The following is a 468,579-nucleotide window of genomic DNA, read 5'->3' as shown; positions in this document are numbered from 1 at the left end:
CCTCAAGAAGCATCTTAAAGTAAGTTATTTTTTTTAATTAGCCAAGGGTAGTCGTCTGCTGTAGTTTTACTGGTCACCTTTTTACATTTTAACATTGACGTGCGACTTTACATTCTCCTATACGTATACGTGCTGATTTACTAGCTCCAGAGCCGTTTAAAGACTGACAGCCCCGTTTGACATGCTAACTAACGTTAGCTAAAATTAGCTTGTGGTAGCTTAGACCGCGGTAAGATTTTTGTAGTATGCAGTTCGGGACTACCAATACAATAATCTATCTGCTTGTTCAGGTACACATTCAGCTGGTTTGAATAAAAAGAACACACCATTATAGGCCTGTTTAATAAGCTGGATGTGATAGCCACATTCCTACACTTATAAAACGCAATTCAATGTGCAAGTAATCCTGAAGTAATCCAAGTATTCAGAATACGTTACTCAGATTGAGTAACGTAACGGAATACATTACAAATTACATTTGTGGGCATGTATTCTGTAACGAAATACGTTTTGAAAGTATCCTTCCAAACACTGTTAGTGACTGACTAGCTTTAGAAACATATCTATTGTATATTGCAGTTTGTACAAATTGTTCAGAGAAATGCACTTATTATTTTGCACATGTTAGGGATGATGTGAAAAACGCACCAAAGCGACTGAGAAAAACTGTGAAACTGTCACCTCTTCCACTTCCACTGGGACACTTGTCCACGGCACTTACTACACAGCCATGTAGTAGTTTGGAGGAAGAGTAGGCTACAGTACAGACTGCAAGGATGGTGTAGGCCTGCTGGTGGGTGGCTTCCGATCGATTGTGCTGGGCCCCTGCCTGGACCAAAAATGCCAGGGCCAATTTTTTGTCCCAGTCCAGCCCTGGTTAGACCTCAAACATGCACACACAATGTGTTTTGGTGAGTAACACTGAATGTAAACATAACTTTTATTTGTTTACAAGAAGCTTGATGCCTCTTGTCAGTTTCGGGGCTCCATACATAGTCACATATTCATCTATATGTATAGAGGAAAACACAGTTGATTTACACTGACACTATTTGATCTAGTATGGAGAATTCGGAGCGCTAAACATCACAGTGTATAAAAACATCATCAAATGTATGCCAAAGGTTGGGAAGACATTCACTGTAAGAGTGTAATTTAAAATAAATGCATGGAGCCTATTTATAATGGGTAGTAGAGAATATAGATTGGGTCTTACCTTGACATGCTGTGGTACATCTCTGCAGTACTGTTAAGTTTCACAACTTCCTGAAAGTTCTTCTTCTGTTAGCTAATCCCAAAATAAAACTGCAGGAGCTGCTACCAGGCTTCTACCTGCTACATGCATGGATCATGGATGTATTAAGCTACATGTTGAGAATTCTTCTTCTTCATTGACAATGTAGAGGTTGTTATTCTGAATACCGCCACCTACTGGAGTGGAGTGTGCAGCTGTAGATAAAAATAAAACTGAAACCTCTCTTAAAAAAAACAAAAAACCTCCTTTGCTGCTGTTTACCAGAGGCCTTCAGTGCACTCTGTTTTGTGTGTGTGTGTGTGTGTGTGTGTGTGTGTGTGTGTGTGTGTGTGTGTGTGTGTGTGTGTGTGTGTGTGTCTGTGTCTGTGTACAGGACAGGACTGCACATCATATGCAATATGGTCGGGCAGAATTCTACTTCTACAATTCTAGTTCTAAGAATTAGCATGTAAAAACCTACACCTGCTTATCTGTGTGGTCTGGCCAGCTCCTTCTGTTTTATAGATGTTGACTTGGCTTGAAAGTTAGATAATGTTCTGAAAGGTTACTTAAAAATGAATGAGAATGATTTAGCATCATCACTTCCCAGGCTTCCCATCACTCTTACGTCAGTGCCAAGGGTTACTTCAGTTAGTGCATGTGTATTCTAAACCAGGGATCTTCAACAGGGGTTCCGGGACCCCTGGGGGGTCCTCAAAGTCAATGCAGGGAAGCCTCAAAATTATTGTTAATTTTTGAAAGTTTTTTCAAAAATTAACATCAGTAAACACAAATCCAACATATTATTAGCAAATATAAATCCACAGCTAACTGGCATATAGGTAAGGTAGTCAGTAAGGTAGCATCCATAGATACAGTTCATCCTAAGGATTCACTGTGTCACATGTGCTGTATGTTTAATATTGAAACGTGATTTATAAAATCATGCCAACAATTATAAGGCTTTTTTAAAAGCTTAGTATTCTGTGCAAAAAAAGGTATGTATAAAGGCTTTAGGCCGCCCTACACTTCATTGTAGGCCCAGTTTAATATGCAACTTAATTTTATACATAATATGTAGTGTAATAAAATGCTCCGTCTCTCTTTCAGTTAAGGGGTCCTTGGCTTAAAAAACGTTGAAGACCCCTGTCCTACACTGTGTATTTTGTATGATAATGTGTCTGTTCAGTTGTGTTCCTGCCAGCCCTTCCAGGAACAATGCTTTATAAAAAAACAAAAAAGTGCTTTATAGAGCCAAGTAATACTAAAACTGTGAAAATGTGCTGAATTAGCTTTGGCCTCTGACTCACTATGTCTTCTCATACAGTATCACTATTAGGAACAGTGTAGTACCCTGAATCAGACAAAGTAACATTGACCCCTGCTGGTGACAAGCAGGAACTGAATCCATTCTGAAGTGCATAGTTTTGGGATCTCATCATTTAAAATTTGTATAAAAATATTTATTCTACTTCGTTTAAGAATGATTGATTCTGATTGGCTGGGAGGAGGCACGCTGACTGAGCACAGCGTCATCAAATAGTAGATGTATTTTTTTTTCTATCACAGAAATTTCAAACATGAGGTCCATTGTAAAAATAAACCTTGTTTAAAAAAGTTTCTAAAACGTGTCTGAAATCTATCGGAGGGTCAGTCGATACATAGTTTTGCAAGCGAGATACAATGTAGCAACTACCTTAATTAAACTAACGTTAGTGATCAGATGCAGCCTTGTGTGGTTGCTATAGAAACTATTAACGTTAGCTACAGTTGAGCTAACATTATTCGCTGTAGGCCAGTTCTAAATATTACATGGACAATGAATTTGTCCATTTTAATATATTTGGAGTAGGGAAGACATTTGAGGACTGGTTGAAGAGCGACAAGGATGACATGACAAGAGAAAAAGACAAGGCCCAGGGTACCCGTTTCCGAGATCTGACAGATGAGGACCTGCTTACAATTGAATCAAACACAAAAAAGACAACTGCCTTTGCTATGAAGGTTTTCACCGAGTGGAAGAGCCAGCAGAAGGATAGACTGACAGTGACAACTGACCCGGACACCTGCAGCGTAGTAGGCAAGCCATACAGTGTGGCAACGATGACCAGCATCAGAGCCTCACTGAACCGTCATTTCTCAAGGTTCAATTTATATGCGGACAGTGAGTTTACCACCAGCAACAGGGTGTTCAAATCCTTAATTAAAACCCATCGAAAGAATGGCCAAGACAAGGCGAATCACCATCCCCACGTCACCGAGGCTGACCTGAAATTGCTGCGTGAATCCACAGCTCTCTCCCCAGACACCCCGTTAGGTCTAGTTTCCAAAGTTTGGTTTGACCTCCAGCTTTGCTTGGCGAAGCGAGGCAGGGAGGGGCACTCGGGAAGCAAAATTACGAATCCCACTATGGCCACGCCAAGACCCGCCCTACGAAGTAGCTCGATTGGTTGGGATTAGGCATTTAACCTCGAGTGGTTAAGGTTAGGATAGCCGATTGGTCAGGGGATAGGACCTGTACAAATGGAGTTACGTTACCTTGCGTTCTAATGGACGCCTGGCCAATAAATGCTATTGAAGGGCGGGTCTTGGCGTGGCCATAGTGGGATTCGTAATATCGCACTCGGGAACTGTCTGCGTCCTCATTCGCCATAAGTGGATGACGCCGGGGATGAATACGTTAGTTTGTCGTTCAATCCGGAGATGAAGAACCACAAACATTCAAATGACCCAAACAAGGAAAACCTCCGAGGCGCAATGTATGCGGAGCCAGGCAACCCCAGGTGTCCGGTCCTGGGTCCGGGTGTCACCGCCTTCAACCTCAATCCACTGAAGGACCCCAAACCACATCTCTGGTACTCCACACAGCCGATGCGGAAGAACTACCTGGGGGAAACGCTTCAACGATTGTCCAAAGCAGCTGGTCTGACCACCAGATACACCAACCAGAGTCTTAGAAGCACGGCTGTCCGTCGTCTGTCTGAGGCCGGGCTGGAGTCCAGACAAATCACGTCTGTTACGGGACACAGGTGAGCCTAAGCCTAGGTTATAAATTAATTGTGGTAATAATAACCTGAAGCTTACTGCAAATGTAAATTTTTTATTATTTTTTTTGCAGGTGTGAATCCAGCCTCAAAAGCTACTGGGCCCCATCCAACACGGACAAAAAAGTTTGGAGTCGGGTGTTGTCCGCACCCGGCTTGTGGAAGGTTACCGGTAAGCCGTCCACAAGCCGGGCATATCAAACTGGTTATTGCCCTGCCTCTCTGTGATTACAGAGTTATCTTGAGTTTGGATCTTGATCATCTTGCAATTTTCTTCTTAATCCATTCTCCACCATCTTTTTGTCAAGCAGACATACTGACCGATACATATAAAATAAAAGTTCCGAGACTTGGCGTGTGTGTATCGATACAGTATTGGCACGGAAAATATTGCGATATAGCTGTATCAATTTTCCCCCCCACCTTTAATAATCAGCATCTAACTTCAATGACAACAGTCCTCTAGTCACCCACTACATAAAGCTGTTCAACATGCACTGACACCATGCTACAGATGTTCTGGAGCCGCATATTCTTTAACTGTCTGAATATTCCACTATTTATTTCAGGGTTAGTCTGAGGCTTATCCTACCAAACCTTATGGAAGGAATGGATATCAGCATGTAGAGTATATTTGAATTTGGGAGGTAAAGCCAAGATTTTCAAGTTTTCAAGATTTCTGTGGCCGGTATTATTTGCACAAAACCAGTGTTGGCCCTGAAAAAAGTCAAGTAATCGTATGCAACAAAATCTAACCAAACAGTTAGCATGTGTAGCCGACAATTTGCAACAGGCATTACAAGTGTAGCAGTTGTTATGAACATTACAATAAACATTTCTCAGCCTCGTTTGAACAATAATTTAAAACCAAGTTAAAAGTATTTATTTATAATCCTTTTCTGCTTGCATCAATTCTATTGACCACACCCAGCATCATCACTAAACCCACCCTGACACTTTTACACCACAGTAGGTGGGACCTTCAACCACTAGAGGTCGACAAACGCAAGAGTTTGAGCTGGTGTTACTGTTGGGTCTCTTTTGCCAGACCTTCCTCCACAGCGCTGCCAAGGAGGGTCTGGCTAGTCCACACAGCATTCTGGGATTGGAGAACAACTTGCTCTGGTGTATTGGCATTACTTTAAACCGATCACAATCGTCTTGGCCTGCTCTAAGCACCGGACAGAGCCATGGTGCCGCCGCAAAATAGCCTCGGGGAGGAATTTGTTTTGGTGGAGCATGTGTACGTTCAAAAGTTGTTTTAGTCGTGCAACAGAAAACTCAGATTGGACAGATAGTCTAGCTAGCTGTCTGGATTTACCCTGCAAAGATCTGAGGAGCAGTTAACCATAGTCCTCATAAAGCATTCAGAGTTTAAAATTTCTTCACAAAGAAAACGGAAGGTAACGGACATCCGGCCGAAAAGAGTGAAATCCGGCAGAATTTCCAGTGGCAACGTAGCAATCCCGGAGGTGGAGCGTCGTGGATATAGACTAGTTATACTTTACAATATATTGAAAAAATACAACAAGTACAAGTATGTAACATATCACATTAGTCATTACCACCCAGTCAAAGCCTCATGAGGGGCTTACACAGTTCAGTTACAGATAACTGTATCTGTTGGCTTATGATGATGTTAGCAGATGGAAATTGCAGAGATCATTCATGCATTTAAAGCAGTTTTGTCTGGTCAAGTTTGTCCTCATAATCATCATTTATATTTCATTTCATTTCATAAACCATCAACACCACACCACCAACAGAAACCAATCGCTCTCATCCCAACTTGTATTTTGAGCGATCACATTTTTCCCTTAAAATGTAATGAGACCCTTTCCCCACTGGGTGGTAGTACGTGCATTTGTACTGTACAATTACAGAGAGAACTGTATCTGCGTGAGCCTTTTTGTAGTTTGAACCATCTCATATTTAATCGCCTGACAGATGCAATGATGTGAAGCCCTTGATCCCAACTATAAGTACCCATGTAAAATTATCTAAAAACTCAGAGACAGCTAGAGAGAGCGCGAGAGAGAGAATCAGAGAGGGAGCGGGAGGCTTTAGTTCAATTACAAGGCAGATCAAAGAGTGAGAAAAAAGGTGGAAGAATATGTCTGATCAGCCAAAAGGCAAAAGAGCACAGCACACATTTGCAGCCTTGTAGGAAGAGTTGGATGGAGAACAGCCGCTGAGTATTTTTAGCTTAACTTCAAGACTTGACAGATAGTGATCTCTCTTTGAATTTTTGGCATTTTTATATCAAGACCTGCATGCATTCTTTGTTTAATTTAAATTTAAACATATGGGATAAAGTGGCTAAGAAAATAGGATAGCTACTTAAAATGCCATGTTTAATCTATCAAACATTCCCTTACGTTAGCGATAAAGTATTTGGTAGGTTTACCCTAGCACCTGCTGCCGAGGAGAGAATCAGACAGAAAGCCAATTTTTAACTAATCCAGCTAACCAATGTGTTGCTCTCATACTGAAATGGTATTGTTTTCAAAATGTTAAGGAGTACACCGTTACCCTGCATGCATGACTTAAACTGCCTGTCTCTTTTAGTTATGCTGTTATAGTTTTAGACTGCCAGGGGACTTCCGTCCTTCCTTCCTTCCTTTGACTGCTCTCTCCTCTCCTCTCTTTCCTTTGACTGCTCTCTCCTCTCACTTTCCATTTGTGTGCATCCCGTCCCACGGGATGCTTGTTACTAACCTGGCTCTGAGGAGTTTACTCCCCGGAGTCCTTGTGCTTTGATTTTCTTCTCACCCAGCATATTACCTTGGAGTACATTGGCACCAAGGTCCTGGTTGCAGCTGTCGCCGTGGTCCTGCTGCACTCCCTGCTGAGCTCTGCGGTGCCCTGCAGTGTCACGCTGCTTCCTGCTGAACCCTGCTGCTTCCTGCTACGTCCATCCATGCTCTGCTGGGCCGCGCTACATCCTGTAGCCCTGCAGCGCACTGATACGACATGAACTACTACGACTATCATTTGAAGTCACTATTCCATTATCTTTAAAGTGACTATTATCGCCACTGTTCATCACATCCCCAACCGGCACCGTCATACACCGCCTACCAAGAGCCTGGGTCTGTCCCAGGTTTCTTCCTAATAGGGAGTTTTTCCTCGCCACTGTCGCTCTGCTTGCTCTTGGGGGAATTATTAGAATTGTTGGAGCTTTGTAAATTATAGAGTGTGGTCTAGACCTACTCTATCTGTAAAGTGTCTCGAGATAACTCTTGTTATGATTTGATACTATAAATAAAATTGAATTGAATTACATCTCTGCGAATAATATATTTGAATGGGTTCCATGAGATCTTAAGTGCCCAATCCTGCGTGTTTACCGTAAGGCACGATGGAGCCCGGGGGGCAAAAGCAGTTCAAGCTGTATTGAGCTGAGGAAATTTTATTTACAAGTGTTTTGCCCCGTTGAGCGGATATTTCAAATACGGAGACCATGTAAGGTTGTAAAGCAATCACTCATAAAAGTGCTTTGAACCAAAGGCCAAGCTGAAAGCCAAAAGGCTGACAATAGGGCATTTTGTGCAGTGGGCGAGAGCTGTGAGCGAGAGAGAGAAGGTGAAAAGCTTCAGACACAATCAATAGCTGAGAATGTGAATGCGTCTCCCTGTACGTTTGTACGGAAGCAGCTGCCGAGGGAAGGGGACTGCAGAGAGATGACTAATAATTTCAGTGAAATTGAATAATACAATTGTCTCACTGTCGGGAGAGAAGTGCACCATACTCATGAGCAGAAATAGGCTATATTAAGTATGAGATTGATTTTAAAAACAATTTGAGAACTGGGATTGGTACATTTATTCAGACACAGTCTTTGAATCCCCATGTTGTGACATCAAACAGACGCTGGTGTGAAGAAGGTCGACCTACAAGGACAGACTGCGTATTTTAGGACCGTTCAGAGGCAGACAGGATGGCAGATTAGACTTATTGTGACATCATTTAATATTCATAATCTTGGTTAAATATTTGCTGCTCTGACCCAACTGCATGTTCAATTCTCTCCTGGCTTTCTTCGCTCCTATACTTTGCAACCTCATGACAGACATGGAAACATTTTAGCTCCGCACTATAGAACCACAAAGACCTTAGCTTCTGTTCACGTATTGGAAGCACTTTGTACAAAGCAGAGCTGTATGTGAAGCGTGGCGTTTCAGTCTCCCACAGGATCATGGTCAAGTAGCCTACACCTTGTTAAAACCATCCTGAGGAGGGGTGGTGGGGGGGGGTGTAATTTCATTGTCTACACACAGAAACAAGACAAAGCACTTAGTGTGCTCTGAGCATGTGGCAGTTTTTATTTCCTCCTGTGTGGCAACATCAGACAACAGCTGCCACCTCTGACATCATCACTGGAGTGCATTGGCCCTTTTTAGGTGGCAGTGTGCCCTGGTGCGCTCTGGGAAAAATGTTTGGGCGGATGGTATGGACAATTTCAAGAAGAGCAAACATTTCAAACCTAGATACAATGGATCTGAATGTTGTTTACGTGGTTTGTGAATAGAATTTGAAACCTTTTATAGTTAATCCATATGTTTGTATAAACACACACACACACACACACACACACACACACAATTAAAGAAACGACACTGGCATGTTGAAAATCTTACACGCACAGACACACAGAGACACACACAGACACACACACACACACACACACACACACACACACACACACACACACAAATTAAAGAAACAGGACACTGGCATGTTGAAAATCTTACAATGTATATAATTGACACAAGATTTCAGGTACAACAGCAAATGAGACATTTGTAATTTTCAACCTCTTTCTGGCATCTATCTTCAACATAAGCACAAACTCTCCATAGATTTCTGATAACAACAAAACCAAAGTACATAAAAACGAGAATTAAAAGTACTTTGTTCCTCATGAATTGGCACCTTTAAGAAATTCCTCGTATTTAACAAACGGTGTAGAATAAAGCCGTCTTTAAATGGTGGGATAACCGGCTTTGCATGTTTCCACCTAATGAATGAGTGCAGGATTAAGGTGCACACGCTGATTTAAGATCAGCACTCCGGACAAACCTTTCTTCCTGCCTCTTTGTTTTTACACTGTTTCACCATAGTTGAACAGGAGACGTCTTGCTGGGCCATATCTATCTGCATACGCACATCCCCAATCAATAGTCGTTTTTGGAAGGTGTTTACTCACGTATTGATCGACCATCTTGTGATGTCTATGTGCAGACAATGCCATTCATTGGCCTCATAAAAGTGCAGGTTTTATAAAAGGGAGGGGGACTTTGAGCAAGAAATTAATGAGATCAAAAGGTGGAGGAGGAGAGAAGGGGTGGGGTGGGGGGTTTGGGGGGGCGGGGAGGGGGTTGTGCAAATTTCAGCCGATGACATTGTGAGGCAGTCATTGAAACTGAAGTTGTGAGTCGCAAGTTGTCTTTGAATTGGAATGTCACCATCACAGTTGGAGTCATTTCTCATTCTTTACAGGGCTTAATGTGGACTTTCACATTCAAATTCAGATTTGTCTAGAGGGTCACAAAAAGAAGACTAATGTAGTACTCTTACTAATTGTTCTTTGTTCAATATGTGTATTTTTCCCCTATCTAATATCATTATATCTCTGTTTTTGAATCTAAAAATGGACCCCAACCCTAGACAAAGTGGCAAAGGCAGTCACAGGCAGATTTCTTTAACCAGGGACTAACAGAAAGACAGACACACGCCGCACATAGACACACATACGCACAGCAAACATTAATTAAGCAAGTCGAGAGGAAAAAAAAGAAAATATCATCAAAGTGACATGTCAGGTAACACTTATGACAACAGCCTCACCTATTTTCAGAGCAGTAATTAACCAAGTATCTAACAGATGTGGTTCTCAACATTTGACAGAGCCTCCAACAACTTAATTGGAGCTGCAGTATTGTCAACTATCAGATGCATATAGTTTTTTTCTCATTAAATGAATCATGGTGGATTGTCCCAACGTGCAACTAAAGCAGTGATGTATTTTAAAACTGTGTCAATTCCCATCCTCCAAATTAAATGTATCTGTCACATACAATACTGACAAGCAGAGATACCATCAATACGGATTAGGATTTATTCCAGTAGTAGGTTGAAAATCCAATTTTTTGGGGGGGGGGGGAAATGAGCTATATTCATCTCCCGTTGCTGTCAGTTGTATCGCACTAAGTCAGACAATGTTAGTCCGATCCTTTTTAATACATTTCATTTCCGTGCCCTCCAAACAAGATTTATAAAGGCTCTATCGTTTGTCCCTCTTTTGCTCTATCAATCAAAGACAAGTCCACACATTCACACACAAATATACACACATGCAAGCATCGTCCCATCATCCTGTCCACACGTGTGGCATGTTTCCTCCCCAACAAGCTTCATATCAGGAAAAGCCTTAAAACGGTGTTCCCGCAACATTCCCAATAAGGTTGACACATAATGAAACAGTGTCATTGTCATATTGCCTTGCCACCATAACAACTGAAGAAGCATGAGGGATACTTTAAAGTTATAACTGATGAGCGGGGAGGAGGGTAGCGGGAGTAGGGGGTGGGAATAAAGAGGCACTGATATAGAAAAGTTTGCAGAGAAAGGGAAGGCAGATATGGATACGCGATGACAGACGATGAATGAAATAAGAGTTATAGCATAAGCCGGCCGTTATAAAATTTTGATAGCTAACTGGCGATTTGTTTTTTCTTATGGAAAACAACAAAGAAGAAACCAAAAGCATGTACACTGTTGTGTCTGCCATACAAATAGGTAAGTACGATTCAAAGACGTGCATGGTGTGGCTGTTACTGTGATATGGATCATTGCTGCAATGAGACAAAAACGCAAGCTGCAATTTCGATGCTAATCACAGGAGCACTGGGCCTTTGCAGGGAACACACAAAATTATGCATATTATATTGTTGCTCTGCTGTGCACGAAAAAAGAATACTGAAAAGAAAAAAAAAAACGCTACATGACAGCAGTGTTTTTGCTTCCGTGTACATATCTGTTCTGCTACACGTTTCCAACATCATGAACTGTCAATCCTTTGCCGTGATGGCAATCTTAAACTGACACCCCCATTCCACATACAGCGCTCTATAGTGGGAAGATGCTGTCATCTGAGACCTGGCCCGGCCCAGCATGTGTTTTGCTTACACCAGACTCTCGAGTTGATCCCACACAGCCGGCAGAGTCTGGAGAGCGAGAGAGAGAGAGAGAGGGGGAGATCTGCCCCAGCAGAGGGAATGTAGGGATGAGCGGAGTGGCGGACGGGTCACGTTACTCCCACATTAGACGATCATGTCAGTGTGAATGTGATCACGGCTATTATTACAGCTTACATGATGAAATGGCTAAAAAGTGCTGACGGCGAGTGCTCGCATCCTTGCTGTGAGAGAGTGTGTGCGTGAGTGTGATCATATTGTGAGGCTTAATGCATTAAGAGGTCTGCTGGGTCGTGCTGTCCAGATTATCCTCCTTTAAAAAGTCATCAATATTGTATTTCATTTAAGTTTGTGGTTCATCTATATTTTCTATAAATATTGGGGAGTGATTAAACCACTCTGGGCTCTGTAATGGGTTATTAATCAATAAATAATTCTACTGAACACAAGTGCTGTTTTAAAAAAGGAGTGGAATAACAAATATATGTATCTAAGCGCCACTGCAAAGCCCCATTCTCCCTCTCCCTGTGGTGTCAACACCAACATACTGTGAGCAATATAGTCTTACACATGTCTTAGGTAGATATAATCTCAGAGAACCCAAAAACCAGAAACAAAACATTTGACGATGTGAAAAGACCAGCTCTAATGGTGTCATAATATAGCAAGAAATAAAAGAAAAGAGCAGAACCAAAACATTTATGAATACTCATAATTCCATTTTCTTCTAATCCAAAACCAAAAGGAAGTCCGTCCAAGCGATTTTTGTGGGTTTTTTTTCCTTACACTTAGTATTTAGTTTTGGCAAAGTAACTAACCCCCAACTTCTCCTCCCTCCCCTTTCAGACTCTCCCCAACCTCTGTGTCCCAAACTCAGTCCCAGTTGGTAGATTCCCCGTCAATTATCGCCGGAGCAGCAGAATAAGCAGTGGGAGCAGGTAAATGGTAATGCAGGGGAGGTTCTGCTTGGCGTGGTTTCCTTTCACCTCTTTGTTTACTGGAGGGGATTGAAATTTGGGTCGGTCAGTGATGGGGACAAGGCGTGGGCCACGGGGACACATGTCGTCGGCGCACATGCCGCTTCCTGAGCCGCTGACATCATCACCTACAAACAGAGGGTTGGGACATGAGTTTAATGGTACGACATACATGCAATTTAAGATAAGATAAGATAAGCCTTTATTGTCTCCTATAGGAGAAATGAATCTTGGGCAGTCAAGAGAACACAAAAAATGGCGACGCATCGCACATAAACATGGTACACATACAGTAAGCGTACATAAAACATAAGGATACATTATCTCATCTGAATGCGTTCAGTAAACATCCGATGAAAACCTCAGACAGGACCCCCCTACCTTACCCCACAGAAGAAAGAGAAAGAACCCACAGCACATCCTCTCCCTAATATTGCACTTAATTCTACCCAAATTGCACATTTCCCTTTAAATCATGCTATGCTCAAAACCTTATGTATTGCACAATACCCAAGTGCAAAACTGCTCAATACCGTATCCAACAAAAATAACAAAAATAGGTCCAAATGGTGTTGCTTATGTATTCATAGAATTACCATATTAAGACCACTGCCACATACTCCTACATATTAAACAAAGATACATAAAACATATTAAACATTTGCTTAACTACTAGTAAGAACTATGAGGTTTACTCTCCAGGTGCAGGACCCAGAAAAAGGATGAGAATTTTGCCTTGTGTTACATACATTATGCTGAAGGAAAAAATGACCTCAATTATTCAAAAAGGCACCTTTATTTAGGCCATGCATTTCTATACCTTCATTTTAACTACAAACTTTCTACCATTTTGCTAGAGCTCGTACAAGCTTAGATAGAAGTTTATTGCCTCCTCAGATAAACAGAAATATAGTTACTTCCCTTAATCTAGAACTTGTAAAAAAAAGCTTTTAATCATCGGCGAGCCATCTGGGATGAAGTTTCTTGTGAATGTTCTTTTGGAACTTGTGGGCTGGGATGGTAGAAGTACTCACTGGCGTCCTGAAAGTCCACATCCTGGCCGTTGAGAGCATTCTTCAAACGGTGCGTCATGATCTTCAGCTGCATTATCTGTTGGCGTATTGTCATGTCTGGTTTGGTGATGTCGGTTTCCACCTCAGGGTTGTTGATCTGGCTGGCGAGGCCATCACCGATCACTTCGGGAAGGTACCTGGCACACATTAACATTTGATTAACACAGAAGCACCTAGTCTAAAACATTTCATCCCCTCGTCACAGTTAATTGGAGACTATACAGTATATTACTATTGCTGAACAGGGGACACTGTGGCTAAAAGTAGCAATGGCAGAATAAAAGCACATTGGCTTCGCTTCATTTCCCAGGATTCTGTAGAATCTGCTGCTTTAAAGACATCATCATTAGGTGACTGACAGTGGCCAGTGTGTTTGGAATGGGACCACAAGCAGGAAACAACTAATATGTCTCTTGGTGAGATGCAGTGTGTTGTGATTGCAGATTTACATAGCATAGAAGACTGGACTATTGGCCTTGGTGGAGGTCTGCGCTCTCTGAGTGCCCTTCTAGTTGTTTATTAATTCAAGTTTCATTTGTAAGTGGAATATTGTAAAATATTTTCCATTCAAAACTTAGTCTAGCTTTACTATAAAATACAAATACAATAAAAATAATTTGGTGGCTGAGACATACAGTCGGATCCAGTTGACTGTTTTCCAAAAACGAAAAAAAAAAAAACAACATTACCTCAGTAGCACCATACAGTATCCGTTATATTGTGCATTAAACACCCATTATTTTGTAAAGTATCAAGTACATTTTGTACTTTCATATCTTATTTTGAAATACATTTCTTTATAAGGTTTGTATGCCTTACCTGGCACGGTTCATGCCGTTCCAACACTTATCCTCGGCCCCTGTTCCAGTGGCCACTCTGTCACTGCAGAGAATGTTTGGGAGAGAAACCCAGTACGGCTGCATGTCCCTCAGTCTTGCGGTTACATCAGACACCTGAGGCAGAGTTGACAAGAGCAAATTCATGAGCTTCTATACTTTGTTCAACATCACAGCATGATGGTAGACTCAACCAGGAGAGTAAGAAAGACTGCAGTGCTCAGTCATCTGAGTCACTGATCCATCCGAGCATTCATTCCCCTCTAAACACCCCATAGTTGTCTGTGTAAAGGTTGAAAACAACAGCAAGAAGGGTTTAATTGCCCATGATGAGCAATGGCTCCCGGGTCATAAACCATTACTATGAATGGGTCAGATTAAGCCATCAGAGAGCAATAATAAGGACGCAGATTCAGTCGGGTAAATACAAACCAGTTTGTCCATTTTGTTAGAGCTGGTTCCCAACTTGTCCTCCATTGTAACCTTCACTCTCTTCATGGTGTCGTCGGGTCCCGTGCTGCTGGCTCCTCCCTCTCTGATGTTGCCACACGCCTGGAACAACTGGGGCAGGAGACAGTGAAGGAAAGACAAGACAGAAATGTAGAGAGAGGACACATGAGAGGTTAATAAAAAGGGTGAAATGAGGAAATTAACTCAGTTCTGGTCAGAACTAGAATAATCGCCTTGCGGTTGTATGCCTCCGCCAACCAGTTAAGTTGCAGTTTACATCCATGTCTGTCTAGACTCATATATAATGCAGTGAAGACTTTGAAGAAATTTAATAAAAAGGTATTAAGTGAATTTTTCTGGCGAAACATAGATGCTTCACACACATAGTCAACCTGGCAGCACAGATCTGTGTGTGTGTGTGTGTGTGTGTGTGTGTGTGTGTGTGTGAGAGAGAGAGAAAGAGAAAGAGAAAGAGAAAGAGAAAGAGAAAGAGAGAGGGAGGCTGATGCTTTTCCTGGAAAACAGTTCTTCCAAGTCACAGTTAAAACCAGTTTTAACAAATATACAGTGAAAATATAGCCTAGAAATCTAGACGCATCCTAGCGGCAGCAAATGTAATTTGCAGCCAGGGTCAGTCTAGCAACTCTCTGTTGGCTTGCGAGCTGGAAAAACTGGAAAAATTCTGGTCAGGCCAATCACATCGTGTATAGAGTCGGTGGGCGGGTTTAACATACGGACGGCAGAGTTGCAACGGGTCAGCGTGAATTCCCTGCTATTTGAAAACAAAGAAGATGGCCGCTGCTGCTGCTCGCAAACAGCGGTCTTTCGAATCGGCTTCAGCCGCGACTCTGGAAGACTTGGAGTTAAGCACTGAAGTCATTCGTAAAAAAGGAAGATGTGTTCGGAGTTTTGCCGACCGGATAGGGCAAAAGTTTAATCTATCAACTAGCGTTGCTCTGGTTTGCTATAAGTGCAGAGGGAATTTGAAAGACAACCGTTTATCCCGCCCCTTGGATTAAGCCCTGCCAATGGTGAGTTCCCATACCCAACATCTTGATGTGGGTCTGGCTCGTCAGGCTAGTGAAACTAGGGATCAGGTGGGAAAATTCCCTCCACGGTGTACTGCTATATCGCGTTCACAAAAATGGGACGGACAACCTGAAAACATACTGCCTCCAGCCACGGAGGCATACAAATGTGTACAGTTTACTCAGCTTTCAAAACACGGCTAGAACCAAAGGAGATTAAAGTTCTATATCATTTAATTAATCTTCAACTAGTAACTTAAACTGTAAGGCTTCAGACTCTGGCAATAAACTTTATTTTCCTACTTTATATGGTTCATATTGGTATTGGTGTTAACAAGACTGAAATCTGATGCTGCTGAAACCAGCTCTCTGAATAGAATCCAATAAACCCATACTTGTACACAAAGAACCTTTGAGCACATTAGTACACACAAATCTCTACCTTTTGAAAGGCAACATAGACGAGTGGTAGTGGTTATTTGCATGACCCCAAGTGTCAATCACAGCGTCGCTGCAGCAGAATGATTCACAGCTCAGAAAGCACTACTTGTCCCTATGGGGCTTACATTTTATAAATGGAGACCAGGGAATAGAGTAAGACTGCAGTCAATCTGCCATCCAATCTGGCCTGCTCAGAGGAGCCTCAAGCCTTTGAACCTTCACACATAACTATAAAATAATCCTGTCTTAAGCTTCCAGTCATGTCTGTCAGCATAACTCGTTGGTGTTGTGCAGCAACAGCAGATTGAATAATGGACATAAAAAAACAGTGGCAGATAGACCTCAAGCACATTTACTTATGCGGCATGTTTTTATAGGGAAAGTACACATACATGCACAACATATGGTGGTGGTATTGGTGTCAACAGATTATATAAATAGGAGATACTACGCAGTGTCTACCATAATACTAGGCCGTAGACTTGAATCGACTTCTGTGGGATCAACACAGCACTTTCCCCTGGAGATGAAGATCAGAAGCTGAGGCTGTGTGTGATTACCATACCGAACCAGGTCAGAGGCAGTCCGCCAGACTCTGGCTCACCTTAAGCCAGCCAGGCTCTTTAACAGCAAACCAGCACAGGGGAAGCTTTGTCTTTCCTCTCACCATCGCCACTGTTTTCCATCCTCACCAAACAACTTCCATTGCTGCCAGCGCCTTTTAAGGATCATATAAAACTGTTGCTCAATCACCATTAAACAGTGAAGTAAACGCTTGGCCCGCAGGCACTGTCATTACTCACATCCTTTTATTTTAAATCAACAGCATTAATGTAGTGGTAGGATAGGTGTTAATTCTACAAACAAATAAATGTAAGGGCAATAGGGGACACAGCCTCTTGCTCTGAACTGATGGATCCAGGGTATGTGTATCAGTTTGCACCAAGATTTTTGACTTTCTTACTTCTACTGCTTTACCAAGTGGTATGAATATTTTACAGCCCCTGAAATCTAATTCTCTTTAACATTAAATATTCATAACTAAACAGGCAACAATCAGCTAATGTGCTTCAGCTGGACCATGTGGGAGTGCTTTTAACAGATTTGATTGACAGTTGCCTGGCTACATAAGCAAATAAGGACAACTGCTGTCTCAATTTGATTCCAACATTGCTAAATCCTGATTGGTACATGGTACATGGTACAGTGTCTGATGTCACCTTTTTTTTAAATTTCCAATGGTGAACAACTATGAAGAGCACAAGACACAAAACACAAATACAGAAATCGCTCTTGTGAGAAAAATAAAACTGTTTTAACTTTGGCAGAAAGTTGTGTGTGTTTGTGTGTGTGTATTAATGTAGGACCATCTGGCTCATAGAAAGAAGCAAGAAAGTAGGTTTTCAGGGCCTTTTAAAATATAGTGCCAACCATTTTATGGATATACGATTGCCAGTTTGACTTTGATTTACTTCCCTCAAGCAGGAAAAAAGATACACATATTTAAGATGCACATACGGTTGATTTGATTGGTCATGGCTGAAGCAAGACCAGCACGCCTACTAATACTGTATGTTCCAATGATGTTGAGGGGGTGTTGTATGTTACAGGCCTGCACAGCTCTCTACTGCTGTGTCTTTAACCAAATTAAAATCACAAGGGAGTACAGTGTACATTTTGTTTGTGATCAGCACTATTCAAATATTTTGATACCGGGGATATTCAGTGGCAATGGTGGTTTAACTCACAATATCATTTGATGTCTTTTTCATGAACTCTTCATTGTATTCTGTGTAGTTTGTATGATTTAGTTAGCTGTATCTGTGTACCAATGTGTGCTCTGACCTTGCTGTTGATGGTCTCTATATTCTCCATCATGTTAGACATGCCTTCTGATATGCGATTGGGGAGGGTAAGGACCACGCTCTCCACACCAGATGGACCATTGAAGCGACTGGCCGCCTGCATCATTGTTTCTACAAAGACAGGAGGTACAGTTGAAATTGTGAATTGTTTCATATGTAGTACGCTGGTAGAAGGATTCCGATGTATTCACTGCACAAAGTCGGGTTTGAGCAAACATATGGCTGAATGTGTGCTCCCCACCTGCCAGATGTCTCCACTCGGTGTTGAGGTCAGCCTGGTTGGCCAGACAGCCCTTCATGACGTTGCTGCAGTAGTTGGCACACGGTCTGGCAGAGGCCATGCCGCGGCAGTGGGGACAGTAAGTCATCCTCATCGTGGCCCGCGTGCACTCGGTGCTCAGCTGCACCTGGGGTAGGTCACAGACAGAAATAAACATACACCACCTGAATGAAAAATGTTTTTGTCAAGTATATATGATCTAATAGTCTACAAGATACAAATGACAGCAGCACTTGATCAAACTGTACATTTGACCATGTTCACTGTTCGAAGCCCTGCTGTCGCAAAACTGTGGGAGGTCACCTCCCATGATGACCTTTTTTTTCAGTTTGCACCAGTCTTTCATTCAACACAGTTTCCTTGGAAACCACTTTGGGAGAACTCGCTTTTTGTTTCACATGCGATGAAAAGCCCCTGACATTCATACAAGTATTCTCAGTCCCTCACTCCATCCTTCCAGCTTCCTCCATTTCTCTCTCGATCCCACAAGGCTGTTCCCCCAGGAAAGGGCCTTGTTGCGTGAAAAGTGAAACTGGGTTAATACCAGTAAGCTCTGTTCACAAGAGAGTACCGCTATGCATACAAAACCTCAAGAAGTGTGTGTGTGTGCATGAGAAAGAGAGAGCAAGAGAGAGCAAGAGAGAGAGAGAGAGAGAGAGAGAGAGAGAGGTGGAACGAGCCCAGCTACGCATACAAAGCTCCTCTAAGCTGACATCTGGGCCAGCCTGATGCTTTTCCTGGAAACAGTTCTTCCAACAGCAAAGTCACAGTTAAAACCAGCTTTTTAACAAATATACAGTGGAACTAGGACAATAGGGATCAGGTGGGAAAACAAACCATAGATGTGTTGAACACTCTGCAGACCTGTCAGTAGTAAAGATAGTCTGCTCGGCATAATTGGGCATACAAATGATCATTCTCAGGCCATGGACAATAGTGATAACTATAATCAGCACTAACAAAGGCAGATCCTCGGTAGCACTTGTGCTTCATGGTGTAATTAGTGTGTGCAACTTAGTATTGTATGTAGTTTATAGCTCTTTACAGATTTTCGTTAGTGATCCACACTTTCTCTCACGCTTTAAAAACGTTCTTTCACCAGTTCTAATGTTAAAAATGTGGTTGTAACGTTTCAAACAGCCATGAATGTGTCCTGTTGCTAGTCTTTTTTTTTCGGTATTCAATGTCTATTTATGACTGTATCAACCCAGTTTCCCCACAAGCATCATTCAAATTTAATCTAATCATATGTGATGCACATAGGGCAAACGTAATGTATTTGACAATGCTTCAACTCCAAATGAAATCATAAACCACATACAAAAAAATAGGCCTACATTAGTAAATGCATCTCTGATGTGTAAAAGAGGTCAATAGAATAACAATATAAGTATTGCCAGTTGCACAAGGAGGACAGTATAAAGTGAAATAAGTGACACAGAAAAGCAATAACCCCACCACATTCCCAGGCTTAATCTCAAGTCATATGAGACATGAGTCAGATCCTAACTCCTGCCCTCCTTTTTTCCCCTCCTCCCATCCTTACCCTACCTCTCATTAGCCAGGGATGAGTCAGACAAATGCTTCTTCTGTGAGAGAGAAGAGTGAGGGAAGGGAGTGTGCAGGGATAAGTGAAAAAAAAAAAAAACGAGAGAAAAAAAAAGGAGCGAGATAGGGGGATGTTAAAAAAGCTACAAGATTCACCAAGGGCGTTGGCAGGGGAGTACATAAAAAACTGGGTGATGTTAATGAAATACTTATTAAGGGGAGACAGTCATTAATTCTGTTTCTGTTACATCATCCAAACAGTATTAATGCTGGGAAATCCCAGGCCAGCCCCAACAGGCACGAAACAGTGTGTAACTCCTCTGTGGTGCTAATTGGAGGTTGATGTTGACAACTTCCTCTGTAACCTTGGAGCTGCGGTGCATCAGGCACCATGAGGGAGGGTCTGTCAAATTAGAATGTAATCAACGGGTTAAATTGGGTTGGGACTGTCCGGGAAAGAAGAAGACCTCAGCCCACTTGGCAGAGAGTGATAGGTAGAAGGCAAGGTAGGGAGAAAAATATAGAAACTGACTGTATGTAAATTGTTCTGATATTCTGCTTAAACGATAGCCTGGATGCCAGCCGAACTTAGCCCCGCCCACAACATTTGTGGTCGGGAAGTTCGGTCTGGACTTGATCCGTTGCGGAGCAACTATGCTTGAACCAAAGCTGTTTGGACCCAGAGCTGTTTGGACCAATCAAATTGTCAGGTCGGGCTTTATACAATGATGGACAGATGATCAACAGTAACGTGATCAACCACGTCACCAAAGAGCGCTTGGGTTGAATTCATTTACAACAAAGATGGGTGCCATCGCGTCTGTTATAGGAGATATCGACAGCGCATTCATTTTAAAAGAGGAACAGAGAACCGCGATCACGTATAGTATACACATCGCCACACCCGTCCGCACGATACGGAAACTGCCGCCTCTGCCTTTGCTCTGTCGAAGCCTGCCATTGAGGTGCAGCTTCTGTGACGTCTGTCTCCATTGCTCTGATTGGTTGTAGGTCTATCCAATTGACTGCAAAGGCATTTTCTTTCCTGGTTCGGTTGAAACACGCCCTATAATCACATCCCAATGGAGCAGTATCACCATGCATTCATGGACATCGGAAAAACATTTTTCCGAGTGAAAACGTCATCATTCACGTCACTCCCTGTGGGAATCAGAGGTGGGAAACTCGGGCTAGATTTTGCTAACCGAGTTTCCCAGTTGGTGACACGTTTGATGTAGGCGACTTTGGTTCACTGAACATATTTCAATGACAATAAACTGGTTATTGTGGACAAACGCCTCTGCCAAGAAACATATACAGACATAACATGTTTCAAATTATTCATAAATAGGCCCATGTATAAAAAAAAAAACGTATCCGTGTCCTTTCCCGTTCGTTGTCCTGCAGAAAACACAAACACCTGTCCGTGTGCTGTTTCTATGCTCGTATAAGAAAACAGCAGCAAATCTTTTGTTATTGTGGCCTCCATGTTTTCACACACCTGATGCTCTAGGCTACGGCCAACCGTTGGTGGCAGTCATGCAACAAATTGTTATGCCAAACGCCAATATAACAGAAGAAGAAGAACACGCATCCCGACCATGTGAACGCTGCCAGTCGGAAAAATAACGTAATCACGGTTATTGTTATTCCCAGGTGGCATGAACGCAGCATCAGACTCCTATTCTGACTAGAATCTGAGTATGACGACGTCAGGCTACTTAAACGATGTCTCGCTTTTACAAAAGGATACTACAACTCTGATTAGCCTTTTAGTGTTCAGAGTAGAGGGTTGTCTTACCTTGTTCTACTTTAGTTTACAGTTTGTTAAATGATATCAATCAGATTTTGTAATCAGGGTTGCAACTAAGAACTATTTTCATTGTCACTGATTCGATTGATTATTTGTCTAATAAACTGATACATTTGTTTTAATTAAAAAGCCCATCTCAATTACCCAGAGCACAAGGGGTTGACGGCCTCAAATTGTTCAACCAATTGATAGAGATATAAAGATATAAAACAGGGAAAAGAAGAGTCAATCCTCATATTTAACTGAAATGAAATGATTTATGGCAAAATTACCGCACACGCACACGCACACGCACACACACACACACACACACACACACACACACACACACACACACACACACAGCCCTCTAAACTAAAACGGATGCCATTGCCTATTAGAGAGATGGATTGACAGCAGTGCGGAATAAATCTTTGAAGCAGTGAGTCACTCACACTCTGACCTGATTCCAATCATCTCCACGCTGGCCCATCGAGAGATATCAAAAGAAAGTTTTCGGTGTGAAATGCTCTCTTTGATGTTTGCTCGTGTAGCTCTTTGACATGACTGTGTTACATTTTAAACACCCATACCCTTACTTGTCCCTGCTTCACCTTCACAGCACGCTCCCCACACCTGTCAGAACCTTCTACAGTATGTTGCTCGTGGCGATCGAGCCAGCGACTCTTCTGTGTGTGTGTCTCTCTCTCTCTCCCCCTCTCTCTGCTTGTCTTTCCTCTGTTATTAGTAAGGATATATGAGCGACCTCTCCCCCTCGTGTTATAGTGCGAGACAATCCAGACTCCTTGCCTCCAGAGTGAGCCATGGCGCGTGGCCTACTTCCTCCACTCCCCTACCCGAGGGAATAAAACAGGGGACACAGCAACGGGTGCAGCCCCGAGCGAAGCAAGGGAGGAATTAATGTCGTACCAAAAAGAAGGACTGCGTCTTGCTGTTGAGATCTCCTTTTCTGTTTCACAAAAACTTTCTCAGATGTTTTTTTTTTTCCACCACGCATCTTGGTCTCTTGCTGTATTCCTTTCATGACCTTTCGCTGTAGTTCCTATTTCAAGGCTAATCCAACTCAAACATATTATATGTTGGTAGAGAACACAAGCCCTTCCTTGAAAGACATTTGAAGCACACACATACACAAAGAGAATACTACTCTCTCCAGCTTTACACTCAAGAAGTGTGATACCTAACCTGAGCAGCGTGTGGTAAACATCTTCAGTCACTGGGCCCTTTAAGTGGCAACACATAGCTATATATAGGGGCGGTTGTCTCATTAGGGCCCAATCAATCGAAGATAGAATTACAGGGAAAAGGATGGGAAAGATAAGATCCAAATTTGTATACCACGCTGTTCACACTGAAAGGGCTGCGCAGGGCGCAGCTTGTGGAAATACAAAACAGACACGTTTAAGTACAATTTACTGGGTGAGGAAGGAGAAAAAAGGATTGAGTGAGCAGTAAGATAGTGAAAAAAAGAGGATGCTGGAGTTTGTCACAGTCTTTTCTTCCCTTTTTTTGCGTTTTTTCACTGTCTCATTTGTTCCCATCACAGCACAGTGCCGATATGTTAAAGTACAGCACTGTGCTGATTGTGTGCTGGGGAAGACAGGGACACAGACTGACACACAGATTATGAATTTGAAATTAAACAGCTGGTTGAAGTCTTTACTTATTTCAGTCAAATTGTACCAAACAGGCCCCGACTTGGACGACTCAAAGACAAATTAGACATTCTGTCTTCTTGCACAGTTCAAGGGACCTAGCTTGGGAATTCTTGTTAACAGAGCTTGACCAAGTGTGTCCATAGTGCCTGTTCTCACAATACGCTCTTGCCTTCTCTTTTAAGACTTTTGATAAGTGTGTTATAATAGAAGGCAGCCTATGACCTTACTCAGAGTGGCAGCCGCTCCAGTGCACTGGTATTAGCGCTGGTGATGACATTTTGTAATTTTGAAAAAGCTGTGCTAATTATTAACACATTTTCCCCAGCCAGCCTTGTTTAATGAACATATCGCTCACTGTCTTTCAGCACCAACAAAATGGCATCAGTCAGGAAATGTGCATTAGGAAGTAGCCACACGGGGGAAATGTGCTTCCCTGTTGAAGGGGAATGATGGAATGAGGAGGTGTGTGTGTATATTTACTTCCGTGTGTACTTGAACGTTTTTTTTCTAAGATAGATGCATATCAGTTTAGAGTCCTGCTGGCAGTGGGCGAGCTTGGCAGAGATCACAAGCTACTCTGGCTGGTCCAGGGGTGTACAGCCATGGGACGCACATCACGAACAGCAATTTCAACACAGCATGCAGGTCAGTGTAATGCTTATCATTTAAATGTTCTAAGCACAAACGGACATTTGGAAAAATGGGTTCCAATATCCAATTTTTCATTTTTTCCGCCTTGACAAATTACAAAATTGGATCTTTAAACAGTTTTTCCAATTTTCTGTTTTTATTCAGAGGATCAGAAATTTAGAAAATTACAAAATTGCGTCTGGGCTCCAATTAATCAATACCGCAATGACATTCTCTCCCTCGTTCTGCCTAGTTACGCCCCGCCCCCAAATCAAAACCATAAGTTGCAAGCACCTCACCAAAGGCTATCAGTTTTGGTTTTTTTTTGGTCCATATGCAGTTAATGACCTGCATATTCCGAAAAGTAGAGGAAGAGAATATCATTGCGGTGTTGAATAATTGGAGCTCAGATGCAATTTTGTAATTTTCTCAATTTCTGATCCTTTGAATAAAAAACCAGAAAATTGAAAAAACAGGTTAAAAAAAGAAAAATTTGATATTTGAACCCATTTTTCAGTTTTTCCAAATGTCCGTTTGTGCTTAGAAAATTTTACTGATAAGCGTTACACTGACCCATGCTGCCCATGCTAACTCTCATCCTTACTTCCCTGTTTGATTGCTTGAGTCAAAGCGTAGTAACTGTGTCTAGCTCCGTTGGACTAGTTGCATGATTCCCTTAGATTCAGGTCAGGCAGGTTTAGCTGTCGCTGTCACTGTCTTGTTTTTCACTAGCTACGCCAGAGTGGCTGTGTTCATGATTATGTCTGATTTTACTCCCCTGTGGCTGTGCAGTGCTAGGCTTTGCTGCGTGCAGGCACTTAATTGAGACATCAGGTCCCTACGAGTAGGTGTGAGACGTTGCGGTTACTTTCTGGGCCAAAGAGATGCAGAGAGAGATATGCTAGGCCAGGCTGTCTCACTCTGTATTCATACAGTACTGTATGTGCCACCCACAGTGTGAGCGAGAGCACATATATCAGAGTGAAACGCAGAAGGATCATATGGATTCTTTCTTTGACATGTATCCAAATGTGTGGCATTGCAGTCATGTAGTAGCACAACAACCTATTCTGTCCTCTGCCCAGTGTCTGACGGGAGATATCCCCCCCCGGTGCGTCAATACTGGCCACCTCCCTTTCAGGAGCTGAAATGATTTCTCAGTCTTGCTCTGATCTTAACCTTACTCTTGTCTTATACACAGAGAGGACCATTTCTCTTGGGAGATATTAACCCTCCCCGCGGCCTAGGGAGACATTTTTCAGCATGAGGCTGACATTAACTGTTGTTGCAGGGGCTGATTGTCTGAGCCGGGGGCCATACTTTATGGAGCCTCTCGTTTCCACCAACATTGATCTGCCACTGCTTTATACTATGCACACGGACTGATAAAAACGCGCCTGTGTGCCTGTGTGTGTTCGTGTGTGTGTGTGTGTGTGTGTGTGTGTGTGTGTGTGTGTGTGCGTGTCTGTGTGTGTGTGTGTGTGTGTGTGTGTGCGTGTTCACCAAGAAGAGATGAATACGGACCCCTTAACAGAAGAATACCAATGAACATGTACTGGGAGCAGAGGATATGAGCTTTGTGGCAGATTAGACACCAGTAAAAAAGGTATGCGAGGCAATTAGTTGCTTTCATCAAATACCATCCATCCATCCATCTTTGTCCGCTTATCCGTGTCGGGTCGCGGGGGGAGCAGCTCCAGCAGGGGACCCCAAACTTCCCTTTCCCGAGCAACATTAACCAGCTCCGACTGGGGGATCCCGAGGCGTTCCCAGGCCAGGTTGGAGATATAATCCCTCCACCTAGTCCTGGGTCTTCCCCGAGGCCTCCTCCCAGCTGGACGTGCCTGGAACACCTCCCTGGGGAGGCGCCCAGGGGGCATCCTTACCAGATGCCCGAACCACCTCAACTGGCTCCTTTCGACGCGAAGGAGCAGTGGCTCTACTCCGAGCTCTTCACGGATGACTGAGCTTCTCACCCTATCTCTAAGGCAGACGCCAGCCACCCTCCTGAGGAAACCCATTTCGGCCGCTTGTACCCTGGATCTCGTTCTTTCGGTCATGACCCAGCCTTCATGACCATAGGTGAGGGTAGGAATGAAAACTGACCGGTAGATCGAGAGCTTTGCCTTCTGGCTCAGCTCTCTTTTCGTCACAACGGTGCGATAGATTGAATGTAATACCGCACCTGCTGCGCCGATTCTCCGACCAATCTCCCGCTCCATTGTGCCCTCACTCGCGAACAAAACCCCAAGGTACTTGAACTCCTTCACTTGGGGTAAGGACTCATTCCCTACCTGGAGTAGGCTCTCCATCGGTTTCCTGCTGAGAACCATGGCCTCCGATTTAGAGGTGCTGATCCTCATCCCAACCGCTTCACACTCGGCTGCAAACCGATCCAGTGAGTGCTGATGGTCACAGGCCGATGATGCCATCAGGACCACATCATCTGCAAAAAGCAGCGATGAGATCCCCAGCCCACCGAACTGCAACCCCTCCCCACCCAGACTACGCCTCAATATCCTGTCCATAAATATTACAAACAGGATTGGTGACAAAGCGCAGCCCTGGTGGAGGCCAACCCTCACCTGAAATGAGTCCGACTTACTGCCGAGAACCCGGACACAACTCTCACTTTGGTCGTACAGAGATTGGATGGCCCTGAGTAGAGACCCCCTCACCCCATACTCCCGCAGCACCTCCCACAGTATCTCCCGGGGGACCCGGTCATACGCCTTCTCCAAATCCACAAAACACATGTAGACCGGTTGGGCATACTCCCAGGCTCCCTCCAGGATCCTTGCGAGAGTGAAGAGCTGGTCCGTTGTTCCACGACCAGGACGGAATCCGCATTGTTCCTCCTCAACCCGAGGTTCGACTATCGGCCGAACCCTCCTTTCCAGCACCTTGGAGTAGACTTTACCAGGGAGGCTGAGAAGTGTGATACCCCTGTAATTGGCACACACCCTCTGGTCCCCCTTTTTAAAAAGGGGAACCACCACCCCAGTCTGCCACTACTTTGGCACTGTTCCAGACTTCCACGCAATGTTGAAGAGTTGTGTCAACCAGGACAGCCCCTCCACACCCAGAGCCTTGAGCATTTCTGGACGGATCTCATCAATCCCCGGGGCTTTGCCACTGTGGAGTTGTTTGACTACATCAGTGACTTCCGCCTGGGAAATCGACGACAATCCCCCATTATCCTCCAGCTCTGCCTCTAACATAGAGGGCGTATTAGTCGGATTCAGGAGTTCCTCAAAGTGCTCCTTCCACCGCCCTATTACCTCCTCAGTTGAGGTCAACAGTGTCCCATCCTTACTGTACACAGCTTGGATGGTTCCCCGCTTCCCCCTCCTGAGGTGGCGAACAGTTTTCCAGAAGCACTTTGGTGCCGACCGAAAGTCCTTCTCCATGTCTTCTCCAAACTTTTCCCACACCCGCTGCTTTGCCTCTTTCACGGCAGAGGCTGCAGCCCTTCGGGCCCTTCGGTACCCTGCAACTGCCTCCTGAGTCCTCTGGGATAACATATCCCGGAAAGACTACTTTTTCAGTCGGACGGCTTCCCTGACCACCGGTGTCCACCACGGTGTTGATGGGTTACCGCCCCTTGAGGCACCTAAGACCCTAAGACCACAGCTCCTCGCCGCAGCTTCAGCAATGGAAACTTTGAACATTGTCCACTCGGGTTCAATGCCCCCAGCCTCCACAGGGATGCATGAAAAGCTCCACCGGAGGTGTGAGTTGAAAGTCTGTCGGACAGGGGCCTCCTCCAGACGTTCCCAATTTACCCGCACTACACGTTTGGGCTTACCAGGTCTGTCCAGAGTCTTCCCCCACCCCCTGACCCAACTCACCACCAGATGGTGATCGGTTGACAGCTCTGCCCCTCTCTTCACCCGAGTGTCCAAAACATACGGCCTCAGATCAGATGAAACGATTATAAAATCGATCATTGACCTTCGGCCTAGGGTGCTCTGGTACCAGGTACACTTATGAGCATCCCTATGTTCGAACATGGTGTTCGTTATAGACAATCCATGACTAGCACAGAAGTCCAACAACAAACAACCACTCTGGTTTAGATCAGGGAGGCTGTTCCTCCCAATCACGCCTCTCCAGGTGTCTCCATCATTGCTCATATGCGCGTTGAAGTCCCCCAGCAGAACAATGGAGTCCCCCACTGGAGCCCCATGCAGGACTCCAGTCAAGGTCTCCAAGAAGGCCGAATACTCCGAACTCCTGTTTGGTGCATATGCACAAACAACAGTCAGAGTTTTCCCCCCCACAACCCGCAGGCGTAGAGAGGCGACCCTCTCGTCCACCGGGGTAAACTCCAACGTAGCGGCGCTCAGCCGGGGGCTTGTGAGTATCCCCACACCTGCTCGGCGCCTCACACCCTGGGCAACTCCGGAGAAGAAAAGAGTCCAACCCCTATCCAGGAGTACGGTTCCAGACTGTGTGTAGAGGTAAGCCCCACCAGATCTAACCGGTAGCGCTCCACCTCCCGCACCAGTTCCAGCTCCTTCCCCCACAGAGAGGTGACGTTCCACGTCCCCAGAGCCAACGTCTGCTGCCCGGGTCTGGTCCGTCGAGGCCCCTGACCTTCACTGCCACCCATGTGGCAGCGCACCCGACCCCAGCGGTTCCTCCCACAGGTGGTGGGCCCATGGGCTTTCATCAAATACAATCAAAGTAAACCAGCATGCGAAGTATAAAAATGGGACTATCATTTTACGGGAAAGAGACCTATCACAGGTATTGGAAAATGAAAAGGTAAGAAAACGGGAGAGAAAACAGTTGCGGGGTGGGAAGAGAGTTTATTTTTTTACCTGGGACACTTTGCGCACCACCTCCCCACTGACCACCAGTCCCTGAACAAAAGAGCGTGCTGCCACAAATGTGCGTGTGACCATCATCTTCATCACACGGGGTGTGTCTCCAAAGGGCCGCAGTGTCTCTATCTGCTTGGACACACACTCCAGGTACTCCTCACCTGCAACCAGCATACACAGTCATTCAAATCTTTATCTAAGTAGAGAACACATCTAAAGAGTATGCGTAAATAAAGCAATATCTAAATCTTTACAAGATGAATAAATGGGACATAAAATTGACATTGTCAAAGCCTCTTCATATTTTCTGCTCTTTGTCTTACGTATACAGTCTATTGTATATCAGTAGTTGTCTCAGGCAATAAAGCCGTGTTCGAAATGCATCATTAACCCATGAATTAGCTCTTGGTTGTTATTTGGTGTTCTCAGAAAAAGCTGAATGTACCTATGACATATTGTTTGTTTGCCTGGTAGAAGAGCTTTTCCAGCAGCCTGGCCCAGAATTCGTTGAGCACCTCTTCCAGGTTGACATTGGAGCCTCTGTAATAGTGCCTCAAATCCGTATACAGGTCAGAGAAGAACTGGGAGTTCTGGGAGTATACGGAGCCCCAAGTTGGAGGGAAAGTCTCCTGTAGACTAATCGTTGAGCGGTTCAGCAACTCCAGGAAGGAACCTAAAAACAGTTATAGAAAATGAATGGTTTAAATCTCACATTAAATCATATTTACAGTGTCAGCAACAACACACTGCACATTATTACTTTGTCCTGTGCTATTTTTTTCCCCTTAACCTCACACTATCCCACCCACTTATGTACTGTGTGCTGCTCAGTATAAAGCCAGCCATTAACACAAGATATATCCACTTCTCAGAGCCATAAAGATGTCTCTAATATTTACAGATAACCACTACAGCAAACACACAGATTCTTTTTTTACAGAATTTCCTTCTTATTCTAACTGCTTTGTGCTGTGTACCAACGTTGCCTCATGCTGTCAGTATACTGAAAGCTGATGTATGTGAGAGTCCCTCGAGGGGATGTCAGAGAATTGACAGCGCTTCAGGGTGCAGTATATACTGCTCCGAGTGAGGATTTACAGATATATGATACAGACAGACAGACATACAGACAGACAGAGGCAGACTGTTGGTCTTGAAAGAGAAAAAAAAGTAGAAGAATGTTAAAGTCTGACTGAGACAAGAACAAACAAAAAAAAGCAAATGGAAACACAGAGCTGCACGCAGAGTGCAAATCCAAACCCTCCACTAATGTTCTCAATGTTTCATCCAAAGCATTTACAATCCCAAAGGGATACAACTCCACTAATCTCCACAGCCTCCGAAAATAACACAGAGTCTACAAAAAACTGAACGTTTTAAGCTTGTGAAACTGTTGTATTGGGTTGCAACAGACTGGACAGGTGTAGCTAAAACTGATGACTCACTGCACTGCATTTCACGGGTCATGGGTGAGTTTCCGTCTAGGTGCATATATTCACACGTTTGTTTTCATGAACCCCAGTCTTTCTGTGGCCAGTGCCATACACATTTTTTTCATATTTCTGGTGTGTAAACAATGTTTATAAATGAGGCCCCTGTTCTGACAAATGTATGGCAGCAGAATGTGCAGCACAACGACACTGTCCCCAAACCATCCATCCATTCAGGATTAACATTTGCTCTGCATCTCCACATACACATCCACAACCTGCTGCATGTGTGTGTCTGTGTTAATCTGTTTGTTTGTTTGTCTGCCTGTGTGTGTATACGAGCGAGTTTGTGCGGCAGGGAGATGGGAAGCTGTAGTCTGCGGCGGTGTTTACTTTGTAGGTGTCTTATCTCTGCCCGCCACCACCTCAGATCGGGAGGAGACGAGAAAGGAGCGGGTTGTGGCATCCACAGGGGACACCCCCGCCTGGAGTTAGCTTATTCCCCTAACGAAGCAGTTTTTAGAAACACAATAACACAAACTTCTACCACACACACACACCAGCATGTTTAAAACTATATAAAAACACACCCTGTCTTCTAACAGTTTCCATAACGACAGCATATGAAAAAGCCAAGGTATACAGTAGCAAGACCCACATGCCTAACGACAATCACAGCACTTGGAGTTACATAACATTTGAATAATGCTAAGCTCATCCTGACCCATCTGCGTGGCATTATCCAAGTACTGGCCTTGTTGAATGCTGTATCTCTGTTCTTCATTCCCACTCATCAATAAACACCAGCCGGCCTGCAGCACCACTGCTCTTATTTGCTGCTTTCATCTGGCATTTTCACAGACTCCGGGCTAAAAAGGTCTACTCTAGGGCTGCTTGATATTAGGAAAATATCTAATTGCGATTATTTTGACCGATATTGCGATTGCAATATGATTCACGATAATGGAGGGAATGATCATTTTTCTATCATTATTCTCATTTTCATTGAAAACTTTTTTTTTTTTAAATGACTGAAGTGTGATTTTTTTGCAAGGATCTGTACCAAACAAAGTTTGGATTTGCACATTTGGATATTGCACTAGTTCATATTGCGATTTCGATAAAATTGCGAATAATCGCGCAACCCTCGTCTACTCTCGTCGGATTAACGGTCATTCTTTGCGCTTAGTGAGTGTTTCCAAAGTCATCTTGGAAACATCAAGGGGCACCTCTCCAAGTATCCAAATTTGGTTTGGTTTAAAAAGCTCTACACTGACACATCAGGTCACGTTCCTTCTCATACAACCACAGGCTCGTTTGGTGACACGACCAATTGCCCTTTTCCCTCAGTTGGGTTCACGCCCAAAATGATGTATGTCAGTGTACATTATATCTGAGTTATAGTAATGTTGGAACAATGAGCTCTGGGCATAAATGTGTACTTCTGGGGGGTTCAAAAATGCAACGGAGTACTGATATCTCATAAAAAAATGCCTTTTTAAAAAAAAACAATACAGGCCTGCTCTTCCTTGGTGTGATATAAGCAAAAAACACTGGAAGAAACAAAGCAAACCAAGTAACTATTTGGTTTTAAGGCCTACTGTAAGGTGACAAGAATGATGGGGGACTGGGTTCAAATTGTGCAATATGTTCTTTATAAATAAATGAGTGTAAAGGCAAAGAAGTCTATTTTCTAAAGGCAGACAAGGCTGACGCAAATGTTTTCAACAAGATAAAGAAAACTAAACTCCTTATTATTAGCTACAGATCTCAGAGTGCAGAGCAAATGGCAATTTAATGAATGCTGTGTAGCCTGTGTCTTTGTGTGCGGCAGAAATCATTTCTTAGGATATAATGCTTGGTGAGATAAATGCTTCTGACATGCAGCGGCCGTATGTCCAGGGTTTGTTTAGTAGCGAGACTTCCTAGCTGGATGACACATCGTTCCCCTGTTTCCTGTCACTCAAACTATCTAGAAACACAGTTCTGGGCCAGCCTCAAAGCACCGGGAGAGCTGCGTCTGTGTCGCTCACACAAGCACACTGGGTTTATGCAAGCCAACACACAAAGACATACTTCCAGGAGTCAGCAGAAAAGCACATGCACACACATGTACGCAGAGAAACCAACTTCAAAGTGAAACAGTCCCGTGCACACACAGACGCAGAAGGATCCCAGACCCTCACTCAGACACACAGCGGCAGTCAGACGGACGGACGGACGGAGAGCTGCTGTGACAGGCGCAGCTTTGCTTTTTTAATCCCCATTAGAATTCATTCCTGCTGTGTACTGTCAGCCATACTGTAAAACTGCCTCAGGTCTGGCTAAATGAAATGAGTTTCAGCAGACATAGTTTCATTCAGGTGACGGAGTGAAGTTGTTTTCGCCATTAAATGAAGTTAAGGCTGCTTGATTATGAAAAAAAAAAAAAAAAAATCATAATCACGATTATTTTGGTCAATATTGAAATCACGATAATTGAACACGATTACTCATTGTCTTATGGAAAGATGTTGCAATTTCTTGAACTTCGAAAAACGTGAAACAGTAAAACAAATCAACAGTGAAAACACCTTGAACTGGGAAATTTCCCTTAATACATTTACCGTTTAAACTTTTTTTATTATAATTATTCAGAACACGAGTCATAATATGAGTTTACTTGCAAAACGTAATGTGCGTTTTTCTCAATCACTCTGTTTTTGTGATCGTTAGGAGCCAGAATCGTAATTGTGATTAGAATTTTGATTGATTGGATAGCCCTAAATGAATTATGCACATTTGTGTTTGCAGTCTTTATGTTGTTAGGGCATGTTTTGAAGTGCTCTGGGATCACCACATGTGGAGGGCAGATCTTGGTAAATGGTATCATGCTGTCCAGTTCTCCTCTGGCCTTCAGCTCTAGTGAATAATGAGCATCATTAGTATGACACAAAGCCCCCTGTGCATGTGTGTGGAGATGACCTTTCTCATTCTTCATCCGTTTGTGTTTCCATGATACAGGGAGATACAGGGAGCTACAAGCTCATTCCTTCCCTCACCCCTCCTCCGTTTTACACTCTCCCTCAATCTTCTATCATCCTATAAAGCATAACCTCCACCTTCTCTCCCCCAGCGTCTGCTCTCCTGGGGAAGGAATGATGGGAGAGGGCACCTGATTGCTTATATCCCAGGAGGGCTGCAACTAACGATTATTTTTTATTGTCGATTATTTTCTCCATTAATCGATTAGTTGCTTGGTCTATAAAATGTCAGAAAATGGTGAAGAAAATGGCAATCAGTGTTTTCCAAAGCCCAAGAGGACGTCCTCAAATGTCTTGTTTTGTCCACAACTCAAGAATATTCAGTTTACTGTCATAGAGGAGTGAAGAAACTAGAACACATTCACATTTACAGTTTTTCTCAATTGTTTACACACAATTACTGGTACTTGAGACACAATGAGCACAACATGTAACTCATGCACCAACCCCCTTAACCAATTCTGCTGAACTACAAGCACAATCCCTGCTTTACACTCAAATTGCAGTTCTAAAACTGCTAAGTTTTCAAAACACTACACACAATTTCTCAGGGAAAACATTGCTTGTGACGTGGATGAGGTGCTGTGGCCAGACCGAAACAGAAGAGAGGATGCAGCATAGTTTTTTTTATTTATCTTTTTTATTACAGTATTATTTTTTGTAACTGTATACAGTAAATTATTCTGTTGTATTGTATGAAGACCACTGTATGTGAAACTTTGTGTTGGTTTGGAATGGGATGTACACGTACATTGTTTTTGTGGGAAAAATAAAATATATTTGTTACCGTGTATTTGTGTTTTCGGAGTATAAGAACAAAATATACTCTTTTACAACACACTTATGTACTGTCTGTAGTAAGTGTAACACTGAACCAAAAAAAGGCCTACAGTAAGTCATTATGAATGGAGAAGTGTTTTCAGTGTTTTACATTGAGCACATCTGTGTTCATCTGGTTCTTATAAATGTCTATTCATATGATGGTTTGTGTGTGTCATTTGAAAACAAAATACCCTTTTGAGAAGAAATAACATTATTTTGAATGTAAAGTTTAATTTTGCAGGAGCATTGAGGAGTTTTGCCCATTGTGTGTGTGTTCTTTGGAATTGTGTGTAGAGTTCTGAGAATATGAGGCATGCTTTCAGAAAATGTGTGTAAACAATCGAGAAAAACTGTAAGAAACTGGAAGACGAGAATTTTTTTTACCTTTCACCTTAATTTTGAACTTTTTTTCCTAAGAAATGATTTAAACTGATTCATTGATTATCAAAATTGGCGATTAATTTAACAGTTGACAACTAATCGAGTAATCTTTGCAGCTCTATATCCCAGCACATTGGGCGTGGAGTGGATAGTTTTAGTCACGTTCACTGTAGTACACGGCAGGACACTATCACTCCTCAATGTCAGTTAGTTGTAAGGATCGATAATTACTATTTTTGTAGCTACTCTATCTTGCCCGCTAACTCTTAGTCATTTCGAATTGCATCAGGATACTTAATTGTCGTCTGATCCAAATATCTGATCAAATCATTCACAAATAACATAAACTGGTACATAACATTTTTTCAGTCAATTTCTTTAGTTATACCTGATGACGTTCGAGCTGACCGACACGGTAAATTCACAAATAAATATTAATAAGTATACCATCAGTAAAATAGACAGTGTGCAGGAGTTTATCTTTTATTTACATCCCAGAATTTATATATATATATATAAAAAAAAAAAACTATTGATAACCAGAATCACACATTTGCCTCCAAGGGCTTTACAATCTGTTGAGCATATTACACTCTCTCTGTCCATAACCATACCAGACTGATTATACTTGTTAACACAGTAGGTCTGGGCTATAATTCACTATTGTCATGTATCAAGTTTAAGTGGAATCATATTGTGACTCTATGATCTTATCATAACTGCTGCGCAAATGAATAACTTACCTGTTTAAAAAACGGGCAAAATGAGCTACTGAGTTTGGTCTGATGGGACGCATACTGTAATAGTGGGACATAGTTCATTATTTTAAAACATTAATAGTGTGTTGTATAAAAATATTGGAGAATATACTTTTTTAAAATCATGATAATCCAAAACTCTCAAAATGAACAGCAAACGTTTTTCTTTAATGTGACAGAGGAAAATCTCTCTCGCCACTCTCTACCTCCATCCCATTCTGCTTTTCTTTCTTTTCTTCTTCTCTCTAACACACACACACTTAGAATAAGCCAAGTCAAGCATGTGTGTCTTAATGACTTTCTTCCCGCGGTGAGAGGGGAGTTAATGATTTCATTTGTAATCACTCTGAGCTTCACATCCAGGCCACCTTGACATGTCAGAGGCTTATTTTAACTATATTCCTACGTCCACTTATCCCACTGCTTCTAAACCTGATTAAACAAACGCACACGCACACACTAAAGTGTACACACAAACCCTTAAATGCCATAAAATTACTCTAAAGAATTTCACTCTTCTAAACTCTTCATCTCAAACCAGACAAGTGGCCTCTACCTTCACGTGCCCTGTCTCTATCTCCCTGGGGTCTCTCACTCTGTCTCCTGTGTCCAGTTGGGTTATTGACAGTGACAAGAGATTCTGTGTAACCCAGAGGTACCATTGATGTTCCTCCAGCAGCCAATCACTCTCGCTGTTCCCTTCTCACACAGAGGTATTGACTGACCAAGGCTTGTGCTACTCATTCCAGGATAATCCAGATTCAAGGTTCTCATACAGAGGGTTTAGCGGGTCTGGCAACATTTTCTGCTGTCTAATAAAGTTGCAACTCACACCAGCTGCTTCACTAATCTGATCTAAAACAGGTTGGTGATTAAGTAATCACAGGCTGACAAGAAATCACTGAACCTTTAACGACTTGTTATTTTTTTCATCAAACTCTCAGGTCTCCCGTGAAAACTCATGTTGGTGTTTGTTTCCTCCAGTTGGCAGTTAACATTGTCTTGCATGTGCAGGAAATGTTTCAAAGCACTCGGGACTATGCCGAAGGACTAAAAAAATTTATAAAATATGTAATCCTGGGAAAAGCTTGATCTTTAAATCACATGGTTCTTTGCAAGAGAATGACACTACCCACGCATTGAAATGGAAGACAAATTAAAGTAAATACTCGTACACTGGTGTTGACATGAATGCTTAAGTGTGCTGTAGATGCATGCACTCACTCACAGATAGTTATTGGCCATAAATAGAAAACTAGCTAAGAAACATGACAGATTAACTGAGTTCTGGCAGTGCACCAGATACTGACAAGATCAGTAAAAAAAAACATGAGAGGGAGTAAGACAGGAAAACAGGGATGCAAAAGCAACAATTGAATATCTCTTTCATATCAGACAGCCTTAATTCTATTTGTCCATTTGGCAAGTGCTGGATGATCATATTAGCTAGATGGTTCTTTGGCAGGGAGGATAGAGACAGAGAGCAAAAGATGAGGCATATGCCAAGAGGAGAGGAGAGGAGGAGAGGAGGAGAAAATCAGGTGCCATTGGTGCATTAAAAAATAAAACTAGAAAGTACTCAGAGAGCACATAGAGTACCTCCGCCAAGCCTGTACACTGCTCTGAATTTGTTATTTTAATGATGGAACATTTTAAGCTGCATCTGGATCCGATCTGCATCAAAATACACAATCATGTTGATTGGGCGGCAGCTGCAGTGACTTTTGGGGAATATCCAAATCATGTCTGGGAATATTAGGCGTTTATACAAGAATGAATTGTGCAACATCCGTGTGACTCAGGACTACTGAGTTACGGCTGATTAACTTCATGTTGCCACCTGTAAGCTAACTGTCATAATTGCCAGGTTCGCTCAGACTGTCACCTGCACTTAAAGGTTAAAAGTACATCATGTATTCAAGAGGCATTTGGCCATGCATGAAATGTGTAACTGTAGTGAACGGTTTGGCAAAAAAAAAAATTTCAATGGCAGAAAATCATTTTTGGTATATACAGAGATAGACTTCCATCTTCTCCTGGTTAGAAAATTATCAAAGTGTTTAATCAATGGCAATATGGTGGTCCAATTTGCACGAAGGTACAGGCCTAACTACTTTCCTCCTTAATTTAACTGAAATATGTTAATAAGATTTTGAGATATCCGCTTAACAGCGCCCAAAACATATCCTCTATGTTTACTGAGAGGCACAGAGCTGCACGCATGCACACACACATGCACGCACACACGCACACATGCACACACACACACACACACACACACACACACACACACACACACACACACACACACACACACACACACACACACACACACACACACACACACACACACACACACACACACACAATGATCCTGAGCCCTTCCCTTTGTTAGTTCCCTACCTGTGCAAGGACAATATAAATAAACACAACAGGCACAAACAAACACTGCTGTCCTGGGTGCTCTGAATGCACAAATGATGATATGGGAGCCATTAGACTGTTTATGTGTCAGTCTGACTCTCCATCAATAACGACACTTATCACACACATACTGTGCACCAGGAGCGCTGCAAGCCCCTCAGCCAGCATTTAGATGCTATTAAAAAGTCCCTTATATTAAACAAGCCGACACATCACATGATGCATGTCATTTATCAACAGGCTCTCTGTGGAAGCTTGTATTCCACATCCTCTCTTCTGATTTTCCCTTACTAGCATTATGCACCATTTACCCATGCATGTTTCTTTTTCTATCCATCTGGTTCTCTTTTTTTTCAGCTGTTTTCCCATGCTTGTTACCTCCCAAGCTCCATACAGTTCCTTACCCTCACTTTCATTTGGTTCTGTTTCCCTCTATCTCATCTTACTTTCCACCGCTTGCACCAATGTCATCCTTTCTAACGCTGCATTCCTCTTTCTTTTTCTCTCTCTTTCAAGGCGCCATCGCTCCTAGTGAGTAATGTGTTTGGCATAATTAGGCCAGTGTACTCCAGGTCCCCACCGACGTGATTTGCATGCAGATAAAATGAGCCAATCAAGCACCACAATGGGAGCAGATGTCCTTGTCTCTGATGACATCATCAGAGGTGACCCTGAAAGCAGGAAATTAGAAGGTGGGCAGCGAGACGTGGGAGGTGGGAGTGAATCAAGTATGTAGCTTAACTGTAGGAATATCGCAACACAGATGTAGAACGGGCCACCAGTGTCCAATCTTAGTAAACATTGGTTTAGTGATTTGGAAGTGAAAAGAAAAAAAAAAACATAGGGCTAAATTTGGTTGAAAACAATCAGTGGCCAGTGTATAAGGTACACCGAGCTAAAACTAATAGGTTAGAAAGGTCTTGATTACACTTGATGTTATTTTGTAAAGCTGTAGTCAGTGGTGCTGTTGAATTGTATGGCGTTATACAATAATGAGAGGTGTTTCTAAAATGTTGTAGATGTCAATTTATTGCAGGTCAACTAAACATTGAAATATAGTCATCAACTCAAATGTGTTCCAGTTTTAACCTACAAATGCATGTTTTTTCACTTGCAAATTAGCAAAACCTCGTCTTATTAAGATTAGAGCACAGTGTTTTCTCTGTATCAGAACTACCAAGTGAGCTGCCAGACGAGTCGCGGACAAGAAATCCGCAGGCTGCCGCTTGCTATCGGCTGACGGTGATACAGACTTGTCCTTTGATCCAAGTTTAGGGCCTGTTTCCTCAATCTGATAGGATACAATTGAGAGTGCTTGATGTCATTCTCGTGGATTGCTACTCCTCAGTCTATCTCCATGGGAGGAGGTGGAATTACTTAACAGTCCAGCTGGGAGATGCTCAGAACTCTACTTAAATGAATAAATAAGCAAGTCCTGCTTGGCCTTTTAGAAATGAGTGTACCCATAAGCCAGCCAGCCAGCCAGTACTCTTCAAATCAGATTAAGCTCTATGACCGCTGATCTGCCTTGAACTGAAATGGGCTGGAACACACTGGCCAATAAGCATTTGGCTGCTCATAAATACTGTGTGCCAGTGCACAAATGTGTGTGTAGTCTGTGTGTGTGGATGATTCCTGAGTTAAGAGTTAAGTTTCTTTGACCCAAACTCTCTGTATCTACATATTCATCTATCTTGTCAAAAACAACAACAAAATACTAAATAAATCAAAATAAGTTTTATCTATGAAACGTCACCAACTTATTCACCAGAGAATGTCTGGCTTTTTTTATTATTAAAAATGTACTTTGATGATGAATTGATTATCAAAATAGTTTAAGTAAACTGGCTAATCATGCTGCCATAGTCATACACACTTAAAACAAGCGGTCAGGCACAGCTAAAATGTGTTTTTTTCATAACATCAAATGACTGACAAAATCAAATAGAAACATGGATGGGCTTCTATTCATATGTATTCATTTTTAGCTGGATATATAGCTCTGTCCCAATTTGACCTTTATAAAAAAAAAAAATCAAGACACAGACACAAGCCTGGTGTTAGAGGACCTCAAGTTATGTAAGATGTGGGACCAGGACAGGAGTTTGCAGTTGTATGCAGAATACTGCAGGGCCATGAAGTGCTTTACATACTGTAAATGTAAATGTACTGTTGGCTGTGGTTTCGCTAGATAGTAGGTAGGGACAGTGGGATTCTCATTCAGCCATTAATGTGAATCACTAATTAGATGACGAGACATTTGGCTACCTTAAAGAGAGTCATAGTTGCATATCTTAAATGTGACTCTCAAAAGTAAGAGGCATGCCTTTTGTTAATATTGCATGATGTATATGTGGCAGCAGTACGAGTGAACACACACACACACACACACACACACACACACACACACACACACACACACACACACACACACACACACACACACACACACACACACACACACACACACACACACACACACACACACACACACACACACACACACACACACACACACACACACACACACACAGAGAGTGAATCCAGATGCTAGTGATGGCACCAGTATGCCAAACACCACCTGCCAGGTATAAGGCTTCCGTCTGTCTAACACACCTGGTTGCCATCTAACACACAGCTCCCTTTGGTGCCATCACACTCTGTGTCCGCTCTGACCTTGTCCCTCTCACTCTCATATGTAACCCCATCTCTCTTTCTCTGTTAATTTCTCTCTCTCTCTCTCTCTCTCTCTCTAGCTACCACTCTTCATTTCCACCTGTTTATCTCTCACCCTCGTCCTTGCTCTAACGACATCCCTTTTCATTTTCACTCTGTCCTCTCCTTCGCCCCCCCCCCCTTTTGTTTTCCTCCTCTGCATTATACGCAGCATCTTTGTTTAACGTGACATATAATTTACTTTCTTACCTCTCTACACAGTATGGATGACAGTGAAGAGATTGGGACTACCAAGTGCAAACCACAAGCCCACATACTTTATACAAAGACCATTTTCACTCAGTCACACAGTGACACACACCAAATCACAAACTTACAAACACATGCATATAAACACACATCTGCATGCTCACATATATACAGTGTACACACTCGCAGACCCAGAGCCAGCTGTATGTGAGCACGCTGGTCCTCTAATCTGCGGATTCTTCCAAAGTCCCTGGACCTAAAAAGGCCTATTCTGCCTGTGCTGGAACAGTAACACCCTACACTTAGCTAGCTAGCCTACACCCTGCTAAACACAGCCAGATGTGCAGGGACTGTCAGCATGGTACAATGTCACTGTACTCTCCTTAAGCCATGAGGTGTCCTTGAGTGCTATGAAAGGCGCCCATAAATAAAATGTATTATTATTATTATTATATGAACAAAAAACTCACCTACTTTTAACCATAAACATCAACCTTACTGAATTTTTTTCCAAGATCCAAACACCAATGCACTTCTAAAATGGTCGTAAGTTGTTTATCAAAGCCTGAAACAGAAGTAACTCATCTTACTTTGCACTTCTCAACAGCAAAGGATAACAACAGGATGTCTTTAGTAAGATGGCTGGATCCTCCCAAATTATGCTGATCATGTGGCAGCAAATGTAAAGTATTATAGTCCAATTAACCCCAGTCTATCGCTCAGCTCTCGCCTTCAGAGGACCCAGTCAACAACAGATGGTTTTTAGACCTCAAGGTCTCAACACAGACATACTTCTCTCCTCCCTCTGTCAGCTCTGCCATCCCCATCTGATGCTCATTGGAGTGAGACAAGTGGACGGGAGAAACAGGGACAAAAATATATATAAAGTTGAACAGAGCTGGAGTGGGTCGCTTCGGAGAGGAGAGGGGAGGAATTTCAGAAATTTGTAAAAACACATCCGGCAAGCACACAGGAACAAAACAAGCTACAAATGACTTCATTCTGAAACAACACAAATTACCACGTTTGTACCGTGTGTCTGTGTATTTAACTACAGTTTTTGGATGCACATCATTAGAATGTTTAGAGGTCGGAGCTGAGTGCTGCATGAATGCGTGTGTCTGTAGTCTGTGTTTACTGGCATGCTGTGCTAAATGAGGTGCGTTCTTGAAGAATGTGAAAGCTCAAGAACTGTAGGATGACATAAACTTGGAGAATTTGTATGTTATGTGTGTGTGTGTGTGTGTGTGTGTGTGTGTGTGTGTGTGTGTGTGTGTGTGTGTGTGCGCACGCGCATGCTTGGCAGGGTGACTGTATCCCTTTGGCACAGTCAACAGCCCCCCTGAGTGAAAAGGAGGGACTATGAGAGAGACACAGAGGACACAGAGCGCTAGAAGAAGAGTAAGGAAATGTCACTCTGCCACTAATCACCGTGATCTGAAAAGGTCAGGCTAACTAACCAAACTCAGAGCTCCGACTGACAGATCCATTGTCACCGACTGGCCAAGGGGAACAAGTGGAGCACAGAGACACCCTTCTATTAACTGGAGCAGGTCATTAGACACAAATAATTGCCTTGGTGCGCCAATGTTCTAAGATTGAAAATCCCTCTCTTATTCTCCCTCTCTCTGTCTGTCTCACTCGGAGCACTGCAATTAAGTCCGGATTTTATTTCATAATTTTAAGAGCTTAAACAATATGTTGCTGTGGTGCAGACTCAAAGCAGATTTAGTGATTCAGACTCTTGCTCCAGTGCATGTCGCTACAACACAGCAATTACAATCATATATAGGTTAACATTTTACTGGAAAATGTTAACAGAATTTGTCTGCAATGTCTAATGGGACATGAGAGTTAGGAAGTAAGGAATTGAAATAGTTTTCTTTGTGTATGCAAAGCCTTATTTGAGTCAGTTGATAGAAATGAACATACTGTAGGCTCAACTCCTCCAATGAAATAGGCAAGTATTGATAAGTAGGATCCACTTCACTGACTTAGGAAACTTGGTACCAAAGTAAAAAAAAAAACAACTTGGCATTCTGACAACACCGCTGCAAGGCATTACCAACCTCCTCTGTCGAAGCATGACAGTAGATCAATGCTTTTCATCAATCTGCGGACTGTATAATAATCTCTTACACTTATTGTCTGTGTGTAAGTGTACGTCTGTGTGTAGGATGAGTATGTGAAAGGAAAAACACCACTATTGGCAATACAATGTAGGTTTGTGTAAGTCCTTGTACAGTATATGGGAATATTACAAATGGGATGAATTGATTATCTTTTTTCTTAAATCTAATCCCCTCATCCACACACTTATTGCGTATACACAAACTCACCATCGAAGGCCTTGTACTGTCCAGTGAGTGAGGTCTGTAAGGATCGGCCAACGTCTTTGAGGAGTCCCTCTATCTCCCTGTGGCTTAGCGAGGCCAAGTTATCCTCCATGTCACTGGTGCAGCAGGTGTAACCCTGGGGACAGATGCGCAGGTGCTCCCCTACAAGGAGGACAGGTGGAGACAGAGGGGGGGAAAGGATGGGGAAGTGGTGGAGGAAAAGGGCAGGGATAGTCGAGGAAAAGAGAACCAATAGGGAAGAAGGAGAATATGAGGGGATGAAGAAAAGCAGAGAACAACCATGGCATTAGCATTAACAGGTTCCATCAATTCAGGCAATTTAGTCCCTATGTTGCTGCTGAATAAAATACTCAACATGAACATGACAGGGTGAATTAGCTGCAGTGGCTGTTTTTTATGGCCTTAAACACCAGCTTGTTGGCAGTTGAGGTGTCAGGGCTGCATGCAATCGTCCCCCTGATTACCTGGCAAGATGTGGAAAACTCTGTGGAAATGGGAGCAGTGGAGCAGGAGTAGAGCATCAGCTCCCATGCAATTTTAATGAGCACTCCTGACACACACACACACACACACACACACACACACACACACACACACACACACACACACACACACACACTACAAAGTAGAAAGGATCTGTATGCAAAGGCTTTCTGTGTGAGTAAACGCACACACAACCAAATACCGTATGAGAAAATTTCAAAGGTGGTTAAAACGTCAGTCAAGCTGCTGCAGAAATGAGAAGAAATGATGTAAGACGGAAATACCATCATCCACATCAACGCAACAAAGCCTAAGGCGAACAAAATTCATGTGGGTGATGTTAATTTGCAGGTGAATAGAGCAGATACCGTGTGATGCAACACTTTTGAAGATTCCTCCCCACTATCACTATTTTCAGACACACGCACAAGCACACGCACACGCACACGCACACACACACACACACAATTAATCCACAGTGAAATACACCGCACACACTGATTTTAAAAACAAGGATGCACTATACTATGTAGAGTAGGGCACAACAAATCACATTGAGACATTTGTGGTGGGAAGAGGAAAGAATAAAGGTTTTAGATTATTATGTTGGACTTCTAAAGACAATAAAGATAGAACACTCCTTTCTTGTACACATGAACATATTTACTAAAGCTTCTGATGCGCCTATGTAGCTAAAAGTGCACAAACATCAAAAAGGCTGTAGCAAGTATGCAGATAGGATGCAACCCTTTTGAACTCAATGCTCTTCCTCAGGCAGCAAAAAGGTCACGTTTTGTTATCTACGTGCTGTTGCTTCTGTGGGGGCATAAGTTTTAATAAAGAAATTTTTTTTTTTGCAAACAAGAAGCATCCAATTGTTGTGTCACTGTGGGCCTGTTTAGGAACCCTTTTCCCCACAGCCATAAAACACACACATTTCTTCTGTAGATCCACCTCCGTTTCTGTAGTCCATTTAACAAACTGTCCGTCAAAATCTCTCAAAACATGGAGGGTTGATAACCTCTACTTTCTTTCATTAAAAGAAATTTCCAAATTAGAATATGTGAACTTTGGTTTCAAAAGATACATTCAAACCCCAAAGAATTTAACAAATGTTGGCGAAAGGATTCCTTTGTAATTTATGTGCAGGTTAAAATCAGGTGATAAAAATAACAAGTGTTATTATCATAGTGTTAGTCCATAGTCTGTATTACAGAAGCCAACATCTCCATTGTTATTTTATATCAGTGTGCCACTGGTTGCACTTTGTGTTAAGCAGTGTCTGTAGACAGAGTGAAGGTTGTAGCATTTCCATTTTGATTAAATTACTCCCTCTATGGAAGAGGCACCTGACTAAATCTCACTGAGTCTACCTTTCCACCCAAAGGCCCAATAAATTCCACCTCACCAGAAATGAATTGTATAGCCTGAAAAGGTACTGAAAAAATCACACATTGCATTACTCAGGTATAGCAAAGTATCATCTGCATACAGCAAAATATAATTGCATATATTCACCACCATTATGAGGCTTACATTCTGTGACAGCCGTATTTCCTGTATTAAGGGTTCTAGTGATAAGACAAATAACAGCGGGGAGAGAGGGCATCCTTGATGAGATCCTCTACAAACCGGAAACTGGGATGAGAAATGGTTTCCAGGCAATACTTGAGCAGAAGGCCATTGCCATGTCTTTTAATTATTTTAACAGCACAATAACAACTAAAAGGGCACTCGGAAAGCACAGACAAACAAACTGAACCAAAAACATTACATCAACGAGAGACTAATAGGTGATGACTAAACTTATTGTACTATAATATCACATCACTGAGCTTTACATAGCCTGCACAAAGGCATATAGTGAACAGTACGGGATTAATGATTTAATGTCCCTCAGGCTGTGATTTGCATGCAGCTGGTGATGTTTCAGCTCAGGGCAAGTCTATAGGCACAGTGCTGCCATCAATAAGATTGATCCTGCCATCCTTTTCATTGTTAAAGCTAATGATTTCTGTGTGCATTGGATCAACGATTACAAGCAAGCATGTCAACTTCATTTACTTTAGTTGTAGGCTGAGTTAATCACTGCGTACGCCCCCATCCAGTCCGTGATCTCAGCTCTATTTTACAGTCAATGTGTGTATGACATGAATCCACGCCCTTTACTGATTATATGTTAAACACAGTTTCTGTAACTGTCCTTTAAGTGCCTCATCCAGGCCAACTCTAAAGTGGAGGACAGTCTGCCCAGATCGGAGAAGAAGGTGACATTGAGTATCACTCAATACCATCTCACTAGTCATGGTGTGACTCACATCTACACACCAAGAGAGAGAGAGAGAGAGAGAGAGAGAGAGAGAGAAAGAGAGAGAGAGAGAGAAAGTTTGGACCAGGAGAAAGGCACTTGTATGTAAAGTCTGTGCGATTTGTGCGTGCCAGTGGGATGAAAAATAAATTGAATGAGAGCATGAGAACGTGGAGACGAGAGTGCAAAAAAATACAGAAGAAAAAGGGAGGGGGATAGGATAGGAAGAGTGAGAGAGAAGCTTGATGGAGGAATAGCATACAGCGCTATCAGGGGTCAGCTGCAATCTGTCAGCCCCTGGGACGGCTGTTTAAATGCCTGGACTGGTTTTAGTGTGTCTGTGTGTTACGGGCCTGTGGCCATTTCTTCCAGTGCAATCTGCTTGCTGCCTGCCATTTGAAGGGCATCTGTGCAAAGAACAATATGCACACACACACACACACACACACACACACACACACACACACACACACACACACACACACACACACACACACACACACACACAGTAGGAGGCATGAGGCTTTTTTTATATATATAAAAAACAATGGGATGACTTTCCATATACACTCACAACATTTGCAGAGTTGACACTCACACACACACACGCATGCAGTTTTTAAAACACATGTGCGACACAGCAGGAAAGGTCACCTGTAACAGAGCATTACGTTTCCAGTTGGCTAACCTAACAGTCAGCTAATGTTACAACCAAGGCAGTCTCTTCCATTTGACTCAGTAAACTGAACTAAGCGTTTATGTGTATGTGGGATTGTGTAAATCTCTGTGTGTGTCTATTTGGGTGTGAGTGACAGTCAGCCACGCTCGATAAAGAGGAAATGTATCCTAAACAAGCAGACCATTGGCCTCGCTTTTACACCTACACGCTTTCTCTCTCTCACGCACACACACACACACACACACAAACTTCAGTCTCATAGCCAGAGGATACTAGAGTAATCAGCAGAGGAGGACAGCTCAATCTGGTGAAGAGCTGTTTTAGTGGGAGGCTCCAACAGTATCATCTAAGGGGCCACAACAGAGAGGGCAGCTAATGCTTGAGACATCCAATTTTCTGTGCTTCCACTACCAGACTACCAGACACATCTCCCATTTTCTGTACTTAGAGATGGCTAAAAAAAAACATCTTTTCATTACATACCACATGACCAGTCCTTGTACATTTGAGATTTGGTCTTGCATTAACCAATTTCCAGCCTGCCCTCGCCATTTCCTCTCCCTATTGTTCCCGAAGAGTTCCGGCAGTCTGGATAAACTTAATGGAACGCAAGATAAACTTGAAAAATAAGGTCATAATAATAATACAATTCATGTCCGGCAAGGGAAGATGAATAGCTTTAGTTTAAACTGATTGTGCAGTTGGCGCACAGACATGAAACAAAACCACACATAAATAAGATCTGCTAAAATGAAATGATCAATTAAAATATATTCAAATTGACAGAGTAGGTGTTCTGCATTAATCAACCCCCTTCTGCGAGGAAAATCAGAACAGAGCAAGCCAATTATCTGGCCTCTCCTAGAATTACACACATGCATAAACCACCCACCCACCCACCCAGAAATTAATGTATGCGTGGGGGCAAAATTAGGGAAACTATTCACCCCATAAAAGTCTGCCATCACTTATTTCCTTTTTCTTTTGACACACACGGCTGCTAAATGGTGAGCAATTCACTGACCATTAGCTTATCACTGTTCACCAGGGAGGAAGGCTCCTATTAAACAGCAATCTGGGAGTGCAGAATAATGTTGTGCACACTGTGATAAAGCATGGGAGAGACTGACACTCAGCTGCTTTTAGAGATGGTGGGAAACACAGAGAGAGGAGTGGGCAACAGGAAATGAAGAATGACTCAAAGCCAAAGTGTCTCCGTCATATGTCTGGGAGTCTGTGAACAAAACAGGACAAGTCAAAATGCTGGCCTTATGCTTCACTTATGTCACCATCACTGCGTCACTATTTAGTGTAAGTTTGTTTCTTTCTGGTCCACAGGGACTAAAAAACATAACACATAAACACTCTTACAACGTAATGCACAGCCATTGTAGCAGTTTATTTCATCCTTTCAGACAATTTCACGCCTGTGGCAAGTTTTGATACAACATTAGTTCCATTAATTCAGCATAATGTTAACCTTTGCAGGTGTTAAGATGATTGAGATATCCCTTTTTGAGCTGCACCCCCCGTGGTGCAAAGTTTATTCAAAACCTCGGTTTCTTTGTCCTTCAACGATAATAAGGTGAAAAATTGGGCTGTAATTTTCTTTTCTTTTTTCACTGCCTTTCTTGGCTTTAAGCACCGTGTATATTGAATTCATTTTTCAACTATTACCATAGTTACCATCACAGAAAAAAAGGCTTTCTGAATCTGTCCATTTTTGTGTGAACGCTGCGTCAACAACATATGCTTTACGCACATATGTACTGGAGAGACTGAGAAAATGCCCATACTGTAGGTGTAACTGTCTAGACATAAACATTGTCTAGACTGTTAGACCTATGTCAATGACTTTTCTTTGACTTCTTCTCTTGTGCATTCTATACCCTGACCATTATGTGGAAACTGTTCTTGGGTTAGACATTGGGGGACAAAAAAAAGTAGTTTGCGTGTTACCTGGAGATAACCAGGGTATTGCATTTTGCTTGATCTTGCTTTGCAAATTCACAAAAGAGCTCATTAATCAAGCCCCAATTTAGCCTGAGCACAGTGGGCATCTTTTGAACTGAGCATTTAAATATTTTCTTAACCATTTTTCATGATTTTTTGACTAAGCACATAAATAGCACAACATAACGTCATCAAGTGCAGTGGTGTCATATCTCACTAAGGTAATCTTAAGATTTTTTTTGTCATTTGCACATCCTATTTGTTATTGGCATCTATTAATATTGTTATTTTTTGTTTCGACCTATGTCAATATCAGAATTATTTTATAACGTGAAGGTGACCATGCCCAGGTTTACCAAGCCAGATTAGAGAGTATATACTACAGAATGTAGTTTTAAATCAAGGTCTGAATAAGACCAATGATATTTCCACACATTTGTATCAATAAAAAAAGATGGGAATGCATGCTAGTCTTCCCCATGAACCTAATTAAACTAAAGTTCTGGTTTCATTTTTTCTGTCTGACACTGCTGGCACTGCTTGGAGAAGTATGCATATTGGAATTTAGGACACATTAGATGCGAACAGTTGGTAAATATCCCTACTTCTGAAGCACATTTGGCAAAATAGCATGACTGCGACCACACTGATATGCTGACACACATTACTGATGGCTCCTGGTAATGACTGACATTGCATAACTGACACCGTTTCAAATGTGTTTGGGTTTGCACGCATGCATGCATGCATGCATGAATGTGCACACATGTTGTGGAATCTGGGAGATTAGCAGCCTAATCCAGTCATTGGTGAGAGTGTGTTCGTGTGTGTCCGCACAGCTAGGTGGATTATTACCAATGCCAAGAAAAATGCCCATGGACACCAGGAATCACACACATGCACACACACACCCACACCCACACTTGAGCAGTGGCTAAGGGTTAAACAGATGAAAAATAACAGGGCTAAATAGCAGGGCCATTTGGCATTTGAGCTTTACATGTCTCATCCACTAACTGTACACATTACATTTTCACATACCGAACAAACAAATGCTTGTTAGAGGCAACACTATGGTCTGTGTCGAACAGCTACCACCCCGCATTCCTGTTAGCTGTTAGCCTGTCTACTTGTCCGTCTTTTTTGGTGCTCCTGACTTTCACCCACACAGAACGACCTACGGCCGACCCAGGCTTTAACCTAGACCCTAGACGCTCACCAGTCTGGTAATGTGATCCAAGCAGAAAGTCACATAAATAGCTTCCTCGAGCCAGACGAGGTGGCGGCCACACAACACATTGATAACACCAAACTACTGAGGCTGACTGATCTCCATGCTGCTTTCTTCAAGCCCACATTTACTATCTGAATATACTCACTGGAGAGAGGAATGGCTAAAGGAATAATGTGAAAGCGTAATGATGTGGGCCACTGGGAGAAGATTACTTAGTTAGAGTGAAATATCTCTGGCGGTGATTAACTCAGTGGTCAGTCTATGTTAACAAATGGGCCGGAGAGAAATGGAGTGGAGTAAGGAAGCAGAGCAAAGCACAGGATGGGAAGAGACATGATACTTTGTTTTTACCATAACTGTGTGCTCATGCACCATTCACAGTTTTCTGTCGCCCTATCCCAAAGGAAAATGAAACACGCATATTACTATTTTCAAAAAAATGCTTAAAGGAACACGCCGACTTATTGGGAATTTAGCTTATTCACCGTAACCCCCAGAGTAAGACAAGTCGATACATACCCTTCTCATCTCCGTGCGTGCTGTAACGCTGCCTGACGGTTCCAGCATTAGCTTAGCCTAGCACAGATCCTGCAGGTAACTGGTTCCAACTAGCCTACTGCTCCCAATTGTGACAAAAGTGACAAAATAACACCAACATGTTCCTATTTACATGTTGTGATTTGTAGAGTCTGGCGTGTACAAAAAACAACGTAACATGAGACACAGCCATCTTCTAACAGTAAACAAACCGGGAACTATATTCTCAGACAGGCTTGCTGCGAGCATATCACTCCGCCCAAGTACTATATTCTTCCGCCTGAGAATATAGTTCCCGGTTTGTTTACGGTTAGAAGACGGCTGTGTCTCATGTTACGTTGTTTTTTGTACACGCCAGACTTATAAATCACAACATGTAAATAGGAACATGTTGGTGTTATTTTGTCACTTATTCGGAGCAGTAGTATTACTGGAACCATTCACCTGCAGGTTCTGTGCTGGCCTGATGCCGCTGGAGCCGTCAGACAGCCTTACAGCACGCACGGAGATGAGAAGGGTATGTATCGACTTGTCTAACTCTGGGGGTTACGGTGAATAAGCTAAATTCCCAATAAGTCGGCGTGTTCCTTTAAACAATTACTTAGCTCTCGTTTCAAAGGTGTGACCTTTTAAAGTAAAAACAAATGGCTTCAGTATAAGGCAGTGGGATCTAAAAGTGAACAAAATCATTATGGATTGTGTCCCTGTTTATATCATCTCCCATAGCAACAGATGTGAACCAGATGCTGGAACATCAGACTGGAGAACAAGTGATCGTGTCAATGTTTACATATTAAAATAGATTAGTTATGGCAATTTCGAAACGTTACAAGAGAGAGAGAAAGAGGGAGAATGTGAGTGGGCGAGCAAGAGAGACAACCCAAACTGAAACTATGTTTTTATTTGGAGGGCCACAGTTAAGTGGAAGAAAATGCATGACATTACATGATCGTTAAGCTGGAACACTTACGCTGGGTCGGACAGAACTGCGAGTTGGGATTTATAAGGAACATGATGGATTACAACAGGTTTTGTAGATAAATTGGCGTAGCCCTGAGAAACATGCTTAAATGTACACTTTGATTAGACACAAATGCAAACAACGGCATTTGCTCTTTGTCCTGTCTCCCTCTGGCTCTCTCCTTTTCACACACACACACACACACACACACACACACACACACACACACACACATCCCAGTGGTGAATGAATAACCACAGCGTGTGAGAGCCAGCTGCTTTAAATGGTGGCAGCAGCCTGTCCCATTCATTTAGCAGGTACAGTCACAGCGCTGTCAAAGAGGCTGATGTGGTGTTGGTAGCTTTCCAACCAGCCTGCCAACTTGCTCAACCATGTCCTGCCTTATTCAGTGTCATCCCCACTCTTTATCCATTCCCACCATTTTTTCCCTGCTTTGTGTGTTGACTGAGATTAAATCGGACTGACCTGGAATGCAAGAGAATGTAATTTACTTAGACTTAACAAGAATACCACGTCCAACAATATACTGTACAGACAGTACAGACACACGCTGTCCCAGTTACACCCTATAACCCACCCTTTTCCCGTCTGTTAGAGACATGCCTCAACTTGAGCTGATTTACTTGCTGAATCTCAATGTGTGTGAGCAAAAAATATATATATATAAGGGAGACAGGGAGTGGATAAAGTCTGTGAAAAAGTTACACTGAAGAAAGTTATCCTGTTGATGTGTATCTGAACCATATCTTAGACACACTGTATCGTAGGCCATCTCAAAATAAAAAGGAGTAACTACTGTACAGGCTTCAGAGAGCTGACCTCATTTCTGTGCCCGTAGGAATGTGATGTGTTGATTTGGAGTGCGTGTGTTTGGGTGAGTTTTCCACAGATGATCTAGGTCTTTGACAGGAAGTGTCAACAGTTGACACACACCAGGCAGAACATCCTGTCACATTGCGGACTGACGCTTCTGCCTCCTGTACAACTGTACGCAATGACGTCTAGGAGCTTGACAAAACATCTTTGAGATGATGGAGGATGAGGAAGGAATAACAGAAGCCCCTTTCACACAAGAAACCTGTAACATTGAGGGCTTCCAACTATCCTTGAGACAGTGTCAGACTTCTTGGCATTTACAGTTTCCCAGAAAGGCACAGTTCCGTCTTTCTAACAGAGCAAAAGACACTTGAGGATAGATATGGCTGCAACACCGCAGAAGGAAGAATTTGGAAAATAATAACAGCGAAGAAGAAGAGCATTGCAGTTTGCCTTATTGTTGAATTAATTTTGCTGGTGAATGTTTAAAGATCCCATGGCATAAAAAATTCACTTTATGAGGTTTTTTACCATTAATATGCATTCCCCCAGCCTGCCTATGGTCTCCCAGTGGATAGAAATGGCGATAGGTGTAAAGCGAACCCTGGGTATCCTGCTCTGTCTTTGAGAAAATGAAAGCTCAGATGGGCCGATCTGGAATCTTGCTCCTTATGAGGTCATAAGGAGCAAGGTTACCTCCCCTTTCTCTGCTTTGACCACCCAGAGAATTTGGCCCACCCATGACAGAGACATCATGGCTTTCAAACGAGCAAAGTGGCAGTTGGTCAAGGCCACACCCCCAGCCTCCACCTTGCCCCCCTCTCTCCTCCTCAATAGCTACAGACACAGAAATGGCACATACTAAGGAAAGCTCATTGTGGGACTGGCTCTAGTGGCTATAATTCTGCAGCAAGGCTGAATTTTTGGAAAGAGACTTTATATAGACCTTAGTGGTCCCCTAATACTGTATCTGATCAGATATGGTATTAGGGGACCACTAAGGTCTATATAAAAGCATCCAAAGAGCACCATGTTATGGGACCTTTAAATCTCCAGATTGATTGCTGACCATTGGTGGTGGTGGTGGGGAAAAGAGACCCCCTTCAGCTCTCAAACATTCTGTCAAAGATTCCATATTGAGCCCCTAATGCATTTTACCATCATTGACTTATGTTGCCTATTTTACATAATCGGACAAGACCCAAGCCGCTAATTGAGAATTTTACCTATATGATGAACAGAGTGGTGCTTTTAGCAGCTAAAGTGTCCAATAGTCAAGAGCTCAGATATGTTACAAGGTCCCGAGTCTGCAAATTACCAGAGCAACATTTTTGTGGAAAAACGCTCTGGGTTTCCTTTCAAGAACGACGTTGACATGTAAAATTGCCACAATTGCATGTGTGAAAGTGTCTACACAGACAAAGAAATGGACGGGGCGCATAGCTGCCGTCACTGTAGCGATGCACTACCTAGTTTAGCTCACAAAGACGGAGTGCGAATGTTGCCGGTGTATGTTTTGTTAGCATGTTGATGTGCTCCGTTTTAAATCATCTGTTAAACTTGCCATTTATCTAATTCCACACAGTAATCCCGTAGCGTTCTTGTGCACAAATTTACAGCTAATACTGCGGTGATTTAAAGGCTATAGCTATATCCATCAATACATCATAGTCTGTTTAAAACCATACTGTTTGTCACAAACATCATTTATAATAATCACACTTACAACACTTACATCTTTGTTAACTTACTGTTTATTTAGTTTAAAAGGTAACAGTATAACAGGTAGTCTTTGTGGCTTACCGGCGTCTGCTCTTTTGTTGATGAAGGAAAGTTTGCCGCGATCGGCGAGTTTAAATGACGTTGCTACATCCGGGGTAACAGGAAGTGACTGTAATTTTGAGTAATTATTTATTTTGTCTGTTAAAGTATTTTGTGGCTTAATGAAATGTTTTGGTAAGTCATGTATAAATCTTCAGTAAATTTCTAGTCTACTAGATCTATTATTGTTGGCTGTTTGTAGTTTTTTTTTTTGTCTGTTCGCCTTAGCCACCCCTGTATTTTATTTGTTGTTGGTATGTTCCAATTTCAGGGGTGTGCTACAGGCCTATATAGGCTGTCAGTTTCAGTTGCTCGGGGAGCTAGAAGAGGGTGGACGTAAGTCTGTGTAAGGCTCTAGTGACTAGTTTCACAAGTCAACTTATATACGGCTGTATCTGTATTTTTGGTACAATTTCATAAGTTTTGACTCTCTTTTATTTTTCGTGAAAGTATTTTTTTTTCTTTTTTTTTTTCTTGTTCCTTTAATTTTGGTTTTATTAATTGTTTGTTTTGCCTGTGGGCCTTAATTTGGACATCACTCCAAACTTCATCTTTGACTACCCTGAGTGTCACTATCTGCTCACGACGACTCTCCTACATCTACCTTCAACAGAGTACAATGCGCCTGTGCCCGTGTACAGGTATTTGTGCATGTGTGTGAGGGAGAGAGCTCATAGCCTGACTCCTAGACGTGTAAGTTTCCCTTCGTGGCAGGTCTCCTGATGGTGAAAGAAAAAACAAAGCGGCCACTTCCCCTCTGCTCTGTGCTGCTAATAGATGCAGAGGCTGACAGATAGGCGCTGACCTGTCAGGGCCTGTCAAAGCAACAAGAGCTAGAAAACACATTCAACCAGGACTGAGTCAGACACATGGACACAGTAGGTGGTGGGGGATGCAGCTGAGAGAGATGTACTGTATGTACTGTAGGAGAAAAACTGAAAGGTGAGGACATGAAAGAGCTGCCGCGATGTGAAAGAAAAGACAGAAAGGATAAAAAAGTTTTCAAAGGAACCAGTGACGCACTTAGAAAGATAGAGAGCTGACTTTAGGTGTAGCTTTTTTTCTTCTTTGCATTTTTTTTGGATAAGGTGTACTGTATAATGTTTGTCTTTAAAATTATTTTATATTTTATTTCCTTTTTTTGTAACCACAAGAGGATGTTAGAGAGAGTTGGTTGTGGGTTGGGTGGGGATCTGTTTTTGCTGTGTAACGTCTGTTAAATACCAATAAAAAGAACCCAAAAAAGAAAGATAGAGAGCTGGGAAATGTAAGGAAGGGAAAAGGGCGATGAATCAAATGATTTAGTGATCTAAAACTAACAATTGTCTTCATTATAAAATATAGCAGCTATAATCCATTTTTATCTACAAAGCGTTACAGCATATTTCTGACTGTTTTGGTTTTATGGCCTGCTACTTTACTATTTTGGCTCAATCTTTTTGCTCTCATCAACGTCGACAGGCAGCTGTTTTTAGCAGAAAAAGTTTAAAAACCCATCGTACTCGACCTGCCCAGCACCAATCGGCAGACACACAAAGTTAGTGACTAGCTGGTGAACTAGACAGACAATTACAGTTTTGGTCGATTGCTAAACGACAGCGGGCACAACTGGAGTCACATGTGCAAAACTCTAACTCCAGTCTGCACAGCAGCAGTTCATGTGACCAAACTCTATTTCGTTTTTTCATTGCTTAAACACAGTTTTTAAAACTCTACAAACTTATCCCATGACTTTAACCACAACGTGCACAACACTGTAGATTTACAGCACTTTGTTCAAATGCTAACACACTGCTGTCAAAACTGTTCAAAACAGAACAGATTTCACTCTGGTGGAATTTTAGCTGAAAGCCTAAGCAGGTGTCTGGTTTTAGACTAGTTAGTGAACATATATGGTATTTATATAGAGAAAGCTCAGAGAGACTTTTTTGTACACAAACCCCAAATAAGAATGAAACAATTATACCCTGTACCATTTGAGAGAAACAGGTAAAAGAGCAGAGATACCAATATGTCCAGGTAAGATGTCTGAGGTTATGTACACAGCTATAAAAAAAAGTGAAAAACACTATATCTTTACAACACTAAAACTGCATTCTTACTGTTTTTCAGAAAGTAATGGAGGTGAAAGCAATGAATTTGTATTTAGAGATGATATAGCGCTTTATCATAGACACTCAAAGCGCATTTGGAGGGAGGGGGGGTGGGGACTGCTCTCTAACACCACTAATGTGTAGCACCCACCTGGGTGATGCACGGCAGCCATACAACGCCTTACGACGCCAGAACGCTCACCACACATCAGCTATGTGATGAAGAAAACTTGCCATATGATGCTGGAGAGAGGCAGGATTAGTCACACTATTCTTTGTTACTGTTACGTATGTACCTTTAGTTTTTTTCCCCAATAATTCCATAAATTACTAGAGATAAAATTCTATATTGAAGAAAACTGCTGATTTTCATTCCTTCTTGTTTACCTCACGTACAAATTGGTATATTATACAATCTATATATTTTCCTTAAATAAACTATTGAGTAGTGTCAAGTCACTCAAATTGTTCAAACTGTAAAGATGAGAAAGTTTGTAATTTCTGTATTGGTGTTTGATGCTAGTGTTTTTACCCTCAGTGTGTTCTGAGTGACAACGTGTGTTATCTCAGTGAGGATTGTGCATAGTGTTTGGCTGCACTGAGTCTGTTTTGAGACGTGTGTTAAGAGTTGTGTTGCTTTGACTGAGTTTTGCAGGTGATGTGAACTGTTTATCTCAGGTGACTGTTGGTAGTGCAGACTGAAGTTTGAGTTTTACTCCAGTTGTGCCCACTGTCGTTTAGCGATCGAAAGAAACTGTAAAACTCTCAGGCTTTGGAAACAGAACTAGACTGAATTTTAGATTTACATTTGTCAAGTGGACACCAAATACATGTTAATGTCCCTCCACGTATGCTAGATGTGTATATAGGCAACATGCTTGTGAACAAATTCACATTATCATCTCCATTAAGTTATGACAAATCCCCATCACTACACACCAAGGCCTGATGTAATGTTTAGAGATTGCTAACTTTGCCTGACTAGCAGCCAAAAACAGCCACAAAAGTGTTCAATATTATACTGAAACAAAAGCATGCAAGTCTCTTTGAAGCCTTAAACATTAAAGATCCATCATTCAGTCAGATGACTTAACAATTGGATATAAAATTGCAATCTAATAATGCCCTGCCAGTTGATAAATGATTACACAGTTCATCTTCTCAGCAGTATTGTAAGGGAGTTGCAGCCACAGCTGTTACCAGTCAGGACCTTTGACTCTCGTGAGCTCCCCGCTTTGATCTCACCCTCTTTCTCACAGAAATTGCACAATGCACAATATACAGAACAGTGCAGTTTGTGCATTGTGCAAAATCACATTCTTATCTCCAAATCTCACAGAGTGCATCCAACAAAATACAGAGTGAGAGATATACCGTTCTTCATAGAGAGGTGAATAACAATAATAATGATAATAATTAAACCACTTAGACCTCCTGCATTTACATAATGTCAGCTAAGATTGATGCCTCCAGCTTCCACTCCACAGAAAAAATTAACTCTCATTCGTTGGATAGAAATGAACAGAAATCCATTTTTAATAGAATACAAATGGCACACGTGATGGGAGTCTTGAATGTAATTCTACTATTTAATCCGGCTCTTTTCTCTCTGCTGCCATAGCACAAAGGCCCTCGCAAAAAAGCCATCAATCATCGGCACTTAACAGACGGGCACACACCCCTGCCACTCCCATCCAACCGTTGTCAAAGCCAGATTGAAAGGTTGTCGAATGCTCAATCAGATCTTCTTTAATCCTCGATAATGAGTCAGATAAGTATTAAATGTTGGGTGATCTGATTATAGATCAGTACATATCTCTGCATCAGATCAGATCAAAGCACAGACAAGTCTCTCAGTCCATCCCTTAGTTCACTCATCTCTCCCTCCCTCCCTCCCTCCCTCCCTCCCTCCACCCACCCCCGTTCCTTCCTTCGCCTCTGGCTTGGAATCTGGGCTTCCAAAGAGCAGATCCACACTTGCCCAGATCCTCAAACACTGGCATGTTTTATTTATGGCTGGGGCTAGAAACCTTGGGGGGTTTCTCTTATCTGTATTATTTGCCATTTGTCTACATTTTAAATCAAGACAAAAAAGTATAATCATCTGTCATTTTGTGGCATTATTGGTTTGATGGGAATTAAATTGCACAACTTACTGGTTATGTAGTGAGGTTTCTTCTTTGTAGACTGCGTTTAAGCATTAAAATAAACAATCTAGCTTTGATCTGATCAATTAACAAAGAACCAGCAGGAGCACTTTTATCAGTGAACCATAAGACAGAGACGTGTATTTCAGCGTGTGTTCCCGTTAACTGACAATCAGACGCATTATGGCTGTGGGCTTCAATGATTGTTCTCAAACAATCATAAGTCTCATAACCACTGAGTCATATTAAAAGCCAGATCTGAAACAGGGGCTGACATGGGAACTAGCGCTGTACAAGGAAAGCCCTGTCTTGGCGATGTTTGTGTGTGTGTGTGTGTGTGTGTGTGTGTGTGTGTGTGTGTGTGTGTGTGTGTGTGTGTGTGTCTGTGTGTGTGTGCGCGCATGGTGGGCATGCCAAGCTGTCTATTTTGAAGTCAGGTCAGAACAAGCTAGCACTTCAGGCCTCACTCAGTCACTGTGAGTCAGTGAAATGTCTCGACAACAGACACGGATAACTGGCAAACAAACAGAAACATGAAAGTCACATGGCAAATGGGTTGCAAGTAAACAGAATGGAAGACATTTTCTAGATAGGCAGGCAGGTAGGCAGAGAGACAACAAGCAAAGACTGATGGAGACGATAGTCAACACATACACAAACAGACCAAGATGAAGACGCTTAGAGAATGTCAGAACTATTAAGTCTGTGGTTGCTGTTGTCCTTCACGCCTCCAACCAGCCTGTTCTCTCAGCAAACCACAATGACAATATCACAGCGCACCACATCCGCGACAGTAGCTCATTTCAAAAACCAGGCCACCGAATCTTTGTTCTATGTAGGCCACCGTCGCTGATGTCACAAACTTCTCCTGTCTGATGCAAAACAGTGTGGGCCTTGACCATTTACCAATAATGACTAAAGAACCACAGGCCCCAGCTGTGCCTGTTGGAGAAAAAAAGGGCTTTATGGGAAGCTTAGTCACTTTCAGGATCTTAGTGGTGCACCAAAAATAATATAATAATAAAGTATTTAGATACAAAGCGAAGCATCATATATTTCTTGGCATTTGATTTTGCCTACATTGAAAACAACTTGTTAACAAGGAACACATATTGGAATCAAACAACAAATTACAGTACAAATCCTGTTCGCTCATTTTTGACTTACTGGTACCACACATTACATAGTAGCATTACAGTACAGTACGCAGTACATACGGACATACAATACAGTACATTGTCATCACTCCAAAACCTTGTCTGATAACCATCCCTTGAGTTTTAGCATAATGGTAAATTGGCTAAATGCCTATTTAACGGAGATAGTTAAATCCATACTTGGTTATTTTAGGCAATTAGCTTTCCGCTACATTATATATATTTTATGCATTATTTATGCATCTAGCATTGCACTTCAAATTGAATGTACGAGTGCAAAACCTTTGACTGCCACTTGCTTGCTGTATGACTGTTTGGAAGATGCATAATTACTGCCAACTAAAAATGACCCACTGTTATCGCTGTGGGGAAGGAGCTAACCCTGTACTGTGCATTTTAAATTATTTACGTGTTAAATTAAACATTAAATTCAAGGGGAACTATGCCGTTTTTTTTTAGCTTAATTTACCTTAACTGAACAGCTTTGGAGTCATTGGAATGGTTATCTGACTTTTTTTGGGTTGAATGGTGGCCGTCTCGCTTTCCCCTAGTGCCTGTGAGCGGAAAAACCACCCTTGCAACTTTGGGCCGTTGTTGCTGCCGGCCTCAGAGTCAGGAAGTATTGTGTGATATCAGGTCTCGCGATGTAACAAATTGCTTCACGGCACTGCACACATACACGCCGCTACACGCCCCCATCTAGGAACCGGCTATCTATACCGGCGAGCTATAAGAACAAGGTAGCGATGGAGTTTCTCACACTATCGTCACGGCTGAGCCGGCAAAAAAGAAGCAGAAAGCTAGGAAAGCATTGTCGGAGGAACAGAGAAAGAGGAAACGGCAGACTGACCGAGCGAGGAGTCAGATATGAGTAAACATCGGACCTGCGTTTTCAGAATGGCGAGAACTGAAATAAACAGAGGCCTGCAAATCCGATGCTGACCTGGCGTTCTTGCTGTTGCACTTGTAAGTATCTTTGATCAGAAACTTTATCTGCCACAGAGTTTTCTTGTCAGCTTGATGTTGGCAAACGCAAGTTTCTTCTGCTCCGACAGCGTTCTAAGGCCATTGTAGGAAAAAAGAATAATGTTACGGACCCGGGAGAGAAGGGTAATATTTCGAGAAAAACCTCAGTGGACATTGCTCCGTGCGTTCGCCGGCTTCTTTGAAAACAAATGCACATGACTAGAGGGAGAAGATGGGAGGGGGGAGAGTCGCCAATGAGTTTTTACGACAATGTTGCCAAATATCTATTCCGAAGCCGAAAACTAAGCTATACTGTATGTGAAATGTTGACTCTACTATAGCTGCAGTGTTTGCACTGAAGTATAGTGTCCAGTAGCTATGCTGGTTGGCCTTGATGACCTTACAAAAGCTTTCACGGTGGTGTAATAGTCTTTGACTGGAAACAACAATAACGTCCTTTCCTGGAAGAGGGTCCCCTTGATCTCTATCAAACTAGGAGATAAAAAAAAAAAAAATTGACTTTCACACATTTCACTGCTGATAGCCAAAATTCCAAATACTGCTGAATTTATCATGGGTTAGTACTTGTTAGCGTGACAGGGCAAGGCTGACTGGTCACACAATGACCCTTCAAGTGCTGGAACAAGCTTAATGATGTAAAAAAAAAAAAAAAATCATTAGTTCTCTCTCTGCTGACATTTATGTGCAGATTATGTGCAGTTTGAGAATTTATGTTTCACACAGCACAGTCCAAGCATTCTTCGCAGATAGATCAGCGACAACCACAGCAAATTACTCTTCACCATAGCTGCAAGGGAAATTACATCCAGAAGGGCTTGGAACTGATGTACAACTCTGATGCTAAAAGGTCAGACTAGAATGTCAGAGGAAGAGGAGAAGATATGTGTTCTACGCCAAAGACTGCATGATTTTACTCTACTTGTGATTTACATTTAAATAGCGTAGGTAGGGAATATTGCTGGAAACTGAAGATCAGATGTGTGTGCACATTATAGAAATATTAGTGCTATTTGGCTATAATCTACAATTATTTCCCTTAACAAAGACACACAGCCACTCTGGTGTTAAGAATTTTCACAGACAGGCTTTTAAGACTTTAGAATTCAAAATGTTGGCATATTGCCCATGTGGGAGCAGCTTTATTGCAGCGCTCTGACAGGTAAATGCACAAGATGTGTAAAGGAATGTTTGTGTCTTTCACTCGCTACGCCTCTGTCTAATCCCCCTTTCAGTCCAGGCCTGAAAGAGGGCTTTTCATGGGTTCTTCTTTGAAAAAAAAAAAAAAAGAAAACCTAAATGCTTGTCAAATCGGTACTCCTGAACTTGGAAGTGCAGCAGTTCTTTGCTTCTCGCCTTCCTCTTGTCCTGCTTTCTGTCTGCCTCTGTCGTGCTCTCATTCCTTCACTCACTCGCTCTGTCATACACTCGTGTGTTTCCTCTCAGAGCTCACGTGCCTGTTGATTTCAAAAGTTTCAGATGTTTACAAGTCACTTGTCACAATTTCTTGGTTTTCTGCCTAGCGATGCTTTAAAGGAACACGCCAACTTATTGGGACTTTAACTTATCCACCGTAACCCCCAGAGTTAGACAACTCGACACATACCCTTCTCATCTCCGTGCGTGTTGTGACTCTGTCTGACGCCCCCAGCGCTAGCTTAGCCTAGCACAGATCCTGGAGGTAACCGGCTCCAACTAGCCTACTGCTCCGAATAAGTGACAAAATAACGCCAACATGTTCCTATTTACGTGTTGTGATTTGTATAGTCACAGGGTGTACAAAGAACAAGGTCATATGAGACACAGCCGTCTTCTAACCGTATATAAACTGGGAACTATATTCTCAGAAAGGCGAAGCACTGCTACTTCTGCTACTTGGGCGGAGTGATTTGCCATCAGCACCTGAAGCCCTGTGGTGAGGAGCAGAGAGTTCGCCTGGAATTCGCTCAGAGTTGGAGTAGAGTCAACAATTACTACACAGTAAAAGCATAGTGACCTTGTTTTTTGTACACGCTGTGACTATACAAATCACAACATGTAAACAGGAACATGTTGGCGTTATTTTGTCACTTATTGGGAGCAGTAGGCTAGTTGGAACCGGTTACCTCCAGGATCCGTGCTAGGCTTAGCGAGCAGTGGAGCCGTCAGACAGAGTTACAACACGCACAGAGATGAGAAGGGTATGGACTTGTCTTACTCTGGGGGTTACGGTGAATAAGCTAAAGTCCCAATAAGTCGGCGTCTTCCTTTAAACATGGAGTTTGAAACTCTGTTGTTAGTCTTTTATCACTTTAACAAACATCAGATTTTCTCAAACATCCCTTTTTTTAGTTTGTTCTTTGTCAAGACGTCTGACTTTCTCTTCTTTTCAACTTTGACTCCTCGTTCTTGTTATCATCAAAACCTTCCCACCTGCGGTGTTACATCTGAGAGACTGTGTTCAGTCTGCAGATTAGATGCTGGGTCTGATGAGAAACACGGCATTTCATCATTTGGTGCAAAAAAAAAAAAGAAGAGATGATATTGTGCTGATGGCTCCGATGCACTGGCAGTTGTGTTTGCTCATTTTCCTTTTTGATAGGACCATTGACATCTGTTTTCAGCGTGAAGTCAAACTTTAAATTCTGTTTAATTGAAGTGGATGATGATTGTTAAACCTTTGACCTGCTGGCCCTTGAAAAAAAGGTTCACATAACTATCAAATTAGAAAACATAGCAAGCCATGTAAGCACTGGTGTCAGATCAGCTGACATATCATTTCAACAAGGGTCAGATTTAAAGAGGCAGCAATCTTATCTCATCTCATCTTGCCAACACATTAAATTAAATGTCCTTCTCTGTGGTGCTGTCCAAATATAAAAAAAAAAATGGTATGACTTCCCCTTTCCCCCGCGCTGCTGAAATGCACCAGAGTAAGTGAGACAAAGCTTCTCCACTGTCCCCCCTCACTGGAAATGGTCATTAGGAAGAGCTGGGCTGTGCTGAAAGGCTAGATGGTTATCCTGCTAGAGAGAGATGAAGGCAAATGAGGAGGGGGAGAGAGCTGAGAGCAAGGCCACAGGGAGAAGGATAGGGCACTGGCTTTTGCTGAAAGGCTAGATGGTTATCCCTCCAGCCTGGGAGGGAGGGGGAGAAGTTGAGAGTAGAAAAAGAAATTGAGAATTTACAGAGTATAGGGGCAGGTAGAGAGAGAGAGAGAGAGAGAGAGAGAGAGAGAGAGAGAGAGAGAGAGAGAGAGAGAGAATAAAACAGAGAAAAGGACTGGAGGGCTCGCCGTGGTTATCTATGCCACTCCTCTGCGACTCGGGTCTTATCTGTGGTCCAGACGCCAGCCAAAAACAGACACAGGATGGCTTTGAGTCAGCAGCATCACTGCACAACCTCCAGGCTAATGGTACACGGAGACATGAGCTACGGAATTTGCAGAGGTGGCATCTTTATTGGAATGTGAGCCTATTATTCATTTTATCAGTCCTTAAAAGGTCTTAAGAGGAAAATCTGTTCATTATACGCATGCATTCTTCTTCATTATTGTCCCCATAATCAGAATAATTAGTTTTAATGGCCAAGCTATTGCACAGATTTGGTGGATAATAAGAAAATATTAGCTCTTCGTATGACATATGACATGACTTCAACTGTTTCATTTATAGGAATAGTTCAAAACTTTGGGATTTACGCTTTCTTGCAGAGCGTTAGATGATGCAGATTGATATCACTCTCATGTCTGTAGGACAAATATAAATCTGCTGCTAGCAGCCAGTTAGCTTAGCGTATTGCAAAGACAGGACACAGTCAGGACAGGAACTACGCTTTCCCAGAGTTTCCAGTCTTGGAAGCTTGAAAAGCTAACTGGCTTCTGGTGGTAGCTACATATTTAGCATCGTGCACGCATGGCATCGTCTCATCTGATCTCTCAGGAAAAACATCCTTTGATGATGTAGGAATATTAAACCAAGTATGGAGGTGCTAAACTATTCAGTGTTACTAGAATAACACTTTTAAATCTGCTCTTGATGAGAAAGTGGGGAAGTGCAAAGATGCTAACATGGTAATGTGCTCTCTTTTACTTGTTTTGGTTCAAACTCTGGCAGCTGCATTGTGTACAAGCTGAAGTCTTCCTACTGAGTTCTTAGTCCAGTTGAATGACTGGATCTTTGTTGCAGCTGCAAAGTGGATGCGTACCTCTGACATATAACCCTCTTCGAACTACTTATTAAAATACATATTATTCACACAGAAGGCAGTCCAATGTACAGCAGCTCCTCCTGCAGGATAGATTTCCACCACCTGCTCTTCCCACTCCTCCTCATCCAGCTGTGTGAAGGTGTTATAAATGCTCTGAGGAGAACCATTGGACTGAAGCCAGCACTTCCCTGACATCATGTAGCCTTTCCCTACATCCCAGCCACCTACAAAGCCCAGCATTGTGTGGGCCAGCCCGTGGCCTCCACCCACACCCGTCACACCTCCCAGATCCCGCTGCACTGGCATCAGTCAACGGACAAAAGGGCACTTTTAATTAACTTCAAATCTGTCAGCTACCACTGAGCCATGCCAAAGCAGACATGTCAGATCCTGCCCCATTTGATCTTTATGGGGATTTTCCTCCCAAAATGTAAAGCGCAAAAAGCCAACATAGAAAACTAGCAGATATTTACACAAGTAGCAAACAGACGTCATGAGATACAAGTCCCCTTTCATCTTTTACATGCACACACCCTTGTGCAGTTATACAACAGGTTTGTGTGTGTGTGTGTGTGTGTGTGTGTGTGTGTGTGTGTGTGTGTGTGTGTGTGTGTGTGTGTGTGCGTGCATGCGTGTGTGCATGTCTGTGTCTGAGGTATTGTGTACAGTAAGCTTCTAAGCTACATGCCCTGACTAGAGAGGAATGGGTCTAACAGATCTTATCGCTGAAACTGAAACTCAAAAGGACGAACAGGCCAAGCTGTTAACCCCGTATTTACAACTGCTAATCTAAAACATGGTTTTTAAAATCTGTCTAGATGTTAGATTTTATTTTGATCTAAACACTTTTTTTTTTTTTTTTTTTTAAATGAAGACCAACTATGGTAAATGTTGTTTATGGACAAATCGTACAAATTGTTATAGAAAACAAAGGAAGTCTGGGATGCTATGATGATACAAGCTTCAGTTCATATAATATGCCAGATTTGGGGGTGGAAAAAAGCTTTGACAGTATAATAATAATATCTCTTTTGTGCTTTAAAATAGGAAAGAAAGTAAAGGTACAGGTCTACGGTAACTTGTTTTAGTGTTTGGTCCTGTGCTACCACTGTATTAACCTTAATGTATGGAGTTATTTTTATTACCCCCTGTCACTGGAGGTGAAAATTTAATAAAGTGAGCTTGGAAACAACCTTTTCTACTAATTACATGTCTCCTTGGCTTTGCAAGTGTGAATCGCAAGCCAGGTCGAGATTTCAAGCCTCAAGCAGAAAATTAGGACGAAAAGGAGAACTTCACCTTAACTCAGAGAGAAACATCGGCTATCTAACAGCTGGCTGAACACGAAAAAAATATTCCATGGTATGAAGAGCAGGTTTCTTTTCACCTGCAGTGTTTTAAAAAAAAAAAGGGAAAAAAAAAAGAGAGAGAGAGAGAGAGAGAGAGAGAGAGAGAGAGAGAGAGAGAGAGAGAGAGAGAGGGAAGATATGGGGTGTTTCTTTTGTAGCAGACCAAGCTTATTTCAGAGAGTAAAGACACTGAACATCAAAGCCTGCTTTGGGCTAGATATAATGGAAGAGAAAAGAGGGTGGAGAGGCAGGGAGAACTGACAGCCAATGGTCACTCACTACCAAGAAAGACAGAGAACGAGTGAAAGACAAAAGGAAAAAAGAAGGACCAAAGAAAGTGATGGTCCTTTTATTTCAGAGAAAGGAACATGAACTTGACAAAGTCCTGTTAAGGAGGCTGTCTCCAGACAGCACGCTAGGTTTCCTTTACAGACTACAATAATAACTACAGGGGTAGTCGCCAGTTAACTGCCAGGGCAGATGTCTGTATCACCAAATACTGCTGCAGTACATGACCAAGTGCTACAGGCTGGTTTAACTACAAGGACAGACCTGCTCATAAAAGCAGGTATCTCCTCCATGTTGTTTCACACACACACACACACACACACACACACACACACACAGTAACTGCATACAGACTGCAGAAACACCTTGAGGTACAATAAAAATCTTAAACCGCGACAGATTCTGTTTGCTAAACAAGACAGAGACAATATAATTCTGACAAGAAGACAGACGAGCCTCTGAAGCCTCTACACGAGGACACACAGAGGCACAACGCACGGCCTTGTATTTCATTCATACATTTCATCTATCCCGACCGAAAAAAAAGAAAAATCATTAAATACTAACGGGTTTATGCGGACGCTGGGAGAGCAGAGTTGTGTTTGTAGACAGGCTACGACTGTGCCAATCCCAGGGAACTCAATTAGAGGAGATGGGGATCTAATCCGCGAGTAAACATTCGCTGGCCAGAGTAGAGCCGCAGTTTCCTTGGCTTTCTTTCATTTTCTTGCTTTGTTTATCTGTGATTTGCCACCTCTGCTACAGAGGAGGGGAGATCTCGACGAGGATACTCTACTTCCTGACTAGAATGAACCACAGTTAAACACCAGCATTTTAACCCTGTGCTGGGTTTGCAATTGATGATGCCTTAAAGTCGCTAACTAATTGTGCAAATCCTTTTACTGATACAGAAATGATAGAGAGAACAAAAAACAGATGAAAAGATGATTTCCTCAACACAAAAAACATCATGGTTTCATTATTAAACGTAAATTAATCTCGCCGGGATAAAAATCTTTAAAAACAAATCTGACTGCAAGAGTGATAGAAGGCACAATACATCGGCACAAGACGCAGGTATAATATGCAGAATTTTACTAAAAACTATGTATAGACTAATACAAAAGTAGTTCCTCTCAATCATCACTCATGGCCCACTAGAAGTGCGGTGGTGTCTGTATCTAAGACCCTGCCCTCCGCCTGTATTTTTTTCTTTTATTATTTTGCTGTGTGCGGGACGTTTATGGGCATCAGCAAAGAGCCTTTTGGCCACACGTGGCCACGTGGGCGTGTTGCCCCCAACCAATAACAGCGTCAGGGTGTGCAGCTTAAACTAGAATTTCAATTTGATTGACTTGCTTTACCAAGTCCAAAATGTACATGTGGAATATGAGGGAAATTACTCCTTGTGCCATGACAAAAAAAAGGTATCGCTTCCATTATTTTGGGAAAAAAAACCTCATCATTTTGGTATAACAAAGAGAGTAACATGTTAATAGAAATCTCTATTTGAGTATACACCATCTCCAGAGATGCCAGTGTTGGCTTCTTTATTGCTTCTAGCATAAAACATGGCAGTGCTTTCTGTTTTAATCTAACTACACAAATGCATAAAGAAGACTGTTGTATACATTTCAGTAAAGCATTGATCAAATTGATCAACTTCTGCTCTGGGGGCAATAAGTGAAAGCAAAAAACACTTACTGTTTAGGGAAGCCATATCTTAATGCTAAACTAACACAGTATCCATTTGTATTTCACTGTGGTAATAAATCAGACGCATGGGACATAATTAGTTAACTTAACTGCCTGTGTACAATTTGAACAGCAAGACTCCACTTTCACTCTCATGGCTCCCATGACAGTAGGTGGAAAAAAAAAATAATCAAATAACAATGGAAGTGTGAGCATGGTCTATGGAGAAGAGTATTTATAGCAGTGTAATAGTGCATTAGGCACTGTGTTCCCAAGAGAGAAGGGGCCTGGCTACAATTTGCAAAATGGGTAATGTGTGTGGGAACAGTTAAAGCAGCCTCTTCTAACAACTGCTGCGTATCATTTAGCTACAGAAGAGCCGGTAGGCCGTCACATAGAATAACTTTATATGCCTGTTAGAGGGAAGAAAACTGAGAGTAAGCGAGCAAAGTGCTTTTAGAAAAGGTAACAATATGATAAAAGGGTGGGGGGGCGGATATTGCAGCTTGACAGTTAACGCATCTCAGATCTTAGAAGAACCTCAGGAGGGGCTGAAGTGCTTTCCTATCACAATGGAGCGATTGTCAGAGATACATTTAGCATCCGTTCAAGTTATACTGGTACTTTAGAAAAAGCGTGAAGTCAACAGTCAGGAAAACCTGTGTTTCCACAGTATGCTATGGAAAAAGTGTTTTTTTGGTCTGCCCATGTACCCTCACTAACATAGGCAGATAACAAAATGGCCATAGGATGCACACAGTATAGGGCTGGAACAACTATAATTTGCGGATTGTCAGAAAATGATTCATCAACAATTTTGAAAGTCAAGTAATCTTTTAAAACATTATCAAAGAATCTCATACGTTTGCTGGTTCTTACTTTATCAATCAAGAAATTAATCAACAGATCAATCGATATTGAAAATAATTGGTTATTAATTCGATGCAGCCATACAAATTTGTGAATTGGACTTTCACAAGCAAATCGTCAAGTTTGTTATCAACATCAACATGTGATCAGCAAATGTTTGATAGGTTTGCTTACTCAAAGATTTTATCCGATAATTTATCTGATTATCTGATAAATTTCTCTTTGTGAACTAATTATTCTTTGACTCATCATTTTAGCCCTTAACAAAATGCTTCAAAACATATACACCGTATCCTGCATACTACACCAGAAAAAGTATTTCATGCAATCCATATCAACTGCATAATGTCACCACATAACTGTCTTAGAAAGCGGCAAAAACATACAACTAACCACTCCTTTTCATCTTAGTAACATGCTTTCTTGAAACCAATGTTTAGTTGTTTTATCAGGCCTAGATGGGGTTGAAGCATATTTGGTATGCTCAGTGAGTACAGAAAATGGAAAACTGAGGGCCAGCAAGTGCAATTGTGTGTGTGTGTGTGTGTGTGTGTGTGTGTGTGTGTGTGTGTGTGTGTGTGTGTGTGTGTGTGTGTGTCACAGCATACTGTCCCGTTCCAGAGGTCCTCTCACCCTTCAGCTCTACCCCTGCCCAGCTAGCAGTGGAAAAACAGACAATGGCGAATGATTTAAGTTCCCGTCACCTCAATGTCACAGCCCAGTCTGCCACGGCCCGACTGCCTCGGTACCCTGCAGGTACACATCTCTGCCTCACACAGTGATTCAGAGGACCTGAGCAGTGCTCCATTGCCAATCAGATGTATTGCTCTCCTACTCATCCACCCAGCAGACACTACCATTAATAACAATTTGATCTCATTCCATCGGCTGCTAAAGATAGAAAGATAATAATTGAGTCAGTTATAAGAAATTGAGGGGAGGGATATTTGGAGAAGCAATTTGTGATTGATTTTAATTTAACGAGTATGCCGTGTTGAAACTTGAATAAACATGCGCACGCACACACACACACACACACACACAAACACACACACACACACATCTATTTAAGTATTGGTTGAATGACCTGAGTCAAAGCAGTCAGAGGAGACAGCAGAATCGGCACTGTGTCCAAGGCATAAACAACAGTTATTGACGTCACCCAAAATCAACAGTGCAAGGGCCTGAGAAAGACAGACAGCCAATTTATATAACAATGTGAAAAAAGAGGGGCTTTGCGATGAGCGCGACAGCTGTGCTTAATCACAGGAACTAAGCCAAGAGAGATGTGAAGGGACACAGAAGGCCTGAAAGAAGGTGAAGAAAGCTGGAGGGAGGAAGAGAGCGCTCCAGGGAAAAGAGGAAGATGGGATATAAGACTGTTGAAAGGGAACAAAGTCGCAACTCTCAAACCCATATATTTCAAACACTGAGAGCCTGAAAAAGGGATGGAAGATTTAAGAAGAGAAGGGCTGTTGCACGGAGAGTTCAACCCTGTGAGCGCAAAACTCTCTTGACAAAACACCCCACATATGAAGCATGAAAGCTTCGATGCTTCTCTTTTTGCATCCCCACCACCCTGCAAAGAGGGGTACATCTTCCAGAACCGAGACAGGGAAAGGAAGTTGTTGTTCCCCTCAATCGACCCACTGTAGTTTCAATGCAGCAGTGTGCTTTTCTTTTCTTACCTCTATTCCATGGGAAAGATCATCAATTCTAAAAAAAAAAAAAAAAAAAAAAAATGCTACAGGATGAGAGACCTAAAATGTGTGTTTCAAAGTTTTTTTAAAGATCATTACTTTTTGATATGGTAATATCAAGTTTGAAAATGAAATCAAGACATTTCTGTTACGTATTCTACACTACAAATCCTCCCGTGAAGAGACCTACACCAGATCTACTTTCCTTGGTTCAGTCCATCCTGTCCTCTAGACCCTGGCCATTCATCAGCAGGCATCACAAGACCCGAGCCATTCATCCTGAGCCTCACAGTCTGCCCAACAGGATTTGTGATTCAATTTGACTGAGTGATGTCCTGCCCCCGACCCACCCCCAGGGCCAGAACTAAGGCTACTGGGGTTTGCTGGGAAAGTAGGGTGCAGGGAACAGTGACACACAGGAGACAAGATTTTGAAAATACTGCACTGACTGTGATATAAGTACTGTACTGTACACTGAAAAAAAATGAAGAGCAAGCTTAGACTTAATGTTGTTTGGTGGGAGGAGGAGTAGCAACAGTAAAAGTAATTATGCTGAGGTGAAACGCAGATAAAGCAAGACCCAGGAAAACAAAGTGTTGAGGTAAGTTACTATTGCTTTATAAGCCCTACGCATCATCTCTGTCCCTCACTTTATCTCAGCAGGGAGGTAGCAAGAGCATGAAAGATTTAAAGAGAAGGCTTTTAGTTTAAACCAGAGCCTGGCCCGAAGACTCACACTCAGACACAGGATAGAGAAGACAGATACTGGGCTATCTCTGAAAAAGCTTACTCTTACTATATATATATATATATATATATATATATATATATATATATATACATATACTGTATAATATCGATAGAGTTCCTGGGTAAAAACTATAACATCCAAACACATAGACAGTTGCTAACACCTAGTATGCCTCAGGCCCAAAAAACTCCATCTAATATAACACTGTTGAGTCTAGGGTTGCACGATATGAGGAAAATATGCGATAACGTTGTTGAACATAGCAATAACGACACTTACTTGCGATAAATAAACAGATATTAAAGTGTACTCGGTTCTGCTTTTCTGCTGCTTTCAGTATTCTGCTAAAATACAACAAATTGCTTGTTGAATTTAAAACAAATGAAAAGAAATCATTACCAACATTACGTATTACAACAAATTGAAGATTGAATTGAATGGCACCACTAAAAAAAGAATGACAGTTACATTTTTAAAGTACAGTTTTCTACTGATATTTTGCGATATGTCACAGCCTATCGCGATGTGGTTTTTGCATGAGTTGATACGGTGATGATGATAATAATAATAATAATAATAATAGAAAAAGTATATATTATGCAGCCCTAGTTGAGTTCACAGTTGAAATACAGTGTTGCTAGATGCTGCACGTACTATATCACCTTGTGCAAGTGCAGCTAAAACACATTTAAACATGTATAAGGAGTTAAAACATGCACTGCCAACAATAATGTTGGCCATCCTGCAGATCTGCACTGTTGTGTTCAGTGAGCGGATCAACATTTGGTCTCAGGTAGGTTGACGTGGAGAGCGTTCACGGTAAAAGCTTTCGTATTTCCCCACCAGCTATTATCGAGTTGAGCTTGAATGAAGCAGCATCCAACAATTTCATTGAATTGCCTATAATTATACTGTAGCTCTCGTTGATTGGCATACTCCCAGTATATGTATCCAGCATGCGCAACTATGTACTACATGTACTCCTGCACAAGACAGCAGCTCGTTGCTGTAAATAACATGTTCTTAGTCACCTTGTCTGGTGGAATAACAGTTGAATAATCAAATGATAAACATTATGTAAAACACGTCTCATGTGCATACAGGCATGCAGAAACAGCACAGTAGAGCAATGCAACAAGACACTCACACAGATGAACAACATTTTTACATAGTATATGTTCAAATACACACACTAAATATAAACACATTATATGCATTAGAAACACACAAGGCAGTCAGCCATGCGCTAAGCTTGAGTTGACGGAGTTCATTCGGAAGATGTAAAATATTTATGAGGGAAGACTGCAGGGTAGGAAGAAGAGATGAAAATAGTGAGGGAGTAACGGAGGGATAGCAAATAACGAGACAAATGAAATGATGACAAGCGAGCCCTCTGTTACGGCTGAGAGGAAGAAATGCAAGCTAAATAAGTCATTGTCATTTCAAGTTCATTAGCTCACTGCATGCCATCCCCTCCTGGGAGGACGGAGAGACGGGGGAAAGGTATATTTGTACAGTAGCAAAAAAAAACTGAGCTTATGTACAATGGAATATAAACTCATATTGAAGATTGCTTTATGAGTTTTAAGCTTGTATTTTTAATATTCCCTTTTCTACACAAGAAAACTCAGCGATTACACTTTTTTAATGGCAAATCCTTCATTGTAGCCTTTCCAGTTCCATAAACACGGCTATCTATAATTCAGTCAATTGCTGCAATAAATGTGTAGCCAAAAACAGTCACAAATGTATCAAGAAATGTTAAGTTACAAACCAAATTGTACATGTTAAAACAACATTTCCTTACTTTTCGATTATTCTTCCATATTTTTAGGTAGACAAAAGAGCTCACAAAAGTGAGTACACCTCTCACATTTTAGTAAATATTTCATTCTATCTTTTAATGGGACAACACTGAAGAAATTACACTTTGCTACAATGTAAAGTATTAAGTGTACAGCTTGTATAACAGTGTAAATGTGATGTCCCCTCAAAATAACTCAACATACAGCCATTAATGTCTAAACCGCTGGCAACAAAAGTCAGTACACCCCTCTGTTAAATTCCCATAGAGGCAGGCAGATTTTTATTTTTTAAAGGCCAGTTATTTCATTGATCCAGGATACTATTCATCCTGATAAAGTTCCCTTGGCCTTTGGAATTAAAATAGCCCCACATCATCACATACCCTTCACCATACCTACAGATTGGCATGGGGTACTTTTCATAAAATCATCTCATTAATGACATTAATGGCTGTGTTTTGAGTTATTTTGAGGGGACAGCACATTTACACTGGTATACAAGCTGTACACTTAATACTTTACATTGTAGCAAAGTGTAATTTCTTCAGTGTTGCCCCATTAAAAGATATAATGAAATATTTACAAAAATGTGAGGGGTGTACTCACTGTTGTGAGATACTGTATATACAGAAATTGTACCAGCACCTTGCTATTAATTGGTTTAAATGTATGTGGAGGACATACATTTAGGATGTAAAGAAGTGTTATCTATAGATGGTTTCCAGAAATGGACACATTAAAAAACAGACTAGATTTAGTGAAAGGGGCTGCTAAAGAGAAAGTGGAAAAAGTAAAACATAATAAGGATTTAGGTAATAAAAAGCTAATCCTGTACCAGCAAACAGGATGACAATTGACAGTAATTACATATTGCCCCTGTAATTATGAGCTTTCTTTGTGCGCCCCTCTTTTCATAAGGCCTTATTCCTCTGGTCATTCCCGCTCCTCCATCTTCAGTCAGTCACTCTACCTCCCGATCTAAATAGCCAAGCGTGGTCAAGCCGAATAAGCAAACCACCATTAAGTACATGGGGCTTTCCTCAGCCACAAATAACTATGAGAAATGATGTCACATAAAACCAGATCTCACTATCTAATTACAGAAAAATGTGCTTAGAAAGCACCAAATCCAACAGGAGATGAGAGTTGGAGTGGACTCAGAGAGAACGGACGAAAACTGCTTCGCCACAAACTGGGAGAGAGAGATATAAAGAGGCTGCAGTGCACAGCTCGAACAACCAATTTGGGTATTCTGGTTGCTAAAAGAACTAATGTTATGGGGGACCAAGGATCTCTGCCATTTAAGCCAATTATACAGTGGAGATCCTGAAAATGTACCGGATGGAGAGGAAGAGATGCAGTAGGATCACAGAGCACTAAAGCCTGGAAAACTGTGCTTGCTAGGCCTCCAGGAAACCAATAAAACAACACACAGATTTCACTGTAATTACATTTAAACTGAGAAAAAAAGGAAGTTGGGGGGACGGTTAAAGTGAGTGTGAGAAAATGGATTTCCACAGGAAGATTTGAAAAGAAAACTGGACAACAGGATGCTCCATAATTTTACAGTATTATTTTAAATCACACAGAGGCAACATTTTAAGAACTTATTTATCTTATTACCACACTTCTCTCCCAAGGCCCAGAAGACAGAGGAGTCCCTGGGTGCCATCATGTGTAGCTCTATAAACAATGAAGATTTCATAGATTTCAAACATATGTTTTTGTTGTTCAGGCTATAAAATGGGTGGCTAACTAAAATATGGAGTCATAAAAATTACAGACAAGTACCAGAAACAAACTAACAATGTCTTTGGAGAGCATCTGTGAGCATGCAGTAAATTTCACATGAAGAATTAATGAATTCCCAACTTACTTTGTAGGAGTAGATAGGGGAAGAATGACATATAAAGCCTCAAAGGCAGGAACGACTTAGGGAGAGAAAACGAGGGGAGAAAATAATTACGATAATGGAAACTAGTGTGAAACAGTTTATCTCGATGAGAGAAAACCTTCAGGAAATTATGAACGCCAAGTAACAATAAAGCAAAATAACTATTGTGTGGAGCCACACGCCTGGAGCGACTAAAAAACGAAATCCTCCAAAATGACCAATTTAAAAAGAGGGATCTGTCAGAGAGCGGCAGATTGGATGAAGATGAAGCGAAAGTGGCAACCGTTCTGTAACCCAAGTGTGGAAACATGTTTGTAGTTTGGAAGAGATTGTGGAGAATAATGTTAACTCCTCTGGGGAGATAGGAGGGGAAACTGGAGACAAAGAAGATATTCACAAGTCTTGAAACACCTGTGATATCTGCCTCACACCCACATGCAGAAACACATACGCCAACGGGCTTGATAACTTGTAGTCCAGTTTTTGCACAGCTAATCCTGCAACGTTTTATTCTGCAGATGTGAGCTGTAGTGTTTTTTTTAATAAAAAAACAATGTGTGGAAGAAAGGGCCACTGTTGAACAGAGCCGAACAGAAATGATTGCTTATCAAAGGGAAGTGTGTAGTTGAAGGATGTGTGTACTACTGCGCCTGTGTGTCCTATCTTTATTAAATCTGTTTTGTGTGCGCCAGGCATTTGAGCAGCTAGCTGCTGGACACGTTTTAGGCATTCAACATTTAGACGACACCTTACTGATTTTATAATCTATTCCAATCTTTTTATATACAGGCCCAATCTCCAATCTCTCCCATATGTGAGAGATAGGAGCCTGAAGGTAGTCTCCATCAGAGAATATCCATCTATTTTGGCAATTATATCCGAGAGCTGGATAAGAAGATGGGGAAACGTTAAAAAAGAAAGAAAAAAAGACATTGGTGAGCAAATGTAGTCGCTGCACACAAACTGCTTCAATCATTGAAGACATGACATTTTCCAGTCGTAATGCCCCAGAATCAGCTGAAAACAAAGTAAAAACAAAATAAAAACTTGTCCATTATTTGATTAGATTATTGACGGGAATTTAATCTACAACTAGTTTGACAATCAATTAATAATCAGAATGATTTGTCAAGCATAATGCATAATATTTGCTGATTCTTTTGAATAACGGTATTTTTGAGTATATAGGTGTTGCTTTTCTCTGCTTTATTTCATTTTTAATCAAATATATTCAAGTTTTGGTCTATTGGCCAGACAATTCACATCTTATTTACCTACATATTTTTATTATCAGAATCAATGACATTTAAGGAATACCCAACCCCATATCCGGAATTTGTTGCCATAGTGCCAGAGCCACAGGATTTCCCAACAAATACTCCAGTCCACAGCTGCACACAGTGCGTATGTGTTGATGTTGGGCGTGTCACCATGTAAAAGTCATACTGCGTGCCCTCACATAATATGGTAGTAGGCGTCTTGGTTTGGGTCTGTACCATCTGTCAAGCAGCGGGAGGGCAAGAGGAGAGGTAGCTGGAGCAGAAGCGAAGCCCCACTGAGAGCTAAAGCCAGTTCCTTGTCACTTCAAATACTCCCCTAGTGTACAGAAAGCACTGCTAGAGGGAACATGAGCAACAACAGCTTGCCATCATGGCACACGTATATGCATTTACATAACTGACGAAAGGGCAAAACAAAAAACACTGGCAATCATGCACACACAAACTTTGCACACAATCCAATCCAAATGTATGACAATGACAGCAAATGGAAAGGAAGTGGTTCAATAACATTCAAACTATGGCTTTAGAAGTCATGCACACACATCTGTGCCACACACACAAATGTGTGGTGCAGAGAGACAGTGAAGGGGCTTGCTGTGACGAGGGAATAATTCTCCTTTGACACAACCAATTCCTCTGAAGACAAAAGAGGAGTCATACACCAACACACTGCAGCTCTCAGAGGAACAACAACACATGTCCCCCCCACTACCACACACACACACACACACACACACACACACACACACACACACACACACACACGCCTGTTGCAGTGACACTGCATACCCCTGTGGTGACATAAAAAGACTGGCCTATGCTGTCATCTGTGTGTGTGTGTGTGTGTGTGTGTGTGTGTGTGTGTGTGTGTGTGTGTGTGTGTGTGTGTGTGTGTGTGTGTGTGTGCGTGTGTGTGTGTGCCAAAGGAGGGGTGTACGTGTGAGCTCCTACTCTCACATTAGACAAGTGACAGGGAACAAAAGACACGAGGAGTGCGAGAAGAGAGAAAAGAGAAAAAATAGAGGGGTGGCAGCAGCTGAAGTGCATGCTGGTCAGAGAAAAGGCAGCTGATACTGTAGTCGCTAAGGTACTGTATTCCATTGTATTCTAAAAGGCAATGTCTCTTGGGCCTCAATTTCCTGCCTTTTACACTGAGGTAAATTGCTGTAGTGTTTTAAATTAAACATAGGAAATAGAAAGGAAAATAGTGACGTGTTTGTCAGCTCTTACGTCTTTCTGTCAAAAAATGAGCGACTATTTCCTTGACTTGTGCTTTTTAAAGGAAATAGGATTTTGAAATTGTAGAGTGGCCTTAAATTGTCTGCTCAAAATTGATTTAAATTAAGACAACGACTACTATCGTCCTCACTCAAAAAACAACTAAGAGTGGAGTATGTGAAAAGGTTTCTCCGTCCTTGTTCACACACTAAGAAGAGTTCAGAGCGACTAAACCTGTTTGGACAGACTGTCCTCCAGATTTCCATGTAGGTTTCTAACAGGCCTGCGACTGAAAACGATTACATAAAGAAATGCAGAACAGAGCACGTTTTTAAATGGGGCCTTTTAAGCTCCATCTTTGTGTTGTTTTTTCCTACAGTACATTCAGCCCATCATAGGGCGGAGCAGGGACTAGAAAAAAACCAAGCAGACCAGGGCAGCCCAAGTTAACAGTGAGCAGTCCATCGGCCTGCTCTATCCCCCCCTCTCTCTCTCTCTCTCTCTCTCTCTTTGGTGAACATCAAACACACTGTGGTCTGTTTCATGCTCCCTGCAGACCATTATGGCTTAATGCTTCAAGAGGCTTCTTACTGACTTCAGCGTTTTAACAACTCTAGCATATTCAGTTGGTAGGCAAACACACGTACGCAGAGAGACATGCACGCTCACAGAAAGGCATAAACAGGCACAGACAGGAGCCCAGATGCAGGGATTCACACACTTTAACTGCAGGAGTGTTATGGGCCTGCACACTGTGATACAGAAACAACTGTTGCTTTTGCTTTAATCTGTAGAGGAAGACCAACAGATGCATGGGACTTTATGCTGACATTAACCTTCAAATAAGCGCTGGCACTCTTATCTCCAAGACGGTTTTAATTAGTTCCATTCACAAAGGCAGCAAAGTGTAATTCAGTGCGATCAATTAGCTATCCACCACATGGAAAATAAGAACACCACATCAGCAGGGTTATTAATGGGATGGAGATAAGGCTTCTGTCCAGAATGCCCACAATGACAACACTGCAAGCTTATCTCAACACACACACAGTATTTACTATTTATGGTTAGGTTTGGTCTGTCCCTTTATCTGTCAAGAGTCCTTTTCAAAAATGGAATACGTAACGTTGCTGGCTTTATGCTTTTAAGTAATGTGCTTTTGTCAGTCGGACATACAGTAGATGTGCAATTTGCAAATGTTGTTATGGCTTTAGAGTTTTGTTAAATAAGCATTAAATCATCCATGCGGCTGGCCTGAATGAAAATGTCTGACGGTTTGTGGAGGTAGACCATTTTTATTTTCTTTGTGCATAACAGATGATAATTAAGTGACTCATTTATTACAGTGCTTTTCTTTTTGCTCCTATTCTTCCTCTTTCTGATTTAGCCTGACAGTAATGACATTCAGACTTTTGCCATATTGGAAGTGTTAGGAAAATCCTATGACGTCTGAGCTTGTGATATTGCTTTTTACATAAACATGACCTGGGCAGGGGTGTCCTGGTGCCCTAGGTTCACATCCAGTTGGGGACTTTTTTAACATGCCTCCCTGAACTGAGACACAGATTAAGTCTCATGCTCGCTATTATGAAGTGTCCAACAATTTAGCTCAGAGACACTGTTAACAATGCTATGCCAGTACTAGAATGTTACTAAATAATTGATAACACTGTGAATATATTTTTTATAATCCTAACTGGCATTGGAGTACATTGCTGAGGGGAAAAGAACGAGGTGCCACCGCAGGTCAAGCAGCCTCACAGGGGAGCCGGAGGGTTAAGCTTACAGCAACTGGTGGTAGATATAGAGATAGTGTAAAACTATGTCCGCAGAGATTAAGAGCTTTAATACATACAACATTGTACATGGTTTGCATTTTACTCTGGACCATGAAGACTCAAGTAGCCATTTGGATTGCAGATTATGCAGATTCTGAGACCACTGGCGGTGAAATAAAAAGTCAAATGAGTAAGACTCCTTCATATCTTTGCTGTTTTGTTGTTGGTTTTGCAGCCTCTGCCTGACTGGCCAGCTATGTTTTATTCTGGCAGTGGACTCCTAGCTCCATTTAACCTCCTGCCGGAAAGTATTGAAGGGGGCAGCAAACCCACTAGCAGCCATTATCTTATCATTACCCACAGTCAAAGAGGTGAGAGAGTTGCCCGGGGAGATTTCCTACCCAGTGTGCGAAAACCCATGCTCTGTTTTAGCTACAATGCTGCTATTACTGTATACTGTACATTCCAAGACTCGTACCCAAATTCACAGTCAAGCTGCTGAGTTCAAAACATTCCCATACTTTTTTGTGCTGTGGGCTACCATACTGATCAGCCCATGTTTCCAGCCACAAGCCCGTCTTTAGTCAACAACAGTTCCTAGCAAGCCTGGTGAGCAGCAATCCCACTGTATCATTAGCCAAACACTGGTTAGAGATGACACTTCAGAGCATGGGGCGACTCACACAGTCAGCCTGTAGCAACCAGCAATCAACAACACAAATACAGCATGGGAAAAGCCAGTGCCGTAGCAAAATGTTACCAGCCTTCGTGCAGATGTCTCATGCAGCTTGTCTCTTTGTATAGACTTATATGTCATTGAGCATCTCGCACTCATTGGCTGCCAGCTGCTTTCAAAGAGCGTCTGGCGCCTCTCCCTTTAAGAGCCGACGAGAGAGAAAGAGAGAGAGAGAGAGAAACAGAGAGATGAAGAATGTCATCCCCTGAAAGACAAAAAGATTTGTCATCAAGACTGTAATGATGGGGTGGGAGAGGGAGGGGGCAGTGCGGGGAGGAGACAGATGAGCCTCATAAAAATCAATCATCCATGTTTTAGTAAATACCAACAAAAAAAGTTGTTTCCAAAACTGATTACACTGGACGGAGTTAAACTAGCATCATCACACTTGATGACTTGCGAACCATCGCTTTTCGTTTCTGCTCAACTGATGCTGTTCCCATGGTCCAGTAAACACAGCTTTAACACAATAACAAACAGCATACCCTTAACTCAATAGCTTTCTCCCACGTGTCTTTTTCTCTAGGGCAAATTACTTAAGGACGGGGGACTATCCAGTCTGTTATATGAGGCGTATCCATGTGAAAACAATATATAGGAATCTTATTCTGCTGCTGACTGAGCATAATCAGACAGGAACTATGATATGGGATGGGGGTGTTAAGCTGTGTAAAACTAAAAACTAAAAACACACGTACCTAATTCAAATGTAAAGAGCAGATGTATAAAAGTCTTTAAAACTCAAACACTTTGAATTTAATGAGAACAAAACATCAAATGAGTTCAGGAGCATATTACTTGCAGACCTTGTTGAGACTTCAATTGCATATGCTGTCATGTTTGATTATACACGTTTGTGCGTCTGGAAATTAACTTTAATATTAAGTTCAGAAGTATATTTGCAACCTTATGTGTCAAAGGATTTAATCTCGTACAGTATATTGTGCAGCAGCATTGAAAAACATTTGAAAAGTGCTGCGACTGGACATCATTTTTAGACTTGGGGATGCAGTCATCTCTCATTGTCCTCCCATACTGAATCGGGCTGATGTTCTCAGCATGTCACCTTGAGTCAGGGCCAGCCAATATATTAAGTTGATCAAGCTCTGGTGTCACAGCAGGAAATATCCTTCTGTAAATGTCAGGGATCATGCACAACATTCAGGTGGCTGATAATTTGGAGGCATAAATTAAAGCTTTCATATTTTACTAAGGTGTTTAATATTCCAGACTGGATGAGCGGTTATTTATGCTTGAGAGCCAAGAGACAGGGACATGAGGAGAAATATTGTCAAAGCAAAATCTCCCCTTTCCTCTCTCTCTTATTCTGTCTCACATCCATCCACTGCTGCATCTCTCTTTTTCTCTCTCAGCTCTCTTTCTATCTATCCCTTCCTGGCACTCAGTGTCTGTCCCACTCCCTTATTATTTCTCTTACCCGAGACTTAAGTAAGCTCCACACCATTGATTGAAACAAGAGGAATAGGTGGTGTCATGACAAGACAGATTTTTATCTGTAAAGTATTATGGATTACAGACATTTGGAAGAAAAGAAGAGTTTTAAGGGGCCGGGGCTGGCGTTAATTCTGTCAAATGATTTATTCAGTATGGTCCATCAATTAAATTAGAAGTGTCCAGTTACTAGTTGGCCCTCACAACCTTATGATGTATGGCGTGATGACATGAGCTAACAGTTTCATCACATTACCGCCCCACCCTCAAATCTTATAATCTCTCCTATCCTATCAGCGTAATCACTAGGAAAGATCTACTGTATGCCTTTGCATCGGATATCATGTTCCTCATAAGCCCACTCTCACAGTAAAGCTCCTTTAAGGCATCTTAGTAGCAGCTTTAGATAATCACGAGGAGAACACCTCAAATCTGTAGGGCAAAACCCACTTCACGTTATAAACATGCCATTTCTGTCACGACACAATGTTCTTTCTGCAACCGTGCCATGCTGTGTGAGAGCCCGAATGTGTTCAGAAAATAGAGCAGTTTCTAATATAGGATCATTATGAGAGTGTGTGACCTTTAGGTACCTACTGCTGAGAGTCACCCTTGTATTTCTCAGAGCCATTCGGCCTGTGCTAATGGACATCGCTGTCTTCGCATGGGAGAAGAGTTTATCTACTGTCACAGTAGTGTGGCACGCTGTGGAAAATGAATTGGACAACATAGAGAAGGTAACTGACGAAGAGTCTAGAGGGGCTTTTTCGAGGGAAAGGGTTATGCTATCAGGTTGGGAGGGACTGTGGCAATGTTACAGTCAGAATCATTGAGCACGTCCACGCTTTATTGTTAAGAAAAGACTGTAGATTACTTCAAATGTGTACTGTTGTATAGTGTTGTACTTTGGAAAACAGTTCTATACATTCACTAATTTGACAGTTTTGGGACAATGTCAAAAAAATATGTGAGTTTAAAACTATTTAAAAAAAATGGATTTTATATTGTTTTAATCTGTGCACAGAAAAGTGGTTGTGTAAGCATCTCAGTCTCCTGTCTTGTCCATGCATGTATGATGCTGTAACTGTAGAACCTAAAATTGCAGTAACTGTGTGTGTGTGTGTGTGTGTGTGTGTGTGTGTGTGTGTGTGTGTGTGTGTGTGTGTGTGTGTGTGTGTGTGTGTGTGTGTGTAGGATCATGTGTGTGTGTTCATGTGAGTGAAAACGTTGCACTGAATTCCAGAGGAGGCACACGTGTAATCATCTGAACTGCAGAGGGGCTTGTGACTGTCTGACATCAGACCATGAATGACACAGTGAACAACGTTATATCACATCTGGGTGGGTACAGCACATGGTCAAGTGACTATAAGGAAGAATCCCATACACAAAGACCAGACAGCTTAAAGAAGGGGAAAGATTAGGGAGTGTCTTCAGGCTTAGCAGCTTAGTTTAGAGTTCTGGTTCTAGGGAAACTGAGAAATGAGAACAGAAACAGAGTTGCTGTTCCTGCATCTGTGTTTCTGAAAATGTCACGTCAGAGAACTTGCAGGGACTTTCTCATATTTCTGATCAGGGATCAAACAGCCAGACTGTCGGTGACATGTCTGTACTGTCCTAATATCTTTTCAAAGCAGTGTTTCATCTTGAGAAATAGCCGAGAGCTTGAGCTCCTCTGCTTCACTATGAAATGTGACATTGACGTGAAATTAGTGTACTGCAGGTTTAAAAAGGTAAAAAGATAGAAAACTGGGTTTGCTCACTCTCACAACATAACAAAATACAAAAATCCATCCTTTTAAGATTGTGGTGAACAAGTCAAATGTTTAAGTTAAGAGTTTTCTGCACTGATGTGTGCAGTTTGTGAACCAAATGCACACATACCCACAATCATTTATTTATACACTTACAAAAAATGGTGCTACTGCAGGTGCCACTTTGGCCCAAAAATAGACTAACATTCCGAGGGGGACTTGCAAAGGGATTAGGGTTCTCAGTGGCAATGAGTTTATAGCAACTGTATGGGGCTTCACAGTGTGCTGAACATGTTATGGCATCATTTGAACAAAATGGTGTATTTGGACAGGTAGATGTTCCTGAAAGTGTTTTCGGTTTCAGGGGAAAATATCACATTTTGTTCACAGAAAGAGTGCACATGACCGCAGCAGACTTTGGTCAGGCAGCCGACTTTGGTCAGGCAGTATTTTAAAGGAGCTTACCTGATATTTCAGACTGAGGGACACCATCCAGAGCGAATCCTTTCCCGCTATAAAACTGCCTGATATCCGAACAACTCCGGGCTTTGCTGGTCCCTTTGTCGCCATAGGCTGGTGCCGTTAGAGAGCACACTGCCAGAGCCGCGATGATGAAGGAATCCATCCCAGCCGACTGCTGCAGGCTATGTGGACTTAGTCAAGTGCAAATCCGACGAAGCGACTGTCTTGAGACCTAACGGAGCAGGAGACTCCCGGTAAGTGGCCGCGTGTGAAACAGGGCTACTGAGTGCTGCTGTGCGTAAAATATCCTCCACCTTCCTACTGTATATCCCTGCTGCCCTTTCTGGTGCGTCTGCTCTCCACGCACGGCAAAGAAGCGACTCTTCACAGCGCAGAGGTCCCGTGTCTTCCCACTCCTAGGGGCCGATGTGGACAGGACAGGACAGGACAGGACAGGAAAGGAGCTTTATTAATTTCCCCGCAAACAATTGAATCTTCTCACGCTGTGCCCAAGATGAGAGCAGACCCCCCTGTCTGATATATCCACTGTTGTGGGTTGAGGTTCACCTAGAGAGAGGGAGAAGCAAGAGATGAAAGAATTAGGTTACGCGTTTACAGCGGAAATAATTTAGGTTGTGTCAGAAAATAGCACTGTATTGCGCTGACGCTGTGCAGCCAGGTTCTTTCGCCGCACGCCTACCGGCTATATGGGGTGCGCACAGGCAGCTACCGCAGCTCGACCGTCCCCGGCTCAGGATATTCTGAACGATGCTATGCCAGCGCTGCCACTCTGGAAAAGAGGAGGAAGCGGGGGAGAGAGAGAGAGAGAGAGAGAGAGAGAGAGAGAGAGAGAGAGAGAGAGAGTATACGAGGTTTCACTTTCCTTTGACGTTTTATTCTGTCTCATCTAAATATTATTTTTAGACATTTTTTCAGAATGACATTAGCCTAAGTTTGAATCGTAGGTTTTTTGGAAACATCTGTCATCTTCATTTATCAGTCCTTTGTGTACTGTATGTGGTGTTTTGCTTTACCATAAGGTGGTCTGGTTCTCAGTGAAAAAATGTGCCCTACGCGTCCTGACAGCGCGATCTCCACCAGCCAGGTGTCACAGGTGAACCGTGGGCCTGCACCCGACCCCCACGCACCCACCCACCCACCAATACAGGTCGATGCTGAAAACCTCTCCTCCACTCCGCAGTGTGGCTGCACACATGCGCCATATCACTCCTCAAGGTGCAATTAAACAAGTCCCTACCTGTCCAGTGCTGCGAGTTTAACTGTCACCTGCTGAATGCCTTCATTATATGCGAGTTTCTGTACTTGTATGTTACTATGCTCACCTTCAGTAGGCCTATGAAATAGGCTAAGTTTGCACGTGCGGTCTTACGCAACCCCCGCTTGTTTTTGTCTTTTACTAACCTATAGTGTCTTACTGTAACTTTTCCTGTTTAAAGGATGTTTACCTATATGGCGTTTGGCAAATCGCCATTTCTATTTCTTCTCACATCTCTAAAGGAAATGCAATGTTAAGCAGGATATATTTACATAAATTGATAAAGGATCAGGCACTTCCGGTTCCCAGCTGCAGCAGTGATATGCACTAGGAAACTACAATTAATGGAAATATGTGATTTTGTTATTTCACTAACCCTAAAAAGGTAATCTGTTAACTAAATAGTCACAAAATAAATCTCATTTTACATTCTTCCCTTTCTTCAGATGAAATGTCCCCATTTCAATAAATCTCATTTCACAGTAGCAACACAACGAATGCATTTTTTTCTTTCTTTTTTTTTGTATGTGAGAGGGGAAAGTTCACTCAGTTCAGGATGGGACCCGCTTGCTTGAGGCAACATTTGAGGTCATATGCTGCAATGAGCGAGCTGATTACACTTTGGGTATTGCAGTGGTTTCATAAGTGCATGGCTCATGCATCCTGTAGAAGCCATGCATATGAACACGCATAATCATACATTTAGGTAAAAAGTGTTACATGTTTCATGATAAATTACAAACCCCAAACTGATTCTGTGGTCCAGTACATTTGTGTTATAGCAATAGACATTCAGGTCAGTTCTCTTACTGAAAATACTCTCTTTAGTCATATCAGTGTGTGAAATTGAATCAGACAGTGTTTGATGTTGTCACTCCTGTGGGAGATGCTTTTTAAGGATTGTTTGCGGAAGAAGATGCCACCGCACATTATCACAGTGACACATGGGAAAAACTCCAGCCTGAAATAACCAGCCGTGACACAACTGATAGACAAACAAAAGTAAGAAGCAAAGACGGAGAGAAGGAGGGAGCCACATGGCAAGAACAGTCATATACTGCCTCCCAATTACTCTTTTTATGAAGGCAGACATTGTTTATGAATACATTAGGAAATCTTACTCTATAATTAGTCTGTTCCTCATGACTGGATGAGTCCAAACAAAGAGGACAGCATCTCACACTGAATGACAAATGGCTACACTGGTTTCCTATTATTACTGCTCTGAAATGAGTAGTGAATTACACCTTCGTTCTGCAATGTCAAGTGTCATTTGCCTCCTGCGCATGTGTTTGGGCAGCTCTGGCACTACACCATCAGTTATTCTGCTAAAGTTGAGAATTGTGTAACTGTGCCACACAGCAGACAGAAACCACTTTCTAATTATGGATGCTATTATCGTTTCTTCACTTTTCTTGTTGCTGTGGGGGAACACAGGGCACATGTGGCCAGAGGTTAATAAGTCTAGTGGCCTCAAAGGGTGTGTGTGTGTAATGAAATGTGTCGGTATTTTATATGGGATTGTGTATGTATGACCTTTATATGTATGTGTGTCTGTGCACATTTCTTCAGAGGCAGTTAGTGTGTGTGTGTGTGTGTGTGTGTGTGTGTGTTTTTGTGTGTGTTTGTATGTGTACGAGAGTGTTTATTAGTCTGACTGTGTCCCACATGTGGCCACAGGTCGACAGTGCTGTTTGACTGATTGGCCCTTCACTGTCTGGCGCGAAGATCACGTAATTAACGCTCAGTAAAGCCACAGAGCAACCATGTTTTCATCAGGCTTCCTCCCATTGAAGTTTTATTAGCTCTGACCATGAAAGGCCTTCTAATGAGGAGCAGGATGCTGTTAGGGAGACCGAAGAGAGCAAAAGCCAAATGGTAGCAAAGAGAGAGGGGAATACGGGGTAAGAAACTGTCACTTTAGTGTACACATGCCGTAATTATGTGGTGTGCATTTTTAGGGCGTGATGAGGTTTTCTAGTGAAAATGACATTGCTTCTATACAGAAATACTACAGATGTTCATGTTCTACCACTCCTTTCAGGCAAAAACACTCACACTTAGTTTCAACGTAGATAGATGGAAGAACATGTAATATACAGTAACAGCCATTTCCCTCTAAATGCGCTATACACTTTACAACTTTGCACACAAAAAATCTGTAATCTGTATGTCTCAGTCTCAGTACTGCTCTTCCTGCAGACCTTCACATGCAGCGATTTGTGTTCCTCTGGTGCTGACTACAACAATGACAGCCTTTGCTGTTGGTTAAGTATTGTAAGCCTAGTTTCTATTAGCTGTTTTCCACTACGCACGGGTTAAATTGTGCCGGTGCTGTCCGGGGCTCAGCCCTGGCACATGGCCTATGCTCTTCTACATGTACAGTACAGGCCAAAAGTTTGGACACAACTTCTCATTCAATGCGTTTCCTTTTCATTTTCATGACTATTTACATTGTAGATTCTCACTGAAGGCATCAAAACTATGAATGAACACATATGGAATTATGTACTTAACAAAAAAGTGTGAAATAACTGAAAACATGTCTTATATTTTAGATTCTTCAAAGTAGCCACCCTTTGCATTTTTTCTCCCCAGATGAGGTGAAGTAAGAACTTAATATCAGAACTTTCACAGGGTTTCTCTTTTTTTCTGTCAATGGGGTACATTAAAAGCTACCTCGCAGATCAGCAGGTGCAGTCTAGGTGGCGGTAATGCACCTTAACGCTGATTGCCAACCGCCATAAAATGGAAAAAAGAAGAAGCAACCTTAGTGCACTTGACAGTAAGTCAGACAGCACAGATGGCAGAGAGTGGAAGGCAAGGAAGGGAGAAAAATATAGAATCTAACAGGTTTAATTGCAGAATGTAAATTGTTCTGATATTCTGCTTAAACAATGTTTTGCTTTTATAAAATGATACTATAACTTAGATTGGTCTTATAGTGTTCAGAGCAGAGGGTTGCCTCACGTTGTTATATTTTATTTAGTTTGCCAAATGACATCAGATGTTTTAGTCCATGCGCAAACACAAGCACCCATGGCAACCCTGAAACCAAAGAGCCTGTCCACATTACAGATCTTAATTTAACACTACAGGAAGGTAAGACCTGTAACATAACCATAACAGAACCTGAAATTATAAGAACCAGTAAGAGCTTGGTTCTAGGTGCTCCTTGCTTTTCCACTGTGTTTTACAAATGACTAACCAATCATTGTAGCACTGTATTACTGTCTGAACACATGGATGAAGAGAAGGGTAATCCAAGGAAAAAAACTGGGTCCAAAAGCATCTTAGAAATAAACATGTCTCCTTCACCTTTAAATGGACTGACTTACATTATTCCTTATTTAACACATTCTACATAACAATTAAGCACGTTAATTATTGTTTTTCTGTGCATTGAAGGCATCAGATATACATCAACTGTAATTTTAATCCTTATCAGTAGAATATTCTACAGGTGAAAATACACAAACTCAGCAGGATTGCCACCCAAATGTCGCACTGGCTGATTAATTGCACCAATTCACTGCTGTGACAGTAAATACTTCAGTATTTTCTCATTTTATCTATGTTTCTGTGCAATCAGAATAGTTTTGAAACCTACTGTATTAAACATAATAAAAAAATAAATCTACTGAACATTTCTTCCTAGCCACTGGAATGCCCTTATTGTGAAGCAGCTACAGGGAATGTCCAAGGACTGGAACCTTGTTGTTGATTAAAATGAATGCGTGTCTAGATTTGGACAACTTTTTTTCTCAGATCAGTTTGAGATATTTCTTGGGAGGAATGGCAAAAGCATATGCTAATACCTAGAGGTGATAGCAAAAGCTTTTATGATGTCATTCCTGTCATATACTGTAGGAATCGCTTGGACAGATACCCCATATGGAAATTTGACATTAGAGCATTCTGTCTTATGTTTATGTCATTTCTACAGTAATACAAACATATATAGAGAGATGACATCCCTCTATTTAAAGCTGGGGTAGGCAGTTTTTGTGTAAAAAGGCAAAACAAAACAACTGCCAGAATTTGAAAAGACAGCCCTCCTCTGCAGCTCTCCCCTCTCTCTTCTTAGCCCCTCCCACCAGACGAGCACAGACACATGCACGTGCTTCATACAGTAACCTGTATGTGTACGAGTCATACATTTTAAATCAACCCAATCGTGATTCTGATCCCAATACAGCTATTTAGTAACCTGACGCCATCTGAGAAGCCGGCATTGAAAACTGTTCGGAAAAGGTCAAGCACTTACAAAAAAACAATACTTGTCAGACGATTGGATGAACTGTCTGTCTGTCAAACTCTTGCCGAAGCCAGGAGAGCGAAAACATCTTTTCCATTGAGAAAAGCCTTCTGTGCCATTCTTTGCTCCTCTTTCACTGAAGAAATACTCTCCAGTTTTGATATGACGGATGCTATTGCAGCATCTACGCTAACCTCTTTAGGAGCCGCCATTGTTGTTTTACAGTCGCCTCTCCTGTTGTAGTCACACACACCTAAACCACAGCCATGGCTGCCAGTATCTCTTAACAGGACGCTGGTGGCGTGGACACAAAGGCATTTGAAGCCTACTTGATGCCTGACAAGATGGATTTCCGTAAGATCTCGTTGTGATGTCGGGAGAATCCAGCTGCCGTGTAAGGAAAGTTACACAGCGGCAATTCTATGACAATTACCGTCCTGTTTTCAAGGCTCTATCTATCTTCAATTTTCTAAAGCCTGACAATAATGCCAAAAGGAGGTGCAGAAGGATAGTTTTCTCTAAGACCACTTGAATTACAATATGCTAAAAGTTTAGTATGGAACGTTTTCCCAATGACGCTAAAACAAACTGCCTACCCCAGCTTTAAGCTCATGTAAGCATATGAGAATGGTTCAAAGAAGGATTTTGTCATTGTTATCATTTTCATGTGGCATTGAAATGCACAAGAACAGAGTGCTCCCACCCATCTGACCCACAAGTACAGTTTTATGAAGACATTAATGACAAAAATAGCAGGATATAGCCAGATCTGATAGAAGAGACACACACACACACACACACACACACACACACACACACACACACACACACACTCAGTGATGCATCAGGAGCAGCAAGCTTGGCCAGCGTGCAGGGCCCACTGCCGGGCCTCAGCAGGGTTTCTATGTAAATATCAGTGTGCTGTTTCAACAGATGTAATCAGCCTTTCAAGGGAGATCAGTGTGTCCTCTCCCTAAAACCAGCCTCATCCTGGGCTCTTACAGATAGCATCAATTCTGCCTCTTTTCTGGGTTTTATGTCAACTATTAGCCTGAGTTCAGCACATTCACCAGGGTGCTCGAGTGTGTACACATTGCTCAACGGGTCTTTCTCCTTTCTCCTTCATTGTGTCTTCTCTTCGGTCCATCTTGTAACTATTTTCTCCCTTGTACACACACTCTCTGGTTTTCTGTCTCTTGTTCCACTTCCTATCTTAGCCTCATGAAAACACATCATCAGGCCTTCATTGCCTGTTAAAACACAGTCATGCATAATGTGTGAGAGTCAGTTTAAAGCCTGCCTTTCTCTCCTTGCCTGTTTGCCATTTTGCGATGCTACATCTTCCCTTGATCACGTGTACCCAGTGTCTGTCTGTGCACACACAGCCCCCACAAACAGTCAATCTGCATGTCTCCACACAAAGAGCCCTCCCCTGTTGCCAGAGACAGATGATGACAGAAAAATGAGAAATGTTGATGGTAAGAGCAAAGGGTAGCAGACAGATCAGTATTGTTGAGAGAAATGAGAAAATAGCGAGGAAAACTGGGAGGAGGTGGGGTGAGCTTATGAGGCAAGATAAGAACAGAGAGAATATGATGATGGATGACATGAGAGAATGACAGAAAAGTGAGTTTGGGGGAGTTGGGGGGAGGATGTAGCAGCAGGGAGGTAGCGTACATTCAAAGTGGAAAGGATAAAGCACTGGAGATAAAAACACAGAGTTTTCAGAGGAGAGGAGTGAAAAGAACCGATGGCCAACGTGGTCTGATCCTTGAATTCTTGGGGTTGTTCTTGCAAGCAGGCGCTGTCGCGGATGAGAAATGCCCCCTGTGGTGTGCTGCGTTGTGCTTTTGTACATCTCTGTGGGCATCCTGGCACTTTTTTTTTTTTTTCTGTTGGGAAATCTGCGTACATTCCAGTCTTCTCCAAGCATGGACACAGGAGGAGAAGAAACCTTAGGTCCATCTTAAAAAAATGTGAAATCGAATACAAAAACACTACAAACTACTTCCTCAGACATTAGCACGGAATGGAGCGGGGTAATAAGACTGTGCTCTATCACTTTTTTCTCTTCATCTCTTTCCCTCATATACAATGGCAGACCGTACCCCTCTCACTGTGGCCTCCCCTTATTTCTGCACCAATTTTATCCAATTACTCCGTTCATTCGCCTGCATGCTGATCTCATATAAATATTTCACCTCCTCCATTTGTCATATGTCTTTTAGGATAAATTACCCACTTTCCTCAGGAAAAGCTCAGATGACCTATTATGACCATCTCTCATGCCAGTAATTGTTTGCTGAGCATTAATATGTATAGCCGTATAATCATTAAAATTGTGGCGGTAAGTTCCTTGTCCTGTGCTACATAAATAATAAAAAGTTTCGCTGGATAATATTTTCCTGAGAGCAACCTTGACAGTGACCTGGACATTAGAACAGAAATTAAAACACTGAAACTGGCCACAAGTCTTCTCTGAATTTCGATGCAAGCTAATGGTCCAGAGTCAACTAACCTCAACTCTGTTCAGGTTTTATGTGGTTCCAGGGCAGATCTTCAGACAGATTGGCAGCGTCTCCCTCCACGTGGACCTTGGAAACAGTGGGAGGCCACGTCTCTGTGTGGTTCTCAGCCCCCTATGAGGAGTCCTTCATTATTTTCCCACTGCCACTTTACAATATCCACACATTCCTTTCAACATTCCTCAGCCTTCCCCCGTACAGAAGCACTTTATCACATTACTCCTCCTCACACTCCTCCAATTTGTTTTTAATGAGAGAGACTGCATAAAAAGTGTAACACATGAGTGCTGACTCAGTTTGATCACCAGATACAAATACAGTAAATGGCTGTGTGAGAAATTATTCTTACCGCTGATATAAACTGCCAGTATTCACAAGCAGTTATTTTTCTATTTTAAACAACTCACTTTTGAAAGCTGCCCACTGGCACAGTTTAGTCTAAAGCTTTTCCCATCGCCCCTCTGTGATCAGAGTGAAGCTGTTAATGGGGAATTGCTATTTAGACGGATGGTTCTCTAAGCACTCCTTTCATATGGCATTGTAAACTGGATTGTAAAACAAACCTAGCCTGTAAATGTTAAGGAGGGTTGGTGAATGGCGGACCCAAAAGCAGAGATTGTAGGCAGTGGAGTAGATAATAATGAATTTTAATTCCAAACCCCAAAAAAATATACAAACAAAAGGAGACCTGGAAAAAGAAAAAACAAAACTAGAAAACTGCAACCAGGGGCCGGTTTCACAAAAGCAGAATATATAAATCCAGGATAACTGATAAAGCGAGGCTTGACCTAGTCTAATCTGTGCATCCTGGCTTGGTGCGTTTCACGAAGGCCAAGCCAGGCTGAGGAGGAGCGACTAGGTCGAGCCAGGGTGAACTAATTCAGATAGATGCGCGTCCTCGGCTTTCCTCAAAAGACCGCAAGGTCGATCACAGATTTACTGATTCCAAAATGGAGAATACACATTGTTCATACTTTATACAGAGTGAGCAGCAGCTTCTTGTGAAAGTATGATGACGTGAAACACATGATTTGTATAAAAAGAAAAGAAACACAGCCGCTGTAATAAAACAGCGAGAAAAAGCGCAGCAGACGATCACGGACCGACTGAATGCGTAAGCAGCCTAAACATATACATTAACTGACCACTGCTCTGAATGGAAACCGTCATAATCATACCATTCAAGGATTAGGCTACTAGTCATTTTCACAAATTAACAGTAGTACTCTTTGCCATGAAATTTACCATCAAGATTGATTTTCTACAACGCTTAAATATAATGCGTAAATATCTCTTTCACTCTGTTCCTCCCTCTTTCTCTCTCTCATGGGCTAAAATATAAATGTCCTAAGTCATATTAACTTCCACTGCTCGCTTTTAATGCAAAGTGTACAACTGTTCGTTTTTGCAAATGACAGTGACTCATTGAATGGTTTCGGTTAAGAGCTGTATTTCATAAATGTATATTTTTAGACTATCATTTAGTCTGTCCGCTATTTTCTGTCACGCTTTTTCTCGCGTTTTTTTAAAGTTTTTATAGAGGACGAGTTTCTTTCTTTACATATTATATGCCTTGCTCCCTAATATACTGTATGGACATAGAAAATAAAGACACTGAAGAAATTGGACTAAAATCTAGAAACTAAAAAGATAAGTGATAAATTCCATGCACACTGTAAACATGAATGGAACAGAATATATTCGTCAGTTATTTCTCCCCAGCAAAAAAGCTCAAAAACCATTAAAGGTGTCCTCTCCCTGTTGTTACATGAATGTACAGTAGCCTACATCACTAGATAGTTATTGGTCCAGTGAACTAAGACTATAATTTGGGAGGATTGTACAATAAGAAAATGTTCTTAAAATTGTTCAATCCTCCCAAATTATAGTCCCAGTTTACTGGACAACACAAATTGTGTGCTAAGAATTCCAAATACAATGCACATGGAAGAAGAATAAACATGATCCTTATTGTTAAAGAATAAAAAAAATTCTCAACTAAAATAATTCAAGATGCATTGGTCAACTATAGAAATGTAAAGCATTGCATGTATTGCCCTTAGTAACAGACTTAATTTAAAACACATTTGAAATGTTATCAGCCTTTTCTAATTATCTCAACAACTGCCATAATATATGCATCAAACTTATAACAACAATATGAACAGCAGTCTTCATACAGCAATATAACCGTAACAATGACGGTCACATGAATAATTATAAAAAAAATAATGCTAACAACTTTAACAAATAACAGTATTTAAATGAACAGCAATATGTACCTGTTGTATTTTAATCCAGGCTGATAACAATAAAGTGAAACCACTGCTGGGTGATCAGAAAAAGGCTCCACACTGTAAATAATTTTCCTGTAAAATAACAGTAAAGAGCTGGCAGCAGGGACGCCAGCAGTATGCCGTTATTTTTACGGTATTCATACGTAAAATGACTTTACAGTAGTAGTCTGTAAACCAAAAATGCAGTATATTTCTGTATTCACACTGTTAAATTATTTCACAGTCTAATACAGTAAAAAAAATAAATCCAGCATATTTCTGTGATTATTTGGAAATTACAATAATATTCAGTTTAGGTTGTTACTTTAACTTCTCAGTTTACTGTAGACAGGCACAGTAGATAATACAATAACTAAATTTAGCAGTTTCCTAAAACATCAGTCTTCACAATCAATATTGATTGCAATGAACTTCATTATTCTCAGACAATTGCTTACGATATGCATTATTGTGAATATTATGCAAAATACGCAATAAAAACTTAAAAATCAAATACTTTTATTTCAAAGAGCAATGTCAATGTCAACATGAATACTGCTACTTTCAAAAAATGGAAAAAAAGAAAATGAACCATGTTTGACGACGCTAAAAAGAGATTTCTATTAGCAAACAGAAACAGCCTAGTAGTGTCTGCTTTAGACTATGGCAATAAACTTAAATTCTTAAATTGCTCGTCAGAGAGTTAGATTAAAATTTCCTCAAAAGTCAACTTAAAAGATTTACATATGTAATCTGCAATGTATTCTCTGCTGTATGTAAAATATACTAACATTTTGAACATATGCAGAATCAGCAACATTTGGAAAACAAACTTGAAAATGTGCATTAAGGCCATTTTGAAACTATTATAGTACTGGAGAACATTTGGACAATATGCATCAATAAAAACATTTAGGGATGAAACTGTTAGGTAGGCACCTGTGCCACTGCGAGCTAGACTACGCAGGTTACCTCTTAAAATTGTCCTGTGAGGCAGGCTTGTGTTTTTACGCCTTAGTTCTTGTGGATCCAGGAGAGATGACCATCACTTTGGTAGCCGCTGTTCCTCTCTGCAGCGTTATTCCAGTGTTGCCACTGTCAAACAACAACGAACAATCATAATCATAACTATACAATCAGGAATGTACAGTATACACCCCAAGCTAATGCTTATAAAGTTAATAATACCAGTTCTCTAGTTGCTCCAGAGGCGTGCGACCTCTGATATACAGTATATAGCAATTGGAGCAAAAGTCGCTTTGGATAAAAGCATCAGCTAAATGACATGTAATGTAATGTGGCAATACCAGACTGTCAAAACAAAGAGAGCGAGATTAAAGAGCTCACCGATCTATATGAAGTTCCATTCAAAGTCAAGGAGATTCTTCAGTAGCATGGCGGCGTGTGTATTGACTGCAGAAGACTTCTTCTGGACGATCACACCTTTCTTCTTGGAGACAACCTTGCCCCTTTTGGCCTTTGTCCCTCTCTCTGGATTTATACCAATGAAGCGCCTGAAATCAAAATAGTCTTAGATCAGAGTGAGGTTGCAACAACATACTGTTTTGTCTACATTCAATTAAATGCAATGAATTGTTTTTTTTGTCTTTCATCATTGCACAAATAGAATAGACTTGAATGACATACAGAAGTGACATTAAATGGAATTATAATAAATCCTATAGTCCAACAAAATACCGTGTGTGTGTGTGTGTGTGTGTGTGTGTGTGTGTGTGTGTGTGTGTGTGTGTGTGTGTGTGTGTGTGTGTGTGTGTGTGTGTGTGTGTGTGTGTGTGTGTGTGTGTGCTGAAAAATGAAATATACAGTACTAACACCATTTTATGCAAAAAAAATACATTAATTTAATTGTATATATCCATATAATGATGACAAGGAATGAAAGGGTTTTACCTCTGAATGAATTCCAGAGTGCAGGCTGGCTCATCTTGATACTGAAGGTTGAATATGTAGTAGATTGCAAACACAGCAGCAAGTCCCATTGCAAATGTTGGTGTGATGCCCTCAGAGATTACACGGCCCTCAAAGGTGATCATCCAACCTCTAATTGTGACTTGCCCTGTTGCACCTGAAACTTCAAGTCATAGCAACATGGGAATGCATGTTAACTTGTGTAAACATTTGTAAACTCAAGATGAATGGCTGATATGATATATACTGTGTCTATCAATGAATCTAAATGAAATGTATACCAGGCAGTATCAGGCGAGGACTTGCAGGAAGACTGAGAGTTGTCTCAACGTCAGCTGCAGTGGCAGACACCTGTAGGGAACAAATGCATTATAAAAAATTATAAAAAGGTCAATAATTAGTAAACACTAGGTGAGAGTAACCTAGAGGCGAATAATGTAGGCTTCTACAGTCACCTAAAGTCAAACTGCTATAATAGATTTGGCATTCAAAATTAAAAGGGTAACAGTTTTATTTGTACAGGTCTCGGGGAGACCCTTTTGTGGCTCCCAAGGAAACTGCACATAATCTGATAAATTGCCTCCAGGGATGTCACTCAGTGGTCAAGTTGCATTGTGGATAATGTAAGCACCAGGTTTTGAAAAGGAGGAAGAATATGTCGAATAAAAAGGTAATATTTCTGTTTCTGCTGTGTTGATCTGATCATTTGCTTTTAAAACGCGTTCAACAGTGTCACAGTAGGGCAAAGAAGACAAGTGAAATACTTTTTAAAACCTTACACCTACTTTACCCATAATACAATTTAGCAACTGTGTGACAACATGGAGGTAATTTATCAGCTTACATGCAGCTTCCTCTGAGCCACAAAATAATTGACACTACTGTTTTCACATATGTAGTAGTACTCCCCAAAACTAGTACACACATTAGGTATCTGGACACTTAAGACTGGTGGAGACACCCTTTAAAACACAGGGTTAGAAAATAAAAATAAAACTTACATCTGTAAAAAGGATCAGCCCGGTTAGGTCCTCTCCAAAGTGTGCCATGAGCAGCTGAACAACACAAAGTGCCATCTCATTATCTTCACCATTAGAGAGGATATCCTTGACATCTTTGTTGGTAGGTTTTCCCCTGAAGTATTCTGTGATGGCTCTTCCACATTCTTCCATACTGAGTTCCAAGCTATGAAGCACATTGATGTCTGTGAGCAACTCAAAATGTGCGTATATATACCTTGGCGTGAAAAGAAAAGGCCATTTGGTTTTCAAATCTTCAATGTCAGGTGGTGGAAGTGTATTTATATGGCGACGTTGTAGAGAGAATGTGAGCTCCATTAGATTTTTACCTTCTGCTCTTTCTGCTCCACTTGCACCCTCCTGTCTGTAAATCTCTTCCAGTCTCTGGCTCTCCAGAAAGGCACTATTTTCACACCAATTTTCCGTTTAAACAGAAAAATACAAAGCCTTGATTCAAGTTTCTCTCTTTAACCGAACTAATTAGCTTAATTTTCTTGTTAACTCTTTGTAAAACACGCTTCATTAAAAGCCGACACAAAGAAAATAAAATTCACCAGACCATCTCGGTTAGCCGATGTTCCAATAATCCTATGGTTTGGTTGAAATAAATCCTTAATCACCGGGCAAGATGTAATTATTCCAGTAGCCTAATACTATTTTCCTGCTGCCTCCATCTGCCGATTGGCCTCATGTTGTTCCTGGGATACAGACGTTCGGCTAATGTTACCAAAATTAAACAAAAATACACCCAAAAGTTATATTGTTTTGGCTATTCAAATCTAAGCCTCATTGATAAATGACATGTTCAAATGTTAATAAGATTTTAATTACCGTTTATTTGTAGATGCAAGACCCGATGGATGTTGATGAAGAACACTCGATGTGTAGCACATGTCATCTAAATGTTGCGTCCTCTTCTGGAAAATCTCCTATCCAAATGATGGTTCCTGAAGTCCCTCCAGGAGTTGATGGCAAATTATTTTTGTATTTTATAAAGAAAATTGACCAAAAGCACTAGCCTCAATTTAAAAGACTAACGTTGTATCAAACTTCTGACCGTGCTCCAAATTCCCAAGTCAACACTCAGTTTCCAAAAAATACTGTAGTATCCTGTAATTTAAAACATCAGCATACTGTTTAGGACCTCTTTCGTGTTGCTCCAAGTTAAGCAGCCCACAATGCATTGCTAATTACAGTACTAAACTGTTTAACATGAAAACAGTATTTTAGTGTTGAAAATTGGCTGTAAATTTACAGCAATTGCTTACAGTGCAGGATTAAATAAATCCTGGCGGTTAGCCTGGTCAGGAGCAGGCTAGCTGTACAGAATAAATCTCCATGGTGATTTATGTGCCTCCGCTTTTGTGAAACAGAGTCAAGGCTAAATTGAGCCAGGATAACTGGGAAATCCCAGCTTAATCCCTTATCCTGGTTTTGTGAAACAGGCCCCAGGAACACCGAGACCAAACAGGGAAGACTAACAAACACGCAATCCAAACTGAAAACAGTACACACAACGATCTGACAAAGGACAAGGGGAAACACAAAGACTAAATACAGAGCGTAACAAGGTAACAAGAGGCAGGTGACACAAGGGCTGGGAAACAGGTGAAAAACATCAGGCAATCACAAGAGCGGGAAACAGGAAGTAAAACAAGACACGACAAGACTGAAAACTAGACTGTCAAAATAAAACAGGAAACCGAGCAAAATACAAATCAGAGCACCACAATAAGACAAAACACAGAACAAAATACCAAACCCATAACAGTAAATCTGACGGCTGAGTCTTTGGTTGGGTTTTAAATGAAGCTGTAATGCTGTGTGTACGTTTCCTGCAACCCGAAGTGGAAAAATGCTGTGTGCTCATTGATGTAAAAGATCCTCTTGACTGGTGCGTCATTTACAGCAGCAAATATATCAAGGGCGTGGGTAGCATTTAACTTTGACAGAATCATTAATGCATGTTTTACAAGGTGCCTATAGTGAGAGGCTTTTTTTCGAAGGACATAAGAAAGGAAAGGGCTGTAATCATTATATGCAAATCACTTGGAATATTTGAAATAGGCTACCATTAGACGAGACCACCTGGTCAAAGTCTTTAACATTTATTCAACTGAAATTCTGACTCCTAGATCTTTATCAGGTCAAACTTTTTTTCCATATTAGTATTTTGAATATGTTAGCAGGTTGAAGTCTTTCCAGACCTTCCCCCCCCCTAATTAGAACATCGAAAGCCAGGTGAAGTCAAATCCATTGTATTCAGAATTGACTTGCACATTATATCAGCCAGTATTAGTGCTATCGCCGTTGCAGTTTTGTGAAAATCTACACCATTCACATTCTGCTCCCTCAGGCAAGTTTTGAACAATACACATTTTGACTAAACTTGTAACAGAAGGCAAGCATAGGTGTAATTTGTCATAACAGGAAAACCACAGGCTGTGGTTTCCCTGTTTGTAAATAGGACATACATAGAACTTCAAAATCACATTGACACCTCTTTCCTTTGCAAATGTGAACCTCTGGCACTCGAGGGGCGGAGGCAGAGCACAACGCATATATATGTGAATATTCACTGATTTTATGCAAATATCACCAGTTAACATGATCACCAACTAAACTGGCACACCGGGTAATGCCACAGTTGTCATACCGGTAACATTATATTGTGTCTTCTTAGTAAGCATGTTTACATTAGTCACTAAGGCTACATTTAGGGCTGCTAATTTTAGCCCGAGTTGGACCCTCTTCTCTTAATACATCCGGTTGGACCCAGCACCTGACCTCAAGGATTCCGATCATCAGCAAGGCTCTCAAGGCTCAAGCATTGGGCGTGAGACACACGCATTTCAACCCGCTCACATGCTCACACACCTTGTATTTCTCACGCAGAGAAATTACCAGGATAAAGCCCACCAAGTTGCGCCGCTATTTTTTGTGGAATAGGTAGAGGAATCAAGTGAGTTCCCCATAGAGTTCAGAAGGCCCTGCCACGCACCAGCTAATCAAATAAAAAAATATAGCTACCGAACAGCCAATCAGAAAATAGCATTGCTGTATCCAGGTAAGATTTAGCTACACCTGTAACATGGACTGCTGTAAGGAAAAGATGCATTCACAGTTTAGATTGGCAGGTCTGCTGCTCCGTTTGCTTGCATTACTTGCCACTGATGTTTTGCAGTTGGAGGAAGGTGGTCTGGCTGACTCTGGGGTGGGACTCAGGGGCCAGCTTTGATGTTTGGCATCTGATTTTGAGTGTGTTCGAGTGGAGGGAGTTCCACTGCTGGCTTTTCTTCACCCTCATAGGAGTCTGTGTCAGAGGTTTTACCTTCCAACACTGTAGAGCAATTGAAAGAGCCAAGAGCCCTCCACTGAAAGTGCCCTTTTATACAACTGGACAAGTCAGCTCATTGTTTTGAGGGGTATTTGTAAGAAAATAACCAATTTGCTGGCATAGTTATAAACACATTGTAAAACACTCAAATGTGAGACACCAGCAAAATAAAGCACAGTCTTGTAATTGTTGTTGTATCACTGATTGAACTAATTTCTAAGAACAATGTATTAATCAGGCCTTTTATTAGAATATCAGAGTATTTTAATAGTGTGGTTACTGTGGTCAGATGCAGCTGTGTATTTCAATATAACAGTCATTGCTTTCTACTAAAAATAATACAAAGACAAATGAAGAGTGGGAATCAGAGCACATCTGGTTTAATCAGATTTAATAATTTTAGAGTCAAAAGTCGCTAAATCTAGCGACAGATTCGCTAAGTTGGCATCAGCGTGCAGAGACCAGAACTAATGTTAAGCTAGCTGTTCATGCAATACCTCCAAAAAAACGTAGCCTATACCTGCTTGTTAAAACCGCAATGTCTGGTTTTCTATTTCTAAACGTTACAGAATGTGTGTTTTTAGTGTCATTCATGTAATCCAAATCCCGTCTGGTATGAGGAAGGGAGGATATGTGTTATATGTATGAGTGTGAAGGCCTAGTGGCCCTGCAACACTGATTTCCTCTCTTTCATGATCTGCAGAATTAAACAGCAGCAGGCATCTCTGAATCTGTAATGAGACCCAATCAATGATGCTCCTGTCGACCAGCACGCTCATTCATACATGTAAATGCAACACACTGATATCAGGTATTCCGATGACAATTTAAAAATCCTGAAAGGACAAAAGGAAGTTAGGATGAAATAAAATCAACTAATATAATAGTCACACAGGAGAATGTGTAAATTCTGTTCCAGCCTGATAGAGATAGAAAGAGAAGCAGAGAGAGATGGAGAGGTGGAATGGCACCCAAGGGAATCATGGAACATTCACACCAGTGCTCATCCATCTCTGCGACATGATGAAGGAGGCTGCCTGTATAGCATGCCAAACAGAGCAAGCCTGACAGAGAATTCAGAGGCTGGCCAGCCTTGAACATGTGTGAAACACACGCACATACACACACTCCTTCTTAAACTCTTCGATCACGCCTCATACCACACACACACCGATGCAGACCCCACCGGTCTAATTGGAATGGGGGCTCATACTAGCGAGCAGCCACGTTTCACTCCGGCTGGCTGTTGTAATGGGTGACATAGTTAATCTGTTTTCCTAACAGGCAGATGTTCATGGTGACTAATGTTCAGGCCCCTCTGTATGGCCTTATTAAGACACAATACATTCTAATGACAACTCGTCCTCGCCCAGCACTTCTGTTTCTTTTAACTGCGGTCAAGCCAGCCGACACTCAGATCTCCGTGGTCAAATCAGCCAACGCTGAAATTGTAGTGCACTTATATACTAATACTTTTGGTAAATGTATTAAACAGCGCAGATCGACGGTCTTACCAAAGTTAGCGGTAAGGGCGGTTACACACCAACCAGACAGCCAACTGTCGGCAGAAAAGCCAGTCGGACTGATCAGTCTCCCCTAGTTGGTCCAAAAAGTGCCTCAAAACACACCGAAGAGACGAGACGTAATACGTCTCCATAACAGCAGGCGGCACTAATCTGTATTGTTGCCCCAAAAAAAAAAAAAAACTGGCAGCTGATTGGACGAACGCGTCACATGGGTTTGTTTTCTCCGGAAATTCAATGCCAGACTGTCATGGCGGCCGTTCAGAATACGATCTCATATTGTACTAAAATAGTTCACTGAAACATGTTTCTGAAAACATTTTAAGCGAGAAATAGGCCGTGCAGTTGCTGAATCTGTCTTCATTTCAGCTCAACAAAGGTCAGTTTAAAAGATTTTCATCAGATTTTGATAGACTCTAGTCACGCTCATTCCTCTCGCCATTTCCGGGTGAGTCCCGACTGCCCTGCCGTTGACTAAACACGTCAGGTCGGCCAAAATGAACGCCGACAGCCCCTTGGACGGATGACGGCACGGAACACACCGAACAGACTCGAGTCATCGACCTCGCCAGACTGTCTAACGGCCGATTATCGGGTTACATTACATTGTTATCAGAGCAAAAGTTCTTGTGTCCCTGTTTGAGATTTGATCTCTGTCAGTGTTGCTGAGGCTCCTTTTGATGGTCTGTCATGATGGTCTGAAAATATTTTTAATTGGACTAAATTAGTCAGCTCAAGAGCTCCTTGTGCATAATGCTAATTGGCCAGCGGAACAGGGTGACAGAGGTAGAATTGAAGTGACAGCTTGTGTATTTTGTGTACATTTTGAGATTTTACAAAGTAAAGTCCCACATTTCTACGGTAAAATGACTTGAAATCTGAAACTGAAGGAGCTTTAAAAAGACTTTGCTACATAGTTCCAGGCAATGGCTTACTACACCCGAAAATCAAACAGTTTTACTGTATAATATGGAGAAAAGTCCCATACTTCTGTGTTAAATGACTAAAAATATTTAACTGGAGGTGCAATAAAAAGACTTCGGTCCATAGTTCCAGGCAATGACTGATAAATTTGAGTACAGGGCGTCACTTAATACACTCAGACTGAAAATCAAAAAAGATTTACTGTTTCAATATGGGGATTTTTGGAAGCAAAGTCCCATACGTCTGCTTTTAAATTACTAAATATGAAACTGGAAGTGCAATAAAAAGACTTTGGTCCATAGTTTCAGGCATTGACTGATATATTTGAGTACAGGGCATCACTTAATACACTCATACTGAAAACTTAAAAAAATTACTGTTAAAATATGGAGATTTTTGGAAGCAAAGTCCCATACTTCTGCTTTTAAATCACTAAAAATATGAAACTGGAAGTGCAATAAAAAGACTTTGGTCAATAGTTCCAGGCAATGACTGATATATTTGTGTACAAGGCATCACTTACTCATACTGAAAATCAAACAATTTTATTGTATGAATATGGAGATTTTTGGAAGCAAAGTCCCATACTTTAGTCATTAGATATTTAAACAGTAAAATTGATTTTCAGTATGGGTATAGCAGGTGATGTCCTGTACTCAAATATATCAGTCATTGTCTGGAACTATGGACCTTGGTCTTTTTATAGCACCTTAAGTTTCAGATTTGACATCATTTTACCCTAGAAATGTTGGACTTTTACTTCATAAAATCTCTAAATTTATACCGTTGAATTGCTTGATTTTAAATATGGGTGTAGTCAGAGGTGTCCACTGAAATAAATTGTTGTCTAGAATTATTAATGTTGTATTCTTGTAAACTCCAACAATACATTTCTTTCACAATTTAGTGTAATTTTATTTGTAGTGTATAAGGGACAGCCACAGGTTACATATATTTTACTTGTGGTGAATATAATTCATTTAATCTTGTTTTTATATGTACTTTGTATAAACACCTTATTTTGAAAAACGGAAGTAGTCCCATGTGTAGCATCTCACTAACTTCGTTAGCGTTCGCTAGTCCGTCCATTGCTTACTCGATCTGGGCCGTTTGAATGCATTTACCACGCGTGACGGAATAAGAGCGCGCTACAATTTTAGTGTCGGCTGATTTGACGGCAGTTTCTCTTACGGGCCAGGAAATAACTTGACTTGTCTGTTGACTTTGTGTACGATAATTTGCATGGATTGGTCAACCATATAGACTTAATCTGCAAATTGATGTATGTGTTGCACTCTCTTGTAATGCCACTATTACTGCAGTGGCAAATGGTGCAGCAAAAGTCCTAATGTTTGGGACTGGTCACTGTCAGCAATCGTCCATCCAAATTCATGTTAATGTGGATGTTGTCTGAATTTAGTTGTAACAAAGTAATTGGGGAGAAAAACAACATTAGCATTAATACTTTTGTTATAATGCCTAAATTAATTAAGCCCTATCGCAAATTACTTTTCAGGATTGGTAGTTTATGATTGCAATTCCACAAATTTATATATATATGACATTACCTAGCTTGCCATGAAGATGCTTCACTCTCAAATACTTGAGACGTGTTAGATACATGTGTTAGCAGATCCCTATACCTGACCTCCACCTTCCCTTTTATGATTTTGACAGTAAGTGGTGGGCAGTGAAATCCAGAAAAGCTTTTCACCTTTGAGTCTCCTCAGTGGGGTTAGAAAAGGGTCCATGCCATATGCCCAGTCCTCCGGCTTGTGGTGTTGAGGTTCATGTCTGCCTCTATTTTTCTTTCATAACAGGCAGAATAATTTGGGATTCCTGTGGGAGCTGAGATTATTGCACAGCTGAATGGCTGTTCTGCGTTATTGCGTTTCTATTCGGCGCTGCTCATACACATCCAGAAGGACTTGCCCGGAGGGAGCTGTCTACTGAGTTCAGGATGACTTGTGCAATGTTAAACTTTTACAATTTTTGGTATGCATGGAAGTTCTGTACATATTTTTCTTTATATTACAGTTTTCAGTCAGCAACAAACTGTGCATTGCCCCAGAACAGTTTTCCAGACAGAAAATGACAACAACCGCCCAGTAGCTGACAGGAAGGTAACACCTCCTAAAACTGTTTACCTGCCCTCTGCCAGCATCACAGTGCATGACGGGAAACAGAACTGACAAGTGAGGCCGATCAATAAGTAGGAGGAATCAAGCAAAAGTGCTTGTATCCCTGTTTGAAATTTGATCTCTGTCAGGGTTTCTGAGGCTCCTTTTGATGGTCTGTCATGTCGAAAATATGTTTAATTGGACTAAATTAGTCAGCTCAAGACCTCCTTGTGCATAATGCTAATTGGCCAGCGGAACAGGGTGACAGAGGTAGAATTGAAGTGACAGCTTGTGTTTAGCCTGTTGTGAGGACACAGGGAGCTCTGCGTAGAGGGGAATGGATACAATTGACAACTTGAATCTCAAGAAGGAGAGCTGTGGTTAACAGGAGACCTAGGTCCTCCCTTCCTTTTACCCTATACCTTACCCAATTGTACATTTTTGAAAAGCTATTTCCAGTGCCTCCCTCCTCCTAGTTCAGTTTATCTGTGTTTTATTCCCCCAACGTCTGGAAGGCACTAGGACTAGGCAATGGTCATGGTTATGGTTATGGTTATGGTTATGGTTATGGTTATGGTTATGGTTATGGTTAGGGTTAGGGTTAGGTGCCTTGAAGTCAACGGTCGCAGCGCTGCCTGGAAGGAGACTTTGGGGGCTTAAAACACCATTGAGCCCATCGGGCCCTAGTTCAAGCTTGTCACTCTGATCCCACTGCTGAAAAGGTAAGACAATCTGTGGGGGGGGGGGTGCTCCAGTGCTGTCACCCAGCTACAGCACAGGTCGACTTCAGAGAAGATCTGTCAGAAAATGCAGTTATGCATCTTAAGGCTCTTATTACGCTGTGTGACGCAACTGTAGCTCATCTCTGAATGTGAGAATTAGTGTTAGATTTACTCTTTCCTGAGGCAAGAAATATTTCTGTGTGTGTGTGTGTGTGTGTGTGTGTGAGGACGCTTAGTTGTGGACTCGGCCAAGCCAGTGGGACAGAAGCGCTGATGTGTGCTACTGATTAAAATAGCCCAGACAGACAGCTGAGCAGCTGTGACCTGAGGTCCCCGGAACTCTCAGTTACACTCACTGACCACACTGCTCCTTGCAATGTGTGTATGTCTGTACCTACAGTAGGATACACTGAATCATCCATACCCATTTTCCCATTACACTGTCTTCATAAAGTTTAACTAAAGAGAGGAAGCGCAGTTAAAAGTCATTTTTAGACTACCTCTATTTCAGCGTCTGAGTGTGCTACCATTATTGTCTATATTTTAAAGTCATTCATGGCTTTCTGCGTCAGTCAGCGGAGGTTATTACAGGACGACAGGCGGCTTTGGTTTTGTCAGGCAGGGACAATGCAGTCCAATTACAGCTCAGGCAAAGAAAAGGCACGATATCCTTGGACTGAGCACTCTCTTTGCTCTCGTCTGCAGCCAGCCAGACACTCAGTTTCACAGCAACAAGCATGAAATAGACTCCAAGGATCAAATACAGACTGCGTGCAATTGGAAGTGTACAACTGTGCGAGAGGGTGTGCGAATGAGATCACTGGTGTGTGTTTGTGATGATTTTTGTGTTCATAAAAGTGCATGTGTGTGTGTGTGTGTGTGTGTGTGTGTGTGTGTGTGTGTGTAGAGAGACAAAGAGAGTGAGAATGAGCTCGTGGACATTGTGTGCTTTAGCCAGAAGAGTGCTATTAGTTATGTGCTCTCAGGCTGATGGCTAAAACAGTGGGAGGTGTGGTGAGACTTGGAGGGCCACTGTCGCCTGATACATTGCCATCAAATGCTTTTATAATCACTGTGGAAGAAAAAAAAAGACCTGTGTTGCCCTGAAGACCAATTATAAACATTACTTTGCTTCAGTCCCATTGCATGTCTTTAGGACGTACAGTAGGCCTATCTGGCATTGTCTGGTGATGCTAAAAATAATGCAATAAATATAACATACACCTGATTTAGGCCATAACCTCACTCTGTTTCAATCTCATTGTGGGCATTCTAGCTGTTTGTGTGTCACCCCACAGCCATGTGTCTGTTCTCACCAACAGTGGCTCCCTTCATGCTTGCTTTGTGTCCTACAGTAGCTAAGCTAGGCTTACACTGGTGCTAACATTGCAGCTGACAGCACAGACTAATTCAGGGCAATTATAGCCCACGAATAGGCAAAGTTTCCCCTGCAGGAGCAGCCAACGGGTCAGCCACACATCAGCTGAGGCAGCAAACTGTCACTGTCGACGCCGCTGTCATCACGACTGACTGTCCTTTCCAGCATCAAACTTTTTCACGTCTTCTGCACTCTCACACTCCCCTCTGCCTCTATTCCTGGTGCAAACACGGACTGATATGTTTAGCCGGAGCGCTTCCTGGATGCAAATAGAGAAGGTCAGACTGAGAAGGCTATCCCTGCCTATGCCCTCATAACTCACAGTCCAGTATGGTCAGGGAAACAGTGATGTGTTTTCAGGGACAGGAAGCAAGCCAGTGCAATGTAATCATCGTAACGAAGTCTTCTCGGTTTGAAGTAGTTCAACATTTTGGGAAAATATCACACTCCTTTTTTGCCAAGTGTTAGATGATAAGATCAATACCACTCTCATGTCTGTTAGCTAACCATGGATCTTAGGCTAGGAGGTGATTGGCTTAGCTTAGCACTAAAGCAGAGAGAAACAGATGGCTGGCTCTTTCTAGTTCAAAAATAAACTTTCTAGCACCTCTAATGCTCACTAACGTGCTGATATTGTTTCTTTAATCCATACACAAATATGCAACAATATGTAAAAAAATTAATACATTTTGTGATTTTATAGGATGTTTAATGCTGTAATTATCATTTCTTGGCTGGGCGCAAGTGACTTCCTGGAGTCTTACGTATCAAACGAGATACAATGTGTTATGCATTAGAGGTGCTACTAGGTAATTATTGGTAAGAAAGCAAATTAAGTGTACTTCTCAAATTGAGTGGAATTATTCTTTAAAAGGCTCAGAAAGTATCACTGGATGTGCATAACGTGGCCACCTCACTGTTTAATATTCCACTTTGAGGACAGGGGCTTTTTTGAGTGATGTCAGCATGAAATATTTAACAGCCTGCACACCTAGACCTGTCAATCAAGCGGTCTGTACAAGCCCACACAGTCATAAGAAGAGGACCATAGTGCATTAGGTGTGTAGGATATTTTCCAAGCAAAACTCTGATTTTTATCAATGTCTATTGTGACGGATACTCTTTAAGGAGAGGCTATTGAGACAAGCAAAGAAACAGAGCAGCTTTAATAGACCTCAGCCGCACTGTATCATACCGATACAAAAAGAGACCAAATGAGACACAAAACAAATGGCGAGTGACTTAAAATATGTACATTTATACACATGCGAGGGTAAAGGGCTGTAAGTGATCTGTGGGTGCAGTGAACGACAGTCATGAACAAAAACATACATGGTGGAAATCATATGAACTAAACAAATGTGGTTACAGAACACAAGATGTGACACATTAAAACTGCCAAAACCTTACGTAGCTGCAGTCATCTCCATTCTTCATTTACTGCCATGCTTTAATGTATAATTACCATATATTTATATGCAAGTAGTTAAGCATCCTTCTTCCACTTTTAGGCTGAGTCAACGGTGAGTTACTTTTCAGTCGGGAGAGGAAGAGTAGTTTACAACACAGGCTTGTTATTGGAAGAGGTATTTCACTGCACATAGACCCATGTAAGTGTATAGACCTATTTAGCTTAGATACTGTATCTGTGTAGCTTTTAGGCATTATCAGGTTTAATACTGTATCTGCATAGCATTGACCATGCATTCATTCTCTTTCACACAGGTACTTTACTGTACCAGTACATCAACCATTCACTTCTACACAAGAGAGAAAACAGGTATATAGAGGATAGCTTTTTCACATAGCTTTTTTTTAACTTCCCTTTTGCTCCATCCCCATGAGGAATCATTTAAAACACAGAAGGATGTATTTTGTTGGAATTCCAAGGAATGGTCTGCTTAACAGTGAGTGAAGAGACATTAGAGCTCTTTGGCAAAATGTATAATAAATCCACAAAGAGGGACTTGTGGGACACAGTGGCTACCACTATATTGGACAATAGATGCACCCAACTTTGTAAAAAATATTCTACGCATGTCTTTTTGTGTGTGTGCATGTGTTGGATCTGCAACCCAACCTTCCTCTTGTTTTCAAGTTCCAGAGAGAGATGAAGATAATACCTAACGTTACACCATCAGAGAGATGTAATGGAAAAGGCAATATAAGCGTTTTTGATGCTTTCCGAAGAAGGGCCTGATCCTACTATAGCATTTTTGATAACTCGTTAGGTTATTCATGCATTATTGTGCAATTCAATGTGCAAACACACAAAACTGGATGCACAATAAACATTAGTAAAATCAACAATGTACAGGCTACATCCAAAATTTATCCATTTATGTCAATGGCTTGAGCTGGAAAATGATGTGAATTCGTGCTTTATTTCTTACAGAAATTAAATCTCTATAGTTTTTTTTTGCATCGCTATATATGTAGCAGACAAGCACAGTCCATTCATAGCTAAGGAAAATATTCTTCAGCTCAATCAGTTAAGAGCTTTTTGTTGAATCAGAACCTCATACACTCCATCAAATCTTTCCACCTATATACAGTTACATACTATACACACCTAGTTTGTCTGCACAATGTGTTCAGCCGTGCAAGTGTGCCCGCCCGTGCTCTACCTGTGAACTCATTACATTTTAATCCCGCGCCAAGGTACACAGTCATTAGAGTATATCAAATCTGCTGTTCTGGGCCAGGCACCTGGGATTGATCTATCAATCTATCATGCATTCCTTAATCCTCGAAAAGAAAATGAGTTGAGTTTTCAAATGATCTGAATTCTTCTGCCTGGCTGGCGAAATGTGCAGTGGCCGTGAGGAGTTTTTTTTTTTTTTTTTTTTTTTTTTTTTAGCCAGAAAGGATAAGTAAAAACCAACAGCAGAAAGAGAAGATGGCTGCATTTTTACTGTAACGTTATATGTGAAACAAAATATGAGTCTGTATATGTGTAAGCGCTTTTAAGTAAAAACAGAATGATGCAGTCCCATTCTGAACCACAAAGGGTGTGATTGTGTGAGTGGTGGTGGGGCTGTATTAGCGTCTTTATACACAAACGTCTAGCCCCAACAGCCAAGAAGAAGCAGCTGGCTTAATCTTCGTAGATGAGCGTGCATGAGATTAGCTTGTGCGCACACCCACGTTGGTGCAGGACTACAAGTTGCTGCAAGAGGCTCCCGTCTACAGCCTCCTACAACGTTGTCCTCTTCTCTTCCACACCTTGCCTTGCTTTCCATTTTTCCATCATTACCATCCGTTCGAGTACGTTGAGGACAGGAGTAAGGATACTATGCGTGATATGTATATGATATGAGTGTCTCTGTGCGTGTATGTGGTTCCTAAAGGGGGCAGATGTCGGCAGTGGATTCACAGAGGGCGCTGGCATCAGAACAGGGTCCACTGCAAGCAAAGTGCAGCAAAGAGCAGCGCAAGGCTCCAGGGCCGTGCCCAGCTGGCAGGCGCCGAGCCCCCTATCACTTTTACTGGGGGGGGCTTGGAAGGGTTCTCATGTGGGCTGTCACCTCCAGGCTGTCTCCCAATGGACTTTCCTTCACTGGAAGCTTCTGGATGTGCTGTGAGAAACATAAACAGATAGAAAGAGAGAAACAGGAGGAGAGAAACAGACACATATAAATGGTTTGGCTCATTCCTGTAATCATGGTAATCTGCTTTAATGTCCTGAAGTCCATTAGGCTTGTAAAATTGTACATAAGGGGCTCATCATCATCCAATCACCATTCCCATCATCTCCTTTCAAGGGTTTTCAAAAACAGTCAGACATAGAAATTATGTCTGATTATGTCTGTTAACAGATTAAAAATGAGTTCATATGTACATCAGAAGAAGCACAGCTGTGGGTGTTTCTGTCGAAAGCACCAATTATTTATTTCAACGAGTGCTTTAAAATATTTGGAATTAATGCATTTAAATGCAGTGCTACTGTTTTTACTGTTCAGCTACCCACTCGCTTTTAAATCCTTTTGTCTAAGCTACACGCAACAAACCTGTGCCACTATACACCGCCGCATGGGACACAATCAAATAAAAACTGAACACCCACTTTGTCACCTTCCCACATATCATGATGGAGGACTGACTGGGTGTCTAATCTCCAGCAGCAGATGATGGACAGCCCTAACTGTGTCATTACAGCCAATGAGAGATAAATCAGGGCGATGAGGGTAGGGCAGACATTAAGCAACCATTTTGTCACAGTCACCCGCAAACACACATATAATGTTACACACACAAACGCTTTTCTGCTGACATCGGTGAAATCCCAGCTTCCCTTAAAGAGGACTTCACTCATGCCTCTACCCCTCGCTGTCTCTCTCAAACTTAATCATCACCCTGGCTCTGAACACATCTCTTTCCTCTCTTCATCTCACTTCCCTCTGGGATGCGAGCGTGTGCTCAAAAAATCAAAAGGAAATTATTCCTTCTGCTCATTACCCATCTGTCTTTCCATTCCTCTTCATGGATCCCAGAAGGACCCAACCCAGCCCAAGCTGTGTACATCAATTAAACAGATTACAACCCTCAGCACAGCAGAGTGCACCACACGCTCTCAGTCACCACTTAAGTTAACCTGCATCACTGAGACCTTACAGGTGTCATACATTTAGTATGGGCCCATGTGCAGGAGATAGGGGCTTTGCACACCTTGTGTGAGTTCCTAGAGAGGGACAGGGTGAAATCAATGAGGCCTGGTCCCAATGGATGCAGAAAGAAACCAATAGAGACAGGGGTGGAGGATAGAATGACTGTGTGTTGTGATAAGTACTGACAGCGCCAAAGCCCAGTGTCAAAATGTCTTTTTAAGCTGTCACTGTCACAAAAAAAATGGCCAAGTCTGCAATGATTCCCACCAGCGTGTGTAAAACTGATCTGTCTAGCATTCAGTTGACTTGACTGTCAAGCAACTTGACAACCAGGTGTGTGATACGTTTTAAGATATTTCATCCATATGAAATGTGAAAAATACATTAAACTCCAAGCAAGAGCTTTAATTTCTGAATCACTTCTTCGCCAATATAAAAGTAGACAATGTATTGCTCTTTTAAAGCTGTCATCCAATAAGATTGTTTTTTCTCCTTTCACACTTCCATAATCAAATGTTTTTAATTTTTAAGAATGTATTCTTTTGTAAAACTGAGAATGCATATCAACCCATCCCTACTTTACACTTGGGTTTGTATGTGTGCATGTGTATTCATGTGTGAATAGGGCTAGGCAGGGATCTAGAGAGAGTTGTGTTTTCCGTGCCAATGGTTTTTGTTGTTCCAGTAGACAATAGACAAAGACATCATTTATCCCAAATCAGATTGCTGTTATTGTTTCAATGGAAATGGGCTGCATCTCATCAGGGAGATGTCAGAAAACAGCATTTGAATGGGCCAACACAACACTAACAGTACTCACCGCAGGCTAAGCAACTGGCTAATCAATGGAGCAGGTCCTGCCAGAACAACCAATAACGACAGAGATAACGGCACTGCCAACTTGTTAAAGTGTTTTTGTATATATATATAAATAAAGGTAGGCATTTTGGAATGCATGAAGTTGGACTGCTTTGTGATCTTTGAAATAAAAATGGATGCAATAATATGAAGTTACATTAGTATACCCATTCAAGTAATCATCCAACTAGGTCCATTTTAAGGCAAAGCAAAACTAGGTGATTGCCTAGAATGCCACCAGCTGGGAGGGGCATAAAAGAGAAGAAATGAAAGAGATATTTGAGTCATTTACCTTATGTTTCATTTACTTTTAAATGCCTAGTCCTTTATTTATAAACAACAGCTCACAGAACACTATACACCGAGGCGTACAGATGTATTCTGAACTCAGTAGACCAGGATAAGACCTTGGAAAAGACCCAGACGATGTACAAGAGATAGTACATTTTCTAGTATCCCCCACAATGAGATGGAGGACATGCCTGGGAAAATTATGCTTGAACTGTCCTCATACGCTGCTGTTGTGATCTGGACCCAAGAAGTGTCCAGAATTCGATAGATGGATGAATGTTGCAGTGGTACTGTGATAGATCTGTTTGACATACGTCTTACACTGAGAATGAGGATAAGACTTATAAATAGATTTAAACCATTCTTAAAGGTCCAGTGTGTAACGTGTTTAGTTGTTCATTATCAAAATCGGTGTTGTCCTTTTTCATGAATATTTACCTCCACCATCAATTCCAAGTATTCCTATTTGCTTGAAATTTTACATTTGCATTCACATGAACTGGGGTAGACGCTCCATATTCATGCGCCATCTTGAAATATGATAGCTGGTAAGGGACATACAAGACATAGACCTACTGCTCCATCTTTCACGTTTTCGCTGTCCCATGATAAACTCACAGGTGCTGCTAATGCTGCTAATTTTTATTTGAGATCTAACAAAATATTATATATTGCGATAAGTGTGAAAGTTATGTGATTATAATATCTATCACACAATACGTATATGTTTATCATTATGACATTTTTAACCATATCAACCAGCAAAAGTTGAAAATAATTTAATTGTTAAAAAAAAAACTGCTGTAAAAAAAGCTGTAGAAACTTGAGAAAAATAACATTGCATTGTACTAAGTCCCTAAAAGCAAGCAACCACTTGAGGTACAAAGAAATGAAAAACCAGGAGGGCAGGAGGATAATGGAATGTGATGTTGTTGTCATAATGAGACAATGTAAGCACATAAGCCGTGCTTCATAAGCTGGCTCATGTGTAAATCCCCCAAATATGGTGAGGGAAAAAAAAGGGGAGAACAAGCAAGACAGAAAAACAGAGGGCGGGCAGGAGTGAAAAATGACGGAGAGGGTTAGAAGAGGAAGGAAACGGTTAGATTGGCTTTTCAGTATGAGGATGAAGATCCATCGTCACTCGAATCAAAACAGATGGAATCAATCACCACGGGCGACTTCAAGGCTACGCGATGGCACGCCGACATGCTTCTCCCATTACAACAACAGTCAATGACATATGTTCCCCACCAGTAAAAGACAAATGTGATTTGATTGGTAAAACGCTTTATAATAGGCGACAAACAGTGACAGAGAAAAACAGGGTGACAGAAGCCCGAGAGACAAATAGAACTGGAGTGCTAAGAGGTCTGAACAAGACCACAGACTTTTATGTCTGGGAAGAAGTGTGTAATGTGTATTTATGTGTGTGTGTGTGTGTGTGTGTGTGTGTGTGTGTGTGTGTGTGTGTGTGTGTGTGTGTGTGTGTGTGTGTGTGTGTGTGTGTGTGTGTGAATCAAATACTAGCATAAAGAATGGGTTGTGGAAGCTTTCATTTGTCATCAAAGCCTGCAGTGGACATGGTCACAGAGAGGAGGAGGATGGGGGATCATGTCACTTTGTACATCTGCACATCTAGCACTCTGATATATAGTAACACAGTCCAAGGAAGCAACACAGCTCCACCCCAGCCTGTAGCTTGTTTAAGAGGGATGTTCTGTCTTCTGCCACCTTGTTGAACTCTGTGTTGGCTAAGTGTGTGAGAAATGGTTCACAGTGTCCTTTGCCACTAATGCCTCTCCAGATGGGCAGATTTGTGTGTTTTGAGGAGCAACAACAGCTGCTTCTAACAAGCCTGGCCACAGCCCCGAAGAAGAGGTGGACCTCGGGCTCTAGCCAAGAGGAAGGAGGGATGGCCGGGGAGGGAGGGAGGGAGAGAGGAAGGGAGGAGTGAGGGTTAGAAGGTGAGTGGGAGGAATGATAAACATCTTGGCCATCATTCTTTGGAACAATTCTGAGGGACAGAAATTTGCAGGATGGTTCTTTGGGCAACCATGTACATTTTTGTTTTTTACTTCTACTTTCCTCCCTCTCTGTCTCTTTCCTTCTCTCTTCTCGGCTTCTTTCGGTTAGCCAGCACATATCCACTGCTGCCACACAGATTACATCAAACCTATGCAAAGGGAAGAAACAAACAATCCTCCCTCTGTCTTCAACTGATAAGATTTAATCTCTCTTTTCCTCAGCACGTCATACATACTGCACTGTAGACGAGAACACACACAGAGACAGCAAAAATGCACACAACATACATGTACGCACAAAAACATGCTTATACACTCTGAAGAAACAGTACTAGGGCAACGGGGACAAACCCAATGAGTTAACCTTGGAAACTAATGGTCCACATGTGTTGTGCATGGCTGTGTGTGTGTGTGTGTGTGTGTCTGTCTGGTGTGTTGTGCAAGCTTGCATGGAACTCTTGACTGAACACATAGCTGCAGAGCTGTAATCCAGTGAGGAATGGTGCTACTGTATACTGGGGCTTAGCAAGTTGCCACAATATATGCTATCAAGATGAAAAGGCAGCTTTTCAAGGCTCAACATGGACTTATATCCATTACAAACATCAATGTGTGTTCTATTCAATTCAATTGTGTTTATTTCTTTTTTTTATTTTACTGACATAAGATCAGCCCAGAATTGTGTTGTAGTGCCTTAGTTTAATTACAGTGTAAACTACTTCTGTCCAGTGTAACTTAACTCCACGCAGAAGTTACATGTGTACTGTAAATAGAAGACTTTAACCTGTTTATCATATGCTTCAAAGCACCTGTGGCAGCTTTCACTCATCTACATGCTCTGTACAATTATAAACATGGTCAGAAGGTGGAGGTTTTATTCATGGCACATCAAGGGAGTGTGGTGGAGGTGGGTGGAGGTCAGCAACTTCCTTCTCACTCTTATTCTCACCATCTTCCTCTCTCCCTGTCTTGGACCTTCAGGGTCTGCTCCTTGCTAAGCAGTTGATGGGAGACGGATGCAAGGGCGGGGGGTGGGGTTGTAAAGCAGCTCATGGGCCTGGGATTTGACAAGGCCACTTGATCTGCCTCACGGTGATGTTTCATTAAGTGAGGCAGACCTTTGACACCATTTTTTTTCATAAATGTAAGCATGGATTTGCGCATGCTCATGGTGCATGCACACACACTGACGAGCATGGTGTTTGAAATTAGCAGTGAGACAATACTGTGTGTGATTGGGAAGTCACCCCTCTCCACACTGTGTGCTCGCTTCCAGTTAAAGACTTGTGAGATTGGGCAACTGTTCCTCTACTGAGACAGCTCTGCCAAGGGGCTGAATAATGACACTGTTGATTTGCTGGATCAATCCTTATTTGCTGTAAAACAAGATCTTTATGCAATAGCCAATATGTCTGTGAAACGTGGGCGCCAGCTCACCATTTCTCAAATGCAGTGAAGTAAGAAAAAATTATTTGTATCATTCATCTCCGTCATTAACAGGGGACGGAGCATTTGCCTCTGATCCAACCTGATGTGAGACCTTTGCCAGATATTTGCTACCTGCCATCTATCCCTTCGAGAGCCACAGTGTCTCTGTTTCCCAAGTGAAGAGAGAGAAGAGACACAGATGTGGTCCACTACTCCCTTTTGGTATAAGCACATATTTCAAAGATGTTTTAAAGTTTCGGGGTAGATATATATATATATATATATATATATATATATATATATATATATATACGTATGCCACTTTGTGTAGATAGACTGAGTGCTGGCCCCTATTTGGTGTTCAAGAATTTTAAGTTATACAATACTGATACATAGAGGACTTAAACCACATATCCATTCAGTGACCATTCTTACTCTCTGGTTGCAATATTATCATAATTTTCACACAACACACGATTTGAATGCATGAGGAGGCTTGTGCATACCTCTTGGTGTGTATGGGAATATACACACCAAGAGGTATGCACAAGCCTCTTTGCATTCTTGGGTAAAGCCAGCATTACTAGGAGACAGAGCTATCAGTCTGTCTCCGATCAGACCTTTGGACACCAATAAAAGACTGATGCTGCTCTTGGTGGCTATGGATCACGGGTGTCCTGACATTGTTTGGTACAGCTGGAGAATGCTAAAACTCTCTCTGGGTCACTATGTTTTTCAAGGCTTCCCTTTCACTGTCTTACACACACACACACACACACACACACACACACACACACACACACACACACACACACACACACACACACACACATATACCGTCCCAAGCACTCACACGTTTCCTTATCTCTTTTCACACACAGCTTCTTACAAAGAGCGGTAAGGTTAGAGGGTGGAGAGAAGGGGAGGATGCATTCACACAGTTCATTACTAGCCATCCATCTCTGTGCTGTTTTTGTCCACGACTTACTCTTTATGTGGTGCCATGCCAGGCAGGGGCTCCTCGCCCCGTCAAACTAATCTCCCTATTCCGTATTCTAACACACACACACACACACACACACACACACACACACACACACACACACACACACACACACACACACACACACACACACACACACACAAACTCCCATCTCTGGGAACTGTCCCTCTGGTTCACAGGCAACCTATATAGGGAATCCAGGACTGGTCCAGGGTCTCTGGCACGCCACTCAAGGGGCAAAAATACAGGGGCACCAGTGGGGAACACATCTTAGCCTACAGCTAACCTAGCAACGGGCACAGCAGCATGGCAACTCCAGAGCAGGGATCAGTGGAATGGAATCTGCCCAGTGCGATTCTTGGCTGTACTAGACTATTAAGCTCCTTTGCAAGATTAAGATTTACTCCCCTATACACACACACAAACACATACACACCGAAACAAATAGGGAAAGGGGGCCCTGGGAGGACAGTGACCTCCACCAGTCAATGTGACACACTCTCGAGATGGAGGGGAATCCTGACGAGGAAGCAGCTTCTATGCAGTAGAGAAGTTAAAGGCCCAGTGCAACTCCTCAGTCTCACACACAGATTCACGTTGCACATCACATTCCCCACCAGAACACGGATTTTGGATATAAGTGCTCAGTCACACACACACACACACACACACACACACACACACACACCTAACACTACATCTGCGTGCACTTGCATTGGCAGGTGTCAGGTTGTCCTTGTGGACAGAGAAGCGTGAAGGGTGCAGACTGTCATATCTTTTTGCAATTTCCCTCTCTCACACACATGCTTGAACACACTTCACTGCCATCCATTGTAGTCGAGAAGAAGCAATAATCAGGTAGCAGCCAAGAGACGCTGTCAACGTGTGTCTCCTGATATAACATTTCACACGTGGATCCCTCCGCCCTGCCACTGGAATCAGCCAAGCACAGAAGTCTCAAGTTGCATGCTTCCACCTGTTCTCACACGGTTTCTCTCTGTGATATTGTGTGTGGTCTTACCTTGAGTATCGAGAATCGAAAAATGACACATTCAACCCTTCAGAGCTTGCTGTTGATGTTCAAGTGACACTAAGGGCTGTACGGCCTGGAGTACGGAAAAGATGCTTTAGTGTGTGCGAACTATGATTAGGGTGCTACTTGCTCAGTGACACCAAGGAGCAGCAGCAGTGCCCACACAGAAGTAAAATGCAGAAAATAGAATGAAGTCTTGTGTCGCTCCACGTGACTGGCCCCCTCTCAATTAAACTGATCTAAGTGATACTTGCCGTTTCAACTTCAAAGTCAGAATTCTGTGTGGGAATAAAAAAAAAGAAAGTTGTGATGTTATAAATGTTTGATTTTGTGGGGGTGAGTCAAATACTTTGATGTAAACTCTTGGTTGCATAACTGACTGCAACTTCAGAATCAAATTACTCAGAATGGTGCACTAAGTACGCTGTCAGTGACCCTTCCTAGTCTAGGGCGACCAGACGTCCCGAAAAATTTGGGACATTACCGAAATCCAAGCAGTTGTCCCGAATCCTGCACCTAATTGTCCCGAAAATTAGAGCAAAGTCTCAAGAGTAGTTATAGTCTGATAGAACATTAAAAACTGTTCATGGTGATTGACTCATCCTGCGGCCAACTCCCGTCGGCTGCTCATTGGCGGCAACAGTACGTAGGCCCCATGTAGGTGGCTAGGCACGAATTTTGATACCATGCATTGCTTTTTTTTATTCATGCATTCATTCATTGTTGAAATGGAGGCTCATGCTGTCCCGGGACCCGATGAACACATAGCAAAAACGTCTCTGCAGGTGCCTGGACTGATGTGAGAAACAGATGCTCATTTAACATGGTCCGCAGCGAAATTTAAGTAAAAATGGATTAACAAATGAGCTGTGCAGAATTCCAAAAACTCTTCATGGGAAAGCCGAGAGTGCCGGCAGTGGTGAAATATGCCAGCACCGGGCCTCCAGCGCAACCCAATCTTAGGAGGTATAGCTTTAGTGCATTTAAACTTTTGTTGTTTCTGTTATTTTATACGCACTAAGAAAATACAACATTTCATGTTATAGAGTAGATGAAGAGAGCGCAAGTTGCAGCTATGAGGCCAGGGAAAGTGCACGTGCAGTCATGAAAATAATAAATAATTTTGGTGCGGAGTTTTGAAATTCATGTTAAGTGCAGGCAGCAACGAGAAGGAGAGATTGGATTGGTTGTTGCTGACGTTAAAGCACAGTCATTGTGTTTGTTTTTATTTGTTTTCAGAATGACACTTAAGTTCATGATTTTAATGATTTGTTTTTTGGGGTTTTCATGCATTCAAAATAATAAATAATTTTGGTGCAGAGTTTTAAAATTCATGTCCCCCCCCCCGTCTCATCCTGAATTTTACCCATTCTCATCTGGTCACCCTATTCTAGTCTGATCTGTAATCAGCTGAAGCAGGGAGAGGTCAGTCCTCTTCCTGCCCTCAGGCCTGACAGCCTGTTCCAGGTTCAGCTCTAATTGCCACATCAATTATGGATAAGGGAGAAGGGCTTTGTTGCTCTCAGCGCTGGTCAATAGGATAGGCCTTTAATGTAGTGACTTGTCCTGCATGCACGTCCCTTTGATGTATACATGTATATAAAGCTGCACACAGACTTGGACTGCAGGTAGTCAATACAAAAACTGGCTCATTGCTACCAACCTTCATTATCTGCGCACTCATGCAATCCTTAAGCACCTCTGTTATTTGAAACAGATACTCTGATCGAGGTTTTGCCTTTAAAACAAAAGTTTGCATCTTTTGAGCTTGAGATAGAAGTGGCTGTCTGGGAAAATCCCAGCCCAAGTCCTCCCATGCTTTCTCTCCTTCTCCCCTCACCTAGTCTGTATTTCCCCTTGCATACCAGGCTGAGCTGAGACAAAGAGGATCAGACTCATCCCTGCTTATCCTTCTACTGTATTTTTCAATATCAGTGGAATGTCTGCTTTTATTTGCTCAGTGCAGTGTTACAGCAGGAATGCCAGTTTATGTGTTGGAAGCCAGGGTTGGGCTCCAGGCGAGTCAAGAAAGTCAACGGGGTCACTCACACAGCTCTCGCCCCCAAATCTCTTCCCCCCCACCATCCTCACACCAATCTCCATCCCAACCCCCAGCAGAGAAGCCCAGGTATGGGCATTAATAAAGCAGCCCAAACAAACTAGTGCCAACACTAAGTTGCCTCGTCTGTAGGTCTGTCTGTTAGTGTGTGTAGCCAGCAACTGATTATTTCCACTAATTCATTGAGTACTGATTCAATTTAAATCCAATGACAACCAAAAGGTTTGGTCATAGCCTGACGGGGGCAGGGGTGGAAGAGTGGTGTGCAAGAGTTTTTTGTACCCAATAAAATTAAAATCATATCCATTGAATTTGCAGCTTTCAATAAAGAAAACTTTATGAGTCTGGACATCGTCTTTAAAATGCCATTTACTGCTTGGAAACGTGCACATGTCGTAAGAATTTCTTGTTATATTAGTGAATAACAGCTCCTTCTGCGACACTGTAGTTAAAACTTTTATGCGGCTACGGTATGAGAGCACTGAGTCACTAGCAGTCCTTGTTTCTCTGCTGGTAAACTTCATTTATAACCTGTTTCCCCACCAGAGATTCTTGGTGTTTCTAAACGTCCCAAAGGTGTGCTAGAGAGGTTCAATCATAAAGGTCTCACTGATACTGCTTAGGAAATGATGATGATGATGGCTAATGAGAACCATTATCCTCTGATGACCGTGTACCTAGGGAGCCCTTCAAGCTAATATGCTCTCAAAGTGCCATAAAAACCACAGGGCAGAATATGCCAAGCTAGGAAGAAAAAGTATACCAATGAAAAGAAAGGTGGAAGATGGTATAACATGGAATGGATGGACAGGAAATGGAAGACAGTTGATCACAAATGCAGATATGTACAATAAAAAGTTGTGATACAGGGATTATAATTAGAATATCTGTCAGGTAGTTTATGTGCGAACAAATGGGATTGGGTACATATTAGTCTAAAGGATTATCCCTGTTTGTAGAGTGTCTTTCCCAGTACTTATTTTGTAGGGAATGATACTGAAATGTCTCAGAATCATTCACAGCAAGTCAAAGGTTGAGAAAATTACGCAATGTCACAACGTCAGATTGAACAAATAGATGACTCTGCATATCTGAGTGAAAATGTGACTCACTAATCTTACATCCATCCGCAAACCAGACCATGTTTCTGCCCAGCAAAGCCATCTCTGATCCTCTTGTTTCTTCTTTTCCAACCCTATTCTGCCCTGTGGAGCTCTCTCTCAGCCCCTTGAGCTCCAGATGAAAGGCTAAGGGAAATGGCAGTCCTACTGGTAATATCCGCACCGGGACACAGCCACTACATCTGCTGGCCAGCCGGCCTCTACGCACGCCAGTCCCAAAGGGCCCTGGCTCAGTCCAGGACCTAGGATGGGAAGATCAAGGGGTTGAGACTGGTCCTACCCAACCTGGCGGAATACACAAGCACCAAATCCCCCACCCGCCCTCCTAAACCCCGTCTCTCACGGTAGATTGAATCATTGGTTTCCATGTTGCAATTGTCTTCTCTGAATCTCAGCCCTCAATATTTTATTCTCATGTCAGCTGTACTTTCATGCCTCTGTTACATTTTATTCTCATGTCAGCTGTACTTTCATGCCTCTGTTACATTTTATTCTCATGTCAGCTGTACTTTCATGCCTCTGTTACTCTGTTACACCTTGTACTGTAGCATGACATCATATAGGTCTATGGTATTACCCCTCTATTGTTGTAACCATTTACTTTCACCTCTACCTCTGATCCTGTGTCCTGAACCGGACTGGCATCACTTCACTCTTAAGCTCCACTCTTCTCTCCATCATGCGAGCTTTCTTACATAAAAGGCAGGTGTGTGCCGTGTCCAGGGCAACAGAAGCTGTAGTGGTCTTGGGGCTGATCCAGTGTTATCCTGCTAACACTGGTGTAGGTAAGCCATATCCTGCCCAAGCATCCGTTCATTTCAGGAATGTGCTTCCCCTGCCAGGGTGAACAGCTGCCACACACCTTTATGGCCTTTTTGGCTTTGGAGAGAAGTTCTTTCCAGGCCTTTGACATTCAGGTACAAACACACCGTCAACCCAAGGACATTATGAGGCCGATATGTCAAAGTTGAATCAATGTATCACGGTCAGGTTCACGGTCATTATCTATACAATATAGAGTCTTTCGAAAAGTCAAGTGATAGAAAAGAGAACTCGACAGAAGTGTTTTATTCAACTGTGGATAGCAAACTATAAACTGCATATCACACCGGACGTTGATAGATGGCAAGCGCAGATTTTGCACCAGTGCCCTTTAGCCTTAAATTGATGCCATACAGACCCACCTTTCTCTTCTCAATCACCTTCTGAAGGTACTTGGAAGAATGAGGGCTAAAAAGTGTGTGTGTGTGTGTGTGTGTGTGTGTGTGTGTCTGTCTGTCTGTGTGTTTGTCTCTCTCTCTACGAGTAAAATTCACAACTTACATTACAGTCCATTTTCAAAGAAAAACATCTACACAAACCTAGCAGCTGTGGATTTAAAATACTGTTCAGAGTTTACCTCCCTTGCGGTCAGGTTTACACTCATACACATACACCCCCCCCACACACACACACACACACACACACACGCACACACACACAAACATTTATAGCCAGCTGTTTCCTTGGGGTATGCAAGGAGAGACAAGAAAAGTTAATAAATGTGTCCTTCGACTCAAGAATAACAGAAGCACACAGCTCCAGTCTTAAATCTTTCCATCTTGTCATATTTAGATAATTATGGTCCTTCATGCTAATAGAGAGGTTTAGCCACTGAAGTGCAGAGTGGGTGAGCAATGCCGGGGGTGTCTTCACTTTTTTGATGAGCTCACCAGTGTTCCTGACAGATGGTGTTTGTTACCAAAAGAGAATTGTACTTTCATGGCTGTGCGATTCACACTTCTTCGCAGCACATCCCTGCGGCTCAATCACAGGAAGTGTTTATCCATGCATTTACTTCTCCTCTTCCTCTGAGATGTATAACCTGCTTTCTGCTCCTTTTGTTTTTAGGACTTCTCACACCTTTGTCAGGCAGACTGCCTCAACAGCAGCGCAAAACAACACTATGCTCCACTTTTAAATAGTTTCTATTCTTATTATTTGTTTTTTGTTACTTTCTGTTCTTACCTGCATTTATGTCTTTTGTTGTACTGCTGCAACAACCAAATTTCCCTGCTGGCGATCAATAAAGGTCTATCTTAATTCAAAAGGTGAACTGTAGCAGTGGGAAAGCTTTTAAATCTCCAACGTACCCTCCTAAACATCTTATAGATTTCATAAAAACTAAAAGCAAAGTTTTGTACAGTGTATTCACTTTCAATATCAAAAACAACAACGCCTCTTTTCCTATGTCTGTTTTTGCAGATCTGCACAAAAGGTTAGAACAGAAAAGACTTTGCCCACTCTGCAAGAGAGTCAGACTCACGGGAGCAGACAGACTATAAAGACAATAAAGTACTGTTCTACCTTTTGATGCACAGACATTTGGAGTCTCCTCTCTCTTCCTAATGGAGAGATAGTGGTCTAATGTGCCACTGTGGGTCTTTTAGAGATTAATACGTGAATGAGCTAGCTGCAAATGAATAGCTTCTTTGGAAGGAGTAGCCATAAGTGTTCCAGGCTAATACAGTTAATAAGCCATAGTCACGCCACCGAATGCACCACAGAAGAGGCTCTCATGGCTGCAGGGGGAGAGAGATGATATGGTTCATTAAGAGTCACTGATTTATTCTCCTGTTCATGGCTGTGGTCATGGCAGTTCGTACATGACTAGGCCTTGTTTAGTTGGCACACAAAGTACACTAGCATGACTCCAGGCAAGGGGAGCAGGATCTGAACCAAGATTAAACAGGCCTGACATCATGCAATCAGACTGCACTTTCTTTTAGAAGTGGAGCGCTAATTGGAGTATGTGAAAATAGTGTGACTTTTCCAACTCTTGTTCTGTAGTTCTTTGCCCATTTGTAATCTGTTACTCAGCCTGACACTGTCAAATAGTAACAATGTGCCCAGTTTGTATATGATTGCATATATTCATTTGGTTTAAGCAATAACTGATCTTAGATATGTATGTAGAAGCATCTGTATATGCATTCTCAAAAATGCTTTCAGCATGCAGGAGGCTATACACATGCATCCTATCTCCTAAGTAGGACTTGCAGGAGTTCCATCACATCTGATTGCGTATAGAGACAGTGAGTCTGTTCTCTGGAGATTAGCGCTGTTCATTAGCTTGGTAATGACGTCTCTCTTAGCATAACAGTGGGTGGTCATGCCCCCTTTTAACATGGACCTTGGGAGCCATCACAGCTACACAGAGGCAAACTAGGGCAGACTACGGTGGAGACAGTTACCAAACCTGATGTTTGGATCATCAATAACAGTTTAACCAATATTTCTGAAGTCATAAGAGAATGAGGATGAACATTTATTTTTGTTTTAAACTGACTTCCCCTTTAATATAATGTAAATCCCAGTAAGTCAACAGTGCATTGGGATGCCAACTTCTAAAGTGTTTAAACATAATAACAGTTATATAAAAATAAAAATAAAATATATATATATATATATATATATATATATATATATATATATATATATATATATATATATATATATCTAAGTGACTGTAAAACGGAATTAAAGCATGCTTATTACCAAAGTCGTTGTCCATCTGAAAGTTTTGGAAATTGCCAAATAGCTAAACATAACCACAAACCGAGTTCAAAAAGCCAGGCTTGGCTGGTGTGAATGAATGATATGCCAAAAAAGTGTTGCCCAGGTCATGGCATCAGTCAATGTTGTTTAATACTAGTGCCGATGCTGTAATTTGTCTTTATAGATATAATTTTGTTACAGGATGACAAGTATTCTTTTGAAAGCTAAAGGACAGTTGTACTGGCAACAGGGCTCACCGGGATATGGATTTATACTTTGAGGAGAGACTAATGGGTTTTGTTCTGTAAATCTCAGACAGTGGTTTTGATTGATTATCCCCTGCTGTTGGGATACTGCTGCTGCCGTCAGAGCTCCTAGAAAGGCTGGCATGTTTTATCCACATATCAACAAGCAGCAGGGCAGAAAGGACCTGTTCAGAGCTGTGTGTAACTAGAAATGTAATGGCTATTGATTGGTGTATTAGCGGCAATGTGGTGTGGATAGCCTTCTCGCTACCCTTTGGTAAAACTAGACCAGCAGTTTTACGATGTGCCGATAGCACGCTAAGCCACAGTGGTCATAGTCGTCTATTGTATGCTGAATGAGCCCTAATGCCATACAGTACGTATAGTATAATGCAGTGGCTACAGATACAGAGCTAGGGAGCTGCAGAGGATTGGTGGCCACCTAGTCTATATCCACGACGTTCCACTTCCGGGATTGGTCCGTTGCCGCCGGAAATTCTGCCGGGTGTCTTTCTTTTTGGCCGGATGTCCGTTACCTTCCTCTTTCTTTGTGTTGCCATTTTAAACTACGGTGGATTTATGAGGACTATGGTTAACTGCTTCTCAGATCTCTGCAGGGTAAATCCAGACAGCTAGCTAGACTATCTGTCCAATCTGAGTTTTCTGTTGCACGACTAAAACAACCTTTAAACGTTCACATGTTCCACCAAAACAAGTTCCTTCCCGAGGCTATTTTGCAGCGGAACCGGGGCTCTGTCAAGCGCTTCCAAGACGATTGTGATTGGTTTAAAGATATGCCAATAAACCAGAGCACATTTTTCTCCCAACCCAGAATACTGTGTGGACTAGCCACACCTTCCTTAGCAGCGCCGTGGAGGAAGGTCTGGCAAAGCGAGACTATTGACCTCCCAATATCTCTGCCTCTCCTGCATTGGTCGATAGGAGCAGGAGGTGGATAAGGACAATATTTTTGACAGATATTTAACATGTTCAAAGTGAAATTAATACTTAACACATGTTGGTGTTGACTTCATGGTGGCCAAAGAGAGGCTGTTGAAAAACAGCAATGCCTTTTGTGTCTAGGTAACAATACTCAGAATGGGACAAATTTCTAAAATGTTTGAAGAAAAAACCAAAAGATGTTGTTTGACAGTTGTCAAAATGCCATTTACAGTAAATGTTGGGGCAAAAATTGATGATGCTGCGACCCAAGCAACTCAATAGAGTTAAATGGTTTGTTGGTATGTGAAAATACTTCGAATTACCTCTTGGATTTTTTTAAGGATCTTTTGGGGACATTTTTTACACTTTTATTTTGATAACAGAGAGTGGAGAGGTGACAGGCAACGAAGGGAAGAGGAGGAGGAATGAAATGCAACAAAGGTCGTTGGCCAAATTTGAAATAGGGGTTGATGTGATTACATGATCTTAAACACCTAGGCCAATTGTATATAATTTGCGCACTCATCTTGAGGCACCTGTTAATGTATGTAGTTAGCCCTCTGTGTTTACCAGCCACGTGGAAAAATTCGTAACCATTATACCGAACCTGGCACTTGCTGCTAGTGTATGCATAGATAAGTACATATCTTCTCCTCCTCTACTCCCTCCATGCTAGTAAGACAATGCTTCACACCTGACTCCTTTGTTTAAATGTGCAGGTGGAAAAAAAACAACATGATAATAAGGGATGATTAACAAGAAGCGTCTACAGGAGATGAAATGATTCTCATCAAAGCCAACACAAGCCCCAACAGCTCCTCAGTGCTGCGCGTGTGCGTGTCTGTGTGTGTGTGTGTGTGTGCGTGTGTGTGTGTGTATGTGTGTGTGTGCCCACTGAACTAAACTGGCTTGTTGTCTCAGGATCTGAGGAACTTCCTGTGCTACCACATTTCTCTCTATTCTATTCAACACAGCATGTGAGATTGTGTTTTCAAGTGAATTTCCCTTGCCGTGCAGGTGAAAATAATTCTTCAAGGCTCATTATGGTACTAAAGAGAGAAAGGACACCGCCTTGTCAGAGGCAGATCTATCCTTAGTTATATGACGCACAAAATCAGGTGATTAAAGATATAGAGCAATTAATATTATAATAGAGCTATTATAAATCCTCACAAAAATTGGAGTTGACATCATGTGGAAGGTGAGTGATTAAGGAGTGGGGTTCTTACGTGCCAAGTGAATGAAACCTATTACTTATGCCAACAATATTGGTCAATGAACAGAGGATTTGTGTGTATATGTAAGTGTTTGTGCATGTGGACATGGGCATGTATTACTTACAGGTCTGGTCTTGACCATCTCCTGAGGCTTGACATCCATCTTCATCATCACAGTCTGTGGTGCTGCTCTCCTCTGTTACCCCACTGCCTAGCTCATCCCAGGCCTCCATCTGGCCCAGTTTTGGAAACCTCTCCTGGGTCTCCTAAACCACAAACACAGAAATACAAAGTTTATCACACACTGGTTTATGTAGAAAACCAATTCCACTATGTTTACAAGCAAACCTGATTCTCAACCTGGTACAACAGTGGTCTTCAAGAACCCTTTGGTTATCACATATGAGCTCAAGCTGCATCTACACTACTACGTTTTCATCTTAAACCGGCGTTTTCAAACTGAAACAATCACTGTCATCACGAGCATTTTGGCACAGGAAAAGCTACTACTAATGAGTCTGATTAATATGACTTCATATCATGTATCATCATTGATGAACATGAAAAAGAAGATTATATTGTTTTTAAACTGCATTTTGCCTAAAAAGTCATTAGTTTTCCTTGTAAGCGCAATTCTCGGCAGGGATGCAAAAATGTGGAACAACACTTGTAACTCCGCTGGACACGCTAATTGTCCCAAATGACTCGAATTATAGCTTGCCTCTGCGCATGTAAGCAGTAGTAGGATTATAAAATGCAGCATTTAACAGCACAACAGCTGCTTACATTGACAACAAGGTCAAAAACCACTGTAATTCGTTATCCATTTTGAATTTACCACTGGTAGTCGAGGTGACGTCTGTTTTCCTCTGAAAAAGGGTCCCATGATAGGGGCGTGACGAATCAGGGAAGGACACGTCGCAAGGGGACGGGTGTCTGCGTCATAGTTTCCAAATGTCTCAGTTTTAGGGGCATAGACGTTTGGATGTAGTCTAGTCCTCTATTCCAGTGATTTTCAACCACTGTGCCGCGGCACACTAGTGAGATCGCCCTGTGTGCTGTGGGAAATTATCCGATTTTACTTAATTGGTCCAACAACTTTTTTTATTGAGTTACTGCAAATAATTTGCCATTGTTGTGCATCTGTGCCTCAATATGATGACTGGCAGAGAAATTAAATACTATTCTGTATCAGTAGGTGACAGTAGCCTATAGCGCAATAATGACCTTGTTGATTTAAGACAATAGAATTACTGCCAGCAGGGCTCCTGACTGTGACCAAAATTAGAGTGTGCGACTGAATTTTACATCCAGTCTTACATGTGCGACCAGTAAATTTGCCCCCTTTTTACACGTTAAACGTTGAAATTTCGGTACCTGAGAGCGCGTAAGCGCAAGCTTATCTGTCAAAATTGACAGAGAGCGGAGCTCTGACACAAACACACACACTCGCAGAGCTGCAGACGATGCAAACTACGTCGGCTTTGCAGTTTTTTTGAAGTCACAGTGAGTCACGGAAATGCAAATAAAGTGGTTTCAAGTGTGGTTACAGTTTTTCATAACTTAATGCAGACAGCGTTTGCTGCGATATGATATTAATGGCGAGCCGAAAGCGGTCGCGGTGCAGTTGATGTTACACTTCCTCGGAGACGAGCAGCCAGGCAAAACGGTGGTTTCTTTGCCCTGGGGAATGACTGACAGGCTGAGGCTGTAAGGCAAGGCAACTTTATTTCTACAGCACCTTTCAGCAACAAGGCAACTCAAAGTGCTTTACATTAAACATTAAAGAGCAATTAAAAAAATAATATACAAATACAATAATAAAAAAATATATATATTTGTTTTTACTGTCATGACAGCGATGGGGCAGTGAGTTTACCTTATATGTTGCATCTTCAAAAGTGACACTGAATTTGAAACAGCACATTGGATTTTATGCATCTATTATCAAAGTATTTATTAGTAATAGAAATGTGAGCACGTTGATTTACGGTGTGTGTAGGGCCGAGATCATTGATGTAAGCCTGCAAAAGCAATGGATACATTTTTATAAATAAAAAATGCAGATTCTGATCTTATTAGGCTACAATGTGTCATTTTGTAACATTTTTGGTTGGTGGTGTGCCGTGGGATTTTTTGAATGTAAAAAATGTGCCGTGGCTCAAAAAAGGTTGAAAAACAGTGCTCTACTCATATGTAACAGAGGCAACTAAAATAAAAAAAATTAAATAAAACCAAATAAATTACTATAACACTAGTGATCTTTTAGGTGTGTGGTTTATTTGTATGGCAGTTAGAATGTCAAACATCTGCATCATCGTCATGGGTATTTTCACTTCACTCCTGCATCTAACTGTAATCAACAGCTGGACCTATAGTCACCATCTCACGCCGTACTATGACACAGTTCTGCATGAAGACTTTCTCAGCCTGGAGCGGGAAACGCTGCTCCTTATGATGTTCCTCCCTCTCAGCATGGGGTCAACTAATTAGACCACCTGCTGGTTCTTCCTGCTGTCCACCATCATCAAGATGGTCTTTGTTCCATCACACCATGTCTGACAGGAAGCTCTCCTGACACAACAACAAACGATCCTTTGGAGTATGGGGTTAAGAAAGTGCCGTGAACATCAGATTTGTAGAACATGTATATATAGACACACGCATGTTCAAACTTCCTCATTTTGACCGTCCTTTAGGTTGTATGCATACCCATGCGCGCACGCACACACACACACACACACATACACACACACACACACACACACACACACACACACACACACACACACACACACACACACACACACACACACACAATAAAACATTCATGAGAAAGCTGACAAGATCAATCCTGGTGCACAGCTGACCTTCATTTGGAGGGAACAACCACTGAAGACATGCTGAGAGGAGGGTGGGCTTTGGGGTGTTGAGGGATGACTAATTTCCTTGCCATTGACACTACACTATGTCTGTCACTCAACACACCTGACAGCAACGGTGACCTTTATGCTGCGTTCAGACCAGGAAACAGCGATCTGGCTATTTGTCGCAGGGTGGTGTGGCGGTGTGGGAGTCTCACTGAAACGTCCCATTTGTGTGACGTCCTGTTGTGCTCTTTAACCCCCCAATGTAGCACAAGTAGACTTTATATTTCACAGTTATTGTTTACCGTCAGATCGTTTATAGATCCCAACGTTTCCCACCGCTCTTGAAGGCAGCTTCATTTCACGGAGAAAGAGAGAAAGAAAAGAGACGAGCGAGGCAGATCAACTGTGCGTCGTTGTTTGGCGAGCATCAGCTGTCACACAAACTTCTGGGCAGTTCAGTGCTTCAGTTTTTCGTTTTTTTTTTAACTTTCTTGTGGCAGCAATAGAGGCAGTGATCTTTCCTGTTTCCTGGTTACTGTACTGTACTCTCACATCGCCTCTAATCCGACTGACCGCCGGTTACATGATTGGCCACCGCAGCATGACGTGGGGCATTTCTCCAAAAAATAAAACACAGCAGGCCTGCTTAGGTACACTGTATACTGATTACTATATGTATACTGACAATGCTAAATTAAATGTCCAAACAAGACTAAGAGCAGTCGTAAGAGTCTACAACCGCAACAACTTGCTGTGTTAGCCTCAAAATGTATTATTATTATTATTATTATTATTATTATTATTATTTTCTTCTCTATTATTGTGCTATATGTTCCAAATGTAAAGCACTTTGAGCTGCATTCTGTGTATGAAAGGTGCTATACAAATAAAGCTTATTATTATTATTATTATTATTATTATGTAGTAGTAGTAGTACTTTGATCTTTGAGCTAAATGTTAACATCAGCATGCTAACATGCTCACTTTGACAATGCTAACATGCTGATGTTTAGCAGGTATAATGTTTACCCTGTTTACCATCTAGGTTTAGCGTCTTAGAATGCTAAAGTTAGCTAAATAGAGCTACAAACAGTGCAGCTTAGGCTGATGGGAATGTCATTTAGTATTTGGTAATAAACCAAAGTATTGGACAATTCTGACCTGGTTTTACCTGCACTCACACATATTAGGAAGTTAAGAGGTACTGTCTGGATACCTTAAATATCTGGACTTCTATCTCTGTGTCTAATGCTCCGACAGTCAAGGCCTTGAACTGAAGCACAAAAAATAAGGGAAATAATGAGGAATCCACTCAACCCTGATGTTGATGTGTGTTGATGTTCTGTGGCAGCTCAACTGTTGTCAAAGTCATCAGAAGAGCAATAATAAATATAGGTATTATTTCTGTCATTTTTACCAGAGCTGTGAATCCCATTGTCTGCAAGGGAGAGTGGAAGAGGAGACCAGGCGGATCCTGACATTACAGCTACGTTTGATATTGTAACTCATCATATCGGTTGTGCATTCCATTTTTACTTAATGTGAATGCACCCCCTCTCACTCAGAGTGTGTGAAATGAGTGCTACAGTGAAATGAGTCATGTACAACCATAATACAAGGCCGGGCTCCATGAAACTGGAGTGGGCCTTTTAGTGGAAGCAGCTAAAACATATCACTTATGCTCACCGCAAGTGAAAGCCATTGACAATAGCTGGATAGCTCAGTTTCCATAGATGTACAGTTACCTACAAGAGGATTACTTAGAAAAAAATTGAACAATATTACATGCTGGTTACAGTAGTGCATTTTATAGTTATGGATTGGCTGACATTGCAACCTGTTGACAGGTTTTTTGTGTGAGTCCTGTACTTCTTCTGCCTGTTTGGGGGCTGCACTGTGAAAATCCAATTTTCTACCTCAGCTGTTTAACACTACTGTGTGGTACTAGTAGGTCTCATTACACTTTGAGGACACTATTCTGTAGCTGTGAATTACAGGAAGAAGTACAATGATTTATGTGCAAAAAAAGTAAGCTAGAATGTAATTATCTATCCTCTGCATCAATCCAAATAGTTAGCAGGAGCTAATGGAAGATGGAGAAGAGGGAAAACATCTACCTTGGCTCTGGACAGTATCCATGACAAATCCATTAACGTTTTTTGATTATGTAAAGCAACTAAATAAACGCAATGCACATTGAATGAGTTTAGGAGGAAATGCTCCACAATCTAGTATACCAATACCATCCAGATAACCATTTGGGTATTAAGCTAATAACTGTGCAGTTCAAAGGATGTTTAACACAATGCTGCTTGGCCCTGCTGTCCTTAAAGCATGTTAATTAGAGAAGGAATCAATTAAGGCGTTGTTGCTGTGGAAACCACAGTCGAGCCATTGTAGAATTGTTGGTTGACTGCTGTCCAATTCAGTTTGTGTTGACTGGCAGGACAACTGACGTTCAAAACAGCCAGGGGTTTCTTTTTCAAAAGTAAGGGAAGTTCATTGTTGTATTCCACCTTAACAAATCTAATGTGTCGCAGGATCTAAAGGAAGAGAGATTCATAATATTCCAAAATGAGTTCTTAAAGACCGTTGCGTGCATAACAATAAGCGGTGAATATTCTCTCTCTCCTTATCTGCTTTCTGATTGACTGTTGCTGCACTGAGGACCAGCTCTGGGTTTCAATTATTGTCTTAAGTAGTTTCTCAAATTGGCTTTTTTCAGTTTTCTGTCTTTTTTTTTTTTTTAAAGTAGAAGCAAAACCCACATTATATGCTAAGCTGTGCAAGTTTATTTCAAATAATGATAATTAAAGTCTGAAAAGCATTGGATGACTCATTGGACACATAGATGAATACCGCAGGATGTTTACACAACAAAGGATGGTCCATTTATGCCACCAAAAAACAACAACCTTTCAAAGACTTGTCCTCCTGATCTGTCACACAGTACCATATGGAAAATGTGAGCAAGTGGGCAGAATATTTTAATAGCAGCAGCCTTTATGTAACCTACAAAGCAGAAATCTACTGTGCCTTTAACCCTACAGGGACAGATGTCTTTGTTCTCAGATGACTCGGCCTTCTTCTCTCTCTGACATGTAAAACAATGCAGCCTATCACACAGCTGTTGCATGAGATCGAGCTTTGCTTTAAAATAAAAATGAACATAAGCTGTTTAAGGTTGATTAAAATGTACAGTGGAAGAGCTGTTTTCATACTTATAAAATTGGTCTCAACTAAATGTTAGTTGAAGGGTGATCATATGTTCCTTAAAATATGATGCACCCTGATGAGCTGTAATGTACCTGTCTAATCTATTTCCTCTAAAACGATTTTCGTCCTCCGATAGAACCTGTTGCTGTTACATGTAAGTATAGTGTAGCTGAGACTATTGAGAATACTATTGGTTAACAAATGGCTTTTTTTATGATGTGTCCTTGCTTAAACAGCACGTTTAAAGTGAAGCCATTTCTCTTCACTGCTGAGAGTCAGGCACAGAAATCTGACATTTTAGATGATTTGAACATTTCTTCATTTATAGACCATTATTTCAATGTTAATATTTCAAGGTGAAATGATGATGTTCATGGACATCGTAGTTATTAGATTTAGTATTTTAATGTGGATTTTGCTTTCATAACAATACGAGGACAGAATCAAGAAAAATGAGTGAGGAGTGTTGCAACTTTAGATCTACATCTAGCTGATTTGAAACGGCACATGCCAAGTAAAACAAACAGATAGTGATGGATTGAGGAGAAAGAAAGACAGATAAGACACAAACAGAGAAAGGGGGGAAAGGAGAGGCAGAAGGGGTGAGAGATTTAGAGTAAACAACTAAAAAAGGAGTATATTCAGACAGGAAGACTGAGATTTTAGTTGTGCAAAAAGGTGAGGGGATGAAAAAAACAAGATGCCAGCCTTCATGCTTCAGGCTTGCCTTGAAATTACCCTGGCATCCAAAGACAAATCAGGCATTCCCATAAGGCTTTGAACAAAATCCCAAATCATGAAATATTTTCTAGTTCTTCTCTCACACTGCCAACTCATTGTCCTCTCTCTTTAGTTTCAAAAGCATTCCTCGGTCATAGGATGATAGAGCAGTTTTGAGAGCATCAAGGGCTGAATTCCTGCATGTATTTGAGTGCATCTAAAATCTTTACTGCCAGGAATAACCAATCACCTTCTGAAGGTACTTGGAAGAACGAGGGCTAAAAATATGTGTGTGTTTGTGTGTGTGTGTGTGTGTGTGTGTGTGGCTTAACCAGGAAGCTACTGTGGATACACATTCCAGTTTTATGTGGAAACTGAACATCTCATTATGAAATTTATAAATGTGAAATGTGGTCACCAGGGATGGGATATATATATACTGTAACTGTCACAGTCATTGTGTAAGTGTGTGTGTGTGTGTGTGTGTGTGTGTGTGTGTGTGTGTGTGTGTGTGTGTGTGTGTGTGTTTCTGTGCACACATCTGTGCATGCGTATTATGTGGGATACTACTGTCAAACTAGTGAATCAAAATCATAAGTCATAACCTTTGTATGCCCACATTGAGACATGTGCTCTCTATCTTCCCTGACAATTTGAAACAGTATCACCTCATTGAGGGCAGTCGTGGTAAAACTGTGGACAGAGAAAAGGAGAGGGGAAGGAAAACCTGGAGGAGACTAAAGGAAAAAGTTACAGTGGTAATCTCTAAAAGTCTGCAGAAGTCCTCCCAAATGTTTTAATTGAAATTCTCTCCATTCTCTCACATATATTTACATTACAGGCGCATAATGCTTTTGTGTTAAAGCAAAAATCAGCTGAGAGTAAGCATTTACTGTATCTATGTGAGTACAGATCTGGCTTCAGAGGAAAAAGCTGCAATTCTCTCTGCATCTCAGATTGCCTGACCAAGAAAAGGAGAAAGAAAAAGGAGAAAAAAAGAAGTATATTTCCAAATAAGAGCGTGGCAGGGAGAGAGAGAGAGAGAGAGAGAGAGAGAGAGAGAGAGAGAGAGAGAGAGAAATACAGTAACAGACAAAGATGGAGACTTCCAGGAAGAGTGACAGACTGCAAACATAAGTAACTGTAGATAGCTGCCCTGCTCAGCCATTCATACTGTAGCTGATTCTGGAATTAATTGTGCATGTTAAGGCCAACAAGTTTCCAGACAGTTCTTAAGTAATAGATATACGTTAACTGTCTGATCAAGCTACTTTTGGACTGGACACTAATACTAGCTGTCAGAGTCTGGACTACAGCAAATTGCCATCAACAAATGAAAATGAAAGTGATTCAAAGGGGAATTTAAAATCAAAGGCGTACCAACACAGTAAGCCAAGTACTTTTTTACTGTTGTCCTTTTGCGTGGTTTGAGATAAAGCCAATAAAAACCCTTCATCCAAAGCTGACAGCCAGATCTTTTGCCTTGTTGACTTTTAGATGTGAATGGTTTAATTCTCAACAGATCACTGGTGGTCAGGGATCTGTTGACAAGCCAGGCACCTCACACTAAAACATACAGACTTAATGCAGTTATCCTCTCTAGACAAAATATTAGCTCAGGCAAAACAATCCATTTAAAAAACAAATCTATGAACATATGCGTGGACACACTCACTCCATGACCACATGCACCTCTGCCAAAGCTACACAAACCAAACTCCTGTCTCGAAAAGAGTTACTCGTGATTTACTGATATATACAATGACATTTTCCAAGACTTACACATTGGTCATTTAAGTTTGGTTGCAATTACAAAATGCAGGTTTGACATAATCTATAGGGGAAGTACAGAAAAGCAGTATTGAAAAGAACTGTTTAAAATGGCTGATTATTTGTTTAGGCAGAAATGTCCCTGGACAAAAGCTGAAAGATTTGTCTTGAACCAAGGAATGCAGGAAAACTTTGCCTCTACATCACAAAAACATTTTTTTTTTAAGTGGCCGCCTGGTTGTGTTTTCTACAGCCAATGGCCTTACTTCCCATCACATTTCATGAAATCTGTGTGAAATCTTAAAAATCTGCTTGTACTTTTGAAAATAAACAAGCACATTTACCCAAGAGGTCTGAGTAATACTTTGAACATTTTTTAAACAATGGCAGAGCCACACGCCCCTGCACTGCAAGCTAGTACAAGCACCAACAGTTAGTGACACTTTATTGGCCCTAACCTCACGTAACCCTCATGAGTCAATCACAACAACACGCTGTGGCGTTGGACCGTCACACCCTACTCCTGTCAGGCACCGACTGAGGCGGATTGTGTTTGTGTAATGTATATGTACGAGTGAACAAACTTTGGCTTTTGTCGGGCAAGTGATGGAGCGGTTGTTAAAAAAATGTATGACAGTTTGAGTGACATCAGCAGTTTTCTAAGTGCATGTTCCAACAGCTACCAGGCTACTGAAAACTTTGTTGTGTGAGATGTGAGGGTCAACCGACAGTGAAGGCTTCTGCTGCTGCTGGGTTGCTTGGAAGCAGAAGTCTGACAGACTTCAAACTAGGCTACATAAGTCCTTATAAGGCAGCAGCACAAAAGGTTCGAAGAGCCCCCGTGATATGGTACCACTCTAGGTCACTCCCCATGAACGGCCATCATCATGGTTATCATCAGCCCACGTGCTGCATTAATCATACAACTTTAATACAGTACAGGTGAGACAGAGAACAAGAAGAATATGAAAGTTACCTACTTTTCCTTGGACTATCTGATTATCCAGAACTGGACTTTGCCCCCCCAACAAAAACATAAAATCTTTCAGATTAAACGTTGAGTGATAAAGTACATTATTGATCTTAAAATTGCAAGATCAGTCTTTATATGCAGCCCAGTCTCATGGCAGTTCGTGATATGGTTACATTATTGAATCTATTAAGTCGTGGACAGGACACGTAAATGTTGTTTCTTCGTGTGGCAATTACGAATTTTAAAGCAATGTATTTCAATGGGAAGCATATTTCGTGATCACAGAACGATGACGGTAGCTAGTAGTATTGATAAGGCAAAAGTCCACGCAGGGAGGTTAGTCGGGGTGGTGGATGGGTCAAAAAACACAGGACTTTCACCGCAGAGACCGGGGATAGCGTCCCACGTGTTGCAGGTCCTTTCCTCATTCTTCTTTTTCTAACCACAAGCGTCCCGTTATTGTGGCGTTTCATTTCCCCGTTGTGGCGTTTTGTTTCCCCGTCGCTGTGTGCCCCTGCGCCCGGGGATCGTGTCCCGCGAGTGGCGGCCCGTCCCGTTGTTGTGGCCGGCGTGTTGTGCCTCAGTTCCCCGTTGTTACATCCCCCAGAGCAGGTTAAAAAATTGTGACCTGTGCACGTTCAAAATTCGTGGCGCGTACACAAAATAAACGTCAAAATCGTGACCTGTACACAAATGAATAAATCAAAAGAACGTGACTATTTCACGACCTGGCGTGAGACCTTGTTGTTATATGCAACTGTATTCACTCTTTTTTATAAAAGGGTACGGTTAGGGATTCCCAGTGTGTAAAATGTTTCCATTATTAAAAATAAATGTATTACAACATACACAAACTAAAAAAATGCACTCAGTAGAGTGCAGATCTCTGTGTCCAAACAGCATGTACACCACACCAACACATCGGCGGAGGCGGCTATTTCCAGCATCCCATAACAGCTCTACAGTCAAGATGGTTGCGACAATTAAAACATGAATTTATTCATCTTGTATCGTACCTAACTTTAGTTGATCATAACATATCGGGTATGGTAAAATGTGGTCCGCAACAGACTAGGTAAGGCTTGTTTTTAGCCTAGCCTAGATTGCAGGAAATGCTTTTTGCTACTGAAACAGATATACAGTATAAAACAGAGCCATCAATAAAATAGGTTTTACAAAAATTGTGAATCAGCACGAGAGGCCCTTGAACAAACAGTCATAAATGTGCACAAAAACATTTGTTGCGGACAGACAAACACACAGACAGAGAGATGCACGCACACGTCCAAATGCATGATCCCAGGGCTTACGCTTGGCTAATAAAAAAAGTTATGAAAGTTATAAAAACTTGATAGTTCCTTACTTGTGGAATAAAAAAAAATGTAAGCCCTAATTGAGAACATCTTTGTAGCCCATCATCTCAAATGGAATATTTTACTTTATTGAAGAAAAACACTAAAACCCCCTTCTTCCTTCAATAATGTTTACTAAATATGTGAAGACACATGAGCCTTTGGAACATGGCGTTTTACTTTACTTTAACAAATGCACAACCATATCAGATTGAAAAAAGGGGATTTTCACAACTATGTGCCATGTGTAACAGAAACAGGTCACATATTTTCTCTACATGACAAGAATCACTGTCTGCATGGAACTGAAACCCACGGGGAGAGTGAATATGACCCAATGTGGAAAAACAGTCGCAGTTCACTGGATTTTTATGAGCTTCGCATCTAATTATGATGGTACAGAAAAAAAAAATGGTGTGCTTAAGTTCCAGTCTGGGTTCATGAAGTTTGGTTGCCAAGCTGACAGAGAGCCGTGGGCAGTGAGACTTGTTGCTGTATCGTTGCCACAGCAGCAGCAAAGAGCAGCAGAGCTCCTGTGAAGGCCAACTCCATCATCTTCTTCAAGTGGAAAGAATCTCTCCCCTCCCTGTGACAGGCTGCCAGCTCAACCCCAACTTTTTCTTCATCCCTGGACTCCACTAACTCTTTAAAGCTCAAACGCTTTCTGACTGCCACAGGCATTGCTAAAGCATACAGTAAAAGAGACATATACTGTGAAGGCATATTTAAGTCACCAAACCAACTGGGGGTTTCTCATATGACTACAAATCTATATGCTTTTTAGGAGTTAACATAAAACATTGTATTTAGTTTTTGTTTAAGGTCTTCTAAAGAGAATGCACACACTGTCCTCACTAACAAGAGAGTCCCTGCAGTAGCTGATAGATCTGAGGATTGACTGGATCCACAGAGGGGATGTGCTGAGTGTGTGTTAAACACAAGTAAGGCTTCTCTGATGGGGAACCTGACCGGGCCACTGGCCAAGCCAGACAGCAAAGCAGTAGTCCATGCCATCAATCATGCATACAACTAGCCTCTCTGTACTGGATTTTTATGCTGGAGCCTTTCCAACACTCCATCGACCACAGCTTTCACCATTTCTGAGTAAAAGGACACTTGGGAGAGTGCAGACCTCCGCCAACCCCAATAGTCCAGTCTTCTATGTTATTCAAATCTGCGAGCGCAACCACCATATATGTCTGGAAAACTATTTGAATTATGTCATCATCTTAGCTGTGCATTTATGATGTACTTCTAAATTGGAAATAATTATGCAATTGAAATAACATCAGGAACATGGCAGCTTGTTATCAAAAACTGTCGTTGCAAAAACTCTATGTTCACAAGGAAATGTTTTTACACACACATAGGGAAATAATTCATGAAAGCGCTGTCCCTGAGTGCTCCATATCGACTGCTTTCTGTATGAAGTCTGAGCAACTACATGTGCAGGCTACCCCAGAGGATTAGTGGTACCCGTGAATGTGGGTTGTTGATATGGAGTCATCATAATTGGGTGTTTTGTCACTATTAAAATGTACGACCATCTACTGGATTTTAAGATGCATGGCATTTATCTCACAATGTTAACAAAAGTGAAAAATAATTTGTGTATCCGCCTTGTGATTCGGACCTGCTCCAAAATCAAATGTTTTTTTTTTTTGGTCCAAGCTACACCCCTCAACCACGTTTCATGAAAATAGAGCTGCCGGGTCGTTTTTCCATAATCTTTGGAGGAGGTAATGATACTTTCTGTGTTTGTGTGTATGTGTGTGTGTGTAAATAAAGACGAGAATACAGCGTGAGAATAAGTGTCTGGGTGGATTTCTCCCGCACTGCGTGTTGCCACTGACTTTGCATTTAACCAAAGTGCAAATTGACAAACTGACAAATGATCTGGCCTTAGTACTCACATGGAAACAGATAGACCATTTTGAAAAAGATCCCCACCCAAAAGCAGCTGGACTGATGGCTAGGAATCAAAAATCCACTTTGAAACATTTATTGTCCACATTAGCAATATTTACAGGCAGAGAGAAAGAGAAAGAGAAAGAGCGAGAGAAAGAGAGATAGAGAGAGAGAGAGAGAGAGAGAGAGAGAGACAGAGAGAGAAAGAGGATAGTCAGAGGAGATACACGGGGAGGACCATAACTTGGGCCTACTCATTTAATGGACCATTTTATAGGAGGTCAAGAGATCAGGCTTGTCCTGCGTGTGTGTTAGCGTGTTATTTATGTATTGTATGTCTATGCGCATGATAATGTGTTGAACGCAAATGTGCAACTGATTCCTCTGTCCTATTCCACCTTTCTAACCGGTCTACTACCCCCCCAACCACACACACACACACATTTTGTATGCCGCTCTGAGTGCTTTAATAGGAGAACGCCATGGGTAGACGAGGGGTCAGAGTCTGTGATACATCAGCAGCAGTTTCCCAATCCTCTTAGTGCCACAGTGCTCTGGCTCTAACCACTCTCCAGTAGGTAAAAATATATATAACTTCTTAACCTTACTAATGCCAGAAATGGAAGTTATTATAATCTGGAAAAACTCAGATTAGGGACTCATTGAAACAAACAACAACAACAACAAACAATTAAAAATCAGTCCAGTGTTTTTTTTTTTTTTTTTTACTTTGAGTGAAAATATCAACCAAGACTAACTCCAAGGATGATAGGACAAACATACACAGATGCCCTATTTTACTTCTAACACCGACATAAAATTCAAACCTAAACCCCAAATAAGTCATTTGTATAAGTCTTCACTACTGCTAAGGACTAACTTCTCAAAAATGTCCAACATCTGTAACTCAAAGTGATTTTGCAAGGATAAAAGTATGTGGAGGAACACACACACACACACACACACACACACACACACACACACACACACACACACACACACACACACACACACACACAGAACTAAAATTAACAACTGTAGAGAGACATTAGTTTGATTAGTCCATGGAAGACATCTCAGCAAATGCATTATTTACTGTAACAATGTTTCTTTCTGTTAAGCTTTTTGTTACAGTCAAGGTCAGGATTTTATACTCAGTGTGGGGTTGCCAGACTTTGAAAGTGTCCTGCCTTTTAATAACAACAGATCAGATGTTTTAAGGAATACATTTTTCAAAGATGTAATCAGTTATACTTCTCCCACTCTTTCCACTAACTTGCCCTGACATACTCTATCAGCAGGGGCTCGCAGGTGTTGCTGATCAGCGCCAAGAACTTTAATGGCTGCTGATATTTCAAGTGTTCTAAATAGACAGAGCCAGGCCAACTTTGTATATTTGCTAGGAATTCTCCATACTCCCAGTTCCCCCCTGAACTACCTACTGTATGCAGTGCACTTTCATTTCTTCAAAATCAGAGAGAAGAGCGGTGTCACATTTTAACGCGGAGGGATCTAAGGACTCTGAAAAACTTTGATGCCTTAAAACATTAACTTTCCTGCCTCCCTCTTTTATTCTACAACTTCAACAATTTTTCTGGTTCACTAAGCCAAAAATTACTCCTTTCACTTATCCACACAGGTTCTACGTAAAAACTGCTGTTCATTATTGCTCTATTATTGATTTGCCAATATCGTTTAAAGTTATATTACAGACTGGTTATGACGCTGATGTCCACTATCACTAAGCTCAGTCAGTGCAAAGTTATGGAGTCTGCACAAACATATGTAAGCTGTATGGATCAACAAAGCTTAATAGCTGTAGACTACTCCCTCCTGATTGAAATGCAATTCATCTTTCCAGTAAAGTTTGCAATTTGGAGAGGGATCCAGATGGGCTTGCCAAAATCAATCTGAATAGGAACTTATTTTGTGAACTGACTCGCCCACCTGAAAGATTCTTATATATTGGCCCTGTCTCCGAACATCTGTTAAGGGCTCTGTAGCAAGGATAAAAAGAGACAAGTGGCCACCTTGTTTGCTCGAAAAAAGTAGACAACAAGACATGTGACATCATTATGCTGATATTTGTCTTGAGGATTGTATTAAAGCCTTCTGGAACAGATTGTGATTTCCTCCCGTTTAATAATGTTAAACTGACAATTATTTATATAATATTTATAATATCTGACTAAGGACCATAGGGGGACCATACGTCCCGAAAAAAAGTCCCAAATTATCAGCAGTTGTCCCGAATCCTGAATCCTGTCCTGTTTGTCTAAACCTGAGTTTTGATTAGTTATAGCCTAATAAAACATTAAATACTGATCATTGTGAAACTACAATTTTGGTGTTAACCCACATACGAGCACTGTTATGTCCGTAACCTACATGAATTATGGCTGTTGGAGATTTTTTAAAGCTGTGTACAGTAGTAATTGATAAACAACTACGCAGAGTGACTACGCATATGCCGTAAATTAACCCATTCAACGTTGACATGGAGCCCGGTATCCCGGGACCTGGGGAACATCCAGCCAAAAAGCAAAAAATGTTACTGCAGATACCGGGAGGAGTGGGGAGGGAAATACCTGTGGATCATTGCTTCCTTACGAGATCCAAATAAAGTGTTTTGCAATGTCTGTTTGTTGACAATGAATGTAATGCAGTGTACCGGAGGCCGCGCCCACCGCGCCCACCGTGGCCACGTGACCCCGCCAACCCTGCAAGCTCACTGTCCCAAATTTCTATTACTACATCCTTCACTACTGTTGATGCACGGAGCAGCCATGTTGGATTTTGAGGTCGGCTTTGTTTGTTTTGTTTCCACGTCAGAAATCCAACTTCAGGGGGCGTTCCAGTTGATATTTCCGACTGGGCACCTGTACATTCCGACTTCCCTGTTCAAATGGAACGCACAATTAGCCTATTACAGCAGTTGGCAGAGGATCTTTGTGAGTAAAATCCCTTTGATCGATATGAAACAGTTTGGATAGTAACCAGGGTGAGTAGCAGTTACAGGTGAGTAAATTCAGGTAAAATTAACTAGATTTTAAGAGTTTTTCAATGTCTGACGCTACAGGTTCATATATATATTATACTGCAACTATATAAAGCTGTCTGTGTGCATGCAGGCGTGAGCACACACGTGATAAAATATATTTCTGCACTTGTGGATGTTTAACTGCTAATTTCTACCAACTGCGGAACGTCTGCGGATCCGCTCCGGAACGGCGGCGGAGTCAATAGGTTTCCATTAAAGTCAGTGTGTGTATTTCTACTGACTGTGGAACGGCTGCGTTCCGACTCCGTCCCAGCTCCGGCAATCTGCAGCCCTCCGGAGCAGACACGCAGAGCTTCTACTTTTGCCGGACGCCGGAGAGCTCCGCAGCAATTCAGCACAGGGCAGATTGTGCGGGACAGGAAGTCGAGCACAGAAGCAAAATAAAACACCCAGTTAATTTTCAAAATAAAATACACCGTGCTCATGGCGGATCATATTTCCCTGCACTACACCTTGAAAACGTCATAATGGATGGAAACAAACTTGTTGTGGTTTTGTGGTTCTGTTTATAGAAACTACATCCTGTTATATCGCGCGATCATACGTGAATTCGCGAGATCTCGTGGGTCCTCGTGACTTCAGCTGTCAGGTGAGTATTGAAGGATGACGGAGCCTGGAGCCGATCCACAGCCGTTCCGCAGTTGGTGGAAACTCTGTGTAACTGTTCTTATGTACCTTGGAAGGCCTGCCACATTATGCAGTTAAACACTCTGTAATCCCTTTCCCTTATCTGGCACAAACACAAAGCTCAGCCAAGCTCAGCCGCCAGGTCTAGATTCAAAGTAGGCTTTTTCAACCCTGTAAAGGTCAACAGGACACCCGCTCAACTCCGCATAGTTATCATGACAACAGGGCACTTGACAGCCACCATGCACAATTGGATGTTGTGGTCGGACAGAAATTATCTTAAGCTGTCAGTGGCAGACAGGTAGACAGGCTGGCTGGGAGATATATGTGTGATAGTGTACAATGCACATATGAAAGAAAAAGGTAAATAAATGTATGGATGTGAGAGTAAAAAAAATAAAGTAGCTCGATGGAAGAGGATGTGTGGTAGGGATGCACCGAAATGAAAATTCTTGGCCGAAACCAAAAGCCGAAAAAGGAAACCAAGACCAAAAACCGAAAACCGAAACACCAAAAGAAATTATGCCAATAATTAGTACCATTGCATGAATGGCTGTGTGTGACTGCGTACTAACTTTACTAAAATCAAGGCAATGCAATTGTATAAGTTAATATTAAAGTTTAATTAAAAAAATATCTAGCAGAAATATGGCTACAATCTGTTAGTCACATACAGTATATAGTAGCCTAAGAACAGAATAGCTTACCTATTGTTATTATTATTATTATTATTATTATTTTTGAGGCACTTTCTTGCAGGATTTCACTGAACATATCAGACAACGAGGGTGCATGCCCCTCATCTGGTGCAGAGAGACGAGTCTTTATTTCTGTGCTCTGATCTCCTCCTGCGCTGGGCGCTGCTCCGTGCGCGTTCCTTCTCCGTCTCCACGCGGGTCCTCCGCATCCATCGTGCCCTGGATCATTTCTTGTGCGCCTTGCTTTATTTCCGCATCCAAGTAATGGTCTTTATAACGCGGATCAAGTACAGTTGCGATGAAGTTCAGAGGATCCGAATAGATCTCACTGAAACGTGTGCTGACAGACTCTAAGAGCGTATTTTTCATTGTTTTCACTCCGTGGTCCGTCTCAACCTCTTTGCTTAGGAGACGCTTTGCAGATGGAACGGATCGGGTACTGACACACGTGCAGGTCGCGGTTTCTGTTTGCGTCATCACAACATTTCGGCCGTAGCGTATTGTTTCGGTGATAAAAGTATTTCGGCCGAAAACCGAAAATTTCGGCCGAAAATTTTCGGTGGCCGAATATTCGGTGCATCCCTAATGTGTGCAGATAATGATAAATAATTGATATTGAGAAACATGATAGGAAGTGGAAGAAGAGCAAAACAGAAATGCATTAACAGAGAGAAAGACAATTTAGAAAAATGACAAACATGTTTTCTAGGTGTATTAGAAACTTCAGCAATCAAATAGCTAGCGAAAGGGTAAAAACAGGGGAAAGAAAGAGGGATATAGAGATAGAAAGTGAGAGATGGCTGGTGTGCTATCTGTGGGCATAAGTCTCAGGGCAACAAAAGGGCAGGCAGGCGAAGGGGAACCGAATCCTGGTCCGTTTGTCTCCTCAAATGGCCTCTAGGGACTGTGTGAAATGGCCCTTTTCTTCTTGGTCCTATTCAGCCCTAAACCCCATCTACATGACAAACAGTGTCACTTTGAAGCTGCTTGTGTCATCTCTGCCTATCTGTCACTCACTCCTGACCTTTTGCTCCCGCCTCTCATCTTTCTTTTTTTTACTTTCCACAGTAATTCACTTTTTTGTCACCGTCTCCCTTTCACACTCTATCTTTCCATTTATCTTTGATATCTGCCTCTGCGCTCAAAACAAGGCAAGGACGTTTTAGCACTTCTGGCTATGTGTTATATTGTTTGAGGCGTACTAATTAAACAAAAGCCCTATCAATTAAGACATCAGTGTTGTTGGTTACATAATACTTCAGTTGGACTAATAACTTTTGACGTGCTTTACTTATTTGACATATTTAATACTGGAAAAAAAATGTCTTATACAAATACAGGCAAAAACATCAGTGAATGCTCAGATATTATGTGACAGATGGGTGAACAAGCACATATATATGTGTTTTATTAGTGATGAGTGATGTCCCCACACTGAGCAATGATCATCCTACCTGGTTGAAGCGCTCCAACCTCTCCTTGACCTCAGCCAGTGTAGGGTTCGGGCTGCGAACTTTGACCTCTGGGTTTTGCCTTTGGGCATGCAGACCATTTCCTACAACTCTGCCAGTATAGCTGTGAGAGAAAAAAAAAAGGTAGGGTCAGATATTTAGAGAAAGAAATGGGCAATATAGGTGTCAAATAGCTGCAAATATCCAGTTAGTTGTAATAAGACTGACAAGACGTGTTTGATTTACAAAACACCAGCCATGTCCTGGTGTTATTCTGCTTGTTAATGTGCAGCACTGTTTGTATTTGTTATTCAGGGATTCTTTATGGCATGTAACAATGTGTAATTATTCTATACCCAGGAAGGCAGTGGGATTACGTCTTGGACTTTACTGAGTTATGCTTGAAAAATAAGCTTTTGCTTTTACTGTCAATTTAGCTAAACACCAAACCGATGTTTCTGTATGGGTTTTAGTTTAGTTTATCATGTAGTCCATCAATGTCTGCATTTCGAGGTCTGCCAACTGTGCCGCAGCATTTCGTCAACATAAACTAAAAACCATTTGGGCCTCATTTGTCAAAGACAAAACACAGAGCACGTTGCACGGAAAACATTAAAAGCTCCATCATGCAATCATTTTTGCATCAAATGTGGTCAAAACATCACTTAAAGTAGCTTTTATGTTCCTCTGTGATTAAAAATATTTTAAATGAAAATATGACTGCGCACAACCTTGTAAAAATTAAATTGAGAGGCATGGTGAGCTGGACCCTTTAATCCTTGGCATGCTCCGTGGGCCTGCAGCTCGGCGGGGATTATAGCTGTTGATTTTTGTCAGAGATGTTGTTGAGCTGATGTCAGGGAGGCTAACATTTCTAGCAGCTGCCTGATATAGAGGGGAAGTGTTTTATTTTAGTGTAATAGACACAAACGTTGTTTTGGCTGAAATAACATGACACATCAAAGCACAGTTAAGGCCCCCTGTAAAAATTGATTTAAATATTCTATAGTTTTAACGGTTAAAAATGTTTGAAGACATGAATGACCATGGATTGCATTGTTGTTTATTGTTTTAAACAGGCAAATGAGGATACAGTACAGGCAGTTATACCCCTGTGTGTAGCAAAGCAAGGTTGCACTGTTTGGTTGTGTTTGAAGTCCAGCTTAGAAAATCAGTACAGGAGTAACACACACACACACACACACACACACACACACACACACACACACACACACACACACACACACACACATACAAAGCATTCAGACATTTGCCACTATTGTTTATTTCTTTATACTATTCTCTCTGTTAAAGGTCACTGATTTATCAACAGTTAATAAAATAAAGTGACTAGAAATTTAACTGGAAATAAGTAATTATAGTGAACCTAATCCATTACATTGGGTTACTGTAAAGATAGGATACAGATTAATTGGCCAATAACTAATTTGTTTATAACCTACAAGCAGATTCACTAATTATATGTTTGCAACGCGTTACTGGTAGAATAGTGGTTAGTGAGTAAAAACAACAGAGAAGCTACTTACTCCTGATTTTAGGGAAATGATAAGACAACAGCCTGTCATAGAGAAGTGCTGACACAATAGGCTTTAGAAGTTCATCACCGTTTTACCGAGAAAGTGAAAGTACATTAATATTACAGAAAGGCTATTAATATTAGAACATAGTCACCTTCAAACTGTTTTTCACACTAAGCCTGCTATAGACAGATACAGTACACAGACATTCACTCATACCCCTCCTACTTAAGGCTCATCCCAAATATCGAGACTCCCTGAGGTCATTTGTATCCGTGATCATATCCTTTTGGTTACTATCTAAAGCTCCTAAAGGTCCCATATTGTAAAAAGTGCAATTTCTATGTCTTTATAAAATGTTCAACCCACAGAGAAATACACACAGCCCGTATTCAGAAACTGTGCCTTTAAACGAGCCGTCAAGACTTACGTACGGTTGTGATGTCATAACTTTTCTATAAATATATAGGAAGTGTCGCTACAGTGCCATTACAGTAATTCCCCGGCTGCAATGACGATGCAGAGACGCAGAGAGCTCAATGGCGAAAAACCCGTAAACGAGACCAATCAGAGCAGACTGGGCTTTTTTGGGAGGGGTTTTAAAGAGACAGGCGCTAAAACAGAATGTTTAAGAGGAAGGATGAAGAAATGTATATTCAGAGAGATAGTATAAGAAAGATAATGTGTTTTTTGAACATTATACTACAACTACAACAACAACTATGAACCTGAAAATGAGCACAATATGGGACCTTTAACCATATACATTATGTGTCAGATTCACAGACTTAAGTGAAGTTATTTTTTTACCGCATAGTCATTAAACTATTAACCAAATTAATTTGAGAATTATATGTGGATGCTAATCTTCCATGCGTGGACGATTAGCATTAGCATAGCAGTTAAATGCATTGGCATTCAACAGCATTGGAGAGGAATGATGTGTACTGGCATCAAATCAATTGATGCTTCCACAGGCAGTACAAGGCTGATAAAGTGATTATAGATGGTGTATGTGAATGTGTTTATATGGATGTGCTTATGGGTATTTGTGTGATTTTGTATGGGGTTGTGCATGCACACACTTGTACATATGCATATGAATATGAGCGGGGGCAATCATAAAAGTGCTGAACTTGAGAGTCTCTGGCCTGTGATCTAAGCAATCTCTTAATAAGGTCCATGCTCCCTCAACTTGCTGAAACAGCGGTTTACAGATCGAGCCCATAAAAATGCAAACATTTCTCGATTAACCCTCTGCCGCTACACATTACTTTACATCCCCTTCTTGTTTACCTCCTCTTCCTCCTTCAATTGCTTGTTACACTTTAGTGAATTTGCAAAGTGGATACCTCCCTACTTCAACCACTCCCCCAGCCTCAAAAACCTGTGCATATGCACGCACGCGTGCACACACGCAAGCACGCACGCAAGCACACACACACACACACACACACACACACACACCACTGTCTACTTTGACAACAATTGAAGCTCTTAATTGCCAGCGGCTTTGAATCTTCTCTTGTCAAGATGGAAACAATCGATAGCTTTTGGACTTTCAACTCCCCCCCCCCCGACATAAATGATAAATTGACGTATCAAACAGCTCCCTAAGCAGTGGCTGAAAGTGGGGCCCTGTGTGCTTAGAAACATATGCGTGTCTGTCTTCAGGCTTGGCTTGGGATAACAGTGTTGGGGCGGAAATGAGCTCATCAGATGGGATGCTAATGAAAAGGAAGTGTCAGGGTGAGTTGGCAGTGTGTTCGGCCTGGAACATTTCATTGCAGGGTGTGTTTGATATCATGGAGGGGAAGTGACAACTGACACAGCAGGATATCCCAGAACCGATTACCTGATTGACAGAAAATCAATGCTGCAAATTTCTGGACGGATCTGGAGCAGACATCAGATGTTATGATAAGATTCCTGCCAATGGCAATAATTTACTGTTTCCAAATAGTTCTCACTGAAGCCTTATGTCACAATGAATTAAAGTGTGATTGTAAACATAGAGCTGAAAAGTGTACAAGAAAAATAAAAGACTGCAGCACCTGAATGATATCTCTTGCTAATAAATGAACAACAGCTTTCTGCAGTCAGCAGTCCCTGCTCTCCTCTGGTGGTCTCAGACGGTCAATCTCAACAAACATTCAAACTGACTACCTATACATGTATGGCTTCTGAGTCATAGCTGACACTCCTTTTCTAAAGAATTGACTCATTCCCCTGTGAATGCCCAATTGATGCACTGTCCTAAAGACAGCTTTGTCTGTTCTCGTCTTTCTCTCTGCCTGGAGCACAGACTAGCACTGACCTCCACTCCCCCATGCTGACCCTAAAACTGAACTGTCTTGATCTTTTTGAAGCCTGCAGGAATGATAGCCTGTTGTAAGGCAGAAAACTGAAATTAAATATTCATCTTTCAAGGTGTACAGGGAGATAACAGAAACAATGCACAAGGTGTAAACAAAGCAGGCTACAACATGAATAATAACATTTCAAGGATGTGTAAACATTTGATGAACGGTATAGAGAAGGCTAGCCATAGCCAGAGGCCCCAGGTAAAGTAGATTGCTGTTGTCTTTCATCTCTGCTCAGTTCTTGACGGATCGCTGAGGTCTGGCTGGAAGGTTTAATGAGCCCACAACCCTCACACTCACCGGGGATTCAATGAGCTCGATGTTTTGTGTATACAGTATGTGCATGTCTCTCTTTAACTACAGGTCAGGGTTCATCTTTGCATTACCTCACACATTTTTTCTGTGAAATTCGACAGAGAACTTAAACTACAAACAACTAAAAACTAGACTGAATATTTCTTATTCTTCCCAAAGGAGACCTTATATATATATAAATAAGTGTTTTATATAATATCCATATAAATGTTTTATATAATAAAAATATATTTAAAATATTTATTTTGTTTTATATAAGTGTTCTTATAAATGTATATATATATATATATATATATATATATATATATATATATATATTCTGTTATCAGATTCCTACTATGTATTTTATGTTTCTACTACAACATGTTTACATGCTTTAAACACTTTTTCATACTACCCATCGCAGTTGCACCTGTATTCACTCACTGTCTCAGAAAAATACAACTGCAACCAAGATTACAGGTTTCCCTAGAGTTAGCATGTAGCTTCAAGTGGCAGTGTAACGTTAATACCTCAGTAGCGTGCCTGGAGCAGATAACCATAGAGTGTCCAGAGTAGGAAAACTGTTAAAACCAGTGCGTTCAGAACAGTGTGAAATTGGAGGGTTTTGGCTCAGGGATTTCTTTGAAATATTTTTACCTCATTATTTTAAGATTTGCCCACATTTAATATGAACATCCAACATTGTAACAATATAGATATGACAGAAAATATGGAAAAGCACAATAGGTCTCCTTTAACCTTTTCAGTGTAGCTTATATTTTAATACATAATTAATATAACTTGAGACTTATGACCCATAGATGCTATAAAATAAACAAACAGCAGGTAGGCCTATTGGATTGTAATTTGTGCAATTGCTTAATTGCAGTCATACAGTACCACAAGCTGTCTGCAGAGATCTTTGCCAGGATCAAAATGGTTGATGAGATTATCCACTAGTATCTGGCAGTGGGAGATGTGGTTGCACATCATCTCTGAGATGATTGAAGGCAGTTTTGTTGATATATTTGATGCACTTCAACATTTACATCAGTATTTTGTGCCAGGAATTTTAGATACACTGTTTATCTTTGCTTCAGTAATTTGTATCAATAATCATCTTGTACTAGCTCAAAAGCAGGATATTTCATTAAAATCCTCAAGTTTATTACATCAATGCCCTGATGCAATGTATCGACAGGATAATATCCTTGAATATAGAAATATATTGAGCAATTGAGTATCATCTCTGATGATTAGAAGACACTAATGTTATTTCCCAGTGGCAGCATGTAAAGACAGGTCCTTTGGATCCTTGACGACTCTGCATGTTACAGTGACATTATGAGGAGATAACATAGGGAGACAACATATAGTAGTATCTGCCAGAAAAGTACTGTACTGTAAGTCCAATGTTAATGTTAAAGTGTGCTAGGGAGGCAAATACACCTCTGTTATCCAGTGAGTAAATGATAGACAAAAACTAAATTGTCGTGTGTGTGTGTGTCCACAGAAATATTACATTACAATTAAAAAAGCATTTAAATATCTGGTCATCTGTGCCATGAAACTGAACTGAACTACTAATGAATAAATATTTAAGCCATGATGAATTTCCTGTCATCATAATAACTACACAATATGGGCCATTTAACCATATATATTATGTGAGTGTCAGATACACAGACTATCATAGCTTTGTCTTACATACATAAACTACTACTATGAATAGTTAATTTCCTTTTTAACAATGCAATCCTTAAAAACTTCAGTATAATACTGAATGATTAATATTTGTTTGATTAATTGGACTAAAGCTTATTCTGCCTATCCGAAATCTTGCCTCTTGCGTCTTTGGCGGTCACATTCCCACATGTCAATTGATTTAGATAAATGATTCCTCTGAAACAAACATCAGGCTGAATCACAGCAAACTGAGGAGGGGGAAAGTGGCAATGAGTAATGATTAGACGAGATTGCTTTCATCTGAGTGAGTGTATGTACTTTTTTTGTGGCTGTGGGTGGTTCTATTTTAGCTGAGGAGAGCATTGGATTAGAGCTGGTGGTACTGCTGTCAGGATGAACTGCAAATGGTTGGTTCATCATGATTAATAAAGCCTCTCCCCAGCCCCTCGGCTGTTGTGGATATACAAGATTGAACATGTGTTGAGTCCTGTGATTGATACACAGTGGATCATACCAGCTGTAGTTTTTAAAGATGTCATCTTTGAGGCTTTTTGTTGTTGTCACAATTACTTTTGATATCTGTTCCACCAAGGCAATTCTCACAACATTTTCACTATGACATCTATTTTTCCTGCAAAGAAGACAACAACTAATAGAGTCTAACCTGCGGAGGTGAACTAACGAAGCTCAGCGTAAGTTCATTCAGAGGACATTTTCTCTCACTCTCTCCTCCCAACCTAATCAGCTGAATCTGGACATTCACTCTTTCAGTTAAACCAACCAGATGTTGCCACGATCTCCGTGGGCTATCGCAGTGTTGCATTCAATCTTGAAATCTGTTCTCCTCTCCGTTGCTGTCAGTTGTCATTTCAGACAAAATTGATGCAACCCTCCTCCGCTCCATTAACCTCCTGTTGACATCATTCCCAGCGCCCAGGGTTCCTTCATCATCAGAAGCCCGCTTCACATAAACACCCATCCAGATCTGCAGGCTCCTTCTTCCTCCTTCCATCACCACGACCCTGTACATCCATGGCCCCTGTACCCCTTATGAATTTAACATTGATGGAGTCTAATTGCCAAAGACTCTCACATGAAAACATACCACTCACCATAACACAAAGCCGACGACACTGTAACACATAGCGTTACAACTTTCTCTTCCTGGAACTACAGGACCTGAAGTCACGAGTGAGGCCAGTAGTGAGAGCAGGGGAGGGGTTGAGTAGACGTTTGTAGCCAGCTAACTTTACGAGCAGGGCTTGGACATGCTCAAATACTCTGAGCTGGAGGTTTTGTTCTGAAAGGCCAGAATGTTCTCACACATGGTGCCATTAGCTGCCATCCACTGTGCTAACAATAAGCTCATGAACAGGCAACTGGTCAAAAGCCACTTTGTAAACATTTAATCAACATGACATATGTGCACATACTGTCCCTTGGACAGTAAACAATAATGTGTGCAAACACATACAGTACAAATGTTTTGCAAGCCTGTGCCTCCTAATGCAATGTGAACATACACACACTGCACACTCAGACTAACCACAAACCCTTGTGGTAGGTCTGAGTTTATGGTAGGTTCCCAACAATATACACAATGACAATTTAAATTCCAAACATCGACCTATATACAAAATTAAGCACTGGCAAAATCGCTGGCTGCTCTTATAGAACATGTCCAAACTGCAGTGTGTACTAGAGATTGCTTCAAAGACAACTGTAACTGAGAGGAAATACTCAGATCATAAAATGTGCAAGGAGAAACAGCAGGCCAATCAGGAGAGGACATCTGCAGGGGCAAGGGCAAGGTCAACTATGCTTATCTTTTTCCCCTCTACCTATTATTTTTCATTCTTCAATCTCCACGAGTCCTCCGAGAGGCCAAGTCTTCAGTTCAAGTCATCGTTCTTCTTCCTCTTGATTTCTCTGCCCTCTACCACACACCCCATTAAATCCCGCTTTCCCTCTCATTGTTCTCATTGCTGTCTTTTGTAACCCAGCTGGTTACCTCATGAGTATGCTGAACGCCACCAGTAGCTGCAGTCACTTGGAAGTCTCAGCAGTACCCGGGACATTCACTCTTGGCTTAATTTTACTCACGCTCTATTCACAACAGCTCTGGGTTTTTCCTCTCTTCATCTGTCTCCTCCTATCTTTTGACCTCACCTCTTCCTAGTTCCAGCTGGCAGATTGGGGATTTGGAAAAGAAACAGTTCTATGGCCAGTATTGTCCCAGTGAGACAGCGACCTAATGCTTGTTGAGAAACATTACAACACTGTGGATGGATAACAAGGCCGAATTTGAGAAAAGTTATCCCAAGTGCCACCACTACAAAAAACAAATTTACAGATTAAATACGATTTTTGATTGCCACTGCTGAAAGTGGAGCTTTTTGACTGAAGTTCCTGCAGTTGACTGCTGTGAAGCTCCCAGCTATTCTCTCTGAGAGCAGAGTCAAGGGAGCCGTGTGATTTTGTAGACCTGGCCAGTAGCCCAGTGGGCCCTCTGTCATGCTTCTTTGCAGCCTGGCCAGCTTCTTTAGTCAGACGTGTAGGCAGAGGGTCGGCAAGGGTCAGAAACACAAAGTAGCACAGGCACAGCCGTGATGTTGGCAACTCCAAACAAGTTTAAAAACATAGTCAGCTGCTGAACCCAGCCATCTCATCTCACTTGTTTTGAAGTTAGTTGGAAACCATTTTGATGATTTCATGCTGACTAGCTGCTCCTTGTTGTTGTACATGTTTGGGAAGTCTGCATGACTAATCTCTGCCTAACTCATGAGATAATGTGGAACTCTTTAAACTCATTAAACATGTTTTGCATACTTAATCATTCATGGTGGGTTTATCAAACTGTGTCCTTCTTTCGATGGGAATGCTGATGTCAAACTTTGAGATAATTGCATGGAAACTTATGTTTTGCATTTCATTCCAAGGAATGCTGATGTTTTGGAACTTTTTCAAAGAAAATAAAGAAAATACCCAAGAAATAAAGAAGAGATTGAACAAATTCTGAAAAAAACAGAAACCTCATTTTGTTTAGCCCTTGTTTTTCTAATCTCATATCCTGTTCATCATCTTGCGACCTCCTTGGCGGTCATGCCCCCCTGCAGTAGGTTGGGAACCGCTGACCTAGAGTAATTGCAGTAAGTGCAGAAGACATGTCCTCTTATTATAAATGATGGGGTTCCACACTCAAACACAAACAGTCCACAGGCTGTTTCTAACTCCAGTTACACTAACTGCAGGGTTATGTCATTTTAGCCGAGATGAAACATTTTTCTCCGGGACGTTTTATGCTAATGAATCTTCACAGTTTTTGTCTTTGACTTCACCTGAGGCACGACACCTGTGCTGAGCTGGCTGCATAGCTGTCTTTGCGGCTGTGGACCAGTGAAATATGGCTGTTTATGGCTGTGTGGTTGGGTTGGAATTACACACCACTATGTTGGTCTCAACTGCTTTGCCACTTCTTAAGAGGTCCCAGGGTGATTTTACCAAGACCAGGTTGGTTTATTGAGTGGTTGCACAGTAACATCTATATGGTTGAAGGTCCAATGGCTCAAATTACTCATGGCTATTACGCACTGAAAGCCTGTCCTCTGCAGTGCAATAAAAGGTGTTACTGCACTCATGAATGGCTCCCTTTAATGCTGTATGTTTGTTTTCTATATCCTTTTTTAAAGCTATTAAATACACATATATGGGCTTTATTAGGTCGGGTCAAGTATCCAATCAATAGTTCTCCTCTATCCTGTTTTCAATTTGTCCATAAAGGCCAACACATATCTCTTTCACTGAGTACTCCTGAGGGATATACAGCTTTCATACACAGTCATTACCTTTAAATTGTGACATGCACATGTCCTTCTTTGTATATATGGTGAAGCAAAGCAGCCTGTCTGAATCTTTGCTTGTCTTTGTGTATGTTTGTGTAACCAGCGTGGTAGCTGTTGACTGGATATCAGATTGTTGGGTGGATGGAGATGAAAGCTGACCCCAGTGCCCTATGAGCCAGTAGACCATGGTCTGGTGGAGATGTGGCCCACTGCTAACAACAGGCTGGAGATCGCTTAAAAATTGGGATTTCCAAAATGCTCAGTACCAAATTAATATATATAAAAAAACAAAACTACTGCTGAATTTTCCAGAGGGAAACAGCGTTCTCATTTAGGAGGTTTTTGGAAGATTTGGTTTTGGGTGTGCACTGCTAACCAAGGTGACTTACACTTCCTGGATACATCAAGCCTAAAAGTTCAAATTCAGAAGTTGCCCGGGTCCCTGTTTGTGGTAGCAAACAAGCCCAGCTGCCAGCTACCTCAACATGTACTCTGTCGTGTGGGCTCAGCCCAGGTCTGGTCCTGTCTTGGTATGCTCACAAGGTCACTGTGACCAGGGCCAACACTGAGAAGAGTCAGGGACCCTGGAATAGAGACTGAGCAAGAGGGAGGGCAGTGAAATATAAAAGAGACGAACAGAGATAGGGGAATTGATATATGACTAGGCATAGCGATTCACTTAGCATGCGCATATACTTAGAGGTAATCACACACTGTGATTACCTTGTACCCAGGAGGCGTTTGATACTCATCAGTGGTGCTACTCTACCCGTCTATTTCTATTTCTGTCTGCAGGCTAGGTGATGTCTACAATATCTGGACAAGATCTAGTTTGGCTCATCATTAGCCCATTATAGGCCTACACACAGCCAAGCATGTTTCATTTCAATGCTACTCCAGGCTAATGAACAAGTATCGATTTATCTAACAATCACAGCAACTGCAAAAAGCTGAATTAATTTGGTGTAAGTGACTCGCTCTTGCCAACAAACTGCTCTAGCGCCTGCTTTCTTCCTCACATTCTCTCTCTCTCTCTCACTCTCTTTCTCTCATCCCTGTGGCATTGTAAACAAATCCTGACTAGCTAATCAAAAGCTGCAGCAATGTGTATACTCTCATACTCTCAGTACGGAGCCATCAGATACAACATGTACTCTCTGTACTTAGTTCTGCCTCCAAACACTGACATTATGATAAAGGAATAAGATACTTCCTCAGGCAGAAAAATACTAAGTATAAATGACTATAATTGGACTACATTTCAACATAGTACACAATCAATACCTTCAGACTGATTGCTGGTCTGACAAGGAAGCAAAATATGCTTCCACACTGCACCCATGTGGCCAATATTGTGTACTGAACACCTTCGGCATCATCGGGCCATTCTGAGTTTGAGTTTTAAGAATGGGTTGAGAATCTGATAATGCCTTCAAGTGCAATATATGCCTCTCAAAAGGGATCTTTTGACTGTTCAAAGCTTTCCAAAAGCTGAGATCACTAAGCCTCCCTGATAATCACAATCTTGGGTTTTGGCATCTTTGCGCATCACATGTAGCATTGAAACTAGTTGCAGTTCAGGGCGGACAGACTTTTGACCAGGTGTGTCTAAGTTAAACACATTTTTTAACAATTCAGGTTTATTCAACTAAATGTCATTCACCTCAACTCAAACCCGGTCACTTAAAACACCTATTCGTAGAATTCTTATGTAGTCAGAAAGTGGTCTAATATTTTTCACGAAAAAAGATGCAATGCTAAACTTTCTATCTCACATCATACAGTAAACACCAATGCTGGTGATAAAAAACTGCTGTGTTCACCAAAAAAGAAAAAGAAAAAAAAGATGACATGTGTCTTCGTTCAAACGGTGGCGATGTCCATCGTCTGAAGTTTATTGTGACTTTGTAGGTATGCTGAGCCTCCATTACACCAAGTCATGAACATGAAACCACTGAAATTGTAATTCACAACCTCAATGTTCAGCTAATTAATACACACTTTCCTCACAGGAAGTGAGGGAGAGCCGCTACCCACGTTGCCCCTCCACAACTAAAAATCAAAGGTGACTGCTTGGTTACATGAAAGTTAAACAAATTACACAATGAAGAGCTTCAATTTGTCTGACTCTAGTGCTAGAGACAGACAAAGAAACATACAATATGGCTGTAGCGCCTAAAGGTTTATATGCAAGCTTTAATAGGTGGCTGTTACATAGATTACAGCTGTAATTGGCCCGTGGTTTGCTTTGAGGACGTTCCCAGGCCTGACTGTCCCGACTGGGACTGTCACTGGGTGTAACTGTTCCCCACCTCTCTGTGTCGCCTGCTCCAATGTACCAGCAGACCTACTGCAGGCTGACTCAACAGACCACACAGACTTCTGGGAAAAGACTATGCAGCTCCATTAGATTGGAGGAACAAGATCAAGTCATGTCCGCCTTGCCCACACCCGCAAATCACATGCAGACAAGCATCATTTCCTGACAAAGACCACTATTTTTCTCTTGTGCATATGCCCCCACACACTCACATTCTCCTTGCTGTATTCCTCACAAACATGCAAAAATAGTGTCTTCTGTGTTTGTTAACTACACAGGCGTATCTTTAAAATGCAAAAAAAAAGAAAAAGTGAAAATAGAAATGAGAAAATGTCACAAGTTAGAAGAGGATGTGAAATTTTCTGCCACCCTTTACAATAATTGTGGTTGCTAGAGCTAAATTTAATTAGATCGCACAGCTGCCCTGGGTATTCATTTGAAACTAGTAATGGTTAACCCTTTAAGACCCAAGGCCAAAAGAGGCTGCTTGGGCCTGCCTTGCTGTTTATAATAGTGATATAATGCTATTATCAAGTGTCTACTTATCTTTTTTTTTCCCCAGCATAAATTCAGCTTTCCATGTTTGTGAATTACCAAATCTACAGCAACTTTATAACTATAGCACAAACAAGCCATTACAATTCACAGATTTCCATCCAACACCAGTACAGTTTGCTCTACGTAAAACTGCGTAGCATCAATTCCACTGAATTGCACTCATTTCTCAAATACATTTTATAAACTCATAACTTCTTGTGTAAATTGATTAAGCATTTACCTACTTTAATGACATGGACTTCCCAGTAGGTGGCAGCATTAGCCAATTTCAATTCCACAAAGTTCCAACAGAAAATGGACTGATTTCAAGGATATTGTGTGTATGTAATAGGAACAAAGGGTTAAAAGATGTACGTAAAATAAAGTGGCAGGGAAGGGAAGACAGAAAGAGACTGCACCCTAACTCAAATTACAAAACGTAAAGAAATGGCACTACAGAAACCAAAGTAAGAGCATTAGATGGAACGTATGACTGAAAGAGAAAGTGAGATGGGAGAGAGAGAGAGAGAGAGAAAGAGAGAGAGAGAGAGAAAGAAAGAAAGTTACAAGACCTAGAGCGATGGATCTAACCCCCCCTTACAGCCACATGCCCACATGCCGAGGAGGGCATGGATAACTGAGGTTAAAGGTCTGGGGGGAACTGAAGAAGCAGTTGGTGTGTGGAAGGCAGACAAGGGCAGGCAGGGGCAGAGCCAGGAGAGTAAACTATGCCCCGGAGCACAGACGGGAGGAGGCGTGGACCATGGTCCTCTGGTGTGGTACGACCACCTGTTTGTCTGTTTGTCTGTCTGATCCGGGCCAAAATGGCATGATCTAGTGCTTAAGGTTGACAGCTTCAGCGTAAACTAAAAACCTGTCAAGGGGTTCACCATGGATAAAAAAAAAACTATATATAAATTATATATCATGAGGTTATGTACTTACACCAAATCTGTATGTTCTGGCTGGTTTTGCAATCACAGAATGGCTCAGTGTATACGCAAGTATCATAAACATGGACAAACAGAAAGATGGAGGCAAAATGTCCCATCTGGACAGCACTGTATATGCTGTCCTTGTAAGCAAAGAGCGCGTAGTGGAAACACACCAGTTTCAACTCAAACACACAGTACATTTGACTCAAGGCAACACACATACACAGGCATCCACATACTCAGACATACCCGCATAGAGAATGGAGAGGGCTTGCGGGGGTGTTGAGTGAGGGGGTCAGGGGTCAGACTCTCCGCTGCTGCAAAGGGCACGTGGGAGCACAACTCACTCCCATTCTCTGCCATGAACACATGCGCGCACACACACAGGGCACACACACACACACACACACAGACACAGACAACACACACTGTACATTTATTTAGCTCATATGCAATCAGAATATCGCCATACCCTACACACACTCACACACAAGCAGAAATGGAGGCCTCTCTAACGACACCAGAAAAGCATATATAGGATTATGTACTGCAATGTTGTGCAAACTTCTGTTAATGTCAAGGAGTGAGAGAGTGACTGCACTGCAGGCAGAGAGAAGAAGGCCAAAGGTTAGCAAGCTATTATCCAAATGAAGTCAGGCAGATGGTAGCATTGCCAAACACATGGCCAAAATGGCTTTTTTGGCAGAAGTCCCAGTCATTACTATCATGTTTGTCATGATCAGGCTTATCTGTCAATCAGCCACAGGTTGGAAATTGGACACATCATTATAAATCAGTCAGTAAGCTGATCCTGAGAAGTCCGGTTTTGGGTTAAGAGGCTGGAACATAGCTGATCACATGTGTCCCTAGAGTGCATAGTCATTGACAGTAATTCTTTTTATAAGATTAGTAGTTCCCTGGCTTTTTATGTCCTGAAGTCCTATACTGTTCCAATAACTTACAAAGCATTTGTAATTTTGCCAGGCTTCTCATCTAAAGGGATTCTATATGGATCTGGTGATAGTTTGAAGCTATAGGAAAGTCACATTCTTAAATCTATATAACAATATACAGTAGGTGGTACTTATGTTGGTTGCCTTGTCATCACATTCAATAATTTTCCATCAATAATGTTTAGCACTTCCCTGCTTTATTTTTTTCATCATTATTTTCTGGTTCAAATATATAGTTTAAAATTGTTTAAGTCACAAACACTTTCCAAATATGAACTACTGCCCTCTTCTTCCTGTTGTCGTTCATGTACAGCAATACATTTGATTGGTTTAATTATTTATTGGCATTCTGTGGCGCTCATCATCATCTTGGCAAATGAAAAGTAAACTGGCAATGACACCATATATATTTTTTACTGTTAAATTAGCACATTTTTTTACTGTTATTGCTATAGCTTTGGGTCATGTTAAAAAGGCCTACATATCCTATCAATTATAGGATTATGGTCTTGTATCAATCTGGTGGCTTTTATAATGTGCATTCAGGCTCTGTCAGTTCACCTACACTTCAGGAAACACACTTTTACCTGTTGTGTTGGGATGCTTAGCTGCTCTGGCTCAAACATACAGGGGCACTTTCCCTTCATTCTCAAGCTCTTCCGTGCGGAGGCCGCATTCCCAGCACCACTCAGGGGGCTCCAGTGAGCCACGACACCAAACCCACCCGGAATTCTAGGAACGTTTTCCCTGTGGTTTCAGGTTACCACATACACACTCTGAGCACAGATCACAGGCACACACACACAACACCCTCCACAGTAGTCTACTGTACTTTTGTTGTTTGTACAGAGTTGGTTTTGTTAGCTTTTCCTCTCTCCTCCCGTGCCTGTCATTCAACACACATACTTATCAATTGGGTTGGACAACAACTTGGACTAATGCTTAAACTTGCAATTGGATTCAAACCAGAATCTCACTCCGATGGTAAATACCACACACTGAAAAACTGTAAGTGGTACGCACATTCACACTAAAACTCCACAGGGAATCTTGACGATGCTCGGCATGGGCCCCAAATTTAGACGTTCAGGTATACATTGCATCACACAAGATTCAGCTCAAAGTAAGAAAAAATACATACACTCAATCGAGCTCTTACTGATATTTGTAAAGTCTGCTGTATCCCCGAGGAAAAAGGTCAACAGCTTCAGTGTAAAAATAGTCACAACACAGAGAGGTCCGGCTTTGTAAGTCAGATGTGATCATACGGTTTGAGTGTTGATGTGTGTTGGATGTGTGAATGTGTTGTGTATAGAGTGTGTGTGCTTGTCTGTGGCACACAGAAATAGTGTGATGGTCTATAAGGCCATAAGCCAGTGTCACCACGGCTACAGTACAAGCTGCGTGTTTGGATCAAAGCAGAGGTTTGAAGGTGGATTTTCTCTTCCTTTGAAGAGTATTGAAAAGCACTTCGAACTGAGTGAGTCAGTTAGTGTTTGTCATTGATATGGTAAGAGTCAGAGATATGAAGCCTTTCACATACCATGGGATGCGTTACCTGAGAACTACATTTTTCTTTAAGTCTACACTGCGCTACTTCAACAAGACGGCAAGTGTGTGATTTCCTTTGGCAGGCACATTGGAGAATGGGTTATGTGCCACTACTCAAATTCCCACTTTCAGAAATGAAAGTCACAAGAGGCTGACAGTATAGAAATGTGATGCATACTGCAGACTTTGATTTTGTTATGTTTAAAAAAAAAGAAGTAGAAATTAAACTGAAATTCCGATACAAATTCCATTAGGAACGAGACACAGGCAGAGCCAGCTCTAGCATTGCGACATGATGATAAGCGATAAGCATCACAGAACGTGTGCCGAAAACCAACGAGCACTTCATTGCATAGCCGTGGCGTCTTCCAAGAGCAATTTGATGACACAACATTAAACTGCCTCTAAAATGCATGGTTGACTGTTTCGTTTTACGTAATATTTTGGTGGTGCTGACATCAAGGAGGACACATTTTTTTTTAGGGTTTTGTCCATTGTTTCGCTGTCGTGGTGCGTCAGAAATGTGGGTCCAAGCTGAGATACCGAAATGCCAGAGAGGCAAACACTACCCTCTCAAACACACGCAGACCACACAGACCACTATTGGCTGGCACCCAGACACGCAACAGTGAGGACTTTAAACAGGCTCATAGAGGCAATTAAGCCACAAAGGCAGAGGGCTCTCCTAAAGCCACTGCTTCCTGCTGCCACTGACCTACAGCCCTAATTTTTTTCCCCTTTGTTTTGTTCGTGTCTCCTTATACCCATTGTTTTCTCATCCACACTTCCGTTCCGCCTCCCCAGCATGCCTATCCCTCTACTGTATTTCTCATCCTCCTCTCCTGCTATGAGTTTGATGCCTTGCCAATGGGCAAGCACAGAGGTTAGTGGGTACACTATGCCTACCTCGCCCAGTAGGAACTGCTCCAGTAAAACATGCCAGTCTATTGTGGCATTTTAATTATATTAGCTCTTCCCACTCTACAGGCTGGACACACAACAGAAGGGAGAGGCTGCAGAACTGTGTCTCTTCTATAAAAGTGATGAAGAGGAGACTGAAAGAAGTTGGAAGGAAACTTCCCAAACATACAACGTCGACAAGGCACACCATAAAACCTAAACTTGAGGAGGCTGAAACACATAAACACTCGTTAGTAAGAGGCATGTTAAGTCCCAAATTGGCAAATAATTGCAGAGTGAGGCCAAGGAAATCACATTTGTTTACACACCAGCTACACAACACTTCCCCCCATATTTTCTTGTCAACAGCTAGAGGTTTAGAAATACCATAACTCCAACCTCTCTCAATCCAAGCATTTCAGCAGAGGGAATAAATAACTCACAGTTACTGCAATATGATTGCTGTTGTTTTCTCTTTCTGTCTCTCTCACAAACACAAACACACACACACACACACACACACACACACACACACACACACACACACACACACACACACACACACACACACACACACACACACACACACACAATAAGGATGCAGGCCCAAAGTCTTAGCAATGTAATAATGTAGCATAGGTCATGCTTAGGTCCCATTCAGCGACCCTGGGTTATGGGAAAGGGATGGGCCACTGAATCGGAGCTCAGGAAAAATAGAAAAAAGGGACTGTGGGAGGGACAGAGGAAGGACTGAGATGCCAAACACAAATGGCAGAGGTGAAAGGGCAAGGCAAGAGGAAAAAAGAAAGAAATATGAAATCCTTATTTCCATAACTCTTCATTATTTCTGTGATGTCAACTGTTCTAATGACTCTACTGTGCCACCACTCCATCATGTCTGTCTTTATGTTTGCATTAAAAAAGAGAATACACACACTTAAAGGGCAACACCACCTAAATTACTGTAAGAATTCCATTATGTTATTTCCATGGCCTATTAATTCAGTCAATATTTGTGAACATGAGCTACTCCCTCTCAAATCCAGAAACCAGAGAAGTATGTCTCAAACCGATTTTGTGGACCCAGGGAAAGTTGAGTGTTCTCAGTTCTGAAACAGAAAATGTACCCATATACTCTGAGCATTCCCTTTGGTGCTTCAGTGTCATCCATAACATATTTTCCAATTCATTGTCTATGGAGCAGTTCCAGACTTTATACTTGATTACATCCAAATTACAGTTTCCACACTCTGTTTCATGTTTACTATTATTTTTCAACTGTCTTAGACCATAGACAACATGTATGAATTTTGACAATGGGCATAGTTTTCCTTTAACAGACGGAACTGACGTCTGCTCACACATACACAGCACACACAGGCTCAGAGAAGGGAATGTCCTTCCTCTACATATAGTAATTCATTTATTGTCCCCTCTGCTAGGGTTTCATCATCTAATTCTCTTGCATTTTTCGAACTGAGCTCCTCTGACCCGAGAGACCGACACAGACACAGCAGACGAAAGGAAAAAAAAAACTATGACTTGATGCGACTAGAAAAAGGAGAATAGCAAGTGAGAGGGGAGCGGGCTTTGCCCGGTGCAGCACTCTCCCTGCAATAACAGACAGTATTCCAGATGTCAAAATGATAAACAAATGGATTGTCATAACCTTATAAAAATGCAAGGCATTCAGAAGCACTCACACTGCTGTATTGTCTGTGGTCCGTCCCCTTAAGATAATCCAAAACTTTAGAATCATCCCCATTGAATTACTTTGAATGAATAAGCATTACAAATACTGTAGTAAATAATAAAAGAAAAATGTTCAGGCCCCGGTGCTATTGAGGGGTTAAAATGTTTTTCTCTTTTCATACAGGTCACTACAGAGAGGCACGGCAGTGAGCTTTCTAATACAGTAAGCATTATGATCTCTGTCTGCTGACTTACTTGGCTAGAAGAAGATGGTTTCTTTTCTTCCCTATAAGATATACACTCTGCCTGTATACAGTGTGTAAATCAACTCAATACAAAATGAATCCCAAAAGAGTTTGTAGGTCAGAAAATGCTGATGAAGTGCCAAAGTCCATCTAAATCATCTCCTAACACATGCAGTATATACAGAGGTAGGCTGTTCAAACAGGAAGACTTTTTTTCTACTACTGTATACCATCAGCCTAGAATTTAAATGACAACTCCCTCCTGGTTCACATCATTTAATCAAGTAAGTCCAAGGCTACAGCAAGACCAGACGCGGAAAGTCCGCCAAACATAATCCCCCGCTTTAGGGTAGAACTATCATTTTGTAAATCCAAATGATGTTTACTGTTTGCTTCCATGGTTGTTGCAGTCAACTTCCATTGGTGAAACAAATCCCTGCATGAGCTGAATCTGAAATAATTCCAATTTCAGTTATAACATGCTGTAGACAACATAGGCTACAAGACATCTTACCTGTGATTGGTTAACCCGCCATGATTTTTCACTCCAGGTTCCAATTTACTCGTTTGAACCATGAAAGACACTCCACCTGGCTTTCTTTAGTCACCTGTGACCCTGTCATGCACCTGATTTGCTGCTTCTCAAAAAAAAAGTAATTAAAAACATAATGGATGGAGGTGGCTATACCTAGCTTGCTGTGTTCAGTCAGGCTTTGCCCTAAAGTTAGCCCTTGTCTTACTATCTAACACAGGGACCAATCACTGATCACCATTCCTCTTTCAATACCATTAGCTTCACCTACAGCGCTTCGCTTTCAGGATGCTGACAATGATGCCAACATATATCCACTGCGTTCCCTCCCACCTGCATCAAGAATCTCAATCAGATCGGTGACAGTTCAGAGGGGTTTTGTTATGGACTGATTATCGAGCTCATCTCCAAAACTGAGCACTTACAGCAGGTCTGAATTCTTTATATTTTTTTTATATTTAAAAAAACTGTCATAAATTGCAATACTATTCCCCTTTGTTTTGCCCTCCATACCCAATAACTTTGGGTCTGGTTATGTTTGGGAGAAATGTAAAAATAAGTTGTTGTCTAATTAAATCTAAACCCTCATTGAGGTTACGCAGACAAAGGAGTGGAAGCGCTGCTGGGTCTTTCTGGTATTCACATACAGGTGCTGTTTGGACATTCCGGGTGTACTGTGTTTATTCCATCCTGTGAAGGGCTCATTGTATGGGTGGAAATTGGTCTCAAATCAAAAAATGCAGAAATGCATGTCTAGGAGTTACTACCTTCTAAAATACATTGCCATGTAAAATAAAGGCATTTTAACTCTACACAAATCATACAGAGTGGGATTGATTTTGAAGGAGACATGCATTTTTGAAATGTTTGAATTGAGACCAGTTTCCACCCATGCAATGAGCCCATCACAGGATGGAATACACCTCATTGAGTTTACTTCCTCATGTGTTTTCAGGAAATGGGGCTAATAAATATCCTTATGATGTCATGACAGTGGCTATAGCCACTGTCATAACCTGCACACCCTGTCTCCCAGTATGTGTCAAAAGACAAAACAATGATGGTAATTAGAATAATTATTGCGAAGAAAGATGGCAATGACTTATTTGTGGTAAGACTACTACAGTACAATAGCTAAATAATAACTGGCTAATCTAAATAAAGAATGGGGAAATTTTGGTTGATCTTATCTTTCCGGAAAAGATGGTGCAAAGTATTCACACGTGTGATGCTATAAATGTTCAGAGATGTTTGAACACACGCCAACACGCATTTTTAGTTGTAAGTACAACTGCTTGCCCCCCACTCGCCCCTCTGTCATCGGATGCTGAATGAAAAGAGCAAGGGAATTTCAATCCCCAATGCCTTTGATGTGCTTTGAAGTATTACAACATACAAGTGTGTGTGTGTGCGTGTTCTCACATGTGGATTTGTGTCTCCTTGCATGAGCACAGTATGATTGTGTCTGAATGAATAACCTCGCCAGCTGTTGACTAGCATATGGATCCTGTGTGGATTGATATGTGAGTGTGCATGTTTTTTTGTGTCTACGTCCTCCTGTGTGTGGAGAAAACCCACCAAGCCATCAGAGGCTTTGTGTGCCCACCGCACAGGAAGTCAGACTATGACATGGACTAACACCACAGCAGCTTAGCATGTCCATTTTTGCCAATACTATTGGTGTCTTCTTCACACACTTTTTCCTCATCTCTTCTCATATTTTCTCACTATCTACCCTTCTCTCATCTCCTTTGCTGTTCTCATGCAACTTTCCCAGGCATGGTGCGGCCAGTGGCAGTAGGAGTGGCAGCGATGTCCGAGTCTTTCCCATGCAGCCTCATAGGAGGGTCTTTGTTCCCCCTCCAGGCTTTGGGGGTCCCCACGGCAGGGCTGTGCCCCACTCCACTGACTCCACAATGGGTCTTTATGCTGCCAAGGCCCTCCTCCCCCACATCACTCCATCATGCTTCCCTCATCAGGGGCACAGGGAGGCACAGGGGGCACCACGGCACCAAAACGTCAAGCCTTTTCATGCCCCGTCCTGTCCTTCTCTCTCTATACATGCCAAGAGTCAGTTCCAGTGGAAGAGGTTTGCTGAATAGCCACCGGCCAATCTGAGCAGTTTATGAGTGGTGCCAAATGTCTCAATAGGGTACTATTTTCTTATTCAACCCAAGAACACTTGACACCACAAGCAAAGGCCTGGCTTTCACCAGGGAGTGTGTGATAACACACCGTTACAACCCATTAGCACTGTTCTTGAAAAACCAGTGCCCTTGGTAATAAAAGTGACACACACTGACTCACACACACACAAGCAGAGTACAGAAATAAAGAGCTGTCCTTAAATACAGACTAAGAAGTCGTATCTTGACAAGATCGGTATTTCTTGTGTTTTAGGTGCTGAATGGTCGCCACGCCCTGTGTTTACTCGCTCATATGTTCCTGATCATGGACCTAGCACACACACATTGGCTGCCTACTGTAGTTTTTGTGCAGACAAACTTTGACAGGCCCTGATGAATGGGTGGTCTGCTTAACATGTCTCAGACACTGGCAGATCCTCTGCAGTGGGGAAGAGTAGGAGAGTACTGGGCCAGGTCATAAAGAGAAGAGAAGAGAAGAGAAGAGAAGAGAAGAGAAGAGAAGAGAAGAGAAGAGAGAATGCCATTTTGAAACCTAACTATTTCTAAATGAATTAAAGCCAAACTTATTCACGAAAATCTCTGAGAAAATGCTTTTACCCACCACAAAGGATAATAAAAGGGTTCTTTTCGGAATCAGAGACATCTGTTCATGTGCCTAATGTTTTCCCATATACTCATGTAATGCATAATGTATGGCTTAATCAAGCAAAACTGATACAGGCCAAAGAATCTGACAAACACTTGGGGTGGATCATTTGGAAAAGGCATCCCCAGACCTCGGTTTTCCTTTGTCAAGGCCAATACTGGCAGTGCCAAGAGCTGAGGTTGCCATGGTAATAGGAGCCACTTTTGGGCCATGGCAGAAGAAGGAGAGCATAACCTTGTCATAATTGTGGACTGAGTTTCTAGAGGGTTTAAGAAACAGATCCAGCAGGCGGAATCAGTTACAGACTTGCATTGGCTCAGCAATCTGAATCAATTCTCTGTTCTTCTCATGCTGACTGAGAAAGAACATAGCCGCACACGCACACATAGACACAGACACACACACACACACACACACACACACACACACACACACACACACACACACACACACACACAAAAGCAGGAAAAGGGTTCCAGGGATACACCTATAAATCAGCACAAAATAAAACCCCTTGTAAATATAACAAAGAAAGAATGGAGTACAAAAAGAGAGAAAAGTACAGCACAGATAACAACTCATTAACTGACTCTAATACAAAAGATAGGAGAGCGTAGCAACTATTTGTACTGCCTGCATTCACTCAATGTGGCGATGGATTTAATGACTTCCTTATATCCACATTGATTAATAACAGCCAGCCACGCTGACTAAGAGACTGACATTATCCTACTTTGTTTGTTTCTTTTTCTGAAAATCTGTATGTATTCTCATAAAAACTCATACTTTACAATGCAATGTAATAAAAATAATAAATCTCAGGTGAAACCTGATGACATGTTTGAGAGGATGCATACAGCCAGCATCTACTGCAGTGTAATAAGTGCTGCCAAAAAATGTGTTTGTGCAACAAGATACAAAACATTGCCTAATCACAAAGAACAAACTGAACTCACAACAGCAAGAGTTTATATACCAAAATGAATCTATGTTGGCTGCTCTTATTAAATCTGAAAAGAACAATGGATTTTGGGCATATGTAAGGGATAATGTAGAGCAAGCTGGTTATTATTTTTGCAATAATGACCAGCTGGCTCTACATTATCCCGCTTATTACATGGATAATCATACAGAGGTTACCTGCCTGCGTCCCGGTTGGGACGGTTTACTTTCCTGCTGATTAGCTCGGCACTCTGGCGGAAGCGGATTTAAAAATGATCCGCCAGAGTCTGTGATCAAAACTCTGTCCATGAATGCCATAACGGACCAATCAGAATCAACAAGGCCGTGTAATAAAAGTTAATAAGGGGTCAGCTGAAGGCGAATATATTGAAAATCATACAATTTCCAAAGTAAGTCACACTAAGTTGCATCAATAATGTGATTGTCCAGGATGGAGTGAATGTCTCATCTCTAATTTGTCAAGTCTTTACTTTCCACAATCTCAGGTTTATAGTGAATGGAGGGGCTAAGGGACTGAACATATTTCTCTTACCTCTCCACCACCTCATCTCCGCTCCAGCACATGGAGTCGTCGACTACATTCTCCCCTTCGCACAGCATCTCTGGCAACGCTGCAAAGAAAGACTTGTAGCGCTGCAGGTACATCAAGAACTCCCTAAGGAAAAACAAGACACATGGGGAAAGGACATACAAAGCAGCGGTTTTAATACACACCACATATCTTTCGGAATCACAAGCCACATTAGAAATATACAATTGAGGAATGCCTTGTGTGACTGTGGCAATATATTTGGTTTGGTTGGTGGACACACTTCTCAGAACTTTGGTACCATACCACCAACAACAAACTAGTATCTGCATTCCATTCATCAATACACGCATGTGACAAATAAATGTGACAATATTGATGGCGGCAGAAAATGAGTGGCTTTGAATGTGACCAGTTCACTAAGTCAGCACATTTTTCTCAATTATGCTGTGCGGTAAAGCGCTTGCTTCATCAGATCTGCTAACACATGTTATCGATACATACACTGTCATCTCGAGCAAAACAATGGCATAATACATTGTTGCCACCCATGAAGCAGAGCAAAAACACCGGGGGTCATAAGAGGTTATGTGCTGAGTCAGTCAGTGTCGGGAATCACACATGGAATACGGATGGTTTTATAAGACATAAAAAAAAAAAATATGCATCAGTCACCCAAAAGATCTATAAAAGTATCTATACAAGTCACAATATGAGCTGTCATTGCTAGATAAAGTGTGTGAGAGAGTGAAGAGAAATAAGTCCCTTGGGTTCATGCTTACCTAGAGAGTGTTCTCAGACTATGTTTATTGTTCTTGGAGGGTTTCAGGGGGAACGGGCTGGGAATGATGGGAGTTGGAGTCCAGGGGAGATTGTTGCAAGCAAGGAGGATGCGGGGATGTGAAAGGTGGGGCGTGAGAGAAAGAAAAAAGCAACAAAAAGGATGACAAGACGAGACACATGGGGAGGAGGGAGAAAAAGATAGTCAGTTGACCCTGGAAGAGAGTGATTAATCATGCACATGCAGAGACTAGCCACACAACACATGAATCAATAACCATTTCTCCCCACACCACACCATCAATTAACAACAACTTCTGCTGTGTAATGTATATGGTAAGTCAGTAAAAACAAAAGCACAAACTTATGTGCAAATAGTTACATATTCACAGGAAAACCAAAGACAGTTCTACTGAGCTTCTACATTCATATTTTTCCCCAATAAAAGGAAACATAAATGTTGCTTTACTGTATCCCATTTCATATTTTTCTGCAGTGGGCTATTGTCCCTTTTACTGCAGTAGTGTGCTGCTGTTTCTCTGAAGTGGTCAGCGCTCGCATGGGCTCTGGTCAGGCCTGGCAGCAGGCAGGGAGCTGGATTGTTTTGCCATGAATGGTGGTGGCAGCGCCAGGCCAGGCCTGTCAGCTAGGCTGGCATCAGTGCAGTGATTCATGGTTTGGGACAAGGTCAGGCAGGCAACGCTGCAAGTGTGTGTGTGTGTTTCCGTGTGTGGTGCTATTTAAGCCGAGGCCGGCTGGAGTGCAGAGTTGGTGGTATGGCCGTCTGGGTAAACAGGAAATTGTTGGTCCGTCAAGATTAATCTTACCCACACTCCTCCTCTCCTGGCACATCGCTGCCAGCTGCTGTGGGCATGGGATGGCTGCCTCGGAGGCCAGGTGGAGGGCATGGCCTTCAGTGCCAGGAACTACATTTACATACTATGTGTGTGTGGGTGGATGGGTTGTGTCCAACTAACCATATGAAGAAAGCGAAAAGAGATGGCAGCTGGGAATAGACATTGGCCAACCATTCAGGCTATATCATACAGGCCTGACCAGTTTCTATCTAATTTAAATGTACTTTCAATTGAGCCGACCATCTAGCAGTATAACTGATTAACAAGCCACAAAAAAAAATGTACTTGCATGAAAAAAAAGGGCATTTTGATTCATAACAGGCAGTAGTAAACATTTCAATACGACTGAATAGCACAGTTCAGTCCATTGCTTTGTCTTACCTCCTCAAGTGGGCTAACTGCCCCAGCCGTTGCTCTGGAAGAAGTTGGGAGGGGGCAGCAGATGGAGGAAGAGAAGATGAGGTCATTGTAGAGGTTGTGACCTCTGGGCTTGTAGGCTGCATGCTTGTAGGTTCCCCAGTAGACAGGCCACACACCTTGTCCACCTGTGGGGAGGATAGAGCAAACAGACACACACCTGTTATGCTAGGACTACGTATAACAGCATGGGTGGAGCTGCAGGGTGACTTCCATTAAACGCCAATAGACACCTGCACAGTTAAAGGCATCCACTGAAATAAGACATTTCAAAGTGATGTCTTCAATTTGAAATGAGGAATGCCTTCATTTCAGTTGAATGATTGCGGGGTGAAAAAAGGTGAAAAGAATTATGGAGCAGGGAACTTCAGAGTAACGGACAACATGGGAAAACGGTGGGTGAGAAGTGAGGGATGTGATGAAAGAAAATGGTGTGATGAGTGAGGTATTGCCAGGAGGGCTGACAGTTAACGTAGAACATTCCACTAGATCATGGAGGTGAATGCACGTACGCACAGTTGGCAGTGATGATGAGTATCTCCAGTGGGCTATTAAAGCCAGCAGCGGAGACAGTGCGGCCATGAGAATGAAGAGGCGTGTGCTTTAAACCAAGAGGTAAAATCAATGACATCTCATTGGCTTAAAAGCCTCTGGCCAGTATTATTAAGTGGTCCTCAATTAGCCAGAGAGACAGAGTGTAATGGCTCTTGGACTGAGTATAGTAACCAATGTACTGTATATACGCTGCTTTGTCTAGAGGGATGAGTCATTCTACCATGTAAGGGCGTCCAACAGGACTGAGTAATATTCAGCAGCACTACTTATTCATCACAGATTTAAAAAAGGGAGCCTTACAGTAAGAAGCAGCAAGCATGATAACGTTTAACTTCATTGAAGGAGGGCTGCCTACTCAATTTTTAGTGAATTGTTCATACAGAATAAAGCACAGCTAAACTTATCCCAGAACAGATGAATGATCATATTTCTTCTATCTCTTCTGTTTTGAATTAGAGCTGAGTGATGTTTATTGTAAAAATCACAATTTGAAAGAGTACAAGTTTCAAATGTTTTGTAGGTTTAGCCTACAGAACAGAGTAGCCTCCAATGAGTTACACAGGTTTAGAAATTGGTCGGGCTTCGTACAGTCTATGCCAATATATTAAACAATTCAGTAATCAACTCAAGCTCCTAATGCTGCTGATCTGATCTGGACATCCCTAATACTAAAAAACATCAAAGCAATTCTGCAAACATTCCTTACACCGTTAGACCCACTGCCAAAGCAATGCGATGATGAGTGGGGGGCCCAAAGAATGGAATGCACAAACAAATACATAAACTTCATTCGGGAAGGAACTGGCAAGCATCTGTGTTTAAATGGTTGTTTGAAGGGGTGTGTCCACATGCTTGGATAAGTAAGTCTGGAAGCAGCTGGAATATGTGTTAACAGTCACAAAATGTGTCTTGCCAGCCTGCTAAAAATACACTTTGCATCCAGGGTAAGGCAGGCCAATCATCTCATGTGCCTTATAAATGGAGTTTAAATGCAGGTTTACACATAACAACTAGCTATTCCTGGGCAGTGGGCTTGTCAATGGCTCAGGAACATAAGAGATGCTTTCTAGCAGCATAACTAACCATCTGAAAATTTTTCATCTCCATTGCACCGTTTGCACTTCACTCTTCACTCTCCTACTTTTTCTAACTACTTTCTGGTCTTAAATCCTGTCTTAAGGCAGACGTTGGGCACGCGGAAGGTTGTTTTATTGCATTAACCTTAACTCCCGCCAGACCAATAAAACATGCTCACATGTGGTAGGCTCACAGCCACACATGCACATAGCCACACATACACATGCAAGCATGCCACACACACATTACATTGTAGCGGTGAGAAAAGATAGAACATACAGTAGCAACTGTTTTGTCCATGTAGCCCTATCAACATACTAAGCCAAATGCTCTGTGCATGGGCTGCAATGCTTCAGCAGACAATTAGTGTTTAATTCATTTGCATACCATCTGCACACTTGTAAATTTCCAACATGTACAATGGATTGTTTTATGTAACGAAGTTTGCCAAATAAGAGTATCTGATCATGGCTAATGGCAAACAAGGATATTTAGAAATTTACAGTAAAGTTTTTTTTTTTTGTGGATTAGGCCAGAGCTGTCAAAATTGCCTACCATTACCAACATTGGCAAGAACACTATTGTTTGGAGCAATAAAATAAAATGACTTGACTGACATGACTGTTAATTCCAAGTAGAGCAGTTAAGCTATAAAAGGTAATGTCAAGGACGATTCGTTTTACTATGCAAACATGCTTAAAGCTGTTTATTAACTAAATGTATAAATACTTTAAGTACTTGAAGTGATTGAAGTGAACCATATGCCTCCTTCCTTCCTACACTGCCTTCCTTATTTAGCAAAAAATACATTTATATAAAAAAATAAATTCCAGAGATTCAAAACACATATTTCAGACAACATAGAGTCCCATGACCTCATGTCCAGACCACAGCGTTTGGGAGGTCTACAGTGCTGTGCATGTGGAAGACAGAGTGTGTGTGTGTTTGCATTAAAGTGGTGAAGCGGGCAGGCTGTGCAATGGTCAGGTGTGCCAAGGGCTGAGCAGAACCGAGACTAGTCAGCAACAATAGTTACTTTTTTTGTTCAGGAAATAGTGTTTATAATGTTTTTCTTTAAAGTTTTAATTATTCATACTCTTTTTTTCTTAATTCACTTTATTCTGGCATTTGGGCCAGACCATGTGCTAAATACACTTCCGCAGGTCCAAACACATCCCAATATACCTAAGCAGTATACATATTTTTTCTTTTTTTTCAAATATCATCAAAACCCCATTGGGAGATTGTTATAGTATGATGCAAATAGTTTAAAAGAGCAGAACAATGTGATGTATGTGTTTGTTTGTTTATTGCAACTGATGGGCAGCCTTGTGCCTTCCAAAAGTTTAACATTAAGTTTAAAGTACATTTCATGAGGCCAACGGCGATTAATTTAAGCCCATAAAAAACTCCATAAAAGGTCAGACCTTCAGGTTATCATTTTTCTGCAGTGGTGATAAACGGAGGATTAAGACAGAATATAATCCTGTTATTGGGAACTTTTCAAAGAGGCAGACTGAAGTTTTAAATTCAGTGCAATTTTTCACCAGCCTTTGTATGACAATTTGCTATTCTCCAAGACAAAAATGTAAACATCTCTGTAAAATATGAACATTAAGAGGATGTCACTCACAGTTCTGTTTGTATTCCCACATTATTTTATAAAACCAAACCAAAGCGCTACTTTTGGAGAGGCCCAAAAAAATGCGAGAAATGCCGGCATTTCAAAACAAAAACGCTGACACAAATCATTATAACGCCTAACCAAGCATACACCAGTGTAAACAGAACACCAAGTCATCGTAGGGAAAATAAACAATATCCTCGTTATGGATCCTCTTGAGAAATGGAGGCATGCTCTTATAGGTTGGATCTTATGACCACATAATCCTGAGGGCCAATCAGGCGACAGGTTGAATAATAACATGGGATAGAACACGGCCATAAATCAATTATCTCCTGACCTGATGATGGCGTGAGAATGAAAATCCCATTTGGGCGCAGCATGAGTACTTGGTTTTGTATGTGTATGTGTGCGGGAACACCTGTTTGTCCTTGTTAGACCTTCACAATTTCAGCTATTTCGTGGAGCATTCCTCATATGATTGCCTGAGGACAGAGTCTGATGGAGGGGGCAGATTGGTGGGATGCATGTAGGAAGACTTTAGGGAAACACAAGGCAGCCAATGAAATTGAATTTCTGCTACTGGTAGGATGGATCAGTGTTTTCACAACTACTGACATGTGTTACTGGTTTGCATATTAACAGAATACACACTATTGCACTCAAACTAAATCATTTAGCTTCACCTTACAAATGTGTGTATCGGGATCTGTTTTAATGTGTTTAGCTCAAAATTGACGTGTGTATGTGTGTGTATTTATGCCTTAAGCACCTATGATCCCGTGGCAAGAAATTGTAAGAAGAGTGCAGCAAGAGAATCAGCTCCAAGCTATAGCCAAGGCCAGGGCCATCCCTCCTCTAGGGGAGTATTGGCTTACAGATAGCAGCAGTGGTCTTGTCTTCCCAGTTTATTTATCAAGGGATTACCCAGTAAAGCTAAGGGAACTTTCTCAGCCCCCTCTCACCTCAGGCACATTGCATTGTGGGATGAAGAGGGTTTGTTCGGTCAGTGAAGACCCCCTTTTCCACGTTTACATAGTTTGTGTGTTAAATGTGTGTATCATAGGGCTGAATGGCTTAAATGGCTCAGATAACTACAAACCACTGGTTCTGCCATTAGTTGTACTTTTTAAAATTAATCTCAGGAATTCATTTCAAGCTTCTCTTTTTGTGGTGTACATTTGTGTTAGTGTACAGTTTAAGTGTGCATGTATATGTGCAAATATGTAAATTTTATGTATTCACAATGGCCAAATGCTCAAAAACTGCAAAAAAAAAAAATGTATTCATATCCCTGGAAATAGTTCTCAAGACTGCTGCTTACATCCATTATCCAAACCACAGTCACTGTCATCCCAAGACATTGAACCACTTTTTTTCTCATAACCATGAAATATTCACTAACCAGTAAAGGAAAAAAAAAAGAAAAAGGAAATGAAATAACATTAGATTCCCGTAAGTGACAGTAAAACACACTGCTGTCAAACACAGAAATGAAAACCATCGGCAGTGCCCTCCTTCTATTTGGGTTTACAAAACAGAAGCCCCTGTTCAGTACTACGTTGGACCAACTTTTGGAATAGAAACTTCATTTGATAGGAATGTTTCCATATGTACCAGTAACCAACTACCATACTGAAAAAAATATAGCAAAGGAGAAAGCAAAAAAAGAAAGCGAGAGCAAACACAATTAGCTTTATTTGGTATTTGCTTAATTGCGGTTACTAACTAAAAGAGAAAAAAAGTCTGAAGAAAAATTGCAATCAGTAGCCAAGCAGGGACATGAGTAGCGGCCACTGGTTCACATACTGGTGGGCTCTTAATTCCACCACACAGGAAGAGCCCTGTTACTTTGGCAACATGGTTGTTTATGATGTTTTCTCCAAAGAAAACCCAAGGCATCAATTTTAGTTCAAATGACTGGAGTTTTTGCCGCCGAGTATCACGATAATTATGTTTAAACAAGTAACAATTTCCATTCCTAATTGCAACACATGTGAAAATAGAAAGAGAGGGCCTGCTACTTGTGCAGGAGAATGTTTTTTTCTTCTATTCTATTTATCCATCATGTTCAAATAAGAGAAATCATCAACAACCTTAGATGTAATGTTGCAGGTGCAGTCTTTCAGGTATATCTGCTTTTGTCCCATCCAAATTACCCCCCAAAAGGCCACAATTACCTGACTTGACCTGGATCAACACTGGACACTATGTGTAACAGTTTGTTATCACAATATACTGTCATCCAATAAGATAGAGAGAGAGAGAGAGAAAGAGAGAGAGAGAGAGAGCAAGGATCCAGCCAGATAAGAAAACACTGTTCCCGTGGACAGGTTGGGTCAGTGGGTAGAGCAGTCGCACATATATTTAGAGGTTTATGCCTCAACGCAGAAGTCCAGGGTTCAACTCCGACCTATGACGATTTCCTGCATGTCTTCCCCCTCTCTCTCCCCTTTCTCACCTGTCCTGTCCATTAAAGGCGGATTTTTCTATGTCTAAACACCAGAAACGTGTCTGACGCGGCGCTGCTGCTGCTAGCCTTGTCTGGACACATGTATGTTTCCCATTGATTTACTGCACTCAATCAGTAGTATACTTCATGTTAAACATAAATATATACTGATTTGATTACAGCAAAGACAACGTCGGCAGTACTGACGGCAAAATAGGCTACAGAATATTTTGTTCTGTATTGACATTATTTATATATTACATTTAGATCTGCATTTATGTCAACACCTAGAGACTTTCAAACATCAACATGTCATTTATTAATATGTATTTGTGTCAAAATGACATATAAACATCTTTTCCTATTCTATTTTGCCTGGAAACGCTTCCAACACGCTTGCGTGTTGCGTGAAAAATAGGCGTCTGTTCTATTTCTCGCAGGCAGTTTGCAAGCTCTAACCTGTTAACATTGGAGCCAAAATAAAAACGGACACGCCACGCAGCTGACACGCTCACGCGATGCATCCAGTCTGTCGCTTAGGTAAAGGAAGCAAGCTTGAGCCTGGAATGCTGCCACTACAAACCCTAGAACATCTGGGAAAATCTGGGTGGGTAAGGAGAATAAGGAAGTCTCTCTCCTCCCTCAACAACACTTCTAGGCTGTGTTTTATGTTTAACCACACAAAAAAGAGACAGATGTGGGCTTTAAGGTGTTGAGTTTAATCAGACCATTAAGGATGAGGACAGTAGTAGTTCTTTTTTTTCCTTCTATATAATAGACAGCAAGCCAGCTGTACGGTCTACTCCGAAATAATAACATGCCTGGGTTTCCAAAGATGATTTAAAGGTCCCATGGCATGAAAATGTCACTTTATGAGGTTTTTTAACATTAATATGCGTTCCCCCAGCCTTCCTATGGTCCCCCAGTGGCTAGAAATGGTGATAGGTGTAAACTGAGCCCTGGGTATCCTGCTCTGCCTTTGAGAAAATGAAAGCTCAGATGGGCCGATCTGGAATCTTCTCCTTATGAGGTCATAAGGAGCAAGGTTACCTCCCCTTTCTCTGCTTTGCCCGTCCAGAGAATTTGGCCCACCCATGAGAGAGAGAGAGAGACATCATGGCCTTCAAATGAGCAAGGTGACAGTTGGTCAAGGCCACACCCCCACCCTCCACCTTGCCCCCCCCCCCCCTCTCCTCCTCAATAGCTACAGACACAGAAATGGCCCATCTTAAGAAAAGCTCATTGTGGGACTGGCTCTAGTGGCTGTAATTCTGCACCAAGGCTGAATTTCAGAAAAGAAACTTCAGATACAGTATTAGGGGACCACTATGGTCTATATTAAAGCATCCAAAGAGCACCATCTCATGGGACCTTTAAAAAGTGGCTCTGGGTGGAGCAGGCAGTGCTTCTATCAAATGCTGACCTACAATGAGAGGGTTACACTGTAAATGATGAAATTGCAGTGTGTAGAGACATTTATTTACATTAAGTATAATATTTACATTTACACATTGGTTCTCAAACTTTTTTTCCAATAATGTACCCTCTTTGAAATATTTTTCATCCCAGTAACCCCTGACCAGCACAACACACATACAGCACTCCAGAGTCCCCCTAGGGGTATGCCTGCCACAATTTGAGAAACACAGCATTAACAGATGAGTTTAAAGGGAACTGCTCAACACTAACTCACTTGTGATTAGGGTTGGGTATCGTTTGGAGTTTTTCAATACCAGTGCTAAAATTATACTTTTAAAACGGTGCTGGTGCCTTAACGGTGCCTGAACCGATACTTTTAATATATGTATATATATATATAATTATTTTTTTTTTTTTTTAAAAGGAGCACAAAATGACACTCGGCGACATTAAAGAACGGCTTGTTTATTGCTAAGGCCACAGGGTCAAAATGAAATGATTTATTAAAAATGTAATAACAATAACTTATAACAATAATTTATTTCACCAGTAAAATTCCTGTTAAACGACAAAAACCACCACTGGATGGGAGAAGGGTATTTTACAATAACTTTAAATGCAGCACGAGGCGAGTTTCAAGTGAACGCAACGTCTGTGTTGTTTTTCAGACAACGGCTTTACAGACTGTCGTACGTCTGGTCACCCTAAGGCTAACGTTACCTGCTGTCAGGTGTAGTGTTAACTAGCGTGACATGTGGCGATGTTTTGGTTGCCTCTAACGTCCGTTTAGGAGCATCAGAGAGAAGCGCAGGCATTTAAGTGGCACCGAAATGAGGCACCGAAATCCGCGTAGCTATTTGTCGTTAAGGCACCGGTGCCATATTAGCACCGGATCTCGGTACCCAACCCTACTCGTGATTAAGTAATATATTTCTAATATAAATAAAAGTGGCACCCTTTTGCTAGAACTAATTCTGACTCAAGTCTACACCAGGAAGAGAACAAAGTTTAGAAATTCTTATGTCAAGCACTGAGATTATACAATACATGATGCACAAGGTAACAGATGCCATCACAAGTATCTTATGAAGGAGGGACATCATCAGTAATGGCAGAATGCTGCAGGTTCAAATCAAAACATGGCCATGGAGTGAGCTCGTCTGATTAAAAGACCTATGGTGTAAGACTTGTATGACTAATAATTGCCATCTGATAATGTTAACCTGATGCTGTGAACAATTGAACTAATGCAATACTTTACATGTACATTTACATTTACACTTCAGGAGATTTGGTCAGGAAAGGTTAAAGCCGGTGACTATAAGAGCACACTGTAATTGAAGAAAAACTGCAAAGACAAATGTGTGTGTGTCGTATAAACTGTAAAAAAAAAAACAAAACAATTCCTATCAATTAATGAATTACTGAATACAGAAGAAAGCAAACATCAATGATCAGTTAATGGGTTTGGATCTGTTCTCAACATTATGTATTCTGGGGATAATAATTTGTTAATAGACTGTAGAAACGAGCATTGAGCGAGAGAGTATAGATGATTTACATCACCCTTCTCCCCTTGCCTTCTTTTCTCTCTCAGTACCCGACAAGTCTTCTTTTCCATCCTTTCAAAGTCTCTCTTTATTCTTTCTAAATCACTTTGTCTCCATCTTTCTCTTTAGGCTTCACTCTGTCAATCAGTCCCCCCCCTCCCCGTCTTTTTCTCCCGCTCTTATCTGAATGATGTCAGTGCTAATTAAAGAGAGACTCGGTCCCTCGTATATCACAGGGAAAAGTCCTTGAGATTTCAATCAGTAAAAGAGAACATTGAGTTTCTCTCTCCACGTTGAGGCGGTTTCACCATGATTAAATCACTCACAGATGATCTAAAAATGAGAGGGCCCTTGGTTTTTCCTTGGAGTTTGTTGACAACGCTTGTCCTTCTTTGTAAACAAATTTACGACAATTACAGACACAAAATGTGGCAACGTGTCTCAGAGGATTCTAGTGGTGTTATGCCACAGAGATATAGGGAAAAGGCGACAGAGGAAAAGTCAAGTGAGTTCATCTCGTCTGTGTCTTTGACATGGTGTAATATACGAGCGTGAGCAAAGAAAATAAGCTGATGGATAGAAACTTTGAGAGTCCACGTGTCCATTTGAAGCCTTCCAGTGAACCAGCAACTACCACTAAAATCATAACACAGATGCAGTCGGCATTTGTGTTAACTTCAAAGCAGCAGCTGCATGTTATTATCAGCCAGCTAGCTCGAGTTTAAAGCTGCTAAAACACCAGGCAAGTGGGCACCCATGCAGGCATCAGGTGAGGATGTCATATGAAGATGACAGGGATGGCTGGGGCTATTTAAAGGGTGACAGACAGTCAGGGGGAGAAACATGTAGGGGTAGGAAGGAGGGCTTTACAGAAGGGTAAAAAAGCCATGTGGCCAGTAGGGCTGCACGATATGAGTAAAATATCTAATTGCGATTATTTTGACTGCTATTGCGATTGCGATATGATTCACGATATTGGATGGAATGATTGTTTTTGTATCATTATTCTCATTTTCATTGAAAATTATTAACATTGAAAGAAATTCAAATGCTTATAGTGGGATTTTGGGAGAATCTGTACCAAAAAAAAAAAAATTCTTTAGTTTGTAGGATACGATTTGTAGGCCGGGACGTCTCTTCAGCACCACAATACTACATTAAGAATGGTTTGACACATATTTTGCCTTTAAAGCGCCCATATTATGCTCAATTTCAGGTTCATAATTGTATTTTAAGGTTGTACCAGAATAGGTTTACATGGTTTAATTTTCAAAAAACACCATATTTTTGTTGTACTGCACATTGCTGCAGCTCCTCTTTTCACCCTGTGTGTTAAGGTCTCTACACAGAGTGAGACATCTTACTTCTGTATCATCTTTGTTGGCAGTCGCACATGTGCAGTAGCTAGGTAAGGATCACATTAGCTAGCTGTTTCTCCAACTTCAGTCAGTTATATGGCAGGTTTGGCCGGGACACTGCTTCTAAACGAGGGCGCATTTCCAACTTTGCGTGGAATACCTGCAGAACAAGTAGTTATTTTGTAGATTATGGTGAACTTGTGTGGGTGTTGTAGAAGTGTTTTGCCATTGAGAACAAGGTAGCATGCTAACGGTTAGCCACCTCGTCTCACCTACTGAGGTAGAAAGCCGTGCATATTTTGAACAGCTCACCCGGAGACTGAAGTCAGAAGACATTCAGAAACCCGTATCTCACTCATAACAGCAAGGATGTTTTTTTTTACAAGTTTGTATGCGTGTGGAAGCACCAGAGACAAAAAATAACACCCCAAATCCCAGAAAAAGTGATTTTTTCATAATATGGGCACTTTAACAAATATTGCGCCCCCCTGCGATTTGGATATTACACTAGTCCATATTGCAATTTCGATACAATTGCGATTAATTGTGCAGCCCTAGTCGCCAGCGGTGCTGACCAGTGGATTGGTGGTATGTTTTGCTGAGATATCTAAAGTAGTTCACCACATTTAATCTAGATGCACCATTATCTAGAACCAAATGGTCAAAAAGGACCTGATCAGCCGTCCCAGATTAGTTATTTTTCTGAACAACTTGTGTCATTTTAAAACAGCTTATAATGGACTGACGCAATATAACATGATGAGGTGTCCTGATTTACTAGATAATGGACAAGGTAGAGGCACAAACTCTGCATCATGTCACAGCCTTTTCCGTTGTCACAATTTATTAATTCATTACCCAAATCAAATTGCCGTAAGACTTTGATTCATCCAGTCAGTGACAGCCTGTGACCAGTGTAACAAGGACTTAGGGATACGAGCATTGTTATTGGTATTAGTCTCATAGACACCAACATCAACAGATTTGTACACCTGTCAACCATCTTCCTTTTTCTTGTCATCCCTCTACCTCCTGTCATTTCTTATTCTGTCATTCAGTCAATCTGAGTAGCAGACCTAAAGCTCTGAAGGAAAGCTCCACATCACAACATTTCATCAACTTATAATCAACTACATATCTGAGAAATGATATGCTTTCTAATTATATGACTCCACCAATCAAAGTCATGGGCCACAGAGAAAAATAATAAACTAAGGACCAATGCTTTACGTTCAAATCCAATTTTAATGGCCCAGCAATCAATCACATGGCGATTGCTCACTGTTACGACTGCATTTCACATAGAGAGAAAAAGAAATGCAGACATTTTTGTTGTTGTGTCAAGGGCTGCAGCATATTATCAGCAGCAAGGCAACCACTAAAAGACAGAAGAGAAGAGCGGGAAAAGATGTGCGAGGGTGGCTGAAGGGAAAAGAGGCTGAAGCCACCCTCATTAGCTAATGGACTGCTGAGTAAGTCAGTCAGTCAGCTTGAGGGTCAGACACAGTGCCAAAAGTGTGTATAGATTGGCCATGAGCGCATTTTGCGTCAGCTGCCATTCTGCTAACAGTCTCAAATATTATACAGAAACCATATATAAAGGCCTGAGCCTGTGTAGCTAATCCTTTTAAATAAAGTGACCTCCAGAGGTGCTAGCTGGTGTCAGAGTCTCAAACCCTTTTACATTATATTACATTAGTGAAATATATAAACAACTCGTTTTTCCAACCCACCCCATTACATAAAGTACAAAATCTGAAATGCTAAATGAATTACACATACAGGAAACCATTACATTATATATCATCACAATATCAAAGACATCTAGGTAAAAGCTGTAGAAATGCAACGTCCTTTCATGGTCACAATGATAACTGGTAAAACATTATTAGCATTCAGTTAGTCAGTTATTGTCAGTTAACTCTAAAATAACCCGGGTACAGCTCTGGTTACATTTGAGCTACACCTGTATTAATCTTAATTAGCTTTAATTCATGTGGCAGGGTATGCCATATAGACAGAATTCTCTTTACAAGATAAAATGGCAACTGCCCCAAAGTAGTATCTCCATTTCCCCTGGTCTTCCTCACTTAAAGGAGAGAGATGAGGCAGAACTGATTGGATTGTAAACAGTACACAAAACATGTCCAATTATGACTTTACAGCAATTCCAATAACTTTGCCCTTTACAGTGCTAGCAATCTTCATGTCCATCAGATTTATTTTAGGCATCCAGCAATAACTGTTCTAGTCTGCAACATCTTGGATTAACTTCCTTGTCTTGGTATATTAAAGTTTCTGGAAAATATATTGGGAAACACAATATACCACAATATTAATGGTATGGCAAAAATATCTGGTAGTACACGTTGTATATATAGAACATATCATCATATTGCCTATTGCTATGCTAAAACCATAAAAATACAGGGTTGCAGAGATGGGATAGGGAAAGTAAAATAAGAAACTGTGATAACAACAAAGTTTATTTTCACACCGATGATATTCCTTCATTTTATTGTGGGATAGGGTAAAAGAAAAAGGCGCTTGCAATGTAAGCCACTGCTGTCTGTTGAGGTGCCGCCGTGGTGAATGGAAACCTTCCAGTCATCCCACTGGCCCTTGTTTCCATTATCTTAAAGGCCCAGGCTGCTATTATCATTCCTCCATAAGACTGTAATGAGAAGCTGGGGTTAAACCAACAAGCGGATAAGGTAGACCTGTGTATAAACTGCTCTAATTAGGATCACTGGTACTATTTTCTTATAAGCAGACTATTAAGCTCTCAGTGAGCCACTGCGGGAGTGAATGAATAAATGAGTGAAAACATGATTATGTGTGTTAAGAGTTAAGTCTACTCATCTTTAGCAAGTAGGAGATAAAATGTTCTCCTCCAGGTCATATGAGCCATATCATTTTTATGGCCATGTCAATAAACAGCAGCAGCCTGTGGCCTCTCAAGCACGGTTGACTCTGGAGAGAGAAACTTTAATATGAATTCAACAGGGCAGCATTCAGAGGGAGAAAACCTCACTAAACATTGGAGCTACCATTTGCACTGGGGCCCAATAAGAGTAGCCACTTTTTCTGGATATTTTTCTATTAATTGTGTCGACTCAACATAATCCAGCACAAGGCTCCCCCAACATCCATAACCATAACCACTTCCTTTCCAGCCGCGTTCACGCTCCATCTCAATAAGAGCAGGAATGTATTAAAACAGAATCTATCCTTCTGCTGCGCCACATAACCATCAATAGCTGCCTTTCAGTCTCACGCGTGCTGCTAGTATTGTCACAGGGTGGGCCGCACATCTAGGCTCCTTACAGGACTTCTAAAAACCTGATACCTGCACACAGTGTGCTGATGTGTGTGTATACTGTACGTACAGTTCATGTTATATCACAGGTCCTACACTATGACGTATTGCAACGTATAGTGCAGACTCTGTGTAGCCTGCAGCTCTCTAAAGTGAGAGCGAGAGAAACCACAAAATGGTTTGGGATAATATCCCAGTATAAAACCACACAGTCACAATAATTCCTTTAATAACATCTCTTTATATTATTCTGACTCTGCAAAAAACAGACTTACTTCTTTGTTCTTGACTTCACATATACAGCATAACATTATAAAAATAAACAGTGGGTTAAGCAAGGTATTTGCAGTAAGATAGTAAGGATAATTTTTTAAGAAAATAAGAAGATAGGTGTTTCAAATTGAGTGTTCATCTAGGAGGGGGTATATGGAGGTGTAAGGGTGAAGGTGGCTATGCTGACACAGTAGTTGTGCACTGGAGACTTAACAGTTTTCCTTGACAGGCCACTGTGGCTTTATAAAAACATACTGCGATTTTGAAAGGCCATGGGTTCTAGGTGCTACATGACAATAGAACGGTGTGTTATTCTGTGTGTGGCTCAGTGTTTGTGTCTGAGCGCTTAAGTGAATGGGTAAATGTCCATGTTCATGTTTGCCCTGTAGCCTGCGTGAAACAATGAGAGCACAGAAAATGGTAGCCGCCAGTGTCCGACTGGGGGCCACCTCCTTTTCCAGCAACAATTCTCTTAGCCCTTTTTTCCAGCTGGCTGGGTCTAGTTTGTATGGCCTAGCTGGAACCCTTTCAATGCTGTTCCACTTGTCCCTGTGCTGGGCTCCCTGCTCCAGGCTTGCTTGCCACCCCATGAATACCAAGCAGGCACACACACACACACACACACACACACACACACACACACACACACACACACACACACACACACACACACACACACACACACACACACACACACACGAAATACAAGCTGGGTCGCTCTCTGCATAGTTATATTAGGTCAGTCTTTAAGCCTGGGTAACCAACCCTCCTCTGTCTGCACATGCATGTGCTTGCAGTAAGTGCCTATACATATGGATGTGTGTGTTTAATTTAAGTGTTTAATGTAGAACCATTCAGGCTCTGTGATGATCCTTCACAACTTGAAATAGTACCACACCAGTGCCTTTGCATGTGTAAGACCATTAACTACTAATTACCTGCACTTTATGTTACTGCCAACTATTTTCCAAATTGCTATACATTGTTAAATGTGGTTTTTTTTCACCTTCCAGGCAGACGTTTGTTTCAGTTCATTCTAATACAAACTTTACAGTATTGAGTACTTCAACCAATCAGACCAACGGCCCGGGTGACGTAGCAGCGACATCGGCATCAATGGGTTGCTGCCATGGAGTGCTGCGCTTCGGTGGGCACTATATTGAATGTAAACAAAAAGGTGCTTGGTCGCTTCTCTATCGTCATTGTGTTAAACCCGCCAATAGTGCGCCAGGTAGATAAGTGATTGGTTCCCGCAAATTTATAACGGAAGCAGGATAGATAAACGTACATGTTTCCAGCCTGAGCTGTAGGGGGAAATCAAATCGCCGGCAGATCGGGCTGGGTTTACCCAGTCTACTAGAACATGGTATGTTAAAAAAAACACATTTTTCTCATACTGTCTGTTTGAATATAACTTTATTGACCATCTGTCGTTTTTCGCACCTGTCTCTTTAAGCCCCCCTCCCAAAAAAAATCTTTGATTAGACAGTTTTCCCGGTCTTCCACATGTGCACTCTCTGCGTCTCTGCTGTTATTGCAGCTGGGGAGTAACTGTAACGCCACGGTGGCGGCACTTTCCACCTTGGCTATATGTAGTATAGCTGTAACATCACAACCGTACAGAAGACCTGATGACTCGTTTAAATGCACCGTTACTTAATCCATTTATCATACATTTATTATTTATATAGCACCTCAAACTGGTTCATAATAAAAACAAAGATGCAAATCTCGCTTTTTACAATAGAGTAAACTTGGCCTCTTCACTAAGTCACCACAGCAATTGTTAATCTTTGAGAATAATTGACAATACTTCTTTGGAAGACTGCACTGTACATTAAGTCAAACAGCCAATAGCCAAGACGAAGTTTAATCCACTAACAGCTTGCCCATTATGGCTGCTATAGTGTTGTCTTACAGTTTTAGTCCAGTTCTGGGAACATTTCCAGTGGAGACTGGAACAGTGGTACCATTAAAGATATTAGGGAACAACTGCACCATACATAACCCTATCAAAATTTTGGTCTTCCCTTTCTGTGGTCCCATATTCAACACAGTTCATCACAGAAAGTCCAACTGAGTAGGCTAACTCAAAGTGACAAAATACTGTATGTATATAAAAACTGTAACCTGTCATAGCCAACTAATGAGCTGAAGATGGGTATAGGGATGAGGATTAGAGAGACACAGACTGGGAGAATATCAGAAATAACAACTGGGGAAAGTCAAGTCCAGCCACCTACTCAGAGAGGGCCATTAAAGGTAGTGGAAGTATGATGTCCGGAACTCTCCAGCTCATGCCCAGGGGAGAGGCATGTACAAGTGCTCCTATAGGTTAATTTAAAAACATTAGAAACACATGCACTGCGTCAACAACCAATGCTGGAAATGTAAAGGGGAGAGGGAGATGCAATAGGGACTGAACGCTAGTGAAAATGCTTGTTGTGTTCCTCTTGATGATGTACTTAAATCTCTGCTAATCACCTTTTTCTCCATGGTGTATGACTCACGTTACCTTACACCCACATGCATGACCCCACCCTATATAGAGAAAGGAGGCTATTGCTTAAAATGTGAAGATAACGATCACAGTGTACTGTATCTACCGAAAACGCTGATTTAAATGTTATCTCAAATGAATCAAATGGCTGACATGTAAACAGAATAACTACTCAGTGTGTATTACATCTTATGTGTATTATATGTTCCTTGGTATGCAGGGATATATAAGAGGAGGAAACTATTACAGATATTTAATCTCAAAGTTTTAAATTGTAAAAGTAAGCACAATGTCCAACTCTAAATTGATCTTTTGTTTATTCAGTATAGTTTAACCATAATGCTTGCTGTGAACATAGGAATACAAATCTAAGATAACTTGCAAAACAAATGCATTTTAACTGTAGATTTAACTGCAGTGCCAGTTTTAAGAAATGTCTGGCAGTCATCCATGAAACCCTTTGTGTTGTGAACATCCAATTCAAAACCATATATATTATAAGGCATATGGTGGTACTCACAGCATGCAAGTGCACAAAATCCCCATTTTATCTACTACTTTTCTCATTTTCATCACAGTCAAAAAGGGATTTATATTATCCATAAATAGTCAGAACATTTAAAACGATGGTGACTTTTTCCTGCCTTGCCTTCTCTAGCCTCAGCTCAGCCTGAATTTATTTAGAAGGAGGCTGAACTTTTTATTTTGTATAAACATTATTTTTCTCTGAATAGTTTCAACACTGTGCAAACATTAATGCTGTGTGCAGGGTTCTTTGTTGCATCGGTGGAAAAAAAAAAATTCACAACCCACAAGCAGCCTGCAAAACCTTTCCAATCAATACATTGAACGCTGCCAAGGTAAATGAATGAAACAAAGACGTCAAACAAAAAGGTTTGAAGGCCTTTTTGCATGTGCCATTAAAGCTGCTGATCTAGTGTGTACTCACCGTGGCAGTGATGAGTGGACCATGGAGCTGTGCGTAGAGCAAGGCCTCATTAACGTGCTCCCTAACCCCCAGCAGGGCTAGTTCCAGACTGTGGTGCCCCGCCATGGCGTGGGTTAGTTGCTCCAACAGGCTGGTATACCTCCTCCAAGGCTGATCCAGCTCTGACACGCTGGCCAAGCAGCCTCGCATTACATTCAGACAGTAGCCCACGCAGGGCTTGATGAGCGTCAGGCCTCTGCAGTGGGAGCAGTACACCATCTTCACCAGGCCCTTCACACACTCTTTGCTCATGCTGACATTTTCAGTGGCATTCATCACCTCCAGACCCTCCTCCAGGGCCAGGCCCAGTTGTCTCCCGGCTCCCAACGCCTCAGCCAGCTCCTGGGCCATGACGGCTGGATGAGGCCCAAAAGGGTTGACATCCTGCCTGATCATACGGAGACAGTCACCCATTTCACTGCCCATCATCATGCTGCCATCAATGCCTGGATTGATGAGCCGTGTGTAGACGAGTGGGAAGAGGTTGTTAAAAAATTGGTGAACTGACGCCTCCATGGAGACGTTGGCCCCGCGGAGGTAGAGGGAGAGTGAGGAGAAGAGTTGGTTAACATGGGGTAGGGCATGGCGGGACAGGGATGAGTAGGTTCCCTCCAACAGAGAACTCAGGTGGCCCTGAGAGAAGGACAGAAGGTACTGGAACATGTCTGCAAAGAGAGCAAAAGAGAAACACAGGGATAAGAGATAGAAGAAAAGACAGATGACATTTATATGAGAGGAATATTGATAATCATTGATGACATGATTTACAAGCTCTCCATGAAATGAGTAAGGCATCCAAAATGCAAAGACCATATCCAAACCCTGGCTCCTGACCAGCTAAGCTTGGCTTGTCTGCATCAGTACGTTGGGTTGAGAAACCAGTGTCGAGTTTTTCTATAATTTGGTTGCATGTCATTATGTATGAAGTCATTACCCCAATAAGGAAGTATTAAGGACAGAAAGAGACAAAGACAGACAGTGAAACAAACACACACACACACACACACACAGATTTCAACATTTGATATGAGCAGCAACCGCAAATCAGTTCACATTTTCTTTGGTAAATACTGTATATTCCAGATACTGCAGGGGTGTTTGACAGGCTACCAGCCTAACACACACACACACACACACACACACACACACACACACACACACACACACACACACACACACACACACACACACGCGTTTAGTCATCAGGTTCTTACGGTATGTAATTTCCTGGTAAGCAAGTGAAGCTGTAAAGCAATCAATGATGTCAGTGCAGAGGCTGATTAGTGCCAATGAGGTGCCACTTCTTGCCAAGCAAGGTACTGTAACAGAGACGGAATGACAGAGGGTAAAACAAGGGCGAGGAAAAAAAAGACATCCAAGAAAAACAGCTTGACTCTCGTTCCTGGTCATTTTCTCTGCTTTTTCTCCAATATACCCCTTCGCCTGTCCTCATTTCACTGCTCACTGATGTGGTTTATAATTGAGTCTACTAGAAAATTAGTATTAATTTGATCAAAAGTTATCACATAAGAACAAAAAAATGCGAATGAGGTGACTTCTACAGTAGAGTCTAACTCATCCTTTTGTCCCACAATCTCCTTTACTACCCGTCCACTTAATCTCGTCACTTTTCATTTTGTTTCCCTTCGAAGCAACTCTCTGCACATTCTGCAACTGTGTGGGACTGTATGTATAATGTGTGTGTGTGTGTGTGTGTTTGTGTGTGTGTGTGTGTGTCTGCCTGCCTGCGTGCGTATGTGTGTGTGTGTCCTGGACACAACACTCTCCTATGGGGTGTGATGTCAGCTTAAAAGCATGACAGGACATGAAGGAGCAGTAGCAACTGTACAGAAATTGAGACAGGAGAAGGAGGGTGCCAACCCTCCCCCCACCCCATACTGTACACACACATACATCCATAAAATGAAAGAAAAAAAGTAAGGATAAGCCCACAGTGTGTGAAAATTGTTAACTTGGATTTCCTTGATGTTAACACTTAAATATTCATTTACACAGTAAATCTCTCTTAGCACAGTGATTGTTACCAAATGCGTATGTGTGTGTTTGTGTGTGTGCCTGTATGTATCCAGCCCCTCCCGGCTCACAGACAGAAGGATAACAACAGTCATGTCCTCCTCAACAGCTGCACTAATATGACCGCTGTCTGTGACACACGGGGACTCCCCACTGGCCAGCTAAAGGCCCAACTCATTTGTAATGCACCATAAAGCACCATCGTCATGATCAGAGCTGCCCCAGCACGCATAACATTCAAAGTTGGAGCCGATTGGATGGGTTTGGAAGAGCGTGACTGTGTGTGACAGAAATATAGCAGACACACATGACAAGTAATATGGGCTGTTAGGGATTTTTACTGTTAAGCAAAGTCTGACTGTAGGCGGAGAGCATAGGTGGAGATGACCGGCCAGAGACAGACCAAGGAGAGCAACAAAATGAGAAACACAAAAAGAAAAAGAATGAGCAAAAATAGCATTAGATTAGCTGAGAAGTTACAGTTTAAGTCCCACATCAGTGTCTCCTCAGCCTGTGGGGCTGCAGAGTTGAGACCAGTGTGCGGTCTGCCTGCCAGTCAGACATTTACACCACAAGATGTACCCACAGGCTTAGGTTACATGGAATTACATAATGTTATTATAAAATGATCATGCTCAGAAATACCATGGTTTAATGTTACTCTCTGTGAGCCGTGGTGGGGGCAAAACAAAACTAGACTAATCTACGCGACAAGACAATCAAGTTTTCTCAAACAGACAAATTCCCAAAAAAAAAAAATCAGTCTTTTACTTCTCAAGCACACCATGACTGGATGCACATATTTCAAAGGGTTTCTGACAGGATCATTAAATCCTAAAGACATTCCGTACTTGTTAAAAAATCATATTTTTATTTGCCAAGAGAGTGACACTGAGAGAAAAACACGAAAGAGGAAAAAAGGGAAAAGAGTGGGAGACCGCCAGGAAAAGTGGAATAAAAAGAAGCGACTGAACTTTGAACAAGAAAAAACAACTACTGTACAAGTGGACTCCACCTTGCGAACATGCTCTGACATCTGGATTCATTTGGCCCCTGGGTCTCTACAGAAGTACAGAAGTAGGACAAAGAGTCCACCTTTCTTCCTCTCCATACTTCCACTGACAAACAAAAAAAACTGGATCCCATGGTTCATTCATTTTGAACATCAGTTATTTTCTGTTCTCTATCAAGTCCTCTCCCACACTCAAATGTATCCGGTTTCTCATTCTGTGAATACTGGGAAACTGAGTGATAACAAAAAAAACAAGAAACCAGCAGCTTTTTAAGTCCTAACTACCATTGCATGATAGTCAATTGGGTTAGATTGTTCTGGCTGACCACAGTGTCTGAATGTGGATCTGACCACACTCCATTCAGACACGCAGTCATGGGTGGCTATCATTACCATGTCACATACTCATACCCATCGGTAAGCCTTTTGGGAAATAAAGTCTGGCTGGAATGAGGCTATTTTGCATGGAGCAATTATCTTTAATTTCCCAGGAAGTCCTAAAAACTCTGAAATTCAAAACACATAATTGTCAAGCTAGCTATACAGGAATAAATGAACAGGCTTGCTTTGTCTGTGGCCCTGTGCGGCTAATCTGACATGCTCTCTGCTCGGAATAAACAAGGTATTAAACGGATAGAAAAGCGGCAGTGGCAAAGCAGAGGAAGCCTTTGTCTTGCAGTGGCTTAAACGGAGTATGTATTATGACTCTGGGATGGGATATTAGACCATATCTTTCCACCAATGCTATGCCAAGGCCACTCTCTGAGATCACTGGGTTTAATCATAAGAAGCTATTTCCACTTTACATTCTGCATGGCAACCCAGTGTTTTACTGGCACAATTAGCATCACCATGGTGAAGCTTCCACAATAACAGAGTCAAAATAAGCACAGTGATTTAAGTGACAACTATAGTGTTCTTATAGTGCCTTTGCTGCACAGCAGTCACTGATTTTTAAGCACTCTCACACTGAGAGAGATGCATGTAGGCGTGTGTGTCTAACAACTTTTAAGCAAACTTTGAAATAAATGTGAATTAGGCGCGTTTCCATCCACTGGTTTGGAGCGAATAAACTTGTGAACTTTTACTTGTGTAAAGCGTAGTTTTGTCAGAAAATAGGAGTATATGGTAGGCTTTATGCATGGCTGTAATCCGCCAGTATATAGTAGAAGAAGTAGAGGTTTCGAACCGGAAACAAAACAAGTCACCTTGGCCATTTAACCCATCTACGAGAGAACATTGGAGAGGTCATCAGGAATTTGGTTCAATTCGGGCAAGTTTGAATTGTTCCTTCATGTCAGCGAGGCTTTGGCCATGTTTCATGCTGTCCGGAGACAAAGACAAATTAATGCAATGATTTTAATGCACGTAGATGTAGACAGTCTGTGTAAAAGTGAGTAGATATTTAAGCTAAGGCATCAAAGCTGGGTTGCCAAATCTCAGCACAGACATGTGGCACCAGACAGCCATCACAGACCAACATGGTAAGTGTGTATAAAGAGATTGAACAAACTGATTATAGTGTATTATCAGTAGTACAGCAGTATTAGTTCTAGTAATGGAAGTAGTTGCTTTTGTTGCAGTAGTAAGTTATTTGTTAATTTCTATTTAAACCCTGTGTGTAGCACTTGAAAGATTCTGACTTTGGTGACTTCCAGTGGTGGCATTCAAAAAGACACTGTGGCAGACAGCAATGCATGCTGCAAGGCATCTACACCGTTACGTCAGTTATACATGTGTGCAGTCTTTACAGTATGGTCGACCAGAGCTCCAAAGTGTGGCTTAACTTCACAGAGAAATGTAATGACCAAAAGAAAATATTTTGTATGTACATAACATTTAACTTGACAGAGCATTTTCTGAAGTCTAAGAATTTCTGAAATCCCTCGTCCTTAGACATAATTCCCCAGCCAGCTAATGTAGTATGTCCAATACAATTACAAACAAACGTAAAACAGCAAACTTATATATTTTTTTCTTCATTTACCACTTAAATTTTCTTTTAACCAAAACTATTAACTCTAAAGTTAAATAATTAAACTAATTACTCATAACATGTCTTGTTTGCATGGCACTGCCAAATATGAGCCATCTTTGCTACTCCTGTAAAATCCTGGAAATGCATTGTGTCCCATTAGATAAAGATAAGGGACTGCAGATGAAAATAGCTTTCTGGCTAACTCTGGCATATTGACAGACATTTTTATTAATATGCACTGTAATATGTCCCTGTAATAAATTAATGAAAAAAAAAAAATATATATATATATCTCAATCTCAGATGTGGTCTGTTGTGTGATCAGATCAGGGGTTCTACGACACTTGCCCAATCAAATTGTCATTGTATTGCAATTAAGCCTTCACTTTTTAATATAAAGTAAAATAAACAAATGACCATTAACAATTAAAAACTCTACCTAAAATTAAAAAGTGGAAACACAAAATGTATACACTGAGGTTAACTATGGGATAAACTGTTAAAACAAAGTGTTGCATTCTTGATTTCACATAAATGAAAATATTTCAATCGAAAAAATGGAAAATTGACCATGTGTGGCCCTGGAACCTATCCTGTGCGGGGTTAGAGGGTTTACTCTGTCTGTGTCATAAGTGACACTGCATCTTTTAACAAGTGACAGTATGAGTGCGTGTACAGTATGTCTGTATTTTGAAGTATGTGCATGCAGGCCTGTAGAGATGGGTGTGCATACGTGCGTGCTTGAAGCATGATGCGGTAATATTGTGATAATGAGGTAGGAGACACTGTTCTCATACCATGGACATGTGGGCCCTTCCTATCTTGGCAATCAGTCCTTACTGGACCTCACCAACCATCATCTTAGGCAAAGCATTTTAATCCTACCACAGGCTTGAGTTTCAGACAGGTCACCACAGAGATATATGACATAGTGACACATGTGTAGATTACATATCCTTGTTTTAATTAGTAGAATTACTGTACATAGGGCAATCTCCCACTCTGCACTTGTCATCTCTGGTTACAGGGGAGAGCTGCGATGTCATACAATCTCCCAGCCTCTAACCTTTCAGCAAACAGTTTAATGGTAATAAACTATTAATAAGTCAATGAATCAAGCTGTTGATTCATCAAACTTCGTGTGGTAAAATCACATGTCTAAAGTCTAAAGTGGGAGCATGACTCATCTGTCAAACAACAGGCGCAGACAACGCTGTTCACGCAAATTTGACCTGCAAGAACTGGGGGGGCCTGCACTCTTGCCAAAAAACAATGTGACTCCACGAGCACCTCAGAAACCCCACACTTGAAACCTGATATGTGTCTGCACAAATTTCAGCGAATCCTGGCCCCAAATCCTAATTTCCTTGTCTTGTCCTATCAGGGGGCCAACAGGTGGGATAATGAGCTTGTGATGGGGGAGGGGTTTGGGGGGGGGATTAAAAAGGCAGCCCAGCTATATCAAAACTCTGAAACATAAACAATTCCACAGATGCCAGGGCATTCGGGGGGCTGATAGGACAGGAGGGGGATCACTACTTTCTGCTCTGGCTAAAGTAGGGAAACATGATCGAAGGCAGGGGAATGAGCAGACGAGAGAAGGATGGGGACAGAGGAGACAGAGCATAGGGGCAGTGGGTGAGGGGCTGAGCGAAGAGCAGGGGAGGGAGGGTTGTTCAAATGGCTAATGGCATAAAGGGGAGATTTGGAGGGCCAGCATGAGGGCAGACTGTTGACAGGCTGATGGACAGCACTTCTGGTCCTACGCATTAAGGGGGCCACAGGTCTACAGTGACCCCCCATTTCTCTTTTGTTTATTGGCATATAAATCACAGTGTCTCTTTTGATATAGTGTAGCGCTAAGGAGCAGCACAGACTGTCATACACAAAAAGGATTGGCACTCATTGGTAATTACTGAAAGCTACAAAACAACAAAATGTATGCCAGTTGCACCAGTAGGAATGACTTCTGAATCTTGAATACAGCGCAAAGTAGCCTTAATGCACATGCTGTACAATATGAAAGTTCATATTCATCTTGGAGGGACGGCGACATACGTTTTACTCCAGAGATTTAGTTGTGAAATATTGCTTAAATCTGTAGATTAAATGAAAGTAGAAAATGCCCATCAAAAAAAGGCTCCAACAGGGAAAGAAAAAAGAATTTGATTTGATTCCATGCAACAGCAAATCAGCTGCCATTGGCTTATAACGCTGCAGACCGGAACATTAGGAATCTAAAAGAATGGAGGCACTTTCTCCAAAACCTGGCTACATTGTTGACAGCCTGTAATTTTGTGATGAACAAATAAACCTTGTCCAGGTAATCACCCATTATATAAGTGGAAACTGATGATGACTAAAAGGCGTCCGGAGAAAGAGACTGGACTCCAGATTTTCATGAAAAAGGAAAGGAAACGTTTAGGCTAACATGAGATTAACATGAAACAGACCCTTGAACTGACCCTGAAGTGTGAAAGGAATTTGAGATGAAAGGAAGTCTAATGAAAAATGTTCCACTTTTCTTAGCAGGTGTGGCCCCTGGTTTAATTTTTCAGCTTTATTGTGAATCGAACATACACAGGGTCACTTATGCATTGTTTCAATTATGAGCCAAAACTACTCTTTGATAAGGCCTAAGCCTTTATCCCTACGCCATTAAAAACAACACAAAAACGCTTCAATCCATTTTGTGGCCTGAAATAAATCAAATAAAAAAAGGAAAATACAAAATAGTCAAGATCAAAAATGTAAAAATATTTGTAAAGGACAAATTCCCTCATTAGTTCCAGTATTACGAGTTTGCCAGTGATAGACTGCGCTGTGGTTGATTTAAAACCAGACCCATGTCTGTTCAGTTTGGCAGACAATACAGCAGATATCATAATCCATCATGGATCGTACAAACAGGACACGGCTGGACAGGGTCAGAACTTTTTTTTTTTTGTCTGTCCATTTCTCTCATTTATTGTACCTCCGCCTCTGGAATAGAATGGATGAATGGCTGTAGGATCAGTGAATAAAGCCTACCATGGGGACTCCTTAATAATGCGCTAGGAGCCACAGAGGCGAGGAGGAAGAAGGGGGAAAAGCAGAGGAGTGTCCAACACAGGGCGTAATGAGGGAAGTGGGTTGACATGAATGAGGGAGTGATGAAGTGAGTTGGTTGTGAGAGATGGGAGATGGTACGCCAACTCCAACCTACTTTGGGCTGAAGTAACAGTGTGAGTCATAACACAGAGACATCTACATCACAATGCTCATCCACTTATGCATTAAAAGCACACACCCTGATCTCCCACAGGCGTCGGATGGAAGCAGACCTTACATTGGTCAAAATCCACCTTCATTTCCCTTAACAATATTTATTTATTTATTTGATTAGGACAATGCACATTTCTGTAAATGTGCCAGTGTTAGCCAATTGGCTAATTTTCAACAATTATCTCCTTCATTTAAACTGAACAAAGGTAGAAGTGTGACAATTCTCAAAAAGGGAAGTAGCCTATAGTCCGTTAATTATGTTGGTTAACAGACATTTTATGGATAAAGATTTTGGCTGCCAGACACCAGTGCACACGCAGATTTATATCTCAAACACATGCCCACACACACACGCACACGCACGCACGCACGCACACACACACACACACATTTTATGGCTTGTGGGATCATTCTGGGAAGGACGGGTGAAGCAGAGTCAGAGACAGGACACAGGAAAAGGCCAGGCTGGACCAATCAGCAGCAGGAGAGTACAATCCCCATCAGCCAGACAGACAGATTGTGTTCCATAAAAGCCAAATTCTCTTGGACGGAGAACAAGCCCCGGGAGATGCGATTTTGTCCGATTACCAAGAAACATCCTGGACATCAAGCTTATTGTGCTCATACGATAGTAGTGAGACTGATGAAGCTTAGTCTACATTGAGAGTGTTTGTTGAGGCTAGCGGAAAAGCAGCGTCAGAAATAGTGTTTGTAAAGTAAGCCATTCCGTTAGAAAGAAGAGATAGTATTGGCGAGAAATCAAGGGGTATTTATCTCAGTTTCACTTCATGCTAGTATGTCAAATGATGGCGGTGGAGACTTAGGCAGGCTAATCTACACAGACTTCATATTTGTTTAGGCTTTGGATGTAATATCGGGGAGCATGAATGGTTGGTGAGGAAGACTCAGGCTGTTAGGGACTAGAATAACAATGGTGAAGAAAAATGAAAGGAGACATTGCGGGTGAAGATGGAGAAGAATTTTGTGTTTATGGTTTCATTCTGTGGAGTGCACTCTTGGCAGCTGGTTTATCTTTGAGACATTGGGGGTTCCCTGCAGCGCACATGCCAGCACACAAGCTGTTGGCATGGCGCCCACCTAGACCCAGCATGCTCTTGTTAAGCAACCAATGCTGGCAAAGCATGGACCACAGACAGAGAGAGAGACACCCACCCAGGAAGAAAGAGGGAGAGTTGTCAGAGAGCAGCAGTGAATCAACAGGGTTCTGCCCTGTTGATTCTATAAAAGGCAGACCTTGATAAACACACACACACACACACACACAAAACACACACATTTGATACAATCATATTGAAACACACCTGTGCACACTTTCACTGAAACTTTCCTGAAACCATGAGCCCTCTCTCCATCTAATTTTTCTGTTCTCTCTCTCTCTCTCTCTCTCTCTCGGCCCAATTCCATACTCCTCTGTTCTCACATATTCATGTTAAGGTGAGAGGGGCAGATGAAAAGCAGAGGTAATTAGGGAAGCTTTAAGTGTGACTTTATGACTGTGCGAGGCTTTGAGCTTTTCCCCTCTCTCCTCCCTCCTTCCCTTTGTTCTTTCCCCCCTTTCCCCAAGCCTGCAAAACTCTGAGGGATACACATCCTGCCCCTTATGTGTCATGTCTACTCAGGAGACTAGAGAGGCGTAGATAAAGCGCGCACACGCACACACACACACACACACACACACACACACACACACACACACACACACACATATATTTGCTCCCACTATTCGGCCCATAAACACGTTTCCCCTCCACCCTGTATGATTAAATGAGACGTGTAGGGATGGATTCCGGATATCCTCCCTAATTTGAGCATGAGCTCATGGTGCAGCGCAATGTCATCCTGTGTCCAAGCATCAGCCTCTAGAGCAATAACCCTGTCGGTCAAAACATCTGCAGAAAAAAAAAATACATGCAGACATGAAGTAAGAGAAGAAAAGAACAAATGATGTGAGAGAGGATGGGCTTAAAAGATCACAAGCTAAATGACAACTTCCAGACAAATGCAGAGAGAGATTGCAATATAGATAGAGGGGTTTGTGTCTGATGATAGAATGAAGATAGGCCACCACAGCCAAGTGATTCATCACTTATATCATTTGCACACACGCATATAGACATGCAGCTACACATGCCCACGCAAACGCACATGAATCATCACTATTTTAATAAATAAGACAGCCGCCTTTACATAGGATGTGTTGTGTAAGCCACCCAGGATGATCCTGACACTAAAAGTGAAGACAGGAGAAATTTTCAATCAAAACAGTTTAATCTGGGGTGGTTTATAACCAATACGGCTTCAGGCTAGAAATCACTGTCTGTCTGTCTATGCCTCGAGGGGGAATGAGAGACATGGGGGGGGGGGGTAAGGAGTGTACAGAGCAACAGACATGGAGAATACAGTCTACTGTATCCAAGCAGGCAATCAGGGAGGCTGCAAAGTCCCAAGGGGCTGGGAGACAATTACAGTAGGTTGAACTCAGCCACCTGTGAAAGCCTGGGGGGGATAAACAGTCCCTGGGGGGAGACACACCAACAAGCCATACAGTCAGTGTTTCTTTTCTTTCTTTAATGATTCTCACGTCTCCGAGATCTCTTATTCTGCATTCTAACATTAACAGCTGAAGCCCTCAAGTGTCCCTGTGTCTCAGGTTGTGGTTTTGATCACTTTGTCTCTTGCATACAGTCGTGCACAGGCTGTCCCCCAGGACAGAAAGATTGGGAGGGGGGGGTTCTGAAGAGTTCCTTTATAATGAGACAAGGATCCGCTAATTATGTCGCCTCAATAAGGAAAGGCAGCGTCTTTGCCATGTCTTTCTCTCTTCTGTCTCTCTCTCGCTCTTTCTCGAATGAACTCCTTGTCCCTTCATTCAAGGACACCTAAAGTTTTAAATGTGTTGCACTTTCATTGATGATAGAGAGCTATCTAGGCCAACAGAATACAGCTCTCTTAAAAGCATTTGTCAACTCCTGTGAGGACAACTTGAGCCTTGAGGTGGTCATGGTGACTTGCAAGGGTGGTAAATATTGTACATGCTCACATGTCTTTGGTACACATGTACGCAAAAACACACACAGACACACACACACACACACACACACACACACACACACACACACACACACACACACGTACGTCATGGCCTTTAGCTGTGGGCCAGGTCCCCCTCATATCGGTAACACTAGTGATCAAATGCGTCAGCATTTTCTTGACATCTGCTTCCCAGCAGTGTGAGTATAGAGTATACCAAGATACTTACTCTCTTGCTCATCATTCCCACCTGTCACACACACACACACACACACACACACACACACACACACACACACACATTGGATTGCCTGCACAACAATTTGCCAACAAGAGATTGCTGCATATTGGACTGAACAAGTAATTCACACGGGGGCTTGTTGCAAGTAACTAAAAGTAAGGCTCTAACCCAACAAATCCACTGATGAACAAGTAGCTTGGGCAAATAGACTTACAACTATTCTAGTGGCCAATCCATCTGTTCAACTTTCTCTCAGCCAATCGGGAGGCCACAGAGAGGTGTCCAAACAGTAAGATAACCCCAGATCTGATTGGCTAGAACAGGCTGACAGGCCAAAGCCATTGATGGCAGCTCTAAGCTGGCCCAGCTTAGACTGGGCTCTGTGGTTGACACCTACCCACCATCAGGCACCCAACACTTAACTATGGCATGGATTAGGAGTCTGTCTGTTTGTGTGTTGGGGATGAGAAAGGAAACCTAGGGGGGCTGGCCCGGTGTATTGGGAAAGTTCAATAGTAGGAGGGAAGATGGATAAGAGGATATACTACGGAGGACATAGTTGTTAAAGAAAAAGATGCAACATGCTTGCATGATTTAGGGCGTGGCAGTCACAGGGTAATATCTGGCAGCATAAAATGTAATCTGTTCCTTTATATTATTACAGATTAAGAAACATTTGCACAACAAAAAAACTGAGCATTTATAAATGTGGTCTGTGTTTATGGGGTCAGACTCATGACATGACAACTCCCACACATGACAAAGCACAGTAGGGCCTTTAGGGCTGTCAAAACAAAGGCAGGCCAATGAAAACACTGACACACACACACACACACACACACACACACACACACACACACTACTCGCAGACACACTCCTTACACACACAAACCATCTTCTTTCTATTGGGCTTGTCTTTTTGGCTAAACTTTCGCTATCAGCAGGAGTGATTTTGAGTTGAAACAATAAAAGCTACAGTGGATATACAAAACACACACACATAGGACTTGTCGTTACAAGATTTACGGTAAGACTTGAATGACAGACAGATGAAAAGCTGAAAAGAAAATAGTAGCCACATCATGAAAGAATTATCAAATAAGCAGATTAACAGCAGATGAGCAGAGCCTGCAGACAACTGGCTCAGTGGTAAACTGCATGCAATGCAATTGGACAGATACAGAACAGACAAAAAGGGGTAGGAGCAGAAAGCTACCCACTAACAATTTTCCACCATCCGGCGTGTGAATAACAGCACCAAGGGTATCAGCCAAAATCATATTCTCATTACTTCATGCGGTATATGAACCACTTGCTACTTCACATTCCACTTGAGGCACTCAGACAGCACTGAGACTGTCCTTAGAAGGTCTTGTAAATTAAGGGATAGTGACATCATCATTTTCGGCACTACCATACTCCAGTTTCTATTGTTATTCCATTGTTATTTTCCATCTTGGCCTTTTCTGGGTATGTGGAACACCTGATCTTCATTCTCCGCAGGCTCGCTCAGACATGAGGTAAGAAGGGAAAGATCTTAATGATGATGAAAAGGACAAATACCAGGAAAACTATTCAAACATGGTTGCTTCTATTCATATAACCTGCTTGTAAAACAACTGAGGGCCTTATCTCCAGCACTCAGTGAACACCTACATAGTAATATGCGTGAAGGGATTTGAAATTTCAGATCTTGGTGGTGTTTTAGTATGTTAAACATGTGACAGTAATATATATCCTGGCCAGATGACACAAGTTAAACAGGACAGTAATCAATTCCAGGACAACACTGTTTGAAAATAATACATTCTTCATAACTCTCCGTTTAATTCTCTATTGCACCATTTGTTCAAATATAATACGAGTTGGACACCAACATCCACATCCATCATAAAACGTGACTTGGCCAACATGGCGTCCATTGTCTTAAGAAACTAATTGCATGGTACCAAAATACCTAACACTAAAAACATCCAAACATGTCTACCATCCGGTGGGATTGTGTTTTGAGGTTTTGGGGAGGAAAAACTTGGTCTATTTCGGAAACATTTAAATTTAAATGACACTGCAACCACTAGAGGAAAAGGAAGGACAAGCTTGGGCAACTAGAGCACGGCTTGAATCAGTAGAGCGTATTTCAAAACCCTTTGGCAGGCAAAACATAACTGAAAAAAACTTTGTATCTACAGCAGGGCCTCGTTTATCTTGGACTCAAGACATCTGAACTGACCAGGCTACCAAACAGGCATCACAACCAAATAATACACCCAAAAATACACCGAACAAACAAACAAAAATAATTACTGTGCACAAATAGTTTCACTCTCCATAACTACCGTAATTTGTTCAAGGGTTCCAGTAATTGTTTTGCTGTCCTGAGAGCAGCATCAGATAATGACAAAGCAGACCATCTTCCACCAAACACTAAAGTATGAGAAAAAGGCCTCTATACCCTCTTTTTCCCATTTACCCTCAGTGATCCCTCTCCCCAGTTCTGCTGCTGCCAAACCCACAGAGAGGGAAGAGGGGGAGGGGGAAGAGGGGAACCATGCCCATTTTCTGAGTTGCACACTTGCCTGCACGCCAGCTACTGTGACCCTGGGGAACTAAGTAAAGACCTTTTTCACCAAATACTGGACAAACAAATATTCTTTGGAAGCAAGAAAGCAAACACAAAGTTATTTTGTTTTTATTGCTAAAATTGGTTTCAAATAAGGGTCATAAGTTCAGTTTCAGGTCAGCATGAAGCTTGGTAAAGTTTTAAAATGAATTTTGGAGTAGCGGTCCCATGTAGTGGTCGGTACAGTATGTACCAGAAAGCTAACTGATAACTCACCAACCACTCAATTGCAACATATTTGTTTTCCATCCATCAACAACAACTCAGTTTCTCAGGCCAATCCCATCCAACCGGCCAAAAAGCTTGGCCCCTTTGTCCCAACACTTACCCTGGAAGGCATCCGAGTGGCCGGAGATGAGGTGCTCGAGCTCATAGCTGTAGGACTGAATGTTGTGAAGTGTTTCTCTTTTTACAGCCAACTGGTAGCTCTCCTCCATCTTCCGGGTGCAGCAGGACGGACCCGGGTGCTTACAAACCAACAGATCCACATCTAGAAAAGTCAAGCAGAAATGGACATTAATTTCCTTTATCAACATGCTTTTTTTTGTCTTTATTTACAACTCAGTAGAAACACATAAAGCATATCCCAGGAAATGGAAGTGCAAAAAAATTGTGGTATCTCACTTTGGTTGAAAAAAGATGTCTTTTATACCGCAAGATAGATATAGGATTCTACACTGTGCATTGCAAAAATGTATGAGTATATCTATAGTGTACTGAGTATGCACATAGATAGACGGGCCATAACTCCATTGGGAGACAGAGGAGGCACCATGGGAGGGTGAGAAAGTAGACCAAGAATTCATCTATGTTTCCTGCTAAAAATACTGTCTCTGCTAAATATATAAATATCTTTGGCTCATACAATTGCACTAATGTCATCAATACATACATTTGTACATGCATGTATACTGTATGTCCCATGAAAACACATGCATTCACTTGCATTTTGCAATGTGAACATGCTAAACATACTGTCTCTCACAAACACAGGAAACTGTGTGAAACCACCTCTAGAATTGCAAATGCTATGATCCAATGAATAGCTCAATCAGACACAATTACATCAGCGGAACCAGAGTCCACCATGTCCTGCCAGTGTCACCTTCTTCTCACCATCGCTACACATATACACACTGTGGGCTATTAAAATGGTCCTTTCCCACACATTCCCTTGCACAGGGACATTTCCATAATGCAGAAGTCTAATATGATAACTCATTTTACAGGGGGAAGGGCTGGACGGGGTGGCTGGAGGCAGGTGTTGTAACCAGAGCCTAAAGCATGGCCTTAGGACAGACCGCAAGACCAGTGCCTCACTGTCCAAATCCCTCCATGAAACACAATAGGGTTGCATTCTCAATCCCTCTTTCCCTTTCTGCTCCCTCTCTCCCATTTGCCTGGCATATCCTAGTGAGGCCTGGGTGTCTCTTAATTACCCAGTGGGGCTCCATTTGTTCCCATCCCAGAGCCAGACGAGTGAAGTCATAACTGGCTGTCCTGCCCCTTACAGCTCATTATCTCCATCTCCACCCTTTTTATGTTGACACCGTCTCACTGTTGACACTGTTCTTGCAAAGTCCTGTCCTGTGTTTCTTGTGTGTTGAGGGAGACCACTCTTTTTTCTTGTTTATCTTGACCATCAATGTATAAAGTTTGCATATATATTTTGTTTTGGGCATACATCTGCTACTTGTCAATGTACCTCCTACCTGGCTTAAGAGTGCTCTTTTCAAAATTTGATCGATGGGTGCAATATAAATGAGAAACACAATATCAGTTTCAACATACAAACCATGAATATTTACAGGTCTAAACACACATTAAAATGAATGTTTACATGAATCTATTAATGACATTTCCCAATACCTGGTGAAGGTCAATGTAGGAGTAATTCAAAAAGATGATGGGTATGTCATAGAGCCCGACCCATAAAGGATTTTTAAGGCCGATATTGATACAAATATTTTGTGATTTAAAAATCAGATATTCCGATATATCGGCCGATATATATATATATTTAAATCCAGAAACGCGTAACAAAACATAAACAGATTTCCCTAACATTAGTTATTTGTTGTTATTTATGAGTCCTCACTAAAATAATATGATAATGCAGTTTAAAAATAAACTTATTTGTTTTATTGTCACAACGAGGAACATCAAAATATATTAAAGTTCTGATAAATAAAATGTATAAAAATACAAACTTAAGATATGAAACTAAACACGAGTGTTGCCAACAGGGACGTTGTAGAGTGCCCTCTGGTGGACAAACTATGCAACGGCAACACTCATAACATGGTTGAAGGGTGTTTCGTCCGTTTTTATTTTATTTTTTAAATTTATAATTATTATCGGCCATAATAAATGCCGATACCGATAGTTTGGAAAATGCCTAATATCGGCCGATAATATTGGCCCGGCGATATATCGGTCTGGCTCTAGTGTGTCAGTTCTAATTATATGTTTGGTCTAAGTTACGGAGACATAAAGTGAATACTGTTGGCGGTCTACCTCCTCCTGGGGTTAAATGTCATCACACCGTCTGATTTAGTGACACCAACCTTATAAAATGGATCTCTGTGTATTTGCGCTCCCGGGGGCGGTTCAGCGAAAAGAGGAGGCGTGTTCCGGCGCAAATGTTATCTGATGCTATTTTGCAGTTTCAGAAAACAATTCCGCCACTGACCAGGAAAAACCTGGTCTAAAGTCAGTGGCGCTAGTCTAAAGTCAGTGGCGCGTTATTCAGATGCTATTTTAGGGGCGTATGCTTGGCCATAATGTAGCGTGTGCACAACGCGCATACACTTCTCTCATCTAAACGGACGCAGCAGTTCCCATTTTTGCAAACCATACATAATTACAAAGAAAATTACAAAAAAAAATATTACTGAAAATGGCTTCAGGTGTTTGGATAGATCAGGAGGAACTTTACAGTACAGTCCTCAAAAAGTCCCAGCATTTTTTGTGGCTTGTTGTGATTTGCACAACATTTCCATGAATCATGGATGTGTTGATAACATAAATGACGAAATATTAGAGGACTTAAGGAGACGTGGTGTTGGACTACGGTGGGATTGGACCCTCCGGCGGAATCTGATCCGGGAGTAATGCGCGATGCGCTCCTGGTGGAGCGGGTGGACGGAGATAGAGTGGGGGGGAGGATGAAGGGGCACAACAGGAGCGAAGAAGAAGACTCCTGTTCCTGAGATTTGGATTTTGAATATGTGTGGTCCAGTGTTGGGGAGTAACGGAATACATGTAACGGCGTTACGTATTCAGAATACAAATTATGAGGAACTGTATTCCGTTACAGTTACAATTTAAATAGTTGGTATTTAGAATACAGTTACATTGTTAAAATCAATGGATTACATGACGATACTTCTCTGTTTCACGAGTTTATTCACTCTGAACAAATTAAGTCAATTTAATGCATTTTCCAGAAGCCCCGATATGAAACAGAAAAAAATTGCTATTTGCGTGATCAGTCACAATGGAGTCGGAACCGGCACGACAGAGCCAGGGCAGCAATAAGTTTCTATCTTGGAAATTCAAACAGCATTTCACATTAAAGAACGAACAGGGAGAATGAAATAGCTAACTGTGCCGTGCAGCCTCTGCTTGGCAGCAACCGACCTCCTTTCAGCTCCAAATTACTCCACTTCCAACCTCAAGAAGCATCTTAAAGTAAGTTATTTTTTTAATTAGCCAAGGGTAGTCATCTGCTGTAGTTTTACTGGTCACCTTGCTATTTTAACATTGACGTGCGACTTTACATTCTCCTAGGTGCTGATTTACTAGCTCCAGAGCCGTTTAAAGACTGACAGCCCCGTTTGACATGCTAACTAACGTTAGCTAAAATTAGCTTGTGGTAGCTTGTGGTAGCTTAGACCGCGGTTAGATTTTTATAGTATGCAGTTTGGGACTACCAATACAATAATCTATCTGCTTGTTCAGGTACACATTCAGCTGGTTGGAATAAAAAGAACACACCATTATAGACCTGTTTAGTAAGCTGGATGTGATAGCCACATTCCTACACTTATAAAACGCAATTCAATGTGGAAGTAATCCTGAAGTAATCCAAGTATTCAGAATACGTTACTCAGATTGAGTAACGTAACGGAATACATTACAAATTACATTTGTGGGCATGTATTCTGTATTCTGTAATGAAATACGTTTTGAAAGTATCCTTCCCAACACTGGTGTGGTCCTCCATGTTTCCTTCTTCAAACTTGCCGGGGCCGGGAAGCTACGATACCCATTAGCAGCATCAGCAGCACCTGTGAGTTTATCATGTGACAGCGAAAACGCAAAAGGCGGAGCAGTATGTCCTGTATGTCCCTTACCGGCTGACGTATTTTAAGGTGTCACATGAGCGTCTACCCCAGTTCATGTGAATGCAAATGTAAAATTTCAAGCCAAAAGGAATACTTTGATGAATTGATGGTGGAGGTAAATATTCATGAAAAAGGACAAGTTTGTGAACAGGCAACACATTGATAATGAACAACTAAACACGTTACACACTGGACCTTTAATTCTGTTTTAAGGTTGTCATTTCACCATATTTGGTGTGTGTCCTCTCTCCCCTTCTGTCCCTGACCCTGTTCTCCTCACTGGCTGGCTCTTCCTCTCCTTTGTGTTTGTGCGTTATCTCTGATATGAAACTAATATCCAGGGACTCACAGTGGAATCCAGCCTGGCCTCACCGTCCTTTGCGAGTAGATGCATGGAGTAAGTGATACTCAGAAGGACTTTGGCTTTTAAAGCCACCACAGCAGTCAGGACAGGCTGACTGTGTCACGAAAATACCACGCCACTTTCTGGAATCATTACAAGCCATGTCACTATGTGTATGTCCAACAGCAAACATATTGCTGAGCCCGCTCTTTTTAATCCTTGAAAATATTTTACATACAGTATATCCGCAACAGCATTTTAGTGGTTTCTACCTCAAGGCTAAGCTAAAATATGTATTGAGGACTCAGTGTAGCAGTCTTCCAAGGACTCTAAGAGTCACTGAAGACTACAATCTATTAATAATAAATAAATCTAATATAATCTAAGACATATCTATTAATATCTGATTGCCTTGTTTTTGAGTAACACATTTATTTTTTAAACCATACTCGATTTACATTTTCAGTATACAGAAAACTGACCATATAAACCTGTAAAAGGCATTGACTTCTCCTTAAACTTTTCTGGGTTTTAGCATTGAAAAAAGGCATTTGGTGTAATAAGGGTTTTGAATGGAGTTTGATGTCAACCTACAAAAAAGTATTTGCATTGAGTCTTCTAGTCATAATTTAGTATGCACATTTGGCAACAGTAACAGTTTTGAACATCTGGACAATTTTTCCCCATAATTCTTTGTAAAACAACTTAAACTCAGTCAGACTGCTTAGGGACAATGACTCAACAACAATTTTCAAGTCCAGCTTCAAATGTTTGATTGGAGTAATTGGAATGGACTTGACTAAGGCTGCGATCAGCATTGTTGCTTTTGAGACATTCCTGCATAGATTTGGCTTTATGTTTGGACCGGTTGTCTTTCTGGGAAAATAAATGACAATAATGTCAACTTTACTTTCACTTTGCCACTATGCCTTAACTTTATTTTGTGCACCGTCCCTCCAATCTCAGCCACGGAAGCCTGTAGCTACCAAAAAAAGGTGTCTTGGTGGCCTCAATCACTCACTTAATGCCCTACTCACACAGAACACTTCTGTGGCATAGTTTTAAATGTATTTATTTTCTAGGTTGACCTCCCTGTACCTTGTAAATGTTCTTGTATGCATCACATAACTAGTACTTTTCAATAACCTTGTTGTGGAGTTTGTCTCCATGCTGTAGTTTTCGCCATGAAATAAACTATAAAATAAGTTGTTGGACCTTCCAGATAGTGGTGCATTTAACTCCAAACACCACAGCGTGATTCCTCACCGGTGATCTCTTTTAAACTATTACGCCCTTCTAAGGGCAGCCGACTGTGCCTGTGATGATTAAGGTACGTCATTGCTGTAAATACTTAAGCAATAACTATTTTTGTGAGATTACGCACTGGAAGACAGCTAACTGAGCTCTGAGGAGGTCACACAACCTGTGCCCACACTATAGATGCACTGGTTAAATAAATGTTTTTTATATGTTGAAAACTGGTGAGAACAGCTACATTGCACTGACAGAGATATAACATAGGAATGCAGAATATGACCCTTCTGTAGCAGCATTTGCTACTGTGATTTTATTTTACAAATTTCAGAAAATTCATCAGATTCCAAATAAAAACTCTAGGCTTAATATAGACTCCAATAGCTCAACAGGTCCTTTGTAATTAGTGCCCAATGTGCACACTACTCATTCTGCCTGGCTAAACTTTAACATACTCTGCTCTCCAGACTGGATGTCAACTCTGAATCCTAATTCCCTTAATCGTCCTCATGTGACAAATACCTCTGGAGTAATTTGCCATATTAAAGCCATGGCTCAGGGGTCTTGACTTGTTAGTCACAATCCCTTCAGCAACACCTCAGTGCTCTTCATTGCACAAGTCAGAACTCCTGAGTGGAGAAACTCTACCGCTGTATACTTGCCCTGCTAATTCATATGCCAATCTCAATACATGTATGAAGACACTACAGTAGCAAAGCCGAATACAGTAATATTGCTAAGAAGATGGTTAAATGATAACCATCCTTTTCAAACACACGTTCATAAAGTCCTGCACTCAGGAAATGATTTATATGCAGCTCACTCAATATGGTATGGAAATGTTGTTATGATTTGGAATGCATTGATGACCGGGAGGGTTGAGGTTTCCTGATGCTGCTGTTTTGATATTTTTCAGAGAACAAGAATAACTTTGTTAGAAAGTTGGCAATTAATGAAGTTATGAAGCTGCCTTAGGAAGCCAGTTCCCTTTGATGTACCCAGATCTGAACAGACAGGATATTTACTCAATACAGATTTGCTGTTTTGGATGGAGCGTGTTGAATGAAAACACATCTCAAAAGGGTCTCTGCAGCGTACCTGCATTTTTCAAAAACGCTGAAACTCAACTGGAATGTTTAGATTTCCCGGACCCCGAGCGGGAACTGCCTACGGTGATTGGTACACGGTCCAAAGCCACGCCACAGGGCAGAGGTTGGTCAGACAGAGCTCAAAGAGAGAAGTGGAAGGCTGGTGGGCAGATAGATGCAGAACTGACGAAGCAGCATCAAACTGGCAGAGTAATTATGTCAAAATTTAAAATAATTTGTTGAACACCAGCTCTACTCTCATGCACTATTTATACAGAGCGCAGGAAGGACAATCTTTTCTAAATGGTTATATTATTGGAGTGGTAGATGATATAGGCCTACTCAATAAAATTGCATCAGTCTCTACCACAGTAGCAAGCTAAGGTAAGGATGCACAGAATCAACTGAAACACAAGATAGACTTTGGCTGAAATCCAATAAGAGATCTTGTGTAGAGACCGACTCAGACAGAGTAATCAGCTTCAGACTGGGGGCAACACTGGTTAGGCTGGAGTGTTTGGGGTGGGCTGGAGAAAGAGCATCTGAGGTGCTTGTCAGTTCAATAATCTCTTTTTACTCAAAGACACTGTCAGAGATGGGTCTTTTTAACCACTAATGTTTTCTAATGGCTTTAGTTTTACAAAATACAATGTTCTTATGTGTATTCTATATAACATTGAAGTAGGTAGTTGAGAGACGGCCAGCAAAAGAAAACCCAGATGCCTTAAGGATTTTAAGTGTGTATGGAGTACAGTAGGTGTGCACCATGTGTATGCTCTGTCAGTGAGAAAGGCCAAGATAAAAAGAGAATCAAAAATAACCACAGCCAATCAAAGTGCAAGTTGAGCTTTGAGAGCTTGCCAAGGCTTTTGACGCTGTAACTGGTTAAGGATGTGGTGACATGTGATTACGCATTGTGTTCCCATTCCCTTGCTATAAACACATTTGATTTGGTAAGACACTTACTTTTTTTACTCTAAAATAGCTGTTAATGTCTCCGTAAATCAGAGAATGGCAGTATAGTAATTCGTGTGCTGTGTGTGGTATGTACACAATCAGATAAGCCCTGCTCAATCACATAGTTTTAACTGAGCTGGAAAATAGGTTGATCATATCTGTAGAATTAGTGTGTCTGTGAACGGCACTGCTAGCTGTCTGCTTTCCAAAAGATCTATCTCCAAAGGGCTATATCAGCACCCTGTGGTAATCTCAATATGGAGCATTTGGCTGTGTATCACAGCACCAAAGTGGTCATAACTCTTCAAAATAATCACAGGATAAGCAACTTCATGTCACTGATCTAAGTTCCCTTGATGCTGAATCTGGCATGGAGATAAAATCGCTCTTTATAAAATGTGGCCCAGGAAACAAACATTTATTGCCTGGAAAGCAAATAGTTTGGTCTGAAATAATTCAATTAAAGGACATACAGTAATTACTGGTCACTCAATAACACAGCTTCGGCACACAAATGCAATTAACTTTTTTTTAACTATAAATTATGAGTGCCCCTAAAGGTTAGAATAAATAACAGGAATAGTAGGAATCAATTCAGGCAGGAATTTGACTTGTAGTGTGAACTATGCTTACATTCAGCTATTGCTACATTCCAGTATTTGCCTACTTGCTTAAGTAAAGAACCCAAGTACTTCTTCCACCACCGCTTGCCAACATGATATTACATTGCTCTTGATTATCATAAGGCACTATCACTACATACTGCACTTCATGTTTTTGTTGGATACAATAATTAAAAAGAAAGACTTATTGCATAAAGGATCTGTACTGTAAAAAAGTGCAATTCATTTTATAAAAGGATCATATCCAATTGGCCGCCTCTAAACTTCCTTGCTGCCACACTCCTGGCGCTTAGTGAGAAATCAGTTCACCACACATGAATGAATTGCAGCACTGTATCCTAAAAGAAACATTGGACTGTGAAAAGTGCTGAAGTTTTGCCACTTCAAATTTCAACAGTTGCTTTTATTGGCATTTGATCTGAGACTTGAAGCAGAGTAGCATAATTGTGTACACACACACATATACACCAAATCTCCCACTCCAACACCCCCATCCACTGGTCAGCGCTTTGAAGACAAGATTTCACCTGACCCAAAACAACCTCTCTAGGACAAGTACAAATAAAAAGAAAAATAACATAGAAGCCCAACATGTACTGGTAAAGCTACAGCAATGTTTGATTAGCTGCAAAGGGAAAGGGACAGCGGAGACGTGGTGGAGTGTAAATGCACAGAAATGCAGTTTACCACACCTTATAAACAAACACAAATATTTATATCAATTAATAGTCCAGTCCAAAGAGCCGCAGTTTGTATCTGGATTATATCAGCCCCATTTTCCAAAAAAAAGTTAGAACTATAGATAGTGTGTGTGTGTGTGTGTCTCATAAATAAAATATAGAGACGGGAAAAGCAAAGTCATTAAAAGGAAAGTGCATTGAATACCCTTCACACCATACCGTTTGCATGCTGCTGTTTGCTTACTGTCAGGTAAAATGCCCATCAACAGCTATTATGCAGGCTGAGATACTCTTATGTAGCTTCTGCCAATGCACTGCAGTCTGTAAAAGCTTGTCACGCAAGCCTTGCTCAAGACTACTGATATCCTCAGAAGACCGAGTTCCTTCCGTTGTCTTTAGGACCTAACCCTAAACTACTGCTCGCAATGAAATTGACATCCTCTGTTGCTAGTAGTGACACCCGGCTAAACAAACATATCGAGTGGTTTGGATGCACCTCTAGGTATGTGTCCCACTCAGCTATCTATTGCTCTTCTCCCTGTTACAGCTTGCAGACTCAGACTGGGTGCTACTTAAGCTGCCACCAACCAGCATTGCTGCAAGAATTCTGGTCTGTAGTCATATATAGATAGCTGTACATCATCATCATCTACTGGTATTCTGAGTATTTGCCAGGGAAATGCACTTAAATCTTAGACATCCCAGGACTAACAGACTCACCATTAACGAAAAGAGATATATAGCAAAAATTAGAAGACTTCAAAAACTAGAGTAAAAACATAATGATAATAATTCACACTGAATAGACACAGTTTCTTGTGTTCAAATATAGGACTATTGAAATGGCCCCACATAGAAGAAACATGACATAATTAGTTTAAAGTGATGCTTGCAGAATAACTTTCAAGCTAACCTAGCATAGTTGAACCAAAGCCCAAACCCGCACAAAATGCATGTTGCCTCCAAAACATATTTGGACCCAATGTTTATTCTCATGAAATAACTTTTCCTCGGTGTGCAGGAGGAAAGCACATACCACAAAACCTTCAAGGCATTTGAAGCTGCTTTCAAACAGCGCTCTGACAAAAGAAAAAAAAAAAGAAATTGGGAACCATGTCAGCAGAGGTGCCAAAATACTCTATAGGCCAGTTGTGGGTATCTGGACAGTATATTTTAGTAAACTGCACCTCCAGAGGTCAAGGGCCTATGCCACCCCAAGTATTTAAAGACACATCAATTCAGTCCCTCTATTGTGGTCACAATACTGTAGCCTCTGTATCCACAGAGATTAAACCATACGAGACCTCCGCATCACACTATAATTGTTCTAGCTCAAACCCCCTGTCTCAGCAGCTTGTGAATGTGCTGGGCAACTCTCTGCACAAGGAACTTTTTAAATGATTGTTTAATCTAAACCAAACAGCCTGCTTGTATGCTAATCAGCTGGGTTGCCAGGGAAGCTGCAGATTGTGGAGACACATTACATAGGGCCTATAGTGACTTCAACTTGTAATATTACCAATATCAAACCAATATACAGATACAGAATGTTTTGAGGTGTTCAGAATGTGCAAAGATGGACCGATATGATGCCTTGAATTGAATGAAAATGGACTAACAAATATGTTAAGACACACTTCCGTTACTTTAAGATCATTTCAGATCATTCCAAATACTTTTTTAGAATACAAACACAGCATGAGCAATAGCATTCCCAATACACAACATCAGGCAGATTTGATGGTCAAACCCTTTAAGAAGGTCTCCTCAACTAACCTGACTAATATGAGGAGAAGGATATGACAAAAGTGAAGGCAGAAAGAAATATCTCCTGCTGCTGTCACTTGAGAGGGCTGACTTCGCTCAGTGTGTGTACCGGACCCACGTGTGCTTTTGACAGAAGCACAGAACAGTTAGAAGCACTGGGCATAAATGAAAGGCTTTTTCTTTTTTTTAAATGGAGGTGGTCATAACTATGTAACACATTTACACATGGAAGCCTATTTGCTGAAATCCAGTAGTTTAAGCTAAATGTGTGACCGACTCTATGATGTTTGCAGTGCGCTTTAGCCAAAGTGCTCCACACTATGAGGTGCCAAACCCACTGGCTCACCTGTGCCAGGTGTCTCCGGTACGCGGTGCAGCGGCCCGACCTGCCGCAGCTGGAAAGCGGTCCTCACTTCGTGACAGCTGTACGCGTCCGTGTCGATCACATTCGCCGCAAATACGACCGCTGACAAAATCCAAAAGGCTCCGCAAGAGTTTACGCGTGGGCATATTCCTCGGGACATTGCCGCATCTCACACCAGGTATCCGTGTGGATAGCCTCTCTGTAGCCTGGCTGCAAAACTGTGTGACAGTGTTGAAAAAAAATAGACGGCGCTCAGGTGGGCTACAACGAAGCGACAATGAGTTTAAACATCTGACAAACGTGTCCGTCTGATTTTCACATTATTGGTTGGGATGAGGTGGGAGCGCCTCACACAGCAGAGGTTTGGGGGTCTTCTCTTGGGCAGAGCCAGAGTGGTGTGGGCTGAAGCCAGTCTGTCCCGCGCTCAACACTTTGCAGTGGTCGGCTGTCTGCATGTCTGTTTCCTAAGCCTGGCGCACACTCCCCTCCCTTTCTGTTTACTTCAGCTAAGTGTCCCAAGTAAAAACCCTCACTGCAATATCCCTATAGGGACTTGCAGTGTAAGTACAGTCTAATAACATTTTAAATCCTTAAAACTAAACAATTGCCCGTGGTATTATTAAAAGAAAAAAAAAATGACAAATATTTATAAAGTCTAAGCCAAAAGTCTATCTTGTGTTTAATAAAATAAATATTTTACCCACAGCATTTGCATCATAATGTAACGTTTTGCTGCGATTTTTTGTGTCCCTATGTAGCGACTGTTATAATTGAATATTAAATACATCATATCAAAACCTCACCTTTCCCCTAAATGTTTTTTTTTTTTTTTTTGTTGGGAAATACAAACCATAATAAACATGGTGAGAGGGCACTAAGTTGCTATGTGGTTGTCCCTCTTTTTTTATTAATTACAATAATGAGTAAATATAAAATTGTAGGTCAATCTATTTTGTTCTCTTTAAGACAGAACATTGAATATGTGTATGGGGTAAAACAGGACAGATTTTGTTTAGTTTTCAGAGTATGGTGATGTTGAGTTGCAACAATTCTGTGCTCAATGTTGCTGAAGCTGTAGTGCAATACTTGGTATTTGATTCACATTAATGCCATCTACTGGCTGAAAATGTTTAGTAAAAAAAAGTAATTCTTTTCCAGAGTGATTTGATTGCCACAGTATTACCCGTCCGGTACACTCCTTGTAAGCTTTGCAGCCTTTGATGGCAAGTGTTATATATACACCGTCTGTTTATGGTGTATCACACAAGAAGTCTTGGAGAGTTATACTAATCAAAAGAAAAGATCAACCATTATAATGATGTGTTCTTCAGATGTGGTGATCAATATTTTTGATTAACTTAAGATTTAAAATGTAGGCAACAAACCCAGAGGAAGGGCATGGCCCTTGTGAGAATTCACACCTGCAGATTATGAGATGATAGCAGACATATTATCAACTATGTTAACCAGATACATCATTATAAAAATGTAATTGGCCTACACCGCAATTATTATTATTTTTTAAACAAATTGACAGTTTAAGTGTTTTGCTTTTATTTAGAAAGTGTGTCTCCACATTTCCAAATGTCACTTTACAGTGTACAGTTCCTTCTACACATTCTATGTTAAATACTACCCTCTGTTGGACAGACACGGTACTACATCAGTGGTCAGCTGTCAAATGTTACATGACAGACCTTTTTCACAGCAGACATTTTGACATAGAAGAAGCACAGTGGATTTATTAACATTAATGATGGCTGATTTCCACTTAGAGGAGGTCCTGGTACTGTGCATGCTGGCTCATTGGAAAAGCTTACTGGGACAGAACAGAGAACTGAGCGATTATTAAAAAGGTCCAATGTGTAGGAATTTCTCCCATCTAGTGTTGAGATCATATATCGCAATCAAGAAGACTCCTGTTTCTGAAATTTGGATTTTGAATACATGTGGTCCTCCATGTTTCCTTCTTCAAAACTAGCAGCATTAGCAGCAACTGTGAGTTTATCATGTGACAGCGAAAATGTGAAAGACGGAGCAGTAGGCCTATGTCTTGTATGTCCCTTACCATCTAACGTATTTCAAGATGGCGCATGAATATGGAGCATCCACCCCCAGTTCATGCAAATGCAAATGTAAAATTTCAAGCCAAAAGGAATACTTGGAATTGATGGTGGTAGTAAATATTCATGAAAAAGGACAAGTTTGTGAACGGGCAACACAGATTTTGATAATGAACAACTAAACACGTTGCACACTGGGCCTGTCAAGTTTTTTATTTCACCTGTGCTTCTTCTGCTATGGCATGATGTCAAAATGTCGGCTGTGAAAAAGGTCCATAGTCTACAAAGAATTGTGCAACCTATTTATTTATTTATTTTTTTTTACAAATGTGCTACAGAAATAAAGCATTAAGTTGTAATCAAGTTGTTTTGAGTTATTATATAATGGGATGGGGGCACGTTTATTGCCTGTTGTGGTTGGTTTGCAGGCCTGCTACAGTAGAGCTGTCCATTCCTACTGAACTACTGGGAACTGCTTGGACAAAGAACCACATATCACATAGCCTCTATAACACACAAACAGATGCTACAGTATAGGGCTGGGCGATATATCGATATAAAAAATATATCGATATATTTTTAAATGAGATATGGAATTAGACCATATCGCATATATCGATATAGTTCAAATGTGATCCTTGCTCCCATAGATATATACACAGATGTCGCCTTGAGGTTCTAAACATACGTCAAAACCGCCGCCATCTTGGAACAGGGGTCCGAAGCATTCAGATCAACGCTAAAGATGTTATTATTAAATTATGTTCGATAGAGGAAATGAAAAGAACAAACAGCAATGAATAACATTTAACAGGTGACAATGTGTTTTATGATTATGTATGCCGCCTTCGACCAGCAACCTGAGCTCCGGCGGCAGCGGGAGGCGGAGAGCTCCGTGGCCGGCCGCAGCGTCTCTTCCCCCGGGAAAAACACAGCTTTGCCTCGCTGCTGCGCCGGTCCCCGCTGATCCAGATCGGACCAGCCAAAGACAGAGTGGTGATCGGTAGGATCTTACACGTAGTCCAGGACGACCTGTATGTCGATATCGGCGGAAAGTTCCACTAAGTTTGCCGGCGGCAGGCGGACGGAGAGAAGCCACAGCGGGGCAGCAGAGACCGTCTGCGGCTGCAGGATCTGGAGCTCAGTGCTCGTTAAAATGACATGTAACGCATAAATACATACAGAAATAAATAGTGGAGGAATGAGCTTGGACATTTCAGTCTGTTTTAAACTTCACCTTGAAGCAGAAACTCTTAGTTCAGAAGGGTGAAGTTTCCGTTTGGACTCAGATCTGTGAACCGATCATAATAAATATTCTTTGTATTAACACATTAATTAGTTTCTTTGTTTTGTAGTCGATAGTTCATCTTTTAGTTTACTTAAGTGGAAGCAGTATCAAATGGAAGAATGGGACTATAAACCTAGGCTTACAGGCATGAGGCATTACATTTTGAACAAAGTAGATTATATTAATATCAAAAGCTTAATTGACCTTTGGAACGAATCACAAATATGGAGCTTTGATTTCAAAAAAGGTACTCCTGTTATACAGTATTTAGGTTTACATTTTATTGTTATTTGAACAGCTGAGCATTTAATCATGAACCAGGTGAAGAAACCGGTTTATTATTTATTTGATTTTGCAACTGTTTCTATGAAACTACTTGTGACATGTCATATTTGATTTTGGCTTTGACTGAACATTTGCTCTCACTTTGCGGAAAAAAATATCGGGATATATATCGTATATCGATATTCAGCCAAAATATATCGGGATATGACTTTTGGTCCATATCGCCCAGCCCTAAGGGGAAGCCATGTGTGTTAAGATCTAGCCCCTGCAGAGGGACCAAAGCATTCTGTCAAGATGTCTGTGTTGGTACCATATCCTCCCTGGCAACTTTGGAGGCACCAGCAGAACTGGCTCATTCTGCTTGTTTCATGTAGCGTCACTGAGTCGAAGGCCATTTTGGCCAGGTGTGCCAGAGCATCTTGACTCAACAGCTCATGAGCTGGTGGTAGACCTCCAAGGGGCATTTCATTAAATGATTCTGAAGCAAACAGGTCCACATCCGGCTGAATCTTTCCCAGATAATGTATACTAGTTTCAGACTCAGCCTCCACTTATCTAAAGGAAGCCTTCAGCAAAAGCTAAAGCACATTAAAAAGTGCCGAAGTTGCCTGCACCATGCTCTCAGATTTCCTTTCATTCCTGGAAGGCAAAAGGGTTCTAAATTAGTCTCAACACCTCAACATGTTTTGTATGAATATGATGGTGCCCAATGGACAAAGCAGTGGAGACCCGTTCCAAAACAAACTTTGTGACACCAACAGCCATTTCACTGAGCTGCTGGGAGGGCATGTCGAGGAAGGTGCTTGGAGGAGGTAACCAGAAGCCCTGCAGGACCTTTGGAACCACCTCCATCACCACATCTTCTGGGCCGAGCAGTTTGGAGCTGGGGGCCGACTGCAGCTGCTGTGTCAGGCTCCTGCCGTACTCCTGAGCCAAATTAACAAGCTTTTGGATGTTGAAAACAAGGAGTGGATGTCTTCTGGCGACTCAAGTGGCCTTCTGGCTTCAAACTCAATGTCTCTCATTTTCATGGTGTTGTTCACCTCCCACACCAGCATGAGAAGAGGCTTGGCGTCTTCATCACCAGCGTGCTCCAATTCAAACTCCCATAGCTGCACTCTCATTGTGTCTTTGCTTTGCTCTACCAGCAGGTCTGTCATATCTTCAACAGTCACCTTAGAGGGGGAAATCCTCTTTTCCCCTCTGAAGCCTCAAAAGTTCAATCACCAATGCAATATTGGTCTTGTAAGACTTCATATGCCAGCAGAGCTGCAAAGTGTGCTCATACAGTATATGGGCGTGTAGAACAACACAGTGATGGGTCTGTAGATGCCTCTGCTTCCTTCAATGACCTCCATTGACTGTGAGTGTTGTTGCTGTACATGCAGAACAGGCCGAAGTGCCAAAAATGACAATGATATTTTTTTTTTTCTAACAATAGACTGGAGAGTAGAGAGTACTCATGCACAGTTTATTCAACGGGCACAAATGAACAGTATGTGTAGAGGCTGAAGAGTGTGTTAAGAATGAAGAATGATTCTGATGGAGTCACCGGAATTGACTTTCTAGAACTCTTGTCTTCTAGAACTCTTATCTATGGCCTTGACCAACTGCCACTTTGGTCATCTGAAAGCCATGATGTCTCTCTCTCATGGGTTGGCCAAATTCTCTGGGCGGGCAAAGGAGGAGCACGATTCCAGATCGACCCATCTGAGCTTTCATTTTCTCAAAGGCAGAGCAGGATACTCAGGGCTGGGTTTACACCTATCACCATTTCTAGCCACTGGGGGACCATAGGCAGGCTGGGGGAACTCATAATAATGTTAAAAAACCTCATAAAGTGACATTTTCATGCCATGGGACCTTTAAATTTCTATACTGCAAAACCTTGTCATCAAACATTTTCACAGAAACTATGACAGTTATCAATTATTCTGAGGTCAACATGCTCAAACTCCAACAATAACATTGCTGTTTTCAATCATCAGCATTTACAAACCATGTTGGTGTTTTCTTTTGGAGGGGGAGGTGACAACAACAATATTAAATACACAGCATTACAGTATTATATGTTAATCTACAGGACCCCATCTCTCTAGGACATCTTGCAATTTATCTTGCAGGGGAAAATAATTTTTTTCCATCTCAATAATATCAATTGCCTCATTAATTAATCTTTGAAGGTCGTTGTATTGGACTGAGACCAGTTGTTTAATAATATTTTTTTGTTACCAAACAGATTGAAAAAAGGCTATTATTGTGGTGCTTGAAGATAATCATGCAGATGTTTGGGGCATTTTGCTCGTACACATCCACGCATTTTTGCACCATTAGTATTTCAGTTGTCCCTTTGTTAAAAATGTATAACCACCAAATCAAAGAAACACACATTTTTCTGTGAGTGTAGTTGATCAGTAGAAGTCAAAAGGTACCTCAGTCATTAAGCACATACATTGTTTGGCTTCAAAAAGGTTTTGTACCAAAGAGTATGGTAACAAAAAATATTTTTAAAAGGCACTGTTGTTTATTTCCAAGCTCTGTGTGTGTGTGTGTGTGTGTGTGTGTGTGTGTGTGTGTGTGTGGGGGGGGGTTTAGTTGTTGATAGTGAAGGAATTGGTCTCTCCCAACCCCATACCTCTGGATGAAGATGTTGAAGGATATGAGTCGGTTATTTTCAAATAAATGATGGAGTTGAGAGATTCCCTTTTTTTTTGCCAGGATGGAAAAACGACAGTTTTGTTTTGCTGCAGGAAGTCCAGATTATGCCAAAGTCGGGTGTATCTACATACACCCGGTTTTCCACCTGGCTGCCAGAGTTGATGAGATTGGAATAGTCTTGTAAAAGTCCAGTTTCTTGATTGACTGGCTTTAGGGGACTGTCTGCAAGATAATGATGTGATTGATGTGCACCAACAACACCAAAACAAATTCCTTGTATGTCTTAAAAAACGTACTTGGTTTTACATAATTGTTCTTCTAATTCTAGCCATGAATTGTTGTAATGTTGCCTTTGAGTGTTTAATGTTCGAAATAATTTGTTGCTCGGGGTGATGGGGAGTAGTGAAAAAAGATAATTAATCTGAAGTAGACTTTTCATTTTGATTGATGCGATGCGAGATTGAGTGGTCCAACGTTTACCGTAACAGTAACGTTAATGCCATTGGAGCTAAGGGGAAGAAATTAAGAATTTATATTATGGTATAAAGTGCAAGATACTTATGCTGGCACAGCAATTATGCCTTGGTTGTTCATTTAATATATTGTATTGACGTTGTACAACGGTTACACAGACCAGTGTAAACATAGCCAAGTAAGAAGAGCTAGCTAATGCCTCAAATTAACCTAAAAGAAAACGAGCTTTAGTGTATCTGGCACTCAGTGCCGTGTATTAAGATTACCTGAGAAAGGTCTGAACTGAAGTGTGCTGAATATACTGCTAGAACCCACAACGTGAGCCTACATGCCACGGTAACTAACGTCAGTCACTATAGCTAACGTTGCAGTTAGTCATGTTAGTTAGTTAGTTAGCTAGCTGCTACACCGTTTGTTGCCACTCGTTTATGCTAGCCTACTGTAAAGTGTTGCCAAATTACCTTAACATCCGAAATGAGTTGACTTGAGCGGGCATACGTTTCCTACAAAAAACGCTTGGCGTAACGTTACACTTGTGTCCAGTTAAAAAAAAAATGGAACTCAAAATACTAGTTTTAAACTTGGACAAGTCTACCAGAATCTGTGCCTTGCAAAGTTTTCCTTTATTTCTCTGAGTAAGACCTATCCCAGTTACAGACGTGTTGGGTTATTATGGGGAATTGCTCTTGAACATTTCTGTTTGGAATTAGAGGATTGTGATTGCTGATTCTAATTTTGCAACTAGTACATATTGGATCTATTTTAGGGAAAATAAAAACATACATATTTAATTAGCAACAGTGAGATCTTTCTTTCTACATTATACTCATCATACTATTTTGTTTACTACAGCAGCAGACACTGACTGAAATAGATGCACTAGTGTTGGTAAACTGGGTCAGCAGATGGCGCCAGCAACCCTTGTTTTCAGAATCCTCACTCAGCCACCCTTGATCCCATTTATTCAAGTTTTCTATACGAAGTACCATTAACAGTAAGTCATTATTTTTGTCTACAGCCAATATAAACCTTACCTTAATTTGATCTAAAATAATATCCTTTATCTCAAGTTAGTGGTTGCAGTACATCATCAGTTACCCCTAGCATCCTCACAGTCGTCACATAAAACATGACATATACTGAGCATCAATTTGTTATCCCAGAAGGACAAATCAGTCAGTAGACCTATATTAGTCCATAATCAGAAACCTCTCTGCATCCTCATGCTGACCTTCTTTTTACCATATGATCATGAACATAACTGTGGCAGTACTGATGCCAATTAAGCCCATCCAATCCTCTGACTAGGACTAAGGAAGGATGAAGTGGCTGCAGTAGTCTTGGCAGGGGATCCTTTATTCTGTGTCCTCATGCTGTGTCTGAGTCCAGTAGTTGGTAGACATCTCTGCGGGCTTTAGCCCATCAGTTCTGGCCGTCTAAACTGGGTATTTAAGGGGCTTACATGGGGTTAAACCCCCAAGATTGGAGCCCTCAACTGCCTGTTTGAGAGATTATGCTCTTCAGTCTCCCATTTTCACCTCTCTGTCTTGGTGGAACAGCAGGAAGTGTGGAGGCTGGTAGTTAGAGACATGCCTCAGCTTGACATCTCGGGAGGGAGGAAGTGGTGCTAAATGATTGGAGAAGCTTGATTAAGTAGAACATTACCACATGCTGTGCAGCCAAATTCTAAGGAACTTGTGGATAAGATTTTGGTAAAAATTAAAAAGTAATGGAGCACCTTGCATTCAGAAAATCCTAAATAGGGTATGCAGTAGTATGAGTAGTAGTGCAGACATTTACAGCACGTGCATGCATGAAACATGGAGTGGTCAAATGTCTGCAGAGTGCTGGTCAGAGCAAGAACCTTTTGCTCCATTTCTCTCAGATGGAGATGTGAGGAGTGAAAGTAAGCCGTGCTGCATCTTTAATGAGAGTCTGACATCTTTAGTGCTACTGTCTCACTTTCTGTCCTGCCAGTGCCTTCTTCATCCACACCTGCATGGCGCTCCCAGGGAGGACAGAAAACAGAGAATGCCACTAAGCCTCACAGACGCTTTCAAGAATCTGAATGCCACCCCACACTCTCCTTAGAAGCAGATACCATTTACAGTAGCACCATGTGTAGGTGCCAATCCCCCGACAGCAAGAAATCACACTTAAAAAAGCCTTGTGAAGCGGAGTCTGTGCCCTATTTATAATGACTCTATTTCCTCAGTGGCATTTAATTGATTGGTATAATGGTTTTCATAGACTCTTCATTAGCCTGTTACAGCATTGGATCAATACAACATCATTACATGCATGATTGAACCAAGTACCGGGCATCTGCTCCAGGTCACATTGCTTTGTATTTGTAAACAGTCATTAATGTCACAATGACCCACTACATACATGAACCAGCAAGGTCCTGTTACTTAGCCAATAACTTATATTTTTAAGACTGATTGGCTTAGTGCATGTTAACCATAGCTAACCATAAAAATGTATCAGGTGCATTTTGATCAGCTGCCATTCAAATTAGCTAAGAAACCAATCGTATATGCTTGAGACAGCCAAATTGGAGCAAAAATGTAATGTGTCGGCACCAGATATATTTCCCTGATGCTATGAGCTTTGGATTGTCACTAGAATGTGAGAAAGGCTTGGTTCTAGTTCTATATACATATATTCACAAGTACCAATTGGTCTATTGCAGCCCATGATTACAGCCCGGATAATACACACCAAATGTCTTACTTAGTATCATCCCACAATCTGTTCAATCAACTTGAATAAACATATGAAATACAAAAACAATGATTTCATTTTTAAACTCTAGCTAATTTGAATACAGTAAAACACGCTTTTAATAATGTATTCAGTGTGGATGCCTTTCTCTTTGTATGCAAGTCTTTATTTGTCTGTAAGCTTGTGTGAACTGAGAAGTTACAGGCATTGTATCTTATTTCACCCTCTATTCTTTCCCTGAGGGAGCATCCTCCACTGTTCACAAAACTAATTATTGTTGTGCAGATAGGTGGAAAAATTTGTTTAACCCATTCACCCCTGAGATTGCCTCACTTTCTGAGTTCGTTGAACTCTCATGGGTTCTAAATACTTCCTTTTGAGATTGAGATTGTACACATGGACCATGCACTGAGGTCAGACCGGGGCTCTTGTGTTTATATGCATGTGCATGGGTGCGTGTGCTGAGTTGATCTGGATAGAGTGACTTGCTTTGTGCGTGACCAGTCGACCACATCCCTCACAATGGGCAGAAAAAGGGGGTGACTACCTTTTGACAGAGCATTTTATCTTGGTGAGATCATAGCAATTTATGGCATGCGGCATGTTGTTATGAGAGGAGTGTTTAAACTGGGTGCAGAGCAATAGTGTGTAATTTCACCCTATTTTACCTTTCCTATCCTCACTCCAAAACAACTGCCTCTTTTGATAATCAAATGCAATCCAGCACAGTGGTTCATCCCAAGCCCTGCTGAACTCCCAGTGCGTTTTTGCTTTTTCATTTTTAACAACCCCATTATCCCCTTCTCTCCTCTAAACTGACCACCACATGTTTTTTAAAACTGTTTTTGGTGCCTCCAACCTCCTACTCCAGCACCTGCCCCCACCCTGCAAAGTGCGAGACAGAACCAGGGATAGAGGGAGGGTGAAAGTGAGGGGGAGAAGGGTGGGGGTTAAGAGAATTGGAGGGAAGGGTTGATGAAAACAACAGATCTCTGCTCCCTAATCCTTTTGTGTCGACGGTGTTAATCCACCCGAGCAAACCCAGACCCCCCCACCCACCTACACTGCTCACCCTTCCTCAACCCCTGCTTCTGCACCATATACCAGGCGCTCCCACCACATAAACAACCGACAGCACGACTGAATGCTCGTCCCCCAGACAGTCAGGCAGAAGTACACTGTCGCCCCCTGACAAACACGCAACTCAGGCTCAACTCTCTCCCTGCTTTCATCCTGTTCATCTTTGTGGCCACTGGGAACAAGTCTCCTTTTCTGGATTGCGTGCTTTGTTTGTCTATGCAAACATATTTTAATCTTGCATCAGCCTGTCAATGTGTGTGTGTGTGTGTGTGTGTGTGTGTGTGTGTGTGTGTGTGTATTGGAAATTGTTGTTTTCTCTTTTTTGTGTATTTTGCTTTCATGCGTTTGCTCCTCTATGTTTTGTTCTGCTTTGTTTTGGCTACTGTACATGTAATGAATGCACTTGAGAGCAACACGGTGTGTTCACTGCAAGTGTTTTTGTGTTGTGGTCTTGTTTACGAGCTGTTAAGAGAGAGGGGAGGGGGAGTGGGGCGCAGTGGTTGCCAGGGGAAGAGGAGGTTGTGTCTAATGAGGTCACACCCTGCCAACCCGGTGACTCCTCCCACTCAGTGAGATCATAGCAATTGTCTGAGCGTGCCCACCCACTCAACCCCTTACCCCCCCCATCACCCCCCACCCCTCTTCACCCTCTGACAGAGAGAGCTCTCCGTGGTGCTGAAAGCAGAAAAACACGTTCAGGCTCCAGTTACAGTGCAGCTGCAAAGGGACGGCGGGCGAGACACATGAGACAAAAACAAAAAAAAACGACAGAGAAAGAGACTAGGGTACGAGTGCTAATGAAGATGAGTTGCACACAGCAAGAGAAATAGGAGTGTAGGAAAAGGAAGGAGAGAGAGGGTGATGACGCTCTAGTAGAAGGTGGCTACAGTAGGCAGTGGGCGTGTTCTTGTTGTTGTGATCTATAGTTGGGAAGCCCGGTGTCATCTGCCTAAGCACAGACCAACTGTACAGACCTGTGCGGACGAGTAGGGCAGAGGGAGCCGGCAGGGAATGCCATACCAGGAAACACACGGCACTCTGCTTTACCTCGGTCTCAACCTTCAGAGCGCTGTGGACGAGGATTCCTTTCACCTGTGAGACATTTTGTGCATCTGGACGTATTAAAGCAGGAGAGACAATCTGGGAAAGAAGCATTAGAAAGATTGTGAGTGACTGGTCTGCAACTGCAAGGGGAGTTTGATGTGAGTGTTTGAGAGTGCCAGTGTGTATTTGAGAGTGCCAGTGTGTATTTGTGTCATGCTTGCAGTTGCGGGTGCGGTTTGTTGCGACGCCGCGTCTTCCTTCTGTCTCTAGCATGTGCAGATGTGTGGAGCAGTGAAGCTGGCACCTGGCTAGGAGTTTGGCACCATCTGGACTAGAGGGGGGGGGGGGGGGGGGGGGTATCTCCCTTTTCTGCCCAGGGGAGGGAGCATTGGGCTGGGTACCCAATGGCCCAGCTCCCCTCTAGCACCAACCTTATCCTGGGTCACAGGGAATCCTTCTAGCTAGTCAATGAGTTGGACCATACAATGGATGGAAGTCTATGTGGAATTAAGTGGAATAGTGCATTGTTGCTCCAGCATAGGTCAGAGTTCACTAGCGTGCACTGGACTCATCAGGGGAAGACAGAAGACACGTTGGAACACAAACTAGCTGGGACACAGCCTCATTGTAAGTATGCATCATAACACTTTCTTTTAACACAGCAACCCATAAACCCACAAAGATATAGGCCAGCAATTGTTAATGCTATACACATCATAATGCTTGCAAAAGGGCTTGTTTCCCTATTCACAGCCACATAAAAGCCACAGTGTTGCACCTGTGTCTGCCTGGGTTTACAGGTTATCCTTTACTTGGTCCACTGTGCTGTGTGTGTGTGTGTGTGTGTGTGTGTGTGTGTGTGTGCACACGAGTGCCCACGCATGTTGTCACCTGACTATTGGCTTTGCAATCTTTTTGACATTGTGTCTCTAGAATATCCATGCTGCCCTTCTCCTATGACATGGTTGCCTGGAAACAGAAATGGTGTGCCACTTTCACTTAAGTAGAGTGCACCTCTGTGTTCCAACTGTTGCAGCCCATGTCAACTGGGGCAAAGGAAGAGAGAGACGGGTGAGACGCATAAAAGGCATAAAGTGAAGGGGAAAGAGTGAGAGAAAAGTGGGGAGGAAAATCAAGCTTTACTGAGAAAAAAATGGTTTGCTCGATTGACAGGTTTTTATAGAGATTAGCAAATAAGAATAGCATTTTACACTGATGAGTTATAGGAGGACAATCCAATGTGAAAGGCTTGGCTGGTAAAAAACAGTGTGATTCTAGTGCAGAGTGCGGCTGCAGGCTCATAGGGATTAGGCAGGCAGGCTTAATTCAGCTTTGAACTATGCCTTCCTATGGCTGCAGCCTTAACACATCGACCTGGTGCTCCTCGATTCTCTTCAGAAACCAAGATTTAGTTCATTTGTAGAGCTTCAGATCTCTGGGTGTGCCTGTGCACCGGTGATACAACCGGGGAAAATCTCTACACCGCTTGACACCAGGATTCTGTGCCCTAGTTTGAACTCTGCTACAAGATGGTGATTCCATCTGTTCTGTTGGCTCTTATCAGTCCTCTACTCCTGCCCTTATAAACCTATGCTAAGGAGTGTTGAGAATGCTGTAGGGAGTAGAAGATAAACCATCGGACTTAGGCACCATGCTGGACGTATTGATAGACGGACACAAGTTAGAGGGATGCTGAGGATGACCAGACAATGGCCAGTCTCTCAGTTAGCCCTGCGATCTCCATCTGGCAAGCACCCCCCCATCCCCACCCCGCGGTTTTGCCCTTTCCTCCCTACACACAAACATACATCCAGCTATCAAAAGCCCCCTCCCCCTCCCCACGCACACTCACACTCAGTGCTTCTTTCACACGTAAACAAGCATGAGTCTTAGGCTGATCGGAAAACACTGACCTACATAAAAGCATGCGTCTTCTTCCCTTCCACTACTGGCCTCTCCAAATTCACATTTGGCTGTTGCACATCGCATGTACTATACTGCATGCAGTTGCACGGGTTTTCAAGCAAATGCATAATGTACACGCATGCACGCTGAATCCCATCATTAGCAGCTCCATGCTGTGTTTGCATCTTAAGTGGTTGCAAACAATGCTGTTTCTAAAATGATTCACATTTGGAAGGAGTGAATCAAAGTGTGATTGCACCAATGTGGATGTTTCATTGTGTAGGCTTTTCCTCCCAGAAACATCCACACTCTCTTTCATGACAGTTGCTGTCAGTAATGGTCTTTTTGCAGACTCAAAAGGCGGCAAGGAACAACTCAAGAGGAGAGTAATTTTGAATCTGAAACATAAGATTGATGATGATATCCGCATATGCATGCATCACAGTCTAGTAAGCGTGGTCCATTTAATCTGTGTGGTTGGTCCCAGGAGTACTATATTTTCACATCTGAGCCCAGCACATATTGCAACTGCAGAAGATGAAAGCCCTTTTTCAGTTACATTCAAACACTCACTTGGTTACAGCCAATAATTTCAGCCAGAAAATGTGCAAACACAACTGAGAAAATAAACAGCCGCTACTGATCCACAGCCAATAAGAAAACTGAAACTATAATTGTAGTTAGATAGTGAGTCCCTTGGCTGTTTGCATATTTACATGTACATGTGAGCTTGTGTGTGTGTGTGTGTGTGTGTGTGTGTGTGTGTGTGTGTGTGGGCATGAACAATAGAGAAAGATGATGCAAACCTCCAGGGAAACCTTTTTCTCTTGCGGACACATGACGCAAGTCTACGAACATTTCATAGGCCATGAACTCCACAGCAACAGTCAGGAGCATTAAACACAACAACAGCATCACATCAACTCTATTGTGTGACTTTATTACAATGCTGATGCAATCTTGCTTCGTCGGTTTTTATCTCATCAAGGCTGACCTTGTAAAAGGAGGGTTGAGATGAAAATGATTACTGACATAACAGCATGCTTGTTTCGCATTCAGACCATACTCGTACTATATGACGCCCTTGTAGTTCATATTATTAGTAGTATTTTGTGTGTCTATCTTGTAAAGGCAACCAATTATCACTAACATGTTCTATATGTCTTCATCAGAATGCTGTGGAAACACTTGAAGAATGATGAGCTCCAAAGAGGAAGAAACTCTCCGTTTTTTCCAGTACGTTGAGGAGAATGGGCTGAGAGCCTACAACGGCCTGGTAGCTCAGAACTTAGACCACGCCAGGAATGAGAGAAATAGGACATTCCTGCAGGAGAAAAACGACAAGAAGAGAAAACAGGAGGAAGCCATAAGGAGGTAGGAAGACAACAAACACATAAAACAGCTTCACAAAAGGAAAAACAGACTCATTGACAAAGGTTTTGCACAGAGATATCTTATAAAATACATACGTTAAATACTCTGCAGCTCATTTTTCTCTGTAAATGCAAGGATGTCACTGGGTTCACTTCAGAAAGAGGTTGTAGGAAATTAGGACAAGTGGCCAGAGGGTCCCTGTGGCAATAGCAGGTTGCTATATTTTGGGGGTTGCCAGTGTGGACTGGTGCACCCCGTGATCTATAGAGGATAATTAATGTTTCACTTTTAGACATATTTGGGACTTGTCCTTGGATGGAGGTTGCTGCTGCTCCATGGAGAGCATTCAGAATTAAGAAGGACCAGGGTGGGCTGTGACAAAAAAGTGTGTTAGGATAAGAATACAACATGTTACGAGACTTGTGGTTATACTGTTGTGATTTAAGTATACCTAAATATATATATATTTGTTGAAAGAAAATGTATCATTGTCAAGATGTTGTTGTAATGTGCCGCTGCACCCTGTTTCACATGTTGTGATGAGCAAGCAGTTCCTGTTGTGCCACTGTGCGCAGCAACACCGCTGTGTGGCATCCTGAAACTTGAGCGAATAAGAGGCACACACTCACAACGTGACTAGCACGTGGATATGGCGTGCTTGTGTTGTGGGTTAGACTAGGAGCACTGAGTCACCGAGTCATTGGGATAATAACGGGACATTGTGGTTTAGTGTGTTTGTTAGTGTTTGTCCCCCCCCCAAAAAAAAAGAAAACTGAGAGCAGTATAAAATGACACCAAGAACCACTCTGTTGACTAATGTTTGGATTTTCTTTTTACATTTTCCAGTGGTTAAAACAATGATTTGAGCTCTATGAACATAAGTCAAAATTATACTTGGGTGGTTGTTTCTGTGCTCCAACTCTTTTCCTTAAGTTTCAGGATTGATAACTCATCATAAAAGGTACAGTATATTGTTTTAAAGTCAAGAAACAAAAATATTAAGATTATTAATTTTAAATTACAATAATGCAATCTGTTTCATAGTGAAGTACTGCATACCGTACTCATAAGAAGCATTACCATTTGCTGTGTGATTTTTTTAAAGAGCACATAAATCAAGTGGATGCACATTTTACCTGAAAAGCACCCATAATCTAGTAGAGAAACACATGTTTTCCACTTTGTGATCAAACAATTAATCCAATGAGGATCAGTTTGCAGTGGAAATTTTAATGGGAAATTCTTTCCAATATTTTCATGGTTTTTATAAATCATCTCTGTTTGGTCAGTCTGGCTCAAACTGTACAAAGTATTTGAGCAGCTGTTGGGACTTGACTGTGCATCAGATGATTACATTGATGTAGGTTTGAGGGCTGTGTATTTATATGTGACCAGATGTACTCTTCTTAACTGATTTATTCAGGAACACTTTAAACCCTGTCACTTTTCGGTCAAAGGTTCCTGCGATTCAAAACTATTTCTATGCTGCCACTGTGATTATCCGTAGACAGTGCATTTTACAGTTTACGTACTGTATATCACTTGCATAATCAAAGCAAACTGAGAGTTCAACTTTTTACATCAGGCATCAGAAAGACAGCAATGTTAGAGTTAAAACTCCAAAATCTATCTTGGACTTTCTTTTATCACTTGCCAGCAAAATGTCCCTGCTTCCAAGGTCAATAGGAGTCTGACAGAGGCCTGTAAAGTAACTTGCTGAATGGGACAGGGCGATGCCTGAGGAAAGTGGCATCTACTGTCCTGCTATCCTTCCACTCTCTCTCAGCTGTTGCCAAAGCTAAAATATTAATACACAGTCACTGGAGAAAGTGTCTAAAAAATAACTGGATTTTTCATGAGGTCTATAAGTAGGTCAATGAGACGACCCATTTTTACATTAACTGACTGAGAGTGACAGAGAGTGTGTGAGGATCCTTGTGTGCATGCTTTCATGTGCGTGTGTGCAAGCACGTGCTTGTGTACATGTGCATGCATAGACATGAACAACAGGAAAATAGCATATATTAGTGTGTGAGAAAGGTGGGAAAAAACAAATGGCAATGTGATTGTGTGAGGGTGAAAGAGGTTGTTAGAGCAAATGTGTTTAAGAGTGTGTGTGTGTGTATGTGTGTGTGTGTGGGGGGGGGGGGGACCTGTTAGAGAGAGATTAAGTGTGAGCTCAGTTGCAGGAGATGTGTTCTGCCTGGTGACAGCTGGAAGAGCCATGGGCCAATCAGATCAGCACGTTAGGTTTAAGTGAGGCGGGCCTTCCTGCCGGCTGCTATCTCACTGGGTTGGTTTTATTGTATTTCATCAGAAGAAGTTATTCACACAGTCTCTCTCTCACACACACACACACACACACACACACAGATGCCCACAAATTTACTTAAATGTGCAAGTATATTCATAACCACACATACACTCCCCCCCCCCCACACACACACACACACACACACAAAAGCCACACACTCATTTACTTATATTTACATATGTATACAAATTCCAAACGACTACTTTCTCCTTCTTTACTCTTTACACATTGCACACATTCACAGATAGACATCGTTTCTTTCAGTCTTTTTTCCCCTCAGGATCTCCTTTTGTTTTGTATGTTTCTATGATATTGTTTTTCCTGTTGCATGGTGTCACTGAGAGAACTAGAGCTGCAACTCCAACTGGTCCAAGAGCACCTGTTGTCTGTCCTCTAGCCAATCACTGGGCAAATATCCTATAAATAATCCAGTCACCACAACTTCAGTCACACTCACTCACCCACCCACCCACACATACACACGCATGCATACAACCCATGGGTGTGCATGCACACTGTCACAGCAGATACACACTCAAAACATGAGAGGGAGAGATAGTTGCTACCTGTGGCTGAATGCCATGGAATGTTTTCTAATTGTTTCTAATTTAGCCCAAACATGGATGCAACTTTCTTTTTCTCTTTTTCTTCTTTTGTATAGGTATGAACAGATGTGTGCCTATGTATGTATGTATGTATGTATGTATGTATGTATGTATGTATGTATGCATGCATGCATGTATGCACACCACCATACTAGCCTACTTTATTTTCTTTTTTCTCAATCTGTTCCTTCCTATATTATTGTTATTTTCTTTATTTCTTTATTTGTAGTTTTTCAACTTTACTATTATTATTGTTTCATTATGACATATTTAAATTGTTTAGAAATGCTATAGGTATGAACAACATCATATGTAAGCAAATTTAAGTTAACTCCTGCTGCAATTAAGTATAAAAACTGGATGCTTATCAAGAATCTGCATTTCTAACCACTAAACATGTGATTTGATTTCTCTCAAATAACACTTGCAATGGGGCTCTACAGGTTGCAGCAGGCCCCTTTGTCTTGTATCTCCACTGTCATCTTCAAACAAAATGTGATGTGGTTATGATATACAGTACACATGATGTGCACGTGCGCTTTATTATTTATGTGCAGCGGTAGCTGGTTTTGTGTCTGGTTTCTATGGGTACCCTGTTGCTAGGCACAGTTAAATCCCTGACCAATGAAGCCACCCCACCAAGCACCTTCTGTTCAGCAGCTGGCTAGGACGGAGTCAGAGTCAGCAAAGTCACACAATGAGGGGTTACAAACACACACATATATACACTCCCATTTGCGTGCACACACTCACACAAGATACAAAGATTTGTAAAGGCACACATGCAAATGTATCTTGTTTCATGCTATTTGTTTAAACATTTAAATATTTGACGTTAGGCTTAATTGTGACTCTCTGATATGAGAATAAACAGCAGAGATCAAGTGTGTGTAGATTGCATACTTATCATGTATTTTGTACAAACCATTTTACCTGAACAAAGTCTGATCTCGAGCTCATTTACTATGCAACACACACACGCGCAAGCAAGCACACACACACACACACACACACACACACACACAGCCATCCTTTCCCCCATTACAACACAACACTCAGACATCATTAACGCTCCATTCAGGCCAATCAACCGTTAATAGGGATTGATTGTTTACAGGCGGGGAGACTTCCATGGTTTCATTATGGTGTCTGGTTGTGTGAGCAGCATCGGTCATATCCTGGGTTAAACTCAAATCAATGCTTTGCCCTGAAAGAGACCCTGTTTTCAGTGGCACTTACATGCCATTGAGTTCACTTGCACAGAATTAAATGCACATACACACACACACACACACACACACACACACACATACACACACAATATACGCATATGCTCACACAAATTGAGACATGCCATGATGACTGTCAGGGTATGATATGCATTATTTTTGCTGTCTCCTGACAAGAACAGCTTCCAGGTTGATGACATGGGAACTTTGGTCAAGATTTTTGTCTCTTTCTTCCAGCCGCACTAATGTAAACTAATATGATACTTAGTATCATACTTACTTGAATGCTTTTTTATTATTATTCATATTTACAAATATATTTCTGTTTTTTATCTGTCCTCTCTACCCTCTCTCTCTCTTTCTCTTCCTTGCTTTCTGATTTAGGACAGGTGAGGACATTGCAACTGAAGGCAAGCACTTACGTATGGGCTCCATTACCATGCTGGACCCCCAGGAACGCATGCCCATGCCCCACCCGCATGCTCTCGCCTGTGGGCAAGGCTTCTCTGTACGCTCCCAGTCCCTCCACTCTGTCGGCGGTGGGAATAGTGGGGGTGGAGGCGAGGAGGAAGTAGGAAGCCCGACCTCTAGGAAGCAGCCCCCACCCAAGCCCAGGAGGGACCCGGCCACCAAGCTGAGCATGTCGTCGGAGGCGGTGGACCACAGTCCCACGTCCACCTGCCACGGGGAGAGATGTGATGGTAAGTGGTGGTGGCGTTTCACACCAAACTGCTGCACTATATTTAGCTGCTCTCTGCAGTGCCCTCTTCAACACTGTTTCTCCTACAATGACATTACATCTAGCTATTCGCTGCATACTCTAAGTACCATTGTGGCAAATTGATGCAAAAAAGAGCTATGAGGACAATGGAGATAAACCATAGTTACACATTTGGGGTCCACTAGACAACAATAAAAAAGAAAAAGTGAAAACCTGCTGTTTAATAAACTGCATATGAAGGAATGCTTAAAAAAGTCTGCCAAGATTTGTGCTGCACTACACTGACTAGTCTGGGCGCAGTTTGGGTATTGTGTGAGAGAAGATCTTTTCTAAGTATTTTTGAATGACAGAGGACCAATGTATACATTTTGCAGAATAATGAAGTACACAGGCTAGAGCAATTGTGGATGCCGAAATCTATGTTGGAAGATTATGCATAAGTTGTAACTTTTCACTGTGCCCTTTTACTTTCTGTTACTGTCAAGTAAACACATATACAGGTTGTTTACATATTACCCCTTGCCCCACAGATAAATCAGATAGTATAAGGTTCAGAATTGTATACTAACATGTTGAGCCGGGAGTGATCTATCATAATGTGATGCATATGAATAACTGGTACATTTTTTGTGTTGTTTCAAACCTCTGGGCTTTGGACAATAAGGCCCTGTATATAGTTCTGATATCATTACTGTAATATAGTAACACTTTCTTTGTATTAAGTAGAAGCTCCAGTAACTTCACCCTAGAATAAGGTGCTGGCGATAGAAGGTTATTGGTCACACAGTCAGTTGTCAAAGCTGTTCTCATTGCAAATAAAGTTCCATAACCTGATTTAAAACTGACTAACTTTATATATATTTATATATTATTTATATATATATATATATATTTCTACAAGGCTAATTACCAAATTCGGTCAAACAATTTTCCTTCCAGTTAAAACTGACAAGGCCAACATTTAAAGATGACTTGATCAAGATCCAGTAGAAGCACCCTGCAGCAATTTCACTCAGTTTTCTGAAGCAAAATAAACAAACACAATATGCCTGTTTGGTCATGTATGAAAAAGAGGGCATAATTATAGTACATCAACTCCGTGTAAGAAAGGCTTTCGTTCATTAAAATTAATTGAGCAAAAGTAATGTTTTGCTCAACAAGCCACCGATACAATCACTGCTGTAGCAAATGCACACAGCTTAACGGTTTCATTTGTGCGCTGAGCACAAAGAAAAACATAACAAGCATAGACAAATGAAACTGACATTTAAAGTATAATGATAGTCTTTGTAGCTGGTGTCTGTGAGAGCAAACCGGTTTAGAGGTTGCAGGAGGCTTTGACTCGATTTCATTTTGGATTCTTCGTTGCTGACGTGATGTTTGGGGAGTCGCCCAGCCTGGCTCAGATTGGTGGGGATCTCTCTATATGTGCACACAGATCTTCCTGGGCACCACGGCAACCATCCCACAGAAACAAGACCCCCTGCAGCCCAGCCAATCACAGAATCACTGAGCAGCTCGAGCCAATGGGGCTCTAGAGATGCTGAAGTCTGAAGCTTCGGAGCCAATCAGAGTGAGAGTGTGGGGGTGTCCCTGGCTGAGGGGATGGTTGCGTGCTCTGTAGCTGGCGCTGTAGCGGGAAGGGGAGGAGCTTGTAAGAGTAGAATTCATTCAGGAGGAGCGATTGACCTAGATTTGTTTTCCCCAGGAGGAGAGGGAGGGGGAGGGGGTTTGCGGGTAAACACAGCCGCTGCAGGGGGAGGGGGAGAAGAGGGAGCAATAGGGAGAGGAGAATGTAAGGGACAGGGAGTAAGAGATGTTTGGAGGGACAGATTCATCATCACTGCTGAAACAGATCTCAAGATCAACTGTGCAAATCTGTTAGTGTAAGAAGGCATTTGGTAAATCAAAAGAGGAATAGTTACACCACTGTATGCACACACTCACAAAGTAAGGGAGAGAGGGTGAAGAAGAATGTGAGTATCTTGTCACTCCAATTAAACACACCAGGAACACATCTGGGTAGAACCAAATCATCTATTAACACCTAAATAATGGTAATGAGGAGAAAATGGAACCAAAAGGCGTGTTTCATCCTTAGTTCAAATTAGCATCATCAACATCAACCCATTTAATTTGTGTTTTGCCTACTGGATTTTCTTGACTTCATTCATTGCTTTCTCTCTAGTTGCGTTTTCAATTTAAATAAAATGCTCTGATCTATCTATCTATAAATACCTTCACATGCAACATATTCTGCAAAGCCATGAATGCTCTGAATGTGTAGGCATGTGCAGTGCGTGTATGTAGGGATGGTAGTGAGTCATACAGTTACAGGAAATATGGGTGTGTCTGGGCCATCTGGCATCTGAATTATTAAAGGTGTAAAAAGAGAAAAATCTGCAGTTTTAGGGTTTCATGGTCCTTGTTATTTTGCACTTCCCTCCCCCTGCCTATCAGAGAAAGGAACACTCCTATCCAAACATTTCAGTGTCTGACCTAGAAATACACTGTGAGTAGTAAAGAGCCATGTCTACTGTGAGTAAACTAGCATTAGGACCACACTGTGCAGTAGTAGCTGGTCAACGTGAACACTGTACCATAGCCTCACTGCACCACATCTAAAGAGATTCACACTGCAATGCTACGTCACCACTATCAAAAAGAAAGTTCCACAGTGTGTGTGACCCAGATACTATATTCACATACTGCTCAACTGCTGTATATTTGACCCAGAAACATGCATACTCTATGCCTCAACTGTTCCCATATATCTGACTCTGAAGATATTGCTCTCAGCTATACACGCTGACCGACATCTGACCCACAAAACTGCAGTACTGTAGGCTTTATATTAATGATAATGATTCACTTAATGATTAATGATAAATGATTCTCGCAAAAAAAAAAGATTTTTGTCAAATTCAATATTGCATTGTGTATGATAGCTGTGCAGAAAGCAGCAACAGAAGAGTAATGGGACCACAGTATTCTGCCAGGTCTCATGCCACAAAAAAAAAAAAAATATATATATATATTATATCTGTGTTAAGACTTTCGTTCTCTCTCATCTTTAGCAGCTCAAGGATGCAGTGAGGACTGCAGGAGGGTGCCGCCACCCAAACCTAAGAGGAACCCCAACACACAACTGAGTGTTTCCTTCGATGAGTCCTACATCAAGAGCCACGGAGGCAGCGGGGTTTGCCCCTCCAGACCCCTCCACTACGTCACCTCGCCCTGCGAACGCAACCCCTCGCCCGCACAGAGTGACGAGAGCCCTACAGACGACTGTGAAGATGAACCTGTCTACATAGAGATGGGCGGGATTGATGTCGGAGCACGAGAACCCCTGAAGAGTGAGGATGAGGAGCCAGGAGAGTCTGTGTACGAGGAGATGAAGTACCCAGCTCTGGATGATATGGAGTACCGCACTGACCCTGTGGGATGTCGCTCGGCGTGTCCCACCCCGGCACCCTATGACCCTGAACCTCTCAGTCGCTGCTCCACACCTCGAAACATTCCCCTCTGTGACATTCCTGCACCCTTTCCCAATTTACTCACCCATCGGCCTCCGCTGCTGGTGTTCCCACCGGCGCCAGCCCAGTGCTCGCCTAACTCAGACGAGTCTCCCCTAACCCCTCTAGATGTAACCAAATTGCCCATGCTGGAGAACCAATCCTATAGCAAATCTCCAACATCCTCCACCGAGCCACCCTCCTCTGCACACATCCGCAGGGAGCTCACTGCCACCCCAACCCTCACCGTCTCTGGCCGCTCCTCTGCGCCTCCTCTACCCTGTACCCTCTACAAATCCTCCTCATCCTCCTATCAGCGGAGCCACTCTGCTTGCCCATCGCCAGTCAGCATGGGCCGCTGTCTCACACCTCTCAGCCTCATGCGTACACCTCCCTTTGAAGCTCCAATGCCATTCCCTGGGGGTCTGCCGCGGAGCGCCTCTGCCACCCCTCACGGCAAAGGCTCGCCACCTCAAGACGGTGTGGGCCGACTGCATGGCTCTATGCAGAATGTGTCAACAGGGCGTTCACGGACACCCACCAGCCCACTGGACGAACTAACTAACCTGTTCACAACTGGTAGGAACATGCTGAAGAAAAATGCCAGTGGCAGGAAGTCTAAAGAGCCTGGAGAGAGTGAGTCATTTTACACATTTGTCTCCTCATTTTGGAATGTAGTGAAGCAAGGGCACGAACAAATGTGCTCATATTTATTCATGTCTCTTTGATTCCTGAAGAGTGTAGACAGTTTATAACTGCATCTCTTTTTACAAATCTAACCCTGTGTGTACGTATCCTCACTTAGCAAGAGAGACTGGCTTAGTTAAGAGATAGAATGAGAAAGCAAACCTACCAACACTAGAAAGGAGCTGCAAAGTCTCAGAATAACAAACAGGAGAGCAGGAGTAACATCCCAGAGTGTTTATGGACAACATGGACGGTGTCATTGGCAAAATGCTTTCGCTGCAGTAAACTCTGGAGCAAATACAAATCAGTAGTCTTTAGTTCCCTAATCAGTGATGGAGGTTTGCGGTTCACCCAAGTTCAATCCTGCTAAATTAGAAGGCTGTGCAGAGAATGCACCTCTTTTACATTACCATGCATGATGTTTGTGACGCTCGCTGCAACCATCCATTTGTTTAATCTAGGCCCAGCGAGCCAAGTGTGATACAGATGGTATGATTTAATCTGAGGGGATTTGAGCCTCAAGCGTACAGCAGGTCCCTCAAACCAACTCATGGCATTAGGCCATCAGGCAGCATTACTTTTAAATATGTAAACATCATGCTTAAATACAGATAGCCATGCCGCACTCAAGACTCTGCCAAAATGAATGCAATTGTGAAAGCAAACATGATGTGCTCATTATGATCTAAGTGCACAATATGCTTAAAGTTAAATAAAAAATAATGTGTGCTTACATTATCATATAGCGTCATATGGCGAGTCTGGTGCCAACAGCATTATCAGTCAGTCACAAATGAACATTCTCTTTTTCATGCAAAATGCAACCATTATTTTTTTTTGCTAAAAAAGGCATGTTAAACTTGAATATTTTGAAATCTAATGTAAACGTTAAAGACGTTAAACCAATCTAAATTAGTAAAAGGGTGTTTCAAAAAATGCATGAATTTCATGTAGAAGCTGTCATGCGTTATTTGAAAAGGGTCACTAATAAATTAATATAGAGCATCTAATGATTTTGATTGAAGTTTGACATGACATTTTACCCAATAGATGACATAGAACTCTTTAGAGCCGAGCTGTACAATGTGAAAGAATTTAAAAAATTTAACTAAAACTCTTTTTCAAAAACAGAAATTTATTCAAGCACATTTTGTACATCAATCATAAAAGAACTACAAAACGTCCACACATCCATCCTTACTCAATGCTCTTAGCAACTACAACATAGCAACAGAGGAAGGAGGAAAAATCCCTGTTTCTTATTTGCAGATTCCCTCCCCATGGGTAATGCAGCCAATCACAGCTCAGGGCATGCCAGTGTACAACCGAGCTATGAGCTCCTGATGGGGATAGCTATGGCTCTGAACTCAAATCTGCACCTGATCAGAGGGTTTCAGATCATGTTTTCTGTCCAATCAGCACATACTCAGCCCATGATGGAGCCAATCAGGTAGTTGTTGCAGCTGTGCAGATGGTGACAGTGGAAGCTGAGACGATTTATGATTTCTTGCTATTTTGACTTGATGATGAACACATCTTTCGGTTGGTGTATAGATGTGCCAATTTGTGCACATTTGCTGTTTATTCCTGAGATTTCTATGCAATGTATTGGATATATCTGTTGAGTTACTGGCTTACATTAATTGCATTCATGTGCCAGGAAGTGCCAGTGATGTCTTACCAATAAGCCCTTTGACAGTATTTTGTTCTCTAGCCCCATATAGTGTGTAAACAGTTTGTATATGCGTTCTATACATCAAGGGTTGACTGTGCTGCTGACAGGTCTTATAAAAAAAAAAAGGCTAACATCGTGTACAAGCTCCACATAAAGACTCACTGGCTGTGTGTGTTGCTCTGTGACTGGCTACTAGCACACAGTGTAATGAGCACACAAACCTGACAAAATGAACAGAGGTTGATTTTTTTTCTCTCTCCCTTTCTGAGGCGTTAGAGGCAGCAACAACTAGTCTGACCCAGTTACCAACTGGTTACTCGCCACACTCCCTCTCATACACACAAACATGCACGCACGCACACACACACTAAAAAGCCATGTATGACACATAACATAACAAGGGATAGGCATGATAAGGGACGTTTGTGCATGGTACTGTATGCCAAAGCCCATATAGAAACCATATAGTGGCACAGCCTCTACAGCCTACATGGAAATCAATCATGCACATATATATTTTTTATCTATACAGTGATGATCTAAAATGTCTTTATTGAGCCTTTAATCAGTGACATACATACAGTTCATTATTATTATTATTATTATTATTATTATTATTATTATTATTATTATTATTATTAGTTTCTAAGCACACAGAATAGTTAGTTAAAGAAAGTTAAACACTGAGACATCCGAAGGCAGTGGTTAATGTTTTACAATATGTTTTATATTGGTAACTATGGTTATTTGAAGGTACTGTCATGTGTATTAGAGAGATTTTAGGGTGAAAGAAAAGAACAGTGAAAACATACAATATTACCTAATTAAAAGAAAGTGATTTGAATTGATTGACTGAACTAAAACAACAGATAATGATAGTGTGTATTATTATATACCACAATATACACAATTCTAATGCCTGTTAGCCCACATATTGACTCATCTAACTCCAGTCGTTTACTTGCAGCTGCCTCAGTGAGTAGTGAGTGACACCTAGAGGATATATGATGGTAGTGCAGAAACTTGAAGCAGAAAAACACCACTCATTCTTTCTGTGTGTTTATATGCTATTGACAATTTATAATTAAACCATTCATTTTGAATATTGTCAATGCATTATTCACAGCAGAATAAGATTTGATGTTACAATCATTTAAGTGTTTGTCTTCTAAATTATTTTTACTGTTCTTTTACAGCTGAGTCCAAAAGCAAGTCTCACAGCGAGTCCAAGCGTGAGGGCAAAGAGCGCCACAGTCACAGCAAGGAGTCCAAGCGAGACTCCAAGGATCGCCACAGCAAAGAGTCTTCTCACCGGAGAGACAGAGACAAAGACAGAGACAAAAACAGAGACAGAGAGAAAAACAGAGACAAAGACAGAGACAAAGACAAAGACAAAGAAAAAGACAGAGACAGAGACAAAGACAAAGACAAAGACAAAGACAAAGACAAAGAAAGAGACAGAGATAAAGAAAGAGGGAGCAGCAATGTAGAGCCACTTCCCCACAGACGCAACAGTAAAGACCGTACTTATAGCGGTGCAGATGCACCAGCTGTTCGCAGGGATAGCAGGGACCAGGGCTGCAGCAGTGTGGAACCCATCCCATTGATAAGACGAGACTCCAAGGACCGAGGGCTTAGCAATGGTGACCTGATGCTAAGGAGAGACAGCAAAGACCGGGGTGGGGGACATGGAATGGAGCCTTTGTTGAGACAAGACAGCAAAGACAGACTGCTAGATCAGCCACCTGAGCTGTTACCAAGACAAGACGGCAAGGAAAGGGCAAGAAACGGTGTGGACTCTAGACATGAAAGCAGAGAGAGACTGCTGGATCAGCCACCTGAGCTCTTACCGCGACAGGATAGTAAAGAGAGAGCCAGGAACGGTGCGGACTCAAAGCATGAAAGCAGAGACAGGCCACCTGAGCTTCTCCCCCGACAAGAGTTCAAAGACAAAGCCAGAACCGGAGCCGAATATAGACACGATAGCAAAGACCACCGTCCTGAGGTGTTACCCCCACAGGATTTTAAAGAGAGAGCAAGGAATGACATGGAACATAGACATGAAGGTAGAATAGACCAGCCACCTGAGATCCTTCCGCGACAAGAAACGTCCAGAAGAAGCAACAGCAAGGACACGGTCGGCTACAGCTCCGAATCCAAGCATGAGGGGAGAGATCGGAGCTGCCACAACGGGGGAGATCTTCCTCCTCCACCTCTGCCCAGACAGGACAGCAAAGATCTGAGCAGAACTGGACTCGAAGTGAGACGGGATAGCAAAGACAGAAGTCTGAATGGCTCAGAGCAGCATCATTACGCTGTCAAAAGCACCAAGAGCCCTTCTGCAATGGAGTATAGGTGTGATAGTAAAGAACGAGGATACAGATCAGATGGCACGCCCAGACGAGATAAAAGAGAAAATTACACTACGGACCAATCAAAAGCACAGGAGAGGAATGGCAGCACGGTGTCAGGGCAGCATTCATCCACGACGACACCTACTCACCACGCGAGATCATCTGGTAGCCCACCAATGACCATAGGAACAGGAAATGGTAACGCTTTAAACCTTGAATTCGTAGACAATCTAGAGTTGATCATATAACCTTTGCATATGTGGCAAAAAGCACTCTTATTACATACGACCAAACGTGTCATTTCCCCTCCCTTTGTAGACCTGAAAGCAGCACCGAAGTATGGCCGCTCACATTCTATTCCGGCCAACCCGTCTCCGATGGGAACGCCACAAAGGAAAGCAGCGGAGACACATCAAAGCCAGGTATGAAGATTTGCTTCTTTAATTTGCCCTGAATACCTATTTCAGTTTCTTACTCTGAGTAATGGAATGCTGTTTTTAAAAATTTTGATAATTGCTCAATTATTCATCATAAATAATTATTTAATGCGATAATAAGAAAAATACTTAAAAGCCATGTTTTTTTTTTTTTTTTGGGGGGTGTTGCTTTTGATTGGTCTGTGGTCTTTTTTTAAAGTGTGCAACTAACTTCAAAGTCAATCTGTATTCACATCCCTTAATGCAATGACTCTGCCCCTCAGATGCCCCAGATGCCATGGATCTGTGGCGACACCACCATGCTAGAACAGATCGAGAGGAAACGCACCCTCTGCATGGAGATTCGCTCCAGACAACATCCACACCTGCAGAGATTTCTGGAGAGGCCTCCTCCTCCTCCGGACAGGAACGAGGACAGGCACCAGGAGCGGAGTCAGTGCAAGCAAGAAAGTGCATCTGTACTGCCAGGCTGGGGGAAAAGCAGCGGGGCCAAAAAGATCCGTCCTCCCCCTTACCCTACACAGAAAACCGTATTCTGGGACACGGCCATCTGACATTAACAACACACTTACACCTCCCTGCCACACAGCCCCCAATTACCCTCTCCCTCTTTCCTCTGGGTTAGGCTGATTCTTCCCTGCAACATCAGGGGCGTCAGGGCAGCCAATAAGAGCACAGGGGGATGATACTCGCTGATGTCAAAGGACAATGGTGGTTACCATAGCAATATTTCTGCTCGTTCAGGTTGTCATGTTTTCTTATCATCACTGGTGATATTTGATATTTTTCTATTTCCTGTGACTGGATTCTTGTAATATAATTAGTAGAATAGATATTTGATTGATAGATATTTTCTAAATGAGAGGAGGATTAAAAAGAGGCTTACATGATGTATAGTAGATGTAGATGCAATCTAATGTTTGTTTTTATGTTATTTTTGTTGGTTATTTTACATTTGAAAGCATAATCTATCAATACTTGTACTGTTGTAGCATAATTTTCTTATGCCCAACTCTTTTTTTTTTCTGTGCTTGAAAGCACTAAACTGAATGGACTATTCAATTCTGTCTATATATACTTTAAATTTTCACTGTTGTATTGTAAGTTGAGGAGTTATAGTGCTTTAGATTCCAGCGCCCTCCATGCCTGGTCCAGTACAGTATGTTCTAGAATGTACAACAGTTGGTCCTAGAACATAAACAGGAAACTTTGTGTGCTTCAGTTTGTATATTACAGTAAGAAGCTGTGCAGTCACTAGTGAAAGCCTTTTGAAGCAGTTGAATCATTTTATAGGAAAAACCTGTTGGCTGGCATGTTGTAGAGGACAGAGAAAGTGTGAAACGCTGTTGTCTAAAATACACTATGAGGGTGGGTTGGGGAGGTAGTAAATTAGAACATACATTATTAACAGTATAATTTCCAAAACCAGCCAAAGCCTATTAAAGCGAGATAAAGGTGTGGTTGCACTGTGGACAGTTGGTTATTTGAAATGGGCTTGGTGGCCATGCACACTGCGAGCACCATGACACAGTGTAAATACTTGATGCCAACGACCCGCCCGTACAATCAACACCTGAGCTTTTAGAGCATTTTCTTAATTTTACTGCAGATTATAATAGCCATATGCACTTGCTTAAGAAGAACTTTCAAGATTATGCTTATATATATATTTTTGAAAATGTTAAAGGTAGCTGTGCCATGTAAGTTTTTAATTTCTTGGTGGGGAGGTAAAGCCTCAGGAGGCTGGCTGTGTGTGACACACAGTCATCTATGATTGGTTGTCTCTGACAATGTTCCCAATTCAATTGGCTGGCAGCCATTTTAGAGATCAAATTATTTAAGGACCTATAACATGGCAACAGCTCTACCCAGTCAAGCAGTCAGGGGTTGCACAATGGCCTACAAATCTTTGAGGCTTTGTAAAAAAAAAAAAAGAAATCTGCACTACCCATCATATTCCATTACATTAAATCAGGCTGATTACGTACATGCCCCTCTCTCCCTCTACCTCAACCTCCTACTTACATCATCAAAATGGGTTTTCTTTAGCACATTAAAATGCAATGTCGACATTGCCAAAATAGTGTGGGTTTGACAAATGATATAGCCCTCAGAGTGCAAGTGCAGTACCCCCTCACTGGTGAGAATCGATGCTACAGAGGTCCCTCTGTGCTCTACGTGTACGTGTGTGTGCATGTTTGTGTGCATGGGTGCGTGTGTGTGTGTATGTGTGAGGGAGGAAGAGAGCGGTGTGCGTTTGTGTCTGTGTGCCAAGCTACACTGTATGCAAGTTGAATCTTTAAAAATGATTGTTTTAAGACATTCACTTTGCCCTATCCATGATGTTGGTGGGTGGAGGTTTGGAAATGTAATAATGATGATGTACAATCTTTTTGTGTGTATAAACGTGCACTGTGAAAAGTTAGAGAGAGCACCGCACTGTCAGAGTCCTCTGTCTTATTGCACTTGAGTGTTCTCTTGTTTTGCGTAATAAAAAAGAAAAGGAAAAAACATGTTTGAGGAAAAAAGTACTGTATTCTGATTGTCACTTGGGTTCTGTTGAGAGAAACAAATAAATATGAACTTGAAACCCGCTATGGAAAACTGTATCCTGTTGAAATTATTCATTTTCTCCCATCTTGGGATTTTTGCATGTAGGTTTTTTTTCCATCTGTTGAAGCTATTGAACTCTGAATGACTCGTCACGTTGAAACTTTTTAACGTTTTAATTAAGGAGCAAAATTTACATAAAGAAGGAAAGGTCTTATTATATATATAATTATATATATATATATATATATATAATATTATATATTAATCCTAAAGAACTGATCAGGATAGGTGGATTTTACAGTATTTTAAGGTACAGCAGTTAGATGATCAATTATCAAACATTTTTACCATTAGAAATAGCACCTTATTGAAAAATAATGACACAAAAGGAACACAGTGATAGCAACATCATACAGTGACAGCATAAAAAAAGTTGTTCGGATAGAGGTAACAATGTAAAATTGCAAAGCCACACTTTTTTGTCATCAAAAAGAATCTAGCTATAACTCTGAGTGGTTATCAAAATTACATTTTGAAAATGGAATAGCTTAAAAAAATTAAATAAAAAAACTAATGTAACAACTAAACTTACTAAACAACTAAAGTGACAGGAAGTGACAAGAGGTCCTTTATTGTTCTCTGCGGCAGACATGGCACTGGCTGGCCTTCTGTCGCTGTAGGTTGGCTGCCTTGATGGTGCCAGGCCTCTGGGTGATAAACTGCTCTGTCTGACCAACAGTAGTCAGCCAAAAACTGTAGAGGTTGGCAAAGTAGTGACAGGAACTGCGCGCACCCTGGCACTCTATGAAGGGGTGAGTTCGGAAATTCTTAAGGCAGCTACCAGAAGAAGCCAGAGACTGGCCACCACCCTCATCACCTGCCCCTGTTTGCTGAAGAGAAAAGTGCAGCATGTACACATTATGTTGAAAGCATTTTTTTTTCATACACACAAACCCAAGCTTTTTATCAGACTCACCATGAGGAAAGAGTACCCCGTCCACAGACTCCTCCAGCCAGGTGGGCATGCAGGGACTGTGGGATCCTGGCTGTGAAAAGCCACTGCGGGTGAGACTGTCTCACACACCACACAGCGGCTGATGTGGGAGCTAATCTCCTGGCCAGAAAGCGGCATCATGGGTATGGGAGCGGTGGTGGAGAGCCAATAGGATTTGTCGTTACGGCTAGAGTAGTGACAGGCAGCGGTGTTGCAGTAGGAGAAAGGCATGGAGGAGAATACAGGGAGGCAGGAGCCAGCCTGGCCTACAGGGAGAGGAGGTAAAAGAGGAAGAAACCCTGTTGTCATCATCATTATCATCATCATCATCAAACTTCATTTGTAGAGCACTTTAAAACATAGTAGACCAAAGTGCTGTACAGAAGAATAAATTAACGTTTTCACATGAGGCATAACATACAAATAACATGAGAAAAAATAATAACAGCCATACAAAAAAAACAATAAAAAAAATGAAATTTCTAGGAGGAGTTTGTTCAAGCAAAAACACACTGTTTTTGAACATTAAATTCAAAATGGTGGACTTCCTGTTGGGTTAAGGCTATAGCTCCAATGAGATTTCACTGCTCTCGGGCCTAAAAACAATAAAATCAAGTCATACTAAGTGTCAAAGGCCAAGGAGAAGAGGTGGGTTTAAAGAAGAGATTTAAATACAGACAGTGAAGAGGCCTGTCTAACGTGCAGAGGCAGGTCATTCCACAGTTTAGGAGCCGTAACAGCGAAGCCACGGCCCCGTTTGAGCTTACGCTTCGTTTTTGGCACACCCAGGAGCAGCTGTTCAGCTGACCTGAGAGAACGGGCGGGTGAAGGGTGCAGCAGCTCATAGATGTAGGGTGGGGCAAGACCATTGAGGGATTTCAAAGCAAATAAAAAAGCATTTTAAAGTGGATCCTAAAATATATGGGAAATGTGCTCATGTTTACTGTAAAACTCATGGACCGGTTCATGAACTCATTTCCAACAAAAGTATCACTTTATGCAGACCCTTACCCAGATCTTGAATGTGAGCTTTCTCTTGTCCCTGCAAGTAGACCAGACTGTAGCCCACCCAAAGGTGACTGCTATCTTCAGGGCACCGTGGCACCACAACTGACTGGCTGTGGATAACCAAAAGGAAGCCGGACTTTAACGCCCCCCTATGGCCTGGCAAACCTGTTTCACCGGGTGGACCTGGGATACCTGTAGGGTGAAGAGGTTGAACAAGAAGCAAGTAATGCTGAAAGATGAAATTAGCTATTTATTGGAGGCAGTCAATCGTTTTGTCTGTGGCCTTGAGAGAAAGACCAAAACATGTATCCAGACGTTTTCTACATAAATTCATTGTCTCTTTTAAGGAGACTTATCAGTCAAGTACAAAGATTGGGCTTGTTACATGACTGCATCTGATAATTTACCTTGAGGTCCAGTAAATCCCAGCTGACCAACATCTCCTGGGTCTCCAATATGACCATTAGGACCAGCAGGACCTGGTTTGCCAGGGATACCCACATTCCCTATGGGACCCTTCTGTCCTGGAACATACACATACATACAAAAAATGACACATACAGACAACAGTGGATGAAAACACACAGTACAGATGTATTCAGACACAGAGCAGAATGTGTACACACATACATACGCACACAGAGAACATATTAGACTCTCTTGCCTTTACGTCCTGGAGTCCCAGGAGGACCGGAATCGCCAGGAAACCCCACAGATCCTGGGCGACCACGTGGTCCAGGGAGTCCCATGGGGGCCCTTTTTGGGTCTTCCCAGATGGAATCCCCAGGAGCACCTTTGACACCTGAAAGAAAAAAAAAAAATGTAATGAGGTGATTACCAGATGTACCGTAGTAACATGTACCACAGCATTCAGTGGCGTTGAATAAGTGAGAATCAATTATAATTCTCTTAGCTACGGGGCCTCTCACCTGGGTCTCCAGGTTGGCCAGTTACTCCCTTGCGCCCCCGAGGTCCAGGGACCCCAGTCTGTCCTTTGGGTCCTGGAAAACCTCCGGAACCATCAGGACCTCTCTCACCTGTTAAAGTGCAGCAATATTTAGAGTGCATGCAAGTGGACGGCAACACAGTAAATCCTGAGGGCAGCAGTCTTGCACTGTAATGTACCTTTTGATCCTCCTAAGCCTGGGTAGCCATGAGAGCCAGCAGGCCCTGGGAAGCCCTGATCCCCCTTAGAACCTGGTGCCCCAGGGAAGCCAATTGGACCTGGGTCTCCTTTGGAGACAATGCTGCTGCCTGGAGAGCCTGGCTCTCCAGGACGACCTAACGACACAACACAAAAATCCCAGTTGTGGACCGATAGATTAAAAAAAAGGCACACAAACCCACTACTGAACATGAACATCCACACAATTGACATCCCTCACTGTGGCCGCACAAAGACGGAGACGAACATAGACAAAGAGATGAACATAAATTGCCACGCGCGTGTGCACACACACACACACACACACACACACACACACACACACACACACACCTGGAGGTCCTGGAGGTCCTTCATATCCTACATATCCACAGAGTCCTGGCAAAGGCCTGTAGCATTCTCTGCCAGGGTTACCAGGGTCACCTGGGTAGCCTGGACGACCTGAGGGAAAAAACACAGAGATGGAGGAACAGTAACCACACTCATAAGGAGAGTGAAAAACAGCAACAGAGTACAATACAATGATAACAAAACAAACAATACAATCTGATTGACCATAAGAGGCTCACTGTATTGTTCTAAGCCTAAGCTTTAAGCCCCTGAGGTGCTGTTGAAAGTCCAAGTCATATTTGCAGTTAAAACCAATGGTTCCAGTTATTTCCACGAGATCTTAGTTGGGTTTCCAGACAAATCACTGCTTGTATGTATGCCTGTGTAGTGTTGTAGTGTTGGTGTGTGTGTGCGTGTGGTCAAAAACTGTATGTGCTTCCGGGTTGCAACCGAGGAACCAAAGATTGGTTCCTATTTACACCAAGGGCACTAATTGGCTCTTACAGTTCTTATTGCACTTATTGGCTGGGTGTACTGTGCTGTGAGGAGACAATCACTTAAAATGTTTTGACTTCAACAGTTCATTTCTCCCTCACCATTATGGACAGATGAAGTAGATGCACTATTGTTAATAATAATAGATATGATACCTTTGACGCCAGGTGGGCCCCTCTGGCCTTTGGGCCCAGGATAAATGGGTCCTGGAGGCCCTTGCTGGCCTTTATAACCTTTGGCTCCAGGAAAACCATCTGGTCCTGGAGGGCCAGGACTACCTATACCTTAAAGTAATGATTGAGTACATTTAAGTATCAACAGTAAAATGTCATAGCATGTAACATTTTAGGCATTTCAACAAAAATGTATACCAACTGACACACCATAAAAGAAACGCAAAGAAATGATTGCTAAATTATAATGAAAGTACAAAACCTCCCTCTTACCACTTGCTCCTTTGATCCCTTTTGGACCTCTAAGCCCATCCAGTCCATCCAGACCTGGTGCTCCAGGGGGCCCTAACATAAAATCACCGTACAACATGAGAATAATCTTGTACAGTAGGTTATTGGCAGCCATCTTAGAACCCTTTTGACACAGAATTCAAGTGATAGCTGTGGTGGAATATTCTAATACATAGGGTGAGATCTGAAATAAAGCTTCAGTCAACAAAGTCTTTTAAAGCTATAGTGCGTAGTTTCTGTCTCCCCCATGAGGATTTCTAAGTAATGAAATCAACACTGTCAGCGCGTCCACATGATACAAGCCTTACGTGATCGATATTGCCATTACATAGCCAAAACAAATAACATAGTAGACACTTACAATGCCTGTGCCCTACCTATCCAATGATGGGAGAAACAACTGAGATTAGGTTGGTACCTGGAGGCCCATATGGACCAGGGGAGCCTGGTGGTCCCGGACCTCCTTGATCGCCTGGAAGACCTGGAAGACCTGGCTGACCTGATGGGCCCAGAGGCCCAGGGTAGCCTGCAGAGACACACACACAAAATAGCTCCAATCAACACGTACACACAGAACATAAAAAAAACAATTGATGAAATATGTGAGGGTGTGGTAGAAACCTGTAGCGGCTTATATAAAAACCACAACCAAAGGACATACGCTAATGTAGATGTACAAAAAACAAATCATAAAAATGCCACAATGTCCCTACACTTTACTTTGAATTTGTTTCTCTCTAATGACATCCAACTGTTTGATGGAGTTCTTACTCTTTTCCTGAATCTGGCCGTAAGTTATACATTCCTAAGATCAAAAGTGAACAACTGCAACGTTCCTTCATTTATCCACTTTTCAAATGATTCGTTCTCTGATTTAAATCTTCACTGGAAATCACCTGGTTCTCCTTGACTTCCTGGTTCCCCGACAATGCCTGATTCTCCAGGCTGACCTGACCTTCCCGGGGGTCCTGGGTCCCCTGGATCTCCTGGACTCCCTCTGGATGCTGAAGGGAATTATTTTGTGCGCAAAAATGTATTTCCAGTTATATATCCACTTACAGTATTGTATATAGTCTAAAACAGTGGTTCCCAACCTTTTTTGTCTCGGGTACCCCCACAGCCCTGTCAGATGAACTTGTGGTACCCGTCATCAATTCCAAATGTATGTTCCAAATGTACACTATTCATTATATAAAAGTGGACATTTGTAATTGTTTCAAACAACTGAACTGTCAATATTCCTACTACTACAAACCACTTGGAGTAAAACTGAATGTTTCAATCATGTATCCATTAACGTTACTTTAAACCATTACTTTTAGCTTATTTTAACCATTTCTTCATTGCTTTTAGCTAAACATTGGATCGGTTTGGTCATTACTTTTAACTAGTTATTTCTACCATTTATTCAGTACTTCTAGCCAGAGCTGTATAGTAACGAAGTAGAACTACTTCACTACTCTACTTAAGTACTAAAAGGCTGTATCTGTACTCTACTGGAGTATTATTTTTTTCTCCTATTTCCACTTTTACTTGAGTACATATTTTTGATGAATTAAATACTTTTACTCCGACACATTTTTTATGTGCTGCATCGTTACTCGTTACTGTTGTGAATTCCTCACGCTACGGAGACTGTGTAGGTTACAATGTGTGTACGTTAGTTACGTATGCTTATTACATAGTTTACGTAAGATATCTGAAATCTTTTCATTATGGTTGTAATTAATTGTAGTATTTGTTAATATTTGTTATTTTTAATATCATATATTTAATATTTGTTAATTCCTTTGGCTACAGCCTTGGCTAAACATTTGACATAATATAAAAAATATGATATTCAAACTTTTGACTGCTTTCTTTAATAACTAAATAACACAATACTTGTACTTTTACTTTCAGTACTTGAGTAGTACATTTTAAAATAAACTACTTGCAATACAATACAAGTACAAAAATGTTGAATACTTTAGTACTTCTACTTAAGTGCTCTGCTTAAAGAGCCCTTCTACTTCTACTCAAGTCACTTTTTTGATAGAGCACTTGTACTTTTACTCAAGTATGGGTCTCTAGTACTTTATACATGTCTGCTTTTAGCTAAACTTCTGTGCTCGCTTGCTAACTAGCTTTCACACACTCTTACATAACTGCAACATGTTCAGGTGTTACAGTTGACCTAATGTTAATATGTGGATATATTCTACTTCTTTCCACGAACCCCCTGGCAACTGCAAAAGTACCCCCTGGGGTACATGTACCCCTGGTTGGGAATCACTGGTCTAAGAAACTGAGAAACCCCCTTCAAGACAAGGTTAACTAAAAAAAAGAATTCAAGTCCCTCCTCATCATTTGAAGTCATTTCTACTGTAGCTCTTCTGTTCAGTCTGCCGTTTGCTAAACTCACCACTGGGTCCATCCTCCCCTGGCAGTCCTTTGGGTCCAGGTGGACCATGTTGTCCATAAGACTCTCCTTGCTCACCTAGAACAGAGTTGGACAGCTTTCATTAGTTTAGTCCAACTAAATGACACAGATGTCAAATCCTGAGAGATTGCATTGGGCTTTATTGTTTTACATTCTTAACTGCATTTGCATTCATCATAACAATATACCATATTGTTTTGATGAACCAGACACAATTGTAAATGATCCAGACTGCTGTCGATTCACATCCTGTTGTATAAACATTTTCTTCATACAGCAGCTACCTCAGAATCATTATCTCTCTCTTCTGACTCACCCTTGGCTCCTGGAAGTCCCGGTAACCCTGGGATACCCGATTCTCCCAAAGGCCCTGGATCTCCCTTCAACAGACATCAACACATTAAAACTATGTAAAATCACTCCTGAGACTGACAAACACATAATACATGTACCGTAAAGCCACTAATCTATGTATTCATGGGTAGATGCTGTCACGTCATAATCCACCTGTTGGTTTCTATTGGCCGCTGGGCTGGGCTGGGCTGGGGTGGGTGTGGCTTATCTGCGTCATAGAGTCTGCAAAAGAGGAGGTGAAGCAGACTGGAAGGACATGTTGCGGTGGAACACTTTCAGTGAGAGATTAGTCTATATTGCTCCACTTCCGGGATAGTTAAAGTGCCGCCGGAAATTAAGCCAGATGCCACTCTTTTCAGCCGGATGTCCGTTTCCTTCTGCTTTCTTTGTGTTGTAATTTTAAACTCCGGTCGATTTATGAGGACTATGGTTAACTGCTCTGTCCAATCTGAGTTTTTTGTTGCACGACTAAAACAACCTTTAAACGTTCACATGTTCCACCAAAACAAGTTCCTTCCCGAGGCTATTTAGCAGTGGCATCGGGGCTCTGTCCGGTGCTTAGCGCCTCCCAAGACAATTGTGATTAGTTTAAAGAAACGGTTTTTTTCTACCTTCCCGGAATGCTGTGTGGACTAGCCAGACCCTCCTTTGCAGCACTGTGGAGGAAGGTCTGGCAATGCGAGACTAGTGAGAGACTGACTGACAGAGAGTCAGTGGAAGAGGATTGTGTTTCTGATTTGTCGTGACATTTCCCAACCAAGTTGTGTTCATGTTTTGTCCTTAATTGACTACAAATGAACTGTCAACTGAGTGACTAATCCTTAACTCCAGTCTGGCAGCCAATAGAAACCAACAGGTGGATTATGACGTGACAATTATAACATAAGCAGTCTAGGACTAGCCTTTAACTTAATCCATGCCGTAGTCCTCACAAAAGATGACAAAAGTCTCCTGCCACACAATGGCTGTTCATTACACACTGTTGGAATTAGCAGAAGTGATATGATGCTGGTACAATGTGTGGCTCAAGTGGAAGCCAGATGTGAAGAAAAAAAACAGACACAGAAGGCTGTTTCTAAAATTATAAAGACAATAAATTAGGTCCATTGTGTACCCAATCTCCATCATGTCCAGGATATCCCATGGGACCAGGGAAACCTTTGTTTCCAGGGTACCCAGGAGGTCCTGGTAATCCGGGCCTGCCTGAAGCACCAGTGCTGCCTTTAAACCCTAGAGAACCAGGCAATCCATTAGGACCTGAAGCACCTGGCTCTCCCCTTGCGCCCTTTGAGCCTGTAAGCGACAAAATATGAAAATGAAACAAATGTAGTTCTGTGCTATTCATCACAATCTATAATAAGTCTTTGTAAAGTGAACGGGAAGTGACTGGGAATTCAAGAAATCATCTTGTTTATAAAAAAAAGAAATTGCCTTCAGTTCCTGGTAGTCCTGGTGGACCCATCTCTCCTGGAGCTCCTGGTGGGCCTCTTGTTACATTCTCGCACGATATTGGTCCTCTTGTTCCTGGTGGACCACGTTCACCTGGATGGAGTGCACAGTTAAGATAAAATGCTCGAAAACCTAAATAATACATCATCCTTATCTAGTGTTGTAGCTGCATAGCCATGACTGTAGCTGTATACAGCCTGTTGTCAAACTGTGGTAGACAACCTTGTCAAGTCCAAGTGGACGAGCATTCCTATTTACTGAAAATATATTATATTGAGATTGTATATTACAACAAATCGAGACATCATATTTTCACATTTTAATGATGTCCTGCTTGTTGGCCAAATATTTACAATTATTAAAACACATGGCGCCTGGCAAGACTGAGTATAGCTATCAGACACATGTATATGTAAACAGAGACGTACCTTTAATACCAGACAGTCCTGGGTATCCAGTGTCACCTGGGCGACCATTAAAGCCTCTCTCTCCCTCTTTTCCTCTCAGTCCTGGAGGTCCAGGACGACCTGGTAAACCTTTGGCCCCAGGCCTGCCTGGGAACCCCCTTTCACCTGGATGAATTGATAGAAAGTCTCCTTTCAAACAGGACAGACTAGTTTACAGATATATAGCACTGTTGATCAAATGTAGACTAGGTTTCAGTGTAGGGCACATGTGTCAAACTCAAGGCCCGCGGGCCGAATCTGGCCCCTTGCAGATTTAGATCCGGCCCGTGTATCAATTTAGGTTCACAATAGATTTTGGCCTGCCAGTTGTGTGCCAGACCAAAAACACGGTAAAATGTTTTTCAAACGTTCATTTACGTGACACTGAAAGCAGAATCTGGCAGATTTGGTAACATTGAGACTCAGAAATCCCCCCAGAAGCAGAGTTTCATATTCAGGCTGTAAACGGGTTGCTGTAAAAAAAAATGTCATTGTTATGCTTAAATTGCTAAATTCTATGATGGCTAAGGAACTTTTTTTGCTGACTTTTGTAGGGCTTTATGACAATAGAAATGTGACTAAAAGTGCAAAAAAATATGTTGGAAAAAGAGTCACATTTTTAAAAAGTGACAAAAACTTCTGAGAAAGCCACAAAAGGTCGGAAAAAACAACAAAATTGATGAAAAAAAGCTACAAAAATGTAGAAAAAAACAGACATGCAGTAATAAAGTCAGATTTTTAATGTCAATAAACTTTACATGTCTGGTCCTTGATGTGATTCTCTTTTTCCAGTGTGGCTCTTAGTGTGGTTAAGTTTGATACCCCTGGTGTAGGGGATGAATAATTTGTCAGTTACACAACCCCTCCAGAGAGTGTGATGCTGTGATGGTGATGGGAAATGTAGTGATCAGATGTTGGGTTCACTGTCAGGGTCTGGAGGCCTTGTGAACAGATGCTGACTACAACAACATGCTCCTAACCCTCACTTGTAAATGGTAAAATGATAGTTAATTCATTATTTAATTACTTTTAAAAAGTGAATAGTTATTTTTCTGTTAATAAACAATGATATCATAATTGATAACATTTGTAATGCTATACTTAACGTTTTAACAGTTTATTGTTGCACGCACACGGCATTAAACTTTATATAGTATATGCAGTATTTGTTAATGATTAACACATAATTTGTAAACCTTTAAGAATTAATTTGTAAACTTTATTTGGATGGCTATTATGAAGTTGCAACTGAGAATTAATGATACTTGACGCTTTATAAACTATTATTTAAGCGTTAGTTTCAACTTTATAATAGCCATCCAAATAATGTGTATAGATGGTTTACAAAACAATTATCAACCATAGACAAAGTATTACCTATCTATCTAAAGTTATAAATATATCATTTTATATTACACAAAACTAATGATGAAATAACAAATTTAATTACTTATATTTAGTTAACATTATAAAGTTTGTTAACAGTAGAATGACTATTAACTAAAGTTTAATTAACTATCAATTTACCATCCATTGATGATAGTTATTATAAAGTGTTACCCACCTTTCAGTCCAGGCAAGCCATCGGAGCCAGGATCTCCTGAGAGGCCTGTTGGGCCTGTTGGTCCAACTGGGCCTGGAAACCCGGGAGGGCCAGGGAAACCTTGTGGACCCCTCTCTCCATGACCAGGTGGACCTCTATCTCCCTTAAGACCCTTTTGACCAGGGTAGCCTATGCAACATTATATAATTCAGTGAGAGAAATGTGTTCATGGATCACAAATAAATATTTATGAATGTACTCTGGATTTAATGTTGACATTTTTAGGGGAAATTCAGATGGACATCCGGAGTGTGCAGAGGAAGGGGCCGTACCAAGAGTGACATAGAGACATACTTGCTGCATACATTGCTAGCTGCTGCTGTGTGCTCACCTGGTACTCCCCTGTGTCCGGGGTTTCCTGGAGGGCCTGGAGGGCCTGTGAGTCCAATCAGGTCACAGACAGTGCAGGGTGGGCCTGGGGGACCAGTGGCCCCAGGGTCACCGTTGGCTCCTGGCTCTCCTTTCCAACCAGGTTGTCCATATTGGCCATCTGCACCTGTAATTACAAAGCACCGATGATCAACCAATTCCAATGTTCAGTAAAGAATGGGAAGTACACTGTAAACTGACTAAATCTGCATTTTTCCTGTGATATAATAATAATAATAATAATAATAATAATAATAATAATAATAATAACTTTATTTGTATAGCACATATACATATACACACATTAACTGAAGCCTAAGTTATTGAGTTGTTTGTTTGTGTTCACCTAAATATAAGTGAAATTTACCTGGAGAACCTGGATTTCCAGGAAGGCCATGGCGTCCTTTTGTCCCCCGAGCCCCAGGGCGACCAGGTGGGCCAGTAGCACTTGGCCTGGCAGAGGTGACATCTCCTGGGGCACCCTTCCTGCCTGGGTGTCCTTGTAACCCAGGAAGGCCTGGTGGGCCATCCAGGCTGACTCCCCTGGGACCAGGCTCACCTGGATCCCCATTAAAACCTGGAGGTCCTTTTACAAATAACAGAGACCTACAGTACAGTATATGTATTTAAACAACACTTCCTACTGTATAAATAATCATTAACTGACAATGTTTCTGCAGAGCTTGATGATCCTTTAAAAATGTGTGTAACATTTTAATTTGACAACAGTTTAGAGAGTTGTTACCTGGCAGTCCAATCACTCCAGTTTCACTGCCGTCTCCTTTCATGCCTTTCGGGCCTTGCTGTCCCGGACTTCCTGGAGGACCATCTCTTCCTGGCTTGCCTGAAATCCCTACAAGGGGCCAAAGAAAATTTAAAGGTGCTCTAAGCGATGTTGGGTGACGTTACTTCTGGTTGACGTTCGAAGTATTGTCAAACAAGCTCGCCCCTCCCTCCTCCTCAGCCCATCCCCTCCCCCTCCCTTCTGTGCACTAATACATCCATGGCACTAACCCCCTAACCCCCACCCCCAAATCCTTCTTGTCGGTTATTGGCTGGAACACTCTTTGTTATGTTTAGTGGTGCAGGTTGGCCAGTTTGTTTTTGTTGCCTTTTTTGGAGCCTGAGCTGACTTCAGAGACCGTGTTTTTTTACAGTGTGTTCAGTGGACAGGCAGCTAGCGGATAGTGAGGAGATGTTTGCTGTAGGTGACAAAAAATGTTGTAGCCTAAAAAATGCGTCACATTGCTTAGAGCACCTTTAAGGTTGACTTGCAACATAGACCAACAATGTTTTATGGGCCACAAACCCTGTTTTCTTTTCCATGATGGCTTCATATTGTTTTTTTAAGATATGCGTAACACGTAAGACTTACTTACCCGGTGAACCTGGCTCACCCTTACGACCAGGTAATCCAATCTCATCATCATGACAGCATGGCTCAGTTTCACCTGGTGACACAAGTACAACATGCTTCCTGAGCCCATGAAACCTGGTGTAATGTGGGAACGGGTGTTTTAACAGAAACTGAGTTGAACCTAGTGTCTGACCTCGAGGGCCTCGTCGTCCAGGAATTCCTAAGGAGCCAGGAAGTCCCTGATGACCATTAAGTCCAGGTGGCCCTTTAGCGCCTGGATAGCCAGGACCTGGGAGGCCTATAGGCCCTGATAACCCTTTGGGTCCAGCAACACCAGGGTCACCTTTGGGACCAGGTAATCCTGCATATCCAGCACCCTGCGAAAACGTTACTTGATACCATAACTGCACAACCAAAACAGAGTGTAGCAAAGTGAAACATGTTTTCTGTTCCATAAGTTACATTTACAGTAAAATGTACACGCTCACCGGTGGTCCAGGGTCCCCTGCAAGGCCAGGGCGTCCATTCGGTCCTAGTGTACCAGTTAATCCAGGAGGACCAGAAGGTCCAGGGTCTCCTTGGTTGCCCTTGGCACCTTTCAACAACAAAATAAACTGTAAATGTTAAGAAATCAATGTTGAATAACCCTCGGTTATTCAACATAACCCTCGGTTATTCAACATTACTTTTTATTTCAAGCAGCTGTTTTACTCAACAGACTGTCAGTCTGCGCAGAATATAGTGCACTGTGATTGCCTTATTGTAGTGTTTGCTGAACATTAGTCTGGATCAACAGAAGTACACTTCCAGGATAAAGCCTGACGCACCGGATGTCCCTGACCTTGCACTCTCTGTGTGTTAACGTTCTCAAAATTTGTTTCTTTGGTGAAACGACAAACAAACTTCAAGCTAGCGAGCTACATGCTGAGAATGGCAAGTTTTGAAGAACTTTTGGATTGGCAACAAGGCAGGCCTGCTTGGTTCTTTCCGTGAATGATTGTAAAGATTTACATAGAATATGTTTACAGCATTTACTCTCTAACTGGGGCGTTTTGGGACCGATTGGTGGGGATTGCTGTGGACAAAGTACACACAGCAATACACTGGTAAGAGCAAATTACCTTTACGCATGTATGTAGCTAATTTAATAGCTTGTGTTACTGTACTGTGTATTTAATATTGTATGTGGCATTTTCTTTTGCGGGGTGCAAATATTCACCAAAACAAGATCCTTCCAGAGACTAATTTTGCAGAGCCGCCGTTGTAGCGACCGGAGCGTAGCGCTGCCCAAGACCATTGTGATTGGTTTAAAGAAATGCAAACAACCCAGTGTTTTTTTCTCCTATCCCAGAATTTTCTGTGGTGTAGCCAGACCTTACTCCACAGCGCTGCGGAGTTAGGCCTGTTAATGAGATACTACGTGAACATAAATAATTTAATATATCTTGACTTTGAATTCTCCCATCCTGTGGGGAGCCGATGCTTCAAAACATTTAACATATTTGTGCCCTTTACTTGTATAATAATACTGTGTATAGTATAGGTTTGATTAAAAACAGGTGCTCACCTTTAACATCTTCCACAAAACTGCGACCTTTTTGACCCTTGTGACCTTTTAAACCCGGAATTCCTTCAAAGCCCTGCAAGAAATCACAAAGTCAAAGACAAAACTATGTTTCTGTGTTTTAGAAAATGTAATTATTAGTTAGTTTGACTCCTGCTGTCCTTACTTGTGGGCCTCTTGGACCATCACTTCCTTTCAGTCCTGGGTCTCCTTTAAGTCCTTGAGTTCCAGGTAACCCAGGAGATCCTGGATAACCAGGTGGACCAGGGGGCCCTTTGTTTCCATCACCAGGTCTACAGTTACAATCCCCTTGACAACCTGTAGGAGACACAGATGACAAAAAGGAATGGCTATGATGCAGCGTGTTCATATACTGTAAAAACTTTACTCTATAAACTTATACTAAATACTAAATCACAAATCTGTTCCGGTAAATCCCCACAGGATGTCTCTAGATTCCACCTGAGGTCAGTTGACACAGAGAAGGACACAGTCTCTGCTTGCGGGATCCACTAATGCTTATAGAGAATCACAGATCACCTTTAATCCCTTTGAACCCTTGGTTTCCACGATGTCCTTTGCTTCCTTTGTCACCAGGGTCCCCTGGGTCTCCAGGCTCACAGTAGTAATCTGAGGATTAATAAGCATCCACAAAAATTGACCAACATGAATTAAAAACTTCAGCAAGTCGTTTGAATGCATGAATTAGTGGACTTCTTTCATCAGAAGTACTTGGAAACTCACCTCCACATCCTGATCAAGTATTCCACATCATATGTACACACACACACACACACACACACACACACACACACACACACACACACACACACACACACACACACACACAAACAAAGAAAGTAAGTAAACATTCAAATAAACATGCACAAAACGCTAGCTTACAATTATTCAAATTTCAAATAATGAAACTACATTTGTAAATGGCTAACACATACAGTATACTCTCTCAATCTTTTAGGAAGAAAATTGTAATATACCTGGTGGACCAGGGAGGCCTGTGACACCTTTAGGTCCGACAATTCCTTTAGATCCCTTTGTTCCCGGAAACAGATTTTCAAAATAGTCATAGCTTCCCGGTTCGCCCTTGTAACCCTTGGGACCGGGAGACCCTTGTGTCCCAGGCAGACCAGGCTCTTCTGGAAAGGTGTGAGAGGCGATATGAAACTTCAAATATGATAAGTTCGGGACTCACTCACTCAGTTTCTAACTGATCGTCAAATCTTGATCAGAGCGAGTGATATACTCTATGATATATATGATGTCAGGAGGATCCAGGACACCAGAGAACACCTCTGACCTGGTATTGTTAACCCTGGTGGGCCAGGTGGGCCAGGCACACCCATGTACCCAGGGTCACCTGCGGGTCCAGACAGTCCGGCATCCCCACGGTCACCTTTAACACCTGAACCATACAGACATAGAACCAAATCATCAATAACACTCTCTCTTTCTCATACAGTAATTACTTTTATTTACTAACATAACAGTAGGGTCTAAGGATTTAGCCATTCATTTAATTCCAAGTAAAATCTGTGTATTAAACCATGTTTTGGGGGAAATGTGACTACTAAAAACATACAGATAAACAAGTGTTGAATATTTAAAACATAGTTTCTTAGCACCCCATAGTAAAGCTATTTTCAGTGGAATCTGTATCGTTGTGATGTCTTGCTCTAAATCTGGAATGCTAAAATTCACTTTGGGGTATAAATAAAGAAACCTTAAACCTTGGTATACTTTATTTATATTGGCTAACACATTCAGACTAAGGTTGTTAACTATTGTCCTTTAATTCAAGAAATTATGTCATTATCATATTTCAAATAACAAAATGTATAATAGGATAGTGCTACTAGTGGCCACACATAGCTCAACCAATGAGGAGCGTGTAGCTACTGCTGTGGTCTCACCTCTGGCATTACTTCCATTTTGAAAGTGTAGGGGACCGGGTAAACCTGGATCTCCTGGGTAACCCTGTTGGATACACAGACAGAGACCCAAACATAGTCATGAATAGACAATGCCACTGATGTCCCGAATATTTCTAAAAATGAGAAAAGCGATCAAAGATCATTGGTCTTGTCCAGTAAAAGTGATAGTCACACTTTGCAACCACCAGAGGGCAGTAGATAAGACTACTTTGTTCCTATATTTGAAATACAACACTAATAAGGGGAACAAATGTATCATCAAGATGCCAGCAAGCATATGTCCTGCTGGAGAATATATATCCATGTCCTCAATATCACACTGAGTCCTTTAAGTTTTACTTCAGAGTAGCTCTTTACACGTACAATATAATGGTCAATTTTGCCATAAAATTGGCTTCTGTTTGCACCTGACACAAGCTTTCTAATTAGGTTCAAATTGTGATGCACAATCCTTCGATGTTTATGTAAAGCTCACCTTTGGTCCCGTTCTTCCAATGAGACCTGGAAATCCTTTCTCTCCCGGCAGACCCTGGAAATATGTGAATGTATTTAACCTAAAGAAATTGCCTTTGTAAAGTAACAGAAGGGAAGGCTTAGGCCTCATATTAATGGTATACCTCAGGTCCTGGTGGTCCATCTCTACCACGAAACCCTGGAGAACCCTGGAGATGGAAACAATGGTGTGAATATTGTATGTGTCCGTCTAAAAACTTATTTTAGTCTGATTTGTAAGTTACGCCTACCCTAACTCCAGGAAAACCAGGGATTCCTTGCTCTCCTTTAATTCCTTGGACGAAGACATCTCCCCTACCTCCCTGATAAGGAAGAAAATGCAAATAAAAGACCTTTCTCTTTCTCTCAGACATACCTGTATGCTGACATATGGGATGAAACTCACGCTCATGCCCTTTGGTCCACATGGTCCAGGAAGACCCTGGTCTCCCTGAGAAGCAGAAAATAAAATAAAGAAAAGAATGTTTTTATACAAATCTATGCAGTCAAAAATCAATATTGTATGAATACAAATGAGATCTTTGCCTCACCTTGTCACCTTTGGGCTGGATTATATGTGGAGGGACTTGTATGACTTCTTCTGGTCCTTGTGGGCCAGGTTCACCTTGCTCACCCTGGAATATGGAATTAAAGGGGTGAAGACGTTTGCTTTACACACACACACACACAAGCATGCACACACATGCGCACGCACACACATGCGCACACGCACACAAACACACACACACACACACACACACACACACACACACACACACACACACACACACACACACACAAACACACACCGCACAACTGAAACACATAGCTGTCAAAGGCCAAAATGGTTTCTTACATCGTCACCTTTAGGTCCTGTCAGTGATCCTCCGGGGTCACCCTACACAACAACCAAAAGTTTAATATGTTTTTGTGTGTTTATGTGTTTGTTGGTGTGTGTTGGTGTGTGTGTACAAATGACTCACTGGTAGTCCTCTCACACCTTTAGGTCCTTCCAAGCCCTAAATGTAATCACACACACATTTTGAAATACAATATAAGGCACTGCATTTCTTCTTGTAATGTAGATCATGAATATAAGTGGTCTAACATATTGCTGCATACTGTGCATGTACAGTAATATTATAGTCTTAATTATAACCTATATAAAAGACAAAATATGTACAAAAAGTGAAGACTTTTTCACCTCAAGTCCAAGAGGGCCAGGAGGGCCAGTGTGGCCTTTAGGCCCAATGTCGCCTTTTCTTCCCTGAGTTAAAAAAATAATAATAATAATAATTAAACAATGTTAAAGAATAAAACATGAAGTTGAGTCGATTTAACTCCAACCACAGTGTAGGATTTAAAGCATGCAATCGCTGGTTCATCTATTCTGAATATTACTGAGGAATACTGCCAAAATATGAAAAGAACACATACAGGTCGACCACGTTGTCCATCCGCACCACGCTCCCCCTGCAAGACAAAATGAAACAAAGATAAGAACAATGACAAACTGAAGATGAGAATATGTACAAACACTGGTAATTGCAAATCATTATAAAGTGGGTTCTGACATTGGTGAGGCCCAGTCCATCATTATCTGAGCCTCTCCAGACTAGGTGAACTTACCGGAAGCCCTGGATATGTAGCACCATACAAAGGTTCTCCTTTAATTCCTTTAAGTCCACGTAATCCCTTATAAAATATTTAAAAAACACAGTAAATGTATACACTAGACACATTATGAAAAAAAAAAAAACAGATACAGTATTTTATATTTATACATAAGTTCTACAAAACCTTGAATCATGGTCAATGAGAATGTTTGTGAACATTCAGCAGCCTACCGATGTTTATTCAAATGATTATTCCTACAATATCTGCAGATTGTATCTGCTGTATTAGCCAACTACAGCCTTTTAGGGAAACATTTTAAAAAGCTAACTGTTTTGCACTGGCAGGAGACAGGAGACAAATGTAGGCCTCTGGTCTACATGTCCAACCACCACCCAGACCGCCACAACCCTACTAATCTCTGTGCTATTTGAATGTCATACTATTTCCTGCATTGCCACTGAATCTGGCAATAGACTTAAATTGTGTGCTGCAGAACTGTCAAAAAAGAATGTTACTTCTGGTGATTTTTCACATTTTTGCCTTTTGACCAGAAATCCAATGTGCTTTACTTTGCTGCATAACTCTGTAAAAGCCACAACATTTTGTCAAACATCAGAGCAGGAGTTCTACTTACCTGTGGCCCATGGAGACCATCTGAACCATCAATACCAAAAACGCCTGGTCGACCCCTTGCCCCATTGCAGCCATCCACTCCTGGCAAACCAGGCTCGCCGCCTGCTCCAGGGTGGCCCTGGACAATATAGTTATGGTGGTGAGTGACAGTGGTTAGGTCTGCTATCTTAGAAGTACAGTGGTTAAGATGAACAATTTGAGTTTATTAAACACAAACACTTAAAGGTGCAATTTGTAATATATTTACTGTATTAATCCAAAAATGACCACATGTCATCAGATATTAGGGACACATGCTAATTTGAAATTCTATCTTTTCTGAGCACAATGTTAATGCCAGTATTTTCTCCTTTGAAATTCGGAATTTCTGTTTGTGTTTTGACCTGTGTGTTGGTATCAACTGCCCATTTTGACAGCTGGGAAGAAAAGTGTGTCTGTCAGTCGGTGGAGCTCCGCTCTGGGGTTTTATGACCGTCAACCTAGCCAGCATCTAACAATAGCTACTCCGCTGTGCTGTGGAGTAACGTCTGGCTATGTGAGACTAGCGTAGAGCAACATTGTTGGATGCTATATACGTTCTCAGGTCTGGCAATCTCTGTGAACTTCAAATATGGGGAGGAGGGGCAGGGGGAGACGACTCTCTCCAGTAGTTTGAATTTGGACTGCAGTAACTATTTTAAACGCTAGCTGTCAGTACATATTGCACCTTGAATTCAGGCCCCATCTATCTACAGGATGCCATGATGTGACCACTAGAGGGCATCATTGCACCATTTACTGTGTAGTCTCCAATATTATATCTAAAATGTATAAAGTGGGCAGTTAAACAGTTGGGAACACCGCATGGTATATTTAAAATTGATAAAAGTGGCTGTGTTATTATGAAGACTTCTTTATGTAAGAAAAAAAAAAAACGTCAGCTCCAATCAACTCCACGTTGAGCTGTACAGGATTTAGAAAGTTGGTTGCAAGCCCCTCAGAGGGTTCCTCACCTCTACCAGATTATTATTGTCAGTGTAAGCTGTATATGTCTTTTTCTGATTTGTAGATGAAATTTACAACAGTGGTTTTACTCACTGGTGAGCCATCATTACCAGAAAAACCAGGAACACCAGTCTTGCCCTGAAATTTAAAGAACATGGGCACTATTCATTCATTGCAGGGTTAGATTGCATTATTCAGTCCCAACCTGACCCCTTCTTCTTTTCTCATTCACTGGCAATGCATATTTACATACACATTTTGAATATGTTTAATAATGTAGACTTATTGTGATGGTTAGCTGTTCTTGCATGCAGTAGCTGCTTTGCTTTCTGCCTGTTTCTACTTTAAATACAACACATAACATGCATTTGAACATGCACACTAACACGGTCTCCTTTGGGCCCCTCTGGGCCATGTGATCCTTCTGCTCCCATCCTGCCTTTCTCTCCAGGTGGCCCTTCACGTCCCCATGGTCCCATTTGTCCCCGGGGGCCTTGCTGGCCTGGCTTCCCTGGAGCTCCCTACAAAGAGAAAAGTCATGTATATAAAACTTTTTAACTTCTAACTGTTGTTGTGTGTGACACTTTTAAGATTAAGACACACTTTGTCCTAAATATCTTTCTAATGGGGAAAATACTACACTTAAAAATATCAAGCTTAATATTGGGAAAGTAAAGTAAGTAAAAAAAAACGTTCCTACCCGTGCACCTTTAGCAGGAAAACACTGACATACAGAGCAGTCTCTGCCTTGACATGGGCCCTCATTCCTCCCCTGAAACAGCAAACAGAGACAAACCATAGGCCATAAAAGCAGGAAGACTGATCCTTACTGTATTTGAGAGACAGATGGAGACTGGCTGAGGCTGAGCAGAAGACAGTAAGGGGTCAGAGGACATCAGATGAGGTTGTGGTTTGGACATATCTGACATTCCTGAATATTTAACAGCTTTGAGAATGAACACATTTCCCTGTGCAGACTGGACAGTCCTGATTAGAAAGCTTTAAACAAATCAATATTCACACTGACTTGGGTAAATAATGAGTGCTCTGACCTTGATGAGAAAGAAAGCCAACACAGCTTCACCACGCTAAAAACCACACTGACATCTTGTTGAAAAGCTACTTTGTGATTCCACACCACACCTCCAGATGCCAAGTATTCCCACCGTGGGTGTTAATGTACGGGGAGTTTTACAATGCCTGTGTCACAAATATTTAGTAATGTTTTCTCAAAGCTTACTAAATATTTGGAGGAGTTTACATGCTGGTGAAATTACGTTCTATCACACATCTGCTATCCCATTTTAGCTTTTGGTCCAAAAATTCATGGGTATCTCTTGCATCAGTCACAAAAATTGACAGTTGGCCATGACTTGGACAGGCCATTGGGATTCAGGGCAATAGCCAAATTGGGAACACATTTGGGAGCACATAGTGAGAAGGAAAAACACTGGCAGGTCTTCATTTCTACTTCAAGCTACATTGTGTAAGAATTTTTTTCCCATCTAGTGGTGAAATTGTATGACAACCAACTGAATATTACTTTTTTAGCCCTTCCCATTCCAAGGTCATTTCAACTCCTACGGTGGCTGAACCCGAAATTAGCTCTTAGTATCTCCATTGTTTACATGCAGCTGTTCTAGCCACTTCAATTGGTCTTGTTGCTTTGCCTGTTGCGTTGTCGTATTAATTTTCTTTTTCGCTTCCCTGGCTAGTAATCTCCCCCTGGCATTCGTCACAGTCAGTGCCATTGAGAGGTATGTCCCTCTTTGGCTAATGTATTTTAAAGATGGAGGCGCTACGTGGCTGCCGTCTATCGAGCGACTCGCTAGTATGTATTCTGAATGATTCTGAATGGCAGATTCTACGCGTACGACAATACTTTGATTAGTTGGTGGAAGTAATTACACATTAAGGAGCACATATTTGTGAAAGAACAACAACAATCAACTAAAAAAAATTACACAATGTAGGTTTAACATACTGTAGAAGCTAAAAGCAATTAATGTTAAAGGGATAGTTTGGAGGCTGTGCTCCACACGTAGGGAGCAATACAATAGGAATTTTTCTTTGAAACACTTAACCATCTGCTTATGGTATTCAGATTGGGTTTGGGAGAATCCAGGTGTGTACAAAACAGAAGCACATAGACATAAACATTATATGTACACCGTGTGACGTGGAATACATTGAGAGCATCAGGTTCAAGACTATCTTGACGTTGTGTTGATTTTTTGTTGTTTTTGACAGACCTAAACTACATTCCAGCAGTGTTAACAAAAATGAAGTTGTAATTAAACTTTACTTGATGGTTTTCAATGTAATGCAGTCCAATGTAACATCCTCGCAAAAGTAGTCTCAACAAATACTACATTTAAAAAAAAATGGTTCATGTGAAGGGTTATTTCAGTTTAGCAGGTGCATGCGTTTCACCCAGTGTACAGTACTTTAAAAACATGTTTAATTGAGGCACTAAATAATTTAAACAGTCTGGAAACTGAAGGAATTATTGTTTCTTTCTTTCTTTCTATTATTATTATTTTCCCGTCAAATGAATTGGCTTTTTGAGGGGCTTAACATATTCAAAAACTCACCAAATTTGGCAGTCGCATCAAGTCTGGTGAAAATGTACGTATTTTAAGGGTTTCGGGAATAGGCGCACAAAAATGGACAATGTACAAAAAACGTCATTAGAGCCATACCCTAAACCCAACAGGAAGTCCGCCATTTTGATTTCAAAGTTTGAAATTAGTGCGATTTTGGCCATTTCCACATGTCGTACTTTAACGAACTCCTCCTAGAGATTTCATCCAATCAACTTCAAACTCGGTCGCAAATGCACAGTCGCAAGAAGCGGCGTCCGCCGGTAACCCCGACGCGCGCAGAGGCACTCGGGCCCGTCCATCGCTGCTCGCAGCTTTAATTAACATTAGTAATTAAAATTAAACAGGTCATGTAAGTCGAAACTGCCTGCGAGCTTCTCCTGTCCTATGAGGTAATTCCTCTACTATGCGACAGTAAGTCGCTTGGTTATGACACAATCGTTAGCCTATTTTTACAAAAACGTCTGCTGGTACAAGGTAATGGAGCCTTTTATACATTGTCGTGTTTCTTTAGAAATAAACAATGGACAAATAGAGTCTTTAAACGCTTCAGATGTAAAGTTATTCGCTGTCAAAGTGACTTCAAAATGAATGGCAGTCAATGGGATGCTAACGTTGGGTGATCATTTGGTAGCATCAAAATGGCACCATAGGACCTACGGGTTGTTGACAGATGCTTACCCCCTTGGGGTAGACGCTCCCTATTCATGCGCCATCTTGAAATACGTTAGCCGGTAAGGGACATACAGGACATACTGCTCCGTCTTTTGCATTTTCGCTGTCACATAATAAACTCACAGGTGCTGCTAATGCTGCTAATGGGTATCGTGGCTTCCCGGCCCCGGCAAGTTTGAAGAAGGAAACATGGAGGACCACAGGTAATCAAAATCCAGTTTCACACGTATTCAATTTCAGGAACAGGAGTCTTCTTCTTTGCCCAGAAATAGAAAAATGATATTGACAAGAGCAATAGACCGGCTTTTTGAAGCGTGATGGCTACCGTAGCTGTAATACGTACTGTTGAACGAGGTCCAATTGAAAACACAAAAACAGCTAAAAGTATATTACTGCTTTTGAAATGTATTCAAATGTTAACCCAAAAACAGCTAAAACTAGACTACTATACTCCTGCTTTTGATTTTGGTTTTTGATTTGCTTCTAGATCTATATGATTGCTTAGAAATATAATGATGCTAAACATTGTGTTACTGATATTATTATAAACCTGCTTAGAGACATCTTAGTGAGCTGGAAACTGCAGCTGGAAAGAGGAAGTGCCTGCGAGAGGCCCTGAAGCGCATACGTTTGGGGTTGAGGCCCTGCGTGCACATAGAGGGAGAAAGGTGGCTGCATTGACCTAGTGATGAACTGCATATTAAGTATTATATTGCCAGATGCATATAGGAAATATCGTCACATGAGATGTTTTTACGTATGTCCAGCCTGATATCTGCATTAAGATTGTATTGCCATGTAAGGTAAAATAAGATGGTAAAACACACCTCACTGCGATGGGGGGTTGAACCTCATGAAATGTACATATAAAAGTGGGTGCTTCGCCAAAAAGCGCTCTCTCTTGACCTCTCCCTTGCTTTTTGGGGCATCCTGTGCTTTAGAGCATTTTGAGTGATTGAACTTAGTTCATTTTTTTTCTTTTATTTCTTCATATTTTGTATAGCTTATTTGCTTTTTAACTTTTGCTGCATCTAAAATAAAAATACCTGTGTTCACGTTGAGCAAGGTAACCAAAAGAGTCTCCTAAGTCTTTTGTGCTCTTTTAGAGGACTTTTTTCCCTTTTCTCCTTTTCCTCCACCCCGGCCGTGTGAGCGGGGGACACCCCACGGGGTGCGTTGAGGCCTCCTCTTTAACCACTTTGGTTTGCAGCAACCGCAGGGACCGACTTGACAAGCAGACCTTTGGTCCTTCAGCTGAGCGGAAGCTTCTGTGACCCTGGCAGAAGTGGCCGTCAAATGTGAGTAATAAATTTAAATCATGTGGTTGTAAAGCTCCCCTGAATGCACTGTTTTTCACATACAGGAGACATCTAGGATGCTCGTCATCGGGTTTCCCACCGAGGCGAGGGCCCTTTAGTTAGGGTGTGTGTGTCTCTCTAAAAAATAAACTAAAATTTAGGGAAGTATCTGAAGTAACTCCTTTTAATATAGGCTTAACCATCCGCCCCACTGACAGTAACTGGTGTTGCTGTACGGCAGAAGAGGGCATAGAAGCGGGGGTTATTGAGCGGAAGTAAAAGGGTTGGCTTTAAAAGAAAAAGTGATATGAAGCCTCAATAACTGTCACATCGTTCTACAGAACTTTGAACTGCGTGGTGCGAGAGAGTTGATTGCAATATATGATTTCAACACTAGATGGGAGAAATTCCTACACATTGGACCTTTAAAGGTTGTCATAGTAGTGATATTATGTTTAAATCTTACAGTTTTTTCCGATTGCTAAACGACAGTGGGCACAACTGGAGTCACATGTGCAAAACTCAAACTACAGTTTGCACTACCAACAGTCACCTGAGCTAAACAGTTCACATCACCTGCAAAACAGGCTCAGTGCAGCCAAACACTATGCACAATCCTCACTGAGATAACACACATTGTCACTCAGAACACACTGAGGGTAAAAACACTAGCATCAAGCACCAATACAGAAATTACAAACTTTCTCATCTTTACAGTTTGAAAAATTTGAGTGACTTGACACTACTCAATAGTTTATTTAAGGAAAATATATAGATTGTATAATATACCAATTTTACGTAAGGTAAACAAGAATAATGAAAATCAGCAGTTTTCTTCAATATAGAAATTCTAGTAATTTATGGAATTACTGGGGAAAAAAAACTAAAGGTACATACGTAACAGTAACAAAGAATAGTGTGACTAATTCTGCCTCTCTCCAGCATCATGTGGCAAGTTTTCTTCATCACATTGGATGTCTGCATAATCTCTAAATACTAACAAATGTGGTGTTTCCATTGCTTTCACCTCCATTACTTTCTGAAAAACAGTAAGAATGCAGTTTTACTGTTGTAAAGATATAGTGTTTTTCACTTTTTTTATAGCTGTGTACATAACCTCAGACCTCTTACTTTGACATATTGGTATCTTTGCTCTTTTACCTGTTTCTCTCAACGGTACAGTGTATAATTGTTTCATTCTTATTTGGTGTTTGTATACAAAAAAAGGCTTTCTGAGCTTTCTCCATATAAATACCATATATGTTCACTAACTAGTCTAAAATAAGACACCTACTTAGGCTTTCAGCTAAAATTCCAATCAGCAGTGTTTGATAGGCACCAGACTGAAATCTATTCTGTTTTGAATGTGTGGTTAACAGTTTTGACAGCAGTGTGTTAGCATTTGAACAAAGTGCTGTAAATCTACAGTGTTTTGCACATTGTGGTTAAAGTCATGGGATAAGTGTGTAGAGTTTTGAAAACTGTGTTCAAGCAATGAAAAACGAACTAGAGTTTGGTCCACATGAACTGCTGCTGTGCAGACTGTAGTTAGAGTTTTGCACATGTGACTCCAGTTGTGCTTACTGTCGTTTAGCAATTGAAAAAAAAACTGTAATGTGTATGTAATGAAGACTTATGAAGAAAAGTCTTACTGCATTGAGCTGCTGCACAAAGATGACCAGGAAAAGGATCCACCTGTGAATGTAAAAAGTGATGATAGATTAACTACAGTCTCATCTAAGATACTTTACACAACATTTATGACTGTCGCATAAACTGTATGACAAAAAGTGACACGATTTGTGTGCGGTGAAAGTGAAAATGCTCATACAGTAACTCTGGTCTGCTGCCAACACATTACAAACCTTACAGAGTAAGGCAATCATTTTATTTAATGAAAATTAAATCTGAAAAAAGTCCACTTGTTTTTACACATTACACATATAATAGCTTATAATCTGTTGCTCTTGTGTGCAGTAGGACCACCCTTAGAAGAGAAGGAAAGGAACAAGAATGTTCATGGTTGTGTGTGTGTGTGTGTGTGTGTGTGTGTGTGTGTGTGTGTGTGTGTGTGTGTGTTTCTGCACATCTCAGTGTAGTGGAGGTCAGTTTTTATACAGTCTTGGAATGCAAGTATGCAGATGTGTTGAATATCTGAGTAAATAATTATAAGTGTGTTTGTATTCAGGTACATAGGTTTACAAAGTAGAGGATGTGGATTCCACCAAACTTAATGAGACATGTCGCCTTATGTTTACTGTATCAGGGCTCAGTGTCCTCAGTGATGTTCTGCAGATGGTCATAGATTTTTGACAAAAATTACATTTTTCGATTCGATGCCAGATCTTATATTTGTTTACAAAATGTTCCTACATCATTATTTGTTTAACACAAAATCAAATTTTGAACGACGAAAAAATACATTGATCTACATTTTCTGATGTGGTGATATCACATTACAGCCCGGTCACAAAAAGGTATTATTAGAAATGATCAGATATCGGTGCTGCTAGAGACAAAAAAATTATTAAATATGCATTTCATATTGCTCTTATTGCTAATAATTCAATATTGATATTGTTGCAGTGGGACTCACCTGAGGGGGCACAGAGTTACAACAGTAACTGAGGATCCCATCTCTCATCTCATCAGTCTTCCTAACAGGCGAGTGTTGGCCTCAGGGCTGCCCCCTGTAGTGGATAAAAGAAAGCATGAAACACCAAAGACACCTGTGGCAGTAAAGAATAACTTCCTGTGAGGTAGTGTGTAGTGCATGCAATTATGATTAGAAAAAAAAATGTAAATATGCTACTGATAAAGAAATAATTGGTGCCTACCCAGGTAATATCCTTCTTGCATTAAAGTTTACACCCTGTGTAGTCTAGGTAGCAGTCCATAAAACACCATTCACAACTCACCCAAATTCAGAAGCTCAAATTATTCTTCATGAACGCTTTAGTGCATCCTAAGCAGGACAATCTCAGAGAAGATTCAAACTAATCTCCTGCCTCTGTATCAGTGGAAACCAAACAGAGTAACTGCCACTGTTTGTAAGTATTGGGGATAAGAGGAGAAGGATGATGATTGGGGTTGACTGCATCAGAAAACTCAAACCGCCTCCCTCTTCAGGATTAAGTTAAACAACTTCTCTGGGCTGTTCTGTCTATTCAGGCACTTTAACCCAAAACAAATTTAACTGAAGCCATGACCTAACATCGCCCATAGTACAGCAGTGGATGGGTGTAAAGTGGGGGGTATTTGCTGAGGAGGACGCGCAAAAAGACACGAATCAACTCTGGGATGTGTGTGGTTACTCCTGAGATTTTGATATAACTGCTGCAATAAAGGAGCAATGGGAAGGCCAGTGTTTGAAGTTTTTCTGATCCTGTTTACTGTGATGCTGATGGGCACTTGGGCCAAAAATGTAAGATACATTTTTCCTTACTGACATATCATTGTAAACTGAGCTGATTTAATTTAGCTAACAGCACAGACTCCTATCTGGACAGGTATTGAAATGCAAACACTGTATTGGCTGTTTTTGTTTTGTTTTTTTTCAACTGTGATTTCGTTTCATACTGTACACACTGGGGACCCAGATTTATTTGTAAACCTGTCCTGTAATCCTGTCGGATCAGCAATCCTGATCATACTGTTGCTTGTTATTACTTTCACATTAGACTGCATTGGGTTAGTTGCTAAGCTATAGGTAATGCTGTTTAGTATAACTTTACCTTTCTTTTGCTGTAACTCTCCCAGGTTCCACACAAAAATCTATTGAATCACTGTTTATGGGAGAACAGCAATGCATCATTCTGTAACAGTATGTTCCTGGTGTGTTTCCTGTTGTGTACAACGTTAGCACCAATTATTCTTCACAGCTTTAACTTTGATATACAATGCCGTAGTCTGTTTGTAACTTATGTCTATGTTTAACATCAAACATCTTGTATCCTGAAGAGATGCAGGGTTTTGTTGCAGTTTGTTTGCACATTTACTTTATTGTGTACATTATTCACTTTACTGGGCTATGTTGGTGGGCCCTTTCATGGAAGATAGTGGAAAAAGGACAGGAAATGGTAGAATGAAAATAAATACCCAGCACAAGATGGAAAGGTTAGCAGAGACATTTATGTATTACTTAACAAAGTTTTTTTCTATAAACCTCTTCTATGTATCACTAGATTGAAACAAATAAAATCATCGGTTAGCATCAGTTATTGTCATGAATGGTAACAATTAAGAAAGAACCCGTTAGTCCGACATGAGTTTAACCAGCTTCTTACGTTTTCAGTCATTCACTAGGTGGGTGAACACAGATGATGTCACGACTGTGACTACAATGGCCTGCAGTCGTCTATCATTACAGTTATTAAGGCTGAAGAACACAAATAAGGAAATCTACATTTTTATGTTGTTATAGCAACTGTTATGCTGCTGTTATAGCCATGACAAAAGTCATATCCAACCATGTAAGACAAATATAATTTCCAATTATTTTTATCCTTAAAGATGCAGTAGGTAAGACTTATAAAACTAACTTTCTGTCATATTTGCTGAAACTGACCCTATGTTCCAGTAAAACTACATGAAACAGGTAATTAAAAAAACACCTACAGCCTGTAGTGCGATTTGCAAAAATTCCCCACTCCCTGTTCAGGGGGGGTGTCAACTGCGTGTCAATCACTGCTCATGCACACGGATTCATTCTCCCTTGTGGAGGGAGGGAGAACGTTTTGGGCTTTAGCAGAAAGGGGGGAGGGACTGAGAAGTTGTTGATGTTAAAATTTTTTAAGTAAACGAATTGGACAATGTGACGCCGTTGTTTTCTACGGAGACCAGTGAAGGATATTAGAAGCACCTTTCCGGTGATGGCTGAGCGTTACTGCGCAGCTGCAAACTGAGCTTGCTGACGTAGATGTGACGTGAGCAACCTGTCTGAAAGTTGTACGTCTTCTGGTAGCTGTGCCAAGAGACATCTTGATCATTCCGAATCTTGCAGAGACGGAGAGCGTGGGTATATGTAAGGAGATAACATAGGCACAGGCTAATTATTGTTAACTAAAATGCTAGTTAACATTAATAATAAACTTAAACAGCTAATGTAAATCGAAACTGCCTGCGAGCTTCGACAGAAAGTTGCGTGGTTATGACACAATCGTTAGCCTATTTTTACAAAAACATCTGCTATGGAGCCATAACGTGAGGTACAAGGTAATGGAGCCTTTTATACATTTTCGTGTTTCTTTAGAAATAAACAATGGACAAATATTCTTTAAATGCTTCAGATATAAAGTTATTCGCTGTCAAAGTGGCGCCAAAATGAATGGCAGTCAATGGAATGGTAACGGCACCTGATGGCTTATTAGCATCAAAATGGTGCCATGGGAGGTGCGCTTTGTAGAGGGTGGCATACCCCCTTGGATCTTCCCAATCCTACCTACAGCACCTATAATTATCATTCTTTTGTTTACGGTCAAAAATGACTGGAAATGAAGGAAATGAATGGGAAAGAGTATAATTTTCATCCAGGAGATAAAAGACATCTCCATACACACACTCCTGCAGCTTTCCTGTGCCTATGTACCCATTCACAGTTGCAAAGCATCCATTTGCAAGGGACACTGCACCATGACTGCAATTTGCCATTTGTGGGTGTGAACCACCAATGTTCGCACACACATGCATGCACACACTAACACACACACACACACAGAAACACACACCCACACACACACACACACAAATATACACACATACACACACATGTACACCCACTCACACACACACACAACCACTCTCACACACACATACTTCATGTTGTCAGTTCATGTTGTCATGTTGCCACTTGTGCATGTGAACCACCAATGTTCGCACACATATGCATGCATGCACACACACACACCGAAACACACACACCCACAAAAAGATACACATACACACACACGTACACCCACTCTCACACACACACACAGAGTTCATGATGTCATGTTGCCACTTGTGCATGTGAACCACCAATGTTAACACACACACACACACACACAACCACACACACACACAGAAACACACACAACCACACACACACGTTGTAGATGTTAATGTTCTACTAAGGCTACAATAAGTATACTATTAAAAATACTTTTTGTCATTTTTATTGGCATTTATGTTAATGTCAATATTAAGGTATAAGAGAAATGGTATCAGACCCAGCGTCCCCCCTTTTTTTCAAGAGGCAGTGTACTTTGGTTTATTGCTGGATATCCACAATGCTAAGGTCAGATGGAAATCTAATGTATCTGAAATTACTTCATATTAACTGATAATGGTTCATTATATCAGTAGTTTATAGCCTGTAGCTGACCTAACCTAATATTTAGCCTAAAGACAACTCACTGCCCATTTTATTGTATTGTTTTCCACCTTTTTAGCCCATTGGCTTCACTGAACCTTTTCCTCTGCTGACGAGCAGTAATGTTTACAGCCTTCAAATTAAAGGCCACTGTGTTGAACAGAGACTTTCACGCTATAGCGATGCTGTCAAGATTCAGGGGAAATTACTTATTTAGGCTAGTACACATTCAACTTGACTCGTTTTACCAGTTTTCGCAATATGGTAATATTTGATAGAAATAAAATTGGTTTACAGTGGTATGGGAAAGCATGGTTTGCTTCTAAAGGGGGGCATGACCGAGAACCACTGCTTTCTAAATAAATTTAATAATCAAATGAATTAGATATTGTTTTCCATTTACACAATAAATATTGAACAATGTTACATTTTCTTTTCAGTGTGCGTGCAATGGAAAATCAAGGTGCCACTGTGAAGGAGTGAAAGGCAGCAGGGTGAGTGGATCATAAATTGTCTGTGTTAAACACTGATCAAATTCATTAATGCGTGGGTTTACTATGACTGAATTCTGCCTCATGCAATTATGGATCAACTTCCTTTGTTTCACTTTTCTTGTCACAATTACTGCATTTGTACCCATGGTTCAACAGGCCATGTACATGTACTGTAGCATGAACCACTTATCCAGCTCATTTGGTTTTGTAATAAAGATGAAATGTATAAACTTCTCACATTTGATGGAACTATATTATCTTATCTGAGTGAGACATGTTTTTTTTTACATCTGCTTTTTGTGTGTCCTGTGTAAAAGGCCTATTGCATTTGTTATTACTACCACCACTATTATTTATTTAACATTTTTCACAATCAAAACGCTCAAGGTGCAGTTGTACAGTGCTACACTAGTCTGATCTTAGTTGAAAAAGCATAAATAGCTTATTAAGTGGGTCTTATACCCCGTTGACACGTACATGGTTATTTTGAAAAACTGAGACATTTCCCTTCATTTGTGCCCTTTGTTTACACGCAAACGGCGAATTTGTCTCTGAAAACGATTCTTTCTAAAAACTCCTGCCTGAGTGGAGATTTTGGAAAACTTTGTTTGCACGTTTGCATGTAAACTGAGACAAACGGAGGATTAGGCAGCAGTCGTTGTCACGAGTCCCCCGCGGCCGTGTCCCGGCGTGTGAGGCGTCCTCCCCCGCGGCCGTTTCCTGGCGTGTGAGGCGTCCTTTCCCTGTTGTTTTTTTTCTAAACCCAACCTCCGCCATCCCGTTTTTGTCGCGCGTCCCCCCCAGCCGTCTCCCGGCTTGTGAGGCGTCCTTCCCCGCAATCTCCGTATAGCTGACAGCAGTGCACGATGTTATTTTAGAAAACGGAGAGGTTGAAATGTCCGTTTATGAAAATAGCCGGCCACGTGTAAACGTAGCATTAACCTTAACTATTTTGCTCTTTCAAGAGAGACGAGCCGTTTCAGAGAGAGCAGAACACATGACAGCTCTTTAGTCAGCAGTTCAGCCTCAGCAATGGTCTGCTAAACATCCTGCGACTCCATAGACTGTATATTCAAAATGTATGGAGAAATTGAATGAATGTGTCTATTTTTATGTGTCCAGCTATACCACACACATGCATATACACATTCATTAATGCTACATTAAATATTTATTCAATTTAATAATTACACTTCAACTGTGATTGAGCAGTAGGCTTGAATTGTTTTTTTTTTCTCCACTTTGTCAAACATCAGTCTAACTGTCAAACGCATAACAAAGCGATTGACAGGTCTTTCAATACAGGGACTAACAAAATAATAATACAAAACTATAATATTAATGTTTGCTGATGTGGTTGCAGGTCTGTTTCCACTAGTAATATTTGGAAACGCAGGAGTAAACAAGCTTATATTTTCAACCATGTGGTGTGTAAATGTGGTGTGTAACCATGATCAGCTGAAAAGCACAAAAAACATTATGATTAAGCATCTGTAAATCAAAGTCTTCGATTACATGTGTGAATACAATTTAAAGTACATTTGCATAGGCATTGGCTATCATTGCTGGAAGGCAATAGTTTTTTATTCAGCAGCAGGTATGTTATTTATTAAGCATCAATTTCAATTTCATAGTTGTATTTCAACAAACATCCAGGAAACTGAATTCTTCAACAACTGCATCCTAATTTACACTGATTTACAAATACAAATTTGTAACATTTGAAATATCATCTTTATTGTTGTTTATTGTCGTTTGTGGTCGGTCTGCTTCCTTGTTCTTTTTTCTCTATCTCTCCCTCTCTTTCTTTCTCTCTCTCACACACACATACTATACACCAGTAAGTAGAAGTACCTTTACCTTTACCTTTACACAGGGAGAAAAAGGTTTTCCAGGCGTTCCAGGTCCCCCAGGGTCAGACGGCCTTCCGGGATCAGATGGTCACGCTGGGCCTTCGGGACCAAAGGTAGAATTTCATCCTGGCTGTCGTGGCTCCTTCGCTCTTATAGTCTGTAAATCTCCAAATCCAATACTGTTGTCACTGAGGGCAACGTTGACTGAAATTGTGTATGGTTAGGTTACTTTATTGGTACCCATAGGTAAACTAGTTTTACAGTCTAAGAGGCAGGACATCCTTAAAACTTTGTAGACCCCAACATAACATACAACACACAAAACATTAAAACATATAAAACAGGTAATGAAACGTAAAAAATGTATATGGACTGATAAATTACACTTTCTCCTTTTCTCCCCCGATATCACTTTTATTAATAGATAACTAACCAACTAATATAGATTAACTATGTAGACAGTTCTACTGTTACACTGTTTTGACCACAGAGTGTTGCCGTAGTTAATGTAAGTCTCATGACATCTCACGTATGTGTTTTTGTAGTAGTACCGTGCAGGCTGTGATTGTTACATCCTTCTGTTTGTCTCCTGACATATATGTTATTAAATGTGATGATGAATGTTTACCATGACTCCATTTCAATGTAAGAAAAAATTATATATATAATTTTTTCTTAATTATACGCTGTCTTTGACAGGGCAACACTGGGCCTGATGGACCTATGGGGCCAAAAGGCGATCCGGTAATATCATTGTTTATTTGATGTGTCAGTGAGTGAAAATTGAGTTATGTTTGAAATGACTTGTGTATAATACAGTATGTATGTGTATAGACAAAATGCAAACACTGTGGTAGACCAGGTATTCACTCTGTAGCTCCTGTGTGCTTTTAAAAGAAAGTATGCTGGTTTTGTTACTGTCATTACAGGGACATGAAGGCAAACAAGGATTTGCTGGGTCTCATGGTTTACCGGTGAGGTATCTTAGTTTCTTATACATCCGTCACTCTGTTCATCCTCCATCCTAAATGTATATATTGTGTAAGTATGTATTGTGTTCCTGCGTATGTTTATAGATGCCTGTTACTTTTCTAACTTCTGATGATATTCTCTTACAGGGTGTCCCAGGTATACAAGGGCCTCCAGGACCCCCAGGGGCACCAGGCTGCAATGGAACGGATGTAAGAAAATATTACATATTAACAGTGGTATAGTAGCATGTCTTTCATATAATAGTTTTAGATAATTTGTTAGATGCTCGCACAATGGTGCTTTAAGTAGAGAGCTTTTCAATCACGCTTGTTCTATTCTCAGACAAACCTGAACTTGTCTTTGCATACTTTTAGGGAGAAGATGGACCTCCTGGTATTCCCGGGGCCCAAGGCCTTGATGGACTTGCAGTAAGTTATTTATGTTGTAATTAGATAGTGTTTTTAATTGTTGCACTTTTAGTCTTTTATTATTTAGTGCTGTCCTTAAAATTAACCATCAAGGAATACGTTTACTGTTCGAAATTTGCTTCAGCTCTGTCTTTACTCTACAGGGTCCACCTGGCCGGCCTGGACCTAAGGTAATAAAATGAACGCTGTGCCACCCACCTTCACTTGTTTAGTACTTTTTGTGTCCAGAAAAGCTGAAACTGCAGAATTGCTCAGCAATTACTGCCTTTTCGAAAAGTTTATTAGCAGGATCCTGATGCACCATGAAAACCCCCTCTCTGCCTCCCTAAGCTCCCAGAGCTCATTTTGTACCTAGTCCATGTGAGACCACAAACTTGTTTAAAGTGTTTCTTTGTTGTTATTTCTCTATCAAGTCCATCCTTCCAATTTTATTTGCAACAAGAAATGCGTTCATTCTCAAATCTAATTTTTAGGACAAAAACGCTTTGCTTTCATTCAGAGTTACAAGAGTATACCTTAGACCTACTGCACCAGAAAGCAAGTTTTCGTGTGAGCATTATGATTCATGACTGCAGTATAATTTTACAGTATATGTTGTATTTCATTTTGCACTACTATGTCCATCACATCATTACACATACATATCTACAGTAAAAATCCTTCTTTTCTGTTTCCTCTATTTCTATAGAATATTGTGTTGTATTATTGTATATTGATAAGTATTGTATATTTTTTGCACATGATCTTTGTCTGTTTTTTGCTAAGCTGCTTTAATGGTACAATTCCCTGCTGGAATTAATAAAGTAACTATCAGACTTGGGTAGCTCATCTGGTTGAGCGTGCGACCCATGTACAGAGGCTCAACCCTTGCCGCAGCGGCCACGGGTTTGATTCCGACCTGCGACCCTTTGTTGCATGTCATTCCCCCTCTCTTCCAGTTTCCTGTCATCAGCTGTCCTGTCTAAAATAATCTTTAAAAAAAACTAATTATCAAAAGATAGTACCTATCCATCCATGGACATTTCATGTGATGGTGCCAAAAACTTGTTAAACTCAGGGTGTCAAAAGACTGCATTCTTCCACTTCCTGACTATGACAGAGTCATATGACCACATGGTAGCAACGGCTCCACAGCTTGCCATCTATTAGAGTTCTTCCAGTAGTGGTGATACTGCTGTGGTCTAACATGGTGGATGGAGTTTGCTTTGACAGGGCAACCACCCCTGCTCCTTGGAAAATAAAGAATACAACGTGCATGAGCCATCTCTCTAACCTGCACACACTATATACACATGCAAACACTACTCCACATGTTTAGTCTAAAGAAACTAGATTCATCTGGTTTATTATGATAGACCCGAGGGGCACTTTCTGTGACATTTAGAGGGTAAAATCCCCTCATGGAGACCATGTGGCAAACATATATGTAAGTGCATGTTCTCATAGTAGAGAATCAGGATTGAAATATTCACTGGCAACATGCTTGGATCTCTATTAAGCTCATTATTTGTACTTATGAGTGTGAGATATTACTGTGTGAGAGTCCACTTGTCACTACTTACACTTCTAGTGCTGTATTTTCATGGCTGTAGATAACTTGCTTGGCCCTTTTAAGCCTGTTAAACCCTTAAAGCTATAGTGTGTAGTTTCTACCGCCCCCATGAGGAATTCTAAGTAATGACAACAAAACTGTCTGCGAGGCCACATGATACAAGCCTTCTGTGATCGGGAACAGCCCCCACCCCTCCTCCACGCAGTTGCTAGTAGCCAAGGAGGACACGGAGGATTAAAAGACATGATGGCCTCTTCAGAAGAGGTCATTATCATCACTTGGGTTTCTGCGCTGAAAGTTGCAGGGCGACACCACTTTCTGAATATAGCCATACTGACAAATTCAGAGAGATTTGTGTTGAGCTGATAGTCTTTTTTTAAGATTATTTTTTGGGCATTTTAGGCCTGCATTTATATAGGACAGCTGAAGACATGAAAGGGGAGAGAGAGAAAGAGAGGGGGGAATGACATGCAGCAAAGGGCGCCAGGGCGGAGTTGAACTACTGCGTTGAGAAGTAAACCTCTATATATATGGGCGCCTGCTCTACCAGGTGAGCTACCCAGGAGCCTGGAGCTGATAGTCTTAATTAGCTTTGTAGCAACAAATTTGGCAATGGTTTGAATGTAACAGACGTTCATTTATATCAAAAAAGTTATGCACTAAAACTTTAAGAAGGCAAAGACTATTGGAAATGGTTTGTTAAATTGTAACCCTAACAGTGAGCACTAGTTGCTAAATTGGTGAACGAAAAGTAAGGTTTATGCAGTTGTTTCATAGAGACAACTCCTCTTTCTAAATCTGAGCACAGATACATAAAGTGCACAGATACGTAAAGATGAGTGATGAAGCCTGCAGAACCCAATTGTGAGCTACCGTTAGAGTACACAACAATGAAGTATTACTACATGACTGTAACTATAACACTAGATTCAGTACATGTTAGATAAACTTACTTTCTCTATTTGACAGGGTGAATCTTTGGTATCAGTGGATTCATCACCAGGGCCCCCGGGGTCACCTGGGAGGGACGGAGAGCCGGTAAATATTTAGATTGTGTTAATAATAATAGAGTTCTGTTTGTGCAGTATTTGTAGTTGTACAGTACTTATATTAAGATGAACCTTTCCTTGTTTTTTTAGGGATATCCAGGTATTCCTGGAGAGCAGGGACGACCAGGGGACCCTGGACCATGGGGCTCAGGCGTGAGTAAAGATTTTAATTTGCATTGCACAGAGTACATAATATAGCACTCTGGAAAAGTTATTTAATATAATTGTCTGCATTCTTTATGAACAGGGGTTTCCTGGCCGTGCTGGGGCTGCAGGATCTAAGGTGATGCTAATAAGTATGGATGAATACTTTGGATGTGTGTGTGTATGTGTGTGTATACCTGTGAAAATGAGTGTTAACTGGTTGTCTCAGTGGCTCAGAGAAAAACCACAGCTGCAGGGTTTTTGTTTTGGCCTGGTTCTTCAATTATCATAGTTGGCAGTGTTCACAATACCTCAAAAAATGGAAATATTTAGCTGTTGCTGTGGTGATTACTACTGTTTGGCCACAGTGCTTGTTCCTTGATAGGGCAGTATTTTGGAATGTAGTGTGAACTACATGTGATACGGTCTCCTGGTTTCCTGTGAAACTCACTTTTTGACAGTGATGATAGGATTCAGTGTATTAGAAGAGGGCAGTCTTACCCATTGGTGGGAGTTGGCAGCAACAAGGATGGTGAACGTGGGAATCTGACCACAGCCACACTGGGAGAAACATGAGTTTGTGAGAAAGACCGGGATCCCAGGTTATTTATATAAACAAGTTACAATTGCTTTCACATCCTACAGGGTCAAGAAGGCATAGGCGGTACAGGACCTCGTGGACCAAAGGTAATTTCTTTTTTTTCAATACACTGTTACAGTATATTAGTACATTTTATAAATGATATTGTATGAAATGTTATGCTCAACAATTCATATGATATCCTACGAAATAGGCGACAGCCGGCTGGTCACGTGACAACCGGTCTTTAGTTACATTTAGCCGAGAAAAGATTACTGTGTGCCGGGTACGGGTTACCGCAAGGTGCAACTCGTTTCAGAGGCCAATGCAGTTGAGTTTAGCCCACAAAAGTTACCATCATGCAGCAATGTCAGTTAACTTTAGGCACCAAAACCATCCACCCTGACCACCTCCCTACATGGTGCTTCCTGGTCTTATACATCAGCGGTTAATATGGTGCATACAGCAATAAATACATGTATTACATACAAATTACAGTGCATTACTTTCCAAAGTATGGATGGTTCATGAGAACAGCCTGATTAATAAGGTTACTTTTCATTAAAAAGGAGAGCATTAATAGCACAACATTTCACCATTTCTGTGACATGACCATAATAATATCTGTAAACAATATGTCTTAGTTATGTTTTAGGATGATCTCAATATGTTTGATGTAGGGGAGAACAGGACCAGGAGGGCCACCGGGGCCACCAGGTCGGATCAATGAGTTCATTGGGAGTCTCCTGGTAAAGGTACAGTAACAGACTGAGGTGACAATCACTCTAGCAATTATAAACTCCACAGAGTGGGGTTTCCTGTATTAACAATGGTATAATGTCCTGTTTTTAAGCACAGTGGTGTCACACTTCCCAAGCTTGAACAGTTTCCAAATTTAGCTGGGAAGGTTTGACCAGGAGGCATTTGAACTTAACCTCCATTTAGCCATGGTTCTAATAGTGGCCGGATGAAAGTGCTCATTTCACTTAAACGTAAATGAAAGAAATAAAAGGGAGAAAAGGAACAGATCGACATGTGGCATAAGAGAAAAAGCTTATGATGTGTCAGTAAATTACATTGTCACTTATTCATTAGAGTTTGATAACTCTTGTGTAGATGGCCTGATGGTGACACTAGAGGAAATATTAGGTTTCATCCTCAAGGGACTAGGAATGTCCACAGCGAAATGTTATGGCAAATTGGCTAGATTAAATTTCTTGGGTCTTTTCAGGACCAAAATGTTTGACAGACAGACTGACAGGCAACTGCTGTCATTGCAACTAATGAACCATAACCTAAGATATATGTCTTATTCAGGGTGAAAAGGGAAACAGAGGAGATGTAGGAGAAAAGGGCTGCATGGGTGCACCAGTAAGTATATACTTTACACATTTTAAAATGAATGCCTTTTTTAATTTTTTTAGATCTCCAAAGATCCTCACAGACATTTGTTCTGTCTTGTTAGTGTTAATTTATCCATCCGATTCCTGTCCCTATTTCAATCTGTTCTCAGGGAGACCCTGGTAATGGCTATTACACCAAAGGAGCAAAGGGAGAAAGAGGACTGGAGGGTACAGAAGTAAGATACAACATGCCATTGATTCCACTTTTCCCCACCTTTAAGCCTCATTTTCTTATTGTAATTTAGTGGTGTTAAAAAATTGAAATTTGCTGTTATTAGGCTGTTGCACCACATCTTTCTCCCTGCAAACACAGATGTTTCACCACTTAACTTTGCATTGAAAGGCCACCCAGTAACACCTTGGGAATAGCTCAAGAAAAAAGATGATCAGCAGAGGGCAGTAATGCAGCATTACTGTAAACTCAATGTGATTCGCCACAAAGGAAAAGGAAAGAACAGAACAGAAGAGAAAGAGGACTCTTAGAGCGGTCCTAAAGGAGCCAACATGGTGCATAGCTGCGGTCAATCTGACTTAATTGGATCTGAATGTATCAGATATTCCTTTAGGAATTAATGCATCAAATTCACCCAACATAAGTGAGATTTTTCAATCTGAACCTGACCTAAAATTATGTGTGCCATGTGGATTGCCAGATATAGCTACAAATTATTCTGTTTTTCATTTAACTTGAAGACAACAGGGACATCTCAGCTGCAGACTTAAAACTGTTTTAGTTTTAACATTTTCTTTATTTTTTTAGCTTGGGGCACCTGAATTGAGACACTGCTTCTGACGAAGAGGCTTCTGCTAATCCTATCTAGCCATATGAAATGAAATCCCAACTGTTGAATGCTTTCATGATCACTGCCACGTAATGCCAACCAAACAGTTTTAATAATGAAATGAATTAAGGATGCCTGAGGCCCTTCATGAACTATTTTTTTTTTATAGAAAGCATAACCTGCCAGTCCTTCAATGTTGTCCTTAATTGTCCTTACAGGGAAAGCCAGGGAAGGATGGTGATCCTGGACAAGTATTAAGGGTACTGCTCTACAATGCTATGAATGTGCATGTAGTGTGCAGAGTCTTCATGATATCATGTGTGTGGCTTTTGAATACAATATAATTTTCTTTAGGGAAGACCTGGCGTCAGCGGTGATCCAGGATATCCAGGAACACCAGGATGGACGGTCAGTGATCTGTTAGTGCCAACACATCAATATCCAGTCTTTTAGTGGGTTGATATGCTTTGTCTTATCCTTTGATTTGCTTTAATTTTTAGGGTGAAAAGGGAGATAGGGGTCCCCCTGGTCCACCTGGAGATGTGAGTTTATTCTTATCATTTTCTTCCAAATACTCCTGAATTTTGTGGTATTTGAAGCCAGTTTCCAAGTGTTTTCTTCAATGTTATGATAATTATTAGTGAGTAAAAGTGTGTTGTACAGCATAAGTCAATCCAGCTGTTCTTGTTGTTCCACCGTGATTCCACCACTGTGGTTTTGTCTACAGATATTTGGGCCTGTGACTGAGCCTCTCAAAGGATACCGCGGAGATCCTGGTTACCTAGGCTCACCTGGGCTCCCTGGGCATCGAGGTAGATGAACATAATGCTGTGTAATTACCAGATTGAGACATAATGAGATGACCGACTATTCTACTGCTGGTGGTTAGAACTCTATAAACCAATATTTGCTTTCAGCAGACTTGCCTATACAGAAATAACACAAGTTACTATTCTTTCCCCAGGTGTTGATGGATTTCCTGGACCTGATGGACCTCCAGGTGGATCTATCTATCTATCTATCTATCTATCTATCTATCTATCTATCTATCTATCTATCTACCAATCTACCTACCTATCTATCTATCTATCTATCTATCTATCTATCTATCTATCTATCTATACCTCTGTACTGTATTTATGTAAAAGGTACAGTATAAATATGTATAACTTTTGGTTTTCCTAAATATAATGCTTACAATCTCTGACTTACATTACACAGGGCATTCATCTGGGATTTATGTGCCTGGCCCACGTGGTCCCAATGGCTTTCCAGGCATCAAAGGGGACAATGGGGAGCCTGGGGGTACTTTTTGGGGACCCCCAGGTCTAGATGGGGATGATGGTGATCAAGGGCCTCCCGGAGATCAAGGCCCACGTGGACCTCCTGAAGACAGAAGTATGTATAAATAGCTTCCTTCTGAAAAAGTTGTTTACAGTAATCTAAACTCTTACCACTACCATTACTTCTGCTACAACTGATACTACTACTGCTGGTAATGCTTCCACTTTCAGTAATACCGGTAATTATTTCAAATATCTTGATAAACTCAACAAACTTGTTGCATAGGTGATAGTACTGTATGTTTGTCATTTTTAGAAATCTTCTATTCTGGCTTTCACAGTGTCACAGTAAGCTTATTAGATAAGAGTTTATATGATTGTTGGACATCTAAAGATACAATTTCTGCGGTTCTTTTCACAGTAAACAACACAAACATTAGCTTTATGTAATGGGAAAAAATGTGATCAGAGACTACATGGTGAAAAGTGTTTGAGGTTGGATTCAAATTCCAACTGCTGCAGTTAGGTGTACGGTAGGCACATTATTGACCAGCCGGTCATGAGTTTATTGTTTTGATTTCTCAAGGACCAACAAAAATGCACCAATGATGAGAAGAAAATCCTTTTTTTTTTTTATAAATTAGGCAAATCAGGGAAACCCTAACTAGTAGACTGATGGACTGTTGTTGGTATTGCTTGTAGCTAACAGGACTACCAAAGGTCTCCCAGGAAGGAAGGGAACGAGGGGTGCACCTGGACCTACGGGATATGATGGGATGTATGGAATGAAAGGTGAAAAACTTTTTTTTATTTTTATTAATTGTCACAATTACTGTAAAAAAATGTCAAATTGGTTTGACATTTCCTCTGACCTGCTTGTTCCCATTCATCCCTCTAAACAAGCTACGCTGGTAGGCTATTATGTGCGGTTGAGCTACATAGCAGTTACTGTAATGCAGCCCTGTAATGGATTGGAGAGAGAAGAGAAAACATTAATATTGTGTAATATAGATGTGACTTACTAAAAATATTCCCATGGTTATTCTTCGTTCAGGAGAGAAGGGGGAGCCATGTTATGAGTGTATCGGATTAGGATCCCCAGGACCTCCGGGTCACCGTGGCCCACCTGGCATTCCTGGTAAAACCATGAAAACACACAGATTTTTCCAAATCCGTCCTTCTTTTACATTCAAATGCATTTTGACGTTTGACTGGTAATACTGGAGAGTATAAAGTGTTTGAAACTGGAATAGACATTCTCCGTCTTTCGATCGCTCAGGATATAATCAGGGACCCGGTGCTAAAGGTGATCCAGGCTTCAGAGGACCTAGTGGCTTACCTGGAAGACAAGTAAGAAAGCATCATTTAAAAAGTAATTTTTTTTTAGTTTTTTTTTTTTTACACTTGTAAACAACAGTTCTTCTCTGAAGGGTCCTAGTGGTGAAATGGGATTTCCAGGGCCTCCAGGACAAAAAGGAGAATCATATTCCCACAACATTCCTGGGATAAAGGGAGAGAAAGGTGATCCGGGACAGCCTGGCAGGCCCGGTGCAGATGCCCTCCCTGGGCTTCCTGGGCTACCAGGTCGCAAAGGCAATCAAGGGCCTCCCGGGGATTCGGTGAGAAGTTTTTGACAGACATGGTGTCCTGTGTTTATTTTTCAACCTTCTTAAATTCTTAGCCGTGGGCAAGAGCCTATCCAAGAGATGTTGTCATTTGGAATAAGTTGTCCATCTTCTCTCTAGTATCCTTTCCCTGGGGAAGAGGGGGACCGTGGTTTCCCAGGTGCACCCGGGCCTTCAGGCAGACCGGGACCAGCTGGCTACCCTGGGCCAGTGGGATATGGGCCTACTGGATTGCCAGGGAGACAGGGAGATGTTGGGGTACCTGGCCTGCCAGGGCCGCCTGGAATTCCAGGTAAAGAAACACAATAAACAATATACAATTTGACAGACATTTATACATAAAAACACAAGTAAATAGATAAAAAAAAAACTCTGACAGCCATTGTATGTCCTTTGTTGTCTTACTCCGTCATTGGTAGGCCAGAAAGGCGAACCAAGCCACGTCCTCACCAAAGGACGTCCTGGACCACCTGGATTTAAAGGTCTGCCTGGTTCACCTGGACACCCAGGTTAGCATGGCTCTATGACTGATGGAATGATTAATGGCTGGATGGTTGTTATGTTACCATACAATAGATGATGAAACAGTCTCTCATACTTACAAACAAACATCCAGGTAATGACGGAGCACCGGGTACCCCAGGAATAACTGGTTTTCGAGGACAGAAAGGCGAAAGCGGTGAGGTGTCACTTCCTGGAAGGCCGGGGATCCCAGGACAGAAAGGTATTCTATGTGTTATTGAGCTCAAGCTAAAAGAAGAAAAAAAAAGCCAGAAGGTGGATTACCAGTAATACAGTTAAGTTACTTTGGGAGTTTTCAGATACCTCCTTAAGGTAAGAATATGTAATCAATGTATCATTCATCTGTGTGTGTGTGTGTGTGTGTGTGTGTGTGTGTGTGTGTGTGTGTGTGTGTGTGTGTGTGTGTGTGTGTGTGTTGTTCAGGTGACAAGGGGCAGCCAGGTGTCCTAGGCCTTTCAGTTAGGGGCTTGCCTGGTCGGCCAGGTTCACAAGGTCTTCCTGGTCCTGCAGGACAAAAGGTCAGAGAGTATTTTAGTATTGTAGTACTTCATTGGCTATTATGTGAAAGCAAAGTGAAGGGTAGTTTTATTAACTCCCGATTCCAGGGTTTCCATTGCGTAATACAGATGCAGATGAAAAACAGGAAATATTAAAGTGCCCATATTATGAAAAAAAAACACTTTTTGTGGGATTTGGGGTGTTATTTTGTGTCTCTGGTGCTTCCACACACATACAAACTTTGAAAAAAAACCCATCCATGCTGTTTTGAGTGAGATACGGGTTTCTGATGTGTCCTGACTTCAGTCTCCGGGTGAGCTGTTCAAAATCTGCAGGGCTTTCTACGTCACTAGCCGAAACGAGGGGCCTAGGGGCTAGCACTAGCATGCTAGCTCGTTGTCAATGGCAAAACACTGCTACAACACACACACAAATTCACCCTAATCTACAAAATAAATTGTATAGAACTACTTACATGTCCCTGTCCCCAGTATTCCACGCAAAGTTGGAAGTGCGCCCTCATTTAGAAGAAGTCTCCCTGCTAATCCTGCCTTATACTGGCCGAAGTTGGAGAAACAGCTAGCTAGCTCATGTAACTATCTCATTATCTCAACTATCTGTTACCTAGCTACTGTGTGCGACTGACAACAAAAATGTTACAGAAGTTGAGAGGTCTCTCTCTCTGTAGCTAAAACAGAGACCTGACACAGGGTGAAAGGAGGGACTGCAGCAATATGCAGTACAACAAAAATATGGTGTTTTTTGAAAATGAAACCATGTAAACCTATTCTGATACAATGTCAAATTACAATCATGAACCTGAAAATGAGCATAATATGGCCACTTTAAGTTATATTAAAGGTACCCTGAAATTGTATCTATCTTAAAGTGTTTCCGTCAACCTGGTACGGAATTCTGTGAGACCAAGTTGGTTTCCGTTCGGGTAGGAGATAGACGGCAAGAGATAAATCGCCATTTGGGAAAAAAGCTTTTTGTGCTAAGCTGCTGGCTGTTGCTTCATATTTATCATACGGACATGACAGCGGTAAGTGTGACCTAATGGGACATCTGCTATGGAGAAATCTGTTTTGTTTAAGAGGACAAGCAGTGAAGTGAAATTGTTACAACAAATTGTGATTACTTTATTGGTTGTACCTTTGTTGTTAAGGAAGTAAGAGTTTTCCAGGTCATTCAAGTGATCAATTTCACCTTTGTGCCTCAAAGCACTTCATGCTACCATAAGGTCTGTATAGAATATCATAAAAGTTGAGTGTTGAATGTTAAGGACTTTTCAGCAGATGGATTCGAACATGCCCTAAACGCACCTGCGCCAGGCCCTTCCCGACATGTGCTTATATCGTGAAAATAGGTCTCTCTGTGTTTTACTGTCAAGTGAAAAGTCATGATAGAGAACTAGCACTGCACTAGAACAATGTCATACTGCAAGCACATTGAAATGTGTGAATATGAACAATTATGAAAATAAGTAATATGCTGTATATTTGTGATCATTAGGGTGATAGTGGCCCTGGACACCCTGGTCCCCCAGGACCCCCAGGGTCTCCTGGAGAAGATGGAGATCAGGGTCCTTTAGGAGATCCTGGGATCCCTGGCCTACCTGGGAACCCAGGACTAATTGGCAATCCTGGTTTTCCAGGAGAAAAGGGTACAGTACTCATAAATCAAATATATAATATATAAAAACCCTTTAGTGCAGACAGACAGAAATACATAAGATGTATAGTTCAGACACACATACGTGTGTGCATTCATGCAGACATATTCATACAAACATAACTTCATCTATTTACTGCTTTATTCTATGTTATGCAGGAAATAAAGGTTCTGTAGGGCCTCCAGGACCACCTGGTAATAAGGATTCATGTAAAGGTTTACTTGGACCTAGGGGAGAACCAGGACCAGATGGTTATCCAGGACATCCAGGTCAGTGTATATTGTCATGTAAATGTAACTTTCAACTCCAGAGGGACAGTGAATGCAGAATGTGAAAGTTATCAGAGGATGAAATGTCAACACTGTCAAACACATTTAGACAGTTTCTTGCTATAGGGAATAAAGTCTTTTTCACTATCCCCTTACCTGCATTTTGTTTTGCTCTCTACCTCTTTTTTGTTCTGTCTCTCCCCTCTCCCAGGACCTAATAGCTCCCCCGGTGAGAAGGGGAACCCAGGTTTGCCAGGGTTTGGTCGCCCTGGCGTCCCTGGTGATCCTGGTATCCCCGGCCCATCAGTGCCAGGTCCACCTGGCCTTACTGGATCAAAAGGGATAAAGGGAAAAAACGGCCTGCCCGGACAACCAGGTTTGGCATTACCTCTCTGACAGGCTAAAACACTAACTTGATGTATTCAACTTTTCAACTGACTTTGAATACATTTTGGTATTCACTGCCTCAATCACGGGCTATATAGGAAAACGTCCATTATATTGTAGAATATTGTATGTATTTATAGACCAATAGCGTGTTTTCACGTGTTTCACTTGCATTTCTTCAGGACTGAGAGGAGACCTTGGACCAGACGGGTCACCAGGATACGGAAAAGATGGGTTGTCTGGAATTATGGGACCACCAGGCGAAATAGGTAATACACACACACACACGCACATGCACACACATACACACACACACACACACACACACACACACACACACACACACACACACACACACACCTTAACAGACAAGGAGATCACTGTACAGTATATCAACTACATGTTTACAGTAACATATAAAGGTACATTAAGTCAGTCTGGCGTCCGATATGAAACAATGGTTAGTGAATCATTGTAGTTGTAGTTTTACTGCATCGTTTTGAGACAGGATGTGTATGGGAAGTTCACAGTTATACAGTTTTTTCCAATTGCTAACACACTAAAATGACATGCATAGCACAATTATTTAAACTGACACACAGAGGGCAAAACCTCTTCTTAAGTCGCCAAAAGTCTAAACACCTTTTCTGCTTTACACACATTTTGCAATTCAAAGTGGCACTTTTTAAATACACTGAACACGGTTCTCTGCATAAGACACAACAATCTGACATAAAGTCACATATTTGCCATTCCAAAACACTGCCATTCAAAATGACACTACATGAGCTAATTGGCCAATATATGTGCCACCTGGCTAAACACCTCAATGGTTAATTGTTACCACTTTAATCAGGAAGTAAGCACTATGATGCCTCTTTTTTTCTATATATTTTTTCTGCAAATTTTTTAGTTTACTGTTTTTTTGTGAGCATATTTTTGTTCAGTCCAATGTAAATATATCTGCTGTGCATATGTTGCACTGACTTGTTTGGTGAAAAATAAAAAATAAAATGTTTCAGCAGCATGTGTGTGTATCTGCAAATATTTCTGTGCATGTGAACAATCTGAAGAATTTTCTACAATTTGAACTATTTTAGTATTATGACAAAGCACACTAAAGATGAGAGTGCTTTTCATTATGCCCAACAGTGTGTAGTTGGTTAGACAAAAATCTGGTAACATGAATGAAGTGTGCACCATGTGGTGTAAACATTTGATTTTGATAATGCTGTATGTAGTTTTGGTTGCAGTGCTTCATTTTGCAGGATATATGAGGTATTTTGCAGTTTGGGTGTCTGGTGTTATATTTTATAAAACCAGCCTAGGTTGCAAAATTGTGTTTTAGCAATCGGAAAAAACTGTAATAGAGTTACTGTGATGTCCCCGTTACTGTTTACAGGTGCCCCCGGCCCAGATGGAGCCAGAGGTTCCACGGGTCCACCAGGCATGAAGGGCGAACCAGGTTTGCAAGGTCCTCCAGGGCCCCCAGCACCAATAAACTTAGTGGGGCCCAAAGGGGATCCTGGCAATCCGGGTAAGCTTTGCAATGTCATTCAGTCGTTTCACAAAACATAACTCAAATGTTTTAAGATATCTTCGATTCCACTTTAGATATTGCGAGAGTGCATATGAAGTCATAAATACAGTCTTTGCTAAGGCTTCCTGTTATACAGTTCAATCTAGCCTATGATATGGTGATAGTTTTCTAACTCTAGCTGTACTTTCTCAGGTTACCCTGGTCTGTCTGGTGCCCGTGGAGATACTGGAAGTATTGGGGCAAAAGGACGGAGAGGGATAGATGGAGCACCAGGGGGTTGTGGACAACCAGGTTTGAAATTAGCTCCATATTTGAAACAAGAAAATGTGTCAGTATTTTAGTTTTTGAAATTGCATTTGTGCTGTGTGCCTATCTTTGTCCAGGTCCCCCAGGTGATCCAGGTGTTAATGGACACACAGAAGGAAGTCGAGGACCTGCTGGAGCTCCAGGGGACCCAGGAGTCAGGGGGCCTCCAGGTAAGTCCCAAAGTTTAGTTTAAGGCCAAACACACATATTGTTTTCATACAAATTCACATTTTGACTTTTAATAACCATTAAAGGGTCACAATATAGATATGAAATAGTGTGGTATAAAGTAGTAAAATATGGTATAAAGATTTTTTTTTAATGATTGGACTGTACCCCAGTGTTTAGTCAAGACCACCTAAAGCGAGACCAAGTCATTACCAAGACAGAGTGTATCGAGACCGAGACAAGACCAAGACCAGACCAAACTGAAACATACAGTATATACACAACTAGCTAATATGTTTACCTTATATTCGCTTAATCACTTTGTGTGAGGGGTGAAGAAATTTCTGGAAAGTTTTGGTACAGAGGCAGATTAATAACTTTAGCTAGCTAGATTCGCTAGCATCACTTACCTTACCTACTTACTTAACTGGGGTTAACAGTAACACATTTCAAACTAGAAATGACTCATTTGGTTGCATTTCAAGCATCCATTTTACATCCAATCACAGTCATGATGTTAACACATAAATTAGACGATACACAGGCAATTTAGTCATATCCCTGCAGACTTGACCGGTCATGAAATTAAAATCCAGAGTCATCTTCATCCGAGACCGACAGACAGTAAAAATTTGGTGGATTCCGAGACGAGACCAAGATCTTCAGAAAGTGGTCTTGAGACCAAGACCGATCTCGAGTACTAGAACGCTGCTGTACCCTGTACTACAGCTGTCGATATCAAGGTCTCTTTTAATGTATCTTACTGAAAATTATTGTTTGGTTTAAACCCTCACAGGCCCAACGGGAACAAAAGGAGATCGAGGAATCCCTGGAAGGCCAGGTCGCGATGGTGCATCAGGTCCAACTGGTTACAAAGGAGTTAAGGGAGAGCCAAACTACTATGGATATGGACTGCCTGGACCAGTAGGACAAAAGGTGCAGAAATGACTGATATAAAGAGGATTTGTAACTGATGCAGCAGAGCAGAGTACAAGCAAGTGAAATACTAAAATGTGTGTAGATTCAAAACTATGTGTTAATTATAAATAATGATACATTCTCATTCTTTTACTCTTTATTGTTCCTTCTGTGCTCAGGGTGAACCAGGATCAACCAATACTAATGCGAGAAAGGGTCAGAAAGGTGAAGCTGGCTCTTTTGGAGCTCTGGGTTTACCAGGACGCCGTGGAGCAAAAGGAAACCCAGGGCGTGTTGGACAAAATGGTGACTACCACTTATCACAAAAATAAGGCAATTTATAATTGTTGTATGTTTTGCTCACACTCGGTGAACCTCTCACTCCTCTCCTGTCCCCACCCTGCTATTCCAGGTTCACCAGGCTATCAAGGGTTTAAAGGTTCAGATGGGCCTCCAGGAAGAAAAGGACAGCTAGGACCCAACGGACGGCCAGGTAAAGGCCTCTGAAGTGCTATAAATACTATACTTAAAAAGGAAACCTTACATTTGACTAAAACAATGAATAACAATCTCTGCAAGTGTGGCCGACTGTGTTACCTTTACTTTAGTCACGTTTGAAAGACAAGGAACTTGAATCTGTATTGTGTTTTCACTGCACTATTTTCACATCTGTTTGCCTCAGGTGACCCAGGCCTGCCGGGTGTCAGGGGTTATCGAGGTTCTAAAGGCAGTCAGGGCCGGGATGGGATCCCTGGCCCGCCAGGGCAGAAAGGAGACACTAGTAAGGGGAAAGGTCCTGTAGGGCTCTATGAGCTCCTGCACATCCTGTATATAGCAAACTTCCAAGTATCATACTTTGTATTTCTTCATGTCCAAACCACTGGCTTGTAGAAAAATTGCCTCTTTCATAGCTATTGGGACTTTCAAAGTAATGGTTGCAGCCAAAACTCACCTCTCCTTCCATCTCCTCTCTGTAGACATCATGGGAGGGAAACCTGGTGGCCGTGGTGAAACAGGTCAACAAGGTGAGTCTCAGGTAAATAACATAATCCTTTTCAAGATTTTTATAAACATCCTACTTGTGTCAGTTTCCTTCATCTTAAAAAGACATTTTTATTTTCATACTTGGCACATTTGGAGAATTTTCTGCAATTTGTCTTTTACCAAAGATGACTGCTTTGCCTTAGAACATTTTGTGCATTTGGTGAAAGACTTTTTCGCACCGTTGTTCACTGCTGATTAGTACTGTTGTTGGCGCATTATTATGGAACCCACGCAACTTCTAGGAGGGACCCGCCCTTTACTAGCAATCACATGCTACTATTGGCCAGGCGTCCGTGCTTACGCAAGGCAACGGAACACGATTTGTTTAGGTCCTATCCCCTGACCAGTCGGCTATCCTAACCTTAACTACTCAAGGTCAATCTCTAACCCCAACTAATCTGGCTGCTTCGTAGGACGAGACTTGCCTAGAAGTTGCGTGGGATCCATAATACGCATTGTTGACATTAATGCACGTCTATATTTGTGCACTGTAGGTCCCCCCGGGAACACTGGTCCCCCTGGCTTGCCTGTTACAGGGAGTCCTGGACCAATAGGTGACAGAGGATTTCCAGGTTCACCTGGGACCTCTGGTTCGATTGGACTACCAGGAAGTGAAGGGGCCTGTCTTCCTGGATTAAAAGGAGACCACGGCCGTCCTGGCAATCCTGGTAGCCCAGGTGAGGATGTACTGCTCACATTCCTTTTCTGAAAGTGACACTAAATCAGACAATCTCAGGACTCATGAGCTCATTATGCATGATAGAACACTTCTTAGGTTTATGAACAGTGCGATATAACCTGATATTCTGGTTTAGCTTTTTTTTTCCCTGCATAATGTACAAATATAATACTTTTACAAGTGGTTTAAGTCCAAAAGATATTTTGACATATGCGTTCCTTATTTTCCTTATTTGCTTCACATTTGTCACATATGTACTTCATTCATTATACTAAAATTACTCTCTTTATATGTAGGATATCCTGGCCCACCTGGCCATCCAGGCCCCACATTGCCTGGGTTAAAAGGAGACAGAGGGTACTCAGGTCTTCCAGGAGGCAGAGGCAGTAGTGGACCCCGTGGAGATCCAGGCCCTCAACGACCACCTGTAAGCAAGCCTAATTTTTATTTAACCGTTATACAAAGGAGAATGAAGATTCAAGTCCAACGTTCTGCATTCACATTTGTATCCAACAAAGGAGATGTGATTTTCAATTAAAGCAAAGTTGTTTCTTTTGATTTTGAAAATGAACACAGCACTCATTTAAAATGACATAATCTTTGTCTTTTCTTTCAACAAAATAACCAAGATGGTTTTAAGCATCATCTGCAGTTACATCACAACTGAAGCTGAGACTTCAAAATCTGGCTGCACTACTCAAAGTCTAACGTTTGACCTTTCTTTTGTTTCATTTGCCTCCCCAGGGTCCAAGAGGTAGACCTGGAGGCCCGGGACCAAGAGGTGATTCTGGTCCTCCTGGAGTCCATGGGCCCCCTGGTAATCAATCATTTCAACTTTAGCCTATAGATTAGGGTTTCTCATTGAATTCTTCCCCAGACAATGCCAGATCTGTCACTACAGAAGAGTACTACTCTACAGTTGATTTATGTTCCCACAACTGAGGAATACAAATGGGACGGAGAATGACATGGACAGAGATACAATAGATGTATGATGATTCATTTCACTGTCTTCTTTGAAATCCGATAAAATGGAATGTATGCAATAGGGTGTGATGAAAAGCTAATTCCCTTTAAATCTAGTTATGACCTGTGTGTTTAAGGTGGCAAGGGAGACCCTGGATACATCTCAGGTCCACCGGGTCCACCTGGGATGAAAGGTTTTCCTGGACCACCAGGTGCGGCAAAAGTTTGTTTTATACTGTTCAAAATAACCAGGAATAATACTGAGCCCTGTTATTATCTTCCAGACTAAATCCACTTCTACATCTTAACAGACAATCAGCAGAAATACAATACTCTACCCATCACTGTCAGATAACCTGTCCAGTAATACTGTAACTGTTAGCACACGACTGGCATTTACTAATCCTAGACAAGCTCAGCCACGGCCCACAGGTATTATATATTTTGGTAAGTAGCTTTCTAAATCCTCCTACTCTTTCACTACAGGCTTCAAAGGTGAATCAAAAATTGCCCAGGTGATATATGAACCAGGACCTCCTGGCGTACCTGGTCCCACAGGCAATCAAGGAGCCCCAGGGAGCACTGGACCACCAGGACCAATAGGCCAACCAGGTCTAGCATTTGATCTCATCTCAGTCCATGCATTGATTATAAGATGTGCTGCTGTTTTGCCAAGGATACTGCACCTCATTTCCCTCTGAGGCTGACACCGGACACCTCACCCTATGTCATATGTCATATTTAATATCTCCAAATCAATACAGTGCAGAGACTTTTTTTTTTTTTTTTTTTTTTTTTTTTTAAAGCAGAGAAATATGCTGTTTAAATGAGGTCCTCCATGCGATTATAGGCCATCCAGAAACCTTTTAATCCAGCATGGCTTTACTGTGTCTTTGTAAAATAAATAAATAATTATGAATCCAAAGATCAAGTCACGTAATCTCCAATATTTCTGCATCGCTTCAAGCTAGCCTCGTTCTTTTTAGCTAACACCAGGGCATTTCCAATGAGCGGTTCAGTGCAATTGTAGCCCTTACTGAAGGTTAGTAATCTGACCTGAAGCTTCAGAGACTTTTCAGAGATTTTGCACAATAATTCCAGAGCGATAAATCCACGATTGAACATTTATTTAGTCATCTGTTCATATTGAAATGTTTTGTTTACTGTTAGCCACTGCCATCTTGACTTCTGACTGCTGACTGTGTCGACCAATCACATGAAGTCATGTCAGGAGACAGGCAGCTTGCTCAGCCAATAGATAACCCTAACCTGATACAAGCAGGAAGGCCTTGCAATAGTGTGTGTGCATTGCAGGCAGAACTGCAGGTCATTCAGGAAGCCCTTGATGTGTAAATGAGTGTGATTTGGCCTCTTGTTGTCTCATAGCAGACAGGAAATGCAATGGAGAGAGCACAACGTTTTGAATAAAAGCGTATGGTCTTTTCTGGGATGAACTCTAAATAGTTTTACATTTGTGTTAGTTACAGAGTTTATTTTTGTTTCCCCCGATTGCAAGGATGTGGGAGAACAATTTTCAAAAGCCAAAACTTGTGTGTATTATTGTTGTCTGTGTCATTTCAATACATTTCTGTGAGGTTCAATTTCCGTTTAGTTTTTTCTTTTGTATTTGTAGTCATATAACAATTTATACATTCACGTGACATCCCTGCAGCATACATGTCCTGCTAGCCCAGGTTCTCCTGAAAAGAAATGATGTCTGTAATCTGATTGTGCATCACAGGGTTGAGGATATACATCATTATTACACAAGGTAGACCAGGCGAACCAAAGATTGGAAAAAGTAGACCATGTACTATTCCATTAACAAATACATTATCACTTAATGTTTTGTGATGTTGTTTTGCTGAATGGACGATTTATCTCTTGCTTCGCCAAGCTGGTTTTCTTTAAACTGTGTGACAATAAATCTTTCTGTCCTAGGTCAGCCAGGCGTCAAAGGACCGCCTGGTGCCAGCCCGGATGGCCAGCCCGGATTTACTGGCCGCAAAGGAGACAAAGGAAGAGCAGGACTGCCAGGTGTGTGCGTGTCTGTGGGTCGAAAGGTGTGTTTGTGTGTACAGACAAGTGTTGTAGACGAGTCACCAACTGTCGAGTCCAAGTCAAGTATCAAGTCCCCAGTTTTGAGTCTAAGTCCGAGTCACCAAAGGAGTGTCTGAGGCCAGTGCAAGTGGAGTCACGAGTTCAGAGAATAGCGACTCGAGTCGGACTCAAGTCCAATTCCAGGACTGCCTTTTTCACATACAAGTAGTCAGAAACTTCATCCAACTTCTGAGTCCTATTTCATGAATGCTCAAGTCAGATTTTATAAATCCTCGAGTCCAAGTCCAAGTCATCAGTCGAGTCACGAGTCCAGAGAATAGCGACTGGAGTCCAGGACTCGAGTACTCCATCACTGGTGCAGACCAAATGCTATGTTATGTGTGTGACCACATCATGAGGCATATGGGTGGTAAATCCCTTGAAAGAATCCATGTTTGACTCTCAGCAGCAGTACCTCTGGCTGGTTTATGCACTTGTGAGTGGGAAGCCAGTGAGGGATTTAGTGGAAAACCTGAACCTTGTGTCACATCCTCCAGATGAAGTCCCTACTGGCATATGAATTGCATATTAAAAACACACTCCTCCTTCCAACAGTGAGAGTTAGCAGTGACAAAGACTGTAGTACACATTTTTTCATATTCATTTTTTAATGAATGTGTTTCCTCTGCAGGTCCAGAGGGCAGAATTGGAGACCCAGGCAACAAAGGTCCTCAAGGGTTGCCAGGCAGAGGTGGTCCAGGTTATGTTGACAGTTTCCTAATAGCTAGACACAGTCAGAGCACCTGTGTCCCTGACTGTCCTCATGGCACCAGCCTCATCTACTCTGGATACTCCTTCCTCTTCATCAACGGAAATGAGAGAGCTCACGGTCAGGACCTTGGTAAGAGCATGAAAACCTTCACGAACAGAACTACTGTGCAGAGTCTGCATCTTAACAAAAACTGTGCCTTTGCGTGAGTCATTTTTCTGACACTTCTGACGCTGTCTCTCAGGCACCATGGGAAGCTGTCTGCCTCTTTTCTCCACCATGCCCTTCCTGTTCTGTGACACAGAAAGTAACTGTCGCTATGCTTCTCGTAACGACTACTCCTACTGGTTGTCCACTGAAACTCCTTTTCCTGCAAACATGGTGTCCATCACAGGGGATAGCCTGGCTTCCTACATCAGCAGGTGGGGCAGCAACATGAACACATATACACAGACTCATGTATTTTTATAAGCAAATACTTAACTTTTTCTGTTTGAATTGAAATGTACATTTAGTTGTAAACTAGTTGGGGCAATTTTAATATTGGTGTCTTTATGCATGTGTGGTTTAGGTGCTCAGTGTGTGAAACCACCTCCAATGTCATAGCCGTCCACAGCCAGACAACTCTGATTCCTCAGTGTCCCCGAGGTTGGGAGTCACTATGGACCGGACACTCATTTGTCATGGTAAAGAAGTCAGTGGTTTTTTTTCCTCCTGAATCTTCTCTTATGCTATAATCCATCTCATTTTCTTCCTTTGACCTTCATCCATTTTAGCAAACGGGTGCTGGAGCAGAAGGCTCCTCCCAGCCCTTGGTTTCTCCTGGCTCATGCCTGGAAAGTTTCCGCCAAGTGCCTTTCATCGAGTGTCACGGCAGGGGAACGTGTAACTACTACCCTGATTCCTATAGCTACTGGCTGGCCTCCCTAGACCCCAACAGCATGTTCAGGTAAACTGCTCCCTTCTGTGTAAACAGTCGTGGATGCATGCCATGGGAGGTGCCTCCCTTTCACAGTTTAAATCGTTTACAGGGTTGATTAGGGTTAGTTAAAGTGCTAATATTATGCAAATTTTCAGGTTCATAATTGCATTTAGAGGTTATATCAGAATAGGTTTACATGTTTTAATTTAAAAAAAATAGATATTTTTGTTGTACTACACATTGCTGCAGCTCCTCTTTTCACCCTGTGTGTTGAGCTCTCCATTTTAGCTACAGAGTGAGGCATCACCCTTCTGTTCCATCTTTGTTGGGAGTTGCACATGTGCGGTACCTAGGTAAGGACTACTAGCTAGTCAGAAGCAGAGTATGAGGGCGTGCTGGACTACAATAGAGCTGTTTGGAGCAGTTTGTGAACATTCGTTTTCTGTTGGAGATGATAAGTCCCTTTGGGGTGGACTTTGATTAGATGCACAAAAAAGATATACAGACACTATAAAGGAAAGGGGAAAAGCCAAAAAGCATAATATGAGCACTTTAAAGAATTTCTTAAGCTTTATTTTTTCTTGGTTTTGCATGTGCTATGATAATCACAATGCTGTTTCAGAATCAAATTTGTATCCTATCTTAGAAAGGACATGTTTTAGTTTGATTTGGTAACTTACTGATAATGAACCCTTTCACCTTTAAATATAAAACAAGTGTGTGTGTTCTCTCCTGTAGTAAACCTGTTCCTCAGACAGTGAAGGGACCTTCAATACAAAGTGTCATCAGCCGTTGTCGCGTCTGCAGGAAACCATGGCAACCTGGTACAGATGACAAACGTGGGGACAATTTTTAACATCCAATTTTACGTTTTCAATGTCATTTGAAGTATGAAAATGTGAGACATGTGAGATAAAACAGTCTTGGTTGTTTGTAGTGTGTGTTTGCCAATGACATTTGGAGATGCTGTATCTTGTAAATGTGAGAGTTTCCCTTTTGAATTGGTATGTTGTTGTGCTTTCGCATGCAAATATTGAGTCATTTGTGCCCTCTAAAGATTTCAGTATGTTAAATGGTGCATGGAAAAGAATAAACCTCATGACTCATACAGCCTGCAATTTTCTACATTACATTTCTAAATGAACTGTCGCGAGGTGGTCTCTTTGGCTTCGGGGCAAAAACTGCTCATTAAGATCTTGATAGGATCTATTGTGGAATGATTCATTTTGCATACCATGTTTTTTGATTTGGTTTGTCGATTGGAGGGAAAGTTATTAAAATAAAACACAAATGAAGAGAAATAATGATTATTTTTATGGTATGTTAGTCTGCCTGTTGATTCAATATGTGACCAGAGGTTTGCAAGAAGCTGTAATTAAAAATAATACTGTAAATGTTACCATTCAGAATACCCTCATTCCTCTTGTGATTTAAACATTTTATTTCCCTGCACGATTCACTCAGTAGAGCAATGTGTCCCTAAGGAGCAGTCATTCAAGCTCACTCATCCATACCTGTCACTGTGATCAATAGATGCAAACTCCCCATATAGCTAGATGCAAAAAAGGTACAGCAATACCCTTAAACAACACTGTGTTCAAAATACTGCTGCTTTCTGGCACGCGGATATTCCAACATATCGATTGCTCAGAGTCAGAAATAACAAGCAGCCTCATATGCTTATGTAAGGGAGTCAGCTAACGCAAGTAACAACTGAAGAGGAGCGGAACCCTCTTATGGGAATTAAAAACCTGTGATGAAGTATCACACTGATTATGTAATTCATTTTTGACATTTTTGGAGCACAATCTCAACTCATTAAAAGTAGAGTTCCAACACATCTGAAAAAGCCCTGATGTAACAAGAAGCCACTCCTTGAATGCCACATTAAATTAAACTAGTCTTACATGGCCTGGTGCAGACAGTTGTTGTCAGCATGGATAGAAACACTCTTGCTATAAAGTGCTCTCGGTAGCCTTCTTAACAGGATTATTCTGCTTCCGACAGTGCACTTAATAATTGTTCAGGCAGCTATATTAGGCTTCTACACCTCTATAATTGGGTTAGAAAAGTGATTTGTTGAAAGGGTGATGCGCTTCAAGGTTGTCCCCCATGTGAGAAGGACACATGTCCTTTCAGTTTTCCCCAAACATGTGCCTTACATGGACTAGATAAACATCTGTTCATGTTTTTGCAGGTTAGCTTCACATGTTGAAGGGTAATACTCAATTTTGAAAAAGAATGTATAGAAATTTATGAAACACATTTCGGTCCCATTATAACATATATTTTTTTTCCCAGTTCAGGTCAGATCTCAATGCAGAATAACTAGGCAAAGTCAGTATATTCATATTATGATCATTTTATTACAGGTTAAGAAGGAAAGTTCTATAAAAACTACAGAGACATTGCCCGTACTCACACTGGTTACTAGGTATCTACACATTTTTATACCTGCATTCTGTAGGTAAAATCCTTAAGGATCAGCTGTTAAAACTCATTACTTCCAGTCACTTGCAATTGTTATAGGATGTTGTCCGTCCACATTTAAGCCTAATTTTATGGGGAATTGAGCTGCACCTTCATAGAGAGACATTACCTAATGCTGATCATTATTAGGTATCAGATATTAAACACAATACTTTCCTATGAGTGATCTTTTTTAGTAGTTATTGGTGGCAGATGTAGCCAGTTGGAAATCATTTTTTAACTTAACCTGGACTGAATTATAAAGTTTAGTTTTTTGTTGTTACAACACTCCTGCCATAATGTGAATACATTTTTATGGTTGCTGGCTTGTGCTGATCATTTTAGATAAACATTGCTTATTGACACTTGCTGGAAAGAGATTTTGGGCATATTTATTCAGCTTCAAACTGAATTTACAATTTTAGAAAGTCTTTTGACCCACTCTGCCTTTACATTTATCTGAATAAAAAACACTAACTTAATACCTCTTGCCTGTTAAACAATAAAATGGGATGATCCTAAAAAGAAGGATTGCTTAATCTTCAGGCAACGTAATGCAGTTGCATATTTATAGCATGTGCCATTAGGAAAATCATTAAAGCCTTTGACAAATGCACCTTAATTCAGATGCAATATAATTGTTAAGTTAAACAGAGCAGAAATCTCATTAAAGGGATTAACAGAGCAAACTTACAAGGGTGTGACAAAGGATAAGTTGACCTTCATGACGTCTTGATATCCCATTGTCTCTGCACTGCCCATTGATTGAAACTTTTACAGCACAGCAGGGTTAATGAAGTCATTGTTTCCCCCATGTTAGCGTCATTAATGTTTATTTTTTATCTTACATGAGTGCACATTGGGCTTCACTTACAGGGATTTGCTTTTAAACAAGGAGGCAGAGGGGATCATTCACATTTGCAAGTTATGCCAATGATAGCATCAGGATGACCTTCACTTATACAACCAGATGTGTAAATGTGTACATGTGTAAATGACCAGGAAAGACCAGGGTGGTAAACATGTCCTTATTTAGACCTTTTGTCTCACTCCTTATGCCTGCTGTAAATTACAGGGTCCATGGTTCAGTGCATTGATGGGGCCAAACACAAAATTGACGATAGTTGTCCTTACGCAAATAACCTGCACACTCCTCCTCCCTTTTTGGGCCTATACTGTAGGTAGTGCTTTAAAAGCAGTGCCATCTCACTGTGGCAGCGACATCAGCGGTGGATGTTGTGGTGTCTTACCAAGAAGAATTCTCTCAATAAGAAGCACACAAGCAAGATATCCCAAGTAAGGATGGCCCACATCTTTTGCATTGTGGCACTTTTGTGTTTTGCATCGTGTGTTGTGGAAAATACAGAGACTGCGCAGAGATTTAAAGACGTCCACCTTCAGCAAGACTCATTGCCGTGGCTCGACGAAACACAAGAAAAACAGGTGAGATGTCTTTATTTTCCCTAATGCCCTTCTCCATATGTTCCTAATGCTTTGTACAACACAAAAATACCATCCCTTCTCCCAGCGGTTGAAACCAGGCCCCATGGTCCAGCTATGATTACACTGCAGGCTTTAGGATGCTCTGCCTACAGCATCTCAATGTACAAAGTTTGTCCATACTTATGCAAACATTTTATTAACCTTGATCAGTGAGTCATTCTGGATGCTGTCAGAGCTACCTGTCCAATTACTGTCATTTGATTATCCTCAAAGCTGCACCTCCATGGAATTGCAGATTTGAGATTAAAGTACTACCACAAATTTGCATTTCCATTTCTGACTGTGAGCAACAAATGCAAAAGTTCTGTAGCATAAGATAAACTGATTTACAGTAACGTTGCCTATTTACTGACATTTATGACCCAGTTACTGTTTATAATGCTTTAATATTTACATTATGTCAATATTTTTCCTCCATAGGAATCGACAAAGAACTTAGTAGACTTGCTTTATAAACTCTCCAAATTTGAAAATGGAAATATCCTACAAGAACCCACAGACATTGAGGAACAGGAGAAAAATCGGCGTGCACTGGGCAAGACCACTCGCAGAGTCGGCTGCAGCATGTTCTTCTGGAAAGCCTTGGCTGCCTGCTAACTTTGTTCCCACTTAAGTGCCAGACAAACCATGAAATGGATATTTCACTCTCATCTCTTTTTATGTCTAAAATGTAGTTTTCTCTTGGCATACCTAATTTATTGCTGCTCTAGGGTCCCATACAATCATGCAACTGCATGTCTTAAGATTAAAAAAGAAAGGGAAAAAAAAGTGCTTTGTGCTCTTCATGCTTACATAAATGTTCTATGTTGGTAGGATATCAAATCACTGTGTAATTTTCAGAAAATGTTAGGGCAGCTTTAATTAGCTCTTCAAATTAAATGTGAATATAAAAATAGTGGAACACTGTTGTAAACTATGTGTGGATGTATATGATGACTACATGACAGTTTTTTTTTTCTTTAAATAAACCTAGCCACTGAAGTTTACATTCTTTGAGGCATGACTTCACCAAAACAATTAAAAAGGCGATTCTGCATATTTCTTGGATTGGCTTCTTAACATCCTGCCATCTCACGTGACATAAAGGTCTTGACATTCATGTTTAAGTCCACCATTCTCAGTAAAATGTACACCATTTAGTGTGGAGAATCTTAAGCAGATTGGCTGTTTCTGGGGTGCAACATTCATATCTATTTGTAAAAGCATTTTAGACACTTCTCATACTTGCAGTTAGTTGAACAATACTTGACCCTCTTGATCCTGCGTGCCTGCATTATTTACAGTACAGCTGACTGTTCTGAGTAGGTGTACAAAATGAAGTGGCCACTGAATATGAAGAAAAACTGCTTCCTAGACGACCAACCGTCTGTTATGTTTCAAATAAATCAAGATCCTTCACATTAATTAATTAATTAATTCATCATTCATTCATTCATTCATTCATCACACATCAAAGTATTTCCATCTATATGGGCCCTCTTTTGTTAGCAGATATCTCTCTGCCACATTCTTTTCTCTCCAGCAGAGGAGGCTGTTCTTCTCTTTGTTTAATCCGGTAAGACTTTAAATGTCACAAATGTCTGCAGTGTGTTTTATGTTTCAAAGTGATCTTCATGGTAGACCAGCACAGCAATAAACCAACAGCTTTACAGAAATCCATTCATCTTTTTTATCTGGGATGTTCCTTCAATTGTTACGACAATGATTGAAGCAAATCTTTCACTATTTAAGTGTACTGTATCTTTGGCATGCATTCTGCAAAGAGTTGTGTGTGTGTCTGGCATTTGGGCATGCATCTGTGTAAGTGAGCAATGCATATATTGCATTTGCATATTTCCTGATACATGCCCGTGTGTGCATAAAACATGTCATGTAACACCACACATTGACGCACTTATGATGCATGCATTTAGGTAGCTCTGCAGCAATGCATATCATAAAGGCCTTTATGTTAAAACATGCATTGATTTCCACCATGTATGTATTATGCATGTAGAACTGTGAGGTGGATTCGGTGAAAATTACATGAACTCTATAACATCAAACAAGAAAAAAAGACTATAAGTGAAACCGAGAGAAAGCAAAAAGAAATAGAGTACAATGTAGGGTGCAAAAAAAGGAGGCTAGATTGAGTAGAAATGTAACAAATTGGATAGAGAGGTGGAGAGGGAATATAGATTAGGAAAGTGAGAAAGTAGAGGAACGGAGGGAAGGAGAGGTGCAAAGAGGATGAGCAACGGGATCAGAGAGAAAATTATTAAAGTAGCAGTGTTGGAGCATAACTGCAGTCAAAGCTAGGCTTAGTATCCTTTCTGTCCCTGGGCAATTGGGATTCAACAGAACAGCTTCCCCCTGTAACAGGAACCACTGCCAGCACATTAACATGCTTATACTGCAGCATTTCTTCAATAAAGTGATAGAGTGTGAGAGTAACAATTACAAAGTGTGGGAGTGGGTGTGTGGGCAGGCGGCTGGGTAAGTAGGTTTACAATGTGTGTGTGTGTGTGTGTGTGTGGGGGTGGATGCCTGTGTGCACTGTGCATGCACATTTATGTGTCTTATGTCTCTCAAGTATATATTCCTGGCAGTGTTCATCTGCAAACAGGAGAGGCCAAAAACAGCAAATCCCAGAGAAAGAGCGGCAGAGAGAAAGTAAAGTGATTTGTATTGTCTCAGGGGCGGACTGTCTCACAAGGTGCCGCAGCAGAAGCTTGCAGGTTTTTGAATTGAGTCGCTTTAACCATCAGAACTCATTTCATTCAAAGATTTATAATCATTCCAAAGCTTACTTCTTCCGGAAGTAAACACATCAGAACCAATTATCCAATACTTTTGCCAACACTGAGCAGTTGATTTGGATGTAAAGGATGCAGATAAGAAACACCTAGCCAGCTAGATCAAAGGAGCATCACAGAGCCTTAATTGAACAGAGACCAATTATTTTTAATGAGTAGAACTGAACGCTCCACTTCTAAGTAGGAGTTCCCTTATTCTCTCCCTGCGAGGACAAGAAAAGAGAAACAAGTGGAGTCCCAGTGGCACACAGGCCCATATCAAAACAACAGGACAAAAAGGGGTAGACAGAGAGGGAAGAGAGATGCGTGGGATACAAGATCAAGAATATTTTTACTCTGTGTGCTCACAAGTCTGCAAAAGACAAATAAAGTCATGTACGTGTCTGTATAAATAACTGTACAAGCCATAAATAGATGTCTGTGTTGTTGACCCAGCTGAACCCTAAAAGTTCTCCATTAGCTATACCTTTCATATGGCATTAAAGAAGATTTACGATACAGGTAACATGGAAAATGTAAGTAATGACACTTGTTACACAGAGATGCATTTGACATAACCCCGGCGAAGGGATTTTTGTATTGCAGAGATGTTGTAAACTGTGCCAGCTGTGATCTTTAAAATGCAATAAAAACCATTCAGTCTTCTGCCGCATATTAACACAGATGGTTTGAGAGAAAAGAGGAGAGATACTAAAATTGTGTGTTACCTCGGAATGAGAATTTTGAAAAATACACCATTTGGTATCCAGTCACTAATTTGGTGTAGTTTAACACCTGTCTTGAGTGTTGAATTAACAATTTGAAAGAGTAAAGCATAAAATCAATTTATTTCAGGTGCAGAGCATTTTTACAGTATTCCCAGGCGACCTGCTGGGATGACCACATTTCATAGCTATTATATCTGCCACTGAGATGTGAGAAATCTGATACAAACCTGATATTCTGACCTGATGGTGGCTCTAGAGGAAGTAGCAGAACTAGTTCATCCTCTGGGGTCTGGGAGAGAATTAAGGTGCTCAGTGAATACAATAGTTGTCATAGATGCTAATTTTTCTTGTGTGCAATGTATGTCTGACCGAAACATCTCATTTGTGGTTGTGTGACATATCTGGACTACTATTGGATGGAGTGCCCTGAAATTTGGTACAGAAATTCACAATACCCTCAGGAGGACTTACAATAACTTCGGTGATCCCTTAACCTTTCCTCTAGCACCATCATGTCAAAACTTTAATTTGTTCAATACTTTGGCATGTGACCAAATACTGGCAAAACTAATGAAACTGAGCAGAACTTCATATCAGTTTGTGACAATAATCCCTATTCCCTGATGTGACTGCAGAGGTTAGCCTCATTCAACTCAAAACGTTTTTGAGGAGCGCATCTTTCGAGCAGAGAAGTAGGAGCAGATTGTGGAGGATTACATGTTGTGATGTTGTAACAAAGTCATATGAGACACAGCCATCTTCTAACCGTATATAAACTGGGAACTATATTCTATATGCTACTTGGGTGGAGTGATATGCTTGCAGCACCTGAGAAGCCCCGAGCAGAGAGTAGCAGTGCTTCGCCTTTCTGAGAATATAGTTCCCACTTTATAGACGATTAGAAGACGGCTGTGTCTCATGTGACCTTGTTATTTGTACACCCTGTGACTATACAAATCACAACACGTAAACAGGAACATGTTGGCATTATTTTGTCACTTATTCAGAGCAGTAGGCTAGTTGGAACCATAGACAGTATATAATGGACCAACAGACCCCATTGCTCTGGACGGAGACCAGTGAAGGCTATTAGAAGCACTTTTCCGGTGATGGCCAGCTTTACTGCGCAGCCTCCAACTGAGAGAGACAGCGTAATTGTGACGTGAGCAACGTGTCTGAAAGTTGTAAGTCTTCTGTAGTTGTGCCAAGAGAAATCCCAATCATTCCCAATCTTACAGAGACGGAGAGTGTAGGTGTATGTAAGGAGATAACATGGGCACAGGCTAATTATTGCTAACTAAAATGCTAGTTAACATTAGTAATTTATCCTAAACATTGCATGTAAGTCAAAACTGCCTGCAAGCTTATCCTGTACTATACGGTAATTCCTCTACTATGTGACACAATCGTTAGCCTATTTTTACAAAAACGTTTGCTACGGAGCCATAGCGTGAGGTACAAGGTAATGGAGCCTTTTATACATTGTCGTGTTTCTTTAGAAATAAACAATGGACAAATAGAGTCTCTAAACGCTTCAGATGTAAAGTTATTCGCCAAAATGAATGCTAGTCAGTGGAATGCTAACGAGAGGTGATGGCCAGGTAGCAATAAAATGGCGCCATAGGAGGTTCGAGTTCTGAAGCGAAGCTTACCCCCTTGGTTGGAACTGATTACCTTCAGGATCCCTGCTAGGCTAAGCTACCGGTGGGGCCGTCGGACAGAGTTACAGCACACACAGAGATGAGAAGGGTATGGACTTGTCTAACTCTGGGGGTTACGGTGAATAAGCTAAAGTCCCAATAAGTCGGCGTGAAGTCCCAATAAGTCGCCGTGTTCCTTTAAAGAGCAGGTAAAAACTGTGCTGCATAGCTCTCTTTTTGCTTTAATGTGTGTTTTGTGGGCTGTAACGGTTCTGCTGTTGAGTTTATTGTTGTCTTTACATGGTAACGTTAACCATAGCTGTTTGTTGTTTGTTGTGTGAGAGTGTTGTCCCTTTTTCTGGTTAATTGCTAGAAAGGTGGTTGTCTAGTTCATGATTGAAAATAAGTTGTATACAGGCTGCAAATGTCTAATGTCTGTAGAAAAACAATTTATTGTTGTTTTGGGGCCTCGTTCCACATGTGTATATGTTACCTTGACATGATAATGCACCTGATTTTGTAGCCTATTGGTTTTAATTTAATAGGTCTATTTATAGTACAACACTGACCTACTTTTTACTTTAGTAGTACAGTACGGAGTACATTATTTACATGAGTAATTTCACTAGCACTTCAGTAAAACTTGCAAAGATTCGCTGCTAATGCTCAAATGTTAGCATGCTAATATGCTAAGCTAAGATGGGCTAGCAAGTGCAGCCCTTTAATATAATGCATGGTGCAGCCTCACAGCCGCTACAGACTCTTCACTTTTTCTCTCAGTTTTTTTTTTATTCTTATACTGCACTGTAAATTTTATTCTTGACTTTGAATGCTTTTAAATTGTTTTAAATTGTTTTCTGAATGCTCTTTCATGTTTTATGTAAAGCACTTTGAATTGCCCTGTTGCTGAAATGTGCTATATAAATAAAGCTGCCTTGCCTTGCCTTGCCTTCACTGGTTGATGTCAGATCATGGATCAAAATGTTGAACCTTTAGAACTAAAAGCATGTTGGACAGATAGATATCGCCGCCCTGCTGACCTTTGATTTATATATGACAACGTGAAAACATAAAAACAGTACAATTGTTAAAACAACCATTATCCAACATATAAACGTTGGATCAGTTAACTTATTAGACTTCATTATTAAATGAGATGAGAACCAAACCCAACCACGCATGCACAATTGCTACTTTGAATGCTTTGCAGTAAAATATCAAATAAAATATTTATTTACCCCTGCATTAGGCTAAAATCCAACCAACTGTTTTCTTTACTGATATAAAGTTAGGATGTTAACATACTTTATATCTCATGATGTGTGTTTTGTATAAAGAAATGTTTCCAACCAAAATCAACAAACTAGTTTCTTGGGTATTTCCTGTCCAGTTTTCTGTGAGGCTTTTGGGTTGTGGCCAGTTTATTGGCTAAAATGATTCCTGGCTACGGGATCAGACTGTATATATTTTTGATTTTGGCAAATTGTAGTCCCATAACCTGGGAAGCAGACAAATCTGCCGAGCTCATGTTTCATTTGCTCTGGCAGATACGTCTGGCCCCTCTCCCGTTCAGACAGAAATACAGCCGACCAGGCTCTGGGCTGACCAATCACAATCATTTATTTCATGTGGGACTGGTTTAAGATGATGACTGACAGAGGAGAATCATGCTTGAATGTAGGTACTGAACGAAACTGGCATTCTCCTTCCAGCGCAACTTACCAGGCTCACGAAACTCAGATCAAACTGTCAAACTAGGCAGTGCTGATGAAAAATGAATTACCTAATTATATCACTAGCATCATTGATAACACCCCTTGGAAATCGAAAATGAACTGAGAGGTTTGCAAATTAAGCCGAAATTATACTTTCCACGGGCACCAGGGTCCGTTAAGGTCCGCGTGATGTGAAGAGAAAAGAGTTTAAAAAGTTAGGCTAAAATTATTATTGTGGGAGATTCACTACTCTAATTAAGTGCCATCATTTAATTAAAATGTTAATAATAATAATAATAATAATAATAATTATTATTATTATTATTATTATAATGTTATTATATGAACGTTTGCATACATCTAAGATTTTAATACAGCCAACTTAAGTCCAAGGTTGCCTCTTCCACACAGGAGGGAAGGTGGATGTGAGAAAAGAGCAGAGGAGAGTGGAGCAGCCTTCAAGCTGTTTGCAGCTCTTGCCCTCCATATGTGTATCTTTTTGACCCTGTTTTGACTGCCAACTCCCATCGGTGTCTAAATGGCTGACATTGACTGGTTTCTGCCCTTAGTGAAATCTAATCACAGAGGAGGATGCAGTGAACAAGACGGCATATTGGTTGTGATAAAACGCGAGCTGTTACTCATATTTGGATAGCAAGAAAATGCCATGATTTTTTTCTTTTTTTCAACATTTGTGTCTCCTTCAGGATGAAGCACAAGTTAAATTTGTATGTTAACACACTGGTGCAGTGGAAATATTAAAAGAAATATCTGGGGGGCAACTTTTGCCCCACTATCTAAAATATCGGGTATCTACAATATCTACAAAGAATTTGGAGACACTTTAAAAAAAAAGTAGTTAGTGCATTGCTGTTTTTTTATGTAAAACAAGCCCAAATTACAATGCATACAGTAATCACCACCTTGTGCCAGCATACTATTGCTAATAGCAGTGCATTTATATGTAACAGCTGTTTGTGTTAGTGTGTGTGTGTGTGTGTGTGTGTGTGTCAGGTACACACATATGACACTTATGTCTATTGTTTTTTAGGGGCATTCTGAGATTTCTTCAGGCATTTTTGTAATTTTTGCCCCCCGTAATTTCTGACACTGCACTGGTGGTGAACCTGGTGACCATATGCCAACATCAGCATGTTAAAATTGTCATTGTGAGATGGGCTGAATCTCATCCCCTAATTTGATAGCTCCTCAACTCCTCAAAGCTCTTCTTTCATCCCTGAGGACCGAGCATCGAGGAGGGATCGTCGAGGAGCTATAGCCGAGGATACACGAGAGCAGCTGAAGAAGTTGCTCCGCCCAAACAGCTGACGTATTTATCTGACACTTCAGAGGAAAGGACGTCTCATCCCTCTAAAACAGTGGTTCTCAAACTTTTTCACATCAATGACCCCTAAAGTGACACAAATTAGACCACGGACCCCCATCTGACAAGATTTTGTCCAAGGGTCCCCTACCTGATAGAATTTTTGCTTTTAGATTTAGTTTTATTACAGAAAGTAAATGAAACCCATGAGCCAAGTAGTCATACAATCTGTCATTGTGTTACTTATGAATGAAAGTATAGTGAAAATAAATGATTCCCCTTTTTGCTGGGGACCCCCTGGAACCTCTTCAAGGACCCCTGGGGGTCCCCGGACCCCACTCTAAGAATCACTGCTCTAAAACACATTGCAAGTTGCCTCTCTCCTCCGATAATTTCCATGCGTCTCTCCCGGGCCTCCTCGGTGGGAGGGACTAAGACCCGAGGAAAGGAGGCAAGTGGAGGAGACAGGGATGCAATTTAAGTGCTTTGGGACGTAGGCTACCCCTGGTTGCCATGCTAGGAGCGAGAGAGAGAGAGAGAGAGAGAGAGAGAGAGAGAGAGAGAGAGATACTTCTTTCTCTATCTTATTGTGAGTACCGGTACCTATACATTTACACTCTCCTCAGCAGAAATAGAAAAAAGGAAACCTAACACCCCCACCCCAATACTCCAACTCTGCTGTTTTCTGTGCTGCAGCCATCACGCAAGAGAAGACAAGCCGAGTCCTGAAAGCAGGGGAGCCTTCGTCTGTCTCCTCTTCCTCCTCCTCATTCTCCTTGCAGACGGCACGGAGGGTCTGTTTCCATGACAACGGGAGAATTAAGGGGGAAGGAGCGCCATCCCAAAATGACACATTGGAATTAGGGGCTAGTGAGAAGATAAATCACCCCCGGTGAATTGATAGATGAAGAGGATTATCTTCCGAATTTGAACCGCATAAAACCCCCAAATTGATGGATTTATTTTAATCTGCTTATCCTGCTGCTTCACTTGGAAAGTGACTAACAATAAAAAAAAAAGATACGTGATCAACAACACATTGAATCAATCACTGCGTATAGGTGAAAGGTTTTTGATAACATAGTCTTTATTCTTAAACAATCACTAACTTCATTCAGATTTTTATTATCAATGCATATTTTTTTTTATTATTTCATCTCACAATTCATAATGCATATATGAGTGTGTTCCAGTGCAGTGAAATCATCTGCAAACATAAAAGTAATAAATAATACTTAATATCACATACAACCTACACCTTTGCTCACCCTTTCATACATCAATAACCCCCCTGAAAAGTGCTCTTCTTCTCTCACATCAGCTATTTTTACCTCCTTTATTTATTCATCCCTTTCTCAAATCCTCTCATTCTGCCATCAACAGTTGACATTGAGTACATCCAATTTCATGCATTGCTTTAAGTCCACATGTATTCCATTTGCACCAATATAAACCTCTATAAAAAGATACTTCTATATGCTGGTCTTGCCTTTTGACTTTCAGTGTCATGTCTGATATATTGTATGTATCACTGTTATGCTGTAGGTGCCGTGGAAGTTGAACTAATCTACCGTTAGCTCTCACAGGTAACTTGCACCAGCTATTAACCCAGGCCCCAATTAGGACACCAGATCCATGATAATATACCACTGCGGTTTGCACCGTGCAACTGAATGTGTGCTATTTACTGTACATACCATCAATTTAGCATATGATTTCCAACCAGATATAAGCGAGTTGTATAAACTCTTGCTAAAATACTGATCAAAACATTGCAAAACGTTTGCATAAAAAAGTTTTGGACATATTCTCCCCAAATTTAAAACAATCTCCCGCCTCAAAATTGAACCAAGCTTACATCAACTCTTATTCATGCTATGTTCATGCTTCATCTCGGCTCCTGTAATCTCCTTTCCAACCTTCCTCACCTGGCTATGCTTAGCTGTACACTACCTTTTTTAATGGAAAAAAAACACCATCGACTCCATCCCGATCTCCTTAAACACCACACCGGTGGCCAAGCTTTGTGCAACGGGTGCTGGACAAACGAGTGGCCAGCCTTTTATGTCTGGCCCCCTTCACGGAACAATTGTAGGACTTCCTGAGTTAGTCAAACTAATTGGGGATTGGGAATGAGCTATTCAGCCTACACGGTGTATGCGGTGTACCAGTCAATTCACCTTGTTTAAACAGCCCTGTCAGCATGTTGATTTATGAAAGAGAAGATTTCCTCCACAATGCAGCAAAAGGCTCATTTCATGGGTCACAAAACCAGGCGGGATGGAGACTGTATGAGTTTGGTGAGATACTCTCACCGGGATGGTAGGACATCCTCCCCAAACCTGGCTAAATCCAGACGAACTGGTTCCACAATGAGACATTCTGCTTCCATTGTGATTTGAAAGTCTTAATGATTGTGACCGTATATTGAAAACATCAACAAGTCAGGTCAGCAGGTTATTAAACAGTCAGTCAGGCACCTTGTCCACCAGTGTTGAAATCTCTAATGTTTTCACAATAAAAGTAACAGAAATAGTCTTTAAAACTAGTCAACAACTGCTGGGCCTGCCAAAACAACTGTCATTCTTCTCTTGCTTAGAAAAAAACAGCAGAAGTCTTTTGTCCATATAGTTTAAAGGCATGAATACTGTTATATGGTTATATCTTTAGCCTAGCTAACAGCAGAGAGAGGGGTCTGTGTTTCTTGAGGTGTATATGTGAAGTGGCCATTTTATTTTTATTTTATTTTGGCCATGGCTCATAGTGCTGATGCTGGTTGTTTTGGAGAGAATGCTATTCTTTGCCATTTGTGACAAGTTTGGACATCTTTTTACTTAAAAACCTAATAATCTTTGCAAATGTTGAATACTATATTGAATGGATATCAAGACAGTTTTACTTTGACACCAACCTTTACCTACTTGTACAACTTTATTTGCCAGTCTTCTCTACTGACAAACACACCAACCACAGGGATGTGTTGTCAGCTTGGCATCACTATTGTTTAGAGACATACTAGACTGTTTTCTATTATATTGCTTGAATCAGTCTTGTCCCGTCATTGCAGAACAATATAGGGGACTTCATGTTAGAGTACTTGAAACAGCCCTGTCTGTCCTTTTAGTCACACTTACTGTACACACCTGAGTAAATTACATCCCACCCTAAGCACTCTGTTTCCATTGGAGTACAACACAGAGAACTATCAAATACATTCAGTCTTACCCTCACAACAGAGCAGGTAGTGTGACAGTGCATTCAGAATCAAACTATGAGAGAGAAATTGGAAAACAAATCTCTAGTCCCAAAAACAAAAGAAAGCCTGTAACCATGATATTAACTGGGATGATAAGATTCAACAGATTAGTAATGATGATGATGTTATAGTTATTACTGACAACAATAACACAATAAAGCATATGGGAGTGTAGTAGCATTTAGAAAAGATGTATTAAAGCTTGTTTTTCACAGCATAAATTGGAAATAATAGATATTTGTATTTGCGTGAAGAGAGACCACCATTCTTTTGTTTATCACAGCTTGTTCTCTTTTGCATAAAATGTTGGTCAAGTCCTGATTGAAAATGTTTTTTTTTTCTCCATATATATATATATATATATATATATATATATATAAAATATCCTCTGGTTTCATATTAATTCATCTAAAAGATTTTCACAGGCAAGAGTTCAGTTTTGTTTTTGTTGTCTTGGGTGTACAGTAATAGCTCCTCATCGCCACAACGCCTTCTTTTTTTTCAGAGGGGATGGTGGTGCGTATTTTAGGGGGGGGCGATGAGTTTTCCTATGGCCCCGCCCATTGAGTCAGGATGAGATCACTCCCCCCTGCTGGAAGCCCCTCCCCCCGCTGCTATGTGGAGTCCTGATTGACAGCTTTCCCTCCGTTCATGGTGGGAGTCCCTGAGCTCTTCCTGGAGCGGTGCTTGTCCTCTATCTCATGCATTGACGGCTCCCTGTACATACAAACTGTAGTGGAGATGTAAAGAGAGGAAAGGAGAAGGAGGGAGAGGAGACGACAGGCCAAACAGAGGAGGAGCTCAGAAAGGGGACAATGGAGAGCAGATTGAAGAGATGGATGTGCAGACAGAGACAAGGTCAGGTGCGAGGCTGGAGGGACAATTCTACCAGGCAGGGAATCAGAGCTGTGTAAGCACTTTTTTTATCACATTGTTTGGCAAGTTTTCATGATATCTATCAAAAACTGCTCTCACTAGAAAGAGTTGATATTCAAAAATACACTCGTTCAAAATGGTATGCAGATCTTCATTTTGAGTCTGACTGTCAACTCTGTATACTTAAAATGACTGCCAACCCAAAAGCATAAATAATTTATTCTTTGCTAACTTCAGAGCAACCACTGTTCCACTAATTTAAATAATGGAACTTAACAAGACAATAAAAGATCACAGTAAATGCACAGAAGTGTCTTTGCAAGATAAGATAATTTGTTTAGCAACTCTCCTAGATTGTCATCTCTTTAACCAAAACAGTTTAAATTCAAGAATTAAACCTTTTTTAAGTATTTTTATTGATTGTTTTCCTGGATTGGTTTGATGAAAACAATGCTTTACCAAATAACAAGATTTCATACCACATTGTCATGTAAGGGGTAGGAAATCTGTAATTTTTTGGAATGCCATTAAAGTAAATGGGATGTACTTACAGACTGATCTTATGAAGTGGCGTATGTATGACATGCCAATTCGTATGCCATTATTGGCGTGTTATCAAGACGCATACTCGCTTTTTAGCGTGTTTATGAACGCCGCTTGGCCTCCATTGACTTACATTACTTTGTGATTGCGTGTTAATTGATGCCGTAGCGAGAGTAGAATGAAAGGGCAAAAATCCACGTAGGGAGGTTGAGGATTGTGTCCCGCATGTCACGTTTCCTTCGTGTCCCGCGTGTCACGTTTCCTAAACTAAATCCAACCCCGTTCTTCTTTTTTTTTCTTAATCCAACCCTTCCGCTGTATACGGTGCTCAAAATGCGTACAGATAACACGCCACTTGGCTTTAGAAAGTGGGGTGTATGTTTACGCGATAACACGGCACTTGTAGAAAGTGGCGTGTATGTTTACGCAAAGTCATGATGTCAGGTTGGTAAATGCATAACCACACAAAGGAACAAACCAAAAATTAAAAAGATCACTTCAAAGCTGTTCCAAACAACAAGTTTTCTCATACCTTCGATGGGCCTGGGCACAAAGTGTGACGAGGGCTTAGTCTTCTTGACCCGGTTGCCCTTCATGACTTGTCCCTCCTTGGTGAGGCCAAGGAACCAGGCCCGGCCCGACTCCTGCTGTCGGTACACAGTGGACGAGTAGATCACGTAGTAGTTCTCGAAAACAGACTCCTTGAACTTGCACTCTGGTGTGAACATCTCCTGCAAAATAAGAGACTGGAGGATATAGATACAGTATGTGCATGTGGGCTCCTGCATTTAGGAATGCAAACAGCATGTACATATGAATCAATGCATGCACACACACAAAATACATTTTAGTATCCACATAAATATCACATGCAGACATGCATAACCAGCAGGCACAGATGGATGATTTTAATGATAATTTCAGGAAAAAAAAGAAAGCTGCGTCTGTTTCACTCTGCCAATATTGGCTCTCATCACTAGCATGTGTATATTGCCAAGGTCAGTAAACATACTGTGTACACACACACACACGCACATACACACACACACACACCCCTTTGGAACCTTAAGTAATGATATCTCATTAGAGTAATGGTGAACAATGGAAGATTGTTATCTCTCTCTGCTTAACTATCAAAGCAGCAAGTGAAGGAGAAAGTCAAGGGGACACACAGGAGGTGGAGAGGAATGACATGAAAAATGGAACGAGCCACATATTTGATACACTGTCGGGACTGAGTGCGGTGCCAAATTATTGCCATGACAGTTCAGGAGACGGAAACAATGCTCCTGACCGTCTAACCCCTAAAAAATCTAAGATACATTAATTTGTGAATTTAATGAAGATAATGGTGCCACTGACCTTTTTAAATAGGCAGGAAAATCACAGTCTTTTTTCAAACTAAATCTATACTTATTAATCAGGTGAGCTGATTAAGGTGTGCTGACAAGGTGGAGGGTGGAAGGTCATCTCTACTCATCTGAATGCTTCCTCGTGGCAAGAGGCTAAATTAAAAACTAACGGCAGTCAGTTTAAAGGGCGGGGGAAGTCAAAAATGGATGAGGATGTGGAAAATGGATGAGGATGCAGTGTGTGTGTGTGTGTGTGTGTGTGTGTGTGTGTGTGTGTGTGTGTGTGTGTGTGTGTGTGTGTGTGTGTGTGTGTGAATTAAAAAAACATTTTCTCAGTTACCTGTTGCAGTTTTTGATGTTATTTACCCAGGTTTTGAAATATTAGTCTACTCTAATACATTTTGAGGTGAACAGAATTTTGCTTGTGATGCTGATTTTCCAGAAAAAAAAATGCAGTTATTGCTGTGGGTGTTTCTTTTGAGGAAAAGGTACCTATGAAAACTGTTCACAGTAAGTTGGATTATGTGTGACATGTTTAACGCATTGATTTCTTAGGCCCCACATGGGGAGTGTAGACAAAACATTGACATATTACCACCTTATACCACCTCCAGGTGGCCGCTAACTTTGTCTGCTGTTTGCTGCTGGGCAGGTAGTGTGCAGTCGGTTCATCAGAGCTTTTTCGCTAAAAAAACAGCTGCCTTCTACAACTGGAAACACGGTTGAAGAGCACTTTGAGGGTGAATCAACACAGTTGTGGGCCCTAAAACCATAAAAATTAGTTGAAAGATGCTAAAAAGCTCAGTGCAGTCAAGGGAAATGGCAGTCAGGTGGCAATTCTGTAGGTTTTTCACTGAAAGCAATTCCCATTATACATAATTTGACCAATTCATGTACAAATAATGATTAGTGCAGCTTTAAACTCCTTATCCCAATCAAAGCCAATGCTGTTAAGAGTATGCGTATCTGTATCTTTGCTTGCATGGCTCCACAGTTTAGCTAATTGGGTCACACTGTGTGTGACCGCTCATTTATAAGACACAGCAATGCATAGCAGGTTGTGCAAAGTAATCTGGGAAGGTGAGGTCGGCTGTGTGGAAATGTCTAGCTGGTCAGCAGGAGGCAGGACAAGCTCTGTGTAGGGCTGGCGGCTGACTTTATCTGGGCCTGCGGACACACTGTCAAACAGCAGACGTCTCTGTCAGTGTCGGGGCGCTGGGGGTCACATTGTGCTTGTCTGGCTGCGTGTGTGTTTATCTGTGAACATATGTGTTTGAGTGGGTAGGGGGCAGACAGTGATGCATTACACACCAGCAGGATTTGTCCCTTCTTCATCTGTTTGGAGCCAAAATCAGGCCAAGCACACACACATGCATACACACCCACCCACCCACCCACACAAACACATCAGTGCGCTCTACTATCCTACCCTTCACAATCAGCCACTTTGCTTTGCTGACACACAGTAGAATTCCCCTTCAATTCATCCACAAGGACAACACTCTGTTACTGTCTATGAAAAGGCTAGGAGCAGTTTTGAAAGCACTCTGGCTGTGGCTTGGGAATGATAGGGGTGGAATGTAAGTGACTTTGAAGTCTTTGACAGAGCACCTTGTTTGTGGATGACTGAGTGGAAATATGAGGTGAAGAGACGGGTCGGAGTCTCTCGTGATTAATGGCATCTCGTTAACGGACATGCGTGAACTAAAGAACCACATGGGGAAGGAAAAGCACACTGGCAAACGGCCACATGCGCACACATACTCAATGCGACACGCATGCTGTCGCACATTTAAAATGCACACCAACAGGTTTGCGCTGTCGCTTCCTCTGCCAGGAATACATAATCAACCAAAGTTGTTTACCGCGGCAAAACAAGGAAAATAATTTAAAAAAAAGACGCTAACAGGCCATGCTTATTGATAGTAAACTATTTACAAGGACACTTATTTATATTCTGTGGTGATCTGAAGGAGAAAAGCGAAGGACTTGTTAGTTAAACTGGTCGTGTGAGACGGCTCGCTCGCCACCATTAGCGAGCTGATGATAAGCAAACAGAGGTCCACCTGAGACCCAGTGAACAAACACCATAAAAGTCGGGACAGAATGTAAATGTTTTAGCACACAACAATTTACATCTATTTTACCAAAGACTTTCAGCTGAATTTATAACAACTTCTAGTGGTTGCATCTCCTCCTTTACAAGCACACACAAGCATGTAGGTGATCTCAGTGGTGGAAAGTAACTAATTACCTTTACTCAAGTACTATACTTAATTACAATTTGGAGGTACTTGTGTATTTCCATTTTATGCCACTTAATAGGTTACTTAGGCCTATACTTCACTACATTTCAAAAGGTATATTGTATTGTACTTTTTACTCCACTACTTATTTGAGACCTTTAGTTACTTTGCAGAGTCATATTAATAGTACAAAATATAATCAACAAATAAATGACTACGTATAAAAGTAAGACTTTATGGATCCCTTGGTGAAATTGACAAACTTCCTGGCATTATATATAGTAAAAATGTAGCTCCATCTTTACCAGCTACAATAATAAAATATATTAATGCATCAATTATTCTGAGATGGGCCACTCTGTTAATGAGTGCCAATATTTTTAATGAATGACTTTACCTTTTAGCAAAGTATTTCTACACTGTGGTATTGCTACTTTTACTTAAGTAAAGATCTTAGTACTTAGAGTACTTCTTCCACCACTGGGTGATGTAAGTGGCAGGTGTGCTGAATGCACAGAGCAGAAATGCAAATTAGAAGTTACTGCAAGTCATGAAACACGAAGAAGAAGAGACAAACAGGACAGGATGGCGAGAAGAGAGGCTAACACCTTTAGGGAAATCTTAACATCATTTGCTTGCTAGACGTGTGCATCAAATCAAACGATGTGATTCTGTTCAACAAATTACTATGTCCATAAAATTGTGGATATACACTGACAAAATCTGGAGAACAAGGATTATCAAAGCCATGCATTTCCAAATACTTAAAAAAGTTGGCTTTACAATTTTATGAAGATTAAGTATTTATAGCAACACTAGGTAACTTTTCCCACTTTGGTCCCCCTACAGGTTGGAAGCGAAATTGTCCATTACATTACATTGTCCAGTTCATTCGAACTACAAATCCGCTACACGATCTGGCAAACTTGCATAATGTAATGTAATGGATAATTCCAATTCCAACCTGTAGGGGGACTGAAGCGGGAAAAGTTCTCTAGTGTTGCTTTAAGACATTCATTAGATCTCAGCAACATTAACTATAACTGTCGGAGAGAAACACTGTGGGTGGATCTCTTTCTCTAGATTTACGGATGTCAGTTTCAGTTTATTTACACGTCATCATATCATTGAAGTGCTCATATTATGCTTTACCCCTTTCCTTTATCGTGTTATTTATCTCCCCCCAAGGGACTTACCATCTCCAACAGAAAACACTTTTCACAAACCGCTCCAAACAGCTCTATTGTAGTCCAGCCTTTACTTCAGAGACAGACGTGCGGCACTTTGTAACACACGTTATAATGCTCGCTTAGCTGCCAGCGTGGCATGCCCTCATACTCTGCTTCTGACTGGCTAGTAGTCCTTACCTTGGTACTGTGCATGTGCGACTCCCAACAAAAATTTAACAGAAGTGAGATGTCTCACTCTGTAGCTAAAACAGAAAGCTCAACACACAGGGTGAAAAGAAGAGCTGCAGCAGTGTGCAGTAAAACAAAAATATGGTGTTTTTTGAAAATTAAACCATGTAAACCTATTCTGGTACAACCTCTAAATACAATTATGAAACTGAAAAATAGCAAAATATGAGCACTTTAAGACGCAATTTCAGTAAGTACAAAGTTCATATGTAGGTTGCTCAAAATGGGGAACCCCAAATAAGCTACTCAAAGCTTTTTGGAGTGGGCCAAATAACATTAAACATACAACAGAGAATAGACAGATAATATAAAAATGTATATATAAAAATTCACAAAAGACACTCAATTTACAATAGACTGAAGCCTGGAGCTAACAGCTAAAATCCCAGATGATGCAGTACACTCAAACTGATACGAGCAAGGTGATACTGAGTGTTGGGAGCTTAGCTTGTGGAAGGTGTGTGTGTTTGTGTGTGGGGGGGGTGCAGGAAGTGTAAAATGAAACAAAAAGAGAGCAAGATGTAATGGATATGAAACAGGGCTGGCAACAGAACTTGGATGAACGTGTCCTGAATCCAAATCAGATAACTGGCTCCATCTGAGCTCTCTGGCTCTGCATTAAGGAGCCCTGCTGCGACCGACAGGCGGACTTTGATTCTGGTAAAGATGCAGAGGATATGGGGTGGGGTGGGGGGATCGCCATTTAAATATGGGCCTGAGCCACTTGTGTATCTGAGAGATTTGGCCTCAGTGAGAATCCCAGGTCTGCCATGGAACTCCCAGGGAGCTCATTATTATTCTGAGAGAGATTCAGGTTGGGCATTGTCTAGACTTTAACTGAAAAACTCTTTCTCACCTGTTGCTCTTTTTCTCTTTCTCACTCTGAAAGTCAATCACTTTCAAACAATGTTCTGTCCTGTCGTCCCTTTAACTTCCTTCGGAAAAGAACCTGACGGTTAATGGCTCAAATCAAATTACAAACTATTACAATACTAATGCTCTAATATCCTGTTCCTCTTTAATTTCCCTTTTCTCTCTTTCTTTACTTCCTGAGGGCACTGTTATTACTTACCAGTCATTACTTCGCACCACCACCACATGCATGCAACTTTATAATGTGCATGTACATTAGATTTACAGAAAATTAACCCCCCAAATTTTGATAATTAATTAGTTGTTGAAGTCTTTTATCAAGCCAAAAATACCAAACATTAGTTATTACCAGTGTCTCAATTACAATCTGAAGATGTCCGTTTAGGCTTTGGAAATGGGCATTTTTATCGTAGCAAACTGAAAATAATAAATTAAAAGATGAATTGATAATGAAACTAATCATTAGTTGCAGTCCTAATGCTCTCCAAATACACACAGACTTTGTGTGTGTGTTGATAGTTTGTGTGAGTGAGTTGATTGTGTGTGTGTGTGTGTGTGTGTGTGTGTGTGTGTGTGCAGCTATCGACAGATATGTCTATTTGTGAGATAGATAAGTCAGAGATGGATAGCACAGATGGAGAACAGTGGTTACTGCTGTGCAGTAAACTAGGTCATATTGAGAAGTGTTATAAATAATGGAAGGGAGCTCTTTATTGTAGATGCTTATCCCCCACGCACTTCATCACTAAACACTCCACACAAGCATTATCACCCTGCTCACCCATGGCTACATCAGCAACCGTCTCAACAGTGAGCTATGCACTCCAGGCAAGAAAAGCCAACCAGCGACCAGCATGTACGTAACCACTTATCAACAGTAACGGCAAACCGACTGGCTAGATACCTGACAACCTAGATGAAAGACTGAGACTAAGGCTTCTCAAAGTTGCAACACGACAACCTCTCAGTCATCTCATACAGAAGACAAAGCTTGTCGCATTCGCTCACTAACAAGACAGTGCAAAGCAGCAGGGAGAGAAGAAGAAAAACAAGGGAGTGTTAGACGGGTGGGAGGATATCCCTCAGTAATGATCTCCTGGGGGGCAGAGGGAGATAGAGAGCCGTGCATCTCGACTCTCAGATGTTAGGAAGACAAAACAAGACGACAAAAAACAAGCAGTGTAAAAGTTTATAATTTGGAGAGGCAAAAGAGTGTAATGGAGACCTTGAAGAAGAGTGAATAAGTGAGGGAGATGGGGGGAAAAAGATAAAGGCCCGGGCAAATAAGAGTAAAATTAAATATGTAAGTAAGTATGAGAAGATGAAAGTGAAGGACTTATTTTATAGCTGTGATTGCAAGTGTGAATAAAGAACAGAAATGTGCCCCTTAAAAAACACAATCTCTATTGCTAAATTAAATTGGCAAACGGTAGTTAGAGAGAGAAACAAGCTATTTGAGCTTTGCATGTTAATTCAGCCTCTTTATGAGCACTCTGTGGCTCTTCAAGGCTTATAAGCCCACCGCCCGCATTCGTGCATGCTAATTTCCCATGCTTCACATCTGAGAAACTGAACCTCCTCCATATGGCAAGAGAGTTCAATCACTGCGTGGCTTAAATTAAAATGGCCTTTCTACTGTTAATGCAAAAAAATGTTTGCCTTCTGACAAACATCCCCTTCTCCCTGTGATAGAAAGGTAAAATATGTCCCTCCGTCCAAAATAGTGATTAAAATGATACACAGTCATGTTTGTCATGCTGAAAGCTGCAGTTTGACACTGAGGTCCTGAATCACTTGTAATTAATAATAATCATGTAATCTGATGCAAATGATGATTTAATCAAGGGTGTGTGTGTTTAGAGGGGGGGGGATTGCTGCCTGGGCAGAAATAAACTTTACTTAGATGTAGATAGGTGGGTGGAGGGTTATAATAAGCCTCATAGTAGGGCTGTGATTTGTGAACTTGTTCATGAGCCTTTAGTTATGAATGAATCTGTCTTCCTGGGTGAGTCATAACAGCCTGCGCATTTATATTACGTCCTTCTCTGAACTCGTGAGTGCTTATTTGTGCTCACGTACTGAGCAAGAATGCCTGCTCGGCTAAAATAATGGCTCTGAATTTACTAGACTTTTCTTTTTTTTTTTAAATGCAGCATGTACACCATTTATCTGGTCTATTTCAAAATGTTCTCCTGGATCTTTCTCGCAGTAAATCAGCTCCCTTATCAATAAATATAAGTTGTGATGGAGCAGACACTGGCTTCACTGTGTCCTTCACGGATTTTATGAGTATTTTGAAAAAGGAAAAAGTTTGATGGGCAGTTTGTGAATTCCAGTCATTCATCACAGCTGTCTGGCGATCAGACAGGGGGAGGTTTGTGGGTAATGCAGCCCCCCCCCCATCCTCTTCTTTCTGCTGTCTTCAACTGGATTGGGAACCATAAGACTGGCGGTTGTATAACTATGCCAACTAGGGATATCTTCCTGTCTCTATACCTCTGCCTGCCTCCACCCCATTTCCCACAAACGTGCTCCAGAATCATGTCTTCATCCTTAATGCAACAGCTACGACGTCAGCTTTCAGTTTTCTCCAGCTGACATCTGTGACTGGGTCCACCCCCGCCGGGGCATGAGCTACCCACACTTGCCTGTATGATTCTCATATCCTGCACTGCAAATAAACTATCCATCTTCACAATATTTACACCCCCACTGAGTATTGAAAGGAGTTTTACTGCTTTACTGCTTATGTGTTGTTGTTTTTTTCAATCAAGTGTATGACTTTTATAATCATGCATTATTTTTGACAAATATATAATACCTGAAAAAAATGAAATGAGATATTGGGGCAATTTCAGATATTAACAGGATTAACAGAATCCTTAAAAATGAATGCCTTTAAACCAAAAAATAGGTGTTGCAGCTTAGAGTTTCCATTGCAGCTCAGTCTTTACTGCGTTTTGCTGTCATTTACTTTTGCGGGTGCAGTGACATCTACTAACTTGTTGCTGCCGGTACCACTATGAGCAGCTCTGTTTTAACAATGTAAAGCTAAAAACCTTCAAACCGTGGTGTTTTGTCGGGATCAAGTTTTGAGCAGAAGTCTGTTAGCTGCTAGGCTAATTTGTATTTGTATTTAACCGAGCAGTCTGTTGTGTGTACTGTACTGTGTCCCTCTCTACTGTACTGGTTAGCAGCCTGGTATCGTTTTCAGGCGATTTAATGAAGGTAAACGGAACAAACAGCCTAACGTGCGTAATGCCACTGCTGGCGCTGCACTGGCTGAATGAGTCCTTCCCCAGTCATGCTGTTAGTTTAGATTTTATTTGATATGAGGCAGAGTTTTCTATGAGCAGAGGAGCACGCATTTTTAACGTCAATATTGCAGTTGATCATGTTCATTTGATTGTGGGAAGCCAAAATTGCGATCACAATTAATATTCGATTAATTATGCAGCCCTTCAGTGTAGTATCTTTTTCAGGATGAAAAAGTTCAACAAAGCAACACCATCCACATCAAAAGTACAATGCAATTCAAGGGGATTTCTGTTTGTAGCTGCTACATGACGAGCCTCCGTTAGTAGGCTAACCACTAAAGGAAGAAGAGTCAATTTTATAAAGGGCTGAGCACTGAACTTGTAAAACATATGCAGTGTGCTGCTTCAACAACAAAGAGGGGGAGGGGAAAAGGTCCTGCACAGCAACACAAAGGCACACTTGAAGAGATCTCAAATAGAGCGGAGATGAAAGGGTTTAGAAGAGTCTTTGCTGCAGTGGGATAATAAAGGAGACAAGAAACAGAACAAAAGACAACATGTGTGAATGATTAAATACGCATGCTGGTAAGGCACACACGTGCACAACCTAACAACACGTCTGGTGCGAGGGGTTGTATCTTACCGAGCTGTAGAGCATGCCCTCGCCATTCATGGCGATGTAGAAGCCACTCTTCACTCCCTGGATGGCCACCACTCTTAGACCCACAGGAATAAGATTAAACAGAGCTGCAGAACAGAAAGATGGGGGAGGGAGGGAGGGAGACGGGCAGATACAAAAGAGAGACACAAAGGACAGAATAGGACGATTGAGTTTTTACTAGACACAACAGCTTCTGTCTCTGTTGTTTGGCTACCTGTCAGCAGTCAAGTGCAAGTGCAGCACATGGACAATGGGGACACTGACGCACCTCATTATGACAGGAAAGCATTAACATTAAAGCAGAAATCCAAAGGTTTAAATTTAAAAAAATCATTCCTTTACTTTTGTGGTCTAAAATTGTAGTTTCAATAGTTAACAACACAACTGGCTAAAATAGTAATTTAACTACTTTCCTGTAATCACTATGCAAATATGAATGTATTCAAATACCAGCAAGCTACTTCAAAATGTAGGTAAACTACTAGTTTATTTAGACAACATATTTGATAATTTGCTGATGAAAGTACACACGAAAGTAGCACAGAATGACAGATTTTGCTCAATGAAAGTACTTTCACACTAACTTATATTTAGGTGACTTTGTATGTAACTGCTGGTCAACCAGAAATATTTGGCATTAGTGAAAAGTTGAATGTAAGTTAAAGTTAAATTTTATTTAAAAATTAGTGCTGATTGGTGCTCGGAAGTTTGTAACATCACCTTTTTTCAACTGAGCCCCGCCCACTTTAAAGCAGTGACATGAGCACTGATAACACAGCGCAGACAGAAATTCCTTGTGAAATATCCAAAACTGATAGAGATTATTTGTTTCCAGGGCCTTTTAATGTAGAATAACACCATGCAGATGACACCACCTTATATTGCGTCTCAAGGATGTTTGGCCAATCATCGAAGAGACTTTATTTCTGTAAATAAGTCTAATTTTATTTGACTTACTGTTATCTATGAAGGTAAGTTCAATTGAATCTGAGCCTGTGACTTTCATGGGCTTTGGTGTGATGGAGGTGTGAGGACACTGTATTGTTGGGATGATTGTTCTGCGGGTGGCGATGGGGACTATCAGATAAGGCTGGCAGGGGCGAGACAAGACGTGCCAACAAGTCCGTCCTCCGAGCAGATTCACTTTCACTCAATAAATATTGACGTGCCTGCCAATGGTTTTAACTCTGCCCTGAGGCCACTGGTACAGGTGATACACACTGGCCACTCTTGCAGCTATGCATGCCCTTGAGGGGCTGGATGCTTGGGGTACTCTGGCAGAATGTGAGTCCATTAGCACCTTCAATTTTGTTTTCTCCGCCTTCTCAATCTCTTTTCTGTCACAACAGTCACCTTGCCCTCTGTCTGTTCCCCCGCTCTTGTATCCATTTGCCTTTCATGGCTGCTGCCTTTGTCGCTCCGATGACTGGCGGTGTCTCTCACAGCCACCGTCCACAGTTCTGTCACGAATCACCAAAACCCAGGAGTGTTCCACCCTAGAGCACCTATCACAACCTACTCTAGCCTTTTCTCATACTGTACTCGCAATAGGGCCCTCAAAAGACTTACTGTATTAGCTTGGCTTGTGATTGCGAGGAAAAGATGCATAAAATAGGGCACGCTAGTTATTATTATTATGCTATAATTATAATATGCCGTCCTTGGTCTCGTTTGCCTGCCAAAGGATTACACAACTGACAGGAGCTGTCATTCAGCTACCTTCTAAATGTCCGACTTTTCTATTTGCAGCTCCAGTGGTTGATGGATTCCAAAATGACTACTGTTTGAGTACCTGATGACCATGCTGAAGGCAATTCCTCTTCCTTAATAACTTCATTTCCATCTCTCGCCGAGAAAAGAGAGCGGCTGGGATGGTGCAGGCACAGTGTTAAGAGATTTCCAGGGATCTTCTATAGTCAAAGGGCCAGACAAAATGGCTTCAAACCACCCAATAAAGCAAAATCCTTGAAATGGCAAGTCTTACAGTGGAGCAGTAATCGACTACAGGCGAATCCTGCAGGTAGACTAAAGGAAGTGCATTTGATGTGAGGAATACTGGTGCAGCAGGAATAAACCCTGCTGGAAAGGTTTAGAGAAACACTCAGCCAAACTTCATGTGCCAAGGGCATGTCTCCAAAGTGCAAATCCAAAGATGGGAGAGCTTGTACATACAGTACAGGTGTGTCAATTTGTGCTCTTATATACTGTTTTTTATTAGTGTCTTTTTAAATTTTGGTGACACCCCTTCGTGCCAAAGTTCACAAAGTGCTTCAAATGACTGGGTCTTCAACTAATAGAAAATGTCTTGCTTCATGCCATCCATCTACCAGGAGCATCAGAGGCAGATGTGAGTGTGAACGCCTCACACAATACAGCAGGTGTCTCATAGCCAGCAATACATTTCTTCAGCTGCAGTGTGCGCAGGTAATTACTGCAGGCAATCAACTGATGACAATTAAATTAAAAACTGCTCAAATTTGGGCGTTAATTAATTGAATGGTGTTTCACAGCCCTTGCAGTAAGTTAACTGTAGCTCTGCCTGTCATGCTTACCACTGAAGCAGTTATACATACTGCAGTAATCTATTCTATTAGTTCTCACAATTTACTAAATATTTTGGGTCTTGATCATGATTTTATTAAAGCAGAATTTAATTTATTTTTTATGCATTCTCCAGCTAAATCTATTTGCTATTCAGCTGTGCCCTTCTCTCAGCACAGAAATATAGCAAATAATAATAATAATAAAAAAAAAATGGAATTGAAACGCACTTGGGGCTCAGGTCGCACCTAGTATGCAGACACCGTCGTGCTCCTCAATCCCATCGGTTTCACCCAACCTCCCCCAGAAAATAAATGACTGTATTCCATCTGCCGCTGCTGAAGATGCTGCATGTCAGAGAGGGCTGTTGGTTCAATGGTGGGGGTAATCTATTATTCTGATAATCCAGCCGGGCAATCAATAGTTCAGCGCAAGGCCTGAATACCAAATCTTCGTTCATTTCTTAATCACTTTTATCTTTATTCTTTCTGTCTCCAGCTTGTTTACTCAAAACATATCACATTCCTCTCACTGCATCTCCTGCTCTCTTTTTGTGTCTTCCTTCGGACCGTCTCTGAGCCCGAGGCATCTCATATAGAGAATTATTCATTGGGTACAAACGGGGAAGGTGGTATTTTTAGTTTCCTCTGGCTGAATTATTCACCGCATTCCTCCATCCCTGGGCCAGCGGCACTGCTTAACAAGAAGATTACCTAGAGGTGGGGAAACCCTCACATACAACAAACCCCTCATCAGCCAAAACCTTTAGAACACAATGGAGGCTCTAAAAAAAACAGCAATGTGTTAGAGGTGCACAGAGAATTTTTCTTTCTTTTTTTTTTTTTTGTGCGCAGTAATCCTTTTTGTTCTGAAGACCCTTTCTATAAACTATACATACTGAAGATCTATCTCCTCTAAAACGACGAGTGCCGGGCAGAGACCGTTGTTTTCACCGCATGACTGCTACCGTCCAGCAGCTTTGGCTCTGGCTTCCTTTAAGATTGGCAGGATGTTTTAGAGAATAATGGTCTTGATTGCTTTCCTGTCTGGCTTCACTCCAGATTGGGAGTGTCGTCATTATCGCTTTGACAATTGACCATTCTCCGCTGACCCATATCTCGTTCTTGATCCTTCGCTTCCCATAGGAAACCGTTACAAAAGCCTATATGTTTTAATAAAGAAGACTCTCTACAGAATCTGCTGGTTTTCAGTGTTGCTGTTCCTGTGAGAGCGGAAGGGGGTGTGATAGCTTTAGGGGCCTATTCCCTAGAGACTATTTATTCACTGGTAGTCCACTACGGAAAGTCAATTGCTGGTGAAATATTGCAAAGAAGTGGCTCAGGGACGGATTTTTGTGACTAGAAGTGAAGCTGTGGGGATACAGTTGCTTCAGGCAATGGGATTTTCCAGGAAGGAATTTCTGCTGTGATAATCACACACGCTTCAGTGCCGAATCATTTAAAACAATGTGGCACTTAACAATCATAACGTGGACACAGTAGAAATGGTTTACTTAGAGGGACAAGGATTTTATATATAATTCATAAACCATTTGCGTGGGTTTTGACACATTTTATTTCTACAGTTATATCATGCATATACTATTACATAACCAGATGCAGAAAAGAGGGCTTTTGCCTTGTTTGGTGAATATTTTCCTTTTTAAAATTGAAAGTTGGTAATCCAATTCAACAAGGGCATTTTAAACTAATTTTGGAGTGCTTCAGTTTATGTAAGAATTCAAAATGATAGAAGCACAGCTTATAAAATGTGATAATATATTATATAACCAAGTGACTCATTGCTATCTAATGTTTTATGCTGGAAGCTATAGTTTCCGTTATGCTCCACTCACTGTTGTCGCTGTTCTCATCCTTGCTGCCGTCGATGGTTCCATCCGGCTGCATCTGCAGGTAGAAGCCCTGCTGGCTGAACAGCCGTGTCACGATGCCTTTCAGCTGCGGCTCTGAAACACGCAAACACACACACACACACATACACACACACACACACACACACGCACACAAACACGCACGATACACACGCGTACACAAAAACCATCGGACAAGCAGCAGCCCCATCCCCACCAAGAATATGTCAGAACAACATTCTTATAATTGTGACAGAAACACCCAAAGTGTTGCACTCGCAGTTCTTCATATCAAGCAGTTTAAAATGTTTTACAAACACGTTTCACAAACATAAAACGTACAGTGTTTAATTATTTAAAGACAAGTTGGCAGTGGAAGATGGAGAGTACCAGCAGAACAATTATAGACCCTCACCCCTTAAATTGCTTAAAGCATTTAAAAACATTTACTGGTGGGTTTTTTATGTCAGATAGATTAAAGCCTTTAGAATGAATTGAATTACTTACTTATATTACTTTATGAAGTGAATCTATTTCAATATACCAATTAAATTCTCAATTATAATTAACCTTTTAAAAAATTATAATTGTTCATCTGGCTCAATCCACCCTGCTAAAAAAATTTAAAAAAAACTTAAACTTACAGCACTAGAACCACTTCAGCCCTGAATTTAACTCTTACCAGCAGCTGTTGAATATCAACACAACTATGATGGACAGTTTCTAATGAGTTATCTGTTGTACCACATAATCCCCAAAACGGCTATTTGATGGAAAGGCCTTTACAATGAGAGCATCATGACAGAAAATCAATGAGAATGCTCTTACTTTCTTATAATATCACTGTATCTAGTACAGAAAAAATACAGATTTTGCATCATTTGAAAACCCTTTTAAAGTCCCTTTTGTAATGTACACTGACATGCCGATGGTTTCTTTATTTGGTATGAAGCAACTGTGTACTTTTGGGTTGATACCACTGATATTCAATAAAAGACATTTGAGTTTTTGCAGGCAACAGGTTCACCAAAAATGATTCCAGTGGGTTTCCTTAACCTAGCGGAAACTGAACTTAACTTTCTAAGAGTTTTTCTCCCCCATTGCAATAACCCTGAATCCACCTCTAACTTTGAGGCTGTGACATCTGGGAGCTGGCCAGGGTGCTGCTCGAAGCTCACACTTCAGGGGAGCAGGTGGAAACGAGGATTAGCTCAGGGAAGAGAGAGACTCTCGGCTTCAAGCAATGCCAGGAAAAAAATAGGTCTGAGGAAAGATGTATGCGCGGACTCCACAGTCTGTCTAATGTCCCGCAGGTCTTTTAATTTTGTGCAAAAGCAGTTGTAGGAGTCAAATGACCCCATTAGCATAAAAAAGACTTGGGTTGTGGCTTTTGCCATGGAAATGCTGGAGAGGTAAAGTTTGTTCGCCAGATAGAGATAGAAAGTATGCATTTGTAACTAATTTGTTACTAATTTTTCTTAAGGTTTACTGTGAATAATGAAACTGTTCAGCTGAACCGTAATGTTTGTTTTTGCAATGGCAAAGATTTTGAGACAAGCTCCATTGAAATCAGACATCAACTCAGATGCAGGATGTCATTAATTCTTTGTCTATTCTCAGCCTGACAAAAGAAACAAACTACGCATTTTGTCACAATTGAATTGGTGCTCAGTTTCACTTGTGTGTCTAAATACACATTCAGCAACTGAAAGTGCTTGCTTTGCAGGGCTTACATGTTCTGATAAATGATGTATGTGATTGCAATACGGGAATATGAGTGAGCCTGACTGTCCTTCCAAGCTCATAACAAGACTTGGAGGTCATGCAATTCAGTGCATTCCAGTCAGGTAAATAAAACCCCAAATAATTTAGCAAAACGAAACATTTTCGAACTTGGTATCAGGAGAGAAAAAAAGCCACATCTGTCTTTAACAGTAACAGCAGATGTTACGTTTTTACATTAAAGCTGTTCACTGCAATAATTACTGGTTCATATGCCCTCTTTATATTTGACAGAAAACAAGTGTGTGGAGAAGAAAGCCCATAGACAGACTATGCGGAGTGGTGACCCCAACTAGAGTGGGTTCACCTCAACTGTACATCATCCTGACCATCAGTCCCCAACTCACCTACCCCTGGGATGGGGCCATCAATTCCTGGGACAGGCCTTTCATCATCGTCTATGTGTGTGTGTGTGTGTGTGTGTGTGTGTGTGTGTGTGTGTGTGTGTGTGTGTGTGTGTGTGTGTGTGTGTGTGAGATCGAGACATGGGAGTATACACATCAGTATATCACATGTGATAACTACACTTTCGTAAATTAAGGCCTCAGCATGGGACCAAGCAATCGCTGACGGCTCATTAGGTCCAATAATTTAGCTGTGTGTGCGGGTATAAACAGACTTCAAGCCAAACTCCAGAGTTCACATGTTTGTGCATGAAAATATGTCTTTCAGAGGCAACATAGAGCAAATCATTCTGTGTGTGTGTGTGTGCATGGGCCATTAACACATCAATAAATTTACTTCATACCAATACACAGAAGGACAAAAACATTTAGGTACGTTGACAAATGGCATCATGACCATGAAATGGTGAATGATCACCTGTTCTGATACAGTGTTTGACAGAGGGAAACACAACATATCCATATACACCAAAATATACTACAGTATACAAGAACCTCTACTACACAGCAGTACTTGACACATATTTACAGACACAGAACAAGTAGCGAGATTAAAGACTGATCCGACATTGACTGACGAAGAGAATGAGGCAGAAACAAAATGAGAAGAGGCAGAGCCAGAGACAAAGATAGAAAAAGAGACAGAGGAGCGACAAACGACTGGCTATAGGAGAGCTTTAGCTACAAGGAAAAACAACTGGTAATAAATTAAGCTTAAACAATCCAAGAAAGCCACACAGAAGGAGGGATGACAGAAAAAAAGAAGAGATCAGCAAGGGAGAGGTTCGTCGGCTGTCAGACAGGTGTTGAAGCCCCCCGCCCCTCCCTCTCTGTCCCTCCCCAACCCACCCTTCCCCACCTCCCCTCCCTCACTGGCCGAGGGGGAGGCGATATGGGCGCGAGATGGGGTGGAGACGAGAAGAAACACAGCACACACAGATGGAGGCTGAGCTACTGACCTAGCCTGCAGCCCTTATGGGACACCTGTGGAGGTTTCGAGGGTGCATCTTACGAAGGGGGGGAATAGAAGGAAAAACAACAGTCTTTTAAACAGGCAGAATTCATAAATTCTCCAGTGTATCTGCTGTTTATATGCAAATATATGGCAAGGCATCAGTGGAAAGATGAGGATGATCAATTAGAGAAAATGCAGCATCTGATTGTCGGTCTGTGCTTTTTTTTTGTGTATGTGTCAGTGTCTGGAGGCCTGACTGGCTTGTTGTCCGGCTGTCTGCTTGCTTATGTTTCTATTCAGGCATTTTGTGGCAGTTTTCGCGCTTAGATTGATTGTCTCATTTCGGCTGCACGATGATAGGGTTTAAATGTAGTCTGGCTGGTTGGGTGTTTGTCTCTGTTGTTCTCCCTTTCTGCCTTAACAAATGATGTCTGTCTGTCCTCCTACCTCATTCCTCATCAGTTGGTCTGCAGGACTCTGAGCGAACCTGTCTGTCGTTCATCACAGACACAACTATCTGGATTCGGCGACGGGTGGATTGTGATCTGTGCACCAGGACAAAAGCCAGGGGGGTAAAAAAAAAAAAAGGGAAGGCTATAGCATGGGAGTGAAATAGGCACGGAGCCTATGTCTATCAATACAGCCGGAGTAGCTCTTAATCACTGAGGCTATACCTCCCTTCACTGCAGTAAAGCTCCCTCTCTGCAATAAACATTTACCATTAAAACATTTAATCTCAAAAGAGCCTTGGTGCACTGCGGTGCAACTTCTCTCCCCTACTCCGATCAGCAGTAATAACTGAATTAATTTTAAGCAATTTAAAACAGCTTTGAGTGTATCCAAGTTGTGTGTGTGTGTGAATGTGTGTTTGGAGGAAAGGGGGTGTGCAAATTGCAAACATTTTAAATGAAAGCTTAAATATGTCATACAGCCTAGCTGCTGGAACAAAACAGCTGTGACTGATACAGTAGCATTACTTTTGTTCCAGTGTAATTGATTATTCAGATCCGAGTAGTATCACAATAAATAAAGGGGGTAACGTCACAGCATAAAGAATATTACCTATACAACTCGGCTGTTCGGTGTATGGGGGACTGTTGTGTCGTGCGGGGGATCGACAGACAACAAGAAGACCTAATGGAACAGGTGGATTTTTCGCACCGCGGAGACTTCTCCTCGGGTTCAGATTGGAGCGTTGACTGCAGTATAATTCTCCAAAGAGGGGCGGGGTGGAGTGTGTGTGTATGTATGTGTGTGTGTGTGTGTGTGTGTGTGTGTGTGTGTGTGGGGGGGGGGGGCGGGGGAGGCTGTGGAAAACCGCTTCCATAAGCACACGTAACACACATCAGTGGAGGGGGGATAAATCTACAGCACTGACCTGGTCGCCGCCGAACGGGTCTTTTCTTGCCGCTGCAGAATCGGACTTTGCTGAAGACCCCCAAGAAATGCCTCTCGCAGATAGAGCGGGGGTCTTTGCTGGGGCTGGGGCGACGTTTCGAAGTAGAGACCCGGTCGCTGTTCGACTCCCTCGCCTGGCGTTTCTGCCGGATCAGGGAGCTGGCGATTGCGGCCATCTCCCCGAACCGAGTCTGAAAACCGAGAGTCTAGTTCGGCAGAGGTCGGATCTTGGTGCAGCTTCTTGGCTCAAAAAAAAACAAAAAAAAACGAGAGTTGATTCTGTGTTTCACGTCCACGAGTGTGTTCAACCAAATGTCATCCTGATCAGAAAACCCTCCGAGTCCCGGGCATCATTGCGCTTCAGGCAGCATCCTCTTGAGGGGACAGTAACGCAATTCAGCTGCCGCGACTTTCGGACACTCAGGTCTTCGAATCAACCGCGACCGGTCTGATATAAAACATAAATCTACGGGCTAGGCCACAGGGGCCGACATGTCAGCAGTGAAAACATGCAACAGTGTTGATAAGTTGACGCAGCTGGGTGTCAGTGGAACGCTTCAGGTATTCCAGGTGAACAGCGCCGCGTTTGACGAGCACGATTTAGTAATCCTCATCTGCACACCAGCCTCTCCTCTGGCTTCCAGACGCCTTTTTCATACTTCGCATCAACCTAAATTCATGCACGAGACGCTCGTGCGTGGCTGGAGTAATTATCCGAACTTCCCCTCCACCCCCCTAATTATTCACTCCATGCACATCGATGAATGAGACCGTTCGCTGCCCGTCCAGGAGGCTGTGCAGGAGTCCAGACAGCCCAGTCTCCGGTTCTGTCGACGGCACCTCGAAATGTAGCTGGAGAAATGGAATCGGCAGGAGATGCTATAGGCTACTCTGCAAGGATGCTGCAGAGATGTAATTTAAGCATGCAGGGAGGGATTCTCCTCCAAAAAGCAACAATTAGTTGTAGCGCACAAATAGCATTATTCCCAGTGCGCCCCGAATGGATGTTGTCAGTGTGTTACATCGCCGACAGCGAGAGTAGACGGTCGCGGTCTATCGCTCTCTCTCTCTCTCTCTCTCTCTCTCTCTCTCTCTCTCTCTCTCCCTCTCTCTCTCTCTCTGTCTCTCCCTCTCCCTTTCTCTCTCTCTCTCTCTCTCTCTCTCTCCCTCTCCCTTTCTCCCGCTCTCGCTCCCTCTCCCTCTCTCCCTCTCTCTCTCTCTCTCTCTCTCTCTCTCTCTCTCTCCAACTCTTTTAACGCAATCATACGTGATTGAGGTTCGTATTAGGAACTCTCGGAGGGGGGTACAGGCTACAAGATAGTCTAGATGATTTCCAGGAAGAAAAGCTGTCAATATAAAATATAGGCCACATAAAAAAGGCAAAAGGGTATATGCTGGGTGGATGTTAATGCAGGGGAAAGTGGGTGCGCGCGCGTGATTTTTTTTTTCTATTCATTTGGGACAATGTGCACATCTAAAAGGGAGCAAGTGATCTCACCATTGTCTCGTTGAATTCGGTCAGCGAGCAGTTGTGGAGCCAGTGTGCAGATATCTTGCAGCTTTGGCTGATACACAGCATTCTTATCCTCATAGCTTATACTTAACAGATATAAGCACACATTTTATTTTCTAAAACCCCTGTGGCCACAAGAGCATAAGGGGCTAAAAGGATTACCTGCAACAGGTTTCAGCACACAGAGTAGGCTATGAACCCAAAACAGAAATGGTACACTGAAGACCCAGACAATGACACATGGCTAAATATGATTTAGGGCTTACGAAAATGACGTGGACGAACATTACAAGCACAGTTATAGTCCTTGAACCATGAAACATACTGTAACCTCAAAGCTTCGAAAACCGCCCTTTAACTCACTTTGAGCCAGGAGTGAGGGAGTGAAAACATGAATATATGTATGAGAGCTTATTCTGCATGTGTTTCTATTATAGATCACACAAGACGATCAATGTAAACCAATTGAGCGTTTTCAGCATGATGTTAAATGGTTCTGTTTCCATTGGTATTCAGCAAATGATAACCTACGGTTAAGGATCAGCTGTAAATCAATGCAAAGTCCCCAAAGATGTCCTGCAAACATGTCTGTGTGCATGTGAGCATGTCTATGGTAAAATGCCTCTCATCGCATGGGCTGGGGAGCACACACACACCACGTACATACACATACACATACATACACATACACACACACACACTGTGGGAAGATAAACACGTGAGTCTTTGCACAGCAAAACGCTCTTCCCCGTGATGAAACAGCATGAAACACTTAGAGGCTTTTTCTGGGCTCGGTTTGACATTCTCTCTCCAAACCCAGCCAGCCCTTAGAGAGATCGAGAGAGAGATGATTTTCTTTTCACTACCACTGTCTGCCCCCCCTCCCCTTACGTAAGATTCTGATATAATGGATGAAAGTGTTGCATGTGAAGCACTAGTACCTTTGCGTGTTCCTACATGTGCGTGTATCCCTGTATGTGTGCGTGAGAGAGAGAGAGAGAGAAATAGACAGGAAGAGAGTAAGATGGAGGGCAGCTACACTCTTCTCCCAGGGAATCAGACAGACAGCAAAAGAAAAGTTAGTAAGAGTCTAAATCAAAAACTGTAATCTATTCTTAGTGAGTTGCCAGTGCGTGGTAGAAAGGAATATGTCACTGCAGCTTAAAGAAATCAATAACAACATTCATCATTCTAACGGATATGCAGGAGCGTGATATACATTTCTTAGAAGAAAAAAAACAGCTGGAGGGTTGGAGTGAGCTTTCTCAGAAATGGGGGCGACTTTGTGGTGTAGAGCGCAATAGAGGCATGTGACATATATCTTTGTCAGAAAAAGATAAAGTATTCCCTAATGAGGATCTGCGAGGCTTCCTATCTCTACCAGAGACAACTGATGTTCACTTCATTCCAGCTGAGAAACGTCCACGTGCAATAAAACACTCCCGCTATGAAATGTACTGCTGACCGTATATTGCAATCACTTTTTATTGTCAATTACAATAATTTGAGTCTGTGAAGGTTTGCTAGTTCATCTGTAGAAACAGTGTGATGTCAAAATAAAAAAAAAAAATTCTCAGTGTGCCACCTACTGGATATGTCATTTGCATTTATCGTACTCTGAATATTGTGTTAAAATGATGCAGCCATGTTGTGTTAAATATGTTGGGTATAAAGTGTTTTCATGTTATCAGACCATGCTAGTTATTGGATTTTTATGTATGAACCGTGTTGCATACACTGTACACTGCAGCATAGGAACTAAATATCTCTGAAAACTGAAAGAAATGAACCAGAGCCCCAAGTTCCTGACATGAGTAACATGCTCAGAATGATTTCTTTATATCTGCTGCCGCCATGTGGAAAAAGAATGAACCACTCCAATGTGTCCTTGAGATACCTCACAGATGTGTTGACTCACAATATCTGGAGCTAGTTTTCATAGTGTAATGTCTGCTAAACTGTCTTGCCAAGTCACCGGGGCAAAGAGGAGAGATAAGTGTGAGGATAGGTGCGATGCTGTGGCTCACGATGCTTATTACCCACACTTACACTAACAACACAAATGTCAGCTTGATAAGTAAATAGGCTACTAACTGAACTGAACAAAGCCCAGGTTGGATAGGTGAACAAAAACAAAGTGATTCTTTCCTGCATTGCAAACATGATCATTTTAGATACATAATATACATACTATTAAAAACTAAAAGCGAGATGAAGACCAACTGCTGATTAAGACTATTAATTCAAGGTAAGTTAGTCATTAACACAAATCGTGCTCGACAGGAATGCAAAAGGGTTTGATTCTGGTCACTAGATAGAAGGGAAAAAAAAGCTGTTCCCAAAGTAATTTAACCCTTGTGTGGTGTTTGGGTCTGTGGGACCCATTTTCCATGTTTGCTAAAAGAAAAATTATGCTATTTATTATTTCTTCTAACTCAAACTCATTGGCCTTGGCGCCTTTTTATGTGAAGAACATAAAAAATAACTTATTTTCAATGACTGCACACAGTACACCCCACACATAACTATTAGATATGAGGTGTTCAGGTTTACTGGACCCGAGTGTATTTAAATGTAGGTGCTATGAAACTATCTTTCTGCACCTGCTATTCCCACACAAAGTTACAAAATTGTTACATTTCAAGTACTTTCACCTGTTCTGATTAAGTTCTAAGAAATAAGCACCAATAATGATCAACAATCTTGTTTTTTTGACCTCTTTTATAATTTAATTTCTTTATTTTCTCACAAAAAACTAAAATGATCATATGATCATAAATGTGATCTCACAGGGGTAAATGGCAAATATGAACCATAAATGATGTATATATCATTGGTAATTGAGCTAAAGTAAACATCTATTAAGTATTTTTACATAAATTGTTATGGCTGTATTGATTTAAAAGCCTAACAATGTGGTGGGCCCACCAAACCCAGGAACGTTGGCTGTGTAACAGAAATATGAACACCACACAAGGGTTAAATAAGACCTGATGTTGATTAAACAGTCACAAAGAAACTGATTAAAGTATTACCATTTGCGAGGACGAGGTCTCCTGCAATCCAGACCCCGACAACTGTATTTAACTTTAACACAAGAAAAGCCAGGTGCAGACTTGACGCTACAAAGGAAAGCAGGTGCAAACATTTAAGCCTACTCAGAAACATCCTTTACCTAAAATCCCTGGGACGGGATTTTGGCACAGTTCCTAAACCTGGAGAGTGAAACACTTTCTGCTCTTCTTGCTCTACGTGATCTTGTAGCGAGTGATGCAATCAGATAACCAGCCGAGGGTAAGTCTTTGTCTGATGGGTGATTTACATACTGATGAATAATCTGTAACTGCTGACGTATAACAGACAGACAAGTTCAGATTTGAGTTAATATAGGCTGATTAATCATCCACGAGCAGGGTAGTGTCTGTTTAAAATCCAAAAGGCACGCTGTCATCATTTTGCAGCTCTATTTTGAAATGACATGTTACAGTCTTGGATGAGCAGCGGGGACACAGGGGAACTCCTTCTTTTGTGTGTGTCAAAAACAGAGAAAGACATTCTGATGGATAAATCTAATTCTAAAGGAATTGTCAAGTACATTTTTTTTCGTTAAACAAAGTCTTCACCCGACAAAGCTTCATGTCAAAGGAGCTTTAACTTTGCATCCTTTTTGTGTCAAAACCTTTCAGCTGACTCATAAAGTTTTGATTGAGGTCATATGGTTCATCTAACAGTGAGCGGAGATGCAGGATGAGGACTGATGGTGCTTTATATCCGAGCCGTACAGATCCCAGTGTGCACGCTGCTTTTGGTCCAACTTCCTCGGAGGAATCAGCTGTGCTTAATGGAGTTTCTAATTGTCTGCCCTGAATTAGATAGCTGATCCACAGTGAAACTACTGGGGATCCCAAGCACTGCAAGGGACTGGAGGAGATGGGAGAAGGTGTTGCATTTCTCTCGCTCTGGAAATACTGTAGGATGTTTTTTTAATGACTTTTGGAGGTGTAGTTATGGGTAAACAACAGCAGCAATGCAGTGAATTGCTGAGACATGACTGTAGAGGACATGGCAGGCCTCTCAGGCTTATCGGCAAAGAATGTTGAGCGGTGGCTGTGTATGGGCGTGTTGAGACTTTCTGTTTCATAGTTGACGTGGCAAAATAAGTCACTTTCAAAAGTATTGTTTGATTGGTGAGAATAAATGCAGCTGCTCCAGTCTTCAACATGCATTCAAGTAGTTAAAGCCTAAGAGTAGAGACAGTTGGGTAGTTTTACATTTATATTTAACTATGTCTTGTCAAATGGGAATCTTTGGACAAAACTTAACCAATGTGGGGTCCTGGTTTGATAAAAATCTATTTAAAGAAACGCTGACATGAAAAGTTTGGGTGCCCCTGGAGTACTTCTGCTATGGCGCTATCCGTGGTGCTGAACCGCGCTGCTTGTTCGGGGCCCTAAAAACAAAGCTGCCTCTCCAGGCTCCTGAAGTTTAATGACTTGATCCCTGCATTGTCCATTTTTGGCCCGCTTCAGATGCAGCACTGGAACACGCTAGTCTGCAAATATAGCTCGATCTTGCAAAGTATCTGAAGCCCTCTTTGTCTCTCTCTCTTTCTCTGTGGAGGAGTGCGGCGGGCTGGACTGCCAGCAGCTACCCGCACACAAAACTCGGGACAGATGCAAGGAGCACAAGGAGACGAGGCTCTCTCCACTGCAGACTCGGAAGATGTTACTCACACACTCGAGTGGCCAATGAAACCACTCAACCCCCCCACCCCCCACCCCACACCCCCACCCCCAAAAAAAACACACACACCCTTTCCTCCTTCCCTCTCTCTCTATATATATCACCCCTTTTTCTTTTTTCCATCACTTAAGAAAGAAAGCATGCAAAGCGAAGGTAGCTGTAAAGCTATGGTGCTATGTTTGTCTCTCACCGTTGGTGATAGTGGTCGTCTTCGATCGTTGTCCACAGAAACACTGCAGCATATGCGCTCCTTTCTGAAGGAATGGCCTCAGAATCCTCATTGATTTGGGTTGATGGGAGCCTTCCTCAATCCAAACAATCGGGCAACGCTATCACAACACAGCAGGGTCAGGCAGCATAGCGTAGCCGGCCAGCCAGCCTCACCAGGCTCACAGCAGCCCTCAAAACGCCGGAAGGACACAGTCTGCAGGACAAATTACGCTAAAACGAGGCATCTTGAGTGATTCCCCCCTCTCTCTATCTATCTCTCTCTCTCCCTCTCTTTCCTTCTCTAGCCCTCTCTCTCTCTCTCTCTCTCTCTCTCTCTCTCTCTCTCTCTCTCTCTCTGTCTATTCTTTTCTCGTCCAGCGACGGTCATTCGCGTTCACGGCACACTCTTCTTCCGCCACGGCAGGCAACGCAAGGACGTTACAATGTGCTCTTAATTGTACATCCCCCCCCTCAGCCCCCCCTCCTGTCTCCGCGTCTTTACCAGCAGCGGACGTAATAGCAGGAAAGGAAAGAGTAAAGGAAAGGGATAGAGAGATTATAGGAGAGGGAGGGAGAGAGAGCGAGAGAGAGAGAGAGAGAGAGAGAGAGAGAGAGAGAGAGAAAAGCATGCACGCCAAAGTTAAACTGCAGGGGTAAAGTGGCAGGCCGGCCACGAGTGAGGTAATGCAGAGCTGACCGTTAAGGCGACGATTTGACGCTGCTGGCTGCACAGAACCCAGTTTTTCTGATCTTTTTCTCTGTTTTTCACCCCAGATCAAGAGCAAGCGGGCAACGCAGAGCCTACGTCATCTGCAGCCCACCGTTTTAAAGACAAAGGGGGTTTCTCAATGCGATGATCCTACCAGAAAGTTTATGGCTCAGGCACTGCATTATAAAAGCCCAGCTATCAACAGTAGACACCTCACCTCAGTGTCCGACCAGTGCTGCAGCTGTGCGTTCTCCAAAAGGATATGAACAGGAAAAGAAAAGAAAAGAAAAAATAGCCTACATTTTACTTTATAGAGAATTACAGCTTCCTTGTAGGAGCAACCATTATACCGGCGTGCACTGACTTACATAAAGAAGTCATGTGACACGAGTAAATAAAGTTCCTAATAAATAAATAAATAATAAAGGACCTTGTCCTGCAGAGCAAGGCAAAGTAGTAGTTGTCACTTGTTGATAGTTTACCTAAGTAAAAGTAGAAATACCACATTTTAGAAATACCTTTGGAAATGTTACTTAGTATTCCAGTTATACATATTGCTTTAAAAACCTGACCCGTGAATGCCAGTAATAAATTACTATTTAATTAGATTAATCCTGATGAGTCAATGTACACATAGCATTTCATTGATGTAGTTTGTCAAGGTGGAGATCATTTTAAAAAGAGTAGAAAGGACAGTATTTTTCCACTGAATTGTAGTGGGGTAGAAGTATAAAGTAGATGAAAATGGAAATATAATATTGAAGTACTTGTACTTTGATAAAGTACTTCAAAGTAAGCCAACATTCTACCACTGTTTGTTGTACCTGCTCGGCACTACAGACAATTCTAAATAAGCAGGCAAGCACTTAGTTAAACCAAAAGTATAAAGGTTTTTCATAATAAAAAATGAAAGAAATAATTAAGCAGCAGGATAGTTATGTACAAGAACAATAAAATAGAATCAAATCAAAAATAGCTGGCTTTATTTCACCATAGATGATACTTTGTCTAATGTTCTACCTTATCATACCTTATTTGAAAGTAATAAGTCAGTTTGATCTCACATCATCAGCTGCTCTTAAAACTTTTTAAAAGCTTGGCTTAATACTTATTTTGGAAATGAGAAGCGTTGCACTGAGTTGTCATGAAAGCAAAACTATGTGCAACTTTCTACTCTAGGGGGTGCCATTAGATAATGCACTCTGATTAAAATAACATGCAGCAAAACTGAGATTTCACCATGTAACAGAGAGAGGAAGAGAGACAGAGAATCATCACCCGTCTTTAAAGTACTCAGATTCACTAAAGACAAAACACATGTTTGGATTTGCTGCGTCAAGATATTGCTGTTCTGGGGGCTGTGTAGTGAACAAAGACACTTTGTACAACCTTTACTACAGCATTCATTTAACACAAGGCTGCATTTAAAGTATTTTAAGGTATATCTAATATTTCATGTGCTCATATAACGTTGCACAACAAGGACAACAAATATGACACCAATTACCTTGCCCTCGTGGTGTGTAAAATGTACAATGTACATAAAAGGATGTTTTAGGTCAGCAAAATGCTTCAACAACAGCATCAGTGCAAATAAGGAAAGGTCAGAGAGGTGTAAGGGAGGGAGTAAGGGAGGGAGTGAGGGAGGGAGGGAGGGAGGGAGGGAGGGAGGAAGGGAGGGAGGGAGGGAGGGAAGGAGGGAGGGAGGGAGCTGGCATCAGACCCAGAGTCACAGATATGGTGATGGTGCTGTATATTCAGCTCCCACTATACTGTCCCACTGCAGAGCCAATCACCACTATATTCAGAGAGAGAAAGAAAAGAGGAAATGGTAGCAAAAGGCACAGGGAGGAACTAAAATGTAATAAAAAAAATAGCTAAACTCAAATTTATGACCAAAACATACTGTATTTTATGTGGACATGATCTAAACCCTCCCATAATAAATACAAAAAAGTGTTTACTGGTTGGCATGCTGACTGCAAAAATAATTTCCTTTTACAGCATGTATACTGAGTGTTTTAGTGTATGTATAATTATAGGATAATTAGTTGTAGTCAGTTGCCTTAAATTATTTCTTGAAACATTCCTTCACAATGACAGCAAAACTGCTCATTAAGCTTATTGATTTGAGCGCAATAAAAAACTAAAGGTGACTCAGATGAGTGTATTCACACTTTCATCAGCTCCTCTCTTCTCTCATGTGGACTTTGGTGGCTGAGCAGTAAGAGGACAATGTTCAGAGAGATTTTTGTAAGAAAATTAACCTGAAATAATAAAAGTGAGGGGGCTGGATTACCCCATCCCCAGTCAAAATTACACCCTTGGGAAAACTAAATTTAGATGTTAATTTCCCCTTCTTCCAATCGCACGTTCTTAGCTTCAGACCCCGTGTGACACTTCGTGGATGACCCGTCTTCATTCACTGAGCATGTGTCATACCTTTACCTTGTCCAAAAAAAGACGTGTCCTGTCTGTATTTGAGCAAACTCAGATCTGTCTGTGATGACACTGTGGAAAGATGTGAGACCAGCCAGCTCTCATTTCACCCTCCTATATACTGTATGTCAACAGAAGTGAGGTTAAAATGTTCACCTCTTATGGTTATATCAGCTTTAAATGGAACTGCAGTCGAAAGGTATCATATAGAAATGTATGCAGGTCAAACATTAACAAAAGACAAGTAACTGCAAAAACTTCCATATAATTTAATTTGAAAGAAAAACATTGTGTGCTTTTAGTTTTATAGTTTAGTTTAATGTATTAATACTAACTAAAAGTGTTGGTGGTTTCTGCGGTAGAAAGCAGAACTACTGTTTTTCACGAACATTTAATCTCAAACTATTCAACCCAACAAATGGCTCCATCATTACAAATTCATGCTGTGCAGCCAAGCATTGATCAAATATCATTACACGGAAAGTATAAAACAATGCACAGCACATATAGAATTTCCCAATTTCCTTTCCCTACGGTGCAGCAATTAAAACTACATTTTAGATTAGTTATTTCACTCAGTTTAATACAGTTCCAATGAAACAGGCAGAAACACTATACACAATATATACAACCGTAAGTTTGTATGCCAATTTTTCCTTATTTATCATTAAATTAAAAGGGAAATTTTAACTACAGAATATATTATTATATAACATCCTGTAGTCCAAGTGTAAAATGACTGGGAGGATGACTCAGTTGTTTATAAGTGTTTACAGCAGAGCTGCCCACAGTGGGGCATGCTGGATAAGAAAAAACAGAACAGATCGTTATGAAAAAGCCACTTATTTATTTAAAACCTCATGTTTAAGAATAATGTTATGTAAAATATTTGGACATCAAATATTTGGGTCTTTATTTTACAATTTTACAAGTATTACATTGTTTACTGTTCACAATAAGTTCTTTAAAGTACCATACTAGTGTTATGCTGCGTTCCATTTACGTCGGAAGTTGAAGGCATGGATATACTGGTGCATTCCATTTGAACAGGGAAGTCAGAATTTAGTCTGAAGTTTCCAGTCGGAAATTTCAACTGGAACGCCCCCTGAAGTTGGATTTCTCTCAGAAACCTCAAAATCCAACATGGCTGTGCCGTGCATCAAAAGGATTGGTAGTAATATATTGTTTATTAGCACTTCTGTCTTATTTGTGTCTAATTAAACCAGTTGTTGACGCGTTGCTGTTGTTTTATATATATGGTCCTGTCCATCTTCTATCTTTGGACATGTTGCTGTGGTGTTTGTACGTACAAAATACAGCCTAATGCTTCTTTAACAACTGGTTTTGCTAACAATGGCTAACCTGACTAAAGCAAACCCCACTGGGAAAAAAACTTTTAATTCCGACTTGTTATACTGTAACACGGTCAACTCGGGTGTTACGTCATTCCCAACTCTGGCTTCCGAGTTAAATGGGACGCAGCATACAAGGAGGTCGGAACTCAGAATGGCGTCACCCGAGTTGACCGTGTTCCAGTAACAAGTTGGAAAAACCATTATATTTAATGTGGTGGGGGGAGACTCTAGCCAGGTTAGCCATTGTTAGCAATACCAATTGATAACAATGTATTAACAGCATGTCCCCAGACAGAAGCTGGACAGTACTGTGTGTATGCCTGATTTAATGAGAGGCATAGAGCAGCCATGTTGGATTGTGATGTCTGTGGGTTCTCCTGACTTTCCGACTTCAGGGGAGTTCCAGTTGAAATTTCCAACTGGGAAAATAGAAATTCTGACTTTGCAGTTGAACTTGAATGCACCATTATTATCATGTCTGTTTCTGTTTATGAGACATGATTGTCTATCACAACTAATTTTAAAGTTTCAACAAAGTGACTCAAAGTTAGACCAAACATCACCACTGTATTGGAAAATGGTCAGCAATCAAATCAAACAAAGTAAAGTAGCCTATGTCATTTGGTTGGTGCTAAAACCTGTAACAATGGTCCTTTAAAGTGCTTAAAAACATCCAACTTCTGTAAAGTGTGAAAATGTATTGGCATCTATAGCACTAAAATAGTGGTTTAAAGTATTGGTTTAAATGTTCAGCTAGAAGAAAAAGAAGAAGACCTTTGATTCGGTGGAAGCGATTAACATAAACATACACTGTGTTGAAAGCATTCTCATATTCTGCAAAGCTAAAGTGTCGTCTTCGTTGCTAAAATCCGCAGAACTGTTAATGGCTGCATTATGTAAAGCTGCCAAAAATCTCTTCGCAAAATGAAGTATGCAAACTCGAGGTTTGGGACTCAATCTGAGTACGACACAGCAGCAGCAACAAGACACTTGTCACGGATAAAGTATCAGCATCACAATGTTAAAGACACAACTAGCTTTTTTTACTTCCCATATATGAATATATGAGGAATACAAAATGAGAGGTTAAGAGGCTGCTGTCGTGTGCATAACAGAAAAAGAGGGGATTTAAAAGATGGGTGGGGGTGGAGCAATGTGAGAAATGAATCAGCAGCACTGAACGGCTGTTTGTACATGTTTATGATAAGGTTTTCCTCTTTTCTTAAAGAGGAGTGCCAAGGAAAGACACCTGGGTCAGTGAGGAATTTCACATCCATCAGACCACAGAAACGCTGACGGAAATTTGTTTGATCGTGACTTATGACTATACCGCATGAGGGGACTGCCATTAACCTGCTCGGGGACTCTGTAAGGGAAAATGACCCATTCCTTCCCTCTCGCAGTGCATTATGTTTAGTATTCCTATGCTGGAACATTACCCGCTGGTTTTATGTGTGGTAATTTAATGATATACAAATGAATTAATTTAGGTACTGTATATGCACCATGTAACCACAGTATCAGTAGCACCTTAAAACAAGCTTTTGACACAGGGGACCTCTTCTAAACAGAGCCTCGAGATCAGGTAAATAAAGCAGGACCCAACTTAACTGTGTAGCAATTTGATTCATTCTAATTTTGTTTGGGAATAGGAAAGCATGCACCATCGAAGCACAATATCAATATAATAAGGGCCATAAGCTGTTTTTTTTGGGGACCCAGAGCAGTTACCCTCTTTGCCAGTTAATAATCCGGAAAAACTATAGTCCCGGAAACTAGTTTGATCACAGAGACAAGTCCGACAGGTCACAGCAGACAAATGTGAAAACGTACTGCCACAGTAACACTAACACACAGACTAACAGATATTTCAAGAGTACATTAGTGTAGAGAACCAAACCACTAAATTATGCGCTTAAAAAACAGGAAATATGAAATAAATAAGTCAATAATAAGCCTTGGTGCCATCATAAAGAGTCACAAAAAGGGAGCGGAAACATTGCAAACTGTTGGTCTAACGGAAGATACCTCATACTGTGAGGTCAGACTGATGTACTGTATTGAGCTATCAGCTTTTTATATCGAATAGTCCTGCAGTTATTTGCGTGTTTAATGTTTCCACAGTTTAAGTGCACATGTGGCATAAAGAAGTTCTATTAAACAGGAAAAGACACAAAGTTAAAATGAGATAACATCAATCTGAATGAATCATAAAGCTACTGTAATCTCCGCCGCTCCTGAAATACAATACAATGATGCAAACACTGTGCTCTAGTGGAAAGTATTAACAACAATAGCGAATATATATATATATATATATATATATATATATATATATATATATATATATATATATATATATACATTATGTATGGCAGTAAAGCATAAAGCATTTCATATTTGCCCAAGTGAACACTTAATTTTCCCTGTGTGGGATCAAAGATTGAGGCCATAAACTCTGCAGATTTAAGAAGTGGATTTTGGAAGGGTGAGTCAGGTTTACAGCTAGAGGATGTAGGTAAGCCCCTTGCCAGTAACTTTGACATACCCCATGGCTTTTGTATTTTGCTTTATACTGCAACATTTTTGCTTTACTGTAAACTGTGGATGAAACAGATCAGGGTGACCAGGAGCAAGAAGTTTACCCTACTTAAACAAGGGCACTCTGTCCCTTGTCCAAATATAATGTAAGAGGGGGATGTGCCTGTTTTGTGCTTTAACCCCATGCACCATTAAACTATCCTGCAAAACACTGCCAACGCTACAACAAGACGTTTTAGAGTGACATCTTTTACGCTGTGTGTTCAAGCATATGGCAGCATCTAGTTTTTTTTGTTCATGGAGCAGACTATCCTCTAAATAACAGCCTTTATAGACCATTACTGGCAGAGTTGAAAAGCTTTGTCAACAACCCGCATGCTGATCGTTGAGGCCACACCGCCACCGCTGCACGGAGAACATACATTCATCTCACCGAAGAAAAAAAAATGGAGAGCCAGCAGTTTTTCTCTGAATCAGCTGACAGCACCGATAGAGTAAACGAAAGCTCCGACAGGGAGACTAAAGCCGTTTACCATGCGCATCACTGGAGCTGGAAACACTGTAATGCAGGCCTAATATTTGCACAAGTTGCATTTCCTATGCAATTTAGATGTTTTTCAATAAGCTACATTGTGGACTAATATTGCTGATAAATCTGAATTATACCCCCTGCTGGAAAGGTGTAAGATGCGAGAGGGGGCAAACTAGTCCAGGCGGAGGAATGATCGAGCTATGGAGCCGGATACAGCAGCAGCAGCAGCAGCAGCAGCATCGCGCTGCAGCACTGGAACATGTGCTGATCTGTGGCTCGTTAACGCACATACAGTAGGTATCATGCGCAGCCTGGCTCAAGTTGTAACCCAGGATATAAAAGTGCATCCCTACTTTATTATGTCCTGCTGCAGATATAATAACAAAGTTAATGCTTTTTGTGTTCCGCAGTATGTGCTCAAAAAATTCCACACAAATAAGCAACACTACGGACCCCCAAAAAAACAACTAAACACCACAACAAAATGAGCTCATAACTTATTCATACACACGTGGAAGTTTCTTACCGGCGTTTTTATCACCCATGTCCCCTTGCGGTGCTGAGGTTGATTATACTGCCGATCGTAGGCTGGAGGAATATGCACTGGGCTGAGCTGGTGCGCACTCGCTTCTTCAGTTGGGACCGCCGAGCAGAGAGGGAGGCAAGTTGCTTGTTTCAAGTTAAAGAATTGCAAAATAAGCTCCTTCTGGGACCCTCTCTAAAACGCGCGAGAGCGACAGCCGATGCAGAGCTCTTTGGTGAGCTCGTGCTTACCCCTTATGTTTGCACGAGTTTTTGAGCAAGGTGGACCGAGGGCTCAGGTTAAGCATGAGGGAGGTGTGTGTGTGTGTGTGTGTGTGTGTGTGTGTGTGTGTGTGTGTGTGTGTGTGTGTGTGTGTGTGTGTGTGTGTGTGTATGCAAGGTGTGCATTGTGTCTCGATGCAGGAGTACAGGAGATGTTTTTGTCTGTTCTGTTCATTTCAGATTATAATTTCCAAACCAATTTGTGCTGATGATTATGCTGACAACGACAACACCCTTCTATAAACCCTGATTAAGGCTGTTTTCTCTTCAACATTTATTCAATATAATTGTGGTCCAACTCTTTAGGTGGATGCTGCCCCATCATTTAAAACAAGAATTAAGAACATATTTGCACCTATTTACAGTTGAATGAACGATTCGATTCTTATCAGTGCACCATGCATACTAAGCCCAGCCTGCATGGCCTAACAAGACGCCACACATTTAATGAGTGTGTGTCATATGTTGGGCCCCCCCTCGAAAACGAGATGATATGTCTCAAGGGGTTTATCCCAATAAACACATTTGAAAACACATTCATACATGCCAGATCCAGAATGCTGCATATACATTTTAGACTTTCAGACCTTCTCGTCAACAACACAAGTCGGTCATTAAACATGTACTTTTATAATACTGGAGAAATTTAGAAATTGTTCAATAATTCAACTTGCCTTCTTTTCAAGGCTTTTGGGAATTGGTAAGCTTAAAATTGAACAGCCATTGCAATTTTCATCATATGTGTGTCAGGGCCATTTCATTGAAAATATATGTAATGCTTTAGCACATGCCCCTGTTACGCCAGTGTGTGCTTGAAGTAAAATGTATTATTCTAAATTCACCAAGTGTTAGTACACTTTTTCATGTATTATTTCTTATTTGTTAACCATTCTCTGCTGAATTAGCAATAGACCATTTCCACGTGCAGCCTACAGTGATGAGCTCTGTCCTCACACTCCTGCTGACCACGTACTGTACCATGTTGCTTTATGCCGTTCTGCAAAGGCAGATGGTATTTTGCTGAGAGACATCAATATTTAATGAATGAATCATAGATCAATAGTCTTGTCCTGAGCATCTGACACGTTATTGTGCCTGTTATTTGATGATACTGCAGAAGAATTCTGACAGACATTGTGTACAGTATATACAAAGGCTGCACTGTGCTTTCAGAATGAGCTGGCTGTTCCAATTGTAATGGGTTTGTGCCAAAAAGCTCTTGAGGAAGTTGCTAGTGGTGAGTAATCAACTCAGTGTGAACCGCCGGGGCAGATTTGTAAACAAAGGTACAGTTTGTGCATAAGAGTGCGCTGCTCTCATATTTAGTCAAGTGCCCCTCTCATTCTGTCATGTATTTTTTTTTTTAACCCCAAAACAAAACAACAAACCTTTGCACTTAAGTGAGAGGTTAATGCTGTTGTGCTGTCCTCTGTGGTATTTTGGGATAAAATAAACAGGACTTTGCAGGGGTGGAGTTATCTGAAATCCCACTCAGTGTCCACTTCACACTGCTCGCTGTATAAATCAGCTGCGGACTGCTTCCCAAAGAATACCACAATCACACACTGACCACCAAATCTTAAAATCAATGCAGGAAAAACAGAAAACAAGTCACAGTGTGTTATTATCTAACCGGGCCATTGATCAGCGTCTTAGAAAGCTCACCGTCAGCATTCGGATGGGACGCTATGATGACAGCTAGAGTTTCCTCTGATGGTATAAAAAGACCGTGTTGCTGGTACAAGATGTTTCTGGCCTTTGGGCTGAAATAGAAGCCTCAAGGCCAAATGACGTTCAGCATCATGCGTCTGGCTGTGGATCCAAGCACATCAGAGTTACTTGATTATTTACTCTATCTAGACATATTTGCAGTAAGATGAATAGGGCTGCAACAACGAATCGATAAAATCGATAAAATTCGATTACTTAAAAAGTTGGCAACGAATTTAATTATCGATTCGTTGTGTCGCGCAACTATTAGGCAACCTAGTCGCGGAGATAAAAAAAATTGAGTTGAGCGCAGAGTGGAGCAGCGCGGAGCGAAAGAAAAGAAAAAAGAGCAGAGCGGGGGTAGAGGAAATACGGAGAGAGACCGGAGGGACCCGTAACGTTGTTCTGAAACACTCGGCGGAGGCAGAGAAATCAGTACGACCCAAGTCATCCAAGGTGTGGGAGCATTTCACACTAAATCAATCAAAAACGTGTTAATTGCAAGATAAGCAAAAGCGACACGGCATGGCACGGGCGCACCGCGGTGATGAGTCAGCACCTAAAACGTAAACATGTTGGAGTCCTTGATGAGGAGGACGGGAGTTCAACAGCAGGGTAAAGTCACTACACTATCCTACTTCTGTTCCGGTCTGAAGTGAGGAACGTACCGTCCCTCCAGTAGCTCTTCTGGTGCGGCTGTTTACTCGTTATCCAGCTGACTAGCATGACAAGCTAGCGTTAGCTCGGTAATAACTGTAATAAAGCAGGGGGGGTACAGTTTACAAGACTAAAGACATGGTTTTATTCACTCGCCTTTTTTGGCCCATTAATTTTTCAATCTGTTTTCATGTATATATTATGTGCTATGTCCCATATCAGTTATTGTTGACAAATATAATAGTGTGTGGTGTATAAACGAACTTAATTTGCACTTACTACAATGATGGTAATAATTTAATGAATAAGTGTGTGTGTGTGTGTGTGTGTGTGTGTGTGTGTGTGTCTGTCTGTCTGTGTGTCTTGTCTGTATCTGCTATTTGGGTTACTTACCTTTACACAACTATTAACTAAAACAACAAGTATGTATATTGAGTTGATGTACATTAATGCTTTTTTTTAATCCGATTTATCGATTAATCGAAAAAATAATCAACCGATTAATCGATTATTAAAATAATCGTTAGTTGCAGCCCTAAAGATGAATGAGCGTCCTCCATGAATGACAAGTTGTTTCCGGTTTCAGACACTTCCTGTCACATGACCGAGGCCTTGCTGCCCTGTTGCCGACACAGGCGAATCCTGGCTGGCGTCGTTTAGCTGCAAATCGATGAGGGGACCTGAAAGAGGACACCTTTGCTGGGGGAGGAAACACACACACACTGCATTGATCAGAAAGGCACCTTTAGTCCTCTTCAGATTCAGAGAGAGATGAATGAGGGTTGTGTTGTTGTATGGCAGGACTGCAGCGTCATACGGTTCTTTTACCTAAATTAACTTCTACGCTGCTTAAATATTTATGATTCTCACCCTCTATTTCGTCCACACATTTCTCCCTTTCTGTTCCTCCTTTCGGCCTCCCCACCTCAATCCGTCCTGTGCTTACTCCTATCGCTGTCATCCCTCCCTTCTCTTCTCCGCTCTCTTCATTCCTCCTCTTCCTACCCTCCTACATCTCCCTGTCCTACCCTGTCCCAGACATGCACCTATGGGATATCATCTAACTTGGCAGTGTGTCCTTGGGTCAATACAGTGGCAAAGGCATATCGCTCTTCTTTCTTTGTACACTGTATATTTGACCTGGAACCTTAGGACTTTCCTGTATAACTATATAATTGTATCACAGAAGTGAGATTGTATTATAATGTCCCCACAGGATGTATTGTCTGCTTCAGTTAAGATTAATTACCTGCTGCTAAACTTCTTTTATTCTTTTCTAACTATATTGGGTAATTTCTCTGAGCATTATTGTCTATAGCTAAAGTAGCCCAGGTAGTCAAGTGCAGATATTGCATTGGAGGAGAGCCTATAGTTACTCTGCAGACACTGCAGTGCAGCCTTCTCACTGTAAATTCTACCTTTTTCACCTATTTCTTACTCCCTGGCAAGCTTGTGAGGAGTTTGTGGAACTTTTCCAGATGCCAATAGCAACACCTAGTGCCATCAATACTGTTTAGTCCAAGGCTTCTACAGCTTGTATGTTTTAATAAGAAGTAGAAGGAAAAGTTTTATCTTCCCTAACATGCAAAGGGTCTGTCCTGTCATCATGTGTGTTATTTTCAGTGTTTACCAGGTCACAGTGAACAACCTGAGATAATATGGAGATGTCTGCTCTTTTCTAGCAATACTTACAGAGGGGATACACATTATGTAAGGTGGAAAACGGCCTGATATAATGTGTATCCCCTGTGTAACTTTAGCTAGAAAAGAGCAGACATCTCCATATTATCTCAGGTTGTTCACTGTGACCTGGTAAACACTGAAAATAACACACATGATGACAGGACAGACCCTTTGCATGTTAGGGGAGGGGGTACACATTATATCAGGTGAAAAATGGCCTGATATTTATATCCCCTGTTTAACTTTTGCTAGAAAAGAGCAGACATCTCCATATTATCTCTATATAAAGGGCGCTACTTTGCACCATTATTTCAGAATCTGAATCGTCTTAATTGGTGGGGTATACTTATGCATACAAGGAATTTGACTGTTTTAAAGGTTTCTAATAGTTCTCAGGATGTCCATACAGTATCTACATACAAGCCACATTATTACTGTTAACTGTGTGTACATATTTACAAATAGTGAAAGGGTGCAAATATATATATATATATATATAGAACCCTACAACCCCCTTCCTCCTTCCTCCTTCCACTCCTAAAAAAGTAGCTTACTCTTAATTGTTACGCCAATAGCTCCCGAGTGGAAGCGAGTGAAATTCAGACGTCGGAGCTTTTACGCGAGTCCTTGAAAGCAGCATTAGCTCCAGTGTGAGAGGGACGGGCTTCAGGCAGGAGGTCATCACAAACATGGCGTGGAGAGGATGTGTAATGAAATGGGCTAAAACCGAGTTCCTCAGGTCCAACAACACTACTTCACGAAGCTCCAGGTGAGCAGATGTAAAGCTGTTCATGTGGTAGGGTTCTCCTATTCAAGAATAACACGGGCAGGACGTTTTTTGTGTGTGTTTGTCCATCTATCGACAAACGTGATTAACGTTTATTTTAAGTTACCTCACGTAAAATATTCCCTCGTGTCATTGAAAAGAGATCCACGGGACTGAAGACAGCGGTATATTTCATTTGTTTACAGTAAAAATGTACAAGACCAGCACTGTCCGTGATATCTATCTCTGTTCAAGCAGCATCACTAATGTACCACTTTTCCTACTGCCTTCTATAGCTTAATAAATCAATATGGTAATGACCAATGGTCAAACGTTAGGTCATGGGGCCTAATTAACTGAGCATACATGGTACTCACATAGACTATAAATATTAACAGTCTATGGGTACTCATCTAGAATAGCTACAGTTAGCCTATACATTTAACGCAGATGGTTCTTACCATATGGGTTCTTCCAATGAAATTATCAGGAAAAGTGTGTTAGTCATAGTAACACTAACGTCTCATAATATAATATAGCGACTAAATTGATAACCGATTGGTAAATCGTGTCATTCTTTGATTCCAGTTTATGAGAGATTGATTGATTGATTGATTGCTTTTTTTTTTTTTATCTCAAGCGATAGTAAACTTAATGAGTTTTAGACTGCAAATCAGACAAAACAGGCAATTTGAAGACATCACGTGGGCTGGCATTTTTCACTATTATTGACATTTTAAAGACCAAACAATACAACAAGAAAATAGGAACGTTACATTTTTTTTTTCCCCCAGTGTGGCTGTTATATTGCTTTGCCTTATTATATCATACAGGTGTTTGTGTTATTGTGTATTTAACAAAGCTGTCTATCTGTAAATTAGGTTCTAACATTGTGTGTGTACATGTTTTGTTTGGCAGACTGAACCCCCACAACCAACAGAGGTGCAGTTTCCGTCGAGAAGCCAAAAGGCCGGATACAAAGAAAGGAAATGTCACCCAAGAAACAAAAGCTTCACCTTCTGAGGCTGGCAAACCAGGTCCCCCACCTCCTCCCAAAGTCCCTCGACCGACACTTTTAAAACCCCTGATGTTCACAGTAGGAGTAGGTCCACCCATTCTTCTACTAGAATGAGAAGAAAAAAAAGATGCATGTAGTACTTTGGTTTGGGATGATGCCGTTGGTTGTTGTCTTACTCCATGTCAGTTTACAGGCTGCTCCTTTGGTGTGGCTGCCATTCTTCAATATGAGACCCTGAAGTCAAGAGTTACGACTGCAAAAGCTGAAGAGGAGTCAGAAAAACTCTTACAGGTGAGGTGTAATGATGCAAAGTGCTGTCTCTCTCCTCCACTGCTGTTAACGTATATAACCAATGCACTAATAGGCTGCTTGCAGTGAGTCAGCGAACCATTCCTATATCACCAGGGGTCTCAGGACATGGTGTACTGGCATGACTGGTGGAACAAACTGTCAGGCTTCCAGCGACAGCTCCTTCTCCTTGTGTCCATGGTAGATGACTTCTGGAGCAGTCTCACAGAGGGACAGAAGACCGTAACCGGTAACTTATTTTGCAGACGGACTCCTTTTGTCATTGTCTTTCTTCAAATTGAATAGCTAGCATCCACACCTTTACACATGTTGAATATAATCCCACATTTCTTCATAATCCTTATCACTGTTTTCCAGGCATCATTGCGGTAAATGCTGTAGTTCTGTGTTGCTGGCGCATCCCTTCAATGCAAAGAAGCATGATTAAGTACTTCACGTCCAACCCAGCCTCCAGTGAGTATGCATGTTCTTTTTAAATCAAATGCATAATACAAATGGCTTACATGAGGACAGTAAGGGGAAGGATTTTCTTGCATGTGTAAAATGTGCATCTGGATCCACTGGCCATGATCAAGTTCTCTGTTTCGGTCCATTTTTCTGTCCCCCCACCAGAAACACGGTGTCTTCCCATGGTCCTGTCCTGCTTCAGCCACTACTCCATTATCCACATGGTGGCCAACATGTATGTCCTGTGGACATTCTCATCGGGAATTGTCTCTCTCTTAGGGAAGGAGCAGTTTCTTGCACTCTACCTGTCTGCCGGTGAGTCAAATAAAGATAGAACTGGGGTCTGATAACATTGAATTGATTATATATCCAGTATTGGAAAAGCATTGAATCTCTCAAACCCAAATCTCTTTTAATCTCTTACATAATCTATTTAGGTTCAACGATTTAAGTAATACAACTTATAAATAACTTAATCTTTAAGTTATCAAATTTAATGACATATTTAGAAAACTAAAAAGACATACTGTACATATTACATATTTGCTATTTAGCTAAATGGCATTTCATTAGACTCATTAGTCTTGGAGCTTAACACATTTGGATATTTTAACAGCTGGAACTAGTTGGTTAAGTATATGGTATCTATGATGAAATGGATGAATTAAGTTTTATGCGTGGAAGAAAGAGTGATATCTCAATTATAATGTGTATTTTCAGGTGTGATTTCCACTATGGTCAGCTACATGTGTAAAACTGCCACTGGACGTCTCCATCCATCATTAGGAGCAGTAAGATATTTGCTCAAATCTTCATACAGCTTGATTTTTAACGAACTACAGCAGTCCTAATGTTTTGACCTGTCTTTTGTTTGATCTATAGTCAGGTGCTGTCATGGCCGTACTGGCCGCAGTCTGTGCAAAGGTGCCAGAGGCCAAACTAGGAATAATCTTCCTCCCCATGATCACTTTCACAGCAGGAAGTGTAAGTGATGCACTGTGTGTGGGTGTGCACTCCCAGGTTGCTTTGTTATGTAGAGACACAACTCTGAAGTGTAATGTGACTAAAAAATTTGAGTTTGTGAATAGGGTGTCTACATTCCCGTGTTGTGTTTTAGCTGCAGATAAGAGATGTAAATCTGTGCATGAGCAAAACGGACAATGTCCTGTGAGTGAATGTGTAAGTACTGTATGCATGTCTGAATGCATGGTAGCTTAATAGTTCTTGATTTGGTGCAGCACATTGTGTGTAACGTCAGGTTCCTGTCATTGTTCTGCCTTAAGGCGCTGAAAGTGCTTGTCGCCATAGATACAGCAGGGCTCATACTGGGATGGCGGCTGTTTGACCACGCAGCTCACCTTGGAGGAGCCCTCTTTGGAGTGTGAGTGGCCAACGTTATTTTTCATTGAAAAGAAGAATAGCGTATTTACGGCTTTCGTAAACAACAAAGATGCAAAAACTCCATAGAAAATGCATAAATGATGTGTTTCATATTGGGGCAGAATGTCCTTAAGTCTTATATTTATCCTCAAAACACATCAGATGCAGTTAAGAGATAATTTGATTGTTGCCCAAATTGTAAGAAATGCAGTTAAAAGTGTTAAACGTCTTGTAGCTGAGGTTCAGAGTTCATTCTCAACAGCAGGTGAGAAAGCAATCGCACCACAAAGTGTTTTTATAGTTTGAAAAAAAATCATCTTAAATCAAAGTCCACTTACAGGATCTTTATCTTCGTCAGCAGATGTGCAATAGATGGCTCAGTTACCGTTAGTATGGGATTTCACTTTCATGTGATAACAGCTGATGAATACACTCCGTTTACTATATACTATAATTATGCATTGTTGCTCAGTTATTCACAATATACTGGAACTTCAGCTTTTTCAGCGGCGTACATCTTCTTATCGTGTATTATTATAATATGGTTTGGTAGTATCCTGTCCTGCAGTCAGTACATTTCAACCGTCATGTTTCTTGTCCTACAGATGGTATGTGGCGTATGGTCACAAACTGATTTGGAGGAAGAGGGAGCCTCTTGTGAAGCTGTGGCATGACATGCGTTCTCCAGGTGCTGGTGGATCCAGGCCAGGAGGTGGGCCTGGGGTCGGTGGTGGTGGAGGACCTGGACCACAATGAGACTCTGCAAGGTCCCTCGGATCCTTTTTAAAAGAACTGGGAGTCCAAAGTTACCCCAGAATATGCAAGGACACTTTTATCCACCGAGAGGGAGTCGGGTGTAATTGTTTATTAATGAATATAGTTTTTTATCAGAGTTTGTAATGACCATAAGCTGATTGATTTAATGGTATGCAGAGACTGGAAATTTATAAAAAAAAACAACAGGTCAGACCTCACACCTTGTGTTGCAATCCAGAGGTTTACTGTGTAGACTGATAACATCGGCAGCCCTACAAGTAACTCCTTCAAACTACAAAATGAAAATATCATCACTCTCCTACCTCTTAATAATGCATAATGTTTTAAACTTTTGTTTTAAAGTTAGTTTTTTTTCCTGTTAATATTATTGAAAGCAATTGTATAAGCCTGGGCAGAAAAAAAACAGCGCTGATACGATTCAGTGATTTAATTATTTGCTAACTTCAATGTAATTATACAGTCCTGTGGGCTGGTCTTATGTTGCTATTAAAACTGGAGTTTCAACAATCAGAGTTCATTATTCATTTATATTTTCATTTAATTAAAGAGGGGACTATAGTCCTCATTAAAACAAGAATTTACCACATAGATTTGGGAACAAGCGGGAACTCGTACTTCTACACACTGGTGAAAAAGCTGTGGAGTGATACTGTTTCCGTGTCAGAAACAAGATGCATGAATAGGTCAGTAATTCAGCTTGAAAGACCTGAAAACTAAATAAACTCGAGAAAGGACACGACCCACTCCTAAATAGGGAACTACCGTTTTATTTCAAACTGGACCCTATTTTCCTATGTTTTTGTGTCTAAGTGACCGATGGGAACAACAATCTTAGACATTGGTCCAGTATTAAGAGATTGCTGCAGTCTGCAGCGGAGAAATGTAAGTTAATAGGGCAATTGTCCAGCTTGTATTTACCTTTACAAAAGTGCTTGTTTTGCCACTGACAGGCTCAGATTAATAAGTGTCTGACATTATGGAAAAGATTTCTAAGGAGGTCGACCTTTCTGTTAAAGAGTAAGATTCTTTTTTTGTGGAACGGACAGAGTCCGAAACCAATAAAGTGTATCTTATCTATCTTTTTAAACCTAAAAACATCCGCGAACTTGAGTTCGCTAAACCCACCAGACTCCATGTAAATATGCAGTAGTTTTTTAGCATCGTAAAATACACTTTAGTCAAAGTTGACAGAAACCAAATAAAACGATGAAAAGCAGTTTTGGGTCGTCTTTCCACTTTTCCAACCATCACGACTCTATTTTTGGTTGAAATAAACACACAGTTTACCTATTTACATGTGAAAACACGTTGGCTCTATACACACTAAAAGTATTGCTTTTTTTAAATGGAGTATGGTGGTTTTAGCGCTAGCGACTTCAGAACTGTTTCTGGTTCAACAAAAAAGGTCTCTCTGAAAGGATCCTTTCCATAATGTTGTCAGACACTTAGAATAGTAATCTGAGCCTGTCAGTAGCAAAAAGAGCACTTTTGTGACACAAAAACATAGGAAAATAGGGTCCAGGTTGTTACCCTTTACTCTTATTTACCGATAATGATGAATTCATCCACAAATTCTGTTCAAAGAAAAAGTGTTGGCTTTATTTAACATGATACAGTCTTTATAATGTGCACACATTTATAAAAAAAATTTAAAAAAAAGATTGTCTATGCATGCATAGTAGGAATTACCTAGAATGTACAAAATACCTGTATTTTATTCTATAAATTCACACTTTGCTAGGGACACAGTAACTACACATACATATACAAGCTCACCAGAAAAGTGACATTCCATAAACAACTATAAATGTAGTAAAAACAAATGTGAACGCGACAGCATCAGAGAGCTGTAAATCATGGTTACAAACGAGGCAAATTGTCAAACACCTGCTGGTCGTAAAACAACCACTACAACAATCCACTGAGAGAGTTGTTCACACTGAAAGAAAGGCAGTTTTGGTAATGATATAGAGATTACCTTATCAAATATAGACGTTTCCTCAGACTGGGCCATGTGTAGAAAATTGTGATTGTCCGAAATCCATGATAGTCCTGCGGATGCAATGATGAAACAGCTCAGTATCACAAGATACAAAAAGAGCACAACACTGAGCAGGTAAACTGTAAGCAAACAGGCTAAATATTCTTATTTAAAAAAAACATTAAAAAAAAAAAAACAACTGAAATTTGAAATTAGGCTTCCTACACATGCAGGGATCAAAAGTGTCTAAACAATGTCAACCTAATCCTGGGCCTAGACAGATGTTATTAATCCAACGCAGACTTACTTGAGTCTGTCTTCTTTCAATCCAAAAAAAGTCAGCTGTGTGGCAGCTCAGCCTCTACTCTTATGGTTGGCGTAGCTGGGGAAGCCAAACTGGGAGACCATCAGGTTGGAGAAGCAGAGTGGCATGAAGCCATAGATCCGTGTCAGCCTGTTCATACAGTAGGACCTCTGAAGAAGGTGTTCAGGACGATGCCACATACCCTGGTACCCGCTCCTGGCGTCCTTTTCCAGGTTGCGGAGGTCTACAGGTTTGACAAAGACCCCAGAGGGTCTGTTAACCTTGCCTATAGAGTGTTTCCTCAAATACAGCGCTACAGCAAAGTTCATGGCAATGTCGTCACAATTCTGTGTTTCATCCACCAGTGCATGCACTGCTTGAGGTTGGTCCTGGAAGAGCTGCAGGTAGCGGCGGTGGAAGAAGGCAGCACCAACTAACACCATGGAGTACCTGCAGAGAGTGGATCAAGAAAAAAGAAAAGTATTTCAAAGAACGAGCTTTCACATCAAAGTGAGACCAGGGATGGGCAGCATTTCAATTCAATTTATTTAAAATACTAATTTATTTACATTTGAGTATTTTGTAATTTGCATTTAGCTGGACAGGAAAAAAAATAAGATTTAATTTGTAACAAAATACTTTAATAGCTTGTATCTGTATATTTGAAATACTTAAAAATACATTATTTAATGTTTTATTTTCAAATAAGACATTTTTATCCCGAGGTTTTGAACAGTAGAAAAAAAAACTGTACAACAGTTAGCCTAATCACAGTGTTTGGCGAAATGCAAGTGAGTCACGTGATCACCAGGCCTGCTGTCATCCACAAGAACTGGTGCATCATCGTGGCCTAACTGTTCTGTTACCCCAGTAGAATTTCAGTTGGCTGTTCAATTCAATTCAATTTTATTTCAAGTGCAATATCACCATAAGACATGGTGTCAAAACACAACAGGGAGTTCAGTAAAAAGTTAGGATTAAAATAATTAAAAAAAATACATTTAAAATCATTGCGGGTATACATGTACATGAAATAAAAAGTGGTACAAGGGTGAAAACAGAAGATAGAGGAAGTCATAATAATTGTCCATAATGTTGTTTGGAAAAAAGATTTAAAAGTGGTGATAGAGCTGGCTTCTCTGACATACAACGGAAGATCATTCCAGAGGTATGGTGCTCGATAAGAAAAGGCACGGTGGACTGCGGATATCTTTTTGACCCTAGGAAGATTGGTACCCAGGGAGCGGAGTTCAGTCAGTCATTGACTGACAGAAACCACCCAGCATGCAGCCCTGAATTTGCAGCCTCCCACCTCCAAAATATACTGATTTTCCACTTCAAATTGGAGACTGTGGGAGATGTGTTCACAATAGAGGTGTTGAAATGAATAAAATAATCGATGCATCGAATCGTGGACGATGCTGTATCGATAGTCGGCCGGGCCATAATCGATTATTTCTCTTTACAATTTAATGTCGGCCTAACAACCTTTCTGTTTACATATTCTGTTATGTTTTGCACATTCAGGAAGTGCCATGTGCTCAGTGCTGTAGTTTTATGTATCCAATTTATTTAGCATTAGAGCACTGCAAAAGGTTTTGTTTTTGAAGCTTGAAAAGCTATGAATTAATAGAAAAATTTATTTGACGCATCGAGATATCGAATTGAATCGCTTACACGACAGTCGTAATTGAATTGAATCAGGAGATCAGTGAAGTTTCACACCTCTAGTTCGCAAGATGAGTTTGCTACATTCCACAAGCTCTCTTAGCTTTTTAGGTCTAATAAATAGACAACAGTGTAACATTCCACAATTGTATAAACTTAGGGGGCTAAGGCTCAGGGGGGTGCACGCTCAACCAGAGTCTGGAGCAGCCCATCTCAGAGTAAGACCAAACTAAACAAGGAGCCAATAAGATGCATTTTATGTGTAGCTTGAAAAGAAAATTATGACAAAAGAAAAGCACAACTTACTGGTCACCTCCAGCTGCTTCTGGGTCCTGCAGTTCAAAACTGCCGTAACTGTACACTCCTCCTGCTGTTGAGACATGTTTGCGTGGGACGAACCCAACAATCTGGTCTGGAAATTGCTGCATAACCAAAGACAAAACACTTATGCTGTACCTGCTGATGGTGCAGTACCACATGATTCAATCCAAATCAATAATATACATATTATCCAAATCCAGTGTAGATGCAGAATGTTAATCACTGTCATCTACATTGTCCCTGAAGCTTATTACCTTCCAGACAGAGAAAGCAAAACTGATGTCGGGAACACTGACCAGTGTGTCGTCATCCAGCATCAGCACAGCTAAGGATCAAAGCAAAAATCAAAGAATCACCACTGAAAAATATTGAAATAGGTAAAATATATAGTTCTATAGAAGCACAGCCCCATCTCAGAGCCTAAACAATAAGCAGACGATATTACCGACCATCAGTATCAATCTCAGGGAATGGTTGTAGTCTGTTGCGCATGTTATTGATAGTCTGCTCCTTGAAGACCAGAGGGACCGGATGAGGCCCCAAAGAGTTCCATAACTTTAGGGGTGTCTGCTCCCCAATGTTGTTCCAGACTATGATAATCTGCTGAAGATGAGGCGCTGCCTGGTAATGGTTTAGAAGTTTGAGCAAAATGTCTGTGCGGTTGTAAGTTTGGATGATGATGGTGAACCTGTGCTCCTCCTCTATGCTGTCACTATGGTGGTCCTGTGTAGGATTATTTTTTAGCACTCCTAGGCCACCACCACCAACACCTCCTTGGTCCTCAGCAGGGGGCAGCAGAGCGGTCAAGGCTGCACCAACCAGGAGTAGCAGCAGGATTGGCCAAACCAAATAGGCTCGCCGGAGCCCCATGCAGCATCGGGGGACCCTGCATCATAGGAGGCACAAAGATAGGCAGAACATCCCTTTAAGCGTACTCCGGGTCCCTCCAAGCATTTCAAACAGAGTTCACTTAGGCTACATTGAACGCAAGCTATGAGAGGAGAGGTAGCCTATGGCTTTACACTCAGCTGTTGCAACTGCAACTTATTTTGTGGAATCACTTTTTGCATGTCCACGTGAAGCTTTCAGATCACACTGGTTGACTATATCTAATGAAGTAATTCTATATAAAAAGCCTGGTGCGGAAACAGTGTGCTGCCAGTAAGGTGAAAACTGTTGCCGATGAAATAATTAGTCAGCAGCTGGAGACGACCCACTAAAATCAGCAACTTTAGGTTTATTTTCTTTAAGTGAGTCTCAGGATAGTTTTTCGTATGGGGCAGAATCCCTTCCTACACCGCGCGGCTGCACATACTGAATTTGTTCAGTAAGCAATGCAAAATAAATATGAGCCTGATGTTACCCCAAAACTGCCTTAAGGTTAGAAACCATTACTTAAATGTTTAACACAATTCATCCTAAACCAGTAATATTTCTATAAATAACTTACACATAATGCCATACCGTAGAGCCACATAATAGAGCTATTTATTTGCATTAAGCACAATAGAAATTACGTTTTATTTATTTCCATAAACTCACCTCATTTTGTTGGCACTCATAGTCCGTTTGCTTCATGGATGTATTGGTTTGCTTTAACGTTCCACGGTCGCCATGTTGGCTAACTCTAACTAAAGAGCCTAAAGGAAAAGAGCTCTGCCAATCTAACATTAGCGTCAACGTGGTAGGAGTGGACGTCACACGCTAAACAAATGCACGGCTTTGTTGTTGGGAAAACCTGCGAATAGCCAACTAACTTAAAAAAAAAATAGCGATTTATTTGAATCGATTATACGTTACAGTTACGTACAATCAGTTTTCACTCACTGGAGCATATTTCGTACCCTTTATTGGAGACCGACGCCATTTTTGTTGTGCTAAATTTACGGATTACTCATTGGCTTGCATGTCCTGCCATTTGATTTTCCATTGGAGGCGTATCTCCACCCAGTCCAGAGATGCTATCGCACTTCGGGTTGAAAACGATTGGAAACCAGGAAAACACTTAAATAAGTTCACAAAACCTGGAACTACCATATACTGTCTATGGGAAGTACTGCTCGCATCACATTTCAAGTAGCCTAGTATTATTAGTGGTGAAGTGCTTGAATGGTTTGCGGGTATTAAGCAAGTAGTAAGTCTTAAGTCTTAAAGTATCCAGCACAGATAGAGACGGTTTTAATATAGAGGATATTTGCAGATAGAGAAGAGTAATTTAAGTTGCTCAGCACTGCCCAGGGAACATGACCTTCGCACCAGAGCTGAGTTGTCCTACAATCCCACTTTCCAATGGTCTGCAGATTCCGTTATTTGGATTAGGTGAGTTCTGTGTAAATCCATGTTCATGATAACACGAATGCATAAAACACAATGAATGCAATATGATGTTTTACAGTTAGTTTTAACGTTTTATGGTAGCTACATCATTTTTTTTTTTAAATATGCCATTATGGGGAAGAACCGATAAACAAAGCTACAGTTGGTAACTTTAATAAAACAATAAACCTGTTTCATATTTGCTAAAACTGTATGCACTATAACTTTTAAAAGGTACTTTCATTCTTTTCTTTCTGATTTGTTGAATATTAAAAAGATCTAGCCTATCATTGCTAACAATGTTCTAAATTGTAAATGTATATGTTCATACGGTGCAAAATAACCTTTGAATGGAACTGAGCTGACTTGATTCTGTCTATACCAGGCACATCACATCATGGCGGATACTCCCATGAAGCCATTGTGTATGCACTCACCGAGTGTGGCGTGCGCCACATTGACACAGCGAAGCGCTACGGCTGCGAGAAGAAACTGGGTGACGCTATCACAGAAAGTGGGATACCACGAAGTGATCTGTGGGTCACCAATAAACTGTGGCATGGGGACTATGGCTACAAAGCCGCAAAGAAGGCGTGCCTTGACTCCTGCTCGCAGATGGGGGTGGAATATTTTGGTATGGGTTGTGTGTTTTCTGTGTTATCATTATCATGGGAGATGTGCCAACTTTTCTCCAACAATAATTGTTCTTTCCTTCTTTTTGATATCATGGCAGGCGTCATTCCCCAACGTTGTATGCAGTTTGTGGTCCGTCTGTCTTTTGCAGTCGTTCATTCAATCATCACCTGCCCCCTTTTCAGATCTGTACCTGATGCACTGGCCAGAGTCATCGCGACCTGGTTGCTCCAACAGGGAGATGAGAGCTGAGACTTGGAGAGCTTTGGAGGAACTGTATAAAGAAGGTACAGAACATGAAAGATCATCTCAGAAAACAGTTGGAAAGTATGCAATAAGTGACTACAGCAAGCATCTTTATGATAGAGTACTGTCAGAGTGGGTATTTCATAGAGCATAATCCTGTGTATCCATATGTATCCCTGTTTGTCACTATAGGGCTGTGCTGTGCTATTGGAGTGAGCAACTTCTTGGTCCATCACCTGGAAGAGTTAAAGGAAGACTGTACTGTCGTGCCACATGTCAACCAGGTAGTTTTTTTTCGTCTTCTTCCAGAAAACCCTCAATTAGATTCATGTGGGGGTTTTTTTTGCTAAAAAAAAAAATCTGGTGAGATTATTCTCCTCCTCCGCCTCAGTAACTTGCGTACAGTACCTGAATCTTTCAGAGAGCAAGACACATACAAAAAAAATCAAATGATTCAATAATAGATATTTGTTCAGCGACATGATCAGGGATGGATTATGTAGGTAATGTTTTCCTTTCTGAGATGCTTCAAAACAAGAATCTTTGGTGTGCTGTTCATCGCAGTGTTGGAGTATTCGAGTAAATGTTAAAAAAAAAAAAACAGAACTGCCTGCATGCAATAACATGCCTTTGATGCGTCTTAAAGATGATATGATCCACCAGGTGGAGTACCATCCTTTCCAGCAGCCCAATCACCTGATGGAGTACTGTCGTCAGGAGGGAATTGTGTTTGAAGGGTACAGTCCTCTGGCCAAGGGTCAAGTCCTCAGCAACCCGACTGTTCTCCAGATAGCAGAAAAACACAGCCGCACACCTGCTCAGATCTGCATCCGCTGGAGTATTCAGGTTGTCACATTGTTCAGATATTGCCCGCCCTAAGTTGAATTGGCCTGACACATTGTTGTTGTTTTTTTTTTTATCCACATTGCTATGGTTTCTCTGCTTTTTCCTTAGAATGGAGTTGTTACAATCCCCAAATCTACGAAAAAGAAGAGGATTCAAGAAAACTGTCAAGTGAGTTAAAAAAAAAAGGTTTACACGCTATTTTGTAAAAAATGTTTTATGAATTAAGAAAGGATTAAGGATGATTCATTATTGTGAGCCACCGATCAACCAGGTATGACAACATTAGAAAGGGAAAAAAAGAAACGCAGCAAAAGGCTAACGCACAAAATTAAGAGAGAAAAAATAGAATATGTATTAAAGTATAGATTGATGAAAATAGTTTTTTTTTTTGGTGACAATGATTAATTCTAGGCCTCTCTCAGGAGAGCAGGCAGCCAACTCTTACTACAATCTGTAATGACTCAGCCATACCTTTTCTCATTTCACCCGTTACTTCCTCCTCCTCCTCCTCCTCCTCCTCCTCCTCCTCCTCCTCCTCCTCTACCACCTCTCCTCTCACACACACTCGTAGGTGTTTGGGTTTCAGCTGGAGGAGTCGGACATGGCCGCTTTGGGAGGATTACATGATGGAAGACATGTGTCTTGGGATCCAACAAATGTGGAGTAACATTATGCGAGAAACCCCAGAGCGTGCTTGTCTTTGAACTAGTTTTGTCAGTAGTCTATATCGACAACGTTTCATTTACTGGATAGTTCCGATGCGGCCGGATGTTCCGCCGGATGTTCCTCACCTTCCGCTTTCTTTGCGTTGGCATTCTAAACTCTGATTGATCTAACCTTGAGATTGTATTTGGATTTTGAATCCTGCTTCATTCATTAGTGTCTCACATCTTGCTTGGAAAGAGACTGCCTAATGTGAAGTTCATTCATCTCAGCTAGCACTACTGGAAAGGATAAATAAATGGGCACGTGAACTCACCGGACCACAACGTTTTTAAGTGCCATACTTTGACCGCAAATTAGCCTACGGCTAGAAGTCCCACACACATTGCATCGGTTGCACTTTAGATGTAACATATATATATATATATATATATATATATATATATATATATATATATATATATATATATATATATATATATATATATATATATATATATATATATATATATATATATATATATATATATGTATGTATATATATATATATATATATATATATATATATATATATATATATATATATATATATATATATATGTGTATATATATATGTGTGTATATATATATATATATATATCAAAGAAAAAAGATGTTAGCAAATCCTTTCTAAATACTGAATGTTTCCCTGTCACACTGAGGATGTGAGGTCATTAATCTTTTTTTCATTTTCAGGATTTCCTAGATGGGCAGGGCACTTTAAACATACCCATTCATTGACTTTAAAAGCTTCATTTGCAGGTAACTGTATGTGTTGGGAGAATATGCATGCATGTATTTTATGTTGGCTAATATTATGTCTTTTTTTAGATAGGGCTGGTGGGTAAAGTAGGATGGTACGGGTATGGGACCGACTGATAAATGTTGCAAATACTTATGTCAAATAAAAACAACTCCGCACCATGAGAAGTCAGAATGATGTTATTGGAAGGAAACCTGTAAAGCTCACAGTAGACGAGTATGTATTGGTGTTAAGATGCCGAGATAGATACCACTCTCAACAAGGAGTCAAATCCAGACCCAGAAAAACTTGTTCAGTGGAATGAGCCCAATGCCTAACCATACTCCACTGCACCCGCAAGGTATTCTGGAACTGACGGGGGGGACCCACCCACCTAATTATGCTAAGGCATAAGAGGGACAGTGAGAAAGAAACCCCTGGCAGCGTCACTTCACGAGCAACGGAACACTCTTTGAGGAGAACGGACTGATTTTGAGTTTGTTTGTTTTTTGCTTCAGTTAGGCTGGTTCAGTCTTTCAAGAAACCATGGCTTTTGGGCAAGACATGGTGTAATGCCTACATGCTATAACATGCCTATGATGCATCTTAAAAATAATATGATCGTGGCCGGGTTGGATCAGTGGGTAGAGCAAGCGCACATATACATAGAGGTTTATGCCTCGACGCAGAGGTCCAGGGTTCGAGTCCGACGCGTGACGATTTCCTGCATGTCCCCCCTTTCTCGCCTAACTGTTTTATCCATTAAAGGTGGAAAAGCCCCAAACAATAATCTTAAAACAAAAAAAAAATGATATGATCCACCAGGTGGAGTACCATCCTTTCCAGCAGCCCAATCACCTGATGGAGTACTGTCGTCAGGAGGGAATTGTATTTTGAAGGGTAAAGTCCTCTGGCCAAGGGTCAAATCCTCAGCAACCGACTGTTTTCCAGATAGCACACCTGCTCAGAGACTATATGCTGAGTGTGCATAAGTAAAGCACTCAGTCAGTTGTGGCCTATATACATGCATAAATAGGTGGGTGGAACCTAAAATATAAGAGGGACTGACAAGAGAAGCTCCTGGCAGTCACTTCACGAGCAACTAAACACTGTTTTGGGAGAACTGATTGTGCAGGTTTTGAGGTGTTTATTTTTATTTTTTCAGTCTTCCAAGAAACCATGTCTTCTGCAAAAGACTTTTCCCACAGGGAAACTTTCAAACAGGGTGCAAATGCCAATACTTGGAATAGGTATGTTTGTAAAAGTGTCTTTGAAACATTATCAGTACAGCACACACCTGTAAATAGAAATGCAACCAGCCAGATTTGTGTTCCATTAAAATAATTGTGGATTATGCAACGTACATGTCAGCCTCTCACTGTCGACTATGCAGGACACCGCAGCATGACGTGGTCCAAATTGTGTCTGTTCCCTCTCTCTAAGGCACATCCCAAGTCGGAGGATTCTCTCAAGAGACTGTTCTGCATGCTGTCTGTGAGTGTGGCGTAGGTTGTTTTTTTTTCTTCCAGAAAACCCTCAATTAGATTTATGTGTTTTTTTTTTTTTGCTTAAAAAATCAAAAAGAAATCTGGTGAGATTATTCCCCTCCTCTCCGCCTCAATAACTTGCGTACAGTACCTGAATCTTTCAGAGAGAAAGTTACACATAAAAAAAAAATCTAATGATTCAATAGTAGATATTTGTTCAGCGACATGATCAGGGATGGATTATGTAGGTGATGTTCACTTTTCTGAGATGCTTCAAAACAAGTCTTGCGTCTTGACACTTGTGACAGTGCAGCTGTTATCAGAGATAGTGGGGTACCCCGAAGTGACCTGTGGGTCACCAATAAATTCTGGCCAGAGGACTATGGATATGAAACTGAGAGAGGGGTATGACATGCAGCTAAGGGCCACGGGTCGGAATCAAACCCCTGGCCGCTGCAGTAACATGGGGCGCATGCTCTTCCAGGTGAGCGATGGCGCCCCAATGAAATTCCTCATAATTATTTATACATTAGTAGGTCATTGATATACCAGGGTTGGTGCAAATGTCTGTTTTAATTGTATTGTTCATCTCGACCTGTGAAATTAGAAACGAATCAACATAACGTAGGCCTATGTGTGACACATTTTACTCTTTTTAATTTTTTTTATTTAAGGGTTGTGTCGTTCTATTGGGGTTAAAAACTTTGATTCACCACCTGCAACAGTTAAAGCAGGACTGTTATGTGGTGCCACATGTTAATCAAGTAATTTCACAACGCAAAAATGTTTTTTTCTCTGAAAAAAGCCCAAAGATAGACATGATCCTTGTCCAAAAGGGGACAGACGAGATAATTTGGGTCACACAAGTCTCAACCAGAACATACCGGCTTGTTAGGATAAGCATTGTTATATCAACTAATAGCATACACCATCAGGTGGAGTACCATCCGTGCCAGCAGCCCAATAAGCTGATGGAGTACTGCTGTCAGGAGGGTATTTCAGGGGTACTGCCCTCTGGCCAAGGGTCAGGCACTAAGCGACCCCACTATTATCCAGCTAGCACAGAAGTATGGACGCACACATGCTCCGATCTGCATCCGCTGGAGTATCCAAGTATCCTATTGGCATTGTATTTTTGTTTGCCATATCTAGTCAGGTTTAGATGCTGTTGCAGTGTTTCCGCTCTATTATTATAAATATAATTTAATGGAAGTCAATTAAATATATTTCAATCAGGAGAGACTTCGTTGCAAATATGCAAAGTTCATTGTACATATGCAGTCTTGGGAGTCCATCCTTAAAATAATATTTTTTTGGGGTGGTGAATCCCCCGATGAGCCCGACACTGGTGTTGGTGGTGAAGAGCCCGAAGACCGGACCGAAGGAGTTGACGGGAGCGGTCTGTCGGAGGAGGACCCAGGATTCCGTGAGTGATGACGACTGGAGGTGAAGGAGGAGGAGGAGGGTTGCACTCTTGCCTGAAATGACCAAGGGGGTAAGCCAGCCTCCACAAAGCGTAGCTCCTATGGAGCCATTTTGTTGCTAACAAGCCATGGACTGCCATTCATTTTGACGTCACTTTGACAGCGAATAACTTTACATCTGAAGCGTTTAAAGACTCTATTTGTCCATTGTTTATTTCTAAAGAAACACGACAATGTATAAAAGGCTCCATTACCTTTTACCTCACGTTATCGCTCCGTAGCAGACGTTTTTCTAAAAAATAGGCTAATGCTTTTGTCAAAACCATGCGACTTACTGTCGCATATTAGACAAATTACCATACAGTAGAGGAGAAGCGACTTACATTAGCTGTTTAATTACTAATGTTAACTAGCATTTTAGTTATCAATAATTAGCCTGTGCTTATGTTATCTCCTTACATACTGTATACCTACGCTCTCCGTCTCTGTGAGATTGGGAATGATTGAGATTTCTCTTGGCACAGCTACCAGAAGACTTCCAACTTTCAGACAGGTTGCCCTCGTCACATCTACGTCGGCAAGCTCAGTTTGCAGCTGCGCAGTAACACTCAGCCCTCACCAGAAAGCAAAATTACGAATCCCACTATGGCCACGCCAAGACCCGCCCTACGAAGCAGCTTGATTGGTTGGGGTTAGGCATTTCACCTCGAGTAGTTAAGGTTAGGGTTAGGGGATTGGTCAGGGGATAGGACCTGTTCATGTAAGCATGGACGCCTGGCCAATAGTAGTGTGTGAACGCTATTGAAGGGCGGGTCTTGGCGTGGCCATAGTGGGATTCGTAATATCGCCACCGGAAAAGTGCTTCTAATATCCTTCACTGGTCTCCGTCCAGAGCTACGGGATCTGTTGGTCCATTCTTATATACTGTCTATGGAAATGACAACTGCCAGCAGCAGAGAGAGAAACAGATTTAAAGCACGGATGTGATGCTGTGATTGGTTCGTGAAATTCATGGCCGAGTCTTATTGGTTTAACTGAAAAGTGAACGCCTCGAAACAGCTGTTCAGTTTGAGAGAGAGAGAGAGAGAGAGAGAGAGAGAGAGAGAGAGAGAGAGAGAGAGAGAGAGAGAGAGAGAGAGAGAGAGAGAGAGAGGGGGGTGATGAAGTTTAGAAGTCTTCCTGAAAGAATTTACGCTGAGCTTCATATGTACAAAATACATGCACAGCCTCAGTCAAAAGTTTCAGTATCCACATAAAAAATAAACTTGTTGGTCGAATTTTCACCACAGTATTATTCCTGTAGTCCTCTTAGAATGGAGCTATTACAATACTAAAGTCAACCAAAAAGGGGCGTGTAGTAGAAAACTGTCAGGTGAGTTGTAAAAAACATTAAGACCGAAGAAAGAAAATTAAGTCCGAAATTGCAATTATCTTAATGTCCTTTCCAACTTGTATTTATTATAATTAATATTGTACTGATAATTTTTACATTTTCAATACCCTTTCTTCCTTCTCTTCACACTCTTTTAGGTGTTTGGATTCCAGCTGGAGGAGGAAGACACTGAGACTATAAAGAACTCGCAGGATGAGAGACGTGTCCTGTGATCCAACATATGTGGAGTAACACAAGGCATACAGTATTTACTGCAGAAATAATTCACTAATGCCTGCTAATTTTCATTGTTTATGGATGTTATGAAATTGCACAAACTCCCCAAATTCAAATTTGGTATCACCTTTGGCAGGTGCACACTTTTACTTTGAGAGAAAATTAAATAATTTTGACTCAAATGATGTTTGTGTTTCTGGGCAGGGCTGGTGCTGGGCCATTCATAATAATGAGATGACGATTACTGAGCGTCAGTGTTGGGAGACGTATTCAGAGGATTTACTTAAAGTCGTAATAGTTCCACATTTTGGAAAATACACTTTTTTGCATTCTTTGCTGAGAGTTGGATGAGGAAAATTGATAAATGCTCTCATGTCTGTATGGTAAATATGAAGCTGCTTAGCTTAGCTTAGCTAAGAAACAGGGAAACAGTTTAGCCTGGCTGTTACAGCACAAACATGAGAGTGGGACAGATCTTATAATCTAACTCTTAAATAAGCCTGTTTTCTCAAATACTGAACTACTCCTTTAAGTTACAGTAATAATATACCACAGTGTGAACATACAATATCATATACTCCATTGCAATGGGAAGTGCTTGAGTAAAAAGCTTAATTTGTAATACAGTGCATGAGTTTCCAGCACCACAGCTAGAGGGGTTTGTGTCTAGTACAGTATTATATGGGAAACGGTAAGGCAGGTCTCAACAAACATTAACCTAAATAAACCCGATCAACGGGTTTAGGAGAGGCATGAAAAAGCTCTGCTCAGCAACGTGCCTCTGTCAATTCAACACCAACTCAGAAGTATTTTATAATCTTGTTCAGTTGCATTTCTCTGATGTTCTCCCCTCTTTGTACAGCAATGGCTGCACCTAAACTCAACCAGTGGTAACAGATGATTTGATGATGATGATGATGATGATAATGAATAATTTTATTTCAGTTAACATACATGAAAGAAGCAATTGCACTGCCCAAGGGGAGTTGGGCAGTGCGGGCTTTACATTAGACTAAAGGTGACCCACAATTCTGTTCTTATCAGGTGTAATCAAAATACATCTTTTTGTTTATCCTCTAAAATAAATAGTTCAGTAATAGAGATAAAGAATAGTATTTAAACCAGGCAGTTAGTGTATGTGTAGGTGATGTTATGTAAATACTGTACATTCGTAATTTAATGGAAGATCTTCACTTAAAACGTCTTTAACACTATTCAAAAAACAAAAAACAAATAGTCTGACTTACTAGTGGTGGGTAAAATAACACACGCCTATCAATGTATAAATTTAAATTAAAGGTGCCATGGCATGAAAATTTCACTGAGGTTTTTTAACATTATGAGTTCCCCCAGCCTGCCTATGGTCCCCCAGTGGCTAGAAATGGTGATAGGTGTAAGCCGAGCCCTGGGTATCCTGCTCTGCCTTTGAGAAAATGAAAGCTCAGATGGGCCGATCTGGAATCTTCTCCTTATGAGGTCATAAGGAGCAAGGTTACCTCCCCTTTCTCTGCTTTGCTCACCCAGAGAATTTGGCCCACCCATGAGAGAGAGACATCACAGCTTTCAAATAAGCAAAGTGGCAGTTGATCAAGGACACACCCCCACCCTCCACCTTGCCCCCCCTCTCTCCTCCTCAATAGCTACAGACACAGAAATGGCATATACTAAGGAAAGCTCATTGTGGGACTGGCTCTAGTGGCTGTAATTCTGCACCGAGGCTGAATTTCGGGAAAGAGACTTCAGATACAGTATTAGGGGACCACTAAGGCCTTTATAAAAGCATCCAAAGAGCACCATGTCATGGGACCTTTAAGACCCTTAGGAGTAATGACACCCTTTCCCGAACTGCTTCAACGCTTCTTAAAATCCTGCCACTTAAGTTCTGAACCCTGTGTAGTGGGTGATATTCTGCTGTTTTTGCTGCACAGATATTTCCATAATGTTTAGACTGGGGCGATCGGATAAGTCAATAAAAGACATTTGGCATCATTCTGGTGTTCCTAAACCAGCGTTGATTCGGTTTAGTGGTTGGCATGAGAGCATTTTCATGAACGTGTGCACATTATACAGAGCAATCCTCAGACGCAAAAGCTCCACAAGGTGGGTACATTCGGATCCTGGTACCTGGTTAAATGTTTCAGTTTGTCAATGCTCGGTATGATTTGAGATTGTTCCTATTGACAGAAGAAAATAATTGGTTGATTGAATTTGTTTTGCCAAATTTATATGATGTGGTATGCCTGTGATGTTTTTTCAGTCCATGCCGATGTGGTAAAAATTTACACAAATGTTACTCATTAATTAGTTTCTTAATATTTAACCAGAAGAAGTTTCTGCTTCTGATAAGTTAAATGTGTTGCACATTTACCACGCCAATGTTGTCAAGGTGCACTGACCCAAAACATACTTTACTCGAATACAAAAAGTGGCTGGAGGTCAGAAAAAAAAAAAAAAAAAAAAAGTTTTTTTCAGAGTTTCTTGAGCTCTGTTAAAAATTTAAACAATGACACAAACATCCCGAGTTAGCAATATCATTTAATCCTTTCCCCTCATCTTAGAATCACTGTTGTACATAAGTTACACTTTGTTTTCTCAATTTCACAGGTTCATTTTTTTTTCTCTCTTCAAACTTCCAGTTTGACCTCCCTCTCGTATCAAACGAAAAAAAAAAGCAGATTGTATTATACAAAAATGCAAACCAATTTTCACACAGTGAATTCTCTTACAAAGTCATAAAATGGCGTAATAATGGCTACATCCACATTGGAGGAAGATAATTCTAGACATTCCTTAATGGAGTATAATATACATATAAAAACTTCTTTTTTCTTGCTGAAATCAAACCTGTACCTTAATTTAAGAGATATTTTACAAGGGAGTAATCATATAAAATAGCCATTTGCGAATTTCCCCAGAAAGTCAGGGAATAAAATGTGAGCCTCAAACAGCAGTAACAGAGTTCAGTGGTCAAGGGTGGGGGTGGAGGGGTTAACTGGTTATGTAAATGAGGGGCAGAGGCAGCAGTTCCACTCAGAAACAAAAACACACAGGAGATTGAAATGAACATCTTTGCTATTTACTACATAGTAAACCACCCCATGCATCCTTGTATGTCAGTTCTGCTAAGCTAAAGCCACTTTGGGCTCATTCAGACCTACAGGGACCTATCAGGTACAATCAGCATTGATAGTTTTGGTTGACTTGCACTTAAATTAACACCATGTGTTGCCAATTCATGACATTACAGCAGAATTAAGTTGGTGGGCCGATTTTTTGTGAATACTTGACAAAGAAGAACCAAACTAGTGTGGAAATGTCATACTCTTAGCTGTTGACTACACATCAGGTCAGATGATGCATTAAAGACTGTAAGACTTGCAGGTCAGTAAATTCACTCAACTATTGCAGAAACAGAAAACAAGAGATAGAGAAAAGAACTACAAACCAAGCTACGTTAACATTTCCTTAGAAAAAAAAATTAATAAAAACACATTTTGCTTCAAATCTTGACAGATTTGCATTATTGCGGTTTTACATGACATTTTCAAAAGGGAGGGGGGGGGATCTACTACAGTAGAGTCCATCTGTATGACTCTGTATCATGCCAATTCAGTGTTAATTAGTATTTTTGAGATCACCTCATGCTCCCACAGTGGACAATGTAAAAGGAGCATTGCCAGAGGATTTAAGGCCAACCTATCATCAGAGACTTCCTGAATATCCTCTTGGGGGGCAGGGGTGGGGAAAAAAAAAAAAACCCAACACTTTTCTAATACCTCAGAACTATCACCCAGTACAGCACACTTTGAGGGGGGGAAAAAACGTAGGGTACATTTTCTACAATACAATCTAGCACACACAAACATCTCCATACATTTGTCTTCGGAAGCATAGTCTATAAAGAACATCTTTGTTTGAACACAAAAGATTAAGTGAACACACATCAATGCGCACAGAAGTCCTTCGTCTGGGAAAGGATAAAGTCTGTGTTGGCAACCAGTGGACAGAAAACAAGTCAAACGAAAAGAAACAAAAACATTTTGCTGATTCTAAGTAGAGATCATTTAATATAAATGCTGAGCGAGTAAAATAAGAGGTGGCACATTAATAGTGCTTTAGTATATTAATGTATGTATACATACTCATATGTATAAGTGAGCTGTGTACCTAAACAATAAATGTAGCAAGGAGCAGCCAGAGGCTTGAAGTGTGGTAGGAAAAATTAAAAAAAGAAAAAAAAGAAAAACCAAACATCCACTATCATGGCGCTGACAAATTGAAAGAGATGCCCATCAAACAATCCAGATGAGAGACACAAAACATTTGTGTCTTTATTTATGACTCATCGGTTATCAGGGATTTGTCAAACTGTCAGTTTCTCAGTACCCCTCGTCTGACCAAAACGAAGGCTCAACGTTAAACGTAAATGACTTGACCCAGAGCGTCTCCTCTAACCAACCGTTCAAACACAAGGACTCGCTCGCTCTCAGCAGAGCTGTAAAACTGTAGCCAATCATGCCAATTGTTTACAAAAGGCAAAAAGCTCCATGTTGAGCATCAGCAGTAAACAATTTACACGATGGAGGAAGAGCAATAACAGTGGTAATGGTGGTGATGATGACATCAAGGTGTGAAAAGGAAAATGTGATACTAAACAGAATATTGTAATGCTCGCCAATAAAGATGCTTAAATATACTCAATGCCATATAAACAAACCCATCCAATCTGCTATTTGCGTTTGTTTTGTTCAGCCCTCAGTGACCAACACTAATGTCCTCAGCTGTAAACATGATTTCAAATGTACCGTGTAGCTAAAAACGCTACAACAGTTACCTTTAAGTCAGAGTTTTGCTTGAAATTCAACCATTTCATGACAGAGGACACGCTTTCAGCTAAGCTCTATAAAGCCTTCACTAGGTAAGCCACACACCCCAAATCGTAACAACGTAAAGCATGAAAAGATAAAATTGAACAAAAAAAAACACAAGGGAAGGCAACTTCATAGAAGTTAGGAGAACAAATGACAAGATAATCCCAATGGGGAGGCCTTTTGAGTGGCGAGACGAGAAGCTCTGAGGAGGGAAATCCTGATTTACCCTATGTTATAAAGATACTCATTAGCCAGACTCCTGAGGCAGAAAGGTGTACTTTCTCTCAGCCTGATCACGTGCATTCACCCAAAAGAAATCGACATTTTTGAGCATGCTGTGAAAAATCTCACAACGCAATCGGACTGAATGCAGCCTTGAGCACAGGCGAAAGGCATTGTAACCAAACCACATTAGGTCACATCACAACCAAGAGAAGCACATAGTAGATTCCTTTATAGAAAACGTGGAAAGCTTATTATCAAAAACACTTGTTGCAATCTTTAAAACAGAATGCTTCAATTAAATATATAATATACTGCTTTCAAGTATGAAACAGACATATGATGTGTTCATAAAATGCACTAATAAAATCATACTTCTTGTGGCAGGTGAGGACGTGCATGTGGTGCAAAAGTGATTTCTGAAACACCTTGCATCTCCATTTCAGCTGAATACTGGTGAAATATTGTACAGATTTTCCCTCCTCAGACCATCTACATCTGGGCAACCACTTTTTTTATTTTTACGATTCTGGGGTTGAGAACCAAGTGACACACTTCTGCCGCTTCCTACAATACCTTCATAGATCGCCAAATTGCAAGAAAAGTTCCTCAGAGTGCATGTGAAAGTGCTTGTTAATCTGCTCCTCTGTATCTAACCATTCATCTCTCTATGTATGCTGGTACAACTAAATCAAAAATCTTATCTGGAGAGGATCGATCAAATACTTGACTATGTTTTTGTTTGTGTTTATTAAGGATGAAATAGGCCTATCCTTTTTGAACGAAATTACCAGTACAACTGTCAACATCACCACCATTTTCTCTTCCTGATATATCTATTGTGAGCCTTGTTAATCTATAATCCCAGTACAAAAAAAAATGAAGAAAATAATTAAACACACAAAAGAAATGTTATCATATGCTCTGGTTTCCAGGCAAGGAAAGTCATTAAAAAAAGCTCATTCACAGAACAAAAAGAAAGAAAATTCATATCACGGCAGATACTGCTCATCTTCTAAATAGAATGGGTGTATGTGTGCCTGTGCATGCTTTTCAATTGAGCATCTTGAGTGTGTGCGTGTGTGTATGTATGTGTATGTATGTGTCTGTGTAAGTGTGTACTGCCTAAGAGCAGGAATGGACGACGCCATTCTTCTGAATCTCTGACCCAGTGGCACCTTGATCAGAGCACAGGCTCATTGCAGACGTCTTATTGGTCAGTGACAGCATGGACCCGCCCACTGCACTTTCTTGCAGACTGCTGGAGCCATTTGACACCTCACTGAATTAAGGACAGAGAAAAAACAAACAAGTGAGAACAAGTAATACTGGGATGTGGTCAGGCTTATGATGAAACACATTTATGTTCAAGGAATACACACATATTTATGTTCAAGTACGTGTTTACCCACCCAAGAGCCAGGGAGATTTCTTCCAGCTGAGTTTTGTGCTCTGGTTGTCCATTCTCTGCTGTTTTCATTTTGTACTGCTGAACATCATGGGCTACTTGGTTTTCCTGGTTTGGAGATGGACAAAACATACTTAGTTGCTGGAAAGACACCAAGTTACATATTTTTTTTTTGACAAAACATTGTGCTTATTTGATCCAACTGAATTCTAATCAGTCACTATCTTTTAAGACTTGAGCCATGGCCCTGATAACTACAACTATTATATAGCACTTGTCCTAGTGGCATAATAAGGTGTATGGTGGTATAGTCTCGCTTTTGGCGCTTTTCCATTACATGGTACCTACTCGCCTCGACTCTACTTTTTTGGGTTTCCATTACAAAAAAAAAAATAGTCCCTGGTACCTGCTAACAGGTACTTTTTTTTAGTACCTCGTCAGTCGAGGTTCAAGGCGAGCTGAGAAGGGGACGTGAAACCCTGCAGGCTACAGATTGGTCGGAAAGAATCGTCACTGATCACTGCATTGCTAGCAACAGACGGCATTTTTAAATAGTTTAGCCAGCGGTGTTTTTTTGCTCCCGGAGGCTCCACGCAGAGCTTTCTCCGTAGCATACAAGTGGCCTGATGGTTATACTTGTGCGCTGGTGTGTGTGTCGAGTCGCCGTGTGTGGGGAGCTGGTGAGCGAGGGAGAAGTGAGAGAGTGACGGCGATTAGCTCCACAGCGATTAGCAACTCTAGAGTCATAGTGAGAGAAATAAAGTGTCTCCCCTGTTCTTTCTGACCACGGTGGGAAATCTGGAACAGGAAAAGTTAACTATCTTGTTGATTTCATGTTGTTTACGGAGAAGGAGAACCAGGAAATGAGTCGGGGGAAATGCAACGCTACCAAGCCACGCCCACGGCAGTTGCTATGACGACCAGCCAAGCTGAGGCAGTACTAAAATCTGCAATGGAAAAGGGACGCACAGTGCCAGAGTCGAGCAGGTACCATGTAATGGAAAAACGCCATTTGCCAGACCCTCCTCCAAAGCGTGCTGAAGGAGGGTCTGGCTACTCCACATAGCATTCAGGGATGGGAGGAAAACGCGCTGCGGTTCATTGGCATTTCTTTAAACTAATCAGAATCGTCATAGGCTAAACTCCGCACAAAGCCGCTGCAAAATAGTCGAGCGAGAGAAAACTCAGATTAGACAGTCTAGCTAGCTGTCTCAATTTACCATGCAGCGATCTGAGAAGCAGTCAACTATAGTCCTCATTAATCCACCAAATTAAAAAAATTCCAACACAAAGAAAGCGGAAGGACACGGAAAATACACGCATCTGGCGGAATTTGCTGCTGCAAGGGAGCAATCCCAGAAGTTGAACGTCAAGGGTATAGACTAATGGTGGTATAACACAGCTGCCACAGGAGAAACTAAAGGGATTCGTAAAGAAATTTAAATTACCCTGTGCATTGTCCAGAGATTGTGATGTAATACATTGAGTATCAATTTTGTTGGGGCCCCAGTGGGATGTTCTGAAGTATCCCCTCCTCCAATCATCACAGGACATTTTGTATCAATAATTCCCCCCATATCCCCCATATTCTCTCAGCATACATGGTTAGACTGTTGCATCCATTTTTGTTGCTCAACAGGCCCCCCCCCCTTACCAAAGCCATCTCACGGGTCCTCTTGCCAATTTCTCTCTCCACCTGGTGGAGCTCCATGCTTAGCTGTTCACTGGAGACTGCTGTTGTACTTGCTCCCCCTGCTGGCCACTTGGCCTGCTGCTGCGCTACTGACACCTGGCCTTGGCTGGGCTGCCCAGGCTGGCCTGCCAATGCACTGGCCTCCCTCTGCAGCAGTAAAGAGTTACTGGCAGCCTGTAATGGCGAGGCAGGAAGTGAAGAGGATGATTGTGCAATTTGGAAATTTCTGGGAATACTCAGAAGAAGTGCAATGTGAAATGGAAAACCTGTTTTTGATAATTCAGTGTTGCTAATATTCTGATAGTGACTAGGCAGCATTATTGCCAACCGCTTTTATTTTGACTGAACTTATTTTTTTTTTTTTACTGGTGGTCCAGGTTGCGCGACAAAGTGCCACCTGTAGACGGAGCTCTTGCACCCATGTCGACAACACATCAATTATGTAAAATGATAGCAGATACAAATACTTAAAACATGAAGTCATCTCCTCTGGAATTTAAAAACTACTACTAAATTTCTACACTTATTATTTCAAAATCTTGTAGAATTTATCAAATTAATTCCTGTACTTTCCAGACCTTCCTAGGTCCACTTGTTAGTTAGAGAGCATACACACCTCCATGCTTCGCATTTGGGTCTGTTGGTTGATCTGCTGGTTGACCTGTTGCAGCTCAATCTTCAACTGTTCTCTGTCTGGGGCTGCCATAGGAAGGCTGTAAGGGTGAAATACAGTAAGACATGAATACAACTGCTTTACAATTATCTCTATAAGTCAAGAACTTCCATACATGCATTTCTGATATTTTCCTTGAAGCGTGATAAGTATTATCATCATCATATGAATATTAAAAAGATGACAGGAAAACAAGCGCAGGCCTCACCGCTCACTGAAATGTCCCTGAGAGGAGGAGGCAGGCTGGTGGGAGGGGTATGAAGCTCCACCCCATCCTCCATGGCTCCCATATGTGTATTCTGCTGAGGCAGTAAAATGGTTGTCAGAGATGTTTTCATAGCAAACTGTAATGATTAAAAACCAGAGTTATGTGAAATAGACATGCTACAAAAGTTTGGTTTAAGAGGTAGGAGTGGTCAGTGTGGACAAAATGAGTACAGTTTTATATGAATAGGTCAGATATGTAATATATTTACTGTAATAAATCAAAAAATGCATCATCAGATATTAAGGAAACATGCTAAGTTGAAATACTATATTTTCTGACAACAATGTTAATGCCAGTATTTTCTCACTTTGAAATTTCCAATTTCTGATTGTGTTTTGGCCTGTGTGTTGTTATTAACTGCCCAGTTTGACAGCCAGGCCGAGTTGCCAGATATACATATATCTGTAAAAATGTAAAGCCAGCGCGCTACAGCTGTAACATTAGTAAAGCCATGAAAGCAGCAAACAAACAAACGGGATTAATGGAGACAGATTCTACCCGACCTAAAAAACAAAACGGCATATTTCTAACAGTTGTGTGACCAGAGACATTACAAACCCGTCTGGGTAAATATTGGAGATGTATTTGAAAGATGCAGACAGTTTAGAGTCCAAAAGGACGCTGAGTTGGCTAATTTCCTCCTGAACAGGTAAGCATTAGCTTCAGGCTAATTTATCACAGCTACAAGGGACAGGCATTTTATGTCTTTTCAACATTTGTGTACTCATATTGAATTATATAGCTCGAGTACCTGAGTTGGTTACTCGCAAAAACGAATTGAGACACAGCCAGTAAAGTGATCCCGACTGGTCCTGGCTAACGCCGCCATGCTAACCCTGCTAACTGCTAACGTTACCAGAGGACCAGGCAAGCGGCCACAGCTGTTTACAACGTGTAGCCTGTTCAGCAGCTGTAAATCCGAAAGAGAGGACCGTGAGTTTGCAGTGTGTTTAGCAATTGTTGCTGTAATTCTAAGCCAATAAAGTGTGTTCAGTCGGGTGGAGAGGGGGACTGTAAATTGGGAAGAGAGGGCCGTGTGTTTGCAGTGTGTTTAGCTATTCTCACCGTAATTCTAAGCCTAGGAAGTGTGTCCGTCCGTCGAGTAGAGAGTACGGCAAGGTTGTTGTATTTTTAGCAGTTCCTACCGTAATTCTAAGCCAAAAAAGTGCGTCTGTCTGTTGGGTACAGAGCTCCGTGGGAACACAGGCTTTTATGACTGACAATATAGCCAGCATCTAACGTTAGCTACTCCGCTGTGCTGTGAAGTATGTCTGGTTATGTGAGACAAGTGAAAGGCAACATTGTTGTGGAGACTGCGGTCTTAGCCCGGCAACTTCGAGTCTGGGGAGGAGGGGGCGGGGGAGATGACTCTCTCCAGTATTTTGAATTTGTACTGCAGTAACTATTTTAAACACTAGCCGTCGGTATTACATATTGCACCTTTAAGATTTTAGTATAAAAGTCACATGGTACAAATGTATATGTACGTACATCCAATTTAATTCAAGATCCTTTTTGATTTAATCATTTTGATATATTTTAGTATTTAAAATTTGACTTATCATGCTTTTTGATACGAGAAGACGGAGCTCAAACTCTCGATATTGATAGGTTCATACATTAATATGTTGTTTCTTACCTGACATGGCCATATGTTTAGCGCTTGGGTTGTGGGGCGTGGAGGCCATAGCCTGCACAGGGCCTGTGGTCTGGTAGCCCATCTTTGAGGTGCGGGAGATGGCACCAAAGCGTGACACAGTGGGCTGGGGGCCAAATGGGATAATAGGGTCATCGTCTTTGACTTCTGCACCCCTCCGAGGAGCCTCCAGCGATGGTTCCCTCAGACCCTTAGCCTCCGCATTCTGTCAGTCACAGAGTACAGAGAGCATGGGTTAGGATATGGAGAGATCTGAGGAACAGGCTAAGGGGGCAACATGTTTATTTCATTACTTGACAAACACCTGCTTGTATTTCTTTTTGGTGAATTACCCTTGGTCAAACAAACCTAATCAAATAACTTAGCTTGCACTTATTAACATCACCTCAATCGCTTAGTCATTAAGTTTATAGTCCCCTTCAGGTTTTGTGCATCAATGCTGATTGATTAAAGAAAGAACCACAATGCATAATTTCCCCAACACAAATACTGATATGGTTAAAAACAGAGTTATCCATCTGAACTCACCATCATGTCCATGGTACCAGGAACCATAACGTCTTTGGGTTTGGCATCCTTTGTGCCAATGTAGGAGCCAATGGTTTCACAAGACCAGGGAGAGTACTGCCCTGCATAGTCAGGCTCTCTGCATTTCACCATGTTTTTGGAGCTCTCCTCGCCATACTGCAGACACAGAACAAACAGAGAGAGTGCTGTCACTAATACTTACATTTAAAGATTCAAGAACTGCAAGTACATGTATCAAATTTTACAGTTTAATGCCTGTGTAGGATTAGATCCAGTCTCAGAGATGTATGAAATTCACATAGTGCTAACCTCTGGAGGGTAGTCGCTGGGGAAGGGATGGGAAACGGGGGAGGCAGCGAATGGTGGAGGGGAGATAACCTTCCTTTCCTCCAGCTGAGATAACAGCTCCTGCCGACGTCGGTGCAGGTAGTCCAGGCTGGGATGTGAACCACTATATGATGGCCCCTGCGAAACACACACAGAAATATTGCTGCTGAACTGCTAGCATTTATTTTAGGGTTTTGAAACAAAGAATTAAAGGCAAACGGCACAGAGAAGACCAGCACGATCCAAACAAACTCACCCTGCCATAAGCCCTCATGGGTGGAGGCTGGGCATTCTGTGTATAGTAACCATCTGGAGGGTATCTATCACGGGCACTGGACTCCTGGTGATAAAGGGAGTTAGCCTGTCCTGCTGATGGTGGGGGCATATCCAGAGGTGCGGGACTCATTCTGACCAGGCCATCCCTCTGAGATGGGTAAGGCTGTGGGGGAGGTGGTGGGCCAGTGTAGGTCCCGTGGCGACCTCGGTCATGGTGTTGAGGATGAGGGTAAGAGAAAGGTGGACCAGAGTGAGGGGCCTGGTAAGGGCGCTCTGGAGGCCCGTAGCCAGGGTAGGGGTCCTGGTAAGGGGGTCCTGACTCACTGGGGGGAGGAGGGTTACGCATGTAATCCCGGGGGACATACTGTGGTGGCTGTTGGTAGGGGTACCCTGAGAAAAAAATAGCAGACAATTATTAATATCACTTTCCTAAATTATTATATATAATATATATATATATATATATATATATATATATATATATATATATATATATATATATATATATTAAGTATTTTCATTAGTCACAAACACAACAGAAGAGCACTACCTGTGGGGTATTGTGGGGGGTCATACTGAGAAGCAGAAGGTGGTGGGCGGGTGTCATAGCACATCTCAGGGTGCGGTGGCTGGGTATACACTGGTGAACCTCTGGCTACCACAGGCATGTGCTTCACCCCAGTGAGGTGGTCCACTGACATCCTTTGGTGGGCCATGGCATGAGGTGGCAGAGGCATACCAGGTTTGGGTAGCCCAGGGTCCATGCTACATGAATAAATGTCAGATTAAAGAAAACATAACTCATAGTCAATAGGTCACAAACAAGTATGCCAGTTAACAACAACAACAACTATGTGCCAATGAATAATTTTCAACCTGCAGACAGTATTTTTGTCCTTAACCTATTATTCAAACATTATTCTATAGCTTGAACAATGATATGTACCCTCTCCTCTGCAGACATGCCATGAGCAACTACTGACCTATACCAACTGAATACCGACTATTGTTTGCACTTGGTAGAAGTGTGGACAGCTACAAACAATATGGAAAATGTGTTATTTGAGTGAAGTTGATTGATTGTGTAGGCACATTCCAGTCTTCATAAATGCAGTATTACGAGGAGATACCACAACTCAATGAACTGAACTTAATTTATAGGAATACAACATTTCTCAAGAGTCCAAGTTCTAATTTTAAAATATTTTCAGGTCCAAACTAAATTTCAGGATGCATCTAACCCTGCACAGTGCAATCAGCTGGTGCCCATTCGAAAGAAATCTGCAGACTTCATGGCACAGGTTGCCTGTTCTTTGGCTGCCGATTATTTTAATAAAAATGTTATACTGACCCATCAGGTGGTGATCCTGGGGCACTGGGACTCCCTCCATCCATCTTCATGGGTTTACGCAACAATTCATATGGGACTGTGTCGGTGCCACGGGCAATGAGCTGGGGCAAAGAGTGTCCACCACTACCGTTGGTGAGGGGTGAAGGCTTCCGGGTGACTGCTACATCGAGAGGAAGGCCCTCATCTGGCATGAGCCCTCCTGAGCCAGGGAGGCGCGCTGCCAGACGCTTATTCATTTTACGATACCTGACAAACATAAAATGCAGTATAAAATGTATAAGAAACACTGGGTGGTGTGAAAATGGTTTCATTTCAACTGCAATATCTAATCTAAATGCCACATGTCGATATTTGTCAGACTCACTTCTCCAGTTCTTCCTGAGAATGAGCAAAGGTGCAGCTGGCTCCTCGAGGACAGCCTCCCTTCTGCTTCATGTCACGACACATGTATGTCTTATACTTGCTGTGCTGAGGAGGCTAAAGAGAGACATCAAGTACTGTTGAAGTAGAGATCACAACTTTTTGTGTAATTATGGTAAAACCCTATTTAAGGGCGTTGCCTAGCACTACAACAAACAGAGCTTAAAAGGTGCTCTAAGCGATGTTGGGTGAAGTATTGTGAAACAAAACGGAGGCTAGCTCGCCCCTCCCTCTCTAACGTTAGTTGTTGTCTAGCTTTCCTCTAGCTAACTTCCCTCTTCATGCTTCTCTCTCCTCCACCCCCCCCATGTGCTCTAACCCCCCAAATCCTTCTTGTCGGTTATTGGCTGGAACACTGTTATGTTTCGTGGTGCAAGTTGGCGCAGTTTGTTTTTGTTGCCGTTTGTGGAGCCTGAGCTGTCTACAGAGACCACTTTTTTTTTTTTTTTTTTTTTTTTTTTTTTTTTTTTTTTTTTACAGTGTGTTCAGGGGACAGGCAGCTAGCGGATAGTGAGGAGATGTTTGCTGTATGTGACAAAAAATGTTGTAGCCTAAAAAATGCGTGACATCGCTTAGAGCACCTTTAACACTCAATAGTGGTGATGTTAAACATTATTGTTAAATCCATTGTCACAACATTGTTTAATCCAATACCTCAGAGTTGCTATAAGGATGTGTAACAAATCAAAGAAAAAACAACATCACAGCACCACAAGCCTTAACAGCTTGTCATGTGTATTTCTACAAGTGATGAACAACATTCTTTCAAAATATATTCCCTCATTTGTTGTTTAAATTATGGTGGTGGTTGGACTATAATTTCCCATAGATGTAGCCTGGATTAATTAAACAACATACAAGTGATGGTGGTCCAATGGATAAACTAACCTGTTGAGGGTCAGCTCCTTTCTTGCTGTGGTTCTGGATGAAGTCCACCAGGCCATGCACCACTGTTTTCACTGCTACCAACCCTTTCTCAAGCTGCTCCCATGTGGGAGGGGGAGCATCTGGGGAAACAGAAGACGAGAAAAACAAACTTTAATCTAAATACTTGAATTGATGGTAGCTATTTGTCTCATGATACATAAATACAGATAGACAAAATATGTTTGGGTGAGAAAATCTAACATGGAAAACAATGTTTTGATGGACAGTAAACTGCAATGCAACAGCTAGGCTCTGGCTAAGACATATCCCGACATATTCTGGCATCCCAGCTGCTTGTTGTAACTCAATTTGTTAGACAAGATATATTGGAACAATACACAATGTGTGAGAGAGAGGGCTGAGAAGATGCAAAGGTTACGGTTTTAATTCCAGCTTATGAAACTGCATGTAATTGACTTACTCCTTACATCACTATAAAACCAAGATTCTTGAAGTGTGCAGGTTTCTTACCAGGACTGGGATCAATGTTGGCCAGTAGTTCCAGGTGGGGCCGCAGCCTGTTGAGGTTGGCTGGGTCTCCGGTCCTCTGCAGGGCAATTGTCAGCTCCTGGACACTCTGAGCGAAAGACGCCGGGGTCTGCAGCTATACCGGAAGCAGAAACAGAGTAAATGCTTTGCCAGGTTTATAGCAGACGGGATTTCTGTATCTAGGATATACAAGCTAAGAAACAACAATGTATAACATAGCAGACAAAAAAACAATGCAGTGTTGCCAACTCTCTTCCAATAAAAGTAGCTGGCACTAGCTCCAAAAGTTGCCAGATGACACATATGATGCATATTGGTGGTTGTGTTGGCTGACGGTCTGAAATTGTTACTAGTCACTTTTTAGAAATGAAGTCACTAAGAGGGTCTGAAAAGTAAGTAAAGTAAATCTAGCGAGAAAATCACCAAGTTAGCAACACTGATGAAATATACCTTTATGTACCAGGATGTTGAAACGAACACAGGAGATACAGACAAAAGCAAACATTTACTTCTCTCACACACCTTATCTATGATAGACTGCATGTGTGACTTGTGAGATTGATCTCCATATAACAGAGAAGACCACTGGTCAGGTGCGATGCGCAGCCCACCCTCCATGGCAATCTGAACTATCTGAGAGTCATGCTCGCGCCGCAGAGCCTCGTAAGTACGGAACTCCTCTTTCAGCTGCATCAGGGATGAATCTTCATCACGTTTGGTCACCTGGGTAGCCACAGAGGAAGAAGTTTTGAATTGTTTTGTTAGTTTTTTACTCCGTTTGGCTTCTTTTGCAGAGAACATCTTAATAACCACCAAACACAGTGCTTGATAAGCAATGATTAAAAAAAAAAAAAAAAAAAAAAAAAAACATCTCAGGTATCTGCCCAGCCAGGGTTGTTTTAAAATTTGCCACAAAACTTGTTTGAAATTTTCTTCTAGTTTTGTCAGTGACACACCTTGAAGCAGGAGGCCCTGTAGAGGAGCTGCACCACATGGCCTATGCTAGTCTTAGAAGCCTGCGGGAAGCGTGGCTCAAGTCTCTGGACCACAAAGAGAACCAACACCTTCCTGGACAGAGCAGAGCCATCCTCTAGAGCAAGAAGAACCAACTTTAGAGCTTCCTCCTGCATGGCTGGGGAAGGAAAAACACAAACATAAAAACCATGAGTAACAGCGGAAAGCCAACATTTACAGAGGATATACGTACTGCTTCTTCTTAAAATTGGAACGTGCTTGACTCAATTCGCAAGTGATGGAAAACAACTTACCTGGGCCAAGAAACTGACATCCGCGTGCACGCACAGCGGCCCACAGATTGGAGGAGAGCTGCTGTGGATTCTGGTGCTGCAAGATGAGTTCGGTGACGGTTCGCTCACCCAGAGAGCGGGCAGCTCTCATGGCTCTAACGCGACCCTCCTCCTCAACCAGCTGGCAGTGGACCAGAGTTACCAGTTTCCTCTGCATGGGTCGACTCAGCATGCTCTGGGCCGTGCTGCTCAGGCCCACACCTGGAAAGAGATTAGACAGGACAACTGGTAAACCAAGGGAATACGCACTCAGTTGCCAGTTTATAAACTACAAATAATGCGGTCAATCTTTAGAATTAGAATTTTTGTTGAAACTATTTTAGAGAGTTGCTTATTCAACTTTGAGATCATTTTGGAGGATGTAGTTGCACCTCACATCAAAAGAGTTTACCATAGCTACTTCCCCTTTTACAACTTATAGCAACAGGGAATTGCATTGAACAAAATGCACATATAACTATATATTTGTAGGCTACAACCTTCTTTGTTGATACAAGAATGAGTCAGGCTTTGTTTTAAGCACCCTGCATGTCTCTAATGTTTGCTCTCCAATAAAGCCTGTAGGTTCAACAGAATTACTATGCTAAATGTTTTAAATTACAGTATGTCAGACGGAGTGGGAGAATCTGCAGCAATTCTAAGTAACTTAACCATCAATTTCCTTGTTTTAATGAACAATGTAATAAAATATTTAAATTTGTTTAACAAGAAATACATTTGGTACATACTTTGAAGATTAGTCAATAATGAATGAATGAATCAATCATTCATTCTTGTTTTCTACCAATTAATCCTTCATTCCTTCAATCAATCATATTCAATTATTACCTTGACCAATGATTGATTGAGGAAATTGCTCAAAATTTGCACCTTTAATGTACATAATACATTTACTGCAGTTTTGTAATTCTGCAAGAAAACTAGATTTAAAAACACCAACATGGGTGTGCTATGATCTCTTTTCAACAGATTCTGAAGGCATAAATTATGAATCAATAGAAAGGAAACAACTATGACCTTTGAATATTATGGTTTTGACACTTAGTTATGGTGGCATTGACCACACCACATATGGAAGACCCTTTTGAATCCCCTTTCTTTGAAAATATAATTTCACTTTTAAATCATGCCATTGGTCCAAACGAAAACAATGACATATTTACTTAAAGCTTCATATAAACAGCATAGTAATATCACACTCATTGAAAACATTTCCTTAAATCCTGTTCAATACAGACTGTTTTAAGTATTATTTTTGTTAATTAACATGCATGCTTTATTGTCCAAACTGGCTCCACCATGTAATTATAATCACTTTAACAAAAACTTGCATGAGATATGTATCTGTACTATTTTTAGATTAAAAATTTGTTCTGCTTTTCTATTTTTATCGACGTTACATTATTAACAGATGACTGGAAAGACTCCAAAGACTCCTAATGATGTCATATTCACAACTTTGTAAGGGGACATTTTCAGACCGCTCCAAGTTCATGCTTTGTAACATATGCTTATGTTTTGAAACATAAGCATGTGTTACACTTTGGAAATTACTGATTACTCTTTTGTTTTTTACCCTTTTCTTGTTCCTTCCATGTCACCGACATACAAACAAAACTTGCGCACCACTTTTGAAAAGGGAATAAGGCCATGTCCATTGTTAGTAACCTAGCAGCATTATTGTCACATCTTAAACCACTTGAATGTCAAGAATATTAGCCGCTTTCCGACCAAGTAGTTACAGGAACGTAGTTATAGGAAAAGTCCACTTCTAAGCAGTTCTAACTACTCTCCCCCAAAACCGTTTTTTCCATTTGTATTCGCACTGGCCAAGTGGCCATAGGGACTATTAGGAGGGGTAAGGGAGTAATGCAAGCACGGCAACAGTCTTTATAGCGTTAAAATCTGAAAACAAATACACCAAAAAAGTATGAACTAAATCTAATGTATATAGCATATTTGTCATAATTTAAACAAGTCTCCCAAAGAGAAATGGGTATCTCTGTCTCCCCCGCCTCTGCCTGCTGCGTTGTGGGTGTGTGTGTGTGTGTGTGTGTGTGTGTGTGTGTGTGTGTGTGTGTGTGTGTGTGTGTGTGTGTGACGGCCGGACAACGAGATTGTCAAGCCCTCAGGGCACGCTTGTGGAGTTTAACTCCAAAAAGACAATTAACCACAGGTTCCCGTTAATCTTATGATGGACATGTGTTGTGATATTTAAACAAACGAACCGTCAACGACGAAATAAAAGCCTCTTATTTACAAGAGCGGTCTGAGAGACCTCCAGCTTACAGCGGGGTTTCTGAGCAGGACTGGCGCCTCACTTCATGGAGCTTCTCACCTCTGAAAACTTTGAAGCAAATTGTCAATTCTGCATCAATTTCCGCAAGACTGCCTATATTCGAAATGTTAACAGTTCATTTCTGGCCTAAAACGTTGTCAGAAGTGAATGTAGTGATGAATAAGATGGCGAAAATTGTTAAATTGTACCGTTGTTGGTCTGTCTGTACCGGAAACCTGACCCTCGTTGACCGAGGTCCCTATGCTGAAGAGGGAACAGCAAAAAGACCCTGCCCTGAAGTAGGAGCTCAAAGAGTTACAGGAACTGCAGCCAGAGGAACTTAAAAATCCCCAAATTGGTCCAGTCGGAACACGAGAAAATAAAAAAATAAGAGTTCTAGGAATTTTATGTTCTAGGAACTGCAAAAATCCCTCCGGTCGGAAAGTGGCTATTGAGTACTGGATTTCCCACATTGAAAACAACCTCCAGAGTTTCTTTTAAAGGCAGAAAGAGTGTCAACAGATCATAAAAAAGGTAGAGCAAACTATAAAGGTAAAAAGCATGCGTTTGTGTGTGTGTTAAGTACCTCTGGTGTTGCTGAGAGGTTTGAGGTAGAGGGCCAGCTCCTCCACACACTGCCGGGCCTCCTCATAATGCTGCGAGTCCTCTGGACTGGTAATCAAGGCAACTGGCTGAGCCTTAGGAACCTGCAGCAGGACACAGAGAGGGAAATAATTGAGACAACCCATAGCAATAGCAGAAGCTACACAGTCACTATTTTCATTTAATTTAAATGTATTGGCTAAATAAGCTAAACACAACTGAGTGTGGCAATTATTATTGAAATACCTCTTTGTGTGTACAAGTGTGCAAGTATATTTAGGCAGAAAAGTGATTATGGTAAAATGTATAAAATGTGTTTAAGCTGCAAACATCTACAAACTCAACAGCACATAATACTGAAACAAAACCAGAGATTTAGAATGAAGGCAATATTAATGTATACGGCCCTCTGTCCTAAAAAGCTCTTTTTAAAGAACTCCCTTATTGTCCTATTAGAGGCGTGGTGAGAAGTGACGATTAGAGTATGCTCCAATTATGCAGTTTTCCCTGGACCTACTTACACTATGGTAAAAGCAAGGACATATAATAAACAGGAAAATTCAGATTTAACATTTTAAGAATAACTGCATTGTACTCCATTTTTCTGCATGTCGTGGCTTGTTGAAATGCTCTTCTACCAGTTGACAATGCTAATAATCACTATTTAAAATAGAGCCAAGACACAGGAGTGAAGCATTTCTTATCATGTTTCTATGTTGATGCTTAGGTTGTGCTGTGCGCTTTGTAGCTGCCTCACTTTCCAAGCTTTGCAATGGACCAATTTAAATAACTATTGGGAATCCAATGAAACTATCAAAAAAAACATTTGCTTTGATACTGACCAAACAACCTGCAGCTATTGGGCATTTCAAATGATAAATTAGATTATTTTAATGAACGACAATTAGGGCTGGGCAATATATCAATATTATATTGACATTGTGATATGAGACTAGATATTGTCTTAGATTTTGGATATCGTAATATGGTAAGTGTTGTCTTTTCCTGGTTTCTAAGGCTGTATTACAGTGATGTAATTTTCTGAACTTACCAGACTGTTCTAGCTGTTCTGTTATTTGCCTTTACTCACTTAGTCATTAAATCAACATTGATGATGATGATGATTATGATTATTTATCTAAAATCTCATTGTAAAAAATATTTTGTGAAACCACGAATTGTCGACCCTACGATATTGTCGCAGTATCGACATCGAGGTATTTGGTCAAGAATATCGTGATATTTGATTGTCTCCATATCGCACAGCCCTAACGACAATGGTACAGTACTATCACAACAACTTCCATTTCTATTAGGGAATATTCATTTTATTGCACATTGTACTCTACTAATCTGTAGGAGCACAGACATGCAAGGCACTCAGCTAAGAGACAAGACATCACAGTCATGACTATATCGGACACACAACAGGCTCATTGTCGACACACTGACATTATACAGTGTATACCTGGAAACTTGGCTAACAAAGCCAAATCACCATTAGCTAGGCCTCACCCTGTTGGTCAATCACCACCTCAGAGAAATATAGGTCCACTGACTGTGCCAGCACTCAGTAAACCAACAAAATTAAAGTCAGTGCTCAACGACTGTTGTATGACTCATAAAAGTAATCTCCAAGCCACGTGCATCATCTAATAGCTAGTATGTAACAGTCAAATGCAGTCCATAAACACTTATTACAGAAAACATCATGCTGTCAAGATAGGAATGCTATCAAACTGTTCCTGCTATTATTCTTCATCACAAGCTAGCATCAGCAAAGGTTCTGAATAAATCATCAACACAGGATCTTTGTCATAAATTGCCAAGCAAGTGTACAAAGAGGAGTCTTACCTGGCCTCCCACCAGCTGCAACAGGGCTGTGTTGACAGGTAGCTGCTCGATGTCTGTGCTGATGGCTGTCTGGTCAAAGGGACAGGCCTTACGGTGCAACTTGTTCAGGCACATCTTGCAGACAGTATGTCCACAGCCCAAGCTGATGGGCCGGCGAACAGTCTCCTCAAATGTCTGCGTGCAGATGGGGCACAGCAGGAACTCTGTCCATTGTGGTGCTTGCACTGGCATGGTTATATGTTGATGGGACGAGTGGGTGTAAATGTATTTAAGCTTTAACACAGAGAAAAAAACTAATAATAATATATATGAAAGATTCCACTGGAATCAAGAATTTTTCTTCCGAACTCAATTGTTCTTAAATGTCCTCACACATTGTGGATTTTGTATCACATCGCGTGATGAATACTGTAAAAGAGAAAGACAATGATAATTAAAATTGTGCAATCACCAATTGGAATTAAAATTAGTTTGCATACAAGTCAAAATGTAACGTTGGCTGATTAATCCTTGTTATCATATCACATATAATTTCAACATTATCTAAGTGCATTAACAAAACATGGTTGTGTTGTGTATGAGTGCATCTTTAGTAGAGAAATGCATTAAAAGGCAGTAGGATGACAAAGTAGGTTTCTCGTGGGACTGACGTTACTGATACATTACTACATTATAAATCTATAATCGAAAGTGTTATTTGGCTTTGATTACTCGCTGGTATACGGTGTTCAGCCGTAACACAAAACTAAAAATAAATAAATAAAGCACATATTTGTAAGATACAGAGAAAACAAGCGTCTGAGAAGGATCAAAACAACTGCTTTGTGGCCTACTTAGAAGCTGCTAACCACTATGACTATGGACAAAGGGTCCTGAAGAGGCTAACAACCGAGTTCTTCTGCGCAATCTAACTTATTATGAGGCTAATGTTTGCTAATAGAGCTAGAAAACATTAGGCTACAAACAATTTTACTTTTTGTCAAAGAGTTTGCTATCTTGGCTGTAATCATTTGAATGATTGGTTATGCACCCAATAATGTTGTATCTAATGTTAATATGAGGCGATGCGTTAGCTAGCTAGCTAATTGTAGGTAACGTTAGCTCACTATTAGCAAGCTAAGCTATGGGTGGCTAGCGAGCAAACGTCGTCGGATTTAAAAATAACAAAACAACAACTTAATAATCTAAACGTTTTTATTGGTAGGTCATGATAGTCATTATTCGGAATGTAGCTGTGGTTATGAATCCAGTACACTGTCAAGAACATTAGTTAGTATCTCGTGTATTGGTCAAGGAAACGATAACGTTAGCGAGCTAACGTTAGAGAAAGAGCAGAAGCAGTGACACCATTTGACTTGCAACAGCGAGATTATGTAACGCGAGCATCCGAAACTAACCAGCAACCCAAATGCCTTGCAAATGCATGTAATTTCACCAGGCACACTTATTTACTTGAGTTCAGAGTTTTCAGAATCACACTAAGATTGTGTTTCCATCACATTTTGAGAAGCAGCTAACTCAAATACTCTTCTCTGACTGAGCACAGAAGGCTAACGCCTAGCGAACAAACCATACTCCTCCCTCTAGTAGCGGTTAGCTTGTTAGCCTAACGTTAGCTACCATTCGTGTTAGCTACAACTAGCCATAGCTATGCGTCATAAATGTGACTAAAACAAAATATTCAGCATCTACCGTTAGTTTATATCAGGACAAATAGATGATTAGTCTCGATTCTACTCACTCATTCCAAAAGACTTGGAAGATTTTCATCTTTCTTTAGGAAATTGTTGCGATATTTTCTTGCCATGTCGACTGTGCAGCTTAGCTGCTGCCGAGGTTTGGGGAGGGTGTCAACTCGAGTCGTCAACAGACTCGCTAGCCGGTTACAGCTAGCTGGGCAAGATGTGTGTATGTGCGTGTGCTTGTGCGTGGTCTGGTCGTAGCCTATGTGCTTATCATAATCAGAATAGGATTTATTGCCAAGTAACTAACCAGTTAATACTTAGCTAGTATTAATTTGCCTTGGCGGTGGGTGCATACATAAACGTATTAAAATGAAATACACAATAAAGCAAAGTAGCATACTGTCACCGTTAAGAACTGTACTATAGAAAATAGAAATATTACAATAAAACATATAGGCCTATAGATCATTTAAACAAATATTTACAAACTGTTTAACAATAAGAAAAGGCTGTATGGTTTATGCAGGCTGTGCAAAAATGTTGAGGGAATATTAGGTTCAGGACATAATAGTGGCTTAAACTAATCCATAATGTTTGTTAATGTAAAGTGTGGTGTGTAAACTATGTGTGCAACCTAATGGCGCCCTCTACGGACATTGGGCCGCATGCACAGCCACAACACCAAAACGGAGCAGCATGTGCCAGAGTCGAGTCGGATCCGGTTGGTTCACATCTGGGGATTGTGACAACTGGCAAGTAGAACATTGTCCCAATTAGGCGGACTGTGCAGGAGCACATGTGTGTGTGTGTGTGTGTGTGTGTGTGTGTGTGTGTGTGTGTGTGTGTGTGTGTGTGTGTGTGTGTGTGTGTGTGTGTGTGTGTGAGTGTGTGTGTGTGTGTGTGTGTGCACAAGCGTGTATGAAATCAGAGAGAGATAGAAATAGAGGGAGAGAGAGACAGATTTGGATGAACTGAGATAGAGGGAGGGATGACGTATTGACAAATAAGAATCAGCCGACAGATGTTTTTACGATTTAAAATAAGGCTATATTCTTAAAAACGTATAACCATATCATTATCTCAGGAACGACAGTTGTGGGTATCTCGCTGAAGCCCATTTTTATATTTTTTCATTGGTTTAGCGCATGGGAGTCGGGGTGTGTGTGTGTGTGTGTGTGTGTGTGTGTGTGTGTGTGTGTGTGTGTGTGTGTGTGTGTGTGTGTGTGTGTGTGAATGCTTACTTACGCAACGAGCTCACTCTGCAACGGGTTCTTTAGAAATGGACGAAATCAAAGCAGGCATTTTTTTGTATTCCATTTTTGTCTAATCCCACTGATTTCTGAAGGGATTATCGGACCAATCATGATTGAGATGCCGCTGGCTCGCCTGACACTTCCTGGACCAGGAGCAGTGTAGACAGTGAGTGGAAGCACAACACAAGGATCTGGAGAAACATTGAGAGATGGTGCATGCATTTGGTTTCCCTTTTTATCGGAAGATGAAAGTTTCTCCTTCTTCTCGAGTATGTTGGCGACCGACCTGAGGATGCGCGCTGCATATCTGCACGGATGGCGCAGGTTTTAGAATGGATGGTAACTTATAGTTGTGCAGTTCCACCAGAATCTATATGATAACATTCTTACCATGGTCAACGCTGGAACTCCGTTTTAAAGGACACCATCTTCACTAAATATTCAGGTAGCCTACACTATTCACTGTGTGTGTTAGCCCATTTATGTAACTAAATATGGCTTAAGTGAATGTGTTTTGAAGGTTACTTTGTTCACGTATGATATGTTGTATTGGCCTATTGCGAGGTGCTATGACACAAAATCTTTGATTATGTAAATTTCTTAAGGCTGAATAATTATTTTCTTCTCTGCTTTTTTATTGAATATGTATAACTCATTTCATAGAGACAGTTTTGTTTCATGCATATTGTTGATTTTGCGTGACAACAAACAGGGGCTCAGTTGCAGGCAGCAGTTGCTTATTTTCATTCTAGAGGATTATCCTGTGCACTGCGAAGTAATCAGTGGATAAGTCAACATGACTGAATCCACATTACATATCTCCTCACCAGGCAGATCAGAGAGAAAGTTGCTGGTAACAGAGATGTAGAACAGATGTAAGAGACATGGTTTTGTCCTCATGCATATACAAAACCTCCCTTTTTTATCTAAAGGATCTGTCTGGGCTACTCTGTGCATGACCGGCCAATGGAGGAAGAGAAGGTGGTTGATAAGATCCAAGCAAAATCCAGTTCCCCTTTACCTACTGGGATTCCCATTAATTGGGGACTCATCACTGGCCCTGTCCCTGAACCTGTGTTCCCAGCACCCCCTCTGGGCACCCAACTTCCTCCTCCTCAGAGTTCTGCTGTGCATGCACTACAGACCAAGGTGAAGTCACTCACACAGAGAAGGACAAGAGGGAGAGATCGAGAGAAAGAAAGAGAAAGGTTGGAAACAGAGGTCTTAGTGAGCAGTCCAACTGGGCAGATTTCATCTGAAGTCCTTCTCAGACAGAGGCCCAGAGGAAAGGGTCCGGTGTCTCTGCCTGCCCTCTCGTGGCGATCAGGCGCTGCAAAGAACTTGAGCAGTAGTGATGAAGAGGAGGAGGTAGAGGTGCAAGTCAGCTTCCAGATCCACAGCCCTCCAGCTGAAGCACGAGGAGAGAAGGTGTTCGAGGAGGGAGAGGAAGCTGAGGACGAGAGGTCAGAGAGAACAGAGGACCAGGTCAGTTTTCTGACAGGCCAGCTTTGTGGGCTCGGGGAGGGCACCAGTCTGGAGAGTCTTCTGTCTGATAACTCAAGCAGCAGTAAGGATGACCCATCCCCTCCTCCTCCTCTACCTATGCTCTCTTCCATTTCTTCTTCCACGTCTTCCACGACAACCAGACACTGGGCACCACCCAAGGGCTTCTGGAGAGTGGCACGCCCTGAAACATTGCTTCTAAATGGGGTTGGTCCTAACAACACACCCACCACCTTACCTTTGAAGGACCATACTCAGACAGAAGCGCTGGCAGAGCCTCAAAGGAAGTCTAAACCAGCCGAAAAGGGCACCAGGAATGATGTGGGAATTGTGATGGATGATAGTGAAGCATCCTCGGAATTCAAACACTCGGACAGCGTGGAGTGCTACCTGGACAGGTGTGAGCAGAAGGAGTTAGATGCTGACCTAGCCAAAGGACTGTGCAGTTCAGACAGCTGGGAGAGCATGTCTTCACAAAGTGATGTACTCTCTGCTGATGAGAAATTGAAGGTGAAGCAGAGAGCTTATGCAAAGTTAAGGGAAAGACAACAAAACTGCAGAGAGGAGAAAGAGCAGAGTGAGGCAGAAAGTGACGGCTATTATGGAGACACAACATGCAGAGTGGATTGTAAAGGTAAGTCTGTTAAGGAAAATGGTATGTAGTTAAATGTGAAAACTTTGCAGATAAATAAGTATAATAAATAAGGCTTGAAAAAAAGCTTGACTTAAAGGTCCTATGACATGCTGCTTTTTGGATGCTTTTATATAGGCCTTAGTGGTCCCCTAATTCTGTATCTGAAGTCTCTTTCCCGAAATTCAGCCTTGGTGCAGAATTACAGCCACTAGAGCCAGTCCCACAATGAACTTTCCTTAAAGGAACACGCCGACTTATTGGGAATTTAGCTTATTCACCGTAACCCCCAGAGTAAGACAAGTCGATACATACACTTCTCATCTCCGTGTGTGCTGTAACACTGCCTGACGGTTCCAGCGTTAGCTTAGCCTAGCACAGATCCTGCAGGTAACTGGTTCCAACTAGCCTACTGCTCCCAATTGTGACAAAAGTGACAAAATAACACCAACATGTTCCTATTTACATGTTGTGATTTGTAGAGTCACAGCGTGTACAAAAAACAACGTAACATGAGACACAGCCATCTTCTAACAGTAAACAAACCGGGAACTATATTCTCAGACAGGCTTGCTGCGAGCATATCACTCCGCCCAAGTACTATATTCTTCCACCTGAGAATATAGTTCCCGGTTTGTTTACGGTTAGAAGACGGCCGTGTCTCATGTTACGTTGTTTTTTGTACACGCTGTGACTCTATAAATCACAACATGTAAATAGGAACATGTTGGCGTTATTTTGTCACTTATTCGGAGCAGTAGGATTACTGGAACCATTCACCTGCATGTTCTGTGCTGGCCTGATGCCGCTGGAGCCGTCAGACAGCCTTACAGCACGCACGGAGATGAGAAGGGTATGTATCGACTTGTCTAACTCTGGGGGTTACGGTGAATAAGCTAAATTCCCAATAAGTCGGCGTGTTCCTTTTAAGATGGGCCATTTCTGTGTCTGTAGCTTTAAATTCCATTGAGGATTGAGGAAGGGGGGGGAAGGGGGCAAGGTGGAGGGTGGGGTGTGTCCTTGACCAACTGCCACTTTGCTCGTTTGAAAGCCATGATGTCTCTTTCTCATGGGTGGGCCAAATTCACTGGGCGGGCAAAGCAGAGAAAGGGGAGGTAACCTTGCTCCTTATGACCTCATAAGGAGAAGATTCCAGATCGGCCCATCTGAGCTTTCATTTTCTCAAAGGCAGAGCAGGATACTCAGGGCTCTGTTTACACCTATCACCATTTCTAGCCACTGGGGTACCATATTCAGGCTGGGGGAATGCATATTTATGTTAAAAAACCTCATAAAGTGAAATGTTCATGCCATGGGATCTTTAAGGGTTTCAGAGACCAACTTGGGGCCGAGTCAATGATAAGATCCCCCTCCTCATCTTGAGGTGTTGAAAAAAGGATTGCATTACATAAAAGATTACTGACAAAGTGTTGTAAAGCCTCTGACTGTGACATTTAACTGTCTGACTCTGAGCCGTAACAATCTATTACATTCTGTTGTGTAAGTTAAAATAAAACAACCGAAAAAACCCAGCAGAAAGAGGCATACCTGTATATTTATATATACGTTAGACAACAGTCCACAAAAGTTAAATGAAAGATTCGGTTTATTCTTTTTAAACAGTCATTTTCACTTCTTTGGGCAGTGTAGTAAATGTTGTTCGTTGGTCAGGTCGTCTGTTGCTGTTACAGAGTGGAGACAGGAAATTCATCCCTCCCAAAAAACATTATAAAGCTTTTTCATAATGTTAACACATTTGTCTGCTTAGAATACTTGCCAGCTTTTGCAACCACTCAAAGTTCCTTATGAAAGCCTTTGTCTGTCTACCAATAATGTTATAGAAATGCTGTATGTAACCTGGCTGATTCCCAGTGTTGAACAGATGTCAGATGTGCAGATGTGCATGAGGATGTTGCTATTATTAGCAGTCAAAGCGGTGGGGGAAGTGTCCCTGCTTTTGTAGCTCTATCTGTGTGCTAATGGATGTCTTTGTAATCATGTTAGGTGACAGACTTTGTATTTTCCCATACTATGTATTTGTGATACTGTATATGTGTCCCGTGTGTGCGTGTCTGAGTGTGTCAATAACAGTACAGTCAGTGCAATCCAGATGGGTAAATCCATGATGATCAGGTGATGTTTCCCTCTTGTCTCTGGGAAATCTGCGTTTATCTGTCTTTCAGCGGTTGCGTAACCTGTGTTGTTTTTGTGACTGACATTAAGGATCAGTCAGGGATAACCTATGAGACTGTCACTGGATGTAATGGTATGAAGGTTTATGAAAATCCTTGTGATCTTACTAAGACCCAATTATTTTAATACCAACCAATGTCCCTGCTGGCACAACGGATGTACATTGCTGGGATAAAGCCCACGCCGGATGCCCCTCCCCTCTCGCTATCTCCGCTATAGGGGCTTAGCATCGCCCCAAGACGGTTGTGATTGGTTTAAAGAAATACAAACAAGCCAGAGCCTTTTTTTCTCTTATCCCACAATAGATATAGCCTCGTGAGACTGTCCTGATCTTGCGAGCGCCAGTTTTCCACTTACAGATCAGTCTGGCATCTTGAGATAGAGAAAATTTGGAGCCGTTCGCCAAACGACCGGGCCAATCAGCGTTGGTTTTGAGGTGGGTTTAGGTGGTGATAGACAGATGGTTTATCCAATCAGCTAACCAGTATTTTCAGCCAGTGGTAGCCCTAATTCTGTTAGCTGCTCACTAATGCTTTTTTCTCTTGGATCTTTCTTTTGGAATATGGACCGGGAACCTGAAATGGTGTCTTTTATTCGTAAATTCTCGTTACACAAACAAATATCCTTTACCGACATGTTGCTTGCTTGCTGAGCTAAAGAGCTATGCTTTGCCTGCAGCAGCAGGGGCTTGTGGTTGTAGTTTCATACACTTTGTTGATCTGATTGGTTGATTTGGCCCGTCTATCACCAACATAAGTGATAGACAGATGGTTTATCCAATCAGCTAACCAGTATTTTTGCCCCTTCCCAAAAGTTCTCCAACGGAAAGTTCCCAGATGGATATGCCGAGCAAATGTGAAGCAATCCATCTGGTGGAGTCAGGTTACAATAGATAGGCTGTGTAGCCAGACCATACTGCATCGCTGACACAGCGCTGTTGAGATAAGTCTGGCAATGCGAGGCTACATTATAGCTGATGGCTTTCTTGGCAGTAGTGTTTCCCCTAAACAAGCACTACATGAGACACTTACTAGGAACAGAACCCTAAATTAGAATAATACACTAGGTTAGCTAAATATAGAGGGAAACAAAGACAGTAAATCCAGGTTTTGTGGGCATAAAACATTTGGATCACTTTTAAAGCTTTTACATCCACATTGTATTCATATCAGATCTGCTGTGATATGTACTTTTCCTCTCTGTGTTATGCCAGTCCCAGGTGCTCATGGGGGTTCAGACAGCTCAGACTCAGCCATTCTTGCTCAAGAACTTGAACCATATTTGAGGTGAGCAATTCAAAGCTTCTTTATGTACTTGGCAGGGGTGGTGACATACAACTCCTATATGCACAATTTATAGCCTCTCCTTATGAATTCCACTCTACAGCTACACTTGTGGGAATTTAGAGTCTATTGTATTTTCCTCGATTGAAGCAGCTGGAGTTTCAAACAAATATATAAACAATATCATAAACAACTCATACAAATGTAATATATTCAGAAAGAAATATAAATATCAAATACAGTATATTGATGAAGCTGATATTCACTTTTGTGTATTTATGATACTTTGTGAGTAGAGATAAAGTCTTAAAACCTTGTAATAATTGTGGATGAGTCCCCAGACAAAAACTTCAGGCCACACTTGAAGCAGTCATACTTCACCCATAAGTGTTATCATTAAAAACAAATTTACAAATTTGTCCTCACTTTAGAGTTAGAAACAAAAACAAAACAAAAAAATGACATATACACAGCTACCCCCTTATCTCACCAACCTTTCCCGGGTCTTTACATCATGTAACTCCAAACGGAGTCATCAATATTATACAACTATTCAGTCTGAGTTCAGTGTATTGGAGAAAGGGATGCCAAATCCTGTTGAACAGTTTTAGTTTGTTTGATAGCGAGAACTGTATTCTCTCCACGTGAGGAAGTTTGACTATTTCTTCCAGCCATAATTTGATTTTAAGTAAGTGAAACAAAATGAATAGATAGATAGATAAATAAATGTGTTAAACATAAAGTTTGGCTCATTACTTGATCAGGTTTTCAGTTTATCTTTTGCAATGGTGGCAATGTTTTAGAGGCCATATTATTATTATTATAGAGTGCATTATGGTCATCATCATTATTAACTGCAGAATAAAACAGCTGCATGAGGTACCAAAACAGGCTGCTAATTATACAAATTGGGATACAAAAAAATTACATGACAAAATATAATCTATGGAAACACAATATGTTCTTCTCCTGACACCCAGGAGAGAATGAATCACATTCAGTCCACTACAAGGATAATCCACATGGCTGGTGTATCATGCTATCTTTATCACTGGGCCAGGGGATAAAGACGACTACAGACGATGAAGCACAATGCAGAGCTTAGCTGCTGGGCATAAGGATAGATGGAAGGATGACGTTTCTCTCTGCTGCTCACCGCTAGAGCCACGCCCCAGTCTATATTATATAAAACAGCTTAGGACACGCAGCTTGATTTACTCAATGTTAAGTCAATCCGCTGGGAATATGATGTTGCTGGATATGTCACAACACACCATAAGCTTTGCACATGTAAAGACTTCATCAGATATAACATTTCACTCAAACAGATGGCGATATAACCATCACATTCAACTCTATACATTCCCTTGCTGTTCTCACCGTCTAAATAATTTTTTATTTTTTCTAATTTCATCTTCCTCTCGATCATCAGGTCACTTCTTGTAATCAGTGATGAACATCCTCTGAGCCCAAGACATGAGCAAGCCAAGCTTCTTCTGGAGCGAGCACGACTCAAGGCTCGCTCCAATCACATTAAAGGCGATCGCCCCTGCAGGCGCTCCCATTCTGATCAGCGATCCACCGTGTAAGTATCTACTTACATGGGCTATGACCTCTTTGGCATATTCACAAGTTAGATGTTAGAGACTGTGAATGTCCCACTTATGTGTGTGCAGTTTTGCAACCACAGAATCAGTGGTGTGATAACAAGTTCCATTTATGACAAGTTAATAACTTTTATGCAAGCTGCTTTGATGCTATCACTGTCTCTCTCTTTTAGTTTCCTTTATCTGTTTATCCCTCAGCTTTCCATCCTCATCTTCCTCTCTGCATGTCTTCACTTGCACATGGCATGTTTTAGCAAAGCTAATGTTGCATAACTGAAAATAAGTTGAAGCTTTGGAACCTGACCTGCTTTGTAATTACAATGTTGAGAAAATGTTTGGTGTCATTCTGTTCATGTAATAGTGTATACGTCACACAGTTTTGTTTGCTGAAATCCCCTTATATCTAGCCTGGGAAGCAGACAAATCTGCCCTGCTCATGTTTCATTTGCTCTGGCAGATACATCTGGCTCCTCCCTGTTCAGACAGAAATACAGCTGACCAGGCTCTGGACGGACCAATCACTAACAACAACTAATTACCTCATGTGGAGCCGGTTTAAGATTATGATTGACAGAGTAGCGTCATGTTTGAATGTAGTTACTGAACAAAGTTACTGAATGTAACTCGCATTCTTCTTCCACTGCAACTTACCAGGCTTACAAAACTTGTATCAATTTCAAACTAGTCTCGCATTGCCAGACCTTCCTGCACAGCACCGCGGAGGAGGGTCTGGCTAGTCCACACAGCATTCCGGGATGAGAGAAAAACGTGTACTGGTTTATTGGCATTTCTTTAAACCAATCACAATCAGTTTATCTTCTCCCCGGACGGAGCAACGGTGCCGCTGTAAAATAGCCACAGAAAGGAACTTGTTTTGTTGGAACGTGTGTGGAAAAGTTGTTATCAAAAGTTTTGTTTTTAACTCAGATTGGACAGATAGTCTAGCTAGCTGTCTGGATTTACCTCGCAGAGATCTGAGGAGCAGTTAACCATAGTCCTCATAAATTGACCGGAGTTTAAAATTCCAACACAAAGAAAACGGAAGGTGACAGACATCCGGCCAAAATGAGCACCAGAACAATCCCGGAAATGAAACGTCGTCGATATAGACTAAATTCAAACTAGTCAGCACTGATCAAATATCAATCAAGATTATTTACTGTATTGCCTATAACTCACCTACAATGTTTTCAGACACACATTTTAGTGTAGGCTATTGTGTAGCTGTAATTTGTCCGCGATTTGTTTTTCCTGCTTCAAAACGGACCATAAGCACTTCCTCAACCTGCTCGTTGTTTCGTTGCTGTGGGTTGTAGGTCTATCTAATTGCGTCCTGAGCTATTTTATACAGTCTATGGTAGGCATGGTCTGCACAGTTGATAATGCCCCTTGGAAATTGATGCATATGCATTTGCGAATTAGTCTGGCAATGCCAGGCTACCTTATAGCAGCAGGATGCATTCCCTTAATTTCGAATTAGGAGCATTTGCATTGGATCCTACACTAACTGTGCAGCAAACCTACCTGTAGCCACTACATGTACTGTATGTCTCATTGCAATTTATCGTGACATTTGTTTATTTAATCACCAGAAATTATTATATATGTGTTATTTTGAAGAGGCCTTTTATCTACCTGGTCTGTTGCTGTTAGGGCTGACATTCAGTTTCACTTTCATTTTCAGTTTTGCTTCACTTTCATAAGATACTAGCTTACAAATGTAACTCTCTTATAGACAAAATATTTTGCTTTAAAATGTCTGTAATATGCACTTACGTGTTATTTCTTGCAGAAAAAAACAGCAAGTTGAGTCTACCAATTCAACGCCAGTGCAGAAAGCTGTTCAAACCAAAGAAGATCACGCAGCTCAAACTGTATCTGGTCCCCTCCTCGTCCCCAACCAAGGAGACACTTCCCCCGGTGACCAAGGTTGTCGATCCAGACGGTATGGTTGTTCACCCACACGGGTGCGCTTCGAGGACGAATCGGAGAAAGAAGCAGAGTCTCGGTACTTGGATAGAGTGAGACAGCGTAGCAGGCCTGGCTTGCCCAAGTCCAAGAGTAAAGAAAGTAATACAGATTCTAGCAGTAGTGGTTCAGAGAGGAGCAGAAGCCATCGAAGTGTCTCCATGCCTCCTTCACAGAAGAAAGAAGTTGCGGGTGTCAGTGGTGAACCCACAACAGTGATTAAAGAGATAATAGTGCTGGTGAAGAAATGTGAGGCATGTGGCTCTGTAGTCAGGGAGCCTCAGCCTGTCTCATCACCGCCAGAGCAAAAAAACACTGAACCACAGCAGCCTGAGGACCCACGGGTGAAAGCGTCTCCTCGCTGGGTGCCTCATAACAAGCCAGAGGCAAGCACTCGTCCTAAAGCTCCTCTAACTGTCACTTTTGCTGGCGCTTTCGTGCTAGGGGAAAATAAAGAGAGCAGCACAGGGTGGAAATCATCAGGGTTTGGGAAACTTAGGAGAAGGAGCAGGAAAGGAGAAAGTCGGCTGGAGTCTGGCCATGGCCCTTACGGTCCGTCTTGGGCTCAGCGGCGTAACTCAAATCCCAGGAACAGGCTCAACTTGAGCAGAGCTGTGTCCTTTGCCCCAGAAAGCCCTGTCGCTCTGGAGCCCCGTTTGCTGGAGGCATCTGATGGATTGAGGGAATCACCTCCCCCATTGCTGCCTATAAAGTCAGCTCTGAAGTCAAGTACAAGAAACCGCTCTGCTGCAGGTCAGTCCACAGTACAGTTCCAGGTTACCTCAAATCAGGGAGGTGAGGGAGGACCCCAGCATTCTGCTCTGCTGGACTCTCCAGAGGCAAGAAGGGAGTGTGTGGTAGCTGTAGCCCAAGGGACCCCTGCAACAAGCAACCCAGTGCCCTATATCAGGCCCTCCACCTTGAGGTACTCCCCACCCCGGCTCACCACGGACCTACCAGCGGCTGAAGTCTGGGATGCCACTCCAGATGGCGCAGGTGAGTGGTCATTGAGGATGAGAGTCATAGATAGATTTAATTTACCCTGGAAGGTCACATAGAGATTTCAGTACCTGTAGTTTCTGTAATTTACATATCATAGAATAATACTGATATCATCATTCAGGATTTACTATTCTGGAAAGAAGTACTCTATTCTTGACTAGCAGTGCCACCATAAAAATACTGTATACTAATAGTATAGTAAAAAGTGCATTTAATTAAGTATTATTAGCTAAATGTACTTAAAGTGGCTATATGTAACTTTCAGTTTGTGTTGATTTTAGTGGCCCCTTTGGACAAAAGTGGTAGTGTTTTTACCACACGTTGTGAATGGTAACTATTAGCCTACTTTGGATGTCTTGTGAGCTAAACCGTGTATCATTGTCCCTGTGTCATGAGCCAAAGCATTAAGAGTTTGTTGTAGCAACCAACATAAAAGTAATAACTTTGATTTATATAGTGCATTTCATGAAACCCAAGGACGCTTTACACAAGTACAGGGGGACAAGGGAAAAGAAAATAGGCCAACACAAACACGGACTAAAAGGAATAAAACATCTGCACTAAATGAGTACTATAGCATACAACGACATTGCACATTGTAAAGTTATTTTATGAATGAAAAGACATATTACATACCTGAGGGGCAATTCAGGGTCATTTTTGAATCATTTACAATCCCGTAATTGTCTCCATCTGTTGTTCTTTGTTTCATTTTCTTCTTTGCCCCAGTAGCATCCATAACTACAGCAGATAACTTATAAAATAAAATTAAAATACAATTAGGCCTACATGAAGACATCTCCTGCTACCGTTTACCTGGCTGGATACAATAACAGGCTTTTTTTGTGTTGAATGTGTTGCTGTAGCGCTGGCTACCTGCCGTAAATCATTCTGTGATTAATAAAAACTATATAAAAATAGTGTTCTTTTCACTGTTAGACTTGTTTGCTGTTACAGGTCATTTATGATCATGAGATGGAATATTACACAGTTTCAGAAATATTTAAAAGTTACATATAGCCACTTTAAATATAAAAATTAAAAGTAATCATTACGTAGAATAGAATATTATGTTATTGGATTATTATTCCCGATGAATTATATACATGTATATGTAGAAAGTGGTAGAAAGTAACATTTAACTACTCATCAAGTAAAGAACAAGACCTTAAAATTGTACTTAAATGCAGGACTTAATTGGACCTAGAACTTTACTTTCTGCAGAAGTTCAAATATCACAAACTGAAATTAGTTTATTAAGGAATTCACATAATAATAGAATTGGAAAAAAAATACAATACAATACGATAGAACAGAACAGACCAGAATTTAATGCAATAGAATAGAATAGAAAATAATATCTGAGAATGATTATTTGACAACCACTCAGTACATCCTTTTCTACCAGCAGGTCTGAGTGATCTTGGTTCTGGTCCTGAGTGTCGTCCTGCTCTGCGTGGCCTGGCTATGGCGCGAGCTGAGGACCTCAGAGCGGAGCTGTTGAGAGCAGAACATCTGAAAGCTGAGGCCATATGGGAGGAAAACTCTGACGGGTCCAGGTAAGCCAAGATAACAACGCTCTTGTCGTAGCTTAGGCAATAAATCCTTTGCCCCCACCATGCTGCAAAACGGCTTGAGCGTGCCAGACTGCTAGCAGTTAGGGGATTAAAACCCTGACCTACTACAGTCCACAGGATGTCATTATTAAAAATATTCTGTGAATATCAAGACAATCCTGCCCTCTTCTGGTAATGAAGACACTTACTTGTTAAGGCCATTTATAGTAGAATTATAAAACTTAAGCAAAAATAATAATTTCACAGTTTTTCATAAACAATCTATCCCTTGTTGGGGATGTAATTATGTCTATAATAATACATTTTGAGTCTCTATCACTGTCAAATATATATGTCTAACTTTATTTGTACAGAAAGCTGGATGGACGGCCAAAGCTCTTCCTGCGTCGCTTCTTTTCCTCCATTGGTCTGAACAGTGTGGGCAGACTGGTGAAAGGAGGCCGCTCCAGCAGCATGGAACAGCTCAGTATACCCGCTGCCCCCCGAGTCTGCTCTGCTTCCCCAAGCCCCACGCGTAGACCACTGCACAGCATCGCAGACCATCGCATGCAGAGGACACCCTCGCTGCAAACGCTGCACACGGTGAGCAAGAGTAGCAAACATTGTTCAGGCCACGTTTGTTCAGGACTGCTGTGCTGCTGTGTGTCTATGATTTTATTTCACCACATCAAATAGATGTTATTTTTACCTCAGAAAGGGAAGGCCGTAGGGATAAAACATCTTATTTACATGTCTTTAAACTTCCAGTTCCACTTTGAAGTACCTTTTACTACTTATTTGCCACAGTGGACCAAGGCTTTGAAGTATTACCAACCTTTCTGCCTGATAATGGGAGCACAGATAATGCATTTCATGTTGTTTTCTTACACTTTTTGTGATAGCCATTCTTGTTGTCCTCTTGGCAGCTGTAAGAGTACACTAAACAGATGTAAACAACTTTCTGTTTCAGACAATCACAGCGTCTATCTGCATAATGTGTATGTGTGGTGCCAAACACATACTTGCTAGTTTTAGAGGAGTGTTAGAACCAAAAAGTTATGCTTCCAAAAGCCAAACTGGTGAATTTTGCCAGTATGAAAAAACACAATTTGTTACAGTGCCATTTATTTGCCACTAGGTGCTGCCACTGGCCCAACTGCGCAAAGCCTCCTCTGTGCAGAGTTTAGAGAGAAGAACAGAACGCTCAACAATACTGGGAGAGGTGCAGATACCGTACGGCCTGGCGCCCAGGTAAGTGGCATAGAAATATAAGTAGAGAGAAAGACAGAGAGAAAGAAAAAAAACAACATATGCTATTAAACCACATCCTACATGGGTTTACTTCATTCATTTTCTAATAACGGGAGCTAAATCTCTCCTGTTACAGCCCTGATAGCCCTCAGCTTGAGGCCCTGAGTGTTGAAGATATAATTGCCTCCAGAATTGCACGTCCCGTGGGCCGGGTCACCCATGCTTTCCCTGATGGGACCCTCCTCCTAGAGCTCGTCAGACCACCAAATGGTCCCTTTGGTTTTGTCATCTCAAGGGGCAAAGGTCGACCAGACACAGGTAACTTTTTGAATCCACATTGTCTCTAAAAGGGACAATCTTGTATTTGTGGTTTCTACTAGAACATGTTCACATGTTTTAAGGTTTAAAAAAAAACAACATTATTTTTCTTAAAATGTCTGAATGAATAAACCTTTATTCACCCTCTGTCTGAAACGCCCCTGTCTCTTTAAGCGTTTCTGCATCTTCCATATCTGCGCTGTCTGCATCTCTGCACCGTCATTGCAGTCGGGGAATGACTACTGACACTGTAGCAACACTTTCTACCTATATATTGTGACATAACAACCTTACAGAAGTCCTGACAGCTGTTTTAAAGGCACTGTTTCTGAATACGGGCTGTGTGCATTTCTCTGGATTAAGTGTTACTTATTTAGTGATACTTTGACAGTGTTTATATAGCACCTAAACCTGCTTTATAATAAAAAAGACATGGAAATCTCACTTTTCACAATATGGGAATCTTTAAATGTAGACTATAGACTGTAGGTTTTGCAGTTATTGCATTTCAGTGGTTACTTTATTTCCCTAGCTAACTGCCAGGCCCTTCTTCAATGATATGTTGTTTATCTTGAAAATAGAATAGAAAAAAGAGAATAGAAGAGAATTAAATTGAAATATAATTTTTCAGATAAAAACTGGCCTTTGGCTTTACTCTTTTAAATGTAAAATTGTTAATGCTTTTACTCATGGTAAAGCTGATTTGTTAATTATTACAGTTATGTATGATTCACTAAACACAAAGGCAACCTCTATCTTCCTTTTTCTGTTTTACCTTTTTTTTTTCTATTAAAATTCTACTTGCCCCTTTGTTCGTACACTATCCAACCATTCCTTCACCTTTATTTCATCTGTCTTCCTTCTTCCTCTTATTGTTTCCCTCCCAGGTGTGTATGTAGAGAAAGTGGGTGACGGTGGTGGCGAAGGCCCCTACATAGGTCTCCTTAGCATCGGTGATGAAATTCTGCAGGTGAACGGGGAGGCAGTGGCTGGACTCAGTCTGGACCATGTGACGCGGCTCATGACCCGGGAAAGCACCGCTTCTCTCCGGATCGTACCGGCCCGACGTAACCAGCGCTGACTGGGAAGATAGGCATGGCACAGAGCCATTTCTCCTGCAGCCATGGATCATAATTCACCACTGCAAACACTACTGATTTACTGTAACCCATGGTGGATAGCCAGTGTGTATTTAGTGCAGTTTAACATATCAAAATGGCTACATGAGATAACAGGGTTAGAGGTTCATTTGCTATAAGTGCAAACTATTGTTCAACAATATGACACTGCAAGGGACTTGGATTACAACGACAAATCAATAAATTTGCAAATCTAAAACCAAATAGAGCCAGTAGAGGTCTACGCTATAGCTAGAAACTAGATTTCAGAGTATATATATTGTGATACTAATAAAAAAGTTAGCCTATTTATACAGATTCCAATCCAGCACAACTTGTTTCTGTGCATGTTTGTTATTTATGGTTAAATAGGGATATTTTTATTCACAAAGTAGGCTATGTGAATTTAAACCCTACCTAAAACTATTTTACAAACTCTCCAAAATAAAAAATAAAAAAATGGCTTGACTGCATTTATTTTGACCTAAGTATTTGTGACAATCAAAACAATGTAACAACTCCACTTTTCTAAAGTTCAAATTGTGATTTATTTTGACACTGTACATGCTTTGTGATTAAAACTATATTTTGTCACATATTTAAAATGTAATTTCCTATATTTTTTTTCAATGGATCATATTCCCCTGGGGCTCTACAGGGTCCCTTCATTTTACTTATATGTGTCAACTATTGCTTTAGGAAATTGATATTTTTTTCTTTTTAATAAAAAGTGTTTTATTTTGTCAAACTTTTGTAACATTCATTAATTATGCCTTCAACTACAAAAACGTAAATCAGCCCCAATTAGGTCTACTGATTTGCAAATTTTTTATCTTTAATTTTGACTTAAAGTAGTGCTGTGCTCCCTAACAACAAAAATCTTGGCACAATTTAGGTTACCTTAAAATATTTTTTACAAAAAAACTTTAAAGGGATTATGTCTGACTGTGTATAGTTAAGCACAGGATGTGGGATGATGGTCGTGACTACTGCTTCAACAGGTCTGTTTAAAGGTCGTGACTAATTACGGTGCTCGCTATTTTCTTTAAACATTAGGCTTAAAAAAAACGTGCGACATCATCCACATTTACATCCATAATGACGCAGCCTGCCCTCCTCCGTATTTTGCCATGTCACGAGTTTATTTGACACAATTTATGCGATTATTTAAATTCATAAATGTATTTGACTAAAAGAAGAAGAAAAAAGCTGTGTGGAAAATCCGTTATTAGGATGTACCTGCTACCATTTAGGCTGTCCTGAATGTACTCTGATAGCGTGCTGCTCTTTTATCTGATGCGTCCAGGAGCCGATTCGCTTTTATCTCCCCCTGCCATGAGTCCCCACGGGCCTGAGGGAACCGTCGTCCAAGGCCCCCAACACAAACCATGACATGCAACAGCACATTTATTTATTTCTTTACTTTTATTGATTGATAAAGAATTGTGTCCCATTTGATTAAGGCATCGTTATCATAATTCCCCCCCTTGTCAATTTAGCAATCTGTTGGAGGCTATCAGTAGCACATCCAGCCTCAAGGCGCAGGAATGGATATGGATTAATGTATATATACTCTTTTTTTAGGACAAAATATAAAAAGAGACGACCCTCTGCTATCATCAGTTATCTTAATGCAGGATAAATTGGCTTATCAAACCCCCCTTTGTTGAAAATATAAATAGTTCAACAGCTTAACCTGAGCTTTTGTTTCTTTCATCAAAAAAATTAAAACACCTCCAATAATAGCTCAGGCTACAGTATACTACCTCACGTTGTTACAGGCCGTTGCGCTGTGCCTGTTTGCTTTTTTTTTTTTTTTTTTTAAGCTTTGCCCTCCACAAGCCTATATAGCCCACGACAGCCAAATAATAATGAATCATTTCATAAATAATGGGTTTAGGAGCTTATCGGGAATGAAGAGGCCGCTGCCGTGCGCTTATCTCACTCGGCCACATTGCGGCCTGTGTTCCGCTCCCCATACTGAGGGAGCGCACTGGATGCGGCGAGGAATAACTCAGCTACACACACACACACACACACACACACACACATATATACACACACACACACACACACACACACACACGCTGCTCCACAACTGGCAGAAAAAAAGAAAAACCTCAGACATGGATGACCCACTCACAAAATGGCTCCACTTACACAGTAACATCAACAACACGGCTGGAACGGTAAGTGCAAAAAATACACCTCTTTATCCAAACCAGCGTATTCCTTGTTGCTAAAGGCTATAATTTGATTACCAACGTCTGCATTTTTTGGTGTTATGTGCGAAATATTTCGCCTATATTTTAGGCTATTGTCCGATCGGATGGTTGAGACTGTACGGGATGTCTACAGGCTAATAACGGATGCGAGGCCTATTGGAGAATTCCCAGAAATAAAAGTGCGCTTTTTTTATTGGCGGTCTGTTGTTCGTTTATAATAAAAGATGTTTTAATTCCTCGGATATTTGTCGAGTTAAACTAACTATGGAAACACCTAACAGTGTGTATTCAATATGACAAGGCTCTGATGTTCGGCTTTAACAACAACAGCACTGTGGCCTACACCGCCATAAAACAAGGATTGGGCTGCACCACCTACTCTGACATCTATGAAAATGATCAGGTCCAAGTTTTTCTTAGGTTATTTCTGGATTTGCTGAAGACAGAAAAAAGGAGGGATTTCATTTCGACGAAGAATGGATATCAAGCTCTCTTCGTGGTCCTGGCATGCACACAATTTCTATAAGACGATCATTTCACCTCTTAATAGCAGCCGAATTAGCTTTTTAATAGGAATTTGAATGTGACTTAATGCAAAGCTCAAACGTCGGTTTGAATACATTAAGATATTAGCTGGACGTTATGGACTGTGCTGAAGGCCAAGCAAGATTTGGATAGGAGATTCATAGAAAGAAAAAAAGATAAAGCATTGTTAATAACAAGTTAACATTGGAAAAATATCACTGCGTCCAAGTTTAAGAACGTTTAACTGAGAAATAATTGTAATAATTGAAAAGGAATGTATCACATCCCAGCCGGTTTAACGTTAAGACATTGTCAACAGCTCACACAATGATAAGAATCCTCGAGAATTAAAACATTTTTAAATTGAGTTGTCATATAGCATCAGTGTTATCATCCCTTGTGGCAAAATGCCTGCATTCGAGCTTTATTTAGCCTATTTATTTATTTATTTTAAATCTTGTTTTAATGTTGAACAAAATATAGGCCTAGTAATTAAGAAAAGGAATTAACATAGCCTAGTCTTCCTTACACTATTTGTTATGTTAGAGATATTAAATCTGCAATTGGAAATAGTAATAACAGCCTATAATAATGATTAAAAACATTGAACCAGAATTGCAGAAGGCTTATAGGCTAATAATAGATTGTTGCATTTCTATAAGCTTCCATGCGAAGCAACAGCTTGGTTATTTATCTAGTAGGCTATATTCAAACTGTCGCATATTGCTCTGATCAATACATTAATCGAGGAATATCTTATTTAGGACGCAGCTGACTCGAGCGAGTGGTGACGGTATCAAAATGATGGAAAAACGGCAGCCGGAGCTTCGTCCAGGAAGTCCCGATTTAGAGTCCGGTCCTGGAAAGCGGGAGGACTCCTCCATCATCTCCAGACTGAATGGATGCAAGGAGGAAGAGGAGCCGAGGAGAGAGGAGGGGGAGAGGGAGAGGGAGAGGGGAGGGAGCTTCAAGGGGGTTGAGGAGACGGATGACGCTCCTCTGCAGAACTCAGGCAACGGGACCAGCATCAGCATCATCATCAACGGCGTTGCCAAGGAAACTGCCTCTCACAACGCCCTTGACCTGAAAAGGGAAGTGCCGGTGATCGAGCTCTCTAGGAGGGACGCTATAAAAGCGCTGGAGCAGAGGACTGAAAGCCATTTGGTGCCGATCACGGAACTTCGCAGACCTCCACCGCTGCCGCTGCCGCCGCCGCAACGAGACGACGCTCGAATGGTCCAACTGAGCCCAAACGCGTTTCCTGTCCCGGCCCGGGCGATGCTCTACAACCTGGCGCAGCCTCTCGCCGCCATCAACAGGTAAAGGTGGAGACAGAAAAAGGGAAAAAAATCATATCATTTCCCGAATGCACGTTTTCATTGATAATTGTGAGTGTTCACTATAAGTTTGATGTCTGTAGCTGCCCCATTATGCCCAGCAGGAATAGGCTATACTGAAGTGTGAAAAGATGTTTGTAAATTAGCCAATTATGTTGACATTATTTAGCATATGTGCATCAATGACGATGAGAATTAGCCTATAAATGTGTGTGTGTGTGTGTGTGTGTGTGTGTGTGTGTGTGTGTGTGTGTGTGTGTGTGTGTGTGTGTGTGTGTGCGCGCGCTCCTGCTGCATGGAGTGGGGAGTGATGAGGGGTTATATGCAATAAAGAAATGATGTATGCTGAAATTCTTTTTTTTCTCACATACCTGTGCACCTTTTGTCTGCTTTCTGTGGCTGTAGTCTCGGAGGGGAGTCGGAGCAGTACAGCATGTACCCCAGCAACAGGGTAAAGCGCCGCCCGGCGCCTTATGAGGTTGAACTCGACGAGGGTAGGCGCATTTTAGATCTTTATAAGTATGGTAAGATGCACTTCTGCTGTGTCCTCCTTCTGCCAATATAGTCTCCTAAACGTCCCCTCCTCATCTCCATTGCCATTCATCCACTGACATGGATCTATAGCTTACCAAATCTGAGTGTTGCAGAAGATACCTAAAATAAAATAAAAAGTGCTTTTAACCCAGAGGAATAAATACATCATAATTCAAATGAATGCTGCTAATCTAAATGTCAAATACATGTACCTGCACGCCATTAAAGTAAGCTCTTTTCAGGCGGATTTGGGGTTTAATTAATTTGAAACATCCTTTCCATTGCTGCCCACTCACTGCCATATTCAGGGGTGGAGAATGGGGGTGCTGCTGCCTCCATGCCAAGGTTTTACTGCAGAGTGGGCTGAAGGATTAAGATAGACTGGGTGTGTTCCAAGGGCGACAATAGCTTAGAAGACACTATTGTTGAGGGCGGGAGGATGACTACCTGCAGTGGGGTATTTTATCATACCTAAATAAATAGAAAAGTACATAGACAATGGAATTGGGAGCACACAGTCTCTTCAACACCCTTTCCTGGGGTTTGGTATGCCCAACCAAGCATTTCTTGTACCACATTTGCATTTGGTACACAGCATATTGTACTATATTTTGCAAACCTCTATAGCTCCATCATCTAAAAATCCATGGCTGTAGGATGGACAATTTTGCATCTTTTTTAGGATTATCAATAAAATCTGTTTGTTTTTCCTACGAACAAATGTTTCTCAAAACCTGTGTGCATCTGTTCTCCTGTGGCTACTCTTTCCCTTTTTATTATTGCACTTGTTTTTCTTATTGCTTTACCCTTTTACAGACCGGTTTCAGTTCTGCACTTCATATTATTTTGTTATCCTATCAATGCCTCTTCTTCTTACTCTCTATGTCTATTTCCTCCATGTTCCTCTGCTAGCTGGCCAGCCAAAGATTGTACGTCGCATCTTTACTAACAGTCGTGAACGTTGGCGGCAGCAGAACGTAAACGGGGCCTTTGCGGAGCTTCGCAAACTCATCCCCACTCACCCCCCAGACAAGAAGCTGAGCAAGAATGAGATCCTGCGGCTTGCTATGAAGTACATCAGCTTCCTCTCCAACCTCCTGGACGACCAGGACGGAGGGAGGAATGTTGGCAGCACAACTGATGGGGAAACAGGGCTGCTGGTCGGGGTCGGGGCCCACGAGGGGGGCCCTCAGGGTGGACCACATCAGGACACAGTAGTAAGCTTGGCCAGGGACGATCTTCTGGAGACAATGTCGCCAGGCTCCAGTTGTGGAAGCCTGCCTGATGGCGATGCCGAGGGCAGTCCTGAGAGCTTTATGGAGGACCAGGACTCGCCTCCAGCTCCAAGGACTCTAACAGCTTCACGGGGGCCCCCGCTGCATCTAGCTGCTAGAGATCTGAGGCGCAATGGCCGCCCCAGAGATGGCTCCAGTCGCCGATGATGCTGATGCCAATAGACCACGGACACAACCCCTGAGACTGAAAGAGAACAATGAGAGGGACTAAGATAGAGGTGGATATGCTCAGGACCCGTTAGCTTTGAGTCATCAGTGTAGGAAAGAGAATCAATCTCCACCTAGTGAGATAGTGGAGTACATTCCTGTCTCCACACTACACCTGAGGCAGCACTGATGAATAGCTTGGTTTGATTGGTGAGCGGTTGAATTTGATCCAACAAAAGACTTGTAAATTCTGCATGTCTCATGTCTTTGAATGACCTGCAGATTATAACTTTCCATGGTTTAAAGGTCCAAAGACTGGATATTCTAAAATAATTTAAAAAAAAACACAAAAAAAAGAAAGAAAGATCAAGCAAACAAAACAAGACAAAACCAAACAAAATATCAATCAAGAAAAACTTAACAAAGATGTGTAATATTGAAATTTGGACCAATGCTTCACTAGCGATTTCAATATGGTGCATAAGTCCAATGTGCTTGCAGAGTGCTAGTAGTGCAAGTTAGTGGCACTAAAACATCAATGAATAAATCCTGGAGATTTATGCCCATCAAATTTAATGTGTTAGAAAAATGACACAAAAGTAAGTTTGCCTCATTTGGAGGCCTTAAATGAACCGACTGGACTCCATTGTACCCATGCAGTTACGTATGTATTGTAAATAGCATTATAATTCCACTGCACAATGTAACAACAGTGACTCGAGTTCAAGTCATGTGGTTTAAGATGTACTGTAGTGTGTTTGTCAATGGGTTTACTAGCAAAATGGTCTTTTGGGAGACATGACATGAGGAAAGAGGAATGAATAGGCGAGATGGACTCAAAATGTAAAGCGAGCAACTGAACGTAGTACATCAAATGTGGTACCATTTACTTCTGTTACACTTTGGTGGTGAGAAAACGACACCAAATACGGCAACAGACAGTTAAACAATTTCACTGCCGGGAATGAATATATCTATTTGAAATTTGCTGTGGAGGTACAAGACATGCAGTGTTTCTTAAAGTGTACAAAATACATGAGTCATATCATGAAATGACTCATGTAGTCCTTTTGATATGAATGTTTCAGTGTTTTTTTTAAAACTGTAATGCAGTTGTAGTTTAGTAAGGTACACAAATAAATCCCTTCATTGCCACATTTCACACGCATGCACACACACACACACACACACACACACACACACACACACACACACACACACACACACACACACACACAGTGTTAATATCATATCAACACCAGCAGTTTTCTGATTAATACAGTTACGTATTGCTCACTTGTGGTTGGTTATTCTGCTTTTTCAGCAGGACCTAGTAGCCTATATTGGTACCTTTGGTAACTATGGTATTTTATGAATTGCAGTAAAGGGACATTGTACGTTTGGTAATGACATATTTGTTGTATGATAGCTGTATCTATGAATATATCCAATGTTAAATCAATGAATTTTATACAAAACTCCTGAATAAAACACACAGAGGAAAAGCCTTGTATTTGATCTCACTCAAGCATGTTGTGGGTCTTATTATAATTCAATTCAGTCAAAATATGATACATTTTTGCCACATTTCATCATATATGACTAATTTTATACCTTTTTCACACTTATTTAAAATTGCATAACCAAACTGACAAATTCCTGTAGGCAGGCAATGGCATAACATTCCATGCAACTGTTCCACACCTTATCTGTACAGAGTTGAAACCACAACCTCCTCATGAAACTCCCCCAATGGACGCTGGTATCCTCACTTCCTCCCAACAAGTGACAACTTCCTGTAGAGGTTAATGTGGCTCCGTGACCTGCAGGATATCCTGCCATTGTGAAAGTGGTTTTGACAGCCTCCGCTGCGCTCGTTGGCCCGCTGTTGTGTCTGTACACATTGTGAAACAGCCACACTGGTTGAGACTCCCACCGCCTGAAAGTTATTCACTTACGCAATGGAAAAGTTATGTTCACCAACCCGCGGTCATTAAAAAGAAATTAGCAGAGGGGTTGTTGCTTTGCCACATAAATGCTCCTTTTCTGAAGTCTACTTCCCTATATTCCTTAACTCCACACAGCCGACTTTGTCACCACCACAACAGCATCGGCTCTTTAGACATTTCTGAAAACTGAAATTGCTTCCAGAGAGCATCAGAGGCATCCAGGTGTTTGGGGACCTCTCTTGTGCTCTGCTCCGGCTGTGCTGGGACTCCACTGAGGGGCCCTCTGGGTTAATACCTGTCAAACATTTACCTGCTTCAGTGTTCCTGGCTCTCCAAACACACACAGACTCACAGAAAGAGAGGGATACAGGGAGTGTGTATGGGGGATTGAAAGGGAGGGGATGAGAGGAGGCTTGTGTGTATATGTGTATACATGTTTGTGAGAGCAGGCTTGTGTGAGTGTGTGCTTGCTCTGCATAGATCTGTGTGTGTGTGTGTGTGTGTGAGAGAGAGAGAGAGAGAGAGAGAGAGAGAGAGAGAGAGGAGGCGTGTGTGTGTGTGTGTGTGTGTGTGTGTGTGTGTTTATCAGCTCAGTGCAGATGGGTGGCAGAGTGGCTCTTGCAGCCAAATGATTCAGTATGCTAATGAGTTGTTATCTGTGGTGCTGCAGGAACAATATACTGTCTTTCTCACAGTGGGAATCCAGCCTGCTGGGAGCAGATTACACGGCACACACTGCCAAGGTAGTTATTTATATTTTCACACAGAGTTGTAGAAAATACATAAATGTGCACACACACACACACACACACACACACACACAGATAGGCCTATAAACAAACAAGCAAAACAACATTTTAACACACACACACACACACACACACACACACACACACACACACACCACCATCATCATCATCATCACCACTAACAGCAAATGTAAATATAGTGGACATTTGAGGTAAATGTATGTCCTTCACCAGTAGATGGAGATGCAATTCTAGGCTTTCCTCTTTAACAGGTTTCAGTGTTATGTTTCCGTTCACTATTCTTCATAAAATATTACATATGCCCTTAATTAAAGTTAACTTTTCAAAACTCCCAGAATGTTCTTTTTTCCCCAATCAATAATGTTTCTACATTTGAGAGACATTTGTTAGCTTACAAAAGACCCAAAGTCAGCTAAAAAATGTAATCATTCCAACCTTTAGTTACTATCTAACTCATTCCAGAGTGACACTTTTTTTTAACTATTATGCAAAATTCACATATCACATCAGAGTACTAGTATTAATCTGGGTTAATTTATCTTTCTTTTGACTTTAGAACCATACCCAAATCCAGATCTTACACTTTGGATTTGGAAGAAAAAAGCTCCTGCTTTTTAATTATTCCTTCATAAAACACACACATTAACAAACAGGCTGTGTGTGTGTATGTGTGTGTGTGTTGTGTGTGTGTGTGTGTGTGTGTGTGTGTGTGTGTGTGTGTGTGTGTGTGTGTGTGTATATATTTGTTTGGACGTAATTCAAAATATAATTCCCCCATGTTGAAGTTGAATGCTGAATTCTCCCTTCATGAATACAAGAAAAACTGCAAGTCTTTGTTGAGGCATGCATACATGCTAACAACTCTGAAGTGCATTGTAAAATGAAGGCAAATGAAATATAACATTCTCAGATGTAGGGCCAATTTATTTCTTTATGTAATTTAACAATCAGTGTGTGAGATGGACTTGGAGAATAATGAAGAAGAAATATTGTGAATTCATAATTGATTTTTCCTTAAATACACAACATCAAACATGATAACAGAATATTACAACCAAGTCTATCACTTATTCTATTGACATCTCAAAAACAAAAAAACACCAAAATATTCTAGTCATAAATGTAGAGATAAACTAGCAATGTAGATTTAGTCACTCTAATTTTTCTTATTAATTCATTTTATAGGAATTGTAATCTTGTCTTGCACACCTTTTTGTTGAAAAAGCAGCCTAATACATACATAACAATAATGATATTGTTCAATATTAACAATATCTCTCTTATAAGGTTTAGTTATTTTACATGTAAGATTGAGATATAGATTTCCAGTGATAAAATACATTCTATTACAATTGTTGGAGATTTCTGGCAAAGTTAGACAAATGTTTCTGTGTTTCTGTGAAAATGTAATAATTATATAACACTAAACTATTTCAAATGTAGAGACACAGTCTCCCTGCTGTCTTTTTAACAAATACATCACAGCATTAAAATGTCTCAGTAACCTCTCAGAGAAAAAAACTACTAAATGCAATTTATCTTCCAGATGGATTGCAGTTGTGTACAGGAAAAGGAGTCGTTATCATTTTAATCTGGAGAGAGGTCTTGACTGTTTAGAGTCTAATGAGATAAAGCATTTGTAAAAGTCAAGGCTATTTTTCATCGTACAGTGTGAGTACACCAGAGTATAATTTATAGTGCACTCATCTCTCTCTCTCTCTCTCTCTCTCTCTCTCTCTCTCTCTCTCTCTCTCTCTCTCTCTCTCTCTCTCACTCTTTGCTGCTGGGGGTTATCGTCTGTATTTGGTGCTGAGGCATCTAATCTGTTATTATGGGTATGTAATGTTAATGTGAGTATTATTTTTTTAGTTGTATCTGCTTCTGTGTGATGCTTTTTAAAACCCATATCAGTCTAATGTGTACCTGAGGGTCTGAATCACCTTCACCACTGCCTTGAATCTTTCCTGATAATCAGGATTTCACTCTTTCTGTGCTGGGTTGCCTTACAGGCCCAGTGAATCCCCATTGACCAAATTCACAAAATTAACTGAAACAGAGCTCTGGTGATTAAGTGGGAGTGAGAAATTGTGTACGAGAGTCCGCAAGAATTATCTTTACCGTCCTGCTGTGTGAGTGGCATCTGCATTAAATTAAAGGCTCAAGTATTTATCTCCTATCCCCACATGTTGAGTCTTAATTAGTTTTTTGTGAACTTAAATTGTTTTCTTTTGGAACATCCCATTCTAATTCATCGTCTGCAACCTTTTTATAACTTTCTCTGCACTGATCGCTGCATTTACCAATACCTCTTTACATAACTTAGACACCTTACACCCTCTAGTGGGAACCAAATGCAATTATGCATTATTTACTTGAGTTGTTTCCAAATTTGTATTGGCCTCACTGACACAGAGCTTATCTATTCTAATTGCAATGACTAATGGCTTATAAATTAGCGTTTAGTTCTGGTTCTAAATAAATAAAACTCAAGGGTCATCCATTTCAAGCATGGACATTTTTAATGCATTGTTACAAAGAACTGAAGTGTTGCATACAGCAGTATAATCAAGCCTCATCCATCTCCAAATACAGCAAGGCAGGCAAAGCATTTGGTTTGATTAGCACAACAGCAGTGAGCAGCATGTAGCTGAATCATAAGCTAATTTGACAGGGCAGTGCAATAGGCTGAAGGTTGTGCAGGGTCTACAAGAAGTTACATTCATGGCTGATTAAAGGACAAAGGTTGCAGTCACAAGTTTTCCACGTCAGTAGGTTTGTTCTTCGGGTCTGGGTAAAGCAAGAAGCCAGAGAAAGTGCTGTCATCCTCACTGCTGGAGTAAACTCCATTCCAGTCTCTCAGCGTCTCCAGCCACACCTGGTCGCCTTCAGTCAGATGCATCAGCACCAGGTTGGACGCCTGATCGATGTCCTGGCCGTACAGAGAATCCCGAGTCCGCAGCTTCCGTACCCCGTTAACCACTAGGGCAGCACGGACGGGCCGGTTGCGCACGGTGATGTGGTAACTGAATAAGTAGACCCCCGGGTATGTGGCGTTGAACTTGTTGATTGTTGGGTCCCAGTGCCCCTCCCCGTTGTAAAACACCTTATCAAACTTCACAGGTAGACCGGGCGGAGGGAAGGACCTGCTGGGGAACAAGCCCACACTGAAGGCAGAGCGAATCTGCTCCACACTCTCACCTGGTGGGCCTTTAGGGCCCCGGGGCCCACGCACACCTTTAGCTCCCCTTTCTCCTCTCAGCCCTGCTATGCCCCTCCCTCCTGGAGGTCCTGGGGGCCCTCTGGCACCGTTATCCCCCTTCCCTCCCGGAGGCCCTGGCTCCCCTCTCTCTCCCTTGGCACCATCAGTTCCATTTACTCCTGGGGGGCCCATCTCACCTCTCAGACCAGGGGGCCCACGCTCACCCACATCCCCTTTCTCGCCTGGTAAACAGTCGCCTATAGGTCCCTGTTCACCTTTCGGACCCTTTGTCCCAGCTAACCCAGGGGGACCCATAGGCCCGGTGCTTCCCTTAGTCCCATTCAGGCCAGGCTCTCCTCTTTCTCCCGGGTCCCCTTTCAGACTGAAGCCACGTTCGCCTTTCTCTCCTCTGGGGCCCGGATCACCTATAGTAGGTAGAGAGGTTACATTCACATAATACATGTTTTAATTAGAATGCATTCATTTTTTAAATAGTAATATACATATACACATGTTTAAAGTGTGTACTTATATATATTTTAATCTAATCTAATTCAGTAAGATTAAAAGAGATGGCCTACAGTAATATCTATACAATTTCTACTGAGATTTCTACCTTTCTCTCCTGGTTTTCCCGGGATTCCAGGTGCACCAGGAAGACCCATGGGTCCTTGATCACCTTTGTCACCTGTGGTAGTTTTGATAAATAAAGCGTAGAAAATGACATCCACAACGTACTTATACAGGACAGCGTTTTGCAAAAAAGGAGAGAGGGATAGATAGACAGAAACGGAGATGCAATCAAAAACTGTCCTGCTGTTAAGCCCCGCTGTACCTATGTCGCCATTGAGTCCGTTGGCTCCAGGTAGTCCTGCTGGTCCTGGAAGTCCTCTGAGTCCTGTGTCTCCCTTCTCTCCTGGTAACCCTGGAAAACAGAGCAGAGTACAGTTTCCCGACATTTGTGGAAGACTTGGGTGCACGAATTTGGTGAGGGGTTTAGGGGTCCTCCCTCAAGAAAATGATCCGTTTTTAAACTAAAGAAAAAATGCAGTTTCACATACTTTTTGACCATTATTATTACCATGTCTGTGTTTAAAATGTTGAAAAAACGAGAGGAGATCATAAATAAATAACATTCAAAATGCTTAAAGTCAAAACTGGGGACCAACTACAATCATTAGATCTGAGAAAAGTCATTCAGTTACATACAGTATATTCATCTTAGGTGGTGCCCAAAATGGCTTGGCTGCTGCACCTTAGCCTTATAATGGCAGGGAAAACCCTGGAGTATGATGCAGGACAAATTTTGACTTACAAAAGGTAATTTTTCCTGCAAATGATAATCCATCTTACCTAGCGGGCCCCTCTCTCCTTGTGGTCCCGGTGGCCCTCTCGCTCCCATGGGCCCTACGGGGCCTTTCTCTGGCGGACAGCACTCACAGAAGTTGAAGAAGCATTCACTGTAGTCAAGGGTATAGTTTCCAAGGGCGTTCCCGGGGGGCACTACGGCATCGGTGTGGAACTCAGTGGAGAACGTGTCACTGGAGTAGGTGGTGCTGTCTGTAGGGGACAGGGAGTAAGCGCCCGGCGTAACCTCAGTTGTTTCATCTGTGTGCAGGCTGCTGGAAGGGGATGGGGTCGTGGTGGTGGTCCGTCCACCGCTGCTCCCAGCTCGAGGGGGCTTCTTGGTGGTCTGAGGTTTGGGCCAGCGTGTGGTTCGGGCGCTGGAGGCCAGCACGGCCATCAGTACCACAAGGACAGTGGTCAGGAAAACTAAGCGAACGGAAGGCATACTGAGGGCTACAGTAAGCTGTAAGGGAAAAGAGTGGAAGTTTGAAGAATATAGATACAGGTGCAGGGCTTTTTTCTATTGCACCACAGGGCGTTTTTACAATGTGTAATAAAACGACAAGTTTGTTTACCTGCTGATGGAAACGGCGTTGACTCTTCACTCCATCCGCTCCAACTACTGATTGATGTAGGCTGCCTGCTTCCTTATATTGGCCCGGTAGCCCGACTAGAGAACAAGGGACAGAACACCGGGGGTTATTATGAGGTAGGTGGGCTGGAAAGAACAGATTATATGACTCCTGAGGGATATGAAATAAAGCAGGTTGTATACAAGGCAAGACTTTATTCTTTGTGATATGGGATAAGATTCCAAGGCCCATGAGTGCACACACAGCTTAAGTGTTGTTCGCACACATGCTTGCTTTGTACACAATATATGGTTACACACGAAGATACACATTCGCAGAACATGTGTACATGCAAATACAGTATTCACACACAGACTCACACATTGTTGGTAGTGAATAGCATATCATATGAGAGTTACTGGGTGTAACACCTTGTAGTGATCACGCCATTTGGCAGCACCTCAAAGCAGAAAATGGATCACCATACACCCAGTGGGAGAGGGATCAATGTCCCACAACAGACGGCGTGGCAACATTAATCCAACCGTTCACCTCCTTGATCAACCCAAAGAGTCCAGTAAACCTCATGGAAACCTGGCCCCACTGAACCAAGCTTTACTGTACGTGTCTCAGGATGTGTGCTGGATGTAGTTTCAAACCTCTGACATTAACTCTGAATGATTCCTCATTGGTTGCCAAGGTTGCACACAAAATCTGATGAGGCGCCATGGGATACTGTATGTGGCAAAAAAAAACAGATGAACAACTGAAAAAGAGCAAAATGGCAGAGAAGGTCACTACAGACATTTTACAATTGTATAGCTAAGAATGTGAATATATCCTGACAAATTGAATAAACACTGTGGCTGTGTTAGCTCAGTTGGTAGAGCACATGTATGTATATAGAGGTTTAATCTTTGGCGCAGGTGCAGAGGGTTCAACTCCAACCTGCGGCCCTTTCCTGCATGTCGTTCCCCCTTTCTCTCCCCTTTTGTGTCTTCATCTGTCCTGTGGAAATAAAGGCCTAAAAATGCCCCCAAAAAATAATCTTATAAAAAAAAACTAATTGAGTGAATACACTACTTTCTTATAAGTGTGTTTTATGTAAGAAATGTTTGAAATACAAGCGAAAAGTAAAATCATTCAGGTTTACATGTGTCTTACATACAATCTGTCTTCCAAACATTATCTTATTATCTTAAGCTATCTGACCTGACAGACAATGTTTTTGGCATATTTTACTCTTTTACATACTATATTGGACCTCAAAACTTACTGAAACATATGAGTATGGAATATGATAAGAGAATGTCTTCCATTCATTCTCTTATCACTCTTAGCTATCTGACCTGACAAAAATATTCATATTTTCATATTTGGATTTTTCACTTAGTTTATTGGACATCAAAACACTCAAGCTTCTGTCTTCCAATTAGACAGAGAAGTGAAAAAGTCATAGCATAGCATGTTGAAAAAAGCCATAGTATATATGTCGAAAAAAGTGATAAAAAGGTCATATTATAGTATGTCGAAAAAAGTCACAGTATATGTCAAAAAAAGTCACAGTATAGTATGTCGAAAAAAGTGATAAAAAAGAAAGAGTATAGTATGTCGAAAAAAAGTCACAGTATTGTATGTCGAAAAAAGTCACAGTATATTATTTTGAAAAAAGTGATAAAAAGGTCATATTATAGTATGTCGAAAAAAGTCACAGTATAGTATGTTGAAAAAAGTGATATAAAAGTAATAGTAGATTATGTTGAATAAAAGTGATAAAGAAGTCATAGTAAATAGAATGTTGAAAAAAGTCATCAGTGTGGCCTCTATCAGCAGGTTTAAACAGTTGATAAAAAGTTTATACTTTGTCCTAAAAGAAGACAGAAACATGATGGAACTGATTTCTTCCTCTGAGGCGTTTTATTGAGTTTAGGCACAGGCTTTTATCCATAAGAAACTCCTTTATGAAACTGAAAAAAAAAATTGGCAAATTTTGGATTTGAACTCTTAACCTTGCGACTGTGGAGAAGTTTCTTAACCAGTTAAGCTCTCAGTAGTCTGAAAAACCATCTCAATATTTCAACTACGGTTCAACTTCACAGAGTCCCTTCACTTCTGTGAAACAGGTTATAGGTTATTTCATGGATAGATAAATGCATTAAATATGTCGATCATAGTGATAGTATATAGTATGTCAAAGAAAGTCTGGAAGAACATTCAAACCACAAAAAAGGGCCATCCCGGACTAGGATTTGAACAGTAACTACTTGCTGATGCTTTTTGGCAAACCACTGATCCACTGTGCTACCAAACAAAGTATGTTAAAAACAGTCACAGTATAGTATGTTGTAAAAAGGCATTAACAAGTCATAGTATAGTATGTTAAAATAATTAATAAAACCGTCAGAGCATAGTATGTTAAAAAAGCGATAAAGTCGAAAAAAGCCATAGTATGTCAAAGAAAGTGAAAGTATAGTTTACATAGGAAAGAGTGTTTTTTTGTGTGTATGTGTGTGTGTGCGCGCGCGCTTTGTGTGACTATATTGCCTTGTGACGTTGATGGGACTGTCAGAGATGTATTACTTCAGAGAGCCACCAGGGCGCGGTGGTTGGTCAAAGCAATGACTGCTCTAACAACATCTGAACAAAGGCCCAGTCTCACATTAATAACTTGGCAATAATAGCTTATATTATAATATATAATTAGTTATTATTGTGCCATTACATTTTTATTTGAATTCACATGTTGCTGCATGGAGGCTATTTACTTGATGTACGTGTGTCTGACACATGGATTCTATTCTGAAGTTTTACATTCATATCAAGTTGGTCATAACAAGTCAGCAGGGCAATAATGTTCCGTGATGAATGGAGGTGAACATGTATCTATGTATTTACTTTGTAGGGCCTTTAATGGACAGGACTGCCATGTGAGAAAGGGGAGAAGACATGCGGAAAAACTTCACCAGTCGGACTCTGGACCTCTGAGTCGAGGTATAAACCTATATGTGCGCCTGCTCTACCAACTAAGACAACCCGGCCATAAAAAACTTATCTAATTTTGATATCAGTATGATATGTCATGACATCATCATTTCATTCCGCAGACCGCGCCATTGGATCCAATGTTTTGCTCGTCCTTGCAGCTGCGCACTCCTGTCAGCGCCCACTACGTCAGAAGAATGAGCCAGTGTCAAGCTAGCCACTATAAAAAAAATGCACTTGTGCTAACTACTTTCAAAATAAAGCCCTGGCTTTAAAAACACCCATTGTTCACCAGAGAGCAGCGCCTTCTCGTGTTTTGCTTTGTTAACAGAACCGCATATGACTTCCGGGACACCTGTCTTATTCTCACTCTCCTTTTGTGGTTTGACACAGCTCCAAAAATGGAGGTGTGTGTGTGAAAGAAAAATGCGGAGACTGAATAGACACAGGTTATCCGAGAGAAGAAACGGGGTCCGCGGCGGAAAAGGAGGACATCGTCGGCTCTCGCCCCCCGGTGACTCCCATGTCTCTCGTCGGGGTGGGTCTAACCCAAAATATTCGTCATCCTACAATGGGCTGTGAGAGATCGACTCAACTCGGAGAATCCTCTCGCAGCTGGATAGCCGAAGATAGGAAGACATCGGACCGAGTCGATGACCGTGGCCTGTCGGCTTTTGTTCTCCGCTTCTCGGCCCGGTGTCCCGGCAGTCTGCCGTGCTTTGCGCAAATGCGCTCGGCGTAGAGAAGACAGGCCTCCGAGGAGCACTTTCAATGTTGAAATCCAGTCTTTGTCAGTCAGCGTAGTAGGCTAGTGAATCGATTTCTTCATAGTTCCGCTGAGCAGATGGAGTGAATTGAGCCAAAAGAAAGAGAGAGCGAGCGAGCGAGCGAGCGAGAGAGAGAGAGAGACAGACTGCAGTTCTGTTGCGTGTGATGATAGGAGACACAATGACGCTCTTGTCTCTTCTGGGTCGGATTATGCGTTATTTTCTCCTCAGGCCTGAGACATTGTTTCTGTTGTGCATCAGTCTGGCGCTGTGGAGTTATTTCTTTCACACCGACGAGGTGAAAACCATCGTCAAGTCCAGCCGGGACGCCGTGAAAATGGTGAAAGGGAAAGTGGCGGAGATGATGCAGAATGACCGGCTGGGAGGCCTCAGTGTCCTGGACGCAGAGTTCTCCAAAACCTGGGAGTTCAAGAGTAACAACGTAGCCGTGTACTCCATACAGGGCAGGCGAGATCACATGGAGGACCGCTTCGAGGTGCTCACCGACATCACCAACAAGAGCCACCCGTCCATATTCGGGATATTTGACGGTCACGGTGGAGAGGTAGGCTGGGAGGGAGAGGGTGCGCAGGCCGATGTGATCACTATGCTTGTTTGGACTCCGACCCAAAGATCTGCTGCTGCAGTGGAGTTCGCATCATTTGGATTCAGAGCAGGTAGAGACAGGCTGGAAGATCTCTGGAGAAAGCAAACAGTAGATTCATATGTGCTGCTATTCAGGCGTAGCCTAGCCTACTCAATAAAACCTATTATAACCCCATAATTAATGTAGATAGCTTTATCATATAATGAGATAGAAAATGACAAGAGGACAAGGCCAACTCTCTGTTTAGCACCATTTCAGGTTTCTATAGGAACACTGTTATTTTGGGGCACAGACATATATGCCCCTTGAGTTCCTCACTTCATACTCAACCAATTTTCAACAATTCCCCTCCCCTCCCTCCCCTCCATCTTTGTATTCTTTTGTGTAAACATCTCCTCCATCCCACTGCCAATCACGGAGTTGACTTTGGATTCATCACAAAGACTGTGTGTGTGTGTGTGTGTGTGTGTGTGTGTGTGTGTGTGTAGGTTTTGTCTTTCTTTCCTCCACTCCCCTGTGCTGTCGAGGGTCACTGGTTTCTCATGGCTGCCTATAAACCATGTGTCCTGGACGCCATCTGTCACACCCCCGCCCCAGTCCCCCAGAGGTTCTAGTGTGTGACATATTTCACTTAATGATACTGCTTAAGTTTATAATTTAGAGCCCAGTCTTCCTGTTATTTCTTCATTAATGAAACATAAGAACAGATATTTAGATTGCAAGCAAATCTACAGTATAGTGAGTCGAGCAATGACTAGTCCATCACAATTTCCCAGAGCCCACAGTAACATCTTCAGATGCTTGTTTTTGTCTGAGAAAACCACAGTGACAGTTTGGCATTTTTGCTTATGAAATGACTTCTTCTATTCTTTAGGTTTCTGAGGTTTTCATCGACTACATGAGATGTTTTAGTTTTGAGTAAAGAAAGTCCCTGCAGTTGCAACTAAGGTGTTTTCTAATTGGAGTTCAGTTTTCGTTTGAATAATTATTTTAACACACATTCATCAATGCGTAATAATCTAAGAATTTCATATATATTTTGAAAAAAGCACCTTTCAAGCTCTGTGTACAAAGTGGTTTATGTAACCTAAAGATGAATGGCATAGTGACGCATACTAGTACTTTTATCATATCTCTCACATTCTCTTAATCCAAATGTTCTCCTGCTGGTTTAACATCAACAAACCGAGAGCAGAGTGTGTTTACCTATCTGGATTGCTCCTTCTATTCCTGTCCCATATACAAATATTTATTTTTCCCGTCTGTCCTGACATCTCTCACGCTTTCTCCCTCCTTTTCACTCTTTCTTTCCTGCATTTTTTTCTTCCTGTTGTATCTATGTGTTTATATGAGTTTGCTTTGTTTGTTGTTTTTTCTGTCAGGAGTCAGTCATATGGGGTTCATACTAAATAAGAATGGGTCACTCTGACATGGGATTCGGCTATGATCGTGTCAAATGCATCAATACAAAAACCTCATCCTGAGATATACACACACACACACACACACACACACACACACACACACACACACACACACACACACACACACACACACACACACACACACAGAGTGTTCCCAGTCTAAAAACTAAGCACTAACAGTAAATGCAGACATGAGTCTAATGTTCAAGCTGGGAAAGCTGTGTTTACCTTCTGGGACTCTCAATGCTAATGATGTTGTCGGTAAATATTACTGCATGCATGGATCTCCTAGGGCATTTTTGTGCTGTGAATTTTCATGCAGTTTGGCATAACTGTAAACACAAACTCACACAAACCTCCCCAATACTAAATGAAGCCTTGCCGCCAAACCAAATATGACCCAATAGAACAGGCTGTCTCTGGCACTTTCAGTGTGTTCCGGCTCTGAAAATATGCAGGACATTTCTCAAACGCTTCTCTGTTTTCCTTTTTTTTTTTTTTTCTGTATTTTTATCAAGACCGTAAGTTATGGCCCAGAATTATAAAAGTCCGCACAAGCTGCTGCTCCCCTTTTGCCATGATTTACTGAGACTATTTGCTGTTGAAGCAGGAACTTTTGAATAGGTAGCAGGCTTTCACACTACTTTGCTGCATTACATTGAATGTATAGTTATGCACTGACTCGAGGGGCAAATAGGATTCAAATAAAGCAGCGATGTCAAAGAGAGATACAGATGACTCAACCTGTAGTATAACGTTGGTCCAACATCTTACATTCACTCATTAAGAAGTTAAGTCATTTCTGAAGTCTAAAACTGCGCTGGCCCTGGCCTTTCAGCTGTTTACGACAAATGGAAATTTACACTTGAAGCACTTTTCCTGATCAAGGCTCACTGAGTGCTTCTCTCTCCAATTAAATAAATGTATGAGTACACTCGTCAGTAAAAGGGAAAGAGAGAGGGGAAGGGGGGTTGTGGGGGGGAAGCTGGAAGAGATGGTCACACTCTAGTGATCATTAGGAATATTAAATCACGTCCAGGTCTACTTCGTTGTATTTTACCCCCAATACCATGTAAGTAATGATAAACATTTTCAGTAGTATTATAGTGGTTGGCAGCTTTAGTATGCGTATGAATAAAATGCTGCAGAGACTTTTAAAGACAAACTCTTGCACCACATGTTTATATTGGCTCAGGTTATTTGGCTGTATTTTGGTAGGTATTAATCAAAACGAAAATGCATGGTCATATTCATAAAATGCTTTAGGACTGAAGGGTCAACATTGATATAAGACTGAATGAATGTGTGCCGTAGCACATAATCTGAACATCAGAAATATGAAATGCGTATAAAATATGTACTCTGTATCAACCGGGACATTAAGATTGTACATCATTCTCCCATTTCAGATTTGATTCGACAGCATTAGCATAATGGAAATCTTGGCAGAGAAAATGAGGAAGGAAGCAGATAACTAAGGGCAGTTGGGATGGAGAAAGAGGAGGTTGTTCAATAATTCAGCACAGAGCACCTGCTGTATGAAATGAAGAAAAAAACCACTTCTCTAAATGAGTTGTAGACCATATTACCTGGCAACCACAGGGGGAAAAACAGTCACAACATTATTTATTCTATTCTGGTGACCTAATATATATAAACAGGCTTTTCTTAGCTTGATTAGTAGAAAATGAAAGCACCAAAAATAACAGTTTCTTTAAAGCAGTATTTTGTATATATATATATATATATATATATATATATATATATATATATATATATATATATATATATATATATATATATATATATATATATAAACAAACCTAATAAAGTTGTAATGTCGAACATGTTAGTGAAGAATTGCGTATTTATACATCCAGACTGATTGTATTTGAAGTCGGAGCTGAAAGCCGTAACTTTCTGTGGGGCTGAGGCTAACTGCTTTGCCTTTTACTCATCCACCTGTCTTCCTCCCTGTGTCGTCCCCCCCTCTCAAGGCTGCAGCTGACTATGTGAAGGCCCACCTGCCAGACTCCCTGAAGCAGCAGCTGCAGGCCTTTGAGAGAGAGAAGAGAGATGGTGCTCTCTCTTACGGCAGCATCCTGGAGCAGCGCATCCTGACCGTGGATCGTGAGATGCTGGACAAGCTCTCTGCAAACCACGATGAAGCAGGTGTGTGTGTGTGTGTGTGTGTGTGTGTGTGTGTGTGTGTGTGTGTGTGTGTGTGTGTGTGTGTGTGTGTGTGTGTGTGTGTGTGTGTGTGTGTGTGTGTGTGTGTGTGTGTGTGTGTGTGTGTGTGTGTGTGTGTGTGTGTGTGTGTGTGTGTGTGGGTGGGTGGGAAGAGTTGGAAAATCAGAAAGCTGGATGAGGGTTTTGGGAAATGAACAATAATCGGCTGAAGTGTTTAGTGAAAATACACCCCAAACTACCACACACACAAATGAAGTATACAAACAAGTTACCAAGTGTTTTAGCAGGTGTGTCCTATTGTAATACATTTTAATCCAAAACATTCGCATAAAATGTTGTGCACAGTGGCCTTGGTTAAAGTACCGAAGTTGAAATTACGTCTTCAAGCTCTCGTTTCTTTCGGCATTCACGCTCTCTGCCTATTACAGGACATGATGTGTCACAACACCTCAGCAATCACACTAAATCTCACAATTTCCTGTAGAATATCCTCTTAGCACAGGTTCCCTCTCTGTACACTTGTAATACTGACTGAGTGAAACTGCTGAGTTGTAACATTGTGCTGCATTTATAATATGCTGTAGTTGAAACTCTTTGCTCTGCAGTCCACATCGATCCGTTGGTGGCATTTGATACATCTACCTCAAGAAATGGCTGTTTTTGGCCTATTGTTTTTCAGTGTTGATTGGTTTGGTGGCATTGTGTCAGTTCAGCATATGATACACTCTCTAATCCTTATCAATCACTGTATTTATTATAGTGTGGAACATCAAAGGAAATATAATAGTGGCAGATATTATCATACGAGAGCTCTCTTGACCGTTTCATTCCTGGAGATATATCATACTGACATTTTGGACTTTGTCCAAGAATGTTGTAAGACTCATTGTTATCTTTACCTTTTTACTGCCTCTGTATAATATCCCAAACCTTAACCAAACATTGACTTTCTTCCTCTTATTTGCTCTCAACAGCTGCTTTGCAAAAAAATGCGGTCAACCCTTAGCCTCTCTTACAGTTTAAAATACGCAACCAGATTTGATTCAGAATTGTTGTAACATTCTGTAGGAGGAATATTTGCCACAGCTCTTTATTTGAGGATCGCATCAGCAATGAATTGTCCCACAATCCGTCTGGAGCTCCCTCGCTCCCACTTGGCCCGAGGCTCTCGGTCGCGAGGGCAAAACTTGCGCTGTCCAGCTCACCACACAGTGTCCACGTCTCCTCTCTCACAGTCGGCCATCCAAAGCTTGCTGCGGCTCACTACTGCTTTAAAGGGAGAACATGATCAGACCACTCGCTGCAGCTATAGCAATCAGTCCCTCCCTACCTGCTCACCTGAGCCACCACCTCCTCCCCACACCCCCTCCACACCACCACACATTCACTAAAAGCAAATTTCTCGTCTGTTTCCTCTAATGTTTTGGTCTTTCTCTTCTAATCTCCCGTGCAGGAACGACATGTCTCGTAGCGCTGCTGTCAGACAGAGAACTCACAGTGGCTAACGTTGGAGACTCTCGTGGTGTGTTGTGTGACAAAGATGGGAACGCTGTTGCACTCTCGCACGACCACAAGCCGTACCAGCTCAAAGAGCGCAAGAGGATCAAGAGGGCAGGTATATGATGGGAGAAACAACCCTGTAGTATAAATCACATACTGCATGTACCTGTACTGCACTCTCATGTGGATGAATTTAGGCTCCTTGGATGCCATCTGTTGGTCTGTTTAGGAACAGCATTGTGTTAAACAAAGTACATGGTCAGATCTAGATGCAATAGATACCTAAGCTGTTTAAAGGATTTTCAAAGGCGAGCTCTGCCTATCAAGTTATCACAAATCACTCCAGTATTTACCACAGCTTTTTCCAGCTCAGTTTAGTTTTCTGTCTCTTCCGTCCAGTGGTGGAATGTAACTAAGTACATTTACTCAAGTACTGTACATAAGTACACGTTTAATGTACTTTACTGGACTCTTTTCTTTCCGTGCCACTCTCTACTTCTACTACACTACATTTCAGAGAGACATATTGTTCTTTTTACTGCACTACATTAATCTGACAGCTTTAGTTACTGGAGTTGCTTTACAAATTTAAGATTTTTTGCACACAGAAAACACATACAGTCTATAAAATATGTATAATAATAACTAGTCCAGCTGAAATGATTAGCCGATTAAACACTGCATTGAGCACTTTTACTTTTAATACTTAAAGTACATTTTCCTGATGATACTTCCATACTTTTACTTAAGTAACATTTTCAATGCAGGACTTAATAGGGTATTTTTACAATGAGGTATTAGTACTTTTACTTAAAGGACTTGAAAGGACCCGTAAAGGATCTGAATACTTCTTCCACCCCTGGGTCCGTCATATCCAGTATGTCCACATTAACAGATCATAAACTGTGCCTAACCTTTTTTTATTCTCATTTCTTCACTTCCAGGAGGTTTCATCAGTTTTAATGGATCCTGGAGAGTCCAGGGAATCCTGGCTATGTCCCGCTCTCTAGGGGACTACCCGCTGAAGAACCTCAACGTAGTCATCCCCGACCCCGATGTCATGACCTTTGACATGGACAAGCTGCAGCCAGAGTTCATGATCCTGGCATCAGATGGCCTGTGGGACGCTTTCAGCAACGAGGAGGCCATTCGGTTCGTCCGCGAGCGTCTGGACGAGCCTCACTTCGGCGCCAAGAGCATCGTCCTCCAGTCTTTCTACCGCGGCTGCCCCGACAACATCACTGTCATGGTGGTGAAGTTCAAAAGTGGAGCTGGGGGGAGCAGCAAGGCAGGGGAGTAGGTCAGGCTCAAGTTTGGGGCTCACATTGTGATCAATGTTTTCAATGATATTCCACATCTTCTGGATGGAGCAGCGAGTGCGATATCCCAGTAGGACTGGAGCAAGTTAAAGGTTACTGAGAACTGTACATGTGCACGCACACACATACACACACATGCGAAAACACGTTCAAATTAGGTTTTGTTTTGTTTGTAGATTTCTGATTGAGATAAGGGCATTTAAACACAATACAGATATCATAACCATCTGCAAACTTCATAATGAAAACATGAAAAAATACTGCAGTTCTCCAGCAGTAGAGCTGCATAAACACAGACCAACACCAGGCAGAGGATTCTTTCTCTTAACCAGCACACTTCAGACTGTGATTTATTTACTACTGTATACCGTATATAATGTACATGAATGGTACAGCTCCACTGGAGGCTTCTTCACAGGAGGCTTCAACTAGTGCCTATTCAAAAGCTACTGTGCAACCACAGGAAGCTATTGAAAATGTATTTGCTAAAACACCACCCTGCTTGTTGCATTTTGTTGATGCTCTCAAGTAATGTATGCGTCTGTTACATTTTTGATATGGAAAATGTCAAACATAAAAAGACTCCAGTGGATCCATACCTTTTATTTAACTTGAAGTGATGCTGCACTTAAAATCTAACTTTTGAGTATCAACTACTGGCTGCCTGTAGACTTAAATGGTAGCTGTTAACCATCTGTAGTTCCACCCTGTGGCTGCAGTCAGCTTTGAACAGTGTCACAATACTCACAATACTGCTGCTGCTCTGTGGGTTGGATTTCATTCAGAATTTAGGTGCTTACACATCTATAAATGAGAGGGAACTGTCTTTAAGTTAAAGCAGACACAAAATCTTCTGCCGGGTTGGCTCAGTGGGTAGAGCCGGCGCACATATATTTAGAGGTTTATGCCTTGACGCAGATGTCCAGGGTCTGACTCTGACCTGTGACGATTTCCTGCATGCCTTCCCCCTCTCTCTCCCCTTTCTCACCTCTCCTGTCCATTAAAGGAAGAAAAGCTCCAAAAAATAAATAAAATAAACTTTTGAGTAAACCAAAGGTTAGTGATACTCAGAAGATAGATTTTGGGTTGTAGTATTTCTTACTTAAGATTTGTTTCTAACATACAACACATGCACACAGACACACAAACAGTTATGTCAAAAGTTGCACTTTTCAGATGTTTATTTTTTGGAATGGTGAATTGTTACATATAAACTGTATGTCCTCAGTAATACAAGAGGGTTTTAATGTATGTACAACCTGATTTACTTCCTGACCTTAACCTCTTGGTGGAACTAATGTAAGCTGTTCAATCAAAGTTGTTTTACACCATCCGTATCAGGGCATGTGCTTTGGCTTATCCATGTTCATGAACAAAGTACATACATACAGTATGTATCCATTGACACAATGTTGGCTGCCTTTTGACCTGACAGCACGAAACAGGAGGTGCAACAGACTTCCACACCTCTGCTGCCATGAGAAACCAACGCATGGTGAACTGTACAGCCGGAATGCTAGTAGCTAGTAACATGATATGCTCCTGAAGAAATACAACTGGTGTCCTCAACAGCAACAACCTGTCAAGGAAGGTTACAGTACACCAGACTTCTACTTTTTTATGTTCAACTATGTTTTACAACTGTTTCATGACCTTTGCATCAATTGAGAGAAGTCTTTTTTTTTTTTATTTAAGAGTTTACCTAATGCCTTATTTGTTGTTGATTTCTTTTTTTATTTTGGTGTCTGGCGGATTGCCAAATCAATATACTGTACATTCATGTAGTGTCCTTCTGTACATGAGCAGAAGTTTACAGAAAATTACCCATCCCTTTAATTTGAGAAGCCGTCAATGATTCACATGTGGTGAGCGGATGCGCAGTGTAAAAAGAAAAAAGCAGTGTAAAACAATTCTGTATTTAAACTATCAGTATTAAACAAACTCTTTCAACTGGAATGTGTTTCCCATCTTCAGTCTTTATTATCTCAGAGCCCGCTGGGCTGCATTAACTGTGCAGCACGCTCACCAAAACACACCAACCTTATTTCCAAGGGTCCTTTTTAAATAAAGTATCTAAGCAGTTTTTCACACCCCTATGTTAAATTCCCATAGAGGCATGCAGATTTTTATTTTTAAAGGCCAGTTATTTCATGGATCCAGGATACTATGCATCCTGATAAAGTTCCCTTGGCCTTTGGAATTAAAATAGCCCCACATCATCAAATACCCTTCACCATACCTAGAGATTGGCATGATTTTGTTTCAGTTAGCCTAATAGCTGGTTTGATTTGCATTGAGAGAGGATTTTATGGAAAGTACCCCATGCCAATCTCTAGGTATGGTGAAGGGTATGTGACTTTGAATCAGCTGTGCTCTCTTGCCACCAACCACCTGTCTCAAAAACCTGTTTACTGTAAATGATTTGGCGATGCACAGTCACAAAAGAATGAGGAGAGAGAGAGTAAGGTTCTGACGTCTTCTGAGTGTTTCCGGGATGCCTCTGTCGGACCACAAATAGCTTTCCATGCCATGACTCTGCTATGCCGTGTGCATGGCAACTCAACCCCGCTGCAGCCCCCAGGGGCGCAGGCAGCTCGGAAGCACTCGGTCATAAGTTTATTGACGTTCCTTACCAGGTGGAGAGACTCAGAATAGCTCGGACATGGACTCATCAAAATGCCTAAGAGCCGTGTTGCAACATCCAGGCGTCTGGTAACCATACAGCCGAGTGTGTCACACTACAACCTTACGGGAACTCATTGTTGATTTATTTAGGCTAGATACTTTATAAGCGAGACAAGTGCGGGCAGCCAGCCACCAGAGGTAGAAAGTTGACATTCAGCCAACCCTCAAACGTAAGTCCGAATTACAGAATTCTGCTTTCGATTCTCTTTGAATTTAAGTACAATATGGGACAGCAAGGCTCCAAATCCTCCATAGAAGCGCGGGTGATTTTCCACAGCGTTGGCACGGTGGACATGTATCAGCGGATTGACGCTTGTTGTACTCCATCCTCCGTTGTCCACATTCAGAAGAAGGTGACCAGTCAGCCGGCTTGTCTTCACTCTTCCCCCCGGGCAATCGAGAAGTCAACACCCCATTCTTGGATGCAAAGCCGCTGTGACGCCGGGGGTCTGGTGTACGTGATGGACAATCCGACCGGTGGCGTGTGGGTGAAGCCGGGAGAGAACTGCCTCAGATCTTGATACAAAACCTAAATCCCCAGGTGATATTATACGACGGAATTAAGGGAAGCGCCCCTGTAGGCTACTTGGACACTTTGTGTCAATTTTTAAGCTCTGGCGTTTTCCGAGCAGCAGGATGCCGCTGATGCTGATTTGGGTTCGAGGTGCGCCATCATGGCGCGCAGCGCGTGGAATCAAGGTGGATTTAAATCGTCTTCGAAACATGGAAGAGTTGGCTGGACTGATCACTATAATTTATTGATTTAGTCTATATGAGAAATTCATATATTCAGTGTCAGACTGCACGAGAGGAAGATCATGAGAGGAGGCGAAGAGTACCATGTGTCATGCGCACTGAGATAACGTGTTTTCTTTGGGAAATTGTTTGTTTCCAACATAACTGTGAGCTATGTTTGTTTAAGTTAGAAAAAATGAATACACCCAAGTCCTTTTTGTTGTTGACTTTTCAGAAGAATTAGGAGTAGATCAAATGAAAGAAGGGAGTTTGGGTTAAGTAATAAGTAGAGTTGGCTACTTTTTTGTGTAAACGCATTGTGATGACAGCTAACGTCAACCACTCTGCTATGACGAGGGGTTTGTAATCACAGTGCACTTTGGCCAACTGTGTTAAGGCAAACAAGTGCATCCTTCCAATGGCTGACCAACCTTCATTTGTTTTACTTCCTTTTTTATTTGACTGTATCATCTTTTTAGAATTCAATATATTACTGTATTTAATATCATACAGACATCTTTTAAAATACATGGTTTTGTAAAGCAATATATATATATATATATATATATATATATATATATATATATATATATATATATATATTGATGGTATATAGTTTTAATGTGGACTGGAGGTCAATGCTGACCCACCTTTAGATTTAGGAAAATGTGTCCCTCAGTAACTGAAGGGTGTCACAGCAACATAATGTCCAAAGGGGTTTATGTCCTCCTTTTGTTTTTGAGGAGCTCTGGAAACTTTGAGGTTGTTTGGTGAAAGTGGTTCGTCTGAGGAATACAACATCCAATTGACATTTCACTTTTCTGTCAAGATGGATGGACTGTTTGAAGTGGTTTTGTATGGTGAAATAAAGGATTTAAAGACTTTAACAGCCTTATTATTTTATTTATTTAAGAGAAGGGCAGCGCTGGTTCAGTTGGAAACCATTTCTTTCTTTGGCAGGTGAAGTCTAGATAGTGTTCCATGTTTACCCATTGATTGTCACTTGCACTGAGGCAACTTGTGTTGTATATGATTAAAATGCCTGAAATGTGTCAGAATGGAAATTCAGGCAAATTATGTGTGCAACATGGTCTTATATAAAAAAATAAAATAAAAAGTCTCCCTTTACCTTTATTCTTTCTGATTCAGATGCATACCAGAGTGGGTTTTATTCACATAAATATTTACAGCAGGTATAGCAATGAATGTATGATTATCCTTTTTACTGTGATTTTAGACTGTGAACTTAGGTAGCAGAATGTCTTTCAGTAAAATAATTTGGGATGACCTTTTGTAATCTTTTAGCACATTGTACCTGCATAACATGCTGAACAATACTGTTATATCCTCTTGGTACAAACTTTGCCCCCTGGTGTGGCACCTTATCGGTGAGCCGTGAGTTACAGTCAGCATGGAGTTAACGGCTTATCTATTAAACTCCGGGCAACGCACTAAGCAAACACTACGTCAAAAGATACTGTAAGTGGAATGTTTGTCTATCCCATGTCTTTATATGTGTACGTCGCCATGGGACTGCGAGGATCTAAACAACCAGAAGCCCACGTTCTCCTCCTGGGCCTGGACAACGCTGGGAAATCGACTCTCCTCTACAAACTGAAACACAACGCGTGCGTCAGCACCGTTCCTACCATCGGCTTTAACGTGGAAATGTTTGATGCAAGAAAGAACAGGAAGAGCATCGCCTTAACCGTGTGGGATGTCGGTGGCCAGGGAAAGATGCGCGAGCACTGGACGAGTTTCTACCAGGACGCGGCAGCTGTAATGTTTGTTGTGGACAGCTCGAGCAGGGGGCGTCTGGAGGAAGCGCGGCGGGAGCTGGAAAACACACTGAGGAGTGAGCAGCTGCGGGGACGTCCGCTGGTTCTTCTCGCCAACAAACAGGACGTGAACGGCGCTCTGACTGTCACTGAAATCAAGGACAAGTTTAACCTGAATAAGATTTGCTCCGATCGGGATTGGTTCGTGCAGCCTTGTTCCGCATCGACAGGATTTGGAGTTGAAGAGGCCTTCAGACGAGTGGTCCAGATGGTCAAATAAAACATAACTAAACATGTAGCCTACTGTATATGAAATGTATTCTTTTCAAACCACTGACAATATGACGAATTGAGTTTTAAAGTTAGTTCGTAGATCTAAATTCCTTTATATCAACAATCAATTAAAGAGATCAGAACTTTTGGTTAAGTCTATTATGCCTACATATCTTTAATGTACATGGAGGCCCACAGTGTACCAGTTGGGACTACAGAATCTTGCAAGCTACTTATGTTAGAGTGAGTGAAGCTATTAGGCTGTCTTGTGACACTATTATGGATACCACAGGAAACATGTCTACTACTGTGCATTAAAACCACAAACACACCCGTTAATGTAGAAATGATTTTAGCGGTGTGCAGTATCTTCTTTCAATTATTAAACAGAATTCAATAGTCTCACTAAGCCACGGGCATTTACATTATTACATTAAACTCTTGTATGCATAGAGGGAGGTATCTCACTGACATAGGATCAGCAAGATAAGTAACAAAGACAAGTGCATGTAGAGTTTGGTGATATAGATCGGCTGCTGCAGTTGTGAAAAACCCATTTGGCTGACGTTCTAATGATGTAATGAATGTTGATAAAGCATTTTCTTTACAATTAACAATCTAGTTGGTATGTTAAGTTTATATTATATAAGTTTATATGTTAATTTCAAGATAATTCGTGAGGAATTAAAGAGCCAAAAAGACAAAGCAAGTGTCCAAAAGGGATTTTTTTTCACGACATGGCAACCCCAAACTTGTTCTAATTAAAGGGTTATTACTGATTTATAAACCATAGCTATATATTAGTTATTAATATTTCCAAATCCATCATTAATAAAGCGTGCCTTATTCAAAAATAGAACTAACCTTAAGCACTCGCTGATACATTCCTCGGAACAAATGAGCAATAAGCGATAAAATGGCTAGTATGAATACGCTTCTTGCACAATATTGAGGCTGCTACAGGGGAAATAGCAGACAACGTCCTGGGCAGTTTGGCTGTGTGTTTCTGAAATGTCCATTATAATTAGGCTATATGAAACACAATCTCAAATGTCGAAACTATAGTGTCATATAGTAAAACCCTAAACCCTAATTTATCCAACGGACGTCCTTGTAGCTTGTCCCATGTTGAACTTCGGCCGCCCTCTGCTCCCATCCCGCACTGTTTCTTCATATGTCGGCAGGCGTTTGCATTCATCGTATGAGGGCAGCTGAGCAGCAGGAGCTGGGTCCAAAAAGCTGTCCGGTGTGCTGCTCTCCATAAGCGGCTCCTGTGACGTGGTAACGGTTGGGTGTCCGTTGTTTGGCGGGGTGAGCTGCCTGGATCTGGAACACAACATTCGCTGGACAAAGTATCCCACAGCGAAGAGAAGCAGCATAATAAGCACCCCAGAAAGTTTCCGCGTGACCATGGCGATGTTGTAGTATGTCTTGTCCACGAACTGCTTGCAACAGGTGACGGCAGTGGTGTTGTTTTCCTGTGCGCAGCAGACCTGGTCATCCCGACAAAGGTCCTGTCCACATTTTCGGATGGAATTGACTCCTGCGCGAACAAGAAAGCAAACTGTGAACACCGCCAGTGCTTGGCATTTGTAGAAAAGCATAGTTGTGTTCAAAAGTGAGAAATGATCCAGTGAGCCTCGATGGTAAAGCTTGGGAAACAGGGTGCAGGCGAGACGATTCAATTAATACGCTGAAGGATGCAATGGCTGAAACGCTGACGCAGAGCCATCATTAACGACAAATACTGAAAATCAAAGAAGGGACACGAATAATCTAAAACAATATGTCCAAATGTTCTCTCGCTGAGTAGTCAACACTCAGTATTCAAAGTACAATTGGGGCTGCAGACAGCTGAATGCCTCTCTGCAACATCTGAATATGCTAATAAGCTTGACATTAACTCCTAAGTGTACTTCAGTTTGCCATTGATTTATGATGCACTTAGCGGGTAGTATTGATGCCGTCCAGCAAATCGCAAACACAGTCTTTCATACAATGACTTATTCATTGGATATTAAGGTAAACAGGCGCCCAGGACATCGACCAGTCGTGTCGGGAGCACCAAGAAAAAAAGAGATTATACGGGAGGGGACATTAAAAAAAGCGGCGTGCAGAAGCCAATGTTGAGGTTTCAGGACCAGGGACAGCGCTCAACACGCCTACTAAGGGAAACAATAAGGGGCGCTGTCCGAGGTGCTGACACAACTAAACCCAAATGTAAACGTTCTAGATGGCTAAGAGCACGAATAATTTCCATATGAAATATTAATACGTGTGTACATTAAGGGGTCAAGTCAGGTCTTTCCTTAAAACGGTGCAATGGTTTGGTAGACGTCCATTTAGGCTGACTAGAAGATATGATGCTGTAAGTACAAAGCGATGCCCCTGGCAACGAGGATTTTTGCTACTGCTATAAGCACAGCAGTCACACTAGCCAGTAATAAGCATTCATCAGAAAATTATTCTTGTACAAAATAACTTACAAGAGTTAATTGACCACACGTGTTCAAAAATCACACAATTTACTGGATGTGGCAGGCTAAGCCAACATTTTATATTGCTGCATATCCCCTGACAATGATTAATCAATAAAAGGACAATGTGATGAGTAGGCTGTGGGTTGTAATGGAGGGAAGTGCTCCCTAATAGCATGTCTGCTTTTCAAAACAGCCGTAATTACGTTAGATGAATCATTACAGCGGATGGCAAAAGGAAGCATTGTGTATTTTGTGCGCATTTGTGTTAAAATACACAACAAACAATGCATCTTTTTGACATCCACCCAATGCTAATTAAATTGTTTGCTGAAAGCACATCTAGTTCTTGGGAAATAACTACAGGATGCTGGGTTTGTAAAGATCAGATGTCAAATAGAGACAACTGTATGCTTATGTGTTGTGTATAGCAGGTGAAACGAAAATAAGCCAAACTTTTTTTTAATCCAATATTTATTGGAGAAAAAAAAAGAACAGTACAGTTTGTACAGAAAATACAAAACACTAACAAAGTAGTTGGAAATGTGTAAGCACTTTCACTTTGCAGAGGGTTGAGAGTAAAGTTCACACAGGTAAAACCTTATTTCAGGTGAGATGCTATTCCGAATCACAAGATTAACCTGCACAGGGTTTGTGTCAAAAATGTTTGTCCTGTACAAGGCAGCAATAATATGGTTTGTTTTTCCATCCTCTGCCTCAACTGTGCTATCCTGAGTCTCTGGTGGTCCTGGTCTTTGGTAAAAGTACGGTTTAAGAATCTGATGGTCTTGTGTCAATGTTGCTGGGTGGCAAGACAGTAATGGGTTCCAGCTGGATAGTTTGCTCTGTAAAAAAAATCATTCAAAAATGTCAAATGTTTTGTTTTTTAACTGCACTAAAAGTTAAATGAATTGGACCACATTATCTAAAATATTTAGAGAATTCAACATTCGATTAAAAAACAAACAAAAAAAACCAGCCTGTTAATCAGTAAAACTATCATTTAGATGGAGGACCTGTCAGTAAACTTGGGAGTTTAGAAATTTTAGTGGTTAGAAAAATTGGGCCTTAAACTTGTTAAAATGTAAGACACATCCATGAAGTCTAAACTGCACAATTTAACTTATGTTACTAAAAAAAATTAAGTTAATGTATAATTTCTTCTACTCACCTGCTTTATACTCTGCTCCCCTCTTCATCGCCCCAGCAGAGGATTGCCGAGGTTTGCCGTGTTGGCTCTGGTGCATAGTTGGATGAAAAAGGCAATAATTGGCTGGGTGTTGTTCAGGTCTGTTCTGGACTGAACTCCGCGGTGAAGTGGTGCTGATGGTAGTTTTGGGGTGTTCTGTGGGCAAAGGCTGAGCAACCCGATGGGAGACATCGCAGCTTCTACATGCCTGGTCGTCCCGTCAACTGACCGCCATCTGGAGGAGGAGGACATTTTCAACAATTAAGGGAACTCACTTCTGTGAAATAAGTGAGATCATTCATTGCAACTCATAGCGTGTTTTATACATGGGAGAACATTTTCAGATGAAATGGCATTTACGGTAAGAGGTACAACTTCACTCCTTATTTTCTGATAAAATTCACTGTAGGGAGAGCTGACCACGCATCATTAGTACAATACCTGTTCTCAATCACAGAGCAGGCCCTGTTTTGAGAGCTGACAGTTAACTCAGCTGGAACAGCCTTCATGTAGCAGGTTATATAGACCTGCTGTGTGTGTGTGTGTGTGTGTGTGTGTGTGTGTGTGTGTGTGTGTGTGTGTGTGTGTGTGTGTGTGTGTGTGTGTGTGTGTGTGTGTGTGTGTGTGTGTGTGTGTGTGTGTGTGTGTGAGAGAGAGAGAGAGAGAGAAAGAGAGACATTTCAAAAGTTTTAGAACACCAATTCTTCTAGTTTTTTATTGAAATTTTAGCAGTTCAAGTCCAATGAATAGCTTGAAATGGTAGAAATGTTAAGTGGTGAACTGCCTGAGGTTAAAAAAACTAAGGTTACCCAAAACTGAAAAATAATGTATATTTCAGAATTTTACAAAAAGGCCTTTTTCAGGGAACAAGAAATGGGTTAACAATGTAAAGCTGTTCTGCAGCAATGGAGGTTGATCAAAGTTGGTGCAATACTTTTCAACTTGTCTGGATTAACAACCCCCTCTGTTTGTATAAACGTGTTGTTGCCATAAAAATGGCATTATTTGAAAATTATACTACAGTTAAAAATAAAAAGTTAATGGAAGAGAGACAGACCATCATAACACTTAAGAATGTTGGTCTTTCCTACAGAGAAATTGTGAAGAAAGTCAAGGTGTCAGTGAGTACAGTATTCTTCACCATCAAAAGGCACTTAGAAACTGGGGGAAACTCTGACAGGAAGAGGTCTGGCAGACCCAAAGCCACGACAGAATCAGAAGACAAGTTTCTGAGAGTCAACAGCTTGCGTGATAGGTGGCTCACAGGACAACAGCTTCATGCTCAGCTTAATAGTGGTCGGAATAAGCAAGTCTCAGTTTCAACTGTAAAGAGAAGACTTCGAGCTGCAGGTTTGATAGGTCGAGTTGCAGCAAGAAAGCCATTGCTAAGACGTCAGAATAAGAAAAAGAAAAAGAGGCTTGCCTGGGCCAAGAAACATCGTCAATGGACTACTGAAGACTGGAAGAAGGTGTTACGGACTGATGAATCAAAATCTGAAATCTTCGGTTCATCACGCAGGATTTTTGTACGCCATCGAGTAGGCGAAAGGATGGTTCCTCAGTGTGTGACATCAACTGTCAAACATGGAGGAGGAAGCATGATGGTCTGGGGCTGTTTTGCTGGATCCAGGGTCGGAGATTTGTACAGAGTGAAAGGCTCCCTGAACCAAAACGGCTACCACAGCATTTTGCAGTGCCAGTACCCTCTGGTATGCTCCTAGTTGGTCAGGGGTTCATCCTACAGCAAGATAATAACCCAAAACATAAGTCCAAGCTATGCCAGAACTACCTTAGCAAAAAAAAAAAAAAAAGATGGTAAGCTTAGAAACATGGAGTGGCCAGCACAGTCCCCAGACTTAAACCCCATTGAGCTGGTTTGGGATGAGCTGGACAGAAAAGTGAAAGCAAAGCAACCTACAACATGTATGGGAACTTCTGCAACAGAGTTGGGAAGAACTTACTGAAGAATGTTAGATTTCCATTGTAGAAAGAATGCCATGAGTGTGTTCAGCTGTTATATCTGCCAAAGGGGGCTACTTTGATGAGTCAAAAATTGTGAATACATTTTGATTTATAAATTGATTCCATGATTGATTCCATGAGTACAATAAGACATTGAACTGCATGAATTTCAATAAAAACCTGGAAAAATTGGGGTGTTCTAAAACTTTTGACCGGTAGTGTATATCGAACAGAATAATCTAACTAATGCAAGTCTTGCATTGTTTTTCTATTCAAAAACGGGTTAATATTCCAAAGTGCATGCCAATGAAAAGTAAATTAACCAACCTGATTGCTGGGCTCCTGGTAGAACCTGAAGGCCTCCAACTGAAACCTCAGCTTGTGCTCTTCAATTCGTGGTAGGAAACGGGAGTTGGAGTTTGTAAGGTAAGCATCGGCAAGACATCTGTTAGGAATGCAGTAGCATTAACTTAAAAAGAAAATCACAAAAAGACTGAATTTTAACTATACAAACAAATCTTGGTGGTGAGTTTTAAGATTTGGTTGTGGAGCTCACCCGTGATTTTCAATAAAGTCATGTCTTAATGTAGTCTCTGCATGGGGATTTGCTGTGGCAACGCAGTGGTCAACATAAACTTTCAGGGGCATGTGGTTGCCAATGATGGCAGAAACTTGAAAATGAATGGGGTCACCAAGAAAGTAAGAATAAGATCCCCTCGCAAACTGCCAATTTTCTGTGAAGATACAAATAAGAAATCCAAACATTCAAGAACTAATTCTAAAATGTGGTTGTACTACAGGCATCTTTTAAGAGAAGCATTAATCATGAAAACTGTAGTATAACACAATTCAGAAGATGCATGAGAATAGAAAAAGATGCCCCATCAATGATCTCCTTTTTATACCAGTCATGAGTAGCAGATTGAAGTCTATGTGATCCTCTGCAGAGACCCTGGAGACAGAAGGAACCCAGGTGGGATGCAGGGAAATGCCATCTACAGCATTCCTCCTGAAACCTTTCAAAAATAATTATCATTATCAATCAAAACGCATACAAGTAGCTGGTTCACAACGGTACTAACTGTCAAAATATACAGGACTTACTTTTCATAATGACATGCAACTGGAATAGTTGCTCTATCCAGTCTAAGCAAACCACCAGATGAAGGTTCAGGTGAGTGGACCGGAACGTTTGAATAGATAATCTTCTCACTTGTCGACTACAAAGAACAATGTAGTATTTCAGAATGTATGCATCTATGCAGCAATATAACAGGATTGGCTTCACTTAATCCTAAACACAGTCACTGACTGAACACCAACTTTCCACAAGCTCACCTGAGCTGCATCCCATAAAGCTGAGGCTTCATGTTACCATGATTCCTGCCCTCCATGGAGAAGTCAGTTTGTTTGCTGTACAAAAAGTGTGGAAGTGTGGAAACCAAGATAAGGACGAAAATCCACCAAAATTGGTTATTTGAAGGTTGCTGTCCATTCTTGGCTTTGGACAGTTTTGGAAGTTGCGGAGGTGTCTTGGGAAAATATCACCACAGCTGTAAGTCATCTTTGGTAATTTAAACTCCCCATACACACCTTGGAGCAGGGTTGGACTGATTATAGCCGTTTCACTGCGCATGTCTGCTTGTCATTAGTTGATGACAGTCTTCAGTATTGTTTATTAGTCTGTAATTAATTAAAACGATTAGATGACAACTTATATGTAGGCTACGCACTTAGGTAGCATGGTCCATTGGCTAAGCAAAGCTATAGGCCTATAGGCTATGCTGTAAGCTAATATTCCACTAGGAGGCACTACAACTACACATGTATCATTAGTTCCATCGACACGGTTTGAATAAATAGAACTGAATTAAATTAAGTAAATCATTTCAGCTGTATAAGGTTTTCTCTTTAAGAACATATTTTCAATTTAGAAGTTTGTCTGTTTTTTGCTTTGAGATTTGTCCTATTACATAAAAAGTACAAAAGCCTGAAAGTTTAAAGACATGACATACAGGAGGACGTTTCTTTGGAAAAAAAAGACCATTGGTTATTATTCTCCTACAAAGATGCTGAATTAAGCATCAATCAGAGATAAGACATCAAATTACAGAGATCTTTGTAGAAACCATGTCAATATAACATAAGTAGTATATCAGGTCTCCATAAATGAACATGCTTTTTAGGTTAGTGCATTAATAATACAGCAGTGTACACAACATTTCGATTTTTTTTTGTTATGCCACCTTTTTGTTGTTTTGTAAATGCAGGGAATAGTATCCCCCTCGAAATATCGCTTTTCCCTTTTGTGTCCCCCCCCACTTCTGAAACCAAACCGACACCTTTGTGTGTAGGGCTGCAACTAACCAGTATTTTCATAGTCGATTAATCTGTCGATTATTTTCTCCAATAATCATTTAATTGTTTGATCTATAAAATGTCACAAAATGGTGAAAAATGTCGATCAGTGTTTCCCAAAGCCCAAGATGATGTCCTCAAATGTCTTGTTTTGTCCACAACTCAACAATATTCAGTTTACTGTCATAGAGGAGTGAAGAAACCAAAACATTTTCTCATTTAAGAAGCTGGAATCAGAGATTTTGACTTTTTTTCATTAAATTACTTTAACTGATTAATCGAAAATAGTTGCCAATTCATCCTTGCAGCTCTATTTGTTTGTGATTTATTTGTGTGTACTGTACAGAGATATGTAGCCTATATGGGTTCCTTGCTGGTCATTCGTATTTTTATACATATTTTGTATTCTTATGAATGTAGTATCAATAATTTTAACACATCTTTCTGCTTGTGTGGTGGGCTTTGTGAAATAGGAGGAGTATGATAAATGTTAGCCCTGTACGGTGCCATGTATGTTGTATTATTATCATCACATATGGGCCTATTCACATATCCTGTTCTCTCTGTCTCTCCTGTGTCTGACTCTGATCCCCTTTTCAGTAAATTGTCTCTGTCTCACATGCTTTCTGTGGCAAGAACGTCATAGGTCTCTCTCAACCCCAGCAGCCACAAACTTCCGGTGTGCCTCTTCCACCGAACACAGAACGGATTGAATTGGAATCAAAGAAAATGATATTTCACTTTCAGTGAGGTCATGATGAATAACAGGCATGGTGTATACCTGCCCTTTCAAAACATCATATCCCAAAGTAAAGTGCCCAACAGTGCCAAATGAAAGTTGAGCTCAACAAGTAAACACAAATCAGTTCACTTAGTGGAATGATGAAAAGATCATAGAGGCTTCAACTGACTAAGAAAGCTCTATGTGGACATTCCACTGTTGATACTGTGTGTTCAACAGAGTGATACAGACTGACTATCTGCTGAGTACAGACTCCAGATCTAGTCTTGACCTAACTCTGACTCCATTTGAAATATTAGTTTATTATTATATAAAAAAAAAAAACTAAGCCAGACAATGGATATGTTTTGACTAACTTTCACATCCTTCTGAATATCAAAATATGTTCATCTAAAATTATTACGGTCACCTGATAGTAAGTTGTTTATTAACACTGGACTTTCCAAATGAAGTGTGAGCAAATGCCACATTCTGTTATGTTAATTCTCACAAACCTCAGCTGCTGGAACTGAGGTGGTTACAGGAAAATATAGTATATCATAAAGCAAACACTAATCTTCCTGTAAATCATATATAGTGTTTGTTTTGTGGCTGCACTGGATCAACCAACTGTAGCTGTAGCTGAAAGAAGGAAAGCCTACTTACTGACTGAATGTGATTAATACTAGCTATGACTGTGAAGTGTCCATTGTCTTTATCAAGGAGAATATTACTAAAATCATCTCACAGTAATACAATTTCTTGAATTAAAGTGAAAACAGTAAATTAACAGTAAATAAATGACTGATGAATCAGTAGGATTTATGCAGGAAGAATATTTATTTGGTGATTCTTGGAACCAAGTAAGAGACACATAAACAATAAATAGTTGAAAATAAATAGTCCAAATATCATTAATAAATAAATAGCATATAGTCTGTAAATACACTTTATAAAAAAAAGTACTTTAATGCACCATCCTGATGTCAAATATAAGTTACATGACTACGTAAAAGTATAAACATGTACTCTTAAAAAAGTACTTTAACACACCATCTTGATGTCAAATATAAGTCCAGTAGAGTTCATGTATGCAATGCCTCTGTTGATTGTTATGCTGCGGAGCTGGAAGCCCTTCAGCACTTTGCAGAGCCTCAGTCTTTCATCGTAGGTGCTAAGACGGTCTGCAGCAGCCTTAAAGAAACACAGAGCAATTATGAAATGATTTATTACAATTAGAATATGATTGTTCTTCCAAAATAAGTTTAGTAACACTCTTTGATTCCTTTTAATAAGAACAATATATATTTATTTTTAATTAACATGACAAGCGATGCTTTTTTAGTGCTGTGTGCAGAGGTACCCAAGTCAGTTAGAAGAAATAAAACACAACTTTATCTTAAATCATGGTTAAGGCGTGCATTAAGAGATCTCTTACCTCTGCTGAGGCCAAGTCTGTCGGCAGAGAACATTCAAAGCACTTCTGTTGGGAGCAAATTATTCATTTTTAATATTATTCATTTAATATAATATTTTAATATTAACAATTGACCAATTCAATGTTGCATGTGTGGCAGCTGATTATCTTTTACCAGAAACCTCCCTTTTTACCCTCCTTAAAACATTTTTACATGAATTATATGAACGTTTTAATGTAAAAAAGATGACAAGGCCTGTAGTAGGTGATTTGGCCCAACAGCCCCTAATGAGACAGTCAGTGTTAATAGTAATTGTTACATTTCATTCTGTAAAAACTCTGAACAAATCCTTTCTCATCTGTCGTAATTGATATCATAAATTTTTTTCCTTCCTGGAGATGTATCTGTGTGAACCTACCCTGAATCAATCCTTCCTTCCTTTGATGCCTCTTTCTTATCTATCTACTCTCACGTCATCTAAGTGAATGGAGCGATTGTTAGCCGGTAGATGATAGGATTCGAACCACAAAACTAACGTGGTCGGATTGTTTTTTAAGAGTTATTGTATTGGTGCCTGTTCTATGGTGCTGAATACTGTCGGTGTTGTGTAAAATGAGTTACCTCCATGAGCTCTCTGAGCGACAGTACAGTTGGAGTGAGCAAGCTGTCAGGGTCCGGCTGAGCAGCTAGAAATGTGTAGTAGTGATGCAGATCCTCCGAAATGTTTCTCATGCACGAGATCTGGATGGAAAAGTTGCAAAGACAATCGTCAAGACAATAACATACATACCGTCTATGCACTCATTCATTCTACAATCTACTGCAGTTCAATAGAACAGCCCTGACGTAACATTGATCTTTACGAAGCTCATAATGTTCAGTTTTTGTTGACACTGTCGGAAATATGTAAATTAAATATGTATTGTTGATGTCATTGTACATTGTATTGAGCTGTGTTTCTACTTTGTTTTTTTATTTACATACAGAATATTAGAAACACCTCTAAATATAACAAAAAAGGATAATGATGATATTATCTTGCAGTCTTGTACAACACCATCACTAACTATGACCTCAATGCTAAAATATACTCTATTAAAGTGTCAACAAAAACTGAACATTATAGACATCATATAAGTAAACTAAATGCATTAGATTGTAGAGGTATACCTAATAAAATGGACACAGAGTATATAAACTCAGCAAAATAAAGTCGCTGTGGATGACGTGTCAAATGTTGTTTCTTCCTACTTACATTTAACGTGTACATTTGTACACACGGTTTGAATAAATAGAACTGAATTAAATGAAGTAAATCATTTCAGCTGTATAATGTTTTCTCTTTAAGAACATATTTTCAGTTTAGAAGTGTGTCTGTTTTTGCTTTGAGGTTTGTCCTATTACATAAGAAAGTACAAATAGAATGGTATTGACACATTTTTTAATGTTAACAGCCTGAAAGTTTAAAGACATGACATACAGGAGGACATTTCTTTGGGGAAAAAAAGACCATTGGTTAATATTCTCCTACAAAGATACTGAATTAAGCATCAGTCAGAGATAAGACATCAAATTACAGAGTAAACATAAGTAGCTTATCAGGTCTCCGTAAATGGACATGCTTTTTAAAAGGTTAGTGCATTAATAATACAGCAGTCTACACAACATGTCAATGTTTTTGTTATACCACCTTTTTGTTGTTTTGTAAATGCAGGGAATAGTATCCCCCTCGAAATAGCGCTTTTCCCTTTTGTGTCCCCCCCACTTCTGAAACCAAACCTACACCTTTGTGTGGAGTAGGGCTGCAACTAACCAGTATTTCCATAGTTGATTAATCTGACGATTATTTTCTTCAATAATCAATTAATTGTTTAAAATGTATAAAATGTCAGAAAATGGTGAAAAATGTAATGTACTGTAATATATTTGTCACAAAGACAGAGCACAACTTACCTGATCAAATTCTGACTTGGTGATTCCTGAGCATATTGATCCCTGTGGAATAGCAGTTCCATTTTCAGTAATACAGACACATAGCTAAGAACTATCAAAAGGTTAATAGAATGCAGTTGTATGAGCTGTTAGCAGTATTATAAAGTTCTTGAATTTGCAGTACTTGAGTAAAAGTGCAGGTATCTAACCAGAAAATGACTTTGGTAAAAGTTAAAGTCCTCTTTTAGAATATCACCTGAGTAAAAGTCTTAAAGCATCTGACATTTACTGCACTCAAGTATCAAAAGTAATTTTCTGACATAAAATGTGCTTATTTATTAGAGGTAAAAGCACATGCAGGTATAGTTGATATTTTGCTTTGAACAATAATAATAATATAATAATTCCTTCTTTTCAGAATATTTTGCCATGTCTCAAACTTCAAAAACATACATAAAAATCCAATTAATAAAAAGAAATTCATCATCAAATTTTGATCATTTACCTTTGGTGCACACACGGATGGGGTGTTAGTCTTCACGTTTAGCTCCACACTCTGCTCTGGACAGTCGATTGCACTGAACAGGGTTATCTAGCACATGGAAAGATAATGTTTTGAACTATAAATGAAAGACACATTAAATATGGTGTATAAATCAATCTTCATTGCGTTTTATAGACCTATACCTGTGTGAGAGCATGAGTGACGTTCTTTAGAAGCATCTGTGCGTGTATAACACAGGAGTCTGTTGGCACAGACTGGCTGACCTGAGCAATGGTTAGCAGGAGGAGCTGCAGTGCAGGAATGAAGTCTGAGAAGAAAGAGAAAAATATAGATCTCGTAGTAAATCTTCCATTTCAACTACTTTGTTGCAAAAAGAAAATAGTGTTCAGTTAGGGTACATTATACTCACAGAGCTTGATGAGGGGCATCTTGGATAAGACTTCAGATTCTTTGGTGTAACTGACTGAACTCGGACATCCTTAAGTGTTTTATAACCACTGATACAGGAATTTCCCTCATCCTTTAGCAATGTGTTCACACCAAACTGTAAATTGAAAGCGCATGTAATTTTTCCCATATATTGCCAAATGCTTTGGTGAAACTGGAATTAACACAAACACTGATGAGTAATGAAGCATCATACTGGTAACTGTTCATTGTTGACATTTCCAAAGAGTGCAGAGTGAAAGCATTATTTTATCTGATATCTATGTGAAATCCTGCACAGTCAAATTTAAAATAGTATTAAATCAATAACTCAAACCAGAATGTCATGTCATGTTATCCATATATGTATAACATTGTGGCATTGAGTGAAAAATATACTTTACAGATGTACTTATTGTTTTATTTCAACAGGTTTATTTGACATCAATGTTACATTTATAATTTATTTAAAAAAATTATTTTCAAACAATTAAGAAATTCTGAGCAGACATCTGAGGTGGAAATAATATATTGATTCATGTAGTTCAAGTGTGTTTAAGTATGTGTAAAAACTTATACTAAAATATAAACTAATACTTTTTAATAATAAGTTGAGCTATTATTATTATTATTATTATTGTTATTAATATCTAATAGAAGTTCATTTGAATAAACAAATGAGTGTAACTTAGTTTTATTTTTGTCCCCACAGTCATACAGTTACATAAGTGTCAACTCTGATGCAACTCTGATGCAACTCTGTGGCTGAATATGTAAATAAGAGCAACATCACCTTCCCGAGCATTACTCACTTAATGAAACAATATATCTGGTTTTAAAGTGAATAACGTAAACCCCTACAGATTTAAGCGGAACACAAAATGAAAAATGACTCTCATGAAAACCAACCAACACAGCCCACACACTTCAAACATTTATTACTGGAGTTTTGTTTTTACAATCATTATATAGTACATTTATCAATGAAGCATATATTAGAAAAAGAAAGTTTGACTTTGTGTTAAATAACATTCTTCAAAAGCTGAGAGTGAAAACACGGCCAGACAACAAGGCATGTTCTTCATACTTTTTAATAAAGTGTCTTTTAACATTTACACACAGTATGTCCATAAACCCTCTGAACAGATAGATATGTGTTTAGGCTGTGATTTATTCATATATTTGTTTTACGTTTACCCTTTTTTAGCATTAGTAAATTGAACATACCAAAAATGACTGCATATTTCTATTTCGGGGCTGTCATGCCTCAACTTTTGCTTTTTCTATCCCTGTGTATTAACCAATATAATTATTTAACCCACATCTCGTCATTTTGTCTATTGTAAGGAGTAAATTAAAGCATTTGACAAATACAAATTTGTCTAATAAAGTTGAAAATGTTGTCCAGTAAAGCTCTAAACGCATCTTTTAAAGCAGGTGGAAACTGCAGCAGCTATCAAATTACAAGACCTCTGTGAAGCTGCTGCAGCACACAAACACCACTGTGAAGCTAAGCTGCAAATCAGCACAGATTGTTCATCATTTTCTATTGCAACAGCTCAGAGAGTTTTATATTGAATTTGTTATTATTATTATTATTATTTAATAGTGAATCCCATTGTGAAACAGAAATAACGCGATGCTCCTAGTGAAAGTGATGATAAACAGGGGAACAGAGCATGTCTACATATGAACTGACTAATCCTCTTGATTATTATTAAGACAAAAGTTCAGTCAGGCTAGTCCCCTAGAAGTCATCCTCCTTTTTCAGATAATGGAGAAACAAGGCGTGCAGGCCCTCTCTTCAACCCAGCATTAACATACATGAGTGTACCGTGCAAAATCATGACGAGATAAATCAGGGTTAGGGGATGATTACGGTGAGAGGATTCCCCTAATTCTATAAAATATAGCATGAGTAATCATGCTGAGTGTACGTGAAAAGCCTGCACAAAGTCAACTGTGTCCACACTGAAAGCAGCTCAGCTTCTTTTAGATGTCCTCTGTCCTTCGACAACATCCTGTGGTGCAATACATTATGTGGTGTGTCTGTGTGTTAATATTACACTAACATGGAATTTTAATTTCTCCAGAAACAGTCAGCACAGATGGGGTTTTATTAGTAACACTGGTGACAGTCCATGGAGTCGGGAGGTAAGATGGCGTGCAGACGGACACACGTGTAGTCGGGGTGTTTATTTCGAGATTGCTTTCTCTGCTTGGTGCCGCTGATGGCTGTGAGCATGCCTGTCTCAACATAGAGAGGAAGTACATTAGAGCCAGCCCAGGACGTACAGTACATGTGCAACATTTGGGGTAGAAATGGAGAATTTGACAGATCTTGCAGAAACAAAGACCGAGAGAGGTGAGAGAACAGGGTGTTTCACCTGGTGAGGTCCTCTATGTCCACCAGCATGGCGTCCTGCTCCACGTGCAGCTCATCCCTCATTAACAGCAACTGCACCAGCTCCTCATTTAGACCTGTGTTCGATTATACATGTCATTAACTCTAGATAAGTCTAATGCATTGTTGAAAGTGTCGCTGTGGTGGTCAACAGAAGAGATTTAGGAAGAGAGGAGGAGAATTTAGGAGCCAGATCTGTAAATAAATATTAGAAAATGGCCATATTTTAAGTATACCTTTTTTTTTAAAGGTTAATTCGTTGTTAATCTTTTGATATTATGACCTCCATATTATACCATATTATAAAAGTTTGAAACTCAGTAGAGTGTTACTATAAGAGGACAACTGGATTCAAACTAACATAATTTCTCAATGGTATACTTCTTTGACCACTAACCACCAGGCCACACACAAGTCTTTAGTAGCATTATCAGCATTGCTAATGAAATGCCTTGTTTTCAGGCTATGTACTTTGCAGATATGGTGAAAGTATGTGATCCTAAAGGTTTGTCAAACACTTCCAAATCATTGCTGTTTTTCTTAGTTCTTAAAATTTGACCTAGTTAAGATAAATGTGTTTCACCTGCCAACAATGGTATGCAACTAAAATGAGAGGACAGTGATACTTTGTGTCATGCGTGTGTGTATTTCTACTTGTTTGTGTGATTTACTCACTCTGAATCTGTGAGTGTAAGTCATTTGTGATGACTTGCAGCTGTCCCAGACTCATGTCCCTCATGTCCCCTCGCCTCAGATTCCTCTTCATCAAGCACTCGCTGATGTGGGGCAGATGGGGAAGCTGGGTATTTAAACACACATAGACAGGAAATTGCTGTGTGTTAAAAAAAGAAGAAAAAAAGTGCAAAACAGCTCATAATTTGAATAAAGACTAAAATGGTTTTATTCAATATTAGTCAAAGTCAAGTGGATCAATGTGTCTCTCTTTTGCAAATGGGGTTTTCTCTTGGTGGCACACTCACATGCACACACACATCCTAATAAACCCTGACTGACCTTCTATTCAGGCAATGTAGGTCCCTTATTTCATTTTCATTTTGTTGTATTTACTGTAACAGCAGTTATAGTAAATCATTCTATTTTCACAGTTTTTCCCCTTAACATAGAGTAAGGATTTTTCATTCCTGGATTTTCTCCTAAAAGCATGTTTCATAGAAGTGAAGAGCTGATCAGTATTTCTCTCTCTGTGTCACTGACTAACCAAGTCAGCCACAGGTGAACGTCTGTGCAGCTGGATTTGCCTCTCCACCTCCACCTGCATACGGGCCATGGGTCGAGCCAGAGCTAGCGCCACCCGGGCCTCCTCCTGAAGCCTGCGCTGCACCCGCCAGAACCCGCCAAAGTCATCTAACGGGTCTGAGTCCTCCTCCGCCGTGTCCCGGTCCGATAACGATGAGCTCTGCTTGCTCTGGAGAGGAAGTAGTGTGAATGACATGTCATGATGTAATAGCCAATTGTTCTCACGCATGGTTATTCCAAAGAGCAATGAGAGTAGAGAAACGAGACAGAAACAAACATGGAACACTAACACAACAACACAGAGACTGTCTAAGCCCTGCATACCACAGGTGACAGCGGTGTGTCCAGACTGGTCTCTGTCCTACTGTCCTCAGCATCGCTGTCTTTGTCACTGCTGCTGTCATTAACAAAACACACCTGCAGGTTCACCCCACTCTGCAGTCTGAGAGGAAAAACACAAAAAGGGAGAGAAAGTGAGAGAGGAAATGTTTATATATATATATATATATATATATATATATATATACTTTATTGTAGTGCTTTCATATCCAGTCACATGTTATTATATGTTTTCTTTTCCTGTTGCACTTCAATTTTTTTACAGTTTTATATTATAGAGAAGAACTGTTGATCTTTAGAGATAGAGAAAATGTATCCCAGTCAGAATGAAACTTATAGCGGGAAATTCCTGGTTGATTGTACTGATTTTGTTTACAAACAAACCCAGATGACAAAAATCACGTGACACATTTACATCACAAAATCACCTGGAATGCGCGCATCAAGTTTCTCATGCAATCAGTCTACCAGGTTCTCAACCCGGCCAACCAACACAGTCCAAACAAAGTCCTAAGGTCTTTGGCAGACACAATCAGCACAGCGATTTAAAACAGCAAGAATCAGCACACCCCCTAACAGTCCCATCACCTTCATCAGAGCTGGGGAGAAGGCACGATATCAGCCTAGCTCCTCGGGAGGGCTTCTTGCCACCACACTGGACTGGCAGCTCCAGGTGGACCTAGGAAGGCAGCTTAAGTTCCCAGAAAACATGGCAACCATTCCGCTCCACCCAGACATGGTGTTACCTTCACAGTCTATAAAGCAAGTGGTCCTGCTGGTACTTAGTGTCCCCTGGGAGGACCAGATTGAAGAAACCAACAAGTCCAAAAGGGCTAAATATAAAGGTCTTGTTACTGAGTGCTGTAGAAATGGCTGGGGAGCCCGCTGTGCGCCAGTCAAAGTTGGATGCAGAGGCTTGTCTGGCCATTCACTACAGTGACCTGTCAAACTCCTTGGAGTAAAAGGACTGCAGTGCAGAAGATCCACCAAGCACATTCTACAGGCTGCTGAAAAGGCTTCACGATGGCTGTGGATCCATGAAGCAGGGCCCCTCTTGGACACAGGTCGGGGGCTGATCACTTCCGTCTGGGTTAGGGTGTCTGATGATCAAAAACCTGAAATACCCCATAACCCCGGGTTCAACACTGAGGCTGTATCCAAGTACCATTACAAGGTGTGTTCTAGAACTATCCTCACATGACGATCCTAAAAAACATTTTACAAATTTGTGCTTATACAATTATGAAGAGAGTGGAAAGTGGAAAGGCCCAGGAAACATTTGCACACAAGTTTCAAGCATTTGCAAAATTATAAAAATGAATAAGAAAAAAACACACATGTAACTTCAGATATCTATCATCAAAAAGGTTTAGCAGCTCTATATAATGCGCTGTACATCGTGTGCCAGATTCCATGGGGAATCAGATGAACTTTTTTCTACCAGCTCAAGGGAGGAAGGGCACTGCTGTGTTTTTTGTTTTTCTTATCCACCATGGCAAATGGTGACACTCACTCCCTTTTTAACACACTACATATTTTAAAAAGAGGACCCCCATTTTCTAAGATGCTCAACAAATGCTTGTGGGAATAATGCCGGGGCTGGGTGACCAATAGCAAAAACTATTTAGTGTCATAGACCGCAATAATAATAAGTTGATGTGGAATAATGTCAAGATTAGTATTACTGTTCAGTAAAACACATCCTTTTGGTATGTGAGTTTCATGATTTGGGTTCAGAAATCCTAATGCTACAGCATATAATGAAATGTTATGATACAATGGTGTGATTACAACGTTTTAAGTGAGATCATGTCACGTTTCAACATAAATGAGGTCTATAAAGGATGGTTTTCCGAGTTTGATGTGGAAAAGCTCGACTGGCCTGCACTGAGCCTTGCCCCCAACCTCATCAGGTATCTTGTGGATGAATTGGAGACTCAACTGCAATCCTGTGCTTTATTGGCCAACATCAGTGCCCAACCTGACCTCTAATGCTCTAGTAGCTGATTATGAACAAATCCCTGCAGCATGCTTCCAAAATCTTGTAGAAACCCTTCCCAGAAGAAGACTGGAGGCTGTTATAGCAGCATATCAATGCTCGTGGTTTTGGACGGATATGTTATACAATAACACTTGGGTAATATTTGGGTGTCTACATACTTTTGGCCAAGACGTGCATTGATGTCCGTAATGTCACAGTCTGTGACCTCATATAGTAGAAACAAACGTAATTGAGAGCTTAAATTAAACGACTGAAGCCAAAAACATAACCCAAGGCTGTTCACAGCAGTTGCACCTTAACCTCAGCCTTTCCAGGGGCTAAAAACACCATTCACTCAGTTCCAGATTATGAGACTCTGACTGAAAGAACCTAACAATCCAAAGCGACCTTCCCCCATACACTGGGATGAGAACAATAACTTATACAACATCACGAACTGGACAGGGTGGTGTTGGAATTTCCACCCCAAATTAAAGTCCAGAGGGTGCACATTCACCTCCACTAGAGGTCACACGATTCCAATTCCACCAATCACAGACATGGTCTTAAATTAGGCCTCACTTCTTCTTTCAGAGCATTTAGGCCACAGACACAACTGCACTTCCTCAAACAGCAGCCAGTAGCATAGGGGGCGGCCCCATTGTCAATGTAAACGCCCCCTCTAAAGAACAAGTCAAAGTGCCAGAGAGTTACTGCAGGTCAAAGCAGTCATGAAAAGAAAGCTGAGTTTTGTAGGTGCAGTGGCTTTGGTTAACCAACTTGTGTCTGATGCAACTCTTTCCACGGTGTGTGTGTGTGTGTGTGTGTGTGTGTGTGTGTGTGTGTGTGTGTGTGTGTGTGTGTGTGTGTGTGTGTGTGTGTGTGTGTTTGTCCAAAACCTCAATATACAAATGTGAAATATCAATTTCGTTGGACAATGCTTTCCTTTAGTTTGATTTGATATGTCATTTACTTAGTAATTTCACATGTCATATAACATCAGGCAAAGGGACTGCTGACGAAAACCACCACACTTTCAGCCAACTCGGGTACATTTACACTTGTTTGAATGTTGATTCATGTACATATCCCTTTTTTCAAATACAAATTATTATTATTATTATTATTATTATTATTATTATTATTATTAATGTACATCTAATTCAATCTATATTTGTAATCATTTTTGCAATGAAATTTAGGATACAAAATATTCCTAAAAAAATGTATTTGTTAAAATTATTATTTTTTGCACTTTCATATAGGTCAGTGCACGTTACTATGTACCAGCAAACTAATAGGTCAGTCAAATATAAACACTAAAACAATGGAAGACTAATGCACACACATTTGCAGTATTATTGTGTAAAACACAAAATATAAAAATAATATAAATAATAATACATCTATAATAGATATAATATAAAAATGTAATAATCTGTTGACATTTAATGCTTTTTGTAGCAGTTGATAGTATAATTTTTAAAGGGAAAGCATTTATGTCCCACCGTGAGAATTTCTTCAAACTCTGTCCTACTAGTGAAGCTAGGGCATCCCTAACTTTCTGTCTCAGCTGTTGCAATCACAGAGGTTAACCACTGTGCCACCACCTCTGCACCTACTCTTTCCACACTTGAGTTTCTTTGTTCTGCTGCTGTAAATTACGAGTCCAATTTCAATTCCCTTCAGAATGACTAAACAGCCCTGTTGCCTTCTGGGAAACCTTTCATCTCCTTCTGACGGTCTGTCTGTTATGTTAATCACTTGTTCTCTTCCTCTGTTTTTTGCTAAGTCTATAAACACAGACACAGGATAAATCAACTTATTTTCTAGACCCACTGTTATTGCACTGTCTACTACGTGACTCACTGTTTCTAAATTGACTCCCACAAAGGACCCGCTGTCATTTACTGTTTTGCACCTACGAGCCAACAAGCCAATCCAATCAGCTTTATCTTTCTGATTTGTGTGTTTTGGGCTTTCAGTTGTTAGTTAATGGATAAAGTGAGTTGCTAAATAGCTCCATCTCCTGGCTGTTGAATAACTGCTTGTATTTGCCATGTAGATAGCTCAAGCTGTTACAGATGCTAAAGAACAGACCACGTGAGTGAGTGAGTGAGTGAGTGAGTGAGTGAGTGAGCGAGCGAGCGTGCGGCATACATGCATGAATATACACAAGAGGGTTAGACTGATATAAATATATTGGTTTGCCAATAGGTGGGCTATGTAATAATTAATGGCTTGCATGGGTGAGTCATGTGGTCTATGTGAGGATGTTCCTTATATAAGCAGCACATTAGGTCTACAAAACCTACAATGAAGTTTTATATTCAGGCTTTAAAATAGATTATGCTTTCTGTGGATCAATAATTAATTCAATCTAGGGCATCTCTCATTGTTTCCCTGGCATCCATCTAAGAATAAATTCTGGGAGAACATCTAAAGATCTGAAGTGTCAGCTGTCAGAAGCTAAAACACAAAAATATTGGTGCAGGCCTTCAAAATGCTTCATTGATCAAACCTCAAGACACACACACGCAGGCACGCAGGCACTCACGCACGCAATCCAAACCCACCGGGAGGATAGGCCGTTCTTGCTGCAGCTGGTATAGATGACTGGCTCGTCGTCATAGAAACTGCCAAGGGCAAGTTTCTGCCTGATGCACTCTCTCTCATTCCTCTGGGCCTGCCAGAGAAAAGAGAAAAACACATGAATATAAAAAAAAAAGATAGCGCTGATGCTGCTGCTTTAGTTCCATCTCTGCTTGATTGACCAAGTGGGACATATTTGTGAGAAGAAACATTTAAGTGTAGTTTGCAATTTAAACTAAAGCTGTAAATAAAGAGATGTGCAAATATTGATTATGTAGGCAAGTTAGATTAAAATAATGTAGCAAATCGATGCTCAATTGTGTTTTAAGCCCCCAATGTCGACTTCAAGGCAGCGCTGCGACTGTTGACTTCAAGGCACCTAACCCTAACCATTGCCTAATCCTTTTGCCTTCTAGGCAGCGCTGCCTGGAAGGCGGCGTCGGGGGCTTAAAACACCTTTAACACACATTAGGATAATCCAGCTGTGAGCTCATACTGTCATTATAATTATAAACATATGTTTACTACACTATCAAAGCTTAGCTAACACATTTAAAAAGACTCAGCTATTCTTTATTCTCTCCTACTCTACGAAAAGCTTAGATAATAAGTACAGCGATGTCTGTTAACACTCCTCTTTTTTTCCTATTCTGTCTCTAAATGATCAGTTTTCCCTAAAAACATCAGGTTTAAATCGTCAGTGTAGAATTTTACAGCCCACCATCTGCAGAAAAAAAGACGTTTCTGTTCCTCCAGTTACACAGGTTCTTCAATAAATACTGGACTGCATTTGCAACCTGATTAAAAAGGCACGTCTGGCAGATTGTGGTCTGGTTTTCTCTCACAGTTCAGAGACATACAGATCAGGTAAAACAGAAACTCTAAAATCTGCTCCCAGCTATGAATATATTGGTATGAATTGTCTGTCTATGCGGTAGCCCTGTTATAGACTGACAACTTGTCCAGGATGTACCTGCCACCAGATGCATCCTGGGATAGACTACAGCCCCCATAGGGATACATGAATGAATGAATCTCACTGCTTCTATCCTCATTAACAGTGCCCAGACAACATCCTGTTATTTTTAACGGAGGGAAAGTATACTGTAGGGTTTTTTTTTCTTTCCAGATCCCCACACCAGACTTAAATGAAAAGAAATATCTATACTGTTTTTAAAGGTCCCATGGCATGAAAATGTCACCCCCTAGCCTGCCAATGGTCCCCCAGTGGCTAGAAATGGTGATAGGTGTAAACCGAGCCCTGGGTCTCCTGCTCTGCCTTTGAGAAAATGAAAGCTCAGATGGGCCGATCTGGAATCTTCTCCTTATGAGGTCATAAGGAGCAAGGTTACCTCCCCTTTCTCTGCTTTGCCCGCCTAGAGAATTTGGGCCACCCATGAGAGAGAGAGAGACATCATGGCTTTCAAATGGAGCAAAGTTGGTCAAGACCACACCCCCACCCTACACCTTAATAATAACGTTTTTCCTTTGCTACAGTCCACCATCAAGACAGCAGATGATATCAGTAAGTAGTGTAATAGACACACACACACACACACACACACACACACAATATATATATATATATATATATATATATATATATATATATATATATATATATATATATGTATATATCTACAATAAAATAGTTGAAACCATGCACTTTGTGCTGATGGTTCAAAATGCAACGTCATTCAGCTTTCTATTTGGCAGCTTCATGTATCTAATATGATAGACAATTTCTCTCCTCTCCTATTTTTTCTTCTGGACCAGAAATGATTTTTACTTAGTTTCTCATCATCCAGTTTCACTGTCCTGAATTAGTGTTGTCCTTTTTCCTCTCTTCTTTTTCTTCCTTTCCTTTTACGTCATACCCTGAATCATTTATCATTTTCACTGTGTAGCTGCCATTAGATCTCTTAGATGTTTTCCAACTAGGCCTATATATATTTATATTTTTCTATATAATATAATATTTTTTGTTTCATTTAGTCATTTGAGCTACATGAGTTTCTGTACACAAATCCAATATCTTATAGTTACAGTTTTTTCTTGAAATATAGAACGAAAAGTTTCAACATGACATGATTTCCAATTCTGGCTCCATATGTATTTTTATATTATTGGATTGTGCCAAGTGCCCACATCTCCTAAGGCTGCCTACTACTCTGTGTGTGTGTGTTTTCCTGTGACACACCGCCATTGAAAAACACCTCTAAAATTAGAGATGTTTCTGTTTTGCGTCAACATGTTCTCTCTCTCTCTAAAAAACCTCAAAACCTTTTTTTTTGTCAAGCATCATTAGATGAGGCTGGGATGTAAGAACGTAAATCACAGTCGATCGCCTTCACTCTTGCAACCAACGCTCTGCCTCCTGATCATCCACTTCAGATGTCCTCCTTACCAGCAGACTGTCTACATCACACCCACAACCTATTATACCCTCCTAGAAGAAAGTATGTAGTAAAGCAAAACTGTAAATGATGTCAAATCATCTTCTTTCATGGAATAGAACAATGCAGGTTATATGATTACACACATATCCATTATATGAGAGATGAAGTGGCTTCACTGAAGAGATGTAAAAACAGAGATTAACAGGTAACGACCACATATGAACATCCCTATGCCACCTCACAATTACACAGCCGCTCATCCATTATGGCTGACTCATCTACAGCAGCTCACCCATCATGGATACCTATCATGTTTCCCTGTAGATATTATGCTACATATTCTACACCCTCAGAATCACTAATGCATAAAAACACAAATCCACACACCTGGTAAACGCGTTTTTCCTGGTGCACCATCCTTCAGCGCATCGTACTGAAACAGACGCCCTGCCCTTCTCTACACTGCAGTGAAGCTAGACCCAGGAGACCCTTTCATATACTGCAGCTCCATGCAGAAGAGTAAGGGTGGGAGGGAGGGAGGGAGAAGAGAGCTGTTAGGGGAAGGAGGGGAGGCAGCAGAAAAAGGAGGGGGGAATGTGGGAGCAGGAGAGGAAGGAGTGGGAAGAAACGGAAGCGCAGGAGGAGAGGGAGATGGAAGAGGGAGGGGAGAGACAGAGCTGCTCAGTGCTGCCACTGCTCTCCTGATCTGTTATCGGCTCCTCCATCTTCCTCATTTGCCTTCTCTCTTTCTTCTCATTTTTCTTTTAATCAAAGAAAAGGAAAAAATTGCAGCTGCTAGAAATCTTTGTCCTGACAAGAGCAGACGGACCTTAGATAGATTTACAGATATAAGGGCACATGATTGGTGGTGTGGTGGGCTAAAAGGCCAGGCTAAACATAGCCTGATGAATGAGACTGCAACACTGGAAAACAAAACCATTAAAAAGGCTGATCAATAATAGCTCCTCTAATGAACGTCAGCACTTTTTAGCAGCACTGACATTTTGTCTCCTAAAGGAGTCTCATCCAGCCCCATTCCACATCCCAGATTCAAACGTGATGAGCCGTGAGAGAAACCAGGAAGGGTGTACATGCCCACACGTGCAAAAGAGAAACACAAATACACACAAATACACACACACACACACACACACACACACACACACGCAAAAAGCATGTACACATGCACACAGTTAGTTCCCACAGTGCTGTGTCACAATGCAGCAGCGGGCTGATTAAAAAGTGTAACATTTTGAGTCATCTTTCATCAGGATCAGAGGCAGACTATCCTCAGCCTTTCTATTCCATGCATTCCTCTAAGGGCAATGCATACACCATTATAATCCATTATAATCATACATGTATAGTAACCAGATGTGCATAACCTCATATTGCAAATGCTGTAATGCACATTTCTTTTTATGTAATCAGCTTTGTTTCTTGCTACTTGAGAGTATTTGGGTTTTTAATATTTGTCTGAGAACTATGTTATTTGTATAGCAACCTGGACTTTTGCTGAATCTCTGAAAGATATAGAGGAATTTCATCATAACAAATGGACTCTGAGGGAATAATTCAGTGCTTGTGTGGCTCAGACAGAAAGAGAGAAAGACAATCACTCACAGAGATGCTGGACAGTCTGGTTCGCCCTCCACTGTAACAGTCTTCAGCCTGTGGTGCAAAGATATCCTGGAGCTCCTCGGCCCAACTGCGGCTGTTTACCATGCCGCCTCTTCCTCCTCTCTGGTGTTGTGTGTCACAGTTGCCATCATCTCCACAGTCCTCCCACC

General features: G+C 41.3%; 19 protein-coding genes across 31 annotated transcripts; 8 read left to right on the top strand and 11 right to left on the bottom strand.

Annotated features, from left to right (window-relative positions):
- Positions 1–9,017: 9,017 nt before the first annotated feature.
- On the bottom strand, positions 9,018–84,232 carry gpc1b (glypican 1b). The gene is made up of 11 exons (XM_028593039.1): positions 84,143–84,232; positions 83,446–84,009; positions 43,008–43,166; positions 29,351–29,578; positions 28,903–29,066; positions 18,389–18,554; positions 18,128–18,258; positions 14,796–14,924; positions 14,347–14,480; positions 13,489–13,664; positions 9,018–12,582 (listed from the first exon to the last, which is right to left on the bottom strand). The coding sequence occupies exons 2-11, from the start codon at positions 83,603–83,605 to the stop codon at positions 12,380–12,382; spliced, it is 1,650 nt and encodes a 549-aa protein (XP_028448840.1). The 5' UTR covers positions 83,606–84,009; positions 84,143–84,232; the 3' UTR covers positions 9,018–12,379.
- Positions 84,233–107,967: 23,735 nt separating this feature from the next.
- gpc5c (glypican 5c) lies at positions 107,968–221,615 on the bottom strand. Of its 3 annotated transcripts, none has more exons than XM_028594154.1 (9): positions 221,443–221,615; positions 203,117–203,278; positions 188,550–189,253; positions 171,438–171,601; positions 170,202–170,258; positions 169,423–169,545; positions 145,747–145,867; positions 127,222–127,363; positions 107,968–110,307 (listed from the first exon to the last, which is right to left on the bottom strand). In XM_028594154.1, exons 2-9 carry the CDS (start codon positions 203,223–203,225, stop codon positions 110,120–110,122), a joined length of 1,608 nt encoding a protein of 535 aa, XP_028449955.1. In that variant the 5' UTR covers positions 203,226–203,278; positions 221,443–221,615; the 3' UTR covers positions 107,968–110,119. The 3 variants fall into 3 exon arrangements, with proteins under 3 accessions (XP_028449955.1, XP_028449953.1, XP_028449954.1); XM_028594152.1 differs by lacking the exon at positions 221,443–221,615 and adding an exon at positions 214,196–214,693; XM_028594153.1 differs by lacking the exons at positions 170,202–170,258; positions 221,443–221,615 and adding an exon at positions 214,196–214,693.
- A 4,669-nt stretch (positions 221,616–226,284) lies between these two features.
- Positions 226,285–243,202, top strand: nyap2b (neuronal tyrosine-phosphorylated phosphoinositide-3-kinase adaptor 2b). Its single transcript, XM_028593066.1, has 8 exons — positions 226,285–226,459; positions 228,910–229,111; positions 233,644–233,960; positions 237,058–238,131; positions 241,054–241,210; positions 241,364–242,409; positions 242,530–242,633; positions 242,912–243,202. The coding sequence occupies exons 2-8, from the start codon at positions 228,933–228,935 to the stop codon at positions 243,200–243,202; spliced, it is 3,168 nt and encodes a 1,055-aa protein (XP_028448867.1). The 5' UTR covers positions 226,285–226,459; positions 228,910–228,932.
- A 2,286-nt stretch (positions 243,203–245,488) lies between these two features.
- LOC114564810 (collagen alpha-4(IV) chain-like) lies at positions 245,489–272,545 on the bottom strand. Of its 2 annotated transcripts, XM_028592392.1 has the most exons (48): positions 272,394–272,545; positions 272,072–272,165; positions 271,128–271,170; positions 265,600–265,671; positions 265,286–265,420; positions 264,993–265,037; positions 263,917–264,033; positions 263,295–263,360; positions 263,103–263,138; positions 262,870–262,932; positions 262,649–262,684; positions 262,522–262,563; positions 262,217–262,300; positions 262,072–262,116; positions 261,917–261,988; positions 261,791–261,835; positions 261,649–261,702; positions 261,153–261,216; positions 260,540–260,644; positions 260,220–260,378; positions 259,966–259,974; positions 259,762–259,851; positions 259,388–259,539; positions 259,225–259,297; positions 258,146–258,252; positions 257,851–258,034; positions 257,680–257,751; positions 257,046–257,153; positions 256,668–256,886; positions 256,263–256,427; positions 255,893–256,060; positions 254,311–254,454; positions 253,865–253,975; positions 253,548–253,726; positions 252,396–252,459; positions 252,062–252,136; positions 250,554–250,661; positions 250,076–250,183; positions 249,640–249,711; positions 249,349–249,477; positions 248,702–248,809; positions 248,329–248,484; positions 248,133–248,240; positions 247,868–248,005; positions 247,611–247,727; positions 247,207–247,395; positions 246,178–246,461; positions 245,489–246,091 (listed from the first exon to the last, which is right to left on the bottom strand). In XM_028592392.1, exons 2-48 carry the CDS (start codon positions 272,110–272,112, stop codon positions 245,831–245,833), a joined length of 5,022 nt encoding a protein of 1,673 aa, XP_028448193.1. In that variant the 5' UTR covers positions 272,113–272,165; positions 272,394–272,545; the 3' UTR covers positions 245,489–245,830. The 2 variants fall into 2 exon arrangements, with proteins under 2 accessions (XP_028448193.1, XP_028448194.1); XM_028592393.1 differs by lacking the exons at positions 262,522–262,563; positions 262,649–262,684.
- Positions 272,546–272,634: 89 nt separating this feature from the next.
- On the top strand, positions 272,635–301,996 carry LOC114564811 (collagen alpha-5(IV) chain). Its single transcript, XM_028592394.1, has 52 exons — positions 272,635–272,899; positions 276,265–276,318; positions 278,195–278,284; positions 278,871–278,915; positions 279,101–279,145; positions 279,290–279,352; positions 279,518–279,571; positions 279,715–279,741; positions 282,093–282,161; positions 282,263–282,325; positions 282,420–282,455; positions 282,962–283,003; positions 283,577–283,651; positions 284,214–284,267; positions 284,410–284,475; positions 285,300–285,341; positions 285,436–285,489; positions 285,582–285,623; positions 285,809–285,893; positions 286,046–286,081; positions 286,303–286,479; positions 287,067–287,156; positions 287,419–287,502; positions 287,644–287,714; positions 287,795–287,983; positions 288,110–288,281; positions 288,409–288,498; positions 288,606–288,713; positions 288,935–289,029; positions 290,525–290,675; positions 290,843–290,953; positions 291,165–291,329; positions 291,523–291,609; positions 292,743–292,877; positions 293,073–293,171; positions 293,264–293,356; positions 294,151–294,290; positions 294,452–294,578; positions 294,685–294,765; positions 294,955–295,053; positions 295,250–295,297; positions 295,811–295,993; positions 296,292–296,422; positions 296,740–296,812; positions 297,099–297,173; positions 297,448–297,573; positions 298,903–298,998; positions 299,693–299,902; positions 300,015–300,192; positions 300,342–300,456; positions 300,547–300,719; positions 301,431–301,996. The coding sequence occupies exons 1-52, from the start codon at positions 272,828–272,830 to the stop codon at positions 301,546–301,548; spliced, it is 5,004 nt and encodes a 1,667-aa protein (XP_028448195.1). The 5' UTR covers positions 272,635–272,827; the 3' UTR covers positions 301,549–301,996.
- Positions 301,997–316,515: 14,519 nt separating this feature from the next.
- On the bottom strand, positions 316,516–350,986 carry fgf12a (fibroblast growth factor 12a). Of its 3 annotated transcripts, XM_028592409.1 has the most exons (6): positions 336,258–336,513; positions 334,884–334,931; positions 331,724–331,834; positions 327,310–327,413; positions 318,053–318,251; positions 316,516–316,831 (listed from the first exon to the last, which is right to left on the bottom strand). In XM_028592409.1, exons 1-6 carry the CDS (start codon positions 336,451–336,453, stop codon positions 316,716–316,718), a joined length of 774 nt encoding a protein of 257 aa, XP_028448210.1. In that variant the 5' UTR covers positions 336,454–336,513; the 3' UTR covers positions 316,516–316,715. The 3 variants fall into 3 exon arrangements, with proteins under 3 accessions (XP_028448210.1, XP_028448212.1, XP_028448211.1); XM_028592411.1 differs by lacking the exons at positions 334,884–334,931; positions 336,258–336,513 and adding an exon at positions 350,846–350,986; XM_028592410.1 differs by lacking the exon at positions 334,884–334,931.
- A 2,421-nt stretch (positions 350,987–353,407) lies between these two features.
- Positions 353,408–360,377, top strand: parla (presenilin associated, rhomboid-like a). 3 transcript variants are annotated; one of them, XM_028592400.1, is made up of 12 exons: positions 353,408–353,448; positions 354,077–354,308; positions 355,749–355,942; positions 356,858–357,041; positions 357,144–357,248; positions 357,363–357,495; positions 357,624–357,719; positions 357,879–358,028; positions 358,434–358,504; positions 358,596–358,697; positions 358,997–359,094; positions 359,699–360,377. In XM_028592400.1, the coding sequence occupies exons 3-12, from the start codon at positions 355,863–355,865 to the stop codon at positions 359,847–359,849; spliced, it is 1,170 nt and encodes a 389-aa protein (XP_028448201.1). In that variant the 5' UTR covers positions 353,408–353,448; positions 354,077–354,308; positions 355,749–355,862; the 3' UTR covers positions 359,850–360,377. The 3 variants fall into 3 exon arrangements, with proteins under 3 accessions (XP_028448201.1, XP_028448203.1, XP_028448202.1); XM_028592402.1 differs by having other exon boundaries at positions 359,022–359,094; positions 359,699–359,818; XM_028592401.1 differs by lacking the exons at positions 353,408–353,448; positions 354,077–354,308 and having other exon boundaries at positions 355,325–355,942.
- Positions 360,378–361,471: 1,094 nt separating this feature from the next.
- Positions 361,472–366,229, bottom strand: extl2 (exostosin-like glycosyltransferase 2). The gene is made up of 6 exons (XM_028592403.1): positions 365,687–366,229; positions 364,594–365,030; positions 364,399–364,469; positions 364,130–364,245; positions 362,159–362,605; positions 361,472–361,922 (listed from the first exon to the last, which is right to left on the bottom strand). Exons 1-5 carry the CDS (start codon positions 365,704–365,706, stop codon positions 362,206–362,208), a joined length of 1,044 nt encoding a protein of 347 aa, XP_028448204.1. The 5' UTR covers positions 365,707–366,229; the 3' UTR covers positions 361,472–361,922; positions 362,159–362,205.
- Positions 365,743–394,132, top strand: zgc:110366 (glyoxal reductase). Of its 5 annotated transcripts, XR_003693844.1 has the most exons (13): positions 365,743–366,463; positions 366,846–367,094; positions 367,279–367,380; positions 367,532–367,623; positions 368,003–368,185; positions 368,294–368,353; positions 368,757–368,843; positions 369,584–369,649; positions 370,795–370,879; positions 371,073–371,134; positions 372,609–372,611; positions 384,388–384,393; positions 394,121–394,132. XR_003693844.1 is itself a non-coding variant. In XM_028592406.1 (11 exons), exons 1-8 carry the CDS (start codon positions 366,388–366,390, stop codon positions 369,626–369,628), a joined length of 894 nt encoding a protein of 297 aa, XP_028448207.1. In that variant the 5' UTR covers positions 365,743–366,387; the 3' UTR covers positions 369,629–369,649; positions 372,609–372,611; positions 384,388–384,393; positions 394,121–394,132. The 5 variants fall into 5 exon arrangements, 4 of the variants coding, with proteins under 4 accessions (XP_028448207.1, XP_028448205.1, XP_028448209.1 ...); XM_028592406.1 differs by lacking the exons at positions 370,795–370,879; positions 371,073–371,134; XM_028592404.1 differs by lacking the exons at positions 370,795–370,879; positions 371,073–371,134; positions 372,609–372,611; positions 384,388–384,393; positions 394,121–394,132 and having other exon boundaries at positions 365,744–366,463; positions 369,584–369,814.
- rc3h1b (ring finger and CCCH-type domains 1b) lies at positions 376,665–397,212 on the bottom strand. The gene is made up of 20 exons (XM_028592396.1): positions 397,043–397,212; positions 395,302–395,709; positions 393,431–393,551; positions 390,528–390,767; positions 390,216–390,391; positions 389,782–389,982; positions 389,242–389,374; positions 388,732–388,850; positions 387,788–387,900; positions 387,424–387,669; positions 386,623–386,837; positions 386,053–386,462; positions 385,779–385,934; positions 385,470–385,625; positions 384,924–385,146; positions 383,225–383,315; positions 382,960–383,056; positions 382,305–382,517; positions 380,655–380,758; positions 376,665–380,524 (listed from the first exon to the last, which is right to left on the bottom strand). Exons 2-20 carry the CDS (start codon positions 395,530–395,532, stop codon positions 380,368–380,370), a joined length of 3,402 nt encoding a protein of 1,133 aa, XP_028448197.1. The 5' UTR covers positions 395,533–395,709; positions 397,043–397,212; the 3' UTR covers positions 376,665–380,367.
- Positions 397,213–398,296: 1,084 nt separating this feature from the next.
- Positions 398,297–413,170, top strand: si:ch211-13f8.1 (uncharacterized). Its single transcript, XM_028592395.1, has 10 exons — positions 398,297–398,684; positions 399,172–400,376; positions 403,780–403,852; positions 405,282–405,434; positions 407,249–408,420; positions 409,838–409,985; positions 410,357–410,585; positions 411,121–411,233; positions 411,370–411,551; positions 412,439–413,170. Exons 2-10 carry the CDS (start codon positions 399,206–399,208, stop codon positions 412,630–412,632), a joined length of 3,435 nt encoding a protein of 1,144 aa, XP_028448196.1. The 5' UTR covers positions 398,297–398,684; positions 399,172–399,205; the 3' UTR covers positions 412,633–413,170.
- A 1,612-nt stretch (positions 413,171–414,782) lies between these two features.
- tal1 (T-cell acute lymphocytic leukemia 1) lies at positions 414,783–420,215 on the top strand. The gene is made up of 4 exons (XM_028592399.1): positions 414,783–414,858; positions 416,184–416,738; positions 417,162–417,250; positions 418,203–420,215. The coding sequence occupies exons 1-4, from the start codon at positions 414,800–414,802 to the stop codon at positions 418,730–418,732; spliced, it is 1,233 nt and encodes a 410-aa protein (XP_028448200.1). The 5' UTR covers positions 414,783–414,799; the 3' UTR covers positions 418,733–420,215.
- Positions 420,216–424,200: 3,985 nt separating this feature from the next.
- On the bottom strand, positions 424,201–426,442 carry otol1a (otolin 1a). Its single transcript, XM_028592398.1, has 4 exons — positions 426,004–426,442; positions 425,486–425,575; positions 425,267–425,338; positions 424,201–425,075 (listed from the first exon to the last, which is right to left on the bottom strand). Exons 1-4 carry the CDS (start codon positions 426,440–426,442, stop codon positions 424,201–424,203), a joined length of 1,476 nt encoding a protein of 491 aa, XP_028448199.1.
- A 3,368-nt stretch (positions 426,443–429,810) lies between these two features.
- On the top strand, positions 429,811–438,278 carry ppm1la (protein phosphatase, Mg2+/Mn2+ dependent, 1La). The gene is made up of 4 exons (XM_028593032.1): positions 429,811–430,883; positions 434,347–434,521; positions 435,993–436,154; positions 436,984–438,278. Exons 1-4 carry the CDS (start codon positions 430,485–430,487, stop codon positions 437,337–437,339), a joined length of 1,092 nt encoding a protein of 363 aa, XP_028448833.1. The 5' UTR covers positions 429,811–430,484; the 3' UTR covers positions 437,340–438,278.
- Positions 438,279–442,305: 4,027 nt separating this feature from the next.
- arl14 (ADP-ribosylation factor-like 14) lies at positions 442,306–442,836 on the top strand. Its single transcript, XM_028593033.1, has one exon. It carries the CDS (start codon positions 442,306–442,308, stop codon positions 442,834–442,836), a length of 531 nt encoding a protein of 176 aa, XP_028448834.1.
- Positions 442,837–443,661: 825 nt separating this feature from the next.
- LOC114565672 (uncharacterized membrane protein C3orf80 homolog) lies at positions 443,662–446,711 on the bottom strand. Of its 2 annotated transcripts, none has more exons than XM_028593860.1 (2): positions 446,478–446,711; positions 443,662–444,372 (listed from the first exon to the last, which is right to left on the bottom strand). In XM_028593860.1, exons 1-2 carry the CDS (start codon positions 446,551–446,553, stop codon positions 443,924–443,926), a joined length of 525 nt encoding a protein of 174 aa, XP_028449661.1. In that variant the 5' UTR covers positions 446,554–446,711; the 3' UTR covers positions 443,662–443,923. The 2 variants fall into 2 exon arrangements, 1 of the variants encoding a protein (XP_028449661.1); XR_003693959.1 differs by lacking the exon at positions 443,662–444,372 and adding an exon at positions 445,867–446,151 and having other exon boundaries at positions 446,478–446,564.
- LOC114565671 (zona pellucida sperm-binding protein 3-like) lies at positions 446,633–449,979 on the bottom strand. Its single transcript, XM_028593858.1, has 6 exons — positions 449,796–449,979; positions 449,562–449,677; positions 449,363–449,473; positions 449,014–449,191; positions 448,785–448,902; positions 446,633–446,730 (listed from the first exon to the last, which is right to left on the bottom strand). The coding sequence occupies exons 1-6, from the start codon at positions 449,849–449,851 to the stop codon at positions 446,716–446,718; spliced, it is 594 nt and encodes a 197-aa protein (XP_028449659.1). The 5' UTR covers positions 449,852–449,979; the 3' UTR covers positions 446,633–446,715.
- Positions 449,980–452,580: 2,601 nt separating this feature from the next.
- On the bottom strand, positions 452,581–455,819 carry LOC114565169 (interleukin-12 subunit alpha). Its single transcript, XM_028593064.1, has 7 exons — positions 455,801–455,819; positions 455,574–455,698; positions 455,392–455,478; positions 454,908–454,949; positions 453,576–453,695; positions 452,975–453,019; positions 452,581–452,730 (listed from the first exon to the last, which is right to left on the bottom strand). The coding sequence occupies exons 1-7, from the start codon at positions 455,817–455,819 to the stop codon at positions 452,581–452,583; spliced, it is 588 nt and encodes a 195-aa protein (XP_028448865.1).
- A 2,169-nt stretch (positions 455,820–457,988) lies between these two features.
- LOC114565799 (schwannomin-interacting protein 1) lies at positions 457,989–467,206 on the bottom strand. Its single transcript, XM_028594052.1, has 7 exons — positions 467,177–467,206; positions 464,375–464,484; positions 459,803–459,920; positions 459,441–459,647; positions 458,897–459,020; positions 458,205–458,298; positions 457,989–458,064 (listed from the first exon to the last, which is right to left on the bottom strand). The coding sequence occupies exons 1-7, from the start codon at positions 467,204–467,206 to the stop codon at positions 458,013–458,015; spliced, it is 735 nt and encodes a 244-aa protein (XP_028449853.1). The 3' UTR covers positions 457,989–458,012.
- Between the last annotated feature and the right edge of the window lie 1,373 nt (positions 467,207–468,579).

The sequence above is a fragment of the Perca flavescens genome, chromosome 12 (genome assembly GCF_004354835.1).
Source record: "Perca flavescens isolate YP-PL-M2 chromosome 12, PFLA_1.0, whole genome shotgun sequence".
NCBI lineage: Eukaryota > Metazoa > Chordata > Actinopteri > Perciformes > Percidae > Perca > Perca flavescens.
The sequence above is the reverse complement of the archived record's forward strand: the minus strand, read 5'-3'. Positions and strand labels throughout refer to the sequence as shown.

Coding starts and splice junctions, on each gene's coding strand:
- gpc1b (XM_028593039.1), bottom strand. CDS start 83,605: ATGGATTCCTTCATCATCGCGGCTCTGGCAGTGTGCTCTCTAACGGCA. Junction 29,067..29,350: donor AAACAAACAATATGTCATAG/GTACATTCAGCT, acceptor TGCTGGTTGCAG/GTGAGGAGTACCTGGAGTGT. Junction 18,555..28,902: donor TGGTGCGCAAAGTGTCCCAG/GTAAAAAAATAA, acceptor GACCTACCCCAG/GTGCAGCTGAGCACCGAGTG.
- gpc5c (XM_028594152.1), bottom strand. CDS start 214,373: ATGTCCCGAGGAATATGCCCACGCGTAAACTCTTGCGGAGCCTTTTGG. Junction 203,279..214,195: donor ACCGGAGACACCTGGCACAG/GTGAGCCAGTGG, acceptor TGACTTTTCTAG/ATGTGGATCTGTTGGTTTGT. Junction 189,254..203,116: donor CCACTCGGATGCCTTCCAGG/GTAAGTGTTGGG, acceptor CTCTCTTTGCAG/ACATGTTCCAGTACCTTCTG.
- nyap2b (XM_028593066.1), top strand. CDS start 228,933: ATGATGAGCTCCAAAGAGGAAGAAACTCTCCGTTTTTTCCAGTACGTT. Junction 233,961..237,057: donor CCACGGGGAGAGATGTGATG/GTAAGTGGTGGT, acceptor TCTCATCTTTAG/CAGCTCAAGGATGCAGTGAG. Junction 242,410..242,529: donor GACCATAGGAACAGGAAATG/GTAACGCTTTAA, acceptor CTCCCTTTGTAG/ACCTGAAAGCAGCACCGAAG.
- LOC114564810 (XM_028592392.1), bottom strand. CDS start 272,112: ATGGGATCCTCAGTTACTGTTGTAACTCTGTGCCCCCTCAG. Junction 250,662..252,061: donor AGGGGAGGATGGACCCAGTG/GTGAGTTTAGCA, acceptor AATTCCCTTCAG/CATCCAGAGGGAGTCCAGGA. Junction 247,396..247,610: donor GGGATTTACTGGACCTCAAG/GTAAATTATCAG, acceptor TTCACCCTACAG/GTATCCCAGGTCCACCCGGT.
- LOC114564811 (XM_028592394.1), top strand. CDS start 272,828: ATGGGAAGGCCAGTGTTTGAAGTTTTTCTGATCCTGTTTACTGTGATG. Junction 285,342..285,435: donor ATCCTGGACAAGTATTAAGG/GTACTGCTCTAC, acceptor AATTTTCTTTAG/GGAAGACCTGGCGTCAGCGG. Junction 296,813..297,098: donor TGGAGTCCATGGGCCCCCTG/GTAATCAATCAT, acceptor TGTGTGTTTAAG/GTGGCAAGGGAGACCCTGGA.
- fgf12a (XM_028592409.1), bottom strand. CDS start 336,453: ATGGCCGCAATCGCCAGCTCCCTGATCCGGCAGAAACGCCAGGCGAGG. Junction 334,932..336,257: donor ACCCGTTCGGCGGCGACCAG/GTCAGTGCTGTA, acceptor CCCCTTCGTAAG/ATGCACCCTCGAAACCTCCA. Junction 318,252..327,309: donor AGGGCATGCTCTACAGCTCG/GTAAGATACAAC, acceptor CTTATTTTGCAG/GAGATGTTCACACCAGAGTG.
- parla (XM_028592400.1), top strand. CDS start 355,863: ATGGCGTGGAGAGGATGTGTAATGAAATGGGCTAAAACCGAGTTCCTC. Junction 357,249..357,362: donor AGTCAGAAAAACTCTTACAG/GTGAGGTGTAAT, acceptor CTATATCACCAG/GGGTCTCAGGACATGGTGTA. Junction 359,095..359,698: donor GGAGGAGCCCTCTTTGGAGT/GTGAGTGGCCAA, acceptor CTTGTCCTACAG/ATGGTATGTGGCGTATGGTC.
- extl2 (XM_028592403.1), bottom strand. CDS start 365,706: ATGAGTGCCAACAAAATGAG. Junction 364,470..364,593: donor CCCTGAGATTGATACTGATG/GTCGGTAATATC, acceptor TTTGATCCTTAG/CTGTGCTGATGCTGGATGAC. Junction 362,606..364,129: donor GAAGCAGCTGGAGGTGACCA/GTAAGTTGTGCT, acceptor CACTCTCTGCAG/GTACTCCATGGTGTTAGTTG.
- zgc:110366 (XM_028592406.1), top strand. CDS start 366,388: ATGACCTTCGCACCAGAGCTGAGTTGTCCTACAATCCCACTTTCCAAT. Junction 367,095..367,278: donor GATGGGGGTGGAATATTTTG/GTATGGGTTGTG, acceptor CCCCCTTTTCAG/ATCTGTACCTGATGCACTGG. Junction 367,381..367,531: donor GGAGGAACTGTATAAAGAAG/GTACAGAACATG, acceptor TTGTCACTATAG/GGCTGTGCTGTGCTATTGGA.
- rc3h1b (XM_028592396.1), bottom strand. CDS start 395,532: ATGCCAGTGCAAGCACCACAATGGACAGAGTTCCTGCTGTGCCCCATC. Junction 390,768..393,430: donor ACCTCTCAGCAACACCAGAG/GTACTTAACACA, acceptor ATCTCTTTCCAG/GTGTGGGCCTGAGCAGCACG. Junction 382,518..382,959: donor CCCAAATGCGAAGCATGGAG/GTGTGTATGCTC, acceptor TCGCCATTACAG/GCTGCCAGTAACTCTTTACT.
- si:ch211-13f8.1 (XM_028592395.1), top strand. CDS start 399,206: ATGGAGGAAGAGAAGGTGGTTGATAAGATCCAAGCAAAATCCAGTTCC. Junction 400,377..403,779: donor ATGCAGAGTGGATTGTAAAG/GTAAGTCTGTTA, acceptor GTGTTATGCCAG/TCCCAGGTGCTCATGGGGGT. Junction 410,586..411,120: donor CGCTGCAAACGCTGCACACG/GTGAGCAAGAGT, acceptor ATTTGCCACTAG/GTGCTGCCACTGGCCCAACT.
- tal1 (XM_028592399.1), top strand. CDS start 414,800: ATGACCCACTCACAAAATGGCTCCACTTACACAGTAACATCAACAACA. Junction 414,859..416,183: donor TCAACAACACGGCTGGAACG/GTAAGTGCAAAA, acceptor TATCTTATTTAG/GACGCAGCTGACTCGAGCGA. Junction 416,739..417,161: donor CCTCTCGCCGCCATCAACAG/GTAAAGGTGGAG, acceptor CTGTGGCTGTAG/TCTCGGAGGGGAGTCGGAGC.
- otol1a (XM_028592398.1), bottom strand. CDS start 426,442: ATGCCTTCCGTTCGCTTAGTTTTCCTGACCACTGTCCTTGTGGTACTG. Junction 425,576..426,003: donor AGGAGAGAGGGGCCCGCTAG/GTAAGATGGATT, acceptor TCTGTTTTCCAG/GGTTACCAGGAGAGAAGGGA. Junction 425,076..425,266: donor GGGAAAACCAGGAGAGAAAG/GTAGAAATCTCA, acceptor TACCTACTATAG/GTGATCCGGGCCCCAGAGGA.
- ppm1la (XM_028593032.1), top strand. CDS start 430,485: ATGATAGGAGACACAATGACGCTCTTGTCTCTTCTGGGTCGGATTATG. Junction 434,522..435,992: donor TGCAAACCACGATGAAGCAG/GTGTGTGTGTGT, acceptor TCTCCCGTGCAG/GAACGACATGTCTCGTAGCG. Junction 436,155..436,983: donor CAAGAGGATCAAGAGGGCAG/GTATATGATGGG, acceptor CTTCACTTCCAG/GAGGTTTCATCAGTTTTAAT.
- arl14 (XM_028593033.1), top strand. CDS start 442,306: ATGGGACTGCGAGGATCTAAACAACCAGAAGCCCACGTTCTCCTCCTG.
- LOC114565672 (XM_028593860.1), bottom strand. CDS start 446,553: ATGCACCAGAGCCAACACGGCAAACCTCGGCAATCCTCTGCTGGGGCG. Junction 444,373..446,477: donor GGGAGCAGAGTATAAAGCAG/GTGAGTAGAAGA, acceptor TTGTTCGCGCAG/GAGTCAATTCCATCCGAAAA.
- LOC114565671 (XM_028593858.1), bottom strand. CDS start 449,851: ATGGAGGGCAGGAATCATGGTAACATGAAGCCTCAGCTTTATGGGATG. Junction 449,678..449,795: donor CTTTATGGGATGCAGCTCAG/GTGAGCTTGTGG, acceptor TGTTCTTTGTAG/TCGACAAGTGAGAAGATTAT. Junction 448,903..449,013: donor GACTTTATTGAAAATCACGG/GTGAGCTCCACA, acceptor CATTCCTAACAG/ATGTCTTGCCGATGCTTACC.
- LOC114565169 (XM_028593064.1), bottom strand. Junction 455,479..455,573: donor TCACTCATGCTCTCACACAG/GTATAGGTCTAT, acceptor TCCATGTGCTAG/ATAACCCTGTTCAGTGCAAT. Junction 453,020..453,575: donor CGCTCAGAGAGCTCATGGAG/GTAACTCATTTT, acceptor TGCTCCCAACAG/AAGTGCTTTGAATGTTCTCT.
- LOC114565799 (XM_028594052.1), bottom strand. CDS start 467,206: ATGGTGCACCAGGAAAAACGCGTTTACCAG. Junction 459,921..464,374: donor AAGAACGGCCTATCCTCCCG/GTGGGTTTGGAT, acceptor TTTTCCTCTCAG/ACTGCAGAGTGGGGTGAACC. Junction 459,021..459,440: donor GTTCACCTGTGGCTGACTTG/GTTAGTCAGTGA, acceptor TTAAATACCCAG/CTTCCCCATCTGCCCCACAT.